The 576,716-nt window shown below is 42.3% G+C and overlaps 5 protein-coding genes across 11 annotated transcripts; 1 reads left to right on the plus strand and 4 right to left on the minus strand.

The window, feature by feature from the left end:
- Nucleotides 1-9,174: 9,174 nt before the first annotated feature.
- On the plus strand, nt 9,175-40,986 carry IRAK1BP1 (interleukin 1 receptor associated kinase 1 binding protein 1). 2 transcript variants are annotated; one of them, XM_074948012.1, is made up of 4 exons: nt 9,177-9,555; nt 22,324-22,389; nt 33,503-33,633; nt 34,703-40,985. In XM_074948012.1, exons 1-4 carry the CDS (start codon nt 9,253-9,255, stop codon nt 34,971-34,973), a joined length of 771 nt encoding a protein of 256 aa, XP_074804113.1. In that variant the 5' UTR covers nt 9,177-9,252; the 3' UTR covers nt 34,974-40,985. The 2 variants fall into 2 exon arrangements, with proteins under 2 accessions (XP_074804114.1, XP_074804113.1); XM_074948013.1 differs by lacking the exon at nt 22,324-22,389 and having other exon boundaries at nt 9,175-9,555; nt 34,703-40,986.
- Nucleotides 35,997-58,375, minus strand: LOC141984706 (F-box only protein 21-like). Of its 2 annotated transcripts, none has more exons than XM_074948016.1 (7): nt 58,215-58,375; nt 54,324-54,485; nt 52,944-53,033; nt 50,491-50,561; nt 49,479-49,642; nt 36,864-36,974; nt 35,997-36,200 (listed from the first exon to the last, which is right to left on the minus strand). In XM_074948016.1, exons 2-7 carry the CDS (start codon nt 54,446-54,448, stop codon nt 36,105-36,107), a joined length of 657 nt encoding a protein of 218 aa, XP_074804117.1. In that variant the 5' UTR covers nt 54,449-54,485; nt 58,215-58,375; the 3' UTR covers nt 35,997-36,104. The 2 variants fall into 2 exon arrangements, with proteins under 2 accessions (XP_074804117.1, XP_074804115.1); XM_074948014.1 differs by lacking the exon at nt 58,215-58,375 and adding an exon at nt 58,023-58,142.
- Nucleotides 58,376-87,935: 29,560 nt separating this feature from the next.
- PHIP (PHIP subunit of CUL4-Ring ligase complex) lies at nt 87,936-384,641 on the minus strand. The gene is made up of 40 exons (XM_074948017.1): nt 384,581-384,641; nt 384,429-384,487; nt 384,307-384,336; nt 384,127-384,186; nt 370,873-371,023; nt 370,688-370,786; nt 335,666-335,826; nt 279,821-280,042; nt 273,842-273,942; nt 260,513-260,583; nt 259,621-259,721; nt 259,492-259,532; nt 258,270-258,368; nt 232,498-232,651; nt 229,510-229,644; nt 216,564-216,692; nt 214,636-214,861; nt 207,473-207,610; nt 205,187-205,370; nt 197,671-197,794; nt 193,575-193,715; nt 189,723-189,799; nt 174,439-174,673; nt 159,991-160,110; nt 148,536-148,643; nt 147,832-147,956; nt 147,506-147,588; nt 141,766-141,877; nt 141,469-141,530; nt 138,211-138,366; nt 135,057-135,177; nt 115,841-115,966; nt 109,235-109,307; nt 108,569-108,619; nt 108,088-108,237; nt 102,085-102,237; nt 99,282-99,445; nt 98,534-98,799; nt 93,933-94,094; nt 87,936-89,155 (listed from the first exon to the last, which is right to left on the minus strand). The coding sequence occupies exons 1-40, from the start codon at nt 384,621-384,623 to the stop codon at nt 88,509-88,511; spliced, it is 5,460 nt and encodes a 1,819-aa protein (XP_074804118.1). The 5' UTR covers nt 384,624-384,641; the 3' UTR covers nt 87,936-88,508.
- A 21,913-nt stretch (nt 384,642-406,554) lies between these two features.
- Nucleotides 406,555-433,740, minus strand: HMGN3 (high mobility group nucleosomal binding domain 3). Of its 4 annotated transcripts, none has more exons than XM_074948022.1 (6): nt 433,499-433,738; nt 414,542-414,592; nt 411,444-411,473; nt 410,606-410,653; nt 408,014-408,124; nt 406,555-407,489 (listed from the first exon to the last, which is right to left on the minus strand). In XM_074948022.1, the coding sequence occupies exons 1-6, from the start codon at nt 433,511-433,513 to the stop codon at nt 407,451-407,453; spliced, it is 294 nt and encodes a 97-aa protein (XP_074804123.1). In that variant the 5' UTR covers nt 433,514-433,738; the 3' UTR covers nt 406,555-407,450. The 4 variants fall into 4 exon arrangements, with proteins under 4 accessions (XP_074804123.1, XP_074804122.1, XP_074804120.1 ...); XM_074948021.1 differs by having other exon boundaries at nt 408,014-408,127; nt 433,499-433,721; XM_074948019.1 differs by lacking the exon at nt 406,555-407,489 and adding an exon at nt 407,497-407,892 and having other exon boundaries at nt 433,499-433,740.
- An 86,366-nt stretch (nt 433,741-520,106) lies between these two features.
- Nucleotides 520,107-540,632, minus strand: LCA5 (lebercilin LCA5). Of its 2 annotated transcripts, XM_074948023.1 has the most exons (8): nt 540,494-540,632; nt 539,270-539,650; nt 535,468-535,997; nt 531,313-531,450; nt 529,527-529,623; nt 527,751-527,899; nt 525,961-526,099; nt 520,107-524,515 (listed from the first exon to the last, which is right to left on the minus strand). In XM_074948023.1, the coding sequence occupies exons 2-8, from the start codon at nt 539,466-539,468 to the stop codon at nt 523,707-523,709; spliced, it is 2,061 nt and encodes a 686-aa protein (XP_074804124.1). In that variant the 5' UTR covers nt 539,469-539,650; nt 540,494-540,632; the 3' UTR covers nt 520,107-523,706. The 2 variants fall into 2 exon arrangements, with proteins under 2 accessions (XP_074804124.1, XP_074804125.1); XM_074948024.1 differs by lacking the exon at nt 540,494-540,632 and having other exon boundaries at nt 539,270-539,656.
- Nucleotides 540,633-576,716: the final 36,084 nt, after the last annotated feature.

The following is a 576,716-nucleotide window of genomic DNA, read 5'->3' on the forward strand; positions in this document are numbered from 1 at the left end:
AATCCTTCTTTTTGTAATGTTGGTCGGGAGGCCTCTGTGGATTAGTATGTTGTTCAGAGGTATTTTGGAAATATTCCTTGAGTCGGAGACGTCAAAAATAGGATTCTAGGTCACCACAGAACTGTATCATGTTCGTGGGGGTGGAGGGGCAGAAGGAGAGGCCCCGAGATAGGACAGCTGCTTCTGCTGGGCTGAGAGTATAGTTGGATAGGTTAACAATATTGCTGGGTGGGTTGAGGGAACCATTGCTGTGGCCCCTTGTAGCACGTAGTAGTTTAGAAAGTTTAGTGTCCTTTTTCTTTTGTAGAGAAGCAAAGTGTACGTTGTAAATGGCTTGTCTAGTTTTAGTAAAATCCAGCCACGAGGAAGTTTGTGTGGAAGGTTGTTTTTTTATGAGAGTATCCAGTTTTGAGAGCTCATTCTTAATCTTTCCCTGTTTGCTGTAGAGGATGTTGATCAGGTGATTCCGCAGTTTCTTTGAGAGCGTGTGGCACAAGCTGTCAGCATAGTCTGTGTGGTATGTAGATTGTAATGGATTTTTTACCTTCAGTCCTTTTGGTACATCAGCCACACTATCAGAGGCTCGTTCACCTGCACATCCACCAATGTGATATATGCCATCATGTGCCAGCAATGCCCCTCTGCCATGTACATTGGTCAAACTGGACAGTCTCTACGTAAAAGAATAAATGGACACAAATCAGATGTCAAGAATTATAACATTCATAAGCCAGTCAGAGAACACTTCAATCTCTCTGGTCACGAAATCAGAGACATGAAGGTCGCTATCTTACAACAAAAAAACTTCAAATCCAGAGTCCAGCGAGAACCTGCTGAATTGGAATTCATTTGCAAATTGGATACTATTAATTTAGGCTTAAATAGAGACTGGGAGTGGCTGTCATTATGCAAGGTAGCCTATTTCCCCTTGTTTTTTCCTACCCCCCCCCCGGCCTTCTGGTTAAACTTGGATTTATGCTGGAAGTGGCCCACCTTGATTGTCATGCACATTGTGGGGAGAGTGGTCAGTTTGGATGAGCTATTGCCAACAGGAGAGTGAGTTTTTGTGTGTGGGGGGGTGTGTGAGAAAACCTGGATTTGTGCTGGAAATGGCCCACCTTGATTGTCATGCACATTGTGGGGAGAGTGGTCAGTTTGGATGAGCTATTACCAGCAGGAGAGTGAGTTTGTGTGTGTGTGTTGGGGGGGGGGGGCGGGCGAGAAATCCTGGATTTGTGCTGGAAATGGCCCACCTTGATTTTCATGCACGTTGTAAGGAGAGAGTGGTCACTTTGGATAGGCTATTACCAGCAGGAGAGTGAGTTTGTGTGTGTATGGGGGTGGGGGGGTGAGAAAACCTGTATTTGTGCTGGAAATGGCCCACCTTGATTTTCATGCACGTTGTAAGGAGAGTGGTCACTTTGGATAGGCTATTACCAGCAGGAGAGTGAGTTTGTGTGTGTGGCTTTTGGAGGAGGGTGAGGGGGTGAGAGAACCTGGATTTCTGCAGGAAATGGCCCACCTTGATTATCATACACATTGTGAAGAGAGTGGTCACTTTGGATGGGCTATTACCAGCAAGAGAGTGAGTTTGTCTGTGGGGGGGCGGAGGGTGAGAAAATCTGGATTTGTGCTGGAAATGGCCCATCTTGATGATCACTTTAGATAAGCTATTACCAGCAGGAGAGTGGGGTGGGAGGAGGTATTGTTTCATGGTGTCTGTGTATATAATAATGTCTTCTGCAATTTCCACAGTATGCATCCGATGAAGTGAGCTGTAGCTCACGAAAGCTCATGCTCAAATAAATTGGTTAGTCTCTAAGGTGCCACAAGTACTCCTTTTCTTTTTGCGAATACAGACTAACACGGCTGTTACTCTGAAACCTGTCATCTGAAATCACAATGATCGAGGCCTCTTGGCATGGCATAGAGACATGCTTTACTGTAGTGAACACCACATGTATAATCTGCAAAGTTAAAATGGCTGAGAACTTAAAATATTGGATGGTAACAGCCTGCAAATCCCAAAGATGCTTGAACCTGGTGATATTTGGAACAAGAGAGCTCTTAACCAAGTGTGTAATTGCTTCCATAATTACACACTGACTCAACAGACATTCTTGGCTTCAGAGAGACACAGAGAAAGTGACAATTATATAAACAAGTGACTTGGCCTCAGGACTGCTGGATTCTATTCCCAGCTCTTCCACTGATTTGCTGTGTGACTTCAGGCACAAGTCACTTAGGTCCAAATTTCTTTTTTTCTAAGTATCCACTAACTTTGGATGTATCCTTTTCTGAAAAACTTGGAGCCTAATTTTCAGAGGTATTAAACACTAAATCTCCTACTGACTTCAACCAGAGTTGTGGGTGCTCAGCAAATCCAAAAAACAGATCCTTGGTACCTCAAGCTGGGCACCCAAAAATTGAGGTAGCCAAAATTGGCTGATACTAAAAATGTGGGTCTTAATATCTTTGTGCATCAATAAATATTCTATTTATAAAGTAGCTTTAACAATATTTGTGTGTGTGATAAGGGTGTTGTGAGTAGTATTTAATGTTTGTAAAATTATTTGAATTCCCTAGATTGAACAGGGTCTACATAAATTAAAAAGTACTATTATGGTTTTTCCATCCCTCCCTTAATTTGATTCAAGACTACTAAAAATAATATTGTCACATATACAAAAACACACCACACCAACCCTCCCTCCCCCCCCCAAAAAAAGTTCAAAAAGAATATTCCAGCCCAATTCCACAGATCAAAGAGTTGGATAAACTCCGATTAGAATTTGAATTTTTAGATATATATTATAATTGAAGTAATGCAACTTTCCCACTACTACAGCTGGATGAATTATTGGCAGAAAACAATTTAGGTGCTGAATCTAGCCCCTTTTGATGTTTGACAATTACCACAATCAGAATAAGTATTTTTATAAATCTGTTCATTATTTGACAAATGCTTTTGGTGACCATATTACTGACAAGCTACAATCCGGGATACTTGTGCAAAGAAAAGACTGTAAAATTAAATAGTATCCTCTGTTCCACAAATTTACTGATGTCTTTTGGTGACTGAGACAAAAGAAAATTATTTTGAAAGCGATTATCTATTTGTCTGATTTTGGATATTTATTTCAGATATTTCGAAAGTACTTGTCTCCTTATCATCAAATGTTAAGCACCAGTTTCATTTTACAAGTATGATTTTAACATCATTTGAAAAATTAAAGTTCTTAAAATGTCATTAATTTGACACACAATTTTTAGCACTTCTTCAGAGTACATAACATACAATTATTTACCTCAACCACCTTGTGTCTCTAATATCCTGGGACCAACACGGCTACAAATACACTGTATACAATCATTAACTAATTAATTCTAGCTATATGGTTTTCTAATGTTGGAGATAAGGATATCTGATCTTACATTTGGTAATAATCTATGAGTTACCTGGACTAACCTTGGTGAAAGAATAGCTTTTCAGGGTGATTATGGGGCAGGAAAAGTTATAGAGCAAACAGTTTGGATCCCAAAGCCAATGACCCTCACCTTCCACCCTAGTTGAGCTTCCAATGTACACAGACACACACACTTGTTTCTTTAATAGAGCCAATTTCACAAAGCTGAAATGAGCCAAGTGAGCTGGGAGGAAGAATTTAATCAGAAAAATGTGAATGATAATTGGGAATTGTTAAAGAAAGACCTTACTAATGCACAAAAGTCACAGCTGAGGAAGATTGCTGTACAGGTTAAAAAAAAACCTACCCATACAACTGGTTTAGAGGGGAAATTTAAAAAAATTAAAGTGGAAAGAACAAATGGAAGAAAGGGGAAGCTGATAATAATGAATATAAATCAGTAGTTAGGAGTTGTAGAAAACAGATAGGGGAAGCCAAGGGACACAAGAAGAAATCTATGGTCAGCAAAGTTAACAATGAGGTTTTTTTTAAATATATTAGGAACAAAAAGAATATTGACAATGGTATTGGTACATTGCTAGATGGAAATGGCAGAATCAATAATAATGCAGGAAAGGCAGAGGTGCTCAAAAATGTTCTGTATTTGGGGATAAAACAGATGTTGCAGTCTCATCACATGATGGTGATAGCACTCTTTCCATTCCACTTGTCTCTGGAGGATGTGAAACAGAAACTACTAAATTTAGCCATTTTTAAAATCAGTAGGTCCAGGTAATTTGCATCCAGGAAGTATGGATAAGCTGGCTGAGGAGCACACTGGACAATTAATGTTGATTTTCAATAAGTCATGGAGCATTGGCTTTCAGAAGACTGAAAGCTAATGTTGGGCCAATTTTAAAAAAGAACAAACAGGATGACCTGGGAGATTATAGGCCTGTCAGCCTGACATTGATCCTGGGCAAGATAATGGAGCAGCTGATACAGGACTCAATTAGTAATGAACTAAAGGAGGATAATGTAATTAAAGCAAATCAACATAGGTTTATAGAAAACAGATCCTGTCAAACTAACTTAGTATATTTTTTTGATGAGATTAGAAGTTTGATTGATAGAAGTAATAGCATTGACATCATATACTTAGACTTCTCTAAGGTGTTTGACTTGGTGCTGCACATTTTGATTAAAAATAGTATAATATAAAATTAACATGACACAAATTAAATTGATTAAAAATGGGCTGATAGGACTCAAAGTGTAATTGAAAAGGGGAATCAGCATAAAGCATGTGGTGTTTCCATTGGGATACCTCAGGAATCAGTTCTTGATCCACACTATTTAACATCTTTATTAATAACCTAGAAGAAAATATAAAATCATCGCTGACAAAGGTTGCAGTTGACTTGAAAATTGGGGGAATTATAAATAATGAAGAACACAGATCACTGATTCAGAGCTTGGTAAATTGGGAACAAGCAAACAACATGTTTTAATATGACTAAATATAAATATATACATCTGGGAACAAAGAATGTAGGCCATTCTTATAAGATGGGGGACTCTATCCTGGGAAAAAGTGACTCTGAAAAAGATTTGGGGGTCATGGTAGATAATCTGATGAACCCGAGCACCCAATGTGACACTGTGGCCAAAAGAGCTAACGTGATCCTGAAATGCATAAGCAGGGGGAACCTTGTGTAGGAGCAGAGAGGTTATTTTACTTCTTTATTTGGCACTGGTGTGAACACTGCTAGACTCCTGTGTGAGCTGAAACTCAAAAAAGTGTCCTACAAAAAGTGGAAACTAGGTCATATTACAAAGCTTGAAAATAAACAAATAAAGTATATATGGACAAAATTAGAAAGGCCAAGGCACAAGACGAGATTAAACTAGCTAGAAACATAAAGGGTAACAAGAAAACATTCTACAAATACATTAGAAACAAAAGGAAGATGGAAGGACTGGGTAGGCCCATTACTCAAGGAGGAGGGGAAAACAACAACAGAAAATGTGGAAATGACAGAAGTGCTAAATGACTTTTTTGTTTCAGTTTTCAGCAAAAAGGTTAGTAGCAACTGGAGTCTAACATAGTGAATGCGAGTGAAAGAGAGGTAGAATCGGAGGCTAAAACAGTACTTAGACAAGTTATATGTACTCAAGTCACCAGGGCCTGATGAAATACATCCTAGAATACTCAAAGACCTGACTGAGGAGATATCTGAGCCATTAGCAATTATCTTTGAAAATCAGGGAAGATGGGAGAGATTCCAGAGGATTAGAAAACAGCAAATATAGTGCCAATCTATAAAAAAGGGAATAAGGAAAACCTGGGGAACTACAGACCAGTCAGCTTAACTTCAGTACCTGGAAAGAAAACAGAGCAAATAATTAAACAATCAATTTGTGAACACCTAGAAGATAATAAGGTGATAAGTAACAGTCAGCACTGATTTGTCAAGAACTGATCATGTCAAACCAAACTAATAGCTTTCTGTGACAGGGTAACAAGCCTTGTGGATGGGGGGGAAGTGATAAATGTTGTATATCTTGACTTTAGTAAGGCTTTTGATATGGTCTCCCATGACCGCCTCATAAACAAACTAGGAAAATACAAGCTAGTATAAGGAGGGTGCATAACTTGTTGGAAAACCCTTCCCAGAGCATAGTTATCAGTGGTTCACAGTCAAGCTGGAAGTGCATATTTCGTGGAGTCCCACAGGGATTAGTTTTGGGTCCAGTTCTGTTCAACGGTTTCATCAATGCTTTCGATAATGGCATAGAGAGTACACTTATAAAGTTTGCAGATGACACCAAGCTGTGAGGGGCAGAAAAGTGCTTCAGAGGATAGGATTAAAATTCAAAATGATTTGCACAGACTGGAGAAATGATCTGAAGTAAATAGGAAGAAATTCAATATGGACAAATGCAAAGTACACCACTTAGGAATGCACAATTAGCTGCACATATATAAAATGGGAATGACTGCCTAGGAAGCAGTACTGCAGAAAGGGATCTGGGGGGGTTATTGTGGATCACAAGCTAAATATGAGTTCACAGTCTAACACTGTTACAAAAGAAGCAAACATCATGCTGGAATGTATTAGCAGGAGAGTTATAAGCAAGACACGAGAAGTAATTCTTCCGCTCTACTCTGTGCTGATTAGACCTCAACTGGAGTATTGTGTCCAATTCTGTGCGCCACATTTCAGGAAAGATGTGGACAAACTGGAAAAAGTCCAGAGAAGAGCAACAAAAATGATTAGAGATCTAGAAAACATGATCTATGAGGGAAGATTGAAAAAAAATGGGTTTGTTTAGTCTGCAAAAGAGAAGACAGAAGGGACATAACAGTTTCCAAGTACACAAAAGATTGTTACAAGATGGAGGGAGGTAAATTGCAGCCAGGGTGGTTTAGGTTGGACATAAGGAAAAACGTTCTAACTGACTGGGTGGCTAAGCACTGGAATACAATGCCCAGGGAGATTCCACAATCTCCATCACTGCAGATTTTTAAGGACAGGTTAGACAAACACCTATCTGTGGTGGGTAACCTGCAGCCCACGCCGCTTCCCACACCTCACATTGGCTGGAAACAGCGAATCACAACCACTGGGAGCTGCGGGTGGTGTGCCTGCGGATGGTCAACGTAAACTAACTGTCTTGCAGCCCACCAGTAGATTACCCTGACAGGCCACGCGCAGCCTGCAGGTTGCCCACCACTGGTCTAGATAATACTTAGTCCTGCCATGAGCACAGAAGACTGGACTAGATGACCTCCTGAGGTCCCTTCCAGATCCACAATTCTATTATTCTAGTTCCAGTGTCCACAATTCAAAAATAATGTTGATAAATTGGAGAGACTTTGGAGAAAAGCCAGGAGAATTATTAAAGGAGTAGAAAACCAGCCTTATAGTAATAGATTCAAGGAGCTCTACCTGTTTAAGTCACCCCTTAGCCTTCTCTTTGTTAAGTTAATTACAGTCTGTAAGTACCTACATGGGGAACCAATATTTAATAATGGACTCTTACTAGCAGAGAAAGGTATAACGGGATCTCATGTCTGGAAGTTGAAGCGAGAAAAAAATCATACTGGAAATAAGGTGTAAATTTTTAATGGTGAGTCATTAACCACTGGAGCAACTTACCCAGGGTTGTGGTAGATTCTCCATCACTGACAATTTTTAAATCAAGACTGGATGTTTTTCTAAAAGATATGCTCTAGGAATTATTTTGAAGACGTTCTATAGCCTGTGCTAAATTGGGAAGTCAGATTAAATTATCACAATGATCCCTTATGGCATTAGAATCTATGAAACAGTGCAACTCCCTTCCAGGAGCAGCTACATGGGGCAGAAACTACCTCCACCTAGGGGGAGGGCTAAACCCCCTGGGAGAGATTAAGGATTCTTTGGTATTACACCTTGACAGAGTCTCCTCAAACAACATAATTGCTTATTTTTGTAGCAGGGATGAAATAATTGCTAGCAGAGAAGTACATAGAGGATTCTGGAGGAGATGCCAGGGGTTGCCAAGGATGGGTGAGTCTGTAGGAAAAGAATGCAGTCCTGCTCCAGACCCACTGAAGGGCCCTCCACTGGCTCCTAGGCAAGAGTCTAGGATACAGTTTGATCAGCTAAATTAAACTATACCCTGCATCTACATAAAGAAAGAGGTAGAGCGGCGGTTGGGTTTAGCTAGCATAGGTTAGTTAAACCCAACCTAAACCTGACCACTTTTCCTAGTCAAAACAAATCCCCGGAGATCTGATAGCACCAAAATAACATAACAGAATTGAAGCAAGTTGGCATGAAAGTTTCCTTGTTTCAGATCCCACCTCATCTCTGACAGATTGTGTAATGTTTTCCCCCAGCACCAGAACACTCACACTTGCAGTCTGTTTCCAAAGGCTAGCACCACATCCTCTAGTGCTGAACAAATTTTGGTAAGGTTGCGGTTAGGTCACACAAGCATCCAAAAAAATCAAACATCTACTGAGAGCTTATGCAAACTATCCAAACCTTCTAAATCTCTAAAAGGGGGCTGGTATAGGCACTCTCCTTCCTGAGGCCTGCAACCCCCCCCCCCCCCCCCCCCACTTCTCAGTGGAAAAGCCATAAGGACAGGCTAGGCAATTGATTTGACACTTCAAGGGCCATTCATGGGTGTGAGCTAGAAGCTGAGAACTAACCTCCCCATGAGTTTTCTGTTTCAGAACTTAAGAGAAAAAAAAATCTAGTCACCCTGCATTCCAAGGGCAGGGAAGTTGGGGCCGCAGGGCGCGGAATGAATCCCGACTAGCCCCATCCCTGTTCGGTTCCCTGGGGCCGGGCAAATCCCGGCTCCTAGCGGAGCCTCCGGGTACTCTGCGTGCGGGGGTGTTGAGGCGGAGGCAGCTTTCGCCTGGTGGCCGGGGCGCTTGGCGGTGGAGCGGCACCGTGGCCGGGAGCAGGACGGCTGCGAACGCCCGCGGGCCTGTCATCCGGTGGGAGAGGCCTGCGGCGAGACCACAGGCCTGGGCGAGGCTGCGGCTCGGCCCCCTGCTCCGGAGCGGGCCACAAGCGCCTCGGTCCGTGTGGTGGCGGAGCTCCACCCCGCGGAGGAACTTCCGAGTCGGTGGCAGGGGGCTCTCCTGGCGGAGCCGCCCGAACTATCACCGCGGAGCGCGCCCGGGAGACTCCCGGAGAAGCTTCCGCCTCGCTCTGGGGCCGCGGGCAGTGAGTTCCGCCCCAGTAACGGACATATGATCCTTCCCAGCATGCCCTGGGCGGGAGGGGGCCTTTCGGCCACCGTGGCGTTGGTTGCTATGGTGCCGTAACGGGTCTGCGGAATGTCGCTGGCCGCGCTGCCGCTATCTCCCGCGCGGGTGTTCGCGGAGCTTATAGCCCCGCCGCTCGGGGGCCGCGGGCGGGAGAGCGAGCCGGTGCCGGGGCTCCCCGGCGGTCGCAGCACCCCAGTGCCGCCAGGGCGGGAGGTTCATGTGAGCGGCAGCGCAGAGCTGCGTGCGGCCCCGGACCGGGCGCGGGTCTCCATCCGGCTGGGGAGCAGGAAGGGGGAGGCCGGGGAGGCGCGGAGCAGCGTGAGCCGGCGGCTGGAGTACATCGCGCAGAGCGCCCGGCAGCGCGGGGTGCAGGTGAGAGCGGGTCGGCGGCACCCCCGCCCCCTACGGGAGCCCCGAGCTGTAAACTCCAACCCCCTCCCCGCCGCGCTCCCCACTTCCAGCCCCAAACCTTAAATCTCAGCCCCTCGGAGTGCCCCGCCCTAAACCCCAGCGTCATTCCCCCCCCCTCCGGAGTCCCCAGCCTTAAACCCGCCACTGGCCCCGCCCTCTAACCCCCAACCCCCATCCGAGAGAGTTCAGCTCTAATCCTCCTCCATCCCAAGCCCTAAACCCCACTGAGCGCCCATGCCAGCACCTACGGTTGCCAATTTAGTAATCGCACAAAACCCAATACCCTTGTCCGGCCCCTTCTCCGAGGCCCCGCCTCCCGCTCACTCCATCCCCCCTTCCTCTTGTCACTCGCTCTTCCCCCAGCCTCATTCACCTTCACCTGGCTAGGGCATGGGGTGGGGCTCCTGGCGGGGGTGAGGGCTGTGGCGGGTGGTGCGGGCTCTGGGGTGGGCCGGGGGAAGGGGAGTTCAGGGTGCGAGATGGGGCTCCGGGCTGGGGCTGAGGGGTTTGGAGTGCAGGAGGAGGTGTTGGGGTATGGGCTCTGGGGTGGGGCTCGGGATGAGGGATTTGGGGGGGGGGGTTCAGGGCTGGGGCAGTGGGTGGGGAATGGGAGGGGGTTTGGGGTGTGGGCTCTGTCTGGGCAGCACTTATCTCAGGCGACTTCTGGAAGCGGACAGCATGCCCAGCTCTTAGGCAGAGGGGCAAGGGGGCTCTGTGTGCTGTCCGCAGACACTGCCCCCAGTCAATGGGAGCTGTGGAGCCAGCGCTTGGGGTGAGGCCAGTGCATGGAGCCCCAGTGGCCACCCCTGTGTCTAGGAGCCGTGCGGAGCCAGGGCAGGCAGGGAGCCGACCTTAGCCTCGCTGTGCCACTGACTGGACTTTTAGTAGACCGGTCAGCAGTGCTGAACGGAGCCGCCAGGGTCCCGTTTTGACCAGGCATTCCAGTTGAAAACTGGAAGCCGGGCAACACTACCTAAACCCCAACACCCTCCCCTCCCTCAGAGTGCTGAGCTCTATACCCCACCACCTGCTCACTTCCCCTGGGGCACCCAGTTGATATCAGTGGTTGTATGATCTTTCCATTGACTTCATGTTCCTTTAATATACTCTTTACAAAAACAACAGCAATGACAACAAGCAGAGTTGGTGAGGGATTGCAAACAGTGCAGTGATTGGAGTATGTGTTACTGACCTGGAGGAGACCTACACATGCATTAAATGCCAAAATTGAGCTATAAATCAGAGATTTGTCTATATTCAATCCAACAAGGGATCACTGATTTTATTGTCTCATTGTTCATTACAGTTAGATGTAACAAAATGTTCTAAGAGCCCCATGAGGTGCAGCACTGTTTGTTCCACTGTAGGACATTTCACTGGCATTGTTGATGTGTGGAGAGTTGGGTGAGACATGTCTTCTTAAATTCTCAAACAAAAACTAAGCCAGCACTTTGCTGCATTTAAAACATTTTATTTTTAATCCTTACATTCATTTCTTCAAAGCTTTTTATTTTGGCATTTTATTTCAAAAATCAATAACACAAACTTACCACAAACTGGAAGTGTGTATATAGGGGGTTATAGATATGAAGGGTAATTTTGACAGCTCTTTAATTTATACCTCCTTTTTTCTGGCTAGGACTTAGAAATCTCCTGTGAAGGAGCTTCTTTGCACAGTGGGCACTGCTTTGTGGAAGATTTAGAAGGAAATTTGCCTTTAAATGCAGCCCACAAAGTTATGAAAATTTGCACATCCATGTCAAAGTTTTACTTGCCCACACTCATTTTCATGGTGTGGGTAATATTTTGCAAGGCTGCCTTAAGGATCTCTATATAAGCCAATCCTGTCTTAATATCTGTGCTTTTCTTTCTCTCCTGTGAAGTAGTTGCTGCTTTCTTTGCTGAGTAGGAGGATTATGCAGCCTTCCTTTACATTCACCTCATTCTCATTGTGCACTAATAGATATTCTGCTGCATTGTGTTAGCAACAGAGTGTGTAGCTAATATGTTAAGAGTGGCACTAACACTTTGCTTGCTGGCCCCTGTCCAGTCTGCAGCACTCATTTGTTCCCTTGCAGCAACAGAGCATGGCACTCCCTTCTCTCTTCTTCCCAAAACCCTGCATATGGTTCTGACCCACTCACAAAACAAATGGGCTGAAACAGGGAGTTATACCTCTAAATTCTTTCAGAGAAGAGGTAGCGCCGTGATTAAAATTTTACAGAGGAATGACGACAATGATTGTGCTTTCTCTACAAGGAAAGTGAAATGGTTGTGGGAGTTGTACCTCTCTAGTGCAGGCAGACCAGGGATCTTCCACCACAGGCTAAGACACATTAATCTGGTACTTTTCTCATTGATATTTATGTTAGCAAAATATAGCAGGAAGCAAAACATGAGACACTGCCACTAAATCACTTATATACGTTCCCCAAAGAACAACTCACTTTACCCCTAGATAGCTGGAAGGAATCTAGCCCAGGTGGGTGGCATCTAATAGCTGTTCTGTGACTTATGTATATTAAGTTGGTTATCAGTCAGTTTTCTAGTAGTGAGAGATCCATGTCATAATCACAACTTGTTGCTATTCTCATCTGAGAAGCCAAAGACTGAAAATGAATGGAAGCGGAATTGTCTTTCTGCCCCTAGAAGCTGACTCCTCAAATTAGGGATGAGGCAGATGGTGACAGAGGAAGCTTGTGCTGCTGCCTGTGCTACTCAGTACTTATATGGATAAGTAGAAGATTGTAGGTTTCCAGCATTCAGCCGTCTGTGGCTTCTATGTGTGAATATAGTGCTCACATTTGGGGAAAAAAAATGCTTCACACTTATTCACTCCAGCAAGATATTTCTAATCCTATTAAGATATATGCAGCTGGCACATGATTCATACAGACAGGACTCCAGTTAGACTCCAGTTTGTTCATAGTTCTGTTTCTCTTGCTATGGTGTGGCTATTTATATTAAAATCCATCTGGGAAATCTCCCCGCATTGACCCTCTCTATACACTGCTTACACAGAATGAATAGTCTTACCCAAAAATATTCAGTGAGTTACAACATCTGTCAAAAGAAAAGGAGTACTTGTGGCACCTTAGAGACTAACAAATTTATGTTCCTTACCAAGAAAGTTTTTCTATTGAAAATGCCTTTTACCTCCAAACTTTTGTGGGTTAATTATTAATCCAGGTAAGCTGCTTCAAGAGGTTACAGCCACACTGGTGGGCTTTTCAAATATGGATGGCATTTTTGAGTAAGTACAGGGCTGGGCCATGAGGAAGCTTTGAAGTCACATTTGCACAAACCCAGTTTCAAAACAGTGTCTTATACATTATTTGGGAGGTGGCTGCAGCTTTAGCTCCAAAAGAATAATCTGAAAGCAAACAATTTTATCCAAGGGCTTCTAGTGTTTTCGGCAACTACACCATTATGAAATCTGCTGAAGTCTCAAAATCCAGTGGATGAACGCCTGGTGTGGTTTGGTTTTTTCGTGCACAGGTTCTTTATTATTGGGAAGCCCTTGACTCCTGGTTTCATTCCTACACCAAAAATAACCACCATAGTAAATTGTCCAACCATCTCATATTTTATTGCTAGGTACAACTAAATAGTTCTTTTAAAAAATGTGGGAAGACCACGAAAAAATGACTCATGGAAGCCTAGCTTGTGGTGACCAAGTTGTGAATAACTGACTTCCAGCCTTGCCACTATGGTAATTCAAAATAGGATGACACAAAGTGCTAGAACACCTCCATGAATGACATGGAAGATGGATGCAAATTAAAGTAAGATACTACTCAAATAGGAGGTGTTGCAAACACCAATGACGCCTGCAAAATTTTTTACAAAATGAAGTCTGACCTGGACCAAACCAAGCTATATATCTCGGGAAAACCAGTCTGAAATAAATTTAAAGAAATTGTGTCTTAGAAAGTAATGCTGATGAGAACTCGGAGTGAGGGTAGACCACCACTGAGATCTGAACATTCAGTGTGATACACTCGTAAAAAATGCCAATACAGTTTTGGACTGCAGGTGTAGACACATCAGATCATGGAAAAGGGAGGTGTTTATTCTCCCATATACTTACTGGAAAGTCCACCAAATACCACATTCAGTTCTGGGTACCTCAATACCAGTAAGGTAACAGGGTCAAGGCAACTTACAGAAGAGCAACCTGAAGTCCCATTGTTTTTTGTTTGTTTTTTCTTCCTGAAGCTATTTCCTGTGGTATAAGTTGTATTGCATTATTTTACTCTGTTTCAAATCACTCCAACAACTGGGACTTCTTCCATTTGCATTGTAGATTATTCTACCATCTAACAACTCTCACTACTAGCAATTTGTACTTTGCTGATTTTTATCTCATTACTTCTAATTAATACCAATACCAAGCGAACAGAATGTTGGGAATCATCAAGAAAGGGATAGATAATAAAACAGAAAATATCATATTGCCTCTATATAAATCCATGGTATGCCCACACCTTGAATACTGCGTGCAAATGTGGTCGCCCCATCTCAAAAAAGACATATTGGAATTGGAAAAGGTTCAGAAAAGGGCAACAAAAATTATTAGGGGTATAGAACGGCTTCCATATGAGGAGAGATTAATAAGACTGGGACTTTTCAGGTTGGAAAAGAGGCGACTAAGGGGGGATATGATAGAGGTCTATAAAATCATGAGTGGTATAGAGAAAGTAAATAAAGTGTTATTTATTCCTTCTCATAATACAAGAACAAGGGGCCACCAAACAAAATTAATAGGTAGCAGGTTTAAATCAAACACAAGAAAGTATTTTTTCATGCAATGCACTTTCAACCTCTGGAACTCCTTGCCAGAGGGTGTTGTGAAGGCTAATACTATAACAGGTTTCAAAAGGGAGCTAGATAGATTCATGAAAGATAGGTCCATCAATGGCTATTAGCCAGGATGGGCAGGAATGGTGTCCCTAGCCTCTCTTTGCCAGAAGCTGGGATTGGATGACAGGGCATGGATCACTTGATGATAACCTTTCTGTTCATTCCCTTTGGGGCGCCTGCCATTGGCCACTGTCAGAGGACAGGATACTGGGCTTGATGGACCTTTGGTCTGACCCAGTATGGCCGTTCTTATGTTCATTATGACCACACTAAAATTAATATCCTTTCCTGGTGTTTACACCCTTCCAATCTTTGTAAAGATATCTAAGCTGTCATGGGAATCACTAAACCAACCTATAAATATTTACACTTTTTGTTAATCCATATCACAGTTCCCCTTAATCATTTTTTGTTGTATTCGGGAGTTGGGCTAGATCAGTACAGCACAACCTTTGCAGCAACAAGAGCTGCATTAGCAGTTTGCGAGGAAGCCTGAGGGCTGCACCTAATTTCCATATATATTTACATAGGATTTTAAATCAGAAATAAATTACACCATAGCATTTATTTATAGAGTGCTGTAACTGTACGCAGCACTTCACAAAGCACAGAATCTGCTTTGAGGGCTTATAGAGAAGTAAATTGTTTGGGGAAATAGTCTTTTACTTAGCCAGTAAGGCCCCTGCCACTCCCCCCCCCCCCCCCTTTTTTTTTTTTAACCACACATTGCAGCTGGCAGTTAATAGTGGCCACACTGCTAAAAATAAGCAGTGACTTTTGTAGTGGTAGCATGAAGATTCAGGATCAGAAGCTGTTTAAAAAGCAAAACAAAACCCAGAAATTACATCCTACTTGAATTCTGGTTTAGACATTAATGTGAAAAGCAGTTAAAGGTTTGTTCTAACAACAACATTTATTCACATATATTTGTTAAATAAGTATACACTGAAGGCTGGACAAGACACCACCTTTACTAGGGAACCATTTTCCCTAAGAAATCCCAAAGTATTCTCAAATCTGTTGAGTCTAATTCTGCTCCACCTCTATTAAAATACACCTGTTAAGCATGTAAGCTTTTGTTGATCTCTTGAGTTTGCTAAAGACAGGTTTCATACTACTAAGGTAAGACAGACTTCTTTACATTTGACTTGTATGCTGCCAATTTTATAAGCCCCATGCAAGATGCCATCACAAGGTGGGTGAGGGAGAAGGAGGGGTTGGAGCACAAATACCATTTGTAATTGCAGTATGCTTTGAATACCAGTTGACTTTATCTAGGTATTTATGGCCTTCAATTCCAGATTATCTGTCCAGGGTCATATTTTAATTAGTTGGGGCTCTTGGGAGGTGTTAGAATACACTATTTTCCGTGAGTACATAGATGGGACCTCATCACCACAACAAAACAAAACAAAAAACGTATGCCAAGGAGGAGAAAAAATAAACATAGAATTAAAAAGTAGAGCGAACTTTTCCTGTGCTATTTTCGTTTGTCCTTCTATATAATGTTTATCATAGTGCAAAGTTACATTGTGTACATTTCTCCAAAGGTTTTTAAAAGGCAGTTGCACCTGAGATGTTAATTGGTAATTTACAAATGTGCATAATGGTATAGCCAATTGCTACTGTATATTAAAAACATACATTTTCAAACTAAGTTTTTTCTCCCAACTGTGACCTCTGTCTTACCTTCATGCTGAGTAAAATGGGTTGTTTCCTTTTCAGTAAGAACTAAAGTAGAGTAGAGCAAAACTTATTGACTACCTTCAGACATTTACTTTTTCATAATTGGTTGCTCTTCACATTGGCTTGAGCTTTCACATTTTGTTTTAGGTTGTTTTTCCATGTTCAGGAAGGAAGGAGTGGTCATTCATTTTAGCATCTATGGTGCAACCAGCAGTGGCTGTAAAGTGCTACTCCTCACAGAAGAAAATGTACAAACAACATAGGCTTACTTACTGTATGTTCATAGAATCATAGAATATCAGGGTTGGAAGGGACCTCAGGAGGTCATCTAGTCCAACCCCCTGCTCAAAGCAGGACCAATCCCCAATCAAATCATCCCAGCCAGGGCTCTGTCAAGCCTGACCTTAAAAACTTCCAGGGAAGGAGATTCTACCATCTCCCTAGGTAACGCATTCCAGTGTTTCACCACCCTCCTAGTGAAAAAGTTTTTCCTAATATCCAACCTAAACCTCCCCCACTGCAACTTGAGACCATTACTCCTTGTCCTGTCCTCTTCTACCACTGAGAATAGTCTAGAACCATCCTCTCTGGAACCACCTCTCAGGTAGTTGAAAGCAGCTATCAAATCCCCCCTCATTCTTCTCTTCTGCAGACTAAACAATCCCAGCTCCCTCAGCCTCTCCTCATAAGTCATGTGTTCCAGACCCCTAATCATTTTTGTTGCCCTTCGCTGGACTCTCTCCAATTTATCCACATCCTTCTTGTAGTGTGGGGCCCAAAACTGGACACAGTACTCCAGATGAGGCCTCACCAATGTCGAATAGAGGGGAACGATCATGTCCCTCGATCTGCTCTCTATGCCCCTACTTATACATCCCAAAATGCCATTGGCCTTCTTGGCAACAAGGGCACACTGCTGACTCATATCCAGCTTCTCGTCCACTGTAACCCCTAGGTCCTTTTCTGCAGAACTGCTGCCTAGCCATTCGGTCCCTAGTCTGTAGCGGTGCATTGGGTTCTTCCGTCCTAAGTGCAGGACCCTGCACTTATCCTTATTGAACCTCATCAGGTTTCTTTTGGCCCAATCCTCCAATTTGTCTAGGTCCCTCTGTATCCTATCCCTGCCCTCCAGAGTATCTACCACTCCTCCCAGTTTAGTATCATCTGCAAATTTGCTGAGAGTGCAATCCACACCATCCTCCAGATCATTTATGAAGATATTGAACAAAACCGGCCCCAGGACCGACCCCTGGGGCACTCCACTTGACACCGGCTGCCAACTAGACATGGAGCCATTGATCACTACCCGTTGAGCCCATTCTAATCATCCAGTGAAGTGGGCTGTAGCCTACGAAAGCTTATGCTCTAATAAATTTGTTAGTCTCCAAGGTGCCACAAGTACTCCTGTTGTTTTTTGCAGATACAGACTAACACGGCTGCTACTCTGAAAACAGACTTGTGGTGGTAGCATATTTTGTAGGATTTTCATGCTTTGAGAGTAGGAGAAAATGGAAAAGCAGAGAAGGACATAGCACCACCATGTAAGCCTTGGACTTATAGCTCTTTAGGACAGGAACAATCTTTTCATTTTGTTTATACAGTGTCTAGTACAGGGGTTGGCAACCTTGGGCATGTGGCATCAGGGTAATCCGCTGGTGGGCTGCGAGACATTTTATTTACATTGACCATCCATAGGCACAGCCCCGCTGCAGCTCCCAGTGGCTGCGGTTCTCTGTTCCCAGCCAATGGGAGCTGCGGGAAGCAGCTGCCAGCATGTCCCTGCGGCCCACCGCTTCCCACAGCTCCCATTGGCTGGGAACGGCGAACTGTAGCCACTGGGAGCTGTGGGGGGCGCGTGCCTGCGGATGATCAATGTAAACAAAATGTCTCACGGCCCGCCAGCAGATTATCGTGTTGGGCTGCATGCCAAATATTGCCGACCCCTGGTCTAACACAATGGGATTCTCTTCCATGACTGAGAGTCCTACGTGCTATTGCAAAACAAATAAAAATGACCTTTTTCTGGAACAGTGGTGTTTTATTTCAGTAACATTACAAAAATACATTGGGTGAGCAAATTACATGTGTGGTTCTTTTGAGAATAGGTTTATGGACTGATGGAGTGGATGAGATAACATGTCTTGCATGTGATCTGTTAATTATTAATTCTAAACTGGAAAATTATCCTACCGTGAACCATTTCTTGCCCACTAAAACTTAGAAAATGGAACAGACTGTTGCACAAGTTCTAAGAACATGGCATCAAATGTAAAGCTCATCTTAAAGTATTGCTAAAACTAATTTTTTATGGGGCTAGTGTGATTGAATTGATAGCTCCTCAAGAAGAAAAAAAAATTTACAGCAGACGTAAAAGCAGTTAAAAATAAACCAAAAAACCTTTTCCTTTTCAGCTAGTCAGTCATAATTTTAATTAAGAATTTCACTAACATCCATCCTTCCCTCACCTTCCTTTCTGTCAAGAAAGATCATCATAAACAGGAGCAAAAAATCTCCATGGGAAGATTATTGTAAAAATTAATAATAATATAATCGAGCAGACATTTCTTCCGCTAATCTTCACCTGGAATTGATTATTGCTGAAAACTGTTAATTTCAAATCTGGAGGGTGATGGAATAAAAATTAACTTCCTGTGGAATATTACCAAAAGAGATACTGCACACAAAATGTCTTACCACCATTTATGTTGTAGTAGGACCCAAAACCACAAGATGGCAGTGTCCTTAAATACATGTGCAGCACATATAAAGTATCAAATAAGACAATTGTACTTCAATCTGTGAGGAGAGAGGATAGGCTTAAAACATTTTGAATGGGGTTGGGGGACATTTTCCTTCTCCATATTCAGATTACCAAGCCAGCTGTTCATTATTAGTCATGTCAGCATGGTTATTTCTATAAAAGAAAAGGAGTACTTTTGGCACCTTAGAGATTAACCAATTTATTTGAGCATAAGCTTACGTGAGCTACAGCTCACTTCATCGGATGCATACTGTGGAAAATACAGAAGATGTTTATATACATACAAACCATGAAAAAATGGGTGTTTACCACTACAAAAGGTTTTCTCTCCCCCCACCCCACTCTCCTGCTGGTAATAGCTTATCTAAAGTGATCACTCTCCTTACAATGTGTATGATAATCAAGGTGGGCCATTTCCAGCGCAAATCCAGGGTTTAACAAGAACGTCTGAGGAACGGGGGGGGGAATAAACAAGGGGAAATAGGTTACCTTGCATAATGACTTAGCCACTCCCAGTCTCTATTCAAGCCTAAGTTAATTGTATCCAATTTGAAAATGAATTCCAATTCAACAGTCTCTCGCTGGAGTCTGGTTTTGAAGTTTTTCTGTTGTAATATTGCAACTTTCATGTCTGTAATCACGTGACCAGAGAGATTGAAGTGTTCTCCGACTGGTTTATGAATGTTATAATTCTTGACATCTGATTTGTGTCCATTTATTCTTTTACGTAGAGACTGTCCAGTTTGACCAATGTACATGGCAGAGGGGCATTGCTGGCACATGAGGGCATATATCACATTGGTAGATGTGCAGGTGAACGAGCCTCTGATAGTGTGGCTGATGTTATTAGGCCCTGTGATGGTGTCCCCTGAATAGATATGTGGGCACAGTTGGCAACGGGCTTTGTTGCAAGGATAGGTTCCTGGGTTAGTGGTTCTGTTGTGTGGTATGTGGTTGCTGGTGAGTATTTGCTTCAGGCTGGGGGGCTGTCTGTAGGCAAGGACTGGCCTGTCTCCCAAGATTTGTGAGAGTGTTGGGTCATCCTTCAGGATAGGTTGTAGATCCTACAGACAGCCCCGGAACCTGAACCCCCCCCCCCCCCCCCAGTTCCTCAGACGTTCTTGTTAAACCCTGGATTTGTGCTGGAAATGGCCCACCTTGATTATCATACACATTGTAAGGAGAGTGATCACTTTAGATAAGCTATTACCAACAGGAGAGCGGGGTAGGGGGAGAGAAAACCTTTTGTAGTGGTAAACACCCATTTTTTCATGGTTTGTATGTATATAAACATCTTCTGTATTTTCCACAGTATGCATCCGATGAAGTGAGCTGTAGCTCACGAAAGCTTATGCTCAAATAAATTGGTTAGTCTCTAAGGTGCCACAAGTACTCCTTTTCTTTTTGAGAATACAGACTAACACGGCTGTTACTCTGAAACCGGTTATTTCTATGTAATGTTTGAGGGAGGTTGGGAGAAGAATGAAAAAGGGTTTCCTATGAAGGTCCAAATAAATCGACTACATTTGCCGACTGAAATTAAAAATATTGTAGGATTTGTTTTTAAAAAAAATCTTGATTTTATAAAACAAGTAAATTTTTAGAGTTGGATTGACTCAAGTTCTCTATCCACCCCACAGGCAGCCACCCTGTTAATGTACCTCAACCCTGTTCTGGCAAGAATGTTTCTGTCTGAGAAGTACAATTTGGTCACTGTGGTCAAATCATCCCTTGGCCTTAACTGAAGAGACTGCCAAAAAGTTAACTGCAATGGAGAGTTGTCTATTGGGAATTGTACTGAGATTTCCAAACTCATTTTTTATAGGAAAGCTGGTTATCGATAAATGTCATGAAACGCCAATTTCACCATATACATACAAAACAATGAAAAAATATTTCAGTTGATGATAATAAAACCTACAAATAGGCAGGGTAAGAAAAATGCTGCTTGAGAACTTAGAGTTTAATTTCAGGATAGTTACTTTGTAGATTGTCACAATTTGTGTTTTAACAGTTCTAAAACTTGTTGAATCTCAACGTCTGTCATTAAATAATTGACAATCCCACCCATAATTTTGTGTAACTGAAAATTTAAACTGATAAAAATGCTTTAAAATAAATATTTTGATATTCTCAATTATATATATAAAAAAAGAATTCTGCCGAGCCTACTTTTAAGCCATCACACGATGGTAATTTATGGAGCTGACTCAAACTGGTAACTTGAAACGCTTGTCAGTACATAGTGCCATAGATAGGTGCATGCTACCTTATGTGTGCCTGACTCAAGGAATACATTGACACAAACTTCTTTTTTGAATGAGTAAGGGGAGTAGATAAACAGTGGAGAGGAATGCTGCTCTTTTCCACTCAAGGTGGAATTCAGTACAGTTTAAATGGAAAATCTGCTTATCTCCATTACCAAATCCCTGAGCCATCTACACTTTAGAGTTTTAGAAAGATTTAAATTCTTTTACAATTCTTGATTTGTTATAAATTAAACTTTTTATTGTGATGCAGTTATTTTATAAAGGAGTGATTGTATTGTGTCAATTCAGAATGAAGTGGGGGCAGGGAAAGCGGAAGAAGAGATGCTGAATGGAAGTTTGTGATCTCAAAAAGAAAAATGCGGGCATGGGTTTTGAAGCAATCACTCTGGAAATCTATGTAAATTATGTATTTTTAAAAAGATAGAACATCCTTCTCTTTTCTAACAACCATTTTCTCTGAAGCATCCTGAGTTTTTTCCCTTTTAAATGGTGAAGCTGAATAATTTAGAGGCTCTGTAGAATGAAGGAGTGGATCTGATATGAGACAAGCAGCAAACCACTGCAATGTTCAAGTGTAACTAGAATCTCTATGTATTTTATTTATATAGTGTTTCTCATGCAACTATTCCTAGTGCTTTGTGTGATCATCACTGTGAATAATACAGCTGCTGTTGGGGCAAAGACTGTTGAAAGGGTTACTCCAAACAGCAAAAAAACCATTGCTCAATCATTATTTAAGTCACCTATTCACTACAAGCTGCTGCTTTTGAAATCTAGAATAGGGGTTTGGAAAGCACTTTTCACACACTAGTTTTCTTTAAACTTTAAACTCATTGTTTTGTAAGTCAGATGGAGTGTTATGTAGTGATACACAGCTTTGACTAATTGCCACTTATTAAAGGATTAGACTCTTATTAAAGAAAGAATCGTTGTCCAAAAGACTAGACTTATTATTACTTTTCAAAAGAAACTTGCAATCTTTAACTTCTATCTGGATTCTAACTGAAGGGAGTGGTGTAGCAAATTTCACATGTGTGTTTCTGAGCTACCATTAACATGCCAATAGGGAAAGTTAGAATACCATGTGGCATATGAACACAAATTCTTAATTGCTGTGGTTAAAAATTATACTCTTGTACTTTGTTTCAGGAAGAAAATGTGACTGTGACAAAGGATTTTAGTAGAGTAGAAAATGCTTATCAAATGGAAGCAGAGGTATGTATTAATCATAGCAAGAGGAATAACCATGCACCTAGACATCATGAGTTTGTAGGTTTAGTCTTTTCTCCTCAAAACTAGGAAGGGACAGTTACATACAGTACAGCACTGAGACTTTCCTAAAAGAGCCAGTATGAAGTAGTAAAATTAAAAAGGCACCCCACAGAATTTTGCAAGAAGTAAGCTAGGTTCTGGGGTGATAGAGCAAGATTTTCTTCATTCTTTGCTGTAGAGTGGAGCCCATTCACCCCATGATAATGGGGAGGCTATATTACATACGCTGGGTATTAGGAGAGCCTTGGCCTTCTATTTGGATGGGATGAAGGCCTTTAGGAAATCTCCCAAGCTCTTCCTATCAATTGCAGAAAGATCAAAAAGCACAGCGATATCAGCTCTGAGGCTCTCTAATTGGGTCTCGAGCTGTATTAGCTACTGCTATCATGCTCGTAATTTGGTACCTCCACCTGGAATCTTACATTCCACGAGGTCGGTTTCCACCTTGGTCGCCTGAATTAAAGACATTATTCTGGAAATCTGCAGGGCAGCAACCTGGGTGTCTGCTCATACTTTTGCAGAACACTATCTGATTACTAGAGACGCCACTTTTGTTGCCCTCTTTGGTTCCACAGTATTGTAATCCATAACGGATTTGACTCCAAAGTCCCAACCCTCCATCAGGGATACTGCTTGGGAGTCACCTACAGTGGAGCACCTATAGGGACACTACTCGAAGTAATTACTCACCTTGTGAAGTGTAACGATGGTTCTCCACAACCAACCCACCCTCCGTCTACTTCAGAATTCTCAGTAGGGGCTCTGCAGTAGAGAAGGAACTGAGGATGGTTCACCTGCACATTGCTAATTAGCCTCGCGGCAGAGCACAAGGGAGGGAGGAGAGTGCATGTCTGGACCAAACAGACACTGCTACCAAAAGATCTCCAATCAGAGGCACAGGGTGCAGACACACCTACAGTGGAGCACGTAGAGAGACACACATCTTGAAGAACCATCATTACTGCACAAGGTGAATAACTTTCTCTTACGTGAGTAATCCCGCTGACACCAAGGTGACTATTCATGTGAATAGAGCTTTGCATGACTAGGCCCTTACCAAGCAGGAAGTGCTGTACTGGGAGTCAATCCAGCTAAGGAAAAACACCATCTTTTTTGGTCTATGAATCTTTGCAATACAGCATGCTAATTAGACCACTATCCAATAGCTTGATAATGTGTTTTGTGGAGGGGGCCTGGAAGTTTGCATCACTGATAGTTACTTGCAACTCCGTAGTTGAAGCACAGTTCTATTTTGCACTTTAGAGAGCCTCTTTGGTTTGTATGAAGAACATAGCTTATCCACCTCAAACTAACAGCACTGAGTACAGAAAGAATGTTGAGAATTACACTTATTTGTTTTTAGGAGTTAAAATTAAACTGGGTCCTTTAAGAAATATGTCAGTATTTTGCCTTGGTCCTGAATTATCTTAATTGAATAGTGCAGATGCTTTAAACTTCCCCTGTAGTTGGAAGTAATTGAAGTCTTGTGGATGGGCTATATTTGAAAAATTAAGGTAAGCTGTTTTTATATAGACTACAGCAAGACTTAGTCGGGGGGAGTGGATGGATAGCTCAGTGGTTTGAGCATTGGCCTGCTAAACCCAGAGTTGTGAGTTCAATCCTTGAGGGAGCTATTTAGGGATTGGGGCAAAAATTGGGAATTGGTCCTGCTTTGAGCAGGGGGTTGGACTAGATGACCTCCTGAGGTCCCTTCCAACCCTGATATTCTATGATTAGGTCAACACCTGAACTAATTCTAAAATAGAGTCATATTGATAAAGAGAACTCAACCAATCGCCAGTTTTTCTGTACCATTTTCTGCAACCCACCATCTCCCGCAGTTCTGCTAAGCATGGGACTGCTCTCCTCGCTGCCATTTCCTGAGAGGGTTCAGAGCAGCAGCACAGCTTGTGCTGGCTAACCCTCCTCCTTCCCTGATATCCTGCGTCCGCCGCAGCAATTTGCTAAACTCACATCCTTTAAAGTTACTGTTTAGGTCGGGGTGGGCAAACTTTTTGGCCCGAGAAATAGCATGGGAGGCCGGGTAGGGAAGGCTGTGCCTCCACAAACAGCCTGGCCCCCGCCCTCTCCCACTTCTTGCCCCTTGACTGCCCCCCTGAGAACCCTGACCCATCCAACCCCCCCTGCTCCTTGTCCCCTGACTACCCCCTCCTGGGACCTCCCCGCCCCTAACCACCACCCCCCCCCGGGACCCCACTCCCTATCCAACCCCCCCCCGCTCCCTGTCCCCTAACTGCCCTGACCCCTGTCTACACCCCCGCCCCCTGACAGGGCCCCCGGAACCGCCGACCCATCCAACCGCCCCCACTCATTGTCCCCTGACCACTCCCTCCCGAGGCCCCCATCCCTAACTGCATCTGAGCAGGACTCAGGGAAAATGTAGCAAAATATTTTCCCCCAAAAAAGTTTGAGGCCATGTGCAAAAGATTGTGTCCACAATATTTATCCAACCTCAGCAAGCTCCTGAGCACAAGCCTTGAAGTAAATACCTCCCCTCAAAATCCTCCCTCAAGGTTCTGATTCCCCTGCACTTCTTTTTTGGAGGCATGATTAGAGAGAAGTGAAAAATTCAGCAGGGGTAAGACCATTAACATATATGACCTTAGATTTTCACAAACTCCAAAAGCCTAAAAGTTCTATTTCTGAGGTTCCAAAAGTAGATACTGCAATAGCATCCTTAACAAGACATATGATTATTCTGGCTGACGGGGAATTCTTTCCTAAGGACCCCACAGATAGCGAAGTGGAGGCCACCCACACTCTGGCAAGTCAAGTATAATTAGGCAGGCCAAAAAACAACTTGAAAAGCAACTAGCAAAAGACAAAAAAACAACAGCAAAAATTTTATTAAGTGCTTCAGAAGCAGGAAGCCTATCCAAGGACTTGTCTACACTGGCAATTTACAGCACGGCATCTTTCTTGCTCGGGGTGTGAAAAAACACCCCTCTGAGTGCAGCAAGTTTCAGCGCTGTAAAGCGCCAGTGTTGACAGTGCACCAGCGCTGGTGGAGGTGGTTTTTTTAGAGCGCCGGGAGAGCTCTCTCCCAGAGCTCTGCCGCGACCACACAAGCCACGTTAAAGCGCTGCTGCAGCAGCCCTTTTACGTTGCCAGTGTAGACAAGCCCATACAATCAGTGAGGCCTCTGGATGATCAAAGTGCTAAAGAAGTCCTTAAGCAAGACAAGACTGATACGGAGAAGCTAAATGAATTCTTTGTATCTGTCTTCACTGCAGAGGATGTGAGGGAGATTCCCACACCTGAGCCATTCTTTTTAGGTGACAGATGTAAGGAACTGTCCCAGATTGAGGTGTTGATAGAGGAGGTTTTGGAACAAATTGATAAATTGAACAGTAATAAGTCACCAGGACCAGATGGAACTCAAATATGAAATTATAAAACTACTAATGTGGTATGTAACCTCCAAACCCCCTACCCGCCCTACCTCCCCGTCCCTCTTCAGGGAGCCCTCTCATAAACATCTACTGTGAGAAGAGGTAACCCACCTCATACATCTAGGAGCAGTGGAACCCTTATCAACGGAATACAGAGGGAGGGGATTCTATTAACACTACTTTCTCACACAGAAAAAACAGGAGGGTGGAAACCCATCTTCAACCTATGGTGACTCAACAAATTTGAAAACACAACGATTCAAAATGGTCACACTAGGCACCATAATTCCAGCACTAGAAAGGGGAGACTGGTTCTCAGCCCTTGACCTCTAGGATGCGTATTTTCATATAACCATTCATCACATCGGCGGTTTCTCTGCTTTGCAATAGGGCAAGATCATTTCCAAGACAAGGTTCTACCCTTCAGCCTATCCACTGCCCCGTGGGTATTTTCAAAGGTCCTAGCCGTTGTAGCTGCCTACCTCCTCAGAAAAGGAATCCTGATATTTCCGTACTTGGATGACTGTCTGCTGAAAGCACCAACATTGCAGACAGTGTTAGAGTCCACCGAACAGGTGATAACTCTGTTTACGAGGTTAGGCCTTCAGATAAACATTGAAAAATCCACTCTGACATCAGTACAACAACCGGAGTTTATTGGGGCATACCTCAATTCTCCTGAAGCGATGGCCTCCCTACCAAGAAAATGATTTCTGACTTTACCCAACCTGATCTCCATGACGTGAAACAGTCCACAAGTGTGTGCCAGAACCTGCCTACAACTTCTAGGCCACATGGCTGTCGTGACCTTCATCATCAGACACGTGAGGTTACATTTGCAGTGTCTACAAGCCTGGCTCTGGACAAACTATGTCCCACACAGGAACAATATAAACAAGCGCCTCACAGTGCCGCACAAAATAAAAGACTCCCTTCTATAGTGGACACACCCATAAAACATCTGGAGGGGAGTGCCCTTCACACAGAATCCACCAACGCTTACCATCACCATAGATGCATCCCTTCTGGGTTGGGGGGTGCATCTAAACCCACACTCTATCCAGGGCCGGTGGTCCACAGTGGAATGCTGTCTTCATATAAACCTTTTAGAACTACAAGCTGTCCGAAATGCCTGCTCCTACTTCTTACCGATCATCAAAGACAAGACTGTACAGATCCTTACAGACAACATGGCTTGTATGTTTTACATAAACAGACAAGGGGGAGCATGATCACACTCCCTATGCATGGAACCCATGCAACTCTGCCAATGGTGCACCAAGCACAATGTCCATATTACAGCATTGTACCCACCTGGATGCCAGAATACCACACCAGATAGGCTGAGCAGGAACTTCTCTCAGGACCATGAGTAGGAGCTGGATACATGTGTGCTCCTAAACATTTTTCGGAATTGCAGGTTCCCAAAAATAGATCTCTTTGCAACCACACAAAACACCAAATGCCTGCAGTTTTGCTTCAGAGCAGGACTCAGTCCATACTCTCTCAGCAATGCCTTCCTCACCAAATGGAATGCTCCCCTCCTATACGCCTTCCCTCCTACCCCTCTCCTAGCCCAAGTGGTTCACAAAATCAGACAGGACAGATCCCGAGTGATCCTAATAGCCCCCATATGGTCTTGACAAATGTGGTATCCTTATCTTCTACAGATGGCTGTGTGTCCACCACGCATGCTCCCGCTTCAGTCTTGGCTCCTGTCTCAGGACACAGGATGCGTCCTCCATCCAGATCCTCAAAGACTCCAACTCAAAGCGTGGTTACTTCATGGCTCTCGGGATGACAGACATACATAACATTTTGTTAAACAGTCATAGGACAACCACCTGCCTCATGCACATGCATAAATGGAAGAGATTCGGTGCCAATATAAACAGGCTGCAGCTATTTCAGCACCATTACCACTAATACTAGACTGCTTGCTAGAACTAAAACAGTCTGGCCTTTCCATAAGTTCCATAAGAGTACACCTATCTGCCATCACGGCATTTCACCACAAAGTAGAAAGATTCTCTACCTTCGTACACCCACTTACTCAACACTTTCTCAAAGGCCTCTCCAACATCTTCCCAGAAATTCGAAATCCTAACCCACCATGGGATCTCAACCTAGTCCTCCACATCTTCACCGGACCTCCATTTGAGACCATGGTGACATGCTCCCTGCTACACCTTTCCCTAGTGGCCTTTATATCCTCCAGATGGGTGGGAGAACTGGGAACTCTCATCGGTGACCCACCTTACATAATCTTTTTCAAAGATAAAGTATCCCTCAGGCTAAACCCCAAGATTCTCCCTAAAGTTGTCTCGTCCTTTCACCTCAACCAACCTATCCACTTAGTGACATTTTTCCCCAAACCCCATGAGGCTGGACAACAGTCCAGACTACACACCTTGGATGCCTGCAGGGCAATAGCCTTCTACATTGAAAGAACAAAATCTTTTCATAAGTCTCCAAAACTGTTCATCTCCATCACTGAACGATCCAAAGGGAACACCATATCCAAACAGCGGCTATCCAAATAGATATTGGACTGCATAAAACTGCGTTATTTCCAGCATGACCAACAACCGCCTACAAGGATTCACACGCATTCTACCAGGGCCTTATCAGCCTCCATAGCCTTTCTTAACAATGTTCCCATCACAGATATCTGTAGGGCTGCAACCTGCAACCCATACATTTACTTAGCTGTATGCTTTACAACAGCACGCATCCTCCAATGCCCTGTTCGGACACACTGTAGTTTCATCTGCTACAACTTCAACTCCGAAGCCCCCTCCTTCCACCGGCGGGCACTGCTCTGAAGTCACCTAAATTGGAGCACCCATAGGGACACCACTCGAAGAAGAGAAAGTCACACACCTTGTGCAGTAACGTAGGTTCTTTGAGATGTGTCCCCCTGTGGGTGCTCCACTACTCTTCCTCCTTCCTTCTACTTTGGAGTTTCACACTAATGATCTGCAGTAGAGAAGGCATGGTGCGGGGATTGGTTGCACAGCACCAGATAACCACCTGAAGCAGTGCGAGATGGGGATCGCACATGTGCGACCCAACTGGGAACTGCTACCATAAATCTCCAATTACAAGCGCAGGGGCGCACAAACACCTAAAGTGGATCACCCACAGGGACGCACATCTCGAAGAACCTATGTTACTGCACAAGGTAACTTTCTCATCTCATCTCTATCCTGCACAAGTGGGTGTAAAATGGCTTCTGAACTATCAGAGACTACAAATATACTATAGGAGATAACAAAATGGGCAGAAAAGAACCTCCCTCCTCACAGGTGATTCACATAAAAGGGAAGTTGAATCAGAAAGCAGACTGGCTCAGCCAATGCACAGTCAGCAGAATAGTGCCTGAACCAAGAAGTCTTCAACCAAGAGGAAACCAAGCATCTTTAAGATCAGATTGATCTATTTGCAAGTTACAAAAAGACCAGCAGCTGAAATACTTTACCAGGGAATCCCAAGTCCAGGGGAACAGAGTCCTGTCATACAGATGGCCAAGAAAGCTTGTGATATGCATTCCTGCCCTTCCCTCTCATAAGAAAAATAATTCAAAAGATAATGCAGAAACAAGTAAAGGAGATGGTGATAATTGTGTATTGGCCAAGGAAGCCCTGGTTCTCTGATCTGATAGATCTGAAACTGCAAATCGCCATTACAACTGCCACCCTTGACCACTGGACATCCTTGACCATGGCTCTTTCCTCCACCCAGACCATCTTCAGCTGAGAGCCTGGTTATTGAAAGGGAAGTGTTAATAGCACTAGGCCTATCTTCCAAAGTGATGAGGACTTTGTATGCGTCCAGGAGAGTCTCCATGATAAAAGCTTATTCCTCCATCTGGATCAAGTTCAGCATTTGGTGCCAGGAGAGCAATGCTAATCCAAGAGATCTGGAACTCCAGCTATCCTGGACTCTTTCAAAGAAGGTATGGATAAAGGTCTTCAGTCCAGCACCATAGTGGGCCAGGTATCTGCCACTGGTAGTATTCTGTTCACAGGATCCTCAGGTTCTTTGGCACAGAATCCCAAGGTAGTCAGATCTGTCAGAGCAGTCAAACTGGCAGTCTTCCCTAAATGGGTCCCACCACTGGTGTTGAGGGCCCTAGCCACTCACCCTTTCAAGCCTCTGACTTGTATATCAGCATTTTGTCTCTCCATCAAAATCTGTTTTCTGGCTGCCATCATGTCTGCTGGGCAAGTTTCAGATCTGGCAGTCCTATTTATGCAAGCACCCCCGAGTGTTCCATGAAGACAAGAGGGTACTGAGAACTGCAGTTGTTTCTCCCCAGCGCGAAGTCTGCTTTTCATAGCTTGCAGAAGATTATCCTTCCTTCTTTCTGCTCAAAGCCACAGCACCCACCCAAGAAGCTGGGGCACAATTTAGATGTCAGAAAAGCACTATAAATCTATATCAAGTGCACAGAATCCACAAGGTCAGGCCCTGTTTGCCTTCTTTCACCCAAAATGTCAAAGGCTCAGAATCTCCAGGCTGTCTCTTGTTAGGTGGGTCAGACTGTGCATTGTTGAAACTTACAAAAAGGGTCAGGCACTTCTCTTTCAGAAGCTATCCAGGCACACTCCATGAGATCCACGGCAACCTTGTGGGCCGAATGAGCATGTGCCTCTACCACAGATAGAGCAGGGCAGCCACCTGGTCATTGGTTAATAGCATTGTCAAACATAACAAAGTGGACATTCTGTCCTCTGCAAAAGCCTCCTTCAGCTGAAAGGTGCTCCATGCAGTGGTCCAGTAACAGTCTTGCCTTTTGGTCAGTCCTCAAGGTGGAGGAGGTCCATTTAACTCTTTTTCTATTTACCCTTTCTTGTCCCTCCCCACTCCTGTACACTACTCACGACTTCCCACGTATAACAAAAATTGTGGGAGATACTGGGCTGCAGAATGAAAAATTTCTTACAATAATTTCCTTTCTGCTAGCAACACCTCCCACAATTCTACCCACCTTGGTGGCTTTCTGCCAAGGATCAGCCTTTTATTTGCATATTTATCATGCAGGGAGTTGGCCTGGTCTACAGTTAATGTATTGGCTGTTGATGTTATGCTTATAAATATTTTTCTCTGAGTTTTTCACACAGCTTTGGAATGATTCACCTGGCAGCAAGGGGAAAAAGGGCGCGTGGCCAGCATGAGCTGCACTGCAGCTTTGAATCACCACTGAAAGCTGCAGAGAGGAGAAGAGCAGCCATGTGTATAGCAGAATTGTGGAAGATGCTTCTAGCAGAAAGGAAATCATCAATTAATTTTTTTTCTATTTCATGCAACAATTCTGTGAATTGTAATGGCTCAGTGGTAAGAGGAAGACTGGACAGATGCAGTAAGTTCCTACTGGCAGGTCACTTGGCCCAGCTGTTATTGTGTTTAAAGAGTCATGACAGCATACTAGCTTGGGCACCAGTGATAGCTCCTTAGGCTCCACTGTGCATTGAGTTAGTGCTATAGCAGGAGCACAGGGGGAACCCACAAAGCACACAGACATCAAAATTCACACTGGTCCTGGGCCCACCCTATTTACATAAGTAGAGTTCTCTCTGTAACAGCCCTCTAAACAAATGAATAATTTGCAAACTGAGTGTCACTGTCATAAATATAAAGGGAAGGGTAAACACGTTTAAATCCCTCCTGGCCAGAGGAAAAACCCTTTCACCTGTAAAGGGTTAAGAAGCTAAGACAGCCTCGCTGGCATCTGACCAAAATGACCAATGAGGAGACAAGATACTTTCAGAGCTGGGGGGGGGGGGGGGGGAACAAAGGGTTTTCTCTGTCTGTGTTGGCTTTTGCCGGGACCAGAGCAGGAATGCAGGTCAGAACTCCTGTAAAAAGTCAGTAAGCAATCTGATTAGATATGCGTTAGATTCTGTTTTGTTTAAATGGCTGATAAAATAAGTTCTGCTGAATGGCATGTATATTCCTGTTTTTGTGTCTTTTTGTAACTTAAGGTTTAGCCTAGAGGGATTCTCTATGTTTTGGATCTGATTACCCTGTAAGGTATTTACCATCCTGATTTTACAGAGGTGATTCTTTTACTTTTCCTTTAGTTAAAATTCTTCTTTTAAGAACCTGATTGCTTTTTCATTGTTCTTAAGATCCAAGGGTTTGGGTCTGTGGTCACCTATGCAAATTGGTGAAGATTTTTATCAAGCCTTCCCCAGGAAAGGGGGTGTAGGACTTGGGGGGATTTTGGGGAGAAAGAAGTTTCCAAGTGGGCTCTTTCCCTGTTATATTTGTTATACGCTTGGTGGTGGCAGCAATAAAGTCCAGGGACAAAAGGTAAAATAGTTTGTACCTTGGGGAAGTTTTAACCTGGTAAAACTTTAAAAGTTTTAAGCTGGTAAAAATAAGCTTAGGGGTGTTTTCATGCAGGTCCCCACATCTGTACCCTAGAGTTCAAAGTGGGGAAGGAACCTTGACAGTCACATTCACCAGTATGCCTTTTGGATGCTTCCCAGAGTCGTGCAAATGTAAAGTAGCTGTAAACCCTGTTTAACTGCATGGTTTTGGTGTACCAATAAATCTGTCCTTAAGTGAATTATTTAAGGTTGATAGTGCATACCATATCATAAGATATATTGCATGGTACCATTCTGTTTGTGTTTCTTGTTTAGTGTTTGTGTGAAACTAATAGTTTTAAAAAAGACTAAGGAAATTCCCAGACAAAAAGCTATGTTACAACAGAGTTAAGAGTATACATCAGTTACTTGAGGACAAAACGTTTTATCCTGTAGTGATGACACAGTGGGGAAGAAATATGAAAAAAAAATGTCTTTAAAAATCAGTTAAATCTAACCATGAGCCCTAAACACTAAAATGCTTGAATCAGAATTATAGAGTTTTTGCATGACATCACTACAGAGTTGTTTTGGTGTCTTAAGGTTGCTAAGGTTGTTTTAGTGTCTTAACTGTGCACTTCTTAACATGTTCTGACTTTTTAAATGTAACTCAAATTCCCAGAGTTTTAGTGCTTGGTTTTGGGATAATTACAACATTCCTGTGATTTTAATTTTACCCTTAAATTACTGAGATATACTCTCAGCCATAACTATTTTTTGGATGGGAGGAGCAGGGGAACACAGATTTATATAAAAGTTATATTTCTTGGATTTTAACCTTAAAATTTAATATTACTAAAATATTAGTCACTAAACATTAAGTTTAGTCTTCTTGTAAGTGCATGTAAGAGTGCCTAGAATTACACTGCAGTTTTCCTTCCTGCATATCCTCTTCACCCCATTTGCCTAGTTTTCTGAATAATCACTCATGAAGTAGTAACTGGCATTTGTACTTGCCTAAGCTGTCTTCAGAATGTAAGAATTAGAGACACATGGCTCGTGAAATCTTAAGGGCACGTTTTCTTTCTCCAAATTGCTAATATACCAAAAATCCTAGAGTTCCTCACAAAGAGCATATTCTGAATCCATTATTTTCATTCTGCTGCAAAACAATGATCATTTAACAGGCATCTTCTAGGCAAGTAGTAGTGGAGGTATAGGACTAATACCCTCAGTTGTTCTTACATATCAGGTTTGCAATTTGCCCTTGTAATTAAGTCACTGAAAGGAAAGTCACTTTTCTAATCCACTTATGTTTACTTACAGGTCTGCATTACATTTAGTGATTTTGGAAAAATGCAGAACATTTGCAACTTACTCGTTGAGAAACTGGGTAGTTCTGTTATCATCAGTCCACCGCACTTCTACCATACAGCAGAGGCTGTAGACACCCTTCGGTAAGTTCTCCCTCTCCTTTCCACAGAAATGCACAGCCTCAGGAAGCATTTACGTAATACATAATCCACACAGTTTAAAATGGGAAGCAGTGATAGTCTCCCTGTTGTCCACTCCTGCCTTATACTTAAAGGAAAATTCAAGAAACTTTAAAAAGGTTATACAGTTTTTATGAATCCAATTCCATTTAGCTTGCAAATAGTAAAGCTTAATCTTTCATGGAGGCTGCAGTGTCCTTGTATAAAGGCAGGAGGTAACAAGCTTTTCCATGATTTCAATAGGAAAAACAATCTGCTTTAACATGCTCAGTCAGCATATCTGGTTTTTCAATGGGGTTAAATCAAAGCAAATTAATTTTAGTTTGGGATTTGTCCAGGAAGGTATAAGCATTTAACAGGCTCCATCCACTTCCCCAAGTGCTGCTGCTGTCCTCTTAGCTGCTGACAACAAACTTTGAAATACACCTTTCTAAAGAAACTACATTTCAATTACTTTGAGGAGAAAGAAGAGCTTTCTAACATCAAAACATCCTCCCACAGCACCCCAGCCATAGAGGGAGAGTTAATTTGCCATGAAGGACATGAGACAAACATTCAGTGGTTGATGAAGGAAGGCGCCTGGGGAGATTAACTACATTTATCTGTTCCTCTTCCCCTAGTTTTTCAATTCACATTTAGGTGAACTAAAAGAGCATTCAAAAGCCTGCTTTTCCCATTGATGCCACCAAAAAAACCCTTCTCCGTCTCATCCGAAGTTCACACTCTGCAGATGGCCATGGCTATGTCCAAGAAACAAGCTCAGTCATCCACTGCTTAAAATAATGTTGAAATTGCCACAGAGGTGTGGTTGTGAGTAATATGTATTCTAAATGTCTAGCCATGAGTTTGTTAGCACACTGGAGTTTTCCCTTACAAGCTTCCTCCTCCACATGCTCCCCATTTTTAACTATCAAGCATATAAGTGGGGAAGTAGAAGTGCCTTGCATCTATGTAGTCACAAAAAATGATGATTTGGCAGGAGTTTCTGTGCTAAAGTTGGATCAGTTAAGCTACCTTGCTTTTTACCTTCCAGGCGTCAAGTATGTCTTGCTGCTGTTGGGAACACACGTCGAAAAGCTCAAGAAGTCTGTCGACTGTTTGGCCAGTCACTGGGAAAACCGCTGCTAATCAGAGAAGAGGAAATGAAAGAGTGGGAAGGCCAAATAGACAGTCACCCATCCAACTCCTCAGACACACTCACTGTGCAGCAGAGAATCCAAAGTGCCACTATTTATGCTTCTTCAAAAGTATTTGCTATTTTTGAGATAAAGGGAAGAGAAAAGAGGAAAAACAAGCTTATCTAGACACATGTTAAAGGATTTTTCTTATTTGTCTCTGACAAATCGTGGAATAAATGTATGTACTTTAAAGTACAAATTTATTCAGTTTTTCAGACCTGCATCTTCCTCTATAAATGATCAGGAAAAACTAGTTATAACATTAGTTGTCCGACCCCTTCCCCCTCAAAAAAATAAGACCAGATTGTTCTCAGAACTACCTGGAGACACACAAATAATTTTATCATGGTTTTTCAAACAAATTGAAGGTGGACACCCCAAGCTACACTGAAATCATTGGCAGTTTCCATGAGAGGAGAGGAAGGCTCAAAGGCTTTATACATACTTCATGCCATCACTAGTATTCCTCCCCTTTCTACACCCTTATTTACAGTGGGTAGAGTTGGGTAGGACACCAGTAGGAAGCTCATATATACAGCTTTTTTGTATGCTAAAGTAAAAAGGCCTCCAGCACATTTATTTTCTCTCTTACACCTGGAGAAAGACTGATTAAATATCAGGTTCCTTAGATACTAATTTGTGTCCTAAGAGTTGGTCTAAACATACTAAGCAAAGATAAGTAGCTCAGTATACACTCCTTCAAAAAAGTAGATATTCACATTACAGATTTACTTACTGTAAATATCCACAAGAACTTGTTAACATTTAGTCCCAGCTGGCCTCCATCTAGATCAGTGCCCTTCAACTAGTGTGAATATATTACTTTTGAAGAAACACTGCATGCTAGACTATTTAGCTTGCACAAAAAGCTAAAATATTTGATGTGCAGAATGTTTGGTGCTGCAAGTTGCAATGCAGCTATATTTAAAGCTTTCATCCCAAGCTAGCGAGAACTAAATTATTCATTGTCCTCAGTTCACAATATTCTGATTATATATATAGACAGAGAGAAAATGTTTTACTTTAGTAACCTCAACGTAATGCATCACTGAATATGTAATGGAACTGAAATAAGCTATTAACATACACATCAAAATAAGCCATTAACATATGTTTCATATAGAGTTCAATTTTATTTCTTTAATGAAATAATTTACAAATCAGTTTTACCCTAGTTTCCATTTGTCCCAGTTTAAAAAAGGAATGCACTGTGCTGTTGTACATCATATGCACAATTTACATATAATGTTAAATACTTCAGTCATGAGGGTAGATTTTTCTCAACCATGCTTGCATAATGTATTTAGATCCATCGTATCTACTGAAGTAAGCTGTCAGATCAGGATTGTGTACCTGCAGAAAGAATTTTACAAATTGATTGGTAACACCAACATTACTGAAAAAGGCTTGGTGGTTTAACTGTACTGTAGCTATTAAGATTAATTTAAAAAAAAGCTCTTGAATAGCTGTTAGTAATTGTTTCTGTGGCACAAACTCGTGAAGTTAAAACTGAGAAAAGCATGTACAAGTACACTGTATATATTTTAGTTTTTCAAGAGGTCAAAGCACTTTGACAAATAAGCCTCACTTCGGTCAGGTAGTTAGAGATAAGAAGACTAAGTGATTTGTCCAAATTGGACTAAGTCAGTGAAATCCAGAAATAAAGCCCATCTTTTGCAACAGCCTATTCACAACAGACACCAAATTGATATTTTAGAAAATCCCAAGGTCAAACAACTGGACCCTAGAAAGATGAAAGTAGGAGCACCTAAATAAGATTATTAGCATTCTATACCGACTTAAGATATATATACAAAAAGTATAGCAAAATCATTCCATTTGCACCTGTACAATTTATGTAACATTTGCGTATCTGCTTTTCCTATGACCTTTCTCTACCATTGCAGAATGTTTACCTATTTAGTCTATACTGTGTAGGTCAAAAACCTTTTTGATTACAAAAGGGTAATAATTTAAAATTAAAAAAGACTTCACTCTTACAAACAAAGATACTACCTCTAATCCTGTAATAATTGTTATCTCCTCCTCAGGAATGTAAACTGTAGTCTTGCCAAAGCTGTTGGCTTGGTTAATAAGAATTCGGTAGTGAGGAGTATCTCTTAGACCCTGTAAAAGAACAAATAAAAATAAGCCACAAGAAAGTATTCACATGAACATGTTACACTTCAGGAATATTTCCCTTAGACACAGACAAAGTCCTATCCCCCTAACATCTTAAATCAAAATTTAAGAAAAAATAAAAAGAGTCCTATAACAAGTTAGCCTTCTGGAAATATTTGACCTTTTACACAGGCAAACTGCTTTTATTTTGTGGCAAGTTTCATCACCATTACCTTCTGTTTTACATTTATATAGTTATACATTTCTTATTAAAAACTATATGATAAAACCCTCCTTGGCATAGCTGAAGCACTTCTGAAAAGTCAAGATCACAAAGGACAAGATCCTCAGGCTTTGATTAGTCCCGTCTGCGCCACCTCAAGTGGAGAAAAGGGGACTTAGAACTTCTAGGGAAAGAGAAATTTCTTACCCGACAATTTTCTGTTACCAGCTTCTCTCCAAATTCATTACTAATGGGCTACTGCCCCCCACCTATGCAATTCGGAGACAGTCCAGTGCGGTTGTTGGAAGCTTCAGGACTAAGCTCCGTCCTTCAGCTTGGGCCACCAAACGAGTTCTACAGTTGTAGCAAGGCTCCAGCAACCCATTATTAGCATTAAGACAACTTGAGATAATGTATTAAATTAACCTTAAGACAAGTCTCACTTTAGAGAAAATTTTCAATTTATATTCTGGTCATTTACCAGACTGTCAGGGTGGGTTAAATTTTAACAGAAAAATTATTTGGTAAGAAATTTCTCATTCTGTTGCACAGTTTTTCTCCTCATTTATTACTAATAAGACGCAGAGAACAGTGAATCACAGAAGTTGGGGGGATGAAGGAAAGGATAACCAGAGTTAATTATAGTAGAACAACAGGCAGGAATGAAAATCCCTATCCCTCCCCCCATGTAGTGTTTTATAAACTAAGGAGTTATGTGGGAACCAGCCCAGTAGCACGTAGCCATGTTGCTACAGTGCTTGGTTGTAAGGTTCCAACTAAATGTCCTGGACAAACTTTTGTCTAGCTGAGACCACTAGCACTTGGTGATTATTATATTTGTATTACAATAGCATCTAGAGGTCCTGGCCCCATTGTGCTGGGCACTGCACAAACAGAGACAGTCCTTGCCCCAAAAGAGCTTTCTCCGTGATATGTTCTAGGAATTATTTTGGGGAAGTTCTGTGGTCTGTGTTATACAGGACATCAGATATGAGATGATCAGAGTAGTCCCTTCTGGCCTTGGAATCTGTGAATCTATGTTTCCCCTTGCATCAGAAACATACATTTGACCAGATCAATGAATGAAATATCTTGTTTGAGTTCTATATGGCTACCAAACTGTAGCAGAGGTTAATGGAGAATCCATGATGAAAACTTCTATTTTGGTGCCCAGGCTGTTAACTGTAGGTGTTCCTGGTCTAAGTCCTTGCTTCAAGCGATCTAGTGTTTTCTGCAGACACAATGTGGGATTCTTAGATATCTAGCAAGTCCAAAATGCCTTCTGGGCTAATGAAGGACTAGGAAGAGGACTTCAACTCTTCCTTTCCCTTCTTTCTATACCCTTTATATGGACCATCTTGAAAGGTAGCAGATTATTTTCTGTCCATTGCCACAGAGAAACTTTGACCTCTGGTTACTCCCTGGTTTTGGAAAGGTTATAAACTCATGCCTCAGTCAAAAGCCAACCTCTAATGGCAGGTAAAAGGAGACTTCCTCTGTGAGTCCTGTAATTGAGGGGTTTCTTTCACTTCTGCTGATACAATTGATACTGGCCACTGTCAGACAGGACACTGGATTTGATGGAGCACTGGTTCAGTCCTATATAGCCATGTTTGTGGGGTGCTTTTTAAAAAAAAAAAAAAAACAACAAAAAACCACACACATCCTGATAGAGATGTCAAAACCAACTAAAAGAGATTTTGGAAGTTTGTCTTCCAAGTATGAAAATGTCAACTGAAAATTGGTTTTTCAACATGGTGGTACCTACCCACAAAGGGACATTTGGGTGTGATCTGAGAATGACACCTAATTACACAATGCCATCCACAGCCTCAGAAACAACTCTGACTTCATAATCAAAAAAGCTGACATCATCATGAATAGGTCAGAATATGAACAAGAGCCTGCTAGGCATCTCTCCAACACCACTTTCTACAAGCCATTACCCTCTGATCCCACTGAGGGTTACCAAAAGAAACTACAGCATTTGCTCAAGAAACTCCCTGAAAAAGCACAAGAACAAATCCGCACAGACACACCCCTAGAACCCCGACCTGGGATATTGTATCCACTACCCAAGATCCATAAACCTGGAAATCCTGGGCGCCCCATCATCTCAGGTATTGGCACCCTGACAGCAGGATTGTCTGGCTGTGTAGACTCCCTCCTCAGGCCCTACACTACCAGCACTCCCAGCTATCTTGAGACACCACTGACTTCCTGAGGAAACTACAATCCATCGGTGATCTTCCTGAAAACACCATCCTGGCCACTATGGATGTAGAAGCCCTCTACACCAACATTCCACCCAAAGATGGACTACAAGCCATCAGGAACAGTATCCCCGATAATGTCACGGCAAACCTGGTGGCTGAACTTTGTGACTTTGTCCTCACCCATAACTATTTCACATTTGGGGACAAAGTATACCTTCAAATCAGCGGCACTGCTATGGGTACCCGCATGGCCCCACAGTATGCCAACATTTTTATGGCTGATTTAGAACAACGCTTCCTCAGCTCTCATCCCCTAATGCCCCTACTCTACTTGCGCTACATGGATGACATCTTCCTCATCTGGACCCATGGAAAAGAAGCCCTTGAGGAATTCCACCATGATTTCAACAATTTCCATCCCACCATCAACCTCAGCCTGGACCAGTCCACACAAGAGATCCACTTCCTGGACACTATGGTGCTAATAAGCGATGGTCACATAAACACCACCCTATACCGGAAACCTACTGACCGCTATACTTACCAACATGCCTCCAGCTTTCATCCAGACCACACCACACGATCCGTTGTCTACAGCCAAGCTCTACGATACAACCGCATTTGCTCCAACCCCTCAGACAGAGACAAACACCTACAAGATCTCTATCAAGCATTCTTACAACTACATACCCACCTGCTGAAGTGAAGAAACAGATTGACAGAGCCAGAAGAGTACCCAGAAGTCACCTACTACAGGACAGGCCCAACAAAGAAAATAACAGAACGCCACTAGCCATCACCTTCAGCCCCCAACTAAAACCCTCTCCAACGCATCATTAAGGATCTACAACCTATCTTGAAGGACGACCCATCACTCTCACAGATCTTGGGAGACAGGCCAGTCCTTGCTTACAGACAGCCCCCCAACCTAAAGCAAATACCAGCAACCACACACCACACAACAGAACCACTAACCCAGGAACCTGTCCTTGCAACAAAGCCCGTTGCCAACTGTGTCCACATATCTATTCAGGGGACACCATCATAGGGCCTAATCACATCAGCCACACTATCAGAGGCTCATTCACCTGCACATCTACCAATGTGATATATGCCATCATGTGCCAGCAGTGCCCCTCTGCCATGTACATTTGTCAAACTGGACAGTCTCTATGTAAAAGAATAAATGGACACAAATCAGACATCAAGAATTATAACATTCAAAAACCAGTTGAAGAACACTTCAATCTCTCTGGTCACTCAATTACAGACCTAAAAGTTGCAATTCTTCAACAAAAAACCTTCAAAAACAGACTCCAACGAGAGACTGCTGAATTGGAATTAATTTGCAAAAGGTCCCCCCCACTCTCCTGCTGGTAATAGCTCACCTTAAGTGATCACTTTCGTTACAGTGTGTATGGTAACACCCATTGTTTCATGTTCTCTCTGTATATAAATCTCCCCACTGTATTTTCCACTGAATGCATCCGATGAAGTGAGCTGTAGCTCATGAAAGCTTATGCTCAAATAAATTTGTTAGTCTCTAAGGTGCCACAAGTACTCCTTTTCTTTTTGCGAATACAGACTAACACGGCTGCTACTCTGAAATCTGTCCTCAGAAGGAAATTTCTGCAGGTTCATTCTGAGAAACCCACTCAAGATTAAGCTGATGCATAGCACCAACAATCCTAGCCATTAGAAATAATTGGCTACTGATGACTCCTCAGGAAATGATTAATGCAATGAAGTTTTGGGTCTTCTCAAATCTTTACCATTATGGTAAAATTACAGGCACATTCACGTCTGTTTTCACTGTTGGGTGAGCAATTCTCTGCATTGGTAACAAAGTCTTTTCTTTATTTTGAAGAACTGGTAGCTATGAATCCTTTCCAGCAGCAGTCCAGTTATGAATGGGTCTATTTCTCTGGACAGAGTACTGATTGATTGGCATGTTTATGCCTGGGTATAGGTGCGTAACATGCAGCCTATTCCTTGCTGTGATTATTACCAGCCACTTAAGACTCTGGGTGTAGAAGGTGGGTCTGAAGGAAGAGTCTTTGGTACAAGAATTGTGAGCTTTTGCACACAAATACTCTTTTTCTCTTTGTCATGCTGAGGATTTTGTTGGTTTGGAGGAAAATCTATATAGGTTTCTTTGGGAGCTTCTGCTCCAGATTTTTCCTTCCTTCTTGGATACCCTTGATGTTGGCAGCAACCAAGAGATTGTTGTGCTGGCTTTGATAGTGAGGGTTGTGGCCTCTCTACAGTCTCAGCTACTAATTTATTTAAGGTTTCCTCCAATAGTGCCTCATCTGTAAGTCTGAATGCACAAAATATCAGTTTAGGATAAGTGATGGCTATTTATGGGTGAAACATAGATTTTTTATAACCACCAAGTTAGAATCCATTTCCAGGATGGGCAGGGATGGTGTCCCTATCCTCTGTTGCTAGAAGCTGGGAATGGGCAACAGGGGATGGATCACTTCATAACCTGTTCTGTTCATTCCCTCTAAAGCACCTGGCATTGGCCACTGCAGAAGACAGGATACTGGGCTAGATGGACATTTGGTTTGACCCACTATGACCATTCTTATGTTCTTAACCTGAAACATCTCACTCCAGTCAAGGATCAGACTCCTAGATAAATCACTTGTTTGCCATTAAATTGGCTTTCCTTACTAAATATGTGAAAAATGTTTGGTATATGTGAGGCTTTGAAATTACTGGGCAGTGTCATCACTCTTATGGTCTATGGGGTCTTTTGGAAAGAAGTACCCATCTGAAGTTTTCACTATGTCTTTCACTGGTGGAACTACTGCTGCACCAACCATAGGCTCCCAACATTTCTGAAATTTCTTTTATATTAATATTTTAGTTTAATATTTGGTTTAATTAGATGTCCTCATTTTGATCTTAAGATACTCTCAAAAGAGGCATCAATAGAAAACAACATCTCTAATAATGCTTAAAAGGGAAGCTATTTTATTAATATTAATGAGTTTGCAAGCCACTGCCATTCTGTTCTGAGAAAGTCTTGTAGGTTGCTTTGGGGGTTTGTTGTTGCTGTTGGTGTTTGGTTTTGTTGTTGGGGCTTTTTTGTTTGGTTTTGTTGTTTTGATGTTTTTTGTACATAATGTACGAGTGGTACTTCTTCCCCTGGCTGTTTACAGGGCGAAGGTAGTATGCTATTCATCCTGGCATAGGGCCCACACAACAGAAGAGGAGTACTGGTAAACGTACTGGATTGTGGAAGTAACTGGCTGGATGTTCCTGGAAGCCTGAAAGGCTGCCAACCTGCTCCCACAGGCTTAATTAGCACCCAATTAAGTATTACAGGAGCAATTTAGTACCACTCAGGGCTTTACTCAGTAAATCTGAATTATTTTGAACATGGGAAGGGATTTCTCATGTACGCCTCTGTAATCCCATGAATGTGCACCTTTGTGGGGTGTAGAATCCTCATGTGCTTGTGTTCTGGTTACAGACTGCCTGAAGTGCTTCTACAGCTTTAATGTGGAGCCACCTTGTGGAGCTGGGGAGGGGTGGAAAGAGAGATCCCTTTCCCTGGCAGAGCAGGGGTTTATGGCTGATGATCAGAAGACACAACTCCCATTCCACTGCTGCCTCAAATCTCAGCCCCTTTCCCTGCCACAGTGAGGGTCCTTGGGCTGAAAGCCACTGGTACAATTTGCATTAACTGCATCCTGAGGCAGGGCTGCACAGGGCCAGGTTTCTCTGCAGAGTGGAGGACAGACACGGAGCATGATACAGAGCACTCAGAGACTTGATGTAGGAGAAAAACACCAGCAAACACTCCCTCCAGGGGAGAAGGCAAAAGAAGGGTTAGACACCTGATTTTCACTCCACTTGTTCATTAAAAATACTAATTACTGCCTTGCAAAGGACACACTCACTTTTGCTCTTCTGAAACCTGAAGTCTTTGGGATTTTCAGAATTTACATGAGTGTCACGAGAATCCCCTGACTCTCAATGGGAGGAACGGGAAAGGGAAATATACAGAAGCTCTACTTCTTTCCCCAGGGAGCTGAGGCCCCATGTCAATGTGTGGGTGGGGCAGGGAGAAGACTACTTAGATCCTTTCAGGAAGTTCTCTCTTCCAACCCTAGGTCTGTTGTGGGACTTACTCCCTGAGCAAGCCCAATAGCTTTCTCCTCATCCTTAGACTCTCTCCCTGAAATCTCAGTAACTCTGGACTGGGCTTTTCTGTGTTGGAGTTGTGGCTCCTCAAGGCAGGGTGGGGACCCAACATACCAGTCCGCCTCTGAGCCCCCATGTTGAGCTTGAGTTGACAGCTAGACATCCATAAAGGAGATGTCCGAGACAGGCAAAGTTTTAATTTGGACAGAAAGACAGGTCTGGAGTAGAGAGGTAGATCTGTGAGTCATCAGCACTAAAAAAATTTGTTTACAGATGACATTACCCAGAGATGAAGTGTAGAGGGAGAAGACCAGGGGACCAAGGTATCTGGAAAAAGAGAGCCCTGTAGATCCCACTCCCTCCCAAAAGTTGGAAGGAGGATGAGGATACTGAAAAAGTGATCAGAGAAACAGAAGGAGAATGAGAGTTACAGAAACCAGGGGAGAAACAAGTTACAGAAACAAGGTTTCAAGATAAACAGTACGGCTTACCATGTTGAAAGCAGCTGGCAGGCCAAGGAGAATGAGGAAGGAGTACTCATTCCTAGCCAAAGCTCAGAAGAGGCCTAAAAGACTTTGTGTGAGTGATTTCAGTGGAGTGCCAGAGGCAGTAGCCAGATTGGAGAGGGTCTAGGATAGACTTGGAAGATAGGAACTCCAGACAATGCATTCAGTGATCTTAGAGATGAAAGCTAGAAGGGGAATTGGCAGTAGTAGGCCTAGGTGTGTGTTTTTGGAGTGTGTGAGACTTGTGCATGCTTGTATTGTGAGAAGAAAGAGACAGAGGAAAGTGGAGCTTAAGGAGAAAAGTAAGGAAGGAGATGAGAGTGGGTATGAGAGAGATCAGGAAATGAGATGGGGCAAGTGGAGGAGAGCAGCTGAGAAATGACTGCATCTGTGACAGGGGAGATGGAGCAGAGGGTTGTAAGGGGAAAGAGAAGGCAAGTCAAGCGGAGGGGGAAAGTCACATAATATTTTCAGTTTTCTCTTGGAGGAAAACTGGCATGATACTGTATAGAAAGAGCCATGGAGGGTATAAGGAGCGTGGCAAATAGACCGCTGGGATTACAGACATGGAATTTAATTAAGTTGGAGAAGTAGAGTTGTTTAGCATGGAAGAACTGAAAGAGGAGAGAATAAATTTGCTAGGGAGAAAGTCTGGTCACAGGATTTGAGCCAGAGATGCTCCACATAAGAGAGCAGAGGCGGAGGAAGTGAATGTTGAGGGTGACCCATGGCTGGGAGTTGACAGGGTGGACCTTGTGCTGGAAGAGAGGGGCAAAAGAGTTGAGGAAAAGAAGAATGAAGCATGAAGAAAATCAACAACGAAATCAATGGAAGAAAGGGAAGAGAGCAGAATAAGTCAACACTGATGGACTGGAAGTCATGGAAAGGCCGAGTGACAAGGCGAGGGGTAGGGACTGCTGGGAAATATTGAAAGAGACCCAAGTGATAATTGGAGAGAGAGCAGTGCTTTGTGAAGACCAAGTCAAGTGAATTACCCTTTTGATGAGCAGGAGAGTCGAACCAGGGCTGCAGATCAAATGAAAAGATGAGGGCAAGAAGACATGTGGCTAGGGGTCGAATGGTTGTCAACATGGAAGTTGATATCACTGAGGATGAGTGTGGATGACTGTGAAGAGAGGAAGAGCAAGTGACAGGAGTCGCAGGCAGAAAGGAAGGCTGAGGAGGAGGAGTTGGGGGAACTGTAGATAACAGCAGCATGGAAGGAGAGAAGAGCTGGATGCTGTGCTTTCAAAAGCGGGAGGGGGGAGAGGTTAGAAATGGCAGGAAAGGGAGGGGAAAAGCCCAATAGCACCACCATGGTCTGATCTAGGGTGGGGAGTATGACAGGAGAGGTCTCCATAAGAGAGGGCAGCTGCAGAGGCAGTGTCAGATGAAGGGATCCAGATCTCTGCAAGAGCCAAGAACTGGAGGGAGTCAGATACAAAGAACTAGAGATGGAGTGGGTGTTCCAGAGACGGCAAGAAAAAGTGGAAGGAGGGGATGGTGTGAGGTTAAGAATAGTGGCACGAGAAGGGCAGAGCTGATGGCAGAGGTGGAGAAGGTGGGATGGAAGGGAGGGTTAGGATTGGGGCAAATGTTACCCAGAGGTAAGGAGGATGTGGGACTTAGGTTGGGGGTGGGGGTGGAAAGAGAGGAACAGGTAGAAATGGTAGGAACTATAAAGGGTTAAGGGTAACCTGAAAGAGGATATGGAACCTGAGGAGGAAAGGAGGATGACAGATACTGTGAGGCAGAAGAGGGGTATGGTGAAAGCCAGGGTCAGTGGCAGGTGGACAAGATTGCAATTAAAATAAAAATAGGTCTGAAAGTATGCTCTCTGCCTGGTGCCAAGTCCCTGCTCTCTGGGCAAAGTGTTATGGGCAAAGCTTCCCAATTACAGTGCTCTTTGGTGTAAAATCATCTTTGTCTCCCTGCCACCTGAGCTTTGCAGAATGTGAGCTCAGTGCTCACAAACAGTGAACATCAAACTCACAGATTACATAGTGTTGCACTATTACAGCAACACTATCAACTTAAATTTGACCTCCCATTTCAGAATATACCAGAAGACTCAGGCTATATAAAAATTTGAATAGAAATGTTTCACAATATTAAGAATTCCAACAAAAACAATTTTGAAACCCAAACAGTGTAGCACTTAAAATAAAACTGAATAAACACAGTTATCTATGCTTGGACAATGAAGACAGTTTCAGAGTAGCTGTAAGCAGTGATAGGTAAACTGGATTGGAAAAATTCTCAGTCAGTCAGTTCTAATAATCAGTAACACAAGGAAATAGGTCACAACATGTTAAGTTTACACTGTTCCTTTAAATACACTCCTGTGTATTAAAGAAAGGAATTGTAATTCATTAGTGTGTCATGACATCCCTAACTGTTGAAGTTTAAACAATCAATACTGCTGCAGCATGCTCTGCTCTGGTGGCAGACAAAGAAGAGCAGAGGGACGGATATCATTTGTGCAGATCATGGAAACAAGATTCAGTATATCAAATTTGAAATAAATGTGTGAATTATGTGGTTGAGCTATATTTCCACTTCTGCAATCAGAGTTCCATAATTCAATTTTTTTTTTGTGGTCTCGGTAAGTAAGTTTAAAATATACCAAATCTCCCAAAAGACTAATTTATTCCTCTTTTTGTTGTGAAATACCAGGTTAAAAGTGAAAGCTAGAAAATAGTCAGAATTTTTCTGAACATCAGCATCTTAAAGAATTCTGAGCAACCCTATTTCCTCATGTTCCACGGGTACACACTGCCCAGATAAGTCTAGGCTGATATAAGTAAGGTTTTCATCACCAGAAAAGTTTAGCTACTTGTTTGGCTATGACACTCAAGACAGCCAGCCTTATCCCATATCAAGAGTTGTGGTGCTTTCCTAAAAAAGCTAGCAAGTAATTCTGTTCTTGTCTTCTACTCCCCTTTCCACACCCAGGACCACTTTTCCCCTTCCCCCAACCTCAAACAAAAAGCAGCACAGAACCAGCATGTCTCTGCACCACAGTGTACTGCTGGAGGAAGTTAGACATAACAAATATGGTTATTAACAACACAAAACTATTTCTATTTAACATTTGACTGTTTCACAGCCTGAAAACCACTGCTCTTGACAAAAGAGTGGGGTACGTCCAAAGATACAATATTCTGGGTGTTCTCCCTTCTTCCTGCACCCCCTCCTTTTTTTTTTTTTTTGATAAAGTGATCCATTACAAAAATAAACTTTGTGCCAGTTCTAGAAGAAGTGTCAAACATCCTTATGATGTTGTGGTCTCTAGTACTAATATTCAGATCCATACTCAGATGTGTGAATTTTCAGTAGTTTTCTTTTACCTCATTTTAAATCCCTTGGTTTTTACTGAAGTCAGCCGTTATACATTCTTAGTTACTCTTTCACAGTTATGCTGTTTGATTTAAAAATATTCCCCCCACACACACTTTAAAAAAAAAAGTTAATTAGAAAAGCATCAACAAATTACTAGGGTTTAAAACTGACAAGTAACAACTTACATAATGGTTTTCATCAGTAGATCTCAAAGTGCTTTACGAAGGACACCGATATATGGAAACTGAGGCACAGAGTAATTGGCCCAGGTTAGTAATAGCAGAGATAGAACTAGAACTCAGGTCCTCTAGAGTCCTAGTCAAGTACTTGATCCTCCAGGCCACATTACTTGTACTAGGAAAGCAGATTTATGTAGCTTGAGTATGTAACGTCAAGATTACGTCGTTACTCTTAATGAAAAAAAAGAGTAGTTATGCAATCAAAGAACCATAGGGTTTAGAAGGGACTACAAGGGTCAACTAGTTTAACTCCCTGCCAAGATGCAGGATTTATTGGATCTAAATCATCCAAGACAGATGGCTATCCAGCCCCCTTTTGAAAATCTGCAGTGAAGGAGCTTTCACAACCTCCCGAGGCAGTCTGTTCCATTGTCCCACTGTTCCTACAGTTAGGAAGTTTTTCCTGAGATTTAATCTAAATCTGCTATGCTGTAGTTTGAACCCATTGCCTCTTGTCCTGCCCTCTGTGGCAAGAGAGAACAACTTTTCTCCATCTTTTTTATGGCACCCTTTCAAGTATGTGAAGACTACTATCATGTCCCCCCCCAATCGCCTCTTTTCCAAATTAAACATACCTAGTTCCTTCAGCCTTTGCTTGTATGGCTTGCATTCCATCCATCTGATCATCTTTGTTGCTTGCCTCTGGATTCTTTCCAGTTTCTCACATCCTTTCTATACATTGGTGACCTATTCCAGCTGAGGCCTAACCAACGCCTAGTAGAGCAGTACTATCCCCTTCCATGACTTGCATGCTATGCCTCTGTTAATGCAATCTAAAATTGCATTATTATTTTTTGTAACAGCATCACATTACTGACTCATGTTGAGGTTGTGATCCACCGCAACTCCCAGATCCTTCTCAGCAGTGCTGCTGCCAAGCCAGTTATCCCATTCTGTATTTATGCATTTGGTTTTTCTTCCCTAAGTGTAGCACCTTAAATTTCTTTTTATTGAATTTCATTTAGTCATCTATAGCCCAGTTCTCCAATTTATCAAGATCCCTCTGAATTTTAGCTCTATCCTCCGAAGTGTTTGCAACTCCCCCGCCCCCAGCTTTGTGTCATCCGAAAATCTGATCAGTAAGCTTTCTGCTCCTAAATCCAGGTCATTAATAAAGATGTTAAACACCAGACCCAGAATAGATCCCTGTAGAACCCCACTTGAGATGTCCCTCCAATCTGACATCATTCCATTAATAGTTATTATTTATTTGAGGTTGTTTAACCAATTACCTGTCCACTTAATGGTAGTTTGCCAAGTTATGCAGGCTTCCTTCCTCTAACAATTCAAATGAAATCAGGGAGAAATGTGTGTTTCAAAACAGTCAGATATTGGAGAAGTATACATTTGTTATGTTATGCTCTCCAAGCAGCTTTTAAAATTTGATTAATTCTATTGGAAAATACTGATGTTGGAGCCCAGTGGGTTTGCCATCTAATCTGTAGGGATTTTACAATGGATTTTCCTTTTCCATTCCATGCTGGCATCAGCTGCTTTTGTGTTTCCCTTTCTTTTGCTATTTAGACATTACTCTGGCACTAGACCAATAGCTATCTAGGAAGTTCCTAAACATTCTACACATCTGATAGTAGGAACTACTAAAAGTTAGTCAGCCAGAATCCACTGTCTCGGACAACCATCTGCAATGGCTTTAGTCTTCCCTGACTTGCATAAATGTCCTAACCAGTGTTCATTTCTGGAATCTTGCTTAGAGACACTTTCATGGAGGTAGAAAGTCACAGTATATAAAGAAGGGAGACTAGGAACAAGTTATCTGAATTATGTTGTATAAATATTAATAAAGCAAGAGTTAAATACTTTCAGACCTGTTTCTCTGGAGGATATTTGTGCTGCAGCCATTCTTCTGGAGCTCTAGCTTTTATGTCCCAGCCAACAATGACTCCTGAATAGCCAAATCTTCTGTGTACTATCACCTGTCCCACATTAAACTGAACAGATTCTGGCTTTGGACTGTGAATGTGAGTTGATTCTAGTGAAACAAGAAAACAGGTTTAGCAAGGAAAAAGTGTTTGATCCAGTACAATGGCAAACATTTAATAGACTTTACTCTGTTGGACATCCAGTGACAAGTAAACAGATTGGGCAATTAGATTACTTAATAAAGTAAAACTGGGAGTATGAAGGCTAACAGTCTTTAGTACAAACAGATAGTTTGCTATTAAAACCAAACAGCATTTGTTCAGGATGTTATAATAATATTTCATAAAGCAGCATTCATTAAGGAAAATATTTTGGTACATGTATTCATTTATATTTTATGTTGTATCCTGGAATTAAATTAGTGGGATTTGGGAAATCATTAAGACAAAATAAATATGTTGACAACTACTTGTTTTCTTCAGTCTTAATTAATGCAATATTTTACAGTACTACAGAGAACTGGCTCTGACTCCATAGTTGAGGCTATATGAGTTTATCTATTTTGTGTTTAATTGTGACCCTTTACTTTTTAACTGAAAACAAACAAAGCTTCTTTCTGCCTGAAATTTTTTCCATTCAGTCTCTGTTCAGAGGTGATTTTTGAAGAAAATGAGAGCTATTTGAGTTTGAAGACTGATAAAAATGGTACCTTTTCTCTGTTTTATTTCAGTCATAAATCAAACAACTATGAGAATATCAAAGATGTTTTATACACCAGTGCTCCCTGAACAAGCACATATGAACACTTTTAGCAAAGTGTGAGAGATAGCCTCTGCTTGTTTGTCATTTAGGAGATAAGTCTAGCAACACATACATTCACACTCTGAAACTGTCCAAAATAAAGTTTAAAAGGATTGAAGACTTCAGTCTTTTTTAGAAATGAAGTTTCCCCAGTACCTGCAAAATAAGCATGGATTTCTTCTTCATCTTCAACACCTTGAGTTCTCTTTTCTCCATAGTACCAATTCCTAAAACAATGAGTGTGATCAAACAAGTTTGTTAATGTCTGAATATTTGGATTGGATTTATAATAATCAGAAAACTGGATAAAGAGTTGTTTGAATAAGGTGATGTTGCAAAATGGTTGATACAAAATTCAATGCAGTTTGAAGCAAAGAATGACAGTCTTATTGGACATTGCAGAAGACAAAGTGATTTGTTCAAAGAGGGCAGGAGAGTATTAATATTATGCATTGGAAATCCACTTTGGACATTGTAATTCCACAGTTGCATGTTAGATCTCCCCATTATAAACACAGAAGACAAACAGGTATTCTATAGATGAGACGATATGATACAGAATTCCTTCGGAGTCACACTGTGGTGCATATTGTAAATTGTATGTGGAAACGTTTGAAGACATGTTGGTGTGTGTATTACAAGTGTTGTACCCAGTGTTGTACTTTTGCAAATTAAGATGCAAGCTATCTAAAAATGCCAAATGGGGTTAAGCCATTTTCTAGTCTAATAGTTCTCATCCTCTAAGTAAATAAGTACAAAAACTTTAAATCCTTAAAATTAAATGTGCTAAAACAAGAGCCCTTTGCCCCTTTTAAATATTTGAACAAAGAGTTCACCTTGACCAACACTAAGTTGAATGCCAAGTTACAGCTCAAACCAAAGATATACTGCTGAGTTGTAAGAGTTTATATAAACACAATAGGACAAGTTTTTGAACATACAAAGCATGGTTTAAAGGAACAATCAAAAACTGAATTCAATTAAAGCCCAGCTTTAGGGCTACAATGAATGCAACTTCCCTTTTATGCTAGATCTTAGTCATAGCCCAAGAAGGGTTGTGGCTTTCATTTAAATTTTAGGTTGGAGGGTGGTATTTTAAAAAAAGAAGAGCTGGCTCCTTTTACTGTTGCTGCTGTCTGTTGAAAGGGAGAAGGACTAGGAAGTCAGAGACGTACTGCAATGCGCACTTTGGTGGGGGCGCAGTGAGGTGGTTCAAATCTCTCTGCTGCCCTTGTCAGTGGTGTTGATAGGAATGCTCTATAAGCTAATGGCATCTTGTATGCAGCTTTTAACAAGTGGTGACAACAGATACCCCTTGGGATCTTTTCCCATGTATGTCAGTCAGCTCTCTGTCAATACCAAGTGCTTATCATTAGTTACAGCATCTCCTCTCCATATATCATTGCTAAGCCCCTCCCAGATCCTGCTTTGACAGGAAGTAGGAGCAAGTTCTACCAGATTCCTAGAACATCTCCATCTGGATGAACTCTGTAAGGGCTTAAGGTTGGCAAACACTTTCTATTGCAAACACTGAAGTGTAAGTGTTCTGATCTGCTTGGTGAAATTGCATCCAGCATGGAAGGTTTGGGAAGTCCAGAAGTATTAGTTTTTAAAATACTAAGAACTGATCATTAAAAAAAGGTATTAAGAAGAGAAAGCCATTTTATGGGGGCTAAATAATCCTCAATGTGGTCCTTTTGGGACCGTGGGAGACCCTAGATATAGGGTGTCTGGAATCCTATACAAGGTCAGAGAAGGTTGGTGAGAAGTCGGGTCTTTGTGGACGTTTGCAGGCTCATTCCTCCTTAGACTGTTTCCCCTAGAAGCCTCCAGGGAGGCAAAGCTCTAATTCTGTGAATTTTCTAGGCCTCATGGGGTCTAAGTAGTGCTTTTTAGAACTTTGCATAGACCCTTTATAAAGCCTTCATCAAAATACACGAGTTAAGAACTCTGCAGGGTTCCAAACAAACATGGACACCAGTTTTAATAACTAAATTCCCACAGTGCTCCCAAACTAATGAAAGGCACCAATCTTCACCAAGACATAAAAATGAAGTTTTTAGGCCAAGTCACTTTGAAATTATGATCCAGAAAAGATTATACAATATCCAAGCAGCAAGTTTCCCTCATTTTTACCCTTATATTGCCCAGGTGCTTTGCCTGATTTACCATCAAACCACATAGAAATATTATACCCAGCATAAGATGACCATGCACACTGAATTTTAGATGGATCCAACCTGATCCTGCAAACATTTATGCACGTGCTTAACTTCATGAACATGGGTAATCCCACTGGCTTCACTCAGAGAGATTTAAATTAGAAGATTAATACAATCATTAAATTGATGTTGTGATTTATCTTCAGGCAACCCCAAGTTGAATGCTCAAACAAAGTAAGCGCATAAAGGTCTTTATAAACAGAAATTATACCCCAAGACTGTCCTTCTTAAAAGGAGGAAATTTTCCATGGCAGATTTTTTCCTTGTCACTCTTATTTCACTTCTATAGCACACTCTTCAGTTAAAACAGGCCAAGAGATAGGGAAGCTGGAGTTAATGGTAGGATCAATGTAAAACTTACTACAGCATAAATATGTAATGTCCTACCTTGTCTTTGGTATCCACAGCTTTAGATGATCTGTCCATGCATCCAGACTCAGGTAGGACTTTATAAAACTGTTCCAATAGCCAATTATCCTTTAGTAATAAAGATGGTTGTCACATGGTGTGAACATTTGATAGTATACTGTATAAAATTGCTTTACATAAAATTAACATACAAAAATTGCTTTTATATAATTAAAGAGAAGTCACTGACGGAACATTTATTTGATAAAGACTCTGTTCTCTAGACACATTGAGAAATAAGCAGATAATTTTTCAATGGTCACTTGCTCCAAAAACAACCTAATTTTTGAAGATGTCCATTTTTATGCCAAGATGCTTCCTGCCTTTACTCAGACTGTAGGAAATTGCCATCGGTGGTTCATCCTGTCCAGAGTCCTCTCTTCGAGGGTGGCCTGCACCAGATACTTCAGAGGAAGGCAAAGAAATGACAAAATGGACAATTATGGAATAACTTTCCTGTACACAGTTTCTTCTAAATCTCACAGTTAGTGGTTTTCTCATGCTATAAAATATGAGGGTGTGTTCTGTTCTCCTATCAATTTAAGACAGGGTATTCTCATTCATATAGACAGTCTAATCTGTTCAGTCCAACTAGGTTTTTGGCTTCAGTGATGTTTTGCAACAATATCATAGCCAACATAATAGTAAGATTTTAATATTTGAATTGCAAACAGGTTATGTATCACTTGTACATATCTCTCTCTCTATGCTGCTCACCTTTAAAACATCAGTGGATACACAGATACCTGAAATTAGCATAGCCTTCTCTTTATATTTAGGATGAAAATATTTGTGGTGACTGGTGGTAAACAACAACTTTTTAAAATAAGTAATATTGTCCTAGTCACTATGTATTTCATTCTTTTCTGATTGCTGTTCTAAGTCATTATTCACACTCTACTACATTGATTTTTATTGCTAAGGCCAATGCACTAAATCATACTCCAAAAGGAAATACATTTGAATAGTAAGTTTCAACAAGACAAGGGAAAGTCAAAAATAATGTTATTGATCAAGCATTTCATTCGCACCTTTCAAAGAGATTAAACCCATAGTAGCACTTATTGGAATCTCCAGGGGCAGAAGCATATTGAGACATGGCCATGCTAACCATACACACAAGGTTTTATACGGAGAAAAACAAAGACTGTTATTCAAATGCCGTAGGACATCAAACTGCTTAATAAATTCATATTAAAACACAAAAATGTATGAGATATGATCTGAATGGATTCTTCTAAGGATGGCAGGAGGGCATCCCCACCCCAAGCCTCGGGGACAAAAGTGCAATAAGGGAGGAGGGAGAGAGAAATCTAGCTTTGAATATATTAATGTAGTGGGGAGGAAAAGTGTTACAACCTGTGTGTCACTTGGAGGCGCTGAGCAGAGTCTGTTCCATACCACTGGGATATGAAATACTGTGCAGGAAGTGCAGATAGCAGCACACAAATCTGCAGAACTGTAGCTGTATTAATCTGAGGCATTCCAACAGTGAAACCTCTTCAGAGATGCTTCCCCTCTCTGTCATCAGCAAAGTTAAAAAAATAAATAAATACAAATCAGTGATTGCTAACATCACAATTTAAATTCCATTCACTAGGTACTGTTGAGTCACAAGATATTTCACACCTTGGACTACACTTCAATTACACTCAAAGATTGTTACCTGCATGAGATGGTGGCTCACAATGAAGTTTATTAATAAGGTGATCTAGCCTCATCACCCCATGTAAATAAAAATCTAGTGAAGGGTCACATATGAATATATTCCTTTCCTCCTTTTGAGGGTGGGGTTTGAGATGAGAGAACAGCAGGTTATATCCTCTCATCCACTCTAGACTTGAAACAAGAACCTGATCTACAGTACCAACTAAGACAGAAATATACACTCTGCTTCCTGTACCACTGTCCAGGTTCCTTTCTCACTCTGAACTCCAGGGTACAGATGTGGGGACCTGCATGAAAGACCGCTTATTCTTACCAGCTTAGGTTAAAAACTTCCCCAAGGTACAAACTTTGCCTTGTCCTTGAACAGTATGCTGCCACCACCAAGCGTTTTAAACAAAGAACAGGGAAAGAGACCACTTGGAGACATCTTCCCTCAAAATATCCCCGCAAGCCCTACACCCCCTTTCCTGGGGAAGGCTTGATAATAATCCTCACGAATTGGTACAGGTGAACACAGACCCAAACCCTTGGATCTTAAGAACAATGAAAAAGCAATCAGGTTCTTAAAAGAAGAATTTGAATTGAAGAAAAAAAAGTAAAAGAATCACCTCTGTAAAATCAGGATGGTAAATACCTTACAGGGTAATCAGATTCAAAACATAGAGAATCCCTCTAGGCAAAACCTTAAGTTACAAAAAGACACAAAAACAGGAATATACCTTCCCTCCAGCACAGCTTATTTTACCAGCCATTAAACAAAAGAAAATCTAATGGATTTTCTATCTAGATTACTTACTAATTTAACAGGAGTTGGAAAGCTTGCATTTCTGATCTGTTCCCGGCAAAAGCATCACACAGACAGACCAAACCCTTTGTTTCCCCCCCCCCGCTCCAGATTTGAAAGTATCTTGTCCCCTCATTGGTCATTTTGGGTCAGGTGCCAGCGAGGTTACCTTAGCTTCTTAACCCTTTACAGGTGAAAGGGTCTTGCCTGTGGCCAGGAGGGATTTTATGGCACTGTATACAGAAAGGTGGTTACCCTTCCCTTTATATTTATGACAACCACCTTAAAGATAATTAAGTGAATTTAATGTTTGAGATGTGCTTCATGGACGGCCCTGAAAAACAGTCCTGTTTAGACACAACATTTCCGGCATGAACAGTGGAACTCTGGTCTTTAGTATTGCACCCCACCCACCTGTCTTAATGGTTTGCTGGAGAGGCCTTCTTTTAGGATGATATTGGAGTGTACACACGGTAACTTGCCAAGATGGACATACAAGAATGCCAACTGCGAGGGTGTTTTTGTCATGGTCATATCAGTGCATTACACAGAGGACTGACACCATCAATTCATTTTAGAGACATTCCCCCTCCCTCTCCACAAATGCACTTTTGCTTTTGTAGGAAAAACCATAAGTCACTGACGGGAACATTTTTTCCCTAAAGACTATACTTTATACATGGAGAATTAGTTTTTGGATGCTACCAGGCTGAGATGGATTTCACCTGGCAACCAACAAGCACCTGCACTATGTTTAAACATCTATCACAATTTTCTATATCAGAACTAGAACTTCCTTGCTGAGATTTTGGAAAGATTGCCTGAAAGATACCCAGTGTACAGGTTTACTTCTCCTACAGCTTCTTCCCTTCTTTTAAGCATCCCTTCTTCCCCTCAAGAGAGTCACTTTGATAACATGTACTCCATTTCTGTTTTATTATTCTCCTGTTCTGACTCTTCATGCCATACTGCCAGACAAGTTATTATTTCTGTTGCTCCTATTCCAGTTCACACTATTTAAAGTATCCTTTTATTAAATATTTTAGCACTCATTTACTCTACTATGTTAACAATTTGGGAAGTTAGAATTGTGGAAATACCTGGCAAAAGATTGATTTATGACCCAAAAGATAAAAGCTGGAATTTCTGAAAATGTTTGTGGAGGGTTGGGGAACTCAACAGAAGCCCTGCTAGCTGCACTGCTTTGTGCACTAGCCCGCGGAAAAGACTCCGTTTCAGATATAAAATTGTTCACAAGTGAAACAGGAAGAACAGTCTCAGCCTAGTTCCCAGCAGATGTTCATACATCTTACCAGTAACCACAAAATTTGCCTGATTCATTAAATATAGACCAGCCTCTACTGTACAGAGGCCTAGGACCCTTAATTATGGCGATGTGATCGTGTACAACAACTCAGGGTTATACCTGTATGAAAAGGAAATGGCTGCACTGATTCTTGAAGAAAATCAATTACACAGACAATCCACAGATGAAAAATGGAATGGAAACACATGCAGCTTGGTTAATAAGACTCTCACTCTCTCTTTTTTTTAGTTTAGCAAAGACATATTTTACATATAAAAGATAGATTTGTTTAATTCTGCAGCAGAAGCCTTTAACATGCCAGTCAGATAGTTTGAGCCCCAAATGTAGGTAATTTAAAAGACAGTAGTAATCCACAAAACCTAACTGGATTCTCTCCCTCCCCCCGATTTAAAGAGCTACTGAGGTTTTTAAAGGCTAACCCAGTATTCTCCTGCGGCGACTGGACTCAAACGCTGCATTGTGCTAAGGCGTGGAGCCAGACTAGTACTTTACCTTGGACAAAAAGAAAAACAAAGAGCACAAACGTTGAAAAGTATGCAGTCAAAAAAGGGAGCACATAGACGTCGAAAAGAGTAAATAGTTTAATTCTGGGGAAAAGATTTGTAGCCAAAACGACTCTGGAATAAAATCTTCCTCCCAAATCCCCACATTTAGAGTGGCGAGGGAAAGAGTCTCTCCCTGTTAACAAAGATGAGTTCAAAGCCCGAAAAATTATGGGGATGCTGCAGACCATCTGTAAACTCCCTGCTCGGAGATGCTGGGTGTTGCTTAAACTACTATCTTACGTGCCACTGTGACCCCGCTCCAAAATCTCAGCCAGCTGGCGGCCTCGGAGACTAACTAGAGAGAGGTCGACCCGCTAACCAGCTAACTGAGAGGCGCCGCTAGCTGGAGCGCGCTGGCCCCAAAGGGAGAGGCAGCTAATCCCGCCGGACAACTTCGGCTCCAGGCATCCAGCGCCACCTGCGCGCCATTCACACCCAGCCCACCCCGCGCTCGCGGCCCAGATGCCCGGGGGAGGCAGCGTGACACGTCGCCCGGCCAGAGGCGCCTCCACCCCTTTGTCTCCCCAGCCCGCGCCGCCAGAGCTAGCCGGGACCCTGCCCCCAGAGGAGCAGAAAGCGCCTCCCCCTCCCCGGAGCACGCGCGTCCCAGCCGGCCACTCCCGCCTCGCTGGCTGCGGGCGCCCCGGCACCTTCCCGGCCAACAGGTGCCAGAGCCCCTCGGCAGCGCCCCCCCGGCAGCCCCTCTCCGCAGCGGGGGCGTGTGGGGGACAGACCTGGCCACTGGCTCCGCCCTGGAGGCGCCCCCAATGACGGCCGCTATCGTGGCACAAACAGCCTGTGCTGGGAGCCCCGGCTACCTGCTGCGCCTCCGAGCCAGGGCTCCTCCCCTCCCCCGCGGCCCTTCCCGCCGCCGCGCTCCTCCCCGCCGCCGCCGCCAGGGGAGGGGCTGCACGCGAGAGACTCACGCGCCTCAAAGCGGCCGCCGGCTGCCCAGGTGCCTCGCTCGGCGGCGGGAAGGCTCCTGGCTTGGGGGGCCTGCCTGACGGGGGGCCGGGCTGCGTGTCCGGCACCGCAGGGAAAGAGAAGCGAAACCTCTGCAGGAGACGCCACCAGCCGCCTCAGCTGGGGACACGTGCAGGGGAGTTGACTCCCTCGTCAGCTCCCTTCCCCCCGGGCTGGATCCTTTCACCAGAGGGATAACAGTGAAATATTTGAAAGGACCCTTCCCGGCTGAAATCGGGTTAGTGTGGGGGAAAAAAAAAAGAAAGTGTGATGGTTTCAGTGCCTAACTTTAATCCTGGTATTTTAATCAGAGTCACCTTCTTCTAAAAATTACAGTTATTACTAAACATGTACATTAAGGCATCAGCCTACATTATTCCCCCTTCCTTTCCCCCAATTGCTGTCTGAAAGATACAGGCACACAAACACCCCACATATGGCCAATGCAAAACTCAGTGGGACTCTATTCATACTCACCTGCAAGATCAGGGCCCACAGGGGAATTGACTGACTAGGCAGCAGTGGATAAGGCACTGGGCTGAAATTCAATAGATTACAGTTCTATTCCATTGACTTGCTGGGTAACCTTGGCCAAAGCACTTAATTGCTGCATTCTTCAGTTTCCCCATCTACCCTTTGCTAGTCTTGTCTGCTTGTGGTGTAAGCATTTCAGACCAATCACTGTGTGTTTATAGGATGCCTCAAACCATGTGGCCCTGATATTAGTTGGTTCCTTTAGGTGCTACTATAATATAAATAACAATATACAAAGGGAAACAGTGGTACTGACTGTACACAGTGTAGACAAAACCACAAAGTAAACTGAAAAAAATAGAGAAAAATACATTTTTCTCTACTCCCTTTCAGATATTGTAGTGTTTGATGTTTCTTGAAACAATAGAATTTTCACATATGCGTGATTTTATTTTGATTGCATCTCTTTAGACATTGCAGCATTTAGGATGAGACTAATGAGAGCTACACTGAGACTTCTGCAAGATCAGAGCTTTCAAGTATCATCATTAGGTTTCAGAGATCATGGTTTACACTTCTTATTGCAGAATTGGTGCCTACAGGCAGACTCAGTAACACAGATAGCCTGTAATAATGTCTGCACAGGGAAACTGTAAAAGTTCCAGTAGAGCACAGCAGTTCAATCCCTGCTTAAGATGCCAGTCCAAAATTTCTCTCTAAACATATTAAATATAATTCTGTGTCACCTTTAGCAGACAAACCACTCTTAAAGATAACATACATAATGTTGTTTTTATTGGTCTCATCCCCTTTTTTGGCATCTTTATTATGCATTAAAAAACCCCTGCAAGCTTGAAGGTTTTTTGATTTCCTTCCCCATCACCTTCCCACTGCCTTGTTTAACCCTAGAAATACCAGGAATGTAAATCTGATCTTTCCTGTTTTACTGGATGATTTATTGGGGAACTCAGAGCCTGTATATTGTGATGAGCATTCACATCTTAATGAAAGGAATGGGGGCAGGAGGAAAGATGTTGGCTCTTTAACAAGGATATCCTTTCTCAAAAATAGTCATTAGTGATTGGAGTTTAATGAATATTGACAAAAATCAATCAAAATAACCCCAGAGTTTTAAATGCTCAGATTAAAAATCCCTTCTCCTCTTAGTTATCAGGTTTCAGTCTCTTTTTTCACCTTCTGATGTCATAATTTTACTAGATTTCCAATCACTTATAGAATCACTCAGACTAGACAAATTCTGAATTTCTAATCTAAAAAAACAAACTGAATCCTTCCCTCCTCCCTTTTAAATACATCATAAAGAAGCACACAGACATAAAAAGCCCAGCAGGTTAGTTTTAAGCAAGTGATTTTTGTTACTCCTTTGAGTGGTCATGTACGGCCATTTTTTCTGTATGGGCACTAGCCTGTCTTCAACCTGATGCAGCCTTGCAAATGGGAATAAAATGAAATGGTTCTGGTATGAAGACTATGCAAAAGAGATCCTGTCTTAACCTAAACTTTTAACCTAGTGGTACAGTGGTTCTCAGACTGTGGCTCATGACTCCCATTGGTGGTTCACAGAGTCATTGCTGGTGGTCTGTGGAGCTGAGTCTATCACAATGGTGAAAAATGCATAACTGAAACAAAAGCCTCCTATGCAACTTCAATTGTGTATGTGTCAGACTTCAAAGAGAGCCCCCCTTATGTGCCTATGTTTGTTGGGCTGCTGCACAGGGATTGAAGTCTGTTAATAAGTTTCTTCTTTGTCAGGTGTTTCTTTGGTGTAAGTTCATCCACAATCAAATTTGTTGATGGAAACCACTTCATGCCAGGGGGTGTGGAAGTACCCCCAGCACTCTTAGTTCTGGTACTTCTGTCAAAGATTCTTAAATAATTCAATTCAGATCAAGCATTGACTGGCCAATCTGTGCTGACATAATTTGTTTAGCACCCACAATGTCCAGTACAAAAATATATATTTCCTGCCCCAAAAACTTATGTAAAGACCCGCTAGGATGGTTATGAAGAGAGCAAGCTGACAGCAAACAGCAAGAGAGTGGAGATTCTGTGCATAGGGAAAACCAATTTTCAGGCACTATGTTAAACATGGTTCCACCACTGCTGTGTCCAGTTCTGGTGCCCACAGTTCAAGAAAGATATTGATAAATTTCAGAGGGTTCAAGGAAGAGTCATGAGAATGATTAAAGGATTAGACAACATGCCTTATAGTGATAGACTCAAGGAGCTCAATCTATTTAGTTTAACAAAAAGAAGGTTAAGGGGTGACTTGATTATAGACTATAAGTAACTACATGGGGAACAAATATTTAATAATGGGCTCATCAATTTAGCAGAGAAAGATACAACACGATACAATGGCTGGTAGTTGGAAGCTAGACAAGTTCAGACTGGAAGTAAGGTGTAATTTTTTAACAATGAGAATGATTAACTATTGGAACAACTTACCAAGGCTCGTGATGGATTCTGCATCACTGACAATTTTTAAATCAAGGCTGGATGTTTTTCTAGAAGATATGCTCTAGGAATTATTTGGGGGGAAGCTCTATGGCCTGTGTTACACTGGAGGTCAGACTAGATGATCACAATGGTCCCTTCTGAACTTGGACTCTATGAATTGATGAACTTGGTTCAAAGGCCAGTATAGACAGCCTTATGGACTTGGGAAGTGGAAGATTTGAGTTCAAAAGGGAGTTTATAATATGTTAGTATCTCAATATATAAATGAGACCAAACTGTTTATTTGTTACTGTGTCGTGATATGGCCTATGATGTCCAGCATGATTCCATAACCCAGTTAAAAATTGATTCACACGCATCCAGAGCAGATGACCAAACACTATTGTAACTGGTTTTCTAACATTTATTTATTTTAGAGGTGATAACCGAAATTTCAGTCTCTTACTTTCTGTCAAATGTGGTTTGGAGACTCCTTGCTCTGCTTTTTGTTCTGTCCAGTAGAGACAGACAATGGCACAACAGTGACTTGAGTTAGGTGTCTAATAATAATACACATTTCTATAACACTTTTTGTCCTGAGAGGTACCAAAGTGCTTTACAGATGGATGCATGCATTACAACTGAAATGCACTCACTTCTAAGGAACAAAAGTTTGGCTGATGCTGTACAAAACAAAACGGAGACTGCAGAGTTGCTTGAATGATGCCAGTGTAGTCTCCTTAAACTTTTTCATGTTGTAGACACTTTTTAAGATTAAGATTCTCCTCCAATGGCCATCTCCTCTTCCAAAGTTGATTCCACACTTTTCCCACAGCAAAGTATGCTTGGCTACGTTAAAAATATATATAAATATTGGAACAACATTAAGGAGACAATAAAAATTAACTCACTTTAATGGGAACGGTGCAGCTGTTTGGTAACATTTTCCTTTCCCTGTAGTTCTGTGTTTTGGAGAGGCACATTGTATAAACAAAAGAGAGAGGTAAAATGTTTCCTCTCCCTAGATGTAAGACTTGACATATATTGGTACTGAATCTCCCCCATTGTCTGTAACCCCACATTGTTCTAATCTCTCCAAGTCACTTTGCAATTAGACTCTGTCCCCTTCTGTTTGCTACTCTTCCAATTTTGCAGTACCCCTGTCTTTGAAACCATATGCCATAGCTGTACAGCAAATGAAAAAGAGTTGCTACAAGATAACAGTTGCAGCGTCCTTTTCCTTTCCCTTTCCCTCTCCATTGCTTGTGTTGTCAGTTGTATCATGTCTCCTTTTAGACTGAAAGCTCTTTGAACCTGTCTTTCCTATGTTCTGTGATGCACCTAGCGCCGTTTTGGATACTGGATAACTAATAAATAATAATGTTTATAAGATGAAGAAAGAGGAGCTGGCAGAAATTAGACTGGCACCCTCCATTGAAGGGTTATAGCTCGATGGTTGACAACCTATGGGTCCTTGGATCCCTAGTTGTTCCTGGATGCCCAGGTAGTGTTAATTAAAGTATATTTTTATTAACTGCATGTGGTAAGATAGTTTTTTGCTTACCTTAGATTACCTGGATTAGGATCCTGTACAGTTACTCATGCCTCAAGGTTAGAATATTTCACTCTGATGTATATGGGGTCATAGCGTCAAACCATTCAGAAACTGCAGCTAGTTCAGAATTTGGCTACCTACTTAAGTGAGGGGGGTTCATGCAGAGAACACATGACATGCATGCTCCATGATCTGTGTTCGCTGCCAGATTATTTCTGGGTCAGGTGTAAGGTGTTGTTTTTGATCTATAAGTTTCTAAAATAGGGGAGCGTCCATGTACCAGCAACGCAGATACAGGTAAGTAACAGTTTTCATGTTCTCTCCACAGGTACTAATGCGGAGAGTGGACTAGATGATACATCTGAGGGAAGGGAACAGAAGGAGACTCCGCTGATTGGAAGGCATGAGATGCACTGTCCTAGGGTTGGGGGTTCCATGACCACCGCTCCCAAGAGAAGGAGGCGGGTTGTGGTGGTCGGGGACTCTCTCCTCAGGGGGACTGAGTCATCTATCTGCCGCCCCGACCGGGAAAACCGAGAAGTCTGCTGCTTGCCAGGAGCTAGGGTTCACGATGTGACAGAGAGACTGCCGAGACTCATCAAGCCCTTGGATCGCTACCCCTTCCTGCTTCTCCACGTGGACACCAGTGATACTGCCAAGAATGACCTTGAGCGGATCACTGCAGACTACGTGGCTCTGGGAAGAAGAATAAAGGAGTTTGAGGCGCAAGTGGTGTTCTCGTCCATCCTCCCCATGGAAGGAAAAGGCCTGGGTAGAGACCGTCAAATCGTGGAAGTCAACGAATGGCTACGCAGGTGGTGTCGGAGAGAGGCTTTGGATTCTTTGACCATGGGATGGTGTTCCAAGAAGGAGGAGTGCTAGGCAGAGACAGGCTCCACCTATTGAAGAGAGGGAAGAGCATCTTCGCAAGCAGGCTGGCTAACCTAGTGAGGAGGGCTTTAAACTAGGTTCACCGGGGGAAGGAGACCAAAGCCCTGAGGTAAGTGGGGAAGTGGGATACCGGGAGGAAGCAGGAGTGTGCTAGAGGGCAGGGCTCCTGCCTCATACTGAGAAAGAGGGACGATCAGCTAGTTATCTCAAGTGCCTATACACAAATGCAAGAAGCCTGGGAAACAAGCAGGGAGAACTGGAAGTCCAGGCACAGTCAAGGAATTATGATGTGATTGAAATAACAGAGACTTGGTGGGATAACTCACATGACTGGAGTACTGTCATGGATGGATATAAACTGTTCAGGAAGGACAGGCAGGGCAGAAAAGGTGGGGGAGTTGCACTGTATGTAAGAGAGCAGTATGACTGCTCAGAGCTCAAGTATGAAACTGCAGAAAAACCTGAGTGTCTCTGGATTAAGTTTAGAAGTGTGAGCAACAAGGGTGATGTCGTGGTGGGAGTCTGCTATAGATAACCGGATCAGGGGGATGAAGTGGACGAGGCTTTCTTCTGGCAACTCAAGGAAGTTACTAGATTGCAGGCCCTGGTTCTCATGGGAGACTTCAGTCACCCTGATATCTGCTGGGAGAGCAATACAGCGGTGCACAGACAATCCAGGAAGTTTTTGGAAAGGGTAGGGGACAATTTCCTGGTGCAAGTGCTGGAGGAACCAACTAGGGGCAGAGCTCTTCTTGACCTGCTGCTCACAAACCGGGAAGAATTAGTAGGGGAAGCTAAAGTGGATGGGAACCTGGGAGGCAGTGACCATGAGATGGTTGAGTTCAGGATCCTGACACAGGGAAGAAAGGAGAGCAGCAGAATACGGACCCTGGACTTCAGAAAAGCAGACTTTGACTCCCTCCGGGAACTGATGGGCAGGATCCCCTGGGAGAATAACATGAGAGGGAAAGGAGTCCAGGAGAGCTGGCTGTATTTTAAAGAATCTTTATTGAGGTTACAGGGACAAACCATCCCGATGTGTAGAAAGAATAGTAAATATGGCAGGCGACCAGCTTGATTTAACAGTGAAATCCTTGCTGATCTTGAACACAAAAAAGAAGCTTACAAGAATTGGAAGATTGGACAAATGACCAGGGAAGAGTATAAAAATATTGCTCGGGGATGCAGGAGTGAAATCAGGAAGGCCAAATCACACCTGGAGTTGCAGCTAGCAAGAGATGTTAAGAGTAACAAGAAGGGTTTCTTCAGGTATGTTAGCAACAAGAAGAAAGTCAAGGAAAGTGTGGGCCCCTTACTGAATGATGGAGGCAACCTAGTGACAGAGGATGTGGAAAAAGCTAATGTACTCAATGCTGTTTTTGCCTCTGTCTTCATGAACAAGTCAGCTCCCAGAATACTGCACTGGGCAGCACAGCATGGGGAGGAGGTGACCAGCCCTCTGTGGAGAAAGAAGTGGTTCAGGACTATTTAGAAAAGCTGGACGAGCACAAGTCCATGGGGTCGGATGCACTGCAACCGAGAGTGCTAAAGGAGTTGGCGGATGTGATTGCAGAGCCATTGGCCATTATCTTTGAAAACTCATGGCGATCCAGGGAAGTCCCAGATGACTGGAAAAAGGCTAATGCATTCCCCTCTTTAAAAAAGGGGAGGAGGAGGATCCTGGGAACTACAGGCCAATCAGCCTCACCTCAGTCCGTGGAAAAATCATGGAGCAGGTCCTCAAGGAATCAATTCTGAAGCACTTAGAGGAGAGGAAAGTGATCAGGAACAGTCAGCATGGATTCACCAAGGATAAGTCATGCCTGACTAATCTAATTGCCTTCTATGATGAGATAACTGGCTCTGTGGATGAGGGGAAAGCGGTGGACATGTTGTTCCTTGACTTTAGCAAAGCTTTTGACACAGTCTCCCACAGTATTCTTGCCAGCAAGTTAAAGAAGTATGGGCTGGATGAATGGACTATAAGGTGCATAGAAAGTTGGCTAGATTGTCGGGCTCCACGGGTAGTGATCAATGGCTCCATGTCTAGTTGGCAGCCGGTATCAAGTGGCGTGCCCCAAGGGTCGGTCCTCGGGCTGGTTTTGTTCAATATCTTCATTAATGATCTGGAGGATGGTGTGGATTGCACCCTCAGCAAGTTTGCAGATGACACTAAACTGGGAGGAGAGGTAGATACGCTGGAGGGTAGGGATAGGATACAGAAGGCCCTAGACAAATTAGAGGATTGGGCCAAAAGAAATCTGATGAGGTTCAACAAGGACAAGGGCAGAGTCCTGCCCTTAGGATGGAAGAACCCCATGCACCGCTACAGACTAGGGACCGAATGGCTCGGCAGCAGTTCTGCAGAAAAGGACCTAGGGGTTACAGTGGAAAAGAAGCTGGATATGAGTCAACAGTGTGCCCTTGTTGCCAAGAAGGCCAATGGCATTTTGGGATGTATACGTAGGGGCATTGCCAGCAGATCGAGGGACATGATCGTTCCCCTCTATTCGACATTGGTGAGGCCTCATCTGGAGTACTGTGTCCAGTTTTGGGCCCCACACTACAAGAAGGATGTGGAAAAATTGGAAAACATCCAGCGGAGGGCAACAAAAATGATTAGGGGACTGGAAGACATGACTTATGAGGAGAGGCTAAGGGAACTGGGATTGTTTAGTCTGCAGAAGAGAAGAATGAGGGGGGATTTGATAGCTGCTTTCAACTACCTGAAAGGGGGTTCCAAAGAGGATGGCTCTAGACTGTTCTCAGTGGTAGCAGATGACAGAACAAGGAGTAATGGTCTCAAGTTGCAGTGGGGGAGGTTTAGGTTGGGTATTAGGAAAAACTTTTTCACTAGGAGGGTGGTGAAGCACTGGAATGCGTTACCTAGGGAGGTGGTGGAATCTCCTTCCTTAGATATTTTTAAGGTCAGGCTTGACAAAGCCCTGGCTGGGATGATTTAGTTGGGGATTGGTCATGCTTTGAGCAAGGGGTTGGACTAGATGATCTCCTGAGGTCCCTTCCAGCCCTGATATTCTATGATTCTATGAACCCTCCATTCTCTGTGGAACTCACTTCTCACCTTGGCTCCAGATGTGATGACCTTCAGGACATGCTGTAAGACTCGCCCATTTTCCAAAGCTTAGTTTGTGGGGGGCTAGGCAACGAACTCATGCTTTGGGGTGGGGAAGGGAACTGGGTGCCTATTCTTTTGTGAATTTGTTGTGACTGCATTTTAATCTGTGTAATACAGCTAGAGCATAGAATAGACACAATAAAAGAGTCCAACTGAATAAATATAGACCTAGGTTAGAACTAGGGCTGTCAAGCAATTAAAAAAATTAATCGTGATTAATCGCACTGTTAAAAAATAATAGAATACCATTTATTTAAATGTTTTTGGATGTTTTCTATATTTTCAAATATATTGATTTCAATTACCACACAGAATACAAAGTGTACAGTGCTCACTTTATATTTTTATTACAAATATTTGCACAGTAAAAAACAAAAGAAATTGTATTTTTCAATTCACCTAATACAAATAATGTAGTGCAATCTCTTTAACATGAAAGTTGAACTTAGAAAGGTAGAATTATGTACAAAAATATAACTGCACTCAAAAATACAACATTGTAAAACTTCAGAGCCTACAAGTCCACTCAGTCCTACTTCTTGTTCAGCCAATCGCTCAGACAAACAAGTTTGTTTACATTTTCATACGCTGCCCCCTTCTTGTTTACAATGTCACTTGAAAGTGATAACAGGTGTTTGCATGGCACTGTTTTAGCCGGCGTCACAAGATATTTATGTGCCAGATGCGGTAAAGATTCATATGTCCTGTCATGCTTGAACCACCCTTCCACAGGACATGCGTCCATACCAATGATGGGTTCTGCTCGATAGCAATCCAAAGCAGTGAGAATTGATGCATATTGATTTTCATCATCTGAATCAGATGCTACCAGTAGAAGGTTGATTTTCTTTTTTTGGTGGTTCAGTTCTATAGTTTCCGCATTGGAGACTTCTGAAAATATGCTCCACACATCAACCCTCTCAGATTTTGGAAGGCACTTCAGATTCTTAAACCTTGGGTCGAGTGCTGTAGCTGTCTTTAGAAATCTCACATTGGTACCTTCTTTTTGTTTTATCAGATCTGCAGTGAAAGTGTTCTTAAAATGAACAACATATGCTGGGTCATCATCCGAGATTGCTATAACATGGAATATATGGCAGAATGTGGGTAAAACAGAGCAGGAGACATACAATTCTTCCCCAAGGAGTTCAGTCACAAATTTAATTACACATTATTTTTTTTAATGAGCGTCAGCAGCATAGAAGCATGTCCTCTGGAATGGTGGCCGAAGCATGAAGGGGCATACAAATGTTTAGCATATCTGGCACTTAAATACCTTGCAATGACGGCCACAAAAGTGCCATGCAAACGGCTGTTCTCACTTTCAGGTGACATTTTAAATAAGAAGCGGGCAGCATTATCTCCTGTAAATGTAAACAAACTTGTTTGCCTTAGCGATGGGCTGAACAAGAAGTAGGACTGAGTGGACTTGTAGGCTCTGAAGTTTTACATTGCACTCAAAAACCAAAACAGTTATGTAACAAAAAAAATCTACATTTGTAAGTTGCACTTTCATGATAAAGAGATTGCACTACAGTACTTGTATGAGGTGAATTGAAAAATACTATTTTTGTTTATCATTTTTGCAGTGCAAATATATGTAATAAAATAATATAAAGTGAGCATTATGCACTTTGTATTCTGTGTTGTAATTGAAATCAACATATTTGAAAATGTAGAAAAACATCCAAAAATATAATACGTTTTAATTGGTATTCTATTGTTTACAGTGCGATTAAAAGTATGATTCATTGTGATAAAGTTTTTTAATCACAATTAATTTGTTTTAGTTAATTGCGTGAGTTAACTGTGATTAATCGACAGACCTAAATTAGAACATGTTTTGGACTATGGATCTGACCGGGCTAGAACATATCTTTAAAACACTACTAAACAAGTTGGTCTTCTGTCCAGGTAAAAAGTATTGGAAGCCACTTTAGCCAGATAAATTAAACATTATTCCCTAATCCAATTAAAGGTCATTATAGAAGGGACCTGAGAGTCTGCACTTTCTACAGGTATCAGAGTATTTAGGAGCAGAGTATCATAGATAGGTGGTACCACAGCTTTTAGTCCCAGTTTACAAATAAAAGCAATCATGCCATATAGTTATTCTCCATGTTGCAACAACAGAGGGCAGAGATCAGGAACTAAAAGGAAAAAATATTTCAAGAATGAATGGGAAGAGACAACTCCAGTCTCCTTCCAGCCCAGTCAGTGTAAAAGGAAAATGTCACTTTGAAGAATAAGTAGAAAAAAAGCCCCCACTAGAGGAAGGGAGAGGAAAAAAAAAGATTTTTTTTTTTTTAGATTTCAGAGTAACAGCCGTGTTAGTCTGTATTCGTAAAAAGAAAAAAGAAAAGGAGTACTTGTGGCACCTTAGAGACTAACCAGTTTATTTGAGCATGAGCTTTCGTGAGCTACAGCTGGAAATGGCCCTCCTTGATGATCACTTTAGATAAGCTGTTACCAGCAGGAGAGTGGGGTGGGAGGAAGTTTTGTTTCATGGTCTCTGTTGTATATAATGTCTTCTGCAGTTTCCACGATATGCTATGCATCCGATGAAGTGAGCTGTAGCTCACGAAAGCTCATGCTCAAATAAACTGGTTAGTCTCTAAGGTGCCACAAGTACTCCTTTTTTTTTTTTTTTTTTTTAGAGAGTGTCTTGGCTGCAGCTGAATGTTTGTTTGTTTCTTTGCTTAATGTTGTTAGCATTTAAATGGCCCAACTAAACTTTCCAGGTAACACTGCTATGAGGTGGTAGGGAGGCCAGGTAGAGCTGATACTTTTGCTGCTGCTTGGCTTCTAGAGCCAGTTTTCCACAAGGCAGGAAAAATAAGCTGAGCGAGAGGAGTCAGACTCATCTTTACATGGGATGGGAAGGTTATCTGTGCAGTGGAATAGTTAGACTATATTTTTTAAATGAAATAAGAGGTTCTGCAGTAATCAGCAAAGTTGTAGAAAGATCCCGAAGGAGAGAATTTAAAGTTATATTGTATTTGCAATTTCCCACTGATTCGGATTATGAGTATGTACTACAGTGATTTTCTGGGGAGGGATTGTCCCACAGAAGTGGAGAGAGAATTCAGTTACAAATGTTTATGGAGTGACCACATCTACAATAACCCCTTACAATATACAGAAGAGAGCATACCCAGTGGTCGATTAACGCATGGGCCTGTGGTTGGGGCCCTTGCCAGTTTGGGGGAGCACCGCAACCTGGGTAGAAGGGGGGAGGACCACCAGCACCAGAAGTGTGGTCCTGCCCCTGCTCCTCCTCTTCCGCTGAGAGCCCACCCCCTGGCCTGGGCAGGCCAGGCCAGAAGCCAAAGCTGGGCTGAGGTAAGAGCCACCCAGGGAGCCCAGGCCATTGTGGGGAGCCCTGGACCCTCCTTTGGCGCTGGACAGGGGGCTGGGGTGCTCGAGAACAGCCCCCAGCCTGTGTCCCTGCCCCCTGGGGCGTGTTGCCCAGGGCAGGTGGAGGGTCCAGGGCTCCCCATAGTGGCCCAGGCTCCTTGTGCAGGGAGAGGAGGAGCACAGGGCAAGGCCACATGGTAAAGGGGGGCTAAGGCCCACCTCAGGCCTCTTGCTCCCCAGGAAGCTGGGGCTGCGCTTCATGGTGGGGGAGCTGATCACTTTATCAGTGATAAGTACTGCTGCCTGCTTTGCAGACCATTCAGCAAGATGAGTCAGGGGGTGAAGGCAGAGACAATGCATGGGACTCCAGCAGCAGGGAAGGCAAAGCAGCCCCATGTGGCGGGGTAGGGGACAAATTCCTGCCTTTCCCCACAGATGCTCCTGTTGCATGGAGGTGGTGGGGACAGAGGAAATCAGTCACTTTCTCAGTGGTGAGAAATGTCACATGGAGCTGAACAGCCCATGGCAGGTTTTGGGGCAGCAAGCAGGTAGAGGTGTAGGAAATATCTATTGAGCATATGTAGGGGTCAGTGCTACACGATGAGAAGTCTGTCTTTTTCTGTCAGCAGCCTGGCCAACCAGCTTGCCACCCGATCGGCAGCTGTCACACCAGCCTACGTCCCCCTGAAACCTTTCCTCAGTCCTATTAATTGTACTACAGGTAGGGTCACGGCAAACTTGGTGTTGGTTTATGTTTTATTACTGAAGAAGCAGTAAGGTGCTCTCCACCCCTTCAAGCCTTCTTGAACTATTCTGTGCTGGCAGGATTGCTCCATTATGCCTGACTCCAAATATTAAGGACAGGATGCTCCCCTCTCCTTCTCTCTTTCACATTATTAAACTTGGTAGCACACTATTGGAGGTCCATAACAGGTCTAGAATTTGACTAGATACCATCCTTTTTTGCTAATGACCCAATTGAATTGCCACAATAATACAAACTGTATGAGTTTTCCCAAAGTGGTTGTTCCAGTCTTCTGAATATGTGGGCTTTGCATCTCTGGGATTCTTTCTTCCATACAGTAGTTGTTGTGATGCTGTATAAAAAGGAAGATAACTAGTTACACTAACAAAGTCACCACTGTTACAAAATTGCAATAAATCTTGTACAAAGTACTGTGGGCACCAGGTTTGTATAATTTTTGGTGGTGCGCAGAATGGGTCAGAGTCCCGCCCCACACACCTGCCTTGTAAGCCGATATATACCTTACCCCTGTCCACACACATACACCCCAGCTGGGGACGGGAGCAGGGCCACGTCTCTGGGGGTGGGGGTGGGGGAGGGAAATCCGGACAGGAGTACGGGGGCTGAGGCTGGGGCCACAGCTGGGGGCGGGTACAGGGCTGGCAGCGGAGACTCGGACGGCAGCCAGGATCCCAGGTGCGGGGCCCGCAGTTTGCACCCCGGGCGCGGGACTGGCAGCTGGGACCCCGGGCGTGGGGCCAGCACCGAAGTCCCAAACATTGGTGGAGCCGGGCTCACATTGCTGAATATTGGTGGAGCACAGGCACCACGGGCCCATATAACTCACCACCTACATAAAGTACATCATGTAAGGTATCAATGGAAAAGTTAAAGACTGCTAAGTATTATTATCCTGTTTAAATCCATGTGTCAAATTTGTATATGAAGGTACGAATATTGGCCATGGGTTTGTATCTCAAACTTGTGGTGTTCTTGGGTGACGCCCAAGGCAGATTTGCATCAAGGCTAGCCAGCCTGCTTGATCGCCCATTAAGGACAATCAGCTAACCCGGTGAGTTCCTCCTGAAGACGTTGCAGAAAGCACTGAGGCAATGGTTCAGCAAGGCATGTAAGGACATGTGATCTAAGACTCCATCTTTTCCCAGTAACTTTCCATATACTTGGACTGAAAGTATAAAACAGGGAGTGGAGACCAATTCTGGACTCAGGACTGTAAACGCCCTTGTCCACTCCCAGCAATTCAGAATGATAACCCTAGCTAACACGCAGGAGGCTGTGACATCACTGTTTTGTCTTCATTCCTGTTCTACATCTCTGGACATGATTTCTAACAAAGAAGAACTTTGGACAATGGTCTGATAACCCCCAATCTAACAGGAGAACCAGAGAGACTTATTACAAGCTAGCAGATTTAACATCACTGCTATTGTCCTGACCTGCAAACTCTGAAATCAATTGTAATGTATATGATTCCTTTAACCAATTAATAACTCTTCTTTTCTTTTTATATTAATCAATCTTTAGTTTTTAGTTACTAAAGGGGATAGGGGAGTAAGTGTATAGTATAGTGTAGTGACTTGGGCCTCTCCCACTGAGTTGTGGCCACCCTACATTCCTCAAGCAGAATTGCCTGAACTTTGCATTGGACATTGCAGGTAAGACATCTCTCTCAGAATACCTCGTTGTTGTTCTCCCATTCGTGGTTGATGCTGAAATGTCTGCTGAGGGACTCCACCACTTTGTTTTGTAGTCCTGATAAACTGCTGAGATGTGTATCCACTGTTTTATGAATTGTGGATCTTGTTGCTCCTTGCTAATTGATATAATACATTGCTGCTCTGCTGGCCAGTATTATTCTGATTGGGTGGCCCTTGATGTGTGGTAGGAACTGTTGGCAAGTGTAACAAACTGCTCTGAGGGGTCCATTTGCTCTGAGCTGTAAGGTTCCAGAAGTGTGCATCCCAACCCATCTGGGAGGCATGTCTGGTGATAATTTTTGCGGGACAGGGCTGTAGGAAGGGAACGCCCATGCACACTTTTTGTGGATTCCTCCACCAATTTAGAGAGGCCAGGATCTTCCAACAACCACTTGGATAGATTGATCTGTTCGGGGTGTAGACAGGTCTTAGTCATGTTTGATAACACAGAGTGAAGCCTTGCTAAGGGAGTCATGAATGTAAAGGCTGCCATATAGCCCAGAAGTTGTAGGCAAGCCCTTGCAATGGTTTGTGGGCTCTGTTGAATTGATGAGATAAGATTGTACATTGTGGTTAATCTCTCCTTGGGTAAGTATACTCTGGTGGAAGAAGAGTCCAGAGTAGCCCCACTGAAGTCTATACATTGCATGGGTGTTAGCATAGACTTTTCCATGGTGAGGTGGTGGCCCTGAGAGTGGAACAGACAGAGCCTTGCTGGTTGCTTTCTGAGCTTTGAGAAGTGAATGGCCCTTCAGAAGACAGTTGTCCAGGTAGGGGAAGATGATTATGCTCATTTAGTGAAAATACGCTGCTGAGGCATATAGATCCTGGGTACAGACCCTTGGGGTAAGGGTAAGATGCAATACTGGTAGTGGTCCCTGCCTACTGTAGATAGTAGGAATTGTTTGTGTGAGGGATTGATGGCAAAATGAAAATAAGCATCCTGAAGATAAAGGGAAACAAACCTGTCTCCCAGATCCAGGGAGAGAATTCTAGGTGCTAGGGTTACCATTTTGAATTGTTAGGAGTGGACAAGAGTGTTTATAGTCCTGAGTCCAGAATTGGTCTCCACTCCCTGTTTTCCTTAAGGACAAGGAAGTACTAGGAATAGAATCCTTTCCTGACAACGTCTGGTGGAGCAGGTTCAATCACCCCAGAGCTAGGAGGGATTGTACCTTCTGCCGTAAGAGATCTTTGTGAGAGGGGTCCTTGAAGAGGGACAAGGAGGAGTGTGGCGGGGGTGGTGGTAAAGAGCTGAACTGGATGGAACAGCCTGTAGAAATCACTTCTAGGATCCACCTATCCAAGGTAATGAGCTCCCCAAAAGGAAGGAAGTGGGAGAGATGATCCCCATAAGGGAGAGGGGTGGAATAGGTGCAATGTAGGATCTGGGGTAGATAGTTTGTGACCCTCAACAATAGGTCAAAACAGGTGTGTTGAGGATGCTTCAAACTGAGTTGTTGTAGAAGAGGACGTTTCTTAGTAAATCTGGGCTTCTTCCTGGGGGTCTTAGCTGGTCTGGTGAGCCAGTAAGGAACCGGGCGAGACTGTTGAGCCATCTGCAATTTGCTGTATTTTCTTTTCATCACAGGTGTATTGATGCCAAAAGTTCATAGTAACACTCAAAAGTCTTTCAGGGAATGAAGGGACCTGTCCATGGCATCACTAAATAACTTAGCCCCTCGAAGGAAACGTCCTTGACAGTATTTTGTATTTCCAAGGGGAGGTCAGAAGACTGCAGCCAGAAAGCTCGGTGCATGACAACTGTAGTAGTCATGGAACATGCAGCTGTGTTGGCAATATTGAGCTGAGTCTGGAGAGATGCCTTGGCAACTGTATGACCCTTTGTCATGAAGCCTGAAATTGTTCTCTCTGCTGCTGAGGCAGGCATTCAATAAAAGATGAGAATTTTGAATAGACTGTGAAGTCATATTTTGCCATGACGGCTTGATAATTGACTACTCTGAATGACAGGGAGGCCGAGGAGTAGTTTTTGAAGCCCAGAAGGTCTAGTCGTTTTAGCTTCTTATCAGATGGTGTTGAATGGGACCAATATTGCCTTTTTTTGTTGTTGTTGAAAGCCTCCACAACCCAGGAGTTGGGAGTAGGATGGAAGAAAAAATACTCAGAGCCTCTGGGAGGGATGTAGTACTTTTTGTCAGTTATTTCCCATGTGGATGGGATAGTAGCTGGGGTTTGCTACACCATGTGAGCGGTGGTGAGAAAAGTGTCATTGATGGGCAAGGCAGTCTTCCCCTGAGGATGTGTATGAAGGATATTGAACAAGGAATGTTGGGGCTCTTCTGTATCTCTTCCAGCAGGTCTTGTAAGATGTCTGTTGCACTTTTTATAAGGTCTTGAAAGTCCTTGAAGTCACTGGGGAAAGATGGTGGGAAAGAAGTATGACCACCTCATCTGGTGATTAGGAAGACTTGTGAGAAAGTGGTGTTTCTTACTCTTCTGCTGGTCCCTGCTCTGAGAGAAATACCTGTGGGGAAGGACCTGGGGGCATTGGTTGATGCTCTTGACAAGACCTCTTTTCAGATGGCACCCTGTAGAAAGGGTCAACATAAGTGATCCCATTATAGAGGGGCAAAAGGGAATGAGCAGGACCCCAAGTTTGTCCTTGCCAGGGTAGCTGGGTGTGCTTCTTACTAGGCATTTCCCTGACAGCGTGAACCTTGAAAGAGGGAGGTTGGAAGGCAGAAGAACCATGTACAGATACGTCTGAGTTGTATGATCCCCTGTATCCACAGGGAGGGCTAGTGCTGTTAATATCGGTGGTTGAGTTGGTACTGGGCCTTGGGAAGAGACCTGTGCTGGCTTTGATACTGAGATGAGAAAGGGAGGTTGATGGGGCAGTGTTGGAGGATGTATAGGTACCAGCTGGAAGCACCTCTCGGTACCCTCCAACAGTCTGCATGGGGATTGTGTTGGGGGCAAGTCACTGTTGATAACATGGATGGAGGGTAAGTAGGCTCAGAGAGGTGGTCGGTACCACCGGGAAGTATTTCTCAGTACCTCTTACTATTGATGATTTGGGCTCTTTGAGGATTCGGATGTCCTTGTGAGATAGGAGCCTGTATGGTACCAGAGCTCTGGATGGGGGCTTCTGAGGTGTGAGAATGTTGGGTGGTACTGAAGACTGTGCTGAAACGGGAACAGTATGCCTTTCGTTTCAGGCTGTGGAAGATGGTACCAATGAGGATTTTACATTGGCTCTGGATTTTGGAGGCGCTGATGTCAGTGTTGCTTTAGACAACTTCTTCATATGGGACATGTAGTCTTCTTAGCCTATACCGTGGTCTTGGTACCAGAGGGAATGGGAGCCTTGGAGGTACCCATATTGAGATGTGAGGTCTCCTGAGACCCAGATTAAGGACGTGACTTTCTCCTTTTCTTTTCTTGTTCTGGAGAAGGGGGGCTTGTCTTCTTGGGGGGGTCTGGGAAATACCACAGTCTTTGCTCATCAGCAAAGCAGAGATGGTTAGTGGCTCTGAAGTACACGGGGTGGTTTGGGCCCCATAGGTGTCAGGGAGTGCTCTATAAGCAGGAGTTTGTCTGCCCTCTCTTGATTTTTTTTTAAATACTAAGCAGAGCTTGCTTTTGGTGGGGATGAGAATCTTTCCCAGCCAGTGGAGGCAACTCGAATGTCCGCCAGTGCAAAGAAAGTACCTGTGGGAGATCTGGCAAGATTTGAAGCCCAGGGTCTTGGGCTTAACCCACACTTGAGGCCATGGATGAGGCCCAGGACAATAGCCCAAGATGGGCAGATAAGGAGAAAAGGGGAACCCCCCAACGCAGAAACTGTGTTAAATAACAGAAAACAAAAACAAAATAATTAACAACTATGAGGAAAGATATAAAATAAAGAAAGGTGCAGCAAGCCACATGGCTGGCTAATGGACACCACAACACTCCATTTCAAGCCGCAGTTGGTTGAGAAGGAACTAAAGTGGCAGTGGGTCTGCTCCTCCTTATGTATACTTGTATCAAACCACCAGGGTGTCCAAGATGCAGGCGCGGACCCATGGACACTACTGACAAAAATCTGCAAACAAGAGTGCATGGGTGCAAGCATATCCTGACATGGAGCACCCATAGGGACATTACTTGAAGAAGAACTGGGACAGCTTTTCTAAGTGGTCTTATACGGAAATATAAAAGTCTGCGAAACGCTCTTTAATGTATATGGTATCCTTCATACAAACTCTATGTCAAATTGACTTAATTCAACAACTTCCTTAAAAAAAAAAAAAAAGGAAGAAATGAAATGGCACAGAGAAGGAAGAAAAGAGGATTTTCAACAGGTAGTTGAAATGAATGGAACATTGTGGTAGAGAGGTGCAGCTGCTCCAGATGGCAGGTTCTGTTAAGATTTTCACACAGTGGCAGAGGGGACAGAGGGGAATGTTACTAGGTGACAAAGTGGGAGCCAAAGCTTGCTGTAGTCTTCAGTCAGGAACAGCTCTCATAGAGCCTGATGGACATTTTGACTAAATGAGGACTGTGGGATTTAGAGCAGAATCTATATAGTCGGATAGTGTTCACATGGAGTGTTTTTTATACAAGAAGGAAAGTGTAATTTGATACATTTACAAATGAAAAAAGTTTATAAACTACTTTACTTTATGATTTCTACAAACCTAAGGATATTCAATTTTTTTATCTTTATTTTCCTTTAAAATTGAAACTGGTGCAACACAACTTTATTTTCAAGTTTAATACTAAGCATTTAAATAGCACTTTACATCTTCAAAGTGCACTACAACTATTAAATGGAGTCAAATCTGTGTACTGTATTCTGAGTCCATCCAAATTCAATTACATTGCACAGGGAAGGAAGGCATTAGAGTAATGCAGATAGACTGAATCTGAACAGAATTTTTTCTAATAAAAGTAGTGAAGTTGCTGACAATCAGAATTTAAGATAAATGTCCTTATTTCCATAATCTTGATCTATACCTTTCATTAACTAAAATAAAACCTAGGTGAAAGTGAGCTTCTTTGCAGGTGCATTCATTTGATAGCAGTTCATCGTGACAGATTTGCTAGGTAGGAATTTTTTCAATATTAAAACTTAATTGGGAAATCAGAGTCTAAATTCAGATATTTTTAAAAATTGTATTGTGTGCCTGAAGGTTGACTTCTAGACATGCTGTGTGAGAAAATTTGGCCCTCCTGATGATTTACTTACCTAGGTTTGCACCAATTCAGAAGAAATATCTAGAATGCTTTCCTGTAGAAAGCTGTATCACCCTCTCTATTCTGCTAATAGTTCTGCAGTGTCCCAGTCATATTCCAGACTGGTCGTACAATTCTCATAATTCACAACTAGACATTTTGAATTATCTGTCTGTCTCAAAAGGTGCAAATTAACTGGTAATACTCACAGTACCAAATAAGGACAACCAACGCTTAAAGTACTATCACGTGTTTCGAAACTTGACATCCTCAGTGATTTGAACATGTATTCATCTCCTTTCTAGAACTGAAATATGGATATGAGTTTATTAATTTGCACACATGCCAGTAGGTACAGCGTAGGTACTACCTGCACAGCTTTGGGATCATCATGGCAAGACCACTGCTGCAAGGTGATTTTACATGTGACTGTGGTTTATATCAGTGGCTTCAGCAAGTGCTATTATTGTTTCTTTAGCTATATTATATACATATAAAGTAACTATGTCCATTCTCTCCACTAAGCTTAGCATTGCAAGCTTTGTCTGCTACTGTATTGACTTTCATGACCACCGTTTTCATTTTCAGTTAGTGCACCAGTGCAAATACACATTACAAATATAGAGCAGGAGATTGTCCAGGGCCATTATACAGCTAACTGAGGCATTCAGGCCACATCTAAAGGGCCAGTAAGGCCCCTGAATGATAGGCACATACAGAATTCCATAAGTAGGTTCTTTGCATTTTCCCATAAAACATCTGTTTCTGGCTGTCATGAGGAATAGGATACTGAACTAGACGGACCACTGGTGTGCAATTCGTATGCTGTTATGTAGCATTTCCAGCACTCCACTTCCTACCATAGAAATGACTCTGTCTATTTTTAGACTCCTGTACATATTTCTGAAATGCATCTAGGATTGACAATTTTGGTTGGACGTATTAATATTTAATTCCTGGAGACTCCAGGACATTACTGGAGGGCTGGCAACCCTAACTGGATCCTAGTTGCTAGGTAGGGATTTTATACATAAAAAGATGGTCCTCCTCCCAACAATCTAGATAATGCCATAATATAACAAAGAAAGAAAACAAAAAGAAGAGGGCAAGGAGACTAAGGTACAGATGGTGCCTATAAAGGGTTGTTTATTTGCATATCCATGCATATCTTAACATGACAGTAAATTAATAAAAATATTGTAATTAAATATTTTAATAGAGTAGCCGTTAAATAGTGCTGCTTAAAATTTTTAAAAAATCCCTGTACTTTTTAAGAATATAATTTTATATCTCTTATTTGTGGTCAGAAAAGTGTTTTGGTAGAGACAGAGCAACATATTGTCCTGTTCACCCTTCCTCCCCATTTCGCTTATCGCCTGCTTACAGGGGCTGGGGAAAGATGGGAAGTGTTTTTTTTTTAAATAAATTGAAATATTTTACATACAGTAAAGGGTGCGGGGTTCTGCCTTTTTACTTGGCCACAGCTGACCATTATTTTCTTGTCCTTTCTTCCTTGTACATTGAGAGACTGTTGTTCATTAGGTCGCTATGCTGTCAGGTGGGAGGAGACGAGGTAATGTATACCATCTATTCCCTTACATTTCTCATTTCCCCTTGTCTGGTGAGGTAGGAAGATGCTGATGAGTTGTCACTGTCTTGTCTGCTGTGTACTTCCTTAAAATGATTTTTTGAATTACAAGATGAGTTTAATAACTCTTTTTAGTTGTTTTCTTCCTCCATGGGTTTCCAGCTTGTTAAATTTGCATCAGTAACCATCATAAAAAAAATCCTTTCATTACAGCCAACAAATATCTTGAGAGACTTCCACCTCTGAGCCTGATTGAGAAATGGAACCTTGGGAAGGGAGGTACCAGAAACTACCTGCAAGAACAGGGTTTATCCAGGCTGTCGCTGGCGGGGAAGCCTTAGGTCTAGGCACCCTTGGAGTCTGGAAAGGGTGGATGGCTGCTGAGAAGTTGGACTGGTACAGCAAAGACTGGCTAGCAGAGCCCTCTACTTCTATGAACGTGTGGCAAAAACTGGGCCACTCTGGGAATTAGGCCATTGACAGGCCACAATTGCATTACTTGCATGGGAGGCAGAAGTGGTCAGAAACCATCCGAGGCCAAGGGAGGGGATAGGCCAAGATGCTAGGGAGCAGTGCAGCTGTGGAGGACCCTCCAGAGGAAGGGTGCTGGTGTGGAGGAGCAGTCCGCCAGTGGGACTGAGAAAGGAGGAGGTGGCAGTAGAAATACCTTCCCAAGTGGGAGTTAACCAGAACTGTGGTTGGCTGGGAGATCCCAGGGGCAGTAGCTCTTGGAACTTGTGTACACTGAGAAGCTGCCACAGACAGGGTATAATGTGGACTAGAGCTGCAAGCTGAGGTAGGGTGTCCATTCTGATCAGACAGGTGAGCAGCATGCAAGGGTTAGGGATGCCACCATCTGGGGAGCCTTCTCCCTTTTTGCAAGTGGAACAAAGACTGGGCCATCCCAGAATCCTTGAGAGAGACTGGCATTTAATTGAATGGTTGGCCCCAGCTGAGACCCCCCACAAAGGGGTATACTCTCTTCCCTCTTCCCCTGGCCTGAAGCAGATTCCTCAGTCTTGCTTCTTCCTTATGTGACCTTGCTCATTTCTTTCCTTTTTCTTGTCTCCTCTCTCTCTCTTTAGTGTCTCTTCAAGCCAAAATGAAAGGGTGAGGCTCAGTCAGAGAAGGGACAAAGCCTCCATGCTTCTGAGGTGAGAAGGAAAAGAAAACTGGAAGGCATTTGTCTGGCTGAGGTTATATAATTAAGAACAGTTTAGTCCCAGAACACTCCTGGGAGGAAGATGGCATTAAATCTATTTTAGAGATGGGTAAACAGAGGTGTGGAGAGATTAACTGATTTGCACATCACAAAGCAAGTCAGTGAGAGCTAGGCATAAAATCCTGGATTCCTAGCTCCCAGTTTCCTGTTCTAACCACCCAATGACCCATACATTTCTAAAATACAGCAAAAATGCCGAGCAGAGAGTTTTACAAAAGTAGTTTAATATTTCAGCTATTTTATATATTCATTTTCAAAATACAGCGCAAGTTAGACCATGTTGTATACCAGTCACCTATATTTTAAGGACATTTTTGTTTTAGTTTTCTGAACAAAAAAAAAATTCCAACTGAAACTTGCTTTATTTACACTCATGCCTTAAACTCAACTATTATTTTTAAATGCAAATCCCTTTTGCCAATCCATATCTGTTTCCATGGAAATAGAAAACAGTTGTTAATATTCTCTTTTGTAAATTTCAGCTGTCACACTACCAACTGAATAGTTGAAGAGAATTTTTCTAAACAGCACAATATAGAATGTAGGGCACAAAAGGCTCTTAAAATCTGAAATATTTTACTTTGAAAACAAAAATAGTACGGAAATCATCCTAGAGATGTTATCCTTACTTTTTAAATAGGCATTTTGATTTGAGAATAAACTGGCTAGCAAGTCTCCACATGTCCAATACTTGCACAGTGAGCATCTTTAGGAGCCAGCTACTAAAAGAAAAAATATTGAACTCAGTGGGAGGTACAGTTACATAAAACTTCTGAAAATCAGACCCTGCATGAATAGCTTTTGTTTTTCTTTACTCTTCTTTAGAGCGTCTTAAAATAAAATTCAGAAAAAGTTAGACTCTTTTTAATCTCTTGTGATGTTGTTAAGTGTTATAGCTTATATTTGCTTTCTCCCCCCCCCCCCCCCCAAAAAAAAAAACATTTTTAAGTTTTTAAAAAATCTTTTAGTGCTAACACCAAGTTAGGGGGTATTTTCCTTTTGATAAATATGTAATGTCCAGTAACATTGTTAGGACTTATGTAAAAACACTGAATGGAGCACAGATGCCTTTATTTTTTACATTGTAATGTTCTGAAATACAAGCACATTTTATTGAAAAGAGTTTGTAAACATCTCCTCTTGCTGTGGAACTGCCTCTGCGGAGCTCAGGTCACTGACAGATCTTAGCATGTGTCTCAGTATGCCAAAATCATCATGTGATTCAATTAAGGAAATTTCGTTCTCAGCAGCATACCTAACATGATGATCCAATTTTATTTTGTGCGTGGGTGTTTGTCAGGTGTTCTTTTTGTAATTAAATGATTTGTCTGAGATTTCAGGTAAGTAATGTAGATGAAAAGGGATGCAGCTTCCTATGAAGAACAGAGAAATAGAAAAGCAGAGAACAGGGCAGGAGAAAGGTAATCCACAGGGAGCTGCATTTCAAAACTGTTTTTTTCCTGAGCCAACCTGACAGTTAAAAAGTTGGGCTGCAGATATGGAAGGCCTGTGTATATCCCTATATGTAGAGTGCTTGTGATTTGGCATCCTTGAAAGGGGTGATGTACAAAAGACTTAAAGAGTCCACAGCTGGAAAATATATGCCCTATATTTCTTGATGTGTAGGTATTTTACATATTATGTTTCTCTGTCCCTTATAAGCACAGTTCTGACAGGAATGTGATTGCATCATGGAGAAAGAGGCTGATCCTGACGCACACTACTTCCCAGAATCTTTAAACCACAGGATGTGTAGCAATCAGACAACAGTTGCAGAGGTTAGGCTCTTGTGTCAGCTCTGCATTGATTAATGCCAAACTCTGAACAATATATTAAGGATGTCAAAAATTCATCTCCACACATCACATCTGAAATGCTGCAGCACCAGCTGATGTGCTTCCACTCCTTTCAATTGCATGCTCAGAAAAAAACAAGAACAAATTTGATTTTAGGCTGTTCTGTGATGTACTTCTCCCATTATACAAATCAACAGACTTTTACATAGAAATAACAGAACCACTGCAGAACCACTTAGAAAAACAAGTTTTCTATTTATTTAAAAATAAGTTTGTAGTTACTACATTGCAGTGACAGTAATTCTTACACATACATTCTAGTTTGTATAAAAGGATTCAAAGTATTATGCATCAAAACTAACATAGAAAGTGTCCACATAACAGTAAAGAAAGTTCCAATCAATATGTACAAAAAGAAAGGGCACTGTTTATCCTGGTGTGATACTGCAGGTTATAACATGATAATCCAGATTTCTGGAAGAAAAAGACCTTGATAAAGCTAAAGAATTATTGTTTTCAACTGTTTGTTATTCATTACGTACACCAGATTTGTGTTTTACATAATTCTGTACAAAATAAGCATTATAATTTTTAATCTGAAAATGTGTCAGTTTCAAAATTAACCCTTCTAGGTCACTTCCTTAAAATTGAGCTACATTCTACACATGTCTAAACGTTATAAATGACAGGGTATAAATAATTCACTCAAGATCTTTTAACAAGTTGCCTGTCATGGTTTTGCAGTTTTAATATGGTCCAAAAATGTAACTTTGCATTGTTTCTCAATATATCTGTAAATCAACATGCACTTTACGTACAAAGCAATAGGTGTGCCTTATGTGCATGTGTACATAGTAGATGCTGATAGGATAATATTCCTTTCTACTCCCAGTTTGTAGGAACTTATTCTTTTTTGTTTTTTAAGTGTAGAAACTCATAGTAAAATATTACCTCCACTCCGACAATGTATTGTTTGTATCACATTAAGCAAATTTCCTGATGTATTTATCTGCATTTAAAGAGTTCCAAAGACCTACTGTCTCCCTTCCCCCCGATAATTTCCCCCAAATAGCCTGTCATAGCTAATTCCTAAAAATTATCTTTATCTTATTGCCGCATAGATTCTCTGGAGTGCCTTGATGCTGTTGTAGTCTTCAGAACAAGAAGTTTAACCCTCTTCTGTGGTATTCTTTTTAAATAAAACAAATTATAAAAAGCTAACCTTTAAGTAGTTTTTCCACTCAAATATACTGTTAAAATAAATAGCAAAAATGGTTCCCATACTAGTTAGTACAAACAGGTGAGACTTGTAGAGGTTAATTTCAATTTAAAAGCTACCCAAATTTCCCCCCAAATATACCAGAAAGTAAGAGCCCCGTTCCTGTCTAAAAACTATGAAATTATGTAAAGGTAAAACAACAAGAGTGTCAGATTTGCTATCAGAAATAAATTTTCAGACTTGGCCAATTTATATGAAATTTAATACACTGTTTCTGCATATAAACAAACACATTTCTATACAATAATGTACAGCAGAAAAGTAACAGCCCTTTTATCAGTTCAATACCTAGGTGCCCCTGGAAACTAATCAGCTGCAAGAACTTTGGGGAAAATTTACAAAATATATTATCAAATAATTTTACAGTTAACATTTTTGCCTTCATTAGGTAGTAAAAGGTAACAGAGAAAACGAGCTTTTGTTGTCTCCAGGTGAGGTTAAGGCCCCCTGTCCTTTCAGCTTTCACCAGCGTAACAGAATTGCATTTAAACTCCTTTTAAAGAGAAAAGCAGTGTTTAGCTGAAAAGAATAGTTTAACCGGCTAGTGTGGAACACAGTTAAAGTGTGCAAGAACAAGATAGGGACTTAGGATGAAATACAGCAATATATCAAAAGACTTTAGCTAGATTCATGCTCAAAGTGAGTTCATAGGACCACTAAAGATGGGCTAAAAAGAGTCTATTGTATATGAGGCCTACAGCGCTCATTCAGTTAAGTATGTGTAACTTCTATAGGACTGGCAAACAGTTTAACATGTGCTTAACTTTAAGCATGTGCTAAAGTGTTTGCTGGATCAGGGCCTAAAAGTAAATGTGAGCAAGAGAGATTTAATAGTGTGGTGTACAAATTGTATCAGACTTCCAGTTGTCAAATAGATGTACTGATTTAGTCTGCATAATATTTTAATATATGGCAAAAGGCTCTGGACCAGGCGTCCAGAGTTGATACTTGAGAAATACTGGGTACAGCAATACAGCCCATAAGCTATCTGCTACACAACGTAAAGGTGATAGTTTATTTTTATAGATGTTAATACATCTGACATGCTGCATGAGGGTCCTTTTATCAATATTTTACAAATATAAAATAGCAATATTAAATTCAACCCACTTAATCTTGCAAGTCTAACAACAATCTGAAACACTAAATAAATGTGTGCAAGTATATATCACAGCAGTCTAATCACAAGAGACATTTGCTGTAAAGTTGTGATCACTAGTTATAGCACAATGACAAGAACCTTAGCTGAATAGTGACACAATGCTGAACAATATTGTAATGAAGTTCTTCAAGTTCAATGCCTGGATAACAAAATAACAAAGGAAACAAACAGGATAAATACTTGTTCAGTATGCAGGCAAAGGTACAGTGACTGCTATTAAAGTAAACTTTTAGAATATAATGGTATCTGAGAAACAGCAACTATTTCCTAATCTAAAGATAGATAGAAAATACTGTGGTTTTAGATACCACTCAGTGGTAATTGTTGGTAAATATTGACTTTAACAACCACCAACAGAGAAAACAATTGAATATCCTCATATCAAAAGACAAATATCAATGGATTTGAATGAAGTTGTGTGCATTGCTGCCAGACTTGTAAGATTAGTGTGACTGTATATCAATAAAACGCATTTATATAATATTTACAATCTATATGTGAAAGAAACACACGTTATTTTAATATTCCATTTTTGAATTATTTGTTAGATACTTGAGATAGCATTATCCGTTACATGCACGTAACTATAGTTTTGAAATTCTTTCAGGTTGCTGAACCACAGCTTATTGCTCACATTTAAAACCTTCAGACTTAGTTATCAAAAGCTCTTTTTCTTTGTTGGTACAATATGTTGCAAATATCTCAAATACATTCTTCCAAACAAAAAAAAAGGACATACAGCATGATGGTATGGTATTAATTCTCATAAATAAACTTTTACAACCTAAAGAAGCTAAATTATAAAAATATATATTTTAATAAATCTGGTATTACTTCTCATAATTTTTAAAGTGTTGTTTCTATAAAAAACTGACCCAAATCATTCACAATCTATTTAAAAAGGAAACAATGTCATATTTCTAAATGTGAATTAAAAAAAACCCCTGCAGCTTAATGTCACAGATCTCTATAGAAAGGGAACAATGTATCTATGTTCTGCAGATAAGGCCTTCTATTCTTGTGGTTTTAAGGTGTACAGTTTCCACATAATGTAATGGGAATGTGTGCTATTCCATTCTCCAACATTACATACAGTATTTTCTGTGTATAAATATATACATAATCATGCCATATAAAACATTACAAATAGTGTAAATACAGAAGTTGAATTTTAGATATACTCTAATTTCTTATATTACAATGCAGATAACATCAGGAAATTACACATCTGAAACTGATTGCCTTCATCACCAGTGAGATCCTTAAAATTAACTGTTAAGTCTCACACTAAAATGAATTAGTTTTGAACTGTGTAATACACTATTTTTCACTGTACAACCATAATTTTCCACCTTACCATATGTTTAGCAACTGTATTTTAATAGTAAAGAAACATATGTTAGAAAAAATAAATAAACAGATGAAAATAAAATTAATCAAATCCATGCCCCCCAAACTCAGAGTCAAAGTAATCCAGTCAGGCTCTGGAAAATAGTTTACTTAATTTCATATAAAGATGTATAATGAATATAGTTACATAAATGAATACTAAAAATGCCAAGTACATGGGTTACTAGTTTTTTATCCATAATAGGTAAATGATAGCTAATATCTACTCTTCTTGGGCCAACTACTGTTTTCCTTGCTCAGGAATTTCTTAAACAGACTTTGTTCTAACAGAATAATGAGTATAGGATTTGGCTCAGAATGAATAAAGACAATCTGTGCAAGTTTAAAGGTCCTAAATCCTGCAAATTCTTTCTTCAGCAGTTGCACTCAAGTCCATCAGACTTGTCTTGTAAATGAAGACTTCTTGTATGAGTAAGGGTTTTCAGCACTAGGCTCTACTTTTTAATATTTAATTTTCAATTTTTATTCTTCTAAATCAGGGTCATGACACACTGTCTCGTGCTATCCCAAAATAATGTATCTGAAATTTTTGGTTACATTTTTGTACCATACCAGATCTCAGAAAATACTACTATTTCTATACTTTTTTAAAACTGGACAATACCTTTTAAGCAATAGAAAATGGTATTAAAGTTTATTTTTAAGGTATAAAATAACTAAATGTACCATAAACAAATAAATAACTGCTTTTCTTTTCCACAGCAGTATATATAGTAATACATTCCCCTAAGTCATATACTTATCATTTACAATAGACAACTTAATTTTACTAAGGATGCAAGAAATAATAGAATACAAGGCACAATCATTAAATGTAATTTTTCTTTAGGGTGTATATTGACTTATGTCAGAGTGATAAGTATACCATAAAAAGTGCAGAAAAAACACAATGTGCAATGAGACCACTGTATAAAACATGATTGCATAAAAAGTGATTTGGCCTTTTTTAACCTTTAATAATTGAAAATAACCAATCTTCCCCTTAAAATTAAACTATAAAGTATGACATTTAAAATTTACTTTTTTCTTTTCTTTTTCTTTCTTTTCTTTTTTTAATTCTAGTGCTATCTAAAAAATCCTGAAAAAGAGAATCTATACCTGGGTAATATTGTATATGTATGTGTTTGTGTATATATCAATCTACACATACACACTTCTTTGTAAGTCATTTTTAGCTTTCTAAACACATCAGAAGTTGTAGAAAACCATCAATTCAGATCCGAAAGTAAACATCATAAGCCCATACTTTTTCCTGTAATTTCCTTGAATCCTTTAACCAATTATAAATTTTGTCTAAAACATCTCTGTCAAAGGACCCCACCAGTGCATTACTGTTTTCTATTTAAGTACCAAAAGAGGATGCATCTCAGCACAATTTATAACAATTTGCTATATAGAATGATACACAGTCTTTTTTGTCTTTGAAAAGTGTTTGCAGGACTGACACTCAAAAAAAAAAAAAAAAAAAAAAAAGAAAGAAAGAAAGAAAGAGAGAGAGAGAGAGAAAAGAAAAGAAGGCTTTCCACTGCACTGATTCTCAGTCTTTGGCACAATAAACAGAGATTTAGTGATTGATACAAGAATCAAGGTCTGAAAAATTAGACATATTAGTCAAACTTTTTCCAATGTGGATATATTATATATATATATTTATATATTGTGATTACATTTTCTCTCTGTTTGGCAGAACTTGGATAAACCAACAGCCTGTGCTAGGCTTCTTTTGCAGTTGAATGTTCCATCACTACTCAAATTAAACATTTTCAGATTAGCAAAATTTGGTAATTTTGCATTTGTCCTTAATGGAAATGTAATCCTTAATTTACTGCCACTCTTTGCCAACATCTGCCTTCCTGGGAGACATGACTTCTGCAATCAATAAAAATGTACCTTGCTTGGTCAAAAATAGACTTCTGTTCTCAGTTTGTGGCATTAAAAGTTCTATCACTTTGTTTAATCACAGAAATACTCTGCACTGCTCAGGAGTTCTCACTTTTAAAATGTCAGTAATTGCTTATTTACAGGTCTTCAATTATTCTTAACTATGACCAAAATGACTGTTGAAATGCATAACCTATCTGGAGGGCAATAAATAGCAAAAGTTTAAAATATATTTTTTTTTCAAAGAAGTGTTCTCTCAGTTTTCTTTTTTGCTCATTTTTTCAAATCACAACATATTCTTCTAATCCATAATAGCAGCAGGGGAGCAGAAGTCTTTGTTCTGCTCACTCCTTTACTGTACCTGCTTCATAGCATTCTAAGGAATATGTTTGGTAACAGTTACCAACCAATCAAATTAGCCTTTGCTTTTTCAGTCAACTTTCGGACTCTGCCTCTGCTAGACGTTCCAAAAGTTAAAGAGGTGTCTTCAAATAATAGCTGCCTTTGCTCTTCTTCAGAGTCATCTTCATTGTAAAAGGCTGTCCTCCTACCCTGGTTTCTAGTTCTCATGTGAGGTTCAGAATCTTTCAGTTCCTCAGACCCTTCTTCTTCTACAGGTTCATCCGTTTTTTTCCTCCTGCTTCTTGTCTGCATCTTAACATTTGCAGGGACTATAAGGTCTGAGTCTGGTTGACGTGTCTGTGTCTTTCTTTTTGGCTTTCTGCCTCCACGGCCTTTTTTTTGTAATACAGCTTCCTTCACATTATTTTCAGAAAGAGAATTGCATGCACTAGAAACTGAGGGTTCTTCTATTACCATGTCCCTGGTGGTCTGGACTGAATTCTGCTCTGCATTCATCTGTTCAGCAATTTGTAACTTTTTTGGTTTTCTACCTCTTTTCTTGTGCACCACTTCACATGTACTGCTATTAGCCTCCATCTTCAGTTTCCGCACAGGCCCTCTTTTAACTGGAGGTTTTGAAGGTTGCCCTCCATGTCCATTTACCTGAATGCTTCCTGATGCCAAAGCATTATTTTTGCAGTCTGCTGTAAAGAAATAACAGAGTAATAATATGTAAGAGAATTCTACATTCTTTATTTTCCAATGGCCCCGATAAAACTATTCCATTCACTATTTATAAAATACTGTTTGAGTGGATGACATACCGTAACTGCCTTCATCTCTGAAGGCCCAAATGTGGGACGTGTGTGACAGAGACCCAAAAACTGAAATTAAAATATTTATTCATGCAGGAAATATACTAAAGCAATGAGTCAAGCAGCATTTTAAAAGTAAGCTTTCTGTCACTATGGCTCCATGATTCTTTATTTCTGATGTAAATGGTTTTCAAAAATAAAAGTCTGGATGCCAAATTTTTGTGGACTGCAGGAAGCTTTGGGACTAAAAGAAGTGATATCCTGGCAATGAGGAACATTTAAGAGGTGTGATTTTCATATCTGATTTCCACGCCACCAGTCCTGGGATTTTCTCTTGCTTCTGCTGTGTAACTGAAAAACTTTTCCAGTTCAATAACATCTTTCAATTTAAACCAGTTACTCATTAACATCACTTCTCTTCTGATGTGGAGCGGCTACATCTGTCCACGTCTTTGTTAAACGGAGACTAGAGAAGCACCTTGAGCATTCCAGCATTCACAAAGGTATACTGTTGCAGAATGTGTCCACCCCTTGCTAAACAGTACATCAAAGTATGTTTACACAGTTGCCAGAGTTCTGCACTGGCTTTTGGGTGTAATTTTAAGTTGTTGGTTTTGACCTATAAAACCCTAAATGGTTTGGGCCTTGGATATCAGAGACCACCTCTCTCACCTTACAATATCACATTCTTCCACTGTTGTATGCAGTGTTGTTATACCTGTATTGGTACCAGAATATGAGAGAGACAAGGTAGGTGAAGTGATACATTTTATTGGACCAACTTCTGTTGGTGAGAGAGACAAGCTTTTGAGCTTTCTGTGTGTCAGGTTGCAAGCTTGTCTCTCTCACCAACAGAAGTTGGTCCAATAAAAGATATTGCCTCACCAACCTTGTCTCTCTTACAATAATACAGCAGTTGTGATCTAGGAGAGGTGGTAGAGCTAAATAAGCTTTTTAGCACAGGGACTGTTCTTTGTTATGTGTTTGTACAGTGCCTAGTACAATGAGGTCATGGTCCACGACTGGGGCTCCTAGATATTACCACAACAGAAATAAATAATAATTAATGGTTTTGTAGGGCAGGAACTACGGGCTGGACATTCTCTATGAGGGGTTGGTTCACAAGTCTGGAATTCACTTTCCTTGATAGACCGTAAGAGCCTAGATTTGCTGAAATCCAGGATATGCTGCAAAGCATATGTGTTCTCTTCCACTTTTCAATTAGGAGTGGGTTGTAGAAGACAGTGAAAAGGTTATTATTTATGAGGAGTTCTTAACTGCCAAATGGATTATTGGAGAGAATATTAGTCTGTATTGTGTCTTTTGTTAATATTTTTCATATTTGTACAGGTGTCTACAGTTTGGATAAATACTTTTAATAAATCTAAGGAAATAATCTAAATCGAAAAGGAAGTACTTATGAACACCCATGGCACTGAAACGCTCTCCATGTGACAAAGTTCAAGGTCAAAAACAACAGGCTTTTTTCATTACAGAGCAATTTGACAATAGGTCAATATTAATCAATCTGAAAGTGACTCTCCAGAAATTAAGCATCAGATGACATTGCCCACTCATAACAACAATCCTCATATTATTCAAAAATCTTTATGATATAATAATGCAGCAAGATATGTGATGTTATATCACTCTGACTCAGATTCACCACACGTTAACATTGCCTCATGGGGAAAAAACCTCTATTTCTCCAAGAAGAGATGAGGTAAAGAGTTGTTTTTCCTTTTCTCCTCCTCCCTATTATTAGGCAGGAGAGAGAGGAATGTGTGTTCTCATTCTCCTCACAGCTTCCTACTGGAAGCTGCTCTAGAGAAGGTGGTGGTACCACTTGTGTTTACTGTGTTCCAAGCAACACATTTTCTTCCCTGCTGTTCAGGGGCAAGGGAAAAATATTTCAGCAGTTTCCACATTTTGGTCAGTGTTCTCTGAGAATGGCAAGTGGAGTTGCTGTTCAGAAGTCTACTCCATGAGAGCCACATGGAGGGTCACAAAGAGCTACATGTAGTATTAGAACCACAGATAAAATCATAAAATCCTAGGACTGGAAGGGACCCCAAGATGTCATCTAGTCCAGTCCTCTGCACTCATGGCAGGATTAAGTATAGACCAGGGGTAGGCAACCTATGGCACAAGCTGATTTTCAGTGGCACTCACGCTGCCCGGGTCCTGGCCACCGGGGGGGGGGGGGGGGGGGAGGGGCGCGGCAGCGGCGGCTCTGCATTTTAATTTAATTTTAAATGAAGCTTCTTGAACATTTTAAAAACCTTATTTACTTTACATACAACAATAGTTTAGTTATAGATTATAGACTTATAGAAAGAGACCTTAAAATGTATTACTGGCACACAAAACCTCAAATCAGAGTGAATAAATGAAGACTTGGCACACCACTTCTGAAAGGTTGCCGACCCCTGATCAAGACCATCCCTGACAGGTGTTTGTCTAAGCTGCTATTAAAAATCTCCAAGGATGGAGATTCCCCTAGGCAATTTATCCCAGTGCTTAGCCACCCTGACAAGAAATTTTTCCTAATGTCCGGCCTAAGCAGCCCTTGCTGCAATCTAAGCCCATTGCTTCTTGTCCTACCCTTAAGAGTTTATGAAGAACAATTTACCTTCCTCCTCCTTGTCTTTTATGTACTTGAAAACTGTTGTGTCCCCTCTCAGTCTTCTCTTCCCCAGACTAAACAAACCCAATGTTTTCAATCTTCCCCCATAGGTAAGGCTACAATTTAGTCATAGGTATTTTTAGTGAAAGTCATGGGCAATAAACAAAAATTTACTGCTCGTGACCTGTCCATGACTTGTACTATATACTCCGGACTACATCTTAGCTGGGGAGGGGGAGGCAGGGCGCTGTGAGGCGGGTGGGGGCACCGAGCAGCGGCCAGTGCAGCTGGCTGTGGGGCTGCCCGAGCAGCTAGCTGTGGAGCCGCTCCATCAGTGCTCAATGTGGCTGTCCCTGGGCCAACTGCTGGGCGGCCCTGGGAACAGCCACACCAGCTGCTGCAGAAGTCAGAGAGATTGCGGAAGTCATAGCATCAGTGACTTCCATGACAGATATGGAGCCCTATTCATAGGTCATGTTTTCTAGACCTTTAATAATTTTTGTTGCTCTTCTCTGGACTCTCTCTAATTTGTTCACATCTTTCCCGAAATGTGGCGCCCAGAACTGGACACAATACTCCAGCTGAGGTCTAATCAGCACGGAGTAGAGCGGAAGAATTAGGTCTCGTGTGTTGCTTACAACACTCCTGCTAATACATCCCAGCATGATGTTTGCTTTTTTTGTAACAGTGTTATACTGTGAACTCATATTTAGCTTGTGATCCACAATAAGCCCCCAGATCCCTTTCTGCAGTATTCCTGCCTCGGCAGTCATTCCCATTTTATATATGTGCAAATGATTGTGCATTCCTAAGTGGAGTACTTTGCATTTGTCCATATTGAATTTCATCCTATTGACTTCAGACCATTTTTCCAGTGTGTCCAGATCATTTTGAATTATAATCCTATCCTCCAAAGCACTTGCAACTCCTCTCAGCTTGGTATCATCCGCAAACTTTATAAGTATACTCTTTACGCATTATCTAAATCACTGATGAAGATATTCAGTAGAACTGGACCCTGTGTGACCCCACTCGATATGCCCTTCCAGCTTGACTGTGGATGACGGAAATCTACTCTCTGGGACCAGTTTTACAACCAGTTTTGCACCTACCTTATAGAAGCTCCACCTAGGTTGTATTTTGCTAGTTTATGAGAAGGCCATGAGAGACAGTCTCAAAAGCCTTACTAAAGTCGATATTCATATACATCTACCGCTTCCCCCATCCATAAGGTTTGTTACTCTGTCAAAGAAAGCTATTAGATTGGTATGACGTGATCCGTTCTTGACAAATCAATGCTGACTGTTACTTAACACCTTATGATCTTCTAGGTGTTCGCAAATTGATTGCTTAATTATTTGCTCCATTATCTTTGCAGATACTGAAGTTAATTTGACAGGTCTGTAATTCCCCAGGTTGTCCTTATTTCCCTTTTTATAGATAGGCACTATATTTGCACATCACAGTTATGTGACTTAATATCTGCAATTACAATTAATATAAACAGAAAGTTGACTAAATGATGATGTAATTACAGTATAAACACTATGTAAATATACCTGGATTCTAAAAACACTTATATTAACTATGAAATCAAAGGAGTATTTTAATGGAGTAATTCAGTCATGTAGTTAACCTTCTGATTATGTGAATTAATTATAGTTATTACAAACAGCCACAGTGAACTTAAACAGAGGTTCTGACTTTCTAATTTTCCCGTGGGTGGTCGACCCCCACCCCCACTCCACCCCTCCCCCAAACCACATCCCTTCCTGTCCCCACTCCCACTGCCCCACCTCTTTCCGCCCACTCCCTGAAGCACACCGCGCTTTGCCTCCTCCCCTGCCCAGTGCCTCCTGCACACCGCTAAACAGCTGATCCATGGCGGTTGAGAGGCACTGGGAGGGAGGGGGAGGAGCTGACTGGCACTCCAGCCCGGGGGCACCCATGGAGTCTGAGCCTATGAACTTAAGACAACTGCGGTGCAACTACAGCCACTGTATTACATGAAATGTAACTAATATTTTGAAAAACCCTTACCTTGCTGATTAATAGTGGATGATTTCATTTTACGTTTTATTTGTTTATCTTTCTCCACATTTTCTCTTGAAGAGTTATTCCTAGTGTTGTGGCTGTAACTGGATTGGCTAGGAATGGATAGAATATTCTGATTCTTGGAATGTTTGGTGGAATTCTCCAGTACTAAAAAGAGAGAAACATTGTATAAGCAATACTGAATCATTCATTATAATGGTTTATATTATTTTTGTAAATCTTATCTGGCTCAGCAGGAAGGTAATGGCTTTCAGTCACTACTGAGCTGTGCCATATTTGAACCAATTACCTAGAGGGGAATGTCTCCATGTTCTGTTACCAAAATCCTGAGCCTTTCAGTCTCTCTCTTTGAGCTTTCCTGAGACTGTTAACTTGAATACACAGTACCCATTCTTAATCCTCATTGCAGTGCTAAGAAACAGCTACAAATGTACTAGTATCTAAGGCCTGGTCTACAGTACGTCGTTATTTCGGAATTAGCCGAGTTACTTCGAAATAAAACTGATTCCGTCCACATGACCAAACCAGTTTTTTCGATTTAAAGGGCTCTTTAATCCGATTTCTGTACTCCACCTTGGCAAGCAGAGTAGCGCTAAAATTGAGATCGCAGTTCTGGGTTACAGGTACTGTGGATGCAATTCAACGTTATTGGCCTCTGGGAGCTAGCCCAGAATGCTCCCTTGTGACCGCTCTGGCCAACACTCTCAACTCCGATGCACTAGGCAGGGAGGCAGTAAAAGCCCTGGGAACTTTTGAATTTCCTGTTTGGTCACCGTCAGCACAGGTGACCATCAGCACAGTCCACCATCACAGGCGACCATGCAGTCCCAGATTCACAGACAAGCTCCAGCATGGTCCGAACGGGAGGTACTGGATCTCACTGCATGTTGGGGAGACAAATCTGTTATGGCAGAACTACATTCCAAAAAAAGAAACGCAAATACCTATGCTAAAGTCTCCAGGGCCATGACAGAAAGAGGCTACTCCAGGGACACAGAGCAGTGTCGTACAAAAATCAAGGCGCTCAGGCAAGCATACCAAAAAGCCAGGGAGGCGAACGGGCGCTCTGGGTCATAGCCCCACACATGCCGCTTCTACCGTGAGCTGCATGCAATTATCGGGGGTGACGCCACCACTACCCCACCACTGTCCGTGGACACCTGCAAGGGGTGAGTAGCATGGAGCGAAGAGGATGAATTTTTGGAGGATGAAGAGGAGGAGGACGACAGTGCACAGGCAGCAAATGGGGAATCCGTTTTCCCCCCTAGCCAGGAACTATTCTTATGCTGGAGCCAACAGCCTCCCCCCACTCCCAAGGCATGCTCCCGGACCATGACCCTGGAGAAGGCACTTCTGGTGAGTGAGAGCTTGATCGGAGCCACGCGGTGGGGGGAAACCCAGCCACGCTGGGCTGTTCGCATTTAGTTTAAAGGACTCATCCCTGCTCAGAGCCTCTTCGGAGCCACACAGTGGGGGAAGGAGGGTGTTGTGTAAAGCGATCATCCCAGAGAGCCCGCAGGCCCTCCTTTTTATATGACAAACCCACCAGGCATTGCTTGCTATGGGAAAGGGGGCCCAGCAGTTTGAAAGCATTGAAATGAATGCAGAAGAAGCAGAACCCCGCGTGCCCCTAGGGCTTACCATGGCTGCCTGCAAGCTGAATTCTGTTGCCAGGCCACATGTGATGGCTTACTCACACCAAAGTGGCAGGCACTTCAGTAGAAGAGGCAAAATGTGACCTTGTACGAAAGAACAAGTGCTGTGTACTATGAATTGCCTGTTTCACTGAGAAAGATTGTCCCCTTTGTTCTCTAAAATGTATCTTTTAAAATACTACCCTCCCTTTTTCTCCTCCCTCAGGTGCAAATGTTTCAATGTGGCCCTTATCTACTCTGTCCCAGAGGCTGGTCCAGATTAGAAGGCGGAAAAAACGAACTTGGGACGACACGTTCACCAAGCTCATGCAGTCCTCCCGCACTGATAGGGCCCAGCTGAATCCGTGGAGGTAAACAATTGTGGAGTTGCATACAGCGTTACATGAATACAAAGAGAGGAGGGACGCGTGCGATGAGAGCAGGCAGGATGCTATGGTCAAGCTCATGGGGGAGCAAACTGACATGCTCCGCTGTATGGTGGATCTAATGCGGGAAAGGCAGCAAGACCACAGACTGCCACTGCAGCCCCTGTATAACCACCCTCCCGCCTCCCCAAGTTCCATAGCTCCTCACCCAGACGCCCAAGAATACGGGGGTGGGGGGTGGAGGCTACGGAGACCCACACAGTCGACCCCAGAGGATTGCACAAGCAGCAGAAAGCTGGCATATCTGAAATTTTGATTTGGTTTCTGGACTTGTCCTTCCCTCCTCCTCCACCGCCCTAACCCAATACCCCCCACCCCATCTAGCTTCTGATTTCTCTCAATGTTTTGTGCAACAAATAATAACGGTTTTTAAACAATTGTGACTTTATTTCCTTTCATATATATATAGGAGGCGGGTAACTTTAAGAGAAACAAACACAACTGTCACACCGTACCCTGGCCAGTCATGAAACTGGCTTTCAAAGCTTCTCTGATGTGCAGTGCGCCCTGTTGTGCTCTTCTAATCGCCCTGTTGTCTGGCTGTGTGAAACTGGCCGCCAGGCGAGTTGCCTCAACCTCCCACCCCGCCATAAACGTCTCCCTCTTACTCTCACAGATGTTGTGGAGCACACAACAATCAGCAATTACAATTGGAATATTCGTTGTGCTGAGATCTAACCGAGTCAGTAAACTGCGCCAGCGCACTTTCAAACATCCAAAAGCACATTCTACCACCATTCTGCACTTGCTCAGCCTATAGTTGAACTGCTCCTTACTACTGTCCAGGGTGCCTGTGTATGGCTTCATGAGCCATGGCATTAAGGGGTAGGCTGGGTCCCCAAGAATAACTATTGGCATTTCAACATCCCCAACAGTAATTTTCTCGTCTGGGAAGCAAGTCTCTTCCTGCAGCTGTTCAAACAGACCAGAGTTACTGAAGATGCGAGCATCATGCACCTTTCCTGGCCATCCCACGTTGATGTCGGTGAAACGTCCCTTGTGATCCACCGGTGCTTGCAGCACCATGGAAAAGTACCCCTTGCGGTTTATGTACTGGCCGCCTCAGTGTTCTGGGGCCAAGATAGGGATATGCATTCTGTCTATCGCCCCGCCGCAGTTAGGGAACCCCAGCGCACTAAAGCCATCCACAATGGTCTGCACATTTTCCAAAGTCACTACCCTTGATAGCAGCCGGTCAATGCTTGCGTTGGCTACTTGCAGCACTGCAGCCCCCACAGTAGATCTGCCCACTCCAAACTGATTCGCGACTGACCGGTAGCTGTCGGGCGTTGCAAGCTTCCACAGGGCTATGGCCATTCGCTTCTCAACTGTGAGGGCTGCTCTCATTTTGGTGTCTTTGCGCTTCAGGGCAGGGGACAGCAAGTCACAAAGTGCCACGAAAGTGGCCCTACGCATCCGGAAGTTTCTCAGCCACTGGGAATCATCCCATACCTGCAACACTATGCGGTCCCACCAGTCTGTGCTTGTTTCCCGGGCCCAGAATCAGCGTTCCACGGCATGAACCTGGCCCGACACCACCATGATCTCCCAATCGCCACATGCTGTGCTTCTAGGAACGTCTGTGTCCATGTCTTCATCAGTACAGTAATCGCGCTGTCGTCGCTTCCTCGCCCAGTTTTGCAGGTACTGCACATACGCTGGATAATGTGCGAGGTATTTACAATGGTCAAAGCTGCAGCGGAGATCTCAGCGGGCTCCATGGCTATGGCGCCTGCATGGGTAATCCTGGAAAAAGGGCGCGAAACATAGGAGAGCAGAGTGGCAGCGGAAGAGGTGCTGTTCGGTTCACGATAGCCGAAAAAAGGCAGGAAATGGTTGTCTTCTGTAGCTTTCACGGAGGCGGGACCCCAGGAAACATGGAGAAGCTTGGTAGCGCGGCAAGAGCGGGAGAGCAGAGTTGGTGGTGGAAGCTGTGCTGCTCGATTCACAATGGCCGAGCAGAGTTGGCAGCGGAAGCGTTCGATGAGGAAGAGAAAGAGTAGATACTAGAGATTACATAGGAAGATGAGAGGAAATGCAAGGTGAATTTATAGTAGCAGGAGAACAGCGGTGCACCTGAAAGTATACTGAAAGCAGTATGGCGTCTGCATGCCAAAAAGGCGTGAAACAATTGTCTGCCGCAGCTTTCACGGAGGGAGGAGCGACTGATGACACACACCCAGAAACACCCGTGAGAATGTTTTTGCCCCATCATGCATTGGGAGCTTAACCCAGAATTCCAATGGGCGGCAGGGACTGCGGGAACTGTGGGATAGCTACCCACAATGCACCGCTCCGACATTCAATGCTAGCCTCAGTACTGTGGAAGCACTCCGCCGTATTCATGCGCTTTAGTGAGGACACAGAAGACCGAATGTATAAAATTGCTTCCGAAAATTCAAATAGAATAATTTCGAAATAATTTCGTACTGTAGACGTACCCTTAGAAACAGTAAACTTTTAAATTTAAAAAGCTGCAAAAATTACGAATGCTTTTCAAACCTACTTGTTTTCCCTGACACTGTAGTAGTATTAGGTTTTGTAATTGAAGGTTTTCCTCCTGAAGAAGTGGATGGTTGTTCTGTAACAGCTGTATCTGTTATCCCCCTATTACTTCTGGTCCGCACCAAAGAGGAAGATTCAGCTGCTTTTCCATTCATCTGAGCAGCAATGTGTCTCAGTGCTGTTGAACGTACAGGAACTGAAGATGAGGAGGCACCAGGGGTTTCTGCCTTCAACTGAGGTTTTATTAACCTTCTCTTCCTTTCAGGGCTGTAAATAGAAGCAAGATTTGTAATGTGGATGGTCACATTTAATATTCTACAAGGATAAATAAAACAATATGCTAGGTAGTGTCTAAGACTGTGGGAGTAAAACAATTGTTTCTATATGAAATACGTTAAAATATGACATTTACAGTGGAATTTCATGTAGTTGTGAGCCCCCGAAAAGTGAATCTTTAGTGAAGAATCACTGTAAATGCTAGTTGTATGACAAAGCATGATGCCATCACTATCCTAACAATGTGATTTACTGTATGTTTAGCTGTTATTTGAATTTTAATCACTTACACTAGGATAGCTTTAGTTAAAGTTTAAAAATCTTCCACATCATAGGGACTTGCATATCAAATATATCATTCTGCAATATAGGGAATAGTAAAAGTAGTATTAAAAACCACCACACCAAGTTCTACTATTTAGATATCTCAAACTTATATAGCATTTCATATTATCTTATAGAAATTAATGTACCTTGATGCAGCACTACTGGAAACAGAACTGCTTCTTCTTCTTTTCCTCCTTCGTTTCTTTATTGTGTTTCTTTTATGAAAGCGCAGAGCAGATTTATAATCTGATAGAACAGAACTTATATGTTCCTCAAAGAAAGCAGAAAGGCGCAAACTCATGCTGTAAATCTATTAAAAAGAGAAGCCAATGGATGGAATAAGCAAACAATACAAAAAATCTTTTAAGGTTCACAGTTTTCCAGTAGCATTTGTTTTTACTGAATATCTATAACAATATCTGTTTAGAAAACTACACACATTAATATAGGGAAGAGATGTTTTAATGTCTAAGTAAGAATGAAATGAAATGTACAGTAGACTCCACAGATCTGTACTCTTGAGGGTCTAGCTGGAACCATCAAAGCAGTTTACCCGAAAGTGGGCCATGACCCTGTGAAAATATACAGATTGGCACAAAGAAAGAGGTTAGAAAGAGGTGTATGGCCTTCTCCCTGAGTTTCTGACTGCCTTTCCAGACGACAGGCTTTGATGTAAAAGGGAACAAGTATCAGCGTGCATCTGTGATGGGAATACATTTTGAGAACCACAGTAATCCAGTGCTAAGTAATTTCATTTTCCCCACATTAAGTTGTGTCCATATATCCCCATATCAGGACATTACTCAGCAGTAGCAATCCACCCCAAGAGGAGAGAGAAAGTGGGCTGCAAGCACTGCCACAGCTCTAATTAAATGGACTACCTGGGTACCTCAGATATTCCCTTAGTCTTTACCCGTAAGCCTACAGAGAGTTTGGATGATTCATGGAGAGACCTGGTCCTAGCCACCTAGCAGATGAGAGTTTGTTTCATATCCAGTTAATAGAGTACAGTTGCCATAGATCTGGGAAAACAAACAAACAAATGGACTGGCTAGAGTATCTTTTTGCGGGGGGAAGGAGGAATAAAGGACCTGGAAAATGACAAATGAAGGCAGACACAACAGCTAAGAGCTCATTAAAAGCGCCAAGCAGCCAGTCCAGCACCTAGATATTACAGTTAGGTGTGACAGTTGCCAAACACCTCACTAGAAGATGCAAGTGAAGGAATCTCTTAAAACCCTGCTTTACAAATGGATAAATAAAGATTGATGTCTGACCTGCTAGGAGACAGACATAAGCAGCTATCAGGTATACTTTTCAGAGAAAAGTACAAGTAATCCAAAATGAGAGCTACTGAATGGGACTGAAACACCAATGAATGCTGGAACCAGATTGGAAGCCACTTCCACTGTGCTGTATATAGCTTGTGTACGGAGAAAACACCGAACTCCACAAACACCTGGAATAACCTTATTTGATAACCTTAAAATTACTGAAGATAAAAGCCTACAATTTGAATTTCTAAATAAACTGATGAGAGGTATGGCGGTAACAGCATTCCAGTTCCGGTGGATGACGTAAGTAGGGAGGACTGAGGTTGTCTGCTAAGAAATTTGTCTCCTGTATTAGGACAACAGTAAATGAGAAGACTTGGAGAATGCACCAGTCACACATGTGAATAAACCCTCAAGCACAGCATACTTGACTGCACTCCTCTTAAGTCTCAGAATTAGTTGTTAGTACTTAGCCCTTGATGAGCAGAAGAAAGGCCACTAGTAGCATGCTGAAGTTTGCATCACCAATACATTTATGTGCTGCCTTTACTTCCATAGGATTTCTCAAACCAGAAGACTAAGTACCTAAAGTGAAGGAAATTTTTTTTCAAGAGAAAATGTAGAGCAGTGGCTCTGAACCTTTCCAGACTACTGTGCCCCTGTCAGGAGTCTGATTTGTCTTATGTACCCCCAAGTTTCACCTCAGTTAAAAACTACTTGCTTACAAAATCAGACATAAAAATACAGAAGTGTCACAGCACACTATTACCGAAAAAATGCGTACTTTCTCATTTTTACCATATAATTATAAATCAATTGGAATATAAATACATTTCAGTGTATTGTATATATAGCAGTATAAACAGGTCATTGTATGACATTTTAGTTTGTACTGATTTTGCTAGTGCTTTTTATGTAGCCTGTTGTAAAACTAGGCAAATATCTAGATGAGCTGATGTATTCCTTGGAAGACCTCTGCGTACCCACAAGGATACATATACCCCTGGCTGAGAACCACTGATGTAGAGCTACTATCTCAGTGACCAGCAGTTCCAAAATCAACTGTCAGATGGAAAAAACAGGGAAATGCCACTTATCAGTGTCAGTGAACACCACTGAACAGTGCAGAATGTCACTGTTCTGTCCTAGGCTAACTAAAATTCTGAGATTTGTGTAATCCCAAGTGTGGGGATTTCTGGAGGCAGTTTCAGTTATGGAGAATCAATTATTATCCTCTTACAAATATCTGGGAAATATTTTTGTCACAGTGTGTCCAATCATACCACATTTTCCACACATCCCTCCCCCTCCACACAATTTATCACTTTTTCAACCTTGTCTCAAATAGTTATTCATTTACACCTCATCCCAAAGGTGATAACTGAAAATCCAAGGTAGTAGCAGCATAGAACTTTCAAGCCTTTAATGACCAAAGCACACTCTTCTTATTTATACTGTAGCTTGCTGAACATTCTTCTGTTTGTCACATAATAGGAATAATATTTATGATGGAATAAGCATTTAAACTTTTTGGAGTTAAGAAATACCCCAGCTTTGTTTTAACATTTAATCTCTGACAAAAATCATTTACTATCTTGCATGTTTCTGAGGTATGTGAACTTCCCTTAAATAAATACATATCAAGAATTTGGGTGAATAAATTGTATATCCTTACCCTTGATCTTTTGCTTGGTGTGTAAGCTTTAGAGTTGCTGAAAATAAGTCTCACATCTTTACATAATTCCATTGGAGACTCATAATTGCCGGCTTCCAGAGTTTCTCTAACTGTAGCAAAATCCATTGGTGTGTCAATAATATCTCTGTAATCCTATAAAAATGATTAGCAAATCAACATGTAACAGAAATTATTTTTGTTGGGTCCAGCATCTCTCATTCAGTAGGACAAAATTACTTGTCAATTAGAATAGCTTTGCCAAATTCTATGTCAACTTTAAAAGTCTGCATGGAAGACCACAGAAGCATCTTTCAAGATTTATTCTAGGGAAGCACTGCCTCCTCATCTGAAAGAGGCAATGTTGCTCCTGGCAGAGATGACCTTAAACTTGAGCATTTTAAGTAACATTGGTACAAAATCAACTCCATTTGGTAAATGAACAACTTCAACAAGAAGAAAATTCATAGCTCTATTTTAGTAAATTTCATACCCCTTTTGATATCTAAGATAGGGATGTGCCTCAGCCTCACTGAAAGCAGGAATGCAGCAGGAAGAGAACAATTTCAATTCTAATTTAAGGCAGTTATGAACAAAAGGTGGGTATTTATATCTCTGCCCCTAACATTTTTCCCCGGATGGCCCAACAACTCCCAAACTTTATCAAAAGCACCTAGAATTTCAGCACAGTTGCTTTTAAAAAATGAATTTGAATAAAAAATAATTTGAATGATGGTGATAGCCTACCTTGAAAAATCCTACTAGCCTCCAAAATGAAGGCCACACAAATTTAGGGAACTGATAGCAAAATATTGTTTAATCCTTTCTGGGAACAAAACCTATACTAATTTTATAGGCTTAACAGACCTCTCTTTAAACCAATAATTTCTTCCAGACTACAAGAGAAGTGAGAGAACTCTTACATTACAAGAAGGTTTTGAAGACCCAGACACTCTCGTCAGAGGATTAAGTTCATGCATCAGACCATCAGAACCAGATTGTGTCCAAATGGAGGACACATATGTATGTGCATGTAGGGGGAAGTATCAGATTCTTAAGGATAAGTCTTGTTTTATTATTACTATTGCCTACCTTGTTGCAAAATCTGAGCCAAAGAAGTATGCTCCTTGCTGGCTGATGTTGAGAGTTTAGGTTACCTCAAAGGCATGATGGCTGGAGATTTGGCAAGAAAGACCCTATTCAGTGTCTCCCCAACAAAGAAGCACTTATTTTCCTTTTAATAATTTTCAATACCTTACCTTGAGAAACCTAATCAACACTGAAGAAAAATCTAAGTTAAGGAAAATTCTGGAAGCAGGAGTATGCTGATGACGTGCTCTCCATCCTGTTAAATACAGAGCAATGCTGAGGAAGCCAAGATTTCCAAGGCAACTAAATTTGACACTCAAACGTTCTGCAATTACAATAGCTGCTCATTCCTATTTAAATGTAGTGTAAGTGAAAAATCATCTAAATAGAGTGTGACCTTGGGAAAATCATCATGGCTAAAGTGAACATTTGGAAAACTTTCTGTCTCTGAACTCAGGTCCAAATGAAGTAATTTGGAAATTAATCCCCAAAAGATTATGTTGTATCAAAATTATATTTAGTTTTTTTAAGCACAGTAAGTCTTATTTTTATGTAAGTTACAGCTAAATATCACATTCACTTCAAAAAGGTGCAAGTTGAAGCAAAACTCAATGGCTCACAACAAAGAAGACAGCAACAAGAAAACCTTATCAATGCATGATAATATGCAACTAATACCTTGAAAGCAGGAGGTAATGAGGAACAAGTAAAATATATTTTAAAACATTTATATTTAAAGAAAAGAATACAGCAATGCTATCAAGATGTGCACAAACATTTGCAACCATATAATATTGTAACTAGAGCTGGTTGGAAGTTTACAAAACTTGAAATTTTGTGGTAAAACTGGCAAAAGAGGTTAAAACATCAGTGGGACTACTGTACTTCTGCAGTAAAGTACTACTCACTGAGAGGAAGGGTGGCAGAATATGCCTCCTAGGTAGGTGTATGCTGATCTCACATAATTACGTGCCAGCATCATGTCACAGAGGCAGGGAAAGCAACTTCCCTGGGACTCTTCTTCCCCTCCAGTACAAGAGGGCAGGCAGCCCCACAGAATAGGCAGCGCCTCAACTCTGCTGCTCAGTGCACCAGCTAGCTCAGCTCAGTTGAAGGTAAACCCACTTCTCATTTGGAGAATATGGAGTTTAGTTAAGGTTAGTTTCCCACTTCATTTTTTACCACCACACCACTTGTTCAGCCAATCTTTTACTGGTCTATCCAGTGGCAGGTTACTTTCCTCCTGCAGCAAGTAAGAGAGAGAGAAAGAGGGTGGGTGGGTGGGTGGGTGGGTGTGTGTGTGTGCGTGCGTGTGTACGAGGGCAAAGAAGAAATTATGACTCTTTGCTTCTGGGGCAGTTTGGCTGCATGTTGATTCTTGCTGTGGGCTACAGTAAGACTCCTAATTAACCTTTAAAATCAAAATCCATGTTTTACTATTTTCCTGTCCTAACAGTTTAAATAGTCAGTGAGAATACCGCTCTCTGTTTGTATGAAAATTCTATACAAGGGAGTAACCTAGCTTCTAATGCAATGGTCCCCAAACTGTGGGGCACACCCATTTATGGGGGTGTGAAGAAACATTCAGAGGTAGGAGGGGAGGCGCGGCAGGGCCCAGGCCAGCCCCCACCAAGGGCAGGGAGAGAACGCAATGCTTCCAGTCCTGCTCCATCCCCAGCCTCGCTTCTCTCCCAACCCCAGCTCCACTCCACCCCCTGCCCTCATTCTCTCTCCACCCCTGGACCAGCTCTGCCTCTAGCCCTAGCTCCATCCCCATCCTTTCCCACCCCCAGCTCTGCCTTCAGCCCAAGCTCTGCTGCTGAGGAAGCTTTGGCTGGCTGTGCAGTAATGGAGAGGAGGGTACGAACAGATTCCATTACTGGCAAGGGAGGGGATGCAAATGGAAAAGTTTGCGCATCACTCTTCTAATGTGATTAAGACTGCTCCAAAGAACTTTCACAAATGTACCCAAAACAACAGTTAACACAACAGGACAGCTACTATTTCTGTACACTTATTTAATTTTTTATAAACCAAGGATAACTTGGTGAACTTTCCAACGTACATCTAAATCCAAGACAGTGCTGGACTTTTTTCAATTTCTGCAATCAATGGGGAAACCACCCTTAGATAAGGATCAGTTAGTGAAATGTTTGATGAATCCTCTGTGAACACTGATGGCCTTTCAGGCCTGTAGTGATAACTTTAGAAGGAAAATGTAAGGAACATCTTATCAAATTAACAACCTCGAGAGAAGAGTAAACATGACTGACTATTGGATTATTCAGGCAGAGACTATGGTAAAAAAAAAATATAGCTATACAGAGTAGAAAACACCTAAAATACCATTATTACACAACCCCCCCCCCCTATATTAAAAGACATTAGTGTTGCAGGGTCGAGCACTCAAAAGTTAGGAAGTGCCAGAATTAAGCTTGTCCCCCTTGTGCATATGCATCATGACACAGACTTTAATTACATGATCACATACTAATTTTTCTACTGGACCTCTCCTCACTCAGTGCACAGGAGGGATGTTGTTCAGTCAATGAGCAGTCAGTCTGGCTTTTTTAATTCTCATCATTCAATTGTAGCCTACACGTTAATGACTGCACACCATCCAAATTCTACACTGAGTACAGAATTATTAATTTCCCCACAAACTTTTCTATAACACTCATCACTGTAGTATCTAAGTGATTCACAAACTTTAATGCATTATTCTTTACAAAACCCTTAGGAGATATGGTGATGATTATATTGTTATTTTACAGGGAACTGAAGCACTAAATTTGGGTGCCTAATTTGAGATGTCTAGGGTCTGAGTTTTTTCAGAGTACTTAGCATTTTTATAGTACTTTATGCATTCTGAGTACAGCTATTACTGATCCATGTATAATGACAGGTTTCAGAGTAGCAGCCGTGTTAGTCTGTATTCGCAAAAAGAAAAGGAGTACTTGTGGCACCTTAGAGACTAACAAATTTATTAGAGCATAAGCTTTCGTGAGCTACAGCTCACTTCATCGGATGCATGCAGTGGAAAATATAGTGGGGAGATTTTATTTACACAGAGAACATGAAACAATGGGTGTTACCATACAGACTGTAACAAGAGTGATCAGGAAAGGTGAGCTATTACCAGCAGGAGAGCAGGGAGTGGTGGGGGGGTTGGGGTGGGGGAAGGGGTAACCTTTTGTAGTGATAATCAAGGTGGGCCATTTCCAGCAGTTGACAAGAACAGTAGGAGGGGAAATAAACATGGGAAAATAGTTTACTTTGTGTAATGACACATCCACTCCCAGTCTTTATTCAAGCCTAAGTTAATTGTATCCAGTTTGCAAATTAATTCCAATTCAGCAGTCTCTCGTTGGAGTCTATTTTTGAAGTTTTTTTGTTGAAGAATTGCCACTTTTAGGTCTGTCATCGAGTGACCAAAGAGATTGAAGTGTTCTCCGACTGGTTTTTGAATGTTATAATTCTTGACATCTGATTTGTGTCCATTTTAAATTTTAAATGTGGAAGAGGCAGGGATAAAATCTTGTACTCCAGCATTCTAATTCATCTGCATTAAGCATGATACCTATCCTTTCTCTACCTGCAATCCCAGCCTCATTTACTACACATCTCGGGGGTATGGGGATGTGAAGGGGGAGTGTATAGCCTAGGGGTTTTTTTTAGTGTAAATTGCTTCTTTTTAAAAAAAGCAAACTGAAATAAAAATGAAGATCCATCATATTGAACCACAGTGACTGTCACATGGATCATCAGCGGGATTTGGACCATTAAATCCAAAGCACAGACCTTCACCATTCAAGTTAATCGGGTATTGGGAGCAGCAGCAGCAGCAGGCTGTCCTCTTGGTTGATCAGGCACTGGAAACACACAACTTGCTAGTGTGTGTCACTCTTCTTACTGCCCCCAGCTTGCATCTACTAAGCCTGCATCTGTCTGTCTCACACTTTCCACCTTCTTGCTCAACTGCATTTGAGCAAGTCAGGCTGCTTTCTCCTCCTCCTCCTCACTTCCTGTGCTTCAGCAGTGGAAGAACAGAGAGAAGAGGGGACAGAATCTCTGCTCCCACTTCTGGTGCCAGGCAGGTACCACAGTGGTCCCCAGCAGCCAGGATGAGAAATTTCAGGAAAAGTCCTGCTCATCCCCCTTCCTTCCCAGAAGTACTGGGATTAAGCAGGGGTTAGTCACTTTGCGGCAATAGTGTATGCACAATCTGTTTGGTATGTGGGAGCTGTGAGGGGATGCAGCATGCTCAGTAAGACAATATCTTTGGAAAATAATGCTACCGGTCTCTAACAAACCTCTGCTGAGTATGTGCAAACTGCAATTTTCAGAAGTTTGTAATATGGCCAAACTTGGATGGATTTTCACAAGGACAACACAAGGCACATCCTTGACACCAGGATTATCACCTGCCAAATTTTGTATTTTTCCCACAGCTCGTTCTCAGAAATAACCAAACGTTTTTGGGTTTTTTGCTGAAATTTACAAAAGTAATTCAGCCTACGGCAGACAACTGGTATGGAAATTCTAGCCTCAACAGTTAGAATTTAGCTAGGTTATAAGCTACTAAAAACAGGGTCTTATAAGCACAGCTGCCAACTCTGCCTATAATTAAAATATTGACATGAAAAACAATGCCAAAAAATAACCATTTTGCTTTGGTAAAAATTTAACTATATAATTATCTCAGAAGCATAAGGGCATGATCATGAGCTTCAAATTATTAAGTTTATCCTGATTACTCCAGCTGACCAAAGGCTCAGGAATTGAGTCAGGTTGCCTAGATAAGACTAAAGCCACTACAGTGATTTTGATAAAACACTGTTGAAAAAGATAGCTGCAACTCCTTCTCATCCCAAGTATGCAAACTATGACCAGCCTTGCCCCCACTAAAATACTCACTGGATATTCCAGGAGATCCACTGGTTGGCGAAAAGGTTCAGAGTCCTCACACTGAAAAATAAGATTTAACAACTCCTGGCATTGTCTCTTCCATGCCTGAACATCGTATGACTGTGCTCTGTTGCGCAGCCTCCGCTTGGGTTGATGATCCTGAAATGGCAATAGTGACTGCTGTATATTAATCAGCCTACCTGTTTTCACAAATTAAAGTGTAAAGTGATTAAATGAAAATAATTAAGGTGTGACGCATCATTAGCAAACCAGTAATACATAATGGAACAGGTAAAAATGTTTTTAACATTACAGCTAATAAAGAAACTACTACTGTTAAAGTTGACTCACGGGGGAAGATACATAATATTTTAAAGACTGGATTATGCCTCCCTAGAGTATTTCAGTTTTTAATGTTTCTTGTATAATCCTTTTTTAGAGCTATTTACAGTGATATAAATCACTGAAGCAAAGTAAGGGAAAATATTACCTTTCTTTTTCTAGTGGACGTCCCTGGCACGTTTGTATCTTTCTCTTCTTCCTTTGACCAAAAAAATATGAGTCGTACAACATTAAAATATAAAACGCATTTGAGAAATTGTTTCCCTACATAATGTATTTATACTTTGAGTTCTTTGTATTTCTCTCTCTGTCACTTTGGAAGATGCTCCACATAAGAACCCTGAGAAACTTGCTGTTTTTTTCAAACACATTTTCCTGCCTAACCCTAAAATTTCTGAAACATGATGACCACCATTTTTTTTTTAAGCAGTTTAGAACGTCTCTGAGTTTGTAAATGTGGAGTGAAATTCACTCCCATACAGACAATGTGCACAAAGTTTATGTACCACATAAGCCCTCTGGTTTGGAGGGTGGGGGGAATTTCACCCACTGTTCCTCAACTGGTTTGAAGGACTGCAGTTGGATGGCACAGGGCACTCTCTATCCTTTCACAATGGGCTGAATATACTGCCTTTGCAGCAGGAAGCTGCGGCAGGTAGTAAAACCCCATTTCTCTTGAACACCAGTGCAGTGTACTAAGCCATCATACTGGGGTTACGCTTAGCTATTTTCACATTAAACAATTATTTTTCAAACGGAATAAAAAAAAATCTAAGTGGAATTTTGACATGCAGGTGGTATTTTGTAAGCTTACCTCATCAGAGTCAGACAAGACTTTCTTCTTCATTGTATTATATAATGGAATTATATCATAGCAAGCCTGGTCTCTGTTCAGCAAGAAATATTGTATGTTAACAGGTGTATATTTTCATCCCTTTGTGTATTATCAACTTGTTTTTAGAGGTGGAACACATTTTTTCAAGTCATACATAATCATGACTACAGAAATACTGATTAATGCCATACTAATTCTACGCAGAAATATAGCAATAAGAAAGTTAGTTTATTACATTGGAATTTGTAAGGAACCTCCACAAATCTGATTATCTAAATTTCTTAAAATATATGAAATATTAACGGATTACTTTTAGGGTTGGCATAATTTGATTTCTTTTAATTCGATGGCTGATATCGATGTTTATTTGTAAGCTTTTTTCATTTTTATCAATTTAAATTTTCACAGTTACAGGAAATTATGGGGAGATCAGACAGTAATTACTCAATGATAGTAGATGTTGAGATTCAAAAACTTTACTTGCGTTTCAACGATTATTAAGTTTTAACATGATGTCAGAATACATGAAGTAACTATCCTTATATCAAAATCTAGTAAGTTACTAATAAGCATTTTTCTTACTTTGCTGAGTTGTAAATTTTAGTTATCATCAACGGAAATATTTTTTGTTGGCATGTGTGTATGTACGGTGAAATCAACATTTACCGATAAAAATCTAATCCTGCCAAGGCTAATCATTTTACAGTAACAGATATTTTTAAATTAAAAATGTCACTCCTTCAGCATAAAATAATCAGTTATAAAAATTCTAGACTTTATCCCAAATACATTATTTTAGGATTTAACCTCTTAGAATACAAAACCTTGGAGCATAACCTAAAATGTAATGTTTAAGAAAAGTTTTGTAGATGAGTTCCAATATTTCATGGATTAGGGACCCAATTTTATGGGACTCCAGGGGCTTCTATATAGATTATTTAGGTTAATCTTTCTATCTACCCAATGGGACTCAGTGCTCAGTCTAGAAGATACCATCAGAGATACTTAGTTTTGCAGTTCTCAAACTGTGGATTTGTCTCCAGAGGTAACATGCTTGTTAACAGCAAAAATATTTTAAAATAAATAAATAAAAAATATAGAGAGATGAGACATAGCAGACTTTAACTCTATTGTCCCTCTGCAAATTTGTGTACACAGAATCAATTCCTTACCTCTCTCTAAAAGTGCAAAGTTTCAAAAAGTTCAATGAATAGAAGATTGTTGGGGGCGGAACAGATCTGAACAAGGAGAAGAAGTCTGGAGATAAATGTGAGAAGCGAGGGACATATACTTGTTTTGTTAAAATATAATATGTTTGCGGTTGAAGAAAAAAATCCAGAATACTTAATGTTGTTGTTTTAGTTAAATAAAACAATTTAAATGTCTAGCTGGTGATGTTCTCCTCCTAATACAGCAAGGCAAGAAAATCTTCCAAATATTAATGATTAACCTATTGAATTGGGGATAGTTCACCTCCCAGTGACTTCATAAATATCTGCTTCAATTACCTTTGGTAAATAAAATAACCAAACAATCATTCATTTTCTGATATAGCTGTAAAACTAATCTGAAAAGTTTTCAAAATAAATCACTGTTTAAAAATGTATAGTGCTTACCCTCTAAAAATGAAACCTACATCTATCTCTGAGTTGTGAAGAATATGTATTAAGGCTATAACAACCAACAAGAATGCACTTTTATGTAGAAAACCATGATTAAATCAAGACTTCCTGGCTAGTGATTTAAATCAAATCCACCCTGTCAGTGACCTGTCCTTTTTTGATTGTTTACTACTTCCCCAATTTTTGTGTGATCTGCAAACTTTATCGGTAATGATTTTGTTTTCTTCCAAGTCACTGATAAAAATGTTAATTGCCTAGGGCCAAGAGTAGTAAAGGACAGCCACAACATCTGCGAGATGTTCTGCTTTTTCAGGTCAGTGATTATATAACTTACAGACTCAGACCTAATCTACACAAAGAAGCTGCAGTGGCTGATTTAAAGGTGTGTTTTAATGGGCACAAACTAAAACAATACAAGCTATTATTAAACCAAAATAAGAATGTCCATGTGGTGTTTTGTACTAGCTTAGCTAAATCAGTTTTTAAAAAAGGTATCTTTAGTTAAACCAGGGCAACTTTTGTGTTTAGATGTTAGTCAACAAAAAAGCATGTAGGAACAATGGATTAAAAAAAATAAGAAATACAGGGAATGCTACCAAAAAACCTCCCAATCCTAAAAGCACACAGATTTACTGTTTTGGGATATTTTATTGCTTCTTTGCTATGTAGCTTAAAACACTGACTTATAAACTGGAATTAATTTACATATCACCTTTACTATTTTGAAAACAAAATAAACAGAAACATTCATGTTTCCAGGCAAGTTGCTACACATGTGCAATAACTTTAAAATATCTGAGGCTCTTCACTACAGAGCATACATCCTGCGTCAAAGTCACAAATGATAAGTTTCAGTGACTCCAGTAAATACATATACATTGAGGCAATATTAAGAAATGCATATCAAACAGTGGTTCTCAAACTTCATTGCACTGTGACCCCCTTCTGACAACAAAAATTACTACAGGACTCCAGGAGGTGGGGACTGAAGCCTGAGCCGACCTGAGCCCTGCCGCCCCAGGTGGGAGGGGCCATAGCCGAAGCCCTAGGGCTTCGGCCTCAAGCAGGGAGCCTGTAACCTGAGTCCCATTGCTCAGGGCTGAAGACAATGCCTGAGCTTCGCTGCCCAGGGCTGAAGCCCCCAGGCTTGGGCTTTGGCCCTGGGTGGTGGGGCTTGGGCTTCAGCCCTGGGCCCAGCAAGTCTAACACCAGCCCTGGTGACCCCATTAAAATGGGGTCCCGACCCACTTTGGGATCCCAACCCATAGTTTGAGAACTGCTGCGCTAGATCATCTCCTTATGAGCCAATTATGGCTTACTAGATAAATAAATCTGTAGATGTTTTCTTTTCAAATTATTTAAATATGCATTTGCTAATCAACATTCTGTGATACAGCTCATAAGTATTATTTGCCCACTCTCAGCTAATTAATACAGATTTGAACATATATGATGACTTTGTCAAACAAATATAGAACCGCTGCAGCTTTTCTGAACTTTCTTTGAAACAATTCTGTTTTGAAGATCAACAGGAAGGGTAAGATTGAGAAGAAAAACTGTCATACTAGAGCCTTGTGTTCTAATGATTTAATATGATAATTGATGCTTATAAAAAGTAGGACTAGATCCCTATCTAATGGAAGACCTTCATTTGTTTATTTTTTCCCAAAGAATTATGGAAGAGCAGTAGTGATGCTATTGTTAACACTGTATTCTATATTATATTTAAAGCTGGAATTCAACCTTTATTGTGTATGTAAAGCACAATGTGTCTGCCCCAAAGTTTCAGCGCATAATCTGAATAAAGCCTCAATTTTCTGGGAATTTTCAAGTAAATCTGTTCATTAATTTGAGTTCAACCAGTTGCAAGTGAGCCTTAAGACAATTCACATTCTGAGTCTCTCAATTTTTTGGGCCTCTCCAGTTTCAACAACATACTGTTCAAAGTCAAAAATGAATGCATAGTGAAAGTCTGGGGGTCTCTCTGAGGTTATGCAATTATTTTATTAATAGAAGAAAAAAATTAATTATGTTATTCATAACCAAATCCTTATGCCCAGCAGTTAACAGATGGAGAACATGAAGTATATTTGCTATCTCCATTCTCTGATGATGTATGTATAAGCCTTTTTGAACACCTTAAGAAAGGAATACAACACTCCCTTTTGTCATACATCTCCAGCAATGTTCCCTGCATCTGCAAATGGTACATGGGGAACGGCTTTTGCTAATGTAGGGGCATTTGTGTTGTATTGGAAAAGAGGTTCTTTGACAAAGACCAGTAATTTTGTCAATGACCAGGATTCTCTGTAAAACCATTCAGGCCTGAACCAGCTTGGATGCCAGCTTTTCTGCACTGTCCTCCCAAAACATGAGTTTGTGTGACTTTCCAGAACTGTACAGAAGGAATAGATGGAGAAAGGGAAAAGAGAGAAGCCTGGCCTGTTTCTGGTAGTAATGGCAGTGAGTTTGGAAGGCTGGTACTCCTAGTCGGGTAGAGTTAAGATTGTGTAGTGGTTATTCTAGTAATGAGGGGTGGTGTCTCTGTGGATGGAGGAATAGGGGGTATATACTGCTGATGTCTTAAAACAATTTCCTTGCTTTTGTGTTAGGAATATTATGTATATTATATTTAACTGATACACAACATAGAATGTGTGTGTATTAATAAGTCTTGTGTCAGGGAGAGGAGATGCAGGTGCTTTGGGTACTGGGGACGTCAACACTAGCAGCATCTCAGTTTTGTGTGAGAGAAATACCTTCCTCCCTGCCAGGATAGAGGGGATCCTACTACCCCTTACTGGTATCCGAAGATTTATTTTGCGGAACTCCCATTGCAAAGTACCTGGTCACTGCCCCAACCCCAATCCTCTCCTTTTGGCTGTGGGGAGCCTGGTATGTGCAGGGTGGGAAGACTCTGTGCTGTGACTGTAGAAGTGGCAGCTCCTCTTCCAAATGGAGGCAGCTGCCACCCTAGCGCTGGGAGGGAGTGATGAGCCCCCACAGTTACAGAAGCAGAGGCCTGGAAAGCGGACTTAGTAGCAGAGAGCAAGCAGTGAGTGAGCAACTACATGTAACTGAATGAAGAACAAGAGGAACTGAGTGGAACCAATCCCAGCAAGAAAAAAAAAAAAAAACCTGACCAAAACAAGACATGCTACTACACACGCTTCTCTGTCTGGGGAGAGGATGAGAGAACAAACAACACATGACAGATATGTAGTCATGTTGCTTAATGTACTACTAGAAGGCGCTCATATACTATGGTGGTAGGCATGGTATAAGAACCTATCCAAAACAGAAAAAGGGATGGTTATTACATGATATCAAGCTGAAGGGTTTGGGGCAAGCGCCTCTCGCCCCCAAGATACTGGTTTGGCGTCAACTACATGTACTTGTATTGCCATTGTTGGCCAAATCAAAATGTTTGCACCTCTGCAGGACTCCCCTCACAAAGGGTAGGTGGGATTACAGACAATATCTTTTACTGAAATTTTTACAGGATCTTGTTCTTCAGCTCCCATTTTGCTTCTTTTGTGCAAGAGGCTTATGGAGGTAGTTTTACCTAGTGGACTCTTTAATTCACTAGTGCTATCAGGGACCTGCCTTACCCCCAATTTGAGCTCTTTGGTTGAGTATGGAGTTTATGAGTATGGAGTTTAATTGAGTACACTGCAATTAAAAGCCTGTGGATGGCCCAAGTCAGCTGGCTTGGGCTCAGGCTAAGGGCTGTTTAACTACAGTATAGACATGTACCCTGTGTGTGGCTCCTAACAACGAACAAGAACTGGGTAAACATTTCTGTGATTTAAGCACCAGACAGCTCTTATACAATGTGTCTAAGGACTTGTCTACACAAACATTTAATTGGTGACAAGCTGGGATGTAAATCTACTTGGCACTTCCCTGCTGCACACTAATTGTTCGTGTGGACCCTGCTGCCGCACACTAACAATTCTCTAATGCTCTTTGATCTACTCCCTCAATAGAATGAGGTAGAATGACTAGATAGGTCTGATCCAGATGGCATGGTATATTAATAAATTGTTAAACAAATAAAATGCTGACAAAGACTCTGATTCCTATTCTCTACTGAATTTTAATATGATACTGGAAGGGCCCATCTGGTCTAAGAGGCCATGACTGCGCTACTGAAAAATCACTCCCTTACCTTTTTGTTTTAAACTTCCCCTTTACTTTTTTTCCACTGGAGAAAGGAGTGGAGGGGGAAGAAAATAAATTGAAAGTAGGTTTTTACATCAAAAATTCTCAAAATATTTTATTTAAAATTATAATCAAAAATGAAAAGTTTTGCAAACCACACACATTTTTCAATTTTTCATGAAACACAATTACCATTTTCCAACTAGCTCTAGTTACACCAAATGGGAAGGTTTTAGAATGAAATTCCTACAAGTATTGTATTATTAGCTCCATGTTTTAATACTGTGTTCAAGAGATTGTTTTCGTATCTGTGCCCTGTACAAACCACTAAATCTATCACTTGTCAGAAAGCTCATGTAGGAAATGAAAAATCAGACTATATATCATAATTAATTTAATATTGAAATTTCCCTTTCAAGAGTAATTGGTACATTTCTGCTTTTAGAAAGTTTCAAATATTTCTTGATACTCTACATAAATACTTCCTGGGAAAAAAACCTTAGGATGTTAATGTCCAGATTCAATTTCTAATTTGTCATTATTCAATTCCTTGTTTCTGAAATGTTTTGTTTTATAAACTCCAGTGCATGAAACTGAATCCTATTTTGCAGTAACTGACAATGTTCTTTACATAGCCTTTGAGTTTCCCCTCTCCCTTTCTAAACATAAATGTTTTGCACTTCTGACCTTCTGTAGAGTAGATGGCAGGCTCACATTAACATGCAAAATTAGCTACTAGTCACTTTTTATCTATTGTTAGAAAACAGAACAAAAATATTAGATCTGTTCATCAACTCACTTTATGAAGTGTAGCAGAAGATCTGTAACGAATTTGGCAGATTTAACAATAGGGCTTCCTGGTTCATTGAACGTGCGTGTATTATGTTCTATGTACCGAACTTCCCACATAAGTGAAGAAAGCCGCCTTTGTGGGGAAGGAAAAAAACAAACATAGAAGACATTGAACAGTTACATATTATAATATCTAGGTTAAAATTTTAAAAGAAGTCTCCCATATCTTCTTTCAAGCAGTTTAAAAAGGAATAACAGCCAAAAATTACATTTCTTGGTTAGAGCAAGAAATCATATACTCTTATAAAGCGCTCTACCTGGACAACAGCAGGCAGCTTTCTCTTGCTTCCGGCTCCTACATGTGTGTCTGGTGTACATGGAGAGGGTATGTGGCTGGTGAGTGAAAGGGGCGGGGGGGAGAGTTTTGAGACCCTCACCACTAGTCAATCAGAAGATGGCTCAGAGGAATGTACTTCCCATGCTTCCCAGACAATTCAGCTGGCTACCTACATCTCTTCTCTGTTGCCCAGGCCTGGTCCTTGTCCTCCTAAAGCAGATGGGTAAGGGGGACAAAATTTTTCCTCTGATAGGCAGAGTCCTAGAGCAACAGCTAGAATTCTCTCCCTTACCCCTTAGAGTAGCTCTGATGAATACCGCCCCCCAGTTACAGAACAGTAGTCCCTGCCTGCATCACAACACACATAAAAGCATTTTAAAAAACGGATGCAACTATTACTATGTTCCATGTTGTGTGATTGTCAAAAAATGAGGACACCCCCCATTTCAAACTAAATTCATTCTTAAGAGTGGTATGGAAATTGAGAGTAGGCCCAACTTTCCATTTATTTTGCAATTGCAAAGCACTATGGAAGAAATTTCTAAGAAGCATGTCCTAACCTTTTCTCCCCCCTAATAATTATGAAACCAGACAGAGTGAACTGGAAGACCAATTAATATATTCTACTGGGTGCATATGCACACCAAGACTACGTAAATGTGCTTTCTGTGAACATGGTACTCAATTCCACAATGTGTAAAAATAAAGTGAAGGAAGATAGGCTCTTCCTTACATAGTGATAATATGCTAGGCTTAAGTTTAACAGTCTCTTGTTTCCAAAGGCTAATGACATGTCCCAAGTAAAATTTCATGGCAAATTATTAGAGACTTCACCAGGGGAGATGCAGTTATCCCAGGGCCCTGTGAGGACTATCAAAGGTCTGACAGCCACATGTGCCTTAAGCCAGCCTTCCCAAGGCCACTTCCTACCACTGCACGATTGCCCAAAATTCACCATCTGTGGCAAGGAAACGTGCAGGGGATCAACTCATTGCTTGGTAGCTCCTTGTGGCTGTGCATGGTGTGATAGCTCCCTCTTCCTTAGGGTGGCAGCTGCCTCCTCCTGTTGCTTAGCCCTCAGCCAGCTCACTTCCAGGTCTCTCCTCTGCTGGGATAGTCCATAAACAAAACTAGGTGACTTAACACAAACAAACTGAGTCTATACAAGAGAGAGAGGAATGCCTCCCTCTAGGGGTGTATCTGAAGTAGGTCCTCCCTTCTATCAGGGAGGGACCTTTGGGCAGTTGTTGTAGGGCGAGATCTTGCCTTCCCTCAGCTCTTCTCAGGAGCTGCGAATTGCAGATTTGCGCTCTTCTCGTCTGCCCCCAAATGAGCTATTTTGCTTCCTTTAAACTCCCCCTCTAGTCTGTGCATCGCTTGCAGGTGTGGCAGGGTGGAGCTGGCTGAGCCCAGACCAGCTCCTTAACCCCTTGTTGACCAGTGTGGGGTTTGCATACCCCATCACACTGCCTTACATGTATCTAGTATGGGTATCTCACTCAGAGATGAAGCTGAAGTAGCTTGCTCCTGGTGGAATGAGCCTTTACCCCTTCTGGTGGGGGGATGCCAGCTAGTTGGTAACAGAGTAATACAACGCAAGATCCATTTCAAAAGCCTATGCACAGATATAGGTTGACCTCTTGATCATTCCTCTATGGAAAAAAATAGTTTAGGTGTCTTTGTAATGTCCCTTGTTCTCTGCAGATAAAAGGCCAAAGCTCTCCGGATGTCCAGAGATTGCAGTCCTCTCTCCTCTTCCAAGGCACGTGGTTTAGGAAAAAATACAGGGGAGTGGATGACCTGACTCATATGAAACTCGAAAACTACCTTAGGTATGAATCTGGAGTGGGGGGACCTTTTCTTTACAGAAAGTACTATATGGTGGGCCCACCATAGAATCATAGGATTAGAAGGGACTGCAAGGGTCATCAAGTCTAATCCCCTGCCAAGATGCAGGATCTGTTATGTCTAAAACATCCAAGCCAGATGACTTATGGCCATAAGCGCTCCCAGTTCTCTGACTCTTCTGGACGTTATGGCTATCAGAAAGGCCACCTTAATGGACAGATGGATCATAGAGCATGGAGCCAGCGGCTCAAAGGGACTCTCAGTGAGAGACAACTGAACAAAACTGAGGACCCACTGTGGTGCGGACTTCATCACTGGTGGAAAGGATCTGAGAATTCCCTTAAAAAAAATCTAGTTGTGATGGTATGTGAAAAATCATACAGTTATCCACTGGAGCAGGGGTGGCCAACCTGTGACTCCGGAGCCACATGTGGCTCTTCAGAAGTTAATATGCAGCTCCTTGCATAGGCACAGACTCTGGGGCTGGAGCTACAGGCGCCAACTTTCCAATGTGCAAGGGGGTGCTCACTGCTCAACCCCTGGCTCTGACACAGGTCCTGCCCCCACTCCACCCCTTCCTGCCCCTTTCCCTGAGCTTGCTGTGCCCTCGCTCCTCCGCTCCCACCCCCAGAGCCTCCTGCACGCCACAAAACAGCTGATCGGGAGGTGCGGGGAGGGAGGGAGAGGTGCTGATCGGCAGAGCTGCCGGTGGGTGGGAAGTGCTGGGCGCGGGGGGAGCTGATGGGAGGGCTGCTGATGTATTACTGTGGCTCTTTGGCAATGTACATTGGTAAATTCTGGCTCCTTCTTAGGCTCAGGTTGGCCACCCCTGCACTAGAGGATGGAAAGCACTGATTGCTGCTAAATACACCTACAGGAAATTGAATGCAAGACCCAAAGGCTTAAGGGTAAAGAGATAATTCTAATATATCAAGGATTCCGACAGAGTCCAGAGACAAATTGTGTTGATGAACCCAAACTGAGGAAAGCTTCCAATTAGCTGAGGAACAGCTTCTCGTAGAATCTTTTCCACTTTGGTTAAAGATGGATTGCCCTCTTGGAACATGAGCGTTCTATCCCTGATGCCAATCCAAATACCAGGCTCTGAACTGCAGTGGCCCTGGATTGTGACCTTGCCCCTGTGCTGTGTTAGAAGGTCCGGCAATGTGCGGATGTTCATGGTTGGCTCTACCGAAAGCTTCCTTGCATCAGTGAACCGGACCTGTCTTGGCCAGTTGGGTGCAATGGAGTAAATATGCCGATGCAGACCTCTCTGTGCCGATGTAGCACTTCTAGTGTAGCTCTGTCCTCTATCTCAGCAGAGCTCAGGGGAAAAAATGTGGTATCAAAGGAACTAGAGAGAAAGCACATCCCATGCGGCCCTTCCACAACATGAGGGCATCTCCCAATAAGTCTTTCTCAGGGATGCTCTGGAGAAATACTGAGGAAGCTTCCTGTTCACGTGAGAGGTGAAAAGGTCTCAGGCTGGCATTACCCACTGAGCAAACATGTCACTGATAACCAAATCATGACTCTGATTCGTGATTTGTGGAAAAACATCTGCTCAGGCAGTCTGCTAGGGAATTTTGCATCCCTAGTAAGTATGGTGTTGATGGAGTTATGTGATATGATGCACAAAGAGGGAGATCTCATTCCCCCTTGCTTCTTTATATAAGATATTGCTGCATATTGTCCAATGTTATCTGAAAGTGTTTGGATTGGATGAGTCATGGGAGGAAGGCATTGCAGGCTCAATGGACCACACTGAGTTCTAGTAAGCTGATATGCATTCTAGACTGATAGAGGTCCAGACGACCTGTACCATATGATCTCCCAGGTGTACACTGGACTCAAAAGGGAGGCACCAGTAATGATGGTTGCTTCAGGTGTTGGTGTGTCCACCAGACAAGAGAGCCTGGTAACGTGAGTGGAACTGGGACCTTGTTTATGGCTTCTAGACATTGTAGATGTAGCCTGGCGAACGGTGTCACATATGCGCATGAAGTCATGTGGCCAAGGAGGGAAAGGCAAGTTCTGACTGATGATCTAACAGAGATCTGGTGCATGAGAATGCTTGTGGCCTGAAACCTTTTGAGAGGTAGATACGCTCTTGTGTAGTTGAGTCTAATGTCACCCTTATGAAGTCTATGCACCTCATGTGGGCCAACATGGATTTTGCGTGATTGATGCAGACACCTAAGGAAGGTAAAAGATTGAGCAGAACACAGATTGCCCTGTGGACCTCCTTTTAGGAGTTACAGGATCATAGAAGATTAGGGTTGGAAGAGACCTCAGGAGGTCATCTAATCCAACCCCCCGCTCAAAGCAGGATCAACCCCAACTAAATCATCCCAGCCAGGGATTTGTAAAGTTGGGCCTTAAAAACTCTAAGGATGGAGATTCCACCACCTCCATTGTAACCCATTCCAGTGCTTCACTACCCTCCTAGTGAAATAGTTTTTCCTAATATCCAACCTAGACCTCCACCACTGCAACTTGTGACCACTGCTCCTTGTTCTGTCATCTGCCACCACTGAGAATAGCCTAGCTCCATCCTTTTTGGAACCTGCCTTCAGACAGTTGAAGGCTGCTCTCAAATCCCCCCTCATTCTTCTTTTCTGCAGACTAAATAAGCCCAGTTCCCTCAGTCTCTCCTCATAAGTCATGTGCCCCAGCCCCCTAATCATTTTTGTTGCCCTCCGCTGGACTCTCTCCAATTTGTCCACATCCTTTCTGTAGTGGGGGGCCCAAAACTGGACGCAATACTACAGCTGTGGCTTCACCAGTGCCGAATAGAGGGGAATAATCACTTCCCTCCATCTGCTGGCAGTGGCTCCTACTAATGCAGCCCAATATGCCGTTAGTCTTGTTGGCAACAAGGGCACACTGTTGACTCATATTCAGCTTCTCGTCCACTGTAATCCCCAGGTCCTGTTGTACAGAACTGCCGCCTAGCCAGTCGGTCCCCAGCCTGTAGCAGTGCATGGGATTCTTCCGTCCTAAGTGCAGGACTCTACACTTGTCCTTGCTGAACCTCATCAGATTTCTTTTGGCCCAATCCTCCAATTTGTCTAAGTCACTCTGGACCTTATCCCTACCCTCCAGCGTATCTACTTCTCCCCCCAGCTTAGAGTCATCCGCGAACTTGTTGAGGGTGCAATCCATCACATCATCCAGATCATTAATGAAGATGTTGAACAAAACTGGTCCCAGGACTGACCCCTGGGGCACTCCGCTTGATACCAGCTGCCAACTAGACACTGAGCCGTTGATCACTACCCGTTGAGCCTGACGATCTAGCCAGCTTTCTATCCATCTTATAGTCCATTCATCCAACCCATACTTCTTTAACTTGCTGGCAAGAATACTGTGGGAGACTGTATCAAAAGCTTTGATAAAGTCAAGGTAAATCATGTCCACTGTTTTCCCCATAGCCACAGAGACAGTTATCTCATCATAGAAGGCAATCAGGTTGGCCAGGCATGACTTGCCCTTGGTGAATCCATGTTGACTGTTCCTGATTACCTTCCTCTCCTCCAAGTGCTTCAAAATGGTGAGGCTGATAGGTCTGTAGTTCCCCAGATTCCCCTTCTTCCCTTTTTAAAGTTGCCTCTGAGAAGCCAGTCACTGAGGTATGAGAAGACTGTAAATCCTTCTCTTTTCATCCCAGCAGCCATAACTGAGAAAATGTTGTAAACACCCCGGGTGCTGCGCCCAGACCAAAGGGGAGGACTCTGAATTGTTAATGGTCGTGATCAAAGAGGAACCCAAGGAAACTCCTGTGAACTGGATGAATATCTATATGAAAATATGCATCTTTCACATCGAGAGCCGTGAACCATTTGCCCTCCTCTAATGAGATAATCATCGATGCCAAGGAGATCATGTGGAATTTTAGATTTTGAATAAACTTAACTGACACAGACTGAGAACTGGCCTCCATTATTCTTGGGAATCAGGAAGTAACAGGAATAGAATCCCTTCCCATGGTATTGAGATGGAACTTTTTCTATGGCTCCCCTGAGGTGCAGGGAGTTCACTTCCTGTTGTAAAATCCCTGAAGAAGAACTGGGAAGGAAATGTCAGTAATTGGAATAGTCACCATGGATAACCCCTAATGCGATTTGTTTGTAGTTTGGGATGTCCAGTTTTTGACTAATTGAGGAAGGCGGCCTCCAAACACCTAAATAGGAGACAGGAAAGGCATCAATAAAGTGACATAGGTCTAAACAGCCCCATCAAAAGAAACTTTTCCCCTGGGGATTAGAGCATGAAACAGCAGTGGATGTTGCCAAGGCTGGATTCCTGAATCTATACACCATCTGTCTCTTGTATGGTGGCTCCTAAGGACTTAATGATAAACGGGCTGAAAAGTTGGTTTTGACGTATATACCTGTCTATGATGCTTCCTCTTGGGAACAGGGGTATAAATGCTCAGCAAGTAAAGCATTGTTTCTGAATCTTTGAGGGAGTGGAGAAACTCATCTGTTTTCTCAAGGAATAGGTTGTGTGACAAAGTTCCTCCTCTACCTTGGTAGGTCTTCCGCTTATTGGCGGATTTGCTCGCCTCGGAGATTCACGGCAGCCCTCAGCTTGGCCGTTTTTGTGAACCCACAGTACAGGTCAACTCCTCCTGTGTCTGATCAGGAGTTGGGCGGTTTGGGGGGAACCCGGGCTCACCCTCTACTCCAGGTTCCAGCCCAGGGCCCTGTGGAATGCAGCTGTCTAGAGTGCCCCCTGGAACAGCTGTGCGACAGCTACAACTCCCTGGGCTACTTCCCCATGGCCTGCTCCCAACACCTTCTTTATCCTCACCATAGGATCTTCCTCCTGGTGTCTGATAATTCTTGTACTCCTCAGTCCTCCAACAGTATGCGTTCTCACTCCCAGCTCCTAGTGCCTCTTGCTCCCAGCTCCTTACACACGCACCACAAACTGAAGTGAGCTCCTTTTTTTAAACCCAGGTGCCCTGATTAGCCTGCTTTAATTGATTCTAGCAGCTTCTTGATTGGCTGCAGGTGTTCTAATCAGCCTGTCTGTCTTAATTGTCTCCAGAAGGTTCCTGATTGTTCTGGAACCTTCCCTGTTACCTTACCCTGGGAAAAGGGACCTACTTAACCTGGGGCTAATATATCTGCCTTCTATCACTCTCCTGTAGCCATCTGACCCTGTCACATATCTCCCGCCTCTGCTCAACAACATGGGGTTGGGCAACTTGGGATGTCAGGCAGTGTACCCGTGACAAGCCATCTGCATTGCCATGGTGGCTTTCCAGCCTGGTGTTGTATGGTGAATTGGAAAGGTTGTAGGGACAGGAACCATCTGGTCACCCTTGCGTTCTTCTCTTTATTTCGCTGCATCCACTGGAGGGGTGCATGGTCGGTCACAAGGGAAAACTGTTGTCCCAGTAGGTATTAATGAAGTGTTTCCATGGCCCATTTCATAGCAAGGCACTCTCTTTCAACTACGGCATACTTCTGCTCTCTCGGGAGGAGTTTCCTGCTGAGGTAGAGGATTGGGTGTTCTTCATCTCCGACCATCTGCTATAGGACAGCTCCCAATCCTACTTCAGATGCATCTGTCTGTAAAATGAATTCTTTGTTGAAGTCTCGGGCTATAAGCACAGGGTTACTGCAGAGGGCTGTCCGTAGATCCATGAATGCTTTCTCTGCGGCATCTGTCCACTTCACCATGTCCGGACCCCGGGCTTTTATCAGGTCTGTCAGGGGACTCGCTCTGGTAGCAAAATGGGGAATAAATCGTCGGTAGGACCCCACCAGACCCAGGAATGCCCAGACTTGCTTTTTCTGATTCGGCCGGAGTCAATTTTGGATAGCCTCTAGTTTGTTTAGTTGGGGCTTGACCATACCCCTTCCTACAATGTAGCCAAGGTATTTAGCCTCGGCTAGCCCTATAGCACACTTGGCTGGGTTGGCTGTGAGGTCAGCCTGTCTTAGTGTGTTCAGAACCGCTTCCACCTTTTCCAAGTGGGTTTCCCAATCGGGGGTGTGAATAATCACATCATCCCAGGTATGCCGCTGCATAACTGGTATGGGGTCGTAGGAGCTTGTCCATAAGATGCTGGAAGGTGGCAGGTGCCCCATGCAGTCCAAAAGGAAGAACAGTATATTCAATCAGACTCTCTGGGGTAGAGAATGCCATTTTTTCTTTCGCATCTTTGGCAAGGGGAATCTGCCAGTATCCCTTCGTTAAATCAAGGGTGGTCAAAAATCGGGCGTTGCCCAGGCGGTCAACTAACTCATCGATACGGGGTATGCATCGAATTTGGATATCTCATTCAGCCGGTGAAAGTCATTACAAAACCTAGTGGTGCCATCAGGTTTGGGCACCAACACAATCGGGCTTGACCACTGACTATGGGACTCTTCGATGACTCCCAGCTCCAACATCCTTTTTACCTCTGCCTTGATCTCCTCCCTTTTTGCCGCTGGGACCCGATAGGGCCTTAAAGTTACCTTTGTCCCAAGGTCTGTGATAATGTGGTGATTTGTTTCGGTGGTCCGACCTGGTTTGGTTGAAAACACGTCCTGGTATCAGTTGATCATCTCAGTTACCTCCTTCTTCTGGTTTGGTGTCAGATCAGTGGATATCCTGATCTGCTCCTGCATGTTATTTCCCTGGATTGGGGTCTCTTGGGCCACTACACACGCCTCTTGTTGGTGACAAGGCTTTAAGAGGTTAATGTGATAAATTTGCTCTTGTTTCCGGCATCCTGGCTGCCGCAACTTGTAGGTTACTTCCCCTATGGGTTCAACCACCTCATAGGGCCCCTGCCATTGGGCCAAAAGCTTGCTTTCTGCCACGGATACCAACACCAACACCTGATCCCCTGGTTGGAACTGTCGGACTTTTGCCTGGCAATTGTAATGGGTTTGCTGGGCCTCCTGCACCTTTTCCAAATGTTCCCGTACAATAGGGGTGACCCGGGCTATCCGTTCTCTGCAACACACAGTCAATTATATTTCTCCCCTCATTGGGTTCCTCTTCCCAGATTTCTTTCACGATATCTAGTATGCCACAGGGGTGGCACCATATAATAAATCAAAGGGGAAAAACCCAGTTGAGGCCTGAGGTACCTCCCGGATTGCAAACATAAGGTAGGGTAGTAGGGTGTCCCAATCCTTCCCGTCCCGATTTACCACTTTCCTTATCATTGCCTTGAGGGTTCGGTTAAACCTTTCTACCAGCCCATCGGTCTGTGAATGATAGACTGAGTTCTCAGGGTATGGATATGGAGCAGCGTACAGAGGTCCTTCACTAGCTTTGACGTAAATGGGGTACCTTGGTCTGTTAATATCTCCTTTCGTAGCCCCACTCGGGCAAAGATCCCCACCAACTCTTTAGCTATCATTTTAGAGGCTGTGTTCCGCAGGGGGACGGCTTCTGGGTAGCGAGTAGCATAATCCAGAACGACAAGTATATATTGGTGGCCCCGGGCTGTCTTCTCCAGGGGTCCCACTAGGTCCATGGCTATTCGCTCAAAGGGGACCTCTATGATGGGAAAGCGTACTAAAGGTGCCCTCAAGTGGGGACGGGGACTGTGCAGCTGACACTCCGGGCAGGACGCACAGTACCTCCTCACTTCTTCATGTACTCTGGGCCAGAAGAATCATCGCAGGACCTGTGCCAGGGTCTTCTCTACCCCCAAATGTCCCCCAAAAAGATGAATATGGGCCAGACTTAATACAGCATTCTGGTGTTTTTGAGGTACTAAGATCTGCTGTACCTTCTGCCCTGTACTGGTGCGACCTGGTATAAGAGATTCTTCTTCATTATGAAATAGGGTCCTGGTCCCTGGGTTTTCCCTTCCACGGGGACCCCATCTATTTCGGTCATCTCCTTCCTAATGTTGTCGTACCTTGGGTCTTCAGCCTGCTCCCGTCCAAAATTTCCTCTCCCGGGGCTAATCTGCCCAAGATCTGGGGGGCCAGTCTCTGTTGCCTCTACTGGTTCAGAGGCGTTAGGCTGTGGGTCAGACTCGGGTGCTTCTCCCTCCTGGGTGGCCTCCTTTTCAGTTGCTCGGGTCCACCTATCTATGAGAGCGACCCTCTGGCTTTGAGTCAGTATTCGGGTTCCAAGGCCTTAGCTGCCCTCCTTTCCCTTTTCGACTTCCTATCCTGTCTGGGAGTGGAGAACAAATCTGGGGATATTTCAGAGAAGATTGGGGGTTGACAGTCTACTGTGGATGCCTCACTAACTTCAGGGTTTCCCCCTTTCTCCAATTCCCCTACCGGGAATAAGTCTCCAAACCCTGGGAAGTCCCTCCCTATGAGCACTGGGTGTGGGAGTTTAGGGACTACACCTGCTGCTACCTCAGTAGTGTTCCTCTGAATCTCGATTTTTACTGGGATGGTGGGGTAACAACCAACTGTCCCATGGACGCATGTTATCCCTGTACGCTTAGCCCACAGCAGCTGACTACGCTTCACGAGCTTCCCCGAGACAAGCGTGATAGCACTTCCCGAATCAACCAGTGCCGTGGTCTCTACCCCATTTAGCTTCACTGGTCTGGTGTACATATGTGGGGTTAGTGAGACCCCCCACAAGGGGGGTTAGTGAGACCCCCCACAAGGTGGATTAGGGAGCATGGGTCTGTCCAGTTCCCCAGGTTACACTGCATAGGCTCCTCGGCATTGGGACACTGTCCAGCTATGTGTCCCCTCTCCCCGCAAGCGTAACATCTGTATGGAGCCCTATGCATTCCCTGGTCTCTTGGTTTGGGCAGTCTAACATCACGATCCTCTTCCCCCTCAGTGCTCTGACTCTCTGTGGCTTCTGGTGGGCCTTCAGCCCCTCTCTTTTTCCACCTGGGCTCTCCTGGTGGCCCAGTCACCCGAGCTCTAGGGCTTGGTGCTGCTAGTTTAACCCGGGGTGCTTCTTCCTTAACTGGTCAGGTCAGCTCCCTTGCCGTCCTTCACCTCTCTACCAGTGCGACAATCTCGTTGTAGGTGGAGAGTTAGTTCTGGCTTCCCCAGGGTGAAGGTCTAGTGGTAATCCTCTCATGTACCCGTCGATGACAAGAACCGCTAGTATCTCCTCCAGACTCCGGGACTCAGTTCATAACCACTTTCATGCGAGATGGATGAGGTCATATAATTGGGACCGCGGGGTTTTGTTTTCCTGGTACCTCCACTCATGATATCGCTGGGCCCGCACTGCGGTCGTTACCCCAGATCTGGCCAGGATCTCTGCTTTCAGCTGGGGAAGTCTGCCGCAGCCTCTTCAGGCAAATCATAGTAGGCCTTCTGGGCCTCCCCACACAGGAATGGGGCAAGGATGCGAGACCGCTGATCTCGAGGCCAGGCCTCCCGTAGGGCTGTCCTCTCCAAGGCCAGGAGATATGCCTCTACATCATCCTCCCCCGTCATTTTCTGCAGGCAATTCTGGCCCGTATGATCCACGTCCCATCATGGCCGTGGTTCATCTCCATAAGGACCTTCACTTGATTTACCAGTTCCCGCAACATAGCAAGGTCTTGAGCGGCCTGGTCCATCAGCAGGTGATTAGTCTCTTGCTGCAGCCACACTGCCTCCTGTTGGGCGGCTGCCTGGACACGGGTAGCCTCCTGCTGGAGGGCCGTGGCTTGTAGTGCCCGCACTACCTCCTCCAATGTGGTGAGGGAAAAAAAAAAAAACCCTCTCTTTTTTTTAAAAAAAAGTAACAACACCACCCTCCTTCCGCCGTGCTGTGCACACCAAATCCCACCCCTGACACCATTGTGACAAAGTTCCTCCTCTACCTTGGTGGGTCTTCAACTTATTGGTGGATTTGCTCGCCTCGGAGACTCACGGCAGCCCTCAGTTTGGCCGTTTTTGTAAACCCACAGTACAGGTCAACTCCTCCTGTGTCTGACCAGGAGTTGGGAGGTTTGGGGGGAACCCAGGCCTGCCCTCCACTCTGGGTTCCAGCCCAGGGCCCTGTGGAATGCAGCTGTCTAGAGTGCCTTTGGAACAGCTGTGCAACAGCTACAACTCCCTGGGCTACTTCCCCATGGCCTCCTCTCAACATCTTCTTTATTCTCACCACAGGACCTTCCTCCTGGTGTCTGATAATGCTTGTACTCCTCAGTTCTCCAGCTGTACGCCTTCTCACTCTCAGCTCCTAGTGCCTCTTGCTCCCAGCTCCTCACACACGCACCACAAACTGAAGTGAGCTCCTTTTTAAACCCAGGTACCCTGATTTGCCTGCCTTAATTGATTCTAGAAAGTTCCTGATTATTCTGGAAACTTCCCTCTTACCTTACCCAGGGAAAAGGGACCTACTTAACCTGGGGCTAATATATCTGCCTTCTATCACTCTCCTGTAGCCATCTGTCCCGACTCTGTCACAATTGTTAGTATCGAAGTGCAGATCTTGGATGGCACTCTGCACCTCTCTAGGGAAACCTGAGGATCGCAAACACGAGCCTCTCCTAATGACAATGGCCGTAACCATGCCCTTCAATGTGGTATTTGCTGAGTCCACTACAGATTGGAGGGAAGTTTTGGCCACCCATTTGCCCGCATCCACTAAGGCCTGGAAATAGGCTCTATCCTCCTCAGAGAGCTTGTCCTTAAACTCTAGAAATCTAGTATAATTGATCAAACCATATTTGTCCAAGAGGACCTGATAATTAGAGATCCTGAACTGAAGGGAGGCAGAAGGTCGAGTCTCATGTGTCCCTTATCAGGAGTAGCAGCATTTGGATGCTGTTGCGTAGACTGCTCAGTAGCCACCTCACCACCAAGGAGTTTGGCGAAGGGTGAGAGAACTAGAACTCTCCCCTTTGGATGGGACAAAATAGCACTTCTCAGCCCTCTTAGGAGTGGGAGTACGAGAAGCAGGAGTGTGCTAAACTACCTTTGCTGGGTCCATGACGGCCTCGTTGATGAGAAGGGCCACTCTACTGGGACCAGAGGGCTGCAGTGTGACTAGTAAGCTTTGCTGGGACTCCTGAATTTCCTCCAGCTAGATTTGTATCTCTGCTGCCACCTTGTGCATGAGATTTTGGTATTGTTTAAACTCATCTGGTGGAGACAGAGAAGATAGAGTGACCAATTCATCCCGTGATGATGTTGAGATTGCTCCCAGAACCGTTGGATCTGGCTCACCTTCCTTCTCTGAATACTCATATGGGGTTGGTTGCATGTGGCCAGGCGATGGCAAGCAGGACTCAAGCACTGATCCTGGGTGTCTGAGGTAGGGCTCCCACAGTCCACAATATTGCCAGTAAGATGGATCCACCAGCAGAGGGGACCCCACAGCATAGGGTACCATGTGTCCCTGGGCCAATTGTGTTGGATTGGAGCCTGGAATCCTGACCTTCTAGGGCTTCTGTCCAGGGTCGCCTCTCTTCGGTGCCTCAGAGGCTCCTGGGGAGCCTCCAACTCATCGGAAGAGAAGGCTGGATCCCTAATTACCCATGGGACCGACAGTACCAATGGCTATGCTTCAAGGCCGGCAGGTGGAATAGGGGAATGACTGTCTCCTTGTGACAGACTCCTCCTCCAGTGTAACCATGTCCTGGAATATAGATGGACCCGATAAGAATGGTGAATGCAGAGAAGGGAGAGCAAAAATGTCTTCTGGGGAGACATATGTCTCTGACTGTCTGGGAATATGAGAGTCCACTGGTTGAGCTGAAGCCTCTCTGGTCACCCTGGCTGTCGGCTCTCTCTGAGGCTGCACTGACATCAGTACTGAAGTAGATGGAAGCACCAGGAGCTGTCTGTCTCACGTATTCACCACTGGAGCTGGTGTCAGAACTGTTGGATCTGTACCCTTGCACACCTCCTTATCTTGTCAAGAAGATTTAAGCAGGTATAAGACTTTAGCACTCATGTGCACTGGCTCTCCCAACTCTGATGAGGTTGGGGAGGGATCCCTTCTTTTTGGGATAGACTTAGACACAAATGACTTGGCCGTATGTCTATGAGAATGTCCTTTACTATCCTGTGAAGCCTTCTCTTTCGGCTTAAGAGACTTGCCTCTGTTCCCGAGCTTGTTCTTGGAGAAGTGCTGCCCACTTGTTGTGGCTGATGTACGGGTGGGGGTCTGCAGCCCGGACTGGATTGGGGCTTCACTACCTTCTCCATGAGGTGTTTTTTGAGTCTCAGTTCCCAACCCTCAGGAGTTCTAGGGGGAAAAGAGCAACAGATGCTGCAGTTGGCAGAAATGTGAGCCTCACCCAGGCAACAGAGATAGCGTTGATGTTTGTTGCTCACAGAAAAGGAGAGAGGGCAGGAAACACACTTTTTGAACCCTGGAATCGTAAGCGTAACCCCAGACTTCTCAAGGGAAAACTACTAAAAACTAACTACAAACAATTCTTACAGGAATAACACAGTAAAAAGAAGCTGAGAACACTGCAGATTCTGACTCAGGGCATGCTGCAGTCTTAACTGGAGAAGCATTCGCCCATAAAGCCCTATATGCCCTCGGTTCAGAGCATGAGGAGAGCTACAGTGCAAGTGCAGGCCAATGGACACTGATTGCAAAAAATTCTGGACTTAAGTACATAGTGTGCATGCGTATCTATGTGTGGAATACACATTGGGAACATCAGTCAAAGAAGAAAATCTTGTTACCCCTTCAGGGTTTGCCAACACCATGGACAAATCTAGTAAAAATAGGATTTACTTAACAATGTATATACAGTGATGTTGTACCAGTGTTGGTACCAGGGTACTAGAGAGACAGGATGGGTGAGGTAATATGTGGAGGTTGCTGACCTGTAACTGGAGGTTCTTTGAGGTGTGTGGTCCCTATCTGTATTTCAACACGTGGATGCACATGCACACCATGCACCTGAGTCTGAAAATATTTCTTAGCAGTGTCCGTTGACCCACATGTGTATCTGTGTCCCCTCATTCTCCCTGCTGAGGGTATAATAGGTAGTACGGGTCCACGCATCTCCAGTCTCCCTGTTACCATTTTAGAATGTAGTCTAAAGCAGAGAGGATGGAAGGCAGGTAGTGGAATACAGATAAGGACTGCACATCTCGAAGAACTTCCAATTACAGGTAAGTAACCTCCTCCTCTGCTTCGAGAGATGGTCCCCATGTGTATTCCACATGTGGGTGATTTGCGAGCAGCCATCAGTGTGGATGTGGGTGCGAGAACGCTAATGGAAGCGTGGTCCTCAGAACGGCTTGGCCAACTGCTACATCTGTAGCTGCTGCTTGTGTGATGGCATAGTGTGTTGTGAAGGTGTGGACGGAGTGCCCGGTGGCTGTACGACAGAAGTCTTGCCAGGATACATCTGCTAGTGAGGCCGATGTGGTGGCCTGTGCTCACGTAGACTCTATCAAGTGAGGGTACACCAGATTGGTTGTAGCATTCTTGGATGCACCCTGAGACTCATCTGGAGATTCGTTAGGAAGAGAAGGCTTGACCCTTCGACCGTTCAGCAATGGCCATGCAGAGCTTCGGCGATGTGCGAAAGGATTGAGTCCTGTGAAGGTAGAAAGCCAATGCATGATGGACATTGAGGGAATGTAGGACCCTGTCAGTGTGGGAGGTGTGCGGTTTGGGTAGAAAATAGGTAGATTGATGCACTGGTTCAGGTGGAATGCCTACACGATCTTTGGGAAAATTTTGCATGGAGTCCCAGGGACACCTTGTCCTTTTGGAATGTGGTGTAAGGGGGATTTGCCATCATAGCTGCCAGCTCACTGACCCGCCTGGCTGAAGTTATGGCTACCAGGAATGTCACTTTCATTGAGAGGTGGGAGAGAGAGCATGTTGCCAACAGTTTAAAGGATGGTTTTGTGAAAGCGGGAGGATGAGATTAAGGTCCTATATGGGTGTGGGCTTCAGTACTGGTGGGAAGGTATTGAGTAAACCCTTCATGAAGCGGACGGTGGTGGGGTGAGTAAAGACGAAGGTGCTGTCAACAGGGGGAAGAAAGGTACTGACTGCTGCACCCATTCAGAGTTGAGGGGCTGTAGGACATTTTGAGGGTGAGAAGGTAGTTCAGGACAACTGGTATAAATACTATGTTCAGTGAGTGATGGTGAGCCCATAGCTGAAGCATCTCTATTTCGCTTGGTAGAATGCCCTGGTGGATTCTCTCCTACTTTGAGTAAGGATTCGCCGCACCAGGGTGGAGCATGCCCGGTCTACCCTTGACACCCATCCAAATACCAGGCCATGAGGTGAAGAGAATTCAGTTTGGGATGCCCGAGTATCCCCAGATCTTGTGTGAGTAGATCTGGGAGTGTGCAAAGACAGATCCGTGTGTGGGTGGAGAGTCAAAGGAGGTCCATGAACCAGAACTGACGAGGCTACGAGTAGTACTGTGACTCTGTCTCGGCAAATCTTGCACAGCACTTGCGGAAGAAAGGGAATGGGAGGGAAGGCATAGCGAAGGTCTCCGCTCCAGGGGAGGAGGAGAGCATCACCATGCAAGTCCTCCCTTATTGCCCCTCTGGAACAATAGAGGGGCAGTTTCCTGTTCTCAGACGTGGTAAAGAGGTTCCATTAAGGGATGCTCCAGAGCTTGAAGAAGTACTGTAGTGTGGTGCCGTGTAGCTCTCACTCGTGATTGATGTAGAGTGCCTAGCTGAGTTAGTCAGCCTGGGAGTTCTAGGTGCCAGGGAGGTACATGGCTTGAAGAATTATGTGGTGTTTGATGCACCAGTTCCAGAGGTGTACGGACTTGGAGCTGAGGGAGAGAGACTTGGTACCGCTCTGCTTGTTGACATACACGACTGCTGTGATGTTGTTGGGAAGGAGTTGAACGTGGAAGGATTGGACAAGTGAGAGAAGGGCCGGACATACAAAATGGACTGCCCAGAGCTCTAGCACGTTTATGTCCATTCTGGCCTCCCTTGACATCCAGGGACCCTGGGCTGTGTGGTGGTCCAGGTGGGCTCCCCAATCTGTAAGGGAGGCATCTGTCGTGATGGTGATTTGTGGTATGAGAGTGGGCTGCTGCTTAAGACCTTGGAAGGATCGGTCCATCATGCGAGGGAAGATAGCATGGACTGGGGAAAGACAATTCTGGTCTGCATATGGTCCATGCTGTGTCTGTAGATGGAAAGAAGCCACACCTGAAGCCAACGCATGTGGAGATGTGCATTAGGTGTCACATAGGTCTAGGCAACCATATGGCTGAGGGGAGAGAGACAGCGGTGGACTGTGGTACAGGGTCTGCGATACAGATCCGTGATGACAGATGTCAGTACTGCGAAGCAGTCTGCTGGGAGGAAAGTCCTGGCTGCAACGGAGTTGAGATGCACGCCGATAAAGTGCATTCTCTGTGTAGGTGTCAGCACCAACTTGTCCTTGTTGATGCAGATACCCAGAGACGTCAGCAGCGTGCGAAGGGCAAGGATCACAGAGGTGACTTCGCGCTGTGAGAGACCCATGAGGAGCCAGTCATCAAGATGGGCTACACCGTGTAGCTGAGGCAGTGCATTTGGGCAACCCTCCCTAGAGGGAGGGGAGCGGAACAAAACAAATCCTCTCAACCACTAAACTAATCTAATCTAATTTACGAACTAAACTGAACTAAACTAGCAATCAGGAAAAATGCTTTTAGCTGAGGCACACTTGAGGCAGACACACTCAGGGTCTGTCTCAGATCAAGGCAGTTGAGAAGGAACTGAGGGTGGTTCTCTTGCACAGACCTATATAGCCTTGATGTCGGTATGGGAGGTAAGGGACCCATGTGCAGGCCGAATGGACACTGCTATCGAAGGTTTCTGATCAAAAGCACATGGGGTGCACATGCACCTGAAGTGGAGCATCTATAGGGACATTACTTGAAGAAGAACCAAATCTTCAGTTTGCATAAAATTCCTAGGGCAGATAAATATTGTCTTATGATTAATACTATTTTTAAAAATTAGACATACGTCTTGGAACATATTATCTTAGAACAGAACAGTATATGTGTATTTGGCAATTTTAGTAAATAATTTCTAATTTCGAAATAGCATTTCAGTAAACTTTCCAGTAAAAATACCCAGAGAAAGAAAGAGAGAAATGGGCTGAGAAGAGAGAGAAGCAAGAAAGAGAAAAAGTAAATATCTGTGTTCAAAAGCCTCTGATGTCCATTTTCTCTGACAATGAAAAAACAGTTTTATATTAGAATGACATCCTAGTAATGTATGAGTATGAAAGGAGCACTACATATTAATCTTCAGATTCAGCCCAAGTAGCAAAACAACATGCCATATGCACGGGGGGGAGGGGGTAAATTCTCAAAGCAAATATCTTCTGTAAATCAAGAGGAGTCTTCCACAAAGTATTTTAATAGAACAATTACTTCATCTCAGATAATTAAATACTGAATATTAAAGACAATTTGCCGAACACAGCAGTCATTTAGGAAAAGAGATGAAAACTGTGCTAACAAGTTAAAACAAAATTCAAAAAATTGTCTGCAACTACAATGAAATGGTGTCCTAATTCAATAAGACTTTTATAAAGGGACTTAAACTGCCAAGCCAACAGTTTCTCTTAAATGCGCAAATAAATTTGTTAGTCTCTAAGGTGCCACAAGTACTCCTTTTCTTTTTGCGAATACAGACTAACACGGCTGCTACTTTGAAACCTGTCTTAAAAGTACATGTTATGTGCAGACTCTTACTATAAACTGCTAATAAATACATTAAAATGCTGTGAGGTATAGTCTGCCTATTTTTTCAATTTATAATTTTAAACAGTAAACTAAATATTTTCAGTCATTTTGTTTAATTTTAAAAGCATAAATGCAATTATTTTGATTTGAAAATCACTTTATAGACATATACCCTGATCCGGCAGTTGGATCCACACACATGGAGCCAACTGTAGCACTAGGCACTTGAACAATGCATATTCTAAAATTCGCATCCAAGAAAAACAGCTGGTCAATCCCTACTTTAACATTTTATAAAAAGAAAACCTAGATGAAGGATAGATGCATGATGAGACAGATGGACACAGTCTACCTATTTCAATCTCTTTGTAAGACATTATCCCATAAAAGGACAATCAAAAAGGTCTCTTTGGCACTACTTTATAGAAGTAACAGAGACTTGGATCTAACCTGTAAAATCTGCTTTCCAGTCTTTGTTTAATGGTACTGAGATCTGTGGGATATGCCACAACAGTGCAATACATTGGATAAGCTTGGAGATCCACAGGTGCCACAAATGCAGAAGCAATATCTAAATACAAATGAAAATTCAATGTTATATCACATAAAACCAGCGCTTTAATAGTCTGTTTCAGATCTTTTTTATTTTCAACACCCCTCCCCACCCACACACTCCTTGAAGCTTAGAATACAAATAGTAAGTGACAGAAACAAACAAGAAAAGCCAACATTACATATTTTAAAATATTAGTGAAATTTTATACACACACACGTGCTGTAGCACATGCCATAAGCATGATTACTGTAGTGATTAATCAGAGCCATCCCTCTGGACATGAAAGACTGCACTCTGAGAAGCATGCTGTGTGCATTCAAAATATAAAGAGAATTACTTCTTGCTACAGATACAAATCTGTAAGTTATATAATTCAAAACATGCAATTCCAAGATATTAATTGGTGCACTTCTGACTCATTCTGCTTTGGAAAAATATCACTTAATTAATCTTGACATTACCACAGCGGTTCTCAACTGGGGGGGTCCATGAGCCCTTTCAGGGAGGCCATGGAGCTCCACAGCTAAAAGCTGGTGCCCCAAGCCCTAGTGCTGAAGCCAGGAGCGACGTGGGGCTAAAGCCGCCCCTGCTTCCCCAGTCGGGAGCGTCTCAGGGCTGAAGCCAGAGGCCGCCCCCCAAGCCAGGAGCAGTGGGGGGCTGCAGCGTTTTTATAGCCTGTTGAGGGGGGGCTTTGGCAACAAAAAGGTTGAGAACCCCTGCATTATCACTCCCTCATCTTCAAAGTTCTCAAATTTTAATGTGCAAAGCAATTCTTTAGACTGTTACTATAAAAGCTGTAGTCTCTGCCCAGAGGAATTTACAAGGAATTTAGGACAAAGACAAATATGATACAAGCAGAAAAACAATATGCCAGAAGATAAGGGAATTCAAACAAGTGAAGGCTTCATAGGCTTTATTTTTCTTTCCCTCCACTTGTCCAACTGGACTTATGGTTCTTACAATACCTGATTTTATAGGGGAAGGAATGAAAAAAATTAGTACAAACATTTTAAACTCTAAAATATATTTAAAATATATTTTTAAAAACAAGAATTGACAAAAATTAGTTGCTAGATGAACTGATCTTCTAAGAAAAAGGTGAAACAGAATGCTCTATTGCAGTTAAAAATCTACTCTTAAGATTGCTACCGTAAATTGAACCTTTATACAAAGCAAGCAACAATAGTAGTAGTTAAAAAAACAAAACCTCACACAGACTATGGAAAGAACCAGCTAAGATAATTTAAATATACCATTACTCTTACTATGGAGGCACAGTAGTGGAAACCTTAATTACAACTTCATACTTCCTCCAGAAGCACATAACATACTACACATATCACTGCTGGTATCTGCTAACTCCTTTTGTAATTAACGTTTTACATTATTCTGAAAGAGGGAGATTAATGAGTTATGTGTAGTGTGTTTCCTTATTTGTTGGGGTCAGAAGGTAGTTTCTTGTGAAGATGCAGTGTGTCCCCATCAAAGAAAACATGCTGTATAAGCATTCAGGTACCACCAAGGTGTCCCACAACTTCACATTTCCTTGTTTTTTTGCATTAGGGGGATGTCACACTTAACCAATCTTAATCCCTGTTAAACCAAATTTTTGTTTATAATAGTTCACACATTTAAGTACCATACAGACACACAAGAATTAACTATGCACATTTCAACAGCCATCTTATCACAAGACACCTAAAGTTATTCAACATATGCATCAATGATATATGCATACCTTTGACTATGTTAATGACAGAATTAGTGATATGTATGTAGAAAGAATTTATAATGTACTTTTCAGAAACTGCCAATATATATCAGCAATTGTCCCCACAAGTGGTAAACTCATTGTGAACCATTTGCTAACCAATACATTACACATCCGTTCTCCTCACAACCCAAAGAAAAGAAAAATGATGGCTGGAGTACACAGCAGATTAGTTAGGAAAAATCCCAAGTACAGCTATTTATCATAACATTCTCTAGGAAAACAAAACAAATATATACTTTTTGCTGTCTGTTCACAATGAAGTTACAGCTTTTGTACTCAACATAGGGGACTCCATTTTCAACACTAGCAAGTGATTTTGGGTGCTCAGTTTGAGATATCATAAACAGGCCTTGATTTTCAAAGGGCAAGTGTTCAGTACTTTCTGAAAATCAAGCTCTTCAAGGTCTTTCAAGTTACATGTTCAAAAATTGAAACACTCAAAATCACTAGTCACCTTTGAAACTTTGGGTCAGACTACACATTAAAGGCACTATGTAGATATGTCATGTTGTGAACAAAATATTTTCTTTTTTTTATAAGGTAATAATTCAAGTAGAAAAGGTTCAGAAAAGGGCAACTAAAATGATTAGGGGTCCCATATGAGGAGAGATTAAAGAGGCTAGGACTTTTCAGCTTGGAAAAGAGGAGACTAAGGGGGGATATGATAGAGGTATATAAAATCGTGAGTGGTGGGGGAAAGTGAATAAGGAAAAGTTATTTATTTGTTCCCATAATATAAGAACTAGGGGCCACCAAATGAAATTAATAGGTAGCAGGTTTAAAACAAATAAAAGGAAATTCTTCTTCACTCAGTGCACAGTCAACCTGTGGAACTCCTTGCCTGAGGAGGTTGTGAAGGCTAGGACTATAACAGGGTTTAAAAGAGAACTGGATAAATTCATGGAGGTTAAGTCCATTCATGGCTATTAGCCAGGATGGGTAAGGAATGGTGTCCCTAGCCTCTGTTTCTCAGAGGGTGGAGATGGATGGCAGGAGAGAGATCACTAATCATTACCTGTTAGGTTCACTCCCTCTGGGGCACCTGGCATTGGCCACTGTCAGTAGACAGGATACTGGGCTGGATGGACCTTTGGTCTGACCCAGTATGGCCATTCTTATGTAAGTAGTGATTTTATGACTATTGTAGTTGATCAATGACAGCATTTACTAATTTTGTGGATTGTGGTGTTCTCATAAAAATGCATATCATCCCTTCCGAAAAAGTTAGCTTGCATACTGAATGTTTCCTAAATTATTCAATCACAAATGTTTACCTAGAGTCATGAGCTGGTTTATCCCTGCAATAATTCTGTCACATTCCTCATCTCGGGTTCTGGAACCCCATTCTCCATCCAGAGGTTTGTAGATCAATGTTCGGCATTCAACATCAGTTAAAGGAACACTAGTTCCCAGCTCTTCAGGAAACACAGCTGAAATATGCCATAAAAAAGACCCAGATGATCACTGCAAAATATTCATCTCTTTATATTTCAAGAAAGACATACTTCTATTAAAAACACAGAGCAATTAATATAGGCAGTATATACAATAACATCGCTTTAGTGAATGAAAGTGTAAGGTGTGTAGTTCTTTGTGCAAAAGACAACAATGCTTTGATACTGTTCTGGAGTCCTACATGCTTCATGTATTATTGTTACCAGCTAACAAATGTGTTTCCACAATGCAGATTGCTGGATCCTGACAGAATTTTGTGGATTTTCTATTTACTAGACTTTCAGACTTACAGTCAGTTTGTGGGAGAATGTATTTTTGCAGTAAACAAGGGTAGTTCTGTAGCATGTGAAATTTTTAAAATAAATTGATAATTTAACTATGTTCTGCGAACTGCAGTGGTGCTTTATAGGTTTTCAGGTGGAGTTTATAGATATTGATTTTAACCTATATAGCTCTTGAGACCTGCCTATTTTGAAAACTGCCTTTCTCCTTCTTCCATTGCTCTGGTAAGTGGAGGTTCTTGAACTGGAGCCCCTGAGACATAGAAGAGACGCTACCATCAGGGCATTCTCTTGAGGGCATTCAACTTTGGAATTAATACCCTGATTTGATCAAAATTAGCCAGAATCTGTTGATTTTCAGGGCACACTGCAAGATCCATCTTTTTATCCAGACTTTTGGGCAGCGAAAGTGCAATAAGGGTAAATATTTGTAGGTGTAGCAAGAGATTCTTGGGATGTTGGGTTTGTGGTTGGATGGATATCTTACATTTTGGTAAAAATAACGAGGAGTCCTTGTAGCACCTTAAAGACTAACAAATGTATTTGGGCATAAGCTTTCGTGGGCTAAAATCCACTTCATCAGATGCATGGAGTGGAAAATACAGTAGCAGGTATATTTATACATAAATATATATCAAGTATATCGCATCAATATAGCGCAAGTAGAGTAGGGGCATTAGGGGATGAGAGCTGAGGAAGCGTTGTTCTAAGTCAGCCATAAAAATGTTGGCATACCGGAGGGGGCCATGCGGGTACCCATAGAAGTCCCGCTGACTTGAAGGTATAAATTGTCCCCAAAATCTGAAATAGTTGTGGGTGAGGACAAAGTCACAAAGTTCAGCCACCAGGTTTGCCGTGACATTATCGGGGATACTATTCCTGACAGCTTGTAGTCCATCTTTGTGTGGAATGTTGGTGTAGAGGGCTTCTACATCCATAGTGGCTAGGATGGTGTTTTCTGGAAGATTACCAAAGGATTGTAGTTTCCTCAGGAAGTCAGTGGTGTCTCGAAGATAGCTGGGAGTGCTGGGAGCGTAGGACCTGCGGAGGGAGTCTACATAGCCAGACAATCCTGCTGTCAGGGTGCCAGTACCTCAGATGATGGGGCGTCCAGGATTCCCAGGTTTATGGATTTTGGTAGCAGATAGAATACCCCTGGTCGGGGCTCTAGGGCTGTGTCAGTGTAGATTTGTTCCTGTGCATCTTAAGGGAGTTTCTTGAGCAGATGGTGTAGTTTCTTTTGGTAATCCTCAATGGGGTCAGAGGGTAGTGGCCTGTAGAATGTGGTGTCAGAGAGCTGTCTAGCAGCCTCTCGTTCATATGACAACTCTGTTGCTAGACAACTCTCTGACATTGGCCAGACCGTCAGTCTCTACGCAAAAGAATAAATAGACACAAATCTGACATCAGGAATTACAACACTGAAAAACTAGTAGGAGAACACTTCAACCTCCCTGGTCACTCAATAAACTTAAAAGTGGCAATTCTTCAACAAAAAAACTTCAAAAACAGACTCCAACGTGAAACTGCAGAACTGAAATTAATTTGCAAACTGGACACCATCAAATTAGGCCTGAATAAAGACTGGGAGTGGATGAGTCAGTACAAAACCTGGTTTTACCATACTAATTTCCCCCTACTATTACTCACACCTTCTTGTCAACTGTTTGAAATGGGCCACCCTCATTACCACTACAAAAGTGATTTTTCCTCCCTTGGTATTCTACTGATAATTAAATTGTCTCGTTAGACTGACCCCCGACCTGATAAGGCAACTCCCATCTTTTCATGTATTATGTATAAATATACGTGTGACTGTATTTTCCACTCCATGCATCTGATGAAGTGGGTTTTAGCCCACGAAAGCTTATGCCCAAATACATTTGTTAATCTCTAAGGTGCCACAAGAACTCCTTGTTGTTTTTGCTTATACAGTCTAACACGGTTACCACTCTGAAACCTGTTACATTTTGGTGTTAGAGATGCTGCAGGTTTTATCTTGTGTGTTGCTGCACTTTTAATTATTTCTAAGAAGTAGGAAGAGCCTGGGAGAGGTACTTTATTCTTTAAAACCAAATAATAAGGAAATGAATAAACATACTGAAATAATAAATAATTGTAACAGAATATGTACAGTAGGCTGAACTGAATCACAGTTCTACTTTAAGGGAGAGAGAAAGAAAAAACAAATAGTTTATGGATAGCAAAGCAAAGTCATCAATAAATCTCCCAGAAAACAGCAAAAAAACATTCCAAACTATATTCAGTTTTTGACTAATTTTAAAAAAAGCTAGCTCAGAGTGCAGTAGCTCAGTAGGGTGTGGATGGACAGAAGAAATAATGCTAGTGGGCCCACTGGAGAGCAGGCACTTCACAATTCCTACCTTGGATAGCTGGACTAGAGAGGGAATAAGTCCCCTTTGCCAATTTGCCCTCAAACACTTTGTGTGTATAGAATTAGTGAGAGCATTGCAGGGACAACAGGTCTCTCTAGCATGCAATTTCCACTGAACCTAGTGGGGGAGCAGGTTCATCTTTCCATTAATGATATTGACATGATTATATATCCAGTTACTCCATTCACAGGTCAGGCTCATTTTAATAGATGTGTATTTGTAATTTGGTGATTTAAGCACAAATTTATAATGCAATTGTTTTTATGATTCTTAGCTGTTTCTTTTTTACTGGCATTTTACAGAGAAACATACTTGGTAACTTTAATTTTTAAAAACTATTTGCATAAGATAGGCTTTCTATACATATGAATGAAGATAACACATCTACACACTTACGCACCATTACTTGGTATGAGCTCCATATCCCAAGGACTCATCTTCTCAGTGTCACCATTGTCCCAGCTTAAAGAAAAAATTAACCAAGTTTAAATTATAGTAATTAGTACTGTTTAAACAGTAAAAAATGTATTACTCTTATATGTAATGTTTATTTTATTACATAACGAACACACTTTATAATAAGTTTTATTATTGCAATTAAAGGAATCAAATCACCTAAATCACTGCTGGCTATGCAAGATTAAAATTTACATTAAAATGATTTATTAAAAGCGGAAGTAAAGACAAATTTGCTAACCAGACATTGTAGCACTGAAATAAACTGTCAGGATATTCAGGCTGTAGAGGTTCCTGGCTTTCAATTGTTCCAAACCACCAGGCATCATCTATTACTGACCTGAAACGATCACCTGGACAATACAAAACAATCTCATTAATAAAAAGTACTTTGTTGTCATAGTCTTATTCTTTTACCAATTTCTACACTACATTTGCCTAATCTTCATGGTAGTCATTCTTTGGAGATGTCTTTGTCAATGGACAAATATAAAGAGTATTCAGACTGATACATCCTTAAAACAACAGTAAAGGGCACACTTTAGAAAGAACTTGTATTAAGTTGTGTAGGATATCAGAAAAAATATAGATAATGAGCATATAAAAATCAGCAATCAGTATAATTTACATGTATATTAGAATACGTTGCAACATTTTTCAAGCTTATAGCAGTGGAAGACAGTTTAATTTTTTAATATCTTTAATTCTAATATATATAAAACTCACATATGTAATACATATTGTTCTCAATAGGATTTCTTACTTTAGAAGGTTCCTATGTTTCTTCCTCTCACGTACAAACTTCCTCAAAGTCCAGCAAACAATAAACTTTGTATACCAACCTCTCTCTCTTCTCTGAGGGCTTCTGTGCATTCCCACTTGCGAGGAGACTGGCAAGCAGTCTACCCAGAGGAAGGTAGAAGTTCTCAACGAAATATGGATTGTAGCACAGTTTTCCCAAATTGACTATCAGAGCACAATGCTGATTCCAAAGAGTAGTGCTTGATGAAAGTTTAGACTGAACTTCAAGTGGCTGCTATACAAATCTCCATGATGGGTACCTGCCTAAAACATGCCACAAAAGCTTCATTGGACCTGGTGGAATGGGTTTTAGCCCAGGAAGTACTAACACCCTGGCTAGATTGTAGCAAAACTCAATCAATACATGCCCTAATCCAGAGTGAATGGAAATGGAGCAATGGACAGATCAAAGGGAAGTACTCTGTACGGGTAATGTCTCTGTCCCATACAGAATTTAAGGTTTCAGAGTAACAGCCGTGTTAGTCTGTATTCGCAAAAAGAAAAGGAGTACTTGTGGCACCTTAGAGACTAACCAATTTATTTGAGCATGAGCTTTCGTGAGCTACAGCTCACTTCATCGGATGCATACTGTGGAAACTGCAGAAGACATTATATGCACAGAGACCATGAAACAATACCTCCTCCCACCCCACTCTCCTGCTGGTAATAGCTTATCTAAAGTGATCATCAAGTTGGGCCATTTCCAGCACAAATCCAGGTTTTCTCGCTCTCTGCCCCCCCCCCCCCCCAAACTCACTCCTCTTCACAATGTGAAGAGAGTGGTCACTTTGGATGGGCTATTACCAGCAGGAGAGTGAATTTGTGGGGGGGGGGGGGCAGAGGGCGAGAAAACCTGGATTTGTGCTGGAAATGGCCCAACTTGATGATAACTTTAGATAAGCTATTACCAGCAGGAGAGTGGGGTGGGAGGAGGTATTGTTTCATGGTCTCTGTGCATATAATGTCTTCTGCAGTTTCCACAGTATGCATCCGATGAAGTGAGCTATAGCTCACGAAAGCTCATGCTCAAATAAATTGGTTAGTCTCTAAGGTGCCACAAGTACTCCTTTTCTTTTTACAGAATTTAAGGTAGTTGCAGTGTGTCACCTAACGGCTACATGGAAATAGGTGTCCTTTAAGTCAAGAGCCATGTGTGAAGAACATGGAGTTGATCTGTAATAATTTGGGGCCAATGTATCCTGACTGGTGTGACGTTATTTGATTAAAATATTACTATATAGATATTGTTGCAACCACTGCTATATATTTGCAACACAATTTGTACAATGTGGCATGTAAAATGTTTATGAAAAGGTGATGATTTGCTGGTTATGATTATACTATTTGTATGTATGTATTATTTTTGTATTTGAAGTTATGAGTATTGGCTTTATACCTGGATTTTAAATGTTTGCTTTTGGGGTAACAACCACAAGGTAGCTAGCCAGCACATCTTGGAGGTACTATTTAAATTAAGTGCCCATCAAAAGAACATTTAACTGACAATGGACCATGGGAGACGCCTATTTACACTTAATGGAATTTTCTGCTGTGACTAGGCGAAATGCATGGACATGTGATTTGCCCATGTAACTCCAAAAGCCATCTTGTTGATGTAATTTTCCACAGTAGGAACAATGGGATTCCCTCCACATGGCAGAAGCTATAAAAGGCCCTGGAAACACCTCTATTTTGCCTCTGTCCTCCTCAAACCTCTGGAGCATTCTAACCAAGGGACTGAGGTCCTTCCAATGATTTGGAAGCAGCCAGAGACGTGACATAAGCCAGTAGTTTATTCTATCGCTGCTACAAGCCTGAATCAAGAACTTTGCATATATTGTATGTATTTGATTCCTTTAACCAATTTTAACTCTTACCTTTCTTTCTTTCTCTCTTTCTATGAATAAACCTTTAGATTGTAGATACTAAAGGATTGGCATCAGTGTGATTTTTGGGTAAAAGCTAAGTTATATATTGATGTGGGTGTGTGGCTGGGCCTTTGGAATCAGAAAAATCTTTTATTTGATAAGACTGGTTGTAAAGAACCACTCACCTTTAAATCCAGTATTTTTGGTGGTGACGTAAGAACTGGAATGTCCAAGAAAACTGCTTTTATGACTTCTTGTTAGCCAGTGTGGTGAAAAAGTTGTTTACTTTTGTTGCTGGTTTGGTATATCTCATGGAAAAATAACCACCAGTTTTGGGCTATGTTTGCCCTATTTCTCAGTAGTTTGTCCTAAGTTTGGCATCCTCTATTGTGGCCCACTAAGGCACAATTACAACTGGTTATTGTGTTGTTTACTTTATTCCTACCCTAAGATAATTCTCTAGCAGGTTTGTTAGGATATGCACCCAGAAAAGGGATGGACACTGATATTCACATCTCCCAGCAAACAGCGGACGGGCTAAGACACAATGCAGAACCAACCACTTTGAAGTCTATCTCTGATCCCCAGTTGAGGAGTCTAAACTGGTTTAACCACACTCAAGAGACAAAGGACTTTGGACGGATTTAAAAACAGACACTCCTGAAGAAGAGAAACTAAGGTGAAGCCAGTTTCCAGAGGCCAGAGTGTCTAGGACTATAGTGATGCATATAGACCTGTTACTGTGTTAAAAGCCCTTTTCTTTTATGTTATGCTTTGTTCCTGCTGTTAAGATTAAGCAACACTTTGTTTAGAAAAGGCTGTCTGGTGACCACTGCTAACCACTGGCCATAACTCCCAAAGGGAATCATAGAATCACAGAATATCAGGGTTGGAAGGGACCTCAGGAGGTCATCTAGTCCAACCCCCTGCTCAAAGCAGGACCAATCCCCAATCAAATCATCCCAGCCAGGGCTTTGTCAAGCCTGACCTTAAAAACTTCTAAGGAAGGAGATTCTACCACCTCCCTAGGAAGACTTGCAGGCATTGAACTCCATTAGGCCTGTTGTGAAATCATGGCTGGTACACAGGGTGCTGGAGCCCAGGAATGCAATCTAAGAGGGAGAATCACAATATTCCACCAGAAGAGAGGTGAAGGTGTAGGGACTGACACCTGATGGGGTGCACTCAGAAAGACTCCTGAAGGATCAGAGGTGTTATGTACCCGTCGCCTTGTAATATGGTAAGATTACTCCCAACATGAACACCCTGTATTCTTAAGATATTATGGTATTTGCTTAGCCTTCTGAGGTCCAGGTCAGGTCTGAGACCATCCACCTCCTTGGGAATGTGAAAGTACAGAAAACGGAAGTACTTTCTCTAAGGCTCCTTTTGTGATAAGGGAATCCTCTTCTTCCAGAAGTACTTTTTTGTGAGAAGGATCTCTGAAGAGAGGTAGGGGTGTGTGTGTGTGTGTATCTATCTGACGGGATACTCATCATGGCTGATCCCAGCACCCAGTGACTGGAAATAACCATGCATCACGCATGGGGGGGGAGGGGGAAGGAGGGGGAGAAAGAAAGAAAGAAAGAAAGAATGAATTAAAAACCAAAAGTTATAAAAATTGTACAATTTGGGCTAGCTCAGTCATTCTCAGCCCCACAGCCTGTAGGCCATTTGCGCCCTAATCAGCACATCAGCACATAGCTGCGGTCCATGTGACATCCCCAGGGCTGTAATTAGGGTGGGGCAGGAAGGGATCTGCCCTAGGTGCAGAACTGGCGGGAGGGTGCAAAAATGGGGCAGCGCTGGAACAGGCCCAGCTGCATCAGGAAGCCAGGATACTCAGTGACCCCGACCCTGCAGGATCACGAGTCTAGTGACTCAGGCTGGAGCAGGATCCCTGGAGGCACTAGGACTGCAGTGGCAGGAGAGCTGCATAGCTGAGCTACGTGCAGCTGAGGTAGGAGACCAGCGAGGGTGTGTGTGTGTGCAGGGCGCTAGGGCGTGTGTGCAGGTGCTGGGGAGGACAGTCCCAGGGGGGTTGGGTGATAAGGGGCATTCCCTGGCTGGGGGGGCAGTCTGGAGAGAGGCTAGGAGGCAGTCCCCTGGGTGGGGGGACTGGGTGCTTGGGGGACAGCCCCTGGCTGGGGGGGCAAGTCACACTGGGCAGGACTCCCCATCTTTGCAGGCAGGCTCCACAGCCACGCTCTCTGGGCGCTCAGCCCAGCTACACTGCCAGCAGCAGCGCAGAAGTGAGGCTGGCAATACACCATGCCATGCCACCGTTATAGTAAATGAACTAATGTTAACAGTTAATGTTTTGCCTTATTTTGCTAATTTAAAATGCTCTTGGCAGACACTTACCAGTGCTGAAGTGGAACGTAGTACATTGATTTGAATCATATTGCTGACATATGGTAAATACACTGAGAATCACTGGGCTAGCTAAACCCAATGGGACTAGAAAAAACACATATAACTGAGAGTCCCTTCTCCTCGCTGTGTCAACGGTGAAGGAAACTGAAATGATTGGGGGAAGAGGGTGCACTTTCTTTATGTAATCTCGAACACTCAACATTCAACACTACAAGGTGTGTTCACATCCCCCAAATGACTCCTCTATGAAGAGAGTCCCCCAAGCTTGCTGCCAGGGAGTGCCATCTCACAACTCGGAACAGAAGCCCTCAAAGAAGGAAAGATCAGGAATAGCCCTTTTTCATGCTTTAAAAACTAAACCAAACCAAACCGAACAAGTATTAGATTTTGTCTTCCCTATTTTTACTGGAGGATTCCTTAAAACACTAGTAGAACTATGACATCACAAGAGACTCAAACCTGAGCAATTGAGGCAGGATGGGACTTTTTGCTATATACTTTTAAAAAGTCTGATTTTCTTAAAATACCTATTTAATTCAAACTTCTAACAAAAGTTCTCTTTGTGAAAGTCAACATTTCAATTGAGAGAAGAGAGCTCTAGCTTAGTTCTCTAGTCCTACAAAGGGTCCTTGAGCAAGTAAGGGAAGACAAGATGTGATATTCATGATATTTATAAGATAAAAGGAAAACGTTATCTTCTTTTGCAGGTCACCTTCAAAACTCTTATTTTTTCTCACATGTAATTGTGTTCAGTGGCAAAGTTTAATTCTGCAGGAGCAGTAAGCACTGCATCTCTCCGAAGATCAGCAGATCTTGCTCTCCGATTCCAGCATAATACTTTATTTTCGCCCACTTTGCCACGTTTCCTAATGAAATAAGGCAACATGAATGAAACCAGATGCATTTATTAAACTTTTTACAAAACCCACCACCTACCTATATTCCATCGTCTATGTTTTGCATCATCAAACTGCTGCCGCAAGACTAGGAAATCTATAACATCTGGCATATCATGGTACCTAGTTACAATCAAAATGGAACAAGAATGATTAAGGTGAAAAACCAGCAACAGAATACAGAAAACATTGTTAGATATCAAAATGCATTTAATGCATCTGAATTCAATATAAACATCTTAAATTTATGTCACAGCAATTTCTGTTTAAAAATAAAACTTATCTTTAAAATTTAGCAAATTTAAAAGGTTTTAAATATTACAAAAAACAGTTTCCCTATTGGAACCGAAATAATGCTTCCCTTACTTCATGGTGAATGATCCTCCAGTCAGTTTACCAGTATCTGGGTCAAGAAAAGCAAGTTTAAGACAGCAGAGAGTAGGCAATCCCACTTCATATTTAATCCCAACTATTTTCATCAGCTCTTGTTCCTGAAGTAAATAAAACAACAATCTTATTTAAGGTGGTTGAATATAAGAGGACTGTAACAGAAGTACGAAATGAAAAAAGTGAATATACTTCTGTCGAACAACAGATTTCAGTGGTGAACTGTGTAAACAAAATTAATAGATCAAATACAGACCTTTCAAATTTACTCCCTGAAACCAAGAAGTTGCAATTCCCCAATATAACCTCATTGTATTGAACTGTTTGAAAACTTAACTGTTCACTGCAACACACTTTTAACAAGGCTTAAAAAAAAAAAATCAGATTGATACATGAACATCAATCACAGGTCTAGGATTTTTTGTTTCATCCTTCTCAGTAATCAATTAAGTTATTGCAATCATAACTTTTAAACATTTATTTATTAATGTTTAAAACTTCTGGGGCAATCATTACATTTCTAAACCTTAATAAATCATTTTAAAAACAAAGTTAGAAATATGTTTTAAAAAGATTCTGTCAACAAAACTATGGACACTTTATGTCAAATAACGTACATAAAAGTTATTTGCTATGACTTATTTTAAAGACAACAAAAATGGGAAAAGCAAGAAATATCATACCCGTAGTTCCATTTTATGCCATGGCTGTTTTTTTGGATTAATGCTATATATTTTATTCTTTTTAGCCATTACAATATACGCTTCATGACCTTGTCGGAAATAGTAAACCTAAGAATGAAACAAAAATTAATTAAGCAACATTTTAAAATCCCAAAATGTTAGCACATTGCTGATATACAGTGTGTTCCCTTTCAAACCAAGATGGTACAGGTACATGCAGATAAGGTCTTTCAAAGTATCTATAAACTATTATTTTAATTTTAAATGGTGATAAGCTGCATTAGTCAGAGTAGGAACTCCCAAGTTATCAAGATAATGCACCACTCAATGGGTACACTGAATATTATAGTGGATCAAGTATGGTTCAATTGTTTGTAGTAGGAATAAATTGTTAGTTTGTATAAAAGTGATTAATCAAATGCACAAAGTACAGCTATTACTCCATTTTACAGCATTGGGAATCTGCTACTTTTTTATTTAAAGGAAATAATACTAACACACATGCTTGTGTATTAGAAGAAAATGGAGAATAACTTTATGAATAAATACAAGTTTTATACTAATATTCTGAGAAAATAGATTCCTCCTCTCTTAAAGAAGGCATATGGCCTGGTGGACTGAGTATGGCTCGTATGGCTTCTCTCAGCATGGCATGAATATATTCTAGCACAATCAGTTGTGAAAATAACGGAGAACTAAAATAATTGTCTGACTCTTACCTTATGTTTCCCATAAAACAATTGTAATGGGTGTTTACAAACGTGCTAGCAATGTTTACTCTAATTTAACACTAACTAGCCAAAGACAGGTAATTCACAATTCAAGCAGACACTTTCTGCTCAATTTATGCCATAGGAAAAAGGAAAGTGTGAAAAGACAAAGGGTGGGATTTTCAAAAGCATCCAAGTGATTTAGAAGCACACATCCCATTGGAAGTTATTTATCTTACATTATGCACCTGCAAGTTCAAAACAACTTCAGTGGATTTTAAAAAACTGCACACGCTGTCCACACAATAGTTTAAAACAATTCCACACTGCAGCAAATTTCACTGGCCCTCCCAATCAACACAACACTACACAGGTGGGTACAAGTGGGTGGCTAGAACATCACAGAGATTAACCATTTACTTATATTGCTAATCATTTTTCTTTAAGTAACACAAATGTCATAGAGCAAATTAAACAATTAGATGTGGGATGGACAAGGTCTAAATAATATCTTCCATGCGACTGAATACATTAATAAACACAGACTATTTAAAAAACATTTAGGTAACTTTATAATAGATAATTTTTTATTAAAAGAATATTTCCTTCCACTGACATCCCGTATGACAAAGTTAAGATCAGAGCAAACTTGTATACCTGGGATTTGAACTCCTTAACACAGACATTTCTGTGGGAGTGCTGAAGTTTTTACTGTCAGCTGGTGAACATTGCTGGCATAATGATGAAACAAACTCACTAGAAACCTTTAATGTACTCAAGGGATATGTAATAAAATTAAAACTGACCCCCTCAAGTTAATCAGAACACACGGCTTGAATAAACAACTAAGACAGCATACTGTATATATGTATATCAATTTTAAAAGAATAATTTTCTTTATGAAATGACCTAACACAGCAATCTGTGGCTCTGCAAATTCAGATGAAAGAACAACTATTTCCATCAAAAACGTTTTACTATCCAATCTCATGTAACACATGGGAAGTTAGGTATGGAACTCCAGAGTCTCTCTTTATTTTGGAAAACTAAAAGAACCAACAAACATATATAACCCCAGTGAAGTCTGTGCCTGTTGAGCTGATACGTTAGGAAAAACCTATAGGCAATTAATGCCATATTACAGAAGATTTAATTTAATTTAGTCACAGAATGAAACATCCAGTAACTAACCTTGCAGAATATTATATTAAAGACATAGCCCTTAAATCCCCGTTTTGTGTCTGTGATCTTTGAGGTTACAGAATCAGGTGGGAGTTGAGAGATTTTGCCAGACATTATGATGATCTAATTGGTAGGAAGAGCAGCAGATGCTACTAAATGCTGGAGCTAAACTACATTTTTGAAAGATTCTTATTTAAATGTAGTGACAACCATTTACTACTACACCATATTTTTGCAACAGAAACAAAATCCAAACTATTGGAACAAACTACAGATAAATCCTTCCATACTTACCAGCCACTCCTACCAACTTTCTCTATAGAAATGAAACCATTTATACACACTAATAAAATACTTTCATTTTACAAATAAGGAAAAATCTCATGTGATTTCCATCAAAAGACTGAGCACAGTAACATTAGAAAAAACAGTATGCCTATTCCCAGAAAAATATACTTTAGTCTTTTGATAAATTTCACAGATTCTACAATTTCAGGGTGGTATCAATACTATATTACTGATACCATACTAAAGAACAATTAAGCAGTCTAAACTATACAATGTTCTCTTCAGGCAGATAAATAGGCAGTCATCTCTCTTAGTTACATTTCTTTAAAATATATAACAAAGATTTGCAAGTGGTGCTAATAAGAAATAAAGTTAAGTGCTATTTATATGGTGAGCTTAACTAAAGATGAAATTGGCCAGCTTTAGGAGAACAAGTCACAAAACAATAAATAGACCTATTTGGGTTATCAACCTCTCCTGGCAAATGTTGTAAATTACATTAATACCATCTCCCCCCCAAATAATTCAAAAATAGTATGAGATATCTCCCTCTCAAAATGTATCTCCCGCTACACAAATAGTTTTACTCTATAAGTCTTAGAGGTTTTTTGCATGTAATGAAGAAGATTATTGTGGTTGCAAAGTCAAACACTTAGGAGTCATGAAATAACAGAGTTAAGGCAACCTTAATTCGGCCTCCTTGTATGTATGTATTATGATACCGTCATCAATTACACGATCACATACTATTATTTCCACAAGACCCCAATGTCATTCAGTGCACAGAATGGACAATGTTCACTTAATGAGCCAGCCATTCTATATTTCGAAAGCTTATGCTCAAATAAATTTGTTAGTCTCTAAGGTGCCACAAGTACTCCTTTTCTTATTGTTCAAAGTGTGGCTCATGCTTTATTTACTACATACTATTCAAACCCTTTTGCTATGATGATCATCACTATCCAAGTGCTTAGCAAACATTAATGAATGTATTTTCACAACACCTCTGTGAAATACGTAGGTACTATCCCCATTTTACAGATGGCAAACTGAGGCAGAGATTAAGGTGAAAAGTATCCTCTAATTTTGGATGCCCAATTTTAGACACTCAGAGCCTGATTTTTCAGCATTACAGCACTTATGTTTACAGCACAGCTCCCACTGACTTCAATTGTAGTTCTGAGTGCTTAGCACTTTTGCAAATCAGACCCCAGGGTCTCAAGTTGAGCACCCAGAAAATATGGAACACACAGTGACTGCATGTGAAAAATTTGGTGGATATGAGTTACTTACAATCACAAAGGAACTCTGTGCAGCGGTGGGGATAGAATCCAATTACCCAGAGTGGCAGTCAACTGCTTTAACTATGAGACCATCCTCTATTTCCTGCAAACCTCTGCCTCACTCACCACAACCTTTCAACTTCTGTAACAAATGAGGCAGGAGTCCTACAGACAACAGCCTTCTTCAGTACACAACTCTGATTCATTTCCAAAGCAGGGTGGAAAAAATAGCATGTGATCATGTAATTAACGACTGTATCATAATGCTTACATACAAGGTGGCTGAATTAAGGTTGCTTGTGCATTTCTTAACTTTTGAGCCCTTGAATTTGCAACTTTAATATTATTTTAGTGTAGTTTTTTGTGTGCAATTCTAGGGTTTTTTGTTTGTTTGTTTTTAAGCAAAGTGAAAAAAACAAATTCCATAATGTGATATTTTACTGACACCCACATGGGTTATCTGCAGGGCTGGAACCTTTACATACACCGCACATAACTCTGCCACTTGAGCTGACATTGGCTGACAGCAGAGGAATGATAAAACCCTAGGATCTTTGGCCATTACAGGCTTTGGAGAGAAGTGTACTCTAGTGTACTCACAGACTCTTCTGCCCAGACCTCCCCCCACCCCAAGTTTGACTCTTTCTGCCTCATCCTCTACAACCTGTAACTGTCCCAGTCCTGTCTCTACCCCACCACTCGCTCCTCAGCCCCAGCCTCACTCTACTCACCTAGCCAGTCCCATGTCTCAGGCTTCTGATCCCAGTCCCCTTTCCCAGGGAGTTCCACTGTCTCCTCTTTAGACTCCCCATTCCAGTCCCAGTCTCCCCCACTTTCAGCCACTCCTAATCTTCCCCACTCCCTTGTTCCCAATCTCCTTGCCTAGCCAATACCAATATCCTCCCCCCTGCTTGGCTTCCTGTTTCCCCCTTCCCCTGAGCCCACTGGCTCCCATTCCCAGTCTTAGTTCCTGGGTTTCTCACCCAGTCTCAGTGTCCTCAACTCCCCCGCTCCTTGTCACAGACTCTCTGCAAATCCCTCGGCAGCCAGCACATCCCTCGGCCCATGCTGCTTCCTGCAGCCCCCATTGGCCTGGAACAGCGAACTGTGGCCAGTGGGAGCTGCAATTGGCCGAACCTGTGGACGCTGCAGGTAAACAAATCATCCCGACCCGCCAGCAGATTTCCCTGACGGGCTGCGTGCCAAAGGTTGCTGATCCCTGGCATACAATATCCCTAAAGTAATTACTACTTTTGAGAGAATGGAGTTTCCAAACTACACTGGGGGCACTGATGTGACTCATGTGCCCACAGTTTGCCCTCCTCAAGGAGCATGAGAACATAAACAGCAAAGGTTACTACTCCACTGTTATGCAGACTCTTGTGGACCCCACAGGCCACTTTATGGATGCCAACATTGGCTGCACTAGGAAAGTTCATGATGCCAGGGTTTTCCAACTATTGGGAGTCTACATCCATGGACAAGATGCAACACTATTGCCACCAAATGACACTGTCATAAATGAAGTTTCTGTCCCCACTGTGATTTTGGAGGACTCTACATACCCCCCTCTTGCCTTGCCTTATGAAACCATACCAGAATACCTGGCAAAACAATGTTTAATCACACTGTCAGAAGGTGCAGAATGATTGTTGAAGGTGGGTTCAGCAAACTGAAATTCAGCTGGCGCTGTCTGAAGACCTGTTAGGATTCCAGTGTTATCAATGCTGTCTGCATTACTGTGAAGCCAAAGGTGAGCCATTTTCCCCGAATGGACCCAAAACAGTAATGGATCGCTGAATCGGTACACTATACCAGAAAGTGTGCCTTTCTGCTGTGCTCTATCTTCCTCTCTCAGCCAATGTTCCTGCTCTAGAAACTGCACTGCACTGCAATTCTGTCCTCTTACTCTGTAGCCTATCTGTGCCTTTCCACTTGCCGTGAATCCTTCTCCTTCTGGTTTTGCACCTGCTTGTTGTCCCTGTCCAGAACGTTCACCATAAGTTCATCACAGAAACACTTCTGCTGGGACTGGACTGTGACAGTTCTGCATCCCAGGGGTCTGCTTGACTACACTCACACTGTCAAGGTGAAGGGACCAGAAGAGGCAGAAAGGCCTAAGAGTAGAATCGAACAGTGCATTATTGTGTCAGTACTTTAAAACAGGCTTCTGCAGGCAAAAGTGGCTTGTGGAATCTCAAGGCCCAGAAATGATACTTTTCAAAACTGAACGTTCTGAGAGGAACGTTTCAGTTCCCAAAAGCTGTGTTAACACAACTGAATCACAGTGAAACGATGCAGAAACAATGGTAAGTTAAAATTTAAAATTTTTCTGTTTAAAAATTGCAGACCAGCTTGGTTTGTGGGCAGGGAAGTGACAGCTTACTAACTAAGCCCTCTCTATCCTTTCAGGGATTCCACCTTCTGGAGGACATCACAAGTCTAAAGGTTCCAAAATGTCAAAGGGACATTTTATTCCAAGCTGCCAGCAGCAAGCCAGCTGTGTATGCCACAGAGGTTTTCAAAGTTATGGTGACTGAATGCACATCTATGGAGTGGGCTGGTGATCTACAGAGCTAGAACTGGAAAGTACTCATTTTCCTGAAATTTGACTACCTCTCTTGAATTCCCTACTATGGGAAAAGTTTGCAGCTAACAGCATTGGGATTGGGCCAAAATTCATGGGGGGAAAATCAACAGGATGCTGTGTTAGCATCCACATGGATTATTGCTTCCCTGCAGCGTCCGATGCATTCTGCTCTGACCTCAACTACCCAGTGACCACTTGCAAACATACAACAACACAGACTCTCAAAAAACTACACAACCATTTCCCCCACCCCCAACACATTTCTGGTGTATATACATTCCCCCAGCTGTACTTTGGACGTAGAGTCCATTGCCCATGGACTACATTTAACTTCCCCACCAGACAGTTTACCATTTACATGCAGCTCATTACACTGTGGGGGGACTAATTTGTATAGCATGGCATACTAAAAGGGAAGGCAATATATGGTTCTTACAAAGATGTGCTGGAGAGGTAAAGGTAAGAATGTGCAAGTTTCTAGTAAAAATTAAATTTTAAATGCTTGTTGCATTGATGTTTGCGCTTCCTGGTTTCCATTTTGAATTCCATGTGGTGGTGCTGCTAAGGTGCTGGCATTCCGTTTGCCACTGGCAGATACACGCTGCTGCCCTCAGCTTGTAATAAATTTTGCATTGGATCATAAAGCAGAAATTCCTCCGATCCGTATAACAACAACAAACTTGGAACCAGAAACTCACCAGGTTGAGGGGCTACTTCTGCTTCGTGTGTTTCTGCTGCTAGTTCTGCAAGGGGCTGCTCCTCCAAAGAGCCATCAAAAAGGTCCTCTGAGTAGAGACCTAAGATGTGCTGCAGCTGCTCCAGTAGCAAAGCATCCTGGGAGATTGGTCTGAGCACAAGAGTCACTTCAGCAGCCTCATCGGGTGCTTGCTCCCCTCCAGTATCAAACTGGATTCCAGGGTCAGAAGGTCACCATCTCTTCTAACCAGACTGTCATTAAGTGCTGATGGCTCAGTACTTGGTGCCATTCCCAGCACATGGTCAAACTCCTCATAAAATGGGCAGGATGATGGTGAGTTTCCAGAGGTGTGGTTCTCGTCCCTAGTTTTCCAGTAGTTGTTCTTGGGATGCTTAATCCACTCTCTGCGCTGGTCTGGTACATCCACAAAGCTGGCGGCTTCTTCACTATTTCCTTGTATGCATGGTCATTACTAGAACTCTTGCTGAAGTCAAATTATTTGCTTGCCTCACACGAGAGTTTAACTAAAGCATGGCCAGAGCTGCATCCATGCTGCAAAATTTGAGCCTGTCGGACTCAGGCTCAAATCTCTCCCCACACTGATGGGGTCCTGGGGCCTGCGCATGGAGGGCTTGCTGGCCTGAGTCAGACATAATTATGTGTAGATGAAAGGTGGATATGAGCCCAAGCTTGCACTGCAGTGTAGACACATCCTAAATTGTTTTGGCTGAAATTTTCCAAAACACAGCCTAAGGCAGACACCCAGTATGGAAAATTTCAGCCCAAATAATTAACGTATGTCAAAGTCATAAGCAACAGAAAATGGAGCCTTAGGGAAGTGCTGAGCAACCTTAATAGGTGATGTTACCAGCCGTGCTTATAATAAAATAATTATCCCGCTGTGGAATTTCTTGCACCCTCTAGGACACATATGGGAACAATCATTGTCAGCGATATGCTTCTGGACTAGATGTATTACTGGTACTTCTCTTTTGGTGCAACAATTCGTATGTTTCCAGGTACAGACTAGGTGGCATTGTCAACTTCATTAATGTCAAGGTTCTTCTGAACAACAGACTGATGAGAGCATGCCTAAGTATTCCCTGTATACAGTGCAACATCTGCTTTGTCTGGCCAAATGTGAGATTTTTGTGAAACATGTCAATACTAGAAGGTGCTAAAGACTCTTAAGAGTATGGTACAGGCATATCACTGACAACCCTACAATACCTAGATGGCACCAGTGACCAGACTTGTTCATCTTGGATTTGATTCTGTGAGGAGCAGAGCACCTCCACAGAGGCTCTCAATGAAAGCTGAAGTTGATAATCTATGTGGGAACTCAGTTCAGCACTCTGGGTGCTCAACACCTCTCCAAAAATGCTTAGCTCTTTGAAAATTCAGGCCTGTACAGATTATAGTGTATGGCCCAACTATTTCCTGTGGCTTTTTCCTGAGGGGTGAATTTGTGTGTCATTGGTTGTGGAAGACGGGGTACATAAAATCTTGTTTTTGACTTGGATTTTCAAGCCATACATTATATTAAGTATTGTTCATGCACCCAATATATTGTACTAAGCACATTTTATAAATTAAAAAACAAATTGTTTTATGTATCTGTCATTTTTGGAATTGAACTACTGAATCACAGAATTGTAGGACTGGAAGGAACCTCGAGAGGTCATCTAGTTCAGTCTCCTGAACTCATGGTAGGACTAAGTATCATCTAGACCATTCCTGACAGTTTTTGTCTACAAATCTCCAATGATGGAGATTCCACAATCTTCCTGGGCAATTTATTCCAGTGCTTAACCACTCTGACGGTCAGGAAGTTTTTCCCAATGTCCAACCTAAACCGCCCTTGCTGCAATTTAAGCACATTGCTTTCTGTCCTATCCTCAGAGGTTAAGGTAAACAATTTTTCTCCCTCCTCCTTGTAACAACATTTTGTGTACTTGAAAACCGTTATCATGTCCCCTCTTGGTCTTCTCTTCTCCAGACTAAACAACCCAATTTATTCAATCTTCCCTCACAGGTCATGTTTTCTAGACCTTTAATCATGTTAGTTGCTCTTCTCTGGACTTTCTCCAATTTGTCCACATCTTTCCTGAAATGTGGCACCCAGAATTGGACACTACTCCAGTTCAGGCCTAATCAGCACGGAGTACAGTGGAAGAATTACTTCTCATGGCTTGCTTACAACACTCCATGCCAGAATGACATTTGCTTTTTTGCAACAGTATTACACTGTTCACTCATATTTAGCTTGTGATCCATTATGACCCCCTCTACCTTACTGCAGTACTCCTTCCCAGGCAGTCATTTCCATTTCCCATTATGTATGTGTGCAACTGATTGTTCTTCATAAGAGGAATACATTGCATTTGTCCTTATTGAATTTTATCCTATTGACTTCAGACCATTTCTCCAGTTTGTCCAGATCATTTTCAATTTAAAACCTATTCTCTAAAACACTTGCAACTCCTCCCAGCTTGGTATCATCCGCAAACTATATAAGTGTACTCTCTATGCCATTATCTAAATCATTTGATGAAGATATTCAACAAAACTGGACCCAAACTGATGCCTGTGGGACCCCACTTGACTGTGAACTACTAGTAACTACTCCCTGGGAATGGTTTTCCCACCAGTTATGCACCCACCTTATAGTAGCTCCATCTAGCTTGCATCTCCCTAGCTTTTTATGAGAAGGTCATGCAAGACCCTATCAAAAGCCTTACTAAAGTCAAGATATAAGACATCTACCACTTCCCCCCTATCCACAAGGCTTGTTACCCTGTCAAAGATCGCTATTAGGCTGGTTTGAGAACGATTTTCTCTTAAGTATCAGTTAGCATGGATATGTCATCACCTTATTATCTTCTAGATGTTTATGCAAATTGATTGCTTACTTATTTGCTCCATTATCTTTCTGGGTACTGATGCCAATTTGACTGGTCTGTAATTCCCCAGGTTGTCCTTATTTCCCTTTTTATAGACTGGCACTATATGCCCTTTTCCAATGCTCTGGAATCTATCCCATCTTCCACGACTTTTCGAAGATAACTGCTAATGGCTCAGATATCTCCTCAGTCAGCTCCTTGAGTAATCTAGAATTTATTTCATCAGGACCTGGTGACCAAGACATCTAACTTGTCAAAGTAATATTTTACTTGTTCTTTCCCTATTTTAGCCTCTGATTCTACCTCATTTTCACTATCATTCACTATGTTAGACATCCAATCGCTACTATCCTGTTGGGTGAAAACTGAAACAAAGAAGTCATTTAGCACTTCTGCCATTTCCACATTTTCTGTTATTGTTTTTCCCCCCTCATTGAGTAATGGGCATACTCTGTCCTTAGTCCTCCTCTTACTTCTAATGTATTCGTAGAATGTTTTCTTGTTATCCTTTACATCTCCAGCTAGTTTGATCTCGTTTTGTGCCTTGGCCTTTCTAATTTTGTCTCTATATACTTGTGTAATTTGTTTACATTCATCCTTTCTAATTTGACCGAGTTTCCACTTTTTGGAGGACTTTTGTGAATTTGAGATCACTGAAGATTTCCTGGTTAAGCCAGGGCGGTCTCTTGCCATACTTCCTATCTTTCCTATGCAATGATAGTTTGCTCTTGTATCCTTAATAATGTCTCTTTGAAAGACTGCCAACTCTCCTGAACTCCCTGAGTTTGCTAAACTCTGCCTTTTTGAAATCCATTATCTTTATTGTGCTGTTTACCCTCTTACCATTCCTTAGAATCATGAACTCTATCACTTCATGATCCACTTTCAAATTCTTAACCAGTTCCTCCCTATTTGTCAAAATTAAATCTAGAACAGCCTCTCCCCTAGAAGCTTTCTCCATCTTCTAAAATAAAAAATTGTCTCCAATATATTCCAAGAATTTGTTGGATAATCTGTGCCCTGCTGTGTTATTTTCCCAACAGATATCTGGGTAGTTGAAGTTCCCCATCACCACCAAGTCCTGTGCTTTGGATGATTTTGTTAGTTATTTAAAAAACCTCATCCACCTCTTCTTCCTGGTTAGGTATAGTAGACACCTACCATGATATCACCCTTGCTTTTTTACCTCTTTTATCCTTACCCAGAGACTTTCAACAAGTCTGTCTCCTATTTCCAGGAAACCTCAGTCCAAGTTTATACATTTTTGATGTATAAGGCAACGCCTCCTCCCTTTTCCCCTACCTGAGCAAGCTGTACCTTTCTATACCAATATTCCAGTCGTGTGTATAATCCCACCAAGTCTCAGTGATGCCAACTATGTCATAGTTGTGTGTATTAACTAGTATTTCCAGTTCTTCCTGCTTTACTTCTCGCTTTAGTATACGGGGCATATACCCCATTGAATAACAGAGATGAGGAAAGGCACAGGAGAAATACAGTGCAATAAAAAACCCCATCACAATAGTGTGGAAAAAGAAAAGGGATAGCCCAAATGTGACATAGCATTTACAAGATTTTGAAGGGCGCAGTGGAAAGGTAGAACGTGCTGACAGAGAAACTTTCATTCTGAAAGAAAGTAATCTTGGCTTGATTAAAATTAAGCTCTAAACGGTGTTTTAATCAATCCAAAATGTTCAGAAAAATAATGACGAAAATAATTAACATACATTTCTAAAAAAGTTATGTAAAAAAGTTGAAAAACTGGAAATGGAAAGCAAGAATCTTGAGAAAAACAAGAATACCTCATCACCCATTTGTGGCACAAACGGACACCGACGAGGAATAGTATCTGTAATCCATGCTGAAGGCAGCCATTCTTCCAACGTCAAGCCATTTTCTGCCAAAACTCCTACAGCCAACCTCTAAAGAAAATGCACACAATAATATATTAATAAGAATAATTCACCCTTTACCAAAACTCACAATTTGTCCCCAAAATATATTATTATTTTTGTCAAAGTCTCAACTGGATTTTTGTGAAAATGATTGATTTTTATCATAAAAAGGAAAATAAACGACATAACCAGATTAGAAATGCTATTGAAAAGTTTAGGGTAATTTTATAGTGCAGCAGCGAAATAAGACTTTTTATAATCAAAACCATGAAACTTGAATTTAATACAGGTACTTTCTTTTACCAAATAACATTTGACTGATGTACATAAAGTATGAATTTATTAGCGTCCAGCCATATGACAAGTTTTAAGGGTTGAGAGATAAGCAATTGAAATTTCCCAAATTCTATATTCTATTGCAAAAAAATCCTATGTTAAAAGAACATTATTAAAGATCCAGTGCTGACTGATCTTTGGAGATTTTAAAGGTGAAGCTCTAGCAAGTCTTTAGTAAGCAGGCCAAATTAGGATACATTTTCATGGGAATAGCAAAAAACACATCCCTGACACAAATACCACTCCCCCTGCCAATTTTAAGTGCCCACTTCGAAGTATGGAGGTGTTAGAGCTTCTCAAAGTAAAGGTTGCCAGAATAATAGACAGTGCAACCAGCCCTGTCTATAATGTATACACATTAGGAAGTTCAGTTAGTTACAGACTAACACGGCTGCTACTCTGAAACCTACAGTAACTGTGGTTCTTTGAAATGTTGTAGTAAGTGTGAATCCTACTCTAGGTGTGAATGTGATCCATGCATTGGGAGACTGAATTTTTCATTTTTTTTATTTTACAAGTAACGTCCAGCGGAGTTTCCCATACGAGGGCATAGAGCGTGGAGTGGCTATGACCTTCCCCTCAGTTCTCTCACGTTTTAAAGCCTATGTAGCTGAGGACTCCGAAAAATAAGGATGGAATGTGGGTCGTGGGGCTACAACATCTTGAAGAACCTCAATTATTGTAGGGTAAATAACTGTACTTTCTTGTTCGAGTATGGTGTTAGTATAAGTCCCACTCTAGGTGACAGTCAAGAAGAATCCTCCCTGCATGTGAGTGAAGAGTCTCAGTTGTATTAGTCAAACATGGATTGAAGTACTGCTCTTCCATATGCAACATCTGCTCTGGCAGCCATGTCAAATGCACAGCATTTCACCAAGGTCATTGAGTTGCTCTGTGTGGCTACCTTACAGATCTCAGCTACCAGTATAGTTCTAAAGCGGGCTGAAGATGCTGCCTATGCCCCAGGTGGAGTGTTTGCAGGGAGAGCCTTGCCATACAACAGATAGTAAGTAGGTAAAAATGCACGGAATAATTCTCTTTGAGATTCTCAGGGGTGAGATAACTTGGCTTTTTGATGTACTGGATATGGCCACAAAGAGACAGGGAGAAAGTCTGAAAGTCTTGTTTATGTCATATAGCAGGGCCCCAGTGACATCCAGAATATAAAGCTTCTTTTCTCCTGGTGATGAGTGCGGCTTTGAGAAGAATGGTAAGGTGACAGACTGGCTTAGGTGAATTCTGAGACCACTGTGGGGATGAATTTAGGGTCTGGTTTCATCACCACTTTGTTCCTGTGGAAGGATATATATCCCAGCCCAGCCACGAGAACCTGCAGTTCACTGACTCTCCATGCTGATGTGATGGCCATCAGAAAGACCATCTTGATGGTGAAGTGGTATAATGAACATTCTACTGATGGCACAAATGGCGACTCCAGGCTTCGCTACACTACAATGTGGGAGTAGGGTCCTTAGTCTGAGGGAAGGTAGGGAGAAGGTCCTTGAGGAATTTCAACACTGTAGGGTATGAAAAGACTGAGTATGACTGTATCAGAGCGAGACATGCTGATATGACTTCCAGATGAATTTTAAGGAAGATAAAGGCAGCATATAGTCCAGAATCTTTGGTATAGGATCTGAGTTGGACTCACATTGTTTGAGCTGCTCATATGGAAAATATTTGCCATTCTGTAAAAGGATCTTCTGGACCTGCCGGGAGCAGTCTTTGTGTGTCTTGCTCAATAAGCCAACATTCAGGCCACCAAGCACGACCCTGGGTCCAGATGCAATATTTGTCCCTAGTTCTGAGACAGCATTTCAAGGCAGGTGGGAAGTCATATTGGGGGTGGGGGTGGGGGACTGGCTGGACAAATGCAGGAGATCCAACAGCCAAAATCGTCTCAGCCAGCAGAGCAATATCATGATGACTGTAGCTCTGTCCCATTTGATCTTGGATATGCTCTTAGGGATCAGAGTGATCAGTGGGAAGGCATACAAGACCACTGAAGTAGAAAGGTGCTAGAAAGGGAGCTGGGGCTTATACTGCCCATGGAGCAGAAATCCCTGCATTTGGCATTATCTGCCATGGTGAAGAGGTCTATGGTGGGAGTTCCCATCAACAAAATATTTCCACAGTGACCAGTTGTGGCTGGTTACCACATTCCTGCCCAGAAAGTCCACCAGGTCATTGCTGAGCCCTGGTAGGTGTAGAGCTATCAGAGTCACTCCTTGCCAATGGGACTGTTCTTGGAACCTGAACACCTCCAGGCAGAGAGGAGATGATCAAGCGCCTCCCTGTTTGTTTAGTGCATTGACGACATGTTGCCTGTCACAATCTGCACTGTGGGTGTTTCAGCGTATGAGAAGGAATGCCATATAAGCCAGTCTGATAGCTCTCAGTTCCAAGTTGTTCATGTGAAGTTTTAGATCATCTTGAGACCCTGAACCTTGCATTTTCAGATGGCTCCAGTGGGCACCCCAGTCTGTCCCTGATGCACCTCTCCAGCATCATCATTGCAAAGGGGAACAAGAAGGATATCCCTTTTCTTACATTCAAAATATATAGCCATCACTTGAGTTCCTGCAGAATGGGGAGGGGGGAGGAAGGCTGTGATTTGTTTGGTCATAAGGTGCGTGGACGGGATATACTCCATCCTCAGCCACCATTGTAATGGCTGCAGGCAAAGCCTGGCAAGCTGCATCACACATATGTGCACAAGGACCAAAATGGCCCAAACACACACACACAGTGTTCTGCAGATCATACACTGTTGACTGAAGGGACCAGAACCTGTACTCTGGCATAAAAGCTTTCACCAAACTGGAGTTAAGCACCGCGCCTATGAACTCTACTGTCTGAGCTAGTACAAGAGATTATTTAACATACTTCACCAGGAGTTTTAAGGGAAAGAATAGGGAGAAAATGCAATCCAGAGCTGTCTCTTCTTGGGACCTGCCTCTGATCAGCCAGTCATTTAGACAGGGGCAGACAGGGATTCCTTCCTTCCTTAGAAAGAAAAGGAGTATTTGTGGCACCTTAGAGACTAAGGCCAGAAACTTGGTTAACACTCAGCATCAGAGAGAATCTGAAAAGCAAAACCCTGTATGGGTAATGGTAAGGCCGCACTGTGAATCTTAGGTATTTCCTCAGGGGTGGAAGCTGAGAACTGCAAACCTGTTATGAACTTGACAGAGGCAAGCATTACCCTCCTAAACCTTACTCCTGTAACAACTAAACAGGCAGGCTGCTAATGTTCCCATTGTTAGTTAACTGTTCCCATTCTTAGTCGATTAAGGCCCCTTTACCTTGCCAGAGTGATGTAAAGGAGCCCTATTGTAAATGACAGTAACAGAATCCTCAGCTAGGAGAGTCTATCTGCTTTCTCCCTTTTTTCCTGTGCCAAAGAGGCACAATGGGGTTAGATTACAGGTCAGGATCTATTTTACTTATCCATTTAAAAAAATACAGGACAATGATTAGCAAAACTGTACGACTTTCATGTGTGAAAGTCTCAGCAATTTAAAGCAACAGCCTACTTTACAGAATACCAAACATCAAAATAAAAGTAATGTCATTTAAATGAAAATCCAGGATTATAACTGGAATGCAGGGTCTTGGTTACCAAGTATTTGGAACTTAACTTTCATTTGTTTAGGAAATGCTGAACAGTTGTTATGATTTTTTTTCTGTATGGTAGTTTATTTTGGTAATTTATTTAAATGAAATGGGAGTGATTATATTGCATTATTTTGACAAATAAAATATGCAGAATTTTTGGATTTTTTGGTGCAGAATTCCCCCAGGAATAGAATCTGAGACTGCATGCATGTTTGTTGAGTCTCCTTAAGTATAGAATAGGACAAAGAACTCCTTTTTTCTTCTTCAGAACAAGGAAATAAAAGGAGCAGAAGAATCTCTCTCTGTATTATTATTATTTCATTATTATTGTAGCATTTAAAAGCCCCTATCATGGATCAGGACCCTACAGTGCTAGGTGCTATACAAGTGCAGAACAAAAAACGGACAATCCCTGCCCCAAAGAGCTCACAATCTAAGAGACAGCAGACCAATACACAGAAACAATAAGCCCAGTGAGGTTCAGTATGGGTCAGCACAATAGGCTGTGGTCTCAGTACACCAGCAACCTAGTTACTTGCACTTTGGCTCCTAGACAAAGCCATGAGGTCACTTAAATTTGCAATAGGCTCTCATGAGAAGGTCCCTGAAGAGGGACAAAGAAGGGGAGTTGGTAGGGGGCAGACAAAAAGGATTAGATATGGTAGCCATGGACTATGATCTCCAGCACCCATCTGTCTGAGGTTATAACAAGACCATGTCCAGTGGAGGGGCAAGGCAGATCATGCTCTGAGGACTGGTTCTTATGCAGCTCTTGACCATCCTCTCAATTATGCTGACAGGTCATTACGGCAGAGTGTGGGGCTAAAGTCGAGTGGAGCTGACGCCCCATGTTGTAGTACAAGTACTCTAGGTGTCTGTGTTTAGATATAGTATGCAGTCTCTGCTGGTGTGATAGTTGATGTCTTTCAATAGGGTGGGGGAATGTCGATTCCCAGAAAGTGTAAAGTTGTTTTGGAATCTTTCAGCAAGTGTAAGGAACTATCGTTAATTCGCTGAACAGCTCCAAGCACTAAAAGGGCAAGTCCTAATCCATTGCTTGTGCCTGTGAGGGATACCCGAGGCTTGGAGTCACGCCACACTCTGCATGGTCACTGCAGTGGCCATAGACCTGCCAGTGATGTCAGACATATTCATTACCTGTAGAGCAGTGGTTCCCAAACTTGTTCTGCCACTTGTGCAGGGAAAACCCCTGCCGGGCCGGGCTGGTTTGTTTACCTGCCGCGTCCGCAGGTTCGGCCGATCGTGGCTCCCACTGGCCGCGATTCGCTGCTCCAGGCCAATGGGAGCTGCTGGAAGTGGCGGCCAGTACATCCCTCAGCCCATGCCGCTTCCAGCAGCTCCCATTGGCCTGTAGCAGTGAATTGCGGCCAGTGGGAGCTGCGATCGGCCGAACCTGCAGATGCGGCAGGTAAACAAACCGGCCCGGCTCGGCAGGGGCTTTCCCTGCACAAGTGGCAGAACAAGTTTGGGAACCACTGCTGTAGAGCCATTATGGCCACAAGTCGGCCTGCTATTATAATGTCTTTCAGCTCCTCTCTGCTTTCATGATGGACATTGGCCAGGAAAGGTGTAATCTTGTACCATGTTAAAAAGTTGCATTTGGCCAGAAATGCCTGGCACTTGGCCACCCTCAATTGCAGCAAGGCCAATGAGTACGCATTTCTTCCAAACAGATCTAAGTGTTTCGGATCCTTGTTGTTAGGTGTGTTCTAGGTGGATCTCAATGTCTCCTGGACAAACAAGACCAGCAGGAGTTGGGATGGGTATTAAAAAGTGCTTGAATCCTGAGAGGGGTACCTGACAGGGTGGATAAAAATCAATGATTTTTTTTTTAATTAAAAAAAAAAAAACAGATTTTTTTTATTTAAATCAGGTTTTTTTGAAAAAAACCTATCTAAAGATAGTTTTAATTCAGATACATATCTCATCATGGAATAAGGATTATAAATTCTAATTCTATAGTATGAGATAATATATTCATGTAATGTTTAAGAAAAGTTTTGTAAATGTGTTCCAACAGTTCATGGATTAGGGACCCAAATTTATGGGGCTCCAGGGGCCTCTGTATAGATTATTTAGGTTAATCTTTCTATCTACCCAATGGGACTCAGTGCTCAGTCTAGAAGATACCATCAGAGATGCTTAGTTTTACAGTTCTCCAACTGGATATGTGTCTCCAGAGATAACATGCTTGCTAACAGCAAAAATGTTTTTAAAATGAATGAATGAATAAATAAATAAATAAATAAATAAAATATAGAAGTGAGAAATAACAGACCTCAACCCTATTGTCCCTCTGAACATTTTTGTACACAGAGTCAATCCCTTACCTCTCTCTAAAAGTGCAAAGTTTCAAAAAGTTCAGTGAATAGAAGATTGTTGCGGGCAGAATAGATCTGGACAAGGAGAAGAAGTCCGGAGATAAATGTGAGAAGGGAGGGACAGGCAGTAGAAACAAAAGTGAAACTGTTTGAGCAGCATATTCCAGAAGTCTTGAGGTCTTTTTAAGTGTAGCCTTCATTGATTTGAGATCTACCATGCCATTCTCTCACTAGAAGGGAAAACCTATAATGGCAGCAGGCCGTAAAAGAGACCCAGTTTGAGAATATTTTAATGAAGTTCCTCTACCTGTGGATAAGAGGCATGCGTGCAAAATGCAAACAGTGCAACAAAGAAATACAAGGCCTGGTAGCTCGAATGAAACAACATCATGAGAAGTGTTCCTTGTCAGAAGGAAGCTGCGCTGAAAATGATGAAACATCTGAACATGCAGGATCTTCAGATTGGTAAACTTTTTTATTTCATACTTCTTTCTTAAGGACTGCCTGTCTTCCTTCTGGACTATTCTTGAATTCTCATGTTTGAGCAAAAAATATAGTTGTTACTCTATGGTACTATCATTTTAGATGCAGTTGTGGTAAAAAATAAATAGCTGAAATAGGCAGATCTTCCTTATACAATTTCACCTTTAAAGTCGTACTGAGTGGCAGTGAATGCAATGAGTAATACTAAATAAGCAGTATGGTAATAATAATTAAATAACTGCATTGAGTTATTTTGTTTAGGAGAATCCATCCTCAACATACAGGATTCTGAAAACTATCCACCTTCAAGATCACCATCATTTTCTATAGTTTCAGAGTTATCTGCCAATGATAGTGTTTCGGTCACATCATGTACGTCACATAGCCACAGTATATCTCACCTGTTGCAAAAAGAAAAAAAAACAAACTCCATCATCCAGAAACAATCATAGAAAAGTTTGTGATAAGAACCAGCAGATTACAAAAAGAGGTAATGGTTTGATTACGCAACAAGCTCTCCTTTCTGTATGATTGAGAACCCACACTTCATTAACATGGTTCAGTCATTAAGACCAGGATACAGTCCACCCAACAGAGCAGATGTCACAGGCAAATTGCTGGACAAAGTGTATGAAAGAGAAATTGAGCAGTGTGCAAAAGTTCTAGAGGGTAAAATTGTTAACCTGAGTCTTGATGGGTGGAGCAATGTTCGCAATGATCCTGTTGTATGTGTTGTGCTCGTGTGACAACAGAAGAAGGGAGTGTCTTCCTTACAGAAACAATTGATGCATCAGGAAATGTACACATAGCAGAATACTTACAAGAAGCAGCAGTAAAAGTTATAATAAACTGTGAAAAAAAATTCAAATGTCTAGTACGCAGCTTGGTCACAGACAATGTTGCAAATATATCCAAGATGAGAAGAAATTATTTAGAAGAGAGTAAAGAGAGTCCCAAACTAATAACAAACGGTTGCAGTGCTCATTTGATGCACCTTCTAGCCAAAGACTTCAGTGTTCCAGAAATAAAGACTAATGTTGTTGAAACTGCAAAATACTTCCGTAACAACCACTTTGCAGCAGCTGCTCTGAAAAAAGTGGGAGGAACCAAGTTAAACCCCACAAGACGTGCGATGGAACTCAGTAGTGGACTGTTCTGAGCACTATATCAAAAACTGGCCTAATCTGACAACAGTTTGTAAACAAAATCATGAAAAAATAGATGGCACTGTCACAGCCAAAGTTCTCAACATTGGGCTTAAAAGAAATGTTGAACACATGCTGAGTACCCTGAAGCCTTGAACAAAATGCAGAGAAATAGCTGTTTTATTGCTGATGCTGTTGAAATTTGGAAGGAACTGAGGGAGATCTTAAAAAGAGAAATATACAATGACAGCGTTAAATTACAAGCATTAAAAAACCAAATGGGACAAGCACTATCTCCAGGTAATTTTCTTGCAAATATTCTCAATACTCGGTACCAGGGTCAAACCTTAACTACTGAAGAAGAGGAGCTGGTTATGACATGGACATCCAGCAATCATCCCTCTTCTCCATAATGCCAATTATAAAAAACTTCAGAGCTAAGGGTGAACCATTCAAGAAATATATGTTTGCTGATGATGTTTTAAAGAACATCACACCAGTGAACTGGTGGAAGTCACTTAACCACTTGGATTCAGAGACTGTTGAAGAGATAATCTCACTTAACAGCAGTAGCTTCTTCTGCTGGTGTAGACAGAATATTTTCTTCCTTTGGACTAATTCATTCCAAACTGAGAAATTGTTTGGGACCTGTTTTTCTTTTCCAGATTATGAACAAACAGGAAAATGAAGCTGAAGACGACTGAGTTAGCTGCAAAAGCCAATATTTTAAGTTTCTCATGTTGACCTGGCTAACATAGTTGATTTAATTTTTGTTGTTTTTTTTTAAGAAAAATATTTCATTTAACTATTTTAGTTAAAAACAATTTTAACAAAAACAAACCTGATTTTAAAACACCTGAATATTTAACTAAATGCAAAAATTCATATGCTTGTTTTGTTAAAATATTATATGTTTTCTGTTGAAAAAAATCCAGAATACATAACGTTGTTGTTTTAATTAAATAAAACAATTTAAATGTCTGGCTGGTGATGTTCTCCTAATACAGCATGGCAAGAAAATCCTCCAAATATTAATGATTAGCCTGTTGAACAGGAGATAGTTCACCTCCCAAAGACTTCCTAAATATCTGCTTCAATTACCTTTGGTAAATAAAATAACCAAACAATCATTCATTTTCTGATATAGCTGTAAAACTAATCTGAAAAGTTTTCAGAATAAACCACTGTTTAAAAATGTATGGTGTGTACCTTCTAAAAATGAAACCTACATCTGACTCTGAGTTGTGAAGAATATGTATTAAGGTTATAACAACCAATAAGAATGCACTTTTATGTAGAAATCCATGATTAAATCGAGTCTTCCTGACTATCAATTTGATTTAAATCAAATCCACTCTGGTACCTGGTACTGTTTTTCAGCATGCTTTGTGAGTCTTATAGTGGCTCGTGTTTGCCACAAAAGTTCTTGCCAGATCTAGGAGGTCTACATTTATGGGGAGGAGCAATCCTGGAGAGACCAATGGCTGACAAAACTTTAAATAGCTTGTGAGTCTTCTCACAGATGACCAAAGTCTCAGTGTCCTAGGTGTCCGCAATCTGCACCAGCAGCTCTTGAAAGGCCCTGAAATTTTCCAGTGCTGGTACTGGTGTGGAGATTACAGTCTCATCTGGGGTTGGTTGCTGATTGTTAGATGATAGTGATCAATTTTTGCATCCTGGCAGATTTTTATATATATTGACCTGCCTTTGATGCTGTTTAACACACAGTGTTGTGAAACCTAGCAGTGAGAGGGATCTTTGGCCTTTGGATCTCGTTCCTCTCTGTATTTCAGCAACTGAGGTTTTGCTAGTGAAACTCCTGTTCTGCAAAGGTTGGGACCAACTCCAAGGCCTGAAAAGATGGTCCCCACAATAGCCTCAGGAGGTGCCAGGGTACCTTCTTGAGCTCTTGCCCCAGTGTTTGGGGCAGCCCTTTTTAGCACCTTGCTTCAACTTCAGGCCTGTCAACGGTTTCAGTGCTGGGGGTGGCACCAATGCTGATGTCAACATTAAGTGTGGCTTCTGTGCCACTTCCTCTGCAGAAGTCTTCAAGCTCGGCTCTTCTGGATCGGATGCCACTCGCATAGACTTCTCCAGAAGGTGGAGCTTCAGCCTCATATCCCTCTACTTCTGGGTTCTTGCAGAGAAGGAGCAGCAGACCAAGCATCTGCTTAGGAGGCAAGACTTTCCCAAGCAGAACAGGCATCTGCTACGTATGTCTTTTAATGTAATTAGCCCATCATAAGATGGATAAGGGTGAAGCCTGTGGGTTTTGAGCTCACTATTATAAGTACCTTTTTACGAGGGTCTGTATGTGAGATGGAGCACTATTCAGGGGAGTCTGCAAACAGCTTTCAGTGTGACAAGCACTACAACAGAGTAGGGAAATAAAAATAAAAGAAAGAACGTGGTACTGAAGAACCTCAGAAGATCTGTATATGATTTTGAGATAGTTCGCTGAAGCTAAGTCTATGGGTTGAACGCCAGCTAGATTCCTTCTTGATGCCAAGGACAGCAAGACAGAACTGAGGGAAGTGTAGTAGGGCGCCTGCCCCACTCCAATAAGCAGGGGTTAAAAGCAGCCAAGCTAGGCTGATTGGGGAAGCAGCCACAGCTGTGGCCAGCTTAATTAGGGCCCAGCTGGCCCTGATAAGAGGGCTGTGGGCCAGAAGCTGGTGGAGTCTCACTGCAGCCCTGGAGTGGGAAGGGCCTAGCTGCCTGGGAGCTCAGGGTACCGGGAGTAGAGCAGTGCTGGGGAAAGGCAAGAGGAGCTGGGGAGCTCCAGCCTGGCAAATCCCCAGGCTGTGGGCCTGGCTAAAGGCCAAAGCAGGTAGTGGGCTTGCAGAGGTGCAGCCTGAGGTTAGGCAGGGGCAGCTGGTCTGACTCCTTTGCCCATGATGAGTGGCCTTTACAGACTGCAGTTTGCCCCAGTGACTGGGGCCTAGATGACGACTGGCAGTAGCCACTGAAGTAAGGTGGGTTTAGAGGGCTGGGGGTTCCCCTGGGAGGGGAGACCTAGAGCAAGGGGTACTGCTGGGGAAGAACACCAAGGTAAAGGGCACCAGGGTCCGCGAGGGACACGGTGGCCTGAGGCAGGCGACACATCAGCCAACAGAAGGTGCTCCAGAGCTGGAAAAGAGCTAATTCCCAGGATGACCAGCAGGAGGCGCCATGCCAGTGAGTCTTCAACCTCGCTACAGGAAGGTCATAGGTGCCCTGCCATTTTTGCCCTCATACGAGAGCAAAAGGCAATATAGGGTGCATACATGGCCTCAATGGACATTTCTATTCAATAAAATAAAATACATTAAAAAAAAATCCAGTCTAGCACGCATGGGGTCCATGTGCACCCAGATTAACAGACACATTGACCATAATCGAAGAATTTATGTCTATTTTAATTTTCAAAAAAGCACTTATCTGATAAAGCCCATGAACTTGAAGTTATTTATACTAACACGTGCATTAGAACAATATTCACATAAGGATCCTTTCAACCTACTATCAAATATGAAAATTTAATCCAGTTTACTCTAACCCACACAGAAAAGGCTTCAGAGAAAATATAGGTCTTGCAGCAGGTCCTGAGAGTTAACAAAAACCCAGCTCTGTGAAACAAAAGATGGTGATGAAGAGGGAGTAAATTCCAGAGGTTAGGACACCTCAATGAATATGCCCTGCTGATAGCCACTTCTTGAATAAACTATATATGCATAAGGATAGATTTTAGTTTCTCTGCATATGTCTACATGGCAAGCAGAAACCTGTGGCAGAGAGTCCCAGAACCTGGCTCTACAGACTCAGGTTCGTGATACGGCACTTAAAATAGTTGTGTAGAGGTTCAAACTCAGGCTGGAGGTTAGGCTCCGAAGCCTAGAGGGGTGGACTTCTACACAGCTATTTTTGGTGCCATAGCTCAAGCCCAATTCTGTAGACCCAGGCTCTAAGACTTGCTGCTGCGGATTCTGCTTGCCACATAGATGTACCCTCATTGTCTTATTTGGGTCATGTCCTAGCCAAGTTAGTTCTCCTGTAAGCCCCAAATTCTATCTAGACTGGGTAAATGACAGCTCCATAACCTAATCTGATAAAATGGAGACTAAGTTTTGTCTCTTCTGTATATAAAGCAGCACTGCGCACTCCACCTACCCAATTCCTCGTAAGGGTCTCTACTCACAATGACCAGCATGTGTGTGTGTGCGCGTATGAGAGAGCTCTTGGGTCAGATGACGAAAACTACCTTCTGAGACCTCAAAACCAAGTATTAGAGCCACTCAAGCAACTCCATCTACTGCTGCTAGGTTTCACAACGTGCAGTAAACAGTATCAAAGGTGGGTCAACATGCCTAAGAATCTGCCTGGATGCAATAACTGACTAATATCACTGAACAATCAGCAAAGATAAAGCAAACAGTGAAATTAGCCACGTATCCTTAACAATCCTTTCTCTTCATAAAAGGGAGATGTGAGAGAGGAAAATAATTGGAGAGATTGGCCATGCTGGGAGATGGTTTCTTAAAAATGATTTTAACATTAGGTTCTATAAGAGATGCTAGTACTTTCCCCTCCTATGAGACACTGACAATCTCCTCTAATAATGGGCATCATAATTCATTCCACCTTTTGCTAGCCTGCATCAGACAAGAAATATCAGTGTATAACCTGGGTTTTGGAAGCAACATCCAACAGAACCTCAATAAACTACAGTGTCTGAAATTCAAGCAGAGAAGAATAGTTTCATCTGTCCCTCATCCCCAACTTGATATGTTTCCAATGCAGATTCTGACTGAGTTGTCTAAGTGATATTTTCTAACCATTGTGAAAATCCTCACAGTCCAAAATGCTCAACTCTGTAAACAAGATGACATCACCTGAATTAACAAGGCTGCTCACCCCTGCAACAGTTCCATTGACCTGCAACTGTAACTTTACAGAAACTACAGTGGAAATGAAGATTTCCTCATCTCCTGAATAATTGTGGTGTAAGATTAGAAATACTTTTATACCACAGTCCGATTCAGAACAATACTACTAACTTCTAGTCCTTTACCCTTTTCATTTGTAACAGATTTTCTATATATCATGGTAACTTGTGAAAATGAAGCCAGGAAAGAGGGTGAGGAAAGGGCCACTGAACCAATAGCTGAGGACAAAAAAAAACTACAGTGTTATACCAAACCCTCCGTGTAGTGTTCTCTCTTATTTAGTGTATGCTCCAGTCAGAGAGCTGAACTGGTTCTGTTAATATTTAAAGAGTGACCTATAAAACGTGCCCTTTGCCCCAAAATGGAAGAATGTTTAGCCCATGATAAATGTATAGCCTTTACTCCCCTGCTCCCCAAGCCCAAAACTGAGATCCAGAAGGTGACCAGCCATATGTATGCCAGAAGCCACTTAAGAGTCCAAAAATCATAGAAGTCCTGAAATCTTGAACTAACAGAGAAAAGTCATTATCCATATGGAGACTAGTCACCCTAAAAAAAATTCTGACAACTCCACCATCACCACAGAGAGGAACTCAGTCAGCTCAACAAAGAACTGAGAGATGCAATGGGGTAATTTATACAGCAACACAAGTCCTATCTTAACTCCATCCAAGAGTCACACACCAGATGGACATACTTTTGGAATGGAAGCCCTCCTGCATGCAGCCAGATATAACTAATGTGGCTATATCTCTCTATCCCTCTTTTGATTCATACTCAACTGAGTACCCAATAGGAGATACCTGGTTAAAATGTTATCCAGCCAAGTTTCCCAAATATATGCGAAGTCAAGGTCTCATCCACAATCATATCATAGATGTATTTTTATGCCAAGAAGAGGAGTGTGATATAAATACCTAGATAAATCAGCAACAGAAATTGGTTTATTCTGATTAATGCAAACTTGCTGCAGACAAGGAGACTGCCACCTAATATCTTGCACTCCCTAACACAGACTCCTGTTGAGAATGATCTTCAACATTTTATACCTGGATCCACACTTAATACTATTTTCTTGCCAGGCTCCTTAAGTGCCGTCCTACAACCCTCTATACTCCCAGTTTATAGCAACACTGCTTTATCTTCTTGAGCATCATAAAATGGTCATAAAGTGGCACAGTCACAGCAAAGACTGTACTCCTGGTTGTAGGGACACCAATATATTCAAGAGGTGAAACACCTCAAATTCAGATCATAATAAAAATAACCATTACAGAACCAATTCAGGCAAAGAAAAAGCATTATGTGGAGACCTTACAATGGCTATTTGGGATAATCAATTCGGGATAACATTCGGGATAATCAATATTTGCATAAATAAAATGTAAGACGTGTTCTCAAATTATTAAAAGGTATTTTGGGTTTGCATAAACTCATGTTCAAATCTACTCATGCCTCTCACAATACTAGGAATAAGCGCCCTATAAGCTATAAAATGTACCCAACCTTTTTTTTCCTCTCTTTGGGTTTCCTTTTCTTTGGTGATGTTGTCGGTCCATCTTTATCTTCATTCCCTTTTTTCCTTTCCTTTTTAATTTGCTTCTGTTTCTGTTTCTCAATCCCCTCTTCATCCTCTGAACTGCTCTCTGCTTTCTTGGTTTTAAGTTTAGGAATTTTCTTTGGTGGCTGCAGATTAATTCCTGCATCTGCGGTCCAGTCCGAGTAATCACTGGAGTATTCACTAGAGTTGGTGAATGAAGGGACAAAGGAAGGAAGGGAATTAAAAATAAAGCAAAGAGCAAATTGCTTCACAAAGCAAATTCAGAGTAAACTGCTTTATACAATATTAATATAACCCCAGACAAGATCATTAAGATTGGAGTTAAGGCTGTAATAGTAACACTATTAAAAAGTTGTAGTTAAAAAAGGAATATAAACCCATAATATTTTAAGAGACCGTAAATTAGGACTGCAATTTAAAACATTCTAGGATGTCTGGAAATTCATATTTATGGTTCTGCCAACAATTTTAACTCCGTTCCTTTACTGGTTTTTAGCCTCTTTTACCAGTGGGACTGCCCATAAATTCACAGATTTTAAAGTCACAGGGATCACTGATCATCTAGTTTTACCTATGGCATACAACCCAAGACAAAGAACCTCACTCAATTTCTACATCAAGCCCAAAACTACAGTATGAGGAAGAACATATCTTTCAGAAAGATCTGTACTCTTGATTTAAGCACTTCAAGTGATTGATAATCCACCATATCCCTACGTAAATTATTTCAGTGGTTAATCACCTTCACTAGCTTCAGTTTACAACTAGTGCATCTCATTATGTCTTTTTCTGCTAGACTAAAGAGTTGTCTGCTGTCTGAAATCTCCCCGCAGGTACTTACAAACTATAATCAAGTCACCTCTCAAGCTTTTCATAGATAAACTAAATAGATTGAGCGTCTTAAGTCTCACTATTAGGCATGTTTTCCAGACATCTAATCATTTTCTAAACTCTTTCTAATTTTTTGACATCCTTTCCAAAGACTGGACATCAGAAGTGGACACAGTATTCCAGTAATGGTATCATTAATGCCATACACACCTCCATAATCCTACTTGATATTTGCCTGTTTATATATTCAAAGATTCTATTTGACCTTATAGCTACATCATTACTGGGAGCTAATGTTCAATTGGTTATCTACCATTATTTATTATTATTATTTTTAGAAGTAGTAGTACAGTAGAGCCTTTGAGCCTTAGTTTTGGATGAGGACTTAAGTTCCCTATAAGCTGTGCAGCTGCGTAACAGCCTATTTAGTGCCCGGGGACCGGCTGGGGGAGGGGCGCTTCTCCCCCAGCCCTCACCTAGCCCAGCACCAGGCATGGTCAGGGCACCCCTCCCCTGGCCTGAATCCAGCCCCAGCCTGGACCTGCTGGGGCCGGGGAAGCGGCAACTATCCTGCAGCCTCAGCCCCGGAGAGAGAAAGCTGGGGAAAGTCCTCTCTCCCTGATGTAGCCCAAGAGAACCTTTCTGCACCCCAAACCCCTCATCCCTGGCCCCACCCCAGAGCCTACACCCCCAATCAGAGCCCTCCCCAAGCGTCTTACAGTCTGAGTATAAGAAAAGAGACAAAAAATGGATACAGACAAATGAGGAAGTACCGTGACTCCTAAGTTATTTTCAGAGTCACTCCTTTCCAGTATACAGTCTATGAACTCATAAATATGACTTACATTCTTTGTTCCAATACTTCTGTGATAGAATGCACTCCTGTATTCACACCTTACACACCACTGTAGTAATCGGTGTACAAAATATGCCTTGTAAGGTATCATTTGAAAACTAATAACTTGTTGGTAAATAATATCATGGTGAAATGAATGTAGCAACACTATACACAAAGTTATGAATATAAGATTAAATGATGACTGAAATGTATTTACCAGACAAGTCTGGGGAGTGGGTAAATCTGTTTCTCAAAGATGAAGGACAAGCTGATGCCTCTAGCCAGGTATCATCAAAGCTGAAGGGCATCACCTGTCAAGTGGCCATTCTTCAGCAAGGAGGAGGAGCCAAACAGCATGCAGATCACACCCTGAGTGTCTGTGTATAGCCACAGCCCTTGTCCAGCAACTCTGACCCCAGCAGCCTGTCAGCAAACACCAGCCACACTCTGGCTTTCAGTAGCCTTCGTTACTACTTGCAGGATGACCCCAAAACATTCCCGGTCCCAGATTCTCCCCCCCCCCCCAAAATGTGTTCTCCTGGACAGTCCAAATATATTAGGTCCATTGCCCCTCTAAGGGGATCAATATACAACAGTTTTCTGCCCTAAATGGAGTTACCCGCACAGTTCACAATACTGGATTAGTTTTGATTAAAGAATAAAACAAGTTTATTTAACTACAAAGAGAGAAGTTTTAAGTAAGTACACATATAATGCATCAAAGTTAGAAATAGTTACAAGAGAAATAAAGACAAAACACTTCCTAGTACTAACATTTAACAAATTAGACTTGGTTCAAGGTGAGGTCCCTTACCACAGGTTCCAAGCAACATTGCTGACCAAATTCTCAGGCCAATCCAGGAGGGAGCTACAGCACCAAAGCATTGTGAGGCACTTCAGGTTGCAGGGCAAGGGTGACACAGCCCCTCACCGGTCTGCACTGCACCCTGGAATGTCATAACCTTACATTTGGCTGTGACAAAATGCACGTGGTTCAAATGAGCCCATCTCACCAATCAATGCAGGGTGGTCTGTATAACTGACATAGTTCCATCATTATTCCCCACCCCACCAATTTGTTTGTCATCTGCAAATTTTACTAGTAGTGGATTTTATTTTTTCTTCCAGATCAATGATAAAGTAATAGCACTGCGCCAAAAATAATACCCAGTGGACCCCACCAGACATACCCAAACTGGATGACTCCCCCCATTTAAAATTACTTTTTATAACCTATAAGTTAACCAGCTTTTTAAAATTCATTTAACATGTGCTGCACTGATTTTGTAGTTGCTACATGAACTTCTCCCTGTTGTGTATGTGAATTACACAACTTGCTATTTTGTTAAATAAATTACATAACATGAACCTATCCTCCTGGAATGTATCAGGTACACCAGTACATGACAGATATTTGCTTGTAACCAGAGTTCTTCAAGATGACTCTATATATTCAGAGATTCCAAGGCCAGAAGGGACCAACTGTGATCATCTAGTCTGACACAGGCCATAGAACTTCCCCAACAGAATATCTGAAGCATATCTTTTAGAAAAACATCCAATCTTCAAACATAAGAACTGCCAAACTAGGTCAGACCGATGGTCCATCTAGCCCAGTATCCTGTCTTCAACAGTAGCCAGTACCACAGCTTTGGGGGAGTATACAGAACAGGGCATTTGGGAGTGATCCACCTCATCTTCCTCTCCCACCTTCTGACAGTCAGAAGTTTAGGTTCATCCTGAGAATGGGGTTGAATCCCTGACCATCTTGGCTAATAGCCACTGATGGACCTATCCTCCATGAACTTACCCCATTCTTTTTTGAACTCAGTTACAGTTGTGGCCATCACAACATCACAGGGCAACAAGTTCCACAGGTTAACTGTGCACTGTGTGAAAAAATAAACTTCTTATTCTTTGTATGTAATCTGTTGCCTATTAATTTCACCAGATGACCCCTGTTTTTTGTATTGAGGGAAAGGGTAAATAAAACTTCTCTTTTCAGTTTTTCCACACCACTCAAACTGAATGGCCCTAATCTTTTTAGTCTTTCCTCATATGGAAGCCGTTCCATACTCTTGATCATCTCTAAACTTTCCCAGTCCCAGTATATTCTTTTTTTTTACAAAGGATGACCAAAACTGGACACAGTATTCAAGGTATACATGCACCATGGATTTATTAAGTGGCATAATGATATTTTCTGTCTTTTCTATCCCTTTCCTAATAGTTCCTAACACAATGTTAGCTTTTGTGACAGTTGCAGCACATTAAGCTGAAGTTTTCAGAGAACTATCCATGATAACTACTAGATCTCTTTCTTGAGGGGTAACAGCTAATTTAGAACCTATCATTATATATGTGTAGTTGGGATTATTTTTTTCTAATACGCATTACTCTGCACTTATCAATGCTGAATTTCATCTGCCATTTTGTTATCTAGGCACCCAGTTTTGTGAGAACTCCCTGTAGCTCTTCACAGTCAGATTTCGACTTAACTATCTTGAAAAACTGTGTATCATCTGCAAACTTTGCCACTTCACTATTCACTCCCTTTTCCAGATCATTAATGAATAGGCTGAACAGCACAGGTCCCAGGTACAGATCCTTGGGGGAGCCTACTGCTCATCTCTTTCCATTGTGAACAATAACCATTTATTCCTGCCCTTTGTTTCCTATCTTTTAACCAGTTACTGATCACTGAGAGAACTTTCCCTTCTAATCCCATGACTACTTAGTTTCTTAAGAGCCTTTGATGAGGGACCTTATCAAGCCAAGTACACTAAACTGGTTAGATCACCCTATCCACGTAGTTGCTGATACCCTCAAAGAACGTTAATACATTGGTGATGCATAACTTCCCTTTACAAAAGCTGTTTTGCTTTGTGTAGGGTGGAAGTGGATTGAGGGCATAGAAATGTACAAGGCAGGCTGTTTCTGTGTGCTGGACATTTCCCTGTGCAGTTAAGCAGTATGGCATAACAGGCTGTTGATGTACACCAAGATTTCATGGGAATCCTCTAGAGAGATCTCTAGGAAACTTTCCTAGAGGTACTCGGCAATCCTCTGCCAAAGGTTCCTTAGCAGAGCTCCTTTGTTTCTTCCCTCATTGAAGGAAACTTTCCCATGCCATTCTGCAATCATTTGAGCAGGGACCAAAGTGGCATACAGGTGAGAAGCATAGGGACTCGGTTGGAAGCTGCAAGAGTGCAGTAGATGCACCCTTGCTTCGTTGTTTCCTCTCAAGAATGAGATATCTGCTACAAGTTTTGGCCTATGGAAAAGGGTAGGAAAATTTAGAATATTTTTCCTAGTTGACTGCACTGTGGCCCTTTCATATTGCTTTTCTACCCATGGAAAATGCCCCCCGCCCAGGAGTAAACTCACCATGCTTGGGGTGTTCGCCAACATGTGTGCTTGTCAAGGGTCAGTGAGAAAGTGACTGATATGTTACTAAAGGTGTATTTTAATAGACTGGTTCAAAGGTGTGCGTGTACTTAACAATCATGCTGCTGTGTTTTGTTCCTTGTGCTTCTGCAGATGTGGCCTTCCCCTTCAGCAGATTCAAAACTCTTTCTCATGCCCTCCCCAAACTCTGCCTGTGCATTACTTTCCACTTTCTACAAAAACAACGAGGAGTCCAGTGGAACATTAAAGACGAACAGATTTATTTGGGCATAAGCTTTCATGGGTTGAAAACCCCACTTCTACAGATGCATGGAGTGAAAATTACAGATACAGGCATAAATATACTGGCACATGAGCAGAAGGGAGTTACCTTACAAGTGGAGAACCAATGTTGAGAAGGCCAGTTCAGTCAGGGTGGATGTGGTCCACTCCCAATAATTGATGAGGAGGTGTCAATACCAAGAAAGGGAAAATTGCTTTTGTAGTGAGCCAGCCACTCCCAGTCCCTAGTCAAACTCAAATTAATGGAGTTAAGTTTGCAAATGAATTGTAGCTCTGCAGTTTCTCTTTGAGGTCTGTTTATGAAGTTTTTGTTGTTGAAGGATGTCTAATGTTAAATCTGTTATTGAATGTCCAGCGAGACTGAAGTGTTCTCCTACGGGCTTTTGTATGTAACCATTCCTGATTTCTGGTTTGTGTCCATTTATTCTTTTACATAGAGACTGTCTGGTTTGGCCAATGTACATGGCAGAGGGGCATTGCTGGCACATGATGGCATATATCACATTAGTAGATGTGCAGGTGAATGAGCCCCTGATGGTGTGGCTGATGTGGTTGGGTCCTATGATGGTGTCGCTAGAGTAGATACGGGGACAGAGTAGGCAATGGGGTTTGTTACAGGGATTGGTTCCTGGGTTAGTGTTTCTGTGGTGTGGTGTGTAGTCACTGGTGAGTATTTGTTTCAGGTTGGGGGGCTGTCTGTAAGCGAGGACTGGCCTGCCTCCCAAGGTCTGTGAGAGTGAGGGATCGTTTTCCAGGTTAGGCTGTAGATTGTTGATGATGTGCTGGAGAGGTTTTAGCTGCGGGCTGTATGTGATGGCCAGTGGTGTTCTGTTATTTTCCTTGTTGGACCTGTCCTGTAGTAGGTGACTTATGGGTACCCATCTTGCTCTGTCAATCTGTTTCCTCACTTCCCCAGGTGGGTACTGTAGTTTAGAGAATGATTGATAAAGATCTTGTAGGTGCTTGTCTCTGTCTGAGGGATTGGAGCAAATGCGGTTGTATCTTAGGGCTTGGCTGTCCTCACTTCCAGTCAGCCCCTCAACCTGAAACATACTCCGCTCGGAAAGTCAGCCTCCCCTGGTGTCTCCTCTGTGAGAGAGAGAGAGAGAGAGAGAGAGAGAGAGAGAGAGAGTGTGTGTGTGTGTGTGTGTGTGGGGGGGGGGGGGGGGGTTTCGGTGCAATAAAAGCCACGTTTTTGAATGATAATGCAATAAAAGCCACGTTTTTGTTTCCTGCAAATTGTGACAGCAGGTGGCAGCAACACATACACACGCAGTTTAATTATTTTCTTAGATAGAATCCTAGGCCACAAAAATCACAAGTGCTTCCTAGCAAAACTCGATTTCCTTAAGCATTGCAGTCCCAAGCTTAGTAATATACATTACTAATTCTCAATTTCAAAGTATTCCCTCAAAGCCTCCCTGATTTGAACTGCCTCCTGTTGTGCCCTTCAAATAGCCCTGGTATCTGGCTGCTCAAAATCAGCATTCCGGCAGCGTGCCTCAGCAGTGCACCCCTGAGCAAACTTTTCACCCTTACCAACACAAAGAAGATGGAGCTAGGCTGTTCTCAATGGTGGCAGATGACAGAACAAGGAGCAATGGACTCAAGTTGCAGTGCAGGAGGTCTAGGTTGGATATTAAGAAAAACTATTTCACTAGGAGGGTGGTGAAGCACTGGAATAGGTTACCTAGCGAAGTGGTGGCATCTCCATTCTTAGAGGTTTATAAGGCCCAGCTTCATAAAGCTCTGGCTGGGATGATTTAGTTGGGGATTGGTCCTGCTTTGAGCAGGGGGTTGGACTAGATGACCTCCTGAGGTCTCTTCCAACCCTAATCTTCTATGATTTTATTATACATGCGTCATGCACCTTTCCAGACCACCCTGCATTGATGCCAGTCAAACACCTGCGGTGATCCAGAAGTCCCTGCAACAATATGGAGAAGTACCACTTCCTATTGCAAGGTGGTCCGGTTCCAAAATTGGAATATGCATGCCATCTATTGTCCCTCCACAGTTAGGGAAACCCATTTATTCAAAGCCATCCACTATTTCATGCACATTGCCAAGAGTCATGGTCCTTCATAGCAGGATGCGATTAATGGTCCTGCAGACTTGCGTTAATGCAGACCCTATGGTTGACTTCCTGACTCCAAACTGATTCGCGACTGACTGGTAGCAGTCTGGAGTTGCCAGCTTCCATACAGCAATCACCATGCTCTTCTCTGCTGAGAGGGAAGCTCTTATTTAGGTGTCCTTGTGCCACAGGGCTGGGGCAAGCTCTACACGCAGTTCCAGGAAGGTTGCTTTCCTCATCTGAAAATTCTGTAGCCACTGTTTGTCATCCCAGACCTTCATGGGACTATGATCCCACCACTCAGTGCTAGTTTCCTGAGCCCAAAAGCAACGGTCCACCGTGTTCAGCTGTTCCTTGAATGCCAAAAGTAATCTAATGTTGTTCCTATCCATGTCAGACAGCACGTCAGGCAAGTGTGAATCCTGTTGAGTTAGGAACTTCACGATTACCTGCACTGCCATTTGCGATGTGTTACTGATAGCTAGCAGAGCATTGGAGAACAGTGCAGAATCCATCCTTTCACAGAGATGGCAGGGTGAACAGCAAACAAGGTCCGTTGATAAATGCCATGAACCAAAAATTGAATCACATGGAATGCTGGAATGGAAAGCAATGCATCATGGGAGGTTGAGCCAGGACCCATGATGTGCTGTGATCCAATCCGCCTTCCCACAAAATCTAGCAGCAGAAGGTGGCAAGTTGAATTGTGGGATAGCTACCCACAGTGCACTGCTCTCACTGTCGATGCTAGTGCCCCAAGTGCTCTGCCAACAAAGGGAGTGTAGCGTGAACATGCCAACAAAACTCTGCAGTGTAGACAAGGCCAAAGGCAAGCACACATACCTTCCCTTGTGCAGGACACCCCTTTGATTTCTGCCTTGGCAGGGCTGCGGTGTTTGGAACATGTTTTAATAAAATCATACAGGGGAATCTTATAACTTTACATGAAGTGTTGCCACACATATTTTACCAGGACAATACTGACCTGCAAATTATGAGTTTTCACATGGTACCTTACAAAGCATACTTTGTACAAAGATTATTACAATAGGGTGTAGGGTGTGAACATGGGGTGTATTCCATCACAGACAATACTTTAGATTCGTCATTCACTTTGATTTAAAAATTGTCAGTGATGAAGAATCCACTACAACGACCCTTATTGAGTTTTTCCAATGGTTAATTACACTCACTGTTAAAAATTTACCCCACTTCCAGTCTGAATTTGTCTAGCTTCAACTTTCAGCCGTTGGATCATGTTATACCCCACTCTACTACAAGACTGAAAAGTCCATTATTAAATATTTGTCTCCCATGTAGGCACTTACAGATTGAAATCAAGTCAGGCCTTAACCTTCTCTTCATTAAAATAATGAATAATAATAAAAAAATAGATTGAACTCCTTTAGTCTATAAGGTAGGTTGTCTACTCCTTTAATCATTCTCATGACTCCTCTCTGAACCCTCTCCAATTTATCAACTTCTTTTTTGAATTGTGGACAGCAGAACTGGACGCAGTATTCCAGCAGCAGTTGCACCAGTGTCAAATGCAGAGGCAAAATAATCTCTCTACTACTCGATTTCCCTGTGTATGCATCTAAGGATCGCATTAGCCTTTTTGGCCACAGCATCATATTGGGAGCTCATGTTCACCAGATTATCCACCTACCCTCCCTAAATCTTTTTCCAGAGTCACTACTTCCCAGGATAGAATCCCCCATCCTGTACAGCCTACAGTCTTTATTTCTAGATATGTACATTTAGCCATATTAAAAAGTATATATTTTTTGCTTGCACTCAGCTTACCAATTGATCCGGATCACTTTCTATTAATGACCTGTCCTCTTCATTGTTTACCACTCTCTCAATTTTCTGTTATCTGCAAACTTTATCAGTGATTATTTTATGTTTTATTCCAAGTCATTCATGAAAATGTTAACTAGAGTAGGGCCAAGAACAAATCTCTGCAGGACCCCTCTAGAAACACACCTGCTCAATGATGATTCCACATTTACAATTACATTTTGAGAACTATCAATTAGCCAGTTTTTAATCTATTTAATTTGTGCCACGTTAATTTTATATCATTCTAATTTCTTTAATCAAAATGTCACATAGTACCAAGTCAAATGTCTTTCAAAAGTTTAAGTGTATTATATCAACACTATTACCTTAATCAACCAAGCTTGTAATCTAATTTAAAAAAAGATATCAAGTTAGTTTGCCAGGATCTATTTTCCATAAATTAATATTGATTTGCATTAATCATATCATCCTCCTTTAATTCATTATTATTCCAGTCCCATATCAGCCACTCCATTACCGGGCCTAGGATCCACAACATACTGACAGGCCTTACATGGGTCATCCCATTGACCCTTTTTAAAAATTGGCACAACATTAGCTTTCTTTCAGTCTTCTGGAACTTCCCTAGTGCTCCAAGACTTATTGAAAATTAACATTAACAGTCCAGTGAGCTCCTCAGCTAGCTCTTTTAAAACTCGTAGATGCAAACTATCTCAATCTGCTGATTTAAAAATCTCCAACTTTAGTAGCTGCTGTTTAACTTCCTCCTGAGATACTTGTGGAATTGAAAAAGTTATCATCATATGAAGAGACTACATAATCTGCTTTTTTCCCAAATACAGAGCAGAAATATTTATTGAACACTTCTGCCTTTTCTGCATTATCATCGATAATTCTACCATTTCTATCTCATAATAGACCAAAACCATTGTCAGGATTTGTTTTGTTCCTAAGATATTTATGCTCCTCCTTATTGTCCTTATCTTTGCTGGACAGTTTTCTCTTTGTCTCTCTTTACTTACCCTACCAATTTTCCACAATTCTTAGCTTCTGATTTATATTCATAACTACCAACTTCCCCTTTCTTCCATTTGTTATATGTATATATTTTATAGTTACTTCCACTTCCTCTCTAAATTAGGTCAGTTTTTTAACCAATATGGCCTTCTTTGATTTTGACTTTTGGAGCATCTAATGAAGCATTCTTAAATAATTCCAAATTATCACTGACATTTTTCTGGTTACATTCTTCCTCCTGATTTGGCTCATAATTGTTTTCAGCGTTGTGAAACTGGCCCTATTAAAGCACCAAGTATATATATATTACTGGTCTGGATTTTATTTAGTTTGTACATTATAACTATGACCAAGTTGTGATCACTTGTACCTAAGCGACCATTAATTTTTTGTTCTGTGGTCAATTCCTCTTTATCTGTCAAGATGAATTCTAATATAGAATTTCCTTGTGTTTGCTGCAACACTTTTTGAATTAGGATATTGTCAACAGTAATATTTAGAAATTCCAAGGATATTTTAGTATTGGCAGTATGAGACCTCCAGCATATGCTAATCAAATTGAAGTCCCCCATTATAATGCAACTTTTTCCCCTATGCAATATAAATAGATGCATAACGAGGTGGCCATCCTGTTCCCTAGTGTGGTCTGTAGCAGACGCCAACTAATACCCCATATTGTGCTTTATCTGTTGGGGCACAGATCCATAAGCATTCAGGATCACTTTCTTTCAAGTTACATTTGACTCAGAAATAGGTAATGCCATTTTTGACATAGTGCCACTCCCCTTCCCCTTTTGCCCACTTGATCCTTTCTAAATAAGTTATAACCATTTATTGTAACATTCAAATCATGCCACCAGGTTTCAGTTATGCCAACTAGATCAAATTTATGCTCAAACAAGCAATTCCAATGTCTCTTGTTTGTTACCCAGGCTTCTAGAGTTAGCAATTAAAATATTTCTTCTCTTCATATGAGGAAATGACCTCACCTTGTGCAGTAATGGGGGTTCTTTGAGATACGTGCCCTATGGGTGCTCCACCATAGGTGTATCTGTGCTCCTGCGCCTCTAATGGAGATTTTAACTACCAGTGTCCATTCAGCCCGCACACGTACTTTCCCTCCCTTGTGGTCTGCCTCGAGATTATTTAGCACTACATGGGCAAACCTCACTCCGTTTATTCTCTAACGCAGAGCCCCTTATGGAGAACTCCAAAGTAGAGGAGAGAAAGGTTGCTTGTGGAGCATCCATAGGGACACACATCTCAAAGAACCAATGTGAGTAACTTCCTCTTCTTCGAGTAGCATCCCTATGGGTGCTCCACTATAGGTGACTTCACAGTAGTATCCCTCATGGAGGGCTGGGGCTTTGGATTGGAGTCTGTTACTACAGAGAGTACTGTGTAGCTGAAGATGGCATCAGAGGCCAAATCTCCAATGATCGCATAATATTCTGCTCAAGTGTGGGCAGAGGCCCATGTCACTGCTCTGCAGATTTCTGAGATAGGGACATCTTTAAGAAATGTGACCGAGGTAGAAACTGACCTCGTGGAGTGTATACAGATTCCAGAGGGAGGCAACAAGTTGTGCCCTTGATAGCAGTGATTAATGCAACCAGAGACCCATCTGCATAGTCTTTGAGACGATATTATGGAGCCTTTGGATCTTTCCACGAATGAAAGTAAGTCCTTAGTCCAGTTCAAGTAGAAGGCTAGTGCTCTTCTAATATCTAGCATATGCAGAATCGCCTCCCTGTAGTCACAACGTGGTTTTGGGGAAAAAACAGGAAGATGGATCTGCTGTTTTGGAAAGAGGAGGCAACTTTCGGGAGAAACTTGGGATGCGGCCTCAGAGTTACTTTGTCTTTAAAATAAAGACCATGTATGGTGGGTGTGCCAGCTATTTCTCCTATGCACCTAGCTAAGATGATGGCAATTAGATACGATGTCTTCATGGACAGGTGTAAGAGAGAGTAAGTTGCCATGGGCTCAAAAGGAAGTCTAGTCAAAGCTTTGAGAACCAGATTAAGATCCCAGGGCGGAGTGGGTGGTATCAAATGCAGGAAGAGATTCCCAACGCACTTAAGGAATCTATGCGTCAGTGGATGAGCAAACACTGATTATCTGTCTACCTGATGGTGAAAAGCCGTTATGGACACAATATTGAACTTAAGGGAGCTGAGTGAGAGTTTTGATCTCTTGAAGTCTAAAATGTAGTCTAAAATCAGCAGGAGGGAAGACAAGATTGAGTCTGTGTGCTTACAAAGACACCAAACTTGGAATCCTTTCCATTTTTGTTGGCAAGTACATTGAGTGGTTGAATTCTGGCTGTGCAGCAACACGTCTTTCACCTCATCAGAGTATTCTAACTCTATGTCTTGGAACCAGAAGGAGCCAAGTCTGGAAGTGGAGGACCTGCAGGTTGGAATGAAGGATCAGCCCATTGCTTTGAGAGAGAAGGTGAGGAATGGGACTCAGAGAAACCAGAGAACATATTGCCATCTGTGTCAGATAAGGGAACCAGACTTGTCTGGTCAGGAGGGGGCACTCAGAATAACTTGCTTTGTCTCATCGAATTTTCAGCAGGACCTTGCATAGAAAAGGAAATGGGGGAAAGACATACAAGAGGTCCCTGTCCCAGGGGAGGATGAGGGCATCTCCCAGTGAATGTTTCCCCAGGTCGGCCCTAAAGCAGTAACAACAACATTTCTTGTCCCAGTAAGTAGCAAAGAGATCTGTAGTTGGGGTTCCCCAAAGGGAGAATATGACTCAAAGCATCTTTGAATTCAGTTCCCATTTGTGGTTGTGAGAAAAGTTCCGACAGACTGTTGGCTGTCACATTCTGTATCCCTGGTAGATAGAGAGCTGAGATGAGCATGTTGTGACAGATGCACCAGTTCCAAAGTTTGAGTGCTTCCATGCAGAGGGAGGGAAATCTAGCGCCACCCTGGCAATTTACATAAAACATACAGGTCAGATTGTCCATCATGATCTTTGAATGGATATTCTTGATGAAAGGCAAAAAGTGTGCCCAGGCGTTCTTGATGGCCTTTAGCTCCAAAACATTGATATGGAGGGTCACTTTTGTGGAAGACCACTTGCCTTGAACCTTGCGGTTGTGTAAGTGAGCTCCCCAGCCTATTAGGGAGGCATACAGCATTAGAGACAGTGGCGGTGGTGGCTGCACGAATGAAATGCCTGCTTGGATATTGGATGGGTCTTTTCACCAGTCCCAGGAGTGCTTTACTATAGAGGGCAGTGATATCAGTTTGGTTAGTCTATCCCCGTTCAAGGAATAGACAGAAGTGAGCCACATCAGAAGACACCTCATGAATATCCAGGTGTTTGGGGTGACGAAGGTGCAGGCTGCCATATGACCTAGCTGAAGGCAGTTCCTGGCTGATGTTTAACGGCTGGCCTTAACTATCTCTATGAGACTCGTAAGGGTAGTGAGTCTGTGTAGAGCAGGGGTTCTCAGACTTTTGTACTATTGACCCCTTTCACACAGAAAGCCTCTGAGTGCGACCCCCCCCCCTTATACATTAAAAACACTCTTTTATATATTTAACACCATTATAAATGTTGGAGGCAAAGATGAATTTGGGGTGGAGGCTGACAGCTTGCAACCCGCCATGTAATAGCCTCGCGATCCCCTGAGGGGTCCCAACCCTCAGTTTGAGAACCCCTGGGCTATTACCTTGAACTGTCCCTTACAATATGTGCTAAGTACTGTACATATGCTAAACAATCTGTTCCACCTTGCATTTGCTATCATGCTGAGAGTACCTTTCCTAGACCCGAAGAAGAGTTCTGTGTAAGTCAAAAGCTTGTCTCTCTCACCAAAAGAAGTTGGTCCAATAAAAGATCCACCTTTTCTCTCATATAAATTGTTAGTTATATTTTCTCTTGTTATCCATTTCAGTCTTCTCTTTCTTCTAGTTTTTTCTCCTTTTTGTTTTTTTTTTTGGCTTAAACTCTGTTTTGCTCTCTTGCTTTTCTGGTCCATCTCCCCTGCTAACTCCTTCCTCTTCATTTCCCTAACCACCTGAAAGCTGTCTGCCATGGAGCGAGTGCCCATTTCAAGTTTCATAGGACTAAGTTGCATGGCTGAGTAGAGCATCTTTGACCAGTTGGCTACTGTCTACACCTGTAAATATATATATATAAAAAAAAGCTGCCCACAAAGCCGGCTGCATTATGTGCTACTACCAGAACAGAGAAAGCAGGCAATTTTCAAGGAACTGCCAAAAACTTTACCTGACGACTAGGTAGCTTTCTATTAGCAGTTTCTTTTCACCTTTCCACATCCCCAACTGCCACTTCAGATTAGTCTAATGCAGGGGTTCTCAAACTTCATTGCACCGCAACCCCCTTCTGACAACAAAAATTACTTAACGACCCCAGGAGGGAGACCGAAGCCTGAGCCCGCCCCAGCCCCACTGCCGGGGGGAGGGAGGGGGGCACCAAAGCCCGAGCCTCACTGCTCTGGGCAGGGAGGCCAAAGCTGAAGCTCAAGGGCCTGCAACCCCCAGAGACCTGCAACCTGAGCCCAGCCACTCAGGGCTGAAACCCTCGGGCTTTGGCTTCAGCCCTGGGCAGTGTGGCTTGGGCTTCGGCCCTGGGCCCCAGCAAATCTAAGCCAGCCCTAGCGACCCCATTCAAAGGAGACTACGATCCATTTTGGGGTCCCGACCCACAATTTGAGAACCGCTGGTCTAATGCCTCCTGAAATTATACCTCCCACCCGCCCCAAAAAGGTTAGGAAACACCTCCTGAAAAATTAAGTTTCACAGATTCCTATGAATTTGTTTAACACTCAAAAGCTGCGAGACTCTGTTTTCATATCTTTTAAGTTCTTAAGCATTTTCTCTCTTCTATGTGCATAATGCTCACTAATGATAATGAAACATGCAGAGAGGACAGAATCCTTAAAAGTTATAATATTTTACTTAATACTGTATTCTGTCACTTACCTAGAACTGCCATCACTGTGCCATGCTTTCTCTTCATCTTCTGATGTTCCACCACTGGCAACAACTGCTTCTCCTTCCTAACAAGGAAATGATAGATATTTACTTTGTGGTGTTAAACTGAAAACTATAATTACAGTTAATACTTGACAGAATCATTATAATTCAAAGTCTGTGAAGTTTTCCATTAGAAGCTGTATCTTTCAGGGGCTTATAAGTCAACCATTAAATACAAATTTTCAACTTAAGTACTTATTTTCTTTAAGATGATTTAGTTGAATTCTTTGCTATTTAAATAAGAGCAACAACAACAAATGTATAATGTACGGAAGGCAGACATCTAGTGGATGGAGGACTGGACTGTGACCCAGGTCCTTAGTTCTGGTATTGATTTCCTGTGACCAAACTTAGGTCCTTGGTTCTGGTATTGATTTCCTGTGACCTTCAGAAGTCACTAAGGGTTTTCTACCTTGGAACAATCAAGAAAATTAATCCGAATTAACAAAAGGTGTGAATGTAAAGTGGATTAATTAAAACGCATTAAACCCTTGTGTGAACACACTCATTCAGAACTGAAGTGGCCATAATTTGGTTTATCTTAATTCAGTTAATACAGCCACTTCAATTCTGAATGTGAGGGCATGGCTACACTGGAAACTTCAAAGCGCTGCCGCGGGACCGCTCCCACGGCAGCGCTTTGAAATGCGAGTGTGGTCGCGAGCGAGCACTGGGAGACAGCTCTCCCAGCGCTCCTGGTAATCCACCTCCACGAGGGGATTAGCTCGGAGCCTGTCCACACTAGCGCTTTAAAGCGCTTGGACTTGCTCAGCTCAGGGGGGCCACCTGAGCCAGCAAGTTAGAGCGATATAAAATGTAAGTGTAGACAAGCCCTGAGTGTCCACACAGGGTTTAACACAGAGTAACTAATCCACTTTAAATTCACACCTTTAGTTAATTTGGATTACTCTTCCTGAGTGTCCCCATGTAGACAAGCCCTTCTCTTTATGTCTCTGTTTCCCCTCTAACACTTTGTTCTGTCTATTGAGATTGTTAGCTCTTTGGGGCAATGACTATCTCTTACTTTGCATATGGACAGTACCTGCTACAATGGAGCTCTGATCTCAGTTGGGGCATCTATGCACAACTGTAATGCTAATATACAACAGTGGCATAAATGCTTTCTGTCAAATGTTTCTGTGTTTCTGTAACTAAAATATATGCATCCATTTAGTTTTAGTCTGTACTATGGACCCAAATATCTTGGTTTTTAATTTAAAAAAAAATATTTCCAGTTAATGGTCCACTGACCTAAGGTAGAAATTAGCTACATAGCATCCACCGTAACTACTTTTCTTTAATGCTTAGGTATACCATAAACAATGCACTGCATAAAATTCATACCACATATTGAAAGCAAACACTGAATCCCACAGAAATAGCTAAAATATATCTTGTCTATTCGCAAGAACAGTGCACGATATTGGAATAGCTCATTTACAAAAAGGCTTTTTTGGAAGGGAAATACAATTCTATTGTTTAAAAAAAATTACAAATACAAGCATGCTGGGGAACTTTAAATTAAATTGGAATGTTGGGTAAGAAAAGTTTAAAAGAGACTTAAATCCATTAAAGCCAATTCTAATGCTGTATCATAATTATGTAGATCAAATATTTCAAAGATGAAGAACAAGAAGTTTAAGTATAAGAATGTATACAAATATTAATCATGTTTTCAGTTTGTTTCTACTATGAAGTGGCTAAAATACACAGTGGAGTTCAGTGTTTGCTGCATCAATTTTCAGTTAAAATATGCTGAACAAACAAGATTTTTCTTTTAAAATGCCAGATCTGTACATTCCCATAGGGTTTTGTAAGACAATCTGGATACTTTCATTCTCACACACTATCAGCAATGAAGCCCATGCAGACCACATTCTGTCATAAGTTACACTTGTGCAACCTCTTTGTATTCAGGGGTATTGCACAGGTGTAACAGAAGAGATTTAAAACCTGCAACTGGAACTTGGTTAACAATTTGAGAAGAAATTAAATCCAGATTTATGTCCCATCATTGCACTGAATCTGCAGTGGTAATGAGTCAAAAGCCTTTTTTCTGTCACTGAAGTAAGTTGATATGACTAACATTTACAAGAACTGCTCCGTAAAAAGGTGCCATTGTTACACAGTTACCTTCAGAGCAGGTCATTTTAAAGTGTTTAACAAAGATCAAGGGACATCTAAGACAAAAACAACACCGGTCCACTTGTTTGCAACACCAACTAAGTGACCCACAATTGAATGTTCAGCTATCTGTCCAAACATCTTGATTCTTAGAATTGCACCTAACATTGTGATATCTAATCTACTCTTTCTCCAAAGATGCCCCCTCTAGAACAAATTGTGGGCACAATGGCAGTACAAAACAAGGCAGATTGCAAGTGCCTTGTTACACTAGTTCAATGAATAAGAATATCCTTGGTTTTGCAACACTTGTTTTCCTTCCCCTTCCACAATATCTCTCTTTAAATCATTTATGTTATCATAGGCAAAGTAACTTTCTTCTGTGTTGGAAAATTATGAGCAGAGTTCCCTTAACTACTGATAAAGCTGGTCCCTGACTAACTACCTGGGTATGTTGAAACAATTTTATTATGTCATGTAAATCTCACATGCTAATACTGGGATGGTTTGTCTCTGAATTTGTGTAAGAACTTGGTCATATTCTTACCTATAAAACACTACAGACCCAAGATAAAATTAAACACTCAAGCTCAATATGCATGTCTAAACAAGTAATTTCCCCTCAATTTTGCATGCCTTTCCCTAAACAGTCAGCTTTTTGTGCCATGACCAAGGGACATATTTTTAAAACTCTCTACACGCATAATTTATGCATATCCAAATCTGGGTTTGAGAGTCCAGGTTAGGCACATAAAGATGTTTGTGCACACTTAGAAATCCGAACCTGCATTTTTAGGAAATCTATTTAGACACAATATTTGTATATGGAAGAGGTGTCTTTACCAAAATGCAATATAAAAATTTACATACAGTTATAATTTTGATTGGCATAAATTTAAATGATGCATGCATTTTAATGGTTTTTTTTTTCATTTAAACCTTGCCAAAAGTAAAACTTTTTATATTAGAAATGATAGAAATTACATCCTTCTGGCTATAAATAATTAATTCTACCCTTACTGAAGCTTATCCCACTTACGTATTTTATTTCAGACCTCTTTCATTTTATTATATATAAAATGTGTATAATATGATTCCACCTCTGTTTTTGCTGTTTCATTTACAGTTGTATGAAACCTACAGAAATCTGCTATTCATGCTTCAATCCTTCCATGTAAACCTTGCTAAACTTGTAAACTCCATATACAAAAAAAAAAAAGTCTGACCTGTATAGACTGAAATGTATGCTGAGATGCTTAAAATTAATACCTTTTGTGTTTATGTCAATGTTTTCATCTCTGGGCATTTTTTAAAATACAGATTTTGACCCAATTTGATCCACTATACACTGTGGAGAATGAAGTACATGTTACATGTGAAGTAGCATTTGCAGGTGTAATTTAAATTTCTTTTGAAAATAAGCATTCCAAATATATATACAAATAGTTTATATAAATTAACACCTTTCCACTTTCTTACAGTAAATTTGTAGGCATACTTGAAAGATTGCCAATGCACTTGTTATTACCTGTACACTTGTGAAAAGTTAGCTCAGTATCTAATTTAACCATAAAAAGTAATCAACAATAAACGTTTGCTTTTGAACTTGAGCAACAATATTTAGCATAACAACATAAACAATTTATAATGCAGCCTACTGATTCAGAGTCTTACATCTGAAGAACTGTTCCCATTTTCTAACTCTTCAGCAGGCCTGGCAGTTTCTTCCAATGCATATCTGGTACGGTAATTGTGCTGGTTTGCCTGTTGCTTTCTTGAGTCTCCAGTATCTAATATATGATCATGAGAATGGTTCTATAAGGATATGAAAATTATATAAGAATCAATATATACTTGAACACAAATGATTTTCTGTAAAACCTTAGATTAGTGTTCTGTTAATGAATAAAGTTCTAGTACGGCTTAGATTTTTTCTGGAATTTTGTCGTGGCAAAAACGTACATTTTACAAACAGTTCAAAAATCATAAAATTGAGAGCAAGGGTCAAGAAAGTCAAATGCTAATAAACGGAAACTCAATGAAAACCTATGCACTTGCGCTTAAGGGCTGTAACTGTCATTCAGTACATCCCTGGACCACTGTATTTCTCTCATAGACATGAAATAAAATTTATCTTGACTTACCAAAAATTTCCTCGATCTTAATTACCAAGTCCAAAGAATGGCCTCTAAGCCTGCATACATCTATGTCAGACCTGTCAGCCACTGACAGAAGGGGGTGCCACCAGCTACACCGAAGAACCTGCCACTGAAACAGGTTCCATTGCAACTGATATCCCTTGTGGACTGAAATGTATTAATGAGCTTATATGCACTAAAAAAAACTGTAAGTTCCTACTGCAGAGCATTTCTTTATGAACCAATCTGAATGAACTGAAAGAGTAAGATGTATTCATTTGGCCAATGAAATTCCACCCTTCCTTGTTTGGAGTATCTGTGGAGCCTGTAACTCAGAGAAAGGAAATTTTTGGTAAGTCAAGAAATTTTCCTATTCTTTTTTGTTTATAAGATCCACAGACCTGTTAATCTAATGGGATTTTATCACAGTGTCTTCAGGCTGGCCATCAAGCAGAACTACACACAGGGCTAAAAACTCCTCCTCTACTTCTAGAAGATCACAGCCTGGGGTACCCTCCTATCAAAGTCAGCGTCCACCAATGCCTCAATATTTAGCTTATACATTTTTGAGAAGGTATGGATGGACAATCAAGCAGCTGCTTTGCAGGTTCCATCATATGGTTTGTAAGATCTTTCAGCCCAGGAAGCTGCTACTATTCACAGCAAGTGAGCTTTGCTGCTGTTTTCGGGAGAGAGACAATGCATCCATTAAGCCTCAAACTCAGCCATCTTGAATTAGTAGATTTGTATGCCCTCTTTCCTTTAGATGCCAAATAATAGAGAATATTAGATCACTGGACTTACGAATAATCTGTGCGTGAGAGATGTAGATCTTGAGGCCTCTATGAACACCCAACATCTGTCAGAGCTCTCTTGGGTCAGATGGTTTTGAAAAAAGAGGGAAATACAATTTGGGGGGTTCTGTGAAAATCTGAGTTAATTTTGGGGATAAAGGATAATCTGTTCGAAGAACCACCTTATAATAGTGGACTATGCTGTACTGTACCTAACAGAAAAAAGTTTTAAACCCCAAGCTCCAACACCCTCCAGGCAGAGATGATGGCTATCAGGAAAGCCATATTCCTGGGGAGGAAATATATGCAGTCCTTCCTGAAGGGATCAGAAGGACACAGAATCAGGGTATAAAGAGCTAAACTGAGGGGGACCTTGGGGGAGCTCAATTAATCCTAGGAAATGCCTGACATCACAGCAAAAAGAGATTTCTTCCTGCCTGTGGAAAAAAGTATCCTAGATAATGCAGCCACTTATCTTTTAATGCTGAAACTGTAAGATCTTTGATCAGATCCTCCTGTAACTATCCCAAGATCTGTGATATAGATGCCAAAGGAGGAGAGAAGCTAAGTTTCTTGCACCACAGCTTGAACTTCCACCTGGCCTAGAATAAAGAATTTGTGGAAACTTTTCTAGACGTCAGAAGAGTGGAGATTATACTTTCTGAGTATCCTCTCTCTCATGGGAGAGTGGTCAGAATTCAGGCAAGTTAGTCTTAAGTACTCTTGACTTCAGTGACAAACTGGTCCATGGAACGCCAGTCCTATCTTAAGGAAGGACAATGGAGTTGAACTGAACCATACTGAGGAGATCAGAGAACCAGGGCCAATACAAAGCCACGAATATTACCAATCAATGCCCTCTCCCTCTTTATATTCTGGTCCGCTCTATGTAGCAGAGAAAAAGGAGATACATACAGAAGGCCTACTGACCACCGTGCTGGGAAAGAGCATTTGTACCCTATTGCCCTTGGATTCCTCCTCATTGAGAGAAAAAGGAGGGGGACTTTGCCATTTGTGTGTGATGCAAATGGTTTCATCAGAAGAACCCCAAATTTCCTCAGCAGGAACTGAAACACTTGAGTGAAGATTCCACTACGCATGATCTAGCTTTTCCCTGCTTAGCCAGTTGGGAGCAATGTTTTATTTTTATTTGACTATGTAGAGTTTGGATGAACTAGAGATTTTGTTCCACTCAGGACATCAGAAGGTAGACCTCATTGTGCAGGGATGATGAGTGTATTCTGTTTGTTCATATAGTCCATTGCACTGGTGGTGTCTGTCATGATTAGTACACATGAGCATACCTTGGGACCACAGTGAATTGCCCTGAGCGCTTAATCAGTTTATACTGTTTCCTCTCATGTTTTGTTTAAGTTCCCTGTACTGAATTTACTATGAGAGTTTCCCATCCCTTGAGGCTAATATTGGAGATAAGCCCTATTCTATCCAGCTTGGCCATGGGAAATCTCTTGTTAAAACAATATGTGCAGAGACAGTTGCACTCTCCTGGTGGGATGAACAAAAAGTATAAGGAGGCAGGGACAGTGGACATGACTGGAGGAGGGTCTCACGTACGCAGGAATCCTTTGACTGCTTTCTGAACTGCTACTCAGCACTCAAGGAGCGGAAAGGGCTCCAGTGTTGTGATAGCCAAGCAAATTAAATGAAGCCTGTAAAAGGGGAACAAAAAGTTACCCCTCTAGTAAGGAAAGACATTTTGTAAAAACTCTGATTTTGTGAAGATACTCCACTATTACCCTGGTAGAAAACAAAATAGGAGCATTCAAAACTACTGATTCCCTGTTTGGAGTTCTGATAAACCATTGATGGGTCCTTGCCTAGCTCTAACTGCCTCCAAATCCCTAAGGGACAGCACTTTTGGCTCCTGTGCTGTCACAATTTTTATTTCTCCAGCCAACGTGTTCCAGGATTGACAAGACCAGAAAGTCTAATTTAAAGAGTCGCACAGCCTCTTCAAAAATACAAGCACCCCTTCAAGCTCTCTATTTCACAAACATATTTTTTAAAAAGGCATAAGGGGCCAGCAATGGTATGTCCCCAGTGTGTATGGGTCTCAGACCACTGCCCACTCCCCCTCCCACAGTCCTGCTGCTGCTCATGTCTACTCTGAAGGATGTTTTGATATTGCCAGATCCATCAGACCTATATTTTAAAAAATTCCTCAAAGAACTGCTATGAGAGGTACTATTATGGAAAATATTTTGTCACATTTAGTGTCCCTGTTTGTATAGGGGATGTGATTGGAAGATGTGATTAATCTTGGCATAACTTTTGAACACAAAAAGCCATGTGATGTACATGTTAGACAAAGTTTTCTTCCACTTGTGCAACTTAAGCAATATGCACTCTTATTCATCTGTGACAACCTCAAACAGCAATACATCCCCTCATGACCAAGATGTAAAATTACAGTAATTTCCACTTGACAGGACTTCCAGAAACACAACTCATTGCTTGTTAAGAACATTATAGCAGAGTGACAGCTCTGCTATAGTTAAGACTAGATTTCTGTTTTAAGCACCTTAACTCTATTTCCTGGTTTTCACATCTCTGAGTTTTGCTGACATAGGCATTCTGAAAGGTCAATAAGCTATCACTGGGCAGTACTAACTCTGTGTTAAAGTTATTTGCCATTTAATAATATAACATGAATAGGCAGGTGCTCTCTCAATAGCTATAAATAAATAAAAAACATAATATGCCCCGTTTCCTCTTTTAATTTAAACTGAAGTGAGAAGTTTAGAGACATCTGTGGGCTCAATATACCAACCTAAGTTTTATGGCAATTTCTGTAATAAAATATGGATGACTATTTACCTTAGAAAAAGAAGGTATTTTGTTCTCTCTTGGAACATGACTTGTAATGTGCTTCCTTTTCTCTTCCGACCTATAAATCTTTATTTCTTCTTCTCCCTTTGCTGTTCTCCATTCCTCCTGTCTACTGGAAGAGAGAAATTAAGAAATGTTAATTTTAGAGTTTCTGGGCTTAGGTCAAAGTCCTGTAGTCAGAGATCCTTTTCTTGATGATTTCTATGTGTGAAGTAGTATAGAATGTTTATCACATTCTTGTATTAAACAATGGTTACTTACCCTATAGTAACTGCAGTTCTTCAAGATGTTGTTGTCAGTGTGGATCCAATTATAGGTGCATGTGTGTCTCACTTGCACAAGCTTGGAATATTTTTAATAGTAGTGTCTGGCAGGGCCACACATACACCTTGTGCTTCCTTGAGGTCCCATGCAAGGACACAGAGGGTGGAGCGGCCCTAACCCTTCCTCAGCTTCCTCACAATTCAAAGCCAGTGATAGCTTAGGACTCCAAAGTGTGGGTGGAGAGTGGGTCATAGGGTCCACACTGACTACATCACCTATAAGAACCATAGTTACTGTAGGGTAAATACATGCTCTCTTCTTCAAGTATCTGTTAGTATCGCTCCTACTGTAGGTGACTGACAAGCAGTATCCTCTTCAGTGTGATGGGCATGAGGAGTATATCAACTGCATCAGTCAAAAAGAGATTGGAGTACAGATCTCCCAAATTTTGCATTTGATCTAGCAGCCAAGTCGAGTTTGACAAATGTGAGTGGGCTGGCTCCACAAAGCAGGCTTGCAGGTTTTAGATATTGGTATGTTCCAGAAACATGCTGAGGATGCTGCTTGAACTCTAGCAGAATGAGCCCTAACTATAGGTCAGAGAGGAACATCAAGCAGTTGGTAGCACAGTGAGAGACACAGTTATCCATTTTGAAAGTCTTGGGGATGAAATGGCTTCACCTTTGGAGCAGCTATACAAATAGACATCAGGACTATCTGAAAGATTTGGTCCTGTCAATATAGTATCAAAGGCTCTGGATACATCGAAGGTGTGGAGTTTCTTCTCCCCTTGCATATAACATGGCTTTGCGAAGAACACAGAGTAAACTGACTGATTCAAATGGAATTCCGAAACGACCTTGGGAAAATTGCATGAGCTCTCCCTACCATTTTATCTCTATCAAATGAAATACATGAAGGTTCTGCCATGAGTACCTGAAGCTCGCTAACTTTTCTGGCTGAAGTGGTGGTGTCCAAGCATAACATTTAAGAATAAAATAGTGGCTGGAGCACTCCAAGAAGTGCTCAGAGGAGGTGCTCCTTAATTTTGTGAAAGATGACACTGAGATCTCATTCTGGAGCAGAGCCTCTGACCAACGTATAAGCTTGTTTAAGAAATCTAGATACCATTGGTTAAGAGAAGACCAAAACCAACGGAATCAGTGGATGATACACCGATATTGCTGCCAGATGAACCTTAAATCAAACTGAATGAGAGCTTAGAGTGCAGAATTGCAGTAAGTAGCATTGTGATAGCTGGGGCTACAACTTTACTCTAATTATGAGCTCAACTGTAAAAAGTATGTAAAAGTTCAAGAAATGCCACAATAACCTATAACAACACATAAATGATGATGGGGAAAAGTTGGAAAGGGAGACAGACTGAATTAGTCTAAACAAAAACACCTACTACTATAACTCAAGGACTTTCCTGAAATCATGCTTGGTAAAAACAGAGATGTGGAACCAAAAATGAATGAACCAGATGAACATATGTTAGGCCTAACTGGTAGACAAACAACACTAATCATTCTCTTTTTAGGTCCTTAACAAAAAATACTTTGGGGGGAAAAGATGAAAGAACAAATGGAAGCTACTAGAGCGAGCTTCACCATTATGGCTGCAACCCCTAGCTACCATTTACTGAGATCTGCCCTTTTTCACCTTGATCTTGAGAAATGACCTGACCAGACCGAGCTAAACAGAGAGGGACTCAAATAACAACACCTCCCCTACCAGCTCCAGCTGAATCCCAGACATCACCTGAGATGAAGCAGGATCAACCTTTAACAGAAGCAACAAGAGCTCCAGTTCATCTCAACTAACTTCTCTTTTCCTCAAAAGGACAGTTACCATCTTTGATACCATCTAAAAGACTGTCAAACAAGAGGGTTTGTCCTTCTAAAAGCGAAGAAGAAATGTTGTTAAAATAAAATCCTTAATACTTTACATTTCAAATGACTTAACTGTTTTTCCTTCTTTTCTGTATGTTTAATAAAAGATTAAAAGAATTTGCAATGGTGTGTTTGCCATAGTGCTAAGCAGGATGAGGTTTCTGGTTACCAAACTCCGGACCTTGTTTATGTTTGACACTATTTAATATAAGACAGTGGTTAGGTTAACTTAAACAATTTTGGCCTATTTATTACATTCAAATTAATACAACAGTAGTCTAGAATCTTCCTTATCGGGTCTTGCACTGGGTCTAAGCCACGTTGGGCTGCCTATATTGAGAACCTTTTTCATCTAGAGGAATAATTTTTCCTCCTGGATAGTTTCCTGCTCTGTGACAGGATCACCTGAATGTGTGAGGAGAACTTCCTTTCCATGGCATTCAGCCAGCCAATATCCAGGCTGTCAGTTACAGTGACTTCAGGTACGGATAGAATACCTGACTCTGATATTGAGAAAACAGGTCTGGGAACCTGATCTGTAGTTGCATGGACATCTGCAGGAAGTCCATCATCCACAATTATTTTGGCCAGCACAGAGCTGTGAGGGTGAGGCTCACTTGATCATATCTGGCTTTGGCAATTGCTCTGGGGATTAGAGGAAAGGCATAAAGAAGCCCAAGATCTTTCCCAGTCACTGTGGAAGGTGCCTGACAAAGATCCTGTGTCCATGCCTCCACTAGAACAGAAGTCTGTCCTTTGTAGCTAACAGGTCTATCACTGGATTCCAGATTTCAGCAGTGAGTACTTGTGGTTGGTGACTGCATGGTTTAGAAATTTGTCAGGTTGTTGTTGTTTCTTGGAAGATGCAGGGCTGTTCAAGTTATGCTATGCAGGGAGCAACACTTCCATAGCACGATCACTTTCTTGCTAAGGCGCCGGGGGGAAGGAGGGGGGGAAGGAGGCTCCCCCTTGTTTCTTTATGTAGTACACTTCAGACTTATTGTCTCTCAGTATCTGTGCTACTGAGTGTCACAGGACTGGGAGCAACGCCACAGATATCAGCACTCTGATGACTGTAAGTCCTAAGATGTTTCCGTGTAATTTCACCAGATGGTCCAGGAGGGGTACTCAATCCAAGGCAGATGTGTTTGATACTAATGCTCTAGATCACTGGTGGGCAACCTGCGGCCCACGGGCCACATGCGGCCCATCAGGGTAAGTTGATTGCGGGCCATGAGACATTTTGTGAACGTTGACCATCCGCAAGCATGGCCCTTCGCAGCTCCCAGTGGCCGCGGTTCGCCGTTCCCAACCAATGGAAGCTGTGGGAAGCGGCAGGCTGCAGGGACTTACATTGGCATACAGCCACTGCAGTAATTATATCCCTTGCGTATGTCTATACTTTGCTCCTTGTGTCAGCGGTGTGCATCCTCATCAGAAGCGCTTGTATCGATTGTACTATCAGTGTGGGGCATTGCTGGATGGCTCCTGAAAGCCAGTAACAGTTGATGTAAGCAACGCAATGTCTACACCAACACTGCGCTTGAACTAACAACATCAAACTTGACTCTACGCCACTCAAGCAGGTAGTGTTATTAAGTCAGCGTAGCAGGGCAGTTACATCAGCGGCTACAAAATTTAAGTGTAGTTAGGTCACTAGCTGCCTTGCATTGATCTAGCTCTGTAGTGTAGACCAGACCTAAGTCCATTTTGCCTGGGTGGCAAGATAGACTGGAATGACCAAGGGGACTGTCTGTAACTCCATGGTAAGAATGTTAGATGCTTCAGGAGTTCACATTTGTTACTGGGTTGGTCTTCTCTCAGTGCATGCGCAGTGTGCTCAGCCCTTTGATAGCATCATCATCAGACAGGTGAAGAGCCAGTAGTCCATTGTCCAAGTAAGTCAGTGACAAAATTCAGCAACAAATCTCAGTCATGTGCCATATGACTACTGGGTTGGTGAAATCTAATTGTAGAACATGCAACCAGTGTGGAGTCTCTGCCCTGAATTTTGGCACTCTCAGTTGGGAGCCACTCAAGACAGTGTGACACCTTCTTCCTTAGGTACGCCATCTTGACAACTAGGTATTTCATAGAGACTCTGAGTGCCATGGAACATCTTAAGAGCAGTACCTTGTATTGATAGTGATTTGGCCGCACTGGGGGGAGGGATAGCTCAGTGGTTTGAGCACTGGCGGGCTAAACCCAGGGTTGTGAGTTCAATCCTTGAGGAGGCCATTTAGGGATCGGGGGCAAAAATTGGGGATTGGTCCTGCTTTGAGCAGGGGGTTGGACTAGATGACCTCCTGAGATCCCTTCCAACCCTGATATTCTATGATTCTATGAATCACAGGCATTTCCTGTGTGCTGGGTGGATCGCAACGTGGAAGTACCTATTCTGTAAGTTAAGAGCTACAAATCAGTCCAGAGCTTGGAGGAAGGGAATAATGGAGGCAAACCTAACAATCTTGAATCTGAAGCCACATAAGTATTTGTTTAGTCTCCTCATGTCTTGATAATTGAAGACCCCCTTCTTCTTCTTCAGAAACCTCTTCCCCTGTACTCCTGTGGAACCTCTTCTACAGCTCCTAGACGAAATAACAAGGCTGCTTCTCATTGCAAAAGGCTTTCGCAAGAAGAATCCTTAAAGAGGGAAGGGAAGTGAACTGATTCATGCAGCCATGGGCAAGATGCCTGTTCTTCCTTCTGTGTCTATCTATAAGATGCATTAAGCCATCACAGGAAGGAGTGGGTTTAACCCCAGTGATGATAATTTGTGCTAAGCACCTCACCCCACAGTACAGGGAGGTCTCCTCCTGCCTATCCTAACTGCTTTCTTTTCTTTTTTTTTTAAAGGAACTTATAAAAAAGGAGAAGGGAAGGATTCATTGTAACAGAGTTCTGAAAAATAAAAAGCTGGTCAAACAGTCCAGGTTCTATCAGGCTGCCATAGGCAGTCAGTGGGAACTGCGGGAAGGTTGGGACCACTCTACCCTTTATGCCCTCACTTGGAAGAATGAGGCAGCACAGGGTGCACATGCATAAGCCCACCAAACACTGCTACTCAAAAGATTCAAAGCTTGCGCACATGAGAGGTACACATACCCACAGAAAGATCCACACTGATATATACTGAAAGAACATTAATTTCTCTCTCATTCTAGTGAGAACCTGAACTCATGAGTGCACTTCCTGGATACGGTCAGGGTTCAAACAGCAGGTACCTTGCATTTGTGGCTACACTAAAGTATGCTCAGTTCATAAAAAGAGCTTTTATCTGATTACAAGCACTAAGCCAGTTTCTAGCCCCAAGATTTTAATTTTGATTTAAGAGTCACAGATTCTTCAGAAGAACCCACATGGTATCTAAGGCAACTGAGTAAAACATATTTGAAAGTAGGTATTTTCAAGAAGCAGTCAGCTGTAGGTTGGTAAATACATTCAAAAGCTTGGGTGTTTGCTCAGGAACAGAGCTTTAGGGCTGGAAACCACATATTAGTTATCCTGGCTTAATATTTCTAAAGGTTAAAACAATTTTCAGAGACGCTTGTGTGGATATGAGTATAGGATTTCACTTATTTGTGAAATGACATATAGTAGAATTTACTTATATTTATCAATAAGGCAAAAATCCTGAGTATATTTATTCTCAACATCTGTTTCTTACGGGAGTTTTACCATTCACAGAAATAAAATTACTACAGACTGTAACATCCTGACCCCTTTTTTGGCAGAGGTGGGTGTGAGAGTCTGTAACACTATGTTCACCCCTTTTTCACGACTATGATAAATTCTGTACAAACTATGCCTTTTAAGGGGTATCATTTCAAAACTCATAATTTGCTGATCATTATTGTCCTGGTAAAATATGTATGGCAACATTTTATGCAAAGTTATAAGATTCCACTGTCTGATGTTACTTAGACATATTCCAAATCTTGGGAAGCAGCCACAAACCAGTTCTTCAGAGACAAAAGGCAAACTGAGGCCACAGGCAGGCATCAACGAAATCAACTGGACTATCACCTAATTAAGTGGCCATTCTTTGGCAGGAAAAAGTGTTAGAGTGAGAAATTTACATCTTGCCAAAGAAATAGCTGGAGATTCCCATCTGCACAGACTTTGTCTCTTGAAGCCAAGCAGGAGATGATTCTCGAAGAAGAGAAAAAGTAAGTAGTAAGAATGGGGAACAGATGACCCAAGTTATTCCTCCCTTTCTCTCCACCCACAGCAGCCACAACACCCGAGGAACAAAAAAAAACAGCTTTGGACGGAGGGAGAGGACCCTGTCTGAAAGGAAATCAAACAGTGAGACTGCTGGAGTATATGCTGAGATACTTTTGCTTTGCATTCACTCAGGTTGTTAAGTATTAGTTGGGTTTTACCATTTATTTCTGTTTAACCAATTCTGACTTTTATGTCTCACTACTTGTAATCAGTTAAAATCTATCATTCCGTAGTTAATAAACTTTTTTTATCGTTTTATCTAAACCTGTATGTTTGGATTTAAGTGTTTGGGAAACTTCATTTGGGATAACAGGATTTGTGAATATAATTTTCTATAAATAAAATGATGGACTTTTTGAGAGGTTGTGTTGTCCAGGAAAGGGCGGGCAGTACAATATACACATTTCTGGGGGAAAGTTTGGGATCATGAATTTGCTGGTGTTGCTCTGCAGTATAATTCAAGAGTGGCTGACCAGAGCATCATGCAGTGTAGCTGGGAGTAATTTACATGATGGAGGCTGTGGGTAAGTAGACCAGGAGTGGTTGCTCTCACAGCAAAGCAGTGTAAAAGAGAATTTTCGCAGGCTGGAAAATTGAGAGAGGACAGCTGTTCAACAGTCCAGATTGTACGCTGGGTAATGTCACAGTGGGACACTAAGCCAGTTCTTCATTTTTCTGAAATGAACCCAGATGTTGGGTTCATTTCAGAAAAATGATGAACTGGGTCAGTTTCCCACCCCCACCAAAAAAGAAATCAAGATGTAAAAATAAGGTGCCATAGCCAAATGATTGCTCCCAACAGCCAAACAATACTGTTGTAGTGTTTATGAAGTAGGCTACTGATCCTAGGCATTTATGTCCCCTCAGCACAGTATGAAAACCTAATCCCCCATTTGCCAAGCTACGACTTTCCAAATCAGCTCCTACCTAAATGCCATTTCTTCCAAAAGATGCAAAAATAGCAAGTTGATATTTTTTAAAAGTACAGTTTATAAAAACTATAAATCCATCAAGATATACACATACCAAAGCTGAGTTACCTTATGTCAACAAGACACAAATTCAAACGTAACAATTTAAGAGAATTAATCCATCAGCTTTCAGAGGAGATTTCTTACCTGGCTACCCCCAGTGACAGCTCAGGTACCACAACCCTTCGACTCCAAGCCACGAGGTCCCGCTCAGTAGCTATTTCACTTCGTGGTGCGTTGCTATGCATCTGTCGCACACCCTCAATTTGGCCACTGCGCCTTAATCCTATATTTGGTGGTGAATGTACTTCTGAGGTAGAGCTTACAGAGCCTGAGAAATTAAAATAGTCATTGTAGTCATCTAAATTCTAAGGGAAGGCTTGCAAAAACAAAGAGCAAGAGTAGCAATTTTAATACATACATTACTTGATCTATTGCTTCAGAAGAAAATTAAACCATTAATTGAAAATGTCCAAGTGCAGCTGTATGTCCATATTATCCAGAGGCACATTTCTCCTGCACAAGAATGCAGTTCACAGGCAACAAGCAGTAAAAGTATAAAGATCTGAATAATGTAAGACAAGCTGATAAAGCATTACTGTAGGTTCTCTCAATCCATATAGTATATGTTAACTGTTGGTCTTTAAAACCACCTTCTGAAAACATTTGCACATTAAGGGTTATATCTTATCTTAAGCTAACAGTAATTACCGTATATACTCGTTCATAAGCCGAATATTTTTGGTAAAAAAGTGACACATCAAAGAGCGGGGGTTGGCTTATAAACGGGTCTACACCAAAATTTGATGATTTCAAACTCTGTGAAATCATTGAATTGAATATCTAATACATTGTCATTTTGTTTACCTGGAATGTCTGCAGGCATGGAGCCCCTCAGTTCCCTTTGGCCGCGGTTCGCCATTCCCAGCCAATGGGAGCTGCGGGAAGTTTCTCATTGGCTGGGAATGGCAAACTGCGGCCACAGGGAGCCAAGGGGCTCCGTGCCTACGAAAGCTCCAGGTAAACAAAACATTCCGACCCGCAAGGGGCTTACCCTGATAGGCCAGGAGCCAAAGTTTGCCAACCCCTGAAATGTAGTGTCAGCTTATGAAAAGGTCATATAGTTTTTACTATTTTTACCTATCCATCTTAGGGGGTCAGCTTATAAACGAATGGGCTAATGAACGAGTGTATACGGTAAGTAGGCTCTTGTCACTGATCTCAGGTTCTAAGTTCACTGTAGCTGGAGATTCCCGTCCCCACAGACTTTCTGTCTTTTGAACCACAGCTGGAGACAATTCTCAAAGAAGAGGAAAAAGTATAAGAATGGGGAACAGACACCCCAAAGTATCCCTCTCTTTCTCTACCCATAGCAACCACAACATATGAGGAACCTGGATCTCCTACTGTATCCAGTCACTCCTTAAGAAATGTGAAAAAGCTAGTACCCTCAAAAAATCAGATCCATTGTGACATTCATAGAATTTGGGGAGTGATGGAGTCTTTGAGATTAGGTTTCCAGTTCATAAAAGTGGTTTTGATAGTATATGAAGGGGAAACAAAACAAATATGCAAATAAATAAACAAACAAACAAACATACATACTCCAAACACTCAAATAGGAGCTGACAGCTTAGGCATCCCCTCAAGGACATTTCACTTAGAAATTTCCACCCAGTAAGATTTTAATATCGCTATCTTTGGTCTGACAGTTCTGGGTCTTGCTCCTTCTTCAGATTTACCTTCACTATTTTAATCTGTTTTTTATTCACCTGCAAATTACCAGGAGATGTGCAGCAAGCTAACTGCATAGGTCCTTACTAAAGTTGCTCCAGAGCCATCCTTTTTCAGGTATTGCCTCGTATCTCCCACATCCTTTGTGGCACCTATAGTATTTTATCAGTCAGGTAGCTGTTTCCAGATTACACAACAGTATTAAGTTAATGCTCTCTTCTAAAGATCATGTGGTTGCAGCACAATTTTTTGAGCTTTGCTGTACAGCTACTGTACAGTTACAATCTATATTCCTTTCAGTTAAATAATTCACTAAATTTCATAAAAGGGCTGGAAAGCAGCAGTAATATTTATCCCCAAGTTTGTCTTTTCCACCACTCTCATACCTCCTCAATCTCATTATATCCATTTGTTTTCCATTTCACATATTCCTTCTACATTGCAATTAAAAATCCACATCTGCCCTGTGCCAATGGGGTGTTTAACTGGAGCCTGGACTCTAGGAGCATGCAAGGTGGGAAGGTCCCAGAGTTTGGGCTGCAGCCTGAGCTTAAAGGTCCACACTGCAATTAAACAGTACCTTAGCTTGAGCCCCGTGAGCCCAAGTCAGCTGGCATGGGCCAGCTGTGGGTGCCTAACTGCAGTGTAGACATACCCTCATTGTAAATTGTTTGAAAAGAAACAAAAAAGTTTGTTTACTTCTTCCTATTCGGCTAGGATTGCTGGTGCCTGCCTCCCCAGAACGTCTCTGATCTTGTTCTTGCTGAAGTCTTTGTATCATACTGTCCAATGGACTAACTTCCTGATTTGCTTGTTGACTCAGTACTTGGTTCAGTCCTGTGGGGAAAAAAAGCAAGAAGCAAAACTACATTTTGACAAGATAAGCCAAGTATTCCAAACTATCTAAGTTCTACCTGTAAAATTTGAGAAGTGCAATGTAAGTTACTGCATGTCTTGTAAGTGTTAGCACAGAAATTCTAGTTTTAAAAATCTAACCCACTTTTTGTTAGATTTCCTGCTACTAATTAGATTGTCAATTCCATAGTGCCAGAACCATATACTCAAACTTGTATGAGTGCCACAACAAGTAATGCAAAATAACCTTGGTTAGTTCTTAGAGAAGTAAATATCTTGTTGCAGAACTATTATCAGCAAAGCATAACATTTTGTAGTCTAACTGCATTCAATTATAGTAGTTTCCATTTAGTTTATACCTGTATTGGAGTTTAATTATGTATTTGATTAAGGCTACAGCTTAATCAGTAGTAAACATTTCTTGGACAAACACAAAAAGAATGATTACTTACTCTACAGAAACTATGGTTCTTCAATATGTCATATCCACACAGATTCCACTTGTGGCGCACATGCACCCTTGATCAGATCCTTTTTGACTTGTAGCATCCATTAGGGCCACACGTGCACCCTGGGAGCCCTGGAGCACACCAAGCCTCCCCAGCTGAAAGCATAAAGGGTGGAGTGGGCTTATCCACCAATACAGAAAGCCACAGGAACAGGATTGTGAATTAGTGGGGGATGGAGGACAGGTTGTGGAATTTACGTGGACAACATATTTTAAAGAACCAGATACTAGAGGGAAAGTAATCATTCTTTCTTCAAGTGATTGTCCACACAGATTTCACTCTTGGGGACTAACAAACAATTGTTTAATTGCTTGGAAATGGATAAAAGGAGTCCAACTTGAATTAGGATAGCGGAATAGCCCTACTGAAAATTAGCATCTGATCTGGCAGCTTACACTAGGGAATAGTGAGTGGTAAGTGTGTGGATTGAGATCCATGTAGCTACTTTACATATCTCAGAGGGAATATTAGCCAAACAGTCAATAAAGGCTGCTTGAGCCATAGTGAAATAAAGTTCTAATATGATCTTTTGAGCTAGACGATATGTCATTATGCAATTGGAGATCCATGTGGATATAGGCTGCCCTCTGAGTCTGTCTGCAAATGCTACAAATAGCCTAGATGTGCTCTTTAAAGATCTTGTTCTATCTAATAAGATAAATCTCTCACTATGGCTATTGTGTAAAGCTTCACTTCCCCTGGATTAATATGAAGCTTGGAAAAGAAAACCAGAAGGTAAGTGAACTAATTTATATGGGATTCTGAAATAATTTTAGGCAGGAACTTCAGGTGAAGTCTAAGGGTAATCATGTCATTGTGAAATACTGGATATGGGGGACCAGTCATGAGTGTCCAAATTTCCCCTGCTCGCCTAGATTACTTAAGGATCACTGAAAGCTGTTGTCACTGACAGGTGAGAAAAGTAGGAGGTGGCAAGGGTGAAAGGGGAGCCCCAATAAATCCAACTAGTACCATATTAAGATTCCAGGGAGAAGGGGGTATTGTAACTAGGTGGAAAACATAAATATGTATTTTCAATAATTTTGCCACTCTTTGTGAAAAAAACACGTCGTCACCTGGGATAGGACAATAATTTGCAGATACTGCTGCTAAATGGACTCTTACTGAACTGACAGAAAGTTCAGGCTGGTCTCCAGGCTAACAAATACTCCACTATTGCTGGAATTGGAGAGGTCAGTGGTGAAAACCAGTGCGGACATGCTCAGAAAAAAACCTCTTCCGTTTGGCCTTGTATGTCAGTCTGGTCAAAGGCTCCTTGCTTTAAAGCAAAATGTTCTGAATCTCAGCTGAACAGCTTATCTCTTTGCATACCATCCAGCCTGTCAGGTGTAGTGATGCTGGGTCCAGGTTCAGAATCTGAGAGATTATGTCAGGCAGAGCTGGTAAGACGTCTGTGCTGATGTATTCAGACTTGGAGAACTCTTGGCCCATGCTGAGCCTATCATGAGGATCTGACCAGCATATGGTCTCAGTTTCTTCAGAACCCTTGGTATCAAGGGTACTGGGGAAAGGCATACATTAATCCCAGTGTACACTGGATGAGGAACACATCTGTTAGGGAGCCTGGCCTAGTATTCCCTCTGGTGCAAAGCATCCAACACTTGTTGTGACATGTTGCAAACAAGTGCACTTTTGAGAGTCCCCATCTGCAAACGCTCAGCAGGATTGAGGATTTGAGGCCACTCAGTTTTCAGAATAATTCCAAGTGAGCTGGTCTGCTAGGGTGTTCTGGAGACTGGGAAGGTGGAGCGATATCGGATGCACCATTCCCATAGATGTACAGCTTCTTAGCAGAGTGGAGAGAATCTCTCTCACACTTATCTGTTTATATAGTGCAACACTATATAACACTGGTTGTCTGCCAGTACTTGGATTGCTGAGCACTGCAGAAGAGGTAAGAAAGCCTTACATGCCAGGTGTATGACGTGGAGACCTAAAATTTTTATGTGTATACAGGCCTGCTGAGGAACTGTAGCCCCCTGAATTTTCAGCTGCTCAAGATGCACCAGCACAAACCCAGACTAGAGGCATCTTTTACCAGAACCTTTATAAGTAAAGGCATGGAGGAAGAAACTCTGCTGTAACACCTGAAATGGTTCAAGGGGGTAATAGGTGCCAAAAAAGACAAAGCACCAAATATCGGGACTGTCCCTATAAAATCAGGACATCTGGTCACCCTAAATGGTTCTATCCGTCAGTTTAACAAGGAGAGGATTTCCTGTGGGACTGTGATCACCAAATCCATGCTATGCCTGTTTAGTAAATATACTGATTTAATCCACCCTTGCCACTTCTAAGGTGAAGTCTGACATGCTGTGTAACGTAAGTGTATGCAGTCATATGTCCCATGAGCCGCAGGCACATCCTCACCAGTGTTCTTGTGTGGGTTTGAAGTTGAATGAGGAAGTCCATTATTCTCCAAAATCTCTATTGAGGAAGATATGCCCTCACTGACCTGCAGTCTAACACTGCCCCTATGAATTCTATGCTCTGAGTTAGAGTCAATATGGATTCTGAGTCCTAGTGAAGCAAATAATTTTAGAATTACATGAAGTTAACCAGTAACTTGCTGTGGAGATCTTCCTCGAACTAGCTAGTTATCTAGATAGGGATCTACCTGAATTCTGCCTCCTTAAGATTAGCTGCCACTACAGCCAGAACTTGGGTAAAGACCCAGGGAGTTGTGGAGTGGCCAAAGGGTAGGACTCTGTATTGGGAGTATGATGTTCCTACCAGGAATCTCAGGTACTTTCTGTGAACTGGGTGTATTAAAATGTGAAGATGTGTGTCTTGCAAATCAAGAGCTATGAACCAGTCCACAGGATCAAAAAAAAAAAAAAAATTGATTACAGAAGTCAGGGTCACCATGAGGAATTTGAAATGATGGATGAAGGTGTTGAGACATCAAAGATTGAGGATGGGTCTCCAACTCCATTTCTTCTTTGGGATTAAGTAGTAGTGGGAACAAAACACTCTTGTCCCTGAATTCTAAGGGCACTTCCTCCATTGCTCCCACTTGTAAAAAGGGGTCTCTCTCTTACTTCAAACGTCTCTCATGAACGGGCCCCTGAAAAGGGGGAGGACGTTGAAGGAGACTGAAACTGGAATGGATACCCTTGTTTATTAACCCAGGGGCCCACCTATCCAATGTTATCCCATATCCAAGCTCAATTCTTGAAAATAAAACAAGTGGTTACCAAACGGGGAGAGGGGCAAGTTGAACAGAAAGAGTTTTGTAGCGGAACAATCAAGATGTCAATGGCATCAAATTTATTGTGTATTTGGAGCCCCAGACTGGGAGGCAGTTGAAGGGAAGGCAGAATCACCTCTGGTGAAATCTCTGCCTCTCCCTTGGAGTCTCCAATGATGCGGATATCATCGGGATGGAGACCACTGCCTGTAGTGAGGCCATGGTCTCTGCTGCTCTCTCTTCAGAGAGAAGACAGAGTCCCAAGGAGTGCAAGGTTGCCCTGGAATCTTTCAGGGCATGGAATGTTTCATCTGTGCCACTATTAAACACATTAATGCTTTCAAATGAGAGCTCCTCAATTGCTATCCGCCCTCAAGTGGTAGGATCTCAATTGTTACCTGGACCTCCCTTTGAATTCCAAATGCCTGACCCCATAAAGTATCTCCTCGTGGTAACTGCAGTGGCTATTGTTCTTCCTGCTGAGTCAGGAAATCCAATCGCAGACTAAAGTGAGGCTCTGGCAGTCAGCTAGCCCTGGGCCATGAGGGATTTCATCTCCTCCTGATGCCTGTTGGATAGTTTGTCTACAACACTGAAAGCTTGTCCCAATTAAAAAAAAAATTGTACTTGAGAGCAGTACTTGGTAGTTTGCTACCCTCATTTGCAGACTGGCTAATGAATAGCCCTTTTGACCAAAAAAGTCAAGGTTTTTAGGGTCCTTTCCGTAAGGTATGGACTTTGGAGAACCATGATGTTTTTGTCCTCTCTTGGACAGCTTGCACCACCAGAGAGCCAGGTGCAGGATGACAGTAAAAGAACTCAAACCACTTGGCATGGACCTTCTACCTTCCATCAAATCTCTTGGAGCTGGATGGTACTGATGTAAGCATATGCCAAATTGACTTGGCAGGTTCAACTAAGCATCATTTGTAGGCATAATTGGTCTTCCAGATATTCAGAACTTAATGCTTTTGTTCCTGGATAACCTCTAAAAGAATGTCTACTGTTTCTATCATCCTTATCATTAGCTCTTGAAAGATCTTAAACTGATCCATCGAGGCTGTAGTTGGAGGGTTGATAGGCTTATCTGGGGAAGAAGAGGAGGTGGGTACTTCTGCTCAGCAGAGTGAAGGTCATCCCCTCATTCTCCCTCTAACCTTCTAGTAGCTGTGGCTGGACCTGCTGAAAAGTTTGGGGAGAATGATTCTCCTTCCTGGCTGAGAGAGATCCGTCCCTCGATACAGAGAAGAAGAATGCTGGTTTCCTGAAATAAGGATTCATATACCAGGGGGACCAATACAGCGATGACTGGTATGGGTATCATGGGGGACAGGACAAAGGGGGGATACCCACTAGGATGTTCCCAATGCAACCTTGATCATCTTCTAGCTCCTCTAACAGACTAAGCTCCAGAGTCTCACTATGCCACCCATGGGAGTAATGGGCCATCAGTAGGGAAGAATCTCTGCTGATGAGGAAGAGCAGGAGCAAACCTCCTCTAGGGGAGGATCCTGTCTGGTGTATCTTATTTAAGACATTGGTACCAATGAGACACCTCTGGAAAGACATGGCAGCTGAGGAGTTAGCAATAATGTCTCAATCTACATTCTAGCAGGGGTGACTCCTACATAGGGCCAATGGAAAAGTCATTCAGTACTGTGAACTGCTTCAGTGCTGAGCTGGAGAGCACTGAAGTATCCAGTGCTGTAGTCTCAGATGTTGGTGGCTGATACTTCTGCAGTCAGTGAACCACTCTCCACTGAAGCTCAATGTACCAAGCTCAATGCCAAGGTTCTGTACTCAGGGCAACTCAGTCATTAGATTCTGGAGGAACTGATGCAGCCTTCGTCTACAATATCAAAGTACCAGAACCAGACTCAGTTTTATGGCCCTTAAGAGAAGACGGCCAAGAAGAAATGTGGCCCTTGGGTCTCCTGCTCGGCATTGGTGAATGTAACCTACACCTAGTTTCTTCACTGGAGAGATGCACCTTCTTGACCCTGCAGTGGCAGACAAACAAGGCATGTGAGCAGCATCAGCCTGGGAGCATGGAGTGGAATCATGGCTCAGCAGGGCACTAGCAATAACAAACTGACCTGCCTGCTGACGCTTCTCTGATCTCCCAGAGCCTGAGCAAGCTTGTATAGGCCTCCCTCGCCTTCTGGGTGAGATTCGAGAAGGAATGGCACGTGGAAAAATGTTCCAAAATGTGTCTCTCAGAGACATATGAGGCATTGAGAATGCCCATCATTAATGGGCATAGTGATGTCACATAAGGAACAGATCTTAAACCCTGGTGACTTGGTGTCTGCCATATTCTTAGTACCCCTGTACAAGTGTGCATGTGTTGGGGGCTACCGAGACGAAAGGAAACATAGTGGGCTAAACTATGAAAAAAGGAATATTGTCTTTTTGATTATTTGTTTAAAGCCACCGGCAAAGGAAACTTAACTAAACTAGCTAACACTAAACTACATTAAACAATACCATTAATTGTAAACCTAAAGATCTAATTTGCACAGTGCCAGAGATGTGAACACTGCAAATGGCACTGTATCACAGTCACAGGTGGCAAGAAGGAAGTGAGTGGCAGTTTAGCCTGTTCCACACCTTTTATTCCATCAAATTTATCTGGGGAAGGAGGGGTGCTGAGGAGGGCATGCTGCAGGTGCTGGTGAGAGTCCACTGGACACTGACACTGCTAGTTAAAAAGAGTCACATGCATGTGCACCAACAGTGGAATCTGTACAGACAATCACTCAGGGGGGAAAAAAACTGTATTCTAATGGGGCTCCTACTAAATTGTACAAGATCAGCACTGCAAATTACCCTCTTAATTTTTAGAAACATGCATTTCAATTATGGCACGTAGCAGTTATGCTAGATCAAGAATTAGTTTTACTGAATGTCTAGCTGCTGTTTCCTTGCTTCCAGCTGACGTTTTCCTAAGCAAGTCAAATCCCTAATCTCATCTGATATTTCTCTCCTCAACTGAATATAAATTTAGACTCCCAGCTCCTAGAGGCAGTTCCCCTCAAAGCCAAAATCACATCTTCTCTCATCATTGCTGCTCCTCTTGTTAGCTGCCAGTTAAGATAAAGATTTATTACACACAAAAAAGGGTTTTTTCTTAATTAATCTGATAAACATAGTGGCAATATTCTAGAGTCCTATTAACTCCAATTGTATTAGACCACACACGAACCACTGCACTATACTTTCCATCTGATGAATTTAATATTCAAGCCTATGTACACTATAGCATACCGGACCTAAGTTCTATGTACCTGAGGAAGTCACCCCCATCTGTGGAATAAGCTGCTCATCCCTGCAGTTCTCACGACCTGGAACTAATCTCTGGTATCTTGATGGATGAGGGTTGCCATCAACATCAACCAAAAAAGGGGGAGGCATGAGATGTGGAGCCTGCTGTGTCTGTTCATCTAAGACAAAGTTGTTGGCATCCCGGATAAGAGGTCGATAATCACTGTGAAAGAACATCTGATCTGCTATCTGTAACGTAAAGCCAATTTTTGATTAATTACAAGCAACTGATTAAAAATAGAAACATTCAAAGAAATATGTCTGTAGTAAGTATTTAATGTCTTTTCCTAGCAAGTAAGTGATTTGTACTGATGGACACTTATGTAAAAATGAGGTGGTCATAGATAAGCTACTTTACCTCCTTTCCAGAGAAGTATATAATGGGCTAATGTTTTTCCTATCTAATAGTCATTTTTGTACTGTACTGGGGAATAAAACCCATAACTACCCCCTAAAAACACAGTTGCTTGCAGAAAGCAACTGTGCTTGGGTTAAGTAATTTACAAACTCTGATGTATTGTACATCTGACTATTACAGTTATGTTACTGCATTTTTAGGAGATATGGGGTGAAAAGGAAATACGTATGAAATCATTTATATCATTTTAGTATTAATATTTTGTTAGCACTATCTGTTAATACACACAACTAAATTTTAAAAATCTTTATCTATTACAGCAGATACTTCCAAAAGTCTGTTATAAAAGTAATTAAACAAACACTGATTTCCACCATATTAGAGTCAAGGTTTAATGCCAATATAGCATTACTGGGAGCCTGTATAAGCATAAGGAAGTATCTAGGATCACCAAAATGAACCTACCCTACTTAAAATTACATTAATATAACATACAGTACATTTACAGCAGTGGTGCACAAACTTCTCCAGCCACGCCAACCCCCCTCCCCATTAACTCCCCCTCCATTGTTGTACAGCCAAGGCTTCCTCAGCAGCAGAGCTTGGGCTGAGGCAGAGCTGGGGATGGGAGAGGAGCTGGGGCCAGAGGCAGAGCTGGTCTGGGGGCAGAGAGGGAATGAGGACAGAGCTGAGGTGGGAGCAGAAGAGGGGGCTGAGTGGAACGGGAGGCGAAGCAGGGTTGGGAGTGGAGTGGGATGGGGGTGGATCTGGCCTGGAGGCAGAACAGATCTGAGAGCTGAATGGGGTTGGGGGAGGAGCAAGGTTGGGAGTGGAGCTGGTCTGGGGGCGAAACATGGCTAGAAGCATGGTGCGTGCTCCCTCCCCACCCCTCGTGGGAGTTGGCTCAGGCCCTGCCATGTCCCCCCGCCCCAACTGTTCCTCAACACCCCCCTAGGGGGATGCCCCCACAGTATGAATTTACAGAATGAATTTGTCTCCAAATAACTTCCGGAGCAAGCGACAAACACGGAGAGCCATAAATGTGATAATCCAAAAATATCTTTTAAAAAGATCGATTTCAATTAATTAGAATTAATCAGGAACCTGCAAAATTATGTCTGAAAGCCAGGGTTAAATCTAGAACGAATTTCACTGTAGTATATTCATGTCACCTACTTAACAAGTACTATGCATTTCAATCTATTTTTATTATTAGAGGTATTTCTACTCCTTTTGTTTTAAGCAGGGAAACTTGGAGTGATTGCAGCTGAACAGGAGGTAGAAAGCAGCAGCAACTTATAGAAACATACCATATTGTATGAGCTGGAAAAAAAAGACAGAAAATAAAGGGAAGGAGAATGGAATCTAACAATACAAATATAAAAGCTATACCTTACATGACTGAAAAGACAAAAAGCTTTAAAAGCTGTGAAATAAATTCGACATCAATGTTTTTTTTCCAACAAAATGCATGCACAAACACTTTTACTTAAACAGTGAAAAGGATATTTTGATTTATGCCTTGCACTGTACCTTATCATATTTGCTACTGGAGCCAAAGCCAAAAATGAGAAGGTGCCCGTGAGAGTCTGTACATGCAAAATGCTGGCCATCAGGAGAGCACTTGCAGTCAAAAACTGCCCCATGTCCTTGTCCTTCAATCTGAAATACATTAAGGCAAAAAACCCCAACAAACAAAAAAAAAAACGATAATCAAAAACTAGGGAGACATATCATACTAAATTACAATCTCAACACTGTGATGCTGAAATGTACATAAAACATCCAAAGACAGCATACTGTTAGATGACAGACCCAGTATGTCTTTTACTTTTTAGCCATTTACTTATCAGTGAATTTTGCTGTAGTACTCATGAAATATGCCAGATTAATAGCAGTAGAAACTGACTGACTTTAATCGCAGAGCAAGCACAATACAGAAAGAGACAACAAAACCTTCCCCCTTGATGTCCTGATGATAAATTAAACAAAGAGCTGCATCCAGTTCAGGGTTTCAGTCGCTACACTGATTCTATCTTCTGCCTGTTAAACTTGTCAATCAGCATCAACTGCAATGGTATTTCACCACTTATCCACTAGGATATGCACTGAATAAATCAACCCATATATTGCCTTCTTCTAAAATTCCTACCCATATTTTTTTTTGGAGAATTTAGATTTGTGTGGTCTTAACTCCAGTTTTTAAAAGGAGAACTGCAAAGATTTTAAAAAAGTAATTTTTACCTGATACTCATTTTCTGTTCTCCAGTTCCATTAAGCCAGAACAAATGGGTTTTTGTTTTTCCCTGAAACCTGTCAATCAAGCAGAGGTGACCAATCACCACGCTGAGTTTTCATGTCTTTAGCACCTCTTCAGATAGTCCCTTTCTACACTCCCCAGTCAAGAACTTTTTGCACTGTCTTTTAAAGACACAAAAAAATTCTTTCCTTAACCATGGCAGGCCTGTAAACTTACAAAAAAAATGGAATTCACTCCACACAATAATAATTTGCACTTCCACAGTACCTTCCAACAAAGGCTATCAATGTGTTTTACAAACATTACTGAAGTAAGCCTCAAAATTCCTATAAGGTAGGCACTAATATATCCATATTACCAATTAGGAAGCTGAGGCACAGGGTCACATATATCAGTGGCAAAACCTCTTCTTTACTCCCAGTCCCTTTAAATCACTAGTTTACACTCCCTCTCACTACAGAGGTTTCAAAGAAAAGTGAGGCAGGTTTCTGGATTAGTAAAATGGAACACAGAAAACAATTATGTTATTATGTTCTCTGTTTTTGGCATTTGCTATTCCACAATGAAAGGGCTCTTAATAGAAGTATCCCACAGAAAAGACAGAAAATAAAACAGATTAGTCCTTCAAGAGAGCCATCCTAACATCAAATTGACTGAGGAAGGCAGAATTAATTTAAGCTTAGTGAATGTGTAGATGCAACAAAGCAGTCAGCTTTACTGATATCTTTTGAGGAGGCTCACCTTTTTGTTCGATGAGGAAGTCATGATTCCGGTAAAGTAGGCAGGTAACTTCTGCACAGAAATAAGCCTTGCAGAGTCCTTAAATACAACTCCAGGGTCCTCCTACAGCCTAACACATTAAAGATTTTTTCTTGTTGGAGAAAGGCAGTAACTGGGCAGAATTATTTCCTGGCTCTGGTGAAATTCAGAGGAAATCTTAGATTAAGGTTTTCCACTCTAGTAGAAAAATAGCTTGGATGGATTCTTCTCAAGAAACTCTTACAAAAGTTATAGAACAGAATACAATAGCTGAAGACATTCTTTTCTGGATGCACCACAAAAAGAACACTGATCCTATCTTGTAGATGCTCAGCTTCTCCGGTGATCAATATGTACCAGTGCTTAGTCTCTAGATGTGGCCAGGTTTGTCCTGAATGAGTTTCCAGGACAGTCTTTGGCCAGCATAATTTATTCAAAATGCTTTGCTTACAAGCCTCCCCCTGCCCTCCCCAAAGAAAATACAATACTCTTCCTTCTGGACTACTGTGACTGACCTGCATCTAAGTCAGGTTTGGTGAACTGTGAGTTTGGAGGTTTATGAGAACCATCACTTAATCTGATTGCACCAATTAAACGCCATTTCCTGGGCCATTTGTACGTTACTACAGTCTTGTTTGAACTGTTTGCTAGGATCCTAACAAAAGCTGAAGTGAAGGAAAGGAGGCAAAGAGATGAAAAAAATGGGGAACGAAAACATGACTGAAAATAAGCTTGCTTGCTAGCCTGGATATCATCTGTAATATTTAGGAAAGCTGCAGTTCTTCTCAGAGATGAACAGATCCACAGAGGAGAGGCCTCAGGCTTGGATGTGATCTTTTAATGGCAAGATATTCAAACACCATTTTTCTGGGATGTGACACATCTTCTCAGCTAGTCAGTTTAGTCAATATAAGTTTTTCAAGTGCAGCTTTAGCTTTATCTTGAGCCAACTGAGCGCTATTATGACTGCCATTAGGAGAATCGTGCTCATCACGATCCCCTGTCTGTTTCTAAAAGCAACAAAGGAATGTCTGCCTTTATCCACTTACACAGTTGATTGAGGAGGAACTTCCTGAAACTTAAAACCAGGATAAGAAGGACCACCCTGCTCTGGGCTGATGAAAAATACAGTTTCTCTTTGAAACCTTTATCCCAAGTCATTCTGCACTTCGAAACCTGCATCCAAAGTCACAACAGTCCAGTGTGATCCTAGACTGCAGAATCCAGGAAAAATTTAGTTACGGTGCAACTACCACAAAAGTGACCCCAACATGGGGAGGAAAGAAAACCTTGCTTTCTAAAGCTCCAGTATAAATCCAAGTGTCCGGATAACAACTGGCGTGAGCTCCCATAAAGTTTGGTCCACAGGAACCACTTCAGATATGACATAAATAAGAAGCATATAGAATCTCACTGAGATGTCCCAGATGGACTCAGATTTTTTGCAACCTTTCTTCTAAAAAGGACTCAAATCTCTGTGTCTGATAATGGTTGATGTGTTTCACATGGGCTCAGAGTATTCTTCTCAGAGTTCATCATCAATGCTACTAGGCAAAGAGGAAAAGATCCAAGTGAACAATTCAGTAGAACAGGTAGTGGCTAGACTTCCCATTAAAAGGTATGCCTAATTAACAAAAGGCATTAAATAGGAGTGATGATGCTGGAGAAACTGCAGAATTTATCAGATTAAACACGATATACTAGAGTGCAACATTAGAAGTCCGGGAGTCATGTTGAGAGGATTGTTAAAGGAACAGAGTTTTTGCAAAAAAGGTGAAGTTGCCTGGTATACCTCCAGTTCTATGGATGGACTTCTGGAGATAGATAGAGCAGCATAATACTATAAGGGGATGAAAGGATGCATCTGTGCTCTTCACTTCTATTTTCTGTACAGTGATACAGCAGTGTCCAGTTGCTGCTAAGGATAAGGAAAGATTGGAAACCACAACAGATTCCTTGAAGGACAACGAGAGTGAAGAAATTCTCAAGTGCAACTGGCAGCCCCTGCTTGATTGACAATTTCCAGGAAGAAACCCATTTAATTTGAATTAGTGGATGTTAGAACACTGACAAAGTAGATTCTTCTAAGCAAAATAAGGGTCAGACAATTCTTAAATAATCATTTTTAAACAGAGTAATTTTTTTTTTAATTCATCCAGGAGAAAATGACTGAACAGAACCAGCTTTAGCAGAACCACTTTTATCACATTCCATAAAGGAGAATACCTCCAAGTCAATTCCCAATCTTTTGTTCTGAATGGTGTAACAAGAAAAAGGAAGAGGGAGAAAAGATCCACCCAAAAGCCATGACTCTGCAACTGCATCTGTGCAGGCAGAACCTTACTCCTGTGTAGAGCCCCACTGACTTCACTGGGGTTCTGTGTGGGAGCAGGGGTCCACCCATGTAGTTCCAGTTGCATGATCAGGGACAACATCTGCAAATGTAACTGAAATTTTTTCTGAAATGTAAATATCATGCAGAGATCAAGAAGTCCAAATTCAAGCATTAAAGTTTTCCATACGATCCATAGTTTGGCCACATTTTGCAAATTGCCAGTTGTTGTTTATGCAGTTAATTAATGTCTAATATATATCTAATGTGTTCAACCAAGTTCACGAAGTTTTGAGAAAATGTTTGAATTTCTTCACTTTTATGTTTAAATTCTTAATCTTATATGGTTGGGTCTTTAAAAATTTTATCTGACTCTAAATATTAAAAAAGGGGAAGAGGAGTCAAGGAGGTGGAGAATGATACAAACTGAAACTTAAAACTGCATTAAAATCATCACACAACCTATGAAAGTAAATGGTGCATTTCCTCTAGGTGCAGGTGCGTGCATTTAGGGGCACTGAACAGATATACTTAAGTTGAGCACTCCTAATTACCTCCATTCAAAATACAAGACCAAAGGGACATCCTATGACATAGAAAGGACTCTAATTTAAAAAACATTTTAAAAAATGTATAAAAGGACACCGTTAACAATTACGCTGTCTGGAATTTTTCCATCCTATTGTTACAATTATAATACTTTAACTGATCATGTATTTTTTCCAGTTTGTTTTCTTTTTGTACAGTTTCATTTGTTTTGCTATAGAAACTGCATCATACTTAGTCCTGAGTATGTGGATTTTTAACAGAACAAAAGGGGAGATAAATGCCATTAAAAAAACTACACGAAGATTTTAGACCTTCAAAAATTAATTTGGGATGCCCAGGGACAGGAGTAGTATCTTCACCACTTATCTCATTTTTTCTCACACATTGACTAGATATTATATTAACAGTGTCCTTTTGATCATTGGGGTGTGGCTAATTGTATTTCCATGTGACAGTCTGAAACTGTTTTATATTTCAGATACCACCTTCTCAAAGTATTGTATAAAATTTCTAAAAAAATTTAAATTCATGTATGAATTTGAGTATAAAAGTTTAGCTTTGTTCACCACTGTTTTGATCCATATACTTCTCATTGAAGTACAAGTAAATTTAAAACTGACATTCTATTAGCGAACAAAAACTTATTTCCAGATACTAAATATTTAAACTGTCTTACATACCAATTGTTTATTATAGCAAGATGTATTGAAGCACAACAGATCTTAGCATATTTATTGAAATAATTTAATATGTGTGTGAGAGAGAGAGAGAGAGAGATTTTATTGCAAACAAACTAACATTACACACATACCAGCCCATAATTCCATATGCTATTGCATTTTCCCTAAAATAGGTTAAGTATGCTCTATTTACTTTGTATAAGAAGTACTTGCACAGAGATGGCATTAATCTCTATAACGATGCTATGTGATCAAGGTTATAGAAAAAACTGCATAATATATTTTTATTTTATAAATAGCATGTGAGCACACAAAGGCTATCATAATGATAATGTATATGGGAAATACTGAAGATTTTGTGTTCACTGGTGACTATTGTCAGTAACATTTTCAAAAATGGGTGCCTAAAGGTAGACTCCTAAAGCCAGCTATAGATACTTACATATTTGGCCTGATTTTCAAAAATGCTGCCTACCAGGCAATTACATTGACTTTGGGAGCCCAACACCTTCAAGAATCATGTCACATGTTTAGTTGCCTAAATATGGATGTAGGAGCCAAATTTTGCACCCCCCACTTTTGAAAATCTTAGCCTGCATTTTGACTTTGATTGTTTGACCTGCCAACCTGACATTAATTTAACATCATTTTTGTATGGAATTAGATGTAAACTAGTAATTTGCATTAACGTGTTTACAAAAACTAGCAAGCAGTCAGCTAATTAAACAGCTGGTTTAAAATGTTTTTCCACACTAACTTTCATATTGTGAATATAAATCAAAATTGAAAAGAAAGCTGTATTTATTTTATTCAGCACATCTTTTGAAAGGTCTTGTGGTGGTATGCATTTCTCATACTCCATAAATTGTCAGCTGTATTTTAAATTAAAATGTTTGATTAAAATATTCATTCATTTTTAAAATACATATCACTGAATTACCTGCTGTTGGCACCTACTTTTCTGAAAAGTCAAGCCTTATTGGTTTAAGATGTCAACACAGTTGACATTATTTACCTCAACTACAGAGAGGCATAAAACAATATGGCAGTTACATATCTAGAATGGGGCAGTTTTCCAGAGAACAATAATATCTCTGCTTACCATCCAATCAGTGTTCTCCAGTCTCACTTTAATAAGTACTCATTTTATTAAAAAAGCCGCTCAAAACAGTGTCAGATCTGTTTTTTTGTATTTGTTTCTCCTGGCCTCAGAAAGTATTTTACCACTTTTGAGTCTGGTAACAGAATTTATCCTAGAAAAAGCAAACTAAGAACCAAAAGAATTCATATTTTTTCTTTACTACACCATATTCAAAAAAGATGAAGTCTAATCTTTTTCAAGGCTGACCATGAAAGAAGATAAATTAAAATATAAGGATCTGCACAATCAAGTTTTATTCTGTCAATTACATAACAAAAATGTAATTATATTTTTCACTCCACAGACATATTCTAACAAATACTATCTCCACCAGCATTCTGGAAAGGAAATAAGTTGGAGTCACTGTCGCCCTGGAGTCCCTACTGTCACTGCCCTCTTCACTACACTAGACCCTTCCACTGCCTTTACTTTAATCTGAACTTTAGAGGGAACTACTCATTATGCGCACAGACTCTATTCCTCACAGAAGAGTGAAAATGCATGCTGAGGAACCTTTTATCTTTTCCAGAAGAGGGCCTCCTACTGCAGTAAATCTTTCCTTTACTCTCACACAATACTTAAGGAATATCCAGATAGTACTACCACAGCAATACAGTAACACATGTCTACACCTTTTATTTGAGTGTCCTAAATTTACCTGCTTGAAATGTAGTTACTGTCATTAGACTATAACTTTAAAAAAGAGATTTGGAATACATTATAAAATATTGCGGTCCTCTCTGCAAAAGAAGAGCAGTGACTGGGGAAGGAGGGTATATTACCTATAATGTGTGGCTAAAAGTTGTATGAATAAACTACTGCCACTTTTTATTTCCTTTAATTTTCTGACTGATTTTCAGTTATGTTTAGGAGTCAAAAGTCCTTTAACATAGCTGAGTTAGTTTAATTTTACATTTCAACTAAAAAAATATTGCTGCATCAAAATTGAGTCCATAGTTAAAAAGACGCCAGTCCACAATTAGTATTAGCCTCTTTGCAATATTTGGAAAGATAGTAGAAATAAAGTGATTAAACACCCAGTGCTGTTCAAAAACAGCAACAACATTTGTTGATGCCGATAGTGACAACACTAATGGACATATTTCAGCATAGAAAGATTTTCTATTGAAATCTTTATGCTCTTGCAAAGTTGGATTCCTGTCTGAGGAGGGTACAATCTCTGCAGCATCTTCCTTGTTGTAGCATTTATAATCACTGAAAGGCAAAAATGAGATGCTCACAAGCACCACTAGCAAAGGTAACTACGTTTGTAAATTCTGCACGTTTAACAGCTCAAATTTAAGGACCTTCGAAGTTCCTCAGGACCAAGAGCTCTAGATTTTTTTTCCCTCAGAATAAACTAGAAAAACAGAATTGAACATTACATTAATGTAACTTTAATAGCAAATGCAGGCCTTGATCTTGCAATGCAATGTAAAGTAAAGAAGAAGCCAATGAGGTTCCATTAGGATGGAGAGGTCTGAGCCAGTATGAATCTCATTTACAGGATCGGGCCCTTATAACACTTAAGTGCGAGGATGAAAACATTAAGATGTACAGAGCAAAATTAACTGAGGCATGTCACAAGCATTTTGTATTTTCTATTACTTTTCTTTATACATGAATCTATCAATATATTCATGTTTATGCCATTAAACTTAGATTTAAAAAATACAGAACTGATATTTGTCTTTTGGTATATAGAATCAAACATGCAGCATTATCTGATTTATGCAATGTTTCCTATGAAATAATGTTTATTTATATAATTTTTCCTATGTCTTATGAGAAATAAATTCAAATGATAAAATACAGAATGTACAACAGGGCTGAATTTTAATCTTACGGTAAGAAGCATAAATTTAACTTTTCACCATTTATATTTGTGACCTTGTATGTTACATCAATGTAATTTTTGTAGTTTTGTTTGACTTCATCTTCAACTGTGTACATAAGGAATTTCCTGTGAGATCTAATGATGATAGATATTTTCTTTTTACCTATCAGACTAGCCATACCCTGAAGGAAGAGGGTTTAACCTCTTTCAGCGTATGCACAACATATCAAAAGTGTGTCCCTCTTTTTGGTACAACACTAGCTCAGGTTCATCTTCAGAAGCTAGCTTAATTGCTCTGCTTAGGATATATGCAGTTCGGTGGGAGATTGCCAAGTGGTGGGCACAATCACTGTTTACTCAAACTATAAACCACAGAAAGTGCTCACAAACAATTTCTTGGATACTTATGTATTTTCATAGGCCCTAGAAAATTAAAGAAGTTACTTACTCTACAGTAACTGAGGTTCTTTGAAATATTGTAGTCAGTGTGGATCCTACTATAGGTGCACAGGCACCTCATGCATGCAAGATCAGAGTCTTCTGAATAGTAGCATCTGTCAGGGATGCCCACGCACCTTGTACCTCCTCTTGCCCCTCTATGACGACATAAAGACATGGCAGCTGTGATCCTCTATCAGTTTCCTCACAATTCAAAGCCAATTGTAGCTAAGGATGCCAAAAAGCAAGAATGAGAGGGTGGGTGGTGGGATCCACACTGATTACAACATGTCAAAGAACTTCAATTACTGAAGGGTAAAAGTTCTTTCTTCAAGTGTGTGTCAGTGCTTACCTCACTCTAGATGACTATCAAGCAGTGTCCACTCTGGAGAGTGGGAAAGAGCCATATGAGCAGAACAGAGATTAAAGTACAACTCCCCCAAACTTGGCATACAAATTCTCCCAAACCAGCTGCCATGTCAAAGGTGTAATGTTCAACTAATGTCAGTGTGTTGGCTCCAGGCTGCAGCTTTACAGAGACCATTGAGGAATCTGGATACCACTGGATGTGAAAAGACCGAGTATGAAACAGCTGCAAGGTGAACCTTGAGAGAAATAAGAGCCAACCCAGCCTGACGGAAGTGCAGCATATAGTCAAGGATCATTGGGCACATGGCCTCATTTGCGCCCAGATAAGGCTGGATTGCCCATAAGGAGAGCCATTTCCATTTGGAGGAATAGCTAGATCATCCTAGGAGACAGTTCCCTGTTTTGTATGAGGATTTCTTGCATCTGTTGAGAACAATCTCTGACAGTAGCTTTCATACATCCAACATTCAAGTTGTCAAGTGCAATGTCTGAGTCTGGCTGCAATATCTAACCATGAGACTAAGATACCAAGTACAACCACACCAGGAGATGGATTGGAGATTGAATGGACATGTGCAATAAGTCTCAGAATCAGAAATGTCTCACCCAGTAGGGAGCTACTGGAATCAATGTGGCCTTGTCCCATCTGAATTTGGAGATCACTCCAGGGAGGAGAATCAGAAGAAAGGCATGTAGGAGGCCTGGAGACCACTGCAGCAGGAAGGAGTCTGGTAAGAAATTCAGATACACACACCCCCACTGGAGCAAAAGTTCAGGAACTTGGTTTTGTCCTCTGTAGCAAACAGATTTATTGGGAGAGTCCCCTACTAGCAAAATATCACCTCCATGACAGATGTCTGCCATTTGTGGTTGGTTATAGTGCACATGCTTAAGAAGTTTCAGGTTGCTGCTGGTTCCTAGAAGGTGTAGAGGGAGTGGGGTTACCCCATGGTGATGACATCAAGTCCACAGCCTTGATGGCTTCCTGGCAGAGAAGATGACCAAGCACTTCCTTGCTTGTTTATATAGTGCACTGTGCACTTACTGTCCACCAAGATCTGCATTGTAGAGTCCTGCAGGACAGGCATTTATGCCACACAAGCCAGACAGATGGCCCTGAGCCCCAAGACGTTCATATGCAGTTTCAGATCATCCTGGAACCAGATCATCTGCATCTACAAATGGTTCAGGTGGGCAGTCCCAACCTGTCCCTAAGTCATCTGTGATAAGCATCACCAATGGGGAGGGGAGAAAGAAAGGGGTCTTGTATTCTCCTGGTCCAGCCACTGAGCTTTTGCAGGTCCTGGGGCAGAACTGTGGCTTGGATGGGGAGTACACTGACCTCAGCCATGGTCGATAAGGACTGCAGGTGATCTCTGGCAAGAAACATCAGCTGTCATGTGGGAGCTTTAATAGAAAGGGAGTAACCCTGTCCCAGGTTAAAAAGTCATACTTGGCCAGTAGTCTGGCAATATGCCACTCACAGCTGTAAGGAGCAGAGGAGAACAATTTTTTCCCAAATAATTTTAGCCTTTTGGGATTATTGCCTTTAGAGCTACTCTTACTGGATTTAAATTTTTTCTGTATTGTCATCACAAGCAAGGAGCCCAGACGGTGGTAGGTGAAAAGTACTCAAATCCTGTTTGAGGGACTTACTACTGCTTCTCTACCTGTTTCAGCCTCTCTGATTTCAACTCCTGGCTCTCTTGATTCCTCACCTCACAAACTCCCATTCTCATCACCAGTGAGTTCAACTTTCATGTTGATGAGCCATGCAACCCCTTCGCTGCACATTTCCTCACTCTCACCTCTTCATTCAACCTGCAGCCCTGGTTCAACTCTTCCATTTATGAGAAGGCCCATTTAATTTGATCTCTACCAAGCTCTGTGCTCTCTCTGACCTCTGTTGCTGAAATCCCCCTCTCCAATCACCTAGCTCCTTTCAGCATCACCCATCACCTCCTTCACCCGTCACTCAGACTTCCCACGACTTCCAGTCCTTCAGCATTGACTACTTCTCATCTGATTACTGACTCACTCCTCAAATCTTCCCTGCTCCTGCCTCTGCTTCTCTCTCCGTACAGGACCTCACAGACTTCTTCCAAGAAAAAAGTGACAAAATACAACGTGAACTTTCCACTTTCCACCAGCAACTCTCTCTACCTTTTCCCCTGTCACAGATGCAGAAGTGTCTCAGCTATTCTTCTCATCTAACCCTTTCAATTGCTGCAGAGACCTCATCCCAACCCATCTCCTGATCTCCATTGGGTCCATTTCCATTCCATCCCTTATTCTTTCCCCTCACAAAAAAAGCATGGTTTAGTCTCTCCCATCTTAAAATACCCACCCTTGACCCCATTTACTCCTCCACTACTTCCCCACCTCTCTTCTTCCTTTGAATATGATATCTACAATCACTATTTGGAGTTCCAGTACCAACCTAGACCCTCTCCAGTACTTCTGTCCCTTGAACTCCACCCAAACCACTCTTGCCAAAGTTTATAATAATCTCCCCCGCTTAGCCAAAGCTCAGAACCAGTAACTCCATCCTCATTTTCTTGACCTGTGAGCCTCCTTCAACACAGTTGTCTATGCTCTTCTTCTTCAAATCTTGTCTTCCATGACTGTCCTCTCCCGGTTCTTCTCCTATTTCTCTAATCGCTTCTTCAGTGTGTCCTGAAAATCCACCTCATCCCTTCTTCAACTTTCTGTGGGAGTTCCAGAGGGCTTACTCCTTGGTCCTCTTCTCGTCTCCCTCTACACCTTGTCTCTGGATAATCTCGTCCACAAACATAAATTCAACCACCATCTCTATGCTGACAACTTCCAGATCTACTTCTCTACTTCTGACCTGTCTCCTCCTGTCCAAATTAAAATCTCAGCCTGTTTTTCTCCAACTTCTCCTTGTGAATGTACAGCCATTAGTTCAAGTTTAACATGGCTAAGACAGAGCTTTTAATGTTGCCCCCGACATAAGAGTAGCCATACTGGGTCAGACCAGTGATCTAGCCTAGTAACCTTTCTTACTGATAGTGGATGGGGCTAGATATTTTCTGAGGAAATAAACAGAATAGGGCCATTTTTGAGTAATCCATCCCATCATCCAGTCCCGGTTTCTGTTAGTCAGAATCTTAGGGACACCCAGAACATGGGGTTGGCTAAGGAGCATGCTTTAAAACTAGAGCACTTGTGCTGTTGCCAATGCTAGGTCTTTTCTCAGCATTGTCTTCTCTACACTGACCTTTTGGGTTGCTTGTCTACTGGATGGGGCACTGGATTAAGTTAGTTTGTCTGCTGTTGGTGCTCTGGTGCCCATTTCCTCTGGATCTGAGGAGACCTTCACAGATTACCCCAGGAGGGGAAGCTTTAGCCACGCATCACATGACTGACTTGTTCTTGCGATGAAAGAGAGATGTACTGAACATGTGGGACTCTCCTAAATAGAAGACTGCTGTGTCCATGTTTCTAAGTAATTAGTCCATCACAGGACCTGTAGGGCTTGAAGCCCACAGGTTTTGAATCTACCATATTGAGGTGGTTCAGTACTGGGGGTGGGGAATACAGATAGTTCTGATGATCAGTACTCAATCCAGATGGATCAAAGATGTTCATGGTGGTCATATATCAGAAGCATTCTGAAGAATTTTGAAAAGTTTTGAGAGACTTAGCTAGAGCTAAAAACCAGTGGGTTGGAAGCTTCCCAGTTTCCATCTCACTGCCATGAGTAGTAAGAGGGAACTGAGGGAAGGTCACAGCCATACTGCCCTCTTTGCCCCAATACAGGAGCATTGGGAGTCACAGGTTGCATGTGCAGCACCAACAGACACTGGCATTCAAAAAGACTCTGATCTTGTGTGCACGAGGCACATGCGTACATACAGTGGGATCCACATTGATATATGCAAAGAAAAATCATCAGTTAATGTAGTCATCATTTCAAGCAACTTCATATAAAAGTTATGAGTGAAATCCCGACCCTACTGAAGTCCATGGGAGTTTGGCCACTGACATCAATGGAGCCAGGACTGCTCCCTCCTCTCCTGGCCACACACCCACCAAAATGCAATGTACTTTATATTTGTGCGGGAATAGCAAATAACCATAGAAAAATTACCATGTTGAAGTAAGACCGAATTTTGACCCCTCTGGCCAAATCCCAAACTATGACATTTCCATCATGGCCAGCAGAGAAGAGAACTCTAGGATCAAATGGGTGAGGCTCAAGTACAAACACTTCATCCTCGTGTCCCTGAAATAAAAAATACATATTTTTTTTAAAAGATTTGGTAGGAGAGTTTAGAGAAGACTGTTACACAAATACATACAGAAATACTTACTACTATTACACTATCTGCAGTATACACATCTGAATAATGATATAATGATGAGAAACTGTACAAATGTCTCATGTACAACAGCAGTTTTGGCAACTCTCTTGGGTGGCTTTTCATAAATTTGTTGTATCTTTATATTATATGCTTCTCTTTCTCCAGTGACAATTTTAAACAGAAATGTGTAACTATCAGTTAAATCACTATCAACATTTTTGTAATGAATTTAGAAGCCCAGAGGGCTGGAAATGACATTTTTAAAAACTCTGACTCATATTTTAGCAATTTTAACCTTTTGAGGGTTCATTCTACATTATATGTGCAACTGCTCCAAAAACATCTAGTAAAGAACTAGTTCAGTAATTAGGATAAGATTTTAGGCTATGTAAAGAATTAGTACCCTAAAAGTAAAAAGAAAAGGAGTACTTGTGGCATCTTAGAGACTAACCAATTTATTTGAGCATAAGCTTTCGTGAGCTACAGCTCACTTCATCGGATGCATACTGTGGAAAGTGTAGAAGATCTTTTTATATACACACAGAGACCATGAAACAATACCTCCTCCCACCCCACTCTCCTGCTGGTAATAGCTTATCTAAAGTGTAAGGAGAGTGATCACTTTAGATAAGCTATTACCAGCAGGAGAGTGGGGTGAGAGGAGGTATTTTTTCATGCTTTGTGTGTATATAAAAAGATCTTCTACACTTTCCACAGTATGCATCCGATGAAGTGAGCTGTAGCTCACGAAAGCTTATGCTCAAATAAATTGGTTAGTCTCTAAGGTGCCACAAGTACTCCTTTTCTTTTTGTGAATACAGACTAACACGGCTGTTACTCTGAAACCTACCCTAAAAGTAGAAATCCATTTAACAAGTGCCAAGCATTTCCTTTCAACAATGGCATGAAATTATATTCAGGAGCTACTTCTTTTGTAATTAAGATTTTTTTAAAATCTCTAATTTTAATGCAGAACAGGAAGGTAGTAAAATTAAATATATGCATATTTTTTCATGCCTAAGGAATGATAAGGTCATGATAAGAACTGATATTTGTGTTAACATATGGGTACTGATCTTGAATTTCAATTTTGTATTTTTTAATTTTGGGTTGAGGAGCAGCTGCTGACCCAGTGTTTTACATAACTACTTTTTATTTTATGGCAAATGGTGTCTAGAACCTGAAAAAGATATGTTTCACTGCAGGAAAAGACGGAAATTGGTGGCTCTGTGACTGGTGCCCTGAAATACTGCATAAGAAACCCAGGTTCAATTTCTGGGTCCAAGAGTCTCTTTGGACAGCAGATGCCCCATGTACTCTAGGTGAGAGAAACAAACTTGTGTTGTTCTGCAAGCTCGTTCAGCTGACATAGAAGGCGCTCTGATGGTCTCTATGAATGTGTCTGTATACCCATATATATATATTTATGTATGTATTTAGATATTAGTAACTGGTGGTGAGTGGAGAGCTAGCAATGGTATTCACCTCCCCTTATTTTCTGATAAAAAGATGCATTAAAAGACAACTATAAATACACTACTTAATAGTTTTTCAAATACACAATTGCTGTAGTTACCACAGGGACGTTATGCAAATATAGCTGGAAAAGCAGATGGTCCATGAGAGAATCTAGTAAAAATGTGGTCAAACAAAAATGTTAAGGCTCCCTGCAGCAGAGATCCTAATCTGGATTATTATTCTGAATCTCCTCCAACCAGACTAGGGAAATATCACTGTTCACAAATCGTATGTATTTTTGCAACTGAAAAGCCCATATTGCCCCCATTTTTTCCCCCTGCCTAACATTACCCTGTGACTAAAATGCATTAGGCACCATTCATTTTAATCTTAAAATTTATCAATCTTCTTCATTCTTCAACCACAAGTGTCCACATAACTGCAGAATTTTAAGTCTAAATTCAATAATTATATATAAAGGTATGTAATATTTCTCTATGTAGGTGCCATTCCTACTACTTCAATAAAAAAAACTTAAGTTTCTAAAATGTTGCTATGATTGTGGGGTCTCCCACATACCCTCAGGAAGACATTCTGGTTAATGCTGACATTCTAATGATGGGAATCATCCTATCAAAGTTTCAATTATATTCATTTTACTCTGTAATTTAGTATCACTTGCAACTCCCCTTGATTTCCTATACAACTTGTATTTGTATATAGACAAAAGTACATTACTATGAAAATGTACTTAATTAATACTTCAATTATGCATCTTCTATTCAAGGAATATCTGGGTCTTCCATCTTATTTTTCAACCTGGAAGTGAGTGCTATATCTGGAGGTCAGCAAAAGCTCACCCATATCTTCCTTCTACTTAAAGGCCACCATAAAAAGCCTTGCCAATTTTGAACAAAAAACAAAAAAAAACCCACACACACAACCAATGGCACTCTGTCTACACAAATTAAAATCTAATCCAAACAGATGCCTGCTAATACTTGCCTACAAAAGATGATTTTAAAGAAACATAACAGAGATTTAAAATTTTAAATTTAGAAACTATCATTTCAAAAACAAACAATGTCTCTGCAAGGAGGGCACGTGAAGAACTACTTTGGCTCCATCCTCATTGACAATGTTACTTTAGGTTGACAGTCACAAGAAATTCAACTAGCTTTAAATTCTTCTGTATGTAATTATTTCCTTAACTTTCTGCCTTGTTATGCAAATCTATAAAGATATTATAAAAAAATCTATGATGGATATGTGAGTTACAGTATACTGAGTAAAACTGCCACTCTTATTTTTCTTACCATAAGGACATGAATAAGCTGGCCAGTGAAAGAATTCCAAACCTTCAGAGTCATGTTATTAACTGCAGTTATAACAGAATTGTCATGGCGGTCCCATGCCACCATAGTTACTTTCAGTTTTGTGATTTTGTCTTCTACTCCTTGTACACTTTGTCTAAAAGTAAACAGAAAAAAAGAGTTTTCAAAATAATGAGTCTGAGTTAGCCAAAATCTTTGGTGCATCAAGAAACTTGTCTGATAAAAAGAGGGTTCACTCATCAAAGATTTTAAAATGTGTTTTGTGTTTTGGTTTATCATCAAAAGTAATGTGTTTCTTCAATATTACGGACAAATGAGAGATCAGACGTACATGATGGAAATGTTATACACATAGCCCACCTGGGCAATTTGTATCTTCAGATGACCTCTGATACTGGTGCAAACCCATTTAAAGTTAATGGAGCAACACATATATCAGACAGCAAAATATGAAGACAAAGTGGTTGCACAGGTAGACAACAAACAGTCTGGCCTGCAGAGCCTATGTTATTGGTTACAAATACAGAAAGAACATAGCGTGATCATCAGACTTTAGGGTGAGACTGTAGGGCTGATGCTAGGAAAAAGACAACTTACTCCAAATGAGCCCATTTGATATGAAAATCTATGAGATAATAGACATGGTACTCTGTAACACCATTTTTACAGAGTAATTTTTAGGACAGAACCTCACTTTAAAGGCAATGGGTGAAATCCAAAGTCTCCTGATGTCAAAGGCAAAACGCACATTGACTTCAATGGGGCCAGGATTTTGCCCACTGTTGAGAGCCTTGTCTAATTTTTCTTGTAAAAAGGTTCAGAGTTTAAGGCTAGAACGGACCAGTAGATCATTCAGACTGACTTCCTGTGTATCACAAGGACACCAACACCACCCAGCACCTGCACACTAAACCCAAGAACCAAAATGAGACCAAAATATTACAGCCCACAGGAGACTACTATGTACCACAGGCAGAGAATAGGAAGGACAAGTTGCCAACACTTTCCACAACGGCAGGAAAATGATTAAATAAGGTATATACCAGATACACCTGGTGACCCGCACCCAAACATCACAAAGGCAAAAAACACTCAAGGATACTGCCAATCTGACTTGGGGGGAAATTCCTCCTGGACCCCACATATGGCTATCAATTAGACCCCAATTCCAGAAGCAAGAATTAGCCAGCCAAGCACCTCAGAGAGAGATTGCTTGGTGCCACCTCAGAGCCCTTGCTCACTCCGCCCAAAGTCACATCTGCAGCCATGGGCATCCCTGATGCTTCATAGGAAGCAGATTAAAAAAAACCCTGCCAGAATACATGCCCCTTCCCCCGAATCCCGAGAGTGATAGAATCCCTTCCTGGGGAGGGGGGGGAAGACACATTCTGTCATGTTGTAATCTGAAATACATTTATAAAGCATTTATGATTTTGATTTGCATGAGTTTCTTAATATTTCGGGTTTGACCAATTTTGAAGCCATCACCCTGGATATTTCATCTATGAATTAAGAATATTAAATTATGCCTCAGTAAGTAAAAAGTGCTCCATACCTCAGTATTTTTAACAACAAGCTTTAAAAAAAAATGGAACACATAGTTGTAGCTCTAGAACTTACCCTTGATAACGTGACATCTAATCACGCCACACAATTTGTTAATGCTTTACTCCATGTAAGAATAGCCATACTGGGTCAGACCAGTAGTCCATCTAGCCCAGTATCCTGTCTTCCGACAGTGGCCAATGCCAGGTGCATCAGAGGAAATGAATAGAACAGGCAATTATTGAGTGATCTATCATGTTGTCTACTCCCAGAGAATAGCTTAAATAAACTGAAATCTGTTTTCTCAACAAAACACTTTCTTCATTGTACACACAATACTTTATTACTATAGAGTAGCTTACGAGTGGAGTGTTAAGGTCATTTTTTAAAAACTTAGCATTGAAGTTTTTGTTTTGGAGAGTTTAGCCTTAAACTCTATCACTCTTGTTTACAACAGGTCACAAGACATTATGCGGACTCAAAAGAGAAGGATGCACTTTGGCCCTATTAAGCTTTCCTTATAAAAATACAATGATTTTAGTGATAGTGAAAGGTGCTGAATCTTGAAAACAAATTTTCTGTATGTATTCATGTGACAGATAACGTCCTGACAATCTGTAGCGCACTCTTGGCTTGCATCAATTTATCTCAAAACCATGCCTATTTGATCACTAGCTTCTCTGTCAACTACTGAGCATTTGTGATTATATTTGCATGATGCATATACATGTCTCCATGAAAAAAAATGAACAGAGAAGGATCACCAACTCATTTAGTACAGACAACTTGAGAGCCTGTCAAACTGGATTCCTTGTAGAATGTGCTTTATTCCTTGCAAAAAGGTTCTCCAGGCCTAATTATTCTCTCTTTTTCAACTGTATAATCCCATTTTCTTCAGTACGATTGCTCAGGTGTAACTAGGGCTGAATTTGGACTTGCATTAAAAACGGAGAGTTACCTGGATTTTCATTTTGTCATGCAACACATGCTCTTACCAGGTGCTCTAGCTAGAAGTTTCTCTGGGGAGTTTAATCAGTATTTTTGATAATTATTGGAAAAATCATAGTCAACAAAAACCTTAAGAATCTCTCAGGGCCAAGTTTTCAAATGTGTTTTATGAAACAGACTGAGATCTCTTTATCTTCCAATGAATTATGGGAAAAAATTCTAAAAGACCCTTAAGCTGTGGAAATAGTACTAGCATCTCTGTTCCAGCCACCCAATTGGGTCATAAAAAAATTTACATCTCAGAGAAGAAAATTTAAAATATTCCTAGAATCTTTCCACCTGCCCCAACAGCAGCTCTGGGGCAGATATATTAAAGTAATTAATTCACAGTCTTACCAAATTATTATTTTTTCCCAATTTTAGGCAGCTACCTATTATTTAGAAATTTCTTGCAGTGTGACTCTAAGAATTTACCTTGAGTGGATTTGGCAAGAGTTCTTCCAAATATTGATTCACACTTATTTTTTAATCTTTATTACAACATCCAGAGGACCTACTCATATCGGGATACTGTGTAAACATTACAAAAAGACAGCCCCCGACCTTGAAGAGCTTAGTCTTTCCTCCTAGGATTCCACGCCACAAAAGAACTATGGAAAGTAGAAAGCTCCATGGTCCTTTCAACATTTTATGTAGTAAACACTATATAAAGTGACCTTCTCTTAGAAGCATATTAACCAATTTTGAGTCCAGAATACCTGATGGCATCTCTTGTTAGGAATAGGCAGTAAAATTTAGTTAATTGTTAATATGTGTTTTTATTTTTTCACAAAATGTAAAAACTAAAGATTCTCTGTAAAAAAGCAAATTCTGTGTTTTTCTGTGGCAAATGGATTTCTAGGATCCCTGCTGAAGATCAAGATTGAGTGCTTGGCATCAGGAAGAGATTGCCTTCTGGGCATTCTACTGTTAGATGTAGATTCTTTTCTAGATTTAAAAAATACATGTATAAGATCCAGTGAGTAGCAACAAACCCAAGCTTTAGCCACTCAGCTTCCAGTGAGTTTGAGGCAAAATGGGTTTGGGTTTAAATCTGACCTTAAACTCTGTGACTCTAATGCCAGAAGGGACCACCATATCATCTAGTCCGCCCCCCTGCTTATTACAGGCCACTAACACCATCCAGCCACACACACACTAAACCCAACAATCAGAATTAGACCACAGGATTACAGCCCTCAGGAGACAAAATTATTGTGTGCCCCACAGGCAGAGAACAGGAGGCACCAAGTTCCATCAATGCCCAAGGCCCTTGCAATGGCAGGATTAAGTGAAACACACCCAGAGCATACCCTGATACAGTAAGTCCAAAAATTGCTTAATGATCCCATAACATAGTTACCTCTCGAAGATGAGGTAAGGAAAGACACCTAAGCCAGGAAGGAGTTATAAGAATTATCTTGTCTTGGTCCTCTATTTTAATGGTTAAACTCAGCTATTAGTAGCAGGAAAAAAATAGGTAAATCCGGAGTCCAATCCACTAAATACAGCCAGCTGTACATGTATTTATAGGGCGTCTGGAGCACAAGCTTGGAAATTTGTTCATGGCTGGTGCAAAGACATCCAACTTGGGAGTAAGTCACATGAGGAAAGTCTGTTGTAGCACTGGAATTTTGATCTTTCCTGGCTGAAGACACTAACAACTCGGCCAGTCCATCTGACTGTTGAGTCTTCCTCAAACATATGTTTCAGGTAATGTGTGATCACATTTATCTAGGTTAAGTAGAAAATTTAGAGCTTTTGGTTGAAAACTGATGCTCTTTGGGCCCTCTTGATGTTAATATATGCTATTGCAGTTGGTTGTCTCATGCTAGATAGAATGTGGGACTAAGACAGACCTGAATGGCTTGGCCTGTTACTCTCAGTTCCAGAAGACTAATGGACAGTCAAGCTTTCAATCTGTTACTGTTTTCCCAACCTGAGAAATTCTTCACATATATACTCTTCAAGCTGAACAAGACTTATGGTCTATCATGAACCTGGTTGGTAAGCTACCACCCACAGATGCACCTAACAATGTTATGTTTTTCCATGACTGGAAAAAGCAAAGTACCAGATTAGACAGAATTTAGAAAGGATTGCTGCCCACTGGGTAAAATTACCAGGCCATACCTGCAGATTTTTCACATGAAGAAAAGATAACTGTGCTTTGTCAGCACAAAACGTATGCGGTATAAACTGAACCAGATTCATTTAACTGGATCCTGGAATATTTTAAGTTTGAAGGCTTTGATCTTCAAGCATCTCTCCCTCTGCTAACAGTACTACCCTTTAACAGGTCAAAAACTGGGGATCAGAAATAAACTTGGTCCTGCGTGGCAGATTAAGGTGTTTGTTTAATAATTACAAAATTATGCTGTCAAGAAACTGTAAAATGGAGAATATCCTTTGAAGTTTGGTGATAGGATGTTTTTAAATCAGCCATCCAGATCAGAGAACAAAAATGGTAGCCAGACCATTAAAAAAACCCAAAAAACACTAGAATAATCTAAGAAAGTACTCTGAAGGTCAAAAGGAAGTGCCAAGAACAGAAAGTGTTTTTAAGACACGTAGTAAGAGGAAAGAAATGGTTACTTTAACTGTGGTTCTTCAAGATGTGATGCACACTATATTCCAAGTGTGTGGGGGGGAGGAGGGGAGGGTGCCAGAACCGGAGACTTTTGCCTAGCAGTACCTACAGAGGGGCGGTGCTCATGTCTTGAGCATGTTGCCCCTCCCCTAGCTATATGAGGCACCGCTGCCCCAACCCCCTCTCAGTTCCTTTGCACTGAACATCCAGGGCAAGACTCTGATGCAGAGGGGACAGATCTGCATCACATCTCAAAGAACCGCATTTACAGTAAGTAACCATTTCTTTTTCCTCGAGTAGATGCAGACGTGTATTCCAAGTAGGTGACTAGCAATCAGTATTCCCGCTCGGAGTCGACTTGAGTAAGGACTGCAGGACCGCTCTTCTGACATTATCGTCTGCTCTGGAAGAAGCAAGGATCGCATAATGATCTGTAAAAGTATGTACAGACGACCACATGGCCACCCTACAAATGTCCAATATGGAAATGTCATTGAGGAACGCCACCAATGTTGCCTGTGCTCTCATCAAATGCACCCATATGTGCTGAGGAGGTATGGCTGACACTATCTCATAAGCAGTCTTGATGCAAGACGTTATCCATATAGAGATGGTCTGGGCAGAGACCACTTGTCCCTTCATGTGGTCTGTATATGATACAAACAGGCAAGGCAAAGCACAAAACTGTTCAGTTCTGATAGAAGATTAGACAAAGTCTAACATCTAGTGTATGGAGGCATTGCTCCTCCAGGGAGGAATGCTGCTTGCGGAAAAATACAGACAAATAAACAGCCTGGTTCAAATACTCTGAATACAGATTTCGGGTGTGGCCGAAGCGTCACCTTGTCCCTGAAGAATTGTGTGTAAAGAGGCCCAGCCATCAGAGCCTGCAACTCTCACATCCTCCTGGCAAAGGTAATGGCTATCAAGTATGCAGTTTTCTGAGACAGGAGGAGTGGCAGACAGAAAAAGCAAGGGGCTCAAATGAAGGCCCCATCAGAGCCGCTAAAACTGTTCAGGTCCAACAAGAGGGCCAGCTCTCGAACTGGAGCATGAAGGCAGAGGAGTCCTTTCAGAAATCTCATCACTATGGCGTTGGATAAAAGCAATTTCCCTGGGATCGATGGATGAAATCCTCTGAGAATGCACTTGGCAGCGATATCAGAACTGATCTAGGCCTGAGACTTGAAGGTGCAATAGGTATTCCAGGATGCCTCTGCCAGATGGGTCCCAATTAGGCCATTCTAGTGGAAGGCTTCCTACTGTTAAATAGGACCTGTTCGACAGCCTCCGGCAAATGACCTTCCTCCTTGTTCAGCCTTGCAGCAGTCACACCGTAAGGTGTATGGAGCTGGTCGCTGAATGCAGGGCGCAGCCATGGTGCTGTGTGAGGAGGACGAGACAGAGTGGAAGCGGTATGAGAGGCTGAACCGACCTAGTAGGGAGATCAGAGAACCAGTGCTGCCTCAGCCATGCTTAGGTAATGATTGGGGGGGGGGCCTCGGGCACATGACTTATGAGGAGGGGCTGAGGGAACTGGGCTTATTTAGTCTGCAGAAAATAAGAGTGAGGGGGGATTTGATAACAGCCTTCAACTACCTGAACAGGGGTTCCAAAGAGGATGGAGCTAGGTTGTTCTTAGTGATGGCAGATGACAGTACAAGAAGCAATGGTCTCACGTTGCAGTAGAGGAGGTCTAGGTTTGATATTAGGAATAGCTATTTCACTAGGAGGTGGTGAAGCACTAGAATGGGTTACTTAGGGAGGTGGTGGAATCTCCATCCTTAGAGGTTTTTAAGACCCGGCTTGACAAAGCCCTGGCTGGTCCTGCTTTGAGCATGGGGTTGGAATATATGACCTCCTGAGGTCTCTTCCAACCCTAATCTTCTATGATTCTATGCTGGGGCAACGAGGATGAGTCCAGCTCAATCCACCTCAAGTCTGGCAATGACTTGGGGAAGGACTGGTTTAGGAGGGAAGGCATACAGAAGAGGTGACATCCAGCTACAGTGGAAAGTCAGAGAGGGAGCCTGGACTGACCCCTCCCCAGAGCAAAATAGGTGACACTTTCTGTTTTCCTTTGTCAGAAAAAGGGCTACCGTGGGGATGCCCATGTTGTGAATACCATCCAAAGGACCTCTGTCTTTAGGGACCACTCATGGCTTGGAGAGAAAACCCTGCTGAGATGATCCGCAAGACGGTTCTGGATGCCCTGGTAAGTGGACAGCTACCTGTGGTGATGCCCTCTTCAATTCGGAACTGCCACTGGTTGATTGCTTCCAGGCAGAGTGCTCTGGAGTGAGCTCTCCTTGTTTGTTCACAGTATTGAACAAACAGTATTGCTGGTGAGTATGTAAACCGCTGTCTGCAGTCCTGAAGGCATGACACAAGTTGTGGAGGCCCCGAAGCGCCAACATGTTGATACGGAGCTTGGCCTACTGTTCCGACCACAGACCCTACACCCGCAGCAAGTCCAGATGCACTCCCCAACCCAGGAGGGACACACTGGTAACCACTGAGTTGGTCGGAGATGGGGAACAAAGGGGACACTTCGGCACACGTTGCGTGGGGACTCCCACCAGAACAAGGACTCTAGGACTGATGGAGGAGGTGAACCTATCTGTCTAGAGAATGTAGTGCAGGGAGGTAAACCATCCTGAGCCACATCTGAAGAGAACGAACGCATAACCTGGCAAGATGGACCACCAGTGTTCACACGGACATGTGGCCCAACAGGCTCAAGCACATGTAGACTGTTCTGGATACTTGTGATTGAAAAATGAGGCATAGTTGTCAAATTGCCTGGAAGCGGTCAGTCGGCAGGAACGCCCCCAACGTTGTGGAATCTAACTGGGCCACAATGAACTCTATTTTGTGAGTGGGGGCCAACATCAACTTGACAGTTTTTAGAATGAGTCCCAAATGCTCGAGTAAGTGTATTGTTGTGTCAACGTGGGCAAGCACCTCCTCTCTGGAGCCACCAGTCAGCAACCAGTCATCAAGGTAGGGAAAAATGTGGATTCTCTTCTTCCTGAGGTATGCCATGACCACCACCATGCATTTGGTGATGACCCAGAGGGCATAACAGAGGCCAAACAGGAGTACTGTGTACTAAAAGTGGTGATCTCCTGCCTCTGAAGATAATTCCTGTGGCTCAGCAGAATGGCCACATGGACGTACGCATGTTGACAGTCCACAGAAGTGAAAAAACAGTTACTAACCTTTCAGTAACTGTTGTTCTTCTAGATGTGTTGCACATGCCCATGCCATGTTACGTATGCCTGCACCGCAAGCACAGCTGGCGGAAATTTTTCCCTCAGTGGTACCTGTCGGGTCAGCTCCAGTGCCCTCTGGTGCCACACACTCAAGCACTGGTATAAGAGGTCCGGCCAGCCCCACACCCTGTAAGTTCCTTCTTGTCAGCCAACTCTAAAAGAGGGGTAGGAGGGTAGGTCATGGAATGGACATGTCAACACATCTTGAAGAACAACAGTTACAGAAAGGTTAGTAATTGTTTTTTCCTTCTTTGAGTACTTGCATATGTCCATTCCACATTAAGTGACTTCAAAGCAGTACTACAGGAGGGGAGATCGGAGTTCATGGACATGCTTACGGCAACATGACTTGACCAAACCCGGCATCATCTCTAGCTTGCTGGGTGATGGCGTAGTGGGAAGAAAATATATGTACCCATGACCAAGCTGACACTCTGCAGATGTCCTAGATCAGCACCTGGGCCAGGAACACTGCTGAGGAAGCTTGCACCATAGTAGAACAGGACGTCACTATAGCCGGTGACGGGACCCCCACCTGTTTATAGCACATGCGAATGCATGATGTGATCCAGGATGAGAGCCTCTGAGCCGAAACAGGAAGGCCTTTCATCCTGTCCGCGACTGCCACAAAGATCTGTGTGGATCTACGGAATGGTTTTATCCTCTCAATGTGGAATCCCAGGGTGAATCTAACACCCAGGGCGTGGAGATGTTGCTTCTCCCTGTTTGCGTGGGATTTTGGGAAGAAAACTGCAGAAAAATAGCCTGATTACTGTGAAATTGCAAAACCACCTTCAGGGGGAACACAGGGTGAGAGCGAAGCTATACCTTGTCCTTAAAGAAGACAGTGTATGGGGGTTCTGACATAAGGGCCCTGATCACTGAGACTCTCCTGGCTGAAGTGATAGCCTCCAGAAAGGCGACCTTCCCAGAAAGATACAGCATAGGGCATGTTGCCAGTGGCTCAAACTGGGGGGCCCATGAGTTTTGACAAGACCAGGTTCAAGTCCCATGGGAGAACTGGCTCCCGAATCTGAGGGTAACGTTTTTCTAGGCCCTTGAGAAAACGAATGGTCATCTTATGAGAGAAAACCGATTGGCCATCCACCAGGGCATGGAACGTTGAAATCGCTGACAGGTGTACTTGAACTGATGAAATTGCCAGACACTCCTGTTTCAGATGCAGCAAATACTCCAGAACAGCCTGCACAGATGACTGTGTGGGCGAGAGACCTTGCTGGGAAGATAAATGGAAAACACTTCCACTTGACAAGGTACGTAACTCTGGTAGAGGGCTTCCTACTACCTAGCAGAACCTGGCAGACTTCTCTGAACAAGCCAGCTCCTCAGGATTTAGCCATAGAGCCTCCAAGCTGTCAGGTGGAGTGTGTTCAGGTTTGGGTAGAGTATTCGACCGTGGTCTGCGGTATCAGGTCCGGGAGGAGAGGTAGTGGCATCAGAGTTGCTACTGAAAAGCCTTGCAGTGTGGTGAACCAGTGTTGGCAGGGATAGGCTGGGACTACAAGAATGACCCTCACTCCATCTTGCTTGATCTTCAGTGGGACCTTGTGCACTAGAGGAATCTGGGGGGAGGCACAGAGCAGGTATCCAGTCCAAGGGAGTAGGAAAAGAGCCCGTGAGTGAGCCTGGTCTGTGGCCTCGCAGGGAGCAGAACTGGTGACATTTCCTGTTCTGCCTGGCCGCAAACAGGTCTACCTAGGCAGTCCCCCACTGCTGGCAAACTGCCTTTACTATGTCAGCCCAAAGGGAGCACTCATGGTGACTGGAGAAAGACCTGCTGAGGTGATCTGCCAGCTCGGTCTGAGGTCCCGGACAGTGACATGCTTTAAGGTGGATCGAGTGCATTATGCAGAACTCCCACAAGTGGACAGCTTTCTGACACGGGGAAAAGAGTGAGCTCCTCCCTCCTATTGTGGTAGAACATGGCTGCTGTATTGTCCATGCACACTAGGCACATTCTTGTTCATGATGTGGGACAAGAACACCTGATATGCCAAGCGAAACGCTCTTAGCTCCCTGACAGTTATACATATGGAGAGCTCCTCTTGGGACCACAGGCCCTGCATCCTGAGGTGCCCTAGGAGAGTCCCCACCCCCGCAACCTTAGATCTGTCAAATGCAAACTAGGGATAATGAGAGTTGGGGTCTGGCAAAGGGGACGCCTGAGCAAACCGACAGAGAATCCCTCCACCAGTTGAGGGAGTCAAAGACCAGTGCTCACGGTTCCTGCCCTGAATCCAGGTAAAGGCGACTTGATGGATTCTTTGGGCGGATTCTTTAATGGTGACACCCAGGCCAGCCATTCTTAAAGGGGTCTGAGGTATAGCCTCGCATGCTGCATGCACTTATATGCATGCGGCCACGTGGCCTAACAGTATGAGGCAGAAATGGGCCATCATGACCAGGTGGGCCTTGACCTGTGCTACTGATCACACCATTATCTGGAAATAAGCTTCTGGACGAAAGCCCTGGCCTGAGAGGAATCAAACACCACCCCGATAAACTCTGGCCTCTGTACAGGGACATGGGTAGACTTATGCTCGTTTATAAGCAGGTCCAGTGACTGAAAGGTTGACTGTATGAGGTGGATACTTGCCTCCACCTGGGCCTAGGCCCAGTCTTTGACCAGCCAGTCATGGAGGTACGGGTAGACTTTTAACCTTGTTGCATGAAAACCCTCGGTGCTGCCAAAAGGCTGGACAGAAGAACCATAAATTGGTAGTGAGTCTGGTTTACAATGAACTTGAGAAACCTTCTGTCCCTTGGAAAATTGAGATGTGGAAGAAAGCATCTGACAAGCTGAGAGCCGCATACCAGTACAAGGGAGATGATGGAGGCCAGGGACACCATGTGGAACTTCAACTTTTTGAGGCAGCCATTGAGCTGGCATGGGTCTAAAATGGATCAGAGAGCCTCTCTTGGCCTTTAGAATTAGGAAATACCATAAGTAAAATCCCTTCCCTTTTGAGTCCCACTCGGAGGAGGGCTTGCACCTCCTGGGCCAGAAGCTGCTCCTGAGAAGGGTCCCGGAAGAGGGATGTGGAGGGAGGAGTTGTGGGGTGGTGAAAATAAACTGGAGTGTATAACCCCTTTCCACAGTGTTCAGCACCCAGCAGTCTGTGATTGTAAGAGACCATACTGAACCGAAGTGGGACAGGCAGTCCAAAAACAAAAGGGGGACAGGATGCTGTGGTACACGAACTGGTACAATTCCTTGGATGTCAAAAGTTCTGCTTGGCTGCCTCCATGTATTTGGGTGGGCCAGGTAGGGATGCTAAGGTGGATGGGGGCAGCTGCCTGCATCTAGAACTCCTGTTTCTTTTCTTTTGCAGGTCCCGATGGGGCATCAGAGCTGAGAAACAGGTGGAATGCTGGGGCATAAAGACCCAAGCACTTGGAGGTAGCTCTGGAGTTTTCAGGCCATGGAGCTTTCCATCCATTTGCTCTAAGGAGAGCAAAGTGCCTTCGAACGGAAGGTTCGGAATGGACTGCTGGACCTCTGTTGGCAGTCCTGAGAACTGGAGCCAAGAGCATCTGTGCATGACCTCCACAGAAGCCATGGATCTATCTGCTGAATCTGCCTCATCCAGGGTGGCCTGCAGGGAAGCCCTGGCTACAGACTTCCCCTCAGCTACCAGAGCAGAGAACTCCTGTCTGGACTCCTGGGGAAGCAAGTTCTTGAATTTCAACATCAAGTCCCAGGCGTTTAAGTCCTATGTCCCCAGCAATGCCTGATGGTTAGAGATGCAGAGCTGTTGACACCCTGTAGAATAAACCTTTTTACCGAAAAGTTCTAGTCACTGAATCTTTTGCCTTGGGGGGCGGGGGGGTCACTGCTTGTTGCCCTTGTCTGTCCCTCTTGTTGGCCGCTGAAACCATCAGGGACCCTGGAGCGGGGCGGGAGTACAAGTACTTATACTCTTGAGTATGAACAAAATACTGCTTTTTGGCTCTCTTTCATGTGGGAGATAGGGAGGATGCAATTTGCTACAGGGCTTTAACCAGTCCCATGATTGCCTCATTGAGAGAGAGAAAGCCACCTTCAACAGGGCCAAAATATCGACCAGGCTCTGGGAGGATTCTTTAACTACCTCCACTTCCAGCCCGAGGTTCGAGGTCACTCTTTTCAACAGCTACTGATGAGCTATGAAGTCGTCATGGGGAGGTGACAAGCCTGCCCCTGCCACAGCTTCATCCAGGGAAGATGACTAGGAGACCTGCACTGGCAGGGGGTCCTCCTCTTCTCCTTCTGCACTAATCCGGTCCTGAGGACCGGTACCATGCTTGGTACCGCAGTCTGGATCGGATTCTGCTCAATGGGACGGAGGTGCTCTCCTCTCCAAGACCACCGAGTATGAGAGCTTGGAAGGGGGCCCAGCATCCGGCGAAAAACCCCAAGAGTTCCAAAATGGTCATTGCATCTGCATAGGCCAGTGCCCACCAAGGGTGCTGGAACTATTTTTATAGTGGGGGTGCTGAGAGCCATTGAGTCAAACTGTAAATCCTGTATATAATGGAAACCACTTCAAGCTAAGGGATGCAGCAGCACCCCCAGCTCCAGTACCTATGATGCCCACTGTGCCAAGCGCTCGGTGGTACTGCTATGCCTGGATCCACAGCCAAATAAGGGGTGACTGGGGAGGGGGGTATTGGGAACAGTTCATCAGCTGGGGATATGATTCCAATTCCGAGTCTGACAACGAGCCTTCCTCCGGGGACAATGGAGGGGCGGTACCACTCAGTGCCGGGGAATGGTGCCACAGTGGGGAGACTTGTGTCGTGGCCAGCAGGGATGGATTCCCTCTCAATGGTACCAAACAGGAGCTTGGAGCAACAGACTCCCTTCTGCTCACCAGCACGGACATTGCCAACTCTTGTACCGCCAATGGTGGTACCGAAAGCACCAGTCAGTCCCTGACTGCACCGAACCCTCCGGGGTAGACGGCACCATGATCCCGCTGGTGCCGCAATTGTCCCTCCAGTACTGAAGGTTGACCCGGGACCAGACTCAGCAAAGCCTGTATACAGGATGGTACTGTCATCAATGGTCAATGGTACTGTCCTTGGAGCAGCGACTGAGGAGTAGCCAGACTCAGGTCGCATTCTGCTGTGCTCCCCTGCTTGGCTTTCTTCAGGCAGGGAATGCCCCCTCTAAGCCAGCTGCATATGTCTTTTCTTTGGCAGCAATGACAGGAAATGGTGCTGAGAGACTCTCACGGTGGGAGCAGCACTCCGCACCGACTCCAAGGTACTCGATACCAAGTCTGACTGGCTCAGCTCCAACTAGGGTCAGAGTACTGCCTCTGTCAGGTGTGACTTCAACCTGGTCTCCAGTTACTTCTGAGTATGGGGCTTGAAGTTCCAGCAGATCTGACAGTGATCCCTGTTATGAGTCTCTCCCAGGAAGTTCAGACAACTGGAGTTCTGGGTCACTCATCGGCATAGGGTTGCCACAGGACGCACAGGGCTTGAAACATGGAGACTCGGGCATGTCCAGTACCGGGAGCGGATGAAGACTCTGCTAACACAGCGAAAACAGCAACTTACTATGTACAACAATTTCACATCTGTCCAAATCAGAAATAAAGATCTGGGACATAAGAAACAAAAGGAAGGTAGTAAACTAAGACCACAGAGAAGGGTTTTCCACTGAGGGGAGCTTGATGAAGCAAGAGGAGCAATTCCAGCAACTGTCATAGTAGGAAAGAAGGAACTGAGAAGATGCAGGGTTGGCCAGACTCCTTATATGGGAGCTTAAGCAAGTGGCACCGTAGGGTGCTAGAGCCCACCCAATGGGTATGACTGAGGGAAAAATTTCCAGCAACTGTGCTCACTGTGCACAGGCACCTGAAGTAGAGTAGTCATGTGCAAGCACTCGAAGAACCAGTCGTTCTGAGACAAAGCAGGGAGGCTAGCTGACAGAGTGATCATACAGAAAAAACGGTTACTTACCTCTCGTAACTGTTGTTCTTCAGGATGTGTTGCTCATGTCCATTCCAATAGGTGTGTACGCGCACGGCACATGCACAATCGCTGGAAGCTTTTCCCTAGCGGTACCAGTTCGGTCGGCTGTGGAGACCCCTAGAGTGGTCTTCATGGCGATGTATATATGTACCTGCCAACCCACCGCCTGCTCAGTTCCCTCTTGTCGGAATACTCCGAAAGTGGGGAGGCAGGCGGGATTCGGAATGGACATGAGCAACACATCTCGAAGAACAACAGTTACAAGAGGTAAGTAACCGTTTTTTCTTCTTCAAGTGATTGCTCATGTGTATTCCAATACGTGACTTCCAAGCAGTTATCCCAGGGAAGGGGTCAGAGTTCGCCTAACTGCCGAGTGCAGGACTGCCCTACCAAACCCAGCATCATCCCTTGCCTGCTGGGTAATGGCGTAGTGGGAAGTGAAGGTGTGGACTTGCCACCTTGCAGATGTCTTGGATAGGCACCTGCACCAGGAAAGCTGCGGACACCAGCTAACCAGAGCGCCAATTAACTCTATTGTTTGTGTGGGGGTCAATGTGGACTTGGGCTCATTCAGTACAAACCCCAACCTGTGAAACGTAGCCCAGGCCAGGGATACGTGCTCCACCACCTGTGCTTGGGACTTGGCCTCAATGAGCCAGTCGCCCAAATACGGGAATGCCTGCACCTGGTGCCTGCAGAGGAAAGTTGCCACTACCGCCATACATTTGGTGAACACCCGGGGGGCCAAATGGGAGCACCCTGAACTGGTAGTGCTGGCCACTGACCACGAATCTGAGAAAGCGTGTGTGGGCTGGAATAACAGCAATGTGAAAATACGCATCCCTTCAAGTCGAGGGCGGCGTACCAGTCTCCTGGATCCAGGGAGGGAACGATGGCGGCCAGAGAGACCATGCGGAACTTCACCTTTTTTATGTATGTGTTGAGGTCTCGTAGGTCCAGGATAGGCCAAAGCTCGCCCTTGGCCTTGGGGATGAGGAAATAGTGGGAGTAGAACCCGTTGCCCCTGAATTCCTGAGGAACCTCCTCTATCGCCCCTAGAGCTAGGAGTGATTGTTTCTCTTGTAAAAGGAGTTGCTCATGAGAGAGGTCCCTGAAGAGGGACAGGCATGGGGGGTGGGAGAGCGGGAGGGAACATAACTGGATAGACTATCCCACCCCAACCGTGCTGAGGACCCAGCGGTCTGATATGATCTGAGACCAAGCACGGTACAAGCAGGAGAGTCGATTCACAAAGGTGGGGGCAGGACCCAAGAAGGCGACTAGTGCGCTGTCCTCATGTGCATCTTCAAAAATTGGACTTGGGGTCGGGGGGCTGTTTGGTTGAACCCTGGCCTTGGCCCGAGGAGGACTGCGGTGGGTGCCTCCTGTTATTTCTGCCCCTCCTCCTAGGTGGATCCACCCTAGGGGGCCCCGGGTAGAAACGGGACGGGGGCTGAGGTCTAAAGGGCTTTCTCTGAGGCGCTGGGGTGTGTAGCCCCAGAGACTTCAGAGTTGCCAGTGAGTCCTTCAGGCTATACAGGCGCATGTCCATACTTTGAGCAAACAGGCCCTCACAGTCAAAGAGGAGGTCCTGAATTGTATTTTGGACCTCAGGTGGAATCCCTGAAACGCACATGCCCTCAGGTGGAGGGCATGCACTGCGCCTCATAGCGACGGCAGTGGCCATGGTTCTAGCCGCAGAGTACGCTCTGTACAGGGCTTCCTGGATGGCGGTCCTACTGAAGGGCCGACTCCATCAAGAGGAGCTTCAGGCGATAGTCCCACTCCCTCTTAGTCCTGGGTCCGAAGCTCCTGCAAATAGGGCACTTATCTGTCTGATGACCCTCCCCAAGGCACTTGAGACAGGCGGCGTGCGGATCACTTGTTGGCATAGGTTTTGCACACCTTTTGCATGCTTTAAACCCCTCCGACTGAGGCGTGCCCTGGCACCGGGGAGAGTAGAATGGGGGGAAACCCCCTGAAGTAAGCTAAACTAATCTAATCTACAACTATTAACAACTAACAAAAAACTATTTACATTAGAAACAAGGGAACCACTACGTAAGGCACTTGCAAAGCAAGAGACTAAGCTGTTCGAACGACTGTCACGGGCGGTAAGAAGGAACTGAGCAAGCAGCGGGTCGGCAGGGACATATATACACCACCACGAAGGTACCACTCTGGGGTCTCCACAGCCGAACCAACAGGAAAAGCTTCTGGCGATCGTGCATGGGGTTCGCACACACACACACCTATTAGAATGCACATGAGCAATCATTCGAAGAAGAACCGCATATGTTTGATTAACTTATTGAGTCCATGGAGGTCAAGGATGGGCCTCATCCTGCCCTTGGATTTCAGTATCAGGAAATACCGGGAGTTGAACTTGCAACCATAGTGTTCTTGCAGAACCTCCTCCACTGCTCCCAATGCTATCAGAGAGCTGACCTGCTCAAAAAGCAGTATTTCATGAGAGGGGTCCCTGAAGAAGGATGAGGAGGAGGCATAGAGAGAAACTGGATGGCGTAGCCCAATCTGAAAGTGTCTAGGACCCAGCTGCCAGACTTTAACAAGACTCAAGCATTGTAAAGGCAAGCCAGTCTGTCCACAAAAGAATTGGTGGGATGACGAGGGAGAAAGAACAACTGGACCTGTGTTCTGGATCAATGCGTCAAAATGGACACTTAGCAGACGCCGAAGGAGGGTGCGCAGAGCAGCTGGGTCCTGAGCTTGCGGTCCACAAGCTTCATCTTGTGAGATCTATCCCTTTTCTGGGTAGCATTGCTGTCTCAGGGGGAAGGACACACAAAGGGTTGCTGTGGCCTGTATCTCTGCATAGATGCCATACACACCCCCAGCTAGCCCTCAAATCCTTGAAAGAATGCAGAGTTTCATCAGTCTTGTCCAAAAACAAGGTTCGGTCATCCAAGGGCAAGTCCTCAATTGTTTGCTAGACTGCCAGCATAATCTCCAAGTTCTGGAGCCAGGAAGCCATCCTCATAATAACTGCGAAGGCCCCAGCCCTGTCTGAAGTGTCCACCACATCAAGGGCAGATTGCAACAACATTTTTGCCACCATGCAGCCCTTAGTGACAAACACCTCAGCAACAGTTGCTCAAACACAGCCATAGCCGACCAGCTAAGGAAGTCATATTTAGCCATGTTTGGCTTGCTCGTTTGCAATACTCATCTGAAGTGATGATGAGGTGGGTATCTTCCTGCCTAGAAGATCTAGGCACTTCAAGTCTCTGTCTCTGGGGCAGGACATGAATCTGTCCTGCTGTGCCCTGTCATGCACAGTCGTGAGTTTGGGGATGTGTGGGAATAAAATCCCTCGTATCCCTGTACCGGAACAAAACAACACTTCTCCAAGTGCATAGCCAAGGCTAGTGTACACCAAAGAGCCTTCACAGGCTTGAGGAGTGACTCGTTAATCAGAAGGGCCACTCTCCCAGGGACAGAGGGTTGGAGAATGTCCATGTGTTTATGGGTATTCTGGAGAAATGATGCCTGAATACCCACGGACAAAGCCACCCGAAATAACAGGTCCTGGTATACCCTAAAGTCCTCTGGGATGGAAGGGGAAGACATTGCATTGTCCTGGGGCAGCATCTCTGGATGAGGAAACTCCAGTGGCTTCACAGGAAGGAGAACCGCAGGCATCTGGTCTTACAACTGGTCTTCAGCCACCAATGGCGCACAAGCAGAGGATCTCGACCCTGATGACGAGTGAGATGTCTGAGACCAAGGAGCTTCCCATTGAGCCCAAGGTGGCCTCTGGTATTAGTAAGGCATTGGTACCCAGTAGGCACTGGGCCAGGGATCTCCATCTTCGTCTTGGGGTGCATGCCAAGCTTGCTAGCTGTATTAGTCTACTGTTGTCCCCAGGATGCCCTCAGGTGAAGTGGAGCAGGAGAATGAGGAGCCCGAGTCTGAAAAAGAGAAGTCTCAGAGACATGGGAGGGTTGACTCCAGAGGGAGCCAACAGGTGATCTAATTCATTCATAGCCCAGAACGAGTTTGGGATTGGAGCCACACTGAAGTCAGCACCACTGGAAGATCAGTGTCGCAGGCCAGGTCATCAAAGGCAAATGCAAACAATGGTACTGGAGCACCCACGTGCGTCGATGTCATTTGCGGCATTGACTGTGTCGGTGCCAACGAAGGGCCCAGTACCGAAGAATCTTGTACTGTCTTCAGTACCATATCCACGCCAATCCCCAGAAGCAGTGCTTTCTGGCGCAGTGCTGAGACTTCAGCAGCATGCTCCAACTGGGGACCCGTCACAGCCACCAGACTAGTGAAGTCCTGAACCAGCAGCTAGGATGGGACTGAAAGGTAGAACAGCCTGGTACAGCGACACCACTGATACTGTCAGTACCAGCACCATTCCTAACAGTACCAGACTCAATACCTTCCCTACCTTGTACTGAGGGAGGATCAGAAGCACAAGCACCAGCACCATACCGCGCACCGGAGCCGGTCTCTCTTGCCAGTCCCTGTTTTTCTTAGGGGATGCAGAAGAGTCACCCCGGGATCTGGAGTGCTCCCAATCTGTCTTATGCAACCTCTTTTTGAGGTGCCGACGATGAAGAAAGGTTCCCATGCTTCTTCAGAGAGGTCCTTGCCCCGGAATGGAAAGCAGCAGCACTTTCTCAGCTGGAGGGCAATCTGCAGCCCGAGGAAGGCCTCGGTACGGGGTCAATGGCCTCTAATGGCCTGCTCAAGCAGGTGCTGCTTAAGGCAAAGGTCCCACGCCACCTGAGTCCGCTTCTTGAACAATCTGCAGACTGAACAGTGCTCCTTAAGGTGGGCTTCGCCAAGGCAGAATAACGACCATTTGTGGGGGTCACTGTTAGGAATCACCACTCCACATGAAGGGCAATGCTTGAACCCTACTGAGAACATTACCAGGGAGCACTACCTCTACCACTATACTATACACTATAACTTTCAACTACCACTACTAACTAACTAGCTATGAACTATATACAACAAAACTAGGCTAAAATATAAATTTGCAAGACTGTGAAGCAACAACTGCTCAGAGCTCCAACTACAGCCAACTGGTGGTGGGAACAAATTGGGGGTGGGCAGGGGGGAGGGGCGCGGCGCCAGCACCAACTCATTTAGCCAGAGGAGAGGCTACAGGCATGAGGCGCTAGTGCCATTCATCTACAGGTACTGCTAGGCAAAAGTCTCCAGCTCTGTCATGCGGGGCGCACACACACCTACTTGGAATACACATCTGCATCTACTCAAAAAATAACTGAAGTGAGAAAGATATATGCTTCTTTGAGATCCATCAAGCATAGAAAAACATCTTGGAGAAAGTTCCTGAATTAAAAGAGCGATTTTCCCTCTGGAAATGAAATATTTTGACATGAAGGAGCTAATGATTGCAATTTTGTGAGTTTCAATTTACTCAGTCTTGATGTTTGTTACCAGGTGTGAGAAATATGTAAGTCAAATGAAAGACGATAATGATGATATTTCTGGAAGCTGTGACTGAGTGGGGTACAGTCAGATAGAAAACAGGGAGTGTGGGGACCCACACTGACAGAAAGGTCCTGGCAAATCTAACTACTGTGGCCTTATAACATGCACAAATCATACTGACACGACACAGGCCCAAAAGGCAGTAACAGGTACTTCATAAACGCTATGCCTTGCATAATGACAGGTTTCAGAGTAGCAGCCGTGTTAGTCTGTATTCGCAAAAAGAAAAGGAGGACTTGTGGCACCTTAGAGACTAACAAATTTATCTGAGCATAAGCTTTCGTGAGCTACATTTCCACTGAATGCACCCGATGAAGTGAGCTGTAGCTCACGAAAGCTTATGCTCAAATAAATTTGTTAGTCTCTAAGGTGCCACAAGTACTCCTTTTCTTTTTTCATAAACTCTATGCAAATTGTGTTGTATATGTGCTTGTTCATTGATCCTGAGGGAAGTTGCATCTTTTGCTGGAATTACTGGGTTTTAATCTGTTGAAAACTTGAATGGTTCACCTTAGGAAGAGAGGAGTTTTAAAAATTACACCTTGTACTACATGTGTGTTAAGACTGTAGGCAAGCAGGGACAGGTGGAGAAAACAGTGAGCCATCAGGGTTGAATTATTTAAAAATCAAGGTATTTACAATAATGAATCATTTTAAAAAAAAATTATTGATTTAAATCAGATTGAGGCTTTGTAAAACTAATTTGAAAATCTGTGCGATTGAAATTTTATAAACAGTTATTAAGTTATACATTCTGTTTTGTTTTTTTAATGCCACTGCCAGAGTATCCTCTTTGACTTTTGACAAAACTGCCAGAGATAGAAAACAAAATATTGAAAAATAAAATGTTGGGCAGAATTTTGAAAAGCACCGAAGTGTCTAACAGTATGTTTACACTGAAAAAACAACAATGCAGCAGCGAGTTTCAGAGTTCAGGTCAAATGAAGTGGCCTTGCACAACAGCAATAAAAATAGCAGGATAGATGTTTGGGCTTGGGTTGGAGCCTGGGCTCCAGCCTAAGCACAAAAATCTACACTACTATTTTTCGCCCCTTAGTGCAAGCCTGAGTCAGTTGATTCAGCTCTGAGACTTGCTGCCACATGGGTTAAGCTTACGGAATATGCAATTTAGTAGAAAAATATCACTATGTAAAATCTGAAATTCTATTTATAATGAGGAAGCAAGTACAAAACATCCACTTCAGCATTTTAAGGTTACTTTATTCCCGTTTTATAAAGAATTGTCAACACATAAATAAAAAATGTAAATGAAAAAAATTAAAATTTTAAAAATCAGATTAAAAAATAAGATCAGTTTTTCTATGATTTTTATGCACCCTGTGTACCACTTTTAAAAAAATTGTCACTGATAACATATAGTGTATCATTTAAGTTGCTTCTTTTTAAGAAGAACCATAGAAGATTTTGATTTCTTTTTAGTGTCTGATGTCTTAATGACTACGAAAATGCAGTCAAGTTAGCCTTCATCAGACAACCAGAGTCATTCCACACAGGATGAAAAGAATGAATAAGAGTAGGATTCTGGCCCTATTCTGAAGATAATCTATCCCTTTAAAGCAGGGGTACTCAAACTGGGGGTCACAAGGTTATTATGTAGGGGGTTGTGAGCTGACAGCTCCACGCATGGCTGACAGCCCGAGCCCCACCATGCACGGGGCTGACAGCCCAAGCCCCTCCAGCCCAGCTCCATCCCCAATCCCACTCCACCTCCAAAGAAAGGGCGCCAAAACAGAAGTTTGCCCAGGGTGCCATTTTCCCTAAGGACAGCTCTGGGACTGACACAACATTAGAGGGCTTGATTGTTCAGCAGCTGAAGAGCTGCATTAAACAGCAGACCAATCATAACACTGAGACTGGCCAAAAAAAAAATTTTAATAGTCAGACACACAGGCAGGAGTGGCACTAGGGGGGTCTGCGGGGACTATAGCCACCCCAAAATTTGCCTTAGCCCCCCATAGCCACCCCTACCAGCACAAAGGTCAAATGTTACGCAGAAGTAAGGGTAGCATCATATGTCATTGCCATTCTTACTTCTGCAGTTCTGCACTGCTGTTGGTGGCTGCACTGCCTTCAGAGTTGGGCGCCTGGCCCGCAGCCGTTGCTCTCCAGCTGCTCAGCTCTGAACACAGCACCTGCCACCAGCAGCAGCGCAGAGGTAAGGGTGGCAATGGGGCGCTAGTAAGCCTGCTGTGAAAAGTGATATTTGTATGTTTGTTAATATCACCTTTCACAGCAGACTTACTAGCACCCCATTGTCACCCATACTTCTGCACTGCTCCTGACTATGGTACTGCCTTCAGAGCTGGGAGGCTGTGAAAAGTGGTATTAACAAACATACAAATATTACTTTTCACAGAAGACTTACTAGCTAGCAAGTCTGCTGTGAAAAGTGATATTTGTATGTTTGTTAATATCACTTTTCACAGCCTTCCAAGCTAACTAGCAAATCAAGTGATATTGACAAAGTTTCTTCATGCCCCCCACAATATTAAACAGTAACTATTTTTAAAAAATAACTTTTCTGCTTAAAACAATAATTTAATTAAAATATGTTTTAGTCTTAATTTAAAGGCGGTGAAAAAAGGTAAATTCGTTTTAAACAATAGGCTTATAAATTTAGCATTTAAAATAGTGTTAAATATAAAAAATGTGTTTTTAATGTACAAGGGGGGTAGCACTCAGAGACTCACTGTGTGAAAGCAGTTGCTATCACAAAAAAATTCGCAAAAAGAAAAGGAGTACTTGTAGCACCTTAGAGACTAACCAATTTATTTGAGCATAAGCTTTCGTGAGCTACAGCTCACTTCATCGGATGCATCCGATGCTCAAATAAATTGGTTAGTCTCTAAGGTGCCACAAGTACTCCTTTCTTTTTGCGAATACAGACTAACACGGCTGTTACTCTGAAACCTAACAAAAAATTGAGAACCACTGCTTTAGAGGTCAGGATTTCTTTTATTACCTGTTCTAAGGGGCTTATTTACTACATTTTGGGACTAGAGTGGGGTCGGGGGTAAGGCTAAATGTGTTTAGTCTTGCCCTTTGTATGACTGAAAAGGGGGAAGAGTCAGAGTGAAGGAAACTTGACTGAATGACTTGGTGGGAGAAAGAACAAGGGAAGGCCAGCTAGAAAGCAAAGGCAATGGTTTAGGTTACAGTACGATCAGAGCAGGCAGCAATCAAACCATGACTCAGGAATGCCAGCTATGCTGTTGAGTACAATATAAATACCTAAACAGATCTGCTTCCTTCATCATTGTGGGTCCTAGTAACAACATTAAAAAATTTTAAGGACGAAAGAAGACAACACAGGAAGGTGAAAGAATGAGAAAAAGGATGTGAAAGAAAACATCCAGTAGGTAAGGAAAGATTTTGGCCCCACGGGGAGAGTATAGAAAACTTCAGGCTTTACTCAACCGACCCTTGACATGTCTTCCTACCACTAAAAAACCCAAAAAATCTTCAGAAGCTGGCTCCAAGTAGTCACTAGCAGGTGCACAACCCCAGCATTACAGAATCCAAAGGCGTGGATTTATTCCACTAGAAAATTGTTCTGAAGAGGGTTTATTCTGTCCCTTGCATTCCAACTTCTGGGGCTATGGCATATTCCTTCAGTCAAATATGAAAGTTGTTCAAGTGTGAAAACGCTCAACAAATTTGACTGACAATCTCTTTTGATGTTTTCAATAAATTCTCCCAACACTCTTGTCAAAGAGAAGTACCTGATCATCTTTTCATCAAGGAAAGAAACTCTGCAGTTCTTTTAGTGATTTTGAAAAGAAACTAATTACACTGCTCAACCTAATCCTAGTAATAATGCTGCTGAGCTGAATACTGGTAACATGTCAGCTCAAAGCCTGTATGGATGCTAAGGAAGAAGCTGAAGTAGCAAGAAGAGAAGCAATCATTCTAATCTGTACTAATGTGTGTTGAAAAGAAACAATTCTGCAAATTTGTTAGGACAGCTGGTATAAAAGTAGAAGCACAATATACAGAACAAGAATCAGAAGTGAACAAGCCCTATATACTCTAGTAAACAATCTACATTCTGTGGCAAGACTCATTACAGCACTCTGGTGTAGCAGATGTGATAAAACTGTAGAAACTTAATTTAAAATTACCAAATGGAGATTTTTAAATTAAATATGAAAATGAATAAAATAATCAGTACTAGAGTACTATAAACGCTTGCATTTTGATAATAAGCTTTATTCACAGTCCCACATTTTCAGTTTTCTATGTCCAGCTGATTTCTGTATTAATGTATGACTGCATCACAGGCTATATCTCATTAATTCTGCTCCACCAAAAGGCATGTTAATATAAACAAGGTTCTGGAGGCTTCTGGCTTTTTTTTTTCGCTTTTTTTTTTTTTAAACCACTGCATTAGTTAAACCTATGGGGGTAAAAATACTGGAAGCCACCTGAATCTTGTCTACATGAGGTCTCCATTCAGTGAAGCTGAACTGATGAAAAATTTATTTCTAAACTTCCTCAGCACAAACAAAACTTAGAAGATGTCCAGGAGGAAGCTGGCAGTTTTGCAAAAGGGTAGGAGACAGAGATAGAAATTGCAACCACATGCACTATCTTTGCAGACTACAGTATTAACTTCATGAACGTTATATGGATCATTGTAGGCTAGTGACTGTATTCTACTTAATGAGACAGGGTTATCCTATGTTCTCCAGGAACTAAAAACTGTGCAGAATAAACTACTGCAGTCCACGGGACTACAAACAAAACCAGAGAAGTACCACATGTTGGGGTAATTTGCATATATTGGTTCAGGCTAGGCTTCAAGAAACACAGGAGACAAAGAAAGAACTTGGGGTATAAAGGGCCAGCTTGACCTAACAGGGGTTTCTTCCTTTTGATTCAACAAATGAACAAGGCGTTTTGTTCAAAGGGGGACACAACCATGCTGAAAGGTCTGGAATCTGTCAGGATCTCCATAGGACTGATGGGGGATGCTGATGAAGTATTTAGATTCTTTTACTGTCTTATATGTATTTTTCTGTATATTTTTATCCTTAAATAAATGTACTCTGTTTTGAAAGAGCTGTTTGGTTACTTAGAACCATTGGTATTTCCTGGTCATAACCCTGGAGAGAAAGTGCAGACACACAGTTGTCACAGATTTTAAGTCACAAAGGCAGACAAAGCCTGTTTTTCTTTCTGTCTGGTAGTACCATCTCATGCTTTTACTTAAACTTTGACTTAGTCTACAGTACAAAAAGTTTACCAGTGATAGCTATACAGATATTACTACACCAACAAACCCTCCTAGAGTGCTTTTTGTCAGTATAACTTATACCAGTTCCCTGAACAAAACAAGTTATACTGGCAAAAGCACTTTTTTGCCAGTATGAATGCATCTGCACTAGGGTTTTTGCACAATGTTTTAAAAAATGTCTTTAAAAAAAAATCACCCTCCCCAAACTGACATCACTATTCCAGAAAAAGTTTTAAGTGCAGACCTGGCCTTTGCCTCTTTGCTCCAGAAACATATGTAGGTCCTTTAACATGGGTCTCTAGAAAATCACCCATATGCTCTGCTAGCTCCGTGGCGGGAAGATTTTAGCAGCAGTTTTCCTTTGACCTCTTAATGAAACAGTAGTGCAAACAGGAGTTAAGGTGCATCTAAGAAGAACTAGCTTGAGCAGCTGAATATGTAGACAAATATATTTAAAAATAAAGTTGAAATCCCTGCTTCAGAACAATATGCTTTATATTTAACTCCTCTAAGTGATTAGGTGCTATGTCAGTAAATAGCATTAGGGTTGAACACACTTCAAATTTGCACCATTTGATGCAGACCATTTGAAAGCCAACCATTTGATGTTGCTTACCCTGTTGGACGAGTAGCCATATCTAACAAAATACTCTTCCACTCCCTTCGCTTAAATTGCCATATCCGTGCTGTCCCATCACGGCTTCCACTCACAAACCTACAAAAGAAAAATTACCATTCAATATCAATCAGAGGTAAGCCGGTTCATATGAAAATTGATTATGGAGAGAAAATGCTATTAATCATTAGGTTTTTATTCTGTAATGTACTACACAAACGAACCAATATACCTGTTATTTCAAAAACTCTGCACTGCTGATTTTGGGTGAAATGCACTTCACTCTTTGCTCTGTTGAATGTGGGACCACAGTGGAGACATCAGGGTAACTCTATACAGATGCTAAGCCAATGCCCCCTCCCTTCATACAGTCCCAGTGCAGTAGCTAAGTGGTACAAAAGGCCAAGATGCCAGGAAAGCAGAAATTAAAGGTAAAGACACACCTTATTTCAACAAGCAAAACCTATCCCTGAAGTAATTTGGAACTGTGTATTTTGTCGTAGTTGCTATGATATCTAAATTGAACTTTTTTCTCCCTGATGGCTTAAGTTGGAAAAACCTAGTGGAACTCTCCCAAGCTCAGTTTAGAGCAGTTTATATCATGATAAAATTGCATATTGGAACACTAATTGTCAGTGGGGGAAATGGTTGCCTTCCTAATGAATTTAAATTTCTTTTCTTATCTTTCATGTCAACCACCCAGAAGAGCTTTACAAATTATTGTGATATTTATAAATAAATATCTACTCCTCATGAATTTCAAGCAAACACTGTCCAGAATGCTCTTCCTTACCCTACCTGATCATTTTTGCTGTGAATCAAGTTGCCACTTACTAAAAATGCTATTTAAATAGCCTTCTAGGACAACTGATAAAGTATACTAGAAATATTTCCAAAATGTACCAATGCACCTTTCATCTCTTCATAATCCACAAAAAATGTGGTCATTAAGTAACTAAGCATTAGGGACTTGTAACAAAAGTGATGATAAAGAGGAAGCCATATAATTATTTTAAATAAATCTAATGATGACCCATAAAAATTACTAAATATTGCTTTAAATACTTTAAATACTTTAAATATAAGTTGACATAGAATGCTTCAAAACATACAGCAAAATATTTCTAAGAAACTCGAGAAAACAACTGACATTTGGAAATTATTTTCGTGAGGTTGCAAAAATTGTCCTGAAATAAAAACATACAAATATTCGCTTGCTTACCTGTTACTAGTGTTAGAAAACTGAATGCTGTCAACTTTGTCCTACATAAAGAATACAGAAATTACCAGTGAATTCAATCTATCAACACATTTTAATCAAATACTTATGTAATTTTAAAATAGTATTTACAGTATGAAACTCCAACTCTGATATCTTCTCTGGCTGACCTGATCCAAAGAAATAAACCCTAATGATGTGATCTGTACTTCCAGTGGCCAAAAACATTCCACCTAAGAAAGATAAGCACAAATAAGCAATAGTTAAAAGGCAATGTAACATTATTTGAAAGTTGTCAATGACCTTAAATGTATTAAAATTTATTTTTATTACCATAAAAAGTTATACCTATGTTGACTCATTTTTCATTGTCTATTTAATATTCAAAATTACATGAAAAATCTGAGACACCAAACATGTTATAAAATTTTTACATGTACACAAATGATTAGATATTCCTAATTTTTCTCAAAACAATATTAAGCCATTCTATTTTTTAAAGTAACTTTTCATAAGCAAAACAAATGTAGGATTTTATGTATTTATTTATTTTTAAAGAGGACATGGACAAAGGGAGTTGGTTTCCAAACTCAACAGAAGATTTAAATTCTCTCTGGTCATTGGAAGCAGAATTTCAAAAATACTTAGAAGCTTAGGTCCAGTTTTTAACTCTACTTGTCCAAGTCCTGTATAAAAACTTCTGTACATGATGTGTAAACAAATCCTTTGATGCTCTCCCTTATGCTCAGTACACATTGCACTTGGAGGAAACTAAATCACAAAAACACATTAACTAGATTTTATACCTAATGATACCCCAAGTATTCCTATATAGCAAATTGTCTATGCACACAATATGAAAATCTATTATTAATAATAATTCTGAGCTCTTATATAGCATGTTTCTTCAGTAGAGCCCATCCAACTAAGTACACACACTGTAGTAGTACTATATTTTACTAAGCTCCTTAAATGCCTTATTACAAATCCTTATATTAAAGAGGTAGAAAATAAAATCCTTTACCAGCACTAAAAGAAGAACAGATCATTTGAACTCCAGGGCGAGGACGTTCCATAAACTTTGTTGGCCTCTGACTACAAATAAGAAAATAATTAAATTAAAAAAATCATTTTTTTCCTTAGGGATATTATCATAATCAGAAGCAAGTCTGTATCTCAAAAATAAGTACAGAAGAACAAAATTAAACATGAAGTAACAGATGGCTAGCCATTTATAAACAATTTTATGTCACTATGCTTCATGATCTGATCTCGTGGAAATTACAGTCTGCATGTATAACAGATTTCTAGCACACTTAATGAGTTGCACTATATTCTTACACAAAACCATGCCCAAAGCCACTTTCAAGAAAAAGAGGTGGACCTCAATAGTGCTGTGTTTTAAACCAATGAATACATGTGACCTCAGCTGTTCCACGGCTTTCAAAGAGCAAAAACCCCTTTACACAGCACACAAAAAAGAAAGCTAGAAGTTGTTTAATAAAAAGATATGTTGAACAAAGGAACAGGTATTAAAAATAGACCAGACTTTGCAGAAAATCTATATTCTTTGTAGGTAGCATTATCATCACATTGCCCCAAAATTTCAAAAAGCATCATGATCTCCTATGTAACTTCCATATATTTGTTCCCTTTTGGACATTTCACTATCTGATATGAGTAGTAGAAATGTCAACTAGAGCTTTAATGGTCTAATCCTGTGGCATAAAAATAAAAAAATTAAAATCAAGAAAATCCAGATGTTTGTTCTTTTAATCCTTACTCTCTGATTTTACATATATACTGCGGCAGCCTCAAAACAGTAGGTTTTGCATACTATACCATCTGCAATCTGAGAGCTCAGTGGAGAGCAGCACTTACATGTGGTCCTTGTTGTAGCTGATTTATACTAAACTCTAAATACTTACATTAAAATTATGTAGGCTTTCCTTTCACGTAAGAAAATAGGAAAATGTATTCATACCTTACTGAAAATTTCATTTCTAAGAGCAATGAGGTCCATAGATCTCTGACATTAAGTTTCTGCTTTATGCAGCCTTAGAGGCAAACCAGACCTGTCAGTCAGTGGCTCCACCTCCAAGAAGCATGCCAGCTGCGACACTTCCTCAGCCAAGAAAATCTCTAATCACTATATATTGCTATATATCAATACTACCAGTCCCCATACTAAGCAAAGATTGCAATGAAGAAATAGATTTTAAGTACCAACTAATAATCCTGTATCGTTCCCAAAGAAACACCCCGTTCAAGGTGGACTAAAACTATGAACCTCATTATTCCAAAAGTAAAACATATATGTGTTTTCCTATTCTTGTTTGTAATGAGGGCCACAGATCCATGACACTGGGATTTCCATAACAGTATCCACTCAGAGTGGGAAAAATACATATGCAAAATAGGATAACCCCTTCTTAATTGTTATTAGAAGGGGTTATGCAAAATAGGATAACCCCTTCTTAATTGTTATTAGGACACTACAGCATGGAGCACCCATTTACTAAAGGTGGTATCGACTGATGATTAAATGCCCAGCTTGGAGAACTTGGAGAAGGTTTACACAGAGGACCAGGTGGCTAGCTTTACAGATTCTCCCATATGAAATTAATCTTTCTGTCCATTGAGTTACCACAGACCTGAAGAAGAGAAAGCATGTGTGCAAGCATACACGCACACTCTGATTTTGGAAGAGGAAGTTATACTTTGACTTGCAGGCCTCCAAGATACAATGCCTTAGCCAGCTGGAATTGGAAGATTAAGATCTTCTTTTCCCTTTGACACTGAATCACAGAGCAAAAACAGCGTATTTCTGGTCTGTAAAATTAATATTTATTTTGAGAGTTGTGCAGATATCCAAAATATGCCAGAATTTCTTTTTGGGGTGAGAGGGAGCTGGACGTAAGGATTGAATGACAATTTCCTGTGCTCTATGCAACTATGAGTTAATCTTTGGTATGAAGCCAAGATTGGTTCTGAGTACCACTTTATCTTTACGGAAAGTGTAGTATTAAGGTTCCCAGGAGAAAGATCCCCTGTGAGCAGAAGTGACTGCTATCAAAAAGCCATTTCAGTTGTGAAGAAGTACTGAGACAACCTCACGAACGATCCCAGTGGAGGCCAGTAAGGTCATGAAGAACCAGGATAAGATCCTATGGAAGAGCACTGTGCAGAGATTTAGTTCTCCAAAATGGGACCACCAAAATCACCAATGTCGGTTCTTGTATGATCTTTTATAGTGTTCTAGTGGGAAGATGAAAAGGAGAGAAAGGGTTCAGGAATCCTCTTGACCAATTTTGTGATAAGAGATCTTGTTGCCTTGGTTTTGTGATCCTGCCAATGAGAGAAGAACATGTGAACACTGTGATTCAGGTGGAGAAAACACAGATCAACAGGAAAAATGAATAAATCTACAAGTAGTTTCCATTGTGAGTAATCTATCTAGCTGCTGAGCCAGTCACCTGTAATATTTTCCTTTATATGTGAAGGAAGCAGGCTGACAGTGAACTCTCCTCCGCCCAAGGCATCAGAAAGCGAGTTTCTCTTTATTGACCTGTGCTGTGCATCTTGTTCCATCTTGTCTGTTGATGTATGACATGGCTGAGGTGTTGCCTTTCATGACCAGCACATAAGGGGGGTCTAGATACAGGAGCTGAGCCTTGATACCATATTGAATTGTACTGACTTGTAACCAGTTTTTACTGTCTTTGCTGTTGTTTGGACCACATTCTCCAGAATCTGGGTGAGGGGGGGATGGGACTCAGCAGGGAGTCTGGAGGGCTTAGTGGGGGGTCCGGGTGCTGGTGGGGTGGGGGTTTAGGTGCAACTGGTTGGGGGTCTGGGTGCAGGGGGCTCATCAGGGTGGGGGCTGGTCTGGGTGAAGGAGGGTGGGGTTCGGGGGGCTGACTATAGGAAGTGAGGCTCAGTGGGGTGGGGGTTCGGGTGTGGGAGGCTCAGTGCGGGGTTCTGGGTGCAGAGGAGGTCTGGGTATACAGGGGTCTGGATGCACGGGGATTGTGAGGGGAAGCAAAGAAATCTGCGGGGAACATGAATTCTGCGTGCACACAGTGGTGCAGAATTCCCCCAGGAGTAGTGAGTGAAGCAACTGAGGGAGGAATAGGAATAAAGTCTGTACTGACTTCATAAGAACACAAGCCCACTGAGGAACATCTATACTGGAATCTACTGATCACAGAAGCATGTGAACATGGGTTGACCATTTTGATAAGATTCCTCAGCTTCTCCCATCTTTCCTAGTAAATGAAAACTTTTTAGAGAGCCGTATTTATCTCTACTCTGAGGTGTGGAAACTGCTGAGATATTAACTAACTACTCACAGTTTATCAAAGCTCTGGCTCTCCAGTATCATTCATCTATGGCCCTGCCTCTGGATGGGGCTTGAATAAGGTGGTTATCAAGGAAGGGACAGACATGGAAACTCTCCTGTCTGAGAGCTGCTATTAACACTATCAACACTTTCATAAACACTTGCAGGGCTGTTGGTAAACCAAAAAAGACAAGGACCTGTGCTAGTAGTGTTGTGCTTCTAAAGCAAAGCAACTGTGACACTGCTGAACTGGGATAGGGGGCTGGGACTCCTTCAGATCTACCGATGTCATCAGGTGTCCCATGCTCATGGAAGCTAATATGAATATTAAACGTCTCCACCTTGAGTTTTAATTTCTTCATTAATCTGTTGTGTTATTACACATAAAGAACTGACTTGTAGCCTGCTTTGACTAAGAACAAGATGTAGTAAAGGCCTCAACTCTTTACTGGAAAAAGGGACAGGGTCAGTTACCCCCATTCATGGAAAATGAAGGATGGCTGTCTTCACATTTAATCTCTTTTGTGGATCCTTTGACAAGTGAGATGGGGTAAATCTGTGCCTTCTTTATGCATCCCAGGATTGCATAAGCTTTTGGCCACAGTATCACACTGGGAGCTCGTGTTCAGCTGATTATTCACCGTGACTCCCAAATCTTTTTCAGAAAGTCACTGCTCCCCAGGATAGGATCCCCATCCAGTAAGTATGGTCTACATTCTTTGTTCCTAAATGCATACATTTACATTTAGCTGTATTAAAACACATATTGTTTCCTAGCGCCCACTTTACCAAGAGATCCAGATAACCCTGAATCAGTGATCTGTCCTCTTCATTATTTACCACGCCCCCAGTTTTTGCATCATCTGCACACTGGTTAGTCTCTAAGGTGCCACTAGTACTCCTTTTCTTTTTGCAAACTTTGTCAGTGATGATTTTATGTTTTCTTCACTGATAAAATAGCCAAGGGCCAAGAACAAATCCCTGCAACAGACTCCTGGAAACAGACCTGCTTAATGACAACTCCCTATATACAGTTACATTTTAAAATCAGTCAGCCAGTTTTCAAATCCATTTAATGTGTGCCATGTTAAATTTATATTCTTCCAGTTGTTGTTTTTTTTTTAATCAAAATGTTGCGTGGTACTAAGTAAAACACCTGACAGAAGTCTAAGTATGTTATATCAACACTATTACCTTTATCAACCAAACTTGTAATCTCATCAAAAAATCAAGTTAATCTGACAGGATATGTTTTCCATAAACCCATGCTGATTTGCATTAATTACACCACTCTCCTTTAATTCTTTATTAATCTAGTCACACAGCAGCTGCCCCATTAACTTGCCCAAGATCCACAACATACTGACAGACCTAGAATTATCTGGGTCATCCCATTTACCCTTTTTAAAAATTAGCGTAACATTAGCTTTTTTTCAGTCTTCTGGAACACCCCTAGTGCTCCAAATCTTATTGACAACTAACATTAATGGTCCAGTAAGCTCTTCACCCATCTCTTGTAACACTCTTGGACGCAAGTTCTCGCCCTGCTGATTTTAAAATGTCTGACTTCAGTAGCTGCTGTTTAACATGCTCCAGAGATAACAGTGGAATGGAAGGAGTGTTATCATCGCCACATGATGAGAGTGTATCATCTGTTTTTCCACCAAATACAGAACAGAAATATATCAACACTTCTACCTTTTCAGCATTATTGACAATTCTACTATTTCCATATAGTAATGGATCAATACCATTGTCAGGATTCTTTTTGTTCCTAAGATATTTAAAAAGCTTGTCCTTGCTGTCCTCAGCTCTGGTGACCAAGATTTCGCCTTCTCTCTCAGCTTCCCTTATCAGTTTTCTACAATTCCTAACTACTGATTTATATTCATTATTAACAAATTCACCATTCTTATATTTTTATTTTTACAGCTCCCTTCACTTCACTTCCTCTCTAAACCAGGTCTTTTTTTAACCCCACAGCCTTCTTCCTTGATTGTGGGATTGTGACTTTGGGGCATCTAGTAAGATATTCTTAAATGATTCCCAATTATTATTCACATTTTTCTGATTTAATCTTTCTCGCACCTGATTTGGATAATAACTGTTTTCAGCTTTGTGAAATTGGCCCCATTAAAGCACCAAGTATATATATTACTGGTCTAGATTTTATTCTGCTTACGTATTATAAACGTGATCAAGCTTTAGTTCTGAGATCAGTTCCTCTTTATCTGTTAGGACAAGGTCTAACATAGAACTTCCCTGTGTTGGCTGCAAATTATTGAGTTAGGAAACTGTCATCTACCATGTTTAAAAATTCCAAGGATGTTTTAGTACTGGCAGCATGAGACCTCCAGCATACATCACTCAAACTGAAGGCCCCCCCCATGATCATGCAGTATTTTTTCCCTACACATTGTAGGTAGGCACACAAGAAGGCAGTCCTACTGCGCCTTAGTGTGATTTTGTGGTCTGTAGCACACAACAGCTAGTACCCCATCTGTCCTTTATCTGTTAGGACATTGATCCATATGCATTCAAGATCATTTTCTTCCAAGTTATTAGGGACTCGGAAACAGGTAATGCAATTTTTGACAGTGCCACTCCCCATTCCCTTTTGCTCACAGTCCTTCCAAAATAGGTTATAACCATTTAACATTCTAGTTGTGCAAGTCATCCCAGCAGGTTACAGTAATACAAACTAGATCAAATTTAGGCTTATAAACGAACAGCTCTAATTCCTCATGTTTACCCAGGCTCCTAGCATTGGTGCACAGGCAATTAAAGAATTTCTTTCTTTTGTGTCCTTTGGTTCCTTGATGAATTTTCTTCTGAATATCTCCATTTTATACTGAGTGCTCATATCACCCCTCTTTTTACCCTTCCCTTTTGCTATTAGTTTACCCCCTTTCTGACTATTCTAGCCAGCCTGTCCCCCAGGAGATCGGTCCCCCTTCTACTGAGTTGGAAGCCATCCAAACTATACAACTCCTCTCCCATAGAAGATGGACCCATGTTCTACAAAACCAAAGCCCTCCATCCTACATCACTTACCTAGCCAGTGATTCTCTTCCAGAATCTTCTGCCTTCTGTCTTCCTTTGCTTGAGGGACAGCAAGGATCACAGAGAAGATGGCTTGGACATTTTTCTTTTCAGCACATATCTACTACCTGTGAGATATCCCGTGACACAATGTCATTTGTGCCAATATGAACCATCACCACTGGATCCTTGCCCATCATCTTTAAAAGCCCATCCAATCTTAGAGTGATGTCTCGTACCATCCTGTTGTCCAACTGTCCTGTGCAGAAATTTCTTCTGCTTCTTCTGAGTATTGAATCTCCAACAAGGACCGTCTCTCTATTTTGGACAGTTTGATAACTCTTTGCGAGTCAGTTTGATTTTCTTAAAAGTTGGGCCAAGCTGCTACTTGTATGTATGTTCCAGACTGCGTTCTGTTTCCATGTCAGTGCTGTCCAACTGTAACAGCAGGATGGGTGGGGTTAGCATGAGGGGGGTGGGGCTGGGCAGGCTTTGGCAGCTAGGCAAGAAGCTTCTCTGGTCCTTTAATATTGCACTTCAACCTCCCTTCTTTAAGGTGGGAGGAGGAGGGAATGGCTCTCTGTGCCAGAGCAAGAGGACTTTGCTGCTTTCTGGGAACTCTCCTACTTGGGGGAGAGAGGCTGCAGGAAACCCTGCCCCAATCTGAACATATGGGAGAGACCTGAGTCTCCAGAGAACCAGAACAGATCTCCAGAATAGGCATTCAATCAGTTAGGAGGTACAGGAGACTGCATCTGGCTTTCCCCTTCTTAGTCTCCTCCACGCTGCACTCTGTGTGGTTGAGCAGGGAGGTAGAGGAAGAGTCCCAGTAATTATGAGGAGAAAATGAATCCCCATGTCAATAAAGACAGAGAGCAGATACCTGGAAGTTTGAAGCCAATTGAAAAGAAATTCTATATATTTGCTCTGTAACAAGGTGGAGCTGATCTGCCTCCCTCTTGCCCAGAGCAGAGACATTTGGCTGACTAAAACAAATATGTCTGATGTCATGGATCTGTGGACTTCACTACAAATAATAAGTACAATGCAAGTTCCCAGTCTCATGGAAATACTTAGTACAATTTCAGTCAACAGTTTAAAAGGTGGAAAAACTTTTCAGCTTAGAAGACCCTTTGACCCCAACCAAAATTCATGGAAGCCATTAGAATTCAAGGGCATTAGTTTTTGAACTTTAAGTTCTTATGTTGAAAAAAACTGCATTAAGACATTTCTGGGTTCCCAACTGTCTCTCTACCCCTATCAATTTATGTTATCTACTAAGGCTTTTAAAAACTACTTGGGGTCCAGAATCTTAGCGATCCAATTTATGCCAGCCAAGTATCTAGTCGCTTGATAGTTAGAGGGCAAACTTAGCCCACTGTAATAACGTCAACAGATTTCTACCGATTTGTTCTAAGTGTTGAGGCATGGGACATAATAATAGCAAAAGACCATAAGAAATAACAGTAAATACATAAAAAAGAGAAAAAAAAAAGTAAGACTTTTGAGTATACTTTGAATAGTACTAAAGAATTAGCAGTATGGATGTTTGGAAGAAGAGAACCACAGAGTGGAACATGAGTAAGGGCCCAATATTAAATGCAAACAGCAGAAAAAAAGGCACCAAAGATAACCATGATAGTTAATATAATATGTGAATAACAATATAAACAAAAATCAAATCATACAAGTACAATGATAAATCAGAGGGAAGGACCTTAATGTCAGATGTGAACTTGACACATATCGAGGGTGGAGGCTTACTAGCTGCAGATATCTAAAATACTTGAGAAACTGGGACTGAAAATTTATTTAAAAATTGACAAACAAAAATTTAAATCAGGCAAGTTGCACAGATCTATGTAGACTATTACTTAGAACAGGCTTGAAAGCTTGTCTCTCTCACCAACAGAAGTTGGTCCAACAAAAGATATTATCCCACCACCTTGTCTCACTTAGAACAGTAGACCAGTAAGGCAACCACTGCAATAATATAGCCACAGGTATGTCTACTGGAGCTGGAAGTGTAATTTCCAGCTCAGGTTGATATAACTGTATAAGCATTGATTGAGCTAGCATGTAAAAACAGCAGCATAGCTGTGGCTCAACCGGCAGTGGGATGGATTAGCTGCCCCAAATACATACCTGGGATTGAAGACAGGACTGTAGTTAAGGCAACTAGCCCATCCTACCAACCATGGAGCTACAACTACATGGCTATTTTTAGCATGCTAGCTCAATCAAAGCAAGCATGGGTATGTCTGTCTAAAATTACACCTCCAGCTCCCATGTACACATACCCTATGAGAGAATCAAGGCATATACCAGTTTTTTAATGTGATATTTGTCAAATAATTATGGATTACATTGTTACGTACCCAGAAAATCCCTATGCATCAACATCATGTCCACCCATAAGGCCCTATATACCCCTAGAACTTTTGATATAACATTTGTCTTGCAAAGTAATCTTCCCTGCCTTCTTCCCTCAGAGCAAATTTGGGATAGAGGGGGAAAAAAAAGTTTGGAAGATTTAATTAATCTCTCCCTCCTTCCTTCAGCAGAAATAGATTTCTAAGTAGCAGGATCCTGCCTTTGGTTCTGCAAAGTAGTGTGTTTCCCCCTGTGATGGAATATACAAACCCCACACTGAGCAACAAGGGGTTAAGGATCTGCTCTGGGCTCAGCCAGCCCTGCCCTGCCACACATGCAAGAGATGCACAGGCTGGAGGAGGAGTTAAAAGGGAGCAAGACAGCTCACTTGGGGGTAGACCAGGGAATGTTTTAGAACTGTAACTTGCAGCTCCTGAGAAAAGAGCTGAGGGAAAGCAGGATCCCTCCCTGAGGACCTGCTTCAGGTACACTGTGAGAGGGAAGCATTCCTCCTCCTCTCTCATGTGTACTCAGTTTATTTGTGCTAATTCTCCTTGTCCTGTTTATGAGCTACCCCTGAAGCGGAGAGACCTGGAACTAAACTGACTGGCGGGCCAAGGAGCCAGCCGCTGCCCCAAGGAAAGAGTTAACACACCATGCCTGACCACGAAGAGGTGCCATGCGGTGAGCTGACCCCATTCATGCCTTCCTGTTCAGTCTGCAAACTGTGGACAACAGAGGGATGGTAGGAAGTGGTTCAGAGAGAGCAGCCTGGAGGCACTCTTCGGTGTTGGACCCTTTTGTTACCCTCAAAGGGCCCTGGGCCAGAGCCTGGGGCAGTGGGAGGGCCCAGGCTCCCCTACCAAAACCCCCTCTGCAAATAGAACTACCTAAGCCCTGATCACTAGGTGACACTCCCCACAAGTGAAGATCAGCACACTCCCACAGCAGCACTACATGTTGTAAATGAATATCTTCTATTTTAAACTACCCCTGGAAACCTTCTACTCTGCTGGAGTGCTGCTGAGATCATGCTGCTTAGGTACTGCAGAGGAATCTTCTACAAAAACAAGAGGCCAGGGAAAACCACTGATTCTTGCAATTCCATCTCCAATGTAAAGAATTAAAATGGAGGATCTCAACTATTAAATGGGAGAGGAGATTATGATTTTTCTTCCTCTGAGGCTATCCACTGAGACTTTCCCAATAATGCGCCTACCAGCTATTTCCCACCTATTCTTCCCAGAGACCCACTACTTCAGTATTCTAGACATGACCACAACATAATTTCTAATCCTACAAGACATACTTTATACCTCCTCCCCAAAAGACATGCCAACTAATAACTACTTTATACTATCCAAAAAACAGTTAAACCAACTAAAAAAAACCACTTATTCCCTTCAATACTTGTCCCCAGGCCCATGCCATCTCACAAAAAAATTCTGACTAAACCAATATGTACCGCAGATGTGAATGAACGAGAAATAGTCAAACATCCCATATCCTAAGTAGCCTCAACATCTCCACTCCACTAACACTTTATTCTACAGCCAATAGACTCCTTGTTCCTCTACCTCAGCATTCCCACATCTCCATCCCCTCAAAAGACTGATCCTTTACTAGCACCCATTAATATATATATATATATATAATAATCAGAGCCCCATATATTCCACAATTCTGTCCCTGCAGAATGTGCTTCAAAACGGAGCTCCATAATCTCAGGTTTGATAAGGGAAAAAAATGTTTCTAGTCCTTGTAACCAAGGAAATCATATTGGAAACGATGAATAACTGTAAACTGATGTAGAGAAGTTCGCTTGAGTCTGCAGACAGCCAGAAACAATAGCTCAGAGGAGTGAACTACTTAATTCATCTCGATCAGGATCTTCTGGACCACAGAATTAAGCATTCTTGCCATGTAATCTGCAATTCTGCTGCAGCCAACTACCCCACATTTTATTTTGTCTCTCAGTATTGACAATCCAATGTGTTCAAAAATCATGGGGTAGACCCCCCCCAAAGTCATATCATTGTCTTAAAATTCAGAAGATTTAACTCTCAACCTATTGACCCACCCACACACACACACTCTCCAAGTTTTTTATTTGCCTTCTGGTTTTTGAGCCATTAGTGTATGCTCAGGTCAGATTTCTGAGCTTTTCTCCACAACAAGGGCTAGAAACCTTGTTTCTTAAAAGAAAACGCTGAGATTCTCATCTAAACACTTGACTCCAGAAGCTCACGCTTTAAGAAAAACTTCATGAAAGTTGGCAGAACTGGTCTCTCTAGCCTACTGGGATAGCCTCTTGCTCTTCTGTTTTCCTACTAAGGCAGAGTTAATTGCATTAGTATATGCTCCCACAGCAGAGAGTCAAGAGTGAGAGCTGTAGTAGTACATCTTGTAGCCAGGAAACAGGGGAGCCAGAAATGTAAACTGGCAAAATGAACTGCCTGGAGAACAGTGCAGCAGCCAAGGCCTGGAAAACCTGGAAGATAAGATGAAGAAGCTGACTATAAGCTCCCTACCACACAGAAAAGAAAAGAAGGGTCTGAACCAGACTGCTTGGACAACATAATGAAAGCCTAGGCTTCGGAAGTGGAGCCAGTCCACCCAGAGAGCACAGCAAAAAAATACCATCCTCAAAAACAACCCCAATGAATTTTATGTTAATGAATATTTTCAAGACCGAGCCATAGATTTTGAGTGAGGACAGTAGAATGAGAATGAATAGTATTTCATGTTTATAGACTAAATTAATGTTTTCACAAAATTTAATTCTGTTGTGTACACTGTATCCTGAAAATGCTTCCAAGAAGATGTCATGCACCCCACCTCAAGTTACTCGTCAGATTCATTTTAGACACCAGCACACCTACATAACCATCCAGAAATACCCATGTGTGCTGATACATAGCAGGAGGGAAAGAAAGCTCAAACTCACCTCACCTAAAGTAGGAAAATGGGGGAGGGGCGGGGGGGGGGAATAACTCTGATAGGCAAAAAGTCTAGAGGAAGATGAGAGAAAGAAGTTTCATTTATTTTAGCATTAAAATGCTTTAAGATATTTCAGAATTTTAGTAGGATGATACTGTGACTGTGCCCCCTATAAGGCTTTATGGAAATATGCTTATGAATATATATGACATAACTGGATTATGTTCTATGCTACATATGCCATGTAACATATCTATGTAGCGGTTATGATTTACTGAATCTATTAATCCTATTTGTATGCATGTATCATTTTGTATTTGAAGTTATGAATATTGGCCGTGTACTGGCTTGATTTCTAAATAACCTTAGTAGAGCATTTGAGTCATGCATGGACATGTGACTTGCCCAGGTGACTCCAGAACTCCATCTTGGAGCTGGACTTTGCATAGGAGAGAGGAGCGGGTCTCCGCCCACAAGAGAAAGTCTATTTAAGCCCATGGGAAACCCCCTTCATTTTGTCTTCAGCTGGCTAAGGAGATAGCCTCTCCACCCCCAAGGATTCCTGAAAGAAACTGGAACAAAGGACAGTAACTACAGGGGGTGTGAGTGATTGCTGGACCCAGACTAAAAGGAGATTAGTCTGTAAAAGGAAGCTTACTGGAACTGGTGAGGTTTTGTTTGTATTCAGTTTTATTAGACATAGACTTGCAGGTTTTATTTTATTTTGCTTGGTAATTCACTTTGTTCTGTTACTACTTGGAACCACTTAAATCCTACTTTCTGTATTTAATAAAATCACTTTTTACTTATTAATTAACCCAGAGTATGTATTAACACTTGGAGGGGCAAACAGCTGTGCATATCTCTCTATCAGTTATAGAGGGCGAACAATTTATGAGTTTACCCTGTATAACATTTAAACAGGGTAAAACAGATTTCTTTTGGGTTTGGACCACATTGGGAGTTGGGCATCTGAGCGTTAAAGACGAGAACACTTCTGTAAGCTGCTTTCAGTTAAGCCTACAGCTGTTAGGGGATGTGGTTCAGACCTGGGTCTGGGTTTGCGGCAGGCTAGTGGGTCTGGCTCAAACCAGGCAGGGTGCTGGAGTCCTAAGCTAGCAGGACAGGAAAGCAGGAGCAGAAGTAGTCTTGGCACATCAGGTGGAAGCTCCCAGGGGGTTTCTGTGATCCAACCCGTCACAGATACCTTCTCCTACCTAACATTTGGAATTAAAAACCTTCTAGTCCTACTGCTTTCTTTAGCACTACTCTCATTTCACTTGGAATTAGGAGCCAGATATTGATCTATCTATCAATCAATCAATAAAAGAATCGAGCTTCTGTGCCAGACCACAGAAAGTCTACCTGAACAGAAATGTATTAAATTAAATTAAACAGTGAGGTTGGATGCTTTATTTGCTTCACCTACAAAACCTTAAGTACATTGCTGTACTAACTTAATCCTGAAAGGAGGCAGACAGACAATTTATAACTTTATACCAACCAGAAAAACTATATTCTGTAACCAAATAGAAAGTTAATTGATGAGTAACTTTTTTCAATTTGCTGACGGTAGTACCCAACTAAATTTCTCTAACACTAATTACCACTACTTTTTCATGACATATAATTAAGAACATGTAAAATACAACTAACTTTATTTTAAGGGTGCCAGCATCCCACAGCCAAAAACATATTGTTCCATCTGCTCCAGTTGAAGACAGATATCTCTTTGATCCACTGCACAATGGAGAAAACTGGAGGAAAAACAAACAAACAAAAACCCCCACAGGTTAAAAAAAAAATATTTGTTCAACTGCTGTCCCATTCTCTCAAACAGAAACAAATGACCCTAATTATTCAGTCTTTATTGCAAACTCAAGTAGTACCCAACACTACCAAAGGAACAGTCACATAGCAGGGGGGAAAAATCACATGGTAACAACACCAACTGGTAAAATATTGCAAAGTTTGTCAGAAGGATTATCTTCCCCCACAAAAACAATCCTCATGGATGAATCCCCTAGGCCTACAAGTCTACACGCAAACCCAAACATAAAAAAAAGTTACTTACCTGTACAGTAACTAGAGTTCAAGATGTTTTGTCCTATATGTATTCCATTCTAGGTGGGCATGCACCAGAGATTTCTGCTAGCAGTGTCCGTTTGGTCTTGCATGCATCCTATCCTCCCACCCATACTCAGTGTGTGACCAACTGCCACTTGAGCACCTTTTCTACCACAGATCCCAAAGAGTACAGGAAGAGTCCAAAGCAGATAGGAAGAAAGGCCGATCATGGAATACACACATCTCAAAGAACAATGAGCTATCTACATGTGGGTGGAAGGCACTAATAGCATTCAGATGTACCCAAGACAGCTGTGTGAGTTCCCCAAGGTCTTTGGCAAAAGGATATAGTCCAAAATACAATGTATTCAGGACTCCAGAAGCACAAGTTCACACTAAGCCACAAATCTCTACCACTTTTTGTATTATACTCTTTTCTTGCAGAATCTTTTCTACTGTTGATCAGAACAGTTTGCTCCTCTGAAGAACATATCTTTTCTAGTTCTGACATCCATCCAAAAACCATGTAGTCAGGTTGAGATGGATCAGGATTATTAAAGATTCCCATGTTCTGAGTCAAGAAGTCCAACAGCAGAAATAATTGAATCAGAGGATAAGTGGAGAAGCAAAGTAGAGCTGGGAACCAATACTGTATGAGCCACGTAGGAACTACTAAGATAATTACTGCCTTGTCCTTTTTGATTTTCCTTAATGCCCTCAGAAGTAGAAGAATTGGCGGATAAGCATACATTAGCATCTGTGACCGCGAAATTAAAAACATATCAACCAGAGAGTTTGGATTCTGACCCCCTCTGGAACAAAAACTTTTGATATTTCTTGTTCCTGTCTGTTGCAAACAAACCGACTGCCGGTCATCCCCACTGGTGGAAAATGAACTGAACAACAGACTTCTGAATCTCCCATTCATGCTCTGTGGAAAAGTATTTGCTGAGGTTATCTGTTAATGTGCTCTTCAGACCTGGCCAGTTATCTATATATTGATATATATCAATATCCTGGAGCTCAAAGGAATTGCCTATGAGCACAGAAGAGATGACTGTGCTCTCTGCTTGTTTATGTAAAATATTGTAATCATGTTGGTCATGATCTGACTAGGCTGACGTTGAAACCTTGGTAAGAAGTGTATGCATATGCTGTAAATTTTTCTGAGCTCCAGGATATTGATATATGTAACAGTGACCCTTCTAGACTCCATTTGCATCTGTTGCTATCGTTCTTGTCGGAAGGGGTAGAACAAAGGAAACTTCTATACAAACTGCATTCAGGTTTTCACAAATTGAAAGGGAAGAGAATCTTTTGTGGAACTGATACAATCATGTCCAGACTGTGTTTGCTCAGGGCATACACTGTCCTCAACCAAGCTTACATGCAAAGTAGATGTAGTATGGCATGCAGTGTCATGGAAGCGCTAGAGGCCATGTGACCCATTAGACTGAGACAAGATCTTACTGTAATTTGCAGAGTCACTTGAAGTTGGATGATGAGGCTGGATATAGTCTGGAATCAGCTGTGAGGTAAATACTCTTTTGCTGTCCTGGAATACAGTATCAGGCCAATAAATTCTATACATTCTGTTGGTGTTAAAACTGACTTTTCTTCTTTTACTCTCAAATTGAGAGTCTGGAAAAGCTGGGGAACCACTCACATAGAGTTTTGAACTTCTTGATAGGACTTTAGCTTGAGAAGCTACTAGCCCAGTTATAAACAGACTATCGTGCCCTGTTATCTTAGGAAAGCAGCCACCGTTTGGTAAATACCCCTGGTGCCAGTGTCAGGCCAAAGGGGAAGAACCCTAAGTAGGTAGTGATTTGGACCAATCACAAATCTCTTGTGTACAAGATAATATATATATGTGGAAATAAGCATCCTGGAGGCCAACAGCTGTAAATCCATCTCCCAGATCTAACAACAGTATTATGGTAGCAAAGGTAACCATGCTTAAATTTCAAATGGTGAATGCAGATGTTGAGCATTCTAAGGTCCAGGATTGGCCTCCAACTTCCCATCTTCTTGGGTAGAAGAAAATATTTTAAGTAAAAATTCTTCGCTTTGGAACAGTTTCTATTGCTCCAAAAGGGAAGAGAGAATCCTCCTTCTGGACAAGAAATCTCCTTTGAGAGGGGTTCCTGAAAAGGAATACGGAAGGTGGGTGGAGAAAGGGAAAAGCATGGAATTGAACTGCAAGAACAATTGTAATAATTTTTAACATCCCCTTGTCTATTACAGCATTCTTTGCTCTCCCATACTGGAAAAAAGAAAGTTTCCAATTGGAATCTGGGAAGGAGGAGCAGCAGCCAGATCTAGAGAAATGATTATTTTGCAGCTCTCCACAATCCCATCAAAAGGGATGTTTGCTGGTCAGCACGGACTGCAAAGATAAAGCAGACAGATTTCTCTTTTGTAGTTTCCGACTTTTCCTTGGAGGCTCTGGTGGCCTCAGCTAGTAAAAGGAGGACGGAGTTGTCCTCTGTCTAGGATAAGATTGAAGTTTACCGTATTTCCTTTTTATTATTAGAGTATAAATGCCTAAAGAACATAAAGCAGCATGGGAAACCTTAAAAGGGTGGAGGGACCCATCTGTTCTCTCACTGAAAAGATCAGGGTGCCCTAATGGAAGGTCATTCACTATGGCTTGGACTTCTTTCAGAATACTCAAAGACTTAAGCCACAAAGACCAACACATCATGACAGAAGTTACCAAAGAGCATGAAGTGGTGTCTGCCACATATAAGGAAGCCTGTAATGAAGGTCTTGCTATTAACTGACTTCCGTTATCAATGACTGAGATGGCTCCCTGTATTTCTTTGGCAACTTGTGAACAAAATTTGTGAATTTATTATAGTTGAGAAAATCATACTTTGCCATGAGAACTTGGTAATTAGAAATTTGAAACTGCAGACTTACAGCAGAATAGTTTTTGTCCAACAAGGTCTAAAGGCTTTACGTTCTTATTAAATGGGGCTCTCTTAGAATGGTGCTGTTTATTTCTCTCATTAGCTGCAGCTACCACAAGATAGCATAGCACTGGGTGGAAGTACAAGTATTCAGCTTCTTTTGCAAGAAAATAATATTTCTTCTCAGTCTTTTTAGAAGAAGGAGAAATAATAGCAGGAGTATGCCATACAGTCTTTGCAGGTTCCAAGTGAGCATCATTAATCAGAAGCATGATTTGCCCCAGCATAGTAGTATGAAGGATGTCTAATAGTTTATGAAGAGCCTCTGAGGACTTCCTCTAACAGGATTTGGAACAAATTCACTATCCTCTTCATGAGCTCTTAAAAGCTCAAAGTAGTCAGGACATAACAGTCAGGCTGGCATCACTGCCTCATCCACAGAAGACAAGGAAAGGACTACAGAAGCTGAGCTGTCTTCCTCTCTGAGCTGGTCTTTCCCTTCAGAGAGCTCCTCCTGATGTTGGGTATGCACAAAAGATCCACCCATGAGGCTTAGCGGACTTCTGCTTCTTTCTCTTCATCACTCTCTTTGAGAGGATACCTTGAAAGGCTTGGGTCCCCAATATGGCCACCGAACGGCACTGTAGCAGTAAAAAAAAAAAAGGGCCTCAGAGAGATGGATACCAGCTCATATGAGGAGCCTGATAATCCCTGTATCTGGAATGATGGGATATCTTAGACCACCTTTCTGAGCCAAAATTTGAGGCTGGGACTGGACCACAGGGGATGGATCAAATGGAATTGCCCTCTTCTGTTCATCTGGCACTGGCCCCTGTCGGAAGACAGGATACTGGGCTAGACGGACCATTGGTCTGACCCAGTATAGCTGTTCTTATGGTCTTATGAACAGGTTGTAGGGAAATATGTAAGTGAATCATTTACTCTGTTCTGGGAGTCAGACAATGAATATGATACATCTGACTCCAGAGGAGGAACAGTGGGAATGGGACTGAAATGAAGCTGTTCCTCTCTTAAAGTTAGTAGCAGGCAGGAGACTGGTCCTGAGGAAGTAACTGAGTCCTGTACTGGAGATAAATGTAAGCCTCCTGACAGCAATGGGGATTTGGGCTCAGACACTGGCAGGTCCCCCAGTACTGTGCATTGAATCAGTACTGTGAAGCTGGATCATTCTCATTACTGTTGATAAAGCACTCAGTACTGATCTGCTTTCTACAATGCATCAATTGGTACCAGTGGTGTGGCAGCTGGTGCCGATGGTGGGTACTGTAATAAGAGACTTAGTACTGGGCATGATCATAGGATTCTATGACATCAGTGCCGCAGTGCTGGTTCCACACTCCTTCAGTGCTCCATCTGTACCTGCACCAGGTTGTGGAGCCTCACTCATCTTGGAATCAAGAGGCAATTTTAACTTAAAAAAAAAAAAAAAAAAAGATATAAGCAGCGCTTTGTCTCGTTTCCTTGGGAGGGTGTTTAACTTTTCGCTGCTACTTTCCCCTGGATCCTCCTATCCTTCAAGGTAAGCTTAACTGCATGCGTTCTGGAGCTAACCAATGCCAAGCTGAAAGGAGCACTCTTTGGCTCTTCTGTCCATTGTACAGGGGAGTCAGGTGGGCCCAAATTTGAGGCTGACCACATTGCGGGGGATGGGGGGGGGACATTTTTAGCCTCATCTCCCTGCAATTGTTTGTTCTTCTGGAAAATAACTTACAGATACTGCACTTTGGGTGAGTCTCATGTCCCCTCAAACAAAAAAGGCAGCAAGTAGAGTCATCACTGAGAGGGAAGTGCTCACTTTACAATATTTGAAGCTGGAAGATTTTAGCATAATCAATTCCCAGAATACTAAACAAAAGAAGGAGGGGTATGGATTTTATTTTGCACACACATTTAAGTTCTCTTTTAAAAATACAGTCCAAAGATACTGTGCATACAGTGCCATCTGAACTGAAAACTAATAAAAAAAAAAAAAAAAAAAAAAGAGAGAGCACTACATCTCAGGCCAAGTATGCACAGATGAAACAGACACTGCTAGCAAAAAATCTCCAATCCTGGGTGCATGTACACCTAGAGTGGAACATCAGTAGGGACAAACACCCAAGGAAAGATCTTTACAAATGTAAGGAATAGAAACAGCCTTACAATAAGCTCTCTTTTATAAATGACAAGTGTTGTGAAATATTAAACAAATCATCTAATGAATTAGTTCTTTTAATGCTTCACAATCTTCTCTCTACCACACCCAATATTTATTGTCATTTGTGCATAACTTAGGTGTTGGTCCTGCAAAGACTTACGTACCTAACTTTATATACAAATAGTCCCACTGACTTCAACAGGACTACACATGTGCATAAAGGGAAGCATGTGTTTTTGCAGAATCAGAACAGAATCTTCGGGACCGGATCAGATCTTCGGGACAAAAATCATGTCTTCAATCTGTCACACACTTATGACATTAAAAAGAACCTAAAGGGACCATTCAATTTTTAAAAGCTCCTTGTTCATGCTTTACAATTTAGTTACCTGTTGTACATTTCTTATTAAAACAAACTTCACAGAAAAAAACTGTTATTGCTGCAATCCACTTCCTCACTTATTGTGATACGTAAAAAGACAGAAAGATTGTTACCTGTAGTGATGTTATGGATGCACTGTGACCCTGCAAAACTGCTAAGGGTGCACATGTTCGAAGACACCAAACTCTGATCATTTTATCACAGCTCCCTGCAGCAATCATGGTGTTCTCATAGTTCACAGCCATGTCAGATATTTCAGCTGCATGTCCTCTTAAAGTTGCCAACAACCTTCCATCATCTGTTGCCCAGATTTTTACAAGGCAATCATCAGAACCCTAAAAACAAGGCAGCAATCATCACAACCATATAATTATCTCTTCTGATGTCCCAAACCTATGTTATTTAACTAAAACAACAAAATTAGTGACATTCATTGTAAACCACTTCTCACTACAGTCTAAATACACTGAGGAAAGCTGCAGAAGAGTGTGCAAGCAGAATACAAAGTATGCTAAGTGCCAACAGTATATACAAATTATGCATCTATAAATGTACACACAAGCCCTACAGCAAGCTGAATCTAAATTCTTTAGCAAAGTCTTTTAGTTTCTGCAGAACTCCAGGGCAACAAACTGTAGATACTGCAAACAGCCTAATTTATATTTTAAAACTGAGGTTTATATTGAATATGAAAATGAATAATGAATCAGTATAGTTTTCCTTGTATTTATTTTATGTTAAATTTAATATTTTATGTTATACCCCTATTTCTATTCTCTCCTCACATCAGCTAGTCCTTCATGCACTCCCAACTTAAGAAATGCTAGCATATATCTTCTGAATATATTTCCTCACCTTTCCGGCATGCTTTAATAAGCAGTGAAACAGATAACTTTTAAAGCATAAAAAAAAAAACTTTATTAATGCCCATTAAGATGAATGGGGCAATTCACAGCACTCAGAGCTGTTCCAGGTTCTCTGCAAACTCAGGCAGGCATTTCTGTCCCAGTTACAGTCAATTCACATTTTGACGGTTTCCTTTGAAACCATAACAGATGTTTTGGTTTTGTTTTAAATAAAATCCAAGACCCTGGGAAGAACAAGTGAAAGGTCTGTCCGTAGCTTGTCCTTTGTACCCCCTGAGAGCACAAAGATGTAGATAGGTGACTAGTGTCAGACACCTCAGTGCTTTTGAAAATCCCACTAGGTGCCTATCTGCACATTTGGGAACCTAAATACTTTTAAAAACTGTATATGACTTGCTTAAAGTCACACAGGAAGTGTGTGACAGACCAGGGAATTGAGCCCATATTTCCAGAGTCACAGGCCCTTACCACTGGGACCATTCTTCCTCTCCACAGGGATATACACCCCAGCAAGTTAAAAACTTCACCCCAGAAAGTTAACTTATGTTTTATGAGCTCTAATTCAGAGACCATGGATGAGAGTCAGACATATGTCATCACCACTTTTTGTAAAATTGAACAGGTTCCAGTTCTAACTCAGCTAAAAAAAATCCAATTTGTTACAGCACAACTATGAGACCCAGGTTTACGTTGGCACATAGATATAATTCATTAATTAAAAGGGACTGCAGGAGAAGAGGGGATTCTGGGCCTTGAGTTCTGGTATCATATGTTATGTGCCATGCCTACAAATTAGACTGATAGAATGACAGCAGCCTAGAAAGAACCTACTCACTCTTCCCATCCAAATAATATTCAAAGTGTAATATAATATATATGGGATGATTTTTTCTCTCTCTATTGTTATTAAAGCAGAAACTGGAATGATTTGGGTGATGTCCTAGATAGAGGAGAAGGGATGAAATATTGTAAGAAAGTTCCTTGACACTTAAAAAAGGAGGATGCTACAGTAACAACAACAGTAGGGGGCCTTGAAGTGGTGGCAAGGGAGGAAAGTTTAATATGGGCAGGGGAAAGTCTGAGAAGAATCTAGTCAAGGAACTGAGAAAAATTAAAGAAGAGAAAAAGGAGAGTGCAAAAGAGACCAGCAGTACCAGGGAGAGCAGCTCTGTCTACAATGAGTAAATAACTAGAATACCCTGGTCCTCAAATTCACAACTCCTTCTTCTTGTTTGAGGGATTCCACAGCCTTCCTTTATCGGGCCATGCTGTGATTCAAGCATACTTCCCCACCCCACCAGTATCCAGATTCCAATCCCATTCCACACAGCCTCCCTTGGTCCTTGAACTCATGCACTTCTTTCCCTTGGTTCTGGGGCCTCACAGCCCCCCTTGGGCTGTACTGTGATTCAGGCAGTCTTCCCCAGCCCACCAGTCTCCCTTCTGGTTCTCAAGCCAGAGAACCCCCAACCTGACTTGATGCTCTCCTACAAATTCTCTTCTCCAGGCTGTCTGCCCTGTGACTCTTGGCGTCACCCAACTCCCACTCTCCCCCCCCCCGAACCTGGAATTGAAGCAAGATTCTCAAAATCTTGAACTTCTTTTGATGCGGTCTGCAAATAGCTGTAAAAATTGCAGGCAAAATGTGGGTTTTATCTCCCCCTCTAGTCCACTCACAAAGGTGGACAACCTATAACTGTTAACAAATAATTTTGCTTAGTGGCAGACATCTGTCTGTAAGTCTAAAGGTTTCAATCCTGCTGAGTGTGTTTAACTTCATCCCACTGTAGTCAATGAGGCTGTCTGTAGGAACTGATAGCTCTTTTCAGAAGTTGAAAGACATGTAGTAAATTAAGGGGATTGCAGGAGAAGAATGGCCACCTTGGAGAACTGGATTCCATCTCCCCCTTTACCACAGTGATGCTGGACAAGTCATTTAAGCAAATTTTTTCACATTCCTCATGTTCTGGGTGCCCAAATTGAGACCTTGGGGTCTGACTTGCAGAAGTACTAAGCATTCACAACAAAATGAAGTCAGTGATAGCTCTGCTGTGAACATATGAAGTGTTTTATAATACTAAATATTCTGAAAAAAACAGGCCCTAGATATCTCAAGTTGGGCACCAAAAATTTGGTTAGTCTCTCTGTGCCTCTATTTCCCATCTGTGAAATGGGGATTACATCATCTTATCTGACAACAGTGTTTTGAAGATAAAATTATTACATTTGTGAAAAAGTCTGGTGGTGACCACCATTAAAATGTCAACAAGGAAATTAATAATTCTGTATTCAGAGCCCAGTTTGAAGGTGGTGAAATAAATAAAACTTGGGGTCACATACTAAATTTTGAGGAGAAAGAAAGATATTCTAAAAGATTTTCAGGATACTTCAATGGAGGGAACAAATTCTTCAGATTTGGTAACACTGGTCTGATACTGGTTCTCTAACTATCATAAAAGGCAGAATTGAGCCATCTAGAATATCTGAAAAAACCAATACATATACAGGCTCTGTTCTTTACAAAACTAGTTTTGCAAAGACAGTCTTTTCATATCTGTTCTTAAAATATTTATTTTCTCTTTCTTTCCAGCAAGATACTGTTGTTCCATTAAAAAGATACTAAAAAAATTGCTCCTGATACTATAAGTATAGATTATATCTAATTAGCATTGTAGTGAAATTCTAAGTAAAGCCATGTGTGGATACAAAATGTATATCCGTGGATATAAAGCGGATATCCACAGAGCTGCAGAGCTCTTGCGACAATGAGCGGGATTAGCAGGGTTGGGCCATGGCAAGCGACCGGGCCAGGAACCGCAATGGCAAAAGCAGCAGCATGTCAGGCTGCGACTCGCAGCGATGTGAGACTCCTGTCTTGGAGTCTGTGAGCCGCTTGCACACATGACCAGTGACAGCTGCCACTGAACCTGGTGCCCGGCCCAGTGGGCAGGGCTGGGGGAAGCACAGCCATGCTGCAGCTACCCAGGCTGGACACTGGCTCCTACGAGTGGTGGCCCAACATGCTGCTACTTTCTCCACTGCACTTCCTGGCCCGGTCACTGGCCATAGTCCTGCTGGTCTCGTTCATTGTCACTAGAGCGCTGCAGATATCAGCTTTCTATCCGCAGATATAAATTTTGTATCACTCAGGGCTCCAATTCTAAGATGCAGTCTAATATGCATATTCTGTATATACAAATTATTATTACAAATAGAATTTGTGTACTTTAAATACAAAAATTACTATTATAATACATTCTATGTATGTCACACACACACACACACACACACACACGGAAAATAAAGACGAGAGGTTACGAGACTAAATTAAAGAAGAATGAAAGTCACAGAACACAGTTACACATGTTTAAGTGTAAAAGGCTGCATGCACAAGTTTAAGACAGTCGCTGCTTCATTTTACCCTAACAAAACAAAGAGATGAAGATGATATTAACCTATCAAAATACACTCTAAAGTATTTAAATAGGATGGAATCTGACAACCTAAAAACAAGTAGCAAAATCTGAATGAATCATTGAGAAAAGAGTAAAGCAGTGCAAACAAAAAACTATTTTTAAAAACAAACTTTCAATTATTACAGCGTTGCTTCTCCAAACTATGATCCAATGTGAAATTAGGGCAGTAAATATTTGCAATTGTACATTCCTGTTTTAATAGTTTGATGGCATGTGATCTCTCTAAATACTGTGTACTATTTTAATCTGGAGGGCTATAACATACCATATCGTTTGCTTTTTTATGCACTGGCATTTGAATCGCAATATATTCTATTGCTTTATCCTCAGTTCAAGTTTTACTTCAGTAGTACTGAACTTCCCCACTTATGTGTCTTTCCAGTATAGTTTCATACCCCCCATTACTGCAGTATACTATAGCTCCACAGCAACAGAAAAGTCTAAAGAGGGTCAAACAAAACACAGGGATGTGCATGTGATGGGGGCTCCATCTTTAAAGAAGTCTAAATATTTAACATGGAGACAAGAATATAAAAATGAATGGCAGAGAAACCATTTGGATACACACTTGTGCGCACTTTATAAAATGAAACAGCAGCACTGTTCAAATACATGAACTCTAATACAACCCAATTAACAAAAGTAATTCACTGCCACGGGATACTCCAGTAGATAGCTTAGTAATATACAGAAAAGATTAGACGTATGAAATAAATATACCATCCGCAGTTCACTACTACAGCTAGAACAAAATTAGAGTTATCAGTTTTGATGCTTCAGGAAAGAACCAGATTGTTTAGCTAATGTCAGGAAAAGATTGCCCACTCACCCCTGCCCAATAGGAAAGTACTGCACAATTCACTAGAGGTATTATAAAAAGAGAAAGAAAGGGCATTTCACTTTTCTTTGAAACACTGAGCATAGGTCACTGCCAAAGACATGAGAACATACTACTCGAACCATTTGTTTGTTCCTTTGTAGCTATCTCTTGTTAAACTTTACAAACACTGAAATCAACACTGCCTGTGTATAGAGAAATTACTTTTCAGAATATTTAACTATATGTCAGAGATGTCTCTCCCTCTCATTTACACACATAAGGTATCTCTTGTAACTCTTATCTATGTAATGTACAGCTGCTGTCAGGTACCGTTAGTGTCATGGTAGTGCTGGAAGTGATGCCTATCGCTAAGGCTGCCTAATACTTTCAATTACAGTAACTCCTCGCTAAACATTGATGTTATGTTATTGAAAAATGCTACTTTAAGCGAAACAATGTTAAGCAAATCCAATTTCCCCATAAGAATTAATGTAAAGGGGGGGATTAGGTTCCAGGGAAATTTTTTTCACCAGACAAAAGACTATATATGTATACACACACACACAAACATATATACACAGTATAAGTTTTAAACAAACAATTTAATACTGTACACAGCAATGATGATTGTGAAGCTTGGTTGAGGTGGAGGAGTCAGAGGGTGGAATATTTCCCAGAGAATGCCTTACTGCTAAATGATGAACTAGTACTTGGCTGAGCTCTCAAGGGTTAACACATTGTTGTTAATGTAGCCTCACACAATACAAGGGAGCACAAATGGAGGGAGGAGACACAGCATGGCAAAGAGAGACAGAGACACACACACTGTGTGTGTGTGTGTGTGTGTGTGTGTGTGTGTGTGTGTGTGTGTGTGTGTGTGTGTGTGTGTGTGTGTGTGTGTGTGTGTGAGAGAGAGAGAGAGAGAGAGAGAGAGAGAGAGAGAGAGGCATTGCCCCTTTAAGTACACTGCCTTTTTAAGTAGATCAGCAAGTTGAGACAACAGCTGCTGCTAGCAAGCTCCCTCAATCCTGAGCCCTCTATTGTCACGTCCCCACCTCTCCGCCCCAAGATATGGTAAAGCAGCAAACGGCAGTGTGGGGAGGGACAGCTGAACTGCCTGGCAAGTGACAGTCTGCTGGGCAGCTGCCACACAGGGAACTTAGGGGAGCTGATAGGGGGGCTGCCGGTCCACCCTAGTTCCAAGCCTCCAGCAGCTAGCTCCAACGGGCTGCTCTTCCTGCAAGCAATGGACAAAGCAGGTGGCTGCCAAACAAGATTATAAGAGAGCACTGCACAACTTTAAACGAGCATGTTCTCTAATTGATCAGCAACGTAGCAATGAAGAAACAACATTAACCGGGACAACGTTAAGTGAGGAGTTACTGTACAAGACCTTGTTTTCAGTTTCTTATCAACTTTGCCAAAATTAAACTGTTCAGTCTGAAATTTTCTATGCCAGGTATCTGCTTCAAGCTGAATTTTTTTAAAAAAGAATTTTCAGCAAAACCAGGTCAGCAGCTTCTGGAAATGAAATTAGGGAAAAAAGTTTTGCCCATACTGATTTTTTTAACTGTTGTGCTGAGAAGCTCTAGCCTCTCCATGATTTGGAGCAGGGGCCTGAATTTTGGCAAGAGGTGGGTGGTGGTGGGAAAAAATCACCTGGGTGTCACGGGATGTGCCTTTTTCCATCCCTACGAAGAACCACCCAAATCTGGCCAAATTATAATTCTCTAAGAAACCTCAGCTTTCACAGGCTCAGTAGAGACTTGTTAGAGTTTGGCAGCAAAATTTAGCCAAAGATGCCATCTGTACTAAGCATACTCCATCCCTGAGCTACAGGAGCTAAGCAGAACTTTTCCTGTAGTTTTTCCTTCCAGCAACCAGAGGCTGCTGTGACAGAAAAACAGTGTAAAATAACTGCAGAATACCGTATCCAAGTTGCTGAAGATACCACCCAAAAATGCAGAGAAAAGTATCATATGGAAAATTTTGCCAAGTGCTCAGACTAATGTAAAAGAAGATTAAAGTTTCTTTTGTACAAGTGTTCCAGATTTCTCATGCACGGTTGTTCAGCATACTAAAAGTTCATGGGGAAAAAAGAAGACCTAACCGTCCTCCAGCGTGACTTACAAGTTCAAAATTTCTTCTGCAGCCACCAGCTGCCTCCCGGTTAGCTGACTGAAAAGGGTATCTGATGCCCCATCTTCAGATCAACAATACTCAGTAGAATTCTAAGGAAGAGAAATGTCTCTACATTTGCATCTGTCTACTATATATATGCTGGAATTGAGAAGAACTTTGATTAAAACAAACTACCTGTTTTACACAAGGAAATCTACTGAGGGGCTCAGAATTTACCAGAATAATTGAAGATGTTTTTAGGAGAACATGACAGACTACATACTAATGACACCACTGTCAGAGTGGAAGTCTGGCTGATCTAACAAACAAACAAACAAAAAACTGGATCGACACAAGTAAAATCAAAAGATGTTTGAGGTACTATGGAACCTATTTCTTCACCAACATGAGGCTGAAAAATCATAATCTTCGGTTTTCTTCCTTTTCTAGTATTAAGAATTGAAGATCTAGATTTCTACCTGAAATCTACGTTTTTAACAGATGTTCTGTCCCAGTTAACTTATTGCATCAAGATGTTGGAATTTTGTAAAAATAAAATAATGGAAGACAGGATAGCTGAATTCAGAATTTTGGAAATTTTAAAATACTTGCACTCCTATTCCAGCCATCTCAGTATTAACTGAGCAGGTCTATCCACATGAATATTGGTTTGGTCAAACTTGATAATAGATGCTGTAAAATCAAAGGCTGCTAAAAATGATCCTACTTGATATTCCGATTTATACATCCAAAGATTGCATTATCCCTTTTAGCCATGGAGGATATGCCTATATATGGGAGGGAAAAAAACACACACCACATAGCAGCAAGTCTGAGAGCCTGGGTCAACTGAGTCAGGCTTGAGCTCCAGGACTAAAAATAGCAGTGCAGATATTTGGGCTCGGGCTGGAGCCTGGGCTCCATGATCCTCCCCCATTCTTGGTTTTCAGAGCCCAGGCTCAAGCCTGAGCCCAAACTTCCACACTGATATTTTTAGCCCTGAAGTACGAGCTCCGCAAGACCAAATCAGTTGATCCTGGCTCTGAGACTCTCTGCCACAGGTCTGTTTTTGCAGTGTCGATGTACCCAGAGTCATACTTCAAGCTCACATTCAGATGATTACCCACTATGACCCCAAGGTCTCTTGCAGAGTCACTGCTTACCAGAAAAGGGTCTGCCATCCTGTAAGTATGAACTGCATTCTTTCTTCCTAGCTACATTTGGCTGTATTAAAACACATTGATTGTACCCAGTATACCCAAATGATCCAGATTTCTCTAAAAGTGACCTGCCCTCTTCATTATTCACAACTTCCCCAGTCTGTGTGTCACCTGCAAACTTTATTAAAAATGATTTTATGTTTCCTCCAGGTCCCACCAACTTCAGTTGCAGTCCTCCATGCTCAGCACTTCTGAAAGTAAGGATCCAGGTCTCACACTGGACACCTAGAATGAAATACACCAAATAGTGGCCAGCTGTGAACATGTGTTTAAATGACTTGCCCAGAATTGCACAGAAAGTCTATGACAGAGGCAGGGATAGAATTCAGTTACCTTAACCACTACCCATCCTTTCTCTTCTTGTAGTCCCCTGCCTAATTCACTTTCTGCAACAAATGAGGTAGCTGTCATACAAATAATCTAATTCCCTATACAACACCAATTCATTCCATTTTATTGTCTTGTTAATTACAAGCAAGACTCGGGAAAGAGCAACGGGAAAGGAACAACTTGACTGTATGGAACTGAGGAAAAAGTTACTTATAAACTGGGCAATTGATATTAAAATTAGTGTGACAATGAACATTGAAACCATTACCACAAAAATCACATTTTAAGCAATTCTGCTTCCTCCTTCAGTCCTTTCCTTCTACCTCACCACCAGTTTCTCTCTAAAAGCGTGGCATGACTTCAGACACGGTCATTAACAAGGCTTCATCGTTGGATCCCATTTAGCTGTAACCAGCCTCCATCACCACTCCAGGTTGTGTAGGCCCACTTATAGTCTCATGCCTAAAATATTTCAATAGCTGAACCTAGAGCTTCATTCTTCGCACATTACCACTACACTACCATGTACTTCACTAGCAATTTTCTCTTTTGAAAAAAGATGAAAATGTTGCTATAGCAACACCACAAATTTTTGTAAGGCACACTCTCTTCTTTCATATTGTTTAGCTTCTTACTTTTCAGGCAACTAACATTCACAAGATCTCAAAACTACAAGCCTCATCAAACAGACATGCAACTAAATGCTTTTATTAAAAGAAATGTGATTAAAATGACTGGTTTAAAAAAATCAGACAAACGTGCATCCTTGGCATTTTTTGCTGAGCTTTGGACTCAAATTAATAGTAAGAATCAAGGAAAATCATGCACTCATCTGTGTACAAATGCAACAGCTAGCTTTCTATGAAGCAAAGTAGTGATTATCAGCAAATTTATGAAAAGTACCATTATTTGTAGTGCAGTAATGTAAAGGGATCCCAAATCACAGACCAAGGCCTTAAGCTAGTGGGCACTCTATAAACACAAAAGAGTTCCCCGCCCCAAAGAGCTTATGTGCTCTATATAATTTGTATTCACTTCCATTCTTACAGTATATGATTGATGTCAGTTATCATTTCATTTTCTGCCACAGTTACAGTTTGACACTGCACCCATCTTACTGTCTAAGGAGACTGCCTTATAAATTGGAATTTCTACTACGTGTTATATGACATTTTAAAAGCTATCTATAAAACCACCATCTTTTGAATAAAATACTTATTAACTGTCAATTAGCTCTACAAATACAAGTATAGGGGCTTATAAATATCCTTTACAAAGGTTCCAACTTGTGGTTCATCTTCACTGGTGTAACTGAATCACAGGAAACAACTAGCAAGTGAAAATATTATTTCTGGGACTTGTTGCCACCAGCGCAAACTGTAGGTGTCTATTTAGCAATGTCCATTCCAGGGAGGAAGATAAACACAAAAAAGAAAAGAAATCTGAGGGGAAAAGCCCCTGGAGGTTCATCACCTTCTGATTTAAACAGGAAATGCTTCGGTCAAATGATGCAGCAGAGAAAACCATTATGTTGATCTTTCAGTATCTTCTCATCTGCATACAAATTCACATTGGACCAGTCAACACAATGTCCAAGTGCCAACACCTACTAAAAGTATTAACAGCGCATTGGACAGATTTATTCAGCTCCTATGAAGAAATAACTCACTTTGTGCAGTGACAAAAGCTCCAAAGTACAGGAGAGGAGAGTAGGTAGTGGGGCACCCATATGGACACACCTCTCAAAGAACCATCTTTACTGCACAAGGTAACAACTTCTTCTTCGAGTAGTGTCTTTCTGGGTGCTTCACTGTAGGCAACTCCCGACAAGTACGCTTTTTGGAGGGCTGGGACTTCAGAGTCTGGTCAGTCACAGATGACAGTACTGTGGAGCCAAAGATGGCATCAGAGGCAGAGTCCCCAGTGATGGCATAATGTTCTGAGAAGATGTGGACTGATGCCCATGCCACCACTCTGCAGATCTCTGAGATAGGGACATCCTTAAAGAAGGTAACAGATGAGATCAATCTTGTGGAATGTGCACAGATGGAGTCTGCAGAGGTGATGTTACGAATCTGGTAGCACCGACTAATGCAATTCGAGACCCACTTAGAGAGTCTTTGGGCTGATATTGCTGAGCCCTTAGATCTTTACACCATGGAAGGGAACAGTCTAGGGGACTTCATAAAGGCTTTTGTCCTATTGAGGTAGAATGCTAGGGCTCTCTTAACATCTCTGGTATGTAGTATGGCCTCCCTACTGTCTTGGTGAGCCTTGGGGTAGAAGATGGGAAGGTGGATTGACTGGTTCATGTGAAAAGAGAAGGTTACTTTAGAAATGAACTTTGGGTGCGGCCTGAGCGTAACCTTATCTGGAAAGAACACTGTGTAAGGGGTTGCACCCATCAGAACTGCTATCTCCCCTATTCTTCTAGCTGAGCTAATGATCAGAAAAGCCATTTTCATTGATAGGTATGTAGCGAAGAGGTGGCCATAGGCTCAAAGAGTGGCCTGGTTAGCCCTTTCAGCACCAGGTTTAGGTCCAATGAGGGAGTAGGAAGTAGAGGCTGAGGGAAGAGGTTTGTTAGACCTTTAAGGAATTACTTGATAGTTGGGTGCGATAGCACTGAGTACCCCTCTATGGGTTGGTGAAATGCTGTAACAGCTGCTAGATGGACCCTGAGAGAGCTCAGGGATAAACCCAATTTTTAAAGGTTAGGACATATTCCAGAATACGTGGAAGAGTTGCTGACACTGGAGAGATTTGTTGGGACATGCACCAAATCTGAAACCCGAACCATTTCTGCAGGTGAGTGCGCCGCGTGAAGGACTTTCTACTGTGTGGTAGAACCTCTTGTACTTCCTTTGAGCATGAGCTTTCTAGATGCTGGAACCACGTAGGAGCCATGCTTTGAGGCGGAGAATCCCCAAGTTTGGATGTATGGTTTGCCCTTTGTCTTGTGAGAGGAGGTGTGGAGTGGCTGGAAGGGAGATTGGAAGGCACATCACGAGCTGCATCAGGTAAGGGTATCAGATCGGTCTCGCCCAAGTAGGAGCAATCAGGATTACGTAAGTTCCGTACACCTTTACCTTTAGCAGGACCTTTAGCAGAAGAGGAAATGGAGAGAAGGCATAAAGAAGGTCCTTGTCCCAGTGGAGGAATAGAGCAACACCCAGATATTGCTGTCCCATCCCCACCCAGGAGCAGTATCATGGGCACTTCCTGTTCTGGTAAGTGGCAAAGATCTGTGGATGGTCTTCCCCACCATGTGACCAAGTCTTAGAGTACTGACGGGTGCAGCTCCCACTCGTGGTCATGTGGGAATTTGTGACTGAGCTTGTCTGTTATCGAACTCTGTGTGCCCAGGAGGTAAGCCACGGACAAGATGACCAGAGATGCACCAGCTCCACAGACTCTGTGCATAGGAAGGGCAACCTGGCCCCTCCCTGGCAGCTGATGTAATACATGCAGGCTATGTTGTCTGTTAGGATCTTCATATGTGATCAGTGGGAGGAAATGGGTGAAGGCATTCCTGACCATTCTCAATTTAAGGAGATTGATGTGTAGGGATATCTCCACAGATGACCATTTGCCTTGTGGTGTGAGGCCATTTAAATACGTGTACCAACCTATGAGCAGTGCATCCATGGTAAGGAGTGATGACGCTGACACCTGTAAAAAAGGGATCCCTTTGCATGCTTTGGCTGGGTTCTTCTACCATTCCAGGCAGTTTTTGCTCCTGGGAGGTAGTGACAGGGTTTGTCCAGACTGTCCCTGTTCAGTCTGTAAACTGAACCACAGTTGGAGGCATTGCATATGGAGTCTGGCGTGCAGTATCATCGCTGTGCTTGCTGCCATATGCCCAAGGAGTCGGAGGCAGAGACTGGCTGGTATTTGAGGGCAGCATCTGAGTGAGACCAGGAATAAGAACCTGTCTTGAGGTAGGAAAGCTTTGGCCCGTAGCACATCTAGGTCGGTCCCTATGAACTCCAGGCTTTGCACTGGTCTGAGAGTCGACTTCTCCATGCTGATCTGTAGGCCCAGTTCTGTGAAGAAGCATATCATGGTCTCGGTGGCTCAATGAGCCTCCTGAAGCAATCAGGCTCTGAGGAGACAATCATTCAGGTACAGGTAGATCATTATCCCTTGTGATCATAGACGAGCGGCTGTCACTTATAGAACTTTGAAAAATACTCTCGGGGCCAATGGAAGTCCAACGGGAAGGATCCCTTATTGGTAATAGTGGCATCCCAGCGTAAACCTGAGAAATTGTCTGAGAGTCGGTAGTATTGAAATATGAAAGTAGGAAGCCTGTAGGTCCAAGACTGAAAACCAGTCTCCCTTTCCCAACGATGGAATGATATTCAACAAGATGACACCTTAAACTTCTGAGCTTTGACAAACTTCTTGAGAGTTGTGAGGTCCAAAATGGGTTTCCAACCTCCCTTCCTTTTTGGTATTAGGAATTAACGAGAGTAGAACCCCTTGCCTCATAGATGTTGAGGTACTGGTTCTATAGCTCCTAACTGCAGGAGTCGATCTATCTCCTGACGAAGTAGACTCTCATAAGAAGGGTCCCTGAAGAGGGACAGGGAAGATTGTGGCGGAGGGGGTAAGGAGGTGAAGTGGATGGAGTACACTGATCTAACGATCTCTAGGACTCATCTGTCCAACATTATGCGCTCCCAGGCACTGCGGAGCACTGACAATGGCAGTCTAGCGGGTGCATGATCACAGAAAGTAGTGGGGAATAGTCTTGTGGTGCCTCAACCTACCCATCAAAAGTTGTTCTTAGGGGCCGGAGGTTGGCTCGACAATTGAGAACCAGGTTTCCGTTTAGTGAATTTTCCTGTTGTCCTTTGGGGTGCACAGTAATGTTGTGATGGGAATCGAGATGAATAAGGCCTGGGCTCGGATTGGAGGCTAAAATGTCTCTTTTGCCGTGGTGTGCAGATTCCCAGTGTTCTGAGGGTGGCCCTGGAATCCTTCAAGAAGCAGAGAGTGGCACAGGTCTTCTCAGCGAAGAGCATCACACCCTCGAAGGGGGGGTCCTCCACTGCAGTCTGCATCTCCTTCGGGAATACTAAGAGTTAGAGCCATGACTCCCATCTCATGACCACAACAGTGGAGATGGATCTGGCAGCCGTGTCAGTGGCATTGAGGACCGATTTCAATGATGTTTTTGCCCTGGAATGATGTTGTCGGCCTTGAGAGTTTGAAGTGCCACCACGATGGAACTGGGTGGTGGATGAGTGAAAAAGAACTCTGATTCGTTTGCGGGGAACATAATATTTCTTGTCTGCCTGCTTGCACATGGGGGCTACCAATGCCTGAGTTTGTCACACCACCTTAGTCGGGTCTAGGATAGTCTTGTTGATTGAGAGGGCCATTTTCGAGGAGGACAAAGAGTGGAGGATGTCGATGAGCTGGTGGTGCGTGTCTTTGACCTCCCTCCAATGGTATGTGGAGGGTGTCCACTACTCTTTTCGCCAGCTCCTGAAACAGGTGGAAGTCATCTGCCATGGAAGGTGGTGAAGGCAGCACTGCTTCATTCAGGGAAGAGGGGGATACAGCTTTTGGTGTTATCTCCTCCTCCGTGTCCTCTTCTTGATCCACCATTTCTTGAGGCTCTGAGGCCCTCGATGATGTGGCCTGGAGGGTTGTCAGGTGATGCATGAAGCCTGTGAGGCAGTCTGTCCATGTGCCTCCCAGGGATCCCAGTATGGCCACTGCAGTGGCACAGGTCCTGGTGGAGGTGCCCATGGATGGCTGTACCAAGATGGTGGTGATCCCATCTGCTGCTACATTCCCAAACCCTGTTGATAGCGGGTCCCTTATGGAGCTTGGGAGGAGTACTGTGAAATCCCCTCCAGTTCACTTTCTGAACCCTCACTTGATAGTGGAGGAGCATGGCATGACTGTGGGGAGATAACCTGTGCCCGGCAATGGCTCGGTGTCATGATCTCAGTACCGAGGGGCAGGGTGTTGGGTGTTTCTGTCATGCCTAGGTCACTGATCTGATGGAATTCCACTATACCAAGTGCCCCAGCATTGGTGCCAGGGGAGATGGAGACCCCGTCTGTACTTGTCTCTCCAGTACTGAACGGGCTATTAAAGCTCATGGTACTGATGTCAACTCACGTACTGAAGTCCACTCACATACCAAGGGCATTTTAGGGCTTTTGCCCTTATTTCTCAGTACCTGTACCCAAAGGATCTGTGAGCCTATCAACAGTACCAGATACTGATGACCGCCACGAGGCATGCGTACCAGATTGTGGTCTCAGTGCCGGCAGTGCAGAGATACAGAGAAAGATGGTGATAGCTTTTGGTTATCCCTGGACTTGTTGAGGGGACTTCCTGCTCTCCTTTTTAACTTGTGAGAGGAGTCCCCAGCCCATTTCTTCGATCTACTATCCTTCAAAGTCGAAGGGAAGACTCATGCCTGCCTGTGGGCTGAGGTCAGAGAGCCGCCTCCATAAAGATGACTTTTTGGCTAAGCTCTCTATCCTTGTGGACAGGAACTGCTTGGCAAAGGAAACACTTCTGTTCAGTGTCGCCCTGGCCGAGACAGAGGATGCTTGTCCGAGATCGGGATTACCTCGCTGCAAGTGCAAAACTTCTTAAAACCCGCAGAGCCGGGCATACCCTTCTTGAGGCGGGGGTTTGACAAAAGAACAAAGTCCTTTCTTCATCTTCTTTTTTTCTTTAAGGCACAGCCAAATAAACGGAAAAGGAAAAGAAACATGAGAGGCTTCTAAAGAAGCTAAAATTTAGTAAATGAAAGAGTTAACTATACGCAAGTGCACAGCTAAAGGCTCAGTCTCTAGCAGGGGCAGCTGAGAAAGAATTGAGGATGGTTAACCCGTACGTCCTTCAAATCAAGGGCGGTGTACCTGTCTCCTGGATCCAGGGAGGAAATGATGGAGGCTATGGAGACCATGAGAAATGTCAACTTCTTGAGATATTTGTTGAGGTGGCGCAGATCCAGTATGGGTCTTAGGCCCCCTTTTGCTTTCAAGATTAAGAAAAAGCAGGAGTAGAACCCTTTCCCCCTCATGTCTCGAGGGACCTCCTCTACCGCCCCCAGTCGTAGGAGGTTCTCTAACTCCAGAACAAGGAGTTGCTCCTGAGAAGGATCTCTGAAGAGGGATGGAGAAGGGGGGTAGGAGGGAGGAGTGTCTGTGAACTGCAGGGTGTAGCCCAAAGAGATTATACTGAGTACACAACCATGCTGAAAGGAAGAAGGGAGATGGTACTTAAACCCCATGTCTCTGTCTTTTCTCCTGAAGATGCTTTGCTGAGGAGGCCCCCAGGACCTGGGCAGTGGAGGAGATCTCAACTGCCTCCTTGTTGCTTGTGGAAGCCCAGAGAGTGCAGAGTGGCCCAGGACTTTTTTAGACCATGCAGTCTCACATCTGTCTGCCCTGAGAGCAGTCCATTCCCTTTGTACAGAAGCCTGGATGGAGGACTGCATCTGCTGGGACAGACCCGAGGATTGGAGCCAGGAACTGTTCCTCATTACCACAGCCGAGGCAACAACTCTGGCAGCTGAATCGGCCATGTACCAGGCCATCTGGAGGAAGCATCTTGCCACCGCCTTGCACTCCTCCAGGATGGACGCAAACTCCTGACTGAGGTCCTATGGCAAGGTGTCCTTAACCTTGTTGAGGGAGTCCTAAAAATTGAAGTTATACCTCCCCTACAAGGCCTGGTGGTTGGACACCCTAAACTGTAGACTTGCAGCTGAATAAACTTTTCTTCCGAAAAGGTCTAGCCTTTTTGCATCCTTATTTTTAGGTGCGGAGCTCGCCTGACCCTGCCTGTCCCTCTCGTTGGCTGCTGATACAACCAGCAACCCAGGTGGTGAGTGTGTATAGAGGTATTCAAACCCATTAGCGGGGACATAATATTTCTTTTTGGCTCCTTTGGAGGTGGGAGGAATAGATGAAGGTCTCCCACAGGGCCTTAGCAATTGGCAGCACAACCTGTGCCAGGGTTGCTGCCGTGAGCACATCGAAGAGCATGTCCTACTGCCTTGCCAGGTCCTTGTCCTCCAGGCCTAGATTAGAGGCCAATCTTCTAAGCAGGGCTTGGTGCTCCTTGAAGTCATCAGGAGGGCTGGCGTGAGAGGGGCCCGCCACCACTTTGTCCGGCGACAAAGACAATGATGGCACCATGAGAGAGGGCTCCCTCTGTGACGGCATCTGTTCTTCCAACCCTGTGTCAAAGTCTGTGCCATGTTCCAACTCAGTACCGGTGGTACAGGGGGTTGCTTATCCAAGGCAGCCAAGGAGGAGTGGTACGAATAAGGCATTGTTATCATAGGTACGTCCCACAGGGTTCCAGTAGGACCACTGGGCTGACCAGTGGCCCGACTGCCACGTGGTTATCGAGGGTGCTGATCTGGCCTCCAATGCCAGAAGAGTCCAGTGCTTTCTCAGCAAAGGGATAAACTCCCATTCCAACTCAGACCAGGTGGGGCCATGGAGGCTTGCATCTGGCAGCTCACTTTGGGTGCAGGGAACCAGCGCCTGGAAGGTGGCGACCAACGCCTTTCCAGGGAATGGCGCTGAGGCGACAGGGACATAGACCACGCTGGGGCGTCAGCTGATGGGAGACAACCAGGTACTAGGAATGCAGAGACCGATGCCTTGATGTGGGTGATGTGCACTGTGTTCGTGGGGACCGCGAATGCGGTGCCAGCCAACTGAGCCGTCTGGCCGGTGACCGAGGTTGCGATGCTGGGGTTTGTGGTCAGGGAACTACGCCTCTGCTCCAGGGACTGATGGCGCTCCACTGTCCTTTGAGGTGGCCCCATGGCCAGCCTGCCCTTGGGTTGGGGAGCCTTAGCGAGATCTACTGCTGGGCACATCATGGGCAGCACCAGAAGGGTCATTCGATCCCTAGCCACCTGGAAGCCCTCAGGAGTTGAAGGCACCAATAGGTGCCAAGATCCCCTACCACTCCCAGGAGTCAGAGGCGGATCCCTGGATGGGCTGGGGGATCCAGAGCGATACCCTTTTGGGGCCCCAGGGTGGGCTTATGGCCTTAACTGCATCCTTTGTCCAACACCTCCTTCCCCTCTTTATTCTGTGCCAAGGAACCATGCTGCTTCTTGTGGAGTTTCTTGGGCACCAGCAAGGGGTAATGGTGCCGGGAGGGACCCAGTGCTGACAGGGCACTCCACACCGATACCAATGTACTGGGCATTGAATTGGAGCGGGACGGCTCCGACGCCAAGCGAAGTGAAGCCTCCTTGAGGACGGCCTTTAGGCAGATGTCCCGCTCTTTCTGAGTCCCAGGACCAAAGTTTTTACAGATTCTGCACTTCTCCTTTATGTGTGACTCTGCCAAGCACTTAAGCAGCCGCTATGGGGGTTTCTAACGGGCACAGGCTGTTGCAGGGTGTACACAGTTTGAACCCTGGGGACTGGGACATGCCCCACCCGGGGCAAAGTCCCTTCTGGGAGCCCAGCTACTAACGCTTAACACTTAAACACCAAGTACTAGCAACTATATACAAAGAGACAGTCAACAGATTATTAGAAAACCACTATCCACTTGGGAGACAAGAGGAAGGTATTCCAACCAACCGTCACAGGCAGTAAGGAGGCATAGGGACAGCAGTGCCTCATATACTAGCGCATGAGTATGGCACTACAGAGGTTGCCACAGTTGGCTCTATGCATACCGCTAAGGCAAAAAATTCCAACAACTCTGCATGTGGGCATGGACACACCTAGAATGGAATCGACATGTGCAAGCACTTGAACAGTTTTATCCACAACAGACTAAATAAAGACGGTGTACCAGTATTTAAAATGGTGATGGCTGAGGATAACACAGTGTTGCAGACTCTCTCACATCTGAAATTTTGCAAGGTCAAAATTCCACAAAATATTTAGGAATAAGAGTTTACAAGTAACAGCTCCACCAAGGTCAAAAGAGTTACAGAGCAGAAGTCACTTAGTATCAGAAGGAAACCAAATTATTTTGAAAGCATCCCATAAAGGCATTAGCATCCCTGAGTGCTATAAGAGGCAAGAATATAGTACCAAATGACTTAACATCATGTTCCTATTACGCCTTTGGCGTTTAGGGCAGTGACGAAGCTCCTCCACTCCTGTCTGTTTCTGGCTAGTCTTTCAATGGTTCCCCAGCTGTGCCCCAGGTTTTTCAGCTCGGCTTCCACTGCTCTTTGCCATGTTGTTTTCGGGTAGCCTCATTTTCACTTGCCTTCAGGTGTCCATGTTATTGCTACTCTGGAGATGGAATCAGTTTCCATCTGAAGCACATGACCAACCCATCTCCAACGCCTCCTGGCAATGATGGTGCTCAGATCCTCTTCGCTGCACTGTGTCAATAGATCTTGGTTTGAGATTGTCCTGGGCCAAAAGATACGGAGGATTTTTCTGAAGCAGGTTGTATGGAATAAAGATAGCTTGGACATGTCATACTTTCTCATTCCCCAGCATTCTGCACTATAAAGTAGTGTTGAAAGTACGCAGCTCTGATAAATCTTAAGTTTGTTTTTGGTGGTGTATTTTGATGATTTCCAGACTGTATTTAAGCTCCTGAAGGTGTTCCTGGCTTTACTGATTTTGTTCCGGATGTCCTGGCTTGTTCCACTGTCCTGGCTGATGGTGCTGCCCAAGTATGTGAATGTTTCTACATTGGTGAGAACATAATCCTCTATCCGTACCGGTGACAGTGAGGCAATATTAAAGGTCATGATATCTGTCTTATTGCGGTGGATTTTCAGTCCAGTTTGCTGGCTGAATGTGTTGAGTCAAGTTGTTTTTTCTTGTATATGGTGTCAGGTATGTGACAGGAGAATGACATCGTCTGCGAAGTCCAGGTCTTCAAGGGATGAAAAGAGTGTCCATTTAATGCCTCTTGGCACGTCTTCTGTTGTAAGCCGCATTATCTAGTCAATGGCAATGTTGAAGAGGATTGCAGACATGACACAATCCTGACATACTCCTGTTTTGACTTCAAAACTGAGCTCACTGTGATCAACACTGCATGTAAAGTTGAAATAGAAGCTTTTGATGACATTGATTATATGGGAAAGAATTCCATATGCCCACAAAATGCGCCATCGGCTGGTCCTGTGAATGCTATCAAAAGCCTTCTCAAAGTCTATGGGATTTATGTAGAGTTGCCATTGCCATTCTAAGCACAGTTCTATTATGTATCATAGAGCGAACATCTGGTCTGTGCAACCACGACCTTTCCAAAAACCAGGTTGCAATAAAATGACTTGTAGTAAAAATATAAACCAACTTTAAAACAACATAAATTTTATGAACAAATTCTTCTAAAAATACACAGAGCACAAGTACCTTGTGAATAGAAAAAAGAAAAATGAATTTCGAGCCCTTAAAATTCTGAAGACAATCTACTAAACATGAATCAATGTAAAATGATGAAGAGCTGTCTTCCTAATTCTTCAAAAAGACAGCTCTAGCACCTCTGCTGATGCTAACAGGCGGAAGCCCCTGCAACGTGCAGCAGCTGCCCTTAGGTTCAGTGGTGGCATTAGTTTATTCTAGCACTACACAATACCCTGAATTCTCCCACACCCACATAAATATGGCTTGTAGCTGAAAATACTCAATGGAGGTAGTTTAATTACCTGACTTCATTTTCAAGAATGGGGTTTTTACCTTGCTCTCAAGGTACCCAGCCCGATACCCTGCAATTCAATTTGTACAATGTTGTACAAGTGGTCCAGCTAATCCTTTCACCTATCATACAGGGCCAAGGTGGGGAGGAAGACGAGAACTTGTAGCTACCTTCAGATACTCATCTTCTTGGCTCTGTAGGCCTCAAATTGCTAAACTGTTCTCCAGATACTCTAGCTCACCACAATACGCTTCTGGTTCTCTCCACCTACTGACAGCAAGCTGAACTCTCGCTCTGGCTCCCTGATCCTTGGCTGCTTGAGCGTGGAATAGCTCAGGGAACATACATGGCAAAACAATTAACTATCTCTTGTGGAAAAAGGCAGAGAGCAACAGGGAGTGAAAGCAGGTCTCACCATTGCAGGGAGACACAACAAATGGCCAGGCATTGGCTGCAGCAAAATGGCAAATTCTGTGCCACCTTGGAAAAACGCCAAATTCAGTACCTAATGAATCCATGTGATTCTGACTGAAATGAATGGGACAGGTCACAACTCTTAAGGTATTATTTCAGGCTCTGCCAACAGATGCAGGCTTCACTGTATTGGCTCACAAATCAGTTCACGTTCTCAATATTATTTCCACAGCCCTTCAAGACTAGAAACATTAAAAAACATTAAAAAATTTTAAAAACACAATTCTGGGAAAAGGAGTGAATTCTGAGGCAAATTCAGCATCTGCATAATAAACAGGGCCCTGATGATAACTACAACAGTGTGAAATTATGACGACTTTGATCCATTTCACTATTATTCAGAATCCTGGGGACAGCAGTGAAATGGGCAAAGAACCATCATATCAAATTAACTGCTGGTTAGGAAAGCTATGAACAGCAGCAAACGATCAGCTGAATTACGCCCTGGGAAAGACCACCCAACATGTATGAAGGCAGGGAGAAAAGCACAGTGGGCACAGGAGACATAGCAGCAGTCAGGAACTGAGGCTATTCTTCTCAAGAGTCTGCTAACTCATATAAAAAGTACAAACTGTGTGATCTTCATTAGGATTTTTCTTGAGTTAAGAACACCTTTTTTCCCCTGGTGAAGGCAATACCTTTCATACGAGCTGATCTGTGCAGAATGTTCTAAGACGACTCTGATCACTTACAGAATTGGTTTATCTGCAGCAGAATGTTTCATTCTTATAGTAGTTGATATATATCAGTGGTTCTCAACCAATTTACCATTGTGGGCCACATATGCAGCTCTCTCTGTGTTATGTGGGCCGCATCCACACAATATAGATACTACCTGTATGGCCCTGAGGATGTCACATGGGTCACAGCTGTGTGCTGCTTGGGCCGTGGATTGAGGACCACTGATTTAGATGCTTTTAAGGCACTGAAACTGGCGGGGGGGGGGGGCGAGAATGGCAGTGATGCATCTTCTACAATTGGTCAGTGCTAAAGATAAATCCTAAGAGCACTTCTCACATCTAGGTTGTGCTACACTTTCACATATTTGAGGCTTTGGAGTAAAAATTGAAGGAAGAATGGTCTCCTATGGATGTATGAAAGAACTTATCTTGATAACAAACAAACCTAAAGTACAAAGAACTGAAGGTTACTTACTAGTAAATGAAGGTTGATTACCTGTAACCAGAGTTCTTTGCAATGACTGCATATTTACACTTACAGGCATTATGCCACCTGGTGGCACTTTACAGTAGAACCTTTTCCAAGCAGTGCCTAGTGGAGTACACGTACACACACTCTAAACCCTCCGCTCAGTGTCTCTGAATGTTCCCAAGGTGAGGCTATAAAGGGGCGCTGCACCCTCTACCGTCTCAACTGCTTTCACTGCCAACCCAGATGACCACGATAGATCTCTGAGAAAGAGCAGAAGGTGGGAGGGAAGGGTGAATATGCAGAGACATTTCAAAGAACCCTGGTTACAAGTAATGTTTATTTCTTCTTTGAGTGGCGCTGCATGGGTAGTTTGAAAAGCAGTGCTGAAAACCCCGGAGACGAGGTCAGAATCCTAACTGAATAGTGATTGTAACACTGCTCTGCCAAATGTGGCATCCACTCTAGAAGCAAGATCCAGAACATAATGTTTAGTGAATGCGTACACTGACTTCCATGTAGTACCCTTGCACGTTTCCCTAATAGGAACACATTTAAATAAAGCAAAAAATATTGCTACAGCTCCAGCAGAATGAGATCGTTTGACAGACAGCTCAGGAATTTGAGTTAACTCATAACTCAGTGCATTGTTTTAACCCATCTTGAAACAGTCTCAGTGGACACACTATAACCCATACAATTCTTAGCATAAGAAACAATCTAGATGACTTCCTAAAACTCCTAATTCTATCTAAGTAGTAAGCAAGAGCTCTTCTAGCACCTATAGAGTATGTAATGCAAACTCAACATTACTAAGCACGAGGTTTGGGAAAGAAAACCAGTAAATTAACTGTATGATCATGTGAAACTGATATTAATTTTGGTAAAAACCTGGGATCAGGTCTAAGAACCACTTTATCTTTGTGAAAATTATTAAATGGAGGGTCAGCCATCAGGACATGCAATTCACTCATCCCTCTGGCTGATGTAACAACGGTGATGAAGACCTCTTTAAAAGCTGAATAAAATAATGAACAGTCTGCCATGTGTTTGAACGGTGACCCCATAAGCCTAGACAACAATACCAAGTTAAGGTCTCAAGAAGGTACAGGATCCCTTAAAAGGAGGATATATGTTAGATCAGGGGTTCTCACAACAAAATTTTTGGTGGCCTCAGAGTGTGGCCACCAACTCTTGCTGGTGGTCGGTCTGACAAATTTTCCTAAAATACTTAATTAACTTTGAGGAAAACAAATAAATATGCATATATACACATCCAAATCATTGTAATTTATGTATGTAGGGTTTTTTTTGCAGACTCGATAAAATAATGTAGTTGTATTATGGTGCCCCTGACCCCTGCTGCCTTCCCCTCACGCATCACTTCTGGCCCCCGCCCCCCACCAATCGCCTCTAGTCCTGCTGCCTTCCCTGGGCCCCCCAGGGATCCCTCTAGCCCCATGCCTTCTCCATCCCTCCCCCCCCCCCCCCCCGCCCCAGAGTTCCATGGCTGAAGCCAGGAAGGGGGGTCTGAAGCCTGCCCCTGGACTCCCGCAGCTGAAGCCCTCTTCCAGAGCCCCTGAGCACTGCAGGGAGGGGCCATTGCTTTGCCCCCTCCCCATCTCTGCCCAGGAGGCAGTCGTGGCCACAGGAAAAACCCCTAGTGGCCGCATTTGAGAAATGCTTTGCTAGATAATCTCTTCATAAACCTTTTGACATAATCATATACAAATAGTGACCTACCCCCAACCAAATCACGATAAGCTGAACAGCACTCAAGTGAACTCTTAAAGATTAATCATAGAATCATATGACTGGAAGGGACCTCGAGAGGTCATCTAGTCCAGTCCCCTGCACTCATGGCTGAACTAAGTATTATCTAGACCATTCCTGGCAGGTGTTTGTCTAACCTGCTCTTAAATATCTCCAATGATGGAGATTCCACAACCTCCCTAGGCAATTTATTGCAGTGCTTAACCACCCTCACAGTTAGGATATTTTTCCTAATGTACAACCTAAACCTCCCTTGCTGCAATTTATGCCCATTGCTTCTTGTCTTATCCTCAATGGTTAAGAACAACAATTTTTCTCTCTCCTCCTTGTAACAACCTTTTATATACTTGAAAACTGTTATCAGGTCCCCTCTCAGTCTTCTCTTTTCCAGAATGAGACAATCCTTCAAACTTTAAGTACATTAAATACTCCAGAATACAGGGCATAGAAGTTGACACTGGAGAATCAGATTTTCCCTCCATCCAAGTGACAAATCTAGTCCATTTTAACTGGTACCATTCTCTTGTGGATAATTTTCTAGAACTGAACTGTACATTCCCTACCAAGGAAGAACATGACTGTTTGAGACTAATCGAAGTCCAACGGCCCAAGCTATCAGATGAAGAGACTGCAGGTCTGGATTGGCAATCTTGCCTTGTTGCTGTGACAAAATATCCAGAGACAGAGGAAGATGCACGCTCTGTCTGACAACTGTAGCAGGTCTGTGTAACACTGCTGTCTTGGCCAAGCTGGAACAATCAAAATCACTTTTGCTCTGTCCTGCTGAATCTTCTTAATCACTTTCTGAATTAATGCCGGAGAGGGGAATCACCTTCTGGTAATGACAGACAAAGTTGGGAAATCATTTCTTGTAGTTTTAGAAACCTCTCTTCTGGAATAAAAGCTCTTCCTGCACTGAGTCCAGTACGGAACCTATAAAGGGAATCCTCTAAGTCAGGAAGAGATTTGACTTTTTGCTATTGAGAAGCCATCTGTGATGGGGTGTAATTCTTCACTCTGGCATCTGTTGCCAGCTGTCATAGGAATTAGCTCTTCTCGCCAGTGCGCCCTCTTCTGGTGATGCCTCGCCACCGTCACTTCTGCTGTGGGACCACATCACTCCCAGAACCGCAGCATCCTCTTCAGTGACACAGCCCTCTGACTGTGCTTCACGCCGTGCTCCCCCATTCCAGGGGGCCTGCAGTCCTCTATCCAGCCACTTCCCTCAGTGGCAACTGCAGCCCACTATCTGGCCCACTTCCTCAGTGGCAAAGGGGGGAGGGGACCCCAGGCCTGCCCACTACTGCAGGTCCTAGCCCAGGGACCCTGTAGAAGGCCGCTGCTTGTGGCACCCCCTCCAACTCTTCAGTAGGTTGCCCTGGGCCACTTCCCCGCAGCCCCAGCACCCTCTTTACCCTTGCCTCAAAGGCCTCAGCTTGCAGATCCTTTAGCTTTTAGCTACCCAGGTCTCTTCCTGCAGCACTGCTCTATCCAGGGTGCTTGCTGCCTTCAGCCTGCAAGGCAGCCTGTCCACCTCCCTCCTCAAGCTCCAGGGAGTGATTAAAGCTGCTCTGCAGCCCTCTCTGACTGGCCACACCTCGCAGCCCCTCTCTGATTGGCCTCCTGTGCAGATTCTTAAGGGCTGTTTTTAACCCCTTTTCTGCCAGTGCGGGGCAGCCGCCCCATCACACCATCCAATGTCCAAAATGAAGCAGATTGTAAATCAGATGTGAAACAACTGAACATTGTGTTAAGCTGCTTTAAGCAGACAATCCTCCAAGTATGGGTAAATAAAAATACCTTACCTTCTCAGCTGCGTCACTATCACAGAATGGCACTTGAAAAAACCTCTTGATGCAGTTGACAGACCACATGTAACCACCTTGTACTGGAAATGGCATTCTGCTACCATGAACCTCAGGTATTTTTGATGACTGTGCCAAACAGAGATATAAGTGAGGAAATTATGGAGTTGACATTCTAAACTGGAATTTTTGGATGTTCTTGTTTAAACTCCTTAAGTCGAAATATTGAACATACACCCACATCTTTTTCTGTATTGTAAAATATCTTGAATACAATCCGTGACTCTAAAGACATTAGTGTACCTCCTCGATAGCTCCTATCTGCAGTACCTTGTGAACATCTGTAAGTAAAAATCACCTCATAAGACGAGTCCCTGAAAAGAAAAGGATGGGGGAATTGGAAGAGGGCAATTGTTTCAACTGAATGGCACAGCCCTTTTCTATAATTTTCAGTATCCGTGTGTCCGATGTAATTAGCCTCCATGGGCTGACAAATTGGAGTAGCCTGTCTTCAAATAACAGCGTTCACTGATTGCCATCAAGTCTGAGGCCTGGTGTTCACTGAAGATGAAGAGGAAATTGGTTGCTTCATCCCAGGTCTAGATCTGAAAAACTTCTTCTTCTGTTGATACTGAAATTAAGTCTGCGGTTGCTGGTGTCATTGCGGATGCCTCTGGATAGAGAAAAATCAGAAGATGACAACTGCAGGTAATACTATCTCTGGTATCTAAAGGATGAAGCAGAAGGCTCCTCCTGGCCCATGGATACAGACTGTGATGTCCCAGTTCTTGAACTGAGGCCTGAAAGTTCCCAGACAGCTGCTCTATCTTGGCTTCCACCCAGTATCTGCTGAAAGCTGGGGGATCAAGAAGCTCGGAGCACTGTAGCCTCAGCCAATTGGGAGCCCCAAATGGAGAATTGCCCAGCTCTAGCAATTTGTTCAACCACACTATTTAAGTCAGGAGGTGGCAGAGCAAGTTTGTCCAAGCAACAAGGTGATTTCCTGTTGTGACTGTCTCCTGCACACAACCCTGTTCTTAAATCCTGCTCCACTTCTGCCTCACTCCTGTCTTTGCTCTTGTTCCCAGTGTGCTCCTGCTCTGTGCTTGATCCTTGCCTCTCTTCCAGTTCCTGCCCCCAGTCATCAGTTACCAATCCTGGCTCCGACGGCAGCCTCTGACTTCAGACCCTGATTCTGACTTGCCCTTCGGCTGTGGCCTTTGGTATCTGACCTCTGCTCTGACCCTTTGCTTCGATTTCTGGTTCTGACCCTGACTTGATCCCTGGCTCTGGTAATTGCCAGTTGACTCTGCTGCTGACCCTTAGCTTCATTCCCCAACCTGGACTCCTACTCCGCTCACTAGATCTGACTCCTGCTCTGACTACTAGGCCAGATCACCTACATCACAGTCCATAGCACAGACCCGGAGAGCAAGCCTATCTATTCTTCTTTAATTTTTCCAAGAAATGGTCTTAGAACTGAAAAAAAACATCCTCCGCAACAGGGACATCCTCTACTTGAACTCTCATGTCCACTGCCAATGAAGATAACAGGATACAAGCATGCCTACTCAATGAGACTGCAGATGCCAAACCTCTGTTAAAAGAGTCTGAAGCATCAAATGATACCCTGAGGGCATACTTTGACACATTCTGCCCTTCTGTGAGAAGAGCATTAGTTTATCTTCATTTGTCCACTGGCAAATGCTGCAAGAATACAGCCATCTTCTCCCACAGATGGAAATGATAATGGGCCATTACTACCCGATAATTATCCACCCAGAGAAGAGGAATAAAACACCTTTCTCCCTACTGCATCAATCTTCCCCATTCTCTATCTGTTGGGGTAGAAGTGAGCCTGGCCAAATCTAAACCTTCTCCTAGCAGCAGCCGCCACCATCAGTGAATTCATTATAGGATGGATGTGAAAATACAAAAACCTGTGGCACCTGATAAAGTTTGCCTGCTTTCTTCAATACAGGCTGACAGGAAGCAGGAGTTCACCAAACAGCCTTTGCAAGCTGCAAAAGTCCATCCAAAGTTGGAAGTAAACTTCTATTTCTGGAGGTAACTCCCAAAAAGTCAAATACAGGGTGGGAGGTCTCCTCCAGAGTCAACAAAGGTAAATTCAGTGCAGCTACCATAAGACCATGGAATTGTAACGCATCCTCAGAAGGAGAGGAGGCTGAAGCCACACCCTCATGCTCATCAGGTAACAAGTCTGGACAGAAATCTGCATCCAGTTATTCCTGTTCAAAAAGAAGAGCCAGTTCTTCCTTGCCTTCCTCAGATATTGTATCCAATACCACTGTCTGCACCAATGGATCCAGAGAAACCACATCCAAGGACTGATGATCTACCAGATCCTTATCAGAAGAAACTTCATATTTCCATCTATAAAGAGGAGAATCAAAAAACTGTTGTGGCTGAACCCAATAGGGCCACAAAGACTGTGGCTGCTAGTCTTTCCAGTAGGTGGGATCTGAAAATATATCTATGGAAGGAGCAGCAAAGAGCATAACCCAGGATGACATAGGTCTCCTGACTTTTCCTCTATCCTCTGCAGACAGATGCAACCTTGGAAGAAGACAATGGAGAGATACAAAGGATGAGAAAGATCTGCATGGAGACTGTGAGCTCTCAATGGTGATGCAAGAGCATGAATATCAATCTCAGGGCAGACAGTTAAAAACCAGGGCACAAACCCCAAATTGGATCCAAGTTCTCAAATTCGATTTGCGCCACGTACAAACTCCTTGGGCAGTTATACAGCTTTAACACAGAGTCACTGACGGTGCTCCAGTCTGTCTTGCCATCCAAGTGAGAGTAGCTCTGTGACAGATGGTGCCAGACACCAAAATTCACAGTAATATTCAGGTTACTACTTACCCCAAAGGACCAGTCACTTACCCTAGGTCATTGTGCTTTAGGTCTCACACCAAAGACAACACTTGTGAATCCCATAGTAAACTATAGGAAGATTTATTAAATAGGAAAAGGAGATTAGAGAATTATTTACAAGGTTAGAGTAAGCAAACAGATACTGGAATGAGTTATCTTAGGTTTCAAAAGGTAATATAGGCTTTCATATTCAGCAACCTCTATTTGACCTTTAGGGTTTACCCACACAAGAAGCTGGGGACCTCTTGCTTATGCTTAGAAATACCTTGCCCCCCGCCTCCCCCTGCAGTCCAAGTAGCATAGAGATACCTATTTCCTTCTGTTTGGGGTTTTTTATCCCCCTTCCTGCCAAGTACTCTGAGCTGCAAATTCAGCTGATGGGAGCACTGCACTTGCATGACTTGTCTTCACAAGAGCAGAAGAGAAGGAGTCTTTAGTCCTTTAGCTGATGGTTTCTCAATCCAGATGCAGGGGGTTTCCAATTGTAAGATTCAACTAGAGCCCGTCTGATATAATGGATCTCCTCTTTCAGGAGAGATGTAACAATTTCTGCAGAAGAGCAGCTCTCTACAATAATTAAGGTCCCTCTCCTATATGGCAATCCATACAGTCAGAGGCTCACCCTACAACCACGCAAATATTACATTACTATATGGAACATGGATATTACAAATAAGATTAATGCATGCAGCAACTCACAAGCTTTAAATTAACACTAAATACTTTATCATTATAATCCTACTTCATCAATATTAACTCCTGAGAGCCAGACAGATTACAACTATGTATCTGTCTGTGTCCAGCTGAGATATGGGAACCTTGCATGAGCTGGCACCTGGCCTGTCAGTGTCACAGAGACCCTGTTGGAGTCTTAGGAGGAGGCATAGAAAAGTCCAGAAACAGACTAACAATCTACTCTACTGGAACTGCAAATAATCTTCTGGTTCAAATGCAGCTTCTCATCATTGAGCCCTTCATTTCTACATGGAGTGCTCAACTGGATATGCAGTCAATGCTCATGTGTATTAACTATGGCCAGCAAGTAGCAGTCATTCTGCATCAAGTGCACTGCTAGCTCGTGAAAGGAATATAGACAGATTCGGGTTAACCTTTGGTGGGAGGCAAGCAAGACGTTCGACTTGAACAAGCACATAAGAAATGATCATACCTACAAAACTATATCCAAGCAGCTGTAAGCATGGGATTGACCAGACAGCAGAACAATGCAGAGAGCAAATCAAGTGGCTGAAGAGACTACTGCAAAATCAAGGGTGCTAATGGGGAACAACACATCTTCGTGCCTCGTTTATGACGAATTCAACCAGGTACTGGGAACTGCAGCAGGCGCTGGGTTCATAGTGGTGTATGACAACTAGCTGAATGGGAATGGTGCCCTTAAACATCCCTCCCTCCCCCTCCACCAGCATCAGAGTCAGCCAGATGTAGGGCAAGAAGTGATCCTGTAACTGAGGCCAGTTAGCCAAGATGCTATGCCGCTGGAGCATCTAAAGCACATTCTAGGTCCATACTCAAAGGAGCAATTTAGGAACAGCTCTGGAGGAGGGTCTGGCTACTGAAGAAACAGCATCAGAACAAGCTTCTAAGCCTGGTAAGTTTCAACCACCATGTTTGTGTTTATTAGTATGTGGATGGAAGAGACTCCCAACTTATGGGCTATTAAGTTATTAATTCAAGCCAAGGTTTTCTGTGCTTCTGTTCACTGCAGAACCCACACCATTCCCCTAGCACCACCCCTTCCCTCTCCTCCTGCAATATGGGATTCAAAATGGATACCATGAAATGTTCAAGAAGTTAACAAGACATTTTTTATTACTTACTGATTGGTATGAGTTTGGGTTGAGGCTATTAATTGTGGAGCCCCATATACCCCAGTCATCTAATGCAGCACACTTTATACACCGGTGATGCCCACATTGTCCCAGACTGCCTGTGAACTGACTCCCCCAAAAGCCTGGCTGCTATGATTCCACACAAAATCGGAGCGTGTATTTCGTCCATTGCTGGCTTTAATATACGAGTCCATATTACAGCAGAGGATGACAGTCTGTCTGTTAGAAGTCCCATGGTTGATTGATTCAGTTGTATACATGGAAGCAGGGTGTTGTAAAGAGACAGTACCGCATCTGCATGATAAATCAGCATCTTATTGATTTTTCCACTAATTTTCACCCACTGAGGGTTGGTGAGGAAAGCAAATTTCTCACAGAGTTGGAACTCCAGCAGCTCAGTTATATTCCAAGGCAGGGAATATTTATTATGGCCATCTCCAAAACTCACAAGCCCACTCCACTCAGCGATGTGTTTGGTTGCTAGATGCCTAAATATATCCTTGGCGTGCACAGATGGCTGTCCTCCACTGGCTTGAAACAGAAGTTCACATGTCCACCCTAGGACCTCCAGAATATCAATGTTCTTCAAAGACTGCCCTCCCTGACAGGATTGAAAAACCATAGCTAGTACTTAGAGCAGTCATAAGTTCCTTACCCCCAGAAAACATGAAGGGGATGCAGAAATAATTTCCACAAACTTTTGTGTGTGCCTTACCATGATGTGTGATGATTTTCAGTGCTTCTCCAAAGAATGTCTGAAACAGACAGTGTTTTTGTGTGACTAGAATACAGCCCACTGATAAACAGTATAATTTTTTGACCTTGATTTAAAGCAGCCCCCTTTCATAGAATGGGAAATGTAATTTTTTATCATGCTCAAACAGCAATGTTCTGTTTCTCCTTTCAAGGGCCTTCCACCTCCACAGGGCAAACCCATGGCAGTAGGAGCTTGGGGGTGCAGACCAGCCCACTGAAAGAAAAGTGTGTGAGATGAGCTCATAGGAGAGCTACCAGATAAAACTAATTGGCAGATAGAGTTTCAGAAGGACCAAATGTATTATCAAAAAGATAAATATGCACACAGGTTGGAAAGAAAGAGAGGCTGCACAGAGCAAGTAGAAACTGGCAAACAGATTCAGAGAGCATGACCACAAGTTGAGGGAACAAGACAGAGCAGGGGAGAAGGAGCTGTTCAGGCAATTACTTATGCTCATGACTTCCAGACTGCAGACTCCAGTGCCACCTTCAACTCCTGCTCCTGCCCCATGGCTTGAATCCCCTCCACTCAATCGTGACCTGCAGAGTATGCATCCTTTGGACAGTTCAGGGGGTGGCTGGACCATGTCACTGGCAATAAACACAGCACATGGAATGGTGAAAAGTATCCTGTGCATTCACCTGCTCCAGTCGAATCACAGCCCACATGTGCAAAACACAGCCGAAAGATCAAGGAGAACAGAAGAACAGGGGGATACACAAGAATAGCTGAACATGTCACTTGGGCACATGGACCTTTGGCTGTATGATGAGTTTGTTTATTGCACTGCATGCTTTGATGGCAGCTGGTCTGCCAGATTCTTACAGTAGCTTGTAAATACCTGCATAAACAACATTTTGAATTAACACCAACTTTACTGAATATCATCATATGCCCATTCTCAATAATTTAACAGTAATAATGAAAAATTACAAATTTTCATCATAGTAATCCACAAACCATGAATTGCAGTACATTGCTAGTTTTGCAAAATGCATAATACATCTCTATAAATTACATGGAAGTGTTTAAAAAGTTCATGACACCAACACATTTACAAAAATTTTCACACAGCTGCCCCATACCCATACAGAGCACAACCTCAAATACCAGTTAATTCCTCCACTTCCCCCCACACACCAGACTGTGCAAACCCATTATGTGGACACACAAAGCACCTCTGACTTCTGTTGCATGCCAACATGCCAGCACTAGCCTTGACAGGTGCAGTTTCTGGTTGTGTGTACCAGTTCAGGTATCAGGCAGTGTACTGAGTCCACTCCTGGAAAAAAAGCTCGCCTTGTCCTCACAGACATTGTGAAGAACACAGCAGACCACAATAATGTGGACTGCACTGTCAACACTAGCATCCAAATGGTTTTGAAGGCAGCAACAACCGGATTTCAATCTGCCATATGCATATTTCACCACCACATCCTACAGCTACTGAAGGTGTAGTTGAAGCATCTTTTACCAGGACCTCTAAAATCAGGAGTTCACATTCATAAGTCATAGCAACGGAGGGTAAGCAGGGTCCCCTAGCCGAACAGTAGGTACAGTAAAAAGAAAAGGAGTACTTGTGGCACCTTAGAGACTAACAAATTTATTTGAGCATAAGTTTTCGTGAGCTACAGCCCACTTCATCGGATGCATGCACATGTACAGGTACAGTGACTCCATTTATAACCATGTCATGCAGTGGGAAAAACTGTCCCAGCTTGTGCATGAAGGTATAATCCTGATCTCTGGAACACTCTGGTATCACGCACTCGGCCACTACATCCCACATTTTTATCCATGTGTCTGCCCCTGTAGTTGACCAGGGTCTGCATAATAATGGAGCAGTATCCACCAAGGTTTATGTACTCATGTGCTCCTTGCAGTGGGCAATCTATAAGCACATGAGTCCCATCATGGCAGTTTGGAAAGCCAATTCACTTTGGAAAGGCAGCAATTATTTCAAGAACATTTCTTATGCCTATCTTCTTTGGGGCAAATCACAGTCCTGATTAGGGTGACCAGATAGCAAGTGTGAAAAATCGGGATAAGGGGTGGTGAGTAATAGGTGCCTATGTAAGAAAAAGCTCCAAAAATCGGGACTGTCCCTATAAAATTGGGACATCTGGTCACCCTAGTCCTGATTGCCTCAGAAACCTCTGCTATGACAATTCCCACAGTTTATTTTCCAACTCCAAACTGGTTAGCCACGGACCAGTAGCAGTATAGGGTAGCCAGTGTTCAGATGGCTATAGCAACCCACTTCTGGACCAGCATGCTTAGTGCTAAAGGACAGGGACTAGCTGATCACAAACCTCCAGGAACATCATTTATGCAAATGTTCAGTACCCACTGTTGGTCATCCCAGGTCTGCATGACAACGTGATCTCACCAGTACGTAGTTGGGGCCCTGCTCCAGAAGTGCCAGTCTACACAGGGCAAATCTGACACTAAGGCAACAGGTATGAGCTACATCACCTGGGTCACAGCTGACATGCCAGGATCTCCCTCAGACAGGTGCATTTGGCAAAACTGCCAATGAAATGTCCACCACTGTCTTGCAGATGCTTCGCCTGATTCCCAAAACAGGAACAAGCATGAGGTAGAGAGCAGTTCTTACACAGGGTTGGGACCCATGTTGTCTCTGGCTGCTGGAGCATGCAGACACAAAATGGTTCCGCTGGATGTGTTCACGGGTTAAACCCACCTAAAACACTGCCGCTCAACTCCCCTGGAACTGACAGACAAGTTCTCCCACAACCCACTACAAAATAAGCCCTAGAGCAGCTTCAGCTGGCAAGGGTGCTTGGAGCCCTGCGATATGATAGTATATGCCCACAGAAACTGAAGTTCTGACTCGGGTCTGCATACTGCAGTATGGACACTCCAACATGAATGTGAACCCTAGGTTTCCACTGTAATGTGGACATTCAAGCAGAAGCTTGGAAACACCAAGTCCACAAGCCCAGGTCCCACAGACCCAGACTTAATGTGCAGTGTAGACATACTCTAAAATTCATGAGTTTATAATTAGGACTTTGTGGAAGAGGAGAAAGTGGGAGAGGAGTGTGAACATGCAGAGCCCATCTCAAAGAGAGAGAGGTTACTTATCTGTACAGTAACTGTAGTTATTAGAGATGTTTTGCCACTCTGGCTGCTCCACTTCAAGGTGTACATGTGTGAAATCTCACAAAAGGCAAAGACTCCAAAGTAGAGGGGAAGAACCGAGGTAGTGGAGCACTCATACAGACAAAATATCAAAGAACACTGGTTACTGTACAAGTAAGTAACCTCTCCTTCCCTGAGAAATTGTCCCTATGGGAGTTCCACTTCAGATGACTTCCAAGTAGTGCCCAAATTACAGGGCTGGGCACTGAGTCATATCTAATATAGATCAAAGAACTATTGTCACAAAAACTGCATCTGCCCTGAAAATATATACAATGGCAGAAATAGAGAAAGCCAACCAGGTGGCAGCTTTACCAACGTTCTTGAAGTGGATGTTCTTAAGCAAGGCAATAGAGGTGGACTGTGTCATGGCAGCATGGGCAGTCACCCTAGAGGGAAGATGCACACTAGATACCTTGTACCAAGACAAATGCATCCTGACACCCATTTATATAGTCTTTGGATGAAAACAGGGGTTTCCTTTCATTCTGTCGGCAAAGGAAACAAGAAGTCTTGGGGAGGCCCTGAAAGATCTAGTTCTTTCCAGGTAGAATATGAGAGCCCTTCTAATGTCCAGAGTGTATAGAACAGCTTCTTCCCTAAAGTTGTATGGTTTAGGGTAGAAGATTGGCAATTGTATGTCTTGATTAACACACACGACAGATGAGATCTTGGGTAGAAAACAAGGATGGGGGCGAAGAGTCCCTTTGTCCCAGAAGAACATGATCTAGGGTGGATCTCCCAGTAGGGCTCCCAATTCCTCTACTCTGCTAGTGAACATGATGGCTATAAGAAAGGATGCTTTAAAAGGCTAATGAAGAAATCAGCAATTTGCTAGGAGCTCAATGGGTGGTCTCCTGAGGACTAGATTAAGGTCCCAAGATGGTGTAGGCTCTCTGACATGTGGGAAGAGGTTGGCCAAGCCTCTAATGAACCTAGAAGTCATGGGATTGGTAAACACTGAGAACTCCACTGAGTGGAAGGCTGATAACAGATTACAGACAGCTCAGTGATAAACCTAAGACCTTTAAATTCAACAGGTTGTAAAGTATGTGAGTTAGTTGCAAATTGTTGAATACAACCCACACAGCATGCATCAGGAGTGGAAATGCTTCCTATTTTGCAGGTAAGTCTTTCCTGTGGATGGTCTCAATAGTAAGTTCTACAATTCAAATTCCTACACCCGAAAACCATCCAAGAGATGTTGGAAGGCTAGGGTGAATAGTTTTCCCTGAATCTTGAGTCAATAAGTTTGTTGTCAGAGGCAAGCGAAAAGGTGGGCAAAGTGACAGGCAAATCGGGTCTGGGTACCATATCTGTCTCGACCAGGCTGGCACTATCAGCCACCCAGCTCTGTTTTATCTTTTGCAGGACTGAGAGAACCAACTGGAGGGGTGGGGGAAGGGAAAGCAAGCATACAGCAGAGTTCATGGCCAAAGAATGAGGAAGACATCTCATAGGGAATTCTGACCGCAACCTCCCTTAGAGCAGAACTTCAACATTTCTTGTTGGACACTGTCGGAAGGAGGTTTATCTCCAGGAAGCCCCAGATCAGAATATTTCTCACAGGATTGGACTGCTAAGCTCCCATTCATGGCCCTGACAAAAATGCCTGATCACCATGTCTGCTAGTGTTCTGCAAAGCAGGCAAGTATGCCACTGAGATGTTGATCTACTGAGGTATGCACAAATTCCACAGTTTACTCCTGGGGGAATTCCGTGCTACTATCCGTGCGTAGAATTCACGTCAACTGCTGATTTCTTTGCTTCCCCACAGAAAAATGATTTTCTGATGGGAAGCAAAGGGAAGCCACAAGAGGCCACCACATGAAATTAATAGGCAGCAGGTTTAAAACAAACAAAAGGAAGTATTTCTTTACACAATGCACAGTCAACCTGTGGGAACTCTTTGCCATAAGGTGTTGTGAAGGCCAAGACTATAATATGGTTCAAAAAAGAACTGGATAAGTTGGTGGAGGATAGGACCCTCAATAATCATTCTCCAGGATGGGCAGGGATACAAAATCATGCTCTGAAGTGTCCGTAGCCTCGGTTTGCCAGAAGCTGGGAATGGGCAACAGGGGATGTATCACTTGATGAGTACCTGCTCTGTTCATTCCCTCTGAAGCATCTGCCATTGGCCCCTGTCAGAAGACAGGATACTTAGCTAGATGGACCTTTGATCTTACCCAGTATGACCATTCTTATGAGTGGTCACATGCCCGTCCCCAGTAGCATGAATGCGTCATTTCCGGAACCCACAGCAATCAGCAGAAAGGTAAATCACTGTAGGAGGGTGGGTCAGAACTACCCCGCACCCCATCCACCCAACCCCCATGCATCAGTACCCACCCATACCCAGACACCCCCACCAAGCCTTATCCCCCTGCCCCCAGAATCCCCCCAAACCCAAACCCCCATCCCGTCAAGTCTCACCCCCTGCACCCGAAGCACATACACACACACACAGCGCTGATTCCCACCCCAACCCCACCCCAGCCGGTGGCTCCTACCCCGCACCAGGTTCAGCTGCTAGTCCTGGCTGGAGAAGTAGCGGACTTCCCCTGCACGGAACAGCTGGGGCCCCACCCCTGCTTCCTGACCCCTGCCCCTATCGCTCCACAGCTGCAGGGGAGGGTAACACTATATGGGAAGCTGCTCCCCCCATTTGCCCAACCCCTGTGCATCCTGACCCCTCCCTAATACCCAGAACCCCCAGCCGAGCCCCACTCCCTCTTCATCCGGACTCCCGCCCCTGCATCCTGCCAAGCACCACCACCCTGCATCTGGAGCCCCACCTCTGTACCCAGACCACCACCACCACCCTGAGACCCGTGCACTCAAACCCCCACCCTGACAATCCCTACCCCCTATGCACCTGGACCACCCCATGTGCCCCCCCACACCTGGACCCCCACCCCACTAAGCCCTAACCAGCTGCACCCAGAGCCCCATCCCACCAAGCCCTACTCCCTGAGTACCCAGGCCCCTCTGATGAGTCCCATCCCCCCACACCCAGACCCTCCCAATGGGCCACCACCACCTTCACCTGGAACCCCATACAGAGTCCTGTTGCCCCTGCACCTGGAACTTGTCCCCCCACCAAGACCCTGTGCATCCAGATCCCCCTACTGAGCTGCCTGCATCCAGACTGCCCCATACAGAACCCTCTCAGCCCACACCTGGATCCCCCCACACTAGGATCCTGCCCATCTGAGCCTGTCCTCCCACATCTGACACAGGGCTGCTAACCCTGGGGAGTTGCTTCATTTGCTACTCCTGAGGGAATTCTGCACTAAAAAATTAAAAATTCTATGCACAATATTTTAAAGTTCTGTAAATTTTATTTGTCAATAAATAAATGGGGAGTGGGGAGCACAGGACACTGGCTTCATGAAGGTGGGAGATCATCCTGCAGCCTTTCCCCACCCCGCCCCCCACTGACCTCTCCGGCAGGGCCCGCCCTTGTGCAGCGTCAGGTGCAGCCTCACTGCCAAGTCCGTGTCCGGGGGCAGGGGATTCACAGGGTGATCTCCCACCTCCATGCCGCCAGTCACCTGTGCTCTCCACTGCCGTGCTGGAGCCTCCACATTCATTTATTGACAAATAAAATTTGCAGAATTTTAAAATACTGTGTGCAGAATTTTAATTTTTCAAAGCAGAATTCCCTCAGGAGTAACAGTTTTATTCCTTCTGTGCAAAAGGATAGCTATCTTGTGTACAGACGCAGTAAAATACATAGTTGCTTTGTCAGTCACGATCCTGACTTAATAACACTTGATTATCGGTAAGAAGTGACTGCACATGTGCTCTAAGGTCGAGTAGATCAATGTGAAGGACAAATTCTTGATGGGTCCATTTGCCCTGTGTAGTAAGGCACCCCAGCCTATCAAGGAAGCATCTGTTATGGTCTCTGTGGCGAGTGGATGATTGAATGGGACACCAACACAAGCTTTGTGAGGATCCTTCCATCAATTAAGAAACTTAAGGGCCTTTTAGTTGTTCGGGTTGTGCTTTTTGGGTATACAGACAGTTCTGAGCCAGGCCTCAAGGCAACAGGAATATAATCTGGCATGAGGTGTTACAGATGTACATGCTATCATGTGACCCAGCAGTTGTAGGCGGGTTCTTCCCATTGTTTGGGGGCTTAACTGAAGGTGAGAAATAAGGTTGGACACTGTGACAAATCTGTCCATCGGCAGGTAAGCTCGGGCAGCCATGGAGTTCAGGGTAACCTCTATAAATTAGATCCACTGGATGAGTGTCAGAGTAGGTTTTTTCTATATTGAGACTTAGACCCTGTGAGTGGAAAATGGATAGGGCCTTGTTGACTGCCAACTGTACCTTGAGGTACGTGTGACACACCAGGGTACGATCCAAACTAAAGAGTAACGTGGGGTTAGTCACGAACAGCCTCCAGCATGTAAGTCATTCCCAGCTACGTCTGTGTGTGTGCTGCAGCAAGCCCTTGGCTCTTACCAGCCTTTGTTATGCTGCAGGGTAACCCCAACACACCCCAGTCCCAGATTTTCCCCCAGAAACCTATATCCTGTACTGTTTAGCCCTCTCTAGGACAGTACAAAAATACTGAGTCCATTATTTCTTTAAGGAAATAATATGCACCCAATTTGTTATGTCAAATGGAGTTATCTAGACCAGTGGTACTCGACCTATTTATCTTTGTGGGCCATATATGCAGATCTGTGTGTGTTATGTGGACCACATCCACAGAATATATAATACCAGTGCCCATAATATACAATATTTGGGTGGGAGGGCCGTGAATCAACCAGTTTCTATACAATAGTCAAGACTGCAAAAACGCGCATGTGCGCGCTTTGGGGGGTAGGGGACAGAGGTGTCTATGATAATCTCACCTGAAATAAATATACCTGCATTTCGTAGGGCAGCACTTAAAGTGTACCCCTCAGTGACCAGACTCCATTTTTAATTCTTTTGTGCCAGGAATGTGACCCATTGCGACTCTGCCCCCTTTAAGCCTTGCCTGAGCTAGGCCCACAAAACAGCTGCAGTGTCAGCAGTGCCTCCTCTAGGCTGCTGTGCTGTAGTATAGGGGAGAGCGTATGGGTGCACAGCAATTTTGTTCCCTGGACACCTCACACCTGGAGCTTGGCTGAGGCAGGGGGCACAGCCCTCCTGGAGGCTGCCTACTTGCTATCTCTATGCGTGAATGAGCAGGCACTGACCTTTGACAGGCAAGTAGTGACTGTGTAGGGGGTGCAGCTGGGATAGAAAGTATTGCTTCAAGCCCAGCTCAGTGCAGCAGGCACAAGGAGCATGCATTCAGCCCCATGTGGGGCTCAACAGTGCATCTCTCTCCAGGCCAAAGAGGGTCACTTCTGCAGAGGCCATTAGAACCCTGTAGCAGAGATTGCACAGGAGGTGGAGAGGTCTCTTCCACACCCTGCCTGCTGTGGCTTCCCGGTCGGGCACATGTCCTTCCATGCCTGCTCCCACGCACTCAGGGGCAGAGGTGATCCCACCCACCGAGCCATGGGGGGACCCTTGCTGGGAAGCTGCCCACAAGACAAATTTCCTCCCCACACAAGCTGTTGCTTACAAATAATGGTACAAATTTTAATGTAATGACTTCCACAGCAGCCTCCTGCTCTGGCTGTGAGCTCTGGGTCTGGGCATAGCCAGCAGGGGATGGGCAGGTGGGTGCTGTCTGCTGTACCAGCTCAGAGCACACTGCAGCCTGGAGCATGCACATCCCCCCACCCCCCGAGGAAACATGCAGCTGTGGCTAGTGTGGAGGCACAAATGAAAGGTTCTGGGGAGGGTCACATGCCCCCCCATTTATCCGTACACCTCTGGCACAGACACCCAGAAGTGAAGAGGCAGCATCCCCCATGGCAGCAGCATTCTCAGTGTGTCTGTGCAGCACGGGGAGGGAGAAAGCAGCAGGCTGCCAGCTGGCTGCAGGCCAAGCTCTTCCCCTGCCTTCCCTGCTGGCAGGGAGTGCTTCAGTATGGCTCCGTGGTACCATCTTCCCCTCAGCCGGCCCCGGCTGGGACCCAGGAGCAAGGTAATCGGCACAGCAATCTTGAATTTTTTTAGCACACAGCTGAGCAACAGCTGTGTGCTAATTGGGCTGCAAGTGGCCCACGGGCTGCAGGCTGAGAACCACTAACCTAAACACTTCAACTTGAACACACTGGATTAGATAAAACAATAAAACAAGTTTATTAACTACAAAGAGACAGATCTTAAGTGAGTACAGGTAATGAGGCATAAAAGTTAGAAATGGTTACAGGATAAAACGCTTACGAATGTCTAATCTAACAAACTACATTAGATTCAAAGCAAAAGTTCTCACCACAACCCTTCAACAATCTTGCTGACCAAACTCTTTAGATCAGGAGCTCTCCCCCGGAGTTCAACAGCTGCTTCATCTTTTCAAGTGCATTGAATGCAATGGGCAGGGAGAGAGAGAGGGATCATGGGATGTTTCTCCCTCCTTTTTATAATTTCCATCCCCCTCTTGAAAACCATTTCCACCAGAGACCCAGGAGACACAGTCTATGTGGAAGGATATACCCTGATGGGTTTTTCCACCTATTTGAACTTTCTTTGTTTTCTTTCCCTGCTTGATGACTCTGTTTACCGCTTAAGTGCAAATTAAGGCAAGCACACAATCCTTCATTTGTTTAGGACAGACCCACCTTCTGCTTGGCTGTGGGGTTTGGAACATGGTGTTAACATCACAGAGGGAAATCTTATAACTTCACACACAACGTTGCCACGCATTTTGCCTGGATAATATTGACCAGAAAATTATGAGTTTTTAAAACAATACCTCACAAGGCATACCTTGTACAAACATTATTGCAATAGTGTGCATGGGTATATTCTGTCACAGTAGGATCAACCCTTGATAAGCCAGTTGTCCAGGTAGGGAAAGACCACTACTCCCAATTGGCTTAGCTGGGCAGACAATAAAAAGGACCTTTGTAAACACTCTCAGGACAGCCAATAGGTCAAAAGGAAGCATTCAATACTGATAATGTCTGTGGCTGACCACAAACCGTAGAAAGCCCTTGTGAGCTGGATGCATCACTACGTGAAAGTATACATCCTGAAGGTAAAGGGCCACACACCAGTGCCCTGGATCTAGAGATGGTATTGTCACTAAGGTTACTACCATGAACCTCTGAGTTTGGATGAATGCGTTCAGAGTTCTGCATACTCCTTTCTTCTTGGGCATCAAAAATATCTGGAGTCTAACCCCTTCTGGATGATGAAGGGGGAATTGGTTCTATCAACCCCAGTTGCAAGATGGATTCCACTCTTGTCGTCGTTTTGTCCCACAATAATTATATTAGGCCAAGAAGTTCAAGAATGAATTTGGTGACTTTCACAGGGTCATGGGTAAGGGCTTGATCCAAGGTATCAAATCTGAAGAGCACCGCCTTCCATACAATAATATTACATTCAAAAGCATGGGCAGATGTCAAAACCCGCCCCCCAACACAACTTGCAAAGTTGGATATATCAATCCCATCTCTACTGATTTTCATTCCTGTAGCGTGCCCTGTCCAAATGATAGTGGATAGAAAGAAAAGGAGGACTTGTGGCACCTCAGAAACTAACAAATTTATTTGAGCATAAGCTTTCGTGAGCTACAGCTCACTTCATCGGATGCATTCAGTGGAAAACAACAAATGATAGTGGATGTAATTTTCCAAGATGCTTTGATATAAGGGGATCTTTTATCTTAACCATTTACTTCAGCTAGTATTTTCCTTGATAGGGATTCAATATCCTCAACCATTGAAAATTTAGGTGGGGATGGCAAATCTTCCAACTTCAATCGCATCATTAGCTACCTCATTCCCATACATACCAATGTACAATAGAATCCACTGAAGAGTCTATTTATTGCTTCTCTCTTCGATCCTCTGAACCTACTAACAAATTGCATTGTTTATAATGTTCTGGTTTCTTCAAAAAGGAACCAAGGATTGCCACCTCTGAGTAAACAAACATTACAACATCTGCCTTTATTTCTGCTCTGTTTTCTTCTTGCAGGTCAGTGAGAATAGCTTTTATTACAGCCATATAGTTTAAGAAGATATATCCCAAATTAATACTCTTTCTTGTACTTTCATCATTAGGCCACTGGATAAAGACACCATTCTTGAAGGATTTATCTGATGAACCATCAGGATACACGTGAATCTGTTTCCCTTGTGATGGATACTGTTGGATGATCTTTTCTGCAATTTTCCTTAGTGTAACCAAGTATGTGTGCTACTTCAAGCAGGAGTACAAGGGAAGAGTCATTTACTAAAATAAACAGGTTCATATGGAGGAATTACTGAGCATACAAGTTTCTCATGCACTCTACCCTTCTATCATCATCAAATGCTTCAGTTTCTTCAGTAGCCTTTACATATCTTTCAGAACAAGATTATTAATTCAGCCCTGATTTGGTCTTCCAATTCCCAAACAGATCTGAACAATGACGATATTCAGGTAGGAATCGAAAATGATTTCCATCACTAAAGAGCTCGGAACCCTCAAATTAAAGGTCCTCCACTGTGTTCTGGACCTCCCTGAGGATCCCAGCATTGCAAATGTGATACACGGTGTATTACCATGGTTGTTTCCACAGAGCAGGAAGCCACATCTCCTGCATCCAGCAAGCCCTGCAAGGAGCCTTTGGCAACCAGTTGGTCTTGAGTAGAGAGAGCCTGGAATTGATTCTTTTGTTCCTGCAGTAAATAGCCAATGTACTGAGTGAGTTTGCTGAACTTTGTGTAGTCATATTTGGCCATCAGGCCATGGTAATTAACTTCCCTAAACTATAAAGCAACCTAAGAATAACTTTTATGGCCATGGCAGTCCAGCCACTTAAGTTCCTTGTTGTGTGGTGCGGAACGGTACTGTTTGTTCCTTTCATTCACAATATCAATCACTTGGGAATCTGGGCCTGCGTAGGAGAACATATATTCTGGACCCCTGATGGGCATATTAACAGGAGTGTTGTAAGCAAGACATGAGAAGTAATTCTTCCGCTCGACTCCACGCTGATTAGGCCTCAATTGGCGTAGTGTGTCCAGTTCTGGGCACCACACTTCAGGAAGGATGTGGACAAATTGGAGAAAGTCCAGAGAAGTGCAACAAAAATGATTAAAGGTTTAGAAAACATGACCTATGAGGGAAGACTGAAAAAATTGGGTTTGTTTAGTCTGGAAAAGAGAAGACAGAGGGGACATGATAACAGTTTCCAAGTACATAAAAGATTGTTACAAGGAGGAGGGAGAAAAATTGTTCTTCTTAACCACTGAGGATAAGACAAGAAGCAATGGGCTTAGATTGCAGCAAAGGAGGTTTAGGTTGGACATTAGGAAAAACTTCCTGTCAGGGTGGTTAATATATTGCCTAGGAAGTTGTGGAATCTCAGTCATTGGAGATTTTTAAGAGCAGGTTAGACAAACACCTGTCAGGGATGTCCTACCTAGATAATACCTTGTTCTGCCATGAGTGCAGGGAACTGGACTAGATGACTTCTCGAGATCCCTCCCAGTCCTATGATTCTATAATTCTATAATATTTTTTCAGCTCTTTTGCAAGTGGGAGGGACAGTGGCTCAGACCTGCCATACTGTTACTGCTGTTTCCAGCAAGGCATCATTTATTGGAAAGGCAATCCCACCCCAAGAGAGGTGGTATGATCAAGAATATCCACTAGTCTGTGTTGTGGTTCCTGCACCTCTTCCAAGGACATCTGGAAGGACTCAAGACGCCAGAGACTAATCCACTGAAGACAGCAGGAGTTTGGGTTACCAAGAAGGTAGCACTGAGACCAAGTTGGGAGTACGCAGGACGCAGCACCTTCTGAGAATGACAGCTGAATTGAGAACTGTAATAAGACTAACCTGTGCTTAAAAAGGCAAAGAAAGCACATCTAGTTAAACAGTAAGTGAGTTCATAGACTCATAGACTTTAAGGTGAGAAGGGACCGTTATGACCACCTAGTCTGACCTCCTGCACAACGCAGGCCACAGAATCTCACCCACCCAGTCCTGTGACAAACCCCTGACCTATGTCTGAGCTACTGAAGTCCTCAACTCGTGGTTTAAAGACTTCAAGATGCAGAGAATCCTCTACCAAGTGACCCGTGCCCCATGCTGCAGAGGAAGGCGAAAAACCCCAGGGCCTCTGCCAATTTGCCCTGGAGGAAAATTCCTTCCCGACCCCAAATATGGCAATCAGCTAAACCCTGAGCATGTGGGCAAAACTCACCAGCCAGACACCCAGGAAAGAATTCTCTGTAGTAACTCAGATGCTACCCTATCTAGTGTCCCATCACAGGCCATTGGGCATATTTACCGCTAATAGTGAAAGATCAATTAATTGCCAAAATTAAGCTATCCCATCATACCATCCCCTCCTTAAACTTACCAAGCTTAGTCTTGAAGCCAGATATGTCTTTTGCCTCCACTGCTCCCCTTGGAAGTCTATTCCAGAACTTCACTCCTCTGATGGTTAGAAACCTTCGTCTAATTTCAAGTCTAAACTTCCTGATGGTCAGTTTATATCCATTTGTTCTTGTGTCCACATTGCTACTGAGCTTAAATAATTCCTCTGCCTCCCTAGTATTTATCCCTCTGATATATTTAGAGAGAGCAATCATATCTCCCATCAGCCTTCTTTGGTTAGGCTAAACAAGCCAAGCTCTTCGAGCATCCTTTCATAAAACAGGCTTTTCATTCCTCAGATCATCCTAGTAACCCTTCTCTGGGCTTGTGGGTTTTACCTGTAATCAGTAAAGAGTCTATTAACCAAGTCTGGAGTAGCGTTCTGATGACTGGGTTTTCCTGATACTTCGCATGCAGTTTGGTTGCAAAAAATTCTATGTCTGGCTGATTCTACTGTGCAAAGATTTTGCCTACTATTGTTTGCTGAGCCGACTTGCGGTTGTCCATATATCAATGAAACTGCTTAGGTGATCCACCAGATTGCTGTCTTCCCCTGCAAAATGTAGCGCTGTAGGACTCCATGTTGGGAAGAACAGAGATGGTGCTTCACTGCAAAGCTGAGAAATGTGTGTGTCACACCTTGCTTGTTCACATGAACATTGCTTCGGTGTTCTCCATAACTACCTGGACTACTTTGAGTTGAACCTGAAGAAATGCTTTTAATGCTAGACAAATCATTCTGAGTTCCAAAAGGTTTATATGCAACCTTGACTCTTACATGGACCACAGACTCCAAGCTGTAAGGTTGCCTTAATGAGCTCACCATCCCAAGCTGGATGCAACCATTGTCACTGTGACAGATTGTATTGGAAGACTGAATGTTACTCCTTGAGTATACAACCCCAGTGATGTTAACACCTTCTGAAGAATGGTTAACTTTTGATACATGCAATGTATGCCCTGTGGCTGGATGACAGCCAGCGTTGTAGGGATCTTATCTTTAGATCGGCATACAGGGTCACTTAAGTCAAAGCCAGAAGACCCAACAGTTTGAGGCAGAAGATCACTCTTAGAGAAGGCTGAATATGTAGCAGGGCTATAGCAGCCTGGATGCTTACGAATCTTTCCTGAGGGAAAAGTGTTCTGCTTATTTGAGCATGTAAGATGTTCCTTATGAAAGGGATTCTCTCTGTAGGTTCCAAGAGTGACTTTCTGTGTATCATCAAACCTAGCTTCTTAAAGACAACACATGTTCAAGAAAAGGCATTGAAAAGATTCTCTTTTGATGATGCTTTTATTAGCCAACCATCCATATGGGAGTGGCAGGAGAGAAAGAAAGATGCCTTCTCTTCTTAAGTGCTCTGCCACCAAAAGTAGACATTTTGTGAACACCCTGGCGGAGAGAGAGAGAGAGATCAAAGGGGAGAACCTTTTATTGATGATGACTGTTTCCCACTATGAACTGGAGGTATTTGTGATATGTCTCATGGAACTATGAAAATAAGCAAATGAAGGCCTGGGAAATGGCAGGTGTTGGGAGAGGAGTCGTGTTCCCGGGGAGAGACAGTTACTGTTTTGGGAAAAAAAAATAAATAAATAAACAGGTTACTGTTTCCTAAGGCCCCAGAACAAGGAGCATAGCAGTGTAGGGCAAGAGTCCCCTTTGTGACAATCAACCACCAAACCAATAAAAACCATCTGTGGGGAGGGAAGAACAGCACAAAAAGGTCCATTTGAAGTGGGGAAGAAATAAAAAGGATCTATTTGCCAGTGAGCCTTAAAACCACCAGGAGGAAAAGGGCGGACAGTCTCCTTTCCAGGTTGGGGAGGAGGAACAGAAAACCACTGTGGCAGGAAACACAGGGGAAGGTTTTTGCCATTAAAGGTTTTTTTGTGTTTCAGATAACTTTATTTTGAAAGTGGCCAGCCCTACTAGAGATGAACCAGTAAATTTAAAAAGAACTGCAGCATACAAAGCGAAACCTCGTGATGGAAGCGTTGAACTTCTTAGATCTAAGATAGGACAGAGACTACCACCTTCCTTGGGAATTAGGAAAGATCTTCAATAAAACCTTTTAGCTTTTAATTCCCTTGGGACCTCCTCTATAGCCTTCATTTTGAGCCATCAATTTCTAATTTCAACAGGTTTTCATGAAAAGGGATCCCTGAAAGGAAGGGGTAGAAGGGTTTAGGAAGGAATAGCCTTGAATTGTACCAGATACTTGTTTTGAACTATTGCCAGAATCCACTTGTCTGTTGTAACAGAAGCCCAACAGTGGGAAAATTGGTTCAAGATAGTCTCCAAGTAGTTGTTAAAGAAAAATCAGGTTGCAGCTCTTGGGTAAGCTGTCAAACTTGGGATATAGGGCCTGGCCCACAGATGTTGAAGGTGCATTGCTTGCTCCTTGGCCTCTGTTTAAAAACTTCTCTTTTGTTGAGAAGAGTGTTGGGGAAGATACTGTTGATAACAATGCTGTCTCCTTTTGGCAAACTAATATGAGGTAGAAGATGAGGGATACTGGGGTTTTTTTTGATATCTAAACCTGCAACTCCTGGTTTTCTCCTTGGAGGTTGATACATACATCAAAAGACCTGTGTCTCTTGTTTCTTCCATTTTTCCTAAAATCTCATCAGTCCTAGCACGAAATAGGCCTTGGTATCTTGAGGAAGACCTGAAGATTTGAACCACCTAAACCAACACAGAAGAAGCCACAGAACTAGCTACTGAATCTGAGGAATCAAAAGATGTCTTTAGGGCATGCCTTTCTACTTGGTTGTATTTTTCCAATGATGGCACAGGCCAACTATCTTGGATCATCTGGGAAATTTAATTTTTTTTCCCCCCTCACAGATGGTACTGGTAGCAAGCCATTAAGACTTGATAGTTTGCTATCCTTAATCCTAGAATTGAGAAAAAAAGATTTTCCCTCCTAATATTTCTATCTTCTTCCCATCCTTGTCCATGCTCCCTTTGATTTCTGGATGGCTGCTTCTACCAATAGAGAATTTGGGGCAGGATGGGTGTGAAAACAGGAAAATCCTTTTTGAGGAAGATGATATAAATTTGTCCACCTTTTTGATACTGCCTGGACAGCAGCTGGATTCATCCAAATGAGTTTTGCAGGTTTTAAGTCAATCCAATAAAAGCTAAGAAACTTTACTGCAAGAATAAAAACCCAAGATGGTAAATATTGGATGGGAAGTCTCCTTTATGGAAGAAGTTGGCAACTTAAGAGTAGTCACAATTCTCTCTAACAATTCTTGGAAGACAAAAGCATCCTCTAATGGAGATGATGCAGAAGGCACTTCCACATCTTGTGATGCTTCTATTTAATCTTCTTTATAGACATGGTGGAAGCTGAGGTTGGTGTGTGTCGTATTTCAGAAAATCAGGTGCTTTGATCGATCCAGAATGCCTCCTGAAGAAGTATGACCTGCAGTCTATTCTACCACTTTTTCCCTGCTTTTAGAGTAAATGTGCTACAAATACAGCACACCTAGAAAGTGAATGACCTTTTTCAAGGTAGGCAAGGCATCCTATGGGTGCTACTGTGGGGAGACTGTGGGGTAGCAAGCACAATATATAAACCATGATCTTCAGATCCACCATATAAATGTTTTCCCACAGAACAGGATACCAGGAACCATCTAATAAAAAAACCAAGTATAAAAGTATTAAAAACTTGGCATTCCATCTATGAAGGATCCAGATAAGAAGTCCAAAAAGGTTCCTAGTCAGTGGCTGTGGGGAAGGGGTGGGGGTTAAAATGAATTGCAGTGGCTAGAGCACCATGTCCCTTTTTATAGCATCGTCCCTAAAACATTCAGGAATAGAGAAGGGAAGGGCAGGACGGGGTGCATGAGCCCTCAAAAGGGCACTGCTAGCTAAGGTTCCACCATGAAAGCTGTACCAGTCAGCACAACTCATGAGTGGAATTATGCAAAGGCCACTTAAGGGAGAATCACTATGTCCTTGTGAATTATTCAGTCAGATTTCTACCTTCTAAGAGCACAGATTTCAGACACACTTCTCTCTAAGGCAATTGTGAACAGAAAGCATGTCTTTATAGAGAGTAACATATGGGAGATTTGATGCCTTCCATTTGAATGGATGGACTACATAAGCATGTGGCAGGTCTCAAATTGCAAAGACAGGTCAAACTACTGATCTGAACAGATGTGTTATCAGAGAAGAACCTATACCATCTGGTTCCCAACACAAGAACTAGGATAAACCTGCATTTATTACAGTGCTGGCATTGTCATGATTTGTGGAGTCTGAATTGTTATGGGATCATACCATAAAGTGCTATTTCCTGTACCCACCAACATCAAGTCTGTATCATTCTACATGCTATCTACTTTTCTTTGCATCTCTTGGCAGGAATGGTTTCCATCTCATAACAGAAATCTCTGAACCTCACGGGCAATCTCTCTGTATGCTACTAGAAAACGAAGGAAAACTGCATGTAAAGATGGATGAAAGACTCTTGGTTCTGCAACATCGTGGCGACCAGTGTTTGTGTCTTGTTGAGCCTTTCCTACATCACAGTTTCTAGTCCTTTTTCTCTACCTTGACTCCCCTATGGGTGATCATCTGAGAGGGGATCAAGGAGCTCTTTACGTTTATCACAAATCTGTATCCCTGGAGCATGGAGAGGATCTTCCAAGTTGCTTCCTGTCAGGTTCTCAATGACGTGACTATTATAAGTTTGCTAAGAATGGTTATGGATAAGCCCCAGATTCCTCAATCTGACAGTTTTTACCAGGGGCAAAAGACAGACCAAAAGATAAGAATTTGTCCATAGACTCATTAAAGAAATTGCTAATAACAGCACCAGATGGGAATATGCAGATAAGTTTCTGACAGATCCACATTTTGTTGAAAGGTCTCCAAGACCTACTGACTGACTCTGGTTTCCATCAAGATCACTCAGCTCTGTTGTGTCTAAAAATCCCCAAATACTCTGTTATTTTTCTTACTGTGAAGAAAATGAAGTAGGCCTGGAGCGCCTTTGATTCTGAGGGACAGATTACTGCTCCTATCTCTAAGAGGTATAAGGTTTCTTTTAGAAATATCTGATGTTTCTCAGTCTCTCTCAAAGTAGGAAAGGGGATGAGGGACAGGATGTAGGAAGGCGTGAAACTCCAAAGAATAGTATTCTGCACTAACTTCATGACCCACCCATCTCTCAGATTGTCTCCATGTATGTAAGTGGCGTCATAGGCCTATTTCAGGTTTGGAATAGGCACAGTTGTCATTATGCTGATGGTAGAAAAGTCTGTTACAAGTACACAAGTCTGGGCTTACCTAAAACATAATGTAGACCCGAAACAAAGATACTGTGTAAGGGACCCGGGCATAAGGTGGTCTGGTCTAGCAGTCACAGCTGGATTGAGGTCTGTCCAGCAGGGATGGAAGTCACTGGGCCAGAACTGGAGCAATCTCAAGGTTTAATTCCATAAACAAGAGTCAGGGTCAGAGTCAGGCTAGAGACCGAGACCGGAGATCAGGAGACAAGGCAAAGTCTGGCACTGCAGCAAGCTGAAGTTTGTGTGGTTGAGTATGGACACTTAGCTAATCAGAGGGCCACAGGGTACTGTCACTCAATCTCTTGGGGGTTCGTCTGCGGCACCTATTCTCAACAGTGCTCCCCTGCTGTGACTCTACATGGCCTCCCAGTGGCACTGTGGAAATATCAGCTGCCCCAGACTCTGATGATCCAGGTTCTAGTCCCCAAGTCCTTGCACACTGGGTGAAAGCTGAGACATTTCTGAGACTTAGCTTCAGGGTAGGAAAAAAAGCTTCTGCTCGTCAATGTGGTTCTATCACTAGTGGGGCCCTACCAAACTCACAGTTCATTTTGGTCAATTTCACAGTCATAGGATTTTTTAAATTGTAAATTCATGATTTCAGCTATTTAAAACTGAAATTTCACAGTGTTGTAATTGTCAGGGTCCTGACCCAAAAAGGAGTTGTGTGTGTGGGGAGGGGGGGGGTCACAAGGTTATTGTAGGGGAGGTTGCGACATTTCTGTGCTGCTGCTTGCGGTGGTGCTGCATTCAGAGCTGAGCATCTGGAGAGTGGGGGCTGCTGACCAGGAGGCCCAGCTCTGAAAGCAGAGCCACAGCCAGCAGCAGCACAGAAGTGAGGCTGACCTGCTATGGAATTGCCACCCTTACTTCTGCATTGCTGTTGGCACGGCGCTGCCTTCAGAGCTGGGTGCCCGGCCAACAGCTGCCACTCTCTGGCCGCCCAGCCCTGAAGTCAGCACAGAAATAAGGGTGGCAATACCATGACCCCCTAAAATAATCTTGTGACCCCCCCCCACTCCTCCCGCAACTCCTTTTTGGGTCAGGACCCCCAACCTGAGAAACGTTAGTCTCCCTCATGAAATCTGTATACAAAAGACCAGATTTTACGGGGGGAGACCAGATTTCACGGTCCATGATGCATTTTTCATGGCTGTGAATTTGGAAGGGCCCTAATTATTAGTACTATAGTAACATCTAGGAACCCGGATAAAGGATCAGAGCTCCCACTGTACTAGACATACCACATACCCCCCCACACAAAGTTTATTGTAATCTATCGCCCCAAAAAGCTTACAATGTAATCATAAGATGAGAGACTACAGTTGAATACAGATACACTGAGGCAGAACACAACAGAGACAGTTGTTAGTGTAATAAGCAGCAGTCACATCACATCATCTCTAGCACTTTGAGTTTTACTGGTGTGGAGAGGAAAGATTTTGGCTTATCAGTGAGACACCACTTATTACAGCTTCTTCCAGAACAAGATTCGTCAGAGTATTGTAAGACAGAGTATTTCTTCTGAATTATCACTCAACCTCTAGGGTTTAAATCCATGGATCTGTCTTCCAAGAGTGCCATTTCTAGGGGCAGTTTATTTAATATAGACTTGAATTGACCATGGTCTGATAGTTGAAGTTTTTCAGGTTGTCACAGCAGAATACTGCCATTAGCAGAGCACTTGGTTGTCAGTGAAGTTCTAGGGCTTCCAAAGGTGTTTTGAAGTTCCTTCTAAAGGCAGTTTCTGTCTACTTGTCTGTTCAGTTTTTTTGGAAAATGACATTCTCAGCAGAAATGACGAAGTCTGCTGCTAGGGAAACTGTTACTATAATTGTCCTTGAGGAGTGTGAAGAGAGAATCTTTGACTCTAAGACCCCATAGAATTTTAAAATTTGACAAATAAGCCTCTTCCCTTCATCAGCAATTTCCTCAAAGAAGGACTGAAGGGCAATGGTAGATACTCTTTTGGTTTTGAATAAGATATTTGCAAATGGTTCCAAACAAGCCTGGGGTAAAAGAATGCCTCCTGCTTCTCAGATTCAAGGGTATCATAACCCAAAGCACCAAGTCCCCTTCATCAGGAGAAAAGCTAGAGCTCAGTGATGAGGAGGATTCTTGTGTAATTGGTGTTTTTCCTCCTTGTGTTTTCTGGTCTGTGTGTTTTACTTTTGCCTTTTGGCAAAAAGATGGTTGCTGCAGGAGAATTGCCTTTTATTAACTGAGGCTCCCCTTGGACCATGGGTTGCAGCGCATGATGTTTTGAGCCCCACTGTTGTTCTTCATCCAATATGTACTTGGAGAAAAAATGTAGTGATAAACCCCTGAAAGAGTCTGAGTCTTCATTTTTGGAAGATGGAGGGTGTGACCCTAGCAGCATCACAATGCAAGAGATTCAATAGTATCAGGTAATAAGTTTCAGCTGGCCTGACCAGTTCAGTGTATCTCAACTCACTAAGATCATAATTTGTATCTAAAAGGTATCATGTAAGATAGCAATAGAAAGCTAACAACATACTGATCATTAATATTACTATGTGGTGTATGTACAGAGGACAAATTTAAAGTTATAAACATACTGGAAATTATGTCATTAAAATATATCTGCCCAGCAGAGCTGAAATTACCCCACCCAGACAAAGAAATTGTTTCTGCCACCTTGAAGATATTTCCAACGTACATTAAGAGACAATGGGAACACAGTTTACATAAAAGGTAATCAAAGCAACAAGGTGATGAGATAACCACGCCTTATCACAGCAGGTAGAGGAGACTGCTAAAATGCAGATTGCTCTGTTTCCTACAAACATCAGCAGAGGAAGAAACCAGCATGGAATCTCCTTCATTACCAGACTACATGTCCCCTTCCTCACAGCTTGAATTAACTTTACATTGCTGGATTATATTCAAAAGAATCCATTTCAAAGGTGCATTAGACTATAAAAGAGAGGAGCAAAGAACCCTATGTTATCTTTCACTTAAGACAACAAAGGAACCCAGCACTCTGGACTTTATGGGAGATCCTGATCAGAGGAGTGGTCAAGCCATCTTGCTGGAATTGGACTGGTAAGCAAACTATCTTGAACAAAAGCTGTTTTGTTTTGTATTGTACTTGTTTTGTTAAGTCAGCCTCTAGAAAGCATTTTTCACTTTTATTTGCTTGTAACCATTTCTAACTCTACCCTTTATACAGGATTTTAAGTGAGTTCTTATCTCCTTTTGTTTTTAATCTTGTTTTACATTTAGTCTAAATCAACCCTGAGCTGTGTTTGATTAACTCCAGTTAATATGGCAAGCTGTCGGGTATTATATCTTTAGAAGAACGAATGAACCTTAATATCTCTTTTAATGGTCCAGGAGAGGCGTGGATATTGCATAGCACATGGTTTGGGGAAAATCTGGCACTAGGGATTGTTGGAGTCATTTTGCAAGGGTAACTGAGGTCAGAGTGTGGCAATGGTGTAACAAGCAGGCTTCTGGAATCAGAATTGCTTAGTTAGAGCTGCTTAACACGTAGACAGTGCATGACTGTATGCTGGCTGGAACTTTCCAGACGAGGGAGCTACAGCAGAAGAGCACTTTGAAGCACTCAGGTTATAGGGCAGGCAGTGACAAAAACTCCACTGGTGTGGATTGCAATCCAGAACACCACAGATGGTCAGAAAGAATAAGAGATTCTCTGCCACTTGATTACCCACTTAAAAATCTGGAAAAAGTGAACCAGACATTTTTCACTTCTGGAGGTGAACTGGACCAGCATGGGGGGATTTAGGGACTTGCCCCTAAAGAAGTGCTAATCAGTAAGGATTGCGCCTGCTGAGTGGCATGTGAAGAACACAAGCCATCCAGACTGAGCTTCTTCCACTATCCAGAGCATTGGCTGGAGGATGGGAGCAACTGTGAAATAACTCTGTGGCTGCTGACAGAGCCTGCTCATCAACAGAGCAAGCTGAAGGAAGACCAAGAGAGTCTCCATTTTGCCTGCTCTGCCATGAAGCTGACAGGTGAGCAAAATGAACAGAAGTTTCGTCAGAAACCTGGAAACTTTCATCCCCTAAGCAAGTGGAGAATGTGGAGTGAAAAGATAAGGTTCACTGCTTTTAAACCAAAAAGTTTTACAAGCTAAGATTGTAATAGATAAAGCAGGAGCACTGCCCCCATCCCTCTGCTTCTATTGCCATAATACCTGGCATGTAAGCAAGCCCCAGAGTTTCACAGACTAATATCAAGCCGTTTCAGATTGGGAGATAAATTCTAAGGCCAGAAAGGACCATTGTGATCATCTAGTCTGACCTCCTGACTAACACAGGTCCTAAAACTTCCCTGAACTCCCATTTGAACTAGAAAATATCTTTTATAAAAGCATCCACCGTTGATTTAAAAATTTCCAGTGATTCAGAATCCACCATAATCTTTAATAAAGTTTTCCAACGATTAATTGTTGTCAGTGTTAAAAAAGGCATGCCTTATTTCTCGTCTGAATTTGTCTAGCTTCAACTTCCAGTTATTTGATCTTTTTATACCTTTGTCTGCTAGAATAAATAGCCCTTATCAAATTCTGTTTTCCATACAGGTACTTACAGACTGATCAAATCAATATTAGCCACCTCTTTGACATCTAAACAAATTGAGCTCCTTGAGTCTATCACTATTAAAGCATGTTTTCTAATCCTTCATTCACTCTCATGGATCTTCTCTAAATCCTCTCCAATTTATCAACATCCTTCTTGAAGTGTTGACTCCAGAACTGGACACAGTATTCCAAACACAGAGGCAAAATAAAACTTCCCTTCTATTTGATATTCCCGTTTATACACCCAAGATCTGCATTAGCCCTTTTAGCCACAGCATCACACTGCAAGCTAAGATTCAGCTGATTATGCACCATGACCCTCAAGTCTTTTTCAGTGTCGCTGCTTCCCAAAAGGGCTTCCCAAAAGGAGTTCCTCATCCTCTGTGACCTATATTCTTTGTTCCTAGATGTATGACATTACATTGGACGGTATGGACATGGACATGTTTGCCTGTGGCCAGCTTACCTAGCGATCCAGATCTCTGTGTCAGCTAATTCTTTTTTCCATTATTTACCACTCCCACAATGAATCTGCAATCTTTATCAGGTAATGTTTTCTTCCAGCTCACTGACAAAAGTATTAAACAGCATAGGGCCAAAAATCAATCCTTGTGGGACATTTGAAACATGCTTGCTCAATGATTTCCTGATTATACTGAGACCCATCAGTTAGCCATTTTTTAATCCATTTAATGTGCCATGTTAATTTTGAATCCTTCCAGTTTCTTAAATTAAAATGTCATGCCTTACAGAAGTTTAAGTATATCACATCACTACTATTAACTTTATCAGCCATATTTATAATTTAATAAAAAAAAAGTATCTAATTAGTTTGACAGGAGCTATTTCCATAAACCCTTGTCAATTGGCATTAATTATAACACCCTCTAAATTCTTTATTAATCTATACCACTATTCAATTACTTTTCCTGTGTGTATGCTATACAGAAAAATTTGGGGGGCAACCAAGATTTACCATTCATTAAAACAACCAAAATTTACTTAAAACAAATTACCTTCTAAATGTAGCTGTGGAAAACCTGCATATATGTCTCAAATGGTAATTTTGAAAAAGTGTGATTGTCAAGACAGATATTCAGTTATAGTCTCTTTAAAGAAATCTACTTTAAATGTCAAAGTCAACAAGTCATGTATTTAGTTATCACTTATCTGCTCTTAGTACATAAAATGAGTACAGTTTAGGATTCTTGAGAACAGTGGTTATTTGACCATATGTTCTGAGCTATATTTAAAACAGCAGTATGAAAATAAGGAATTTGTACTTACGGTAAATATCCGTCTGCCAGTCCGATCAAAAGTTACACAGTATACAGAAGATAAGTGTCCTAGGATTCGTTTGTGCATTTTCATATGTTGATACACAGCAGTTGGAACAAGTTGTTCAAGTCTGTATTTTCCATTTAGTTTTCTTGAAAAAAGGGTGTCCGCTACCAAAGGAAAAAATATTAACAGTGATTATATTTTGTACTACAGCTAAGCTGCATGTCAAAAAAAGGAAAGTTACACACAGTGTTTGACCACTTATAGCATGTGCAACTTTTGCAATCATTCTCCAATTTTATAACAACACACAGTTTAATCAAAATCCATAGCACACTTAACAGGAAAAAAACATAGGGCAAAAATACTTCAGATGATCTTGTCTAGCGCTTCCATCACATGCTCATAAATCTACGTTCTGCTTTTCAAAGATACAAAAGGAAAAATAATCAACTGGTTACATACAAGTCTGGCATGAGTCTAGTTCTCGTCTGCTTAAGGTGAACTCTATTTTTGACTAGTGAAACTTTCTAAACAATCCTTTTAAAAGGCAAAAAGGTTTGTGAGGAGGAAATAAGTTTGCTCCTTGTTTGCTGTTTTGATTCTTGATACAAAAGTCAGTAGTGCTAGATCAAGAACCTCCAAGAAAATAAAAAGATTGTAAATAAAGCTCAGCATAGCGATATTTAGATCACTTACCCCACAATAAACTCAGGTTTAGCAATAATGAAACTTGACATACATACACCCAGGTTAACACTAACCAAATAGTTCTCAATCTGTGTTTAGAATCTTTATGTTGCAGAGCAAAGGGAAGGATAAGAGCAATGTATTTTATACACACTGAAATTGTGATAATGCAGATTATAGTTTATTCAGCCTCTGATTTTTCTTCATGTTTTCATTTGCACATAAACACATTAGATGTTTTGGTAACGTTTATTCACATTATAGGAACACTCCTGGTTAAAAATTTAATTCATTTATTATTCAAATTCATTCTGGTTAGCACAGGCTACACCTCACTGCCCCAGCAGAGCCTGCAGGATTGTGGGAGCAGAGTTTAAAAAAAAAAAAAAAAGGCAAAATTTGCGCCCATGAAGAGAGATGGTGTTTCCACTGCCCACACTTGCCAGGGAGAGGCAGCTTTAAACTTAACTAGGGATCCACTGGCGTCCCACTAATTCAAGCTGCTTAATTAGAGGAGCTGAACCCCCAAGCTACACCTCTCTGTCAGGTCTTTCACTTTTTATGTTGCGCTGAACCCATAGACCTCCATGCAAAGCTGTTGTGGGTCAATTTTGCCTCCTTTTGGCAAGTTAACTCTAGTTTAGAACAACAGAACCCAGAGTGTCTCTAGCCCTGGAAGTGGAAAAAACCAAGCTTCTGCTTTTAACAATTCATCCTACACTAAGCATAATTAAATCAATACTGTACGTAGATTAAAGCAAAAGAATCCAGGACTTCCCATTTCTAGATCAACTACAAAGTTGCATTACATAAAAACCTTGATCCATTTAAAATGAAAGATTTTAATTTGATTGGACTAAAAGGTTAAATATCTAGAGGTCTGGCTGGTAAATAGTTTCTAGTGAAATCGTACCAAAGCCATCAATAGTGGGGAAAAAAAATGTTTACCGTAAAACTTTTTGTTTGCAGGGAGATTCTCCGCTGTCAATACACTTAGAAACAGACGGTGCAATTTAGCATATGAAAAATGGAAGACCACCAAAAAAAACCCTCACTTTACAATTACATGTAACTTACAAGGATATTTAGGAATTTATAATTGTTTTACAGAACAAAAAGATATAAGTAAGATCATTATTTTACAAAATTAAATACGAAGCACATGCTTTTAATGTAATACCTCTTATCTACAGAACAGAACACAGAGGACTACACAGGCAAAAGAGCAGCATTCGAATACAAGTATCCACCACCAAGATACTGGGCACTTCTCCCATCAGGTTTCAGTTTAGGACAGAGGTGGGCAAACTTTTTGGACCGGCAGCCACATCTGGATATGGAAACTGTATGGTGGGCCATGAATGCTCATAAAATTGGGGATTGGGGTGCAAGAGGGGGTGAGAGCACCAGCTGGGGGCACGGGCTCTGGGGTGGAGCTAGAAATGAGGAGTTCAGGATGCAAGAGGGGGCTCTGGGCTGGGGCAGCAGGTTAGAGGGGGCTCCAGCTAGGTGTGCGGGCTCTGGGGTGTGACTGGGAATGAGGGGTTGGGGGTGCAGAAGGGTACTCCAGGATGGGACTGAGGGGTTCAGACATTGGGAGGGGGATCAGGGTTGGGGCGCGGGGGGGGGGGGGGGGGGGGATGCAGGCTCCTGGCAGCTATTACCTTAAGCAGCTACCGGAAGCAGTGGCATGTCTCCACTCTGGCTCCTACGCGGAGGCACAGCCAAGCGGCTCTGCGTGCTTCCCTGTCCACAGGCGCTGCCCCTGCAGCTCCCATTGGCCACAGTTCCCAGCCAATGAGAACTGCGGGGACAGCGCTTGGGGCGGGGGCAATGTGCAGAGCCCCCGGATGCCCATACATGTAGGAGCCTAAGTGGGGACATGCCGCTGCTTCCAGTAGCCATGCAGAGCCATGGCACATGTGGAGCGGGGCAAGCCCCGGACCCCGCTCTCCAGCGGGAGTTCGAGGGCCAGATTAAAACATCTGAAGGGCTGGATGTGGCCCCCAGGCCAAAATATGCCCACCCGTGGTTTAGAACATGGAATCGAAGTTTCATTAGTCATGAAAATGGATGACCACGTGTTCACGGATGAGGAAGACCAGGAAAGTACTAAGCCAGATGAAATCCTTCCTTTTGACTCTCACACAATGGGCAACTTCCCTCGTACCAATCTGCTCATCTGTGGAGTCCCTCAGAGCTCTATTCCTACATCCATCCTGTTCAATATCTGTATCAGGCTACTGGAGAATCTAGTGAGATATCACAGTGTCAAATGTCAATCAGTTTGATGTCTCTCTCACTTGCACTGCTGGTAGTGCTATGACCCAACTATATCAATGTCTGGCAAAGATCAGCAAGTAGATGAAAAAATAGCTAGCTAAAAATAAAGCTGAGGTTACCTTGGTGGGGAAAGAAAACAATTTTGAAGTGCTAGCCACCATAATTTCATCATCCACTGCTGAGGCAGTCTGTCAATACAGAGAGAATTTTAGTACTCCCAAGCTGTTTCGCTCAAATAAATAACAAATTTCCACCTGAAACTGCCAAGCAGGTGGTGCCCCCTACTTTCCTAGTGATGACCAGACCACAGCGATCTATGCTAGTTTGATTTCCAGGCTAAGTTACTGCAATTCTCTATACTTTAGAATGAGTACATAAAGACACACAAACAAAAAACATTTCAGCTGATCCAAAATGCACCAGCTGTCATCCTGAGCAATACCAGTTGCCCAGCACACAACATCCTTGTGCTCTGAGCATTACATTGGCTCTCAATAGAATGCCAAGTTAATTTCACAGATTTTAAGGCCCCAAGGGTCTACTTTGATCATCTAGGCTGACCTCCTGCAGAAGAAAAACCAGGACAAAGAGCCTCATCCAATAATTTCTGGATAAAATCTATAACTTCAGTTTGAGCTATAGCATGCATATCTTTTAGAAAGATATCCAGTCTTGATATGATTTCAAGCGATGGAGGATCCACCACATCCCCAGGGAAATTGATCCAATAGTTACTTACCCTCACTATTAAAAATTTGCATCTTATTTCTAGTATGAATTTGCCTAAATTCATCTTCCAACCATTGCATCTCATTATGCCTTTCCACTAGACTAAAGAGCCATCCACTATCAAAAATCTCTTCCAGGGAAGTACTTGGAGACCATGACCAAGTCACCTCTTAATCTTAAATAAACTGATCTTTTTAAGTCTCTCACTATTAGGCATGTTTTCCAAACCTCTAATCATTCAGAGTCATAGATTCCAAGGACAGAAGGGACCATTTTGATTATCTATTCTGACTTCCTGTTTAACAGGCCACAGAACTTCCCCAAAATAAACCCTAGAGCATTTTTTTTTTAGAAAAACATCCAATCTGGATTTAAAAATTGTCCATGCTGGAGAATCCACCCTTGCTAATTTGTTCCAATGGTTAATTACCCTCCCTGTTAAAAATTTACACTCCATTTCCAGTCTGAATTTCTCTACCTTCAGCTTCCAGTCATTGGATCATGTTATACCATTCTCTGCTAGGCTAGACTGAAGATCCTATCGTTAAATATTTGTTCCAAAGGTAGATACTTATAGATTTTAATCAAGACACTGTTTAACCTCTTTGTCAAATTAAACAGACTCAAGGAGCTCAAATCTCTATAAGGCGTGTTTTCCAATCCTTTCATCATGCTCCTGGCTCTTCTCTGAGCCCTCTCCAATTTATCAACATCAGTCAACACTATTACCGCTATCAACCACATTTATAAGCTCACCAAAGAAAGAAATATCTAGCTAGACAGAATATATTTCTTATTAACCCATACTAATGTGCATTAGTTACCCTCCTTTAATTCTTTACAAATCAAGTCCTGTATCAGCCACTCCATTATCTTGCCCGAGATCATATATAGGCCTGTCGTCCTGACATTGGTTACCCAGGTCATCCTGTTCACCCTTTTTAAAAACTGGCACAATATTAGCTTTCTTCCAGTCTTCTGGAACTCCCCCAGTGTTCCAGGACTTACTGAAAATCAACACTAACGGTCCAGAGCACCTCAGACAGTTCTTTTAAAACTCTTGGATGCAAATTATCTGGGCCTGCTAATGAAAAAAAAATCTAACTTTAATAGCTGCTGTTTAACATCTTCCTGAAATACTAGTGGAATGGGAGGTGGAATCCATGACCTCCATGACAAAATCGTCTCCTTATTCATTAGTATCAACTTCCATTTCTTATATATTATTTTTAATTGTTTATAGCTACCTTCACTTCCCCTTTAAACCAGGTCAATTTTTTAACCAGTACAGCCTCCTTCCTCAGTTGTGGAACTGGGGCTTTTAAGAATACTTTACTACATGCCTCAAATGATTCCCAGTTATCATTATCATTAGCATCAACTTCCTAGACACCACAATCAACTTCAACCAGATAACTATATCTAAGAAAGCCAATCACCACACCTACCTTCACAGATCCAATAACCACCATAAACATACCAAGTAAGCGGTTATCTATAGCCAGGCAGCCAAATGCCATAGAATAAGCTCCAAGGAGAAAGTCCAGGACACACACCTTAACACACTTAAAACTGCCTTAACCAAACAAGAACACTCCACCAGAGAAGTAAATCACATCATTGGAATAGGCCACACAAATACCCTGACAGAACCTGCTTCGGGACAGAAATAAAACCCCCTCTGATCGCACACCTTTAGTTGTCCCCTACTATCCGACAATGGAACCCATACCGGGTATCAAACAATTATAACCCATATTCAATGGGGACCACATCCTGCAAGAAATTTTCCCGAACCCCCTCTTCTGGCATTCAAACAAACCTCCCAACCTCACCAAGCCCACCACCAGAAGCAAAATCCCCAAAAACCAGGACACACCAACTGAAAGTGGCACCAGAACAACAGATGCAAAACCGGTAGACATAGCTCCACTTCTACGATGCTTAACATGCTCCACACATCTCTCAAGATCCAAGGATCCAACACATGCCTATCAACATGGTGTACCTCATCCAGTTCACTAAATGCCCCATCATCATCTATGTGGGTAAAATCAGACAATCACTGCTCTCTCAAATGAATTCACACAGAAAAATGATAAAAGACAAAAACGTCCTCTCACCTGTGGGTGAACACTTTTCACAAAGTGATCACTCTATATTTGACCTCTCAGTCCTCATCCTCAAAAGGAAACCTGCACACCACCTTCAAAAGATGGACCTGGGAGCTTAAATTCTGCTTGACACTAAGGCCATGTCTACACTAGAGACCTTACAGCGGCACAGCTGTACCACTGCATCTGCGCTACTGTAAGATTTACCGTGTAGCCACTCTATGCCAATGTGAGAGAACTCTCCCGTTGACATAATTAAACCACCCCCAATGAACAGCAGTAGCTATTTAAGCGGGAGAGCATCTCCCACCAACATAGAGCTGTCCACACCAGCGCTTCTGTCGGTGGAACTTATGTCGCTATGGGGTGGTTTTTTCAGACTCCTGAGTAACGTAAGTTATATCGACAAAAGTGCTAGCATAAACATCATGGACTGAGATGTCATGGACTGAGATGGACAAGATGGATTTATAGCTTATTACAACAATCTATAACCCACTAAACCTGCCTCCTGCCCCCCACCCTCACATGACTGGAGAGGTGTTAACAGGCCACTTAGCTTAAACTGTCACCTGAAATACTAATGCTAAACAATCTATTCCACCTTGTATTTAGCTGTGACACTTTGAGGCTCGGTCTACACTAGAAACTTGCATTGGCATAGTTACGTCTATGCGTGAAAAATCCACATCCCCGAGAGATATACCAACCTAATGCCCGGTGTAGACAGCACTAGGTCAGTGGAAGAATTCTTCAGTCAACATAGCTCCCACCTCTTGGAGATGTGGATTACCTATGCTGACGGGAGAACCCATCATTTTCTTCTGAGTTATTAGTGACTCGGAAACAGGTAATGCCAATTCTGACAGAGTGCAACTCCTCCTTCCCTTTTGCCCACTTGATTCTTCCCAAATAGGTTATAAACATTTATTTTAATATTCCAAATATGCAAATCATCCAAGTTTCAGTAATATCAATTAGAATGAATTAATGCTAAAAAACGAGCAATTCCAATTCCTCTTGTTCGTTATCCAGGCTCCTAGCTCTTTTCTTAATATAATTTTCTTCAACATCTTTTTTGAAGTGTGGACAATAGAGTTCGACATGGTATTCCAATAATGGTATCAGTAATACCATCCACACATATAACAACCCTCCCTACTGCTTCTAAATATCCTCATGCTTTTGAATCCAAGAATAGCTTTTACCCTCTTAGCTAAAGCCTCGAAATAAGAGCTCATATTAAACTGATTATATGCCATTACCCCTAACTCCTTTTCACTGTCACTGTTTTTCAGGATCTAGACCCCCCACACCACCACCATCTTATAAACGTGACCGTCATACTTTGTTCCTAGATGCATAATGTTGCACTCAGTGTTAAAACACCTATTCAAAAAAACCCACCTTAACAAGAGATCTAAGTCAGTCTGTATAACTGACCTATCCCCATCATTATTTACCAGTCCAATTTTTATGTCAAGTACAAACTTTACCAGCAATGATTTTATATTTTCTTACGGATGATTGATAAAGATATTGAAAAGTATTGTGCCAATAACAGAAGGTCCCTGCAGTACTGCACTAGAAATACCTCTTCTGGATAACTATTGTCCAGTTACAGTTAAGTTCCTTTTCACAGTAAAATTTGTATTTTTCTTAAAGAGAGTCAGCATCACCCAGTGGTTAGGACACTTTACTGGGAGTTAAAAAAACTGAGTTCTATTCCCAGCTCTTCCACTTCATCTCCGTGCCTTAGTTTTCCAATCTGTAAAATGTGGGTAAGGATACCTACCTTCCTTTATAAAATACTTTGAAATCTACAGATAAAGTACCATAAGAGCTAAATATTATTCACAGCAGCAACATTACCTATATTAAATTAGCATACCACAAATGTGACTAGTGACCAGCTACAATCTGTCCTATATACAGCAAATGTGACTAGTGACCAGCTACAATCTGTCCTATATACAGCAACATCCATTCCTAAGTGACTGGCTGCACTACACACAGGAGACTGTGCACTTGCATTGTTCTGCATGTGGTTTTAAGTGTTTATACTGCAATACCAAAGAGCAGTTAAACAAAACTTTATATTTTTATTTCAGATACATATCTAAGACAACTAGGAGACTGTAGGTTTCAGCTACAAGTGAACTTTTTGGATTTTTAAAAAACTACTTTAAGTATTTGTATTTCAAACATGAAAACTGAAGTGCTGATATTTTAAAGTTTTTTGAAAACAGTATTTTCTTATATCAGAAATTATGCATTAATTGTGTTTTTTTATGCAATTCCTTTTGGCTTTAATTAAATTTTTCAAACTTTTAATAAGAGGAAGTTACTCACCTTGTGCTGTAACGATGGTTCTTCTTCGAGAAGTGTCCCTATGGGTGCTCCATTGTAGGTGACTTCCGAGCAGTATCCCTGAAGGAGGGTTGGGGCTTAAGAATTGAGTCCCTTATGGATTACAATACTGCGAAACCAAACCTGACATCGGAAGCAGAGTCTCTAGTATCCACATTGTGTTCTGCGAAAGTATGAGCACATGCCCAAGTCACTGCCCTGCAGATTTCTGAAATGGGAACATTTTCAATGGATGCAATGGGGTGGAAACTGATCTCGTGGAATGCCTAGGGATTCCAGGCAGAGGTAACGAAGAACAAGTATGACAGCAGTAGTTAATTCAGTTTGAGACCCATCTGGAGAGTCTCTGGGCTGATATTCCTGCATCTTTTGACCTTTCGGCAATTGAGAGGAAGAAGTTGGGAGATTCTGTAAAGGCCTTGGTCTTATCCAAACAAAAGGCCATGGCTCTCCTTACATCCAGTGTATGTAGTATAGCCTACCTGTTATCATGGTGAGGCTTTAGGTAAAAGGTAGGAAGGTGAATAAGCTGGTTCATGTGAAAAGACGGGGTCACCTGGGGGATGAACTCTGGGTATTGTCTGAGAGTGACCTTGTCTTTAAAGGAAATTATGAAGGAAGAGTGTGCCATTAATGCCGCTATTTCCCCTATTCTTCGTGATGGCTACCAGGAATACTGTCTTCATTGACAGATGCATAAGGAACAGGTGGTCATAGGTTCAAAGAGCAGCCTAGTCAGGCTGTTTGATTCAGGTCCCATGTTAGAGAGGGGTGTCTGGATTGGGGAAAGAGGCTTCCTATGCCCTTGAGAAATCTCTTTGTCATTGGATGGGTGAAAACCAAGTACCCCTCTATCTGCTGGTGGAAAGCCATTATGGCCGCAAGATGTACTTTGAGCAAGCCAAAAGATAGTCCTGCCCTCTTGAAGCCTAGTGTGTAGTCCAGCATGACAGGGAGGGAGGAAGATATTGAGGTAATTTGCTTGGAAATACACCAAACCTGGAACCTTTTCCATGTGACAGGTAACTGATTTTCTACTGTGCAAGAACACTTCTTATACCTCCTCAGAGCAGCAGTTCTCTATCTGGCGGAATAATGAAGGAGCCAAGCCTTGGGCCACAGGATCCGTAGGTTGGGATAGAAAGTTTGTCCATTGTTCTGAGAAAGAAGGTAAGGAAAGGCCTACCAAGAGATTGGAGGACATGTCACTAGCTGTGTCAGTTATGGATTAGGCCAGGTGGGAACAATCAGTACAACTTTTGCTTTCTCCTTCTTTATTTTTATCAGGACCTTCAGCAGCAGAGGTAACAAGGGAAAGCATATAGGAGGCCTGTGTCCCATGGAAGAAGGAAAGCATCCCCTAATGAGCGTTTTCCAAGGCAGGCTCTGGAACAATAGCATGAGCACTTCCTGTTCAGGTAAGTACCGAACAAGTCTATCATGGGGGTTCCCCCGTGACAGAATATGCAGCGGAGTACTGTTGCATTCATTTCCCGTTCGTGGTCATGTGAGAAATTCCTGCTGAGGCTGTCCACTGTTATATTCTGTACTCCTAGCAGGTAAGTGGCTGATATGAGGACATTATGGCAAATGCACCAATTCCACAGTTTTAGCACTTCTGTGCACAGGGAGGATGATCTGGCACTCCCGTGATGATATAAAACATGCATACTATGTTTGTCTGTCATGACTTTTGTGAGAGCGTCCCTGATTAGTGGAAGTACATGAGCACTAACATTACTGACCGCTCTTACTTCTAAGATGTTGATATGGAGAGTTGACTCCATTTGGGACCATTTGCCCTGAACCTTGCGGTTGTTCAGATCCCAACCTATTAGGGATGTATCCGTTGTGAGAAGCAATGTTGGGGGAGAGGGAGGTTGGCACAGACATTCATAGGGTCTTTCCACCATTCCATGAAGTGTTTTACTCTGGAAGGCATAAAGACAGGTTTGTCTAATCTGTCTCTGTTTGGTGTGTAGGCAGACCTAAGCCATGCCCGTAGGCACCTCATGTGTAGTCCAGCATGAGAGCTCACAAACATGAATTCCGCCATATGCCCGAGAAGTCTGAGGCAAGATCTGGCTGGCATTTGTGGGCTGGCTTGAACTGTGTTTATGAGAGTGCTCAGAGTGTGAAATCTGTGTCACAGGAGGAGTGCTCTCACTTGTACTGAGTGGAGATCAGCCCCTATGAACTCCAAGCGCAATACTGGAGTCAAGGTCGATTTCTGAGCATTTATTTGCAAGCCCAAATGCGAGTGTACATCCACAGTCAACTGGATGGCCCACAGGACATCTTCAAAGGAGTGGGCTCTGAGGAGACAGTCATCCAAGTAAGAGTAAATCATGATCCCCAGGATATGTGGATAAGCTGCTACTATGGAGAGGATTTTGGAGAATACTCTGAGTGCAGGGAGAGGCCGAAGAGAAGTACTCTGTACTGGTAATGGTCCTGATCAAAGGTACACCTGAGGAATCATCTGTGGGATGGCTGGATTGATATATGGAAGTTGGCATTATGGAGCTCAAGGGCCAAGAAACAACCCCCCTGCTCTATAGATGGGATAACTGCTACTAGTGTGACCATCTTGAACTTTTGTGCCTTCGCATATTTGTTCAGTGCTCTCAGATCTAGGATGTCTCTCCACCCTCCACTTTTCTTGGGGATCAGGAAGTATCGGGTATAAAAGCCTTTGCCTCTGAGATGCACAAGAAAGGATTCTATGGCTCCTAGGTTTACCAGGTGATCTATTTCCTGTCTTAAAAGACTCTTGTGAGAAAGGTTCCTGAAAAGGGACAGGGAGGGTGTAGAGGGAGGGAGGGAAGTGAAGTGGATAGAATACTAGCTAGAGATCATCTCCAGGACCCATCTGTCTGAAGCTACGCTTTCCCAATTTTGGAAGAAAGGAGCTAGGCAGCATCCAAAGGGATGTGGAAGATCTGTAGGTTGCAGCTTATATTGTGGGGAGTGGTCTCTCAGGGCCTCAACCAACGCGTCAAAACTGGTGTTTCAAGTCTAGGTCTGGGATATCGGGGATTATGGGGCTAATGGTTTAAGTCTCTGAATCTTAGGTCTCCTTCTCTGTGGCTCATAGTAATGCTGCAGTGGTGAATACTGGGATAGTCGGGATGTATGGGATGACTGAGGACTGAATTTCCTTTTCTGTCCTGTGTATAGATCCCTAGCAAGAGTCGTACAGTCCTGGAGTCCTTAAGAGGGTGAAGTGATGTGTTGGTCTTGTCAGGGCCAGCCTTAGGGAAAATGGCACCCTGGGCGAACTTGCATTTTGGTGCCAATGTGGGTGTGGTGCCCCCCCACCCCATTGCCCCTGGCCCCCATGAGCTCCCCAGGCTCCTCACTCTCCCTTCACCCCTAACCCCTGCACTATGCCCCCTGCGCCCCTAACACCTGCCCCCTCATGCCTGCACTCTCCTCCTGCATCCCATATATCCTACACCTCCTTCACTCCTAACCCCTTCCCCCCATCCTGTGTCCTAACACTTACACTGTGACCCTTTCACCACTAATCCCTGCACTCCCCTCCTATGCCCCTAGTCCCTGCATCCCTTCTCTTCTATCCCCTGCACCGTGCCCCCTTCACCGTGCCCCCTCCTGTATCCCAACCCCTGCCTGCTCCTGCACCCCAGCCCCTGTATTGTGCCTTCATCCTAATCTGTGCCCCCTCCTGCACCCCAACCCCCGCCCCCTAACCCTGCAGTGTCCCCTTCACCCTAACCCCTGCCCGTCCTGCACCCCAAACCCTGCCTCCCTCCTGAGCCCCAACCCCTGCGTCCATCTCCTACACCCATGTAGGGAAACTGACCCGGATGTAGGGAGCACTGGTGTTGTGTGTATTGGGGGGGGGGGGGTGCTGTCTCTAAGAAAACACTCACGATCAGGAGCCTGAAGGATTGTTCGAACACAAGCAGCTGCCAGCAGCTCCGGACCCAGAGAGGCAGCAGCACCCACAGATCCCCGTCCTGTCACCCCACCCCAGTGGAGACAGGGTACATGGGCAGGGGAAGAGGGACACCCCAAAATCAGCCTTTCCCCATTCCCCCCCGCACAGCAGACAGGATGCTCCCTGTCCAGAGCAGCATGGCCAGGGGTGGCTCTGGGGTAGGCGGGGAAAACAGGAGCAGCAGTGGCTGCACATGGCAGTGGAGCAAGGGGAAGGATGGGAACCCCTGTTCCGGAGAGTTGTCCAACTGCCCCCTGCAGCTAGGGTCCCTCCACCCTCTCCCAGCTGGCTCTCGGCAGGTCCGGTGGGACTCAGGCAAACCCTGCCCACAGTGCTCTCTTTGGCGGGCCACCCTCAGCAGCTGGCCCTGGGTCTTGCCTGGAAACAGTTTAGAGCCCTCAAAAGAGAGGTCTTTGACCATCATCTGTTCCTCTTCTGGCAGTCCTGAGAGGTGTAATCACAATTCCCAATGCATCACCACTGCCATCGATAAAGAGCGGCTCGCTGTATCCACATCATCTAGTGCAGTCTGGAGAGCTGTTCTTGCCACTCAGCGTTCCTCATGTATGATGGTCTGAAACTGTTCCTGTTGTGCTTCTGACAAGCAGTCAATAAATGCATTAAATTTGGCAAAGTTCATGTGGTCGTACTTCACCAAAAAGGCCTAGTAATTCACAATGCTGAATTGCAAAGTTGCCATGGAGTATGCTTTCCTATCAAATAAATCAAGTATTTTCCAGTCTCTGTCATAAAGGGTGGCTCTACTATGATGCTGTCAGCCACGGGATTTCACAGCGTCCACCATGATGGAATTACGTGGCAGGCATTAAAAGAGGAATTCCGCATCCTTGGAAGGTGCATAATACTTATCTGCCCTTTTGCATGCTGGCGTGTTAGAAGCTGGCATTTGCCAAATGACCTTAGCAGGACCCAGAAGCGCCTTGTTAACAGGGAGGATAATTCTCAGTGAGAAGAACGTGTGCAATATACATAGCATCTTGTGGTGGGTATCTTTGACCTCCTCTAGGGGAATCTGCAGTGTGCCTGTCACCCTTTTTGTGAGATCCTGAAAGAGCTTAAAATCGTGAGCCATGGAAGGTGGAGGGAGTATCACCACCTCGCCTGGAGAGGAGAAGGAGATATTGGTTGGTGGTGTAACCTCCTTTTCTAGTCTGGCCTTCTGCTCCTCTTGAGGTTCTGGGGCTCTGGACACAGAAACTGAAGGAGATCGTCTTACTGACTCTCAGTAGGAGACACTAGGTGCCCAAGAACCATAGTGCCTGTAGGCTGTCCGCTGACCCCAAAACAGCCACTGGGGCAGAGGGGAAGGGCATTGGCAGCAGTACCCACAGGTGGTCATACCAAGAAGGCTGAGACTCCAACTGAGTGTGTGACTAGGGAGGCCCTGGTTGGGATAGGGATGGGCCATGATGTGAGGGAAGTGAGAGGATATCATCTTGGTCACTATGTGAAACCTTGCTAGAAAGCGGTGGAGGCGACAAGGAGACTGGAAGTGAATGCCCCGGTGCCAGCGGTGATCTTAGGGATCGAGATGTGCTCGGTATTGGGGCTCCAATACTGACTAATGGGAACTCTGGAGTCTCAGCCATCAGGAGATCTCTGAAAAAACTAAACTCCTGTGGTACTGCAGTGGTCAGTACCATCAGGACTTGTCTGTGCTGAATCGCCAGTACCGAGGAAACTGGCGGAGATCTTGCTCTGGCAGTAGTCAGTATTGAGCATTTTCGCACCGGTAGCACTTTCGCAGAGATGGCATGGTCTGCACTCTTGCCTTTGACAGGCGGTGCTACAGCTTCAGAGCCTGTGCCCTTCAGGTCCCTAGGCTAATAAGCAGTGTCTGCACCAGAGGACCCATGTATTTCCCAGGTACCGTGGTTCGGAGCTGTCGGTACAGAGGGGACCAACTGCACTGGGGACCTCCTCTAGCTAATCCGGGCTTAGTTTGAGGGCCTGCAGCCCTCTTTTTGGAGACCTTGCAAGGAAATCAGAAGATTCCTGCTCGGCTCACCCTCCTGAGAAACAGAAGGCTCCAGGGACAGTCTGAGTTGCAGAGGGGATTTGGGACACTGGTTTAAGATCACTCTCCAAAAGTGTTTCAACTTCAGCTCACTGTTTTTCCAGAATCTAGCCTTCATTTGTTGGCAGAAGAGAAAGTTACTCGCCCTGTGCAATAACAGAGTCTCTTCGAGATGTGTGTCCCTGCACCCCTATGCTCATAGCCGGAGATTAATGGTAGTAGTGTCTGATTGGATCGCACATGCGCGGTCCCCATCTTGTGCCGCTTCATGTGGTTAACTGGCGCTATGCGACCAACCCCCCTTCTGTTCCTTCTCTACTGCAGAGTCTGGTGATAGAACTCCAAAGCAGAGGGAAAGAGGAAGGGTAGTGGAGCACCCACAGGAACACACAAATCGAAGAACATCCGTTACTGCACAAGGTTTTCTCTTCTTCTTCGAGTGGTGTCCCTGTGGGTTCTCCACTTTAGGTGACTTCAGAGCAGTGCCCTCCGATGGAAGGAGGGGGCTTCTGAGTTGAAGTTGCAGCAGGTGAAAGTACTGTGTGACCAAACAGGGCATCGGAAGATGCATGCTGTTGCAACGCGTAGTGCTGTGTAAATGTGTGTGGTGATGTCCAGGTTGTGGTCCTACAGATTTCTGCAATGGAAACATTGTTGAGAAATGCTATGGAGGCCAATAGACTCCTGGTAGAGTGTGTACGGATCCCTGTAGGGCAGGGGTGGGCAAACTTTTTGACCCAAAGGCCACATCGGGGTGCAAAACTGTATGGAGGACCAGGTAAGGAAGGCTGTGCCCCCCAAACAGTCTGGTCCCCGCCCCCTATCTGCCGCCTGACTGCCCCCCTCAGAACCCCCGACCCATCCAACCCCCCAGCTCCTTGTCCCCTGACCGCCCCCTCCCAGGACCCCCCACCCCAAACCGTCCTCCCCGGATCCCACCCCCATCCAACCCCCCCCCCACCCGCACCCTGTACCCTGACTGCCCCCTGCCAGGCCACTCAGGACTCCCATCCAACCCCCCCGTTCCCTGTTCCTAACTGCCCCAGAACCTCTCCCCCATCCAACCACTCCCTGTCCCCTGACTGCCCCCCAGGACTCCCTAGCCAACCCCTACACCACCACGCGTGTGCCGGTGCCCCCTTACCATGCCACTCAGAGCGGCAGGAGCTCGCAGCCCTGCTGCCCGCATTGTGGCGTAGCTCAGGGGGTGGGGGCGCTAGCCTCCCCAGCCAAGAGCTCAACGGCTGGGCAGGATGGTCCCGCGGGCCAGATGTGGCCCACGGGCCATAGTTTGCCCACCTCTGCTGAGGGGGTTGTCATTCATGCTGGAGATAACACAATTTGATACAGTCTGATATTCATTTGGATAGCCACTGTTTGGAAATGGCATCGTCTTTTGATCATTTAGTGATTGAAACAACAGTTTTGGAGACTTGTGAAAAGATTTTGTTCTATCAATGTAAAAGGCTATAGCCCTGCAGACATCCAAGGAGCATAGCCTAGATTGCCGCCTGTTCGTATGTGGTTTTGGAAAAAATGTCAGTAAGGATATAGGTTGATTAAGGTGAAAAGATAAGACAACCTTAGGTAAAAACTTAGGATGTGGTCTGAGAGATACTTTATCTTTGAAAAAGATTGTATAAGGTGGGTTTGTCAGGAGAGCTGCTAGCTCCCCCACCCTCCTGGCAGATGTAATGGCCCCTAGGAATGCAACCTTCATAGAGAGGTGTAGTAATGAGCTTATAGCCATGGGCTCAAAAGGGGGCCCGGTGAGGGCATGGAAGATTAAGTTGAGGTCCCATAGTAGGGAAGGGTTCCTAACTTCTGGATAGGAGTTGAAGAAACCCTTTAGGAAGCGGATGCATGAAAACAGAAAATTCATCAACTTTATGATGAAATGTTGTGATGGATGACAAATGTACACCAATCAAACTCATGGAAAAGGCCCATTTGTTTGCGTTCCACTAAGTAATCTAAAATGAGAGGCAAGGTGGCTGACAGAGGTGTAGTCTGTTTGCATTGGCACCACGAGTCAAATCACTCCTGGGGGTGGGAGGGAAGGCCTATAGGAAAGGAACATTCCACTTGATGAGGAAGACATCGCCCAGAGAGTGTTGACTGAGTCCTGCTCTGGAGCAGGACGGGGGCATTTGGAGATTTGTGTGGTTGTAAAGAGGTCTATTGTTGGGAACCCTCACATCCGAAAACTATCTAGGATTACCCGCATATTCAGCTCCCATTCATGGTCTTGATAAAACTTCCTGCTCAGGGTATCTGTTGTGATGTTCTGGCAGCCAGGTAGGTATGATGTTGTAACATGGATGTTGTGTTTGATGCACCATTGCCAAAGACACATGGCTTCTACATATAGGGAGTGCGATAGTGCTCCCCCTCGTCTGTGTATGTAGAACATACACTGCCCGTGAGAATCTGTACCATTTTGGTTTTGATTAGTGGCAGGAAGTGAAAACAGCTGTTTCAAACCGCTCTTAGTTCCAGCAGGTTGATACAAAGATGGGACTCCGCCATAGACCATTGGCCCTGTATGAAGTGTGTTTGCAGATGTGCCCCCCCAACCTAGGAGGGATGCGTTCATGGTGATGGTGAGTAATGGTGGATTCTGTCGGAATGGCATCCCCCTGCTGACGTTGTCTGGATTGGTCCACCATAAAAGGGAATCCTTGACTGTACTGGGCATAGTGATGAGCTTGTTGTTTGAGTGCTGTGCTTGTGTGCGACGTAATTTGTCCGGAGCCAGGCTTGGAGACACTGCCTGTGTAGTCTTGCATGTCGGACGAAGGTCATGGTGGCCATGTGGCCTAGGAGTCGTAGGCAAGTTCTGGCAGACACTTGAGGGCCGTTCCGCGCTGTTGAGATCAAGGCAGTTGACAATTTCTGGCCGGGACGGATGCATACCTCAGGCTCAGAGGCCAGGCAAAGAGATTTTTCCATTAGGAGAAGTTTTAGCTGGAGATCTCTTACCTTTCTGGTGCAGGCTTTCAAGTTGTGAGAGTGCAAGCACTTCCGAGGTATATGTGCCTCACTGAGACACTTGACGCACTGAGAGTACCTGTCTGAAAGGGGTATTGAGAGCCTGCAGAGAGTGCAGCATTTGAACCCTGGGCAGCCAGGCATGCCCTTTAGAGAGTGTATTCTCTCTAAGATGGAGAGTGGTAGGGTTATCATGCTGCTTCGATAGAGCAGAACAGAAACTTAGAGTCCTATGAGGAAGAATTTTTAAAAAATTTTAAAGGGACGGGGATAAGTAGGAAGGTTAAGTATACTAACTTATTCTAACTATAAACTAAGACTAATGGAAAAAAGGGTATTTCTACGCTACAAGGTGCTGCTGAGTGCTCCGATTTGAGCCAACGGTGGTAGAGAAGGAACGGGGGGAGAGGGGGGTGTTAGTCGCACAGCATCAGTTAACCACCTGAAGCAGAGCAAGACAGGGACAGCGCATGTGCGACCTAACCGGGCACTGCTACCATAAATCTCCGGCTACAAGCACAGGGGAGCATCAACACCTAAAGTGGAGCACCCGCAGGGACACAACTCGAAGAAGGTGGTACACTTTTGTGGAATGTGAGCCTCTTAGAGGCACTGGACGTAGCGGGAGCATCTCTCTGTAACCAGTATTGCCTCCCTGCAGGAAAGGCACCTTTTAAACCCGGGGGATCCAGGAATAACCCTTTCTGGGGGTAATCCTCAGGGGGGATTTTTGTTGTTGGTTTTTAAAAAGGGGAAAGAAAACTAACAGAAAACCTATAAGACTATGAAAATCAAAGAGAAACTCTAATAGAAGCTACAGAACAAAACCGAATTCTAAACTCTGAGGGTAAGAGAAAGTGGACTGCTATTCACTCCATCTCAGGTCAGAGGCAGTTGAGAAGGAACTGAGGGTGGTTCCCCAGGGCAGCACTAGTTAGCCTCGAGGAAGAGCACAAGAGCGGGAGTATGTGCAGGCCAAACAGGCACTGCTACCAAAGAGCGCCAATCAGAGGCGCAGGAACAGAGACACACCTACAGTGGAGCACATGTGGACACTACTCGAAGAAGATGATGATCATTTTATGTTGGTCCTCTGATACAAAATTTTACTTAAAGAAGTCATCTTTTTGGCTCATTGTCAAAGCTTTTTTTGCCATCACTCAACAAGAGAACCCTGAGGCCATGCTGTGGTTGACAAGCATACAGAACTAGTTCAAAAATGCTGAAAGGCCCAAGACATTCAATGCCAAATCAAAAAATTGTTCATGTTGGAAAGTACAGTTCACACACACACACACACACACACACCCCGCTCTGAAAGCTCTGAATTTATGAAGGGAGATAGCTGCACTATACCTCCAGAGAACGCTGGTTCAATCACAGCTGAGATGGCAGCACCATTAACCTTAGTGGCTTTGGGAAATAGGACAACAGGCAAGACCTCTGAAAACTTTTACACAGCCAAAAATGGACCAGTTGAAAAAGACATAGTAAATAATCACTATTATTTTCCAGAGAGACCTGTTTCTGTGGGTGGTCTCCACAAAGTCTAGAAATATTCTTCATGGTCACAAGGAGAAGCAGCAGGGCTAATTCAAGTTCTCATGCCTGTGGGTCCAACTTTCCTCGAAGACTCCAAGCACAGAGTACAGTACTGTTTTCAGGAGAGTCTACAAGAATCTTTAAAAGTGCGAGAGCTCTTTTCAACTGTGGAAATTCAGGTTTGAAGGAGCACCATTTTTTGCTTCAGCATCCTCCCCTCCCTGGAGGAAGTGTACTTTAAAAAAAAAAAGTTTAAAAGCCCACAATTTTTTTAAATTATTTTTGTTCTTAAGCTAGCTTTTAGGCAGCTTTTACAAAAAGTCTTAAATTGTATAGAAAGGAATTAGTGATATGACAACAATTAGATCAGTACATATGAATATACAGGTTTTTACATTCCGTAGATATTTCTATAGTTTCCTTGAGAAGCAGGAATTGTACAAGGTATTTTAATTCCATACGAATGTCTGCCTAGAAGGCTGGCTGACGCTGTGTGCAGTTTTGTTTTGTTTTTTAAAAAGTGTGTTAAAAGCATTTATGTTAGTCAAGCTTGTTGCGTGTCTGAGTTAACGACTCGAGATTGTTGAAGTAACAGGCTCAATTTAAATGATTTAATCTAAGATTAATCAGAGATTAGTACACCACTATACCGAATAAAGAAATAAACAGATATATTACCACCTTTTGTTGTCAGACTAAGAGCTGGATATGTATCTTTCCTGCATCAAGAAGGGACGTGCAGTTTTCGTTCCCCCAGAATGCATATCTAGTGTATGTATTTAAAGACTAGGATTTAGGATTTAGCGAAGAACCTCCAGGTGTTGAAGTCAGATTTGAATCAGAAAATCAGAAAAGATTTGTGTAGAATAGGGATTTTTATCTTTACACGTCAAGAAGTTGAATTCAATAGATTTTGTCAAAATTGTTCTGGTAAAACCAACAGGACATCTGGAGAAAGCAGCTTCAACCAGCTATTCTAACAAAACAAACCCCTCTCACTCTTCTGTGGAAAGCATAGTGCCTGTACATTTACCTTTGTTGTTTGTGCATTAAAATTTTTTTTAATCTATGCATTTTTCTATAGCCTGCTGTTGTTAGAATGCTCCCACTCTTGACTGCAGTACACCCATATAAAAAGTACCAAATTACTGAGCTTCCTCACCGTAGATCCAAAAGAAAAAATGTTTTTCCCAGGGATGTTTTTTTCCTCCTGCTTTGGACGGATTCAGTGTCTTGGTTACTTTTTAAAAAATACTGGGTCCATGGGGGGTTGAAACAGGAAATTAGCTGGAAACTACTTCTCAGGGTAGATTAAAAAACATGAGAGTTACCGGTTTTGTAACTGGTGCTCTTTGAGATGTGTTGGTCATGTCCATTCCATTGTAGTGGTGTCTGCTCGCCACATGCAACAGTGCCAGAAGTTTTCCCCTCAGCAGTAAGGACCAGCTCTGGCACCCTATGGAGTGGTGCCTGTATGGCGTGGTATAAGGGGCACCCTGGCTCCCCCTGACCTTCGGTTCCTTCTTGCTGGAAACTCCAACAGTGGGGAAGGAGGACGGGTCATGGAATGGACATGAGCAACACATCTTGAAGAACACCAGTTATGAACCAGGTAACTGTCTTTTCTTCTTTGAGTGCTTGCTCATGTCCATTCCATTGTAGTTGACTCCCAAGCAGTGCCACCAGAGGCGGGTAGGAGTTCATGGATGTGTCTATTGCAACACAACTCTACCGAATCCAGCATCATCTCTGTGCTGCTGGTTAATGGTGTAACGTGTCGTGAACGTGTACTGAAGACCACGTTGGGGCGCTGCAGATGTCGTGGGTGGGGACATGCAATAGGAAGGCTGCCGAGGGCGCTTGTGCCCTGGTCAATTGGGCCTTTAGTATAGGTGGTGACTCAGTCCATGCCAACTCATAACAGATCCGGATGCACTATGTGATCCAATTAGAGATCCTCTGCAAGAACACCGGTAAACCTTTCATCCGGTCCACTGTCGCAATAAAGAGTTGGGTGAACTTGCAGAAGGCCTTGGTGTGCTCCAGGTAGAAGGTCAGGGCGTGCCAGACATTCAAGGTGTGCAGCTGCCTCTCCGCCACAGTTCAGTGCCATTTCAGACACAGAACCAGGAGAAAGATATCCTGGTTAACATGGAAGTGAGTCACCACCTTAGGCTGGAACGCCGGGTGGGGTCGCAGCTGGACCTTGTCCTTGTAGAAAACCATGTATGGGGGTTCCAAAGTGAGGGTTTTAATCTCGGAACCTCACCTTGCCAAAGTAATGGCTACAAGAAAAGCTACCTTCCATGACAGATGTGACAAGGAGCAAGAGGCCAGTGACTCAAAGGGAGGCCCTGTGATCCTCGAGAGGACGAGGCTGAGGTGCCATTATGGAATCAGGTCCTGAACAGGTAGGAAGAGCCATTCTAATCCTTTCAGGAACCAGAGAGACATGTCATGTGGGCACACCAATTTGCCCTGAACCTGCTGGTGGAAAGCCAATATGGCTGCCAAGTGCACCTTGGTGGAGAAAAATGCAAGGCCTCGCTGCTTAAGGTGGAGCAAGTAATCGAGGATGGACTGTACAGGCGACTGTGTCGTGGAGATGCCACGCATTTCTGCCCAGCCGGAGAACCGCCTCCACTTTGCCAAGTAAGTTGCCATGGTGGAGGGTTTTCTGCTTTCCAAGAGGATCTGCTGTACCTGTCTGGAGCAGGCCCTTTCCGCCAGGTTCAGCCACTCAGCAACGAAGCCGTGAGGTGGAGAGAGGGAAAGTTTGGGTGCAGGAGCAGACTGTGGTCTTGAGAGAGGAAATCTGGATGGCTGGGCAGCAGCCATGAGGGAGCCACGGCCAGGTCCATGAGCGTGCCAAACCAGTGCTGGCGAGGCCACCCCAGGGCGATCACGATGACTCTCACCTCTTCTCTTTTGACTTTTGTTAGGACCCTGCTAGCTAGCAGAATCGGCGGCAATGTGTACATTAGATCCCCTTCCCACAACAGAAGGGGGGCATCAGAGAGGGCGTTGTTGCCTAAGCTCTGGAGACAGCAGAACTGCTGGCACTTCCTGTTCTGTCTGGTGGCGAACAGGTCCACTCGGGGAGCTCCCCACCATCAGAAAAGTATCTGGACAACCTCCGGTCGGAGGAACCACTTGTCGGGAGAGAAGGACCTGCTGAGGCGATCCACAAGCGCATTCCGGACATCAGGGAGGTGCAATGCCTTGAGATGGATGTCGTGCTGGATGCAAAAGACCCACAAATGGAACGCTTCCTGAAAGCCAACGAGCAGGGCCCCCCCCTTGCCTGTTGATGTAAAACATCGAGGCCGTGTTGTCCAAGAGTACCTGCACACTTAGACCGGAAAGGTGCAGCAGAAAGACCCCGCAGGCTAGGGGGATTGCCCTCTGCTCCCGGACGTTTATGTGCAATGTCAGCTCCTCTGGGGACCACATCCCTGGTGTCCACAACGTGCCGAGATATGCTCCCCAGTCAAGGCCAGAGGCCTCCAACAGAGAAAACGAGGATTGAGGACTCTTGAATGGAACTCCTTCCAGGACTGTCCTCGGATCGGCCCACCACTGCAGGGAAGTTAAGTACTTTCGGTGGAATCGTGACGGGATGTAGACTGTTGACAGCCACCGCTGGAGGGGTTGCAGCCTGAGCCTCGCATGACAAACAACGTAAGTGCACGCCGCCATGTGGCCCAAGAACATGAGGCAGACCCGGGTCATGGTTACGGGACATATGGAGACGCTGGCAATGAGACTCACCATCGTCTTGAACCTGTTCTGCGGCAGAAACACTCTAGCATGGGTGAAGTCAGGAACCACGCTGATTAATTCTATTCTTTGAACCGCGACGAACATTGATTTTTCCTTGTTTATCAACAGGCCCAGGACACGGCATGTGATCTGCAGCACCAAGACGTCACACAGGACTTGAGACCTGGAGTGGCCCTTGATAAGCCAGTCATCGAGGTACAGGTAAACCTGGATACCTCGACGCCTGAGGTAGGCCGCCACCACCATGCATTTGGTAAACACCCTCAGGACTGTAGCCAGGCCGAACAGGTGCATCACAAGCTGGTAGTGAGCAGGGCCAACCGTGAAATGCAGGAATAGCCTGTGTTCTTGGAATATCGATATGTGGAAGTAAGCGTCTTTCAAATAGAGGGTGGCATACCAGCGCGGGAATGATGGAGGCCCAGCGGAACTTTAACTTCTTAAGATGTTTATTGAGATCTCACAGGTCCAGAATGGGTCTCAGACTCCCTTTGGCTCTGGGGATCAGAAAGTACCAGGAGTAGAATCCCTTGCCCCTGTACTCCTGAGGGATTTCCTCCATGGCCCCCACTTGCAGAAGCCTCTGAACCTCTTGGGCGAGCAGTTGCTCGTGAGAAGGGTCTCTGAAGAGGGACGGGGAACAGGGGTGGGAGGGAGGAACAGAAAGAAACTGGAGGGTATAACCCTGGGCCACGGTGTTGAAGACCCAGCGGTCCAAAGTTATAGAAGCCCATAGAGGGAGGAAAGGAGACAGGTGGTTGGAGAAATGCAAAGAAACACGATCCGGGAAACAAGCTGGTAGGTCGCCCTCGGGAACACCCTCAAAATGCCCACTTACCACCCGGATGGTTGTGGGTGGAGGTTGACTAGGCAGAGGGCACTGGCTGGTAACCTTGCAGGCATCTGTAGCCTCTGCCCTTTTTACAGGCAGGCTCCGACCTGGGTTGGCTCCCAGAGCCCTGGAAATGCTGTGGGCGCAGGGTGTACTGGTCCAGGGTCTGTAAGGTCGGCCAGGAGTCCTTGAGCCCATGCAGTTTTGTGTCTGTTTGTTCGACAAACAGAGCTTGGCCATCAAACGGGAGGTCCTGTATTGACTGTTGGACTTCCGTCAACAGGCCCGAAGACTGCAGCCAGGATGCCCTCTTCATGGAGATGGCCACAGAGTCCGCCACATCTGAAGCTATGTGGAGGGCCGCTCTGACTACCACTTTGCCCTCTTCAAGGACTGCATAGAACTCCTTCTTGGGGTCCTCAGGCAGCAAATCCCCGAACTTGGCCATGGACTGCCACATGTAGAAATCATAGCAGCCAAGCAGGGCCTGGTAATTGGCCACTCGCAGTTGTAGACTCCAGAATAAATTTCCCTCCCAAATAAATCGAGCCTCTTCAAGTCTTTATTCTTGGGGGTCGCTGCAGGCTGGCCCTGCCTTTCCCGTTCATTAACGGCCGAGACCACCAGGGAGCTTGGGGCAGGGTGCACATAAAGGTATTCATATCCCTTAGCGGGCACATAGTACTTTCACTCTGCCCTTTTGGAGATGGGGGCAGTGACGAGGGAGTCTGCAATAAGGACTTGGTGATCTTTGCCACTCCCTCGTGTAAGGGCAATGCCACCCTGGCTGGGGCTGCTGAGCTGAGGACATCGGATAGTGAGTCCGAGGGTTCTTCCAGCTGCTCAGCATGAAGCTCCAAGTTCAAGGCGATCCTCTTTAATAGCTCCTGACGGGCCTGAGCATCATCCTGCGGGACTGGATGAGGGAGTCCTGTAATCGCCTCGTCAGGCAAGGACAAGAAGGAAGCAGGCACTGAAGGAACTGACGCCTCCACAGGCTGCTCGACTGGCTCCTCCATAGGAGCTGGGTGAATCGAGGGGAGTGGAGGGGAGGAGGAGCTTCTCCCCAGAGCCATCTGCATCCAGGGGCAGGCAGGAGACAGTGACTGATGGCTTGTCCGAGGCCCTCGAGTCTGACCTGAACCCATGTGAGGGCTGCAGAAACCCCAAGGATTCTGGGAGTACCATGGGGAAGCCCTTTACAACGGGCTGCGCCACCAGTAGCATAGGTACCCCGATGCGGGGCCCTGGCCCGCTGGTATGGACTCCTGCTCAGTACTGGAGTCTGAAGAGGAGGGACTGCTTCTGGGAGATCAGGATGGTGCCAACTGTTTATTCCGGTAGTGATGCTACTGATCCCAGTGCTGCAACATGGATCTGTCCGAGGGTGACAAGTCCCTGTGCTGAGCTCCCGGAGACCGATGGCATTTGGCAGATTGTCAATGGCAGCCAGGTGACCTACACCTTGTGCTTCTTCAGCGGTGCCAGTCCGCGGAGCAGGAGCGAGTCGACCACTGAGGTGGGGAACGCTGACCTGACGGCAACCCATACCAGCGCTCCAGCAACGAGGCTCCTGGAGCGGCGCTGAACACTAGGTCGATTCCAATACTGGGGCTGTAGGGACAGACGCACCTCCATGGGTTTGTGCCAAGTCACCAGCAATCTGTGTCTCAAGCCTGGTGAATGGTGCCCCGAATCGGGAGATGGGTGGGGGCTCTGACGGGTCTGCCTCCCCATGACCGAGGTCTGGCAGCTCTGTGAGGGTGACCGCTGGCGAGACACTTCCTGAGGAAAGGAGCAGGGCTACACAGATGGGGGCCGCTGGAAAGGTCCCAGGGCGGTTTGCCCTTAGAACGGGACACCACCCTGGCAAGTGTGAGCAGCACCGGTAAGACTAACATGTCCTGCGCCGCCTGAGGCATTGATGGCATGTCCAGGTGCTGGACACCCACGTCGCTGTCAGGGGTGGCAGGCGCGTCTTGGGATGGGCTAACTCACTCAACCTGAGCCGGGGCCTGACTCCTGCTCGTGGGTGAGGAGCTGCCCTTCTCGGGTCCTTGCTCCCCTCCAGCCCTCTCCTTCCCTTTACAGGATGTAGGAGATCCCCCCTCTCCGGCACTGTCCAGAAGGCAAAGAAAGGCTGGGAGGGGATGATCAGTGTCGGCCCGAAGACAGCACTGGCGGAGAGCTCCGTACCAACACAGCAGTACTGAGAGCAGAGTCCAACCTGGACAGCTCCAGTGCCTGTGTCAGTGCCGATTCCATCAGGAGCGCCCAGAGACATATGTATCGCTCCTTTTTGGTCCAAGGTTTGATCCCTTTACAGATAAGACTCTTGTTGCTGATATGGGTCTTGCCCAGGCACCTCAAACAATTACTATGAGGGTCGCTGATGGGTATCCATTTTTTACAGTGATCGCAGGGTTTGAAGCCTGGGGACACGGGCATGCTTCATCCCTAGTCTGAGTCCCATCCAAGAATAACTAACTACACTAAGGGAAACTAATAACTTATGAACTTTTCCCTATAAATAGATATCAGCTGATTAAGAAAGAGAAGGCTTGCCAAACCAAGACGATGTTAAAGCACCATCACTGGTGGTAAGAAGGAACTGAGGGTGGGGGCAGTGAGCGGCGCCCCTTATACCAAGCCATACGGGCACCACTCCAAAAGTCGCCAGAGCCAGTCCCTTACAGATACCGCTAAGTGAAAAACTTCCGGCACTGGTGCATGTGGCGAGCACACACACCCACAATGGAATGGACATGAACAAGCACTCGAAGAAGAATAACATTCAATTTTAATTGGATTGTGTGTACTGAAATACATTTTTCTTTAAAAAATAAACGTGTTTAAAATTAAATTTGAAATTAGGAAAACCTATATTAAGGCCTAAACTTACTATAATCATTTAAATAAAAATATGCTGTATCGACAAGCCTTCAAATTTTAATGAGTTAAAGACAGGAGACAGAAGTTGATAAAGTACAGTTCAGAACTTAAGAGAAAGAGTCAAACAAAAACACAGTCCCATTTAATTACATTACATGAAGGCAGACAACTAAACATTGACAAATTTTGTAAGTGCTTATATACAAATGCAAGAAGTGTATATACTAAGAAGGATGAACTTGAGTGCCTGGTATTAAATGAGGATATTGATATAACAGGCATCACAGAAACTTCCTGATAATCAATGTGAAACGTAATATCAGGGTACAAAAATATATAGGAATGACAGTAGATCGCACCATTGAGGGAGTGGCACTATATGCACAAGAAAGCAGAGAGTCAAATATAGTAAAAATCTTAAATGAATCAATCTGTACCACAGAATCTCTATGGACAGAAATTCCATGTTTGAATAATAAGACTACAGCAGTAGGAATACACGACTGATCTCCTAACCAGAATGCTGATTAAACCTTAGCCCATCCCATGCTTTGCTGCACATTGGGCTACCCACATTTGCCATCCTTGCCTGTCAACTGCCCTTCTCTCCAAATCTTCCCATTTCATGTTGAGGTGCTTGATGTTGTTTAGAACTGTTCGTTTCCATGTTATTTGTGGTCTTCCTCTCTTTCTTCTTGCATTTTCTGGCTTCCATTCAAGGGCAGTATTTGGTAAGCATTCTTTTTCCCTTCTCAGAACATGTCCCAGCCACTGATGTCTTCTTTTGTAGATTATCTGTGAGAAGGTAGTAAATTTTCTGACTTCTTCATTCGTCTTCCTATCTTTATATATTATTCTCCAATATTCTTCTCAGACATTTGTGATTAAATGCATCCAGCTTTTGCATATCTTTCTTGGTAAGTTGCCATGTCTCACTGCTATATGTTGTGATGGTGATGATAATTGCTTTGTACATGCTCAGTTTTGTCTTGAGGGAGATGTTTTTCAGTCTTCCAAATGCAGCGTTTGCCTTCCCAATTCTTATTATTTCCTCAGAAATAATACCATCTTGACGGATGATACTTCCAAGATACACAAAACTGTCCACCTTCTCCAGCTTCTCTTCAATTTCGATTTCTATCCCTATAGTCCCCATTAACATGACTTTACATTTCTTTGCATTGTATCTCAAACCTATCCTCTCCGTTACTTCTTTTACTTGGTTTGTGCATTTTTGTAGTCTGTTGGCATCTTCACTGATAAGAGCAATATCGTCAGCAAAGTCTAGATCAAATAGCCTTGAATTGTTCCGTTTTAGGCCATATGTATCAACGTCACATTGTTCTAATCTTTTTTTTCCAAAATGGAAAAAAATGGATTGAATGCTGACAGAGACGGTAAAATGCTCAGGGAGATTACAGAGGCTACCAGAAAACACAATGATAATGGGGGATTTCAACTATCCCCATACTGACTGGGTACATGTCACCTCAGGACAGGATGCAGAGATAAAATATCTAGATACCATAAATGACTGCTTCTTGAAACAGATAGTCCTGGAACCTACCAGAGGAAAGGCAACTCTTGATTTAGTACTAAGTGGAGCACAGGATCTGGTCCAAGTGGCAGACTCCTCAGTAACAGCAACCATAAGGTAATTACATTTAACATCCTGGTAGGGAGGAAAATACTAGAGAAACCCGCCATAGCAGCATTTAACTTCAAAACAGGGAATTACACAAAAATGAGGAAGCTAATTAAACAGAAACCAAAAGAAACCGTCACAAGAGTGAAATGCCTGCAAACTGCACCGAAACTATTTAAAAACACCATAATAGAGGCTCAAACTAAACATAGACACACACCCCCCAAGCCCTAAAACTAGTCAGACGACCAAAAAAATGCCACCATGGCTAAACAACTGAGTAAAAAACAGACAGCTAGAGGCAAAAAGAAATCCTTTAAAAATTGGAAGTCAAATCCAACTGAGGAAAACAGAAAGGAGAATAAACTCTGGCAAGTCAAGTTTAAAGTTTAAAGGCCAAAAAAGAATCTGAAGAGCAACTAGCAAGACACTAAACCTGACAGCAAAAAAATGTTTAAGAACATCACAGGGGTGCCATTTCAGGTGGGGGAGGAGGGGGCGCAATTTTAACCATGATTCCAGGGGCTACTTAGGCACTTGAAAACTCTTGCTTTTTTGCAGATGGGGGGGTGGGGTGGGAGAAGAGGGGAGAGAGACCAAAAATTATAACTCAAAGGAGGGCTCAGCTCAAAAAGTTTGAAAACTCTTCAGGATCCAGGCAGGGGATAGCTAGGCTCTGTGTGTAAGCAGGGGAGTAGCTCAGGGTGCTGGCAGAGGGATAGCGAGGGGTTTTGTGCAGAGAGGGGTGTAGCTCAGGGAGCAAGCAGGGAGGGGGTAGCTAGTGGCTGTGTGCTGTGGTGGGGGTGTAGCTCAGGGTGCAGGGAGGAGCTATGTCTAAGGAGGTGCTTGCTGGGGGGCCCACCCGTGCACTCAGTCCCTAGCTGGCACAGTGGGGGGCAGCTCCACTCCTTGTGGCTGTGCGCACATCGGAGCGGGCCATGCCGTCCTACACGGTCACCATGGCCACCAGTACCCAGTGGTTCCCAGGCACGGAGGACTACACCAACCTGAACCTGGAGGACGTGGCAGCCATTACCCAGCTCACCACTCCCACACCAAACATTCCTCCCTTGGGGAGGGAGCAGGGCCAAATGGAAGGCAGACATTTGGATGCCCCTCCCCACATATCACTTCTGCTATGTATCCATTTCAGGGGTCACTGTCCCCCCTCCATACCCCTTCAATCTCCACCAATGCGGGGGCCTAGAGGCAGGGGCCACCCCTGCCCTCTCTAAATGGTTCTGCCCCTGGTACATCAGAAGCAGGAAGCCTGCCAAACAATGAGTGAGGCCAATGGATGATCAGGGTGCTAAAAGTGCACTCAAAGAAGACAAGGCCATTGCAGAAAAGCTAAACAAATTCTTTGCATCTATCTTCACTGCAGAGGATGTGAGGGAGATTCCCACACCTAAAAGGAATGGCCCAAGTGACAAATCTGAAGAACTGTCCCAGACTGAGGTGTCAAAAGAGGTAGTTTTGGAACAAATTGATAAATTAAACAGTAATAAGTCACCAGGACCAGATGGTTTTTCCCCAACAGTTCTGAAGGAACTCAAATATGAAACTGCACGTAAGCTATCACTTAAATCAGTCTCCATATCAGAGGACTGAAGGATAGCTCACATAACATCAATTTTTAAAAAGGCTCCAGAGGCCATCTTGGCAATTGCCAACCAGTAAGCCTAACTTCAGTACCAGGCAAACTGGTTGAAACTACAGTAAAGAACAGAATTATCAGACACACAGATTAACACAATTTGTTGGGGAAGAGTCAACACATGTTCTGTAAACATAAACCATGCCTCACCAATCTAGTAGAATTCTTTGAGGGGGTCAACAAGCATGTGAACAAAGGTGATCCAGTAGATGTAATGATCTTGGACTTTCAGAAAGCCTTTGACAGGTCCCTCACCAAAGACTCTTAAGCAAAGCATGCAGTCATGGGATAAGAAGAAATGACCTCTTAAGGATCAGTAACTGGTTAAAAAATAGGACACAAAAGGTCAGAATAAATGGTCAGTTTTCACCAAAAAAAAAAAAAAAAAAAAAAAGAGGTAAATAACGAGGTTCCCTAAGCATCTGTAGTGGGACCTTTGCTGTTCAACACATTCATAAATGATCTGGAAAAGGGGTTAATAGCAAGGTGGCATACTGAACTAATTAAGATAGCTCAGTCCAAAGCTGACAAAAAGTTACAAAGGAATCTCATAAAACTGGGCAACCAAATGGCAGATAAAATTCAATGTTGATAAATGCAAAGTAATGCACACTGGAGAAATTAATCCCAATTATATATTCAAACTAATGGGATCTAAATTAGCTATTACCACTCAAGAAAGATCTTGGAGTCACTGTGGATAGTTCTCTGAGAGCATCTGCCCAATGAACAGTGGCAGTCAAAAAAAGCTAACAATATTAGGAACCATTAGGAAAAGGAAACATAAGAAAATATCGTAATGCCACCACAGAAATCCAGGGTGCACCCACACCTTGAATACTGTGTCCAGTTCTGGTTGTCCCATCTTAAAAATGATACATTAGAATTGGAACAGGTACAGAGAAGGGCAACAAAAATTATTAGGGCTATGCAACAGCTTCCATACAAGAAGAGATTAAAGAGACTGGGACTGTTCATCTTAGAAAAGAGACAACTAAGGGGGGACATGATAGAGGTCTATAAATCATGAACAGTGTGGAGAAAATGAATAGGGAAGTGTTATTTACCCCTTCACATAACACAAGAACCAGTGGTCACCCATGAAATTAATAGACAGGTTTAAAACAAACATAAGGATGTATTTCAAACAGCAAACATTCCCTGGCAGTGAGTTGCACAGGGTGACTGTTATGAAGGCCAAAATATAATTGGGTTCAAAAAAGAATTAAAGTCATGGAGGACAAGTCCATCAATGGCTGTTAGCCAAGATGGTCAGGGATGCAATCCTATGCTCCAGGTATCCCAAAGCCTCTGACTGCCAAAAGCTGGGACAGGACAACAGGGGATGGATCACTCAGCAACTGCCCTGTTCTGTTCCCTCCCTCTAAAGCATCTGGCACTAACCACTGTCAGAAGATAGAATACTGGGGTAGATGGATGATGGACTGACGCACCATGGCCATTCTTATGTTCTTAAAAGGTGCTGAATTATTAAGTAACACAAGGTAAAGGGAAAAACAGTCAACTCAAACATTCTAAATATGTCATATACTGCATTATCTATATCAAAGGTTCTCAAACTGTGGTCCTCGGACCATCAGTGGTCCACGAGCTCCATTCAGGTGGTCCACGGATAGTTCCCTCTAAGGTGCGCAGATGGGCGGCAGCACAAGAGAACGAAGGGCCACCCACCTAATTAGTGGAGCCGCACAGGCATGGCTCCACTAATTAGGTGCCTGGACCCTGGAGAAGATGCACATGTAAGGTGAGGTGGTGGCCGTGGGGGAATAGGGGGTAGGGGGCAGTGGGGTGAGAAGAAAGGGTAGGGGGAATTTGGGATGTGAAGGGCAGCAGTGGCCAGAGAAAGAGGTGACTTTCCCCAGCTCCAGGGCTGCGGCTGCCGGGGAGAGATGGCCCTCCTTCCCAGTCTCAGCTATGTGGCTGCTGTGGTGGGGGACAGACCTCCCTCCTTCCCAGTCCCAGCTCAGGGGCCGCTGGGGCAGGAGAGAGACCGTCCTCCTTCCCAGACCCAGCTCAGGGGCTGCCACAGCAGGAGAAACAGGGCACATCTATCGCATTAGAAAGGTAAAATTACTCATATTAAAATATGAGTTGTGTGTTTTTATTTGTAGAACAAAAAAAGTTTATTATTATTAATTTTTTTGTATATAGCACTTTTAGCCAAAGTGCTTTACAACAGTTAGCTAATAGTACAAAAAACATTTGGAAAGATCATTAACTGGTCCGTCAAGACCCTCGGCAATTTTCAAGTGGTCAGTGAAAAAAAGTTTGAGAATCACTGCTCTATATCATTATTAGTCCTTGCAATGGTGCAAATGCTGGTATTTACATTATTTACAATGTAAGAACGTTCAGTTTCTGTTGTGCAGAAAAGCTGTCGCATTAACAACTTTTGGTTTCAGTTTAGCTAGCAACTGCCGAGAAAATATTTTCTTCATTTGGGCTAGTTCATTCAAAGCTGAGAAACTGAGTTGAAAAAGCAGGAAAGCTTGTTTTCCTTTTCCAGTCTATGAATAAAAACCAGGTGGGAGAAGATGAGATCTAATTCTAAAAACTTAAGAACCTGGGGCTAGATTTTTAAAAGTATTTTGGCACCCAAAAGCGCAGTTAGGTGCCTAGTGGAATTTTTCAAAAGTACCCAACTGCATCTTTAGGTGCCTAAATACCTTTGAAATCTGGCCCACAGAGACCAGAAGCAATCTGTCAATTCACTACCTACAGTTAATACTTCCTTTAATAAATCAGTTAATTTTAAATGCAAAACATGTTTTGATAAGCTTACATAAGAAAAAATATCCAACACATTTAAGGTAGCCTTATTTAACTAATAAAAGCAATTTTTCAGCGCTGTTTTTGTACATTTTAGATTGAACTGAATTCGCATCCACACACAACTTAACACAAATGCTAACTGTTATTCACCATTTTCTAACAATTAAAAAAGGGAAAAATTAAGAATTTGAATAAATGTATCTTAAGTTATATGAGTCCTTAAATAAGCATGTATAGATATAATGTATCCTCCTGGTTAACAGAAAGTACCAAAGTTAATGTATAGGCTATATCTTGTTCCATCAGCATGTTTTAATACTTATACTAACCAATGAAAATGAACCTTTCTTTAGGAAAATAACTAAAAAGTAAATCCAAAACAAGATTAACACCAATTATTTAACTCAGCAAGCAAGAAATCTTGATTTAAATCATAATTAAAATAAGTGTTAAATCAATCCACCCTTCTGCTGCTTAATATATAAGGCCTGAAAACCTATTTGAGAGCGCTCCCCATTTCAGTCCAAGAAGAGCTATTGAAGACATCTGGTAGAACTTGCTTCCCAGATTTATCTTTATTTTGATCTGTCCCCGCCTCCCATGTCCTTCCCCACAGCAGGTTCCAAAAAAGAGAAAAAAAATTCTGTTTTAAATTTAGTTTCCCTCAAGAAAAAATTAAATTTAAACAAGTCTCTTTCCATTCATGTCATCATTGCAAAATCAATGTGAAGATTGCTCTTATGCTGACATCTATTACGTTTACTGGAGAGTTTACAATAGAGGAAGAGGAGACTAACCTGATTTCTTAAAGAGGAATCCAAAAACTCATTAAATGACTCAAAATATTTTTAACTCAGTGTTAAACCTGAAGAGGTGCTGGGTAAGTTTTCACTCACTGCTGACATACCTATTTTCACTGAGCTACTGTCCTTATGGAAAGGGGAACTATGGCAGGACTGCATGGATGGAAGCTCAAAATGTGAGATTTCTGCTCACTGCTATCCTTTCTACGACAGGAAGAGATTAAGACTCAATGCGTTCTCTCCAAAATCATGTTCATCACTACCCTCTTTGAGGTAAAGAGAAAGCAAAACAACTGTCCCTCATTACAGGCTGAAGGCTAATGAAACACTTCCTCACGGACAGAGTGAGAACTTCAAGGTAATCATGGAAGAACAAAAAAGAGGAGGAAATACCCTTCTAGACTTCTGTTGTTCTGCCATGTTGCAGCCCAACAGAGAGAACGTGTGCATGTTCCATGCTATAGCACAAAGCAAATCTGGACAAAACTAAGAAATAAGCAAATGGGACCAAACAGTTGAAGCAGAGAAACAATATTCCCTGCTACAAGGCCCTTGTCATAAATATAAAGGGAAGGGTAACCACCTTTCTGTATACAGTGCTATAAAATCCCTCCTGGACAGAGGCAACATCTTGTTACCTGTAAAGGGTTAAGAAGCTCAGCTAACCTGGCTGGCACCTGACCCAAAGGACCAATAAGGGAACAAGATACTTTCAAATCTTGCGGGGGAGGCTTTTGTTTGTGCTCTTTGTTTACGTAGTTGTTCTCTCTTGGGATTGGGAGAGGCCAGACAGAAATCCATCTTCTCAAACTCATCCTAATCCAAGTATCCAATATTGCAACCAGTATAGGTAAACCAGGCAAGGCGGATTAGTTTATCTTTTGTTTTATGTGAATTTTCCCCGTGTTAAGAGGAAGGTTTATTCCTGTTTTCTGTAACTTTAAGGTTTTGCGCAGAGGGGGATCCTCTGTGTTTTGAATCTGAATACCCTGTAAAGTATTTTCCATCCTGATTTTACAGAGATGATTTTTACCTTTCTTTTTTTTTTTTAAATAAATTTATATTTATTAATTAAATTAATAATTTAATAAAATCCTTCTTTTAAGACCTGACTGATTTTTCCATTGTTCCAAGATCCAGGGGTTTCGGTCTTTGATGATTTTGTAACCAATTGGTTAGGATATTATTCTCAAGCCTCCCCAGGAAAGGGGGTGTGTAGGACTTGGGGGGATATTTTGGGGGGAAGACTTCTCCAAGTGGTCTCTTTCCCCGTTCTTTGTTTAAAACACTTGGTGGTGGCAGCATACTGTTCAAGGACAAGGCAAAGTTTTACCTTGGGGAAGTTTTTAACCTAAGCTGGTAAGAATAAGCTTAGGGGGTCTTTCATGCGGGTCCCCACATCTGTACCCTAGAGTTCAGAGTGGGGAAGGAACCCTGACAGCCCTACACTAAAACAATCTCTGCAAAAGAATTCTATTGTATTTTCCAGAAATGGAGGCAGACTATAGCGTCTTGAGTCCAAATAAGTCATTAACATGATAGACTATCCTACCTGCAGCTTCATTTTTGCAACCACGTTATCAGCTAGCCAAATATTGTTTGCTTGTTTTCATAATTTTGAAATATTTTATTCCAATTCATACCACAAGGCTCAAATAAAACAAAAGCTTCAAAACAGGATTGATAATATTTGGACATACATTGTACATCCTGTCATTTTCAAAACAGGATAATTGACCATCCTAACAGAAGTCATGGTAGGCACAAGGTACACAGCACATAAGAGAGTAAATACAAATACACTGTTACCCAACTGTCACACCAATAAACAATTTCTACTGAATTTACAAATATTGCACTAGCAATGTTATACTTTTCAGTGTGATAACGAAACTGACTTACCTATACTAGGTGGGCTGCCATAGTTTATTGGTGACTCTGGAGGCCTACCACAATGTAATGCAGCAAGAGCAGATCCCTTCCACACAACATGTTTGCAACCTATTTGTAAAAAATTACAAACATATGAAAATATAGCATGAAATAATAAAAATGATGTCTTTAAGCCCCCTTGTGAATTTTCATACTTTTATTTGTGCGAAGCAAAGACTGTCTTCCAGCTCCTAATAAGGTTTGCACTCCAGGGACACTCTGAGGAATTTCTTGCTCTAGAAGTGGTCCTAGTCGATGGCATATTTGCAGCAAGTGATCAGGTGCCAAGTGTCTATAATACTTCACCTATTACATGATAGGAAAAAAAACCCATGTGATAAAGGTGAAGTCAGTAATATTTCAAAAATGATTATTTTAATCCTCATTTTCTTGTCAAGTTCGTTACCAAAATTCTTAATAGAAATGAGCAAACTAAAAAATAGTTTATCACTTTAAACAAATGATCAAAACAGATAAAAACCTTTAAGATGGTAAATTTACTCCAACTGGTCCCAATAAATTTCCTCTGTTCAAAGTATATCAACTGTATTATAAACACAGTTCATGTTTACTATTTTGTAACTTAATGAATGACGGAAGGCATAAAGCAGCTCTTAAATCATTTAATAGAAAAATGCAAAAAAAAAGTGTCCAAACTCACATTTAAATATGCTTCTGATCAATTTAAATGACTTTGAAACAAAATGAGAACACAGTATGGTAAGATACCCTGATACTTATATAGTTCTTAGAAAAGTCACTCTATACTCAAAGAGTAAGTGCTGCAATTTTTGAGATGATTGACTGTATTCTTCATACATAAAATAGAGAGCCAACCTCAATGTTTAGTGAAAAAAAAACAACTCAACCTTAACTATGGAGGCACGACCAGTATCTCCATAATTTACACTTTTAAATATAACTTTCATGAGTCAAAAAAGTTTGAGTCAAATAAATTTTTAAAACCCTATTACACACTATTTATTCAAATAAATCCACGCCTTTCGTACAATAAGGAGGAAAAAACCTTTTCAGGTTGATTTGGAGATCACTTATACTTCATGTTAACCGTGTGGCACTGGCATCAAAGCAGATTTCTAACATTGATCACACATGCTTTATGACAGCAGTTTGATTTTAACATCAAACCAGTTAAAAACTGGATTTTGTCCAAAAAAGGCAAATCGAAGTCCTTATCTATTCTTTTGAACAGCTTAGGTTACGGGTCAGATTGGTCTTTTCAGTGCTACGGGATCAACTTCAAAATATACTTATATAAGTGATCACAATTAAACCCTATTACAAACCTTTAATCCTGCTATTAACAAATAATATCTTCCAATACATAATCTACTGCTAGTTTAAAGCATCTGAAAAACCAAGAAAAATCTCACAATTGTATTTGCATTATTAGAATGCATATATACGTTCTAATAAGAGTACCTAGTGCATACAGGTTTATTCCTTGTTTCAATACTAATCCTACAACATGTTTTTTATTTATTTTGTGACAAAAAATCATCCTATATTATCTCACAATGAAAGCTTGTGATGTTTTGTTATGCTATAACTGCAGAAGGCCATGACTGACATTTTAAGGAGGATGAACATTGCTCATATTCCTACACTGTACCCAATTAGAAGGAACATACCTTATTCTTCATCAAATGTACTACTGTCTTGCCAACATGCTGTTATCTTACTTTGCACTGCAGTAATTTATTAACATACCGGTGCTGAACTACAAAACTGAGACTCTGGAAAAGCCTTATTTACCCCAGAATGGTTTTTTTTTACCATCTTAAGCTTCTGATGGAGGAGGAAGGAATTTTTCTTTTGTTGTTCTCATTTGAGTCATCTGTCACATATTTATAAAAAACCCTTGTGAATGACTTGAATTCTGACTAGCTTTGAGGTGAGATATGACTTACAACGTGCAATTTAAAAATCCATATTTAAAAGCTATATAAGTAGTTATACAAAGCACAATAAAGCATTGTATAAATTCATCTCAAATTCATTTTTTTAAAGTACAAATGACTTCAGACACACGTAGTTAGTGTCAACAGGACAGCAAAAACACCAGAGAACTCAAGGACTTACTTGCCATGATTCGTTATTCTAACGTCCCCCCCCCCTTTTTTTTTCCTTTTTAAGAAATTAGTATTCTGAGACCTCTCTGAATTTGTTTCAATAAAAAGGGTAAGAACTCAAAGAAAATTATAAATTTGGGTGCTTTTTAAAAGCTACACATCCTTGGCTATGAGCAATGTTTAGAGGTGAGTGCAGCTTGTTCTAGCTAAGGAACCCGATCTTGTTTCCCTTGTTTTTTATTCCCTTTTCTCCCTTCCAGGGACTGTACCCAGACTGTAAGTAAATAATGCCCACTGTGCAGCTGTATTTGAAATCAAATACTTTCCACTGGCAATGAAAGTCAAATCTAAACCTGTGTCTCCAGAGAAGAAAGACTAATACAGTATACTAAATTACCGATTTGCCAACTCCTCCCATCAGAATATGGTTTGTTTAAAAGTATTATTTTACTCAAACAGTTAAGCACCCGGGAACTCCTTAACTTCAACAGCCTGAATAAAAACAAAACAAAACTGAAGTAGACAGAAGATTGAAGCCTGGAGTCCAAGGTCAGCCTTGAAATATACCTAAGCTCCAGTCAGCCTACTTCTTGAATCAGCTCTCCTTTTGTGATTTTTGTCATGTAACTGCATCTGTTTTATAAACAACTGTAAACAAAAACAAGGTCTATAAATGTTTGATTCTAAAAGTGACATTTCAGAAATACTTTAGAAAATGAAGACTATTTGTATTAACCTTGGCTCTAGTCACTGCAAGAAGGTGCTGTACATTCTTCAAATACACCTCATGCCCACCATGCAAATTGCCTTTTACTCTAAATCCCAGATCTCTTTTGTGCAAAGATGGCTAATCATGCCAAATTACGGAGCAGTTTCGTGCTGTAGATAAATGTCAGCAAAGGAATAATCATTTGTATTGGTTACCAAAACAGTAAATTAACCTAGTTCTCGGACAAACTAGTAATATTAGCCAACTAAGTCAGAAGTCTCCTAAAACAGGAGTTCTCAAACTGTTTCTCTCGGAGGCACCCCTCAACATGCTATAAAAACTCCAGGGCCCAGCAGGGGCAGAGAGGCAGGGGCCTGGGCATAAGAGTAGTTTGACTTCTATGGGGAAGGGGGGCAGGGACCAGCAGGGCTCAAGCCACCTCCCTATGGCAGGGTCCAGGGAGGGAGTGCCGCCTCCACCCCAGACTCACCTCAGAAGACCACCCAGCCTGTCTGGGTTGGGGCAGGGGCACAATCAAAAATTATAACTCAAAGGTGGGGAGCTTAGCTCAGAAAGTTTGAAAACAGCTTAGGGTGCAGGGAGGGGGTAAACTGGGCTGTGTGCAGGCAGGGGGGTACTCAGGGTGCAGGGAGGGGGGTGACCAGGGGCTGTGTGCGGACAGGAAGGTAGCTGGGGCTGTGTGCGGACAAGGGGATAGCTCAGGGTGCAGGGAGGGGGGTGGCTAGGGGCTGTGTACAGGCAGGGGTGTAGCTCAGGGTGCAGGGAGAGAGGCATTAGGGACTGTGTGCTGGGAGGGCTCCCCTCCGGTCCCTGTTCCCAGAGGGGTCTGCCAGCCACGGAGCCAGGTCTCCCTACCCAGGTGGCTCTTACTAGCTGCCTCTGCAGGAGCAAAGGGGGCTGAAAGCTGAGGAGCAGCTTCAACCTGGGGCACCAGAAAGAGACAAGGGAACACTGCCACTGCCTACTCCATGGCACCAGCCACAGCAGCAGCAGCCCTGCACTGCCCACCTCCGGTTTCCGACCTGGCCAGGAGGCCGGGAGAGGAGATAGGGCAGAGGGGGGGAGGGAAGGTGTGGAGCCCCCGGGATTGCCGTGCTCTTGCACTGCAGTTTGGGGGGTGGAGAGGGCAATGCCATCCATGTCCCCAACTCTGCCCATAGGCTCAGGGCTTCTGCCCCGCAAGGAGCATAAGAGCTCAGGGCTTCAGCCCCACAGGGGGCACTAGGGCTTGGACTCTGAGCTTCAGCCGTGGTGCCCACGGCCAACCTTGAAAGGAATCGCAGATCCCCGGTTGAAAACCACTGTCCTAAAAGACCTTAAAGGGACACTGTTTATTTTTGGACTACTTTTTCCTTCTCCTCAGCTTATAAAAGAATGGAAGTGGGAGTTACTGTAATCACTTCCTTTCCCCTCAGGTGGTAAGCTTATAATTACAGGAATTAATATTACTTAGGAAAAGTAGCTGAAGGAACAAAATTTGTAGTGGAGGCATATATTGGGACTCCTTGCTTTGCAAATTGGGAAAAGGAGTAGAAAAATGCAACCAAAGAGCCAGGATGTGGGGGGATCTGACACAGACTAACAGTTTGGGGAGTAAATGAGTCAAACGCAGAGAAGTAGGTGGATCAGAAAGTAAAAACCATGGAAGGGAGGTGAGAGATAGAAACAAGAGGTTGGGTTGTCTTCTCAGAGAAAGAAGTTTATGGAGTGGGAGTTTAAAAAAAAGTGATTGTGCAGAAGACAGCAAGAAAGTGAAGAGTATTAAATGAAGTATGGCAGCAGTAAAAGAGGAATTTAATGTACCAATTATTTGTGAAGACTAAGTGAGGGTAACTAGTAAGAAGGGGAAGTTGGATGGAGTCAGCCAGACTATCCATATGGGAAGTGAAGTCATTCACTATAAGGGTAAAAAACAAACATCAGGAAGAATGAGCAGTTGAGTGACAGCTACAGAAAGGGAGAGAAAAGCCTATGGAGGTGGCCTGCTGAAGGAAAAGGTATGCAAACAGGGAAACAAAAAGCTGAGAGCAACAAAAACAGGTGCAAAGAGAAACCTGGTAAAACTGCTCTCAGGGCAGGCAGAAGTGAGAAAAAAAAAACACCACACTAAAGAAGAGGGTAGCTGTAAGTAGGGTGACCAGATGTCCCAATTTTATAGGGACAGTCCCGATATTTGGGGCTTTTTCATATATAGGCACCTATTACCCCTCACACCCTGTCCGAATTCTTCTACACTTATTATCTGGTCACCCTAGCTGTAAGAAGCCAAGTCAGAAACAAGTTAGAGCAAGACAAGGAGGTAAAGAGATAGGAAGATAGAAACTTGTCTCTATCCCGATGTCTGACAGAGCAGAGGGGAAAAGGGGAAAGAAAACAAGGGATGAATATTTAGATGTGCAACACAATATGGCTCTAAAAAGAGAGCATTACACAATTCAGTATTTGGCATCATGATTTCAACATAAAATACATGTAGTCTACAAATAATCTGGGTGGGCAAGGAGGGTTTCTGCCAGGTCTACAAATGCTATCTATATTACGAGATTCTAGATGGATTCCTTCCTTCTTGCATATCACCACAATAAGAGGGTCTTGCAAGTCATCTTAAATTGTCAGTGATACCTGCGTGCACCCCCATTGTTTTCAAAGGATTTGCACAGATATAAGTGATGTTACTATATTAATGATGAACAAGAAATAGAATACAGCGCTCTCACTCTTACCTGTGTTGGCTCTGCCAAGCTAGTAGAAGTAGAGAGCATGTTTTGTTTTGTTTAAACACCAAACTAAGCAGACTCTAAAACACAAACAGGAATCAGAGGTGTTAAGTAATAAGAGCTATTTTGTGTCAGTTTTCAGACCATAACAATAAAATAATATTTTCTAGAAACAAAGAGCGTTCCATTGACAGCCCTGTATTTACCAATAACTATCTAGAACCAACTGTGGACATATACAAAATGCAGCTACACAGATATTCAAATGTCCAGGACCCTAGTATTAAGTTATTATAAACTCATCCTCCAAAGCAATACCTGTACTGAAACATTTTCCAAAATACTGGGTTATCTATTTCTATGCTAACAGTGACCTGAGCTAACTATAATTTTATCAACAAGAACTTCATCACAGAAAGAATCTAGTGCAGTGGTTCTCAAAGCCAGTCTGCTGCTTGTTCAGGGAAAGCCCCAGAGCGCCAGGCTGGTTTGTTTACCTGCCGCGTCCGCAGGTTCGGCCGATCGCGGCTCCCACTGGCCGTGGTTCGCTGCTCCAGGCCAATGGGGGCTGCGGGAAGGGCAGCCAGCACATCCCTTGGCCTGCGCCGCTTCCCGCAGCCCCCATTGGCCTGGAGCAGCGAACCACGGCCAGTGGGAGCCGCGATCGGCCGAACCTGAGGACGCAGCAGGTAAACAAACCAGCCCGGCGTGCCGGGGCTTTCCCTGAACAAGCGGCGGACCGGCTTTGAAAACCACTGAGCTAGTGGACTGAATTTCCTCAGAAAACTATTTTTAAAAATAAATCAGTTACCTATATTCAAAGTCTGGAATACTCAATCCAGCCAACTTTAGCCACCTTTTGAGCCATATGTATATTGCCACACACTGTATCAAGTGTTACACAAGGCAAAAAATTGAATTACAGCAATTGTCATTCTGGAACAGACCAGACCATCAGTATCTTATAACCAATGGCCAGTGCCTAATTGCTTCAGAGAAAAATAACCATGTTATTGCAACTCCTAATTTTAAAGTGTTCTTATTCTCCCTCTGAGATGCTCTTTATAAGAATTCATTTCCACATCTGAAGTATCTTCTGATTTATATGTAGGCTAAACAAAGATGGGGATTTGGCTATAAGACACTACAGGGATGTATTTTCTTTTAACTTGAGGTTACTTTTACTGCTAATGAAACAGAGCTAACTAGAACCAACTGTTTATGAGATCACATAATTTTTATCCTATTGCAAACATAGGAAATTTGCAAAAAGTCAGAGTATTTAAAAATTTGTAACGTAAGAATATAAACACCAGTAAAGGGGCTAACAGAAAGAAAGGTACTACTGTACATACAGTTCAGCCTTGGGGAAAATTTTCAAGAAATACAGAGTTTACATAAAGGTCATACAAATGTAGAACTGAAAAGGATCTCAGGCATTCATCTATCTAATCCATCCTCCTGTGCTGAGGCAGGATTAAGTATACCCAGACCATCCCTGATCAATGTTTGTCTAACCGGTTCTTAAAATCTCCAATGACAGGGATTTCACAACCGCCCAAGGTAACTTGTTCCAGTGCTTAACTCTTCTTAAAAGTTAGATAGTTTTTCCTAATATCTAACCTAAATTTCCACTGCTGCAAATTAAGCCAATTATTTAAGATACCCAAATAAATTTAATTCGCTTCATCCACAATTATAAAATTTTGATATACATTTTCTTATTCAAACATTTTGGAATTTTAAAATGTTTAAAGTTAATTAAGTCCTGGTAAGAAATACTAGATTGAATAAATAGACTTTAGTTTCCAAGATAATCTAAGTCCTAACAATGCTCCTTAATCATGACCAGAAGCAAACAGGAGCAAAAGGGTAGTTTACTCTCCATGGACATTAAGCATTTATATAGCAACAAAGAGGTGTTAGGAGCTTTAACTGTTGTTGTCATTAAATGGGAAATATCCCTGTCCTAAATTTACTCTAAATTAAATAACAATCTGTAACTCTCCGACACCCCCAGCTAAAGTGACTGTATGGGAGTGATTTGTACGATGTGAACACCTGTCTAGCAGAACTAAACTGAGGCCATCTAAATTCACATACACTGAACAGCAGCTCCAGACGGTTATGATTTTTAGTCTCACTATCAATAAGAGATATCTGAACCAGTGACCTATTACCAATCCCCTACACCTTTCAGAACCACTTTCAAATCTTTATAGAGACTTCAAAGAACTATTAGTGATAACTTTATAATATTTCCTAGACAACATTTATCTGGGATGCAACAAACTACATTTTCTTTTGTTCTTCTAGATTCATTTCTCTGAAAATTTCATTTTTGTCCACTTTACACCATGCAGACACCTATACAGTGCTAGACTTCCTGAACGAGCCACTATCATCTCAGCCATTTATTAAGGGGTAAATTGTTATTAAACAATAATTGCAATATTGTCCAGAGGCCCCAGTAAGCACTGGGACAAACTCCATCGTGCTAGGTGTTGTACAAACACAAATCAAATACAGTGTCACGATAGATCGTAAACTGCACTAATGCCCTAACCCACCCCATGAAGACAAGACACATGTTAACTTGATGCAATGTGAGAAGTCCCTTTGAAGTGAGATTATATACAGTGTGTAAAGTTAAGCACATGGGGTAAATCTTTGCAGACCCAGTGCCAAAGAAGGTTATTCTATGGGCCTTAAGGTGTACATCTCCCCATTTTCGCTTTGAAAACAAGGGCAATACAGATAATACTGAGGACAGAAAGACTGTTAGTAAGGCACAAGAGTCCCAGCTACATTACTGCATCCTCTCCCAAAGCTGGTGTGGACCCCACAATGTCACTGCTGATTTGGGGAAAGGAAGTCAGATATATAAGAAAGCAGCTGAAAGGGAGAGAACAATTGCCTGAATGTCTCAAAGATGAGATGAGGAGGCAGGTACTAGATTCTGATCCGCAGCAGTGGCACAGCTCCCTTTCTGTCTCCTTCCTATGACATCTTGTAAGCTGCATATAGGAATCCTTAACACCCTTCTGATAGCTAGTCTCCCCATGAGCCCAAACGTGCCTTACACAGCTTCCTCACGGCACTCTTAGAGGGTGAAGAGAGTAAGCTGCAACATCTATCATCTTGTAATCAGCCTTCAACCAAGAGTTCTGTCCCTGCCCCACATAAAGACAGACTAACAGAAATAGGCTTTAAAGTCTAACTGTAGAACACAATATGTTCAAAAAAACCTGATATTTACATAGCAACAACATGCTCATGTCACAGACTGAACACAGCTCCACGCACACCAGTTTGCAGTAGAAGGTTCCCTATCCGCTAAGAGCGGGTGACAGTCTTGCTTTCTCCTTTGCCAAGAGGAGACCTACAGAATAGCAGGAGGCGGCAAGAGAGAAGGAAGTATCCCTTCAACTACAGGGGACCAAAATCACTTCTTGGAACCATGTAGCTAGCTACCATGGCTGAGCAGCTAGCTACACATACAAACAAAATAAGAAACAATGTCCTTTTGCTCCTTATCAAGTGCATTCTTTGGGGAACTGGCAGTGCATCTTACCAAGAGCTGTTTCTGTTCTTTTCACCAGAATACCCGAGTCTTCCAATAGAAAATGGAAGTGAAGACTGAGAGAACATAAATATTAACCAAAAGTGAGCTATGAACTTTAACAAACGTGTCTTGATGTTTTTCTCCTGAAAAACTATTTGTCTCTTCCTTAGTGTTTGTACAGCAAATGGCATGATGGACCCAACTGCTCATTTAAAGCTCACGTGCTTTTGTGTACTTCCATGATATAAATAAAGTTATAACATCAATATTAGGAAAGTCAGTTTGACACTTGGAAGGAAGAGACTCTCAAGCAAGGAACACTCACGTAGCTTAGGCCACAAATAGGTGGTTTTTTGAAAAGATAGCATTATAGGAAAATATCTGTTTGAATTATAAAAAAGGAACACAGGTTGAGTTTTTTGAATTTATATATTCTCCTATAGCGTTGAAAACCCAAACAGCACAATGTTAGTTTATCAGAAACAGACAAATGTCGTTTCACTGTTCGAGCAAACAATAAATAAAAAGCACAAATGGTGACCAGTACATTAAATTTTGTAACTTGTTTGAATAATCTTAAATTTTAGCAATAAAATATGTAATATTTTAAGATTATGATTTTATTTTAATAAAATTAAGAATTAACAATCATATTCTCCAAGAAAAGTTTTTAATAAATCCAAGTATCTGATAAAACTCAAACCAGAACACCTAATGCATTAAGATGCTATAATATTCTTGTTTAGATAGGTAAATCTGCGCTAACTTTATAACAATTACAAATCCACATAAAGCAACGTTTAAAGTCAAATTCCATGAAGTACTGAGTAACCTCAATTACCTTTGATTTCTGGAGTCACTAATTTATCATATTTTTGATACTTTGGGTTCCTATTTAGCTTCTTTCAACTCCTGCCTTTACTGACTTCAGTGGGAGCTGAGGGAATTCAGGTAAGAGACTGGAATTGGCAGATGGCAAAGGATGCCAACAACAGCATTTGCATCAGTAACCTTTTCAGGGCTCAGATTTCAGACTTTTAAGAACCAAAACTAAAAGAAAGACACCTGAGCTGACATTACAGATGGACGTCCAACCTAAATATTTATATTAAAGGTATTTTAGGAGTTAAGCAAGCAAAGAAAGCATCTCAAACAACAAATCGAAAGATTTTTAAAAAATCTTAAATGGAACTGTAAGTTCAGTAAATCCTTTTTTTTTTTTTAAATACTTCTATGCTGATACTCAATGCCACATTTCAGAAACAAACAGGATCAAGCAATACAGTTAAGGCATACCTTCCTTAATTAAAGCAAGAGTGTAAGAAAAAAATGCCACAAACAATTAGTTGTCTGTATTTTCCTTTCTCCTCCTCCCATTACTTTAAAGCAAAAGAAAATCATGCAAATACTTATCAAAAATGTAAGAGGGCACTGTAACGAATGTACAGGTGGGAGAGCCAAGTAGTAGCATTTCTCCATATCCATGGAAGTCCTGCACACATTTGGGATTTCATGGATTTTGGAGAACCATATTCCACTGCTCCTCAACCTCCCCAATGAAAAACTGCATATTATATGCTATAAAATAATAATGCTAAGTTGGTATTTATTTATTCTCATCTCCCTTTGCAGGAACCCTCTGCGCTCCAAAAGCAAGACGTCCCTGATGCCTGTGAATCAGGGGCTGTACCCTGCCCCTATATATTCCTCAGTACGTCTCTACAGTGGCAATTCTACAATTCTACAGTGGCCCTACTAATGCTAGCTCCTTTATCAATTCTGCTAGTCCTTTCCATTCTTTTCTGTTGTCACATCTTTTAGGATGTCCTCTTATCCCCTCCATAACCCCATACCTATCCCTCTAGCCTGCCACCTCAGAACCAGCACTTTCAAAACCTATATACTGTGATGAACTCAGTTTAAAATATTGTGTGTCTCATAATTTCCTTGTTACATTTTTCTCAACATGTTTTAAAAAACATTATGGACGATTAGGAAAAGCTTATACACATAAGTATAAGAATGTATTTAATAAGTTGAACAGCAAAAGCTCCTTCATGACCACTAACAACATTTAACACAAACTATTGATCAATATACCATAGATCACTGGTTCCCAAACTTTAACAGTCTGCGAACCCCTTTCGCTAAATTGTGAAATCTCGTGAACCGCCTCCTAAAAATGAGTATTTCCAGGGATTTAAGTTTAAATTTCCTCCGCACTCCACAAGGCTCCTGCTGCTGGACCCTGTTGAGCGCCCCAGTCAACTTAGCTCCACTGAGCTCAGGCTGCAGGTTCTGCTGACTGCCGGGGCTCGGGCTGCCAGCCCCAACTGCCCAGCCCTGCTCTCCCTGGGGCTTGGCTGCCAGCCCCGCGCGGAGCGCTGGGGTTCGGGCTGCCGGCTTCCCTGCTCACAGGGACAGGGCTCGGACTGCCAGCCTCAACTGCCCTGCCCCGCTCTCCCTGGGGCTCAGGCTGTCTGCCCTGCAACTGGGTCCCACCTGTTGCCTCCAATGCCCGGGGGTCCTCTGACCGCCATTAGAGAAATTTTTTTGGCAAACCCCCTGTAACGTTCTGCAAACCCCTCAGGGGTACGCGAACCCCAGTTTGGGAACCACTGCCATATATGCTCTGAAGAAACTCACTAATTCAATATTGTTCCAGCTACCACAAACATCCATCAAATCTATGTGCTAAAAATCATTATGAAATTTAAGTTGAAATAACTTGTAATTGCTAGCTACAAACAACAAGTAACTGCAGTTTCTAAATAAGTTGTTCACAGTTTCCTTAAAAGCAAAATATCCTGGTTGCTGGTCCACATTAGTTAAATGGCTAACAGTTTCAGTTTTAAACCTTGGAAAGAGGCATAAGAGGAACATTATCTGTTTGTTTTACATTTACTAGGCACATCTGAACAGCAGAAATGTTTTTTAAACATTATAAATCTGCAGCTTGACAGCATTTTTTAAATGCTTCACTCTGTCCCAGGGTGACTTTTTATAAATAAAACCTGCAAAGACTTATTCTATTCAAATTATTCTACCACAAGCATCAATGAGATATTACGGAAATGCTCAACATTATGACCATAGCCCCACTCAAATCAACAATATTATTCTTGTACGTAAAGTTAACCATGAGCAACATAAGTCTCAGAAGGACTGCGACCTGCAGCTAGTCTAATCAATTTACAGGGTTGACAGGACAATGTTGCTTTCTGAATGACAATATTATGAGAACACATAGGGCAAAGTTTTCCTCTCAGGTTGTCTAGAAATCTAGACCCATATTAAAACAACTATTACTGGATAAACTGCTAATACAGGTAAGGCTTATGCCTTTTGACTACTGTTCCATGAAAACCTACAGATCATGACATGTTGCAAAAAATGCTTGAGCCCATCCACAATAGCAGCTTAGCACCAATGCACCTACACTTGAGCTGTATTACAGCTACTAACTTTTCTACTGTAGATGCACTGTCAGAGTGAAAGCAACTTACAGGGAGAGCAGAGTATAAAAAAATCTGATCTATCTTATGAATCTGGCAACACAATGTTGCCCTATAAACAATATAAATGCTCCTAAGCCAACATTCTGTTGCACAAGTTGCATGGAGTCAAGAGATAGAGCAGACACCTGTCAATGAAGTTGCCATACCAGGAAGGAAAAGGAGTCAACATACCATTCTGAGAGTCTCACACACAGCCAGGCCAGTACTGAAAGCAAACTTAAGCTTTCTGAACTCGGGGTATTGCTCCGGCCAATCAGCCAGCTGGCGACCACCCTCCTTCCCCACCACATGTGTGTGCCACAGGTGAGGATGTGGGGTGATATTCGGAAGTTGTGGGATTGTGATGCAGCAGCTCTGAGCCTTTGTGTGTGAGAAGCAGGATTGCACAGAATACAGCGCCCCCATCTCCTGCCGGCCTGGCTGGCTCCGGCAGACTCTCTCCGCTCGCTCCTCCCCTCACTGCCTCCTGCTCTCCCTGCACAACATCCATGACGTACCTTTATTTCTAGCACAGTGACTCTGGGGCTCTCCCATTAGGACAATTGTTGTTATTTACCCTCACACCCGGACCCCCGCAGTGGGGGGCTTGCCCCGGGGCAGCCGCCTCCCCTCCCCCTCTCCCTCCCACCGTCACTGACGGGGGGGGGTCAAAGCTCCCTGAAGTTTTTTTTTCCCCCCTTTTTTTTTAAGTTGTAAAAAAAAAAAAATTTTGCGGGAAATTCAATTTTTATTGGGCTGCTCGGAAAGTTTCCCCGCCGCCTCGCGCCGGCCGGCCGCTCGGCTCACCAGGTTCTCGTAGCTCCGCGGATGCTCCTTGCCCGTCCAGTCCGTGCGCTTGGGCAGCAGCTAGGGAAGAAAAAGCACCTTTCAGTCACTCACGGCCGCCCCCTCCCCGAAAAGCCCCCGGCGCCCGGGCCGGGGAGAGGCCGCAGGCGGGGCGACCGCGGGGCGTGCGGCGCCGCTTACCTCCTTCTCCGCCACTTCTCGGATCAGGACCTGCAGCAACAACAAAAGGGGGAACGGCTGTGAGTGCGCCGCGAACACCCCGCCCTGCCCGGCCCCCCAGGCCCCGGCGGCGCCATCCCTACCTGAGCCGCTTGCTGGCAGGGTCCGTCCTCCAGAAAGCGGGCGATGAGGAAGTAGAGCTCTGCGGGGGGAGGGAGAGAGAGACGGTGAGCGGCGGGCTGGGCACCAGCCATTCCGGCTCCGCGGCGCCCAGCAGCCGGAGCCCTCCACTTACCCGCTCGCAGCTCCGCGCTGTGCCTGCCGCCGTCCCCGGACATGGCGAGCGGCGCTCGGGCCGCGCTCCCCGGCGGCGGCGGGGCCCTGCGAACGCGTCCGCCCGCCCGGTAGCTGTCACTGTTCGCTCGGCAGGAAGAGTCTCGGCTCCACCATTCAACCCGCGGCCGGGAGGAGGAGGAGGAAACAACAACTCGCAGGCAGCAGCAGCCCGCCGCCAACGCCGCCGCCGCTGCCGCTGCTGCCGCCACCTCCGAACGACCGCGAGCGAGCGCGATCCCTCCGCCCGGGGAAAGAGTCCCTCCCCCCTCGCGCCGAGCGCGCGCGCGCGCCCCCTGCCCCGACACCCGCTCCCCAGCGGCCTGCCCCGCGGCCCCCGCCGCTGACACGCCCAGAGAGGCGGGAGCGCGGCGCAGGTACGAGCTGGCCGGCCGGCCGAGAAGATGTCGGAGCGGCAGAGGCAGGGTGGGCGGGGAGCTTGGCTGAAAGGCGCTTTCTCTGGGAGGGCTGGGAGGAGAGGAGGCCGCAGCGGAGGGATACGACGTACGCGGGGGGAGGGGGCGGCGGCGGCTCGCAGCGGGCTGGGCTGGAAGTTACCAGTGTCAGGGTAGTCGGCAAATGAAGCGAAAATGCCCCGCGGGAGCCCTGGGCGAGGCGGGCGCGGCAGCCCCCCCGGGGCCACGGACTGCCCGGCGGCGCTGCCCCAGCACGCTCCCTGGGGCGAAGGCTGCGGATTTCGCGTCTGTCTGTAAGTTGCAGCGCCCGGCGCGCCGGGGTGTATGTGCCAGGGGCGTATGTGCCAGCCCGGCGTGACCGGGTGCAACGTCCTGCTCGGGGCTGGCTCGTCTTGCTTTTTGGGAAACAATAATGCCCCGGTTTGTAAAAGCTGAGCAAAGCGCTCTGCATCCTTCGTTGGTACCGCCTCGCTGGGAGCCGGGGGAAAGGATCTTAAAAAGTGCTTTGCTCGTAGACCTGGCTTTTTTTTACTTAATGCGCATTGTAGTCGTTATTCCTGCTGCTGGCGCATCATAGACCCTGGATCAATGAATCTTCAGGCTTCTAGGAATATTTGCAAGAGGAGGAGGAATGCCGTGAACATCAGGACATGCAAGTATCACCGTCTTTCGCAACCTATGGCTGAACTGGAGGTAATTTATGGGTGGATCAATAACATGCGAAGGTTCTTGAAAGACTGTTATACAGTAGCAAGCGTGATTTGCGATTAAATAATTTAAATTGTGTATTTATCTTGCATTAACTTTAAGTAATGATTATAAGTTAGAGCAGAAGATTTGTTCATTGTTACTTACTGCTTATAGTCGGGCACAAAAACAAAGCTAATATTCGGCCGTGGTCAAACTGACCTCTAATAAATACTGTGTTTTATACCAGATTTAAATAAATGATAAATAATGATCGGTCTTTATGATCTGTCATGTATCTGTGCTTTTCAGATCGAGTTTGGGCCTTGTAAAAATTAAGAGTTGTAGAAAATGAAAATGAAATTCAGCAGCAATGGATGTAAACAAGGAAAATTGTCATTTCTAAGTAAACACAATGATTAATGTTACCCCTCAGAAAGCACATCTTGAATTAAAAGAATGTAAAAATTAGACAGGAAAAAAGTCTTTTTGTAATCAGAGAATTTAGAGCTTTCAACTGCTGTAAGCTTTTAAACATTTCAAATTAAACCATATTTCTGTGAAACTGACCCAAGGGGCTTTAGAGGTGGAGTTTTATATATAAGTCTTCAAGGCCCACAAGCTCAGCCTTTGGAAGACTAGAATCTTGCCTAGGCCCTGCTGCTTTGTGCTTAATGTGGTGAGAAGGCTTGTTACAACCACCGTTTCTTTAGCTTTAGTATATAAATATCTGTATGAGAGAGGAAGTTAATATGTCACATTCTCTGTGAATATAAATAAAAATACTTAAACAGGCAACTGAACATCTATTCTACTTATTGCGTATGTTGGTTTATCATGTCCTAAGTACTAAAATTGTAACCTGTGTATTACTGTAAAGTATAATTATGAAGTAAGCTAATAATTCTTTATATATTTACTTCTCTAAGTATTGAAAATAAAGGTATTGTAACAGGGCTGATCAGTTTTTCTGTAACTCCGGTCATCTAATGTTTTCTTCCAAATATCTGTATCTCCCTTTTACCATTTTCCTAGGACAGTAACTGGCCTACCGTTTAACCTCTGTCTCTTAATCAACACTTCAAATAATTGTCATGATGGTGTAATCACACTTACTACTAAATAAATATTATTTTTAATTATTTGAGTTTTCTTTTTTAGAAATGCAAAGTATCTATTGTAATTCTAATGGTAAGTGATGTTAACAGCAAAGGATTACATGAGTAATGAGATTAACATTTTCTAATTATTCTATGATGTCTGTGTATAGTGAAGTATACCTTGTGTATGATATTGCTGTACCTATATGTCAGGTATCTTAATACTTGAATTCTGAGGGAGTTTTTGATGATATTGGAAGGAAAACTGTGTTCCTCTTTTTGACAACTTATGTAATAACTTTTCTGATGCAGTTCAGAGAACCAAAATTTTCTTACTGCTATTATCAAAATTCCAAGGATTCAATCTGATAAACACAAGATCCATTTGTGCTATTGCATTTTAAAATTCTTATTGCAGATGCAGTAAGATAAATGCAGGGGGGGGTTAGTTGGGTTTTCTTTTTGGTTTTTTTACACACGTAAATCACATGTCATAAGAAGATCTGGAATTATTTCTGTTTACTGATGCATGTTGGAATGAGTTTTAAGAAATCTGCTGTGGTAATAAACATTCCATTAACTTATTTTCAAGGATAATTTTGCAGTGCATTCTCCTTAAACTCAGAGATTTTTTTTTTTGTTTTCTATGGAGGAAAAAAATCCTTATCTCTGAATTTTCACACTGCGGCTTACCTGCAAAATAAAAAGGACTACTTCAGAGTATGTTCTTGTCAACTTACATTATCCTTAAGCAAAAATTATTTTAGTTCTGCTATGTCACTGAGATTCTGTGCTGCTTTGGGTTTTTTTCTGTTTTGAGGTCTGGATTATTGCCTTTTCAGTTTGAGATTGTTATTAAAGTAAAAAATCTCTCAATTTGATTACTTTAATATGATTTGTAATGTGATGGACTTAAACACATCAAAGCTTATTATACCCACATACTATATCTTTTTGAAGATGTAAACTGTACCTTGTAGTACCCATTTTTCTCGTTTTTTTTTTTAAATGAATTACTGTTTTCATCAAGAAAATAGTTGTTTAAAAGCAGGAGTAAAGTTTATATATGTTGCAATTAACAAAATTATAGTGTAAAATCCATACATCAGTTATGCTCTGAGCCCTTGAGCCTCAATTTTTGTGTCCAACTTCACACACTAGTGTAACTTTCAAAGGTTGGATGCAAAACACTTTCTGAAAATTACATCCTCATAATGTGGGTACCCAAACTCACTAGTCACTTTGAAAATATTGGCATATTTTAGGACATCTTGTTCACATGTCTGCATTTTTTTACGTATGTCTTTATGTGATGCAATTTCTGTATGAGTTTTAGCTGTATTGATGGAGCGGAGTTTGTTTTTACTCCCCTTCGTGCTTCATAGCTGTATTAACTCTCATTCAGGTTTAACTTAATTTCCTGCTATTGACAGTTGCATTATCAAACGTTTTGGTGGCTGTAGTTTATTATATTTTTGTATCAATGTGATTTCTATTTTTGTGACATCTAATCCGCAGCCTTATTTTTCTGTGATAAACATTTTCCTTATGAATGAGGTTCATAAATTAACAAATGACACATGAAATTGTCTAATTAAATTTTTTTTATAGAAGAATTCTTTTAAGCACCAAACTCTGCTTGCTGGGAGACATTAACTTAAGTCTTAAGCGTCCTAGATTTGTCTTTTTTTTTTTATCAGAAGCTTCATTCATTAAATTTCTTGCTCCTGAAATAACCCATTATCTTATTTATTGTATTTTAACAATTTGAAAGAGTGAAATGTGGGTATGTGTTTTTTTTACAACATTAGTTTGAATAAATTCTAACTGACAAATGTTGTTTTAACAATCTATAAAGTGATAAAATAATTTCATGTCAAAGTGCTAAAAGCCATTTGTTCACACTTTAGGTCATTAATCAGTTATTTTTGCACTCTCTAAATTAGTAACTTAGTTGCCCATTCAGGTATACATTTGTTCTCCAAGTTCCTGGCAAGTATGTGTTATGCCAATACCAGATTTTAAAAATACTTAACTATTTGAACACCTATTTATGTGCTCCGTTTCTATTCCTTTAATCATTCTACTCTCTCCCACCACATGCCTTTTTCTTCCCATTCATAGCAACACTTGTTATAGGGAAGCATTCTATCACATCTTTCACTCTCTCTCCTCTCCCCTGCTGGTAGGAGTTAGCTCCTGCAGCTGGAGGCTTGCATTACACAAACCGCCAACAATACTGCCTAAAACTAGTTTAATAAACACAATATATAATGGGTTGAGTTTTGACAAATTTATTTCTACACATTCTCTATTATCTCAGAGTAAAGTGAAGTCTAGAGCGATGAAAACTGATTAACTTGTAAAAATATAAAAAATAAAATGCATCACTAGTCAACCCATTATATCGTATGTATACGATGAGTTGCAAAGTTTTAGGTTTGAATCAAATTCAGCCAATCACTTAAGGGAACCTTCTTAGTTCATCTTTAGATTTACACATATGAATTGTACCTATTACATTTTTGGCTTCACTATTAAATCTTTGCTTATATTCTCATTCATATAATTTTTCTTGACTAGGAAAGTTTAAGACTTGGAGCTATTTAATTCCCTCAGAATAAAGGACTAATAGTGTTTTATTTAAGCTTTGTCTGTGATTCATGTAATTTGTCCCCATCAGTTTCATAAATGTTCTTCAGTTTAGTTTACTGGATCAGCTTGACAGTAAGACTTTGTATGCTGAATACATTCCCTAATTGTCCAAATAAATTTAAGCAAAAAAATTAACTGCTAGGCTTTATTGGTTGCTGCTGCATTATTCTTTGCAGACAAGCTTGGATATCTGCCATACTCAATTTCATGTCCATTTAATGCCACCAGGGTTACTTTACAATGGAATACAAATTTCTAAACTTTAACCATTTAAAGGTTTTTTTAATAGCATTGCTCTGATAACTTATGTACGCCATATACTCTAGAGCAGAGCTACTGTGTAATGAGAATTGTACCAGAAGAAAACCTGTTACTATATTGCTCTATAAGAGGAGTTACTTTTTTTAAATGATTGCTTCTAGAAACCTTTTCCAAAGTATGTTCTGTTACAACTTCAAGTAAGAAAGTGACCCTTTTAGTGTAATATGTTTCTGCAAGTTTTGGTGAGTGAAAAAAGATCTCAAACTAACATTTAATAAAAATAATATTTTAACACTCTAAAGTGGCAATTTTTTACTTGAAAGTTGATAGTTACTTGAAGATCAATGCCAAATTTAAATAGAACACCACATTTTAATATAGTATATTTATGTAGTTGTAATGATTACTTATCCAACCTGTTCTCCAAGCTCAAGTCCAGACTTGCGTGTAATTAAGTTCAAGGGGCATTCCTGACTTTACATTTTACGTTTGAGATTTACAATAACAATACTAACCCTTTAAAAAAACGCAGCTTTTTTTAAAAATACAACTTTAGGATCGTTTGTTTCACTTTAGTGTTCTCAGACACTAGCGTAACTTTTTCTAGTCCCTTTTATCTCTAAAGTGCTTTCGAACAGTTACCCAAATGTCTACATAAGGATCATTTAATCATTATTCATATGCAACTACCTCAGGGTTGAAACAATTGTCAATCAGCACACATTACCAGTACTGCCAACTCCAAATGTTAAATCATGATCAGGCCCCAAAAAGTCATGAGATTTTGTAAAATTTGGGGTTCTTTATTTGCATTCATGTTTGAACCTTTTGCTTACATTTTCAGGATTTTATCCACAAACATGAAGGCTAGAAGTTCGTTGGTTGTTTTTTTTTATTTTTAATGAAAGCTGAGATCTGCACAATCACTTGTCTTCCAGAAATTGGGCTATAAGTAAGACATTGCATAAATCAGCAATATAGCTACATAACAAATACAAGTCAAAGAGAAATTAACTTTTCAAAATACAAGGAGATTTTACCCAAATTGAAATTTGTACAAGACATCGAGAGTGACATCCTTACTCTTATAAAAGGGCTGTGGAATTGTGGGAGTCTTATTAACCAAATACTCCAAAACTTTAATTTTATGTCTCAAATGAAAGATGGGCTCCCAAGCACCACAGTCACCACTAGCAGAATTCTGGAGTATTTGTTTAGTACAACAGAGAGAAGAGACCTGCTTAATGAATACCAACAATATTTTGTACAATATCAGATGTTCCTCATTCAAATACTGACCAGGCCTGACTCAATTTATTATGCAAGATGCACCAGGAGAAAGAGTATGAGGCACTATGCCTGTAGGAAATATTTATTGTTCATTGCCAACACTGCAGAGGACTACTTCGATCTAAGTGATAGTAGTCCTGATCAATATTTAAGTGATAGATATCGACTAGTGATATTCAGACTGAGATTTGGGAGCTGCAAGTGGCTCTTTAATGTGTCTCCTGCTGCTCTTTGCAGCACATGATATTAAAACACTGTGATTTAATTATTAACTAATCTAAGCTATTAACTAATCAGGATGCTTTTACTATGTTATTAACCAATTATAGAATACTTGGTTAGTTATTTTGCTGTGAGAATATTATGTATAGAAATAAAACAGTAAATGAAACAATAAATTCACACTGGTGGCTCTCTTGGGTAATTTTGATTGCTGATTTGGCTCCTGAACCACTGAGGTCTGAGTATCACTGATCTAAATAGTTGATTGTTATGACTTTTTAAAAAATGACTGAATACTTATTTCATAGTAGGTTAACAGAACCTAATTTTTAAGACAGAAGTATTGTGTCCCTTTTATATTAAAATTTATGGGTCTTATCTGCCAAATACATCAGCAGTAGAGCTGGTCAGAAAATGGTGGAAGTTTTTCATGAAAAATATCAACATTTTGACTAGCTTTAATTGCTAACAATCCTTACTGATGTGCGATTTGTGAACATAGAGTTCAAGAAAAACTAAAAATCAGCTGGATACCCAAGAGGGCCAATATTTCCACTCTCAGAACACAGGACTAGCTGTTCTGCCTTTACTGAGAGGAGGTAGGTGCACCTGCTCGGAAAAACAATGCAAGTCTTGCCTGCAGACTTACTTTACTCTTTTAATTTGTGCTCCAAGTTGACTAAATGTGGAACATAGACCATTTGGCAATTGCATTTTGTCTTTTAAGTATGATTAAGTGAGGTGCGGGGGAGATGCAGGGGAGGAGAGAGAAAAAGGCAGAAAAGCAGCTAAAGGCAAAGATAAGCCAGACCACTGCCAAAGCAAACGCAGAACAAGGTAAACTTCCATTTTAAAGGGCTTTGCAAATAGCCCCCAAATTCATGGAGAAGAATGACAACTGTCAAAAGACTTCTGGTAAGTATCTGAGCCTTGGAACATTTTATCCATACCAAAGTTATCGATATCTTTTGGTATAAGAGGGTTTCCAACTGAAGTTCTAAAATTTATATTTCTGGCTGTTGGGAATGAAATATCTTCAATCAGATAATTAACCCTATGGGCCAGATTTGTAAAGATATTTAGGTGCTTTGTGTGAAATCAATGAGTTAGGTGCCTAGCTGCTTTTTTTGTAAATTCCATTAGGCAACTAACAAACATTAAAAATCTGGCCCAATGTTGTTACCTATTTCAAATTCCTGTTTAGTACTAACAGTCAGATTGCAGCAGCCATTCCAGTCTCAGCAGAGCATTGTTTATTTATAGCCATACCCCTCTTCCTCTCTGGTTAAAAAGCACACCAAGAGAAAGGCATAGCACTCTCTGAGGAATCAGATAGTGGGAAGGCTTTCATACATCTTGTCAGGCCCTCCACGCAGTCTAGAAAGTATGTCCTTAGTTCAAACTCAGCCTTATCCTGCTCATCTTTATCCCCTGAAAGTGTTACGATGATGATACAGGAGGATCAAAAAGTCAGAGGCACAGAAATTTTTCTTATTGTTTGTTCCTTTTGTGGAATAGAGGGAGTTCTCCACCTCCTGTGGAGAAATCTGATCATTGAGCCTTGACAAACCTTTTCCATTTTTTTTTAAACCAGTATTTAAAAAAAGTGGTGGACATTCTAAAAATCGGAAGTATTCAGCTGACTAAGTAAGCCCAGACAAAAGTACTTCAATCAAGTTCTAAAGGGGACCTTATTACAGCATCTTACCCCTCTGCTGATGGGTGTGGCTCCTGTCTCAGTTTTCTCTTCTTACTTGTATGTTAATATAATTTAGCCCTGTGATGAATCCAACAAAGTGCTTTCATTCTGGGGTAACAGGAGACCTAAGGAAAACTCAAAGTTCAAATTAAAATTCCAGAACTACCTCAGTCTTTCCTGGGGTTATGGTCCTTCCAAGAGGGTCTGCCAGTCTAAACTAATTTTGGTAAGCAAGTCCAAAAGAACAAAAGCTTAACAAACGTTCAAAACTTCCTCTTGGTGTAAGATTCACCACTGGTGGTCCTGAAAGTCTTTTAACTAAAAGAAAGGTTACTTAACTTCAGTAACTAGTTCAAGATGTTGTCCATATATATTCCATTCTTGGTGTGCACGCTCCCTATGCACAACAAATTGGATTCTTTTGAACAGCAGTGTTTGTTGGGCCATGCAGGCATGCTGAGTGTCCTCATCCTCCTGTACCAAGGACATAAAGGGTGAAACAGGCCCAGCTGCTGCCATTCAGTTCCTTTCCAAGCACAGAATCCAGCTGTTATATATAGGACTCCATGGTAGCAGAGAGGGGGTGTCATGAAATATATATGGACAACATCTCAAAGACCTGCAGTTTAAGGTAAGTAACTTTTCTTTCTTCGAGTGCTTGTCCATACACATTTATTTCATTCTACTCTTGACTTTTGGTGACTCGCAAGCAGTAACCTAAATTAAGGAGGGGAATGCTAAGAGTCTACTTAAAGACTGCAGCAGTGGATATTGATGATTCCACTAGAGAAAAATGCTTAGTAAACGTGTGGACTGAACCCCAAGTAACTGCCCTGCAGATGCCTGAAATTGGTATGCTTTGCAAGGAAACTGAAGAAACTGTCTGGGCCCTAGTGGAGGGAGCCCTAATATGAGCTGGGGGATCTAAACTATCTAGCTCATAACAATCCCTAATACATCTGACATCCATTTGGGTAGTCTGATTCCACTCAGCAAATGATACAAGTAGTCCTGGAGAAACTCTAAAATTTTGGATCTTGACAAATAAAGGAATACAATTCTGCAAACATCTACAGAGTGCTGCCTGTTGTATTAATTTAGATGTAATATATGGGACCATGGTGTTAACCCGGTGACTGTCCAACATTAAACAGTGTTAAACAGGGTTAGTGTTGGTATACAGAGACGTCAGCCTTCTTAGTACCATGGCACAAACACTATTAAAAATCCTTTTAACCTTTTATTAAAATGATACAGAGAAGAAGGAAAAACAATTAAAGCATTTGAAATGTAAAGTATTAAGTAAGGCTTTCATTTTAACATTTTTTGTTCTCTTTCCCCCTTTAGCTGGAGAGTGTTTTAGAAGGAAAAACTACCCTTTTGTGAGTCTCTTAGATGGTATTAAAAGAAGGGAATAAGTGTCCTTTTTCTTTGGTATTAGGGAATAATTGGAATAAAAACCTTTTCCCACAACCTACAGAGGAGCCTCTTCTGTGGCTCAGAGAGAACAGAAGTGATTCCGTCTTTTCGTGCAGCAGTCATGACAGGGATTGGCATAGTCTGACCTGTAGAGAATAAGACTCTCCAAAATCCAGAAACTGAAATTATTAGGTTCCATGACACAGAATACATCCCTCAGCCCCATATTTGGCCACAAAGAAAGTACTAGCAGCCAGACAGTCTAAAGTTTAGATTATGTGACAAGCATAAACGGCCTCTAAAAACAGTACTAATCCTATTGTTCAAGAAATGGAGCAGTCTCTTGCTAGATCTATTTACAATTATCAAGAATGCAACAAATCCTTGGTTTTGTTCCAAAGCAAAGATTGTTATGAATTGAATCACAGATGCGTTCTTGTTAGACTGAAGCAAATATGATTTTTAAGGCTTTTCCACTGGTGATCAGAAACATAGGTGCCAACTCTGTGGACCTGGAGCATCCATGGAAAAAAATTAGTGGGTGCTTAGCACCACCAGCAGCCAGCTCCCTCCTCCCTCCCAGCGCCTCCTACCCGCTGCGATCAACTGTTCCAAGATGTGCAAGTGCTGGGGGCAAAGGGGAGGAGTGGGGACGGGACACGCTTGGGGGAGGGGGATCAGGGCAGGGGCGCGGGAGGAGGTCAAGGGTGCAGGCTCCAGGCGGCACTTACCTCAGGCAGCTCCCAGAAACAGGGGCATGCCCCCTTCCAGCTCCTATGTGGAGGTGCAGCCAGGCAGCTCTGCACGCTGCCCCATCCTCAGGCGCCACCTCCGCAACTCCTGGAAGCAGCAGCATGTCCCCCCTTCAGCCTATGTGGAGGCGTGGCGCCAGCCAGGCAGCTCTACGTACTGCCTCATCCACAAGTGTCACCCCTGCAGCTCCCATTGGCCACAGTTCCCGGCCAATGGGAGCTGTGGAGCTGGCACTTGGAACAGGGACAGTGTGCAGAGGCCCCTGGCTGACCCTACACATAGGAGCCGGGGGGAGACATGCTTCTGCTTCCAGGAGCCACGCAAGACCCCAACCCCGCTCCCCGCTGGGAGCTTGAGAGCCAGATTAAAAGGTCTAATGGGCCAGGTACGGCTCATAGTTTGCCCACCCCTGGTTTACGTTACTCTCTCCATTTGACATTTAGCTCCTATGGTCATCTTAGGAGGGCAGTTCAGTAGAACACCTTAGTCTACTTTCCTGGCGGTGTACTTCATGTTACATTTCCACATGTGAGAATATGCAGGGGCTCCTGTCAAAGATGAAAGGTTACTTGCCAGTAAATGTAATTCTTTTTAATAGATTATCCCTACGCTTTCACCCTAATTTCTTTTCTCTTCTGAATTCTTCTTCTCCTCTAGTTCTGAGGTTTAGCAGATGGAACTGAGGCAGTTGGGTCCATATAACCCTTTTATGGGTTTATCTCCAAATACTCCGTGCTGAGAAACTGTACACTCAATATCCAAATAACTGTATTTACTAGCCAGTTCATTTTCAATGTTCGGGTCATAATTAAGGCTATGTTTTAGTCATGGACAGATCATGGGCAGTAAACAAAAATTCACAGCCCGTGACCTGTCCGTCACTTGTACTATATCCCCCTAACTAAAACTTGGGCCGTGAGGCCACGTGTGCTGGGAGGGCAGGCCCAGGACCCCTGCTGGTTTGGGGGAGAGTTGGAGGTGCTGGTAGGCTCCCTATCCAGCTCCAAGTGTCCCTGCAGCTCCTAGGGGGAAGGGAAGGCCAGGAGGGCTCTCCGCGCTGCCCCCGCCATGAGCCCCAGCTCCGCAGCTCCCATTGGCTGGGAACCGCAGCCAAGGGGAGCTGTGAGGGTAGTGTCTGCAAGTGGGGGCAGTCCACCGAGGAGCTGCAGGGACATGCTGGCCGCTTCCAGGGAACCCCCCGCCCCAGGTAAGCACCACCCCATACCCCAACCCTGAGTCCCCTCCCACACCTAAGCTGCCCCAGAAGTCACGGCATCCATGCCTTCCAGGATAGACATGCAGCTTTAGTCATAATCAATTATTTGATTTTTATTTACTTTAACTATTGTTAAATCCATAATTGGAGGTTATACAACAGTGATCCCTAAACTGTGCAGTGCACCCCTTTAGGGGAGCATGGAGGAATGTTTGAGAGGGTGTGTGGCAGGGCCCAGGCCAGCCCCCCCTCCACCTCCAGCTCTGCTCTGGCCCCACCTCCAGCTGCGGTCCCAGCTGCTACTACAGCTCCTGGTCCCAGCCCCACCCCCAGCTGCAGCCCTGGCCCTAGCCTTGGCCCCTGGCCCAGCTGCCAACCCTGACTGTGGCTCCGCTCCCAGCTGCAGCCCCTGCCTTGGGCCCTGGCTCCGGCCCGGCCACACCTCCAGCCCTGGTCTCCTTACATGTGTCTGTGCCCTCCTGGGAACCCCAGCCCACTCCCGATCACAGCTCCCAGGGCAGTGTGAAAAGTTTGGGGACCACTGTTATGGAAGGTAATGTCATATTTCAGAAAAATACTTCCTCCAAAACAAAAATTAAAAGAAGTTTCAGTATTAAGAATGGAGTTACAAAAATCATATTTCAGCACTGTCTTCTGTATTATGGAGGACAGGGTATGGAAAGAGTAGTTATACAAACACCTTAACAGTTAAGTTCATAGTAATTTAACCAACATTAAAAGCATCCCTCAAAGCCTCAGGGGCCTCTCTTATGGATTAACAAATACAGAAAATTCTCAAATTAGGGGATGATGTTTTATCATCAGAACTATCTATAAATTTCTAAACTTCCTAAAATGAGACGAAATAAAAAGTTGTCTGTGAATATGAAAGAACACCTTGATAGACCACATAGTGTATACATATCAAAAATCAGATCTCAGTTCCAACTTTACAGCGGTATTCCAGCTAAAATAGCACATCTGAAAGAGGTGTGTTTCCTAAGAGTCCAAATCCACTGATGTAGCCAGGTCTTCAAAACAGAATTGGTCAGCAGAAACACTTACTGTCTGAAAATCCAGAAAAAACTTTTCTTACAAGTTGGTCCTTTATCTTAGCAGAATATAAAATTGCTTCTTGATTCTCCTCTGGGAAAGCATCCTTATTTGTATGCTCCTCAGGATAGGGTCACAGCTCTGGTGTAATATTAACAGGGATGAATAAAACTTGTGGAATTTGACATTTTAAGTCCCTTGAACTGTATTTTCAGGTTTCAGTAAAACTGTTTTCAGTTCGCAAACCAATGCTCCTTCTCCCCATTTTATAATTTTAAGCCATCTTTCCCACTGATTCTGTGATTTTTTTAAATGTAATCAAACTAAAGCTGAGCCTGGTTATATTAGGGATACAAGACCCCCTCCTAACCCAAAAAGATCTAAACTCTCACAAGTGTATTCATGTATTTTATTTTTCCAATATGAAGTCTCTTTCCACTTCTCCTGGTGTTTCACTTCTCTCTACCTCTCCCTATTAGACTTTCTCTGCACAGCTGCCAAAGAAGCAAACCCAATAGTGTCTGTCAAATTTTCAAATCTGTGACACTTCAGTGCAAAGTTCAGGAAAACAAGTTTGTCCATCCTCAGTTTTCACTGTTGTAACGCAAGGGCGTAAGTCTTCCACCAGCTGTCCCAGTAATGTTTTGGTCTTGCCAGTTCAGGAGAAATGTTTGGGAACTGTTGCTGCCATCATTAGAAGAGTTGAGCATCCAGAGTTGCCCTTTGCTCCCACAGGCAATAAGGGACAGGTGAGAAGTAACAGCACAAGAAGTGAGATGCGATTAGGGAAAACTCAAGGAAGCTAGCTTACTTTTGCTGTACAAGAGGGACTGTTCCCTCCTACTTCCCCACAATGAGCCTCATTTTGAAATTAGTTATCTCCCCCCTTTTCCGTTTCACAATATTGCCAGGCCCCTAACCTAATGAGGATTTAAGAAATAATAAATTTGGGGTTCTTTTGGCTTTTGAGTCATTAGGATTCACATTTTCAAGCTTTTCTCCGTAGCATGAGCACTAGAATTTTTTTCAAATGAAAGCTGAGATTCTCATGTAAACGCAAGACTACAGGAACCAAGATTTAAGAATACTACCAAATATCACTGAAGTTGGCAACATAGGTTTTGACACAATGTTAGAAACTGCTGGTTTATTTTTGAGAAGGGACTCACTTGGTAAAGCAAAAGATGGAAGAGCAATGGAAAAAGGAAGGTTGGGGCAATTAGCTCTGCTGAAAGAATTAAAAAAATCTTGCATAATTGCAGAACCAACAAGACACTTAGAACCATATGTGGTCTGATTCAAAGCTAATGTCTTGGTGTTCACTTACCTCCCCTCCAAATAGATTTCAGTCTGTCATGGAAATGTTATAGATCACTTTGATCTCTTCAACAAAAGACATTTAAATCTACTAGCACTATCATCCATTCGTCTCTCACTGAGATGGCCATCTTGCTCAATAATTAGCTTACTACATGTGAAGAATTTTGTGCTCCTGTTTCATGAATTTTTACTTCTGTATTTAAGGGCAGAACCACTTTAAGGATATACTTTAATTTCTATTGTATATATTATGAACTTCAACACTCAGCTTTTAGTATGTTGCACTTACTAGTTTTTGTGAAACACCTTTCACCCACTCCAAATGTCTGTTTTTTCACTTGTTACTTCTTTAAAATTGTATTTAGTCTTTCTAGCCTAAATCCAGTCAATTAGACCTTCGTTTTCCTTTTCATTACTGAAATCCTGTATCTACTGCAATTATGGCATCAACCTATGGACTTTTAAACTTGAAAAAAAACAAATACAGTAATATGTGAAATATCTTACTTCATTTATTTTTAAGGCCAGGAGGAACCATTAGTTCATCTTATCTGGCCTCCTGCATATCATCGACCAAAGATTTCACTCACTCATCTCTACTGAACTCAGTAACTTGTGTGTGACTAAAGCATATCTTCCCGAACGGCATCTGTTCTTGATCTGAAGACATCAAAGAGTGGAGAATCCACCACTTTCCTTGGTAGTTTGTTCAAATGGTTAACCACCCTCACTGTTTAAAAAAATTGTGCCTTATTTCTAATTTGACTTTGGCTTCAGCTTGCAGCCATTGGTTCTTGTTATGGCTTTCTCCTCTAGACTGAAGAGCTCTTTAGCGCTCAGTATTTTTCTCCCCATGAAGAGGAGAGTCAAGTCACCTGTTGATCTTTTTGACAAGCGAATCAGATAGAGCTCTTCAAGTCCCTCCCTGTAAGACTTTCAAATAAGGTTTGTGGCTATTTTCTGAGCAGCGAACAGCGGAGGGGCTAACAGAGGGAGTTTGCCTGGGAGTTCGCCTGGGGAGAGCCCACTGAGGCTTACATCTTGCCGGCTTCTCTGAGTAGTTACTACAACTCCTGAGGAAGCTCGTAGAAGGAAGGTAATATGGATGGGGAGTGTTCAGCTGTTGTGACCTGCACAGGATGTGCCATGTTTATCTTTCTTCCACAGGACAGAAGCGACTTTGTCTGTACAAAGTGCAAGCTGGTCTCCATATTCGAAGAGAAGGTTGAAGGTCTGGAGCAACAGCTATCGACCCTGCGTTGCATAAGAGAAACTGAAGATTTCCTGGACAGACGTCAGGATATGCTTCTACAGACACAACGTTCTGAAGATTCAGAGCAGGCCGCACTGCGGGGACAGGAGGACAGTGAAGAAATTTGGCAGCATGTGACCTGAAGAAGAAAGGGGAGCGTCCATGTATCAACAACGCAGATACAGGTAAGTAACCGTTTTCATGTTCTCTCCACAGGTACTAATGCGGAGAGTGGACTAGATGATACATCTGAGGGAAGGGAACAGAAGGAGACTCCGCCGATTGGAAGGCATGAGATGCACTGTCCTAGGGTTGGGGGTTCCACGACCACTGCTCCCAAGAGAAGGACGCAGGTGGTGGTGGTCGGGGACTCTTTCCTCAGGGGGACTGAGTCATCAATCTGCCGCCCTGACCGGGAAAACCGAGAAGTCTTGCCAGGAGCTAGGATTCACGATGTGACGGAGAGACTGCTGAGACTCATCAAGCCCTCGGATCGCTACCTCTTACTGCTTCTCCAGGTGGGCACCAATGATACTGCCAAGAATGACCTTGAGCGGATCACTGCAGACTACGTGGCTCTGGGAAGAAGGATAAAGGAGTTTGAGGTGCAAGTGTCTTCTCGTCCGTCCTTCCCGTGGAAGGAAAAGGCCTGGGTAGAGACCGTCGAATCGTGGAAGTCAACGAATGGCTACACAGGTGGTGTCGTAGAGAAGGCTTTGGATTCTTTGACCATGGGATGGTGTTCCAAGAAGGAGGAATGCTAGGCAGACACGGGCTCCACCTATCGAAGAGAGGGAAGAGCATCTTCGCAAGCAGGCTGGCTAACCTAGAGAGGAGAGCTTTAAACTAGGTTCACCGGGGGAAGGAGACCAAAGCCCTGAGGCAAGTGGGGAAGTGGGATACCGGGAGGAAGCACGAGCAGGAGAGCATGAGAGGGGAGGGCTCCTGCCTCATACTGAGAAAGAGGGACGATCAGCGAGTTATCTCAAGTGCCTATACACAAATGCAAGAAGCCTGGGAAACAAGCAGGGAGAACTGGAAGTCCTGGCACAGTCAAGGAATTATGATGTGATTGGAATAACAGAGACTTGGTGGGATAACTCACATGACTGGAGTACTGTCATGGATGGATATAAACTGTTCAGGAAGGACAGGCAGGGCAGAAAAGGTGGGGGAGTTGCACTGTATGTAAGAGAGCAGTATGACTGCTCAGAGCTCCAGTATGAAACTGCAGAAAAACCTGAGAGTCTCTGGATTAAGTTTAGAAGTGTGAGCAATAAGGGTGATGTCGTGGTGGGAGTCTGCTATAGACAACCGGATCAGGGGGATGAGGTGGACGAGGCTTTCTTCCAGCAACTAACGGAAGTTACTAGATTGCAGGCCCTGGTTCTCATGGGAGACTTCAGTCACCCTGATATCTGCTGGGAGAGCAATACAGCGGTGCACAGACAATCCAGGAAGTTTTTGGAAAGTGTAGGGGACAATTTCCTGGTGCAAGTGCTGGAGGAACCATCTAGGGGCAGAGCTCTTCTTGACCTGCTGCTCACAAACCAGGAAGAATTAGTAGGGGAAGCAAAAGTGGATGGGAACCTGGGAGGCAGTGACCATGAGATGGTCGAGTTCAGGATCCTGACACAGGGAAGAATGGAAAGCAGCAGAATACAGACCCTGGACTTCAGAAAAGCAGACTTTGACTCCCTCTGGGAACTGATGGGCAGGATCCCCTGGGAGAATAACACAAGGGGGAAAGGAGTCCAGGAGAGCTGGCTGTATTTTAAAGAATCCTTATTGAGGTTACAGGGACAAACCATCCCAAAGTGTAGAAAGAATAGTAAATATGGCAGGCGACCAGCTTGGCTTCACAGTGAAATCCTTGCTGATCTTAAACACAAAAAAGAAGCTTACAAGAAGTGGAAGATTGGACAAATGACCAGAGGACCAGAGAAGAGTATAAAAATATTGCTCGGGCATGCAGGAGTGAAATCAGGAAGGCCAAATCACACCTGGAGTTGCAGCTAGCAAGAGATGTTAAGAGTAACAAGAAAGGCTTCTTCAGGTATGTTAGCAACAAGAGGAAAGTCAAGGAAAGTGTGGGCCCCTTACTGAATGAGGGAGGCAACCTAGTGACAGAGGATGTGGAAAAAGCTAATGTACTCAATGCTTTTTTTGCCTCTGTCTTCACGAACAAGATCAGCTCCCAGACTACTGCACTAGGCAGCACAGCATGGGGAGGAGGTGACCAGCCCTCTGTGGAGAAAGAAGTGGTTCGGGACTATTTAGAAAAGCTGGACGAGCACAAGTCCACGGGGCCAGATGCGCTGCATTCGAGAGTGCTAAAGGAGTTGGCGGATGTGATTGCAGAGCCATTGGCCATTATCTTTGAAAACTCGTGGCGAACGGGGGAAGTCCCAGATGACTGGAAAAAGAGGAGGAGGAGGATCCTGGGAACTACCGGCCCGTCAGCCTCACCTCAGTCCCTGGAAAAATCATGGAGCAGGTCCTCAAGGAGTCAATTCTGAAGCACTTAGAGGAGAGGAAAGTGATCAGGAACAGTCAGCATGGATTCACTAAGGGCAAGTCATGCCTGACTAATTTAATTGCCTTCTATGATGAGATAACTGGCTCTGTGGATGAGGGGAAAGCAGTGGATGTGCAATTCCTTGACTTTAGCAAAGCTTTTGACACCGTCTCCCACAGTATTCTTGCCAGCAAGTTAAAGAAATATGGGCTGGATGAATGGACTATAAGGTGGATAGGAAGTTGGCTAGATTGTCGGGCTCAACAGTTAGTGATCAATGGCTCCATGTCTAGTTGGCAGCCGGTATCAGGTGGAGTGCCCCAAGGGTCGGTCTTCGGGCCGGTTTTGTTCAGTATCTTCATAAATGATCTGGAGGATGGTGTGGATTGCACCCTCAGCAAGTTTGCAGATGACACTAAACTGGGAGGAGAGGTAGATACGCTGGAGGGTAGGGATAGGATACAGAGGGACCTAGACAAATTGGAGGATTGGGCCAAAAGAAATCTGATGAGGTTCAACAAGGACAAGTGCAGAGTCTTGCACTTCGGACAGAAGAATCCCATGCACCGCTACAGACTAGGGACCGAATGGCTAGGCAGCAGTTCTGCAGAAAAGGACCTAGGGGTTACAGTGGACGAGAAACTGGATATGAGTCAACAGTGTGCCCTTGTTGCCAAGAAGGCCAATGGCATTTTGGGATGTATAAGTAGGGGTATTGCCAGCAGATTGAGGGACGTGATCGTTCTCCTCTATTCGACATTGGTGAGGCCTCATCTGGAGTACTGTGTCCAGTTTTGGGCCCCACACTACAAGAAGGATGTGGAAAAATTGGAAAGAGTCCAGCGGAGGGCAACAAAAATGATTAGGGGACTGGAACACATGACTTATGAGGAGAGGATGAGGGAACTGGGGATGTTTAGTCTACGCAAGAGAAGAATGAGGGGGGATTTGATAGCTGCTTTCAGCTACCTGAAAGGGGGTTCCAAAGAGGATGGATCTAGACTGTTCTCAGTGGTAGCGGATGACAGAACAAGGAGTAATGGTCTCAAGTTGCAGTGGGGGAGGTTTAGGTTGGATATTAGGAAAAACTTTTTCACTAGGAGGGTGGTGAATCTCCGGAATGTGTTACTTAGGGAGGTGGTGGAATCTCCTTCCTTAGATATTTTTAAGGTCAGGCTTGCCAAAGACCTGGCTGGGATGATTTAGTTGGGGATTGGTCCTGCTTTGAGCAGGGGGTTGGACTAGATAACCTCCTGAAGTCCCTTCCAACCCTGATATTCTATGATTCTGCAGTCTCTCCAATTTTTCATCATCCTTTAAAAAATGTTGACACCAGAATGCTACATAATATTCCAGTATTGGTCTCACCAATTCCATAGACAGAGGTAAAAAAAAAATCACCACTCTCTTTCTCCTTACTACTCCCCTGTTTATGCAGAACTCAAACTTCACATCCCCAGTGGTTCCAAGGGTGGAAAGCCTTGATGTTTCTCACTAGCTATTTCGGGTGAGTGAGTATTTGTATTAGAGCTAGAGGACTGTGTTACATGATTGTATTCACAGGCAAGGGAAAGAAAAACTGACACAGGAAATGGGCTAACTGTCCCCTTTATAGGAACCAGCCTGGTTCTTGGTAAATAAAGCCATAACTTGTGTAAGCATTATTAGCATAGATGAGAAAAGAGAACTACAAAACAAAAATAGCAATAAGTAATTTCCCTTTTTATTTTGCATTTCATTTGATTTCCAGTGGAACTTAGTTTTCATGACTACTGTAACAGTCTTTAAAAGTAAACTTTAAAATGCAAAAAGCAAAACAAAGTTAACAGTAAAAGGAAAAAATATTTTGAAAATTAGGTGGTTTTAAACGTAATATGACAAAAATCAGATATGAGAAAAAAATCAGAACTCTACTAGACCAGTGCAAAAAGCAAATGACACAATTTTAAAACACCATAAGGCTGCACAATAGAATAGATTTTTACAAATTCTAAATACATTGGTGATTAGTGCTTCAAGAGCCTTAAAATGGCAGCAATAGGATTTTCAATCTGAATCTCAAATTCAGTTGCAATTCAATGCAACTGAATTGGCAGAGGGATAGAATAACTTGGAAGGGACAATTAGATGAGAAGCAGAATTTTAAAGAGATTGTAAGCACTGGATAAAAGTGGCTGACTGCTTAATAAGGAGAGTTATGACCATGGGAATTTAGTAATGCTTTAGTAATTTAGTAATAATTTAGAAAAAGAGTTTGATTTACAATAAACAGTGATATATTTTAAAATTAATATATGGTAAAACCATCATGAACACAACAGTTGGATTGAGAAATCTACATTTAAGGTTGAAAGTTCAACCTTAACTCAGCTCTGTTGTGCTTATGCCTTAAAACATGGTCTCTTTATATTATAAAGGATTTGTGAAATACAACATCTAAAATAAACTGAAGGTTTTATGTAACCTGACCTACAATAAGTACCTACAGTCCTCCAATTTTGGCTTTATTTTGAAATCAGTGATAGCTACTGAACACGTCACATTTGAAGACAATCTGTTTAATAGTTTTAAATATTTTAAACCACACTAACTTTGAATTAGTTTAAAAGACTACTTGTAAAAAATTTCAAGCTTGATAACTAAGCTTTAAAACTACTAAGCTAATTTTGTTCAAAAAATTTAACTTGCCATGAACTCTAAGACACCTGGCACCTTTAAGTTAGAATTTCATAGCTAAAGCAATTTCAGAAGTAGCTCCAGATTACCTGGAGGTGGTCTACAGATCACCAATTGACTACAGACCATAGTTTTAAAGCACTTGTTTGGTTAGAGGCATGCAAAGTGCCTGCATTTTGAGGGTTAAAAAGAAGTGTGTCCTAAAATCCCATGGAGTGCTTTGAAAATTTTACACAAGGGTTGTCAGTGACTAGAGAGGGGGAAAAAAATAGAAAATACCATATACACAAATGTCTCAATTTTTCTGAAAATCAGAAGTCTTAAGTGAATAAACAGGAATTTTAGGGATCTAGAATTTTATGGAAGTTCTTCTGAGTGGAATTTTCTGGGAAAATGGATGGTCTTATTGTTAAGGCACCATAGTGGGAGTTAGGAGATCAGCGTTCAAAGCCCAGCTCTGCCATAGACTTACAGTGTGACACTGGCCAAATCACTTAATCTCTATCTCGGTTACCATCTATAAAATGGGGGTAATGCTACCTTTCTAACCCGTGGCGGTGGGGAAAGCATAAATTCATTAATGTTTGGGAGTGACTCAGATATTATGGTGATGGGGGGGCCATATGTATTTAGATTGATAGACCCACCTCAACAGGGCCTGTCTTTAGCAAGCAAATCATAGAGTGTTGTGCAGGAATCATTCTATGAAGAGGAGTAACCGCTTCCCTTCTAACTGGATTGTCATCTTTATTGTGTCCCCTTCTATCACTACCCTTATTTTCAACCTGTTCTTAGATGGTAAGCTCCTTGGTGTTGGGACAGCAACTCCTTATGCTATTGCACAGGACCTATCAGAATAGAAACACTGATCCTGACTGCGGCATTGGATGCTATTATGTAAATGTAATATAACTGAACGGAGGGGGGTTTAAAAAATTAACACCAGGCTACTGCAGATGACAACTTGCTTCCTAAATAATAAAGAAGACACTAAGGTCAAGCAATACAGTCATTTATTTATTGACTGAAACAAACAAAAGTATCCCCAGATATAATGGCCACCACTTCAGCAATACAAATAAATGTTACTGAACAGGGAACATTTCTTTCTCACCTTCCAACCCCCCACAAATAATAATAGAAATACTAGAGTTCCAGAAGAGGATAAAGAGAAAACTGTCAAAGGCGCTTATAATGAGCTGGAGAGGTGTAATGTATAGGTACTAAAGATCATTAGCTAATTTACCACCACCACAAGCCCCTCAAAAATACTTTAATTGTTCCATCTCCACCACATACCAAGTATAGTGCTGTTTAACAGCAATTGCAGTACATTTACAACTGTTGTCTGCTGAAGCAGAACAGCAATTACTATTTTATGTTAAATTTGGGGCTGTAGATAGAAACAAGAGTCCCATGTAATAAGCTGCTGAAATTAAAAACTCCTGTATTAGATGGGGGTGAGGGGGCAGGGAGAGAGGAAGCAAAGCTACTCCTGCATGCCTTTCAGTTACTGTATATTTGCTTCAATCAAGCAATTCATTCTGTTTTGGTATCTCACTGTATGTTATACTGGTACAGTAATACAAAGGCTATTCAGCTGTGATAATAAATACGAATACACTGGTTCATATTTAGAAGTCCATTAATATGTGGACCACTGAAAATCTTGACCTGTTACTCATATGTGGACATTTAAATATGTTTATTAGAGACCAGCAAAAAGCGTCAAACGTAGTGCATGCAGAACACAATAGCTGCTAAACCATTTAGTCTTCCACACAATAGTTAAAAAATGAGTCAGGCATTCCTCAAATTTAGAGAAAACATTAGGAGGCTGTAGATTTGCAGGCAAGGAGACCTTTTATTTTAATCCATTAATAGAACCCAAAATAGTCAGCAGGTGGCCACATCTATCCATGTTTCATTAAAATCACATAAACCCTAAGTACAAAAGCACCACTGATTATTGCTCTAGAAAAACTGCATGAAAAATTCAAATACACACAGTAAAAACCATCACCATATGCACAAGACTTAATTTCTTAAAGCAAGTGTATGGAATGCTGATCCAATTTGACACACACCTTCCAATGCTAAGTTGATATTTATATTACTTGGCAGCAATGGGAATTTCTAAGAGCATGGTTATGAGAAGGGATATGTTCCTATACAGTTTAATATGTCAACTATCATCGTCCTAAAAAAATTAGCATTTACAAAATACTTGATAAAAATATCTTTTAAAAGTTGTCCAAGAGGTACATAAAATCAACCCAAAATTTTCATGACAATTCATTCGCTCTTGTCACCTACAGATTCAGTTCTCTGTGCCTGCGAAGGGGAAGGGGAAAAAAAACAAAAAAACAACAATTACTATAAAAAGTTACTGCTCCACACATAAAAAAAGCCCCCACACTAGCACCTTCTCCTTTGATGCATTATTTGCAATGGCTCAATTTCAAACTATTATGTTTACAGACACAACAGGTACACACACACTTGTCTTCATTTATTGATCCCTGCTTTTCAAAAGCCATAGAAGCCTTACCTGCCAGCTTCCATTGTTCATAATGAAAAGCACCACACTACTATCTGTTTCTATTCACTGCACACATGCAGAATGCTCTACCGTACCCTTAACTTTCACTGTTTCAATCTGCCCTTTTACTGACAGTGTGCTGGGTGGGGCACCTCTGGATGTTGAAACACTAACAGTTGAGCGAGAGATGCGAATCTGCAATAACATTATGGGCAATAAAAAGAAACATTATGAACATGCTATCAATGGCTGAAAGATTGAATAATTTTTAAAAAAAATACTGCTTCAATCAGTGGGAGGTCTGTGTGGAAAGTACCTCTTCAGCTTTATTTTCACCATTTTCAGATGGTGTAGTACCTTCCTTTGCAGCTTCTTGCTTTTCATCCTTCTTCCCTTTAGCACCTTTGTTAGCCTTTGTTCCAGGTTCCTTCTGATACAGGATCAAAAACATGGAGAAAGTGTGCATTAGAAGATGTTGGATACTTGATACCGTCTATGAACTATCTACTGTATGAGTAAGTTGTGTGTGACAAATTAGTACAAAATGTCAGCTACCTCTGTAAAGAGGATCTGGAATGCTTTTACCCACAAGTGCCAAAGCTGAGTGTTCTAAAACTCTCCTGCAACTGCTGCCATCACTAGCAAAATTTAACTGAAACTCTATTGTTTCTCTTAATTTTCAGGGATTTAAAAAATTATTACTCTAGTAGAATAAGAAAACAGTCCCACATTGTACAAAAACGAACCAGGATGGACATAAATATCAGAACAAGTACTGTCTGTTAAAGTCTTATACAGTCAAGCACATTAACTGGACCAGAACAACAGCTGATGTGATGGCACAGCACTTTTGAATTCAATGGAAATGCACCAACTTACACTGGCTGAGGAACTAGCCCCCCCATGTCTTAAGGATATCAGGTTGATTTAGTAACATCCTTATTACATCAGAGAAGAAAAATTAAGTAATTTTTGCTATTTTAGGCTTGCATGTTTCTCTTTGGAAAGAGCACCCCAGATGTTAATGAACGAATATTCTAGAATTGTCACACAGGGAATTTCACCAGTCAGCAGTAACAGAAAGGCAAGAAGCTATGAACAGGAACCCAGTTGAGGGTGGGGGGAAAGTTACATTTTCATTTGGAGGTTTACATAGAAGAACAATGGGCAGAACAATGTTGTTAGATAGCAGAACAATGGGCTAAGACCTATTATTTTTGTATCTGTTCTACCGCTCCATGTGTTCTAGACCCACTTAAGAGTACCTGTTGAGACCTGCAATGCCAGCAGAGGCCTATGCTTAGCTACCCAATTTTGTAAAGTCTTTATGGGGTTACAAAGGTAAGGTTGAGGATTTGGCATTGAGTATTGAGATTAATCTTGATAAACATTTAGAAGGAGATGTTCCATGCTCCCCACTTCTCTACTCCTCCCTCCCCCCACAAAAAAGAAAGAGTCAACTATTACTGTCAAATGATATATTAAGATCAAGCTTCCTTCCATTTATCTACATAGAAACTACTTTCTGAGTTTTAATCTTTTAGCAAGAATGTATACATTCTAGGTAAGTCTTCACATAAAAAAAGGGACAGTTAAATATTTGAGTTTGTAAAACTGCTATATGTTAGCTTTGAACACTAAAAATTACCATATCTGAAATTACTTACAACATAATGTTAATCAGAAATTTCTTATTAGTTGATCAAAAGTATAAGCTTGCTCATTTTGTGTAAGACTTGCTCAACTGTATCTAGACCAAATTTAATCCTGTCCTTAAATGTAATCAAATTATAGTTTGAGGAAACAGGTGGTTGTTAAAAAAAAACAAAACAGCATATTAAATTAGTTCTTATCAAAGAATCAAGTCCTGGAAATATGCCTCAAATATGTCCTCTTTTGTTAAGGACATATATTGAAGCTACATTTTCATTACTTGTACTGAAAGATAAAACCTACCACATTCCCTCCTTTAATAAGCTCCTCCCTCCTTCTTTTTTATATAAACCTGTTTCCCCCAAACTATAAATCACTTTTTGAGAGAACATAATAATCTTAACATTATTTAGTCAGTAATATCAGAGATGATAGGTTTACACCCAAAATGTGCCAAGTCACAGAATTAGAAACTCATATACTGGATCTTAAGATTCTAATATTTGTCAATCAGAAATATACACTGGGGACGGCTAAAAAAGTCCCCCCGCCCCCCCAACATGCTTTTTCTGGTACAACAATTGTTCTTATTTTGCATCTTCCTTGGGCCCCAATAAATCTGTTTTCTGAAGAACCTTTCTAGAACTTCTCTTAATAGTGTCAAACTACTAACCTATGTATGTACCATAGAATTTTTATTTTGACTGTATTTGGCCTAGAAAGTCACCACCACCTCATTTCGCCATATCTTTAATTCTACCTTTATTTATAATCAGCATCCTTGGCAATAGCTGCATTTTCATAAGAAAAATATGTATGAGACAAGAGCGTCTCACTAGTGGGTGGAGTACTGTCCATTTAGTCAAGCATGGAGGGCAATGCTGAATAAACTGACACACTAGTGTGGGAACTGCTAGGCCCCAGGTTGGTAGTGGAGCCACCTTGACCAACCCTGCAAGTCCAGGAAAGGTGGGCGCCATCTCCGGGGAAGGAAAAGATGTTGCTACAGTGAATAGCTCTGCTTAGGAAGCAAGAGTATGCGGCTGACAGAGCATGCATTGCAGGCAGACAGCAATACATTTAAATTAGGACAGAAGTGTGTGTGTCTTTGTTTTGCTTTTAAAGATAAAACATGAAAAAATGTGGATGCTTCAGAAGTTGTCCATGCACATTTGAAACAGAATGAAATATGCAATGCAAAAACAAAAATGCATGATTATTTGTTTATAGTGATTTAAAATTACAGGAATTTTACCTTTGTGGTTTTCCTTGGTTTGGGTTCAGGTTTTGGTGGAGCAGGTTTCTATAAAACATTTCCAGTTACACAATATATTAGATAATTCACCACTAGCCTCTCACCCAGACATTTCCCTTACTTCCTACTATGCGCCTCTTAAAAGACCAGAAAAGTTTCATGTTCAAATATACCTCAACTGACACCACAGACTAAGCTAGCCTGTATCTACTGGCTCACCATATGCAGGAGTGAAAGTAATTTTGGAATCATTTTAAGAGTTTAACAGGGAGTTTGGGGTGAACCATTAACAGAACTCACCCTCCCCTTTAACCTATCTAATGTGACATTGCTAGAAGGTTCTTCCTCCTCTATTCCTCCTGAAGTGGGCTATTTATTAATTATTATTGTTTTTAATATATGAACACACATATATTAAGCAAATTTACTGGGAAGAAAAAGGGAGATTCCCCCCTCCTACTTGTCCTTCTACCCATATCTAACAAAGAAAAATAACCAAAAAGTATCAAATACAGCCCTGTTACAGTGGCCCCCAGTCTTTCACAGAGTAAGCTGCATCTTCACAACCAGGATCTGTTGACCTATCAGGAGATAGAGTTTCCAGAAGTGCCAAGTCACATTTCGTGTGCAACAGGCATACCAGTGAAAGAAAAGAACACAGTTCTTTTTAGGAGACTGTGTGCCTTTGGTTATATTAATATAAACATCCTTCCCTCCAGAGAGCTTTAATGGTCTTCAAGAATAAATGAATCCAACAAAATATGACATCCTGTTTGCTTGGCATGAGAAAGCATGTGCCTAGGAAGGTATAGACCAACAGCTCTTTAGGAATACTTACAGCTGACAATCTTGCCGATCGTCTTGTGGGCTATAAAAAGGGGGAAAAAAATGTTTGTAGGCTTTCAGCAGATCATAGTCAAACCAAGGCAAAATGTGTCACTCATTCATTTGATGATAACTTAAAATATACCATTAGGACAACAAAAGTCCTTACTTCCAAAAACACATAAAGGGTGCCTCCTCCACTGGGTTTTTTGAGTTTTAAAGAGACATAGTGAACTTCAAATCCAGTTGCTTACACACACACACACACACACACAAAGTTCAGAAGTTTCAGTGACTACAAATATTGACAGATTTGGGAGCAAGTGCAGTTTTACAATAACAGTGACCTATTTTATAAGTGTTTATTTCACCCTTATTGCTGTGTGAAAGGCCTATGCAAATAGGAGAGACCAACTGTCTACACAGTGGAAACAGTGAAACTGATTCTACAGAGGACTGTTAAAAGCACAAAGCAAGTGAACTGAAAATATTGAGGAGAACAGTGTTTCTTTAATCTCTTAGCTGTTACTTTTAACACTGTAAAAAGAATTTCTGACAGAAATGCAAGTTAAGTTGATGGTGTCCCTTAGTACAGTGCTGATATTTAAAAGAAGTAAATTAAGGACCGGTCCTGCAGCTGATACCATGTGGTTACAGGAGTCCACCTGCACAGAGCCAGTTGCAGGAGCAGAGGGTAAGCATTTGACTGTTTTTCCACTCAAAGAAAATTATTAAGGGAAAAATAAAAGATGTGAACTCCACTCCCCCACCCACAAATAAAATTAAATGTCTCTACTTTTTTTCATAAGTCAAGTGTGGAAGATGAGAAAACTTGTTTTTAAATAATATTTCCCAGACTATCTTGTTCTCCACTCCCAGGCCCCTGAATTCATTAAAACAACAAATGAGTTCATGAAGCTGGTTACAGAGCATGACTAAAGAGCTCATGTATATTAAAAACTGGAATTGTGTTGTAACAGGGTCAAGACAAAACCATGTAACTAGTCCCTGACTCAGCTCTATTTGTACTGTTTTGATTTGGCCAAGGCTTTGTCTTGGTTAAAAGAAAAACAGATAAAATTTGGTCTATGCTACAATTTTGGAACCATGTTTATATTCAGATGTCCCTTACCTGATTTGTAACCCATCCCCCAACAAAACAGAACCTAAAGATGAACTGAAAGGCTTTAAAGAAAAAAAAAAAAACCCCACCAACAATATATAAAAAATACATTTCAAAGGTGACCTGAAAAACCTGAGTCAAAGGTTCTGCATTTCTCCTGCAACAGATGAGGCCATCAACACCGGAGGAGTACAGTCAGCGGTGTTCCGTGTAATGATTTTACTGTCCCTTACTAGTAAATACCTACAGGGTAAATAAAATCTTGAACTCGGGTCTTGGCAGGAGGAAGGTTTTGTCCAAGAAAAAAAAAAAAAACAAAACTGATTTTCAGCTTCTAGTATTTATACATCATTCTAAAATCTATAAGTCTCTTCTCTTAGTGATTTGGGATATCTATTTGTTGAGCACTATCAGTTTTCCCAGCATCACTGTTAAACAGTTTAAAAAGACAGCATTTCAATTAGTTTGTAAGTACAGAATTGTAGATCCCCTGTACCCCAAGTCCCAACTTAAATTTACATTTACATCCCCTGGTTCTCCAGAAAGCATTTGAACAATAGAAGGTACAGATAAGACAGCACTCATCTAAATCACGATGATTTTTTTTTTAAAATATATAAAGAGGCTACAACGGCTTTGGTCATGTAGTAGAGGGTTTTACTCACTGATCTGCTTCACATAAGGGTTTGCACTAACATCAGGAGCACAGTGAGTTACACACAATTCTTTAAAAATCCCTGAGTGGAGAGGGTAGGTTATTTAATTCTCTTGTCCCATTTTGCCTAAAAGCTCTGCTATCTGATTGCACCTCAGTCCTTATAGGTAACAGAAGTTACATACAGAGAGCTATAATGCCCTTGTGAACAAAGCCATCATATCTATTCTTGACTCCACGTCCACGATGGGTGTTCTTGTGTTTGAGAGAGAATAGGCTCTTTTGAAACAGTTTAGAAACCTTGCAGGCATCTGCAAGCTCCTAGTTAGAAGCTAGAAATGTTCATTCTTTATACTGGTAACCAATGGACATCAGTGATGTCTGTCAAATCTTTGGGGGCAAAGGGGGGGAACCTTAGGACTGCCCTCCTTCAAAATTATTTTATTTTGAGGAAACAGTATTTAAACATGTATACAGGAGAAGAATCTGTATTGTTTTACGCAAAGTAAGTCACATTAAAAGTTTAATGCTTGCCTAAGGTATTCTTTTTAACCTGCCTTTGTAATAATAATATTTTATAAGATATAATAGAAACTACATAAAACTCTCAGCTGTACTAATTTGTGCAATCATATGCTTCTTTTCTTGATCTTCTAGGAAATGTCACAGGAAGACATTGCTACTAAGAATCCAAAAACCAAGACACCCTTTTCCAAAGAGCTCATTTATTCCTTCAAGGGGTTATGATTGAATATTGCTATTGTTTTGCCCCTTCCACTGCACCATTTTTTTCCTAAATGACTGAGCCTCAAGTCAGCTTCCTTGTCTTGGCTCACTAATTTTTACATTTTCCAGAGACCTATAATTTATGTTCTTACTCATGTTTTCAGTTCAAATATGCCCTTTGGAGAATGTTCATAACTTTAAAAAGAGGAAATTCACTGTTAATTCACCTGAATGTTCACTCAGTTTTTGAAATCAAAGCAGTGAACTTCCTTACTGGATTTAAAAAGAACTGGGGGGTGGGGGGCAAGCTAAATTCCCCTGGCACTAGGATTCAGGATCCTTCCCCATCAACTAACGTGCTACTGGAAAATGCCTAATGTAGCAATGCATCCTCTGATTCTTCAGTACCAAAGGATTAAATTTTACCAAGTAAACCAAATCTGTGGTACATTTGCAGTTTTAACACCAGTATCATAATTCCCATAAAAACCCCTCATCATAAGTGGTTCTCTATGAAGCAACAAATACTATTTAGTCTTATAAAACTGGGAATCTCCAATTTAATAATATAAAACCACAATAGATGAAAAACAGGAGTTATACTTGCCTCTTGTTTAGTTATTTTTGCTGCATCCTTGCCCTCAGCACCCTCTGGAGACTGAAGAGAAAATATTGAATAAAGTCAACTATTTTATTATGCATCTATAAAAAAAAGCATTGGGGTTATGACATGGATTAAAATAAAGTTACCTGTCTATATGCCACAATAACTGAATTCCCCTTGAAAAGAGATGTTTGTCAGACTTACAAGTTAAGGCTTGCAAACCAAACACTATCAAGTAAAATCATTCTAGATTTCTCAAGGAAGAAACACAGGACTGATTACCAGCAAAAAGCTGGGACTGCTACAGAGCAGCACATCAGGTAGGCAACACCTTGCATCACACAGTGACCATCCCAGCCAATTAACAAAAAACATCCACAGGCTCCAGTGGGAGTACCAGCTAGTCAACAGTTGGTAGGATAATGGTTTGAAGTGAAGCCCTGAGGTTTGCTCTAATAAGGATTTTGAGAACCCCTGGGAAATTTAACTCTCCTCCTCCCACACATACACTCCACTAGTAATTAAGCAATATCAAGCCACAAAACACAAATATATTGAAATGAGTTGAAAAAGTTAAATTCAGCCTTCTTATGCCTCAGATTCAGCTTTCATTATTGCTTAACCTCCCTCATAGCCTCCATCAAAATAGTTCAAGTCAAGTTTGCTCCTGCTTACTCTTACCTGTGTCATCTAAAAAGTACAGAAGGGCTTAGTCGATTTAATTATAATCCCTATTACAGTTAAATCAGGCCTCTGTTATGTCAATTATTAACTATTATGTTTATGGGCCTACACAACAGCACTTCAGGACAGGGACTCTCTCATCTTCAAAGTGTGAAGTGCTTACAATCTAAAGAGATAATCTAATGAAAAGTGACTAACAGTATTTTCAGTCAGAAAGGAAGGAAGAGGTCTATGGAAGGGGAAGCTTTGAGGAGAGCATTTTTTTAAAAAAAATAAGAGCAGATGGTTCAGTTTTACATTTTTTTCTTTGTGTTTTCTGATCAGGTACAAGAGCAGGAGTAGATAAGAATGTAGTGGAGATCAGCAGTGGAAAGGTAACCAAAATAAACTGATTTTGAGAAGGGATTTGAGAGAGTAGAACAATGTTGCTCGGAGCACAGAAGAAAACAGGCTAATTTGCTACACAGAGTGTCATAAATATAAAGGGAAGGGTAAACACCTTTAAAATCCCTCCTGGCCAGAGGAAAAACCCTTTCACCTGTAAAGGGTTAAAAAGCTAGGATAACCTCGCTGGCACCTGACCAAAATGACCAATGAGGAGACAAGATATTTTCAAAGCTGGAGTGGGGGAGAAACAAAGGCTTTCAAAAGGTAAAATAGTTTGTACCTTGGGGAAGTTTTAACCTAAGCTGGTAAAAATAAGCTTAGGGGGTTTTCATTGCAGGTCCCCACATCTGTACCCTAGAGTTCAGAGTGGGGAAGGAACCTTGACACAGAGTTACCTTCTTCTGTAACTCTGTAGGGTCACTGGACTCTGAATTCCTCATAGAAAGGGTGCTAACAATTTGTGCCCTACCAGCCGGGTATGGATGGATAATGAATGTGACTTCCTAGTTGTAACATACAATCTCCCGATAGAAAGGGAAGGTGCCACAATAGCAGGTCATAAAAAGATAACTACGGCCAGTAATTTAAATGACTGAGACTTAGCAAGAAATTAAGCAGCACTACACAGAACACAGCAAAGCAGCTAGGAAAACCCACACAATTAGACTTTTAAAATGGAGTATGGCTATTTCTCTCAGCAACTATGGCCCTCACCAACCCATGGCAGTGGGGTTCTGAGATAGTTTCAAGACTTTCAGAAAATGGATGATGATCTCTGTAATCACAAAAACAGTTTCAGTTGCCATTCCTTGGGTGAGAGCTCAGAAGCAAAACACCACAGCATAAGCAATTTGCAGCAGATCCTCATTTACATGAAGGCTGTTTCACATAGCTCAGGCTTTAGACTAATGAGCCTTTGTGTAATTGAGAATTAGGCCCATTATGTACTGTGTGGGAGATAAAGTGGGATGTCCCTTGCTCTATTTCTTATAGACTGTTACATCAGCCTTTAACCTTTTTTTTGTTAAGCTAAACAAATCTTAATAATGGGCTCTACAATCTAACAGAGAAATGTACAATACAATCTAATGGTTGGAAGTTGAAACTGGACAAATTCAGACTTTCCGTAAGTTGTACTTTTTTAAACAGTGACAGGAATTAACCATTGGACCAATTTAACAAGGGTCATGGGGGATTTTCCATCACTGACAATTTTTAAATCCCACTAAGAACTTTTTCTAAAAGATATGCCCTAGGCATTATTTTGGGTAAATTCTATGGTCTGTATTATATATTAGGTCAGACTAGGTAATCACAATGGTCCTCTCTGGCTTTGGAAGCCGTGAAATACATATATATATTTTTAACAGTATCACAATCCATATATTGACTTATCTTGACAAAACATTTAACTTGTATGTGTGAGGTTTTTTTAAGCTCACTCCATTTTGTCTTTATCTGACAGTGTCTTGGCAAGTAGTGTACTTCAATTAAAATAGTTTATAATCCACTTGTTACGCTAAAATGTATAGTTTTATAAAAGTTAGAACATTTCAGGGGCCAAACAATCCAGTCTGCTTTTAGCATGGATGGGGTGAAATAGACACAAATAAACTTGGAGGTGTGGTGGAGAAACAGGAGCCTCAGTGTCATAATCCCCATCCAAACCCAACTGCTCCCCAAAGCAACACAAGTTCAGAGTACCTGGCAAGAATTAAGCCAAGCAGAAGAATACAGCTTTATGCAGCATTACCTCCACAAGAGGAGGTGGACTAGTGGAGAGGAGAGAGGTTTGGGCATAAATAGACCCAACAGGAGCATAATTTCCAGTGAACTACATGGCATGAGCAGCAGTTCTCTACATGGATATCCCAAGATTCACAAGACTTCCCCACTGGAAGTCATCACAGGCTTGAAGGACTTTCTCCTGACCCCTTCCACAGAAAGCTAACATCCCTTGACTTCCCACTGAGATATCATACCACCTAAGGAACTGATTTCAAAGTAGCCGAGTTTATTAAATAACATCCTCTCCCATAGGTTTTTTCCATGTGATAATGCTATGGCTCACAGTATTTAACATGACACTGTCACCTGTCAAGTTGCAGTGCATCCTTGCTATGTCTGTCTTGCTTACATTGTAAACTCTTCAGAGAAGAGACCACTAGCATCACAAGCCTTGTATACCACCAAGCATACTGTTGGCACTGAATTGTTCAAAAGGCATTGCTCCAGCATAGATAAGCTTTCTAACTGTACGGCAATTCTTCAGATTACTTGTATCATCATCATCACAGTAGTATCTATAGGCCCACTGTGATAGGTGCTGTACAAGCACATAAAAACAGGTTCTCTCTTTGGGACAGACATGAAGAATAAGGTGACAGACAACAATAGGTGATTAAAAAAACCACCACCAAACAATGAGAGGACTATGATCAATGTCATAAGCAATGGTCACAGCAAACCAGCTGCCTGGCCAGCAAGACTTATGCTTTCAATATTATAATTAATGGTAAATTTTAAGTCTCAGCAGACCACAGATATGTATTGTACCTTAAGTGCCATTGCAGATTCGGTGTCTGGATTATCAGTTTTGTGAGCTAACAGTTTTGTAAATTAAGCAGCAGTTAAACTTCAGACGATCAATCAGTTCCACATATTTTATACTTCTGGGTTAACCAGGATGGCTATACACACACTCCCTGTGCCCATCAGTGATGAGGAAGAGCTTTTTAAAAAGTGACAGGTTAAAAATCAGGTTTTTCTATTAACTGTGGATTATAAAACCAAGTTTATTTATTTGTATGTGCTTAATTTTTGCATTTCACTCATTTTGGAGAATGAGCTGCGACCCCCTGGTTGATCTCACTTTCTAGTCCTCATACATTAGCACAATACTATGGCATTTGGGTTGCCAACGCTACAGGGGAAATCATTAAATTTAAAAAAATTAAGATAACTCTTTAAAAATATGAAAATTATCTGACAGAGGTGGCTATAGGTTGACAAACTGACAAAACTTTAGTAATTAAAATGCTGAAATATATAACAAGATGTATCTTAAGTAAAATAGTGCAACAACATTAGCAAGGTTACTGTTTATCGGTCAAATGGCAATCAATCAATTTAGATAGCCAAAGGGGGCTATCGTATCCAAGCACTACAACTTCTGCACAGATACTGATCTTTACAGGTGAATGGATTAGTTTTAGTAATGTAAGCAATGTACTAAAAAGCCAACATGGAAAGATAAGATATGGTAAAACTGATTAAACAACATCTTGTAAAGGATGTTAATATTAAATGATGCCAAATACCAAGGGCCCGTGTGGTCAGAAATTACAGGCTCATACCCATGTGAATTTAAAAAGCACAAACCAATTTCATTCTAACTACTACATTAGAAGTTAGAGGAAACGAGGCCCTTTAGGACATTGAGTTGAAACCCCTACCAGTACATGGATTACTCGCTAAAGTATTTTTTCTAGAGTTTTATCTAGTCACATTTTAAAATTTTCCATGCAATAAGAATTTTCTCCAGACATCATTCTGGCACAGCATTTTAGGTGCAGTCTCTGAGTTCACCATCATTTCCCTGCTCCCTGATTTGATGCCTGTTACTTCTCCCACTCCCAATCCATTTTCCCCTCCACCAAAAACCAAACAAAACACGCTTTGCAACAAAACTCAGCCATCAGCAAAAGGACATATCATTCCATATGCCTACTTCAGAATTACTGCTGTCCAGGTTTTTTCTTCCCTTTGAATATATACGTCTCAGACAGTTTTCCCCTACATCAGGAGTTCTCAAACTGGGGGTCGGGAACCCTCAAGGGGTCATGAGGTTATTACATGGGGGGGGGGGGTTGCGAGTTGTCAGCCTCTACCCCAAACCCCACTTTGCCTCCAGCATTTATAATGGTGTTAAATATATAAAAAAGTGTTGTTAATTTATAAGGGGGGCTGCACTCAGAAGCTTGCGATGTGAAAGGGGTCATCAGTACAAAAGTTTGAGAACCACTGCCCTACATGTATTACCTTGAGGTTTTCCCAAGCTAAAACTCAGACCAAGTTCATTGCTAGTGTCGCTAAATTTAAGTCAGTGGAGGTATGTGGATGGTGAGCCAAACTCACCCTAGTGTTTCTACTTCTTTAGGTCCCTTTAATTATTTCTGTCTTCACAAGAGCTCTGAAATTTACAAAGTGATACTAAATTAATTAAGTGCCTTGCATGGTGACAGGTTTCAGTGGTAGCCATGTTAGTCTGTATCAGGAAAAAAAAAAAAAAACACAACCAACCAACCAAGGAGTCCTTGTGGCACCTTAGAGACTAACAAATTTATTTGGGCATAAGCTTTCGTGGGCTAGAACCCACTTCATCAGATGTATGAAGTAAAAGATACAGAAGCAGGTTTGCATGAAGTGGAAATCCATCAACTTCATGAAAATACTTGTGCAGATACAGACAGACATCATCTCCCTTTCCAAATGCAAACCTGCTCCTGTACCTTTTACTTCATGCATCTGATGAAGTGGGTTCTAGCTCATGAAAGTTTATGCCCAAATAAATTTGTTAGTCTCTAAGGTGCCATAAGGACTCCTCATTTTTGGGGTTTTTTAAATAAATTAAGGTGCTGTTTACTTCCCATTTCAGATTTTTAATAAAGACATTCAATCCCATGTTATTTAAACACCAACCAACTCCTCTGACACTCTTCTCGACACCTCTGCCCCACCCTGCCCCAGTACAATACCTTATTTATCATTAAAACTTTTTTTTTGTGCTTCTTTGACCAATTTTTAGTAGATGCAACAGTGTTCATAGCCGAGCCAATCTGAATTAACTGTGCAAGTAAAACAGATACTGCATCAAATGCTTTACGTAAAGCCAGATAGATATCTATTGCATTTCTTTTATCCACAAAGGACGCAATCCTGAAAAATGTTTAACATGGCAGTAACTTCATGCACATGAACAATTCCACTGAATTCACATTTGAAGCACATGAAGTTACTCATATGCTTAAATATTTGCAGAATCAGAGCTTAATTTTTTAAATCTCACCCAAAAACAAGAAAAAAAAATAATCAGGTTTTAAGGCATGTCCTTTTTTAATTAAACTTTTATCCAGCGTATTCCATTAAACTTTACTTACAGATTAGAAACATCTCAACATTAATTCTTATGAGATAGCATGGAGAGAGAGCTCCACAGTTTCCCCACCTTCTTGGCCTTTTCAAAGAGTATTTACAAACCTGCTAAAACTGCATAATATAGTAACTCCCTCTATCTCCTAGGCAATTATCCTTTCCCAGTTACCTAATCAATTAGAAGCTACAGAGTTATCCGTAAGCATATACATTCTTCACTGTAAAGCATACATTAAGTACATACATTCTTCACTGTAAAAGGAAATGCTTCTGAAATATTTATTCTTTAAACTAAACCTATATAACATTTTGATTTTCTGAAATTACAGATAATAAAATACAATGCAAGACTTAGAAATGATGAAGGAATTTAAATTCTAAAAATATCTATTAGAAGAGGAATATATCAATTTCTAATCCTTTATGGGGATAATGTCAACATCATGATGTGATGAAAGGGAAGAGTATACTTAAAGTTCTAATATGAAAAAGATAAAAAAATCCTCCAATCATCCACCAAAGAAAGTCCTTTGGTTGTGTGTGCGCGCATGTGTGCATAAACACAAACAAGAAAGAAAGAGGGGACGTATAAAAAGATTACAATGAAATTTCATCAAGTCAGAAAACAAGAAAAGTCTAATTCTTTATTAAACCTAATAGATTAATGTTTGTAACGTGTAAATCCAACATGCTTCATACTCTTTCAGAACATTAACTGTATTTCTTCCTCTTTTTTAAAAAAAAAAAAAAACCACCTCTGGTATAAATTATATTTCCACAAATCAAAAAATGAAAAGTGTGTGATTATTTTCCATTTAAATGTTTTTCCCATATATGTATTTAAATCTGCTTTTATTGTGTATGTATGTTCTGTAATTCCCGCTTGAAAAGATCTAGATGTTTGGCCAGCATAACTTAAGCCACATGGGCATTTAATGGGGCACTTCACAAACTCTGAATTACAACTAATGCTGTTCACCTGACTGCGCTATACAATTCTGAGTGGAACAAGCAACCTATGTTTTTATCATTATAGGAATATATAGGTAAACATTCAAAGCTTCTCATTTTAATCACTTAAAACCACTCCAGGCCAATGGGTGCTGCGGGAACCAGCGGCCAACACATCCCTCGGCCCACGCCACTTCCCACAGCCCCCATTGGCCTGGAGCAGTGAATTGCACCCAGTGGGAGCTGCGATCGGCCAAACGTGCAGATGTGGCAGGTAAACAAGCCGGCCCGGCCCTCCAGGGAGCTTACCCTAGCGAGCCGCATGCCAAAGGTTACCGATCCCTGAATTGAAAGCAGTTCTGTTTAAGCCTACATAAACCTGTTGCTCAGGTTTCCATTATCTTCTAGAACCAATATTTTCAGGTTTGGTGTATAAAATTAGAAACCAATTCCATATTTAGGCATCTAAAAACACAGCCTGATTTTCAGGGATACAGATCAGTTATGCGAGATGTCAGAGATGCTGAGCACCTACAATAGACAACTCACTTAGACTAATAATTTTAGGACCCCACATTTCAAAATGTGAGCCAGGATGTTAGTAAATTCTTTTCTTATTATTTGTTCCTTTGTTTTACTATTATTGTACAATTAAACAGCAACGTCAAAACAGCATGGTAGAAGTGTAGTGGAAGCTAAAGACTGTTCAATATTATTCCTTTAAGTCAAATTTTTCAAAATCGGGCTCTGGTTCTGAAAATTGAACCATGAAGAAGGACCTTGGCAGATCCATTTCCAGCAATTAAACCTGAGGCTCCTAAATCCATATTTAAAGTACTTAAATCCATATTTAAACTATTCGGGGGGAGGGATAGCTCAGTGGTTTGAGCATTGGCCTACTAAACTCAGGGTTGTGAGTTCAATCCTTGAGGTGGCCATTTAGGGATCTGGGGCAAAAATTGGGGATTGGTCCTGCTTTGAACAGGGAGTTGGACTAGATGACCTCCTGAGGTCCCTTCCAACCCTGATATTCTATGAAACAGAATTAGCCTGATTTTCAGAGCGACCATTGTACCCACTAAGGTGAATGAGCTTCTCTGAAATCAGAACAGATCTATTTTCAGTATCTAAATACAGATTTAGGTGCTTAACGCTAGACAACCATTTTGACAACATTAGCTCTGGTTTTGAAAATAATTTACTCCAGCAAATATCTAACAGTAGCTTTCAGGGGTGGAAAGACAGAAAAAAAGACGAGTGCAAAACCCACAGAATAAGCAGTTGTGACTAAAAAGCAAATAAGTAATATTAAAGAATGTTCTTCTGTGAGAAGAAGTTTTATATTTTTGTAACTCTTACAGCTACTCAGTGCTGTGGCACACCAAATCTTTACTGTACCAGTATTCCACCAGACTGCCATGACTCTGAAGCAAGCACTGAAAGGACTTCAGGTACTAGGCCCTAAAAGTGCTAGCCCTGGGGTCCTCCCACTAATGACTCGGACACGTGGCTAAGCGAAAGGGTATTTTACTAGGGTTGGCAGAAATGGGAAGATTGCAAAACACCGTATGAACAGTGGCTTAAACAGTTGCAATTTAAGGTAAAACAATAGTGGTTCCTATTTGGGCCCTTTCGGGGGTCAGGGGACACTCCAATGAGAATTAGGGTTCCTCAGGCCTGGTGCCTGGGGTTCCCTCTCCAATCCAGTCTATGCTACAGGGAAATAGGAGCTTGCAGCTTTCCAGGCCAGGATCAGTTAGTTGTCTCTCTCCTTGGGGCCACTCTACACTGGTTCCCTGCCCAGTCTCTGCTGCTTCCTCACAGACTGTGCCCAGACCTGAACCTGATTGTGACGTCGGCGAGTCACAGTCTTTTCACACAGTTCCCTCACTACTGCTGCAGCCAGCTCTGCATAAGGCTCCCCAAAAGTTTCTCCTGCATTTAGCTTCCCTGCTGCTCCCAATTTGCCATGGGGCTACCACTTCCCCTCAAAACAAGGTTACTTCCTGGACTAGGGTGATCCATAGAGTTTCCAGCCCCTCCTGACCAGGGGAAGGGGATGTACGTGCAGGTCCACCCTGGAAGGTTGTAGGTCAGTGGGAAATGGGCTGATGGGAATGGTAGTTTCTCGCTTAGAAGAGTCATCATGCTACCCGCTTCCCTTTGAAAAAGGCACATGACATGTCCTCACATCCAGCATGAATCTACACAGAGCCCTTGTGCCAGTGGGGTCTCTGCACTCTTAGGTTACCCCTTAGCTCTGGGGGGTGTTCTGTTCTCTCATAAAGACCTCCCAGAACACGGGACTCCATTTCCTATTTTGGCCCTTCTATTTCTGTTATAGGTTCACCCTTATTCTGTAGGACAGGCTTCTTGGAGGGGTGACAGCCAGGAATTCTGTCCCCTCTGATAGGGCCACACCTGGATATGCTGTACAGTGTACCAGATCACACACCTTTTAGAATAACCATGACTCAAAAGTCTCTCCCTTGGTGACTGTTCAACGATCACAGGCTCTTGTCTGTCCATCTCTAACTTTCCTTTCCTGTCCCCAAAATGCGTTCTAACAGTTTGACTGATAATTAGTATTTGAAACACTTATTTTAAAAATTATATTTGTGACTAAGAGTACAACATATCCTTCAGAGGCTATTTTTCCAAGTAATACATCCTCTGTATCCCCAACCCTAGCTTCTTGTGTTGTCAACTGAAGTTGGCTGTTGGGAGGGGCAGAGAGGAGAGGCACTGATGTGTGAAGACTTAAGAGCCAAATGTTACCTTACAATGTGACCTTCCATTTATTTGGTTCTATTTACCCTTGTTACAAACTGCATTTAAACATGTTACCTGCTAATTTGGGTTCTAACATGGTTTAAAGAACTAGTATGAAGGGGCCAAAGCCATCTAAGAATTAATATCAAGTTCATATCTTGGAAAGCAGATTTTAAAAATGATTCTAACAAGGTTCTGGCATGTCCACACTAGCCTTTAAAGTTTTTTAGAACCCATTTGAGTGTGAACCAACTTTAAAAATGGCTCTCAAAAGACCCTGTCCATTCGAGACGAGAGAGAGAGATATTTCCTCACAGCATCTTCAAATTCTGCTCAAGTAGGTCTAGACTATACAATGGTACAAATGCTGTCAGCCATCTGAATCCCATCTATATTAGTACTCCCTTTACTGCCATCACCAGTAATAGGATAACACTGGGAGACTGACTAGGGAGAGAGGGGAGAGGGAAGAAGGAAAGAGTCTAGAGCAGACATAGCTGAATAGTCCCCTGATAAGTTTTGATGCAACCTATTCTATCATACCTTTCACCCAGAAGGATCTCAAAGTGCTTTCAAAATATTACAGATTTTAAACTATACAGGTATCAGTCCCGGTTCTGTTCAATATCTTCATTAGTGGTTTAGACAATGGCATAGAGAGTTTATGGACAATACCAAGATGAGAGGGGTTGCAAGTGCTTTGGAGGATAGGATTAAAATTCAAAATGATCTAGATAAACTGGAGAAATAGTCTGAGGTAAACAGGATGAAACTGAATAAGGACAAGCACAAAGAACTCCACTTAGGAAGAAACAATCAGTTGCACACATACAAAATGGGAAATGACTGCCTAGGAAGGAGTACTGCAGAAAGGGATCTGGGGGTCATCGTGGATCACAAGTTAAATATGAGTCAACAGTATAAAACTGTTGGGGAGAAAAAAAAAAAAGCAAACATCATTCTGGGATGTTTTAGCAGAGTGTTGTAAACAAGACACAAGAAGTAATTCTTCTACTTTATTCCATGCTGATCAGGCCTCAGTTGGAGTGTTATGTTCAGTTCTGAGCACTACATTTCAGGAAAGATGTGGACAAATTGGAGAAAGTCTAAAGGAGAGTAACAAAAATAATTAAAGGTCTAGAAAACATGACCTATGAGGAAAGATTGAAAAAACTGGATTTGTTTAGTCTGGAGAACAGAAGACTGAAACGGGACATGATAACAGTTTTCAAGTACAGAAAAAGGTTGTTACAAGGAGGGAGGAGAAAAATTGTTCTCCTTAACCTCCGAGGATAGGACAAGAAGCAATGGGTTTTAATTGCACCAAGGGTATTTTAGGTTGGACATTAGGAAAAACTTTCTATCTGTCAGGGCGGTTAAGCACTGCAATACATTGCCCAGAGAGGTTCTGGAATCTCTGTCATTGGAGGATTTTAAGGGCAGGTTAGACAAACACCCGTCAGGGATGGTCTAGATAATACTTAGTCCTGCCTTGAGTGCATGGGACTGACTTAGTAGACTTCTCGAAGTCCCTTCCAGTCCTATAGTTCTATGATCTTCTACTGTTATGACCACAGAAATGCATCAACTGTTTAAGAAGCACAGAACATTACAATAGTGTTTCTAACAGGAAATGAATTCAAGTCATAGGATGATTTATAAGACTGAATACAATTAATCAAGATACACACTAGCCAGGACACAGAGATTAAATACCCCTACTTCGGGGAAAGTGCCATGGATCTTTATATAGGACGTAGGCTTTTATCTCATTTAGAAGAGGCACCTCAAACATCAGTGCCCTCTTTCATTATGCTAGGGCACTTTTTCAGTACTGACTTAATCTGAGGTTTCAGAGTAACAGCCGTGTTAGTCTGTATTCGCAAAAAGAAAAGGAGTACTTGTGGCACCTTAGAGACTAACCAATTTATTTGAGCATAAGCTTTCGTGAGCTACAGCTCAATGCATCCAATGAAGTGAGCTGTAGCTCACGAAAGCTTATGCTCAAATAAATTGGTTAGTCTCTAAGGTTCCACAAGTACTCCTTTTCTTTTTGACTTAATCTGAGTGTCACCCACTGAATCAACACTATGTCCTGCTGCACTTGGGTAGTGGCCTTTAGGGAATACTGAAGTAAAAAGCCCACTTAGTCTGCAGGAGAAAGGATCACAACTTGGGGTATATGTCTAGCACTTGAAAAATCCTCTCTAACCATAAGCATGTGGATGAGCCACCCTTCTTTAGTACCTTAGAAGGCATGCTGAATTAAAGAAGACAAAAATTTTACTGAAGCTATATAATCCTAGAAAATGCGATTTCTAAGAGAGATCATAACCTGGTTTGCCTTCACCCTACACAAATGATACTATGACAATTTCCAGTAAAATGTAATGTTAAACTACTTTGCTACAACAGTATTAACATAGACCTCAGACTCCGACAAATCTATACAAAACTATTGCTTTTGGTACAATTGATACATTTCAATGGAGAAATTAGAACTCAGTAATTTATTAATCAAAGCAAACTTTTAATTGTGTAGCATTTGTTAGCTACATCTTTTGGCATATCTATTTCATTTACACACAGTGGACTAATTTTGTGAAGCTCATCAACAAAACTGATATCCCACAGTCTGAAATAACATTTTTCAATTGACTTGCTGCTCTGCTTTCAAATCCATTTTTATCTCAATTGAGAAGAGGCAGTTCTTTTTCTAAAATCCCTTTATATAAATGGATTATCTGCACCTGTTAATTTTTATACTGGGAGATAATCACTTGTGATACCTGATGAACTGTAGCTAACAATACAATTTGCTTTATACTTTAATACAAGGAACAATGTTGTGAATGGCCTTACACTGATAATTCACCTGGTGTTCAGGCCAAAATTCAACTGGAGTTAGTGGATGGGTGACATGGGCTAAAGCAGGGGTTCTCAAACTGGGGGTCATGAGGTTATTACATGGGGGCCGCGAGCTGCAGCCTGCACCCCAAACCCTACTTTACCTCCAGCATTTATAACAGTGTTAAATATACAAATATTTTAAAAAGTGCTTTAATTTATAAGGGGGGGGGCTACACTCAGAAGCTTGCTGTGTGAACCACTGGGGAACAATGAGTTAATAAACTGAATACGTTTTAATAAATGATTGCTACAAATTGTTAGTGTGAACAGGCTGATTATAAACATGGCTTATAGCATAGGTGTTAGAAGTAGGAGAACTGGGGGTGATGCCGCAACCCCTGGCTTGAAGTGGTTTCCATCACATGCAGGGTTTACAGTTTGGTAAACTTTGGCTTTCAGCACCCCCACTATACAAATTGTTTCAGTACCTTTGGCTTATGGCCACCTCTAGCACCTTATATTGGTGTGTTTACAGCCACCTATAAACGTGTAATATTCCCATGACTGTAAAACACTTATAAAATCATTAACCCTTCATAAAATATTTACAATTGCACTTTCAACATAAAGCAAGTAACTTCAATCTGTTTTTATCTGGACATCTGAACACAAAATTTCTTGTAACTATATATATAGAAGAAGCATCACTCAACCAGTTTCTTTGACACTCAACACTTCTACATTGCACTATTCCTAAATGTAATAAACTTTAATTTTTGGCATAAATAAAAAAAAGTATTATTTTCTTGTCAAGCTTTGAAGAGTCGAAACAAGTTCTGCTCAAGTGTAACTTGCGATGAGGGGGAGCTCTATGGCCTGAATCTGTGAAGGGACTGAAAAAAGAAAAAGGAGTACTTGTGGCACCTTAGAGACTAACAAATTTATTAGCGCATAAGCTTTCATGAGCTACAGCTCATTTCATAGGATGCTTCAGCTGTAGCTCACAAAAGCTTATGCTCTAATAAATTTGTTAGTCTCTAAGGTGCCACAAGTACTCCTTTTCTTTTTACGGATACAGACTAACACGGCTGCTACTCTGAAACCTGAAGGGACTGAGGCACTGAGAGAACCACAGAAAAATCCATGAGGAAACGAGTTCTGTATTTAGTGCAGAGCTTGGATGATGTGCAGTGAATAAGGTCTGGGGCCACACACTTAATGAGGAGGAGTAAACAAAATATTTAATAGATACCCATTCAGCTAGCACTGTGCATCTTGTGTGCTAGATGAGGTCCTGTAGAAAGAGTAATATGTAATCATATTATTAAACAGAATATCATAATTCAAAAGGCCAAATTAAGGCATTTCATAACTTCTAAATACTTTATGTTGCAACCTTCATACTCCTTTAGCATAGTTTAAAAAAAAAAAAGTGTATACAGATTTTTTTTAAAGTGAGTTTTTAGAATTCTATAGTACCCTACCACAGATATTAACCCAAAATCCCTTGTTATCTCTGCTAAGCATACACCACAATCTGCCATCAAGGCTACTGCAAGACTTGGGATTTGGGATTGCAATAAGTGTGCAAATGACCTACTCATGTGACTAATTAAAGATGTATCCACTAAGTCATTTTTCTTGCTTTGAAACAGTACTATAGTGGTCAACAGTGTTGTTAAAAAGATTTAAAAAAAAAAAATCAAGCTGCAATTAGTCCTCACATTTGGTTCAACCCCAAGGCAGAAAAATGTTTTGAGAACAGGTTCAAACAGTATTGTCTTATGGTTAGACAGAAGGAACAAAGAGGATCACTCTGGAATGTAATCCCAACTAAATCACAGGCTCCCTGTCTGACCTTGGACAAGTTACCTGACCTCTTTATATTTCTCAGTCATCATGCACAAATACTCAGGCCCACAAATACTGCAATTTGATGGTGATCTTGTTAAAACCATTTTAAAAAAAATTCTTTGGCAACCAGACTTCTCATGCTATTGTGAGTTTGTCATAGGACAGATTTTGGTTCCTCATTTTTCTATGGCTGATGCAAAGATATTTTTAACGTACCTGTTTCATAGCTATAAAAGAATGTACTCCTTCCAAACCAGCTTATATTGTATTTTTGAAAGATAAGTTCAACTGGGGCTGAAGAACAAAAACAAAAACAAAAAAAGGACAAACTCCAAAAAAAGTTTCCTGCTAACAATATCACACATATGTTCTAGTTTATCCCATGCATGCACACTAGTCTCTTTGTGAAAGGTTGTACTGTATTCACTTCATTATGTGGTGTTACAACCACCAGTAACACATATGAAGGTCTGACTGGAAGAGTCCAGTGCTCAGCCTCTTTTTGTTTTACTGTGGTATTTGACATCATCTCAATGCACAAATGTTTTCACTTGCCCCTTCCACGCCCATAACCAGTGGCCCATCAGATTTGGGGAAACTAAATTAAAAAGGTTTCAGAGTAACAGCCGTGTTAGTCTGTATTCGCAAAAAGAAAAGGAGTAGAGACTAACCAATTTATTTGAGCATAAGCTTTCGTGAGCTACAGCTCACTTCATCGGATGCATACTGTGGAAAAGTAAATTAAAAAGTAATTTCCAACCTTTGTTTGATAATGAAGCGATTCAGATGCTGACTTAGAGTCATCATAGAATATCAGGGTTGGAAGAAACCTCAGGAGATCATCTAGTCCAACCCCTGCACAAAGCAGGACCAATCCCCAGTTTTTGGCCCAGATCCCTAAATGGCCCCCTCAAGGATTGAACTCACAACCCTGGGTTTAGCAGGCCAATGCTCAAACCACTGAGCTATCTGTCCCCCAGGGATAGCTTCTTGAGTTACACATAGAAGAAAGAGTTAAGGGACAAAAGGAAAAAGGAGCATGACTAGTCAATCTGGTTACATACATAAAGCATGCATAAAGACAGGTATGAATCTGTTTTTACTTCTGCATTTCCCACACGCCCTTTCTGCAAATTTATTAGTTGGACACATAGCCCCATAAACATGCAAACTGAAGTATTGGTGATCTGTAATTTTTTTTTTTTAGTAGAGACCGTTAAAATTTCCGAACTAAACAAGTATTAAATCACATTTTTCTGTGTTAATATTTGTTTTAACTAGGAAACCCACTTCAGTAACAGATGTACACAAGTAGGATTTCTCTACACAGAGAAATGTACTGGCAACGCTACAGTGAAATCATTTTTCTGCAATAGCTATGCCAGTATAATTTCCCCATATGGACACTCTATTCCGGAATAAAAGTGACTTTATTCCAGAATAATGATGAAGTAATTATTCCACCGTAGCTATGCCAGTCAATTTCCCCATGCGGACAAGCCTATAGTCTCTACTTCCTATGAGTTTCTGGGCTTTCCAAGAACCAGAATTAATAAACACACTTAGCTTTAAGACTAAGTCACACAAAGACTCACAAAGCTAAATACATTAACTTTACTTAATAAGCTTCTCTTTAAGTACTTCAATTGTGGATGTAATTTTAAAAGACTAATTATGACAGAAAACAAAAGAAAAAAAACCCAAGTTCTCCTTTTACAGACTTACTTCCCAAAGGCTAAGGGCTTATCTATGCTTACAGCGCTGCAGCTGCGCCGCTGTAGTGCTTAATGAAGACACAACCTATGCCAATGCGTGAGTTTCTCCCATCCGCATAGGTACTCCACCTCCCCAAGAGAAGCCCTCCTGTCAACTTAGCGCTGTCTACATTGTGAGTTCAGTCGGTATAACTGCGTCGCTCGGGGTGACATAGTTATACCAACCTAAGGTTTTAGTGTAGACCAGAGCTAACTGATACAACACACAACAACAAAAATCTAAGCCCATTGTTTAGCCACAATGTGCTCCTCAATCATGGGGGAAGAGACCTCATTTAATTTCCCAGCCCACCAAGATATTTTTGAAGTATTGAAGACTACATGCAGGGCAACAATGTAAAAATGTTAGGGAAGCACGAGAGAGCTCTGCAAGGTTCCTAATGGACTGTGTAGGCCTAGCTTCAAAGAGCTTCCTCAAAGCACAGCCTAGCCATCAGTCTTCACTTATGAAAGGCATAGCTGTGGAAGAGAAGGAGCATTTTAAGCCTGGACAAGAATGCAATGACAGAGTATGATGAAGAAAATGATACAGTATCTTTTAAATGTAAGCCAAGTATTATGTACAGAGCTATTAGTCCCTCAATTTCATGAGAAATATATCAACTCAAGTTAAAAAAAAATTAAAAATGGAAATATTTCAGTGGAGCACTGAATATTTTTTCTGTACCCATAGTGCAGCAAGGAATCAGTACAGGACAAAAATGGAACTCATAAGTGTATGGAAATTAACATCTAACGATTACCCTATTAAAAACTTTTTCAGATTCAACCATGATCTGCATTATGGGGAGGTCATAGGCAGACAGACATTCTGGACATCTCCATTACAGTAAAATTGCCTCTCCTCAGTTGACCTAGTTTAATATTAAAAGACTGCCGAGTTTTTTGTTGTGGTCATTGGTTTGTCTGTTGGTTTTATTTAAACCACGGTATATTAGTGTCAAGTCTCCAATTACACTCCATTAGTAATTGCAGTAAAAAGAAAGTGCTCCAGGCCAGGATTTTCAAGGGGGCCAAAGGATGTTAGCTACCCAACTCCAATCTGGGTGGCTAACTTCCACAAGCCCCTTAGAAAACCCAGCCCTAGTGAAATGTCTGTTAACAGTTGTAACAAATGAGCATTTTCAAAATACTACAGATGTTCCCTGAAGCTCAGGCACTGAGTTTGTGAAAGATGCAACCAGTAATAAATAATTTGCAAGCTTGTAATCCTTTACATTCCTTACTTCCTGAATTAAGAGAAAGAAATGAATTCTCATATAGGATCAGACCAGTGGTTCATCTACTCCTGTGTCCTGCCTCCAAAAGTAGCCAGTATCAGATGACTCAAAGGAGGTGCAAGAAGCCCCATAACAGACAATTATGGAAGTTAACATTATGAACAGTATTTCAGACAGTGGGCAGACAGAAAGTAGTAGGCAATAGCGTAAGATCAGTGAGGCACATATTGCACTTTTGCCTGGACTGGTTTCCAGCATGGGGGTCACTGGGGCGGGTGGGCAAGTGAAGCATCATTTCCCCACCTTCCCCCTCAAAAATACCAGATCCTCCACCATGAAGGGAAGGGAGACAGTGTGTGAGAAGGAAAAGTAAAGTACAGCACAGCCAGGGAGGCAAATGAGGGATGCAAGTAAATCCCAGCTGTAGCAGCTCCGCAGAGGAAGGAAGGAAGGAAACACTGAGGCACAAGGGAGGAGGGGAAGTGACTGGGAGGAGGGAGGCAAATACACTCGTTCAGTATAAGTCTCAAAGCCACACAAGAAGGCAGAGGCTCCGCAGAAGCAGCTCCCTCTCCCTCCATCCCCACCCCCTTGCCCGTCTCTGGGGTGTGTAGCGCTCTGCTGTGTTGCACAGAGGAGTCTCCCATGGTGCTGTTTTTAAACTCTCTGCTGTTGTTGATACCATGTGTAAGCAGATCCCCCCTGTGCTGCACGGGGCCCTGTCTGTGCAGACTCCTGTCCTGATTGACACCAGAGTTGGTACATACGGGTCTGTCACAGGAGGCAAGGAGAAGGGTGTAGTTTGTTTTAAACATGGCTTTTCTCTCCCTTCCGCCTTTTACCTTGGAGCCATCACCGGGGCACCATGCAAAGCAGAACGCAGAATCAGCCCAGGGCAGAATCAGCCAGGACATGGGGGATTTTTCCAGAGACTGATGAGCTACGGCTTGGAGTTTGCAAGCAGGAAACTCCTCCGGGGGAGGTAAAAGGCGAAGCTGCAGCTGCTGCATTTTTTTCCGGTGGCGGGGGGGGGGGGGAGATCGGAGTTGTGACAGCGAGTTCGCATTCGAGAGGAGGGGGTGACAACTGCAGCCCTCACTACAAGGTTAGAGGAAGTAAGGAGTAAATCAACAAATCAGCAACCGGAGGGAAGGGTGGAAGATCTTTGCAACAGGCAGTACAAATACCCAGACTCAATCAGCGCAGTCCAAAAAAATCGCCCCAGGCTTGCAGGCAACCGGAGGCTGAGATTATTAACGGCAAACGGGCGTCAAAAGGAATGCACCACAACACAATCAACACAGGCGCGTTACCTTTCTCTTCGGCATAATGTCCCTGCCCCGGGCTGCAAAAGTAAAGCAACGAGCAGGCTTCTGCACAAGCGCAGATCCCTCCTCCTAACGCCGCGGCGGTGGCAAGGCAATCTCTAACCCGCTCCGCTGCGCACGCTCACTGCCCCTGCGCCGCTGACACCCGAGAGCCCCCTGCCCACAGGCGCCCACCGCGGCTACCGAGAGGCGACAATGGGGCAGCTCTTCTTTCTGATTGGCTCCCCAATTCTGTAGCCCCCGCCCTCCTCTGAAGGGAATAGACTAATCAGGGGACGCCCGTGTGGTTCAGATGCAGGGCACGCTGGGGCGAGGTAGCCTGCGCTGACTGGGTAGTAGCAGGCCCCCAAATAGCCAAACAGAAGTGGGGAGGCTGGGGGGCACATGGGGAGCCGTCTGGAGCTATGTCCAACATGTAATAAGATTTTTAAACATTTCACAACAAACAGCATAGTTATACCTGTATCTGGCAAGTTATCTTCTGAGTAACAAATGCCACCCATCAGACAACAGGGACCCCCACCCCCCACACAAAAAAAGCATCTTTGGATTTGCCAGACACCTACATAACTGTACACAAAATGGTTCTCCCCTCTTCTATCCCAATTGTTCCCCTTCTTTGACGGTCTTTAAATCTTCCCCCTTGCTATCTTTTCCCCTTGAGTGCTGCTCTTTCCCACTTCCCCCAGCCTCTCCCTCCTTTTTTCCTCCTTCCCATGCCCCTAATATCCACCCAAAATTTGCCCCTCATATCCACTGTCCTTTCTATTCCCTACTTTTTGCTTTGTACATCCATCTGTTGGTCAGTCTCCAGCCCTTCACACCATAGACCAATTGTCCATTCTCTCCCATAAATTCTCCACTTGCCCCACCTGTCTGTCCTCTCATTAATTTAACAATGCATAACCCCTCTTGTCAATTCCCAGTTTGTCCTCTTCTTCCAAATTGCTTCAATTCTTGCCTTCTTTATTCATCAGTTGGTTCTCAGGTTTTCCTTCGGCCCTTTGCACAATTCTTACTCCCCACAAATTTATTCCATTTTGTCTTTTACTCCAATCTATTTAATTCTCAGCTACCAGAGGAGGGTAAATCTGGGAGGGCAATAGGAGCAGGGGATAAGCAAAGGGGGATTCAATTAGGGTTAAGGAGGTGTCAAGTATCAGAGGGGTAGCCGTGTTAGTCTGGATCTGTAAAAGCGGCAAAGAGTCCTGTGGCATCTTATAGACTAACAGTACGTAACACTGTACTAAAGATGCAAGCCAAGGGTGGATAAAAATAAATGATTTTTTTTAAATAAAAAAAATCGGATTTTTTTGATAAAATGCTTTTTAAGGAAAAAACTATCTAAAGATAGTTTTAAGATACATTATAAGATAAACTAATTATAAAATAGATACAATATAGCTCAAAGATATCTCATCATGGAATAGGGATTATAAATTCTAATTCTGTAACATGAGACTATATAGTCATGGAATGTTTAAGAAAAGTTTTGTAAATGTGGTCCAATGGGTCATGGATTAGGGACCCAATCTTATGGGGTTCCAGGGGCTTCTGTATGGATTATTTAGGTTAAACTTTCTATCTACCCAGTGGGACTCAGTGCTCAGTCTAGAAGACACCAGCAGAGATGCTTAGTTTTGCAGTTCTCAAACTGTGGATTTGTGTCTCCAGAGATAACATGCTTGTTAACAGCAAAAATGGTTTAAAATAAATAAATAAATAAATAATATATAGAGGTGAGAAATAACAGACCTCAACCCTATTATCCCTCTGCAAATTTGTGTACACAGAGTCAATCCCTTACCTCTCTCTGAAAGTGCAAAGTTTCAAAAAGTTTAATAAACAGAAGACTGTTGGGGGCAGAATAGATCTGGACAAGGAGAAATCTGGAGATAAATGTGAGAAGGGAGGAACAGGCAGTAGAAACAAAAGTGAAAGTTTCAGAGTAACAGCCGTGTTAGTCTGTATTCGCAAAAAGAAAAGGAGTACTTGTGGCACCTTAGAGACTAACCAATTTATTTGAGCATAAGCTCACTTCATCGGATGAAGTGAGCTGTAGCTCACGAAAGCTTATGCTCAAATAAATTGGTTAGTCTCTAAGGTGCCACAAGTACTCCTTTTCTTTTTGTAAAAGTGAAAGTGTTTGAGCAGCATATTCCAGAAGTCTTGAGGTCTTTCTGAGTGTAGCCTTCATTGATTTGAAATCTATCATACCATTCTCTCACTCGAAGGGAAAACCTATAATGGCAGCAGGCTGTAAAAGAGACCCAGTTTAGGAATAAGAACCATTCAAGAAATCTATGTTTGCTGATGATGTTTGAAAGTCACACGAGTGAACTGGTGGAAGTCACTTAAGAATCAGGCTAGGGATAATGAGGTTAGTTCAATCAGAGAGGATGAGGCCCTCTTCTAGCAGTTGAGGTGTGAACACCAAGGGAGGAGAAAGTGCTTTTGTAGTTGGCTAGCCATTCACAGTCTTTGTTTAAGTCTTTCACACCTCAACTGCTAGAAGAGGGCCTCATCCTCCCTGATTGAACTAACCTCGTTATCCCTAGCCTGATTCTTGCTTGCATATTTATACCTGCCTCTGGAAATTTCCACTACATGATCCAACGAAGTGGGTATTCACCCACGAAAGTTTATGCTCCAATACGTCTGTACAACTTAAGCACTTCGATTCAGAGACTGTTGAAGTGATAATTTCACTTTAAACAGCAGTAGCTTCTTCTGCCGGTGTAGATAGAATATTTTCTTCCTTTGGACTAATTCATTCCAAATTGAGAAATCGTTTGGGACCTGAAAAAGCAGGAAAGCTTGTTTTTCTTTTCCAGATTATGAACAATCAGGTGAAGATGACTGAGTTAGCTGCAGAAGCCAATATTTTAAGTTTCTCATGTTGACCTGACTGACACAGTTGATTTAATTTTTATGTTTTTTTTAAATATTTCATTTAACTATTTTAGTTAAAAACAATTTTAAGAAAAACAAACCTGATTCTAAAAAACTTGAATGTTTAACTAAATTCAAAAATTCATATGCTTGTTTTGTTAAAATATTATATGTTTGCTGTTGAAGAAAAAAATCCAGAATACATAACATTGTTATTTTAGTTAAATAAAACAATTTAAATTTCTGTCTGGTGATGTTCTCCTCCTAATTCAGCATGGCAAGAAATCCTCCAAATAGTAATGATTAACCTGTTGAACTGGAGATAGTTCACCTCCCAGTGACTTCATAAATATCTGGTTCAGTTACCTTTGGTAAACGAAATAACCAAACAATCATTCATTTTCTGATATAGCTGTAACACTAATCTGAAAAGTTTTCAAAATAAATCCCTTTAAAAATGTATGGTGTGTACCTTCTGAAAATGAAACCTACATCTATCTCTGAGTTGTCAAGAATATGTATTAAGGTTATAACAACCGACAAGAATTCACTTTTATGTAGAAATCCATAAATGGAGTCTTCCTGACTAGTGATTTAAATCAAACCCACCCTAAGCAGGCCACAACGAAGAATAGCATAGGCCACATTTTGACCACATTTTGAAAACCATTGTTTTCACTGATCTGAAAATTAATTGTGTTTCCAATACTCCATTTATATGGAGATTAATAAGGAATCAGTCATGCAGTTGGAAGTGGGGGGTACAACTGTATTATATTGCCACTTTTCTGGAATATTTAGGGGGATCTTCATGTTTAGGAAGAAGGCAGAGACAAGTATTACAATCCCACATCTCCACTGCCCTCCATGTTCCAGGTACATCTTAAATATTATTTACATTGTGGTACAACCCTAAGATCCCAATCAGTCTTGGGGCCCTGTTAACTCAGACCTTTATAAACACATATGTAGAAATAGGCCTTATCCCAAAGAGCTTAGAATGTAAAGAAAGCTTATAACCTAAAAAGACAGAGGGAAACAGGGTACAACATACAGTTGTGATCAACACACATCCTATTAGTTCCATATATTCAAACATGACTAAGCCCCAAATATCCCACAATCTAGCAATTGTTAGCACTTTTCTACTTCCAACTAACCAGTCCAGAACACAGCAAAACCTGTAAATAACAATGAACATTAACAATAAAGGAACTGCTAGTGTTCTGGTCATTATAATAGAAGGCTGCATCACAGGACAATTAGTATAAAGGAATTTACATAAGGATTTGGATATTTTTAAAAAGAAATGGGTATTAGGGCAGCACTGCTATCTCCCTAAATAGGAAAAGTGTTAATGAATGTCAGGATTACAGATCAACACACAAAACTATGTTACAGGTTCTAAAAGTGAGAGGACAGGCCTGAGATTTGTTGGGGCCCCCTGTGATCATTGATACAGGTGCCCTCAGAGCCACACTAAATCTTCATTGCACCCTTTTAAAATCCTGCTTCCACTCTGATAATGACACTATTAACATAATGGCACTTGGAAAAAGTCCCACAATGGACAGTAGTAAAAGGAGTAAGGCAAAGCAGTAGTAGCTATTACAGAGAAGAAAGTTTGTGTAAAGATTCAATCCATTTGTCAAAAGTACAATCAGTCCCACATCCCCCATTGTAGAGGGATTTAATTTGCCATGTTAACGGATGTTTGTTTGCCATAACCTTCACCCAGCTAGTTGTAAAGAAGAGGGACCCAATAGCTAATGAATCAACTGTAGCTACACTCATATAATTGAGAACAGGATTTGGCCCAAAATGTGTACATTCGGAGAGTTGGGGGTATTCTTGGACTCTCTCAGTACCATGGTCAGACCATCAGCTGGTGCAACTGAGGTCAAAGTGATCAAGGTAACATCTAGCAATACAAACCCAATATTTGGACTGTTCCTTAGAGACTTCTGTAGCCTCTTTGATTCCTGAGAATTACAAAAATGAACAAACAGATTGCCATAACAGATTAATTTTTGAAGGGTTGGGGGGAGAACTTAAATAATTGTCTCTCTGCAGCTATCTGCTGTAAAGAAAGTTCAGTTCTGTTAGATTTGCCTGAAACTCACTGTGATTTAGGCATGAAATTTGACATAAAATTACAGAAAGGTAATTAAAATGAAGATGAAGAGAAATTGGGCTCCAGGATGACAAAAAAGTTCCACTAAGTCATGGTGCAAGTGTACAATACTGTAAAACCACTCTGCACTGTAAGGAAGCAGCAAAAAAATCACCCAATAGTTATCCAGTTCATTGTCAGAGTAGGACAGCATAAATCCACCTGCTGTTCTAGTTTTTTTCCTGTTACACAAATTCATAAGAAATTAAGGCCAGCCATACTAGATCAGACCAATGGTCCATCTAGCCCAGTATCCTGTCTTCTGACAGTGACCAATGCCAGGTGCTTCAGAGGGAATGAACAAAATAGGTAATCATCAAGTGATCCATCCCCTGTCACCCATTCCCAGTTTCTGGAAAACAGAGGCTAGGGACATTTCAGTTCCTGAGAGAACTCATGGTTATCACCTGAGGGCAAGTTATATAGCTTGTAAACATGAATGACAAGGCCTTTCTCTGTTTTAGATTTTTCTCAAGTCATCTTTCACTGTGATACCTTTAATACAACAATTAATATTAAGTAAGTGTGCTCCAACTGGCAATATTCTCACAGTTTTCCATGTCGTTGGTGTGCATGTTTAGATGTGGGGTGTTTGTTTGTATTTTCTCTTTTCCATCTTGCTGCTTTCTTCTCCTCTAATCTCCCCACTTATGGAGATTGGTCCTGGGAAGATGTCATCACCAGGATAAGATTTTGTCAAAGACGTGAATCTTGAACTGAGGCCTGAACATGGTCAGGGAAGGAATATTTGATCTCCACTTGTAAGGGGTCCCACAGGTGGGGGACCTACCACTGCAAAGGTGCTGCCCCAAGCACTTGGTAGTCTTTTCCTGAGCCCTTCTGCTTGAAGTATCCCTCTCTTCAGTAGTCTCTGATTTTTAGTACAGATTTAAAGAACCAGTACACATATCCCCACAAAGTGATGGCTGTACATTATTTTGCTAGTTCTTGCCTTCTTGACACAAAAAATTTACACAGAGTACATTTGTTCATGTTGGTGTATGATTGTTTTATGTAATATCTGTGCCTAGCACATCTTGGGTGCTTCCAGAAACAAATAATTAATACATAAAAACAGGGTTGGGTGACCAGAAAGCAAGTGCCAGGTAGGGTGACCAGACAGCAAGTGTGAAAAATTGGGACGGGGTGGGAGGTAATAGGCTTCTATGTAAGAAAAAGCCTCAAATATCGGGACTGTCCCTATAAAATCGGGACATCTGGTCATGCTAAATTGCCAGGGCCCCCCAGTTTGGGGTCCTACTGTGGTAGACACGATACCAACAGAGGCAGACAGTCCCTGCTTTGAAGGCTTAGAATCTAAAGCTACATATATGCACTGGGAGGTGTGATTCCCAGCTCAGGTAGATATACACATGATAGCTCTGTTCATACTAGCATGTTTACAGTAGCAGTGTGGCTTCAGCAGTACAGGCAGCAGCTCAGGTTAACTGTCAAGTATGTGCCTAGGATGGGGTTGTACTCACGTGGCTAGCCTAAGCTTCTGCCTGTGCCACTACCTCTGCACTTCTATTTTTAGCACATTAGCTTGATGAGAGCTAGTATGTGTATGTCTACCTGGCTGGGAATCACACTCTAATAAATGTTAAATCATACAGTCAGACCTTAACCAGCAGGTATAAAAAAGGGATACACCCTTCACATCAATGTGAGCTTTTTTTCATCTTACATCCTTAACACTATCCTAATATCCCATCTTTGTGTAATTTACCGCTATAGTTGCTGCAGAGAAATGTTAGGGTTGGAATTAGGATGGGAGATGACCAACACAATGACCACTACACAAAGTCCATGATATGAAACATTGTAGACCACTGATATAGGAGTTAGTTGGGCATTTATCTTTCACTGTGGTAAGTAAATGTAAGGAACTATTGTCAATATGAGAAAACCAGGTCATTCGTAGATCTTACAAACTGGAAACTGCATATCCTAATGAAGTCTGTCCAGTAGCCTTGCATATGTTTTCTTCTGCTTGTTGCAGTTTGAAACTCTCCCCCTTCCATTTATGTGTATTTTCATGATTAATACACCAATAAATACTTAATTGAACAGAAAAGGAAAAAAGACAGTGTAATAGAAAACTTGTCAAGCTAAGGCCCCTAAATATCCAGTATAATTTAAAAGGAAAACGTAAATAAACTTGCTATATTATCTAGTTGTAAAGAAATGAACCAGCTACTGTCTCATAAATTAGGCTTGTTAGCATATAAAAATCTACTTTCTTATAAATAGTCACCACAGCCACAAGGATCCAAACAGTTATGCAAACCCAGGAACTAAAAAGAGTACATATCTTCAGAAACATTTAAATTAAATTTTTAAAAAAATGTTGAGCAATATTTTAGAATTATCAGTCAAAAATATATACTTCTCTCCATCAATTACACACAATTTCATGGGAAATACAGAAGCATTATGCTCAATGAAATAAATTCAGAATATGCAATTATTATTTATTTAGGGCCTGATCCAGCTCTCACTGAAGTCACTGGTCAAACTCCCATTAACTTCACTGGTGCATGATTGAGTCCTTAGTATCAGAGTGCTCAGCGCTATTCAGTACACAATATACAGCCACTGCCCTGAAGAGGTGAAAGATAGAAAAACAGAGCATGAGCTCCAGTGTGGAAAAAAATCCAAATTAGGATGACTTTGTGACTGATCTCTATTTGTGTGCATAAATGCTTTAAATCTATATTTATAATAAGCTAACTTTTTAATTTTTTTGCATAAGGAGTATGGTGCTTTAGCTATATAACGACACAGAAAAGAGTTTTTCCTTTTCAGATGAGTCATATTCATATTATCACATTGCATGCAGGATTTTTTTTGTAAATTTATGACAGATGTGCAAGTTAACAACTGAAGTTCTACAGAATACAGAAGAGTCAAGCAGAGTAGTGAGACATAGAATCATAGAATATCAGGGTTGGAAGGGACCTTAGGAGGACATCTAGTCCAACCCCCTGCTCAAAGCAGGACCAATCCCCAATTAAATCATCCGAGCCAGGGCTTTGTCAAGCCTGACCTTAAAAATATCTAAGGAAGGAGATTCCACCACCTCCCTAAGTAACGCATTCCAGAGATTCACCACACTCCTGGTGAAAAAGTTTTTCCTAATATGCAACCTAAACCTCCCCCACTGCAACTTGAGACCATTACTCCTCGTTCTGTCATCTGCTACCACTGAGAACAGTCTAGAGCCATCCTCTTTGGAATCCCCTTTCAGGTAGTTTAAAGCAGCTATCAAATCCCCCCTCATTCTTCTCTTCCACAGACTAAACAATCCCAGTTCCCTCATCCTCTCCTCATAAGTCATGTGTTCCAGTCCCCTAATCATTTTTGTTGCCCTCCGCTGGACTCTTTCCAATTTTTCCACATCCTTCTTGTAGTGCGTGGCCCAAAACTGGACACAGTATTCCAGATGAGGCCTCACCAATGTCGAATAGAGGGGAACGATCACGTCCCTCGATCTGCTGGCAATGCCCCTACTTATACATCCCAAAATGCCATTGGTCTTCTTGGCAACAAGGGCACACTGTTGACTCATATCCAGCTTCTTGTCCACTGTAACCCCTAGGTCCTTTTCTGCAGAACTGCTGCCGAGCCATTCGTCCCTAGTCTGTAGCGGTGCATTGGATTCTTCCGTCCTAAGTGCAGGACTCTGCACTTGTCCTTGTTGAACCTCATCAGATTTCTTTTGGCCCAATCCTCCAATTTGTCTAGGGCCCTCTGTATCCTATCCCTACCCTCCAGCGTATCTACCTCTCCTCCCAGTTTAGTGTCATCTGCAAACTTGCTGAGGGTGCAATCCACACCATCCTCCAGATCATTTATGAAGATATTGAACAAAACCGGCCCGAGGGCCGACACTTGAGGCACTCCACTTGATACCGGCTGCCAACTAGACATGGAGCCATTGATCACTACCCATTGAGCCTGACAATCTAGCCAGCTTTCTATCCACCTTATAGTCCATTCATCCAGCCCATACTTCTTTAACTTGCTGGCAAGAATACTGTGGGAAACTGTATCAAAAGCTTTGCTAAAGTCAAGGAACAACAAGTCCACTGCTTTCCCCTCATTCACAGAGCCAGTTATCTCGTCATAGAAGGCAATTAGATTAGTCAGGCATGACTTGCCCTTGGCGAATCCATGCTGACTGTTCCTGATCACTTTCCTCTCCTCTAAGTGCTTCAGGATTGATTCTTTGAGGACCTGCTCCATGATTTTTCCGGGACTGAGGTGAGGCTGACTGGCCTGTAGTTCCCAGGATCCTCCTTCTTCCCTTTTTTAAAGATTGGCACTACATTAGCCTTTTTCCAGTCATCTGGGACTTCCCCCGTTCGCCACGAGTTTTCAAAGATAATGGCCAATGGCTCTGCAATCACATCCGCCAATCACTGACGCTCATCATGCTCACTCAGCAGAAGCCACTCTATGAAGGCTCCAGCGAGGGTGAGAGCCAGCTTCCTCACACGCTGCCCGGTGACTCACAGCTGATGTTGAGTGGAACAAGGTGGCCCAACTACACCAGTTTTGGTACAGACCTTGTGAGGAGATAAAGGATGAGCTAGCCCACCTCGAGATCCCAACCAGCTTGGATGCTTTTATTGACCTCTCTCTCTGCATCAACAAACAGCTGCATGAGTGAAAAGAGGAGAGGAGGGGAATCAAGCCATCACCTCACCCACATTCCATGCCAAAAACCCCAGGGCCCAACCATGACCTGATGCAGGTTGATCTGGGCCACCGATCCTTGAGCCTGGAGGAAAAGGAATGGTGATAGCGTAATAACATGCTTATATTGCAAAGCACCAGGACATGCCCTCACCTCTTGCCTACTGCGGACCTCAACCAGAAAGGAATTGGGAAACAAACAAGCCCAGGCTGTATGGGGGGGACAGCCTGGACCACCAGAGTGCTATGCCCCAAAACTACTCCCCCCGCAGCCCTCAAGGGAAACCTGAGCCAGGACACGCAGGTCCTCTCCACACTTCCAAGTACAGATAAAAGTTATGTACTACAGATGGGGCCAAGATGGTTTTCCCTTCAGTGGGCCCTGATCAGTTCTGGGCTGCTGATAATTTTTATAGACTCTGAAGCCATTTGAGCCCTACAAATCCCCCTATGTCAGTTCTCATAGAGATGATAGATGGGCCATGTCCTCGGGGCCAGTGACACAGGAAACAGTGCCCCTAGAGTCTGTACTCCAGGTTCATCAAGAACTGCTCCAATTCAGTGTGATTTACTCTCCACACTACTCACTTATTCTTGGCATCAACTGGCTGGAGCAGCATGACCCTTGCAACTCCTGGTGAGAGAAAAAGATCAGCTTCCCCTCTGAACATTGCCAAAGGATCTCCCTGCATACAGCCAGCCCCACCCCTCCAGTCCCACGCTCCTGCAACAGATCAGAAGTGACAGCACCTGTGTGGGAACCACAGATGGTGGTGCTCCCAAGCTTGCGTCCCCATCTACGTGGTAAATCCTGGGAGTATGTGGACAATACTGGGAAGGTTGGACATATGACCAGGGAAGAGTATAAAAATATTGCTCGGGCATGTAGGAATGAAATCAGGAAGGCCAAATCGCACCTGGAGCTGCAGCTAGCAAGAGATGTCAAGAGTAACAAGAAGGGTTTCTTCAGGTATGTTGGCAACAAGAAGAAATCCAAGGAAAGTGTGGGCCCCTTACTGAATGAGGGAGGCAACCTAGTGACAGAGGATGTGGAAAAAGCTAATGTGCTCAATGCTTTTTTTGCCTCTGTCTTCACTAACAAGGACAGCTCCCAGGCTGCTGCGCTGGGCATCACAACATGGGGAGTAGATGGCCAGCCCTCTGTGGAGAAAGAGGTGGTTAGGGACTATTTAGAAAAGCTGGACGTGCACAAGTCCATGGGGCCGGATGAGTTGCATCCGAGAGTGCTAAAGGAATTGGCGGATGTGATTGCAGAGCCATTGGCCATTATCTTTGAAAACTCGTGGCGAACGGGGGAAGTCCCAGATGACTGGAAAAAGGCTAATGTAGTGCCAATCTTTAAAAAAGGGAAGGAGGAGGATCCTGGGAACTACAGGCCAGTCAGCCTCACCTCAGTCCCGGAAAAATCATGGAGCAGGTCCTCAAAGAATCAATCCTGAAGCACTTAGAGGAGAGGAAAGTGATCAGGAACAGTCAGCATGGATTCGCCAAGGGCAAGTCATGCCTGACTAATCTAATTGCCTTCTATGACGAGATAACTGGCTCTGTGAATGAGGGGAAAGCAGTGGACTTGTTGTTCCTTGACTTTAGCAAAGCTTTTGATACAGTTTCCCACAGTATTCTTGCCAGCAAGTTAAAGAAGTATGGGCTGGATGAATGGACTATAAGGTGGATAGAAAGCTGGCTAGATTGTCAGGCTCAATGGGTAGTGATCAATGGCTCCATGTCTAGTTGGCAGCCGGTATCAAGTGGAGTGCCTCAAGTGTCGGCCCTCGGGCCGGTTTTGTTCAATATCTTCATAAATGATCTGGAGGATGGTGTGGATTGCACCCTCAGCAAGTTTGCAGATGACACTAAACTGGGAGGAGAGGTAGATACGCTGGAGGGTAGGGATAGGATACAGAGGGCCCTAGACAAATTGGAGGATTGGGCCAAAAGAAATCTGATGAGGTTCAACAAGGACAAGTGCAGAGTCCTGCACTTAGGACGGAAGAATCCAATGCACCGCTACAGACTAGGGACGAATGGCTCGGCAGCAGTTCTGCAGAAAAGGACCTAGGGGTTACAGTGGACAAGAAGCTGGATATGAGTCAACAGTGTGCCCTTGTTGCCAAGAAGACCAATGGCATTTTGGGATGTATAAGTAGGGGCATTGCCAGCAGATCGAGGGACGTGATCGTTCCCCTCTATTCGACATTGGTGAGGCCTCATCTGGAATACTGTGTCCAGTTTTGGGCCACGCACTACAAGAAGGATGTGGAAAAATTGGAAAGAGTCCAGCGGAGGGCAACAAAAATGATTAGGGGACTGGAACACATGACTTATGAGGAGAGGATGAGGGAACTGGGATTGTTTAGTCTGTGGAAGAGAAGAATGAGGGGGGATTTGATAGCTGCTTTAAACTACCTGAAAGGGGATTCCAAAGAGGATGGCTCTAGACTGTTCTCAGTGGTAGCAGATGACAGAACGAGGAGTAATGGTCTCAAGTTGCAGTGGGGGAGGTTTAGGTTGCATATTAGGAAAAACTTTTTCACCAGGAGTGTGGTGAATCTCTGGAATGCGTTACTTAGGGAGGTGGTGGAATCTCCTTCCTTAGATATTTTTAAGGTCAGGCTTGACAAAGCCCTGGCTCGGATGATTTAATTGGGGATTGGTCCTGCTTTGAGCAGGGGGTTGGACTAGATGACCTCCTGAGGTCCCTGATATTCTATGATTCTATGATTTTTGAAAAGAAAAATGCAGACATGCTACCTCCACACTGGGACTACAATTGCCCCATAGACCTGCAGTCCAGGCTGAAGGTCCCTTATAGATGGTCCTGCAGGAGCTGTGATGCTAGGTGTTCCCCACAGTTGTTAATATTAATTGAAACCTCTTCTCCTGCCACCAGAAACATTAGTGGTCATATTCTATCTGTCTAAAGCATTTATGGCCTCCAGTACCATAGCATGTAACTACAATCTTTAACATTTATCCTCACAACACCTACATTAGGTATAGTGCAGTGTTATTCCCATTTTACAGATGGGGAATTGAGCCACAGAGAGACTGAGAGTATATCTGCACTGCAATGTAAGCTCAGAGTTCAGACTCAGGATGAAGCCTAACCCCCCTTCTCTCTACACACAAATTGCACTAACCTAGGGCTCAGATCCAGGGTCCCAGGACCCCATGGGCTGGTAAGTGCAAACCTGAGTCAAGCTGAGACCCAGGGTTCAAGCCCTATTGGTTTGCAGTGTGGATGCAACCTCACTGGACTTGTGCTCTGGGAGTCCATCAAAAGTATTCTCTGGACAGCCAAGTTTGGCAGACAGTCAAGTTGTCCCACACTGTACTAAAAACTAAGGGCTAGAGCGGCCACATTTTGGGAAGGCACTAGGAAGTCTGGGATATGGTTGGGTCGACTCGGGCTCACATAATGCAGTGTAGGTGCTGGAGCCTCAGGTTAGGATCCAGGGTTCAACAATTCCTAATCTGGTGTTACAAATGAGTGTAGACACTCAAGCCCTAGGTTAACAAAGCCAGGGTCTGCTAACTCAAGTTCAACTAACCCTGGGCTTACACTGCATTGTACATATACTCTAAATGACTGCCCAAAGTCACAGAGGAAGTCCATGGTAGAGCAGGGAATTGAACCCAAGTTTCACAAGTCCCAAGCTAGTGCCCAAAACACTGGACCTTCTTGTCTATATATAACAGCCACTTTATCAAAGAACTAAAAATCAAACAAAACCTAAATCAAATGTATGTGTCTTGTGTTATAAAGCTCATTATATTTGGGCTCAGAGAGATTGCCAAGAATAGCAGATTCAGAGCAGAGTTCCTAGCTTTGGAAAGAAGCCCTGTTCCAGGTCCTGAAAAGTTCAGTCCCAAGAACCAATAGTAGGTACATCTTAGCCAATCTTAACTGCCAGACCAGGTGAAAGTCTGTCTCTTTTAACCAGGGTCAAGTCCTTCAAGCTTTTATGGAAATCTACATGCAGGACGTTGTCCTAGCTTCTAAAGCTTCATTCCTAGCTAATTGAGGCTGCCCTTCCTCGGCTTAAAATATGTTAGTGAGGGTTTTTTTGTGGGGAGGGAACCAATGAACCATGTTAAGATTTCAGCAACAAGCAATTATTAGACAAAGTTTGGTTCCTGGCCCTCATTTAAGGTGTTATTTTGTAGCATTTACCAAGTTCTGCCAGTTGTGATAAATTGCACCCTACTATTGTGGCTCTAAGAAGGTATACCAAATTTGTTCCAGGGTCCTCCATGAGTTGCCCTAAATGCATTTTTATACAGGAGTTTTATCATGTTCTATGATTGCTCTGTTATCAAGAAGTACTATACTGAGGTCAGGAGTAATGAAGCTGGCATATATCTAATTATGAATTAAATTATTCCTTCCTATACTAAAACTATTGGGGCTAATTCCATGAAGCCGCTTCATTGCAGCTTTACTGAATTAGTGTAGTAAGATGAATTAAAAGCACTGAGAGTCCCATAGATTTTACCTACTGGGTATAAAGTTAAGAGAGTCTAAGTTGCGGTTGGCAGAGGTGCTGATGCTAGTCTAGCAGTATGTTCTCCCTAAGGGCTCTAGAATGCCCTCCCACTTCTGGGCTATTGCAGAATAGATTTGCCAACTTTCTGGGCGTGCTGGCAAAGGCCAAATGGCACAAATGGAGGGCCTGTTTTTATCACCTGGCTTTTGAAGGACAGTAGGAAGGTAGAGATACAGGCTGATGTATGGGGGAGTTAGTATTTGGTTATGTGCTGCTGCTTGGTAGATGGTGTAAGCTGATTGTTTTGCTGTTTGTTTTTTAATTTTTAAATAACTGGCAAGGTGTCCCCAGAACCTGGTATGGGCATTACTGATATAGTGTAAATCAAAATAAAATCAAATATAAATATCATATAAAATTGTGTCTTTCCTTTGTTGTTCCACAAACTCTCTGAAGTGTTTGGGCTTCTTTTTCAGATTAGCAATCATGGCCATAATTGGCCAGATTCTGCTCTCTGTTATACGGATGTTAAACCAGAATAACTCCATTAATGTCAGTGGAATTATTTTGATTAACAATGGTGTCAATGAGAGCAATGCCAGTGTGTTTTCTTTTAAAATTATTTTACAGATATTTCTGTGGAACTTGTCACTATACTATTTGATCACTGAACTTTATGTAGCTAGTTGTCATGTGTCATGAACTGTTGGTTTTCACAGGTCACTCACAGACCAATGCCATATAATATCTGCAACATAATTGCTACATGTATACATTTGACAGTTCCAGACTTTTGTTGACTAAATTCAGATACTGTGGATCAGATTTTCAGCTGATTTACACTACAGAATCCTAGAATAATACAAATGTAGGAACGGAAAGGACCTAGACAGGTCATCTAGTCCAGTGGTCTCCAAACTTTTTGGCTCGCGCATCCCCAGGGTGAAGATCGGAAGACCTGCCACAGATGCGCCACAGACGGAAGAAGACTGGAAGACTTACCACAGGCGGGCCGCCGGAGGGGAACACCAGCCGTGGACGTGCAGAGCTGCTGGCAAAGAAAAAAACCCAGCAGAGTGCCGACCGGCAGCGCTCCTGCTGCCGCGCACCCCCTGGGATCATCTCACGCACCACCTGGGGTGCGCGCACCCCAGTTTGGAGACCACTGATCTAGTCCACCCAATGAAGCAGGACCAACTCTATCGAGATCATACCTGACAGTGTGTATCTAACTTTGTTCTTAAAAACCTCCAATGAGAGTGATTCCACAATCTCCCCTGGAAGCCTACTGCAGTGCTTAACTAGCTTATAGTTAGAAAGCTTTCCCTAATATCTAAACTAAATCTCCCTTGCTGCAGATTAAGCCAATTCCTTCTCATACATTCAGTGGACATAGAGAACAACTAATCGTGTCCTCTTTAGAACAGCCCTTAACATATTCAAAGACTTATGGCCCCCCTCAGTCGTCGTTTTTCCAGACTAAACATGCCCAGGTTTTTTAACCTGTTCCTCACAGGTCATCTTTTCGAAAACTTTGATTGTTTTTGTTGCTCTCTTCTGGACTCTCTTCATTTTGTTCACGTCTTTCTTAAATTGGAATCCAAAACTGGACACAGTACTCTAACTGAGGCTTCACCAGTGCCAGAACAATTACCTCCTGTGTCTTGCATGACACTCCTGCTAATACACCCCATTATTATATTAGCCTTTTTCACAACCGCATCACATTGTTGACTCGCATTCAATTTGTGATCCATTATATCCCAGATCCTTTTCAGCAATACTACTTCCGAGCCTGTTATTCCCCATTTTGTATTTGTGCATTTGATTTTTCCTTCCTAAGTGAAGTACTTTGCACTTGTCTTTATTGAATTTCATCTTGTTGATTTCAGACTAATTCTCCAGTTTGTCAAGATAATTTTGAATTCTAATCCCGTCCTCCAAAGTGCTTGTACTCTCTCCCATCTTGATGTCATCCTCAAATTTTAAAAGCATACCCTCTACTCCATTAATCAAGTCATTAATGAAAATAGTGAATAATATCAGACCCAGGTCTGACTGCTGCGGGACTCCACTAGATATGCCCTCCCAATCTGACAACAATTTGAGTATGGTCTTTCAACCAGTTGTGCATGCACCTTATAGTAATTTCATCTGGACCACATATCCCTAGTTTGCTTGTGAGAAAGTCATGTGGGACTGTGTCAAAAGCCTTACTAAAATCAAGATATATCATGCCTACTGCTTCCTCACTATCCACGAGGCCAGTAACCCTGTCAAAGAAGAAAATTAAATTGGTATCGCATTATTTGTTCTTGACTAATCCCGGTTGGCTATTACTTATCACCCTATTACCTTCTAAATGCTTACCAATTGATTGTTTAATAATTTGTTCAAGTATCTTTCCAGGTCTCTAAATTAGGCTGACTGGTCTAAGGGGGGAGGGATAGCTCAGTGATTTGAGCATTGGCCTGCTAAACCTACCGTTGTGAGTTCAATCCTTGAGGGGGCTATTTAGGGATTTGGGCCAAAAATTAGGGATTGGTTCTGCTTTGACCAGGGGGTTGGACTAGATGACCTCCTGAGGTCCCTTCCAACCCTGATATTCTATAATTCCCTGGCTCCTCTTTGTTCCCTTTCAAAGATAGTTACTATGTTTGCCCTTCTTTAGTCCTCTGGGACCTCACCCGTTCTCCAGGACTTCTCAAAGATAATCACTAATGGTTCCAAGATTGTTTCAGCTAGTTCCTTAACTACCCTAAGATGAATTTTGTCAGGCCCTGCCAACTTGAATAAATCTAATTTATTTAAATATTCTTTCACCTGTGCTTCCCTTGCTCTGGCTTGTGTTCCTTCTCCCTTGTTAATATTAACTGTGTTAAGCACCTGGTCACACACCCTTTTTTTTAGTGAAGCCTGAATCAAAACAGGCATTCGACACTTTAGCTTACAGTTATTAGCTTAGTCATCCGTTATTAGCTCTCCTGCCCTGCTAAGCAGAGGACCTAAAATTTCCTTTGTCTTTCTCTTGTTCCTAATTTATTTAAAGAACCTCTTCTTATTGCCTTTTATGTCCCTTGCTAGGTGTAACTCATTTTGTGCCTTAGCCTTTCTGATTTTGTCCCTACATGCTTGTGCTATTCTTTAGTACTCATCCTTAGCCATTTGTCCTTATTTCTAGTTTTTGTTGGATTTCTTTTTGATTCTCAGGTCATTAAAGAGCATCATATTAGCCTCTTACGATCATCTTTCAATCATCTTCAGACTGTGTACCGACAAAGGTATAGATCAACAGAATTTATATTACTCTGTGCAAAACCTACAATATAACTTAATACCAAATGTTCACACCAGCCCCTCTTTTTGAACTAGTGCTGCTTTTGTATTCAAAATACATAAGACTGTCAAGGGATAATAGCAATTACTATCTTGCAAGTGAATCTAATTGATGAACTAAAATGTAAGTGGCATATGTTGTGCTGGAAAAGAGCCTGTGATATCTGGTGCTTTCTAGTGAGAGAGGTGGTAATAGTATAAATCAGTGAACCTTATTCAACTGTGATAGTTCTCCCAACTTCTGTGGCATATTAAAAAATTCTATAATAATGCTGTCTCTAATCTCAGACATGGAAGTACATTATCACTCTTAATTTTATCTGTGTAAATCATCAGGGACCATGTGTAAAGGGAGCAGAGACTTCATTATCAGATTAAATACAAAATATTTTCGTCAAATACCAGCCACTTGAAAGATGAATGAATATTGTTTAAGGGATAGATTCTAATCCCCTTACTCACACTGTGTAGGACCTTACTCCATAGTAGCTCCATTTGAGCAACTGGGCTACTTTCAGAGTAAGAAACTAGTAGGATTGCCACCTGTCCAGGTTTTCCCAGGTTGTCCTTTTCTGAGGTCGCTGCCCTAGGAAATCTGTAAGGGTGCTCAGCATACACTGCTAGCTGTACAGTTTTATGGGCTCAGGATCATCCCGGATGTTCTGTTGTATTGTATGGCAGAGATGGCAATCCTAGGCACTAGCCAAAGAGTACTCAAATCTTAAAACAACAATATAAGAGGACATGCTAATCTTGTTTTTTTGTTTGAAGTACATTGGTATATTAGCAATAGCATAGCATATTCTACTGGTGTTGGAAATTTCAGAGATAATAGATATGTATAAAATCTGTTCCTTGCCAGAGAAGGAGAAGAAACAGGTGTAAACTCTCACAAATCATGGCTGTTGACCTGATATCTTGTACCAGTGTAAATTGGGGTAGAAATACCTATTTAATATATTTAGGTCTTTCTCCTGATTTTGAGTTAGGTATTATCACATGATTAGAGCTGTTGATTTGTCATAAGAGTCCAACATTTAGAAAAAGTATTGGTAGTTTTGAGTACAAGCCAAAAATCATGTAAATAATTAGTTTTAAAATCAGACAGAATTACTGCACCATTTGCATTTTCAGAGCAAACAATGCATCTGCTGAAAGGAATGGACAGTTTTGTACACAAAAGTGTTGCTATATCAAATATTACTTTAGGAAACCAAATGCACTACAATTTTGTTTAAAAAATTAATGCTTTTTGCCTTGGTGTAGAGCAATCTCACTGTCTTCTTGTGTCCACCAGCTGTCTGTCATCTTATACTCAGATTGTAAAAGCTCTTTGAGGTAGAGTCTGTCTTTTTGCTGCGTGTGTCTGCCTGTCTGTGATTGTGTACAGTGACTAGCATAATGAAGCCTCAGTCCCTCATAGGGGCCTGTAGCCATTACCATGATATAAATAATATAGTTACATACATCCGCCCCCACTATGTTACAAGAATGTTATTTAAGTTGCAAAATCGAGCACCGAAAAGTTAGGAAATGTCAGATATAAGGCTGCCTGTGGAACCTTAATTCTGCCCCTTATGCATTCAGCTTGCACACTAAATGACACAGGGGTCCTGTGGAAAAACTACATGGGATCATGGAATTAAAGATTATCTCGAAATACATATGCACAAGAGGGCCAAATTAAAAATGCTCAGGCAACCTTAATTCTGGCTTTTCCTTACTGTAAGGTGTCCTACTGAGAGCTGGGGAGATAGATTTACAGAAGAATACAAAGAAAAAGAAAGAGAGGGGAAAGGAGAGAGAAAGAGCTGAGAGGAAGGAGAGACCCCAGCATTCAATTATTTTTCTCCCTCGGGCATTTCAATTTAAACCTCCCACTCCCCCTCAAAGTATGATATACTCACCTTTGTAAGCTGGAGGAAGTGGGGGAGCCATTTCTGGAGGTTCTTTTAACCTCTGCCTCCCTCCCAGGCTTGGGAATAAGGGGTAGCAATGGGAGCCTCCTTCATTGCTGGGAACCAGAGCACCAGCTGCAGAGCAAAGGAGCAGCTGCTCCCCAGCCAGCTGCAGGACCCTGGAGTGCTCCATTCCTACAGCATGGGAAGGGGAAGGGAACACTGGCTGCTTCAGGTGCTGAGGGCCTAGTTCTCCCTCAGTATCTGAAGCAGCTTTCATGGCTGGCTTTCTTGAAGAAGTAGGGGAAAAGGGAAAGTCAGCCCATTGGACAAGGTTTGCCCACAGATTAATAAGAAGGTCACAAAACCCTGCATATCCCTGGCAGAATTTATGATGTGCATCCCACAGTAGCTCAAACATTCAATATGACAGATTCAGTAACGTGCTGCCAAAATTTTAACATGCGACTTGCTCAAGTATTTTGCCTCAGCCTGTGACACTCATGATATTTCCTTAGTAAATATACTCTCCTCCCCACCAAAAATGCCCCATCGGTTGCAAACTCCTCAGCAATTCCAACCTCTTTGTGTTCCATCATTCTATACTCCATCCTCTTCCTAAACAACCACCATTCCACCACCCAAATCCATCAGTCCTTTCACTCCAAACCTTATCAGCCCATCAGGCTTCCCTTTCCTTAGACCACCGAGGTGACTTGCTTGCCTGGCAGCTGCTCCTTCCAACAGATGCTATGGCAGTAGATCTGCACCCTCCTCAGCAGTGGAGGTAGTTGTTTCCGGTGAGTCATTGTGTGGTTTCTCAATGTGGAGTAGTTCACTGGGCGGGGAGTGGCTCCTCTGGTGGACCAGGAGGTTGGTTGCATGTCCCTAGTCTGTTGGTCAATTCCCCTAACTTTGTGTATGTTGATGGAGGCTGGTCATTGGAGGGAGAGGGTTCCCCCTGGCTGGTGAAGGGCTTGGGATGCAGGAAAATAAGACTTCAGGCTTCTTGCCCCAGTACCAGCTCTTTAAATGACAGTCTAGACAGGCTGACAGGCAAAGAGGCAGGCTGCAGCAGCTACAGGACTCTCACTCAGTACAGCAGCACTTTAGTAGCTGTTCAGGCCCAGCTTTGGAGATGCTTGGAAATTTTAATAAAGAACAGCCATTATTAACATTTTTGTGTGGGCCATGGAAAAAAATTCTTACTCAGTTAACCCGTTCATGCCCACTACGATCACAGTATTATGGAGAGGGCGGGTCTGAGGATTTCTGGGTGGAATAGTGAACAGATTCTTTGGGACACACTTAATGAACTCATTTTATACATACCATTTCCAGCCAGAGCATTTAAAAATCATGAGTCAAGCTCCCAAAATCATGAGATTGGTTTTAAAAACCAGGATATTTTTTTCAGAAAAATAAATTTTGGGTTCTTTTTATTTGCCTTCTGGTTTCTGATGCTGCTAGGATGCACTCAGGCCATGTTTTCTAGCTTTTCTCCACAACTATGAGGGCTAGAAACTTACTTTTTTTTTTTTTAATGTAAACTGAGTTTCTTACGAGGTCTCTTAATTCCAGCAGCTGGGGCTTTCAGAAAAAAACCACATAAAATCGCAAGAGTTGGCAACATGATATAGAAAAGTGGGTCAGAAGGGGAGAAAAAGAATCTGTAGGTGCTTCCAACCCTCCTGCTACACCCAGCTTTTTCCCTGCTGCTTCACCTTTTCATCTCTCACCCCTAGAAATCAGTTCACATTTACAAGGATATATGTGCAAGGAAAAGAGTTAAAAAGTGTTTTGTTTTTTTTTTGGTAAGAAATGAAAGTTGGTGTGGGACTCAAAGTCTGCCTCAGTTAAATTCAGGGTCCAACACGAGCCCCTTCCAATACATCAGTGGGCAAATTGTGAGAAGAAAAAATTATATTCACTGTATAAATTCTACAGTGAAATCAGCCTACAAAATAGAGACAGAGATTCAAATTTAAATGTCTTTTCTGAAGTGGAGAGTTACAGAAAGACAGAAAGAGTTCATTTGGATAAATTTCCAGCTCTTGGGTATTTCAGTGTCCCTTCTATGGGAAGCTGAAAAAGAGATTACATCTTTTGCCAAGTAACAGTTATTACTCTGCTACGCATTTTTGTGTTGAGCACTCGCTAGCAGCACATCAATTTGGCACTAACGGAAAACAAGTATTTCACTACTGAACTGCAATGCACCTCTGCCTGCATTAAAAGTAGAGAGACGCTGACTGTTCGCTTAGCTTTTGTAAGCAGCTCAAACATTGTCTCTGTTTGTTTACAAATCATTGCTTTTTGAACCAACAAAAACAATACTATTAAAGTTTTGGGGCTGACTACAGTGTTCTCAAACATAATCACTTCTTCCCTCCAGAAAATATTTAGGCCCAGATCCTGTAATCTGATCCATGCAAGTGGACATATGTGCCTGAACTCATCTCTGTGGATTTCAATGGCACTCTTTGAGAGTGTAAAGGTCTGACCATGCTGATCAGATTGCGTAATTGGGACCTAAATTTTTAGAAACTCAGATGTTACCCAACTGAAAAAGTTTCTTATTTTCACAAGAAGAAAGAATTTTAATGCTCTGAATAAAGCCCAGTGAACTGCCTTGTCAGCACCTCTTAATGACTCACCATCTTTTCTTTTTAAAGAGAAAATGGATAGTACTTTTTTCACACAGGTGTGTACTTTATAATAGGGACTGTAAAGATTAATTATAGTATAGAACCCTCTTATCTGAACCCTCCCTCCCAAACCTCCCTTTTTAATGAACTCCCAGCATGTTTCACTTTTCTATTTATTCCCAATTAGCTAAACATATTCTGTGTCACTTAACTTGTTCAGATAACCAGGATTCTTCTGTATTACAGATGCTCAGCAATGGTGATCTGATATTGTCTTACACGTTGGAATGTCGTTTCTAGAGATATCAACAAAAAGACTACAACCTTTCATGTGTGATGTTACATAGCATTCTTCTGATTTGTCTTTTACTTTCCAAAACTGAAGTATTAAAAAAAATGATAGTGTATGTGTGGAATAAGTATTTAGGGTTGTTGGGAAGCCCTATTGAATTCCCAAAGGACAATTATATTTTCATGGTTCATTCAACTTACACAGTAATTTGGGTTCAGTGGGACTTTAATTTATTCGTGAATTGTTCACTTACCATTAGATACTAGATCACCAAGAAGTACATTATTCTCTGTTGTTTTCAAAATATGATGTGACAAGTCAGTATGTAATGATGGGCAGTATTTTATCAAGTTGATTTTCTCAGATCACTGTTGTGGGGGAAAACAGAAGAACCGTCAAAATGAGTCGTTCTAGGAAGTAACAGACTGGGGCTCATTCCCTACTCCTTCTGCCTGAGAGAGAATGTTCTATCTTAGTAGAATGAAGTTTCCATTTTAAAAACACAAGATCTCCTTTAGTCATAATTCCTATACAGTTTCCAGTCATCTTCTGCTTCATTGCCATTGTTCTGTTTTCCTGATTTTTCTGTCTCCTTGTCTTATAGAATTCCTGAAGTTTAGGCAAGACATAGGAAGGCATGTATTTGAGTTCTTCACCACTAACTGAAGCAAACTCCACAAGGACTCCTTGTTGTTTTTGAAGCAAACTAATAGACACTCATATCAATTATAATAATTATTAAGCCAATTTAGGGAACATTTGAAAGAACCTTGTCTTTACTATTGATAAATTGTAGATCCATTGTCAAATGCAGGAAGATTATTTTGCTTAGGACTGTGTCCTATATATTGTGTCTATATTTAAATTGTGAATTCTTTGGGACAGGGACTGTCCATCTTGTGTACATAATAATAATAATTATTATTTGTATTGTGATAATGCCTAGGAGCCTGAGTCAGGGGTCAGGATCCGAATGTGTTAGGTGCTATACAAACACAGAACAAAAAGATAGTCCCTACTGAGAAAATTGCTGGTCAGTAACAAATGCTTCACTATGATTAATAATATTTACCAGCTGATCTCTAGGATGCTGATGAAAATGACATGCTGTATGTAGTGGTTCCTTGGGCTCAGGCTCAGAGGGAAGCCACTTTGTGTTGCTGTGGCCCTCTATTCCACTCCCAGTCTCTATTCAAGCCTAAGTTAATTGTATCCAATTTGCAAATGAATTCCAATTCAACAGTTTCTCGCTGGAGTCTGGATTTGAAGTTTTTTTGTTGAAGAATTGCAACTTTCATGTCTGTAATCGCGTGACCAGAGAGATTGAAGTGTTCTCCGACTGGTTTATGAATGTTATAATTCTTGACATTTGATTTGATTCATTAGGCTTGAATAGAGACTGGGAGTGGCTAAGTCATTATGCAAGGTAACCTATTTCGCCTTGTTTTTTCCTAACCCCCCACCCCCTCAGACGTTCTCGTTAAACCCTGGATTTGTGCTGGAAATGGCCCATCTTGATTATCATACACATTGTAAGGAGAGTGGTCACTTTAGATAAGCTATTATCAGCAGGAGAGTGGGTTTGTGTGTGGCGGGGGTGGGGGGTGGGAAGGGTGAGAAAACCTGAATTTGTGCTGGAAATGGCCCAACTTGATTATCATACAGATTGTAAGGAGAGTGATCACTTTAGATAAGCTATTGCCAGCAGGAGAGTGGGGTGTGGGGAGGTATTTTTTCATGCTTTGTGTGTATAAAAGATCTTCTACACTGTCCACAGTATGCATCCGATGAAGTGAGCTGTAGCTCACGAAAGCTTATGCTCAAATAAATTGGTTAGTCTCTAAGGTGCCACAAGGGATCATACTGAAACACACTGACCCGTGTTCCAGCAACAAAACTGGACTAAAGTCTGGTTTCCTTGGGTTATTTCCTACCACAGTCTGGGCGGGGTGGAGGGGTGTTCATAGTCCAAGGACACTCCGTCTCCTTGGGGTACACTGCAGACAGCAGTCCCAGCAACTTCTCTCCAGGGTCAGTCTGCTCTGGAGGCAGGGCTCGGCACAGTGCAGATTCAGCTCTGGAGTTCTGAAGGAGGGTGGAGACGTCTGTCTCCTTCCCGGGGTCCTGCTCAACTGAGCAGCACAGTCCACCTTTTCTTCTTTCCGTCATGTCCCTCTGTGTGTGTGTGTGTGTGTGAGAAACTGCCCTGGCTCTGTTGACCAGGGAAAGTGTAGTTGTCCTGTGGGCTCAGGCTCAGAGGGAGGCCACTCTGCCTCATTACACTGCACCTCACAAGGCATTCCTGGTGAGCAAAGCTTAAAGGACAAACAGCCCTAAAATCCCTCAGATTTCCATGACAATTTCAAATGATATACCTGAGATATATCAATGATATTTTCATCCTCTGGACAGACAACATAAACTCTATCATAAATTCCATCAACAACCACCAGCCATTCATCAAGTTTTCTCGAGAACACTCCTGCACCAGCATCAGCTTCCTGGACACCACAATCAGCTTCAGCAGTGTAAGCTTCCAGACAACTATATACAAGAAACCCACAGATCACCATACTTATCTTCACAAAGCCAGTAGCCACCCCAAACACACCAAGAAATCTGTTATCCTCAGAAAATGCAGAATATGTTCTCAGGAAAAGTACAGGATATACACCTTAACACACTTAAAATCGTCTTTACCAAACAAGGACACTCCACCAGAGTAGTAGATTGCATCATGGAATGTGCCACCCAAATAGGCCAAGAGAACCTACTTCAATACAGAAAAAAAACACCCTACCAACTGTACATGCTGTGATAAAGTTCCTCCTCTGCCTTGGTGGGTCCTGCGCTTATTGGCTGATTTGCTCGCCTCAGAGGTTCACGGCAGCCCTCAGTTTGGCCACTTTCATGGCTCAAATCTGCTGTTCACTCAGTTAGCCTCATCACTGGGCAGCATGGGGAAAAGGAAGAAGAACAATCCCCGCAGTCTCTGCTGATCCACCTAGTGGATCGGGGAACAGGCCAGAGACCTTCCCCTCTGGTGGAACCCACAGTCCAGGTCAACTCCTCTGGTATCAAGTGGGGAGTTGGGGGGATGGAGGGATGGAGGGAACCTGGGCCTGCCCTCTACTCTGGGTTCCAGCCCAGGGCCCTGTGGATTGCAGCTGTCTACAGTGGATCCTGTAACAGCTGTGTGACAGCTACAACTCCCTGGGCTACTTCCCCATGGCCTCCTCCCAACACCTTCTTTATTCTTACCACAGGACCTTCCTTCTGATGTCTGATAATGCTTGTACTTCTCAGTCTTCCAGCAGTACGCCTTCTCACTCTCAGCTTCTTGCACCTCTTGCTCCCAGCTCCTTGCACGCACACCACAAACTGAAGTGAGCTCCTTTTTAAACCCAGGTGCCATGATTAGCCTGCCTGTCTTAATTGATTCTGGCAGCTTCTTGATTGGCTGCAGGTGTTCTAATCAGCCGGTCTGCCTTAATTGTTTCCAGAAAGTTCCTGATTGTTCTGGAACCTTCCCTGTTACCTTACCCAGGGAAAAGGGACCTACTTAATCTGGGGCTAATATATCTGCCTTCTATCACTCTCCTGTAGCCATCTGGCCTGACCCTGTTACAATGCCTAGTTGTCACCTACAACCCTACACTGAAACCGATATGGGGTATCATCAAACAATTACAAGCCATACTCAATGAGGACCACATCCTGAAAGAAATCTTTCCTGAACTCCCTCTTTGGGCCTTCAAACAATCCCCCAAAACCTCGCCAAGCTCATCATCAGAAGCAATTTCCTCACAGATCAGGACCAACCACCTCAAAGAGGCACCAGACCCTCGCCAGAACAACACATGCAAAACTTGCAGATATATCTTCACTGGTACAATGATTAGTACCACCCACAACACAACTTTCAAGACCCATTGGTCCTACACCTGCCTTTCACATGTGGTATACCTCATCTAGTACTGTAAATGCCCCAATGACAACTATGTGGGTGAAACCAGACAGTCACTGTGCTCTAGAATGAACTCACACAGGAAAATGATAAAAGACAGAAACACCATATCATTGTGGGTGAACACTTTTCACAAAATGATAATTCCATATCTGACCTCTGAGTCCACATCCTCAAAGAAAACCTGCACAACACCTTCAAAAGATGAGCCTGGGAGCTAAATCATAACTTTTACTAGACACTAAAAATCATGGTCTTAATAAAGACATTGGATTTATGGCTTATAACAACAATCTGTAACCCACTAACCCCCCTTTTTTGTCTTGTGACTGTGGGGGTGTTAACCTGATCATTCACCTTGAATGATCCCTGGAAATGTGTGTTAACTACTTATGCTAAACAATCTGTTCCCCCTTGTATTTAGCTGTGACACTCTATCTTTCCCAGATCTGAAGAAGAGCTCTGTATAAGCTTGAAAGCTTGACTCTTTCACCAATAGAAGTTGATCCAATCAAAGATATTACCTCACTGTGACAGGTTGCCCCTCATTTGCAGTGTGCCACCTGATATACTAGGGTACCACTGAGCCCACCGGTTCCACCAATCTGGGTTCTCTTACATTGCCCTGCTGAGCCAGACCCTCAAGCCTCCTCCAGCACACACACAGGTAGGGCCACACCCAGCTGCAGAAAGACACAGACATTGAGATCAGCTCTGCGTGAGAAGACTCAGCTCGGGAATTGCCTAGCACACAAGTGCAGACCCTCTCTGAAGTGTAAACCCAAAACTGTATTGTCTTGGGCTGCACAGAAAACTGTACAGTGTAAGCTCATGAAATTTACTCCCTCCCTCAATGTGGAGGAAGATATGCACAGCATTTTGCCCCCCTCCCCATTATGAATTCCACAGACTGGTCTAGAGAAAACAAACACAAATTTATTAACCGCAAAGGATAGATTTTAAGTGATTATAAGGAATTGCAAACAGATCAAAGCAGATTACTGAGCAAATAAAGCAAACATGCAAACTAAACTTAATAGACTAAAGAAACTGGCTACAAGTAGTAATTTTTCACCCTAAATGTTGTTTTAAGCAGGTTGCAGAGATTCTTGAAGACAAACTGCTCTTTCTTGCAGCTTAGAACTCCAGATATTCCTTTCACAGGCCAGACACCTTCTAGCCTGGGCCCAGTCCTTTCTTCCCCAGATCTGTCTTAGGTGTTTTCAGCAGTCATCTTGGGCGGGGATTCAGTGAAGAACCAAACAAGATTAACTCACTTCCCTACTTTAAATAAGATATTAATTTGGCGGGAATCCTTTGTTTCTCAGTTTGGTCCCCACCCGCTATTAGTTGGGAAATAGTAGGCCAGTCAGCATGGATTCTCCAAGGGCAAGTCATGCCTGACTAATCTAATTGCCTTTTATGACAAGATAACTGGCTCTGTGGATGAAGGGAAAGCAGTGGATGTGTTATTCCTTGACTTTAGCAAAGCTTTTGACACGGTCTCCCACAGTATTCTTGCCAGCAAGTTAAAGAAGTATGGGCTGGATGAATGGACTATAAGGTGGATAGAAAGCTGGCTAGATTGTTGAGCTCAACCGGTAGTGATCAATGGCTCCATGTCTAGTTGGCAGCCGGTATCAAGTGGAGTGCCCCAAGGGTCGGTCCTGGGGCCGGTTTTGTTCAATATCTTCATAAATGATCTGGAGGATGGTGTGGATTGCACCCTCAGCAAGTTTGCAGATGACACTAAACTGGGAGGAGAGATAGATATGCTGGAGGGTAGGGATAGGATACAAAGGGCCCTAGACAAACTGGAGGATTGGGCCAAAAGAAATCTGATGAGGTTCAACAAGGACAAGTGCAGAGTCCTGCACTTAGGACGGAAGAATCCAATGCACCGCTACAGACTAGGGACGAATGGCTTGGCAGCAGTTCTGCAGAAAAGGACCTAGGGGTTACAGTGGACAAGAAGCTGGATATGAGTCAACAGTGTGCCCTTGTTGCCAAGAAGACCAATGGCATTTTGGGATGTATAAGTAGGGGCATTGCCAGCAGATTGAGGGACGTGATCGTTCCCCTCTATTCGACATTGGTGAGGCCTCATCTGGAATACTGTGTCCAGTTTTGGGCGCCACACTACAAGAAGGATGTGGAAAAACTGGAAAGAGTCCAGCGGAGGGCAACAAAAATGATTAGGGGACTGGAACACATGACTTATGAGGAGAGGCTGAGGGAACTGGGGATGTTTAGTCTACGGAAGAGAAGAATGAGGGAGGATTTGATAGCTGCTTTCAACTACCTGAAAGGGGGTTCCAAAGAGGATGGCTCTAGACTGTTCTCAGTGGTAGCAGATGACAGAACAAGGAGTAATGGTCTCAAGTTGCAGTGGGGGAGATTTAGGTTGGATATTAGGAAAAACTTTTTCACTAGGAGGGTGGTGAAACACTGGAAAGGGGTTACCTAGGGAGGTGGTAGAATCTCCTTCCTTAGAAGTTTTTAAGGTCAGGCTTGACAAAGCCCTGGCTGGGATGATTTAATTGGGGATCGGTCCTGCTTTGAGCAGGGGGTTAGAGTAGATGACCTCCTGAGGTCCCTTCCAACCCTGATATTCTATGATTCTATGATTCCCTTTCAGTGAGGGTTGTGAAGGGTGAAGAATTAATACCAATCGGTAAAAGACATGGAACTTGAACTCATGGTATCCTTGTTCCCACCCTGCTACATTTACATGTAGGACAATGAATATTTTGATGTACTGCTCTTCCTCCTCCTCAGTTTTGTCTGTGGACTATTTAGAGGGCATGCGGGCATGAGACACCAGAATAGTGCATATATGGTGCTAACCGAATATTCAGGACTTTTAGCAGCAAGTCGGGAGTAAGCTGTAGTGAATAAAACACAGACAGGAAATGGAGTTTTCATCAGCTCATACCTTGTCCAAATCTGAAAAAATGTCCATGGAGAGGCAAAGAAGCACCTTCCTGCCCTAAGGACTATTCCTTTGCTAAGTGTCATTTCAGGCTGCAAACCAAGGATACACTAGAGATCTTTAAAAAATGGTCTGAATAATTTTATGAAAAATGCTAGGAAACCTAAACATAGTTGTTGCTGGTTTGCCCCCATAATAAAAATGTTAATAAAATAGCAAAGACATGCTGATATTTAAAATTGATAAACGTCTCCTGTTAAGCGTTCACCGGATCCCATGGGGATGGGACCATTAGCTTTACCTACTTGCTTTCAGACCCTCTTTTCTTCTGGGTACATGGGTAGTGCAAATTGTCATGCCCACGCTGAAAAGGGCAACTCTTCAGTTGTTTTACTGGGAGCCCTGAATTTTTAACTGTGAAAAGTTTCGAGCCTTTTAAACTCTAAACTCTGCTGGAAAATTATAAACCACTAAAGTACCATGTCAGCAGAGCTTGTAAACCCATAGGCCATCAGCATGAAAGTGGAGCTTTTAACTTATTTGTAACCGAAATATGGGATGTGGTATTGATAAATTCCTCAGGTTTCCCTGGCAAAATTTATGCAGTTTTCAGATTTCACCTTTTTAACCAGATTTCACCAAAAATGATCCATAGTGAGATTAAAGTTCTTGAAAATATTAATTATTCAAAACTATCTGAGATTTCTTCAGTGGTCTGCAGTGATCTGGCCTGCAGATCATTCCAGTTTACAATATTACAAATGAATGTACAATTCACTGTTCATTCTGGAATTTATGTATTATTTAATGTTAATACTGTGATAGAATCTAAAAGCCACAACCAAGTTAGGGCTCTTTGTGCTCGGCGTCATACAAACATCTAATAAATGACCATCCCTGAGCCAAAATAGCTGATAAATTTTAGATAAAGTGTTAGCTTATTTGATTTCTAATAAGACAGGTTACTTTATGGTTTTAATGCAAATATGTAAATTTAGGGCTTTAACTTTCATTTATCACACACTCCAAAGTCCCCATTGAAATCACTGGGAGTCTACAGTGCACAGGGAACACAGAATTATGCCCTTAAATTTGAATGACTTTAAGTGTTTAGCACTGCACTCAGATTTTGGGCATGGGCATACATAATTTAAAAATTAATATTACTTTTTATTAAAATATCTCTAGTATTTTATAACTCCCTATTGATTCTGCGTTTTTGCTTTCGATTTGGATAAAAATGATTTCATACCACAGTATGCTTTTATCTAGTCATTCATGGCCTGATTTTCAGAGGTACTCAGTACCCACAACACTCATTGATTATCAGAGGTGCTGAGCACCTACAAATCCCATTGACAAGCCAACCCTTATTGTACATGGAAATTGATTAAACTTTCATTTCTAGGAAAGATAAAATGAGTCTAACAATAATGGCTAGATATGGCTAACTGGAACATTCTGTAATATTTCAGACTAAAAAACTCCATAATGTTGAAACTATTATACTTTGTTCTACAATGCTATCTCACATGACATGGGGGACAATATAATGTGTTACAGAAGCTACTATGCTGAAAACTGTTTTAAAGTGCTAGAATGAGAGCAGCAGCAGAGACAGGTAAATTAGGACATTTTTAGACATGTTAAAGCAATTTTGTATTGAGAAGCAGACAGAATGTTTAGACAGTATTCAGAAAAAGAAACAATGGATACAGAAAAAGCTGCATACAGTATAAGATGAATCATCATTACAACACAAAACCCTACAGGATCATTCTTACAATTCTAATTGGTGGGTGCTCAGTTAACTACCAGGAAATGATTGATTTTCCGTCAGAGATGCTTTGTTAATTTCATTGCATTGCATTGCAAGCAATTTTAACACCTTGTGATATTGCTATTGTAATCCATTAAATAAAACAGCAATTTTTTCTGCATCTTTCATATTATACAAATTAACTCCTTGGTTAAAAATGTTACTTTTCCTCATATCTGTGTTGCAGGGCAGGACAATTAATTACCTAGACCACTAGTTGAAAAAACAACAATACCCCACTCTATTTTATCACCTCTGGGTGAAATCGCGGGCCCATTGAAGTAAATTGACTTCAATGGAGCCAGGATTTCACCCTAGAACTCCAATTCTGCAAACACTTAGCCACATGAGTAATTGTTCTGAACTCAGTGGAACTAGTCATATACATGAGTGTTTGCAGGATGAAGATCTAAATTTGTGGACAACTCATAAGGGTATTTTTACATAGTTTATTCACAAGGGTTGTCAGATGTCTCTAAACTAATAGTGAAAGGTTTAGCAATACTTGAAAATAAGAAAAGAAAATGGCTAAGACAAATGCAAACAGCATACACTTAAGGATGCAGAGTGTACATTGTTATTTTAACATAAATAGTTTTGGCTTTATATAAACTCCATACTGAGACTACTTTTGGAATATTTTATTTTATTGCATTTTTATTATTGCCACTTAGTATTTATTAACCTCAAATGGGCCGTCCATTATGTAGTATTTATGTAGTAGCATGCACAGCATGGAATGAATGAGTATAGATTGGAATTTTATAAATCTAAATCAATTAATAAATAACACGAGGTCCTAGACAATTCGATCCCCAACTCTACAACTGACTTAATTGGGGCTCCACGTGGGGACAAGAAGCCACTTGCAGGTTTAAGGTCTTTTGTGGGGGGTGATCAAAAAGAGATCAAAAATATGCAACAGGAAGGACAAAGATAGAATGAGAGACGCTAATGTGTGCTCATGAGTCCAGTGCCTTCTCCAGTCCAGGACTTTGTCCCGCCAGGTTAGCTTGTGCCACATTGGCTTTTATTCAGAGGATTAAAAGGAATCTGCTCCCTCCAGTGCTGTTAGTCCAGCACCCTCCACAAATACTAAATTCACATTAAAATAATACAAATAAAATGTAGAATGTAGCCCTGCTATGAGTGCAGGGGACTGGACTAGATGACCTCTCTAGGTCCCTTACAGTGATTCTGTGATTCTATTTAGAGGTCTGACTATTTGGTGACATTGGCAAGATTTGGCCTTTATATTTTAGAATAAAATGAAATATGGTGGGAAAGGTTTGAATAATTTTCTTAAGTTATATGCTGTCCTGTAAAGAAAGAAATGGGTAGATGACAAAGAGTTACTGTGAAGTACATTTTGAATTATACCTTGAAATCTTGCTTCCCAGCATCAAAGGATTCAGAAAAGGCCAATTTAGGAAAACTTTCTCTACACATGAACAGCTTAAATACGGTGAAAACTATCTATGCGAAAAATGGGAAAAAATATATTGCAATGAAGATCAAGTGGCACTGGACAATTTTCTAAAGGAAAGTTTTTTTGTTTTTAAATACACGAAATGGGCCTGATTCAGTGTTGCTACCACCACTCGGGCTGTAGGACCCCAGGCATGGCAAGTCTGTTAGGGGCAGGAGCTCAGAAGCCTTGCCCCTTGTTCCACCTCCAAGTCCAATTCCTGCAGTATGCATTGTGGATAGTGAGTGGGTCATATAGTGGTAGTTCCATCTCACAGTATTCGGTGCCATTGCCCTACACCCATACAGTAATGCAACCCTCCTCATTTCCCTTACCCCTGGTGGGCCATACTCACCATGGCTGGTGCTGTGAATGGGGCTGTGCACAAGCACTCCAAAGCAGAAGTGTCAATAAGCATGTCTCGTTTAAAACTTCAGGGGAACAAGGGAGGGAGTTCTGAACCTTAACTTCTGCTTTCCATTGTGACTGTACTGACAATGGTACCTCTGAGTGTTTTATGTGTAGCTGCTGCTGTTGTGGCCTCGAGGGGTTTCCCCCTCCACACCTATGGAACGCCTAAGCCAGATACGGTGGAGAAAGAAGATCGGACCATGAGGAGAAGGTCTGGAGGGTGAATACTGCAAACTGTATGGAGAAGGAAAGAGCAGACAGGACAAAGGCCCAGGAGTCCTAGCAGGCAGAGGCGAGGGAGATGCACCAGGACACAAGGGGGTTTCTCCAGCAGGAAACACAGATACTGCAGACTCTTGTTGACCTACTGTAATGGAATGATAAACTGTATTATTATAGTGTTCAGCCACTAGGTGGCACTGTGTGTAAAATACCAGCTATACCTGGCAGTGCATTAGGGATCTTGTGATGAACTCATCTGATGTGTACAAGCAAGCTCTGTAGCCAGTCCATATCTGGTACAGAAATACATGACACCTACCAGTTCACCAGTCATGGGCTCACCTCCCTTTGCAGTCTATGGAGCACTCCATTTTAGCACTTCCCTATACCATCTCTCAACATTGCATGTGGCCTCAGGGGCCACATTGCCTGCCACTCCACACCAGGGGACAAGAGGGACAACCACAGCTTCGCATCCACTGATCTGTGAGAGCCATGGGTGCTGTATGTGTAGCCAAAAGGGACATGAATTTTCTTTCCCCCTGTTAAGTTCTGTTCTGTTAATTTATGAAGTTTTGAATGTATTTGCTTTTAAATTGCACAGATCTTTTTTGCCCTGGTTTTCTTATTCAATAAAATTCTATATTTTTGAAAAGTAATTCATCTTTATTAATTCCCAACATATGCTGCTGGATACTTAGCAGTACTGAAAGCACCCACTTACTTATTATTGTACAATGTGACACAACTCATAGGGTCAGTGACAAACACAGTGTAATAATCATAAATGTACAGCAAGCAACACAAAATTAATAGGTGCATTGACAGTGTTATATTCAGAGATGTACATAAAGCCCCACACAATTCCTAACAGGCCCCAAAATTGCAGAGGCAGGCACAGCACAGTCCACCACAACGCATTACTGTGGCACACAGCTAAAGTGCTCGTTCACAGCTTCCCTGATCTGTATAGCTCCGTGTTGAGCTCTTATGTCTGGCTGCTCAAACTCAGCAGTCAGCTGCTCCACCTCCACCCCAGTGGCAACTTTCCCCCCTTTGCCTCACAGATATTATTATGCATGACAAAGCAGGCAGCTATAACCATTGGCATATTTTTCTCAGAGAGCTGTAATCTTGTGAATTTACAATGCTATTGTCCCTTCAATATACCAAAAGTACATTTAGCTCGTTTTCTGTACCTGCTGAATTGGTAGATGAATCTTTCCTTGGCGCTGTTGAGGTAGCCAGTGTGTGGCTTCATGAGCCAGGGGAACACGGGTAGGCTGGGTCCCCCAGGGTCACTACTGGCATTTCAATATCACCAGTGGTAATCCACCAGCTGGGAAAGAAAGTCCCTGCTTGCAGTTTTCTGAATAGTCCTGTGTTCTGAAAGATGTAAGCATCATCACCTTCCCTGACCAGCTAACATCGATGTTGGTGAAGTCTCTGTGGTGATCCACCAGCACTTGCAATACCACAGAAAAGTAGCTCTTTCTGTTGCTGTACTCTGGAGCAAGGTGAGCTGGTGCCAAACAGAGATGTACACACTGACTCTCTCCACCGTAATTCAGGACCCTGTTGCTGCAAATCCACCCACTATGTCCTGCTCATTGCTGAGAATCACAGTCCTGCATAGCAGGAGACCATTAACAGCCCCTGCAGTGGATTTTCCAATTCCAAAATGATTTCTCACTGACTGATAGCAATCCAGCATCGCAAGTTTCCACAGTACGATCATCACTCACTTCTCCACTGTCAGTGCAGCTCTCACTCTGGTGCCCCTGAGCTGGAGGGCTGGGGTGAGCTTGGCCCACAGATCCAGGAATGTGGCCTTTTGCATCCAAAAGCTCTGCAGCCACCACTCGTCATCCCAAACCTGCATTACAATGTGATCCCACCAGTCAGTGCTCATTTCTCTGGCCCAGAAGTGGCACTCCACTGTCTGCAGCTGCTCTGTGGATACCACCAACAGCCTTGAATTAGTTTTTCACCTGTCCTCCAAGAAATCGTCATGTTCACCAGTGATGCAGTTCTTTTGTGGGACTGCAGATTTGGAGGGTCAGATGTCCTGTGCTTGCAATGCTCATGACAGTAGTGCAGAGCTGTGCAGGTTCCATGCTTCTGTCTGAGATGGTGGACAGCGAGGCAGGCTGCACACATTCATGGGATTTTTAAGAAAGGCATGAAGACCAAGGACAGGATAGACCTGTTACTCAATGAGGGGGAAAAAGTAATAACAGAAAATGTGGAAATGGCAGAGGTGCTTAATTACTTCTTTGTTTCGGTTTTCACCAAGAAGGTTGGAGGCAATTGGATGTCTAACATAGTGAATACCAGTGAAAATGAGGTAAGATCAGAGACTAAAATAGGAAAAGAACAAGTTAAAAATTACTTAGACAAGTTAGATGTTTTCAAGTCACCAGGGCCTGATTAAATGCATCCTAGAATACTCAAGGAGCTGACTGAGGAGATATCTGAGCCATTAGCAATTATCTTTGAAAAGTCATGGAAGACAAGAGAGATTCCAGAAGACTGGAAAAGGGCAAATATAGTGCCCATCTATGAAAAGGGAAATAAGGACAACCCGGGGAATTGCAGACCAGTCATCTTAACTTCTGTACCCGTAAAGATAATGGAGCAAATAATTAAGCAATCAATTTGCAAACATCTAGAAGATAATAAGGTGATAAGTAACAGTCAGCATGGATTAGTCAAGAACAAATCGTGTCAAACCAACCTGATAGCTTTCTCTGACAGGGTAACAAGCTTTGTGGATGTGGGGAAGTGGTAGATGTGGTATATCTTGACATTAGGAAAGCTTTTGATATTGTCTCAAATGACCTTCTCATAAACAAACTAGGGAAATGCAACCTAGATGGAGCTACTATAAGGTGGGTGCAAAACTAGTTGGAAAACCATTCCCAAAGAGTAGTTATAAGTGGTTACAGTCATGCTGGAAGGGCATAATAAGTGGGGTCCTGCAGGGATCAATTCTGGGTCCGGTTCTGTTCAATATCTTCATCAATTATTTAGATAATGGTATAGAGACTACACTTATAAAGTTTGCGGATGATACCAAGCTGAGAGGGGTTGCAAGAGCTTTGGAGGATAGGATTAAAATTCAAAATGATCTGCACAAACTGGAGAACTGATCTGAAGTAAATAGGATGAAATTCAATAAGGACAAATGCAAAGTACTCCATTTAGGAAGGAACAATCAGTTGCACACATATAAAATGGGAAATGACTGACTAGGAAGGAGTACTGAGGAAAGGGATCTGGGGGTCATAGTGGACAACAAGCTAAATATGAGTCAACAGTGTAACACTTGCAAAAAAAGCAAACATCATTCTGGGATGTATTAGCAGGAGTGTTGTAAGTAAAACACGGGAAGGAATTCTTCTGCTCTACTCCACGCTGATTAGGCCTCAACTGGAGTACTGCGTCCAGTTCTGGGTGCCACATTTCAAGAAAGATGTGGATAAACTGGAGAAAGTCCAGAGAAGAACAACAAAAATTATTAAAGGTCTAGAAAACATGACCTATGAGGGAAGATTGAAAAAATTGGATTGTTTAGTTTGGAGAAGAGAAGACTGAGAGGGGACATGATAACAGTTTTCAAGTACAGAAAAGGTTGTTACAAGGAGGAGGGAGAAAAATTGTTCTTCTTAACCTCTGAGGATAGGACAGAAGAAATGGGCTTAAATTGAAGCAAGGGTGGTTTAGGTTGGACATTAGGAAAAACTTCCTAACTGTTAGGGTGGTTAAGCACTGGAATAAATTGCCTAGGGAAGTTGTGGAATCTCCATCACTGCAGATTTTTAAGAGCAGGTTAGACAAACACCTGTCAGGAATGGTCTGGATAATACTTAGTCCTGCCATGAGTGCAGGAGACTGGTCTAGATAACCTCTTGAGGTCCCTTCCAGTTCTATGATTCTGATTATGGGATATGGATGACATTGTGGGATGCAGAGAGTTTACCCCTTGCTCCCAGTCACCCCTATGCAACTCATTTCTGCCCTACCATCCAGTGTCAAAACTTCCCAAAAGAGTGCACTGGACGGTGGTGAGTTGGGATACCTACCCACAGCGCCTAGCACTGTGCATTGATACAAACACTCCTGGTCAATACATGCAACACCAATGCAAATAGTCAAGTATGAACATGCATGAGTGATATAGTAACAGCAGTGGCTTTATGCCAACATAACTTGCCTTGGTCAAAGACTGTAGCGTAGACATGGTCTTATAGAGAAGATGTTTGAGGAGTGTGAAGGCTGTGCCTTAGCTGCATTGGGCCATAGCCATCATGACAGTGTGAACTGGACTTCAGAGGATGAGATCTGCAAGATCATGGGCATTTGTTTTGAACTGCATATGGAAAGTGTATTAAATGCTATTATTACAATGGGGTATGTGCTCAAATGCCTGTGCTAAACCCAGGAAAATTTAACTCAAGGACTGTTGTTGATAACTAATTTGAAAAATGCTTCTGTAAAGATTCTGCTAGGATGTTAAATAAGATAATCAGACCAAAAGCTAAATACTTAATGTTGTGTGTGGACCCTATGCTCTGCACAAGAAATTACAAAACCTTGCTTCAGAAAAGTATTGCTTGTCAGATATCTAAAAGGATTTAGTAAGAGGATGATGAGTTGACAAAATATTAGTAGATCTGTGCAGAAACCAGAATTTCTATCCCATGGAAAATTCCCATATTTCATCATTTGTTTTTGTCCCAAGTCAGGACAAAAAGTTGAAATATCAAAAATTTTTGCAGAATGAATGAAATGTTCCAAAAAATTTAGTGAAACATTTTGTTTTGGCACTTTTGGTCCAAATGAAACAATTCTATATTCCTGAATAAAAGATGTTTCATTTTGTTTTGTTGAACTGATCTGAAATATTTTCCTTCTAGTCAGTCCAACATTTAACTGCATTTTGCTGTGGGGCTGCCTCGCCTTATGGGAGCTGTAGTCTGGGCATCTCATGCCCCATTCTCTCCTATGAGCTGGGCTCCTGGGTTGGACCACATCTTCCATGATGCAACCATAGTCTTGTGACTCCCATGAGGCACCATGCAACTCAGTTGGAGGAGAAACTGTATTTCAGCAAACGGTATGTTTGGGTCAGGTCATCAGTCCAAAATATTTTGTTTCAGTTTTCCCAAGGAAAATTTCAGTTTTCCAGAAATTCCATATTTCATCAAAAAAATCAGGGTGATGGAAAATTCCCAACCAGCTCTACTGGTAATGTAAAATATAATAAAAGCTGGTAGCTTTTACAAATATTTACAAATATATATTTGCAAATTAATAATGACTCTGTGTGAAGTGTGATTTTTATGGATCAGTGGTCTGAGGAGGGTGTGTTACGTGAACATGGTTGGGACAGGTCCAGCACATTCATCAGTAGTATTCTACAACCATGTATAATCTGTGGACAACCTACCTCAAACACTAAGCCTGCACTACACTTAAAATTTAGGTTGACACAGGTCTAGCACTCCGGGCTGTGAAAAATCCACACTCCTGAGCATGGTAGCTATGCCAAACTAACCCCCAGTGTAAGCGCAGCTAGGTCGAAGGAAGAACGCTCCCATTGACCTAGCTACCATTTTCAGGCAGGTGATGGTCCTACACTGATGGAAAAACCCCTTCTGACACTGTAGGCTGAGTTATGTCAGCATACCTACAGCACCATAATGTACAGTACCGCTAGTGTACACATGACCTAAAAGTTTGTATACAGTGAAAAGAGTAAAATTACATGATACTGTGCATGTAGAACATTTACATGGATCAATGCTGGAGGAAAAATGGGATACCTGGGGAAAGGGTGAATGCTATTAAACAGTAACAGAGCTTTGTGTCTGTCTGTTGGTCTGCATGGGGTTTACATAAAACAGCATTTGGGGGTAGCCCATCTTGTTGTCAGGACCTGTCCTGGATTTAAATAGAAGTGTTTGCAGAGACCCCATGGCATCCTCAAAGTTTGTATGGCTTTTAAATAATCAAGTGTTTTGAGGGGCTGGGGTTTTGAGAAAAGAGATCTGCTTTACAACAAAAGCTGAAATATTTGTAAAAGTTAATGGAAATAAATGCCTTGCTTTTTAAATAATAAAAAGCATAGCTTTATAAAATACTCTGGTTAAAGGCATGCTGGTATTGTTACTTTTTTAAAAAAACAAAGAGTTTGTGTGTCTGCCACGTGCTTGAGAACCACAGTACTAATTCAAACCCCATTGACTTCAAATGGCCTTAGCCACCCTCACTGAGCTGAACTGGGGACTCTTTTGACTACAGGTTTCAGTGGTAGCTGCCTTAGTCTGTATCAGCAAAAAAACTGAAGAGTCCTTGTGGCACCTGAGAGACTAACAAATTTATTTGGGATAAGCTTTTGTGGGCTAGAACCCACTTCATCAGATGTATGAAGTAGACAAGAAGGTGTGAGTAACAGTAGGGAGAAATTAGTATTGGGGAAATTAAGTTTAGGTTTTGTAATGACCCAACCACTTCCAGTCTTTATTCAGGCCTAATCTGATGGTATCTAGTTTGCAAATTAATTCCAGTTCTGCAGCTTCACGTTGGAGTCTGTTTTTGAAGTTTTTTTGTTGCAGCATTGCCACTTTGGGTCATTACAAAACCTAAACTTAGTTTCCCCAATACTAATTTCTCCCAACTGTTACGCACACCTTCTTGTCAACTGACTGTAATGGGCCACTCTCTTACCACTTCAAAAGTTATTTCTCCTCCCTTGGTATCCTGCTGTTAATTGATTTATCTCATTAGACTTGGTAAAGCAACCAACATCCTTTCACGTATTTATACCTGCTTCTGTATCTTTTACTTTATACATCTGATGAAGTGGGTTCTAGCCCACAAAAACTTATGCCCAAATAAATTTGTCTGTCTCTAAGGGTATGTCTACACTACGAAATTAGGTCGAATGTATAGAAGTCGATTTTTAGGAAGTGATTTTATACAGTTGATTGTGTGTGTCCCCACTAAGCTCATTAAGTCAGCGGAGTGCATCCACAGTACCATGGCTAGCATCGACTTTTGGAGCGTTGCACTGTGGGTAGCTATCCCACAGTTTCCTCAGTCTCCGCTGCCCATTGGAATTCTGGGTTGAGCTCCCAATGCCTGATGGGGCAAAAAAATTGTTGCGAGTGGTTTTGGGTACATATTGTCAGTCGTCCCTTCCTCCATGAAAGCAATGGCAGACAATCATTTCGCGCCTTTTTTCTTGGAAGACGCCATACTGCTGTCAGCAGACAGTGCAGTAGGACTGCTAACCGTCATTATCATGCACTGCTTCCATTGCAATTCTGCTCTCCTGGTGCAATGAATCCACCCCACAGGTCCTCTCGTCGTTCTGTATAAATATCTATTCTCGTGGCATCCATTGTCATCCATTGCTTCCACTGCAACTCTGCTCTCCTGCAGACAACATACCACAGCAAGCATGGAGCCCGCTCAGCTCACCGCCACTATTGTGAGCATTGTAAACACCTCGCACATTATCCTGCAGTATGTGCAGAACCTGCAAAAGCAGGCAAGGAGGCGACGACAGCGCGCTCACGATAGTGATGAGGACATGGACTCACACTTCTCTCAAAGCACGGGCCCTGGCAATTTGGACATCATGGTGGTAATGGGGCAGGTTCCTGCCATGGAACGCTGATTCTGGGCCTGGGAAACAAGCACAGACTGGTGGGACTGTATAGTGTTGCTGGTCTGGGATGATTCCCAGTGGCTGCGAAACTTTCGCATGCATAAGGGCACTTTCATGGAACTTTGTGACTTGCTTTCCCCTGCCCTGAAGTGCAAGAATACCAAGATGAGAGCAGCCCTCCCAGGTCACAAGCGAGTGGTGATAGCCCTGTGGAAGCTTGCAATGCCAGACAGCTACCGATCAGTTGGGAATCAATTTGGAGTGGGTAAATCTACTGTGGGGGCTGCTGTGATCCAAGTAGCCAATGCAATCACTGAGCTGCTGCTATCAAGGGTAGTGACTCTGGGAAATGTGGATGGTCATAGTGGATGGCTTTGCTGCAATGGGGTTCCCTAATTGTGGTGAGGCGATAGACGGAACCCATATCCCTATCTTGAGACCGGACCACCTTGGCAGCCAGTATGTAAACCTCAAGAGGTACCTTTCAATGATGCTGCAAGCACTGGTGGATCACAAGGGACATTTCACCGACATCAACGTGGGATGGCTGGGAAAGGTGCATGACGCTCGCATCTTCAGGAACTCTGGTCTGTTTGAACAGCTGCAGGAAGGAACTTACTTCCCAGACCAGAAAATTACCATTGGTGATGTTGAAATGCCTATAGTTATCCTTGGGGACCCAGCCTCCCCCTAAATGCCATGGCTCATGAAGCCATACACAGGCACCCTGGACAGTAGTAAGGAGCAGTTCAACTATAGGCTGAGCAAGTGCAGAATGATGGTAGAATGTGCATTTGGACATTTAAAAGCTCGCTGGCGCAGTTTACTGACTAGATTAGACCTCAGTGAAACCAATATTCCCATTGTTATTGCTGCTTACTGTGTGTTCCACAATATCTGTGAGAGTAAGGGGGAGATGGCAGGGTGGGAGGTTGAGGCAAATCACCTGGTGGCCCATTACGCACAGCCAGACACCAGGGCGATTAGAAGAGCACAGCTGGATGCCCTGAGCATCAGAGAAGCTTTGAAAACCAGTTTTATGACTGGCCAGGCTACGGTGTGACAGTTCTGTTTGTTTCTCTTTGATGAAAACCAGCCCCCTTGGTTGACTCTACTTCCCTGTAAGCCAACCGTCCTCCCCCCTTCGATCATGCTTTCAGAGGCAATAAAGTCATTATTGTTTCAAAATCATGCATTCTTTATTAATTCATCACACAAATAGGGGGAAAACTCGCAAGGTAGCCTGGGAGGGGTGGGTGAGGAGGGAAGCACCAGGTGGGGTGGTGGATGAGGGGAGGCAGGAAGGACAAAGCCACACTACAGTTCAAAATTTATTGAATGCCAGCCTTCTGTTGCTTGGGCAATCTTCTGGGGTGGAGTGGCTGGGTACCCATAGCCTCCCCTCCTTGTTCTTGGGCATCTGGGTGAGGAGGATATGGAACTTGGGGAGGAGGGCAGCTGGTTATACAGGGGCTGCAGCAGTGGTCTGTGCTCCTGCTGCCTTTCCTGCAGCTCCACCAGATGCCTGAGCATGTCACTTTGCTCCCCTCAGCCTCAGCATTGCATCCTGCCTCCTCTCATCGCATTCATTTAACACTTTCCTGGACTCTGCCATTGTTTGCCTCCACGCATTCTGCTGAGCTCTTTCAGCGTGGGAGGATTGCATGAGCTCTGAGAGCATTTCATCATGAGTACGTTTTTTTTGCCTTCTACTCTGCACTAGCCTCTGGGATGGAGATGATAGGGAGAGTGTAGAAACATTTTCAGCTGTGGGAGGTAAAAAGGGGAGAGTAGTATTTAAAAAGATACATTTTAGAGAACAAAGCAAAGACTATTTCACACTGAATCAAGCGATTCACATTACATAGCACATGTGCTTTTGGTACAAGGTCTCATTTTGCCTCTTATATTGAGTGCCTGCCGGTTTGGTGTGAGACATCACACATGCTCAGCTGGGCAACAGAATTCGGCTTGCAGGCAGCCATGGTAAGGCAAAGGGTTTCGTCTTCTTCAACCTTCATAACATGTGGGAACGGTTTCAAACAGCAGCACCCTCCTTTTCCATACTAAGCAAAGCCTGTTGGGTTGGCCATTTAAAAGGAGGGCCTGCGGTTTTAGGGTGAATGTGCAGCACAACCCAATTCTCTGGGATGATTGCTTCACCCCTCCCACCCCCAGCGTGGCTAGTATCAGGGAAGATCCCTGTCAGCCAAACGTGAACAGCTCAGCATGAACAGACCTCCACCCACTGTGTGGCTAACAGCGGGGATGATTTATTTTCAGCCAAAGGCAAACAGCCCAGCAGGAACGGGCACCTCTGAATGTCCCCTTAAACAAATTTCCCGTATTTCAACCAGGTGACCATGAATGATATCACTCTCCTGAGGCTAACACAGAGAGTATGTCCAGGAGAGCTTCATGGAGATGTCCCTGGGGGATTTCCGCTCCATCCCCAAACACGTTAACAGACTTTTCCAGTAGCTATACTGGCCACAAATGCATCTCAAGTCTTCAGGGCAAATTAATCATTAAACATGCTTGCTTTTAAACCCTGTATTATATTTACAAAAGGTACACTCACCAAAGGTGCCTTCTCTGGCTTCATGGTCCAGGAGCACACCTTGGGAGGGTATTGGCTCCAGGGTGATGAACAGTTCCTGGCTGCCGGGGAGAAGGGATTCTCCACTTGTCTGCTGTGCGCTATCCTCAACTGCCTCCTCCTCCTCCTCATTTCTTATAGATTCATAGATATTTAGGTCAGAAGGGACCTTATGATCATCTAGTCTGACCTCCTGCACAACGCAGGCCACAGAATTTCACCCACCACTCCTACAAAAATCCTCATTTCACCCACCACTCCTACAAAAATCCTCATCTTCCTCATCCACAAAATCCTCATCCCTGTTGCATGAGACTCCCCCCTTGCAGGTGTCCATGGACAGTGGTGGGGAAGTGGTAGGGGCTCCCTGTAGGTAGTGCTGCTGGGGTAGAAACTCAGATAAACTAACATACAAATTCAGTTCCAATTGTAGAGAGAAAGTCAGCTACTGGAGATCTGAGCATGTTTTTGGTATGGTAGCTGCTTCTATAAAGAAGCAATATAGTAACACTTATGTTGTACAGTTACATACCTACTCATGCATGCATAGTATTCTGTAGACACAATTCTTAAATTTAATTTTTGCAGATATTAGGGCTGTCAAGTTATTAAAAAAATTAATTGTGATTAATTATGTGATTAATCACGTTGTTAATAGAATACCATTTATTTAAATATTTTTGGATTATTTCTACATTTTCAAATATATTGATTTCAATTACAACACAGACTACAAAGTGTATAGTGCTCACTTTAAATTTATTTTTGATTACAAATACTTGCAGTGTAAAAAAGAATCAAAAGAAATAGTATTTCAATTCACATAATACAAATACTGTAGTGCAATTTCTATCATGAAAGTTGAATTTACAAATGTAGAATTATGTAAAAAAGAATAAATGCATTGAAAAATAAAACAATGTAGAACTTCAGCACTTACAAGTCCACTCAGTCCTACTTCTTGTTCAGCCAATCTCTCAGACAAACAAATTTGTTTACATTTGTGGGATATAATGCTGCCTGTTCATGAGTGGCGGGTGGAGTCCCCCCCTCAGGGAGGCTAGCCCCCAGCTCTTCCCTTTCTGCCTGCCCCCCGTAACCAGAGCCCCAAGACACCCCGCCCCACAGCCAGAGCAACAAACCCCCACCCTCCGCCCACAGTAGCCCTGGGCTAGCTGCAGCCACGGCATGCCTCCCCTCCCCTTCCCAGACCCCAAGCCATCTTGGAAAAACTGCAGCATCTCTTCTTACAAAAGAAGCTTTTGATATGCCCCATGGAGGTGCCGGGGTAGCTGAGGAGGCATTAGTAAATTCTCTAGAGCCCAGGGAGGTTACAGATGAACCCAGGAAGCTGAATAGCACATACTATCTCCTCAGGCACCCCAGAACCTGCATGGGGCATAATAAAGCCAAAATTTCCCCTGCCAAACCTGCAATTGGGCGTCCAGCAGCTGTGGCAGCCTCCCCTGGCCTATTATACCCGCTGCCCATGTGCCCGCTTCTCGTTTATAATGTCACCTGAAAGTGAGAACAGGTGTTCACATGGCACTGTTGTATCCAGTGATGCAAGATATTTACATGTGAGATGCACTAAACATTCATATCTCCCTTCATGCTTCGACCACCATTCCGGAGGACATGCGTCCATGTTCATGCTGTTGACAGGTTCTGTTTGATAACGATCCAAAGCAGTGCAGACCTATGCATGTTCATTTTCATCATCTGAGTCAAATGCCACCAGCAGAAGGTTGACCCACTAAAAAAGAGATTCAGGTTCTGCATTGGAGTGTTGCTCTTTTAAGATTTCTGAAAACATACTCCACATCTTGTCCCTCTCAGATTTTGGAAGGCACCTGAGATTTTTAAATCTTGGGTCAAGAGCTGTAGCTATCTTTAGAAATCTCACATTGGTACCTCCTTTGCGTTTTGTCAAATTTGTAGTGAAAAAGTTTTCTTAAAACAAACAACATGTGCTGGGTCATCATCAGAGACTGCTATAACATGAAATATATGGCACAATGCAGGTAAAACACAGAGCACAAGACATACAATTCTCCCCCTCAGAGTTCAGTCACAAATTTAATTAACACCTTTTTTTTTTTTTTTTAACAAGCGTCATCAGCATGGAAGCATGTCCTCAGGAATGGTGGCCGAAGCACGAAGGGGCATATGAATGTTTAGCATATCTGGCACATAAATACCTTGCAATGCTGGGTACAAAAGTGCCATGCATATACCTGTTCTCAGTTTCAGGTGACATTGTAAATAAGAAGCAGGCAGCATTATCTCCCATAAATGTAAACAAACTTGTTTGCCTTAGCGATTGGCTGAACAAGAAGTAGGACTGAATGGAATTGTAAGCGCTGAAATTTTACATTGTTTTATTTTTGAGTGCTGTTATGTAACAAAAAAAATCTACATCTGTAATTGCATTTTCACGTTAAAGAGATTGCACTACAGCACTTGTATGAGGTGAATTGAAAAATACTATTTCTTTTGAAGTGAGCTGTAGCTTACGAAAGCTTATGCTCAGATAAATTGGTTAGTCTCTAAGGTGCCACTAGTACTCCTTTTCTTTTTGCGAATACAGACTAACACGGCTGTTACTCTGAAACCTGTATATATCATGGGATTCTTAAACATTCTGGAATCTTTGCAAAGTTATGAATAGTAATATAAGCTAGTTTTGTTCTTGTTTTGTTTCCCTTCCAGGCCTTATTGATACACTGGATAGTTGTTTTTCAGTTTTGCTACTCAAACCGAATAGTGCATCACACAATGTTTACATGACCAGAGGGCATCACATGAGAAATATAATACAGTGCATTGAAATTCCAACTTAGAAAATCACTGGCAGAATATTATACAAACTTTAATTTAAGAATAAATCAAAGTGAAAATTGCAATACAAAATGAGCCATAGAAAATCAAGTATCCTAAACAAGCATGCAAAGATGAGCTTTTATTACTGAGCATTGGGTTTCACTTGTCTGCTTTCATTTTTGTAGAAGTTAAAAGCATTTGTGTAATAATTATTTGTTCATACACATGACGACAATTCTTGTAATTTGCAAACAGTGTATTTGCCAGTCATAGTAGGTGCATTGGCTACTTCTGTATTTAAGCAGCTTGAGCTTGATGGAGCAAAATCAAATCAATGAGGCAGGAAAGTCCAATTAAAATTACATTAATCAAATGCCCCCACAATGCCTTCCCGCTCCTCTCTCGTACATATCAGTACACTTTCAGAACTAAGGGATGTCTGCTAGCAATAGATGGTCCTTCTGTACCCAATTACATATCTTGCACAGCCAATGTTCAGTAACAAACATAATCACTGAATGCTTATTTTTGAATACTTGATTTTGTATGTAACCAGAGTCTGGATGAGCTCTCCCTTGACCTCTAGTGGTGAGCTGTGGAAAAGAACTTCAGGAGCTGATCTCATTTGCATGGGCACACCCACCCTGCCTAGGTGCTCAGCATGATGGGATTGCTCGCCCAAATGGTCAGCTCTAGCTCCATGTGCTGCACCTGCCTGCAGGCACCACCCCTGCAGCTCCCATTGGCTGCAGTTCCCAACCAATGGGAGCTGCAGAACCAGGGCTTGGGGCAGAGCGGAGGCAGCATATGGAGCTAGGAGCTGGAGGTCACCGTTTCCCAGAAGCTGGGTATGGAGTCTGCCCCAGCCCTGCCAACTCCTCCCCCCAGCACCTGCAGTGCCCCCAGGGCCAACCCTCCTCCCCCCACGTTTTAGTCAGGGGTTTATAGTAAAAGTCATGGACAGGTCACAAGCTGTGAATTTTTGTTTCCTGCCCATGACCTGTCCATGACTTTTACTAAAAATACCTGTGACCAAAACGTAGCCTTAGTTATTAATAATTCCAACAACACAGGAATCCTGCAGCAACCCTGGGATATGAACCCGGATATCCTGAGTCCCAGGCCCTTCCTATAATCACAGGACCAGACTTCCTTTACCCCTCAGAAATAAATATGGGTGAAAGCCTTCAACAGTAACTAATCCATGCACCTTTGCCGCTGTTGAGCAGGGCAGGGTGAGACAAAAGCCATTCCAAGATGACCTTGGTCTCTACTGACTCAGAACACAAACAGATCAAGTAGTAACCAATAAACAACCCTTTTGCAAGAAAACAAATGAAAAAGCAACATCTGGAAGATATAGTGAGCAATTAGCATTACAAGATGTATGGAAGCCCAATAAATACCTGCATAAAGCCAATAATTATTGCTTTACAAACATTAAAAATGGGCATTTCTTTAGTATCCTGGCACAAATAATCAGTTTGGTTTGCAGAAAAAGGGAATAGAATCATTGTTTCTGTTCAACAATATTAAAGTGCCTTCTACTGTTGTATGTATGTATCTGAATATTCAGGAATAGGTAATGACTAGTCAATACTACTGTTCTCCCTCCTGTGAGATAGATTTCAGGAGTATGGGGACTCCAGTTACTAGAATTAAGGGACTTCAAGATCACATTCACATGTCTAAATGATGCAATTGCCTTTTATAGTTTGATTAATGTTATAGATTTATTGTGAGGATGATGAAATTGCATTATATATTAAACTAAACTTCCCATGTTCTCCAGCTGAGAAAAGGATGCATCAAAGAAATCTGCTGAAATACATGCCCAAAATATACACTAGATGCCTTTTCAGAGGTTTAAAAGCTTTAAAAATTTTCAACTGATGTGTTGTGCTATTGCCAAGTAATCTTGCACTAAAAAAAAAAAAAAAAAAAAAAGAAACAAAAATAGACATTGAGAATATACTGAGATAGTGCAGTAGGTGAACAGAGGCTTTGACTAATTTAAGGCCATTTTTCTTCTATAACTAATACACTCACCAATAATTCCTCATTATCCCAAATACCTAAGGTCCTCAGAGCTACACTAAAGATTTCACATTACATTTTCTCTCCCTTTTAAGTTCCCAACTCCCTTGCTGCTTTCTGTGTGGTGGCTTAAGCAGAGTAGAACTATAGTGCATTAGAACTCCCAGTAGACATCAGTGTTTTCTGCTGTAATAATAAACTGTTTCCCTTACAGGGGCTCTGGAGTCTCCACAGTTACCAAGGAAAACCAGAAGGGCAGTAGAGGTGGGCAGTGGAATGAAGTCTTGGCTTGCGAAAAATAAAAAGTAACTTCTTGGAGGGCGAGGGAACATGTGGGACAACAGGCATGTGAAGGAGCTTTGCTTGTAACATGTCACCAATACAGCAGGCAGTGCCTAACTATTAAATGGTGAGGGCTAGGGAAAAAAATTTCCCTGTGGGGAAGTTTTTATGACATTCTTCACCTTTCTGTGACATATCTGACAAACTCTCAGAGACAGGACTCCAGACCAGGTAGACCATTACTCTGATCCAGTATAGCAATTCCTTTGTATGATTATTCTCTAAACGTAAAGCAGTTAACAGAACAAGTAAATAAAACATATTGTAAAATGTATTTCAGATTTTTAAAATAGTAATTTCACCAGCTGTTTACAAGTGTGTTGGAAATTTACAGCTTAGCGGTTTAAACCTGCAAGCTATCAGCACACAGAACTTCTACTGACTTCAGCTCATTTCCTTGCTGATTTTTCCTTCCACATCACTGTAGACAGCTAGCTTACTACTTTAAGGTTTCTCATGAGTGCATGGTACTGGTACTGATATTTATTTTATTAAAGAAAAGACAACATAGAAGCATTTACTTGGAGGAACGTAAGAATCATAGAATATCAGGGTTGGAAGGGACCTCAGGAAGTCATCTAGTCCAACCCCCTTCTCAAAGCAGGGCCAATCCCCAACTAAATCATCCCAGCCAGGGGCTTTGTCAAGCCTGACCTTAAAAACTTCAAAGGAAGGAGATTCCACCACCTCCCTAGGTAACGCATTCCAGTGTTTCACCACCCTCCTAGTGAAAAAGTTTTTCCTAATATCCAACCTAAACATCCCCCACTGCAGCTTGAGACCATTACTCCTCGTTCTGTCATCTGCTACCACTGAGAACAGTCTAGATCCATCCATAAGAATGGCCATGCTGGTTCAGACCAATGGTCCATCTAGCCATGCATCCTGTCTGACAGTGGCTGGTGCCAGATGCTTCAGAGGGAATGCACAGAGCCATGGAGGGCAAGTTCTTCCCTGGTATTATTATGTATTTGTCAAGTCCCTAGTGATTGTGCTGGAAGCTATAAACACACATGATAAAAAAAAAAAAAAAGGAATGCCCTTTCTAAAGAGCTTACAATCTAAGTGCCTGATCCAAAGCCCTCTGAAATCAGTATTTCTTTTCATTGACTTCAGTAAATCTTGGATCAGATCTTAAGTGACCAATGACATGGCAACAAAGCTACAATTAAGACAGAATTGTCATGGTGAGCAATGGAAACATATTGTAAAAGGGTGGTGTTGCCTGAAGGAGAATATTGCCTGGCTGACTGTTCCAAAACAGAGCTCAGCCCAGGAGAGGGGAGGGGTCCAGTGCACAGATGAGTCTTTCCTTTGACAAGTAATCGAGAGAGCCTGAGTTCAGCGACGCCTGGAGCTCGCACCCCGAACCCTCTCTTGCGCTCCTACCCCCTGCCCCAGCTCGGAACCCCCTCCTACAGCCAAACTCCCTCCTGGAGCCCACACCTCCTTCCTCACCCCAACCCCTAGCCCAGAGCTCCCTCCTGCTCCCCAACCCCCTCATCCCTGGCCCATCCCAGAGCCCGCACCTCCAGCCGGAGCCCTCCCCCACCCCCAACCCCTGCTCAGTGAAAATGAGCGAGTGGAGCGAGGTGGGGGAGAGTGAGCGACGGAAGAAGGGGGGGATGGAGTGAGCATGGGGTGGGGCCTCATGAAAGGGGCAGAGGAAGGGAGTTCAGTTTTCTGCAGTTAGAAAGTTGGCAACCTTAGCTGCAGGATTCATCCCTTTATACTGTTGCCTCCTTTCCTAATATTTTGATATACAGTTGCCTCGTTGGGAGTCCAGAAGAGGGAGCTGTGGTGCACCTTCATTTCCAACATCTCTCCCTATTAAGCAGCTCCATAATTCCTGCATGTGGATCCATTTTTCCCCAGCAATGTTTGTCTTTGTCCAACAGATGGACCAGAACAAGGCTGTATGTCACTGTGGGCATCTGCAGCCCTGTGTACAGATATTTCTGGATGGATCTAGACATAACTGGGAGAAAGAAAGAATGCTCAAGACCCTAACTGTGAGGAAGAAATAATACATTTAAAAATATACTGCATTAAAATATCAATGGAGCCTGAGATGGTAACTTTAGCTCTTGATACAAACCTTCCCACCATTTTGGGGGTATTCAGATCAAACATCTCCATACCTAACTTTAAACCAAGCCACAGAACCAAGGATGTTCCGCAATTAGGCAAGTGGGAAATCCTCTCTCGTACCAAAGTGTAGCAGAACATTTGTTCTCCTCTCAGAGAATATCATATTAAGAAATGCTGCCCACTGGAAAGTGTAGTTTAGATAGATGGAAATATCTTCTTAGATTGCTTTTGTAATACACCTAAAAAGTTCCATCAATCATTCCTCTATTGACTAGGAATTTTATTATACCCTTTAAAAAAAGAAGAAGCTGAACATCATACTTAAATAGAATCTTCCCCGGCTATGAGCTCAGTGTGGGAAAAATAACAGAGGAAAGTGAGGAATGGGCAGCTTTCAAATGAATCATAGAATATCAGGGTTGGAAGGGACCTCAGGAGGTCATCTAATCCAACCCCCTGCTCAAAGCAGGACCAATCCCCAATTAAATCATCCCAGCCAGGGCTTTGTCAAGCCTGACCTTAAAAACTTCTAAGGAAGGAGATTCTACCATCTCCCTAGGTAACGCATTCCAGTGTTTCACCACCCTCCTAGTGAAAAAGTTTTTCCTAATATCCAACCTAAACCTCCCCCACTGCAACTTGAGACCATTACTCCTTGTCCTGTCCTCTTCTACCACTGAGAATAGTCTAGAACCATCCTCTCTGGAACCCCCTCTCAGGTAGTTGAAAGCAGCTATCAAATCCCCCCTCATTCTTCTCTTCGACAGACTAAACAATCCCAGTTCCCTCAGCCTCTCCTCACAAGTCATGTGTTCCAGACCCCTAATCATTTTTGTTGCCCTCCGCTGGACTCTCTCCAATTTCTCCACATCCTTCTTGTAGCGTGGGGCCCAAAACTGGACACAGTACTCCAGATGAGGCCTCACCAATGTCGAATAGAGGGGAACGATCACGTCCCTCGATGTGCTCGCTATGCCCCTACTTATACATCCCAAAATGCCATTGGCCTTCTTGGCAACAAGGGCATACTGCTGACTCATATCCAGCTTCTCGTCCACTGTAACCCCTAGGTCCTTTTCCGCAGAACTGCTGCCTAGCCATTCGGTCCCTAGTCTGTAGCTGTGCATTGGGTTCTTCCGTCCTAAGTGCAGGACCCTGCACTTATCCTTATTGAACCTCATCAGATTTCTTTTGGCCCAATCCTCCAATTTGTCTAGGTCCCTCTGTATCCTATCTACCACTCCTCCCAGTTTAGTATCATCTGCAAATTTGCTGAGTGCAATCCACACCATCCTCCAGATCATTTATGAAGATATTGAACAAAACCGGCCCCAGGACCGACCCCTGGGGCACTCCACTTGACACCGGCTGCCAACTAGACATGGAGCCATTGATCACTACCCGTTGAGCCCGACAATCTAGCCAACTTTCTACCCACCTTATAGTGCATTCATCCAGCCCATACTTCTTTAACTTGCTGACAAGAATATTGTGGGAGACCGTGTCAAACAGATGGAAGTTTTGGTTGCATCCCCACTGACAATCTCTCATGACCTATTGAAACTTGTGGACCTAACCCCAAAGTTGAGAACTAGGGCTTTAGAGTATTTTGTAATTTTGCCTCCTATTTTGGAAGAAAATGTCATTTAATTAAATGTTCTTTAATCAAAATCATGTAAAAAGTTTGCCCAGTTATATGATGGCCTTGTTGCATGTAAATATATTAATGAAAAGCAATCTAGCACCTACAGAAAAAGGATGATGAAAAAGCAACATACATTGTTTTACATTATCTTATGTTTTGGGTTAATTTATTTAAATTAGACACACTGTCTAGAATCAAATTTAAAAGTGTGGGTTGAATTTCCTGTTGGAGATATTTGCAGATACAGGTTCTCCCCTCTCCCCCGAAAGAACAAGTAACCAAACAAAACAGTAAATGGAACTTTAAAGAAAGCATATATATATTTTAAGTACAGCAGACATCTCTAAAATGATACACAAACTAACAAAATTTGCACCTTGGCAGTGCTGTTTTAAAAACCAAATCTGAAAGAATTTTGAAGCGTTTGATGCCACCTGCTAATACAGTGTGACATTAGTAGGAGCATTGCCAGCAGATCAAGGGAAGTGATTATTTCCCTCTATTCAGCACTGGTGAGGCCATATCTGGAGTATTGAGTCCAGTTTTAGGCCCCCCACAACAGAAAGGATGTGGACAAATTGGAGAGAGTCCAGCGGAGGGCAATGAAAACGATTAGGGGGCTGAGGCACATGACTTATGAGGAGAGGCTGAGGGAACTGGATTTATATAGTCTGTAGAAGAGAAGAGTGAGGGGGATTTGATAGCAGCCTTTGACTACCTGAAGGAGGGTACCAAAGAGGGTGGAGCTAGGCTGTTCTCCGTGGTGGTAGATGACAGAACAAGGAGCAATGGCCTCAAGTTGTAGTGGGGGAGGTCTAGATTGGATATTAGGAAAAACTATTTCACTAGGGGGGTGGTGAAGCACTGGAATGGGTTATCTAGGGAGGTGCTGGAATCTCCATCCTTAGAGGTTTTTAAGGCTTGGCTTGACAAAGCCCTGCCTAGGATGATTTAGTTGGGGATTGGTCCTGCTTTGAGCAGGAGGTTGGACTAGATGATCTCTTGAGGTCTCTTCCAATTCTAATCTTCTATGCGTCTAGGTGATCCTGATAGCATTTCCCCATGACTGACTGTCCTTCTGGCTAAGGATGAATGGACATGGCTCTTTCCGAAGGGTACTGGTTCTGCTCCTGAACTGATCAGGAGGTATACAGAGCAATGCAAGGTGTTCCCTAGTGCTCCCAGGACTTGATCCTACACCATTTAAGTTAATGGGACGTATGTCGTTGACTTCAGTGGGAATCAGATCCAGCCCTTGCCTTTCAAACTAGCAGAGAACATATTGAATTATCATTGGATCACCATTTTCTAGTGTTGAGAATAATAAGCAGGAAATAATTAATTCTATTAGGTTAAATTTGGGCTTGATAACTATTTTCAAATAGTTGGTATGGAATAGTACCATATTCCAAGTTAGAGTTGCTGTAATGGTTATATAAGAGCCATCTTCATGAAACACACAAAAGGTATGTCTACACTGCAATGTAAGCCTGGGCCCAGACTCAGGCTCAAGCCTAACCCTCTTATGTCCACACACAAATTGTGCTAATCCAGGGCTCAGACCCCGTGGGGCTTCAGGGTCTGAGCCCTGGTCAAGACTTGACCCACGGTTTGAGCCTATTGCTTTGCAGTGTAGACCCACACCACTCGAGTCTAGTCCTGGGAGTCCTGCAAAAGTATCCCATAAACAATCCCATGGGTCAGCTTCCTTTGTCCTCACTAGCCCAAGAATGCTAGTCAGCATTAATCCTTCCATTGTTTTCTGACCACTGAGATGCAAACACACCATCACAGAATCGTCTGTGTTTGCAATGGAGATTGAACAGAACAAGCCTTTTGCAAAGTGTACAGCTTCATGGCCATGAGAGCACACCCAGATGTCGGTGAATCTCTAGAAAAACTGTGGATTTTTTTTTTAAAACCAGGAATGACAACACATACCAACAAATAGTGAAGGAGCTGGCATCTTTTGAAATTTACCAGACTAGGTACCAGCTCAGGGAGAGCATTAAACAGCTCAAGACTGAGTACCAGAAAACCAAGGACCAGAACCACACCTTGAAGAACTTGCCAAAATCATGCCCATTTTATGAGGAGTTTGACCAGGTACTTGGCACTGCTCCCAGCATGGAGCCAATGGTGGTGCATGATGACCTGGCCAGCTGGGATGGTGCCTTGCTGGCCCCAGAGTCCAGCATGAGGACTGATGGGGGCAAGCAGCAAGCACTGAATGAAGACAATGAAGTCAGTCTGTGCTGAAAGTTGTTCCAGAGCAGGTTTTGAAGCAGAAGCAGCAGCAAATTTGGGGTCCATACTTGGAGGAGCTGTTTGATGCTCCCCTGAGGAACAGCCCACAGTGCAGCCTGCAGCATGCAGATGAGAAAGAAGCTGCCCCTGAGCCCAGTAAGTTTCTGGTTCCATTTTAGTGTTTATTAATACAGTAATGGGAGGGATTTCCACTCTATGAACCAATGCAAAAGTTTTGAGATGCCCAGCTAGCAGCATGTATCCACCCATGGCAGATTGTATGCCAGCAGCGTCCGGTGACCAGGACATGCAAACAGTAAAGAACACCCTTAAAGTGTATCTTTACTGGCAAGGCAAAGATTTTTGCTAAGGCCATTCCTGTTTCTTAAAACTAATAACCTTACATTGCCATGCCTGTAAGTATGCTGCTCTGTAACCATTCTATGGTCTATCCAGCTGCCTGGAAACAGTGAACTCTGTGTATGTGTTTGGGAAAATGTGTTCCATTCACAAATCTAGTCCATTTCAGTCCACAGGGGACAAAATCATTTGTCCCAAATATGACTGCAGTTTGAAATTTTGTCCAAAAATGTCCTGGAGGTGGGGAGTTCTGGCTGCATGCAGAACTGAGTTAACCACGTGGAAGCTAATGGAGCATCCTGTTGATTCCCTCATGATTTCTGACCCAATCCCAGGTGCTGAAAGCTGCAAACTTTTCCTGAAGCAGGAACTCCAGATAGGTAGTCACACTGAAGGGAAGTTATTTTCCAGGGATACCTCAGTAGTTGACAAGCCCACTCCACTCAAAGATGCGCTGTTCAGTCACTATAGTATGAATACGTTTGTTGCATAAACTGCAGGTTTCCCCACCAGCAGCTTGGAATAACATCTTCCTTTGTCCGTCAGGCACCACAAGAACCGTTATGTTCTCCAAAATGTTGAAGGCTGGAAATCAGACAAAAAACTTTTGTAGCAAGGCTGCTGATGGCAGCCCTGCCCCTCCACACCCAAACCCAGGGAGTTGTGTATTTTTAATTTACCATTGCGCCTGTAGTGGCAAATGGGGAAGTTCTGTGGTCTGAAGCATCCCTCTCATAATATATTGAAGTTCAGTTTGTAAAAGTAACATTTTACGTCCTTTCAATTCCACGAGGATTTTTTCTGTTCTCCTGCACTGGGCTTAACCCTCTGTACCTTGTCCTGTTTCAGGCCGCTTGGCTACTACTGGCGGCAGTACCTCCACAGCTGGGAGGAGTGGTAGATACGCTGGAGGGTAGGGATAGGATACAGAGGGACCTAGACAAATTGGAGGATTGGGCCAAAAGAAATCTGATGAGGTTCAACAAGGACAAGTGCAGAGTCCTGCACTTAGGACGGAAGAATCCAATGCACCGCTACAGACTAGGGACCGAATGGCTAGGCAGCAGTTCTGCGGAAAAGGACCTAGGGGTGACAGTGGACGAGAAGCTGGATATGAGTCAACAGTGTGCCCTTGTTGCCAAGAAGGCCAATGGCATTTTGGGGTGTATAAGTAGGGGCATTGCCAGCAGATCGAGGGACGTGATCGTTCCCCTCTATTCGACATTGGTGAGGCCTCATCTGGAATACTGTGTCCAGTTTTGGGCCCCACGCTACAAGAAGGATGTGGAGAAATTGGAGAGAGTCCAGCGAAGGGCAACAAAAATGATTAGGGGTCTGGAACACATGACTTATGAGGAGAGGCTGAGGGAACTGGGATTGTTTAGTCTGCAGAAGAGAAGAATGAGGGGGGATTTGATAGCTGCTTTTAACTACCTAAAAGGTGGATCCAAAGATGATGGATCTAGACTATTCTCGGTGATAACAGATGACAGGACAAGGAGTAATGGTCTCAAGTTGCAGTGGGGGAGGTTTAGGTTGGATATTAGGAAAAACTTTTCCACTAGGAGGGTGGTGAAACACTGGAATGCGTTACCTAGGGAGGTGGTGGAATCCCCTTCCTTAGGGGTTTTTAAGGTCAGGCTTGACAAAGCCCTCGCTGGGATGATTTAGTTGGGATTGGTCCTGCTCTGGGCAGGGGGTTGGACTAGATGGCCTCCAGAGGTCCCTTCCAACTCTGTTATTCTATGATTCTAGCTCACCCACGCTGCAGCAGAAGTCTGGCCTAATGTACCATCACGGACCATTCTGAGAGGAAGCATTTCCATGATGAACTTATCATTGAAGTTCTGGAGAGGGCCCACAAGCAGGTCCAGTTCCAAAGACAGAGGGACTTGCGGCCAGAGGAAAGGCATGGAGAGAGGCCAGAGGAAAGGCTCAGGCTGGCTGCACAGCTTGAGGACAGGATTTCAACATGACAGCAGGTACCTGCTTCACAGTTCCTGGAACAGGAATGGCAGCTAAGGGAGGAGGACAATGCTCAGCAGAAAGAGCTGTTTGTTTGGCTTATGTCAGTAATGACCCAAGAGCAGTGGCTCCTGCTGTGTCACCCACTCCACAGCCTGAGTCTCCTGCGTGCTACCCTGTGCTGCAGTTCAGAAGCAGCTTGGAAGACTCTGTGGCTGGCTGGCCCATGCAATCGGACTCCATGAGCAGTTGGACAGGGCAACCTTACCCCATGCAGTCCTCCATATTGATTCCCTCCTCTGTGGATGCTTCCACCTCCCTCCCACAGCTCACGTGCACAGCAAACAGGGAAAAGAGAGCAAGTGTCCAAGGCACATGCCATGGTAGGGGGTTTCTGTCTTGTACACGGTTTTCATTGTCTGCACTTGTTCATGCACTTTGGTTTTATTGTTTTTTCCCCCGGAAGGTTCTGTTGATACTGGGGTTTTGGTGAGGTAATGGCAGCTGGCCTGCCTAGGAATGGGTGAATGTTGTACTTTTCTAATATATCTTTATAAATACAGTTTAACTTAATCAAGAAAGTTTATTTCTACCATTGCGTCACATCATATGAAGTGTATTCAAAATACTACAACACATGATCGGGGACACTTAGGAATTAGTATGCAAAAAGACTATCCCTCAGTATTGTTATCTACAGCCATTCATACTGCAGTCACTTCCTTACAACAATCCATTCCATGAATAACCCCCACATTTTGTAAGTAGTCATGTTATTCATAAGTACATTGCTTGACACTAAAATTCCACACCCCTCCCCAAGCACCCCAGCCCTCCCCACATTCAATGAGCCTCCATATCACGCCCCTCCACCCACTAAGCATAGTCATAAAGGTGCTCTTTGCTCTTTTCCATTGGGCCATGCAAGTCCATAATGTCAGGGATACTGTGTGCTCCCACTTCTCTTGCCCAGGTGCATCCAGCTGTGGTCCGGGCGCTTTCTGGCTGAGGTACCGATTCAGTGGCCCCTCGCTGTTCTAGGGCCAGTCAGGGAGAAATGGCTCACCTCCAGCTTCAAAAAGATCATGAAGAACATAGCAAGCCACAGTAGTGCAGACAGCATTGATGACACTGGCACCAAACGGATTCACAAACATCTCCAATGGGATTTCCATCTGCCAAAAACACATTCAACAACCATTCGTGCTGAGAGTGTAATTAAACCATCTTTTGCCAGGGCCTCTAAAATCAGGGTATGATGTCATAAGCCAAGGCAAAAGGACTTAGGCAGGTTTCCCCAGAATAATGGTGGGGACAGTAACTCCATTTATGACAATGTCATTTGGTGGGAATAGTGTCCCAGCCGGTCCATTAATATAGACGCCTGATCGGTGGAAAACCCTGGCATTGTGAACTTTTCCAGTGCAGCCCATGTTGACATTCAGAAATCACTTTCTGTGGTCCATGAGGACCTGTATAACAATGGAGTAGTACCCTTTGCGGGTTATGTACTCATGTGCTCCCTGAAAAAGGCAAACTATGGACACAAGTCCTATCAATAGCCTTAGGACAGTGGAAACCCCATTCTCTCAAAGCCAGAAATTGCCTCCAGAATCTTTTATGCCCGACACTTTGGGGTAAATCATATCCCTGATTGCCTCAGATACCTCCACCACCACTTTACTCACAATTGACTTTCTAACACCAAATTGGTTTGCAGCAGACCAGTAGCAATTTGGGGTAGCCAGCTTGCAGACAGCTATAGCAACCACTTCTTGACTGGCAGGGCTGGCCTCATGTGTTTGTCTTTATGCTGGAGGGTCAGGACAAAGGTTTGAATGGAGCTCACAAAGCTCCAGAAATATAGCTTTCTTCATGCAAAAGTTCTGTCCTCACTGCTGGTCATCTCAGGTCTGCGTGAAGATGTGATCCCATCAGCCTGTGCTTTTGGCCCTGCTCCAGAAGCACCAGTCCACACAGAGAGCATCAGAGGCTGTACCAAGTGTACTGAGAAACAGCAGCCAGTTTGAGTCTGCCGTGCCTGGGTACCCCTCCTGCTCCATCCTAAGCTGTGTTAGCTGCCTTTGATGGGTCAGAAAATGCCAATGAAATGTTCACTAGCGTCTCATGGAATCTCTGCTCATTTCCTGACACAGGAGTGAAAACGCAAGCAAGAGAAGTTCTTTAAAGTGCCTCCTCTGTGGCTGGCACTGGAAGCTGCGAGCACACTGACCAAAATGACTGCTCAGCAGGCTGTTCAAACTTCCTATAATGTACATGATGGACAGTCAAGTTTTCCCACAGAACATCACGTCCAAAAGTCCAGAGTGGCCACATTTCAGCTGAGCGCTAGGGAGTCTGGGAAATAGTTGGTTTGATTCAGGTCTGCATGCTGAAGTGTGGATATCATAGCCTCAGGCTCAAGCCTGGGTTAGACAATTCTTAACATGGGGCTAACAATTAGTGTGGACACTCAAGCCCTGGGTTCTCTAACCCAGAATCAGATGACTTGAGTGCCACTATCCCTGAGCTTATGTTGCCGTGTAGACATATCCAAACAGGGTCACCTGCTCTTACCTATGATCTTGCATTGGCCATATTAGCCTCTGGCAGAGCCATCCCTAGGGTACAGCAAATCAGGGCAACTGCTCTGAGCCCTGCGCTTTGGGGGGCCCCATGGGCCGGCGCGATTGGCCCATGTTGTCTGTCCCAGAAGTGATGTGTCAGTCCTGGAAGTGATGGGTCCGTCACGTCCACCCTGGGCCCCACATACCCCTAGGGATGGCCCTGGCTTCTGGTGTAGGTGCTCAGATGATTGCTGCTGTTAAGAGCCCACATAAGAACTATCCAGAGGCTACTGTATATGACAGCAAAGGCTAGCTGTCCTGTTGTTTCAGACAGATAGCAACTGAGAGCCAGGTACTCCTGGACTCAAATCCATGCCAGAGCTGAGATTAATGTGGTTTGGCTGTTCAACATGCAGTGACAAATTGCTACAAATCTAGTTCATATCCTGGCACAGGGTTCCATGGGATGTCGTGGGAGCTGAGTGAATGCCATCAAACCTCCCACAAAGGGCTGGCTAATTTCAGGAAATTTTGAGATCCCTTTAGAGTTTACTATGAATTCTTTCTAGTCTTACTCAACAGAATACTTGTATGGCTTTTTGGCATGGAGCAGACACAGAAAGCTGTAACCCTACTGCACACAAGGCCAGCCTATTCAGAGACAAAAAGTCAGCCATGTGAGGCTAAATCAAGCTGGTTTATCCAGATTTTGTAAAAGTCTAACTGTGTTGGTTAGCAGTGCAATTATTTTACTGATATTGTTATAACCAGAAGACTCCTAGCATTGACCCAGACATACGATATAAATATGCCTTGCAAAGGTATAATTTGTTCCCCTTTCCATATGAGCATAACTATACCAGTTTAAGCACATTTATACCAGAACAACAGCATCCGCAGTAGTGGGGTGTTGTACCACTTTAACTATCCATCATCTTTACTACTGTCATGGCAAATCCCAAATGGATGTAGCCTCCTTGCAGATCAAGTGCTACCTGAATCAATCTCTAGCTGGGTCCTTACAGCAGTCTGACTGGATATTCAGTTTATGTCCATCATTGGCTATCTTATTGCCCCACCAAAGATTTTGGTGACCATGTGATTGCCGGCCATGTAGCAGCATTCATTGGTAAACACTTCATAATTTGTTGGTCTTCCATTTTGTATGTACACAAGCTCTGAGTTTTACACAGCCATCTTTAACGGGTGAGGAAACCTCTCTCAGGGAGGCTTAAGGGGATTTAGCAGCAGTTTAGGGTTGAACAGACTCTCTAGATAGGAGGATGCATCTGTCAGGTTGATAACATATTTTCCTTATGTTGTACCGTATTCACATTGCAAAGATATGAAGATAGTCTGGTTCTAAACTTTTTTGTATGCAATAGCATTTCATTTTAGTGCTATGCCCAATATGCTTTGAGAGCCCTGTTTCATTCCTAGTAAATACTGTTTGATCTTCTGTAGGAACCACTTATTGACTTTCCCATAGTAAGGTTGTAATTGTAAAGGACTATTTGAGTGAAAGAAAGCCAAATTCCAAGTTTTGTGCTACAAAAAAACACTGCAGGAGACAATTGCTGCTTGATGTGTGTGCCATATATGCATATGGTCTCCAGCTGTATTGTGAGCCCACACGGATTTTCCTTCTCCAGATATATTTAAGAATCAGACTGGATTATAATTTTTTAAGAAGTAGTCATCCTTCTAAGCAAAATTAAACAATTGGTTTGAAATGGTCATTCACACTCACAGGAAAAGTACTACTCTCTTTCAATGGAATTTTCTGAAATATAAGTTATAGATTGAAATCTTCATGTAGGTGTTTCTGAAAAGTATGTGCTACGCATAGACTCATTGGTCAGTATTTCACTGCAGCTGGACAGCAAATTTCAGTAAGCAATATGTCCTCCTGTTTTGACTAGAGACCTGCAGGATCTCTGGATTTTCAAAAATCGTGACAGTGTAATCACTTATTTGTCTGGAATTTGGCCAAGATTTTCAAGATTTGCCTAAAGTTAGGAGATACTAAGTCCAATTTTTGACACCTAAATAAGCTCCCCCAAAAGTTTCTGGATGCCCAGGACTTTTGAAAGTCAGGCTACTTACGACCATATTTAAGCACTTAAATAAGTGGCCTGACTTTCAAAAGTGCACTAAATATGGACTTAGGAGGCCCTGACTTTAGACATCCAATGTTATTAATTGTGGCCTTTAACTCCTTCTGTATTTAAGGATCTGTCACAGGTAAGGATAGTATGCAGTGTAGTTGTCGCTGTGTCCCAGGATATGAGAGAGACAAGTTAGGTGAGGTAATATCTTTTATTGAACCAGCTTCTGTTGGTGAGTAAGACAAGGTTTTAAGCCACACAGAGCTCTTCTACCTGGAATGGTCCCTTAGCACAATATTCTAACTACTTATGCTAAACAATCTGTTCCACTTTGCATTTGGCTATGATGCTCAGAGTACGTTTCCCAGACCTGAAGAAGAGCTCTCTGAACTCAAAAGCTTGTCTCTCTCACCAACAGAAGCTGGTCCAATAAAAGATAGTACCTTCCCCCATCTTAGCTCTCTAATGAATGATACTGGCAGTAGCTGTGTGTTAAGAACCAAATAATCCCCTACACTTTGTTTGCCAAAGAGTTTTTTGATCCTTACTTAGGCTGTGGCCTTCCTAAAGTGAAACATCCCTGCTTCAAACTGACAGCAAGTACATTATTTTTGTCCCAAGCTTGCAGCGACTCAAAAGTGCTGTAGAAAAACGTTTAACTCAGAAAGTTCCACTGTTCATATTAACAGATGCATTTCACACCATTTGGTACTTTTTCTGTCAACAACACATAAACCCCATGGAGATAGGCCAAAGATTTTCTTAGCAACCAAGTCTCTTGCCTGATGTACATGATTAACTGCAACAGTCTGTTAAAGGCTGAAAATAAACCCACCTTCCCTATTTGGAATTTCATATAGCGAAAGAGGTTTCATCAGTAGTGAATCTAGTACCGTTTAAGAAGAATTGTTTCCTTATTTCTGTGGAGGCTAAAGACTAACTAGATGTCATGCAAAAGGGAAACATGGCAGTATAAATAGTCCTTTGGGAACTGCCCAATCACTCCAGGTAAAGTAAAAGGGTTCTCATCAATATTTCGTTTGCTGATATTGACATGTGTCTCCCCTGTATTTTTAAGCAAGCTTACAATGTAAATTGATTAGTTCCTAGTTCGTGCACACTTATTATAAAGAAGTGCCACCATATTGCCTCAGAAACTGTATTTCTCCACTGTACAGTAAATTACTTCATAAGTGATGCCTTTGCTAAGAAGTTTTCAGTACCAAGATGGCAAATACTTTGGAAAAAAATACATAATATCTGAGGACATTCCAATCAAGTTCTAGGAATTTAAGGCACATGACATTTTAGAAATTTTACTTAACAGAGCCCTTAAAACCTTTATGGGAACCTCATTCTTTATGTTCTCAAATGGCGATAAAAATGTAGAAAATGTCACAATTTCTACCCCACTTTGTTTTTAATTCTGCCTACTAAATGGCTCACTTCCTGCATACCGGAGGTCCTAAAGATAGACAGAAAGCCCAGGACAGTACTAGACTGAAGATGCAATGTGACAAGAAATACTGTACTGAATTGCTATGAAAAACAATGAGATCACGAGCAACAGATGAGAGGACTGAAATCCATTCTTCAGCCCCAACATCATGGTGGCTCATAACGACATACTCCAAGTTACACAGTTGCCTTACAGTAGTTTTAAAGTTTCAAGTGCTTTGAGATCTTTGGAAGTACATTTCTACAAGGTATTAACAGTATTTAAATATCATATTTCCCCAGCTATCTTGGGAGTAGTTTTTCCTCACTGAACACATTCTGGAACCAAAAGATGGTAAAAATGAAGAATTATTAAATAGAAAAATAAGACACAAAGGAACAGAAAAAACAGAATACTAAGCCTTATCTACTGGCTCCCAATGATCTTAAGTAGCTTTTCATTCAGGTCTTTATAGTTTATCTACATTGTCATGCTTTACTGATCTCACATATGAAGAATAATTTCTCCTGTAAATCTGTTTCCTGCATTTAACAATATATCTCCAAAATATAATTCTCCTGATTTGTGTCTCCTTTAGGGAAGTACAGTACTTCATAACAATTCCTCTTAAAAGATTATCTGCAAATATATAGTCTAAATGCAAAGAGCTGTAACATAACATGTTGAATGACCCAAATGCCAGGTCAAAGATTTTAATTAAGTTAAAGATTTTTTTAAACCATATAATACAGTAAAAAAGTTCAGTTTTACTTTAACTCATTTTATAGTTAAATAGCAAGAAAAAGATATAAACTCTGAGGAATGCAGACTATTTTAAATTACCGAACGCCCTATGGTTTGGAATTCATGCTCTACTGTGGTCATACAGTGTCTAGGACATCATATTGGAGTGGAGAGTGGTTGGTTCAGATGAAGACTGCTGTCATTGGATCTAAAAGAATAAAAGTAAAATCTGTCACTAGGTACTGTTATGTGCTGACCGTTCCTTTACAGTGAAGGAATCTATACATGGAGGACAAAGAGCCACCAACACCCCAGGTAAGTACTCCACAACCTGGGTAGGGGAGGCTTTCTTGTTAGTTACACAATGGCTGGGTTCTAAGAGAATTCCATCCCTTTGAGGATCAAACTGAAAAATTAATCTAATAAAGCTCCTTGTTAAGCCCTTGTAAACCTAAGAGCACCCCAATGCCAGATGGCAAGGGCCTCCCTGGTACATAACTGTACAGCTCAGCTGGCCTGACCAACTCAATACACTTCACACACTGTGGTCATGATAATTATTTAAAAGGTGTCTTGTAATATCTCACTGGAAAACTATCGTCACACTGGTCACTAATATCAGTGTGAAATATATGTAACAACGCTGTATGGGAAGTTGTGGATGCTCTCTGACATCATGTTTTGGAGTCTAGTAGGATGAATCATCTACAAACAACCTGGAGCATGCTGACAGCTCAGTGTGAGTAAGAAATTACATTAGGCCAAGCTATATCTTGCTACAATTAAGTTTTAGACAATAGAAAGTGGGTTATTTTTGTTTGGTTTGTAACCCTTTGATCTCTCTTTCCCTCTTGCTTGAAATCACTTATAGCTATGAGCTTTGTTAATAAACTTACTCTTAGTTTTACTACAAACCTTCTCAGTGTTGTGTGTGGAATGTCTAACCCCAACTGAGCTAACAAACTGTTGTGTGTACTGACTCTGAAGACAGTGAACTTGGTGTTACTGTCACACCCCTGTGGCCCCCCTCCCTCAGGGAGTCTCTGGGGAAGGCAGATCAGCATTGTATGTGGCTAACACTGTTGCAAGCATTGCAAAGCATTTTGGAGAGGGTCAAAGGTGTGTGAGTGGAGAGTGGAAGTTTCCTTTGCAGAATATGAGAGGCCGGGGGGGCGGGAGGGAGAGAAAGAAGAAGAGCAGAGAATGGGTTAACTCAACACTTCAGCTAGCTTGTGTGAAGATAAGACGCTGGCCCCGGCCCAAGGTCATGGGCTCAACAAAAAGTCAGCAGCTGCCCAGCCATGAGAAGAGGAGAACTAAGTTGAGCAGAGCTGCAGAGATAGCAGCGAGAACAGTGAGAGCAAATGAGACAGTGACAGCGAAGGCCAATAGAAGGGAAAATAAAGTCTCCGGAACCGGGACATTTTGGGAAACTGGGGAGGCCACAGCAAGCTGTTTTGGACTGGCACAAAGAGTACCAGAACCAGAGGTCCCTGAGTGGAATTACTGCCCCAGTCTCCCAAGGAGCCCAGGACTTAAAAACCCTCCTGAGAGCTGGAGCAACTCGGAGATCAACAGCGGATCCTTGGATGACCTGGGCCCAGGACACCATTCCTGTCCATCCTTCTCTCCCCCCCCCCCCCCCTTCTTCTGACATTACATCCAGGCCTGGCCAGTCTTGGGTAGTGCGTGTGAGAGTATGAAAGTGGGTTAGGGCTTGGGGCGTTAGCGCTTTCTTTCTTCCCCGAGTGATGTGGGAGCATTCCCAGCACTCTGCTGTTATTATTTATTAATAAAGCTTTAAAATCTGGACACCTGGTGTGTTTCGTCATCTCCCCCCCAACAATCCTGCGGCGTCAGCCTGATCACCTGATGCAGCGGCAGATTGGTAACAGAAATCTGTCGCATTACCTCTGTGAGTGTCCAGTAAGAGGGGCTGGTCAATGCAGGGGAGATGGTTTTGGCGAGACTCGGGACTGGAAAGGTTGTTGGGGTCACCCTGGAAGCAGTAACTGGGCTGAAGGAAGCCCAGGTGAGACCATTATGCTGTGCGCATGCTGCTGGTGTCAGGGCTCTGAGACAAAGCTGCACAGCACAGAGGCATCCAGGGCTACAGGCAGGCATCGACAGAACCCCTTACAGGTCTGGGTGAACCACAAAGCATTACAGCCCCCCCCCCCCCCCATCTGCTGCTCACATTCTGGGGTCAGACAAGGGCCTGTCTGGCCCCTCTTGTAAATCAGAGCAGCTCCAGGGCTGCTCTAACTTCTGCTTCACTTCCTATGGCCCCACATATCAGAGAATAATCATAGTGTAGTTCACTTTAGCTATGCCCATGATTCTCCTCCCATGCTAGTGGTTGGGAGCAGAGCCCTTTCACCAGCTCTACATTGGTGTGTGAGGCCCATTGCACAGGGACAATTCCCATGATGCCATTTTCACCTCTGTGCTGTCAGAGTGGCATAAAATGGCCTCAGCATAACTGAAAATGAGACCCAACATCTGGTCTGTTAAAGCCTTATGTGAGCTGCTCTCCTTGATGCATGAATGCCAAGTCGTAATACATACTGCAAGAAATGGTGTCATGGAGGAGGAATCTGTTCTGAATGCTCCTTCTCAACAAGTATTGAAGAACATCCTGCTTGTGGATATGATATAGAGTGAGGAAAACTACTTCTGGAGTGGTGCTGGGGAAAGGCTAGCATTGTTGTATAGGTAAAGAAAGAATATTTTTGTGCAATAAACATGGGTGTCTGGAGTGCGAAAAGATGAGAGTCCACCCAAACCTGTTTTCAATTAAAACATCCCTGAGCCAATTGCTGTAATGGCTAGGGAAAGCAGTCTCTTCTGTTATGCAACGCACATGGTGGATCAGTTTCTAATTAATTTCAATTAGAAGGTGACAATGAAGTTCCTTGGCTTATTACCCTGTCATTTGCACTGCATTTTCCAATTGTATTCAGACATTAAATATTCTCACAGAAGGTAACTATTCATACAGGAATTTGCCCATGCAAGATGCACAATATATTTTGACCGACATCGGATTCAGCACACCGGCAGCCTAACCATTGTCAATTTTTCTGTAGGCATCATTGCATAGGAGTGTGTACTGGTCCTGGACCATGGCTAGGAAGAGGTTATGATGCTGGCAGCCCAGGTGCCAGCTCATGCCAAAGGTCCTGGGCCTCACCGAGCTCGGGCAAATACATAGCTGGAAACTAGTCTGGCTCACCTGTGTGTTAGTACAGTTAAAATAGATATTAGAGTTATAAGTATGTGTTTGTAGGATGCTGCATGTATTTATCCTACTTATAATATCTGTACCCCATGTTACAAGGTAGTGTTTAAATGTTTGCTAAGGCTGTAAATCCCCCATAGTCAGGAGAGAAGCATTACCTGGTATGAAATACTAGTTCACCACCAGAGGTGTTATCTCCTCCCAAACAAAAGAAGTCTACAGCCATCAGACAAGCCATTGTGGATAAAAGACTTTGTTGATTGCTTCCCCCACATCCCTGAAGAGGGAAGTGCCCAAACCTTCATCTCATCACAGCTTGAACGCTGGGGGAAGGGAATAAAAATGCCGGTTAAGGAGAATTTATTATTCCTATGCTGCTTGAAGCATAAGCAAGGAGTCTCCAACTGTTTTGCCTGGGTTAGCCCTAAAGGATATACAGAGCCTGCTTACTATAGATGTTTCTATTACCTTTTGAAACCTAACTCATTTGTGTGTATATATTTACCTGCTTTAGTTTTGGAAATAACTCATTTCTTTTTCCTATTTAATAAACCTTTAGTTAGTTGGTTACTGGATTGGTTAGAAGTGTTGTCTTTGGTTTGAGAACTGAATACAGTTGACATGGGGTAAGTGACTGGTCCTTTGGGACTGGGAGTAACCTGAATATGGTTGTGATCTTTGGTGTAAAGTGACTATCACTAAGTCCGTCTTGTCTGGGTGGCAAGATAGACTGGAGTGCCAAGGGGACTGTCTGTGACTCCATGATAAGACTGGTATAGGGATTTAGGAGTTCACACTTGTTATTGGGTTGGTGAAATCTAATTCTAGAACATACAACCAATTTGGGGCTTTTGCCCTACTTCTTGACAGACTGCCCTGAGGCTGGCATTCACAGTCAGAAGCCACTCCAAACCGCATAACAGAGGTCATTAGAGACTTTGATAAAAGCAGCTTCAGTGGAGTGTATGGATTTGAAGCTGGATTAGACAGGATATAGGATAGAATTGGAGGAGAGAAACTCCAGAAAGAGATGGTAAACAATGCAATCAATGATATTAGCGATAAGAGGAGGATTGGGGAGTAGTTGGGGAGGTTATGGTATCAAGGGTGGCTTTTTAAAAAAAAAAAAAAAAAAAGGGAGACACTAAAGCAGGCTTGTATTGAGGGGTTAAAGTAAGGGAGCACATAAGAGTAGGTATGAGAGAGATCAGAAGATGGATTGGAATGTGGTCACTGGGGCAAGTGGAGAGGTTAGAGGAGGAGAATAGCAGGAGCAAAAAAACAAACTTGTGTCCGTGATTGGGAGAAGGAGCAGAGAACTATAGGAGGGGAGGGGGAAGGTCATGTCATATTTTGTCAATTTTCTCTAGGAAAATATCTGCAAGGTCCTGCATAGAGACAGAAGTAAATGCAGGAAGAGAGTCTGAGGAGATCTATGGCTGCTAAGACAGCCCGTTTGATACGTGTGTTTGTTCTGAAAACAAAACAACTCTGGCTTTCATCAATGCATCTGGACTGCTATTGCATTCTTTTCACAGCATACAGACTCCATAAACAGAACACAACCCTGACAGCAGTTGCCCTTAGGACACAGTATAAATGCCATGAGAGCATGAAACACATGAAAACAATGGCAACAAAATCAGCTCGTGTCAGTTCAAAGGCAGTGCTCTTAGACCACAGACACAATGTGTCAATGAAATGAAAAAATGCCAAAGTTACATTACTACGCTGTAGGCATCCCTGAGCCAAAAGAGAGTCCCTAGTTCTAATCATTCTCATAAGTCACATATGCATATGAAGAAAAGTCCATCCTAATCCCTTTTCGGGTACACCCAACCCACCCAGTGGCTTCTAGGAGTCTCTAATAGTCACCTACTACTTGGTAAGTGAGTTATTGGGGTGTTACCTCACAGACTTCTTAGACCCAAATTTTTAATTAAAATTCTTAATAAAGGAAAGAAGAAAAGGGACCAAGTTGGGAATGTATAAATGGCACAACATTCATTATTAGTATAAATAAGAAATTACTTAGGTTCATGAGTCAATATCCTCATGGAAATACTCTTAAATGTAGGAACTCTGGATTTGTTGGGGGCATTGACATGGAGAGATGAACAAAAATGTATGCCAAACATTGAAAAATGAAACCTTGAGCTGTAGTAGTGCTTAATAGAGAGCAGGAGTTCAGCAGTAACAACAGAGACTTGGGCAACAGCTTCTCAGACAGAGCTGTGATTCCCAGTCAGGTAGGCGGGGCATACAAAGCTAGCTTAGTTGGTAATAAAAATATCTTTCACATTTTTACCCTAAGTCCCTTCTTTGCCTCAAGGAAAAGAAAGGTGCACCCTAACAAATATCTAGGCCTGAGCACAGCTACAATGTGGGAAACTCACCTACCAGAACCACATCAAAAGCAGCTTCAACAGGATGTGAGGGAGTGCTAAGGAGGAAGAGCACAGAACCTTCTAGATCTCTTCTGTTTGTTTTTAATCAGTTGATAGGGAAACAGAGCAGCCACTTTATGACATCATCACAAAGGGGATCCTGTGGCTAAGACCACTTGTGCATTTTAGGGCATTAAAGGAAAAATGCTGTTAGTCCTAGCAAGAGGTTAATATACCCTCGCTATGTTTAAAGAACTAAAATCAGAGGCAGTGAACAGTAGATTATCTCCAAAAATGATGCCAGGAAACATGGTAGAAAGAGGGCTTTTTTAAATGTAGTTAGTAGGGTTAATGGAAGAGATTTAAGACAAGTATACATAGGCTGGAATTTTAGAGATAATGTTAATAAAGCAGGATTTGAAAGCAGAGAAGGGATTTCCATGAGAAGCTCAGCTGATTGTAAACAGAGGAAAGAGGTCCTCACATATAGCAAAGGTATGAAGCTACATATCCTTCTTACCATATATAGCAGCAGAAAGATTCCAGACAAGTAGCTGTAACCTTCATCTGGGTGGGGCATTTGACAACCTTATTCAAAGGGAGCCTTCATTAGTGCCTTGACAGCACATATATATGCCACAGAAGACTCACCTCAACTCTCAAACCCAGCTGGAGGCACCTGTTCTTCAGAGAGGTTAAGTGCTGATTATTGAATGCAAATGTCTGAGTACTGTTCTATGGAAGGGCATGGATAATGGATTCAGAGAGCACTGACCTGTCTCGCTCTTGGCCATGCTTAGCAACTGGCCCAACTCCAGGGGCCACATCAGCTGTGAGCATATAGCTTTGTGTTTGAGTGTTAACCTACCTCATTAACCTCACAACCTCAAAGCTAGTTTGCTGGCTGAAAAGGAAGATGCTTAAAGCACTCTCCCTGGTGCAGACAGTGTTAGAGCAGCATCAGGCCAAGAACACTAAAGTTACAATAGCTCTAGGGTATCAGGTTGTTGTACTTATACACTAAGGGCCTTAGCAGAACCTCACTTTGGGTCACTGAGAAAAGCAAAGGGAGCCCAAATCTATTCTCAAATAAACCATATGGATCTTGCGAAAATAAATAAGGCCTCAACAGAGTGAACCAACTCTCCCACTCTGTCATGAGTGAGAAGCCTGCTGAGAACTGGTTCGGGAGGCGAGCTCATCTGCAAGTCAGAAGCAATGAAAAGGAAGAGATCCTCTGTATGGGGAAGGATCAGCTCAAGGGGGAGGCCACAAAGATCATAATGAAGTGGCCAAATGAAAATAAGATAGTGATCTCATTGTTGAAAGGACACTTTGGGAAGTGGATAAACCAGGTGCATGTGAATAGTTCAGTCCTGGCTAGAGATGCCTGTAAGGGTATGCCTACACTGCATTTAGACACCCAGGGCTGGCCCATGCCAGCTGACTCAGGCTTGCCAGGCATGGGCAAAGGACTGTTTAATTGTGGTATAGACATACAGGTTTTGGCTGCAGCCCAAACACTGGGACCCTCCCGCCTTACAGGTTCTTAGAGCCTGGGCTCCAGCCTGAGCCCAAACATCTACACCACAATTAAACAGTGCAGTGAATCTCAGCCCGAGGAGCCTCAGTCAGCTGGCATGGGCCGGCCATGAGTGTCTAACTGCAGTATAGATGTACCCTAAGCCCAGATCCTCAAAAGTATTTAGGCTTCTACCTCCCATTGAAGTCAATGAATCAAGGGAAAGTAGGCACCTAAATACCATTGAGGATCCCTTGAGGATAGGAGTTTGCTAGTCTCATCCCAATCCAAACTGGAGGGATGGGAGGAAACAGATTTACAGCAATAAAGATTGTCTTTTATCACTTTGCTTTCGTGAGCTCAGAGGACCTGTTTAAGGAAGAGGAGTGGGAAGAGAAGAAAAAGGTTTAGTGGCCATGTCACTCCTATGCCCAGTCTGAGTGATTAAAAACATGACAGTAATACAGACTCAGACAATGTGCCTCTGTCTACTGAGGGGCATGAATAAAAGGAGGCTTCTGATAGGCCAAAGTAAGGATGTGGGATGGAATCAGAGAGATAGGTTTCATTAGAGCAGAGCTCAAAGCATGCTAACCTACACTGCCCAGCTCAGGCATGTGCTTCCAACTAGGCAGGCAGAGGAGTAAGTGAGGAAAAGCCTGACCCCACCATGAGGAAACACACAAATTTAGGTGTGGGAGAATGTTTCCTGTTGATCTTCACATAATGAACTGTACCATATCCCTAGGGAGAGGGAAGGTTCATTGTATAATAGGTGCCAGGAATAGGTTACAGCTCCTGAATGGGCCACTACTGGAACCACTGCCTTAAAATATCATCAGAGGCATTATACACACTTCAAAATTCCATGGCTGTCACATCATACCAGAATCTTCTGATCCTCAGCTGCACAGCTACCTCAACAAGTTACTTGGGATCTAATATAGACCTATAGATCCAGACTTTGAGAGATTTCAAGCAGATTCCCTGAGAATAGATATGAACTAGTTGACCACATGGTAAGTTATGACCCAGGACTATGAAAGTAACCAACAGTAATTATGGTGAAAGCTTCAAATGGCTGCGATAGATACCTACATTTTCAAATGATTGTCCAAACCTCGTCTTTTTTTTTTTTAAAGGAAAAGTTAGAACTCTCCTGAAAACAGGCTTCCATACAATTTCTGGACAGCCAGCAATAGCATGGGAACAATGTTTGAGCACTTCCTCAACAACAAATAACATGAGTTAATTTATAACTAAATCTTTTCAAAGCATGAAGGTTCAGGTTGGTTCTTGTTTTGTCTGAACTCTCTCTGAGCCCTACCCTTAAGGTTAAGAAAAAGGGAGGAATTATAGAGGAAGAGTTTATGTGGAAATGCCATATCAGATGCTGTTGAACCCTGACCCTCTCTCAGTTCCTGGAGGATCCTCTCTCCATCCAGCAACAAGGATGTGGTCTCACTCTTTTAGACCTTTCTGCACAGATTAACGTGCCCCGTGGTCCTTAAATAAAAGGAACAAAACGTACCCAGGATTCAGTGCGGAAATGTGTGCTCACATTTTTTGTACAGTCTCAGGATCACATAGACTCAGAGAAGATTAGGGTTGGAAGAGACCTCAGGAGGTCATCTAGTACAACCCCCTACTCAAAGCAGGACCAACCCCAACTAAATCATCCCAGCCAGGGCTTTGTCAAGCTGAGCCTTAAAAACCTCTAAGGATGGAGATTCCACCACTTCCTTAGATAACCCATTCCACCCTTCACCACCCTCCTAGTAAAATAGTGTTTCCTAATATTCAACCTAGACCTCCCCCACTGCAACTTGAGACCATTGCTCCTTGTTCTGTTAGTTGCCACCATTGATAACAGCCTAGCTCCATCCTCTTTGGAACCTCCCTTTAGGTAGTTGAAGGTTGCTGTCAAATCCCCCCTTCACTCTTCTCTTCTGCAGACTAAATAACGCCCGCTCCCTCAGCCTCTCCTCATAAGTCATGTGTCCCAGCCCCCTAATCATTTTTGTTGCCCTCCACTGGACTCTCTCCAATTTGTTCACATCCTCTCTGTAGTGGGAGGGCTAAAAACTGGACGCAATACTCCAGATGTGGCCTCGCTAGTGCTGAATAGAGGGGAATAATCACTTCCCTCGATCTGCTGGCAATGCCCCTATGTATACATCCCAAAATGCCATTGGCCTTCTTGGCAACAAGGGCACACTGTTGACTCATATCCAGCTTCTCGTCCTCTGTAATCCCCAGGTCCTTTTCTGCAGAACTACCGCTTAGCCAGTCAGTTCCCAGCCTGTAGCAGAGCATGGGATTCTTCTGTCCTAAGTGAAGGACTCTGCCCTTATCCTTGAACCTCATCATTCTTTTGGCCCAATCTGCCAATTTGTATAGGTCACTCTGGACCCTATCCCTACCCTCCAGCGTATCTACCTCTCCCCGCAGCTTAGTGTCATCCGCAAACTTGCTGATGGTGCAATCCATCCCATCAGCCAGATCATTAATGAAGATGTTGAACAAAACCAGCCCCAGGACCAGCCCCTGGGGCACTCCACTTGATACTGGCTGCCAACTAGACATCGAGCCGTTGATCACTACCCGTTGAGCCCAACGATCTAGCCAGCTTTCTATCCACCTTACAGCCCATTCATCCAATCCATGCTTCTTTAGCTTGCTGGCAAGAATACTGTGGGAGACCATATCAAAAGCTTTAGCAAAGCTTTTGATACACATAATTCATCAGGCTGTTCTGTCCTCAGTGTATTGCAGGCTCTCTGCTGTAGTTTGGCAGCCACATGCCTTTACTGGCACAAAACATCTTTTGATTTGTAGCTTGAGTTATGGATGACTTTCTATTCAGTGGGGACCCTGAAGGAATACTGGCTGGTTAGAAAGCTGCATCAACAGCCATTTCTTTTCAAATGACTGGAGGTGGAATACCTCTCATTAGGGTACGTTTAGCAGCCCCTCTTTTGGACACACTTGATGTGTCTGAGCACAGCTTTGGTAAAGCCATCTGAAACAGACTCTGCTCATAGTTGGGAATTGGGGATCACTGGTAACTGAGGCAGAGTCAGAATTTGGTTTTCTGAAGTGCCTTTTGTCAGTGAATTAGCTACCAAGAGAACATTTTGGCAGGCAGCAGCCCATGTGTGCTCAGTAATGGTTCTCAGGAAGAAATTAAAATTGGTTGCACATAAGCAGGAATGGTGGACAGGAAATTGGGACTATCCCTTGATTTGTTCAGAGGACCATGGCATCTTCCCCTTAGTTAACAAACATTGGGTGGGCAGAAATGAACTGTGCTTTAATATCTCAATTAGTAGCTGTGGCTAAATGCCCTTGGCAAAGGAACTGCACTCCAACTGGAAGAGAAATCCCAAGGATGAAAAATAAATGCTCTCACCCACTGCCAAGTACAGGAGCATAATCAAGTGGTGAGGGTAGGAGTAATAATACTTCTATCTTCCTTGACTGCAACACTGAGTTTGTTTATACCCTGAACCCACAACCAATTCACACCTCTCTCAGGTAATTAACACTTCTTACTTATTTGGCCAGGACCCAGTCACATCCACCTCCCAAGCTTGAGAGTCAAACTTGGACTAAGAGAGGTAAGGGGAATTTGTCCCATCTGCAAATCAGTTCATTTTTTTTTTTCATATTATGTAGACCTGAAGGATTTTAGTAGAAAATTAATAAAAAAAGTAATTAATAGGAAAAACCTTGGATTAGAAATGTCAGGAGAAGTTAGTTTGTGAATGTGAGGAATTCTAGGAGAGTTCCTATATATGCACACATTTTTACTCATAGGTCCTGTTAGTTAGCAGCTATAAGTTTGATAAATTTCATTTTGAAATATTTTTGAATTGTCATAAAAATTTAAGGACAATCCCAATCAATTTGTCAGCTACTTAGAGCTGTGACCACATTTTCATGTATGTTTTGAGCACACTGGTAGTCATCAATAGTAAATAATTGAGATGGCACAAACCAGAACACTGTGGCCTAGCCCTCTGAACTTTGAAGATCTCAGATCCAGATCTGTATTTGAACTCAGTAGCTCAGCCCAATTGCTAGTAACAATTCTAACAAATCATTTTACTTTGTGTGACTTAGCAGCTACAGAGGCTTGAACCAGGCCACATACAACCTGGGAGGGTACAAGTACTGAAATAATAGGGGATGTTACAGGTTAGGGTTGAAGTGTATTTGAGAGTTATATGTGGGCCTAGAAATAGATTAGAGGGCAGTGCATTGAAAGAGCTGTGTAAGGCCAGGGGACTGGAATATCATGAGGTTTTGCAAGTCATGAGTGAGGTGCATTACTTGGCTGCCTGAGGGCTCAAATCTAAAGTAGCGGGGTGATTCAGATTAGGATTGAGGTTCATCAGAAGATTTCCAAAGTGATGAAGAGAGAGAAGGAGAAGAAGAATCTGAAAAGAGAAAAGGATGGGACACTGGAAATACACCAAGTAAATGGTGACTCTTTTAAAGGTACAGGACAAAATTCAACTGGAGTTTATCTCCTAACATAAATATTTACATATACCAGAAGCAAAATGTGGCAACATAAATGTGTTGGAAAGAACTTCAGTCCTCAGAAAAGTGTACAGAATACTACCCAGTATCCCTCCTCAGCACAGGCTTAACTACATCAGCTAAACTCTGCCACAGCAACTGGAGAGACTGGCAGTAGAGAGAACTAACTTATTTCTATGTTTGATAGTGGGAAGGTTGGTGGTTTGGTGAATCAGGAGGGGGAGGACTTTCCCCGAGTACAGTGCAAGGAGGAAAAAGGCAACAGACACAGGTGTGGGTGAACAAGATACATTGGCCATCACAGGTGGAGTAGCAGGCTGAGACAAGAGAAGATCACTTTTATTAGTAATGATATACATAAGCCCCAGTATAAGCAGTCAGGGCTCTGCACTAACAGTTAACATTTAATAATTGTAATAAACAATGACAATAAAAACACCTAAAAAAATATTAGAACAAGCAGAAACCAAGTTGGATTAATCAGGGGCCGGCATGGCATTGATAACAGTAGGTGCTCACTCAATCTACTCCCTCTGCCATGTCTGATGCTGAATCAACTAAATCTTACCTATGAAGGCTGAAATGTGTTTGAATGGTTGCAGGGCAGGGATTTTGTGTTTTGGGTAGGGAAAGTCAGCTTTAAAAATAAAATTATGATATTCCAGAGTTTGCAGTGGTCGCAGTAACAGGAAAACAGTGTCAAAGTATTGAACCAGAGTGGATCACAGCCCACTGATGGTTAATGCCAGCATTTCAAAAGAAAGACATCAGGAGTCTTAGGCAACAGTCACAGGACTGACTGTCATTTACAGCATTTACAGTATTAGCAACACACATCAGTGGCTGACAAAATGTGTAGCAAGGACAGGGAACAGACTGTCCCTTAGAGCCTGTGACATATTGGAATGGAGTTGCCTGGGGACTGCAGCGGGTGAAGTGTCACTATATTTTGGACAAACCTTCCAGCAAGAGAAGAGACCGGAGCATGACTGCACCTAGTAAAGAAAAGTTTGCTCCTCATCCTTCTGAAGGCCTCTCTCTCTCTCTCTCTCATCAGCAATGAGGTGATAAGCCTGGGCTAGGCCTCTGCTCAGCGCTGCCCTTGCCTACAGCCCTCCCTCTTCTCCTTTGTGCTGTGGCTATAAGTCCCATTCCTAGGATTTCCTCTCCTTAGTGCTGGGTCCCCTACCTGTAGCTCAGGAATATAACATTTCTGCTATTAACACAGAGCCAGTCTGGGGACTAGCCCAAGGCTCAGCAGGAACCTGGAAGCAAGTTTAATTCACATCTGACCTTGGCATCTCCTCTGCTGGGCTTGGCTCTCTACAGGAGGCATGGGCTCCCGCTGCTCTCCTGACGAAGCACCACAGGCAATGAACATGTCAGGTAAGCATTCAGTATGGGTATGGTGTCAGTGGCCAAAGTGTGCCCTGTTCCAGGCCCCACTCCCACCAACCCTATCCCTTCTCCGATGAGAAAGTGCTAAGAGCCTCTGAGAAAGTGCTAAGAGCCTCTGAGCAACGTGTTTTACTAAGTGGATCTGAAACAGACTGAATGACAACATTTCAGCTTCGAGGCCTTAATTGTCCAATTGAACTGAGTTTCTTCTATTGTGGCTTGTCTTCAGCTGGAATTACCTTAATTCTGAGGTGTCTTTATAACAAGAATGATATTCATTTAGTTTCTTCCACTCAAGAATCTCCGAGTGCTTAACAAATATTAACAAGCTAACCGACACTTCTGTGCAGTAAGGTCAGTGTCATCACCACTTCAACAGATGGAGAAACTGGGGTACAGAGACATTTGTCCAAGATCACACAGCAGGTCAGCATCAGAACTAAGACTGTAACTCACCTCTCCTAATCCTATGCCAAATACCTTAGAGTACAGCTCTACATCTCTTCTGGATATGTTGTCGGAGCAGCTAAGCACCCCCAACTCCCAGTGAGGTCCCTCGGAGCTAGAAATGCTCAGCATGAGTGAAGAAATCAGGCCCTATATATTAAAATAAGGTGTTCAATTTACCAACAGGCCAGTCTCAAACTCGTGATTATCTAAAAGTTAAGAATCACATTACTGCCAACCCCAGGTATTCAAAAATCACGAGACAGGACCCACAAAAATCACAAGATTGCTTTAAAAACACATGAGGATTCAAAAAAATATATATTTGGGGGGTTTTATTTGCCATCTTAGTTTTGAGCCTTTAGAGATTTTACATTTTCAAGCTTTTCTCCACTTCCATGAATACCTAAAACCTTACTTTTTAAAATTAAAGCAGAGAGTTTTATGTAATCCCATGAATGGAGGGGTTGAAGCTTTAAGGCAAACTACAAATATTGTGAGACTTGGTAACACTGAGATTGTCTCAAATTTGCAAATTCTTGAGGTTCAGGGTGATACAAATGTAAACATTTATACCTTAAAATACTATTAAACCAATTTTCTTCAAACTTGGCTTTTTTAACTGAGACTTTAAAATCAAGCCAAGTTAACTTTCTGTATGCAAGGCTCTAGAAAAAATGCCATTTGGTATCTTAATATATTGCATTAGTGAAAATGTAAGCTTTTAGGGACAGGGATCTAAAGGGAACATCCAGGCCATACATCAGTGTGAGAAAAGCCTGTGCTGTACTCATGGAATCAAAGCCTATTGATACCCCCATGCCAAAATTGTAGATCTATTTAGATAAATTTGAGAGTGGTGAAAACCTCCGTCAGCAGACATGAGGAAGCAAGGGCGGGGCATGGGATAATTGATGGTTTGGTTTGGTAGGAGTCAGTGTTCTCCCACCTTCCCAGTTGGGAGCTTCCACTAGGCCTCTTCCCCTTCTAGCTGTGGTTTCTCCCTCCCAGGGCTTCCTCTTGGTTGCTTCATGCTGCATCCCTTTCCCCTAGCCCTCCACTAGGCTGTGCCCATCTCTATCTTCCTTCCCTACCTGTCCCATATCCCCTTTGCCTGTCCCTGCTCATCCTGTCCTAACTCTATGTGGCATGGATTTTTCAAAAGAAAATAATAGAACATGCCATTTTAATTACAAACAAGCGGTTCTACTAGGTGGGGTGTGGGGTGCAGATGTGCTGAACTATCCCTCCCTGCATGGAGTATTGGATCTAGTAAGACAACGTTACAGTCAGTAAAATATGTGTTTAAAATATAAATCCAGATTATCAGGGCTTTGTCTATGCAGCTGCACACGGGAAAATGCATGAGCAACCACGATGAATGTGAAGTAAGTGACAGACATCTAACCGGACTTTTTCTTGGGCATTATTTTATCAGCCATCAGTCGCAATAACTGTATGGACAAATTAGGTTAATAAATGGGCAGGGCACACAATTTTGTGCACTCTCTTCTGAAAACTTGGTCCATATTTCTTACAGACAGAATACTGTGCATAGCTACAGTAATATAATAGTTACATCACCACATGAAAAGAATAAAATTTAAAAAATGAAAAAATAGATTAAGGGACTCAAAAAGAGGCTCTATTCACTTTTGAAAACAATATTGCTTTGCCCATTCTCCTGCCAAAACTGCTCTTTTAGAAAGACAAAGTGATGTTAAATGCTCTTAATCTTGGTGTGCAGGGGAACAAGAGGTTGGGATAGTTCAGATTCAAAGTGTTGGGTGCTTATTAATCTTGCAGGCAGGACTAGACCTCTCAGAAGATTTCCACTGGGCCTGTCCAGCACTTGGAAATACAGCAGCATGTAGAAGTGAAAAGAAAAATTCAATGTTTTCAGATCTCAGAGATGGCTGAGCTCAGGCTCAGTGTGAATTTTGAACAAGGGCTCAGGATAAGGGAAGCTTTTTAATGCATCCTAACCATTTTGCTCATATCTAATTTGGAGGCAAACCCAAGGCCACTGAGGGAAACACTATTGCCTAGGGAGGTTGCCGAATCTCCATCATTGGAGATTTTTAAGAGCAGGTTAAATAAACACCTGTGAGGGATGGTCTAGATAATACTCAGTCCTGCCATGAGTGCAGGGAACTGGATTAGATGACCTCTGGAGGTCCCTTCCAGTCGATTCTATGATTCTATTTGGGCCCAGACAGAGAAGAGAACGTCCATGCAGAAGGACTTTGCACAAGTTCCATGGCAGCCCTCTGTGCATGGGGCAGTAGTGTGATCAGCCATGGTGCAACACTTAAAAAAAAAAAAAAAAAAAAAAGGCGGGAGTTGAGGGGAGAGAGACGGCAGGGGAACAGATCCCCTTATTTCCACCCCTCCCCCATAGTTGTATTCACAGTGCACAGGTTGGGGAAGTGATAGGGGTTGTCCAGTGTGTCTGTGCACTGTATGGAGTCATTAGCCCAGCAGGTAGCGTGGAAGAACCTGTAATTCCCCCATATTTTGTAGTGGAAATGAGGGCCCAAGTGCACAACACTTCTACAGGTGGAAGTTGAGCCTTCTAATCCTGTTGAACTCTTTTATCTGAGTGCACAGCCCAGTGATGTGACCTGTCCACTTTTTCTGAAGGTTTGGCCCTTGGAGCATGTGATGGGAAAGATTGTCATTGAAACAAATCCCCAAGAAATCATATACAGGGTAAGAGGTATGGGAAGTACCTGCATACAATATAGAATGCACATTAGCCCCAAGCACTGTAAGCTTTTTGACACAACATAAAATAAATACATTTAAAATAGCAAAATGTGGATAGTAAACCTTACAGCAAGATCAAATGGTTAAAGAGTTTTCAAGGAAATCAATGGTGCCCTCTAAAGGAAACTAGTATGTTATATAGGACACTTGACAGCTATTGTTCCTACTGCCAAGATACTGTACAGCCCGTAAACTAATACTGGAAAAGAGACTCCATTATGGAAAATTATTCCAGATTGTTCTGTTTAAAATTAGCATCCTCAAAAGAACCTGATCTATGGAAACTCATTTAGATAATCAGTTAGTTTGTAAAATAGAGACTATTTACTCTTCATCCAAATTTGAGAAAGAATATCTGAAATCTACATTGGCTTTGTCAAACGATTATTGGTTAGGTAATAAAATATTCCTACCCCAAGCTACACATCATTTTTGTCACGAAAGATCATTTCAATACTTAATTATAAAATAGGAAAACTGCAATATTATCAACCTAAAGGACTACATGCATAAATTAGGGTTGCATTGTTAGGCCCTTACTTTGTATGACATCTTTCATAAGACTGTATCCCAGAGTTAGATAATACATAACTGTATGAGGTATAAATAGATTGGCGTATTATAATATATCAGCCACAAAAAGAATAATGGATGAATGAATACATACTAATCTAATAATTTATTTATAACTATTTTGTCTCTTGTCTCAAAAGGAACAGTTCTGACATAACAAAAGGCTGCAGTTACTTCACAATGCATTAATAGACTTCAGCATATTTTCTTTTGAGAAATGTCACTTAAGGTATCATAGACTCCAACCATACAGTTTGTTTTTCAGCAGAACTTCCCATTAACTTCAGTTGGAGTTCTGCTTGAAAAATTGATAGAATGATCTACCCTTACATTAACAAGTTTTAAAAGCACTCCTATATACTTAAGAGCCTGTTCCCCAGAGGTGTGAGCTGTCATTGATTCTATTCGCCAAATTGCAGACACTAGGCCAAATCCTTGAAATACACTGTTTATCACAAAAGTAGGTGCACATTTACCCCACCAAAGCAGAACTAACGAGCATATATATTCATTTTAGCAGTAGTCTTACAAATCGCTCTGCTATCCATACAGATTATTCTTCTCCTAATCTCAATAGGAGCTGTCATAAATGTAAAGGGAAGGGTAAACCCCTTTAAAATCCCTCCTGGCCAGAGGAAAAATCCTCTCACCTGTAAAGGGTTAAGAAGCTAAAGGTAACCTCGCTGGCACCTGACCAAAATGACCAATGAGGAGACAAGATACTTTCAAAAGCTGGGAGGAGGGAGAGAAACAAAGGGTCTGTGTCTGTCGGTATGCTGTTTTTGCCGGGGATAGAACAGGAATGGAGTCTTAGAACTTTTAGTAAGTAATCTAGCTAGGTATGCATTAGATTATGATTTCTTTAAATGGTTGAGAAAAGAATTGTGCTGAATAGAATGATTATTTCTGTCTGTGTGTCTTTTTTGTAACTTAAGGCTTTGCCTAGAGGGATTCTCTATGTTTTGAATCTAATTACCCTGTAAGGTATCTACCATCCTGATTTTACAGGGGTGATTCCTTTACTCCTATTTCTATTAAAAGTCTTCTTGTAAGAAAACTGAATGCTTTTTCATTGTTCTCAGATCCAAGGGTTTGGGTCTGTGGTCACCTATGCAAATTGGTGAGGATTTTTAACAAACCTTTCCCAGGAAGTGGGGTGCAAGGGTTGGGAGGATTTTGGGGGGAAAGACGTGTCCAAACTATGTTTCCCAGTAAACCCAGTTAGAGTTTGGTGGTGGCAGTGGTTATTCCAAGGACAAAGGATAAAATTAATTTGTACCTTGGGGAAGTTTTAGCCTAAGCTGGTAAAAGTAAGCTTAGGAGGTTTTCATGCAGGTCCCCACATCTGTACCCTAGAGTTCAGAGTGGGGGAGGAACCTTGACAGGAGCTGTGGTGGGTGCTGCTCAGCCCAATTATTTTGGTATAGAGGGCCCAATGGGAAGTTTTACCACTGACTTAGATGGGGCTTGCATCAGGTCTAGATTTTGATGTCTAATTTATGTACTGATATTTGGAAATATGGATTTCTGAAAGAGACAGAACAGTTAAAAAAAAAAAGCAAAAAGAACTTTAACACTTACAAAAGTTTATAAAATTTAAAACACTTTAACTAAAAGGTGTATTTTTAATGTTTTAGTAAACTATACCCTTTCGATATTTCCCTGACTGCCAGTATAGTGTCATCAAGATGACATGTTTTATCAGTTAAAGTGTCATAGTGCTCAAAGCAAGGTTAGATCCTGTGCCAGTGTAACTAGATGTGGTTTATCAACCTGAACAAATTAAAAGGAGACATGGCTTTTAGAAAGTAGTGGTTAGAAATAGTAAGGCATTCTTAGGGAGATATGTAATATCAATTTTAATATGAAATCTCTACCTGCAAAAAATTGGGATGAAATATATGGGATGTATTTTATAATTACAGTACTTATTTTCTGCTAAAAAGAGTCTGGTTTGCTTTAAGTACTGATAAATGCACACTGTTTTCATGAATGCTTTTTCTTAAGAAGCTTCTCTCCTCTAGAGGCAATACTGCAAATTGCAGTGTATTATGGGATTTAAGATTGGTTGAATGAATTCCCCACAGGGATGTCGGATATATTTGCACAGGAAAGCATGTTGTCCAGTGGATGGAACTCTGGACTAGGAATCAGGAGGTTTCTATTCCCACATCTCTCATAATGATGAGGAAAGTCACTGCACCGCTCTGTGCTTCAAAATAGCCTTCGGTAAAATGGGGAGATCGTTTACCAAGCACTTGGAGATGAAACAGGCTCTATAAAACCTAAGTATTATTATTTATTTAAAGTTGTGGTGACCTTTGGGACAGATTATTTAGGTATGTAAAATGTCCCCAGGATACAATAATCAAAACAGCAAAATTAAAAGCCACCAAAGTGACAATTGTCAGTCAAAAAAAACCAAAACAAAACTCCTCCACAAGGGCCTAAACCTGAAGTCCTGGAAGTTAGACCCATCCCTACTCAGCCAATTTAATATCAGTTGTGCACTCATTTAAGTCATTTGAGAGTTTGGATCCTGGCAGTTGTTATATGGTGATAGGAAGCTCAGACACTCGCCAATCCAGACACAATTTCTGCACGCTCAGAACTAACAATTAGCTGGTCTCTAATGAAGAACAGCAACTGTTATATGTTCTTGTGTAAAATTATGAGGCTGATTATTAAGCAAACATAGTGCCACCAGTTTTTATGATATTTGCAGAACACAGAAGAGCACATTATAAATCCCCCCAAAAGCCTTACAATATAACATGGATGAGAAGAAGCACAGCACAGCAAAACTGGGAGGGGGAGGGTATAGAGAGCTTAATGGTGAGGAAATAAACATAGGAGGGATTTTATGGATAAAGTTAATTTTAAGGAGGAATATGAAGCAGAAGATGACCCAAAGAGAGGACTGGATTCCCCACTCCATTAAGGGCACTTTCTGCTGAGCAAGTAGCCCAAAATGGCCTTGTGCAGGGGAACTTAACTGGCAGAAAACTCGGCCGGCATAAGAGGGTGGAGCCAGTATGTCAGTGGTCTTCAAGGGGCAGAACATAGGTATAGCGAAGCAGAGTTCTACTGCATCTCCACAAACCTTAGGTCAGTGGCAGACGTTGGCGTAGTCTCCCTCCTGCTCTAGTGAATCCTGGGGGTAGGCAGCCAAGGTTCAGAGAAACTCAACCACTTCTCTGCAGCTGCTCCTTTCCACTATATCCAAGCACAGCTTGGCTACAGTGGAGAACTGGGAACAGCCTCTTCCTATTGCAAACAAGGACTAGTGCTCATCAGATAAGTTACCATAATTTTTGCTGCTATATTTGCAAAGAATGCGAGTTGAATAGCGTACCAAAAATGGGCAAAACTAGTTTGAAGTTAACTTGTAGCTTGCTCTGAATGTAAATAGCTGAGCTCTGATGGTACAAAACAATATATAAAAGCATTTCTTATGCAAACTGGTTCACAGTTAATCAAGTGAATTGTAACTTTAAGAGTATCCTAGCAACTTCCCAACAGCCAGGGAAAGTCCCAGCTGACAATGTACACTGATGTGATTGTTCTACTTGTGCAGTCATCAAAACTTTGCAGTTAATCAAGAAGATAATTTGAAACATGAGACCGAGTTAAATTTGAGCTAACAAAGGGGAATTTTATAAATGAATAACATCACCAAGACACTTCTTATGGTCAGAGCCGTCATCTCAGGACACGAACAGGTCAGAACAGCACAAAGCAAAGGTCAGATAGTTCTGGCAACAAAACCTCCTGTTCTAAAAATAGACAGCACAATTGTACTGTGCAAAACTCTGTGGTTCCATATTGCCAGCTCTCCGTTTTGGAACTTTGCTGCAGAATATGTGATAGTAATTTTTAAAATTTATTATTTTTTAAACACAGGACGACCCAAGTCACACACTGAAACACAGGTACCACCAAAACCCTATCTGAAATTATAGAAGAATCATAGAAGATTAGGGTTGGAAGAGACCTCAGGAGGTCATCTAGTCCAACCCCCTGCTCAAAGCAGGACCAACACCAACTAAATCCCAGCCAGGGCTTTGTCAAGCTGGGACTTAAAAACCTCTAAGGATGGAGATTCCACCACCTCCCTAGGTAACCCATTCCAGTGCTTCACCATCCTCCTAATGAAACAGTATTTCCTAATATCTAACCTAAACCTCCCCCACTGCAACTTGAGAACATTGCTCCTTGTTCTGTCATCTGCCACCACTCATAACAGCCGAGCACCATCCTCTTTGGAACTCCCCTTCAGGTAGCTGAAGACTGCTATCAAATCCTCCCTCCCTCTTCTCTTCTGCAGACTAAACAAGCCCAGTTCCCTCAGCCTCTCCTTGTAAGTTATGTGCCCCAGCCCCCTGATCTTTTTGCTGCCTTCCGCTGGACTCTCTCCAATATGTCCACAATCATTTACATTGTGTGTTTATCTCCGTATTATTTTTTGTCTATTTAAACAAAGGCTATCCCCTGCCCTACTAACAACTTACATGGATATAGTGCTTTTTATCCCAAAATATATCAAAATGCTTTACAAACTTTAAATGATATGCAGAGCAATCACTTCAGCACCAGTGAAATGCAGCCATCTCCAAAGTAACACCCAGTTTCTGCTTAGGAGAGCACAGCAACATTACGCAGCAGATGAGCCATGAAGGGAAGATGAGAATAAGAACCACTGGTACACAATATTATGTTCCATAAAGCCCTTCTACGGACCCTGCAGAGCTGTTTCTGTTACTGTAGTAGATCATCTGATAGTCTTCAAACAATGACACTTCTTGCTTGGTGGTAGCCAAGTCACCTTTTAGGGTTCCAGACACATTTTGGTCAATTAAAAATAAAAGCCCTCTCTGCACCTGAGTGGCTGCTTCCGATCTTTCAACTGTACTCAAATTTGTTTGCAGGTAACACTAAAATTGGAAGGTGTAGCATGGAAAGAGGAAGAACTGTAGATACAAAGTGGGCAGGAGGAAGGGAAATGTTATTAAGTGACAGGTTTCAGAGTAACAGCCGTGTTAGTCTGTATTCGCAAAAAGAAAAGGAGGACTTGTGGCACCTTAGAGACTAACCAATTTATTTGAGCATGAGCTTTCGTGAGCTACAGCTCACTTCATCGGATGCACAGTATGCATCCGATGAAGTGAGCTGTAGCTCACGAAAGCTCATGCTCAAATAAATTGGTTAGTCTCTAAGGTGCCACAAATCCTCCTGTTATTAAGTGACTCACCTTAGTGTACTGGGTACAGTATTTTCATCTTCTTAAAACCGATGTAAAATACTTTTTCCATGTAATTAAGCACCAGTTTTGTATCAGAATAAAGAGGGGAATGTCTATGAAAGGTTCACAATCTTAAGAAGTGATCGCCAACATGAAAAGGAACCACAGATGTCCCACTGAAATGACAGGAAAATTCAGTTCAGCAGCATATAATTACAGATTTAGAATTGACCAAGGATTAGCAAAAAGTTCCATATGCTCTTTAATGATCACAGCAGTTACATCATTGTTTTAGGTCTTAGTTGTAAACAAACATCTGCAGCACAGTGCATTCTAACAGCATGCAGATACCGTTAGTACTCACCTAGAGGTAAGAGATACTTCTGTTCACTCTCTAATGCCATTTCTTGTAACTCCCATTCAACTACTGAGAAGAACCAACTCTCATAAGACCTGACAAGATTCCAATTCACACACCACAATACAATGTTATTCAGGAGAGAAACTGACTACCTCTATCAGCCAGTTAGAATTTTCCTGACATTCTGATCCTGCACCATTAAAGTCAATGGAGCAGATCTGGGCCCTAAGGTAGTTGGTTAGTGAGAAGGAAATCAAGCATAGTCTACCTCTGTGAGTATTTTACTTTCTGAATGGAAAATTAAAAAAAAATAGGGATTTCATAATTCAATACCAGATTCTGTTCTCAGAAAAGCTGCCCTACACAGAGAATTGTTCATATAGGTCCTGATCCAAAACTCACTGAAATAATGGGAATCTTTCCCTGAATTTCAATGTAAGTTTTGACCTTTAGTTTGTTTTCAGGTATATGTTACTTAGCTCTGTGTTTCATTCGGTAAAGTGTGTGCTTTAGATTTGAAAAACACACACATTATGCAGTAAATAAGCATGACCAGTAATTTTGCTACAAAGAAAATCAGCATAAGGATTCATGAAAATCACAAGTCAAGAAAACTGGCTTGCTAAAGATGATCGCCATACAAAAACTTTACTCAAATTCTTTAATAAAAACCATTTTGTTAAAAATCAACATTGTTATGATTGGAATTTTTATACAGAAAATGAATCGGAAGTTACAAAAGCAACTGATGTTACATAATAAATATAACTGGAATTAATACATATGCGAACAGTACTAAATCATCTCTTTATAAACATTAAAAATGATTATCTCTATGGCATGTTAATTTAACATCTCAATTATAAAATTCTCTTTGCTTTGTATTAAATGAACACATACTAATTATTTATTCTTGCACTAAAAATGTTAAAAGCTGCTTTTTCATGGTAGGAGGGTCCAGGTATCTGAGCCTGGCCCTCTCCCTCAGCCCTCTGAGTGTGCCACAAGACACTGGCAGATGTGCTCATAATCTATCATGACCTTTTGTAAGTGTTTGGTTGGAGACATTCATGAAGAAATGTTGTTCTCTCCAAAATTATGTATGGCAGCTGGAATTGAAGATTATAAATCAACAGCCTTATGTATGCACAGCTGGAGATGACAGGCCAGATTCTGGCCCATGTTACAGCACTTTCTGTTGCTGCAGTATTGAAAAAGAGGTGTGAAGTTATTCTAAATGGGCAGGTCAAAGTTTCACTGGCATGAAGAATGCTGGCTTGGTGCTGAGACAGCATAGCTGACTCTCCGACACACCCTCCTGGCTCACCTTGGAAAGGGGGCGTACCAGGAGCATGGTTCAGGGAGACAGGATGAGCAGAGCACACTCTGCTCCTGTGATCTCCAGGCAACGCAACAGTCCCTTGGGGCTCTTACAAAACTAGCTAAATTTAGAGTAGCTCTGCAGCCAGACTAGTCCCTGGCTTCCAAGAGGATGAGAGAAGCATAAAGGTGGCTTAAAGCCACCTCTGCCTCCCTCTCTCATCAGCTATGCTGAGCACAAGTCAGACACAATTAGAGATCTATTCTAGCCTGATATATCTGGAACCAAACAACTTCTTGAATGACAAGAAATTCTGTTAAGATGTGGAAAAAGCTGCTGATCCTGAGATACTTGTTTTCTATGTAGAGTCTTCAGTGACTCACTATAGCATGAGTGCCTTTTACATTTTCACCTATTCCTTTATTCTAAGTGACCACCTGTCATTCCCTGCACAACATATTCCTTTTCATAAAGATGAAATTAAATGTGCCTTCCCCTAACATCACAAGGAGGCACTCTGAATGCATCACAGAGAGCAGATGTCAATAGGGAGGTACTCCAAAACAAGGGTAACACACTACTAGCTACCTTCAGATAAAGCACCATATTCCACAGCATTTTCCTATGTCAGGGGCTGACGTGGGAGTCCAGGGTTGCTCCCAAATGCAGGCTCTCACGTAACAGCACACTGCACCATTAGCCAACTCCTGTGCTTATATTTCTATGCATTTTACATTAAATAAAGCTATGTGTGAACAGTACAGTACTATGCTTTATGCATCACACTATGGAGTCCATTACTAGAGTTGAAAAAAACTTAAGAAAAAACACAAAGCCAAGTATACAAACTCACAAGGTGCCCCATTAGCAGTTTTGAACATTTGTAATTTTCAAGAAATTATTTCCTTCCAATTATTAATTCTTTTTTACATGGAAACTAGATCAACAGCAGGGGTCTGGCCTGGAAGATAAAACAAGTATACACTGTACTAGTACATACAAAACAGGGCTAAATCACATTGTAAACCCAACTGGAATGATTTAATTAGGAAGGAGAGAGGGAGAGGCAATGGGCTAACTAACTGAGAACGTCTATGGGTTTCTGCAGCATCAGTTCTCTAATAGGCAGTAGGCAACATGTTTCTGTAAAGGGAGAACGAGCAACAATTAAAATTATAAGAATCTTCTATATTTAAAGCATTCAGGATCTCATTTATAGCACATTTGTCCCAATATATCAGAGCAACTTCTCAGATTCTGAAATCAGTCAACTGATAACATGGATTTATAGAATCTGAGGTTTCAATAACTTTCTGCCATCTCACACAAATATTTGGGTAGGTCATATTTAACAATGCACACTGTTTTCACCTCAATTTTAAAAAAATGTTTGTATGACTTGGAGATAGTCAGATTTTGCAATATTTCTGGAAATTATTTTAAAATATACTGGATTTATTAAGTTTCTCCTAACTCATTATCTAAATTCTCAGCAGTTCATATGTTTTATTTTCAGTGGGGAGTCCAAACCCACTTCAATTAAGAGAAATATGGCTATGGCATAGGTTTTCCCCAGAACAGTATTTAGATATGCCACTGCAAAGCTAGCTTACAACAAAAAGGTTGATGGGGCTATGACTCATGGCCTTCCAAACTGTAGGCTGAATTATCCCGCTTCCCTTCATTATCTCTATTATTTTTAGTCCAATTGGGGAAAGCAAACAAGCAAACAAAACCCAGCAGCTATATATAGGACCACTGCATTAACTGAACTGAATCTATTTTGAAGTGTTTGAACAGCCCAGTGGAATAATGGCACTGCACAGCCTGGCAGGAGACAAGAGTGTGGAAAGTATCATGGGACCTTTCTACTGCCACAGGCAGAGACTAATGAGAAAAGTGATGCAGGTCATGTTTGGCTCTAGACAAGCAGGTATAAGTGTTCCCCAACTACTTTCCCTCCCATCCAAATCCATGGAAGAGCATTAGTAGTGGCCTTTTGGAATACCACCAATTTTCCCTGGCAGTTGCACAGATTTGATAGTGGCAAATGCACATACAGAGAGTAGACTGGAATATGAGTAAGGTAGAAATAGTATCACCTCCTGAATGAAGAAGTGAGCAAATACCCAAACTCAGTTACATTATATGGGAATCTGTCAGGAAATTCCCTCAAGATTATTGGCTGTGGTATGTAAAAAATAATCACCGCAACTCTTTATCTTCATGGACTGTATTTGGAAAGACACGTTAAAAAAAATCTACTGCACAAGGAACCAGACTGGTTAGAGTAGGCCAGACTGGTCTATCTGAATGTGCAGTATATATTTCCTCTATACATATATTTATCGATTGAAATCATCCCTTCGTAAGGCTTTTTAATATCTGAAACTTTTCAAATTTTTATATAATAAATACTGTATTAAAATATTTGGATAGCATTTACACACACAAGTTATATAAGAGGTGGTCATCACAGGATTACTTCTTCAATTTCATCTTCAAAAGAATTAACAGCCTTAACTGCTGGCCTGCTTGTTGTGTGCTGTAAACGGTGCCTATCTGAGTTAAAATTTCTTCCTTCACTGAAAAAAAAATCATCTTCATCTTTAACTTTATTGCTTTTGCCCGGAGGAAGAGCACTGCCAGAATCATAGTCAGCTTCCAAAGGACTTGAGTCACTGCTTTTAGATGGAAGGATGGTGTTGGCACTACTTCCAAAAAGTTGCTCCATTAAATTAGACTTTTTCTCTTTCTTAGTATTGAAATCTGTATTTTCTTTAGTATTTTCTTCTAAGACAATACTTTTTTGATTAAGCCAGCTTGGCCTCCCGGATCCTTTCCCAAAGGAAGGTACGTAACTACCAAATGTCAAATCATTACTTGAATCTGTAGTTCTAAAATTTTGCCGCTTCTGTCCTTCTGCTTTTGAAGTAACATCATGGCTGTCATATACTGGAAATCCATTAAACAATTTCTCTGTGGTCTCTAAGAACTGGTAAGTTTTCTCATTTTTCTCTAGGGAGTCAGATTTTGATGCTGTATCTATGAGGTGTGCTTGCGAAGCAAGTTTCATACTAATAGTGTTTTGAGTTTCTCTGTCAATTTTATACATTTTAGCCAGCAGCAACTCTTTTTTTTGTCGGTCTTCTTCTAGTTTTTCAGTGTTGGGTGTCTCATTTTCAGTTTCATATATTTCTGACTCAATTCTTGCTTCTTCTTCTTTAGCCCATAAAAAGTTATTTTCTTTTTTCCTTCTGTCAAATTCTTCTTTTTTCCACTCTGCATGGAATTTTTTTAAAAGTTATTTGACATTTTCTAATATTTAAAGCAATTTTTATTTTTTTAAAATCATATATAAAACAGAACTTTTAAAATTCTTGCAACTAGCACTGGTTTGTTTTTTAAAGAAGTTATTTTTCATAAACATATTTACAATTAAACACAGGCTAAATCTTCTATCCTAACTTAAAACAACACTACCCTTTTGTAGTGTAGTTGCATTATTCATCTCTTTTAGTAGTTTCATATTCTACTGATTTAATCCTTGCCCTGTGTTTGAACAGAGATGAATATAACATCATTGATTTTAAGAACTCTGACTGACAGAGTGCTTTATAGTTCTCTGTCAACATCACTGACTTCAAGACAACTTTGGAATATACTTATTTTGTGAACTGCTACTGCAAAGTCAACGGGACAACAAAATACAAAATGAGTAATACTTTTCAATGGTTTGTTTTTCTACGGTAGGGAGCAATTTAAAATATTACCTCTTCCTCACTTGTGTGTCTGCAGGCCATAGTGTGTGTTGAAAATACCTCTGCACAAGCTTTCTGTGCACCATCAAGTGAATATAAAAGATTATTTGCAAAAACAGGGCACACCACTTTTCACAGGTACAAATGGCTACATGAGGTGTAAGGGGGCGAAAACCAGGTCCTTCCACATATGAATTGCATGCACGATGGATTCAAGAGTTTGTGGCCAAATGATTGTACACACAAAGTTGCATGCACACACAAAGGCGGTTTTCTGAATATTTACCGATCCAAAAAAGAATTTTCCTGTCTGAATATAAAGTTTTAAGGTAGGTTCAGATTTGAACAAGAACAACCTGACACACATGTACAGAATGGATCCTCCCGATCAGGAATCCTCTCTGAAGCGTTGGGACATGGACCTTGATGGTGACAGCACTGACAACAATTTGTACTTGTACTGTACTTTATACCAAGCTTATGAAAACAAACTGCAACATTTGATATTTTTCATCTATATATGGCATAGCATCTCCACTATGAAGAAGTAGGCAGCTGAATTTCAGTGAGGAATGCTGGGAAAAAAAATCTTATTTTTATAGTACGATGGATGAGAGTGTTAATATTAGGACTATTTTACCCCAAGACACCAGGGGGCAGATTCTCAGTCAGTGCAAACTGTCCACTGACTTTTTTTTCATGGATATTTTTTTCAGCTGTGGTTCTCCACAGTTGGTATTTGGCTTGTCTTGGGGCAGCAACAGCAGGGCACAGGAAGGAGGTTACTTTGTATCCCTTAAAATTTTCTGTTTTGACCTTGTTCACATTAAATCATTTATCTTTTTTAGTGGTTTTCCCTTTCCAGAATCAATTTGTTGTTTTCAAGAGAAGCGTTATAAGCCTCATTTGATTGGTATTTTGTTTTGTCTAGATTTTCCAGCTTGGCAGTAGCCACAGTTTTCTTACCGTCACATAGTTTCTGGGCTTTCTCCTCTAAAGCCTGCAGTTCTTGGTCATGTTTCAATTTCTCCTCCATCTCCCTGTTCCGTTCTTGCCTTAGATGCTCTGCTTGTTCTTTCCATTCTTTTTTCTGAATTTCCTGTTCCTGACGTAAATTGATAAAAGAAAGTGTGATAGAAAATTTCTGCAAGAGCTTTTTTTGTTTATTGTTAAACATAAAGTCTTCCAAATCGGAATGATATTAAAGACTTCAATGAAGCCACTCCAGTTTACCTCAGCTGGGGAAATGGCCCTAAAACAGTTATCAGACCTAACATGGTCTTAAGTACTTGCAAACCATCAACTTGATTTTGTATGGCGTCTTTAATAAAAACTGCATCCTGTCATGCTTCATACTAAAATTTATTTGTTCTGTGTTTGTATAGCACCTTGCACAATGAAGTCCTGGTCCATTGGCCGGGAATGGCAAACCACGGCCACTGGGAGCTGCAGGGGCTGTGCCTACGGACGGTCAACGTAAACAAAATGTCTCACAGACTGCTAACGGATTATCCTGATGGGCCGTGTGCCAAAGGTTGCCGACCCCTGGCCAAGGCAGATCATCCAAATCTACTACATTTTAAAGGACTCATGCACCCAAGTTTATAGATAACGGAGAAGATTTTAGAACTGAAGACCTAGGAATCAAACTGCCAACCCTGAAAAAGCTTCAGCTGCTACAGAAAACAGCAACACAGGCCTACCAAGAGCACCACCCTAATGCTCTACCTGCTGAATTGATTCCCAGCTGTACAGAGAGACATATTCAAGATTTCAATCCTGGTAATCAAAACTCCTCCTTGAAATTGATCCAAGCAACTTTAGGGAACCACTTCTCTCTCTGACATCATGACTTCCTAAATCATTACTTTCTTCTGAACTAACAGAATGGTCAACTACAAGGATAAAAACCTGTGAATGAGGAAACAAGGCTTTCCAAATATGGAATTTCCTTCTGGCAGAGATCAGAATGACCATGAATCTCAATGCTTCCTAAGCTAAAAGTTACACTTTTCTTTAAGCTTAGTTTTCCCACAATTAGAAAGAAAATATTACAAATGCGGGGAGGGAAAGAAACAGGAGATCCTTGTGGATATTTCACTTTTAAGCAAAGTCCGATGTATTCCATGATCCTACAGCTATGGAATTTACAGCAGACTTGGTAGTCTCTACCTTACTAAACGTAGACCTTCTTGCAGCTCCTCAGTGCATAAGTTACAATTCTCATACCCTTTAAACATTTGTACAGTGAGTGCAAGTAGATCTACGGAGGTGAACTAACATCACCTTACACTTCACTTTAAATTTTGGCCTTATGGCTCAAAAGTATTAAAAATCAGTGAGATACTATTTTATAATGAAGATGTTAACAGCAAAAAACATTGGGATAAAGATAACAGAAATATATTTCATGCTTTACATATGGGAGTAGGATTTGGACACTAGTGCAATGGGACAAAGCACTAAAATCTATGATTGTGGAAAAAGGTTGGAAGTAAAAAGTAAACCATAGAAAAGGAGAAAAACCAAAATGTCAGGTCAGTGGGGATTACAGTGAAATGATAAAAGGTAATTAAAAGAAGCAGAGCAAGTTAATGATAGTCAACAGGATTCAAACAGGGTCATGTAAAACTGTAATTTGGTCTGAGCGCCTAATCATTTTCCTAAGATATGAGGATGTCTTTCCTAAAATATAAATTAGACCTTAGGAAATGTAGCTTCTTAGCTGGATTATTTGGAACTATAAAATAACTCACCATTCTGAGAAGTATCTCCTCTTCTTTCTGATCTGTTACATAAACAGAAACAAACTCCGGTGGTGGAGGAAATTGTATTGGTGAGAAGTACCCACTAGTCTGTACTCCTTTTGTAGTCTGGATTCCTTTTTTAGTATTCTGGCTAGTGGCTGTAATGAATATATACAAAAACAAAGCAAGTCACATTTTAATTTTTTTCAAAAAGAAAAGGAGCACTTGTGGCACCTTAGAGAAGGTGCCACAAGTACTCCTTTTCTTTTTGCGAATACAGACTAACACGGCTGCTACTCTGAAACCTTTAATTTTTTTGTAATTCAAAATATTCCCAAATAAAAAAGAACCCAATTTTTTTTATTTGGGAATATTAATAAATAATAAGATGACAATAAAAAAATTGTCATCTTTGCATCTCATGAATTTATACCTAGGAGCTAACAGTATTCCTATAACTTAGAACAATACATAAAAGCATCCTGATCTAGTGAAGATCAGCAGGTTGGTTTTTTTTTTTTTTTTTAGTTGGCTGATCTCTATTTAAGAAAAAAAGAAAAGAAAATTCTATGTCCATTTTGATGAAATTTTGGAGCAAAAACAATTATTTGAAAGGACAAAAAATAAATCCACACAAAACAAAGTGTTACATGTTTCTGAAAGTATCTTAAAGTCAAAGTACCTCATAATTAGGGCCAATGGGAACCTGTGGGAAATACTGCCAAATTCTAAGGAGCTTTCCCGAGATTCTGGGGAAGTGTTTGGAAAATTCTGAAGGTATTTCTAAGAATCCCCAAATAATATGTTATTTAAATCTACTGAATGGGTCTTTAAAAAAATCCCCCTTGGATACCTTTTCCCCACAATCTGCCAATGGTCTAGATTTTGTCTATTTCCCTTTCCTGGCAGATGCTCCTTCTAGAGAAACAAAAAGATCAACTTTAATATTATAGGATAGTCTATTGCTTGCATTTTTGAGACTTGCAACCATGTCTCTGTGGAATGGCCTTTCAAATTAACCTAAGTACACCGGATGATGCATAATAACAGGATATTTCCATTAAAGGGATCACCCATTAAATGGTTTAAAGTATTGACATCAAAACCTGCTTAAAATGCTACAGAAAACACTGTTTGCCTTACTCCCGGTGAGTAATCTTACTAATTCAGTGTAAGTGGATCTGGCCCTATATATACACAAGTAAAACAAGGTTTCAGTCTGCCTGCAGGTTCAGGAAGATATCAGTACACTGGTTTGCATTTGAAAAATTATCTTCAGTCAGATGGACTGTACTTCTTTTTTCAATGCATACTTAAATTCTGCTCTATTAACTGAAGTAAGCAAAAATTCAGAGAAACCCCTAAATCCACACAGTTATGTGGAATGACAATGGTGCATATTTCCAGTGGGTCTAATAATCAAGCTACCTGCTTGATTACTAGATGTGATTTAATAGCAAACTATTTCTAAACAAAGCCCTTTTTTCCTCCCATGAACATCTGGGATAATGTACATTGCTGAATTGAGAGCGGACAGCCCTAGTGGTTTTGTAGGGGGTATGGTGGCTTCATTGTACTATTATTAGGGGACAGTCAAATAACTAATGACATGCATTGTAATTTTTGTTTTGACTGCTGTGTTTTACAGAGAGTGAAGAATTCCACAGCCTGGGACAGGACCTGGAAGGGTCAAAATGAAACAAAACACTTAATGGCTTGAACACTGAAAAACAATAGAGTCTATTTGGTGGTAGCTTTTCTGTTTATATCCTCTTTTTAAATTACCTTTTTTCCTTTGTGTAACATCTGTGTCTTTTTTAGGCGATGGCTTCAACATACGGTTAGCATATATATTTTTTGCATCAAGTTCTCTCTCTTTTTCCTGATAATGAATGAGGTAGAGACAGCAAAGTTAAATTAATAAAGTTACATCAACTTATATTTAACGGCCATTGAAATAAATTGTGGCAAGGCTAAGCAACTGTGTAGTTTAAAGGAAAATTATATATATTTTGTTCATTCTTCATTGAATAAGGTCCTTGATTATTCAGCACAATGTTTAAAGAGAACGTTCAAATTCTTAATTCTTTAAATCACATTTCTAGTACATGGTTTCCTCCCCTCTCAAAAATCAGCTGATTGCCAAAATAGTCTCTAACATTTAGTATTGTATCTTTGAACTAAGATAAAACTGAAGGCCAAAATTTTCACACAAAGGTGCTTAAAATTTTAGAAATCTAAATTACAGATGCATGTGTGTACCATGTTAATTTTCTGTATTATACTAGGTATAAAAAAAAAATCACATTAGCATTACTACCAGCTAGTGGACTGGGCAGTAACTCTGATAAGCAAGATCCGCTATATTACAGCTTTGGCAGCATTGTCAGAATTGGCCCTGGGTGTATTGTTCAGAAAGAGAACACAGCTGAGAACATGGAAAATGCAAGTACCATAATTTTTATGATGGTCAGCCTTGGGGATATAGGCCCTATTTCCACAAGGCAGTTAGTACATCCTTATGTAAGTAAGTATATGAGTAGTCCCTTTGACTTCAGTGCTTAAATATCTTGCGGAATTGGAGCCATAAAGAATATATTTGGAGCAATGCAGAGATTAAAATTGATCCTGTTGTGAGAAAAATGCCATTTTTTTGCCTTGAGCCATATACAATACCGGGATATATTCCTCTCACATGGCTCTTACTAAAAAGAACATAGAAATGAATGTTGCCTAATCAGGAATACTGAATGTTCGTTAATAAATAGTGCTGGGATTCTTCTGATCATGAATGTATTTTTCAACTTATTGTAGTCTTCTTTAAAGGAACACTGTCAACTTAAGACCCATTTATTTGAAACTAGCAAGTTTATTTAACTTTACTGTTAGCACTTTGATTACTGAAAATTAAAGTTTTAAAAACCCTATTTACTTTTCACAGCACATGCCAGTTACTTTTAATTTCTCTCAGATTGGGCAGTTCACATTACTTAAATCAGTTTCATTTTTATATCCCCCAAGGTGTTTAGCTGTTTAAAAACAACTTCTTCCAGTGGAACTAAAAGTCATGGAAACATTTCTATCAACCGTAGGTTTCGTGAAACCTTTTTACACAATCTATATTTTGGTCCAAATCTGAACTGACAGCTTCTCTTTCAGGAAGTTAGTACTAAATAATACTGTGCATTATGATTTTTAAAACAATGGTTCTTGTAGCCTAATTTTAGAACCTGTATGCCTAAAACGAGCAAGTAATTGCATGTGCAGATAAAGTAAAAATGCATGCCAATTGCCAGTATGCATGTGCAATTACTCAATCTATCCTTTTCCTACCTAATGCAAATAATAAATAATGACTGACATTAACACATTCCCTTTCATACAGGTATTCCAGAATCAGAACTTAGAAGATTAAATTTAAAAACAGAGAGTGAACCCATATGCAGAAAAATGAAGTTAATTTTGCAACAATGATTTAAGTAAACTTGCAATATTTCAATAATAAAGTACTCCCACAGCTAAAAATGCCTTAAAGTGGCTGGAGTTTAATATTACAGTACATGATTTTTACCTTTAGCTTTTGATTTAGTTGTTGAAGCTCTTCTTGGAGAGCTTTATTTTCTTCTTGGGCCTCATGTACCTTTTTTTTCTCAGATTGCAACTGTCGATGGAAACTGCTGTTATTCAGCTCAAGGTTTTTTGCCAAATCCTGCAGTTCATATGATAATAGAATGTTTGAAAAAACAGCAATTTTTAAAAATAAACAAACAAAATATATAAAAATACTATTTGAGGGTCAACCTGACTCTGCCTCTAGTATGGTACAGAGGCCATTTGGCTTTGTGTCCACAGCAACTTGATCAAATCCAGAAGTTAAAATATTGCTCGGGCATGTAGGAAAGATATCAGGAGGGCCAAATCGCACCTGGAGCTGCAGCTAGCAAGAGATGTCAAGAGTAACAAGAAGGGTTTCTTCAGGTATGTTGGCAACAAGAAGAAAGCCAAGGAAAGTGTGGGCCCCTTACTGAATGAGGGAGGCAACCTAGTGACAGAGGATGTGGAAAAAGCTAATGTACTCAATGCTTTTTTTGCCTCTGTTTTCACTAACAAGGTCAGCTCCCAGACTGCTGCGCTGGGCATCACAGAATGGGGAAGAGATGGCCAGCCCTCTGTGGAGATAGAGGTGGTTAGGGACTATTTAGAAAAGCTGGACGTGCACAAGTCCATGGGGCCGGACGAGTTACATCCGAGAGTGCTGAAGGAATTGGCGGCTGTGATTGCAGAGCCCTTGGCCATTATCTTTGAAAACTCGTGGCGAACGGGGGAAGTCCCGGATGACTGGAAAAAGGCTAATGTAGTGCCAATCTTTAAAAAAGGGAAGAAGGAGGATCCTGGGAACTACAGGCCAGTCAGCCTCACCTCAGTCCCTGGAAAAATCATGGAGCAGGTCCTCAAAGAATCAATCCTGAAGCACTTACATGAGAGGAAAGTGATCAGGAACAGTCAGCATGGATTCACCAAGGGAAGGTCATGCCTGACTAATCTAATCGCCTTTTATGATGAGATTACTGGTTCTGTGGATGAAGGGAAAGCAGTGGATGTATTGTTTCTTGACTTTAGCAAAGCTTTTGACACGGTCTCCCACAGTATTCTTGTCAGCAAGTTAAGGAAGTATGGGCTAGATGAATGCACTATAAGGTGGGTAGAAAGCTGGCTAGATTGTCGGGCTCAACGGGTAGTGATCAATGGCTCCATGTCTAGTTGGCAGCCGGTGTCAAGTGGAGTGCCCCAGGGGTCGGTCCTGGGGCCGGTTTTGTTCAATATCTTCATAAATGATCTGGAGGATGGTGTGGATTGCACTCTCAGCAAATTTGCGGATGATACTAAACTGGGAGGAGTGGTAGATACGCTGGAGGGGAGGGATAGGATACAGAAGGACCTAGACAAATTGGAGGATTGGGCCAAAAGAAATCTGATGAGGTTCAATAAGGATAAGTGCAGGGTCCTGCACTTAGGATGGAAGAATCCAATGCACCGCTACAGACTAGGGACCGAATGGCTAGGCAGCAGTTCTGCGGAAAAGGACCTAGGGGTGACAGTGGACGAGAAGCTGGATATGAGTCAACAGTGTGCCCTTGTTGCCAAGAAGGCCAATGGCATTTTGGGATGTATAAGTAGGGGCATAGCGAGCAGATCGAGGGATGTGATCGTTCCCCTCTATTCGACATTGGTGAGGCCTCATCTGGAGTACTGTGTCCAGTTTTGGGCCCCACACTACAAGAAGGATGTGGATAAATTGGAGAGAGTCCAGCGAAGGGCAACAAAAATGATTAGGGGTCTAGAGCACATGACTTATGAAGAGAGGCTGAGGGAGCTGGGATTGTTTAGTCTGCAGAAGAGAAGAATGAGGGGGGATTTGATAGCTGCTTTAAACTACCTGAAAGGGGGTTCCAAAGAGGATGGCTCTAGACTGTTCTCAATGGTAGCAGATGACAGAACGAGGAGTAATGGTCTCAAGTTGCAATGGGGGAGGTTTAGATTGGATATTAGGAAAAACTTTTTCACTAAGAGGGTGGTGAAACACTGGAATGCGTTACCTAGGGAGGTGGTAGAATCTCCTTCCTTAGAGGTTTTTAAGGTCAGGCTTGACAAAGCCCTGGCTGGGATGATTTAACTGGGAATTGGTCCTGCTTCGAGCAGGGGGTTGGACTAGATGACCTTCTGGGGTCCCTTCCAACCCTGATATTCTATGATTCTATGATTCTAAGTTAATCGGGGGGACAGCCTCACCAGGTTTGGTTGGTGCCCAACCTCACCTCACCCACATACAGGGAGATAACTCTGAGGAGGCACTGGGCATTCACAATACCTCCTGGATTCTGTATGCTATTGGACACAGAGGCCATGTGACCCAAAATAGGGCTCTCAAACTGGCATATTAGAAATAAAAAAAAATCCCCATGAAAAACTGGGATAAGAATAAGGAGGAGAAGACATCCTCACAATGATTTCTCAACCTTCCTTTAACCATTTTTTGTGGAGGTTTAATTTTGGGGGATCCTATCCTTGTGATAGCTGTTTAACGTGAGCAGCATATAATGACACTGTGAGGAAGCAGAAAAATATCCAGAGTGCCTTTAAAGAAAAAAATCACTTTTATCTCACCTGGGATCACAAGTGCTAAAATGCCTTAAACCATAGAATCATAGGACTGGAAGAGACCTCAAGAGGTCATCTTGTCCAGTCCCTTGCACTCAAGGCAGGACTAAGTATTAGTAGACTATCCCTGACAGGTGTTTGTCTAACCTGCTCTTAAAAACCTCCAGTGATGGAGATTCCACAACCTCCCTACGCACTGGAATGAATTGCCTAACTATCCTGACAGGTTTTTCCTAATGTCCAACCTAAACCTCCCTTGCTGCAATTTAAGCCTGTTGCTTCTTGTCCTATTCTCAGAGGTTAATGAGAACTATTTTTCTCCCTTCTCCTTGTAAAAACCTTTTCTGTACTTGAAAACTGTTATCATGTCCCCCCTCAGTCTTCTCCTCTCCAGACTAAACAAACCCAGTTTTTTCAATCTTCCATCAGAGGTCAAGTTTAATCATTTTTATTGATCTTTTATCTCTGGACTTCCTACAATTTGTCCACATCTTTCCTGAAATGTGTTGCCCAGAACTGGAAAATATCTGGTTACAGTATGGTAACATTACAGTACAGAACTAATGTTATTTGGGTTTCCTAACTCTACATTTCCATACCTTGACATATTTGGATTTCACTTAAATTTAACCTAAGTCTTGAATTTCCTAGGTTTATAATGTTTGGAATTTTTTTTTAAATAATTAAACCATCTCTGTAATTTTTTTTACCTTAAATTTCCTACGTAGGGACTCAATCTTAACTCCATCTTAACATAGTCAAATATGAGTATAAATACCAGACAAACACCACACATAACTGCTTGACAGTTAAGTTACTCTTATAATGTTACAGGACCAATATAAAAATAGTTTTGACTTAAAAGGGCTTTTTTTCTTTCCCATGGATATATAGTTTTGCTGACTAGAATGGAAACATTATGCACAAAATTCCCAAAATAAATACCTACTGTACATATATCTATAACATGAGATAACTTTGAATAAAATTATGATAATTCTTTGAGGCTGACTCAGCAGCCAGCCTATACAGAATAACCAAACATTGCATGGATGCAGAGTTATATTAGTTTTTAAGAGAATTTGTTTTAAAAAATATAATGTATTTTGTAGAACTTCAGCATAATATCCTCTAAAATCCCTGAGGAGCCTCCTCTTATACACGCTACCTAGTCAAGCAGCATAAACTAGATTATGAAAAATTAAATTAGCTGCATGCCTATCTGGAAGTTATTGCTAAATTGATTAGCATCTAGTTTAAAAATGCCAACTCTATAATATAAGCACATAAGATAAAACATACCAGTAACCAACATTATTAATAAGCACATACACACAGTATACTGCACACATTGTAAAATGATTGTGCAGTCATGTACAAACAATTTACATGGTGTTACTTATTTGCAATAGAAACCATTTTCCATTCACCCTACTGCTGTAAAAATGGATAATACAAATTAACGTAGGACACTCATACTGGAAAGAAGCATTCTTACTTGATTTGTTAAATTAAATTGTTAAATTAAAAAAAATGTGGGTGGGGGAAGTCAGGAAAGTTATCTCACCTTAATTCTTTTCTCACTCTCATCCAGTCTGTTCTCTGCTGAGGCTAGCTTCTTTGCCAGTTCATCTCGTTCAGCTAAGTGCTTATCTTCAGAAAGCTTTTTCAATTTTTGCAAAGAATTTTTTGTCCTGTACAGTTCATCCTCTGAATCTTTCAGTCTTCTCTCAGTTGTGCGTTCTCTCTCTTGAGATTTTCGTAAGCGCTCCCTTAATATTCTAATCTCATTGTTATGTCGCGCGAGGAGCTGAGAGATTTCATTTTCTGTATCTTCAAACTTATTCAAGGCTTTCTCCTGCCTGTACTGAAGCCTCTTCAGTGCCCTGTTTTCTTTCTGCAGCTCATCTAGTTTGATGTGGAGTTCAGTTAGTTCATTCCGAAGCTCATTGATTTTTAGCAGCCTGGCAGAAAGAACCCTTTTTGTAACAAGATCTATATCTTTTGTAGGAGAATCGCTATTGAGGCTCTGGGAGCGAAAACCCCACCTTCTCCCTCTTTTGGCTGGTGCATATTTGGAAACTGGTTTTTTAGTGGCTTAAAAAAAAAAAGGCAGATTTTACTGTAAGGAACTAGGCAAGGCCCATTGCTATTTTTTTCTTATAAGCAGGCATCTTCCTTGAAATAAAGCCCTTTTCTCCTGAAAGATTTTTTTACAATACCTATATCATGGTGGTTTTCTTTAGAAAAATCAAACACAAAAATGTTTATTCTCATTTTCATAGCTACAAGATAGAGATTTATGTTTACGATACACTACAAAGCTGATATATACTTTGATTTTCTTCTTACTCTGACTTTGAAACCAATTATGCTGCTTGCAACCATCAGAGTGAAATTATAAAGTAATCATCTGTAGTAGTTATATTTTTGTTCACTAATTTCAGATTTCATTATAAGTGTTTTAAATAGAAATACTGTATCTCTGTACACATCAGAGCTTCAGCTAGCTTTGTAGCAAGCATGCTGCAATTTTATTAGATACATTCAAAAGTACATATACAGTATTTCTGGAAACCTGCTACTGTACTTGCTATAAAGACTATGACAACAATGGGTCCATTGCAGTTAGAAACAAAGTTCTAAACCCTATGAAAATTTGTTCTTCTCTGATAAATTTTAGTTCTGTCACACGTTATTTTCCAAGGAGCATCCTCATTAATAGATATTAATCCCAATTAATTTAAAATATTATTTGTATGTGTGTTTCATATATACAACATAAGGATAATTTTTTAAAGTGATTTGGGATTAGTGTAGGTATATATAATTTTAATATATAAAAATATACTAATTGTATTTATACACACACACACACATATAAGCTTAGCTTTGGTCTTTTTACATAGCTCAAATCATAAGGCAGAAGGCAAATAACCCATTGAAAAACTGTCATTTAGAGAACTGAACATATGCAGTTATTACTGAACTAATGCAGAATAGCCTTTAGAAGCAACATATTGGATGCCATCCTATGCCTGCCATTGCAGCTTCTGAATCATGAAACTGGTGTACAGCAGAAACACACTACAGTACACAAATCAGGTATTAGCTAAGAGGGAGCAAGCACTATCTCCTCTATTTTCCTTTTGGCACTTACTGTATCTCCTCTATTCTACAGACAGCATTCAGTGGCAAAACAGCAACTTTTCAATCTTTTCTTAGTTTTCTCCTAAGCATTTCACACACACACTCATCCAATATTTCTGATACTCAGTTTTCCACAGCTTGATCATATACAATACTCAGTTTTCCTTTCATCTAGAGAGCATCTGGCACATTCATTCAGCTATGAAAGGGTTAGGTAATAATTATACCACAGGGCAAACCCCTTGCTTCCACCTATTTAATGGGTTCAGATAAATCTACCAATATAGATTTTATTTTCCAATCCTTATCAAGCACTCCAAAGTCTCACATATGGTTTTGCACTTTTGACCATCTGTATGAATCTGGGAACGAAAGGTTGATGTGGTGATCCTGCCATTTCTGAAAGACATTTGACATGTACTCGTTTATGTCAACAGATACATTCAGTTTTTGCCACAAAACCTCAACAACTATCCTCTTTCCTCCACAACATACTGCAACAAAACCATGGCAATTTTGTTTCCCAGAGACCTACATGTGAAGCTAACATACAAACAGGCAGGGGAACTTGACACTCCTTAGCAGAGCTGAATTGAGCACCATGTCAGTGCAAATAGGCCAACAAAGAAAGAGGGTTTGAGGCCATGATCCATGGGCAGTTCATTGATTTGAGGCCTCATTATGATCTAGTTGGACCTCGTGCACAATGAAGGCCACAGAATTTCACCGAGTGATTCTTGCAGAGAGCAAGATATTGTGCAGATATTGTACCATATGCAGTATATTTGGGGACTATTATATTGACTTTATGAATGTTATCTGTATCTTTGTGATACTATTGTATCACCCTTATAAAAAATTATCTGCAAAAGGAACTAAAAATCCTGGGACAAGTAAACAACTTGAAAGTACTTCCACAGCTAGGGAGAATTGAGAAAACAAAAGACAGTGTAGGGTATAAAGACTAAGAGTGAATGGATTGGAGACCCTCATTTTGATCCAGTCAACAGACATGAACTTTTGTGCAAACCTTGCTGAAAGGTTGGAGAGACTGGAACCTACAAGGGTCTGCACATGACTGAGGCAGGCTTAAGTATGTGTTTAGACCTTTCATTTTTTGTTTTCTCTCTGCATTGCTTTTGTCCTTAAATAAAAGTACTTTGCTTTGGAAGAGTTGTTTCATTACTTGCAACCACTTGCATACACTGTCCATAGCCCTTTTGAGAGAAAGCAAAGCACAGGTGCTGGATTCCAATCAGGCCTGCTGGAATAATCACAGTGAAGTACAGGGGGCTGCAGCCTAAAACCCCAGTCAGAAGGGAGAGGGATGCACGTCTCTGCCAAGAGAGACGTGAAGGCTAGAGTCCTGAGACTTGAGGGCACTCCTTGAGCAGACCAGAAGGGTCAGAGAAACTGTGAGACTCATAACTTCTGGCTGAGATAGAGTCTATCTTTTAGAAAGACAGGATATAGTGTAACTTAAACTGGAAGTTGTGTGCAATAGCTCAGTATAAGCAGCCAAAACTCAGCATAGAGGCTGTTCAGTCATTATCCACCTTAGGAGCTGCAGAGTTATCTTCTTCTCACTTCTTGCTGGGTGGGGAGTTAAGTTCCATTACCTCCACAATCCCAGTCAGCAAAGCAGTTTACCAGGAAATTGGGGTCGGGGTGTGTTGGTAAGGGAGATGGGAGTGGAATGAATTTTAACTTTGGAGAATAATCAGTTAAAACACTTTATTTTTGAAGCTCCAAGGATGGAAATATAAATATTTCTTTTGAGAAAGAACACACTGCATATAACTACAATGGAAAGTCTAGTAAAACATATATCCGTAACAAAGATCTTTGGGACATTTTGTCCAAGAAATTATAAATATTCTTCCCTGGATTTAAGTATTATATATACACTGTATAACAAGGGTTTGCTTCAAGAAATCCAATGACAACCTTGGGAACATAACCAGATCTGAAGTTCTATTGCAATTAGAGGATGGGACCAGGACAGAATTCACTTGTCTTTTTATTTCATGTCAGAAAAAATAAATAATTCTAAAATTAAGTTTAGCAGAATTTTATAGACAAAGGTTAATTTGAGTTATCAAAATAAAAGTTACAGACCACTTAAACATAAAATAATTTATATTTTCTTCCCTCAAAGTTTAAAATACTGCTGACACTTGTAGACTGTTTCGGGGTGCCACGTTTTGTGATCTACTTACCTTGGTAATGCACAAGGCTGCTCAATGTCTGTGTTTTGTGATCTTTTTTCCCATGGCTTGTAGACTGAGAGCTTAGTGAAAGTGATTGGTCAGAGGCATGAGATGCATTATCTTCATCTGAATAGTAGGAGTTGCTATTTTTATCACCATCGGATGTTCTGTCATGGTCAGAATCCAAGCTCCTTGTTCTTTCTCCCATTTTTCAAATCACAGTTGTTCAGATTTTTCTCAAAGAATGTTCATTTTGACAGGGAAGAACTTAGTAGTAGTTATAGGTAAAACTGTGGGCTCCTTTCCAAATCTTTTTTATCCTCATGTTCAGAACGTGAGCTCTTGGCGTTCATTTTAGCAATCAGGGGCCATCATTCATAATGCATTTTTCTACAACAGTTAAAAAAAAAAAAGAAACTGAGAATATTTTAGTGGTTCAGCTTTTAGATTTCACATAGAAAACCTCCCAGAAAGGGCAAGATAATTCAGGATTCCCACAGTCTCATGTCACACATGTTTGTGTATCCCCCTTGTCAATTACGTCAACAGGAATAGCTATCGCTCTGGGAATTGCTCAATAGCCTTTTTGGGTATTGCACACAAAAACACCCTTCCCCACCACCCAAAACAATGAAATGGGTTTAAGCATTATGTCGTTCCACATTATAAAAAGTGATAAAGAGGTAATATTTGGACCAACACTGATGACAGAATTCTTAAAATGTGGACCCAGAGTTGAGGATCACAGGCTTTTGTTTTCACAGTAACACTCTGCAAGACTAATGCCAGACACAAAAACTAGTGAGGAGACCCTCTGGAAATAGCTGATGCCCAGTAAATGCCGACCTAGGCCTGAAGAGTTCTGGGCACAGCAAGGGACAGACAGACGTGAAACACAAGGAAGTGGCTGTTATCCCAGGTAGTGATGGTGCTGATGGACAATCAGCAGCCCTGACCCCCAAGCCCCTCCCTCACTCCCAGCCCCCTTCCTCCTCCCCTCAAGCCCCCTTACCCCTCCTCCCCACTCCCAGGCCCCTCTCCTCAAACCTCCTCCCCGCACCCGCTCCCCTCCCTTTTCCCCTCACGCCCCATCCCGTCCTAACTCCCTCCACCCCACTCCCAGTCCTTCCCATCCCCCACACCCCATTCGCCGACCCACCTCCCCGATCCCACCCCCGCCCCTTGCAATGAAGCCGGGTCACTACGAGGCTCTGCCCAGCCCCCGCCCGGTACCTAGTGCCGCCAGCTCCGCGCCGCATCCCCTCCCAAGCCGACCCCCCCAGCCCCAGCCCGTTGGCGGGCCCGGCCTGCGCTGCGCTTAAAGGGGCCGCTGTCCGTCTCGGGATATTTACAACGGGTTCCAGGGCAACGGGGCAAGGGCGGAGGCGGGGAATGGGCGGGGCGGGCGACCGGATACGAAGCCACCCGTTGATTGCCCGTCCTGCCAAATCAACAGTGCATAGCCCGTCGCTGCTCCTGATTGGCTTCGGGGCGAGTGGCTTCGGGGCTTCCTATTGGCCAAGGGTTGGTGGAAGCTGCGCAGGGGGGGGGCTGTTGATTGGCTGTTGTGCAAGAGTCTCGAAGTGTGAACTCTGGCCTCTGTGGGAGGGGGAAGAAGAGGAGGAGGGGGAGGGCGGCGCAGTGCCGGGGCAGGGAGGCTGAGGCTGAGGCTGGGCCGAGGAGTCGAATGCTACTCTCGGCGCTCAGAGCGGTGCCCTGGAGCCCGCCTGGCAAGTCGTGCCCCGCTGCACCATGGCTACAGCAGCGCCCCTCCCCCCCGGGACGCTGTGGGGCTGTCCCGCAGACAAGCCAGACTGACAGACCGGATCCACCAGTACAGCTTTTGTGGAGACCTACCCAGTGTGATCAGCCCCAGCCTGGCCTGCCAGACCGCTCCCTCTGGGATAAAGGCCCAACGCCTACCCCGCACAATGCCGAGTCTTCAGTCTTCCCGTATATTAAGAGACAATCTGCCCCTTATTTGATGTCCAGCTTCCTGCACCAAGTCGCACAAGCCCTTCACCACAAAAACACTGTGGTTCAGATGCTCAGTTTCTTTCTTTCTTTGGTGCCTTAAAGGTGTGTAACTCCCACTTAGGCACCTAAAAAACTCTGAGGAGCTGGGCCAAAAATACTAAAAACATAGCACCTCCCTCCCGATATAACTCCCAGACCTCTGATACTAATCTCCAGGTCATTGTTGTGAAGTGACTCCCTCCAAAACTTAAAATGTCACATGGACATCTAAAAACAACACACAAGTTAGAGAACAGATAAAACACATCTACAAGCTTAACAGCTGCAGTTGAATCTTTCAATTGCTGTGAAACATACAAAAGTAAAGAGACATTTACCAAATACAGAATCAGTTACCACAAACTAGAGGTGAAAACCCAGAGATTAAAGCAAAATGGTAATCCAGCAAGGAATGACTGTGCAACCAATGTATGACAGAGGAGAAACTGAAAAAGAAAAGTATTTGTGGAGCGCAAGATAGTCAGTCCCTTGTTATTAGATACCTTTATGGAAAAAAAATAAAAACAAAAAGATGCACATTATATAACCCCGTAGATCAAAAATTGATAATGACATTGAGGTTAAAATCCCCAAAAGTACGGTACTGTGGAAACCTATTCTGAGAAGATTTTGGCTGTACTAGTACTTCTCATAAATATCTGAAATTTCTGTTTTAAAAAAATAAAAGACTAGCAACACACTAGAGTTTGTGAAAGAATTTTGAATTTGAAAATGGGCCCAAGGTACCTAAAAGATTGCCTCATCTTCTAGGACTGTGACTGCCAAGTGCCACTGTAAACTCCACTCTGGCATAGTGGCTTTAATCAAGGCTGACAGAATTCCCACTCCGGCGTTAGCCCAGGGCTGAAGCACTCACACCTGGAGGAACTAATAACTATTTTAAACCTCACCACTTACCTATCCAAGTTAAAAGAACACCTTTTAAATCATGGCTTCACAAATGACAGCACAAAGCACATCAGCTTTAAATAACAGACCCACCCATACAGACTTCTTTCTGGAGAGAGGAATGTGGATGGAAAAGTATATGGCAGATGCTATTCACCTCATTCAGTTTACTGCTGGAAGATGCCACAGAGATGAGAGTAGTATAAGAACTTGAAAATAATAGAATGTTATACATATAGGTATTATACGCAATGACCTCATGTGAAGGGTATCACTACATACTGTTCAAAGAGAGGCATCAATTAAACTTGCTTCAGAAAGACAGAGACAGATCTTTGCTCAGATGCCTCACTCAAGAAAACTATCTTACTACAGTAAAATACATGAAACATGCAGAGCTTCCAAAATTAATACTCGATCACTAAAAGGAAACAGAAACCAGTAAGCATAAAGCCCACTGGAAACCTGAATAATACCAACATTGTAACCAATGTAACACATTTTGAAATTTATATAAATAATAAATTATTCACTGTGCAAAATGCAAGGAAATATGAGAAAGATGCAGCTTCAAGGTGTTAACATAAGAACGGCCATATTGGGTCAGACCAATGGTCCATCTAGCCCAGTATCCTGTCTTCCGACAGTGACCAATGCCAGTTGCTTCAGAGGGAATGAAGAAACACGTAATCATCAAGTGATCCATCTCCTGTCACCCATTCCCAGCTTCTAGTAAACAGAAGCTAGGGACACTTCAGAGCATGGTTTTACATCCCTGTCCATCCTGGCTAATAGCCATTGATGGATTTATCCTCCATGAACTTATCTAGTTCCTTTTTGAACCGTTATAGTCTTGGCCTTCACAACATCTTCTGGCAAAGAGTTCCACAGGTTGACTGTGTGTTGTGTGAAGAAATACTTTCTTTTGTTTGTTTTAAACCTGCTGGTTATTGATTTCATTTGGTAACTCCTAGTTCTTGTGTTATGAGAAGGAGTAAATAACACTTCCTTTTTTACTTTCTACACACCAGTCATAATTTTATAGACCTCTTATGGTATCCCTCCTTAGTCTTCTCTTTTCCAAGATGAAAAGTCCCAGTCTTATTAATCTCTCCTCATATGGAAGTGTTAGAACTAGATTTCCTATTAAAAAGCAAAGGGGGAGCTGTATATATAAACTTTGGGAGAAAAGAGATGTTTTTAATGAAAAAATCTTGTCTGTTTCAAAGGAGATGATAAGTTTAAAAATGCCCAGTGAAAGAAGCTAGAATAAAGTCAATCCTAAAAACGGCCTGGCTAATGTACATTCATTCTCCACAAGCGCTTTGTACATGCAAACTTAAACTTTATGACCATGTAATTTTATCAATGTGCCTAGAACAGAAAGAATAAACTTAAAATATATATATTCCAATGAAAATTACAGGCATCACTGTCATGGTTAACCATTAAGGAATGGTTGGGGAAAAAAAAGAATTATAGTGGAAAGACAAATAGGGATAAAGGGTAAAATTTTCAATATGTGACTAAGGCTATGTCTACACTACAGAACTTATGTCACTCAGAGGTGTGAATAATCCACCCCTCTGAGCAACATAGGTTACACCAAGATAAGCGCCAGTGTGGACAGTGCTATGTCAGTGGGAGCGCTTCTCCTGCCGATGTGGCTTGTGCCGCTCACAGAGGTGGTTTCATTATGCTGATGGGCAGAGCCATCCCTAGGGTATGGCAAATCGGGGTGGCTTCCCCAAATTGCTGTACCCTAGGGACGGCTCTGTGTGTGTGTCATGGGGGGGGTGCTAGGCCAGCCTGAGGTGGGGTGGGGTTAGTATGCGGGGCGCCAAGCTGGCCTGGGATGGTTGTGTGTGGGGTCATTGTCATAGAGTGTCATCACCAGATGCGCTGCAACATTGTATGTGTAGACGTGCCTGTGATGTTGCACTCCATATGATTTTATAAAAAATATGCTAATGAGTGTGAATATGATATAACTCGAATATGCTTCATGCAAAAGGTCTCTTGTAAGGTATCATTACAAATCTTATAATCTACTGAGTGTGGTCATCCTATTTGTATAAATGTATCATTCTCGTATCTGAAACTAGAAATATGAAATATAACTCTGACGTCCTATTGTAATTATGCAAAGTGTGGGCCATTAATGGTGGTTTGGAATCTTGATGGTTCCCATCAAAGAGGACAACTGGTTGTAAATGCCTCTGTTTACTTGCAAGCCTTCCTGTGAGTCAGGCTAGGAAGAATGAAGGCTTGGGGTCTCCCAGGACCATGTCACCTTGTACTGGAATCCATCTTAAACCTGGTGCTTTTCCATTTAGAAGGAGGGGTGGGAACCCAGAGAGACAAAAGATTTGGGGGGAGGGATAGCTCAGTGGTTTGAGCATTGGCCTGCTAAACCCAGGGTTGTGAGTTCAATCCTTGAGGGGGCCATTTAGGGATCTGGGGCAAAAATTGGGGATTGATCCTGCTTTGAGCAGGGGGTTGGACTAGATGACCTCCTGAGGTCCCTTCCAACCCTGATATTCTATGATTTTTTTACCCTATACTATACAGATTTCACAAGGGAGACCATTGTTTCTCAAGTTGGGGGTCCTGACCCAAAAGGGAGTTGCGTGGAGTGGGGTGCGGGGGTGTCACAAGGTTATTTTAGGGGGATTGCGGTATTGCCACCCTCACTTCTGCGCTGCCTTCAGAGCTGGGCAGCCAGAGTGCAGTAGCTGTTGGTCAGGCAGCACCCCCGAGGCAGCAGCGCAGAAGTAAGGGTGGCAATACCATATCATGCCACCCTTCTGTGTTGCTGCCTTCAGAACTGGGTGGCCAGAGAGTGGCGGCTTCTGACTGAGGGCCCAGCTTTGCAGGTAGCAACGCAGAAGTAAGGGTGGCAATACCGTACCATGCCATCCTTACTTCTGTGCTAGTGCTGGTGGCGGCTCTGCCTTCAGAATTAGGCTCTCAGCCAGCAGCTACCGCTCTCCAGCTGCCTAGCTCTGAAGGCAGCATTGACGCCAGCAGCAGCACAGAAGTAAGAGTAGTGGTACTGAAACCTTGCTTACAATACCTTGTGATCCCCCCACAACTCCTTTTTGGGTTAGGATTCCCTACAATTACAACACCTGAAATTTCAGATTTAAATAGCTGAAATAATGAAATTTACAATTTTTAAAATCCTATGACCATCTAATTGGCCAAAATGGACCTTGAATTTGATAGTGCCCTGTCTATGAGGATCTGGGTCTTAGATGCTTTTGAAAACTTTAACCCAAAACAATAGAAAACAGGCAATTCCAAGAACTAGTTAGGTCTGTGAATTTTCTACTTTGTGATATTCTCAGAGTTATCCTAATTATTGTTAAGACTTTTGCTGTAGCACTGGTAATATTATGAAAGTGGTTAAAAAGTGATGAACTTGTATGGACTACTTCTGAAGTATGCCCTCCTATTGTTCTGTACAACTCACCCTTGTGTTAAATAGCTAAAGCACATAATTCATAACAGACAGTTTTGGTAGTGAGAGACACGGTGGGTGAGGTAATATCATTTATTGGACAAACTTCTGTTGGTGAGAGACAAGCTTTTGAGCTGTTGTAGTGAATCATTGTTTTCCTTCAAACAGATACAAGGAAATGTGAGATAACAAAGACAGAAATATTTTATTGTTTGCAACAGGAGGAAATGTACTGCTCACATCTGGTAGCCAGACCAGAGGGATGGATCTGAGACCATTGCTGTCCAAAGAGAACATAAGGGGCTCATAACCTTCTCGATGCCCACCTAACCACCTTAGATAGCCCACTGCTTCTAATGACAGGAAAGTGATAAGCAAAGAAAGCAATGTGAAAGCAAGAACAACAGGAAAACAATGTAGAAGAGAACTTCACTCCGATAATTCAAGGATTAATTATCATTAGTTATCTATTTGTGAATTGGTTTGCAAATAATTAATCATTAGTTACTGAATGACTTGTATTCAGACTGCTCCATCAGCCTCTCCAGTTACAACAGTTTTATTGCAGTTAAATCAATTGCTGAACTGGAACAAACACAGAGATTTTGCCACACTGAAATAGAAACTGTTTGGAGGATGTTTTGAAAATGCTAAGTCTAAAACATACAGATAATTTGTCAAGTGAGCGGTTGGTGCCATTTATGTAATTGGTGTGTAACTTGATGCCTGTCGTGGAGCAGGACAAACTAATGCATGAGTTATTTAAGCAAATATTAGCAAGACTTCATGCTCTGCAGACCTCTGATATCCCTGAGAAGGAAGATTGAAGCCTTTACGTTTTGCATACAAAACCTGGATGGGAAAGTTTTTGGAACAAAGCGCTGCATTACGGGGCTAGAGAAGGAGGTAAAAGACTGTTTTAATACACATGAAAGGGAACACTTCCAAGCCCCAAATCTTAGTTGAAAGTAGGATTTTTTTTTTAGAAAGTTGAATGGAAACATTGGAAAACCAAATCAGGTCATAGTGTCATACAATTTGAGATTCCTGGGTGTACCAGCAGCGAGAGAGCTCCCAGAATTGTTAAAATTTGTGGAAACCTTGCTTATTCTATTGTTATATCTAAATATTGAAGGAGATCCCCAATGCACAGAAAAATGGTGCAGAATTCCACTGCACAATAGGAATGGCCGTGGCACAACAGGAGGGACTATAATAGTGACTGTATCTAATGTGATGGATAAAGCGCAGATTCCCTGAGCTACCAGAACAAAAACAAACCTTGAATTTGAAGGGGGAAAATCTTCATTTTATTGGTTTGAGTGCCAGAACTTTAAGTAGAATTGGGGGCTTTCTGGTTGAAAAACAATATGGATGAAGGAGCAGAGATGGTGCCCCTGTTTACTACCCAGCAGTGGGTGAATCATGATAACAAAGCCTTTTGAGATTTAAAGCTGCCTACTTAACTTCTGCAAAAAATCAGTGGATAATAAAAATCTTACTAAAAACTCAAACAATGAGCAAGAAGATTATTTTTGTCTCCCATTTTCTTGGCTCAATATTCTTTCCCTTAACACAAGATGTAACTCAGGAATTTCTGATAAGTGTATGTTGCAAACAAGCACATAGACACTTATGTAAATCCAGTGATAACTATCTGTGTGCAACCTGCATGCACATTATTACAGAGCACTTTGGTTCAAACTCCAAGAATGCTAGTCATATTGAAGAGACATGGGATTAAACCAAACCCCTATATCCAGACATACTAAACTTTGTGGACCAGGCCTGTGATCTCTAGTATCAAGTAAACTAGTTGCTTCCCCTCTCTTATGCAATAACGGTGTACCTGCAATTGTTACTAAAGAAATTCACAAAGAAATTTAGGCACCTAGAAAATCACTGTGATTCACTAAGCCTGCGTTGGCTACTGAGGCTTCTTATGCAATGAATTGGGAGAGATGGGAGCCTGGTGGTATGTCTACATTACAGGCACTACAGTGACACAGTTATGTCTTTGGAGCACTGCAGTGTAGACACTTATTACACTGACAGAAGGGGTTTTTCTGTTGCTGCAGTAAATCTACCCCCTTGAGAGGCAGTAGCTAGTTGGACAGAAGAATTCTTGTTGACCTAGCAGTGTCTACACCGGAGCTTAGGTTGGCCTAACTACATCTCCCAGGGGTGTGAATTTTTCACATCCCCGAGTGCCATAGCTAAGTTGACCAGTGTATTAGATGTAACCCACAAGGAGGTTATCTTGGTTCATGGGTCTTTGTGTGATATTCATTCAGGGAGAGGCACACTGTCCCTGTGAGGAAGGGGGGCCAAAGGCCGATTCAGTCTGCTAGGCAAAAGGGAGAGAGAAGAGACACTATTTTGAGTGATAGGGGCCCTATTGGTGCGGGGCAGAGATAATATATATGCGTGGATGGCCACCAGCATGTCTACTCAAAGGAGGAACAGTGTCTGAGAAAAAGGAGGGGACTAGAGTCAAATGATTGAAAAGCAAAAGCCCAGGAAGAGGAGCTAGCATGAGCAAAAAGAAAGGTCCTTATTGGATGCTGTGACATTCTTCAAGGTACAGTCTGGACTGTTGAGCAGTGGTGTTGTGATGCATAGCCAGAAAGGGTTAAACATCCTGCAGGATGAATGACTCAAATTCAACCCTTAAAGACATGTGGGGGGATAATGTTTGTGTTTTTGCGTATTTACATGTATATGGTAATGGTCAACAATGTAATGAACGGTCCCTGTCTATTCTGATAATTCAGAGATCAAAAGAACATCTTAGCATTTAAATGAATTGTAAACACAGGATAGCTCTGTATTCATATCTCTTTGAAATATATAGCAAATCATCTGTGAATGGTGGGGGAACAAGCCAATTGCGTGATGTTAATTCGTATTGGTAAGTACCGGTGATGGACCGCCTTCAAAGTCATCCTAATTACCTTATGTTCCCCAAGGGACTCCGACTTGTCAAAGAAGACATGAAATTGTATAAAAGATCCTTGGGTCATTCATCTCAGATCTGTTTAAGCTTCATCAGGGGACGTCTGAGTCGCAAGATGAGATCCCAGTTATGCTGGTACACCCTGAATATGATATTGGACATTGGACTATAATCTGTGAACTATTTCTGAAAGAACTCTTTGCAACTACAAAGCTCAACCATCTCTGCTATATATCTGAACCTCAAGAATTAAACTCATGCTGTATGTATATTGATCTTTTAACCATACTTTCTCTTTTTTAATACATTTTAGTTTATTTAATAAGGATTGGCAGTATGCATGTGTTTGGGTAAGATCTGGAATATTCTATAACCTGGGAGGTAATGTGTCCAATCCTTTGGGATTGGTAGAACCTTTTCTTTTATATGATGAAATAAGATTTACAGGAATTTTCATCATATTTGAATTGGGTACCTGAATGGAGGCCTGAGGCTGGGTTACTTTAAGGGAACCGTGTTGTTAGTTTCTGGACAATCAGTGAGGTAATAAGGAAGCTGTTTTATGATGGCTTGGTAAATCTAAGTATTGAATTATCCACCAGCTTTGGGGTTTGGCTGCCCCATTCTTTGCAGTTCACACTAATTGAGTGACCTCAGCTGGCTCCCACTGGGACCCCTGTCACAGATATCATAGACTCATAGAATATTAGGGTTGGAAGAGACCTCAGGAGGTCATCTAGTCCAAGCCCCTGCTCAAAGCAGGACCAATCCCCAACTAAATCATCCCAGCCAGAGCTTTGTCAAGCTGGGCCTTAAAAACCTCTAAGGATGGAGATTCCACCACCTCCCTGGGTAACCCATTCCAGTACTTCACCACCCTCCTAGTGAAATAGTTTTTCCTAATATCCTACCTAGACCTCCCCAACTGCAACTTGAGACCATTATTCCTTGTCCCCTTAATTCCCTAGCCTAGGGTACTTTTTACACTGCTTTACTTCCAGAACAGTCACCTCTGGCCTGCTCACGTAGCCTTCAGCGTGTAAATTTACTCCCAGTTAAATACATGAGCACTCTGACCAGTCACTCATGAGTTACATACAGGGTGACACCCACAGATTTTTAGTCCCAGACTTTACCCCAGAAATGTGCATCTTGTACTGTCCAGCACTCTACTGAACAATGTAAGCGCATAGAAAGTCCGTCATTTCATCAAAGGAAAATAATAATGCACCAAACCTTGTTATCCCAAATGGAGTTTCCCACATATTTTAATTCAAACACACACTGGTTAAGATAAAACAATAAGACATGTTTATTGATGATAGAAAGATAAATTATAAGTGATTACAAGGTCATGTGACTTGGGAAATTCATGGTTATTATCAGCATGGGGAGGGCACCGGTGACCCTGAGAGTAGTATTTTACTCTATTATGTTATATTTACTTCCTATTTAATACAATTGCTCTGCTGAATATATTTTGTGTATTTGTGTTATTACTTGAGAGTCTCCACCTATCTGGTAAGTAACTCAGGGTCATCCTGTGGTTAGAATTTTCCTTCCAAACTGTCCTGGTGATTCTGCCAGGAAGGAGTGAGGGAAGTGGACGGACCACCGAGTAAAGTCATATGGGAAGAGAAGAATAAGGAAGTTACACCCTGTTGAGCTGAAGGTGGAATCCAGATGAATCCAGGCCTGTCCATCAAAACCCATAAGGAGATTGGCATTAATGGAGGTGTGACATTCTGGGGTGCAATTTGGACCAGTGAGGGGCTTTGTCACCCCTGCCCTGCAAACCTGGCATGCCTCAAAATGCTTTGCTGCTGTAGCTCCCAATCTGGGCTCCTCACAAACAATCAAACAGAATACAGGTTGCACCCTGAGTGTCTGTATGTAGCCAAAGCCGTGGTTCAGCAACTCTGACCTCAGCAACCTGTTAGCAAACACTAGTCACACTTTGGCTTCCACCAGCCTTGGTTACCACTTTCAGCGTGACCCCAGCATACTCCCAGTCCTGAATTTCCCCCCCAAAATGTGTTCTGCACTGCCCAGCTCTCTCCTGGACAGTCCAGGTATATTAGGTCTGTTGCCCCTCAAAAGGGATCAATATACAACAGTTTGCTACCCTAAATGGAGTTATCCACACAGCTCACAACACTGGATTAATTTTGATTAAAGATTAAAACGAGTTCATTTAACTAGAAAGAGATAGATTTTAAGTGAATACAAGTATAAAGCATTAAAGTCTGAAATGGTTACAAGAGAAAAAAGATAAAACACTTTTTGAACTTAGCAAACTAGATTTAGTTCAAGGTGAAATTCTTGCCAGAGGTTCCCAGTAACATTGCTGACCAAATTCTCAGATGAGGATCTGCTCTCCAAGTGCATAGGCTGTTTATTTTGTCATCTTAGGTGAAAAAGAGAGAGATAGCTAGGGAGAGAGAACTTGGGGTGTTTTTACCCCTGCCTTTTATATTCAGTCACCCTTTGAAATGCATTTTCCTGAGGGTTACCCCTGGATAAAGTTCATTCTCACATAGAGTCTGGTGGTGAAAGAGGTCCCATGCTGCTGTTTGCTAAGATGCAGATCTGGTTGTTCCGCCCCCGCCCCTTCTTTGCCAAAGGATGGCCACTTGACAGGTGATTGCCCATCAGCTTCAATGACTCTTGGCTAGAGGTGTCAACTTGTCCTTTGTCTTTGAGAAACAGGTTTACCCACTCCCCAGACTTATCTGGTAAACACACTTCTGTCATGATTTCAGCTTATGTTCATAACTTTACATATAATGTTGCTCTATACATTTCACAATGATATTATTGACCATCAAGTTGTTAATTTTCAAATGATACCTCACAAGGCATGTTTTGAACAAAGATTATTACAATAGTGTGTAGGGTGTGAATACAGGGGTTCACTTGGTCACAGGAGGTAACTGGGTGGATAGGGGCATTACATAGACGTAAACCAGGCCTGAGAATGGGATTCACATAAGCCAGCATGCTCACCTAAAATAGGTAAGGGAGATGCCAAGCCCAGGGGTATGTGCTAAGACCCGCCCAGTCTCTCAAAGATAGTCGTCTAAATCCAGTTGCAGGGAGGCACCTCCCTCTGCTTGGGATTCTCAGTTGAAAACCCTCTCTTGGCATTGTGGATAAATAATGAAAGAATCACTGAGCAAGAGAGAGAGACAGCAAGCACACACGAGAATGACTCTGTAGCCTAGTGGAAGGTGGGACACCCAGGGTCCAGTCACCCTGCTTCAGTGACTTTTTATTTATTCACGGTGAAATAACTTCAACAGGAGAGATTGAAGGAGCCCCATATCAGACTATCCCGTAGCTCAGTGGCTAGGGCATGTAACTGAAATCCCTGTTCAAATCCCTTCTCCTCCTCAAGCAGAAAGGGGACTTGAACTGGGGGTCTTGTGCATCCCAGGAGAGTACCCTAAGCTGGGCTCAAGGTTATGAGGGAGGTTGTCCTCCCCGCCCTTGCTATTTGCGGTAAGCTTGTCTATAGAGCCCAATCTGGTAGGTGAGCGCTGAGCATTCTTACCAGATTGGGCCCCAGAGGCAATTTAGATAGAGGAACACAATCTTCTCCTAGTTTGTGGTTTGCTCTGGGGCTTGGGCATCTTGACACCTGGAGCGGGGCTGCAGTCTCAGGAAACATAGGTGCCTAGGTAACTTTTACTGCAAAAATATAGGTGCTGAGTGAGTTTAGATGCCGAGTGTTTGGAGGCAGCTGAGTGGGGGGTTTTGTGAATCCCAGTGGGACCTGACACTGGGATTTAGGCCCCTACAGTGTCAATGAGGTACCTAAATCCTTTTGTGAATCCAGCCCTAAGAGTTTTGTATTTGGGCATAAAAGCTTTCTGGATACCAAGAGAAGTTCTTTCGTTAAAAATGTATGTTGAAATATTCTCTGTCATGGTTAAAACATTTCAATGAATCATAAACATCACTCACTTTATGTGTTGTTTGACTGCCTTCTATGTACAAAAATGTCCTAAATACTAATAAAAATAAAGTTTTTAAAAGTCAATCTGATTCAGTGGAAATGTTATTTGTGGTCTTCTTTTAAATGGTAAACTCTTTAGTAAAAGTAAATCACTCTGTCACTGTAATCCAGAGTGTTTCCCTCCTCCATGATTCACCTGATCACCATCTTGAGAAGTGAGAAACCCAAGGTCACTCAAAAGCTTGTCTCCCACGCCCCTCCAAGGTGACCTGAAATCTCTTCATTGTTTCTTTTCTCAAGTGCTTCTGAATCATCCTCTCAGATTTGACCACTTACCTTTTATCATTTATTCCTCTTTAGACTTTCCATTGTTGTCAACTTTCATCCGATGCCTATTTGCAGATCCCTCAACAGGATTTTCTTGTGCAGCCTCCTGATTGCAATGGCATTATCGTTGCTACTGACATTCCTTTTGTATCATTAACAGGCAACAAAGAATAGGCTTCCGTGAGCTGAACTGAACTTGAAGATGTACAAAAGAAGCACATTTGGCATTGTTCATGCTGAATTATTTTCAACAATTGCTATTTTCCAGGTCTCTGAAATGTTGAAAGATTAAGGGGGAAATACAATTTAAATACAGTTTTAAACCATTTATATATTTCACACCATTTGTCAATTTCACAGTTTTTACTAATTTGTCAAGATCTTTCTTTTAATTCACCTGTTTTGATTTTGAACTCATAATTAGACTTGATTGCTGAGATACACTGGGTGAATGTAAAAAGCAGAGTGGTGCTGCTCATTTACAAGAATATAATTTGGAAAACAATGCATTAACACTTCTTTGTGGTGAAAGAATACTGCATGCTATTCCATTTCTGCAATTGTGACTCTTAAACAGTTCATATTATATGTGTGTGTGTATAATCAAGATTTATATTAATACAGAACAAAGCCAGGTACCAGTTATGGAGGCATGAAAGATATTTTATGGGCAGTTTTTTTAAAAAAAACAACATGATCTTTTTGGTACACCAAAAAGATGCTGAAGGAAGTGAGAGGTAGCAAAAACTTGATTAGAAACAATTGTTTGAAGGAGGCATTTGAAGGAAGTATGTTCTTTTTCTAGTAGCCATGTTAGAAGGAAAGAGAAAAATTTCATGCAGATTCTTCAGGATGTTCTTCCTAGTGATCTTCTATTAGATAATGATATTTGCTAATAGCAGTCTTTGATAACTTTTACCCAGGTAAGTCACCATCCTTCTTGAAAGACAAACATACCAGCTCTGGGAATTTGTTTTTTGCTTCTTTTGTGTAATCTATAGCTTCTTATTTTGTTCACAACTATTCATATTTACAACTTTTGCCAAAAATAATTTAAAAGGTATTCTAGTGGTATGACCAAGTAGCCTATAAGGCATCCTTTAGTACAGTGACAAGGGAAGTTACTTCTGAACATCCATCCTTTTTGAATTTTGCCTTTTCATTTCTATTGCAGAGCTACCAGATACATCTTGCTCTGTCCATGTAGAAATCAGTGGGATAAAGCAGCAGCTCTCAACCTTTCCATGATACTGTACCCTTTTCAGGAGTCTGATTTGTCTTGTATACCCCCAACTTTCACCTCACTTAAAAACTACTTGCTTACACAATCGGAAGTAAAAATACAGATGTGTCAGAGCACACTATTACTGAAAAATTGCTTACTTTCTCATTTTTACCATTTAATTATAATATAAATCAATTGGAACATAAATATTGTACTTACATTTCAGTGTATTGTATGTAGAGCAGTATAAACAAGTTGTCTATATGAAATTTTAGTTTGTATTGACTTCACTAGTGCTTTTAATATAGTCTGTTGTAAAACTAGGCAAATATCTAAATGAGTTGATGTACCTCCTGGAACATCTCTGTGTAGCCTCAGCGGTAAGTGTACCCCTGGTTGAGAATCACTGGTGTAAAGGCTGGAGTAAAGAGATCAACTTTATCTTATCTAACTGGGACCAGGGCCAGATGGGGTAATCAAAAATTCAGATAATCTGGAGAATGGGAAAGTGCAAGGTTGAAGTGCCATCTAATGGCCACAAGAGAGATTGTTTGCTTCTGGACCTATGTGCGCTAGTTGTTTGGTTAACCAGGGTTCTAATATATTTGATTCCTTCTGCATTCAGAGACCCAGGACTTTGTACATTCTTTGTAAATAAACAAAACTGCATCAAAGAAATACCTACCTGTCACCAGTTTCTTCTCCTAATTGGAACAACCTACTAGACCCCAAATTTTTGGCTAGCTGCTTGTCAAAAGAGGCAACAGCATCTTCTTTATTCTATTTTTTGATCCAGTAATTTAGTAACTTGGCAATTCTAAAGGCAATAACATACATTGGTAAAGCCTTGTAATCTATACACCACCTTACTGTAATCCTCTATCAGAATTAAACACCATTAAACCAGCAATCTCGTCTTCCCATTTACAGGATCTGTAATAATTTAATTTTGTATTTGTCTTAGTGGTAAAAGCCAAGACAACATTTTATTCATATGATGTATCTATATTGTGTATTGATTGATGTAGCTTGTTTTATGGGTAGTTATTTTTTTTCTTTCAACTTTTGTAACTGAAAGCATCGATCCCTTTTTAGGACCTACTACATAATGAGATCAATTGTAAAGTCTGAATCAAAGCAAAGACATTGATTGAGTCAGCACTGGCATGCAGCAGAAGAGAACAACAGGGAAGAAATATTTCAGATATTCCTCCTTAGGGCCAAATCCTAGGGCTGTGTGTATGCAGTTTTAAGGGAAGTATAAGCACATGTGGTCATGTATGCTGTCTGCTTACTAGGTTGCACTATCGTGAGAACGGTATTCCTGCCCTACAAGTGGGAGGGAAGAAGCTTGGCTGGAGGGAATTCTTGCTCACTATACAGGAATAAGGGATTGGGTATTGAGCTGCTTTTTTCCTCCTGGGACACTCCGCTGATTCTCCCCCTCTTTCTGTCCCAGATGTGTTATGGGTCTGTAGTTTTGGGACTGGGGGAGAGAAAATTCAGAATAGGGTCCTGAATTTCTTAATGAAAAAATAAAAGCCAATAGTTGGAAGGGAGGCTGATCTCTATGGATGGCCTCTATCTTACTCCCTCATGGGCTAGTAGCCATTGGTGAAAAGGGAAAATCTTTTCTCTGATGGACTCTGAATCCTCTCCCTACCTCCTACTTCAGTGTGAGGTCCTTTTGTCAGTGAGGGGCTCACACTCTCTTTGGGACTGTAGGAGAATCACAATATGCTTTCGTGGGATATACTCACACCTTTTTGTCAACTGCTGGAAAGGGGCCACATCCACTATGATTGAGTTGGCCTCGTTAGTACTACAAAAAGTAATTTTCCCTCTGTTGATATTCACCCCCTCTTGTCAACTGTTGGGAATGGGCTGCATCCACCCTAATTGAATTGGCCTCATTAGCACTGACCCCCCACTTGGTAAGGCAACTTCCATCTTTTCATGTGCTCTATATTTATACCTGCTTACTGTATTTTCCACTCCATGCATCTGATGAAGTGGGTTATATCCCACAAAAGCTTATGTCCAAATAAATTTGTTAGTCTCTAAGGTGCCACAAGGACTCCTCGTTTTTACTGATACAGACTAACACAGCTACTCCTCTGAAACCTGTCACAATATACTTAGTACTTCCTGGATATTATCCTTAGCACCCTGTAGAAGACTCAGGCTCTTCCCTGGGCCAGAGGGACAAGATGTGTGACTATGAATTTTAAACAGCCACCTCAGGATTCCATTAGGCTTGCATAGCTGAGGAGTGGAGCCTGGCTGTGAAGCTTTGGTAGTCACCACACTGGGAATGCACCAGGATCAGGATTAGGCCATTAGGCAGTAATTTTCACTTAGCCAGAGAAGAATCCATTGACAAATATGAATATACAAACTTATCTTAAACATGATCTCTTTAACGATGACATGTAAACATGATTTTAACAGGTCCAGCAAACTTTGGATAAGGTCCAAAGTAGAAAATATTTTATTCACAAAATAAATATTTATCACTGAGGGCACATCAGACAAGTCACTTAGGGCTGGATCCAAAGCTCCTTAAAGTCAAACTCTTTAGCCAAGCTCTTTGAGTCTCCTCTCATAATGTAGGTTTTCCATTCCTTTGATCATCCTAGTAGCCCTTCTCTGTACCTGTTCTAGTTTGAATTAAACTTTCTTAAACAGGGAGACCAGAATTGCACACAGTATTCCAGGTGAGGTCTCACCAGTGCTTTGTGTGATAGTACTAACACTTCCCACTCTCTACTGGAAATACCGGATTGCATTAGCCTTTTTCCTGACTACATTACATTGGTGGCTCATAGTCATCCTGTAATCAACCAATACAGCCTGGTCTTTCTCCTCCTCTGTCACTTCCAACTGATACATCTCCACCTTATAGAAGAATTCTTGTTGTTAGTCCCTAAGCCCAAGCCACAGCCACAAAGCTTTATAGATCTGCTGTTGTTTTTGACCCCCACCCCACCAAGTTTTCATATAGCTACTTTATAATCATCTTACAGAATACTTGAAATACAGATAGACTTGTGCAGCATGCTCAGCATATCCCGACTGTACATTACTACTTCCTTAGCTCAGCCACAATCCCACATGGCTAAGTCTTCTCCCAGCTGGGGCTTGTTATTTCAGTTAATTCCACTGAATTCTTACATTGCAGGCCAGGCAGGAAGGGCCTAAACCCAACGCAGCTTTCCATCCTTGCCTGCCATTGCTAACCCTGTGTGGTGTCATTACATCTCCCCATAGTCCCTTAGCTAGGGAGAGCGGACAAATTTGAGCTTATGATTGAAGGCTTGAAGCCCCTCACTGCCAAAAAGCAGAAGCTCAGCAATGATTTACTTCTGTAACCCTCTTCAGAACCTAATGCAATACTCTGAATACAGTTGCACAGAAATGCTCTAGGTGGAGCTTCAGCACCGACTGAGGCATTGAATAAAGTATGTCCAGGAGCCAGCTGCAGCAAAACCTAACATAGGCCTGCATTTCTACCTAATTCTCTCCAGCTACATACAACCAAACAAAAGAACCACTTATAAAGAGGTATGAATTGAACTAGTTTTTCCTTTCTTATGAGCCCTTTCCTTTCACTTTTGATCCAATGAACATATTTCTGTGTATTTATTTGTTGGATATTTCCTTTTCATTTTATTTAATAAGACCAACTTTTGACTTGGGGCTACTTACTCTTCTCTTAAAATGTGTTTATTGCCACCAAACAGTAGATAATAGGTTGAAATTTTCAAAGCTGTGCAGAGATTTAGCCATTTAATGGAAGAAGTGCGTCTAAATCCCCTAAACTGTTTTGAAAATCTCAACCTTATATTTTAAAAATATGTCCTAATCTGTATTAGTAAGTAACTCCATAGGCAATAATTCTGTACTGAATTCTATGCCAGTAGACTGTCTGCACAGAGTTCAGTCCAAGACCAGGCCCAAAAGTAGACTATACATTCTATGGGGCGGCAACTCTCTTTATTCTGTGTTTGCAGGGCTTAGCAGAATACATAAGAATTTAAGAACGGCCATACTGGGTTGGACCAAAGGTCCATCTAGCCCAGTATCCTGTCTTCCAACAGTGGCCAATGCCAGGTTCCCCAGAGGGAATGAACAGAACAGGTAATCATCAAGTGATCCATCCCCTGTCCACCCATTCCCATCTTCTGGCAAACAGAGGCTAGGGACACCATCCCTGCCCATCCCGGCTAATAACCATTGATGGACCTATCCTCCATGAAATTACCTAGTTCTTTTTTGAACCTGTTATAGTCTTGGCCTTCACAAATCCTCTGGCAGGGAGTTCCACAGGTTCACTGTGCATTGTGTGAAAAAACACTTCCTTTTGTTTGTTTTAAACCTGCTGCCTATTACTTGAGTGGATGTTTTCAGAGAACTATTCACAATGACTCCAAGATCTCTTTCTTGAGTGATAACAGCTAATTTAGACCCCATCATTTTATATGTATAGTTGGGATTATGTTTTCCAAAGTGCATTACTTTGCATTTATCAACACTGAATTTCATCTGCCATGTTGTTGCCCAATCACCTAGTTTTGTGAGATTATTTTGTAGCTCTTCGCAGTCTGCTTGGGACTTAACTATCTTGAGTAGTTTTGTATCATCTGCAAATTTTGCCACTTCACTATTTACCCCTTTTTCCATATCATTTATGAATATGTTGAATAGGACTGGTCCCAGTACAGACCCCTGGGGGACACCACTATTTACCTCTCTTCATTCTGAAAACTGACCTTTTATTCCTACCCATTGTTTCCTATCTTTTAACCAGTTACCAATCCATGAGAGAACCTTCCCTCTTATCCCATGACAGCTTACTTTGCTTAAGAGCCTTTGGTGAGGGACCTTGTCAAAAGCTTTCTGAAAATCTAAGTACACTATATCCACTGGATTCCCCTTCTCCACATGCTTGTTGACCCCCCCCAAAGACTTCTAGTAGATTGCTGAGGCATGATTTCCCTTTACAAAAGCTACGTTGACTCTTCCCCAACAAATTATGTTCATCTATGTATCTGACAATTTTGTTCTTTACTATACTTTCAACCAGTTTGCCCAGTACTGAAGTCAGGCTTACTGGCCTGTAATTGCCAGGATCACCCCTGGAGCCCTTTTTAAAAATTGGAGTCACATTAGCTATCCTCCAGTCATTTGGTACAGAAGCTGATTTAAATGATAGATTACAAACTACAGTTAGTAGTTCTGCAATTTCACATTTGAGTTCCTTCAGAACTCTTGGGTGAATACCATCTGGTCCCGGTGATTTATTACTGTTTAGTTTATCAATTTGTTCCCAAACCTCCTTTAATGACACCTCAATCTGGGACAGTTCCTCAGATTTCTCACCTAAAAAGAATGGCTCAGATTTGGGAATATCCCTCACATCTTCAGCTGTGAAGACCGATGCAAAGAATTCATTTAGTTTCTCCGCAATGGCCTTATCATCCTTGAGTGCTCCTTTAGTGTCTCGACCATCCAGTGGCCCCACTGGTTGTTTAGCAGGCTTCCTGCTTCTGATATACTTTGAAAAAATTTTGCTATTACTTTTTGCTATTACTTTTTCTCCCTTTTTGTAAGAAAGAAGAACATCCCATTTTTAAAAATATAGGAAATGCTAAGAGTTGGTGTCCTCTGTGTGTAACTTTGGTAAATCTTGAAAGATATGTGTAACAAATATTCATGTAAATGGATCATAACAAGTTTCTGTACAACCTATCAGAATATATTATATAATATACAAATAATTATAGCCAATCAGTAAAATGTTAAAAGGACCTTAGGGTCAAAATTTAGGTTTTGTATTAAAACATGTTTCATAAAACCTAATATTAGAGACATTTCCATTGAAAAAAAAATGGGAATGAAAATATTTTTAATTAAAGCATTTCCATGCAGTGTTACCACTCAGTCTGCATAAAAACCTGGAAACAGAACTGTCTGTAAAGGCATCCATCCAGCTTCACGCTGTCCAATCTGCAAATAATTATTTAATATTTGTAACTAATGCCATAGATGTACAGGAGTAAAATGCAAAAAAACCTAGCAACACAAGTGGTGAAAATAAAGTAGATTTTACATTTATTATTAATTATTATTAATAATAATTATTATTACTCTATTTATATTACAGTAGTGCCTAGGATTCCTACTCATGGACCCCATTAAAACTAGCAAAAGGAAGTGTGACAGGACATGGACTTGGTGGGAAGGCTGTACCCAACCTTGACACAGTGCAAGGGCCAGGCCTGCCCCAGAAACACATCAGGACCCTGTCCCTCCACACCAGGTGTGGGCAAGCAGGCTCAGCCCAGCAGGATCCAAGTGTAGAGGGGCTTAGTTTGGGGGAGATCCAGGTGTGGGGTGAGAGGGTTCTGTGTCGGGCAGTCTGGGTGTGGGTGGCTCAGTGGGGGGTCTGGATGTGGGGGGAACTGGATACAGAGGGGCTTGTTGTTGGGGGTTCTGGCTGCAGGGACAATGGAACTCTGCAGGGGAGGTCCAGGTGAAGATGGGGTCTGGGTGTGGGGGATGGGGCTTGACAGGGGGATGTGGGTGTGGGAGGCTTAGCAGGGGGGTCCAGGTTCTGGGAGAATTGGACTTGGTGGATTGGGGGTCTGAGCACAGCTGGTTGGGGCTCAGTATGGTGAGTGTCCAGGTGTGGGGGACTCATTGGGGTGGTCCAGGTACACAGGGGTGGGATTGCTGGGGTGTGGGTTCGAGTGCAGAGGGCTCAGCATGGGTTGATCAGGGTTCAGGGGTCCAAATGCAGAGATGTGGGGCTCAGCACGGGGAGTCTGGGGAGGTAGGGCTCAATGGGGTGGGGGGCTCGGTGGACGGGTCCAGGTTTTGTGGGTGAGGCTTGGCAGGGGGGTCTGGATATGGGGAGGTCTGGATGCACAGAAATTGGGTGGATGGGGGAGCAGCTCCCCATACACTGACTCCTCCCCCTGCAGCTGAGGAGCTATGGGGGCAGGAAATGGGGTGGGTGTGGAGCTGGAGGAGGTTTCTGGGGGCTGGTCTGACCCGGTCCCAGCCCTGGTCACTCCATGAAGGGAAAGTGCGCTCCTCCTCCACTCCCAGCCCAGCTGGGAGTAGCAGCTGAGCCCAGCACAGTAAAGGAGCCACTGGCCAGAGTGTCCCCAGCCCAGGTAGGGCTGGGGAGGGCCAGGTGCAGGGGATGAAGCTCGGTGGAGGGGAATGGGGCTTGGAGGAGTCTGGATGCATGGTAGTGGGGCAGACCACGGGGTGTGTGACCTGGCACCAGTCGGGACATCCTTAACCCCATCACCCGTGATTTACCTCTCCGCTGGCTGCCCCAGGTACCTGAAACAATGTGCCTGCGCTGCTGGGGAGAGGTTCATGACCGCTCTTGCAGCTTCCCTTTGCTTCCCCATCAGAAAGTCATTTTTCTGCGGGGAAGCAAAGAAATCTGCAGGGGACATGAATTCTGCATGTGTGTAGTGGCACAGAATTCCCGCAGGAGTAATATATTGATTAGCTACTTAGTTGTCCATTATCATACAATAAATATATTTGGTTTTAACCACTAAAGCTCCATTCTGCAAATGTTCAACTATGGCAGATCCTTATAGCCACCTCAAGTCCTACTAAAGTAATTGTAGTTCTGCACAGGTATAGGGCCCATCTGTGAGAATCAGAGCCTTCCAGAAAAAGAATCTGGTTCTGACTTGCCTGATTCGTCCTGTTTTTCTAAATCCTTTTTTTTCAGCTCCTATTCATCCACTTAGGAAATAAAACATTCAAGTCAATCCATGTCCTAGAAAATAAAAATATCCCTGTGGTGAATCATGCAGAAGTTAGCAGATTATAATGGAGCAGCCTTAATGCCCTTTCCCGTGAATACCAGTTAAAAGAACATTTTAGAAAGAATTCTTGCCAAGGTGTTTTTTATATTTAAAAAATTTTTTACTATGTTTAAAATAGCTTACTTGAAGCTAAAAGTGAAATCTATTTCCTTTATTAATGTTTCCTCCTGTATTATGGCTGAAATGTATATCACCTACATAAAGCCTGAATAATTGGGTGTGCAGGAGTAATATTGACTCCCCAGCCTAGAGCCAGGGTATAAGGATGGATTGTAACCCCCTCCCTACCAACTCTACCTGCAGCTCCTACTCTAATTTTTTAGCGTTAAATAAAGTCTCAGCCCTTCTTTGACACCTCTGTGAGGTATCAAGGCCACTGAATCTGTGTAATCATGGAGCCTGTAAACCCTGACCCCTTCCTGATTTCAACTTCTAGCATGCAGACCCCCTTTACACACAGGAGTCACACAGCCCATTTGTGTGGGTGCTCTACCTACAATTCAGCATAGGTGCAGATGAACTGGTTCTGGTCAAATTTTACTCTGTGCATATATATGGGTTTGGTGCTTGGATTCTAGGGTGAAGAATGTGGTACCTAGACAGATAGGGATGGGAAAATGGCACTGATTTTGAAAAAAAACCAGAAACATCTTTTTAAAGTATTTAGCTTTTTTTCTGGAGATGGATACGGGGGAAAGGGGGGCAATTGGAGAGGCACCTATAAAACTCAACATGGATTTTAAATAGATATTTTAAAATCTTATATTGGCCAAAGTGTGCCAGAGGAGGAGAAAAAGGAAAGAACATAATATTATTGTTGTAATTCTTAACTTTTCTATCCCTTCTGTTTATAAAACTTGATCACAGCTGTCAGATCAGCAGCTTTTAATAAAACTGCTCATGCTTCTAATCCATTAAGATTTTAAAATTTCATAACATTATTTTTTTTATGTTCATTTTCTAGTTGAGAAAAGTTAGATCTGACATTACAGTTGAAGATCATGTGACCTCAAACAAAATGGCTGCCAATATACAGTAAACTGAAGAGAGGCGTACAATTTCTACAGTGTTTAAGATTAACCTCATTACATAACTGGTTTACATTTCTAATCCAATATATCAGACTCTAAATATACCATTTCAAGCCATTTGCTTTCCACACAAATAATCACTGGAGGCTAAGAATGATTAAAAATATGCATTAAGAAATATGTTTAATTAAATTACTGAAGACCTGTCATCTTTCTGGGGTAGTGTTCTGAAATTACATAAATAGAAGCTACCTGCACCCATGGGGAACCCAAAAAGGAAAAATTAAACCCTGGAAAATAAAATATAGGAATATATATTTACATAGAGAGATTTTCTGAAAGCTGTCACTGACCCTCTACCAAAGATCTAACTTCATAGGCATCACTTTAGGTTTTCAGACATATCATTTTTTAGCATTATATTTCACTCATTAAGCATAAATGGAGTCACTGAATGATCAGCAGGGTTTCTGAATAATTCCTAACTAAAACACACTCTGGTTTGTCTCTCACTTTTGCATTAAAATTAAAAAAGACACAGGATAGAGTTTCCAAACATTCAGTACATTAAAACCCTCCTTTGGAAATAACTAAGATTTAAGGAAATGTTGAAAATATAATAGAAAAAATCTCAACAGAGATAGAAGAAGAGGAATACCCAAGTAGAGGAGAGATGAGGTAAAGATCTTACAATGTAATGAACATACTTTTCATATTTTCTTTGATAAAGAATTAATTTACAGAAGGTTTTAAAATCATAGAATAGGTATGTAAGCATATCAAATCCCCATTGTATACATTTGAGTCTACACTGGTATTTTGAACATAAGAAAAATGCTTATGAATGTGTGCTGAATCACTGGCATTGCAGACATTTGGGAACAAAGTCAGTGTCTCTCATTTCCCTTATTAAATGAAGGATGCTAATTCCAATGTTACAGAGGAAGAAGAGTCAAATCTTGGGTGGAATTCACCAATGGCCTAAGGCCCGAACACAGAAGAAATGCCATAATCCAGTTACACTAGAATGCTAGACATCAATGACCTTACAGAAAGCTACTTCACACACAGACGCTATATAAGAGGCTTCAAAGGTGGCTCTCAGAGTCTCAGCACAGCACTGCAGAGGGGGTATGCCTAATGGGTCTGTATATAGCATGAGTCCACAGGGCCCAAACCCCACAATGGATAGAAATTGCAGTGTATGACTTCTAGGGCAACATATTCATGTGGGAGGGCCTGGTCAGAACTGGGCTAGTGTGAGTGGCAAAACCTGTTTTTCTCATTTGTGTCCTACGGGCTCTTGGATAACGCTCTCAGCTTCGGTCTCTCCATGAGTTAAGAGTCAAATGGGTGGGCTGCAGCAGCAGGTTACTCCTGGGGGAATTCTGTGCCACTGCACATATGCAGAAATTTATGTCGCCCACAGATTTCTTTGCTTCCCTGCAGAAAAATGATTTTCTGACAGGGAAGCAAAGGGAAGCTGCAAGAGCCGTCATGCACCCCTCCCCAGCAGTGCAGGCGTATTGTTTCAGGCACCTGGAGCAGCTGGTGGAGAGGCAAATCACTGGTGGGAAGGCTGGGGATGCCCCGGTCAGTGCCATGTCAGACCCACCCCACCCCTGTCTGGCCAACCCCTGTGCATCCAGACCCACCAAAGCTTCTCCCTGAGCCTCACCTCCCTGCACCTGGTCCTCCTCAGAGGTGGGGAACCCTGGCTAGTGGCTCCTTTCTTGTGCCGGGCTCAGCTGCTAGTCCCGGCTGGGTTGGGGGAGGGGGAGCGTACTTTATCTGTGTGGAGTAGCCGGGGCCAGACCCACCCCCAGAACCTCCCCAGCTCTACACCCACCCAGCTGCACCTCCATCCACCAACCCCCCCTGCATCTGGACCCCCCACACACCCAACCCCTCTGCTTAGTCTCACCCACTGCACCTGGAACCCCTAGTGATCCCCACACTTCTGCATCTGTATCCCCACCCCTGCACCCAGACCAACCTCCACTGAGCCCTCTGCACTCGAACCTGCCCTGCCAACAATTCCAGGCCCTATGTACCTGGACCACCCCAACAAGCCTGCACCTGGACCCCTACCCCACTGAGACCCATTCAGCTGCACTCGAACTCCCAACCCACCATGCCCAACTTCCCCAGCACCTGTATCCCCCCACTGAGCCCCCTACATCTAGACCCCCCTGTTGAGCCCCATTTCTCCACACACAGACCCCCCCCCCATGCTGAGCCCCAACCACCTTCACCTGGAAGCTCCATTGCCCCTGCATCTGGAATCCCACCCCAACAAGTCCCCGTATATCCAGATCCCATGCACCTGGTTCCCCCCACTGAGCTGCTTGCATCCAGAGTGCCCCACAGAGAACCCTCTCGCCCCCACACCTGGATCCCCCCCTAACTAAGCCCTTCCATACCCGGATGCTGCCGGGTAAGGTAAGGGTGAAGTGGAGCTTGAGGAAGTGAGGGCTGCTGTGGGGGAAGTTGTACATGTCATGTACAGGGAATTGTACATGCCATGTTTCTAAAAGGTCAGCAGCCATAGCTGATACTATTAGGGTCCCTGGGCTGGAGCCTGGAGTAGAGGGTGGGTCTGGGTTCCCCCCTTTGCCCCCTGATTAATCACTGAGACTGGGAGACAACAGAGACTGTGCAAGGAAGGATAGTTTCTCCTCACCTCCCTCGCTGGCTTATGATGAAAATGGCTCAGTAGACTGTGACCCTTGTCTCTAGAGAGAGAAGGGTTACGTGGAGGGTCACAGTGAGCCTCTGAGGCTAGCGAAATCCGCCAGGAAATGCGGGACCCACGGAGGCAAGGACAGAGCTTTGTCACAATATATATATATATATATCTACTATCACATACCTAATTTGAAAAGTTTCAGAGTAACAGCCGTGTTAGTCTGTATTCGTAAAAAGAAAAAAGAAAAGGAGTACTTGTGGCACCTTAGAGACTAACCAGTTTATTTGAGCATGAGCTTTCGTGAGCTACAGCTCACTTCATCGGATGCATAGCATATTGTGGAAACTGCAGAAGACATTATATACACACAGAGACCATGAAACAAAACTTCCTCCCACCCCACTGTCCTGCTCGTAACAGCTTATCTAAAGTGATCATCAAGGAGGACCATTTCCAGCACAAATCCAGGTTTTCTCACCCTTCCCCCCCCCCCCCCCACAGACACACATACAAACTCACTCTCCTGCTGGTAATAGCCCATCCCTCTTTGAAACCTCTCTTTATAATGCGCATGATAATCAAGGTGGGTCATTTCCAGCACTAATCCAGGTTTTCTCACCACCACCACCCCCCCACACACACACCCCTCCAAAAACCACACACACAAACTCACTCTCCTGCTGGCAATAGCTCATCTTACAATGTGCACAAAACCACACACACAAACTCACTCTCCTGCTGGCAATAGCTCATCTTACAATGTGCACAGCAATAATCGCTGTGCACATTGTAAGATGAGCTATTGCCAGCAGGAGAGTGAGTTTGTGTGTGTGGTTTTTGGAGGGGGGTGTGTGTGGGGGGGGTGGTGGTGGTGAGAAAACCTGGATTAGTGCTGGAAATGACCCACCTTGATTATCATGCGCATTATAAAGAGAGGTTTCAAAGAGGGATGGGCTATTACCAGCAGGAGAGTGAGTTTGTATGTGTGTCTGTGGGGGGGGTGGGGGGGGGAAGGGTGAGAAAACCTGGATTTGTGCTGGAAATGGTCCTCCTTGATGATCACTTTAGATAAGCTGTTACGAGCAGGACAGTGGGGTGGGAGGAAGTTTTGTTTCATGGTCTCTATGTGTATATAATGTCTTCTGCAGTTTCCACAATATGTTATGCATCCGATAAAGTGAGCTGTAGCTCACGAAAGCTCATGCTCAAATAAACTGGTTAGTCTCTAAGGTGCCACAAGTACTCCTTTTCTTTTTTCTTTTTACTAATTTGAAAAGTTAGGCTTATCCAGTGATATGTATAACAGTACTATCACATACCTACCAGTGACTGAAATATATCTTTCGGTCACTGGTAGGTGTGTGATAGTACTGTTTGTGTTTACAAGTTAAAAATTTGCTCTCTAGGAATATTCTCTAATATTAAAAAACACCCCCAAACCCATGCACCACAGTTGCCAGTAAGTTACTTCACTGGAACATTCTGGGAAAGCAAACACAGTGGAAGCATGAACATAGCAAAAACATAGTACTGTTTCTTACTGGAGTGTATATGCATAAAAAGAGTGACATTTACTCCTGTACAGATGATCCTTAGAGGCCTCTGTATCACTTAAGTCCCACTTAAATCTTATTTTAACTTAGGTGATGCCTAGACCGTGTTTCGGTCTTCTGCAGAGAGGTGAATTTCCTAAAAAAGCATCAATATTTGCAAGTTCAGTTCCACCCTGTTGCATATTTAATGACAAATTCAGATATGGTCATTAAGTGAGTGCAGCTCTATGGACATCTATGGAACTGCACTCACCTACATCAGATCTAAATTTGGCCCATAAAGGTATGTGGTGTTGTTTAATCTCTTTTGTGCATATGATGTGTTTATGAGAATAAACTTGTCCTTTCTCCAGTGGGAAACTGGAGGCTAGGAGAGGTATGGAGAATGGAAAAAATCATTTTACATTTCCTCATAGACTGACGCTGGTCTGCATCCCAAAAATGTCAAGTATTGGGAATTCAACAGGAAAAAACTTGTCAGCTTGGGTCAAAGACTAATTTTCAATTTAGTATTTCATGCTTTTTAAGTTGTCAACTAACCAACTCAGAAAATCACTTCCATCATGTCTCAGATAGTATCTGAAACAAAAAACATAGGGCCAGATATTACCCTGGATTGAAGTCAATGAGAGCCACATATTTGTCACCAAGGGTGGAATTTGGCTTTTGGTAATGGAAATGGTTCCTATTTCCACCTCTCCAACTTTTATCCTTTCAAGATTTCCTTTAGCACTTTATGCACAAGCCATGAATGGAGAGAGTCCAGAGAAGAGCGACAAAAATGATTAAAGGTCTAGAAAACATGACCTATGAGGGAAAATTGAAAAAATTGGGTTTGTTTAGTCTGGAAAAGAGAAGACTGAGAGGGGGCATAACAGTTTTCAAGTATGTAAAAGGTTGTTACAAGGAGGAGGAAGAAAAATTGTTTTTCTTAACCTCTGAGGATAGGAAAAGAAGCAATGGGCTTAAATTGCAGCAAGGGAGGTTTAGGTTGGACATTAGGAAAAACTTCCTAACTGTCAGGGTGGTTAAGCACTGGAATAAATTGCCTAGGGAGGTTGTGGAATCTCCATCATTGGAGGTTTTTAAGAGCAGGTTAGACAAACACCTGTCAGAAATGGTCTAGATAATACTTAGTCCTGCCATGCGTGCAGGGGACTGGACTAGATGACCTCTCAAGGTCCCTTCCAGTTCTACGATTCTATGATTATTGCTATTTTCTAAGACAAAAGACTCCATAACTTATTTTTTTCATGGCTTATCCTTCTCTTGATCAATTAATGGCTGAATAAGGTAAGTTATGATTCAGTAGAGCTACATATTAGGTGTATTGCTCTTATAATTAAATAAATTTGTCTGGCTTTTGCATTTATTTCTACTTTCTACACAACTGGTCATATCTACATTGAATAACCATGTGATTTTTTTTTTTTTGCTTAACAATAGTCCATCTTCACTCATTTCTCCCCCCAAAACCACACACACCATCTTGTTACCCCCATTTGTCACATCATGTGCGCATTTGTTTGGCAAACTCTTTGGGAGGGAGATCATTTTCTTCTATCTGCCCTATATATATAGCACCTAAGAAACTTCTGAGCTCTGTAAAAATAATAAATAATGTAGACTTCTCAGATTCCTTGGCATGAACATTTTACAAAAGTTGCCAATATTTATTCAGCTAAGTTTCTCGTTCTGTATAAGATGACTCACTTGTTGTCCACATTATACATATATTATTGCTGAGTCACTTCTTATGTGACTCATGGAAGAAATTAGTCTTCTGTCGTGGCTTGACAGCAGAATAGGGAGGGCTTTCCATGTGCAGAGGGAGGCCTGGAAAAGAGATGGTTTGGGGGAAGTGGACAAATGCAGTATCAAAAATGCATCATTTGCAGAGTGGAAAGGGGCTGGGGAGATATGATTTAGTTAGAATAGATTTTAGCATGACTTTTAGCTGACTGACTGTGGTATCTTGAAACAAGATGTTAGTTCATAATTTAGATTTCATTTGGGCCTGTAAATGGGGCATGATATTACTGTGATTCTCCATCATTAACTTTACTCTTCATTCCTTTTCCAGTAACATTGGTTAGTAAGGGCTGCAGAAGTGAGAGTTTCCACCAAATGGTCTTTATTATTAAAAGAACTTGATTTCTGCAGTTTTGCAGTAATCATCACAAGTAACTTCAGTGGCAAAGAAGTGTCAGAGTGACACAGGGAGTAGTGGCAATTCATGAGGGTAGAATCTGAAGACTGAATTGCATGGGCTAAACTGGGAGTTGAGCATTTTGTATAGCGTGCAGCTGAAAATATAGAACCTGTTGAATGCCTTAAAAAAGCACAAAAATAAGAGGGTAGGTTTTGAGGAGCAGGTATCTGTGTAAGTGCTGCAGTGGATTTTTAAACACAAGAGTGCAAATTGAACTCCTAAGCTTCAGCAGTATGTACATTTAAGGAAGTATGAATAACTAAAAGCACACAATGTCTGAATAATGCTTTCCTCTCCAGGTTCATTTATTACAAATCAAATGCCAGGGATTTGTCAGACTGTGACAAATTTTTTGGAAAATGGTTTCATTGTTGTCTCTTTTAAAAGTCCTTCATGTGAAGAGTTTATGGATTGGGAAAAGGCAACCACGGCTACCCACAGCTAACCATAGCTTCAGCTAAAGGGCAGCAGCTGGAAAGGGCGAAATTTTTATCTTAAGTGGTGGGTCCAGAATGACCAGGTCTCTTCCAGATTCTTTTAATTTCATGGTAAACATTAAATTTTATAATTACTGAGTGGTGGTCATTAATGGCCATGAATAATAGCACCAAGATTGTTCACAGCAGTTGGTCTATGGCTTTGTGCACATTAGTAGCCAGTCACGCATATTGTGGGGGTGTTATTGCTTAAGTATACTTTAAAAAAATCCATAGGCTCTTGTATTGGTGTAAGTACAACAACACGCTTCTCTAAGACAATCAGAAAACATTTATTCTCTAATAGCAGAGTAAACAATTACAACTGAATTTCATTTACATCCATCAGGTTAAATGGACACCCATCAGGTGTGTGGTATAGAAATAAAATTAACGGAATGAAACATTGTCATGGGATCTGAGATACCTGCTTTAAAAACAAATGCTGAAATTACTTTTGATAAGTTTTTTGGCATTATCAAGAGATGTACTTATTTAGATTTAAATCAAACTCCTGAAAGAAGGCCTATCCCAGGCTCCACATGCTTTTGCTACCAATTAAAAACACAACACAAATCATAGCAAAACATAAACAGCAGCACCTTTCTCTCCTTCCCCACATGCTGCCAGTCTCCCTCAAAATTATTCCACCTCCAACTGCCTCAGCCCTCCACAACTGCTTACTCAAATGTCTTGTCTTTGCAGTGGGCCCAGGTGATAGACAGGTTCAGGGTATTTCAGACCAAAGCAGGAGAAACTTCATCTTGGGACAATGGACATTATCTCTAACACTGAACTGTCGGAAAGGTTATGAAGTGTTTGGAACGTAACTCTCTGGTTATATTCTGAGCTGCCCTGAAGAACAGAATCCTCTATGAAGCTGAGTTTGCTATTGGAAGACTCCAGTGTATTATATAAAAACTTCAGCACTTTCTTACAAACTGTAGGATGATCTTGAATGATGAGTTGTTTGACCTGTTGTGTGTGCAACAGTGAAGTTGGGATATTGTGCACAATACATGGCTCCACCATTTAATAAATGAACCCTGAGTCCCCTGATGAGATTAAACTTAAATCTTAAAATATACTGGGACTTCTGGAAAGTGCATTCAGAGTCAGCTCTGAAATCTGCATCTTATCCACTTCTAATAATGTAAACTCTCTCTTTCTAGCTAATATTATCTAGGTGCCATTATTAGATAAGTGAATGAATGTAATAATTTACCATACATCATCCCCAACCTTCTTAATATGGCTTAGTGCCTTAATTTTATCCCTCCTTTTTCTCAGATTGAGAGGTGGGGAGTAGTCCTCCATATCCCTGCTGTAGCCATACAGATTCTTTTTCTTTGTTTCTTGTCAACTTCACTCTGTGAGGTCCAGCATTGTAGCCATATTTCCACCCAAAGAAGACTGGTCAGAATGCTCATAGCCCATTAAGCCCCTCTTAAATGTACAAATACTATTGCTGCTGGTTAATGCAAGCCACTCCTTTCCAACCAAGGTGGAACACACGGCCTCCTTTTTACTGTCATCCATCTTACTCAGCCCTAGGATAGAGGTTTGATTTCTCCAGGTTTTTGGTTTATTATTTCTTCACAAAGATCAGACAAACATAAGATTTGGAAAGAAGAGGTGCAACAATTAGAGGTGTCAAGAAAACAAGATATGAAAGCAATATACAAAAAAAGGTTACATTGTATGGAAACAGATTTAGGCCAACAAAGCCAGTGGTAAAAAAGGCTACCAATGAATTGACAACAAATGCCAAAGAGGTGCTGCTTATGACATTCCCTTGGTGTAATCTGGACTGGTAATCTGAGAGGTCACTCCAAACCTTGGCTCTGGGAGCCAGCCTTACTCTGCTGTGCTGTAAGAACCCCCACTCCTGGGCTGTTCACGCACAGCCTCTGGCATGTAAGCTGCTCCTTGGATTGTGCAACTGAATGACACTAGCCAATATCTCCGGTCCCAGACACAACCCTAGGAACCTCCGTCTTGCAGTGCCCAGTTATGCCCGCTGGACTCCATAGGCGCCGACTTCCCCACTTTCCCCTGGGTGCTCGACCCGTCCTCTGCCCCAGCCCTGCCCCACTCCACCCCTTCCATGTGGCCCCGCCCCTGCCCGGCCTCTTCCCACCCCTGCCCTGCCTCCATTCCAATCCCTTTCCCAAATCCCACCCCCGCACCACCTCTTCCCTGCCTCCTCCCCTGAGTGTGCCACGTTCCTGCTCCTCCTCCTCCCTCCCAGCACCACGCTGCTGTGAGGGAAAATTAATAGGACATAAAACTCAGGTCAAGGCCCTGACTTTGGTCAAGCTAGCCTGCAGGCTGTAAATTGAGATCCTGCATGTCTATGTGTATCAAGGGGTAGGAGAAGTCACAATGGAAACTCCCCAAAATGGGACAAATGTTTTTCTGTGCATAAGGGGCATGAAGAGGCAGGATGGAAAGGTCCCCAGACAGAACAAATTTGCAATACTCAAGCTTATGAAATATATAACTGCAACAGTTGTGTTAGAAAGGTCGCTGACTGCAAAAGAACAGACAGTGAATAACAGGAAGGGCCTAGTGAGGGAGACGCTTGTTTTTGCTTTTGACCAGTGTTAATTTTGCACTGTATTCCAAATAAGGTAATTAATATGGAAGTATGTGTAATTTGTCTGTGGTTTTAAGCTTTAAAAAGCTGTGTGTGCTTTGCACCGGGGGCAGCTACTTAGAGCTGTTACCTCCCTGCGCTTGTAATCAATAAAGGAGCCTCAGGCTTGTTCTGATCCAAACACAATGCGTGGTTAATTTTTCCACGACACCGCCAAACAGCTGTTTGGCAGCGGCCAAGGGGAAGCACTGGCAGGTAGGCGGAGGAGCGGGGACGTGGCACGCTCAGGGGCAAGGAGAAGAAGGAGTGGCGGGGCAGGGGGGAGGAGAGTTTGGCTGCTAGTGGGTGCAGAGTACCCACTAATTTTTCCCCGTGGGTGCTCCAGCCCTGGAGCACGCACTGAGTCGGCGCCCATGCTGGACGCTGCAAGCTTATAGGAGTTTGTGACTTTAACAAAGAAATGTATATGTACCAGGCTTGTTATCCCCAGGGGAGCCTCTCACATGCTTTAAACCAAACACACTGCTGTAGGTAGAATAAACAAACAGATTTATTAACTACAAAGATAGATTTTAAGTGATTATAAGTCAAAACATAACAAGTCAGATTTGGTCAAATGAAATAAAAGCAAAACCCATTCTAAGATGATCTTGCAATGCCCTTACAAACTTAGATGCTTCTCACCACAGGCTGGCTGGTTGCTCTTCAGCCAGGCTTTCCCCTTTGATCAGTGCTTCAGTCATTTGGTGTGGTGTCTGTAGATGTAGGTGGAAGAGCATGGCAAATGTCTATCCCTTTTATCATGTTCTTTTTTCCCTCTTGGCTTTGCCCCCACCCTTCAGAGACAGGTGAGCATTACCTCATCGCAGTCCCAAACTGGCCAAAGAAAGGGGGGTGACTCACTCAGAGTCCAACAGATCCTTTTGTTGCTGCCTAGGCCAGCGTCCTTTGTTCCTGTGAGGCTGGGCTGGGTTTGTCCTATATATGCCCTGATGAGGTGTGAACTGCATCTCTGCTCTTGGAGAGTTTTTGCCTGGGCTTACTTTAAGCCATGAAGACACATTTTCAGTCTCATAACTATATGCATGAAATTATAGCCTTTAACATTACTATAACAACAATTACACAACATCATTATAACAACAATGCTCAGTGCATCATGAGCCTTCCAAAGACACCCAAGATGACAAACTTTGCATTAAATACCACACAATCATATTATAAGGATTAACATGGGGGTGTTGGGTGTTCCCACGAGGTACAGAATGTGACACTGGTATTATAGATGGGGCATTTTGACAAAGTGCTGAATCCTGTCTTTCATCCAGATGCAAGCATTCTAGACATGCTAGATCAGAGGTGGGCAAACTACAGCCTGCAAGCCAGATCCAGCCCGTGGGACTGTCCTGCCCAGCCGCTGAGCTCCTGGCCGGAGAAGCTAGCTCCCGGCCCCTCCCCCACTGTCCTCCCTCCCCTGCAGCCTCAGCGTGCCGTGCCACCAGTGCTCTGGCCCACCACTCCTGCCGGGCAGCGCAGGCAGCGTGGCTGGCTCTGGCTGGGTGGCATGGCTGTGAGCTCCTGCTGCTCTGAGCAGCATGGTAAGGGGGCAGAGGGGAGGGTTGGATAAAGGGCAGAGGGTCCCGGGGGCAGTCAGGGGACAGGGAGCAGGGGCAGTTGGATGGGGCGGAAGTTCTGGGAGGGAGGTGGTCAGGGAACAGGGGGGTTGGATAGGCATGGGAGTCCCGGGGTGGGGCTGTCAGGGGGTGGGGATGTGGATAGGGGTTGGTGCAGTCAGGGGACGGGGAGCAGGTAGGGTTGGATAGGGGATGGGGTCCCAGGGGGCAGTTAGGGGCGGGGGTGTGGATAGGGGTCAGGGCAGTCAGGGGACAGGGAGCAGGGGGGTTGGATAGGGGGTGAGGTCCCGGGCGGGGACAGTCAAGGGACAAGAAGCAGGGGGGGTTGGATGGATTGGAGGTTTTGAGGGGGGCAGTCAGAGGGCGGGAAGTGGGAGGGGGTGGGGGCCAGGCTGTTTAGGGAGGCACAGCCTTCCCTACACAGCCTTCCATATAGTTTTGCAACGCCGATGTGGCCCTTTGGCCAAAAAGTTTGCCCACCCCTGTGCTAGATGAACAGGGCAGCTTGCAAGGGAGAATGGATATTAGCACTGAATCACCGTTAGAAGAAGAAACAGAAAGAGCAGGGAAGCAGTAAAAAATTGCGAAAGCTGAAGGATTAGACCAGTGGTTCCCAAACTTATTCCACTTTTATCAGCTCAGCTGTTACATTGTCTAATCCAGTGGTTCCTAAACTTGTCCCGCCGCTTGTGCAGGGAAAGCCCCTGGTGGGCTGGGCCAGTTTGTTTACCTGCCGCCTCCGCGGCTCCCAGTGGCTGCGGTTCGCTGCTCCAGGCCAATGGGGGCTGCAGAAAGCGGCGCGGGCCAAGGGACGTACTGGCCCAGCCCACCAGGGGCTTTCCCTGCACAAGCGGTGGAACAAGTCTGGGAACCACTGGATTAGACAATATAACAGCTGAGCTGATAAAAGCCTGCAGGACAAGTGCTATCAAAGTAACAGGAAAAAATATACAAGAAGGTATGGGAGCAAGAGGAGGTATCAGATGACTGGCTAAAGGCAATAGTTGTACCAATCTTGAAGAAAGGAGACCCTGCTGATCCAAATAATTATAGAGGTATACGCTTATTGCCAATACCAGGAAAAATCATGATGAAAGTAATTGTCAACAGATTAAGGCCAGTTTTAGAGGAAGTGTGCAACTTCTGACCAGGCCAAAGTCGTATTCATCGGATTCACATTCTGACAGTGGATGGGGAAAAAAATCAAGAATGGGGATGAAAGATGTTTGCTGTTTTCATTGACTTTACAAAGGTATTTGATTTGGTTTGGAGGGAAGCATTATGGAAAGTAGCAAAATCATATGGCATTCCAGATAAGATAATTGCAATTACAAAAGTTATGTATGAAGATTCCTGTAACTGCCATAAAAATTGGTGGAAAATAAAGCAACTGTTTCAAGTCAAAGTTTTGTGAAAGACAAGGGGACATGGAATCACCATTGCTTTTCATCATGTTCTGAAACTGGACCTTAAGAATGTTAGACGAGTTGGAAGATGTGACATTGGATGATCTAGAATTAGGCTCCTTGGTTTATGCAGATAATATCGTACAGCTAGGACACACATTTTGAATTAATGATGATAGTATTCACTAGCTTGAAAATTGGTGTAGTCTATTTGGATTTCAATAAATGCCAAGAAGATGAAGTGGTTGCATCTTGGAAAAGAGACAATAGGTAAAGTATTGAAATGCAGCAGCAGTGAAGTTGTAAAACAAGCAGACTCCTATGTGTACCTAGGAAGTTTGATCAGCGCCGACAGTTTCTTCAAGAATAAGGTTAAAAGGAGACATGCCTTAGCCACCAGTGCTGCACAGAAACTGATGAAATTATAGACTGATAAAAACATTACATTTGGCACCAAAATGAAAATTTATCAAAACAGTGTACTAACAGTATTGCTGTATGGTCTGGAAGCAGTGCATTACATGAAATAGACATCAGAATGCTGGAGTCAGTAGAGATGAAAGTTCTTCAAAAAATGGCAGGCATAAGGTGGAATGATTTTAAGACAAATGAAGAAGTTAGAAGGAAAGTGGCATGTGAAATCAGGATATAGGATTGGCTACAATCAAAAAAGATTAAGTTGGTGAAGACACTGCAGAAGACAAACAGATGATAGGATGCCAAAGAAAATAATGCAAACACAGCTAGGGTCAATCAGACCTAGTGAATGACCACTGATTAGATGGCAGGACATTATATGCAGGGCATGACCAGGCTGGGCTTAAGGGAAGAACAAGCTATGGGCAGGAATGAAAGGTGATGCTGTACTGCTCCAGGCTTCTGCAAAGATGTTTTGGGATGAAGAGAGAGAGAGATTTCTTCATTTTCCCTTCTCTACAGCATTGCCCCGTACAAACAATCTTTTACCACAACTAGAATTGGCTTGTCAGCTACACATCTGCACACACATTTCTACCTTCCTGTTTGCCATCCATTTCTTTTTGTGCCCTCTATTACATTTGTAGCAGCACAGTTTTGTTTAATCTTCCATAAAGTACTGGTATAACAATTAATTATTTTTACCATGAAACCTTTTAAAAAAAT

The sequence above is a fragment of the Natator depressus genome, chromosome 3 (assembly GCF_965152275.1).
Source record: "Natator depressus isolate rNatDep1 chromosome 3, rNatDep2.hap1, whole genome shotgun sequence".
Lineage (NCBI taxonomy): Eukaryota > Metazoa > Chordata > Testudines > Cheloniidae > Natator > Natator depressus.

What these genes read in the sequence shown, in the direction of transcription:
- IRAK1BP1 (XM_074948012.1), top strand. Translation starts at nt 9,253, where the DNA reads ATGTCGCTGGCCGCGCTGCCGCTATCTCCCGCGCGGGTGTTCGCGGAG. An exon ending in CCCGGCAGCGCGGGGTGCAG is followed by an intron (nt 9,556 to 22,323) that starts GTGAGAGCGGGT and finishes ACTTTGTTTCAG; the next exon opens with GAAGAAAATGTGACTGTGAC. An exon ending in GAGGCTGTAGACACCCTTCG is followed by an intron (nt 33,634 to 34,702) that starts GTAAGTTCTCCC and finishes TTTACCTTCCAG; the next exon opens with GCGTCAAGTATGTCTTGCTG.
- LOC141984706 (XM_074948016.1), bottom strand. Translation starts at nt 54,448, where the DNA reads ATGCCTCAGATTAATACAGCTACAGTTCTGCAGATTTGTGTGCTGCTA. An exon ending in CTGTGGATACCAAAGACAAG is followed by an intron (nt 50,562 to 52,943) that starts GTAGGACATTAC and finishes TCATTGTTTTAG; the next exon opens with GAATTGGTACTATGGAGAAA. An exon ending in AATCCATGCTTATTTTGCAG is followed by an intron (nt 49,643 to 50,490) that starts GTACTGGGGAAA and finishes TTGTTTCACTAG; the next exon opens with AATCAACTCACATTCACAGT.
- PHIP (XM_074948017.1), bottom strand. Translation starts at nt 384,623, where the DNA reads ATGTCCGGGGACGGCGGCAGGCACAGCGCGGAGCTGCGAGCGG. An exon ending in GAGAAGTGGCGGAGAAGGAG is followed by an intron (nt 384,187 to 384,306) that starts GTAAGCGGCGCC and finishes TTTCTTCCCTAG; the next exon opens with CTGCTGCCCAAGCGCACGGA. An exon ending in ACATAGACGATGGAATATAG is followed by an intron (nt 141,878 to 147,505) that starts GTAGGTGGTGGG and finishes TGTATTGTCCAG; the next exon opens with GTGATCGTTTCAGGTCAGTA.
- HMGN3 (XM_074948018.1), bottom strand. An exon ending in CAAAAATAACTAAACAAGAG is followed by an intron (nt 411,474 to 414,541) that starts GCAAGTATAACT and finishes CCCTTTTTATAG; the next exon opens with CCCACAAGACGATCGGCAAG. An exon ending in AACCAAGGAAAACCACAAAG is followed by an intron (nt 408,128 to 410,605) that starts GTAAAATTCCTG and finishes ATCCTGTATCAG; the next exon opens with AAGGAACCTGGAACAAAGGC.
- LCA5 (XM_074948023.1), bottom strand. Translation starts at nt 539,468, where the DNA reads ATGGGAGAAAGAACAAGGAGCTTGGATTCTGACCATGACAGAACATCC. An exon ending in TGTTACACAAAGGAAAAAAG is followed by an intron (nt 527,900 to 529,526) that starts GTAATTTAAAAA and finishes TATTCATTACAG; the next exon opens with CCACTAGCCAGAATACTAAA. An exon ending in AGCCCAGAAACTATGTGACG is followed by an intron (nt 524,516 to 525,960) that starts GTAAGAAAACTG and finishes AATTCCATGCAG; the next exon opens with AGTGGAAAAAAGAAGAATTT.